This window comes from Eptesicus fuscus, chromosome 7 (assembly GCF_027574615.1).
Source record: "Eptesicus fuscus isolate TK198812 chromosome 7, DD_ASM_mEF_20220401, whole genome shotgun sequence".
Taxonomy (NCBI): Eukaryota; Metazoa; Chordata; class Mammalia; order Chiroptera; family Vespertilionidae; genus Eptesicus; species Eptesicus fuscus.
The window spans coordinates 63265359-63760601 of record NC_072479.1 but is presented as its reverse complement, the minus strand read 5'-3'; the positions used below and the strand labels follow the sequence as shown (position 1 = coordinate 63760601).

At 39.8% G+C, this 495243-nt stretch overlaps 1 protein-coding gene, 1 long non-coding RNA gene, 1 other non-coding gene and 1 pseudogene across 3 annotated transcripts; 2 read left to right on the top strand and 2 right to left on the bottom strand.

The window, feature by feature from the left end:
- Positions 1-75234: 75234 nt before the first annotated feature.
- NELL2 (neural EGFL like 2) lies at positions 75235-441417 on the bottom strand. The gene is made up of 21 exons (XM_054719142.1): positions 441385-441417; positions 403612-403697; positions 403037-403165; positions 354762-354912; positions 319491-319664; positions 319308-319404; positions 316457-316529; positions 316204-316286; positions 315199-315327; positions 313623-313725; positions 263808-263899; positions 260243-260345; positions 251201-251329; positions 222380-222505; positions 171286-171408; positions 168219-168314; positions 100417-100557; positions 90473-90666; positions 88802-88978; positions 87062-87286; positions 75235-75937 (listed from the first exon to the last, which is right to left on the bottom strand). Exons 2-21 carry the CDS (start codon positions 403664-403666, stop codon positions 75887-75889), a joined length of 2451 nt encoding a protein of 816 aa, XP_054575117.1. The 5' UTR covers positions 403667-403697; positions 441385-441417; the 3' UTR covers positions 75235-75886.
- LOC114231325 (small nucleolar RNA SNORA47) lies at positions 304115-304252 on the bottom strand. Its single transcript, XR_003617274.2, has one exon. It is a non-coding gene; the product is annotated as a small nucleolar RNA SNORA47 (small nucleolar RNA).
- A 4120-nt stretch (positions 441418-445537) lies between the features above and the next one.
- Positions 445538-458537, top strand: LOC129149804 (uncharacterized). Its single transcript, XR_008556618.1, has 2 exons — positions 445538-445582; positions 458420-458537. It is a non-coding gene; the product is annotated as an uncharacterized LOC129149804 (long non-coding RNA).
- A 26382-nt stretch (positions 458538-484919) lies between these two features.
- Positions 484920-485399, top strand: LOC103285499 (oligosaccharyltransferase complex subunit OSTC-like; annotated as a pseudogene).
- The last annotated feature ends 9844 nt before the right edge of the window (positions 485400-495243 follow it).

Sequence of the window (495243 nt, the reverse complement as noted above, 5' to 3'; positions counted from 1 at the left end):
TCCCAATTTTTTTCAGGCTTAGCCAGTTTTGCTCTCTTCTCTTTTGTTCATACCTAACTAGCTACCTATGCTAACCATTGTAGCTCTCTTAGAGTATTTGCTTTCTCTGACGTCACTCATCCAATCAGTCCTCATACTTACAGTCTCTCCAGGGCGTTTCTTCCACCACATCCTTGTTAACTGTGTCATTCACCCCCTCCCCTCGTCTCACCATATCTTCTACCTCCTTCCACATTGCTGTCACACTAATATATTCATGAGTCTAACCTTATTCCTCATTCCACTACCTCCTTCCCCTGCCTTCAAAGGCCCACATTATCAACAAGGTGAAGTCTAAATAGCTTGCTGACATTCATCATTTTATCTTCCACCTTGGATAGTATCTGCCCTGGTTAGATATGCCCTTCTAGACTGAGAGAACCACACAGTAATTTGTTCTCATTCATTTCTGTATCATTAACACCCAGAAGGTAGCACGTCCTCAATGCACATTTGCTGGAAGGAGAAAAATACCTAAGTTGCTAATCCACTACTTAGAATGGAATTCAATATAAGAGCTAACGCTTTTAAAGTAATTACTATGTGCCGGACACTATAAGTACTTCACATTAATTAATATATTTACTTCTCATAAAACACTATAAGATAGTATTCTAATCATTCTGTTTTTACAGATGCAAAAACTGAAGCAGAGAAAGTTCAAATAACTAGTCCAATATCATTCAGCTTGTAATTAATAGAACCAGGACTCAAACTGTGAGAGTCAGGCCCCAGAGGCGGTATTTCTAACCATTACATTCTGCAGTCTCCTGCAGTCTTTGGGATGAATGGAATTCGTGGTTAACAAAATTTTCAATCACTCTTTACAATTCTGAACCTCATTGTCATTGCAAAATGAGTGTAATTGCGCCTGGCTCATAGAGTTGTTGTAGGGACCAAATGAGATGATTCTATAATGTCTTTTGCTCTGTGCTTTGCACATTGTGCTGTTACCTCCTTCTCCCCTCCATCCCCCTTTGCTTACTCCACTCCAGTCATTGGCCTCCTTGCTTTTCCTCAAACACACCTCACATGTATGTAAGTGTCTTAGGACATTTGCATAAGCTGATCCCTCTGTTTGGAATTCTCTTCCTTCAGGCACCCACATGGCCAGCTCTTGTCACCTTCAAGTCTTTGCTCAGATGCCACCTTCTCAGTGAGAGCAAACTTGAGTTTCCTATTTAAACTGTCCTCACTTGCTATACCCTTGACACTCCTTATCCTGCTCTACTTTGCGCATCTTTCCAATCACCTATCATCTCCTAGTATATCATATCATTTACTAATCCCCTATGTTTTGTTTACTGTCTGTCTCCTCTAGCTGGACTATAAGTTCCATGAGAGCAAAGATTTTATCTGATTTATTGAAAGATTTAGCCCAACTGCCTAGAACAGTGACAAGCATGGAGAGGCATTCAATAAATATTTGTTGAATAAGTGAAGGCTCTTTTCCTTCCCCTCATCATCGATTGTAGCCCCTTTTCATCCTCCAATATCAGTTTATGCTTCACTTTTTCATGGAAACCTTCTCTGGCAACCCCTACCACACCCTCCTCCCTCTCCAGTCCAAGACTAGTCCCCTGGTACTTTTTCTCCCTAGTATAAGGTGACCAGATTTTAACATTGGTAAAGCGGGACACCATTGACCGGGGGAGAGGGGGGGGGGGGGGAGTTCTTGATTAAAATTTTGGTCTATATGGAGCAACAAAAATTTTCATAGAACGCAAAAATAGTATTGTAATATATTTTTTTAAATTTCAACATAAGTACAATTTACAAATATAATAAATAAAAAATTATGTATAGTATTATTTTATTCTTTGGCATATTTCTCATTTGAATGAATTTTTTTTAGTAGATTGCTGTCATTGTTTAAAAGGTCATGAATTTGCCATAATAGTCGTAAGTGTCACTTTCAAGGCCGGCGCTAGACTTTTTGCCGCCACTATAAAATATAAATAATACGAGTACTGTCTGCTAAATTCAAGAAAATTTATGTATTTATGAAATAAATAAATAAATTACTTACCTAAATTATCTGAATAGCTGATTTGTAATGACATCACTTGTTTAACTAGCTTACTAGCACGCAGTATGATGTGTGTCGTCTGAGAGACAGTTACAAAATGTTTTCGTCGTTGCCAATCCCAAAAAATGCCATTGTTCATTAAGTCCAAACAATGGTGGTCGAATTCTAACAACTGATCAGCAATGCGAACTTTGATAAGCAGTTCTCGATAATCAGTTCTCAACAATTATTTGTTATTATTAAAGTTTAACATTATAAAGTTAACAAAAATAATATAAAACTCATATCCTGGCTAAATAGCCACATGGCTGCCGAAAACCGTATATTCCCTTCCCGTTCTCCCGCCGTTCCCTAGCTTGTCGTGCATTCTTTCCAAAAATCAGGACTTTTTTAAAACGCCGCGGGACGCGTGACAAATTATTAAAAACCGGGACTGTCCCGCCAAAAGCGGGACGTCTGTCACCTTACCCTAGTACTAAGTACAATTCACCAATGTTTATGTTTGTAAATGCTTGATTAATGTGTGTTTCTTCAGCAGATGCTAATGTCCATGAAGATAGGAACTATTTTGTTTACTATTTTATCCCTAGGCCAAGTACAGGAGTGGATAATGAATGACTGGATAAAGGAACAAACACCCCCTTTTTCACAGCCTGCAATAGATGAGTAAAGGCTATGTGAACTCCTCATATGAATACCTTACAGTCACATGCCACTTTAATTTACTCAGCAAATGTGATAATTTTATGTGTCACCTTGTGTGGACCACCAGGTGCCCAGATATTTGGTCAAACATTATTCTGGGTGTTTTTGTTTTGGTATCTTTGGATGAGATTAACATTTAAATTGGTAAACTGAGAAAAGTAGATTTCACTCTCTCATGCCAGTGGGCCTCATTCAGTCAGTTGAAGGTCTTAAAAGAGCAAAAAGACTGAGCCTCCTGCGAGTAAGAGGGAATCCTCCTGCTTGATTACAAGCTGGGACATTGGTTTATTTCCTGCCCTTGGACTTGCACTGAAATATCAGCTCTTCCTGGTTCTCAGGATTTTGGACTCAGACTACAACTACACCATCTGTTCTACCCGGTCCCCAGTTTGCCAACTGCAGATCTTGGGACTCGTCAGCCTCCATGTAGTGTGAGCCAATTCCTTACAGTAAACCTCTTTATTGGTTCTATTTCTCTGGAGAACCCTGACTAATACAACTACTGTACTTGGCTTGCTCTTCAATGCAAACTTGGAGCATAGGTAGGACAGATGGTTTTATGTGAAGTCACATACCTTCAATGCGTCCAAACCAGAACTAGAACCCAAGTTCTCTGATTCTAAACAGTCTTGTTTTAGTGCCTTTGTGCTTTCAATATAACAGAGCAGCTGGTAGGAAGGCTCTTGGATGGCCCTTATAATGGCCTTGTCCTTTTCAGATGTGCTTCAGCCTAGAGATTTCCCTGGGATCAGACTATAAAGAGCTCCCAAATGAGCCCTTCTATCTGCCTCAGTCCTGCTTCCATTTATCTCTTTGCCCCCAGACTGCAGGTAGATGAACAATTATTCAATCAACTAGTTCCTAATTATTCTTCCCAGATCTATTAATTATCCTATATAATAAATAGGTAATATGCAAATTGACCATCACACCAACACAAAAATGGCTGCCCCCATGTGGTCAAAGATGGCTGCCCCCATGTGGACACAAGATGGCCACCACAAGATGGCCAGTAAGGGAGGGCAGTTGTGGGCGATCAGGCCTGCAAGGGAGGGCAGTTGGGGGTGACCGGGCCGGTAGAGGAGGGCAGTTGGGGGCGACCAAGCCTGCAGGGAAGGACAGTTGGGGGGACCCAGGCCTGCAGGGGAGGGCAGTTGGGGGGGACCGGGCCTGCAGGGAAGGGCAGTTGGGGGAAACCAGGCCTGCAGGGGAGGGCAGTTAGGGGCAACCAGGCTGGCAAGGGAGGACAGTTAGGGGTGACCAGGCTGTCAGGGGAGGGAAGTTAGGGGTGACCAGGCTGGCAGGCAGAAGCGGTTAGGGGCAATCAGGCAGGCAGGCAGGCAGGCAGGCAGGCAGGCGAGAGGTTGGGAGCCAGCAGTCCTGGATTATGAGAGGGTAAGATTAAGCCTAAATGGACAGTCAGACATCCCTCGTGGGGTCCCAGATTGGGGAGGGTGCAGGTTTGGCTGAGGGACACACACCCCCCCATGCACGAATTTTGTACACCGGGCCTCTAGTCTATATATATAAAACCCTAATATGCAAATAGACCGAACAGTGGAACAACCAAACAACCAAACAACTGGTCACTATGACGTTCACTGACCACCAGGGGATGTGCCGAACATGGTGGGCATCAGCAGCAGGCAGCAGAGTGCAGAACATGGTAGGCATTAGCAGTGGGATGGTGCAGCAGGTGAGTGGGGGCACCAGACCAAGGTCGGGAGCCAGTCTCTGTCATCAGGGCAAGCCTCTGGTGGTTACTGAAAATTCTTTGCTCACATGTGCCGCAGTCCCACCAGGTGCTCGCACCCACTGCTGGTGCCAGCCCCCACTCACACCATTGCCAGTGCTGGCAGCGGGTGCAAGTGGCGGCTCCAGCGCCAGCAGCAGGTGTGAGTGGGGCCATTGCTGTGAGCAGCTGCGAGTGCCCGGCTGTTTGGTTGTTCAGTCGATTCATGTGGGAGCAAAGAATTTTCAGTAACCACCAGAGGCTCGCCCCGATGACAGTGACTGGCAGCCTGCCTTGGTCTGGCGCTCCCACTCACCTGCTCCACCATCCCTCTGTGGCTGATGTTCGCCATATTCCACGCATGCCCCCTGGTGGTCAGCACATGTCATAGCAACCGGCTGTTCATTTTTAAGGTTGTTCTGCCTTTCGGTCTATTTGCATATTAGGGTTTTATATATACTAGAGGCCCATTGTATAAAATTCGTGCACTAGAGGGGAGTTTGTCAGCCTGGCCTGTGCCCTCTCACAGTCCGGAAGCCCCGCAATCGATCGCTCCTGCAGAGGGAGGCCCCGCCCACCCACCACAGAGCCGCCAGCCAGGTAGCCTGGGCCTCCCTCTGTGGGGCGATTGATCATGGGGCTCCACGATCGATTGCCCCAAAGAAGTAGGCCCCGCTCACCTGGCTGGGGCTCCTCAATGGATCGCCCCAAAGAGGGAGGCCCAGGCTAGCAGCTGCAGAGGGAGGCCCCATCCACCTGCTGCAGTGCTGCTTCTGGGTAGCCTGGGCCTCCCACTTTGGAGTAATCATAGAGCCCCGAATTGATCTTCCCATCAGCTAGTGGCCTAGGCTTTCCTCTGCAGGGTGATCATGTGGCGATGGTAGGGACCCCACCAATCACATCACACGTGCTTTGGCTAGCCTGGCGCCAGTAGGTGTCATAGCGTGGTCATCCAGATGGTTGTTCCGCTGTTCGGCTGTTTGGTCAATTTGCATATTACACTTTTATTATTATAGATAGATATATAATATATTATACTAGTGGCCCAGTGCATATTTGTGCACAGAGGGGGGGTTCCCTCAGCCCAGCCTGCACCCTCTCCAATAGGGGACTCCTTGGGGGACATTCCTCTCATAATCTGGGATCGCTGGCTCCTAACCGCTCACCTGCCTGCTTGCCTGAATGCCCCTAACTGCCTCTGCCTGCCTGCCTGATTGCCCCTAACCTCTCTGCCTGCCTGCCTGATAGCCCCAACTGCCTCTGCCTGCCTGCCTGATCGCCCCTAACTGCCCTCCCCTGCTGGCCTGATCTCGCCCCCAACTGCCCTCTCCTGCCCTCCCCTGCTGACCTGATCTCACCTTCAACTGACCTCCCCTGCTGCCTTGATCTCAACCTCAATTGCCCTCCCCTGTTGGCCTGATTGCCCCTAACTGCCTCTGCCTACCTGATTGCCCCCAACTGCCCTCCCCTGCCAGTCTAGTTTCCCCCGACTGCCCTCCCCTGCCAGCCTGATCTCACCCCCAACTTCCCTCCCCTGCAGGCCTGATCTCGCCTTTCCTTGCCGGCCAATTTGGTTCTGCTTGGTTGGTTTCTATGCCAGTCAGCGTCAAAAACTCCACCTCCTAGGCAGCCATTGGCTCCTCACAGTTCACCCAGATTTGGTTCTGATTGGTCAGTTTCTATGCCAGTCAGCATCTCCGGGCCTATCTCCGGGCCTGATCAGAGAGGTGGGGCTGATCAGCAGCCCCTGCGGAGGCCCAGAGAGAAGGAGAGAGGCATCGGCTGATCAACAGCTGTCATGGAGGCTGCGGATCAGATTCTGCCTCTCTCTTCGGGCCTCTCTCCAGGCCTGATCCGCAGTCCCCTCGCAGGCAGTGCTGGGTCACCATGGCAACCCAGCACTGACTGCAGGACTGACTTCCAGTGTTTGGTCGAGCCTTCAGTTGGTCGTTATGGACCCTGGGTTTTTATATATTAGGATGTGGAATTTTGTGATCCATAAAAATGCAAACTATATTTCCAGTGATGGGCACCTTTTGAGCTTGGTGTGTCAAACTTTGTCAAAAAACTGAGCGTAACTCGGGTAGTGTGTCACTTTGAGGAAAAAACTAACTCCAAGACTCTATTCGCAAATGTTTCATCCTCAGGAGCAGCAAATGTTTCATCCTCGGCATGTGGCCACATGTCATCAGAAATGGCTATGCGTGTCAGTGCTGACACGCGTGTCATAGGTTCGCCATCACTGTATATTTCAAGAGTTACTACAGGAACAAATTATAAATAGAAGTAATATATGTGTGCCTGCCTTATTCAAATTTAACATTGAAAATGGGAAATGCAAAGTCAATTTTAAAACCAAATCTGTTGAACTCTATGTTACCTGTGAGACCAACAAAAATCTCACTTGCTATATGAAACCTTATGTGATGGTTAATTTTATGTCTCAACCTGACTGGACTGTGCGATGCCCTAATAGCTGTTAAAACGTTATTTCTGGTGTGTCTGGGAGCATGTTGCTAGAAGAGATTAGCATTTGAATTGATAGGCTGAGTAAGGAAGATCACCCTCAACAATGTCAGTGGGAATCATCCAATTGGGGAACAGAATAGAACAGAAAAGCTGAGGAAAGGTAAAATTTGCTCTCTGATTAAACTTGGATAGTCCATCTTCTCCTGCCCTCAAACACTGGCACTCCTGCTTCTCAGATCCTTGAACTCAGACAAGGGCTTACACCACCAGCTTTCCTGTTTCTTCAGCTTGCAGAATGGAATTTCTTTATCCAGTCACTCATGATGTGAGCCTACATCTATATATCTATGTGTCTGTCTATCTACCTACCGTCCTATTGATTCTGTTTCTCAGGAGAACCCTGACTAATACACCTTATCAACCTGCTTCATAAAAGAAGCCATTTTGCCCTATCCAGTTTGGCTCAGTGGATAGAACGTTGGCCTGCAGACTGAAGGGTCCCGGGTTTGAATCGGTCAAGGGCACATCCCGGGGTTCCAGGCTCGATCCCCAGTATGGGGTGTGCAAGAGGCAGCAAATCAATGATTCTCTCTCATCATTGATCTTTCTATATCTCCCTTCCTCTCTGAAATCAATAAAAATATATTTTTTAAAAAGAAGCCATTTCTTTGCCTCAATGGAAAAGTACAATTCTCTTATATGAATTATAATACACTATTGCAATTATTTCTTTACATGGCTTTGTCTCTTCTAGACAAAGGTCTTTTTTTTTAAAGTAGGGATAGCATCATCATTGCAGATCAAGCCCTGAGCACAGTACCCACCATATTCTAGTTGCTCTTCTATATTTCATGTGTCTCTGCCAAACCTCCCATCCTCCGCCACCACCGACAAATCACATCCCTTTTCTTTCAGAGGGCATTCCGAGAAAACAAGATATTCATAAGCCCAAACATTTTCTGATATCCAGCTGACATCACTTTAACCAAAAATAACTAGACATTTGTCACTTTTCTGGTTGCCTTAATGACACTGGGGTAAAGGGGACAGCTGTTGAGACCTTGCCCTGGAGAGCTAGCAGAAGGAAATTGCTTACCAAGGCACAACCACCCAAGCTTAGGCTGAAAACTTCAGCTAATGTCGTTCAGGAAGAGAAGTTTTCTGATGAATTTCTGCCTCCCAATTCATGCACAGAGAAATAAAGAACAGCGGCCAGTGTAATTAGCAAGCAGATCTTCAGCAACAGGATTTACACCTGCACATAAACATGTTCACTGAAGTTGGGATGAACATTTGCTAAGGCAAATGCTATTTGAAAAATTGTAAAGCTAATGATCTTGCACTGACAGCATAACCTTGAGCTTATTGCCAAATAGACTGCCAAGTATTAACACTTAATGGAAGAAAACAAGCAACAATAATGGTCCTTCTTGTGACCCCCAGATCAGTGACTCCCTGAGTGCTTTTGAGGTCAATGGAAACACTTTCCTACTTGATGGTCATTTTTTATGTAGTTTTATGAATTTTATTATCTGACTTGATATAAATAAGAAGCACTTCATCAGTCAGTGCAAGATGCAATAATTGCTTCTCTTCCTGCATTTCTTATCCCCAGAAGTAGAAATAATCTGCCCTGAACTGCAGTAGAGGACAGTTATTGTTTTGAAATAGGTAAAATCATTAAGGCTTCTTTTGTGGATAAAGGGTATTTGTGGAATTTGTCACACATAAGGGTGGGGATCTGAAGGTAGATGAACATGCAATAGACTTCCCATTGTTTGAGGTTTCAGTAAGCAAATATCTCTATTAACAGGAAGAAATCCCATATGGTGTGAGCCAACCACCTATATACTTACTCGTCAACTAAGCAATCATGAATTCAACAATCACATAAACATCACAATGAAAGAAACACAGGATATACCATGAAAGGACTTGAGAATGAATCTTTTTCAACCTCAAATAATCGAAATAACAACTCTGAACTTCCAGTTGTCTTATCTCAAAAAATAAGGATAGTAATTTAGGGATTATATGGCTATTGTGAGGATAAAATGAAATAATATTTGTGAAACTGACTTGTACAGTCTTGAATAAATGTTATTCAATAGGTCAACTGCCCCCGCCCCCCGCCGGCCAGCTCTCCCCCAACTGCCCCCCCTTACTGGCCTGATCACCCCCAACTGCCCTCCCCTCCTGGCCTGATCGCCCCTAACCTCCTCTCCTCGGCCCCGCCACCATGGCTTTGTCCAGAATGACATCTGGAAAGTCTCCCAGAAGGTCCCCCGGTCTAATTAGCATATTACCCTTTTATTAGTATAGATGCCCATTTAGAACTCTGCTTGATACATAAACATAGAATCAATAACCCGATGTTAATGAATTAATATTTCTGTACAAAATATTGAGTCAGGAACAAATAATGCAAAAAGAGTTAAAATTCACTCTAGCTGGTGGACAATAGCAATGGAGATGCTCGAAGGAAATATTCAGCACAGACCATGTAGGCAGTGCCATTAGCACCAGCAGAGGAGGCATCACACCAGAATCTCCTGTCTTCCAGCCTCCCAGCCCTGTTGGTCCCTGCCCGTTTCCAAGACGGCTTTTGCAGATTCCTCCAAAGCTTGTGTGTCTACTCAATACCCTTCTTATAAATCTATTTATTTCTTAAAACAGGTCTGGTTTCTGTTACTTGCACTATGTGGCCGACATTGAATTGATGCCTCTTTGGTGCCTGCAGAACAGGAGCTGCTAAGATCAGAGTTAAGTGGGATCCTTATGATGGATGCAATCCCATTTTCATGGTATCCCATATGGTGTGAGCTACCCACCTATATACTTACTCGTCAACTAAGCAATTGAGGTGATAGTTAGCTACATTAGACAGACGTTCCTCCAGCTCCAATAATCATAAATTCAACAATCACATACACATCACTCCTGAACACCTGTGAAGAATGCCTTGATTCAGAGCTAATTCTTGACTATACAATGGTGACATTGCAGTAAGTGAAGATTTTTTTAGACTATAATAAGTACTAAAAAAAAAAATTAAACATCTCTGCTTTTTAAAATATAATTTTGAAGGCAAGCAACAGAGGGAGAAAACATGTATAATTTCTAAAAAATGACATATCCAGAATAAATAAATATATAAAAATAATTTTACATGAATATGAAAATGTATAAAGGATTCTTAATAAAAGAATATCTTTTGAAGAGATATTTACAAAAGTATCTTTTGAAGAGATATTTACAAAAGAAGATATCAAAATGGCAACAGGCACATGATGAGTCTCAACATCATTAGTCATCAGTGAAAAAACCTAAACTCTCATACATTGCGTGCAAATTATACAGCCATTTTCAGAAACATGTTATCAAATTCTATAAAAATACAGAATATTTCTCATGAAATCCACCTCTTCTACTCTTAGGTATTTACACAAAGTAAATAAAAGTGTATATCTGCAAAGGCATGTACATACATATTCATTGCCACTGTATTCAGGAGAGTCCAAAGTGGGAACAATCAAGTGGCCTATCACCAGGCGAATGGATAAACAAATTGTAGTGTATTAACATGATGGAATACTACCCAGCAATAAAAAGAAGAAACTACCAATACACAAAACAACATGAATGAATCTTAAACATTATGCTGAATAAAATAAACCAAACTCAAAAGAGTTTGTACTAGCCCTGGCTGCTTTGGCTCAGCTGGTTGAGAACTGGTCCCATGCACCAGAAGGTCACTGGTTCAATTCCCCATTCAGGGTGCATGCCCAGGTTGAGGGCTTGGTCCCCTGCAGCTGTTTGATTTCTCTCTCTCTTCCTCTCTAAAATCAATAAAAACTTATTTTTTAAAAAGAGTTTGTACTAGATAATTTATTCTAGCCCTAAAATTGGCAAAGTGAGCTCTGGAGATGGCAACCAGATTAGTCATTGCTTGATGCAGGAATGTGGGGCAAGGAGGTCTCACTGCAAAAGACATGACAGAAATCTTTGTGGTGATGAACATAGCCTATATCTGAGTGGCTAGTGGTTAGATGGGCTAAGCTTACAGTTTGGGTAATGTACTATATATAAATTACACCTCAATAAAGTTGATAAAGAAAGATGTTTGATAATTTGAATCCACAAAGCATGAGGCAGGGTGCGGTAGATGCTTCTGTAAGAATGATAGAAAGTTAAATGGAAATGGAGAAAAGAGGGAGTATTTTCACTTAGAGAAGTTAGAAAAAACCTCCTGAAAGACACTGTTTGAGTGGAGGTTTGGGTCTGGATGGCATTTCAACAGAAGAAGACAGGGGAAGGAGCACAGATAAAGTGTGTCTAGGGGATGGCAATGAATTAGGTATGGCTGAGGTATATGTGCATTCATTCATTCATTCATTCAGCATATATTTTATTGATGGCTTGCTAGAACCAGGCACTCCCTTCGCAGACAAAATTAAGTCCCTGCTTTCATGGATCTTACATTCTAATATGGAAAGACATGAAAAAATAAATGTATAATTTATCAGCTGTGCAATATAAAGCTGGGTAAGGGGAGAGGGAGTTCAGGGATAGGGTTGCTCTGTTAGAGAAGCTAATTGGCAAAGGCCTGTCTGAGAGGGGGACATCTGAGCAGAATCCTAAATAAAGAGCCCTGCAGATATCCGCAGGAAACACATTTCCGACAGAAGGAACATCTAATGCAAAGGCCCGAAGAGGGAGCATGACTGGTGCATTCTGGGAACAGCACTGAGCGAGGATGTAGTGGCTGTAGGGCAGGAGCCAGAGGGAGCAGCGCAAGGAATCTGGCAAGGGATGGGGATTGCACAGGAGAGGCAGAATTCACAGGACAGTGCTTCTTGTTAGTGTGCAGTGGGAACCCCTGGGAATTACATTAAACTTTACATTTTGATTCAGTGGGTCTGGCCTGAGATTTGCATTTCTAACAGGCACACACAGATCACTCCTTCCTTGAAAAAACTGTCATGATTTGGCTTCTGGGACACTGCTCTCTTGATTATCATACCTGACTGGACACTTACACTCGGTTTCCTTCACTGGTTCCACCTAATCTCTGGAATTTACACTGGGCTCCGTGCTAGGACATCGTGTCCTCTTTACACTCACTTGGTGAGCGCACCTCATGTCATGGCAAGAGGTATCAGCACACCCTCACGGGGGCTGGGTTTAAATCTCAACCTTGTGCATTGTCCCTGAACTGAGACTCTAGTATTTCACTTGCTAGGACCACATCTTTGAAGTCATCCTTGACCTCTCTCTTGCTCTCACGCAGCAAATTTAATTTGTCAGCAAAAATCCTTCAGCCTTATTTTAAAAATATATCAAAAATTCAATTAGTTCTTGTCATCTCCTCCATAGCTATTCTGGTTCAAATCACCATAATATCTTGAATGTATTCCAATAGCCTCCTGTTCTCCTGTCTGTGCCTTTCCTCTCCTGAACACAGCTGGCAGATGATGCTACTCCTTCAAGTACCCTCCAGGACCCTGCACTCTTCCTACTTGAAAAGTGGTCTGTGGGCCACACACACTGCATCTGTTTAGAGCTTTTAGCCTTAAATCCTCCCTTACCTAATGTTGATATTGCCAGTGTAACTTTCCTTCTATCCTTTTATTTTTAACTAGCAGCCTGTTTGCACGAAGATTCGTGCAATAGACCTTCATTCACCTGGCTGCCTGCACCAGTTTTCTGCCGGCACTGGGGACCCAGGCCTTGGCTGTGGCCACCGCCTTCTGCCTTCTTTCAGGGTCGGGGCTTGGCCCCAGGTGGCGGCCTTGGGCTCGGCTCCACCCCAGCCTCCCTGCTACAGATGGTAGGAGTTGACCCCCCGTGGTTGCCTGTGATCCATGCAGGCTCCCTGCTGGTGCCCAAGGCCTTTGGGAAAGCCTCCGCCTGAGGCTTTCCCGGCCTTGGGCTCGGCCGCACCCAGCGTCCCTGCTACAGATGGCAGGAGCTGACCCCCAGTGGTTGCCTGCGATCTGGCAAAAGCTTTCCTGGCCTTGGGCTCCGCTGCAACTCAACGTCCCTGTGACGGTTTCCTGGTGGGTGTGGCTGGAGGGCGTGGCTGGTGGGTATAGTGAATGTAGGTCAATTTGCATATTACTCTATTATTAGGTAAGATCTTTATCACTTTGTTTTAAGGTTATTTCTTACAAGTAGGATATACATAGGTGTGTTTTTTTTTTTAATCCAAGTGACCATTCCCATCTTTAAGTAGAATCTATCAGGCTTGGCCCATCTAGAGTCATCAGGAACAGCGTGGCCTCCTTCCAAGTACAATTGCCTTGAGTGGACAGCACTGTGCGTTAGATTCCTATGGCTGCTGGACCAAGTTGCCACAAACTTAGTGACTTAAAACAACACATAACTATCTGACAGTTCTTTTCCTTGGGAATCTGACATGCATTTCAGTGGCCTAAAATCAAGGTGGCAGCAGCGCTGTGCTCCTTTCTGCAGGCTCTAGGGAAGAATCTGTTTCTTGCCTTTCCGTTTCCAAAGGACTCCCCCATTCCTTGGCTTGTGGCTCTTTACTCCTTCACAACCAGCCACACTGCATATTTCTGACCATTCTTCTGTGGTCAAACTTCCCACTGACCACCATACCTGGGAAAGTTTCTATGGGAAGAACTTGTATGCTTAGATTGAGCCCACCCAGATGATCTAGAATAAATTTTCCATCTCAAGGTTCATGACTTACTCACCTTTGCAAGATGCCTTTTGCCATGTAACACGAATTAGGACATGGACATCTTTTGGAGGCCATTATTCTCCCCATCATATACAGAATTGTCCAGACTGCAGTGTTCCCTTTCTTTTAAATTACCATTAGTTAGCATTCCTTTTACATATTTCCAATCACTCTGTTGTTATCGATTTAGATTTAACTATGCAAGTTGCGCAACTACTGGCTTATATCCAATATCTCTCCTTTTATACTTCTCCTTTCTTAAAGTTTCTATTCTGATTCATTTATTACATCTGATTTCTCAGACAGGGTAGTAGCATGGCATATTCTTTGAATTTGGGTGTCTTCAACTATATTTCATCCTAACCAGTGGAGAATACCATGTTCAGATATGGGATTCCTAGACTGGCATTCTCTCTTCTCATCAGTCTGTAGGTGTTTTTTTTTTTTTCCCACTGTGTCTAGCTTTTATTACTACTACTATGAAGACTGATACAAACCTACTTTTCCTCATTGTTATTGCAAACTTGTTAAGTTTTCCTCTTATTCTTAGAGTTCAGTAATTTTAACAAGACATGCCTAGGTATGTGTGATTTTTTTTTCCTGGTTCCTTCCTGGATCTCAGTAAGCCCTTCTAATGTGTAGATTCAAGTCATTCTTTGACTCGGATAACATTTCTCCTGTGCCCTCTTCTCCTCTCCCCTTCCTCCTCCTTTTTCTCCTTCTTCTAGATGATACTCTCTCTTCCACATTTTCCTTTATCTTAGTCTGTAATTCTCATTATGTCTGAGTTATTTCTATTTGATTTGCCCTTCAAGCCTTTTCACCTTTTTTTATGACTTTGTGGGTCCCCCCCACATCCCTGCATTTTGAAATATATTTCCTACTTAGTATTTCAAGCTTCAATTTGGGGTTTCAAGAGTGACAATTCTTTAATTTATTTACTAAATATCTTAAGTTGAAAATCAGACCTTTGAGAGGCTAATACTGAAGGGCACTCAGTTTTCCTGAGAGGAGCTGTTATATGCTGTTGCCCCCACACAGGTATATTTACCACGGGGCCTCAGAAGGAGCTTCGGTACTCCTTGAGCCACAGCATTCATCTGTATTCCAGTGAAAGTGTAGCAATTTCCGCTGCTGTGGGCTGATTTGGACAGTTGTCAGCCCCCTGTTAGAGTCCCAGGGGAAACAGTCTTGTCAGTTGCCTCTCAAGCTATGAGCCTCCTCACCTCCAGCTTAAGGGCAGAGAGGGCTCAGCCCCTGTGGAACGCCTCTGGACGTCCTTACAAGAGCAATCATCACAAGGGAATCACTGTTGCTTCATTTTATTTACTTATTTTTTTCTGAGAGATTATCATTCTCTAAGGACCGAGGTCAAGCTAGGATCCAAGAGCCTCATTTTCTCTCTCTACGATGGGAATAAGATTTGCGAGAGAAGGAAAACTGTATATGTAAAATACAAAAACAAATTTAAATGCCATATGAAAAAAATATATAGTTTATCCATGCATATATTTTCATATCTTTCTCTTCTTCATAGATTAAAATTGAAGAAACACTTGCTTGTCTTCTAGTTTGAGCCAGGCAAATTTATGCACTGTCATATATATTAATTTATTTATTTCCACAAAAAAGACCCATGAGCAGGTGTTAATCTTGAGAGATAAAGAAGAATCTGTTGCTCAGAGAGATCAATAAGCTGAAACAGTCACCCAAAGTTGTAGAAACAGAATTGAAACTCAGATCCTTTATTTCCAGGTCCAGTGTGCTTTCTGCTCTTCCACACAACTGTCCTTACAATGCAATATTATGCCCTCAGGCTTTAATAGATGCTCATTCAAGAGCTGTCCATTATCACAGCATTTATATATCTTTTGCAAATCAAAGCATCTCTTTTTTAAATGACTCATACAATAAATTCATGCTTGAACTTGGTTTATGAAAAAAGTTTCTCTATTGACAAACTTAACTGTTTTCTTTGGCAAAAACTCAATGCTTCATAACTCCCACATCTTCTCTGTTTCCTCTCCTACCAGAAAATTGAGCCAAATTTAAGACATAATTACAGTTATCAAGTCACCTCAAGTACCAAATAACACTGGATCCCTTTACTCCTAATTTAAGAAATTTTCTCCTCTTCATAACTTTTTTTCTTGAAAGCATCATTAAATAATTTTGAATAAATCAAGTAAATCCACAACAAATATAAATTATTTGCAACCATCTGCCATTTTAATGAATATTTTAACAGGCTCTGGGTCCAAAAAGTTAGAAAACAGCTGGATTAGCTAAATAACTGTCGGGACCCTCACCAGAGTACACTGGATGTTAAAAGGCTCATTTGCCATACGCATGTGCAAAGGCAATGACACAGCAGTTTTACTGTACCCACTGCATAGCTCCACCTTTATCTTATGTAACACTGATGTCACTATTTGGCAAGAAGCCTCTTTCGTCTGTGTTAGTATAAAATGTGTTGCTGACCAGCAGTGGGGACTGCTTTGGCTGACTACTTTGTCTGCAATGGCTGCTATATCTGCAGTAAAGCATATCGCATATACCTATGGCTGCTCGTATCTTCTTCCAGTTCCCTAGCAGAGGGGCTCAGACCCAACAATAATTTATTGGGCAGTTTGGGGCATAGATGAGGAGTAAGACAAAGAGATAACTAAACTGTTCTCCTTAAAAAATTAAGGAAAATTTGGAAAGATTGGAAGAAAGTGGTTTAAGAATAAATATGGGAGAGGAGATTGAATGAGAGAGAACGATGTATAACAAACACTCAGAGTATAACGCTCAGATAGAAGAGATGACCGGTGAAGAACCCTCAGGAGATCTCATGTACGTGTGCAGCCCTATAACCCTTGTTGTAGGGCCTAGAGACTGGCATGGGTTGTGGACACTACAGTTGACTTCCTTTAACACTCCCTCAGCTCCTGTCCTTAGACATACATCCCTTGTTCTTTTACTACTGAAGTCACATCAACACATCTCTAGCACAGCTACCATGCACAGCATTCACTTGGAACATGGTAACATGCCTACTCGTCACTGCTTCCTCTTCAACTTTTCTTTTATCCCTGAAAATACAGGCTGTTCTAACTTCCTGCCAATTTTGAGGCTTCTCCAGAGACAGCATATTAACATATGCCCTCAACTTTAGATGGTGACTTGTCCAGCTCTCCCAAGAGCTCTCTTGGGCTCCATAGACATCTCAAGACCCACAATTCTGCAGTTCTGGACATTTCCTTGTGGATCGCTCTAATCTTAATTGAAAACTCTTCTAGGGCCCTCTTCTTTGACTTGGGGTTGAGGGCGGGAGTGGCCCACAGGGAAGGAAGAAGAAAATTAATCATTTTCCCCAGAGGTCTATATCACTCTTCAATTCTTGCTTCACTTAGGCTGGGGTATTTGATAAGGGTTCATGGCCACAGACTAGTTCTGCTCCCTTTAAGTATATTCATCCTGGATGTCTCAGCATCTCTCATAGACTTTTTGGAAAATAATCACCCTTTGTCCTCAAAAGGCCTAGTTGGCCCAACCAGCATGGCTCAGTGGTTGAGCATCAACCTATAAACCAGGATGTCACGGTTCAATTCCAGGGCAGGGCACATGCCCTGGTTGCGAGCTTGATCCCCAGTGTGGGTCGTGCAAGAGGCAGCCAATCAATAATTCTATCTCTTTGATGTTTCTATCTCTCTCTCTTTCCTCTCCCTTTCTCTCTGAAATCAATAAAAAATACATTTTTTAAGAAGGCCTACTTGTAGGACCAGTTCCTTGGGAATTGACTCTGAGGCTTTGAGATTTGCATACAGGAGGTGTATTGGGCAATGTACTCCTGATCGACACCTGTGAGGGGTGAGAAAAGTGGACCTGGGCAGAGGGAGCAGTTAAACTGCGATGATGCTGCAACAAAATGTTCACCCAGTCCTACAGGGAGCTCTAGAGCTGGGAGGGCCCGTCAGAGTTGCCTCAGATTAGAATAAGGACTTGACCCCGTAGGAAAAGGACATAACCTTGGGGACAGGGGAGGAGGAAGTGATAAAAGAATGAGTTACTAATAAATTCAAAAAACAACACCCATGATCTTTTGGCTCTTTTATCCTTTAATGGCCTTTTTTTCTGTGGCAATTTGCCATGCCATTCTGTCCAACATTTACTTCAGAAAATAAGACATATCATCCTAGGTGCACGCCACACTGACTTTTTAAATCTCAGTGCCGCAAATAGAAAAGTGCTCAAAGGGGACACCAAAGTCAATGGAGACAATTCGTCAATGACCATGTCTTCCATATGAAAGGAACAGCACTCAATCCAACAGTCACTGCCAAAGAGTCCATTTCCCTTGACCCATCACACAGGCTTTGAATTTATTACCTCTATTTCTCTAATTAGACTTTTGCCTAAACAAATAATACAATCAATTGGAACTTGAAGGGGAAACCAGCTCTCAAAGGGCAGTATTGCATTTTCTGTCAAGATTTGCTCATTACTCCTAATTTTAAAACCTACACTCCATTTGCAATATCTGCATTGGCACAGACTGCACCACAGAAATGGGAATGACTAAAACACAAATATCCCTCCCCACAGCAAATCTAATACAGATTCACTTTAAAAAGCAGTCTTACAGGAATGATTCCTCATAGTGGCACTTTATATTTAAATTTCAAAAAAGCTTTTAACTCTGGGACTTAAAATCACTTTCCCCCTTGTCTCAGTTTCTCCATCTTAAATGGCACTGGGGAGAGAGGCAGGAAAATGTATACCTATTCTGTGCAATACCAGGGTTTGTTCTGAGGATTAAATGTATTTGAGGAAACATAGACTCTTCACATGTCTTAGAAAGATCAATCTTGTCAAAGATAGCATAATATGATACAGGACTTCTTAAACTAACTATGCACTGAAATTACTTGCAGTATTTACTTAAAATAAGATTACTGAGCACTATTGTAAGAGATTCTGATTCAGTAGTTCGGGGATGGAGCCCAGAACTCAGCATTTATTACAAGTACCCTGACAGTTGAGATGTAAGTGGTGCAGACCTAACACGCACAGAAATACATAGAGCAGCATAGTTATGAATGGCAACTGGGTTTCCTTCTCCACTCAGCTGGTGACTAGCGGATGGCCTTGGACAATGGCACTCAATGATCCTGAGCCTCAGTTTCATCACATCTGCCTCTGGCATTCAAAGGATCCTACGTTTGCCCTGGCCAGTTTTGCTCAGTGGATAGAGCGTCAACCCTCGGACCAAAGGATCTGGGTTTGATTTCCAGTCAAGGGCATGTATCTGGGTTGTAGGCCCGATCCCGGTTCAGTAGGGGCGTGTGCAGGAGGCAACTGATTGATGTGTGTCTCTCACATTGATCTTTCTCTCTCTCTCCCCCCTTCATCCCTTCCACTCTCTCTAAAAATCAATTGAAAAATATCCTCAGGTGAGAATTAACCAAAAAATAAAAAATAAAGGGATCTTATTGTTAAAGGACTGAATTAAGAAATTTAAAAAAAAACATTTATAAGATGCAAACCACTCTGCAAATGAGTGTTAGTAGAATTTTATGACTTTACTCCTAGAGGTAGGAATTTAGAGGGAATGGGTAGAGATGTGGCTAAAGTCATATAGCTCTGGAGAGTTTAGGTGGGAAAAAGGCAAGAAGGAAACATGGAGGACATTCTCCTTGGGAAGGTTAGAGTGAGCAGTGAAATAAAGAACTAAAGTCTGGTTCTTCTCAAATCTGCTTACTCCCAGCACTTTCTATTTTAATGACATTCCCGATCATGACTACTGTTACTATTTCTGTGTAGGAGTCATGATTTTTAATAAAGACGCACCTTACCATTATAAGCGGTAGAAAAAAAAAACACCAAGTTTGTGCTCCAAGGCAATTTTCTACTAGGATGATCTACCTTGATTTTAAAAAAGTAGCAATAACCATGTACCCACCAGAATATACATAGGAATTAATTATGCCTAAGTGCACAAAAATGGCTTCCAGCTCTGATTAAATCAATTCCTCATTATTTCTTCCTTTAACAATCAGCAAAATTAAGTAGGTTACAATCATGCTACCTTTGACAGGTCTTTAAAATAAAAATACATAACCAGACTAACCTTGCACCTCTTGACATGTGGAAAGTGTTGTGGTTTCTCTGTTCAATCACCACCACCTAGCTTTGCAGGAGATTAGCAGCTTTCTTTTTTACTTAGCCAACCTTAACATTTATTGAGCACAGTTCAAGGATAGAAAGCTCTATGGAATTGAACTTGGCAGGAATGGGTGGTTAGAGATACACTCATACATATATTCAGTAAGATCTTAAAGAGCCACTAGATCTAACCTTGGGAAGTTCAGCAAAACTGCCAATTGCTGCTTGTAAAATATGCAGCTTGAAATAGGAGAAAACATGTATTTCCCTCTCAGGAGGAGGTAAAACTTCACTGAAACTCTTCCTGGACTTATTCATCGCACTGCTGCTAAAAATGAGCTATTGATTTTCCTCACACCATACAATCTATTGAGAAAAAACTAGCCGAGGTACATACCGGGTAACAAGCAGGCTAAGGTTATTATGCTATAAGAATGAGATGCTGGAAGAGTTTTGACAACATATAGAATTAGCAAACACTGCTCAAGCACAAAGTAAGTTAGGTACCATTATATAGAGCATTTAAAATTTTGTGTCCCAAATCTCATCTCAGGTTATTCTGCCGCTAAGTGCAATACTAGGCTAGCATATTATTGATAGTGCTTTCTTCTCTGCAAATAAATGACATCTTTGAAAATATATCCTTTCAGAAAATCACTGAAGACAGTTGGATCATTTCAGGAGCACTTGTGTATTACTTAGAAAAAAAATAGTACCATGATACAGAAAAGAATTAAAGTGCATATGAAGCAAATTTTGGGTCCAAAATGGTCACATCAACAATTTGATTATTATCTTTGTACCCAAATCAGAAAACTCTATCGATATTAAAAATTCAAAGGCACCTTAAAAAGCTATTTTTCTAAAATTCGTGAAGATAGTGAGGGCAACTCTTCTCTGTACCTATGATGAATACAGTCCCCAGGGCAACGATGGGTGGATTTCCCATGTGTAGTTAGTTCCTGTGGTAGCACAGCGTGGACCCAGCAGCTCCCCCAGGAAACCAGAATGGTGACCATCTGGAAGGTCATCCTGGCTTTGTTTACCTCTGGCCTCTGTGGCAGCCATCAGCATGCCATTGGAGAACAGGACATGGCAGCTGAGAAACACTCCCAAAGACTCTTGGGATGACAATATGAATTTAATTAAGGTGAACTATCAAGAATAAAGAATTGATTTTGTTCCTAGAATTTTAATTTTTAGTTCTAGGCTGCATGCCCCGCATGGCATTCCTAGGGCTGCTCTTCCGTCCTCACTGGGACTTGGGTCCTCAGTCCTAGCAGTCAATGGCTGCTTAATGAATCAGTTCTGATATTCTATCTCACATTATGGCTACCCCAATAATATTCATATAGTGCTTTATAGTGTATAAAGCCAAATCCTCCAGCAACTCAATAATGGGAGTAAAGCTGGGGTTGTAGGGAAAGAGCTCAGTGGAGCTCGGAGAAAGAGTTGTATACTTCCATTTTAATCCCTGCTTCTTCTTAATTAGGCTGGGAAATTCAGCGCTTAAAGGCAAAGCTTCTCCAGTGCCCAGCATATGCAAATATTTCAATCTTAGTCCCTTCCCCCCATCTTGCCCCCACTGTCCCAGAGTACCCCAGGACTCCTGGAGAAGAGAGAAAAGAATTCAGTGAGATACTGTTGTAGTGTAACCCCCATCTTACAAAGGATGCCTCAAAAAAAGTCGAATTATGGAGTCATTTATCAAAAGCCGGCGGCTGACAAGGGGCTAAAGCTCCAAATCTCGCAGCCCCGAACAGCTTGCCACTCTGGCTTATATTGGCAGAATATCACAAAAGTATCGATTACATCTCTGGGTCTGGAATGAGGAACCTGTTTCGTGATTTTACAGAAGTGAAACTGAGCAAGTTAGTTATCTAAAGTATCTACGAATCACTGAATCGACAGAAACACATTATCTGGGACCACCGGGACAATTTAGAATAATTGTGCTGTCCAGATTCTGGGATCACTGAGTCAACAGGAATGCACTATCTGTAGCTACTAAGGCAATTTAGGATAATTGAACTGTCTTGTGTCCCAGGAATGTGCTTCGATGACCAGTGAGATCACAATCAATGGGATATTCAAAACATCATCAATGGAGTATTGGGATAGCATACATAAGTTCAGAAAATCAAAATAACTTTCTATTGTTTTAGCAAATAAATAAGTACAGAACCCAAACAGCAGTTTCTACCTGAGATGATTGCTACCATACTTCAATACAACCAGCATCAATGGGATACATTCTTCTCCCACTTCACTCGGGTCTGGCGCATGAGCAACCTGAAGAACCACCAGAAGGAAAATGCAACTGTAACAGAGTGAGATGTTTGGCCTCTCTGACTCCATCTTCCTCAAGCCTGCTTTGTTCTCGTGTCCTTCACGTTAATAGCTTTTGCTTGCTCCTGCATACAGACGTGCTAATCATTAGAGGAATTCTGCTTGGGGCTTGAGTTTTACAAAAACAGCCCTTTACAAGAAAGTGCCTCCCTGGAAGAAATAAGGAAAGTATATACAAACATAATAATTGTTTATCAAAGATTTGCAACTGCCCTAACCGGTTTGGCTCAGTGGATAGAGCATCAGCCTGCAGACTCAAGAGTCCCAGGTTCGATTCCGGTCAAGGGCATGTACCTTGGTTGCGGGCACATAACCAGTAGGGAGTGTGCAGGAGGCAGCTGATCGATGTTTCTCTCTCATCGATGTTTCTGACTCTCTATCCCTCTCCCTTCCTCTCTGTAAAAAATCAATAAAAAATATATTTAAAAAAAAAAAGATTTGCAACTGATGTGAGACTGGACTCATAGTAACTAGAGTTAACAGATTAAGAACAAAAACGTTTTCCTTTCTTCCTCAAAATATACTGGCATCCAGAGGTCTGGTTGTCAATCACCTCTTGCCCTTCCTGTTTCCCCTTTCCTTTGACATAAAAGAAGCCTGCATTCTGTACTTTCTTGAGATGGTTCTTCAGGATACTAGTCTGCCATCTTCTCAGCTCACTGGCTTTCCAAATAGAATCGCTTTCCTTGCTCCACCACCTTGTCACTCGAAGTATTGGCTGTTGTGTAGTGAGTGGGATAAGTTTAGACTTGGTAACAAAACTAAGTACAGAGGACTTCTGTTAAAGGAGCCTCTGTCCAGGCTGTCTTATCCTGTTTTTGTAGAAGTGACATAATTGTAAAATACTAAAATGACCTGCCTGGATGTTCAGACATTACAAAAATTACTCTATAAAATATTTTTTAAATTCTCACATTTAAAAAGAAAATTAAAAATACATGTTTTTACTAATTGAAAGGGGGGATTGAAAAATTATTACATGGTTTCTTGTTCAAGAAGGAGAAATGCAGCTCCTAAGTACATAATTTTCTGCATATTTTATTAGAATCTAGAATTTTAAAGATGAGAAAATTAAAGATATAAAAGACTTAACATTCAATAAGTGATAAACCATACTTCTACTTCCAGGATTATTTTACTCATTTTAAGGGACCATTTTGGGACTTCAAGCTGACTCTCAATTACATAGTTTTCACTCAGATGCTCTTCTCCAAACACATATGTCATTGAGCATTCAGTTTCTCTCTTGTAAAATTGCCATTAAATTTTTCATACCTTGAGCTAAATTTCAGAGTATCAACTGATCTTTCAGTTCTGCTAGTTTATAAATGTGTTCTTATTTCTACAGCAAGGATTTTCTCTTTAGTGTAATCTATGCCTTGTGCTGACATTCTGATATGTCTGGAACACTTTGGCACAGCTCTGACTCAAGTCTATTTTCACAGGGTCTGAGAAGCCTCCTAGAAAAGTATTCATCTAAAGGGAAGAAGGAAGCAGACATGCCACACTTGTAACAAAGCCTTTGTTGTTGAAAAAGAATAAGAATTTTGAGTACAGCATAGAGGCTGTCGCTCCAATTCATCTCCAGACTGGGATACATGTCCAAAAAGAGAGAAAATGGAAACTAAAAACTGAAAAAGCAATTTCACATGAAAAACTGAAAAAGCAGATTGGTGTATAGGTCGTGCTGCTTGGGGACCCCTCTGACATATGATAACACAGAGGGGAGAGAGGCGTTCCACTCGCTGCCCGTTTTTCTGCTACAGGACTTAAGTGCATTGGCAATGATGCCTGGGGGAGCAGTGGCAGAGCTTACTAGAAGATAATGGTGCCCACAGGGGTCCTTGGAACCTAGTGGAGCAATAGCAGAGCCCCAAGGGAGCATAATCATTCATGAGAACACGTAAGATAGCCCTTTGGGTTCATAGACATACTTGGTGGGGAACTTGAATCTACAAGTGGGTACAAGAACAAATGTAACTTACTTGTAACAAATATGTATCATTATTATAAATAATAAATTATAACTATAAACAATAACTTCATCTCTAGCCACAATCTGGAGATGCCTTAGAAATGCAGATTAGCATGACCATCATGGCTCCGTGGTTGAGTGTCGACCTATGAACCAGGAGGTCATGGTTTGATTCCTGGTCAGGGCCCATGCACAGGTTGCAGGCTCAATCCCCAGTGAGGAGTGTGAAGGTGGCAGCCAATCAATGATTCTCTCTCATCATTAATGTTTCTATCTCTCACTTCCCTCTCCCTTCCTCTCTGAAATCAATAAAGATATATCTCTCTCTCTGTATATACTAATATATACTATTATATATATACTGTATATATGTGTATATATACACACACATACATATATTTTAAAAAAAGAAATGCAGATTAAGTTTTACCCAGGTTTAGCTTCTGTCAGTTACCTATTAGGACTATGGAGGGTGGAAAGCAGGTTAGGAGGATCTGTAAGAAGGCAAGATATTCCCATGCCACATATCCTGTTTAGTAATAATATAATTATAATTGATGTGATTGTAATATATGCAGCTGTCTACATCCACTAATTGTTAATGTAATTCCAGGATTCTGTGCCCCATTTTCTTTTCTTTTTTAATATATATTTTATTGCCCTAACCGGTTTGGCTCAGTGGATAGAGCGTTGGCCTATGGACTCAAGGGTCCCAGGTTCGATTCCGGTCAAGGGCATGTACCTTGGTTGTGGGCACATACCCAGTAGGGAGTGTGCAGGAGGCAGCTGATCGATGTTTCTCTCTCATTGATGTTTCTAACTCTCTATCCTTCTCCCTTCCTCTCTGTAAAAAAATCAACAAAATATACATATATATAAAAAAATCACTTATTAATATATATTTTATTGATTTCAGAGAGGAAAGGAGAGGGAGAGAGAGAGAGATAGAAACATCAATGATGAGAGAGAATCATTGATCGGCTGCCTCCTGCAGGTCCCCTACTGAGGATGGAGTCCACAACCCAGATATATGCCCTTGACCGGAATCGAACCTGAGACCCTTCAGTCCACAGGCTAATGTTCTATCCACTGAGCCAAACCAGCTAGGGCTGTGCCCCATTTTTTGTATCAGCTCCTCAATGGTAACTTTATCTGATGCTTTAGAAACATTTCCTTGGAATGTTATTGTCAGGGTTTTTGTTTTTTGTTTTTTTTGTTTTGTTTTGTTTTGTCTTTCATGAGTGAGCTACTTTTTTTCCTAGGTTAATGGGGAACATGCTGTCTTGCTGGTTGTTTCTTGAATTCATATATCTATCAAGTTAGGAAATGTGAGCATTTTCAGAAGGTTAGAGGAAGAAGTATAAAGATTGTGTGCTTGTTAAAGAAAATGGTTTTCGATATTTAAAAAATAAAAAATGCTTAGTTTGTAGGCATTTACACACGTACAAGTGGAAAATTATAATGAGCAAGGTGTGGTTCAACATAGGAACATTACCCAAAGTCACAAGTCAAAGCTTCATCTAGATTGCGTGACCCTTTTGTCTAGTTTCATGCAAAAAGCATTAGGTCATAAAAAAGTAGTTTTGACCTATGGTCAAAAATGAATATTTGCAGGCAAAATTAGAGCCTGCAAAGGCCATTTAAAATATTCTGAACTTTTCAGCTTATGTTTCAGAGGATTCTGTTTGGACAGTGGACTTGGTGGGGGTCTAAGTGTATCTAACATGAAGAGATGCTGGTGTTCTCTTAGCCCATGAAGACAGAAAAAAAGAGCAAGGAATCAGAGGGAAAGAGAGTATTTGCAGGCAACCAGATTATGCCATATGTCTGTCATAAATGTAATAGGTATCTTACTCTGATTTTATGGCACATAAAATTGGTTAATATTGGCAAGTGTGCTGTAATAATAGCCATTCAATTACTTAGTAACTGTTGATTTGACTCTGATACTTTTTTTTCTGAGACTTAGTTTCCCATCTGTAAAATGGAGGAAATAATTTTTCTAAATATTGTAGAATTGTGAGAATTGAAGGAGAAAATGTTCCTGTAAGTTCCACATGAATGTAAAATATAGTTGGTGAAAATTACATTTAACAAACAGTTGACTAGTGTGTACCACAAATAAACAAACATAAAGACCAAGGACCCTCTGTCAAAGTAGCAATAAGAAAGGAAAGGATGGAGGCAGAGAGGGGAGGAAGGAAAGAAAGAAAGAATATATCAGCCAATCAGGTTTATGACGTTTTCTCTTAAAAGGACCAAATTTAAGCTAAATTTAGTCCAACTAGTTCTTGTAAATAGTCACAATGCTGTCCACTGACGAGCTTCTATTTGAAAGACTAAATAAAAAATTTAAAAGTAACTAATTTACTTGCCATTAGTTCAGAATTTTTAAAACAAGCAAGAGAAAGCATTGGTTTATCCGCTTGTGTTACTCTCTGTGACTATATTATGGTATGGAAATTAATAATAAACATAAATGAGGTTACAGGTGGGAGAGAAGTTTAAACCTATTGAGTTTAAACTTTTCAAGATGCCCTCAGGCCCTTTAGAAATATCATTTACATATAAATAATCGACACCTCATTATAAAGCATTTTGATCTGTTCAAAAGCAGCTCCCAAAGAGCTGCTGGTAAGAAATGCTTTGTTTGACTAGTTCCAATTATTGTATTAATTAAAATTTAATAAGACAACCAAGCTCAGTTTTAATTAATTAGTTAATTAACCAGCGAACACAGTAGAAAACCAATAGTAAAACCAGTGCAATTTTACGATTAAGACTGCCAATATCAGATTAGCTTCCTCAGGAAATGTGAGTTATTCTTGTGTTAATGAAGTTGCATTTACTTTCATATTTTGACACTTTAATTCTCAAATCTTTCACATTTGTAATCCTCCAACTCTGTCAAATCACAATATTGATGTGTTTGTCTTTAGTGTCCACATCCAAGCACACAGTGAGTTTCTTCAGCCAGTTTATTCATATATATTTGAACTTCACCAAAATGTGTCATTTTTAGCTGAATAATTTTACAATGCAGAGAGAGAGAGAGAGAGAGAGAGAGAGAGAGAGAGAGAGAGAGAGAGAGAGAGGAGAAACATGAGTGCCTAGTCACAGGCCTGGTTTTTAGACACAAGAACTAATTTGAGGAGCTTGATTAATTTGCACAGCATTTTGCTAGTCTATTTGACTTTCTCATTCTCTTTTATACTTAGAAAATGTGCTTGGCCTAACAGTCACTTTCTTTAGGAGTGTTAGGAATTCCTGGGAAAGGTAGGGCATTAGTAAGATTAGTACATTTGAAAAATTTCATCTCTCTCTTGGCTTTTAATTAGAACTTCTGATCTATTGAGATGGCGGAAAGAGTGCTGTGTCTTGTCTGTGGCCTCATTACAGATGGCTGCTAATTCATCTGAGTAGAGGTCTCACTATGATCCTTTGCTTTGGTCAGAGTGGGAAGACAGATTAAGTAGGATAAAGGGATTCTCATCCAGGTAGTAGATACTCAACACAAAGGGGCAACAGTGACCTGAAAGCTGGGGTTCAGGGTGACCTTGCATATCAGTTTTCTTGCTGACCCCATGTTGCCATGAATGTCCAATTTGGGGACCCATGCCGCATAGAACAAGAGCAAAGCAGACTTTCTGGACACCTTTGACAATCTAATATGGATCACTGTCAGCCATGACATTTATGCCAAGTGCTGTGTCAAGACAGGTAACAAGTGTAACTGGACGCCCTTGGGAGGGGCCCAGAACGCCCAAAACCACAAGACTGGGCACTTGCATAAGGATTCCATCTAGACACGGGTATGGGTGGGACCATCACCTGCTGTGGGCTAAAAGAACCAGAGCTCTGACCACCCAGTGCTAGGGCCTGGCTGCACCACGGGTCACACTCGGAGCCCTGCCGGACTTCTACTCCCCCGGAAGCGTGCCACCACTGCAGCCGCCTGGTCTGAGAGGGACACTGGTCTCTCCACCTGCCATCCTCACCAGTGACTGGGACTTCATGCCTGACCCTCACGGTGCTCTCTTTTATTGCCAAGCTCCCCCTCTCTGTGGGCAACCTGCATGTGACTCTGTTGGCTTAGTGGAGTGGTCTCCCCTAATGAAACTGGCATTGTGGATAGACACAAATGTGTGTGAGTGACTCCTTTTAGGGACTCTCCTTTGTTCATGAGCCAATCCTAGTGTGTTTGGACAGTAGAATAAATGAACCCTGACTCTTGAGTGAGCTGTGGAAAGCTTTTGGAGTAGTAGTATATTAAGCAGGTGTTGGGACTGTACACTATGAGGAGAAGACAGGAACCAGGCTTTCTTTGTCAGGTTTTGCTTCCCACTCCCAGCATCCATTCCCACGCCTGGCACACCTCCAGGTTCTAACGAATATTTAATGAAATAATGAAAAAATAATCTTAAAGTCACCACAGAAAGAAGCCTTGCTTTTGGGATCGGATTTGCCAGGCGTCATTGTTCTATTTCTCATTTTTTGCTTGTTCACAGATTTTGTTGTTTCAATAAGTGGATCCCTTGTGGAAACCACTTAAGTTACTAGGATGTTAATTCTTACTCACATTTATAATAATAAAAGCGTAATATGCTAATTAGACCGGACAGCTGAACGACCTTCCAGACGTCCTTCCGGATGAAGCCACGGCGGAAGGGGCTGAGGCAGAGGCAGTTAGGGGTGATCAGGTAGGAAGGTGAGCAGTTAGGGGCATCAGGAAGGCAGAGTGGTTAGGGGTGATCAGGCAGGCAGGTAGGCCAGCGGTTAGGAGCCAGTGGTCCTGGATTGTGAGAGGATGCAGGCAGGACTGAGGGACAACCCACAACTCCTGTGCATGAATTTCATGCACCAGGCCTCTAGTTTTATAATACTAGTAACCAAGATGAAAACTGGGATCTAAGATGGACTTGCAGGAAAGTTCAAATGTATGTATTCTGTACCAGTCTGAAATTGAGGAGGCACTTGGCTAAACTCTGGAGGTGTAAACTCCGATATTTCATTAACATTTCCTGGTAGCTTTCAAAATATTACCCAGCGCTCCAGCCACAATCCGGGATTCCTGCTATGGCTAATTTAAAATCCACCAAAGCCAGCAGCCATTCTGTAGGAGTTAGACAAAAGCATTATGCCTGTTCCACATTGTGGTTTCCAAGGCTTCAGCACCCAGAAATGATGGATAGGTCATCTGCACCGGCCCTGAGGACTGTCCCTGAGGACAACTAGAAAAGACGGCAGGAGATAAGCACTGTGCTCTGATAGCTCGCAGAAAGCTCAGAGCTCCCAGACGACTCCGAAAGTCAGGCCAAGATTGGAAAGAGGAGGACTCCCGCTCCACTGGCTGGTTTTGTCCTGGGGACATTTGCTGATCCCAGTGAGGCAGGTGAAGACTAAATAGAAATTTTCCCAATCTTAAGGCAGCAAGTGATCAAAGATAGAGTGTGGTAAACCATCTATATCTTGGATGGGGATCCCAAAAAAACTGTACCTTAGGATAAAAGGGTGGCCCAGAACCAGACTAGCCTCTCTCTGATAGCAGCATGGGTTCAACCCATCCATATTCCCCAGAAAATCTCATTCTGAAATTAGATAAAAACAATCCCTGAATGTTGATGCCTCCGGGACCTGTAAAAGGAAATACAAGTTCTCCTGGAAGAGCATAATATTGTGCTATGCAAATTATTTCTAGAAACACTTTTTATACCAAAGTCACACACAGAGTCAATGATACAGCAAAACACATCAGGAGATAAGACGTGACTGAGGCCAGCAGAAAAGGATAGACAACAGAAACAGCCAGAAGCTCCAGATAGCAGAAGGGAATTATTAGATACTTGGGATTTCGAAAGCACTAAAAGTGTTTAAAATTATTTATTTTTAACAGTTATTGAGTACCAACCTAGATAAACTCATAAATAGAAATACCAATAGGACATAGTTCCCACATTCTGAAAATTCACAGTGTAGTCATGGAAAATAGTGTATGCATATTTTTCTTATTTTATTTAGTAAGTATTTTTATGGATTAAATAAATATTCAGGCTAGGCCCTAAGGATAAAGTAGAAAAATAAAAATAAAAAAATAGATAAAGGCAGTTTCTTTTCCCATTAAGCTTTCATGCAAGTGGGACAGAGGCCTTTACCAAAGAATGTCAAGTGCAAGACCAACCTGTCCTTCTCTGAAAGAGAGACAAATCCTGATGTAAGTGTAAATACTTGAAGCAGGGAGACTCGCCTAAGAAAATGACTATCGGGCTGTGGAAGAGGTGCAGGATTTTACTCGTGTTTTTTCTAAAATGAGACCTTGCATACCTATCTTCTTGAATGAAAATCTTTAGCAACATTACATCCACTATAACAGTGATTTTCACCCTTGCTCATCTCATGGCACACATAAACGAATTACTAAAATTCTTCAGCACACCATATATATTCTCTGAACGTGCAGTGCATGAATTCGTGCATGGGTGGGGTCCAGCCAGCTTGGCCAGGGGGAGGGGACATGGGTGGTTGGCCGGCCTGCCTGCTGGTCAAATTCCTGGTGGAGGGGACAATTTTCATATTAGCCTTTTATTATATAGGATATACACTGAGTGGCCAGATTATTATGCTGTTCAGAGATCATAATAATCTGGCCACTCTGTGTGTGTGTGTGTGTGTGTGTGTGTGTGTATACATACATACATCTGATCTAACAAAAATAGGTATAATTTTGACTCATTCATTTGTCTTGGCTGTTGTCATTTTATTTGACAAACTAAGGGAATAGGTCAGTGCCCTTGACTAAATAGTCAGGTATTGCATGTTTTAAGAATTCTTGTGCAAACACCCATTGAAAATTGCAGTACTATAAAGTAAGTTCTGTGTGACAGTCAGATTAAATGGACTGAAATTAGGTGGTATGACCAATGTGCAGCTCATATGTAGCAATAACTCCAACCCAGCCTGAATCAAAACTTCAGCTTTGTGTCCAATTCAAAGCTAGGGTCCCTGCAGCAGGGAAAGTGTCAGGTGGGCATGGTCTGTTCTTAAGTTTCACTCTGATTTGCCCTCTCATTGTTGCTTCTAGCTCTAAGATCTGGGTTAGTGAACAGGAACTAAGAAAGAAAGAAGAGTCTTATGTAATTCTTTCTTAACCATCAGTTCTCTCTGCCAGAGTCAGCATCCAAATGATGGTTCTCTTCCAGAGCATGTTTGTAGGTTTTTTGGAGGGACCTCCACACTTTAAAATTCATGCAGTGGGTAAAATATTCTTGGTTGAGCCTGTTTTGAATCCTACCACACTTCCCATGTCCCTGTTCAACAGCTCTTGCCCCAAAATAACTCACCTCCCTGTGTCTTACTCCTGAGGCCTTCTCACCCTGGGAAGCAGGTCTTCCTTGGGTGATCATCTATGAGGCACACTCAGCCACAGGGATGCTGGAAGAGTAGCCTCCCCTGCTACTCCCCTTGCTCCCAGCCTTGCTGCTGGCATGAGGAGCTCTACCTACATTCTCACTTTCATGATTCTCTTGTCAGAAAATACAGGCAACCTCTAGGTCCATGTGTGTTTCTTAAGGATTCTCTCCACTGGGAAGGGCTTAAGAGTCTCTGTAGTTGAACAAGCATTAACTTAGGTGTTGAATGCTCATCTCTTCTTTCTGCATACATCCCCAACTTCTCTGAATGTCTCTTTCATTCATTCATTCACTCATTCACTCTATTTCTGTTTCTATCTCTATCTCTCTTTATCCTTATCTTTATCTCTATCTATCTCTATCTCTATCTCTATATTTCTATATCTCTATTTCTTTCAGAGTGTTCCCTTTCTTGGTTTGGGGGCAGAGGGGAAAGAATAAGAAATACAAAGTACTTTTCCTCTAAGTATAAGATTTACTGCCTCTATCAATCCCTTCTTCAACAAACTAAATTCTTATATAAGCTGGAAGGAGGGGTGGAGAAAGAGGAGAAAGACTGCTTTGAACTCATCTGAATAAGATCTAATTCGGTGTCTGTTGCTCCTCTTAACAGCAATTGCCCTCAATTTTGGGGCTTTAGACAAATTTGGAGAGAACAAGAATAGTATTTCATATCCAATCACATCTGATTTCCTAATATGACTCTAAGGACATTCATTATATGACTCCTGATTATCTCTTCCATCTTCCCCCACACTCCTGCACTCCAGGCATTCTTGACTACTTGCAATATCCCCAATGTGACTTGTTCTTTCATGCCTCCCCCAAACTATTGGCACCTCTGCTTAAAATCTCTATTGTTCCCCACTCAGTCAAGCCAAACTCCAATTGCTTTTTCCAGACAAAAGCAAGCATCTCTGTTGTGAAAAAATCCTCTTTTATGAATCCATTGCTTTTTCATATGTATCTATTATGGCAAATATTGAACTGAAGAGTAATTATTGAATTCAACTGAAAGTTATTGAGTACAGTATCTACCAAAAGATGAGAAGCTCTGTACTTCTGGAGTTTAGAATCTCATTCGCACTAATCTAGGAGCTCCAGAAGTGCAGAAAGTATATCTTATTGCCCTGGCCAGTTTAGCCGATCAATGTTTTTCTCTTACATCAATGTTTCTCTCTCTCTCTCCTCTCTCTCTCTCTCTCTCTCTCTCTCTCTCTCTCAAAGTCAATGAAAAAGAAAGTATATCTTATTGACCTCATGTTCCCAGACACAAACTAAGTACCTGCAAGTACTGAATGATAAATAAATAAGTTAGTGGAGTAGTTGTTGTAAAAGGAAGACTACAGACATAAAGCTATCACCATGGGAACATAGAAGCGAGAGAGACTCCCACTGATAGCATTTGGGAGGAAGTAATATTTGTTCTAGGCTTTGTAGAAGGGGCTCTAGGTTGAATTGTGTCCCCTAAAATTCATGTGTTGAAGTCCTAATCCCCAGTACCTCAGAATGTGACCTTATCTGGATACAGGGTCATTGCAGATGTAATTAGTTAAGAGGAGGTTATACAAGAGTAAGGACCTCAGAATGTGACCTTATCTGGATACAGGGTCATTGCAGATGTAATTAGTTAAGAGGAGGTCATACAAGAGTAAGGGCCCCTAACTGATATGACTGATGTCCTTATGAAAAGAGGAATTTGGGCCAAAACCGGTTTGGCTCAGTGGATAGAGCGTCGGCCTGCGGACTCAGGGGTCCCGGGTTCGATTCTGGTCAAGGGCATGTACCTGGGTTGCGGGCACATCCCCAGTAGGGGGTGTGCAAGAGGCAGCTGATCGATGTTTCTAACTCTCTATCCCTCTCTCTTCCTCTCTGTAAAAAATCAATAAAATATATTAAAAAAAAAAAGAGGAATTTGGACACAGACATGCACACAGGGAAAATGTGAAAATGTGAAAAGGGTGGGATCAGGGCAATGCAGTAGAGGCCAAGGAACTCCAAAGGCTACCAGTAAACCACCAGAAGCCAGGAGAAAGAGGCATGGAACAGATTCTTATTTACAGACCTCCTGATTTCAGACAGGAAGTATCCAGAATGGTGAGACAACAAATTTCTGTTGTTTAAGCCACCCAGTCTGTGGTACTTTATTACAGCAGCCCTAGGGAACTAATGGAGAAGAGAACGATTTAACCAGGTAAACACAGAGGTGCACCACTACACCTTGAGCAAAACCTAAAGTGGGGAGAATGTGGGTGTATGCTGGGAATAGTTGCTATGCCTCAGGAGCTGATTAGATAGATGTTGCATGAGCCAGGGGGCCAATCTATGGCAGAAGTTATGATTATATCAGAAGTTTGTAGCCTGACTATTGGAAGACCTTGAATGTCATGCTGAAAAGCTTTTGGGATGTTTTTTGTTTGTTTGTTTTAGATAATAAGATCATTTTACACATTGTTAAATTAGACAGAATCTAATCAGTCATGATTCAATCATTCATTTAATCAGCAAGTACTTATAGAATGATCACTACATTGTTCTAGGTGTTGAGGATACAGTAAAGAGGGTGAGACAATAAAGGCATGTAAAATGTCAGATTGAAATAACTTGTGGAGGGGAAAAGTCAGGGTAATAAGTAGGGGAAGATAGATAAATATATGTCAAATAATAACATATTATTTATTATATATTATGTACATAATGTTATACTAGTCAAATCCTATATAATAAAAGGTTAATATGCAAATAGACCAAACAGCGGGACAACCAAAGGGGTTCAATAGAGAGAAAGAGGGTGGGGTGCATTGTTTGAGGAGGGTGGTCAGATGACTCTGATAAACTGCATTTGGGAACAGCAGGAAGTCGGGAGCACTTCAGGCAGCCCTTGGATCAGCAGCCCTGGCTCCAGGAGTGGGAGGGGGAGTGGGTGATGTTTGCCTTATACTGTATGAGAGAACAGCAAGGAAGCCATTGCAGCCGCCGCTCAGTGAGCATGGGGAGAGTTCAGGAGATGGAAGTTGGAAAGTTCGGAAGGAGGTAAAATATAACAGTATTTAATGATGACAAATAAGTACCACTTGCTAATGCTTGGCACTTCTCTTGGGGTTTGTGCATGAAAAGGTGTGGCCATCTCACAGTGACCACTATGAATTTAGTCTAGACCCAGGTGTCTACTTTCTGTCTTGGATGGGCCAAGGAGATGAGTGCAGTTACCTCACCTGCTACTGCACAGCCATTAGCATGCCCAAAGAAAAGGGGGTGGGGGCTCAGGACACACCCAGCTCTGGCAGTGAACAGAAGCAATTCCTACATTGTTGGGTGCATGGTTAGTGCTTCTAAGTGTAAGTGCTAGATTTTTTTTTTACCTAGGAGGAATGATGAATTATTAAAAAGCACTCAGCTTGATTCTTTTTTTTCCCTGCAACACATATTTTCTCATAACATTTAATGCATAGGAGCCAGGAAACTTAGCCAAATGCTATGTATAGAAAATGTTCTCAACAGCTTAAGAATCAAGTCAGCAATCGAAGTGATTGAAAATTTACACAATTAGAAAGCATGATCAGAATTTAAATAAGTCATTATAGGCACTGTCTCTACAGAGAGCCCTACAGCTCCCACCCAGCTCCAAATTAATGCAAAAGGAAAGAGGGGCACCAAATTACAGACCCAATTCCAGCTGTAAAAATTACTCAGCCCTCAGTCAATAACCTGGCCGATTTTAAATTAGAGAGAAACCATACTTTGCAGGTATCCATGCCTATCATTTGATTAACGTTTACAAACAAAAATGAGTTCTCACAGCCCTCTGGTGAGGCATGAAATATTTTCTTTTTCTCCATTTGTAGGCAGAGAAATTTGCAAGAATCACTTTAAAGATTTTTTTTTTCAACGATTGCACAAAAATCCGGGATAAAGCAGAAAATTGAACTTGGTCCTACGCTCCGGTTGAGAGGACAATGCTCATTTCCAGCTTCCTGGAGGTTTGAATTCTAGCCATTGTGGGAAGGCTGACAACCCTTATCTAAATTGCCATTTTCCCAAAGCTTGCTGCAAATGGGGCAGGGGAAAACGGTCCCCGCCCAACTCTCATCCTTATATAAAGAGAACCTTCTCTCATTAGGACTTCATTTTAGATTCAATAAAAAGGACCTGAGTTTCACTTCTGAAGTTTCTACCTAACCAGGTACAAAGAATACCTGTGGGGAATTAGGAAACATTTTTGAAGAAAGAAAAAAACAAAAAAAACCTAATACTGCTTCAGTCTAGGTGTCATTCAAATCAGCTTTTCCCCTTCCTTTTGAATAGGGAAAGCACATGGTTTTAAACTCTTCACGACCATCACTCTCTTCCAAGGCATGATTCACTGGTTTGAATTAGTCGGATGGAAAGGATCTTAGAATTTAACTAGTTTAACCTCTTCACTTTATGAACCATTGGCCAAGGGGCTCAATAACTTGCCTTGGGAGACACAGTAGGAAGCACCGCCTGAAATTGAGTACATATCTGAGGTCCTGGTGTGAAGCGTTCTGTTCAAACTGAAATATTTAAGCTCTTAGGGGCTGAACTGAATTCCAAACCCCCTCCCCCTCCTGGAGTGCCATAGCATCAAGATCTCCATGAAGTAGGCTAATAAGGCCTCCAAGCAATCAGGTATGAAATGTGTTTAACATGTAAGTACTTAATTATTGTTAGCTACTATTATTAAAGAAATAGTTTTCAGCTGCCCACAAACATGAGTCAGCTCTTACATGCCTCTATGTTTATGTTATAAAGACCAGCCAAAGCTCAGTGCCTGAAAAAGAACAATTGCTTAACTATAAAGCCACACAGACATTTAAGGATACAGCGGTAACTATGCAACCCTATCATCCTTTTCTGACATTTAAACAAGAGCATCTGCTATCTCAGACAGCCTTTGCTGGCCTATTTTAAGGATACCGGAGAGGCTGGCTCAGAGCAGGTTGCCAAGAGCTTCCCTGGGGAACGAGGCAATTTAAAGGGGCCGATCACGTGCCAGGTCCATGGAAAGGAACACTGGTTGGAACACAAGCTTTCATGGAGCTCAGGTCTGAGTCTGGGCTGGAGGCAAGGGACAGTTGTACTTATGTGGACACTGCCAATACTACACCCTGTTCTTTGGTTCCTGCCCAACTGTGCCTGAGGAAGGAGGAAGAAAGAAGAAAAGGAAGACTATTTATAGTTCTGGACCTCATTCCTTCTCCCTCTTTAGACCCTGGGTGGTTGTCCCCTTTATCTTCAGAGAACACATCACGGAGGTTAAGCAATCATGGTGCCTGACATATAGCAGACACCTGGGAAATTCTGCTGAATAAATGAATGCTCGCATGCGTTCTCTCTGCTGATAACAGACCGGGTAGCCTCAGACTCTCTCCTTGCAGACAAGGAGTGGAGCTGGGTTGGAGGAGGGAAGTGAACTAATATTGACTGAACATCCCCTGTGTTATATGCATTTCGCACGTTACTTCAGGAGAGCACTACCTCACAAAGGGCGGGCAGGAAAATGCAGGCCAGCTGCTCATCTGACTAACAGCCACGTGCACTCCACTTCAAGTGCATTAAATCTGTTTCCTGCTTACTTTTCCCACTGTTCATCTGGGAGTGCTCAAATTTAGAGTCATTTTAGTTAAGCACTAATTAACCAATTAGCAACTGTCAACTTTGTTTTCTGTCTTTTTTTTTTTTCTAAAGCTCTCTAGGATTCATGGCTTTTTTTTTTTCTTCTTCTTCTAAGTTTCTGTCTAGGAATTGGCTTATGTCTGGAGAAATCCTATCTTTACAAATGAAGTGTAAGTAGCAAATGTGACCTATTTCCTCCAGCTCCTGAAAATCATAGACCCTGACCATGCCCCAAAGTCTCTGTCTGTCCCTCCTGTTGGTGATAATATCTGTTCCCCTCAAAACTCTTTCTTCCTCACCAAGAGGGAAAAATAAAGGTCTGATAAACTGTTTAAGAAAATAGATATAGCTGGAGAAGAAAAGACACAATGCCCAGCTTTTTCTCTGTTTGTATTCCAGGATGTATTTATATTGATGATGATGATAAAACTTAGTTCAAAGATTTTCAGCTGAAGTAAAAGTGGCAGCAGCCTTTTATCGGGCACACAGAGCAGGCACACATTTGAGGGCATCTCCCGTTTCCTGGCTCCCTTTAGACAGCCCGGGTTCTGGTGATGCCCCACTTATGAGCTCTGCAGCACTGAACAAGTTACACACCCTCATTACACCCGTTGACTCATTTGTAAAGTAAGGATAATATAACGGCAATTAAATTATGTAATGCATATGGATTGCTTTTTACACTGCCTGGTACAGCGCTAAATGACAAAAAGTAGCTCTTAGAAGCATTCACTCAGCAAACATTTATTGGGCAGTGTGATATAGGCATAATGTTTAATGCTGGGGATACAAATACTTTCTTCCCCCTCTACATTTTAAGGCCATTTAGGCACAGAATTACTTTAAGAATGAAGTACTCTAGCTCTTGAGGCTGTGTCCCATATGTGTATTTCTCATAGAAAGGGCCCTTGCCCACACCTTTGGCCAAGACTCATAGGAAAATCAGAATGTCATCTTATATCCAGTTAATCGACAAGTATAGAAAGTCTGATGGATTTATCAGTATAATGTGAAATTAGGGCTGAGCCAGTGTGGCTCAGTAGTTGAGCATCGACCTCTGAACCAGGAGGTCATGATTTGATTCCCAGACAGGGCACATACCCAGGTTGTGGGCTCAATCCCCAGTAGGGGGCATGCAGGAGGCAGCTGGTCTATGTTTCTCTCTCATTGATGTTTCTATCTCACTCTCACTCTCCCTCTTCCTTCCTCTCTCTGAAACCAATAAAAAACATATTTAAATGAAAAAAAGAAATTAGGCCAGAATAATTCTGAACTGGGAAATTGTTGACTTTTCACAATTCCTTGACTATCTAATATTTGATTATTGGGCTCTCAACTATTTGAACACCCATCTGATTATGAGGACTTCCCTACTGTGAAAAAGTACAGGGTCTTCCCCTGGAGAAATGGAGGAGTCAAACATTATCTCTTCTCACCCCCCCCTCCCCCGCAACAAACATGTGACTTGAACAGTCAGATGCTTTCACCTTGGACTTTAAATCATGAGAGAACTGGGCAAAAAGACAGGGGTAATGATATCCTGTTTCCAGAAGGAAGGTTGGGAGTCTCCTGATGGCTGTAGGGAGTGGTGGTGACAGCACAGAAGCTCAAATTGGACTGACCTATGGCAGGACCAGGCTGTGTTTCTTGCTACCAATGCTTCTTGATTCTGGCTGGTTCTCTGTTTTTTTTTTTGTTTGTTTGTTTGTTTGTTTTCCCAAGGATTCTGTGAACTCCCCAAATTCTTCCAATTACTTTTTAACTTAAGTTAGCTAAAGTTGATTTCTGTTGCCTGCAACCAAAAATCCTAACTGAAATGTTATTGTTTTTCCTTTGACTGGGTGCACAACATTGAAATGGTGTATGGTGCCTCTGCTCTCATGCCAAGCTGAAGAGAGTGGCCTTGCTCCTACCTCAGGAGTGTCCATATGTCTGGCTGCAGAAAATGCTTGTGATGGATGCTTCTGATGGATGCAGAAAGAGAGAAAGAAAAAAGGAAGCAAGAAAAGATGAGGCATAATAGATGTTCTTTGATACCTACCCTTATTTCTTTTAGGGCGTGAGTCCAGAGCAGTGATTTTATTTTCCTGTCCAACTTTGGTGCTTAAACACGAGTCTGCTTAAAAACACATGCCAGGAAAGGCCTCCAGGAAATATTCACTTTAGTTCTTACTACATATAAATTTCAAAGAATAAATGAATAGTTAAAGATGAAAACATAATGATATCAACTGATGTCCAGCCACAGCCCTTGGTAGGCATGAAGGTACCACATTTAATCATTACGCCTTAACCTTCATCTGTCTGGACGAATACCAGAGTATGAGTTTTCTTTCCTCAAGACAGAGGGTAATCTCTTTTCACAGTGGTAGGGGGAGTGAGGCAAGGGGCCCTTCAGGCAGACTTCTCAGCCTATCGTTTGTCAGGCATTATATCTTCCAGGATTTTCCTTAACTACCCTTGAGGGAGAAAGCATCTCTTAAACCATATGAGTTACCCATTTAGTTTTAAGAGGTATCATGTTGTGGAGGGAAACAGAGCTATATGTCAGGGGTTTCCCCTCCAGTAAGACACATAACCTCTGTAGGACTCAGTTACTGCCCCACCTTCTGTCCCATAAAGAGGTTTGCTCATCTTACCTCTAAAGTCTCCTGTAGCTTTAGTTTTGTTGGTGATCATAATGCTTAACAGTTTTAATTAAGAATAGTGCTCAGAATAGGATCTAGGAAACAGAGAGAAGAGAAATGGGGACAGGAGAGGAGGAAAACAGCTTGGCATGCCACACCCATGACACAGCCGGGAGATGCAGGAAGTGTTGGAAAAACTCAGCCCAAACAGAGAAGGTGAGCAATTCCAATTCCAGTTCTCACCTACTGCCCATCCTCACTGAGGCTCCTGGGCTGCATGGCTCAGGTGGAAACATGGGTGGGGCTGGATGTACACCACTTCAATCCTCCCCTACCCGAAGGAGGCCCCAAGCAAGCCCTAGAAGCACAGGCAGACCAAGGCCCTCTACCCCCAGGCTCTTATACTGAAAAGCTGAATGGATTCAAGGAAATTATTTCAGCTCCCTAAAGTCCAGGTTTCCTCATCTGTAGTAAGGGGATGATTACCCTGCTCTGTAAAGTTGTGACGGATTAAAGGTATTTTATTTACTCTGACTGGCATTGCAAGGTGAGCAATCAATAATTGGTAACCAACATTATTGTAATTGTTCTTGTTACAATAGTTAATATTGTCACTTGTCTTGAGGAAACCATGGGATGCCTTGGGATGGCAATTCTTTAGAACTGTTTTGTAGGTCATATGCAGAGATCACACAAATAGGACTTTCTAATACTCTGTTTTACACGGGTTATGCCTCCTAATGCAGACCTAGTGGAAAAGAAATAAATTCTTTGAAAATGTGGTGTAGGAGGATTAAATGGACAGTGTATGAGCCACTTGAGGGGGGATTCTGGAGACATGGCCATCTGAAATGCATCCTTCCTCTTCTGAGCAACGCCAAGCTGTTTAGCTCTCCAGGTTCAAGCAGCTGCTGGGTCCCACTGGCAGGTGTGTGTAAGTGACACCTCGAGGTCTGCTGGGGTCCCAAAGAAAACACTGCAAGGGCTTCTTCTCCTGTGGTCTAGACAAGCACTTAGTTAATGGCATTGAGCCTAACGCTAGGACTCCCGCCAGTGAGTATAGGTAAGACCGGGATCACTAGGGGAAGGTCAGTGCCAATGTTACATTCCTAGAAGTGCAATGCAACTTCCAAATAAGCAAGGAGAGAAAGATGGAATGAATCACAAATTATGTAAAACAACAATAATTTAAAGAAGGAAAAAAAAGACAAATTGTGAGATCAAATAACCAATAAAGTTAAAAGAAAGAAATAAAATCAGGTATCTACATGTAAGTGAAAGTTTTAAAAACTGTCAGATTGTATTAAAAAACAAAACAAAAAAGGCTTTATGTAGTTTATTAGAGGCCCAGTGCATGAAAATTCGTGCATGGGGGTGGGGGTGGGGTCCCTCAGCCCGGCCTGCCCCCCCTCACAGGATGTCCTAATGACAGCTTAGGCCCGCTCCCCATGGCCTCCCTCTGGCCTCCCTCTGCGGGAGGCGACAGACCGATCAGGTGTATAGATACTTTCTGGAAGCAGCACGGACTCCTTCCTTATTTCTTTCCTCTGTGGTTGGAGAACAGGGGACTAAAAGGTGGAGACAGAACTGTGGCCGGCCCAGGGCTTTTATAGGCAGTGGAAAGAGGGAGAGGTCTGGGGAAAGTCTAGACACATTTCCTTCGATTATCCTCCCTTCCTCCGGGCCCCTCCCTCCATTTTTTCCTTCTTGTGGTGGACGCTCGGGCCTTGGATAGACCAGAGCCCAGCGACAGTGGAGTTCAGCCCCCTCACTTCTCAGCTGAACGTATAGCCACCTCCAAGCAGGGCTGTTTTCAAGTGACTAAAGCACTGGGAGTCCACAGCTCCTGGCCTCTTTCCTCTCAGTTTCCTACTTGGGTCTGTTGCAAAGTTTACCGAGACACTGAAGCAGCTCTGCCCTGGTAGTTCTGCACTGGCCCCTGCCCAGGCCCCGCCAGGCACTCTTCCTTGAGTCTCTGGGCCCACAGTCTGTGCTCAGGGAGGTCGCCCGGAGCCCATTCCCCTGCACAGGTGGGGTAGGGAGGTTGGCTTGGAGAGCTGGAGGAAGATGGCAAAGTAACAGTTGGAATGAAAAGGCACCTATTCAGCCAGACTTCCTAAGCTCCCCACCGGGCCCAGGCCGGGCCCCTTCCCTGCACCCAGAGGACCCCAGCTGAGGTCCCCTCCCTGCACCCAGTGCCCTCCTCCCCATTCTACCACCTGGGATGGCATGTCCACAGGGCATCCTAAGCCGCAGTCTGGCCTCCCTCTGCGGGAGGTGACCAGGCTGATCAGGGGAAGGCGCCAGCCCCATCACCCCGCTGCTGCTGCCACCAAGGTGTTTTCATCAACACGGACTCCAGTCCCTTCACCACGAAAAAAATGACAACTTTGTGTCTTTCATAGGATATGACATTTCTTGCTTTCTTTTTTTTTATCCTCACCTGAGGATATTTTTGCATTGATTTTTAGAGAGCATGGAAGAGAAAGGGAAAGACAGAGAGAAACATCAATGTGAGAGGGACACTTTGATTGGTTGCCTCCTGCATGAGCCCTGACCTGGGCCCCGGCCAGGGAGGAGCCTGTAACCTAGGTACATGCCCTTGATCAGAATTGAACCTGGACCCTGCGGTTGGCAGGCCAAGACTCTATCCACTGAGCCAAACTGGCTAGGGCAGGATATGACATTTCTTAGCCCCTCCAGCAGCAGACCTTCGTTTTTTCCTCCAGGAGTGAGGTGGAAAAACCCTAGATCACCTTCTTGGATCCTTATACCCAAGTTACCAAGAACACTGAGAGTGGTGTACGGGGAGCTTAGCCAATGAGTGGTCAGAAAAGGTGTTTCCTCTGCAGCTCATGCGCAGAGGATCCCCTGCGTTGTGTCCACTGGGCTGGGGGTGTTCTGTCCGCTGGGCTTCTGTCTGCTGGGCTTCTGTCTGCTGGGCTGGGGGTGTGCCCCGAGCCACGCAGCGGCAGCTCGGAGCACGCCCCCAGCCCAGCAGCCCCGCGTTGTGTTTGCAGCCCTCCCTTCCTCCACAGCGTGGGATGCTATGGGTGCCGCCATCTTTGTTGCGGAGTGATGGTTAATTTGCATATTACCCTTTTATTAGATTAGATATTCATTGTTACTTTATTTTGTGTATGTTACTTATCTATACATATAAAGAGGTAATATGCTAATTTGTCCATTACAGTGTCTGAGTCACAACCAGGCAGGAGCTGGTGGATGGGGGCGGGGACTTCCACCCCCAGGGCAGGCGTGCACAGGCCTGCCCAGCGCTAACTATAGACTGCCTCGGAGTCCACTACTGACTGGTGGGCGGGGATGGGGGCGGCTGGCCAAGCCCAAGTCCAGCTTTGGCAGGGCCAGCGGGAGCCCGAGGCCACCCCAATCCCCGCAGGTCCTGAACCAGACAGTGGCTCAGCAGCAGGTGGAATCTCCATGCACAGTGCCCAGGGGTGGCTGCCAGGGGTGCGGGACCTCTCCATGGGTTGCTGCATTACCACTGCTGCTCGGCGGGAACCCGGTGGCCTGGAGCTGGAGTGGGTGTGCACAGACTGCTGAGCCTGCTAGTGCCGCACGCCCTGCCCCACCCTGCCCCAGCCCCATGCCTGCCTCTGCAGCCAGCCGCGGACCCCACCCCATGCTTCAGGCAGGGGGAGTAGGCTCACGGCTGCCAGCGCCCTATGCCACACAACCAAGTAGGACAGTAGGACATCCCCTGAGGGCTCCCAGTCTGTGAGAGGGAGCAGGCTGGGCTGAAAGACCACCCCCCCCAGTGCACGAATTTTGTGCACCTGGCCTCTAGTATTTTATAAAATAAGAGACAGGTGGATCAAAAAATTCCAGTTAAATGCAACAAAAAGAAATCAAAAGTAGCAATATTAGAATCATTCAAAGTGGAATTTAGGTTAAAGGCACCAAACTGGTTAAAGAAGAACATTATATTATAAAGTTTCAGTAGGACAGGAGTAAGAGAATGGGCAAACCAATATCTGAATAGATGACATATAAGAATTTTTCAAAGTTGATGAAAGACATTAAGCCACTTAGTCAAGAATTTCTATGAACTCTAGTAAGAATAAATAGCAAAGCACATATAGGTACATTACTCTAAAACTGCTTATAAACAGACAAGAGAAAATTATTTAGACAACCCAGAGCCATAATTTGCCTGTTTTAATACAGTAAAGTGAGAGAAGTCAGAAGACAATAGAATATGGTACCTTTTATGAAAGAGAATAACACACACAAAAAAAAAAAAATGGGAGGGGAAGGGAAACAGAATTTAAAATTTTTCAGGTATAACATTGTTAGAGAAGTGGGGAAAACCAATCATTTTTATTTTTCACTTACAGTTGACATACAATATTATATTAGTTTCAGGTGTACACCCCAGTGATTAGACATTATATAACTTACTAAGTGATCATCCAGATATATATTATACCCATACATAGTTATGGCACCATACATAGTTATTAGGATACTATATTCCCTAAGCTGTACTTTACATCCCCATGACTATTCTGTAACAACAGATTTGTACTTCTTAATACCTTCACCCTTTTCACCCAGTCTCCCAACCCTCATCCCCCATCTAGCAGCCCTCAAAATGTTCTCTGTATCTATGAGTCTGTTTCTGTTCTGCTTGTTCATTTATTTTGATCTTTAGATTCAGTTGTTGATAAATATGTATTTATTGCCATTTTATTATTCACATTTTTATATATATTTTTCTTCTTCTTCTTAAAGAATACCCTTTAACATTTTATGTAATACTGGTTTGATGGTGATGAACTCCTTTAGCTTTTTCTTGCCTGGGAAGCTCTTTATATGTGTTTTGATTAATAATCATTTTTATTTATAATACTGTAATATGTCAAGTTTTCTCACTAGGCATAAAAGGAAAAAGCAAGTATATGCTGATTTCTAGAAATATACATTAAACATAAGACTAAAAACAAAAGGTAAGAAAAAGGTCCACAATACAAACACGCAATTAACAGTGATGGGATGACCATCAGACAAAATAAGACTATAAGGAAAGAAACATGATTAGAGATGGAGAGAGATATTCCATAAGGACAAAATATTAATCTACCAGGAACATATGATGATTCTAAATTTATATGAATCCAATAACATGGTGAGAACAGACCACTCCTCTCATGTTAGATCTTGGCTGTACCCCACTAATTAGAAAACGCTGGCAAAATCAGGGTCAAGTATAGGGTATGGAATCTTACCACTAGAGGTCTCTGGTCCTCTTTGCCCCTAACATGAATTATTGTGACATTTGGGCAGTGGCTAAAGATTTTTATTGTGTTTATATTTTTAAAGACTATTTCTAACTAGATAGAAACCTTAAGAGACCCTGGGTGCTGACTTACACTAGGTAACAAGGCTGTAAATTGCAACCAGACCCCTCTGAATTCTGATGAAGGATATGACCCAAGGTTAAGGAGATTACACAAAAAATCCTCCTTGCCTTCAAGCAACTTGCACTCTGGGGAGGACCGACCTATAAAAGTAACTAAAATACAAGGGATAGTGTGATAAATGTGATAAGAATGGTAGAAGCAAAAATATACACAGCATAGGATGCTAAGTATCACAAAGAGAGGTTCAAATAGAGTAAAAAATAATATATGAAAAAATAAATTCAAAGTCACCAATTCAAATACAGAGTGAGAGATACCCAGGATTTTATTTCACCTCCAGTTCCAGAATTGCCACAGGTTAAATGCAATAATATCATATCTCCATGGGTCCTATTAGGGCACCACATAGCCTTAATCCTTGCATTTAAGAATAGTTTGAGATCTGTTTTTTAAATTGTGACCTAACAAAAGAAGTATGATGAAGGTCGAACTGTAAAGAACATGGAACTGCCTGGGAGACCCTCACTTCAGGCAGCTTTCCGTCTTGCTGGACGGAGGAGCCTGATTTCCACATTCTCCACTGAGCCTTCGGTAAGTGTGCACGCCTTTGGAGGGGATGCAAACACAAAGCTCCCACCGCCTTCAAAGGACTGCCATGCTGAGTCAGCTCAAGAGAAGAAAAATAATGCAGTTGAGACAAGCAGCAGCTTCCCAAATAGCATCTTACAAGCCCCTCCATGTGAAAATTGCATGGCAGACTTCTAAAGAAAACATAGGGGCGTTCAGAAAGTGGCTGGCAGAATAATTATTCTATTTAATTACCTGGTGTAAAGTAGGCCCAGCCAACTCCAACATTCCCCTTCCCCACTCCCGTCCCCCGAACCCCCCCACTCCCATCTACCTGAATACAAACCAAGCCCACGGGTCTCAGTTTAAGACATAGCCTTATATTCCCTGCAGAAATGCAGGTCAATTGAAATGCTTTGATAGCAAAAGGTATGTCCAGAATAAGACTGGGATACAAAACTAATTTCTATTTAGTGTAACTCTTTAATTCTGCAAATTACGCCTTATCTGCTTGTCCAGGGAGAATAGAGATTTGGAATAAGAATCAGAAAAGACTATCAGTGCTATTCGTTTTATATCTGTGTGTCTATAGAGAGAAAGTGGGATTAAATAATTAGCTTAGTTACCCAAGCAGGGTATTTTTTTTAAAAAACTTTTTTATTTAAAAATTTTTATTGCATTTATTGGGGTGACATTGTTAACAGAATTATATAGGTTTCAGGTGTACAATTCTACAACACATCATTTGTATATTGTATTGTGTGTTCACCACCCCAAGGTAAGTCTCCTATCACCATTTATCCCCTCTATCTCCTCTTCTACCTCCCCCACCCCATTCCTCTGGTAATCACCATGCTGCTGTCTATGTCGATGAGTTATTGGGTCTTTTGCTTAAAATGATGAATTCTGACTCTGTGTGTGTGCATGTGTGTGTGCCAGGCACTGATAAGTACTGAGGGTATAGCAATGAACAAATCAAAGCCTCTACCTCAGATTGCTTAGCTTCTAGTAAAAAACAGACAATAATGAATATTATGATATAATTATGATATATTTATATGTTGGGGGTGATCAATTCTATCTATAAAGAAAGAATCAAGCAGGGTAGTAGAGATTAGAAATGTTAGAGAGTGAAGACATTACTACTTTCACATAGGTGGTCAGAGAAGGCCCCTGTGATAAGGTGATATATGAGCAGAGCTATAAAGAAAATGAGGGAATTAGCCACTCGGATAGCTGGAGTAATAGCAGAGGGCACAGTACGTGAAAATGAGGTCGAGCATGCTTAGCATGTTAAAAGAACAAGGCCACTGTGACTAGCCAGAGTGAAATGATAAAGGAAAATGGTAAGAAATGATGGCATTGCCCTAACCGGTTTGGCTCAGTGGATAGAGCGTTGGCCTGCAGACTGAAAGGTCCCAGGTTCTATTCCGGTCAAGGGCATGTACCTTGGTTGTGGGCACATCCCCAGTAGGAGGTGTGCAGGAGGCAGCTGATCGATGTTTCTAACTCTCTATCCCTCTACTTTCCTCTCTGTAAAAATTAAAAAAAAAAAAAAAAATAAATGATGGCATAAAAGTAGCAGGAGAGGGAAGATCACAAAATTCTTACTGTCCATGGTAAGGACTTTGGCTCTTCTTTTGAGTGAAGCCATTGGAGGAATTTGAATGGAGGAGTGACATGATATGACTTACATGTTTAAATTATTACCCAGGTTTGCCCTATGGAAAGGAGACAAAAGTGGAGCAAGATCTGAAGTTGAGAGACCAAAATTGCTAAAGGTTATTGAAATCATCTGAGCAAGTATTAATAGTACCTTAAACTGGTATGGGAATGTGTTGTGGCCACCCCACAGAAATGGGGTGCAGCTCCAATCAAAATTTGCTTCAGATGTCAAGACTGACGAACACACACACACACACACACACACACACACACACACACACACACACACACCAACAGGCAGGGAATGGAAAGTTTAATTACTCATATAATGAGGCTTTTTGAAGAGAGCAGGGTAGACCCCCCAAGATGGTCCAAAAATGGCTTGAGAAAGCAGGAAAAGGAAACTGAGTTGGGGGTTAGATGGTGATTAGAGAGTGGGCTGTATCGAGAGTTCCCACATGTGGTTTGAATCTCTCACTGGTGCCAAAGGCAGGGGCACCTGGGGCTTTTTTAAAATCAGGTTTTCCTGATGTGGGGCAGAAGGAAAAGAGGGAGGATTAAGGCTTAAAAACTGTAAGCACTCAAACGTTCAAAAATACAGTGAGAATCTTTTACATAATTGAGATGGTAAGAGGTGGTCAGATTCTGGAACGATTTTTTAACACAGAGGAATAACATTTTCACCAGGAATGAGATTTGGGGTTAAAGAAAGACATAAAGATGATTTTTCTCTCTCACTATATCTTAGCAAATAAAAATTTTGAAGACCTAAAAAATCAATAAGTTGTTTTATTTGTTCATGGCCTCCCCCAATCCCCCCCCCACTATTACATTGAAATTTTCATTTAAATATAAAGACCATGACATTTATGTGTCTTTAATCCTCTCCAACCTCCCCAACTGTTTTCCCTGGAAACTAAGACAATGCACTGCAAGTAGGAATGTTTAAAATACACTTCTTGATCGAAAAGATTTACACTAGTATAAGATTAAAGTATTAGGTTGACTTAAAACTACATGTTACCTTGCTTATCACTGAGGTCAAATGCCAACTTTAAGTGAAATTTTCTTAAATTTCCTAAATTATAAAACTGGGATTTAATATCATTATTTATCATAGATATATTTAAATATCTGGAGTATAATAAAAATGTTTTTAACTTACATTGCAACTTTTATTTCAAAAGTGACCTTTTATTATTTTATAGCTAATTAAGGAAGCGGCTGTGTTACAATAAAAGTGTCCTAAAACAGAAATGTAAAATTCTGGGTTTTATTCCACTTTTGCCATCAACTAAGAAAATGTATGGTCTTGGGCATATCGGTTCTCTGAGTCGCATCAGTAAAACGAGGGAACAGGATTCCGTAATTCCCAGGATTCTTCTTTCAGTGACACTATGTCACTGCTGATGGCAAATGTGAAAGTTCAAAGAACACTTAGATGATTGTATGAACTCACACAATTACTTGTAACAAAACCCTTTACCCTCTGTCTTGTCAAATATGTGAAATAGCTCTATGGTTAGAGGAAACACATAGCCCCCCAAGTTAAATTTTATCATGATTATTTTTAAATAAGTTTTTAATGAAACCATTTATGTTTATTGTAGAAATAAGAAAAAAAATATTAAACAGTATAGAAAATATATTTACTGAATATGAATAGACTGGACTGTGTTGCGCATTCCTGATCTTTTAGATTTAGAAAGAATAAAGTCAAGGGAACCTCTATGTTATTAAAAGTTGACTTTCAAATACTTTACATACCTATGTGTAGGTTACTCTTTTGAAGTCAAAGATATTTTTAAAACTTTAAACAAACACAAACTATCTAAAACCACTTGGACCCTGGATTATTCAGTTTAAATATAAAATGTATTAATGAGTATAAAACTGTCAAATTTTTGAATGTCAAAAGAAAATTTTATATGTAATTTAAAACAACAACAACAAATTAAAGTTTAAAAGATTAAAAGTAAAAATACTATGAAACCTCAACCCTTGCTTGTTTGTGTTTGACAACTAAAGGAGCACTTTCAGGATTGGTGAGAATCTGATACAGAAAAAAAAGTTCTGTCTCACAGACGGTACAACCAGGTTTCGCTGAAAGGACTCTCTTCAGTGTCCAGTGGCTTTTTGCTGTACCCAATGAATGGTCTGTCCTATGAGAAGCATCGCAGCCTTTATTTTACGGAATGCCTGCCAAATTTGGCAATTGCTTTGACAATTCAGTTTCTGGCTGAAGTCATGGCATGCCTAGCGTTTCAGTTGTGCAGGGACTCATCCCTGGTAGCACAGACAGCGTTTTGATGGGAAAGAGAGGACAGCTCACCTTTGTATGCTTATGACGTTGTGGTGCAGGAGAAGGTTTTAACAAAGGTTTGCTCTATCAAACCTGTGGGCTCTGCACAAAGTTCAAGCAGTGATCGGAAACTGAATCATCAAAACAAAATCTAGACTTTTGTTCTGATGTGGACTAAGGGATTTAGTTATATTAATTGGGTTGTAGGAGAGCAACTTCAACATTCACTAGGTATTTCTGCCTGAGAGAGAAGGTTGGGAAATTTACGAGCAAATCTGAGCACAGGGATGGCATCTGTCTCGTGGAAAGAGGAAAGAATCAAGGAGTGAAGGAAGCTGGCCTTTGTGAGAGCTAGAAGGGGGTTTATCCTTAGGGAGGTAGTTTTCATGTGGTTTATATTTTACCTCAGTTTAATTTTATCTACCTTAGAATCAGTGTGAAAGTTTTCAGAATGCTAGTGGAGCTCTGAAAGTTTTCAGAATGCTAATGCTTCAGTTATGCTAAAGGTCAGTAATTTTTTTTTTTTTTAATTTGGATCACAGTTTAAAGAGTGAATAGTGGCAATGATAATGGAAGTGAGGGAACCCTAGCAAAAAGATACAAGTCATAGAGTTAGACAAAATATTTCTTGGAGATTCTTGTCCCAGAGCTCCCTCAAACCTTGGGAATCCATGTGTGAGTATAAGAATCAGCAAGTGGGACTCATACAAACAAATAAAATAGAGCTCCCCTTCTCAGAGCTTATCTCAGTTTGTATATCTTACTTCTCATAGCTCTTACACCTCGAAGTTTGCCATCAACTGTCAGCCTAACAACATTTCTGGGGCCAATATTGACCTTAGGAAGGAGGGATGTGTGTGCTAACCCAGCGCTCTAGGCTCTCAATTTTTAAGTCACCTGATGATAACTTGAGTGTAAATGTGGGTCCTGATTTTGATAACTTAGATTTTGCTCTTGTTACCAAGACAAAACATCCACCTCAACATCCACTTATATGTAAGGGGCTAAGAGAATCAAAATAGTGTGGGGCAAGGCTTGCCATTCTGACGGAAGGTAGCAGAAGTGTTTCTGGTCATAACTTAGGGACACACAGTGGACAAACATTAGCTCAGAGCAACATCTGAGGCACAACACAGGGTCCCAGAGTAGTCTACCAGATGGCAAATCATAGGAACGAGAATCATGGAATTCAGTCATGTAAGTTGGTAAGCAAAATTCTGGACTATGTAGGTGCTATGCTTGTTTCCAGACCCTTGAATATTTATTTATTTTTTTAGCCCTACTATGCCATTCTAGCTCTGAAGCAAGATAAGACTCTGGAAGCTTTACCTTGATAAGAATCAGTAACTCCTTTAGATTGTGCTAGATAAATTCATTATTCAATGAATTTTCACTGACTTCATTAAATGCATTATATAATGACGAGAGGCCCGATGCACCAAATTCGTGCAAGAGTAGGCCTTCCTTCCCCCAGCTTCCGGCACCGGCTTCCCTCTGACACCTGGGACCCGGGCTTCCCTCACAGCCTGGGCTTCATCCGGAAGGACATCCGGTCTAATTGGCATATTATGCTTTTATTATTATAGACTAGAAGCCCGGTGCACGAAATTCGTGCACGGCGGGGGGTTGTCCCTCAGCCCAGCCTGTACCCTCTCCAATATGGGACCCCTCAAGGGATGGAAGTCCCTCTCACAATCCAGGACTGATGGCTCCCAACTGCTTGCCTGCCTGCTTTCCTGATTGCCCCTAACCGCTTCTGCCTGCCAGCCTGATCACCCCCTAACCACTCTGCTGCCAGCATGTTTGCCCCCAACTTCCCTCCTCTGCTGGCCTGGTCACCCCTAACTGCCCTCTCCTGCAGGGTTGATCACCTCCAACTGCCCTTCCTTGCAGGCCTGGTCCTTCTCAACTGCCCTCCCTTGCAGGCCAGGTGCCTCCCAGCTGCCCTCTCCTGCTGGCCATCTTGTGGTGGCCATCCTGTGTCCACATGGGGGCAGGATCTTTGATCACATGGGAGCAGCTATATTGTGTGTTGCAGTGATGATCAATCTGCAGATTACTCTTTTATTAGATAGGATAGAGGCCTGGTACAGGGGTAGGGGCCAGCTAGTTTGCCCTGAAGGGTATCCCTGATCAGGGTGGGGTTCCCTTGGGGTGTGGGGCGGCCTGAGCGAGGGGCCTGTGGTGGTTTGCAGGCAGGCCACGCCCTCTGGCAACGCAAGCAGAGGCCCTGGTATCTGGAATTTATTTTCCTTCTACAATTGAAACTTTGTAGCCTGGAGCAGGGCCAAGCCTGGGGCTCCCTCCGAGGCCTGTAGCCATTTGTGTTGGGGTTATAATTGAAACTTTGTTGCCTTAAGCAGGTGGGCCCGGCCAGGGTGTGCGGAAAGCTTTGCTTCCCCTGTTGCCGGCGGCAACCCTGGCCTGCTCTCTCAAGCTCCATTCTGCCGCCATTTGTTTGAATTTGTTTACCTTTTATAATTGAAACTTTGTAGCTTGAGTGGAGGCTTAGGCCTGCAACGGCTATGGAAAGCTTGGCTTCCTCTGTTACCTAGGAAACCTTGCTCTCTGTGGTTGTAGCCATCTTGGTTTGGGTTAATTTGCATACTCACTCTGATTGGGTGGTGGGCGTGGCTTGTGGGCGTGGCTTGTGGGTGTGTCGGAGGTATGGTCAATTTGCATATTTGTCTATTATTAGATTAGATAAATGACTGCCGGGCACTGTTTTAGATATTGTGATTGCAGCACTGAAAAAAATAATGAAAAATGTCCGCCCTTAGGAAGTTTATATTCTGATGGTTCTCTTCCTCCATCTCCCACATTTCCAGCCCTCCCAGGAAAGGTCTGTGGTCACAGCCTAAGGCTGGTCTCCACCTGGAGAAGCACTGGGTAAAGGGCTTATTATGATCTTTGGTCTTCCATGCATTTGCAGAGGGATGGTAGTGGAGTAGGGTTACAATGAGTAATAATACTTGCTGTCCAGGTGTCATTAAAAAAAAAATTCAATGGCATCTTGATGCTATTAATGAATCTTCTCATAATAAATCATGATGAGAAGAGAATAGGTTTCTCAGAGTTACAAATGATGATGATGGTCTACAACCCACCACTGCTGGATAATGTTAACATTGGTGTCATATTCTTTATTAGTCAAGAAACAGAAAACACTCTGGGTATCTTAAGCAGGAACTCACATGATACCAAAATCAGATGCTTACAAAATAGTTGGAAGTTATACAAAAAAGGGCGTTTCCTAACTGGGTCACCAGAACAGTTCTAGAACAATAGGTCATTACTGGGAGGGAAAACAGGGACATCACTGCTACCTCTGAAACTGCCACTGTTCAACAAACAGAAAACTGAATATGGGATACTGGAACATTACCTGTAAAAACCCATGCCCACAACTATGCTTGAGAACAGAAACAGCCAAAAGGGGGTAGAAAGATGGCAGCGCCATGTTTTTGTCTTCCAAATTTGCAACCAGAATCCTAGTTGCAAGAGAGTCTCTGAAAGCAGAAAGGAGGCCGAGTGAACCCATTCATAATAGCCAGCATCCATTTTAACCTCCCAGGTGAATTTGTCAAAGTGCAGACTCTTGGGCCCTCACCACACTTAAAGCATCATAGTTTATGGGCACAAAAACTGAAATGTTGACAAGTGTTACTTGCCCTAGGGGATTCTCATGCTTAGCAACATTTGGGGAAAATTAATGAGAATGGTCAGGATTAGCTCTGGCATTCACAGTTATTATACACTAGTGGCCTGGTGCATGAAATTTGAGCACAGAAGCGGGGGTGTCCCTCAGCCTGTCCTGCACCCTCTCCAATCTGGGACCCCTCGAAGGATATCCTACTACCGGTTTACAGGGATCAGGCCTAAACCAACAGTCAGACATCCCTCTTGCAATCCAGGACAGCTGGCTCCTAACCGCTCACCTGCCTGCCTGCCTGCCTGCCTGCCTGATTGTCCCTAACCACTCTGCCTGCTGGCCTGCTCGCCCCCAAATGCCACCCCCGCCAGCCTGATAACCCCCAACTTCCCCCCCCTGCCGGCCCGCTCACCCCCAACTGCTCCCCCTGCTGGCCTGCTTGCCCCCACCTTTCCTCCCCACTGGCCTGCTGGCCCCCAAGTGTCCCCTGCTGGCTTGCTCACTCCAAACTTCCTTCTTGCTCTCCTGATTACCTCCAACTGGCCCTGCCCCCATCAGCCTGATCACCCACAACTGTCATCCCATCCTGGCCTGATCACCCACAACTGCCCTCCCCTCTTGGCCTCTAACTGCCTCTACCTTGGCCCCACCACCATGGCTTTGTTCAGAAGAATGTCTGGAAGGTCTCCTGGAAGGTCTCCCGGTCTAATTAGCATATTACACTTTTATTAGTATAAATAGAGGCCTGGTGCATGGGTGGAGGCCTGCTGGTTTGCCCTGAAGGGTGTTCCGGATCAGGGTGGGGGTCCTGCTGGGGTGCCTGGCCAGCCTGGGTGAGGGGCTTAGGGCCGTTTTCAGGCTGGCCACAGCACCTTCAGGGTGGCGGGGGGCATCCCACTGGGGTGCCTGGCCAGCCTGGGTAAGGGGCTGATGGCCGTTTACAAGCTGGCCACGCCCCCAGCAACCCAAGCTCCCAGCCCCTCCTTTTTTTTTTTAGTGCCTCCTTGAGCAAAGGCCAGGGCCGGCTGGAAGCAGGTATCTGGGATTTATTTATCTTCTATAATTGAAACTTTGTAGCCTTGATCGGAGGCCAGGGCCGGCCAGGGCGGGCAGGAAGTTTGGCTTCCTCCATTGCCAGGGGCAACCCAAGCCTCCTGCTCGCTCCAGCTCTGTAGCCACCACCATCTTAGTTGGGTTAATTTGCATACTCGCTCCTGATTGTCTGGTGGGTGTAGCAGAGTGATGGTTAATTTGCACGTTTCTCTTTTATTAGTGTAGACTAGAGGCCCGATGCACAAAATTCGTACAAGGGCCTTGGCCCCCACTGCTGTGGCGGCCGCCTCTGCTGTGGCCCCCACCCACTGTGGCTTTGTCCTGAAGGAAGGACATCTGGAAGGACATCTGACCTAATTAGCATATTACACTTTTATTATTATAGCTATCCAGAAAATATTTTTCAAATACATGATTTTAAAAAGAAATATTGAGGCATACCTATATAATTTAATTCTGTGTAGCTGATTCTACTCTGAATCAGAAAGTGAAACTCTTATCACCTCAGGTAATTGTCCACTTTACAATGCCAAATGGAAAAAAATTTCTCTGCTCAGTGCTTTGCTCTCCTTAGTTCCTCATGCAATTGGGACAAATATTGACAATTTGATGGCTGCATTTTATTACAGGAGTTTGCCTAGTGCTCTCTCTGGGGATATTTCAAAGTAATGTCCCATTCAGAGCTCAAAATTTATTCTTTTCTAGTTTGCAAGCAAGGAACAGTTTAGAATCATTCCAATCAGAAGAGAAACTCTTCATTTAAGAAATAAAAATGCATATATATATATTTTTTTGTCTAAGCAAAGTCCTCCATTGACCAATTGATTGCATGTAACTTCTGATGATTTATTGGTTTAAATGCATTAAATTGCTAAATTCATAAATATGTGGAATTTACAATTCAGTGAAAAACATCACATCAACATTGCATATAACCTTGCTCACAGTGCCTAAAACAATGTTGGTTGAATTAATTAAAGATGAATTCCCGATGCTGATTTACTTTGCTAAGATAAAGCATCTGTAGCCATTTCAAAAAGTGACTTAGTTGGGTGGGGGAGGGAATTGGGCAAAAAAGAGAGAAAAAACTTACACACATGGACAACAGTGTGGGGATTGTCTGGAAGAGGGAAATGGAGGAAGGTGGAGGCAGGTATAGGGGGAATAAATAGTGATGGACAGAGACTTCACTTGGAGGGGTGAACACACAATACAGTGTACAGATGATGTGTTGTAGAATTGTGCACCTGAAACCAGTATAATTTTGTGAACCAGTGTCACCCCAATAAATTCAATAAAAAGGAAAAAGAACATATATTTAAAAAATGACTTAGTATTTCCTACAAAAATGTAGTTTCTGAAGCTTCCTTATATATGAATTTTAATCCTATCATTAAAAGGTTACTTTAGTCATGAGAAGTGACACAAGCTGTTTTAACAGACAACTGACAAATCTTGGTGGCTTACCACATAAAGGCTAATTTCTCACCCAATGAGCCAATGGAGTGTTCAGTGTCAGCATTCCACACAGTGATTAGGAATCCAGACTCCATAAATCCCGGGCCCCCCCTGCTCTGAAGCAGGGTCTGAAATAATCTTCTGTAAAGGCCAAATAGTCAATATTTTAGGCTTTGCCAGTCAGGAAGCAAAAAGCAAAGACATTTCATAACAAGAGAGAAAACAAATTTCAGCAAACAATATTTTGATGAAATTCACAGTATAATAATTGTGTAATACAAGTCTACTAATGAGACAAATAAAACTAATTTGTCAGGAGGATACATTTTTGCTTAATTGAAGTTTAAAATTAGTTCCTCTATCATCAAAATGAGTGCAAGTGGTCTGTTTTGAGATTTATTTTTTCATATTTCATCTTTTCACATGGATAAGTTCTGCCAATGTTGATATCAATCCATGAGTGTCTGATTTTAATTGAGCATATTTATCTCTTGCAAAGCATTTTCAGTATTCTATTAGATTCTTCTTCTTTTCTTTTAAATATATTTTTATTAATTTTTTACAGAGAGGAAGGGAGAGGGATATAGTGTTAGAAACATCGATGAGAGAGAAACATTGATCTGCCGTCTCCTGCACACCTCCCACTGAGTATGTGCCCACAACCAACGTACATGCCCTTGACCAGAATTGAACCTGGGACCTTTCAGTCTGCAGGCCAATGCTCTATCCACCAAGCCAAACCGGTCAGGGCTATTAGATTCTTCTTTTGCCTTTCAACCTGTCATCACATTGCAGATTGATCACTTCTGATTGAAATTAGTAGTAATGTCCTTGATTGAACAATTATATGGATTTTTAAATATGAAAACGTTTTTGTACTTGTATTGAGATTCAATTTTTTTTTTTTTTGAAACAGTTTGAGCTGGGGAAATATAACACTGAAAATTTGTGTTGGAATGAAAACTTTGGGTTTTGTTTTAAATTTACAAAATGCAGAAGTATATAAAACAGCTTGTTCAAAAGTTAGCTACAAAAATAATATTATCCAGTTTGTGTTTCACATATAAGTTCCATTTTGCCTCAAAATTTTAGCTTGAATTCACTGAACATTATCAATTCTGCGGAAAAGCTGATATCCAAAGTCAGTTTGTATTTTATAACAGTGACTGAGCAGAGTTTTCTTTTCATCAGAAAAAATTCAACTTAGACTCTATTTGTTTTGACAATAAAGCATTAACACTGCTAAACCATTAGAGGTATATAGTAGGACAATCAGGATGTCCAGTTTCTACTCCTGACACAAATCTATGGAACTAATGATGGATACATTCATGAAAGCCAATGAAGTACACTGTTGACACTTATCCTATCTAATAAAGAGGGAATATGCTAATTGACCATCATGCCCTCACAAAGATGACGGTGCCCACAGCCAATAAAGAGGGAATATGCTAATTGACTGCTACATCCTCAAAGATGGCGGCGCCCATAGCCACAAGATGGAGGCACCCAGTCCCCTCAGCCCTGCAGGGCGGCAGACAGGCGTGCAGCATGGCCAGGCCCGCCCCTAGGCAGGTCTGACCACTCTGTTTGCCTGCCTCCAGAGTCCCTCAGTCCCCACAGGCCCCCAGCCGCCCAGGGCCACCTCAGGCTCAGGTAACCAGGGCTTGAGCTGCCAGCAGTGGCAGCAGCAGAGGTGTGATTAGGGTGTCTCCTTCTCCTGATCACCAGGTCACCTCCCGCCCCTGAGGGCTTCCAGTGTGAGAGGGGGCAGGCCAGGCTGAGAGACACCCCCCTCCAGTGCATGAATTTTCATGCACTGGGTCTCTAGTGTTTTAATAACATGATAGACGCAAATATTTTTGGCAAAGTTTTTGCTCTTGAATAATACAATAAATAACTAAAGACTTTAAATACTTTATTTTTTTCACTAACTTTGTTAACTTATCCAACCAACCCTTTTTCTGCTCCACATATATTTCTACCATCATCAGTTGTAGTGCATCTTACCAGATTCCACTTTAGGTGGAATCCACTAGAACATAGGGCAATAGTCACAAACTAAAGACTGGAGCTTGTTGAGGCCCAATACCCTGATTCCCAAGGTTAATTACATGACTTATTGTGTGTGTATGTGTGTGTGTGTGTGTGTGTGTGTGTGTGTGTGTGTGACAGGATTTGTTCAGTCTGCCACACTCTTCATTTAATGTAATAAAATTATATTAATCTAAATTTTTGTAAATAAATTCCTGTGTCTAGACTAAATTAAAATTATCTGTTCATCTTTAGATCCTTAACTTAGTCACATCTGCAAAGTCGCCTTTGACATATAAGACAACACAATCACGGGGTCCAGGATTTAGGATGTGGACATCTTTTTGGGGAGGGGGATATTATTTTGCCTATCATAGTTAAAAGATCACTGTATAAAAAGCAACAAAGCTTTGGCACCTAATTTGATAATAGCATAATCCATGCTCCACTGTGCTTTTGAAATGTGACATTTGAAGTCCACTTTTCTCTTCCTTTTTTGTTTTGATTTCATGAAAATGCTCTGATAGTAGAAAAATAAAATCAAATAATGGGATATTCATGGCAGTCAAAATGCTGTCAAGTTATAACTGCATCACTATAATGAGTCAGCAGGGGGCCACAGTGAGAGCACTACATGTCACAACTATTCAATTCCACCATTACAAAGTAAACACAGATATACTAGTAGACAATATATCAACGAATGTGAACATGGATGTGTTCCAATAAAACTTTATTTCTGATATTGCAATTTACATTTTATATCATTTTGAATGTAGTGAAATATTATTTTTCTTATTTTAAAAATACTTTTAAAAATGTAAAGCATTTTAGTTTATGGGTGTACAAAAATAGGCACTAAACTGGATTTGGTCTGTGGCCTGCAGTTTTCTTTCTTCTAGGGTCTCAGAGTCCTCTACTGCAGGAGGTTGTATGGGCTGTACTTAGAATAAGACTACTTCATTTCTGCCCACGTTCCATCAGCTGGAATTTGATTGCCTGCTCATACCGACCTACAAAGAACACTGGAAAATGTAGTCCTCTGTGTCCAAAAAAAGGGAATATGCATATTGGTGAACGTTAACATGTCTACCATAGCCTGCTCTTCTGATAACCAAATTTTCATTTTCTCTCTTTTTTTCCACATGTAGATTTTACTCACTTCCAAAGTCCAGTTCAGAGACCAGGGTCTCAGGTCTTCCATGTCCTCTACAACATAGCAGATAGAGTTGGTCATAGTCCTGTGACCTGTGACCTTAGAATGTGTCCCTGATATCCACCGAAACAAATAGTTCCAATTGGAAAGGGTAAATAAGGGAGACAGAGCCAATACCCGCCAAGGGTAATCCAGCTGGACAAATGCTGTGAAGGTTCCCTACCCAGAGAGCAGAGGAGGCGCACTGATTGTTTTCTGATTCAGCTCTCTGGAAGGAACACTAGCACAGTATTCTCTGCGGCTCTGTGACTCTAAACCTTGGGAGGTTCTTCCATAGCTCTTGTTCTCCTTGACACATCTGAAGTGTGCTATGCCTGCTTTCCTTGGGACTAGAGAGCTTTGACAGACCACTGCCATTCTAAAGATTATGTGAATGCTCTTTAATTACAGGCTCCCAGAGACCACCCTCATGGTTTTATGTGCCATGCAATTTCCTCATGAACAAAGCTGCAGATTTATTTGCTTACAATAAGTGCCATGTGCTTACCACCACACCCAAAAATGCTTTCCAGGCATTGCTTTCAAATTAGCTTGATTTTATTATCTCGTTCCCCCATTTGTTTTCTCTTAACTTAATGGTGGCTAATCAGTTAATTCAACAGTTTTTGATGACTTAAAGCCTTTCTCAATCATATCACTTACTATTTGGGATCTAGAAGGCACAGACATGTCCAACCCTTTGATGGTCCACATTTTTAGACTCTTTCTATTCCCTCTTATTTCTGCTTGCAAAGTGGCCAACTCTTTCCTGAGCTCATTTCTTTCTTATAAAACCTGCCGAAAGCAGACAACACTAGTTAGGCTGGACGACTAACCTTGTTTTCCAACCCTTTTCCCTAGGGCTACAATTCAGTAAGCACATGGTCTGCCTATTGAATTATTGCTGGCAACAGATGTTTTGCAAATGTTTTTCCGTAGCATAATGTTTTCCTGATTTTCAGTCTGCCGATTACCTTCCTCCTCATAAGCCACGTTCAATTTCCACTGGAAAATGTAGGCATTAGTTAGGCTACTAGTAAGTGCTGTAGCAAACAGCATTAAAACATCAGTAGGATAACAATTAAATTTTATTTCTCATTCATGGCATAGTCCAATTTGGCGTTGATTGGGCAGCTTTCTATGTAGTCTCAGATTCTAGTCCTTGAGAGGAGATTTGAACAAACAATTATTGAAGGTTCCAAATCTAAAGACTCTGAGAAGATACTACAAAGAATGACACAGGAATTAAGGTACTAGTATAAGACAGGCATTTTAATAACTTAGGAGAAAATAAACCAAAATTTAGACCCAGATGAGGAACAAGAGTCACTAGATGTCATGTCCCACGGAATTGGGGTGAAACTCTTAAAATATCTTCTCAGATTCTCCCATGAATGAGATTGGTTAGGAAGTCAGATCAACAGCTGCAGGATCCAGAAGGCAACAGAGAAAAGAAACCAGGCAGATGTTACCCTTTCTCTCCAAAGAGCACCTGAGCGTGGCACGTGAGTTGGCCAGACCTCAGGAGAGCTCCTCCTTTAAATGGGCGTTGTCACTCTTTGCTTGTGCTGATCATCCTTTTCATTGTCGCCTTGGGAGTTGGTTTAAAGCTTAGGAACAACTTTAATTTCTTTGCTTTGTTTTGGAAATAGCAAACTTGTATCAGGATTAGCTATGCATTGGCTTCTATGGTGAACTTTCTTTGATTTTATTTATTTTCCTAATTAACTCCTCAGTATTTGTATAGTTTCAGTGACTATCTATCTCTCTCTATATATATATATAAAAATATATAAAGAGGTAATATGCAAATTACCTGGGATGCAGTCATGACTGGCTCAGGAGGAGCAGGGCCCACAGAACATGGCCCACGGCGAGCAGGCCGGCCTGCCCGAAGAGAGCGGGGAGCAGGGTAGGCCTACCTGCTCGCCGGGGCACACTGGCAGTCCCGCCTCTGCATGTGAGCTGCAGAGGAAACACCTTTTCTGACCGCTCATTAGCTAAGTTCCCTTTATGTCACTCATAGTGTTCTTGGTAACTTGTGTAATAATAATCCAAGAAGGTGATCTAGGGTTTTTCCACCTCACTCTTGGAGGAAAGAATGAAGGTCCGCTGCTGGAGGGGCTAAGAAATGTCATATCCTGCCCTAGCCAGTTTGGCTCAGTGGATAGATCCTTGGCCTGCTGACTGTAGGATCTGGGTTTGATTCTGGTCAAGGGCATGTACCTAGGTTGCAGTCTCCTCCCTGGCCGGGGCCCAGGTCAGGGCTCATGCAGGAGGCAACCAATCAAAGTTTATTGATGTTTCTCTCTGTCTTTCCCTCTCTCTTCTATGCTCTCTAAAAATCAATGGAAAAAATATCCTCAGGTAAGGATAAAAAAAAAAAGAAAGAAAGGTCATAGCCTATGAAAGACACATCTTGAAAATGCCTAAGGAACGTTGTCATTTTTTTTGTGGTGAAGGGACTGGAGTCCATGTTGATGAAAAAACCTTGGCAGCTGTGGTGGCCAGCAGTGGCAGCAGCAGTGGGGTGATGGGGGCAAGCAGGCGAGTAGTTGGGAACCAGCAGTCCTAGATTGTGAAAGGGATGTCTGACTGCCTGTTTAGGCCCGATCCATGGATCGGGCCTAAACAGGCAGTCAGACATCCCCCAAGGGGTCCCAGATTGGAGAGGGTGCAGGTTGGGCTGAAAGACACCCCTCCCCCCGCCCCGTGCACGAATTTCGTGCACCAGGCCTCTAGTCCTATATAACAAAAGGCTAATATGCAAATTGTCCCCTTGACCAGGAGTTCAACCAGCAGGGGGGCCGGCTAACTGCCCATGTCCCCTCCCCCTGGCCAGGCTGACTGGACCCCACCCATGCACGGATTCATGCACCGGGCCTGAATGGCCAGATATATATATTAGGGGCCCAGTGCATGAATTCCTGCACCTTGAAAGGAACTGTGGGCCACAAGGCTGTGGTGGGCACAGGGGCGGTTCTCAGCCCATCCTCTGTGCCCCCACCCGGCCCCTCTCACCATGGCTCCGGTCACCTATCTGCCAGCAGCCCCGTTCCCACCACCTCCACTCCCACACGCTGACAGCACTGGCCCCGCTGGCACCCGCTGACAGTGTGGAGTGATGTGGCCAGCACCATCAGCAGGTGTGAGCGGCAGCTGCTGCCTGATCACCTTTTAGGAGCAGGGAGAGGTGGGGAAGCCCTCAGGGGCGATCGGGGCTGGAAGCAGGTGAGGGCACTGGCAACAGGTGCGAGCACCCAGCGGGACCGTGGCACGTGGGAGCAAAGAATTTTCAGTAACCACCAGAGGCTCACACTGATGACAGTGACCGGCACCCCACCTTGGTCTGGCGCCCCCAGTCACCTGCTCCACCATCCCTCTGTGGCCGATACACACCATATTCTGCGCTCTGCTGCCTGCTTCCAACACCCGCCATGTTCCGCACGCATCCCCTGGTGGTCAGTGCATGTCATAGCGACTGGTTGTTCGGTTGTTCTGCCGTTCGGTCTATTTGCATATCAGGGTTTTATATATATAGATAGTGATGTAACAATATACACCAAATCATCACGATGAACACTTTATATTACATTTTTGTCAATTATACCTCAATTAAAATCTAGAACATAAAAATTATTAATAGAGATTGTATTCTACACTAGCCTTCCACTGCACTATGTAGAAGTTAAGAGACAAGTAAGACATGAATCCTGCTCTCAGATGTGTTCAGCAGGATTGACAAATTAAGTGAAAGGTAATCAGGAGGAGGGGGAGAATAATGTACTGGAAATTCAAGGAAGAATACAGATTTAACATTTGATCTAAATGTTTGCGGACAAATGTGGTTTGTTAAGAATAGGGGAAAGCTATCCTATGTTATGGAAATTATAAAAATAACAAGAAGAAGAAGAAGCAGCAGCAGCAGCCACCAGCTAAGAGGCTGCCACACTCTTCATTGTTTCCATGCTCAGCCCCATCCCTATGATTTTTGCTCAAACAGCATTCAAAAAGATTCTGCTTAAGTAGTTGTCTTCCCCTTCATCAGAACAATGATAATGTGATGGTTATCAAGCAGTGAGATTAATAGTAAAGAGAGTAAATTTTTTAAAATGTAATTAAAAAAATACATAAACTAACACATTAACAAGACAGTTCATGTTTGATAAAAGCTAAAGTATAAGCACTACTCCTCGCTTTGGCTTTGCCATCCCTTTTATTAAGATTATGGGATACACCCATATCCCTCAGGCAGGAAATTCCAATAATAGCCAATCATAAGACTAACAGGTGGAGGCTGCTTCAACTACCAATGTCTCAGCCAAACAATGAGTGATTAGCCCTGACCTTTCAGAGCAATTAAGGTTGACCAGCCTTCCAGATTCCCGCCCCCCCCCCCCCCATCCTCCGCCCCTTTCACATTTTTTTTTAAAAGGAGGTGAAACAAAACTCTGGGATGGCTAACAGTCACATACAGAATAACAAAGTAACCTTCAGAAAACACATGTCAAATGTCTCAATGCAATAACTGTCTTCATTGTTAATCATCACTCAACAAGGTGTTTGACTTGTGTCCTGCTCTGTGGAGAGTGAGAATGTAACCAAAGTGGTACAGCTCTGTTCCTGTTGGCTTTGCTGCACAGTTAAAATAATTCAAGTTACTGAAATATAATCAAGCTGTTTTATTCACAGCAAGGCAAAGCCACGTTCCTTCGGAATACCATTTAGAGATGATGAGATGGTGAACGCAGATCTGTACTGAGGAATGTATTTACTACACACGTAAAGCACAATTACTAGAAAAATTCAATTTGAAGTAGAAAATACATGCCATTGAGGAATAGTAATATATCACTGAACAGAATGCGATTCTACACAGCATTGAATATGGTCTTAGAAAGATGATTTCATAAACACACTTGGGAGAATATAATTTGAATATAAATGTTCTCTTACTTAGCATTTTAAAATTTTTACATATTTCAAATATATCAGAAGAGATCATTTGGTGAACTGGGAGAAAATTTTTATCTTCTCGATAAGATAGAGAACTCCAGTAAAGGAGTCCCAGTGTGCAGTCACAGGTCCTGAGCCCAGTGTGGCTTTGGCTGAAGGGGTTTGGAGTTCGGTTCCAGGCTTGACATCCACAGGCACACAAACGACTGGAGAACATCTGGAAGGGAGCATCTGAGCTCTTTTATGAGGACAGGCTAAACGACTTAGAGAAATTTCATCGTGGAGGAAGAGGGTTCTAGCCGGCTACTTGTAGGGAGGTTTGAGAAAATGGCCCAATGAGTAGAACTAGAATGAACATGACATAAATTGTTGAAATTTAAGGTAAATAGATTTCAGCGGATGTTCTGAAGAACTTAGAGGATTCCAAAACTGGGATGGATGGTTTCTGGAGGAGGTAAGTTTCTCATTTTTGGCATGTGCAGTTATTTGGAGATATAATAATCTGACTTTTAAAGAAATAAAGAGGTTATAAAAGTAACCATTAATGATACATATGACAATTCTCTATGATAAAAATGAGAAGAAATAAGCTATTAAAATAATTTAATATATTGAGGAAAACATTGGTAAATATGTCAAAAGATTTCTAACAATTACATATAAATATTTTTATTCTGACTTATAAGCAAAACATCAAAGCACAGACATATATTAACGAAGAAGATAAGTAGAAAATGAGAACCTACATAAGTTTAACCTCAGTTATTTAAAGAAATTAAAGTCAACAGTAGCATACCATTTTATACTTAATAAGGAAACACTATTGAACAATAAAATTAAATTTATAATATGCAATGATGGCAAGGTTGTTTGAAAAATAATTCCATACATTGCCAGTGGCATTGTTCATCGGCACAGCCTTTAGAAAAGCAATAAAACAAGCTAAACCCCATCATTAGACCTGTTCATAACTTGCTTCATTAAATCTACTCTTGATAATACAGTGTAAGGAAATAACTTACATGGTTTGATTGCAGCAGCATCCACAACAGTGAAAAACTAAGAAGGAAATAAATTATATTTCCAACAAATCAATGAAATATTTACCAGTCATTAAAATTCCATGAACACCTAAAGATATACACATTGTTTATACCAAAATGCTATGCAAAAGTTAGAAATAAAAACTATAATGTGACTGCAACAATGTAAGAGATATGTAAACATGAGCTAAGAAAAATAGTAGCAAAGGTGGTGAGATTATAATTTTTTTTCTTTACTATTTTGTCATTTAAAAAAGTGGAGCTGTATTTATTTAAATAATTAGGAATGGAGACCTTTTATACCTGGCATTACCATGTATAATTTTTGAAAAGCTTGCTTCCACAAATCTTGTAACTTCCATACACACACATGAAAAACTAACTGGCTTAGCATTAGAATAGAAGTAGAAGTGAAAACACAATTAATATCTTTTATGTGTCTTTTTGTACATGTGTATGAGAATTTCTATAGATCAATGTTATTCAATAGAATTTCTACAATGAAAAAATGTCATTGCACTATCAAATATAATAGCCACTAGCTAGTTGACCCTTGAAAGGTGTTCATGCAACTGAGGAACTAAATTGCAATTCCATTTTAATTATTTTAAATTTATATAGCCACTGGTGGCTACTGTATTGGACAGTGCATCTCTACATCATACACTGAGGGGTACATGCTGGGTCACAAGGGGTGTGCATCCTCTAATTCTTTTTTAAATTTAATTTAAATATTTTTTCCATCACCATTTATCCCCTTTATACACTCTTGCATCTCCACCCCGCACCACTCCCCGCAATTACCATACTGTTGTCCATGTCCATGAGTTCTCTTTTTTTCTATTTTGCTCAATCCCTCCCCCACCCTTTTCCCCCAACTCCCTCCCCATGAATATCAGACCTGTCTTCCTGCTCTCTATCTATTAGCCTGTCTCTCTTTTGCTTGGAAGTTCAGTTTGTTCAGTAAATTCCACATAAGAGTGAAATCATATGGTACTTGTCTTTCTTTGACTGGCTTATTTCACTTAGCATAATGTTCTCCAGGTCCATCCATGCTGTTGCAAAGGGTAAAATTTTCTTCCTTTTTATGGCAGAGTAGTATTCTATTGTGTAAATGTATCTAAGCTTTTTTATTCACTCATCTACTGATGGATGCTTGGACTGCAAATTTAGATATTGCAAAACTGCACTCCACAGTTGTTTGGGAGCGTGTGTGATGTACAATCCCACTACTGGTGTGCAAGTTCCTGTTGCTTCACATCCTCTCCCACAATTGGTGTTATCCTACTTTTTAATTCAGTCATTTTTTTTTCAATATTATCATACTACAGGCCTGGTGCATGAAATTCGACAGGCATGGGAGGGGGTCCCTAAGCCCAGCCTGCACCCTCTCACAATTTGGGACCCCTCAGGGGATGTCCAACTGCCGGTTTAGGCCCAATCATGCAGGGCCTAAATCGGCAGTCAGACATCCCTCTCACAATCTGGGACTGCTGGCTCCTAACCGCTCGCCTGCCTGCCTGATCACCCCTAACCACTCTGCCTGCCTGCCTGATTGCCCCTAACTGCTCACCTGCCTGCCTGATCGCCCCTAACCATCTCTGCCTTGGCCCCTGCTGCCGTGGCTTCATCTAGAAGGATGTCCGAAATGATGTCCAGAAGGCCATTTGGCTGTCTGGTCTAATTAGCATATTATGCTTTTATTATTGTAGACAAGAGGCCCAGTGCACGAATTCATGCATGGGTGGGGTCTGGCCGGCCCAGCCATAATCAGGACGGATCAGGACTGGGCCTGTCCGGAGGAGACTATGGGAGGTTGGTCAGCCCACCTGATTGGGGCCCGATTAGGGCCAGGCCAGCTGGGGGGAGGGGCCACAGGTGATTGGCTGGCAGGCCCTGCCCCTTATTGGGGTGGGGGGGCTGATTGGGGGCAGGGCCAGCCATGGGGAGGGGCTGTGGGTGGTGGGCTGGCTGACCCAGGCCCCAAATGGTGTTGGGGGGCTGATCAGGGATGGAACTGGCTGGGGGGAGTTGGCTGCGGGCCAATTGGGGTGGTAGGGGCTGATCAGGGGTGGGGTGGGCTGTGGGAAGGTGATGTGGGTGGTGGGCCGGTTGACCTCAACCCCTATTGGGGTAGGGGGGGCGATCAAGGGCAGGGGAAGGAGCTGCGAGTCAATAAGGGTGGTGGGGGCCCATCAGGATTGGGGCCAGCTACCCTGCCCTTAATCGGGGTGGGGGAGGCTGATCAGGGGCAGGACGGGCTGGGGGGAGGGGCCGCTGGAGGTTGGCTGGCCGGCCCCACCCCCTGATCAAGCCAGTTTGCTGGCCGCAGTGGGTGTCATAGTGACTGGTCATTGTGGTCCTTATGGCGTTCCGGTAGCTGGCGTTTTATATATAGAGAGAGGGTTTTCATATAAACTTACTTGAGAGATCCCAAGCAAATTATCATGTCTATTAGTTGTTTTGGGTTTTCTTTCTTGAGGAATACTTGTGTATGTCTTTAGCATTTTTCTATTGGATACTTGATTCTTGTCTCCTTTTTAGGGGTTTTAAAATATATATTCTGGTAACCAATCTTTTGTGATGACATACAATGCCATATATAATACTTTTCTAGTCTCTGGCCTGTATTTTCATATATTTCCTATAATAGAATTTAACTATAATTTTATTATATATGTTTTTTGAGTCTATTTTAAAATATCTTGAGGACAAAAAGCATTCTTCTAGCCCTGGCCAGGTGACTCAGTTGGTTGAAGCATCATCCCATACACCAAAAGGTTGTGATTTCAATTCCCAGTCAGGGCAAATATCTAGGTTGCAGGTTCAATACCCAGGCAGGGAGTGTATCTGAGACAACCAATTGATGTTTCTCTCTCTCTAAAATCAATTAAGAAATATCCTTGGGTAAGTATTAAAACAAAAAAGCATTCTCCTAAAATTTCTCATAACTTTATTTTGCTTTTCATAATTAGGTCTTTAATCTTTGTATAATTGACTTGTATGAAATACTTATACATTTTTAAATTATATTTTATTGATTTCAGAGAGGAAGGGAGAGGGAGAGAGAGCGATAGGAACATCAATGATGAGAGAGAATCACTGATGAGTTGCCTCCTGCACAGCCCACACTGGGGATCGAGCACACAACCTGGGCATGTGTCTGGACAAGGAATTGAACCATTACCTCCTGGTTTATAGGTCGACGTTCAAGCACTGAGACATGCCAGCTGGGCTAATTATACATTTTTATATATTTTTTCCTCCATAACCATTTCCATAGGCCCACTTCTTCACTGTAATCACTGAAACATCTCATGTATCCATAAGTGCATGGGATCATTTCTGAGGTCTTAATGTTAATATATATATATATATATATATATATATATATATATATATGCACATATATATATGTGTATACACACATATACATGTGTATACACACACACACACACACACACACACACACACATGCCTGTCATCTATTTTGTTTATTCCTATAGCAAAAGAATCAATTCCTATAGCTTTATACCATCTTAATATATGGTAGAACAAGTCTCCTCTGCTCCCTAATATAACTCTTCAAAATACTCTGCTTTTCTATAATAGTTTAAGATTACCTTAAAATAACTTTTTCCCCTTATTAGAACTACTGGAGATAATTGACATTTTGATGATATTTAGTCTTCCTACTCATTTTTCCATGTAATTGGATCTTCTGTAATATTAAGTCCCTTTGACTCTCAGTTTTATCCTCGTTATTACCATCCTAGTCCAAATCTTTAGTATCTTGTACAAAATTCTGCAGTATAAATTTACCTCCTGTTTGTATACTCACCATCCTCCCATCCCTCCCCTGACTCACCTGTCTATTCCCCACACAGTGGCAAGAGTGCTCCCTTTAACTGTCAATCAGATTAATCTCCAAGGACTCCCGTCTCACTGAGGATAAAAACAGGGGTCTCTCACCCTGGCCTAGGAATAATGTGCTCGCCAGCCACTCCTCTAACCACATCTTCTGTGAGTGTCGCTTGCTCACTTCACTCAAGTCGCATAAAGCCATACTCCTATCTTGAACCTGTTCACACACCACTTCCCTCTGCATATAATTCTCTCCTTCCAGGTATGCAGATGGCTCACCCCTCACTTCACTCAAGTATCTGCTCCAATGTCACTTTATCTTAGAGAGGACTTCCTGCCCATTCTATCTAAACTGTCACCCTTGTCCGTGTCACTACTATAACCCAGATTAATTTTTATGGATAGCATTTACCCCCACCCGACATGGCATCTGTGTATTTGTTAACTTTTTTTCCCCCATCAGGATATGAACTCCATGAGAAGTGTTTATGCTTTGTTCATACTTTATTCACTGCAGTACCTGGGCGCTCTGGCGCTGTAGTGCACTGACTGTTGCAAGGAAATTGGTTCATTGTGTAAGCTCTTCACATGGTGCCTACAACCACGCCTGGTACATGGTAGGTCCTCAAAAAGTACTTGTTCAATGAGGTTTGCTATTTTTCTCCTTAAGGCCATGCATTTCTCTTGATAGAGTTATTCCTGGATTCTTTATATATACTTTAGAAATTTATATTTTCTATGTTTTCCCTATTTAGAATTCTGTTTTTATGAAAAAGAAAGAAAATTGCTCAAAAATTAACTTATCATCTCTACTCCTACCATATAGTCACACTCATTCCAGAGTGTTATTTTAAAACAACTAATGCTGGAGATAAATAGGAAAGCATGTTTTAAATGCAATATTTTGGTGGTGACAGTAATATATTATGTCATTTGTCATTCACAATAAGAGAGAATTTCAGAATCTGTCACTCAAACTGTCTCTATGAACAAGAATTTGATCCTTGTACAAAGACAGGAGGTTTGGAAGAGCTGCCCCAGCTTCCTGGCCAGTACAAGGTACACAGGAAAATGCAACTCAGATTATCATATTGAAATCTCCCCAAATCGTCCTATTCTTGGACAATTTAGTTTGCTTCAGTTCCAGAGCCACTACAGTTCAAAGCATTCCTGCCTTTCTACCGGCAGGTCTATTAAGTAAGGGCAATTACTCTGCAAGGAGGTGACAATTCCTTTATGGGAGATATTGAATTCTAGGTCAGGAAACAGTACATTGTAATGAAAGGTCAGTAAGAACACAATGAGCCAACCTCATCAGGCTCCACAGTGAATGCGGGGCATACAGAGCGCAGCGTTCACTTGCTGCCTTCAGCATCCTTTCGGCAGGAATCTCTCAAAGCTCAGTTTACTACTGTACCACTAACGTTCACATTTAAAAACCTAAGGTTTGCTAAAAAGAAAAAAAAAAATAAATAAAAGTTATTCTCATCAATGCTTAGCGCTAGAGCACCAGGACTTGAAGGTGTTTTGTGGGACCTGCTGACCTTCAGAGGAATTCCTAAGTAGGCAGCAATGTTGACTTTGATAGCTGAGGTAATGCTTAGTGAATTGAAGCTTATTTTTTATTCAGTACATGTAACCTCAGCATTGTTCAACTGGATAACCTCTGCTACTCCAGTACTCAGAGTATTGATTGCTGTTTTAGAGCTGTAATATACCGTTCATTATGTGTGTGTGTGTGTGTGTGTGTGTATACATATAATGAACATCACTTGTTTATATATATATTATTGATTTCAGAGAGATGGAGAGAGAGATAGAAACATCAATGATGAAATAGAATCATTGATATGCTGCCTCCTGCACGGCCCCTACTGGGGATTGAGCCCACAACCCAGGCATATGCCCTGACTGGGAATGGAACCTTGACCCCCTGGCTCATAGGTCAATACTCAACCACCCAGCCACACCGGCCGGACCCGTTTATTTTTTAAAAGCTATTATAGGTAAGGTGACCAGACATCCCGCTTTTGGCGGGACAGTCCCGATTTTTAACAATTTGTCCCGCGTCCCGCGGCGTTTTAAAAAAGTCCCGATTTTTGGAAAGAATGCACGACAAGCTAGGGAACAGCAGGAGAACCGGAAGGGAATATACGGTTTTCGGCGGCCATGTGGCTATTTAGCCAGGATATGAGTTGTATATTATTTTTATTAATTTTATAATGTTAAACTTTAATAATAGCAAATAATTGTTGAGAACTGATTATTGAGAACTGCTTATCAAAGTTCGCATTGTTGATCAGTTGTTAGAATTCGACCACCATTGTTTGGACTTAATGAACAATGGCATTTTTTGGGATTGGCAACAACGAAAACATTTTGTAACTGTCTCTCAGACGATACACATCGTACTGCGTGCTAGTAAGCTAGTTAAACAAGTGATGTCATTACAAACCAGCTATTCAGATAATTTAGGTAAGTAATTTATTTATTTATTTCATAAATACATAAATTTTATTGAATTTAGCAGACAGTACTCGTATTATTTATATTTTATAGTGGTGGCAAAAAGTCTAGCACTGGCCTTGAAAGTGACACTTACGACTTACGTTACAGCAAATTCAGGGGAAAAATAATACAAGTTAGTATTGTTATTATTTCGAAAGAAATATAGGATTAAAATAATTTTTTAAATATAGTTACTTTATAACAATCAAATTAATTTAATTTATAAACTAACAATAAAATATGTTCATGTAATTATGTACCTACTTACTGTGTTTTTAAGCAATATGTATATAATAATCCTATATAATAAAGAGGTAATATGAAAATTGACCCTCACACCCTCACAAGATGGCTGTTTACAACCAGGCCAGCAGGGGCGTTGGTGAGGGATGACCAAATGACAGAACAGCAGGATGCGTAGGGCAACCAGCTGGCCGGGGGGGCAGTTGGGGGTGACCAGGCCATCAGGGGGGGCATTTGGGGGCAACCAGGCTGGCAGGGGGGGTTAGAGGGTGACCAGGTCAACAGGGGGCCAGTTGGGGGCAACCAGGCTGGCGGGGGGGGGGCAGTTGGGGGAGACAAGGCCAGCAGGGCGGCAGTTGGGGGTGACCAGGCCAGCAGAGGGGCAGTAAGGGGCAACCAGACCGTCTGGGGGGAGGGGGGCAGGGAGCAATAAGGGGCGACCAGGCCAGCAGGCAGAGGTGGTTAGAGGTGATCAGGCTGGCAGGGGGAGACAGTTAGGGTGATCAGGCAGGCAGGCAGGTGAGCAGTTAGGAGCCAGCGGTCCCAGATTGTGAGAGGGATGTCCAAGATTGGAGAGGGTGCAGGCTGGGCTGAGGGGACGCCTCCCCCCCATGCACGAATTTTGTGCACCAGGCCTCTAGTTTATAATATAATTTTAAATTATTTTTTTTAGATTTTTAACATAATGAGTAAGAAAAGAGAATGCAAGTTCAACGATGATCTAAGAAGTGAATTTCCTTTTATTAAAAAAAACCAAAAGCGATTACAATATAGACCAAATTTTTAATCAAGAACCCCCCCCCCCACCCCCCCAGGCCAAAACCAGTTTGGCTCAGTGGATAGAGTGTTGGCCTGTGGACTCAAGGGTCCCAGGTTTGATTCTGGTCAAGGGCATGTACTTTGGTTGCGGGCACATCCCCAGTAGGGGGTGTGCAAGAGGCAGCTGATCGATGTTTCTCTCTCATCGATGTTTCTAACTCTCTATCCCTCTCTGTAAAAAAATCAATAAAATATATTTTTTTAAAAAAAGAACCTCCCCCCCCCGCCCCCCGGTCAATGGTGTCCTGCTTTACCAATGTTAAAATCTGGTCACCTTAATTATAGGGGATCTCAACTTTGGTTATAGTTAACCAAGTTATTGGGGGGATGAAAGGAGTTCCATGATATTGCAGTGTTAATCAGACAAACCCATCATTCTCTTTATCAGCGCAAAAGGTAAAGGGAAGAAGCAATATGGCAGTCTTTTGAGAGAGAGATATGGGTTACCATATATGAATTACCAAAGAATCACACTTAAATGTTTTTGTGCCTTTTTATTCAGAAAGGGAAATAAAGGAAATATAATAAACACTGTTTCAACCAAGGGCTGCTCTTAAAAGAGCCAAGCACCCTCACATTAAATTCATGCTTCTTAGCTCTCATTTTCCCATAACACTGGCATAATTCAACCATGGCATTTTGCCAATTACCTCCAGAGTAAAAAATAGGGTACTAACCACCTCTTTTTCAAGGAACAAAGTTTTTAAGGAGCAATTGATTACTGCTTGTCGGGATAAACAGTAATTCTCCTGGGAATCTATTATTTATGGGATAAACCTTGAAGGGAAAAAAATTCAATCTAAACACATTTATTGCTTTAATGGTCCTTGGAAGAACATAATCTTATATTCTTCCTTCTCTTTTCTTCTCAATGTTATGAGAGTTTATTTTCTTTTAGCAGTCTATAGAAATAAAGGTCTGCAAACCACAAAAGTGCTCAGAGCGCTGCAAAGATTTATAACGCACTGATAATATGCAATTTCAGCCTTGCTTCTTCTTTCAAAAGGCATATAATATCTAGATGATGAATATATACAACTATATGGTGTAGATAGTGTGTGTGTGTGTGTGTGTGTGTGTGTGTGTGTGTGTACTATTTCTTACTCCCCTCATAAATGCAAACATATATTAATTTTCAGGAAGATTTAATATGAAATTTCAAACCTATATACAAAAATAATAATCACATGGGAAAACTTCAAATTAATACCCTCTTGGAGAGTATTGTTATTTACCATAGTAAATAACATGTGATAAAAATAAACCTTACGCTCTGCTGAAATTTTAAATTTTTATATATAAAAAGGCTGAAGAAAAAATTCATTTATGATAAATTTAGGGAATATAGAGACATATTTGAATTCATACATTCAATGACTATTATACATGCCAAAGTATTAAGATATTTATAAATTATCCTTCAGCTCAGCTCATGTCAGATTGTTTCCATAGCAATGATGAAGGGATAGTTAAACATCACTTTACCATTTCTATGGCTTGGGTTTGTCATATCCTATCCATTTTCATTTTTTTCTTTAAAGAAAAATTCTCTCCCATCTGGTGTGGCTCAGTGGTTGAGCGTCGAACTATGAAATAGGAGGTCATGGTTTGATTCCTGGTCAGGGCACATGCCTGGGTGTCAGGCTCCATCCCCAGTAGGAGGCATGCAGGAGGCAGCCGATGTCTCTCTCTCTCCCTCTCCCTTCTTCTCTGAAATCAATAAAAATATATTTTAAAAAGAAAAAGTCTATGCAACTAAAATTTAATTTGATATTTTTATTTCCTTTCACCCTAAAGCAATACATGAATAGGGCAATATTGGGTATCGGGCAGTTTACTTCTTTCTTCCTGAGATTCTAGTACATCAACAATTTAACATGTAATATAATAATTCCTCCTCACATTGGGATTCTTTACATTTTTATATTAAAGTGTGAATGACCAATTCTTGAAGACCTTCCCAGCCCTCTCCTCTCCCCTCCTCCCCTCCTCCCCTCCTCCCCTCTTCTCCTCCTGTGTGTATCAGTTAGAGTCCTGGCAGGAAGCAGATGGCAGACTCAAGCGTGCCAATTTACCAGAGTTTAACAAAGGGACCATTTATAAAGATGTGACAGAAAATAAGAAACCAACAAGAAATAGAGCAGGTACCTCCTGAGGACAAAAACGGCCAGCGTTGTTCCTATCCCTAAGCCACAAGAAGCAAATGGAAGTGATCGGACCCGGGAGAGGGCAGCTAAACAGAGAGGGCCACCTGTCTGGGGGTGCAGCCTTCAGTAAGGTGACACAGCTACTCATGAGAGTGACCTGACAGGAAGACAGCCTGCAGACTACATACCCAGACTTGACCTCCTTCTGATATCCTGCCAGTGGTCTTCACTGGTCAAACCAAACCAGAAGCCAGAGGACAAAAGCACCTATTCATATGGTCTAGACAGATCAGCTCCCAGGAGGCAGAGGAAGGTAGAAAAGGTGATTAGAGAGGTAGAATAAAGGCATTCATCCCACCCCCACATAGGCATATAAGTTAGTGAAAATCACCTTTCAGTTTGCAAATCGCATGGTGGGAGTTTCAGCAGAACTAGAGAGCAATTTGTATGTTAACGAATCCATGGGAAAAAGGAACACATTAAACAAGACACTTGGACACGTGATAAGGTAAGAGAAATATTTATTTACTTTCGCACAAGAACGAGCTTATACTGAACAAATTCAACCAAATAATATGAAGTGCATTAAAACAAGGAAATAGGGGTGACTTTTCCTGTTAGAAAATATTAAGTAACCATGCCTGTGCATTATTTTTATCATTACAATAACTTGTGTCAGGTTGCTTTTCATAGTGTATACTGTACATAACACGTTATAGCTTCTTGCTTTGCTTCTGAAAATATAATTCATTCACTGCCTGGCATTTTGTTTTTGACAGTGAGGACCCTAACTGATTCATGAAGATTCTGATCTAGAGAAACATTTTCTGCACCAGTGAAGCTAGAGGCTTTCAGAGCTCTGCCGGGTCCAGGCTGTAGATCCAGGGGTCATGAAGTCACGGTGTGTGTTCCACACCCATTCTTCCACACGGTGATGTCAGACACAGTAGAGGCAGAATTCTGGCCTAGTTTTGCCCCAAGAATTTTTCTTTTGTGATTTTTCTCAAGCTCCACAAATTTCATAATTGAAAGTTCACTCAGCTATTAACAAAGCTGCACTTAGCTGCCCGCAAACCATTCACTTTAAGGTTTAACATTTTTATTTTATTTTTTTTGGTCTTTTTAATGAAAGAACATTCTTTGAACAGCAATCTCCCGTGAGACAGTTAACTTCACAGTTCCTGAAGGCACTGTGGATCCACTGAGCAACAGATGTGGCCATTCTAAAAAAAGGGGGGAGGGGGAGAGAAAGCACAGTATGAATGTTTAAGCCATTAGTAAATGCTCACACTTATTGATTGGTACACACAAACATAATTGTATGGTTTATTTATTATTTCTGTACCACTAGAAGTTCAATGGCCCAATCACTTTCCATGTCTGTACTATAGTAGAACTAATTATGTCCAGTTACTTGTGGCAAATTATAGGCTAGCTTTATTTACCCCATGGCATCCTCTTAGGTCACATTTATCCTTTTATTTATTTACTAGAGGCCTGGTGCACGAGATTCATGCACTGGGGGACGATGCGGGGGGGGGGGGGGGCCTCAGCCTGGCCTGCGCCCTCTTGCAGTCTGGGACCCCTCGGGGGAATGTCTGCTTGCGGGAATCAGGCCTAAGCCAGCAGTCAGACATCCCTCTTGTAGTCTGGGGCTCTCGCAGTCAGGGACCACTCGCTCCTTACTGCCCTCCTGCTGTTCTCGCCAGCTGTGAGCCTGGATTCTGGCTGAGCGGTGTTCCCCCTGTGGGAGTGCACTGACCACCACGGGGGCAGCTCCTGCATTGAGCCCCTGGTGGTCAGTGTGTGTCATAGCGACCGGTCGTTCTGCTGTTCGGTCAATTTGCATATTAGCCTTTTATTATATAGGATTCACAAAATAGGTATTGGTATCTAGAGCCCTAGATATACTGAAGAATAAAGCAGACATGCTTACTACCTTCACAGGGCAGGGCTTCTAGTTTTCTGAGGGGGGAGGAAACTACTAAGTACCAAGCAAGTATACAATAAAAAATGGTTTACAGTGCTAGAAAAGAAACAATCTAGCTGGTACCATGAGAGTGATTCAAGATTAGCTACTAAATTGGGTGGTGAGGCAAGACTTCTCTGTATAAGTGATATTTAAGCCAGGACCTCAAGACAGCTATGTGAAAAGGTAGGCCAAAAGCACAGGGAATGCAATGAATAAAGGCTTTGACGTGAAGAGTTCTGTGTAGTTAAGAAACTGAAAAAGCCCTGGGTGAGAATTTTAAATTGGTGAAGAAAACAATGTAGAAATGAAGTTAAAAAAATTGTCAAGGCAAGGAAGGACCAAAATGCTTAATTAGTTTTTATAACAAAATACTGAAATAATGTAGTATATTACAAAAAAGAAAAAAATATCCTATCTTATTCTTTTTTGTTTAATTTTTTTTCAATTACAGTTGACATACAATATTATATTAGTTTCAGGTATACAACTCAGTGATTAGACATTATATGACTTCCTAAGTCATCCTGATAAATCTCATACCCATCTGACACCATACATAGTTATTACAATAGTAATGTGACTATATTCCGTATGCTATACTTCACAGCACCATGACTATTTTGCATTCTCCAATTTGTACTCCTTGAGAGCTTGTTTGGAGGTTCTAGCAGGGGATCACCCTTGACTGAAGACTGGTCCTCTCCTCTGGGGGGAAGGTCATCCTTTTAGACTATGAAGCATGCAGCTTAGGGAGGGATGCACATGGATTGGTGAGGGAGGAGGGAGATACCCGCCTAACCAGCCAGATCAGCCGAATCAACCCTGGCGATCAATGTGGTGACAAATGTTGCAGCCAGAGCACTCTCACATCTCAATTTGTACTTCTAAATCCCTTCACCTTTTTCACCCAGCCTCCCTCACTCCCCTCCCATCTGGCAATCATCAGTTTGTTCTCTGTATCTATGAGTTTGTTTCTATTCTACTCATTTGCTTATTTTGTTTTTTGGATTCCACATATAAGTGAAATCATATGGTAACTATCTTTCTCTCTCTGACTTATTTCATCTAGCATGATACACTCTAGGTCCACCCACATGATCCGAAATTCTTAAGATTTCATTGTTTTTTTACGGCCAACAAACAGACAAGTGGATAAAAAAAAATTGTGGTACCTATACACAATGGAATTATAGCTTATTTTTTTAATTCCTTGCACCTTACTTTCCTCAACTAGCTAACAAATAATGATGATTAACACTGTCACTACAATTGTAAGGTGATAATATCCCTCTACTGCATGAGCGCATACTCTGTCAGACACTTTGCCAGGCACTTCAAACACATTACCAACCTCGCAGCATTCCCAGTAGGTTCACTATTAATAGATGTTTTAGATTCAGAAACGGAAGTTTAGAAAGCTTAAATATCATATCCAACATCACACAGCTAATAAATGGGATAGCCGAAATAGAAATTCAGGTTACTCTGACTCTAAAACTCATTCTCTAGTCGGTATTTTTTCTCAAGAATTGACTTTAGAGTACTGAAAAATGTATTATACCTTAATATGATAAAATCAAAAGTGTCTGTTCCTGCAAGATAAAAAAGTAGAAAAGAACAGGTTTTGATATTTTAGGCTTTGTTGAAGCACCAAATGAGGAAAAATCCAGTATTTATCCAAGAAGATTATCCATTTCACCTCATCCTCTCCCATTACAAATTGTTATTAAGCAGAGCTTCTTTTTTTTTTTTTTTTTTTTACACCAAGCAACCTACAGGGCTGCTTCATTAAGCAGAGCACTTATTCTCACAGCAAGAGAGAGTCTCAGCCATCTCTTGAGTCTCTAGTGGCATTATGAAGCCTTGTCATCATGATCAGAGGAAGAGACTTTTTGACCATAACCTGGTTACATGCCCTTTCCCAATCCAGTGACCCAATAAAAGGAGGGATGTCCCAGTGCCTGAGAGTATCAGTTTCTCAAAGTGTATGGCTTTTTAGCATTGAGTTAGGGATTTTCTAGAGCCTTTTGCCATTGAATATGTAACACTAGCACTAGAACCCAATACTAAAGAAACCATTGCTATGGTTGTCATGAACATGTTTTCAGAAAGGGACTTTATATTTTCCAAATTTTCCAGGAATATTTTTCTTATTCCATATCAATATATTCTGCTATAACAAGATATTCTACAAACCATATTACTGGACACTCATCAAGTTCATACATGAAGGATAGTAATTATTTTAATAAAATATCCCATTGAGGTTCTGGTTTCAGTAATGGCATAGTTGCTTATAAAAGACTAACCCTCTGATAGGTAACTATAAAGTCTAGAAAAATATAAAAATAACTATCTGAAGCAATGGAGTGTGACAAGCATCAGGCAGATACAGAGGGCTTCAATCTTTGAAAGAAGGGAAATGTACTGTGAGAGATTCATTTTTACTTAGCATTTTCCCTTAGGGTATTGCCTAGACTGTGCATCTTAGGATAACTGTGATTCACTCAAAAAGCCACAATCTGATAGGCCCCAGATGCCAGAGAACAATTTTTAGGGCTGTTGGACTATCTGGCAATTCAAGAGAAAATATCTAGAAAAAAGGCATCAGAATATGAACTTCCCTCAAAACTTTGGCTGGTTTTGAATTACAGAGAAGACTAAATAAATAGTCATAGTTTGAAGGTTGAAAGATCTGAGCAGAAATTTCAGGTGCTGACTGATAAACAAGCCAGGATTTCCATTAAAAGCCCAAAAGGGCCATGATAGGAGCAAAACAATGTTTCAAGATTAGGAGATTCAACCTAGAACAAGAGTAAATCTGGATTAGATCCACTTATCCAGCATAAATCCAAGCCTCCTTAAATGCAAGGTGACTGGCCAGTAGTTTGCAACTTGCTAGAATAAAAACAGTCTTTGGAGGGAACTAATAGAACATAGATTCTATATCCTAAATTATCCATGATCTCCAATAAACCTCAGCAATTATTAGACATGTAAAGAAAAACAGGAAAAGGTGACTCCTAATTAAGAGAAAAAGTAGAAAATAGAAATTACTCAAAGATAATCCAGATGGTCTAATTAGCAGACAAAGACTAGAAAGTATCTATTATAAATATCTATTATAAAGATGATCATAATGAAAAAAAAAACGCAAATGGTAAATCTTAGCAGAGAAATGAAGCTTTAAATAGAATTAAATGGACATTTTGAAACTTTACAGTGCAATATCTGAAATATCTGAAATACTGGATGCATTTAACAGGCTATAGATGACAAAAGGAACAGTCATAAAATTTGAAGACAAAACAATAGAAATTATCTAATCCCTAAAACAAAGATAAAAATATCTAAATAAATATAGACCCTCAGTGACCTGCAGGATAGTCTTAAACCATATAACATATATGTAGTTAGAGTCCCAGAAGAATAAAAAGGAGAATATGTGGCAGACAAAATATGTAATTTCCAAAATATATAAAGAACTCATAAAATTCAACACCAAACAAACAACTCAATCAAAAAGCGGGCTGAGGACCTGAAAATACACCTCTCCCAAGAAGACATTCGAACAGCCCATAGATATATGAAAAAATGTTCAACCTCACTAGCAATTAGGGAAATACAAATCAAACTACAATGAGATAACACCTCACACCTGTTAGAGTGGCCATTATCAACAAGACAAGCAATAACAAGTGTTGGAGAGGTTGTGGGGAAAAAAAGGAACCCTCATGCACTGCTGGAGAGAATACAGACTGGTGTACACATTATGTAAAGCAGTCTGGCAATTCCTCAAAAAACTAAGAATAGAGCTAACATATGACCTCTTCTGGGTAAATACCGGAAAAAGTCGAAATCATATATTTGCAAAGATACATGTTCATCACAGCACTACCATGATGGCCAAAACATGGACACAACCAAATTGTCCTGCGATAGAGGCCTGAATAAAGATGTGGTACATATACACAATGAAATACTACTCGGCCATAAGAAAGGATGAAATGGCACCATCTGCAACAACATGGATGGATCTTGAGAACATTATGCTAAGTGAAATAATTCAGTCAGAAAAAGCTAAGAACCATACGATTTCACTCATATGTGGGATATAAAACTGAAACTTGTGAACACAAACAGCAGTGTGGTGTTGCCAGAGGGAAGGGGATAGGGAGAAGAGGGGGTCCTAAAATAAGGTGACAGGAGAAGATTTGACTTTGGGTGGTGAGCACACAGGGCAATATACATAGAAACCCACACCTGAAACCTATATGATCACGTTGACCGATGTCACCCCAATAAATCTATAATAATAAAAGTGTAATATGCTAATTAGATCGGACGTCCTTCTGGATGATCTTCCAGACGAAGTCAGGGCTTCAAGGGAAGCCTGGGTCCCAGATGCCTGCCGGCGGCCAGAGTGAAGCCTGGGTCCCAGGTGCCAGAGGGAAGCTGGCGCCAGCAGCCAGGGAAGGAAGGCCTACTCTTGCACAAATTTCATGCACAAATTTCATGCATTGGGCCTCTAGTTTAATAATAAAATCCTATGTAATAAAAGCCTCATATGCAAATTGACCGAACGGTGGAATGACCGGCAGAACAACCAGTCGCTCTGATGTGCACTGACCACCAGGGGGCAGAAGCTCAATGCAGGAACTGCCCCCAGCCCGCAGGCCTCAGACAGGCCAAGGGGGGCGCCAGTGCTCCCCACCCCCTGATCGCCCCACAGAGGGAGGCTACCAGTGGTGGAAGGGAGTGGGGCTGGCAAGTTGGCAGGGCCAGGCCGGCCAAAGCATGTGCCAGTGGGGAGGGGGCCTAATTGCCCTGCTGGTTGCCCTACAGATCATCCCTGATCCCCGCCAGGCCTAGGGACCCTACCTGTGCATGAATTTCATGCACTGGGATTCTAGTAAAATAATCTATAATAATAAAAGTTGTAATATGCTAATTAGACTGGACAGCTGAACAACCTTCTGGACGACCTTCTGGATGAAGCCGGGAATGCGAGTGCCGAGCCATGCCACCATGGTGGCTGCGAGGGCCGAGCCCCTTGCATGAATTTTGGGCATTGGGCCTCTAATAAATAAATAAAAAGGAAGTATTGCATACAGGAAAAAAATACAAATGATAGCTGAAGCTTCATCAGAAAACATGGAGACCAGAAAGCAATAGAGAATCACCTTTGTGATGGGAACAAACTGTCAATTCTGAAGCCTAAATTTAGTAAAAATACCTTAAAAAATAAAAAATCCTATATAATAATAGACAAATATGCAAATTGACCATACCTCCAACACACCCACAAGCCACGCCCACAAGCCACGCCCACCATCCAATCAGAGCGAGCATGCAAATTAACCCAAACCAAGATGGCTACAGTCACAGAGAGCAAGGTTTCCTAGGTAACAGAGGAAGGCAAGCTTTCTGCCAGCCGTTGCAGGCCTAAGCCTCCACTCAAGCTACAAAGTTTCAATTATAGAAGGTAAACAAATTCAAACAAATGGCGGCAGAATGGAGCTTGAGAGAGCAGGCCAGGGTTGCCGCCGGCAACAGGGGAAGCAAAGCTTTCCGCACACACTGGCCGGGCCCACCCGCTTAAGGCAACAAAGTTTCAATCATAACCCCAACACAAATGGCTGCGGGCCTTGGAGGGAGCCCCAGGCTTGGCTCTGCTCCAGGCTACAAAGTTTCAATTGTAGAAGGAAAATAAATTCCAGATACCAGGGCCTCTGCTTGCGTTGCCAGGGGATGTGGCCGGCCTGCAAACCACCACAGGCCCCTCGCTCAGGCCGCCCCACGCCCCAAGGGAACCCCACCCTGATCAGGGACACCCTTCAGGGCAAACCAGCTGGCCCCCACCCCTGTACCAGGCCTCTATCCAATCTAATAAAAGAATAATATGCAGATTGATCATCACTGAAACACACAATATAGCTGCCCCCATGTGGTCAAAGATCCTGCCCCCATGTGGACACAGGATTGCCACCACAAGATGGCCAGCAGGAGAGGGCAGTTGGGAGGCACCTGGCCTGCAAGGGAGGGCAGTTGAGTGGGACCAAGCCTGCAAGGGAGGGCAGTTGGAGGTGATCAACCCTGCAGGAGAGGGCAGTTAGGGGTGACCAGGCCGGCAGAGGAGGGAAGTTGGGGGCAAACAGGCTGGCAGCAGAGTGGTTAGGGGGTGATCAGGCTGCCAGGCAGAAGCGGTTAGGGGCAATCAGGAAGGCAGGCAGGCAACAGTTGGAAGCCAGCAGTCCTGGATTGTGAGAGGGAACATCGATGTGAGAGAGACACACCAATTGTTTGCCTGTCTTCCATTCCCTGACCTGGGACAAGACTGAGCCTGCAATGGATTTATGTGCCCTTGATAGAAATTGATCCTGCAACTTTTCAATCCATAGGCCAACGCTCTAACCACTGAACCAAAATGGCTAGGGCCAACCATTTTTTGATTGGACATTTTAGTTTCTTCCTTGATTCTACATAACAATGTCATGCATATAGCTTGTTGCATACTTTAGATTATTTCTTTAGTTTTGATTCACAAAACTGGGATTAATAGGCAAAAGGTATTTGTGTGGGAACAGGGAGCTGGCAAGGAGGTTGTTGACCTGTATTTTTCAATGTCCCTAACAGTGCCTAAGAATTACAATTGCAGTCTAATTCCAGTACATCTCTGTCAGCACTGGAAATCACTGTGACATTTTTTTATGGGAAAATAACGATTCATTATTTTAGTTTACATTTGTTTCAACTATTTAAAGGTCAAAAGATTTCCTCATTTTTAATATCTCTATTTTTTAATGAATTGTTTATTTATCCATTGCTGATTTATTTATGGGAAAATAAGTGTTATTAATTTTTTATGTTTTTAACCAAATAAAGAAATCATATCTGCTGAAAATATTTTTCCAGTCTCCAGTTTTAACTTTCTATTTTTTGCTAATTTTGTTTATCTACAGAAGCCCTAACTTTTCTTTGAGGTATATTTTATCACTTCTAGGTTAGAAAAGGAATCTCCCTTCTACAATTTTGATAAATATTTAATCATATTTTGTTTAGACTTCCATTTAATATTTATTAATTTTTCCACACAGAATTTGTTTTGGTATACAATATAATAGCATATAAAATTACTTTCCTCAAATTGTTGTCCAGTCATTCAAATATGTATAGAATACTCGTTTCTTTCTCTATTAATTTTTTAAGCTCTCCTGATCATCTCTTAAAGTCTTCATTATAATGTTGCCCATTTATGGGATATTTGTTTCCATAGACAGATCTATTATCTATTCCAATGTTATTACAGAGGTCCACCTTCAAAACTTTAAGTTTGCTGTTTCTGATAGATGAAGGCAACATTTAGGAAGTTAGGAGCTTCATTCTTATACCTCTGTTTTTTTTCTAATATCTCAATAATTTCAGTATTACATCTAGATTCTCCCTAGAAGTTAAAAGTGCCCCCTGGTTTATCATTTCCAAAGTGTCCTGCTCAGTGTTTATCTATTAGAGGAAATGACCCTCTAATCCCTTCTTTCTCCTCTTTCTCAATGATACAGCTCTCTTTTGTTTGGAACTCAAAGCATAATTGCCTGAAAGCACTCTGACCCATCATAGGATACGCATTTATTAGATTTAGGAAAGGCAACCTTAGTAATTCATTTTTGACTCAGGAATTAAGCTTCTGAGTGAAGAAAACATTTTTTTAACCTAAGTAAATTAAATTTGAAGAAATTTTTAAAAAGGGAAAGGAAAAATTGTTCCCTATTCCATCCTAACTAACTCCTAACTCCTCAGATCTCCTCTCCAATGTCACTTCCTCAGAAAGTAACTGGTTCACATGTTGTTCAGCCTCTCAGCCCAGTGCCCCCTTTCTTCAGAGCATCCATCATAGTTTGTAATGTCTTCATCTGTTTCATGACTTAATTAATGTCTATTTATTCCACTATCAACAATAACAGTCAATATTTATTGAGTGTTTACTCTGATTCCAGACACTGCATTCACCTCTAGACCTGTCCTATCCAATGGAAGGCTGCGTGACGACAGACATGTTCTCGATATGGGCTGTCTAATATGATAGCCACCAGCCACATGAGGCTATTAAGCAGTTGAAATGTGGCTAGATGACTGAGAAATTGAATTTTAATTTATTTAATTTTAATTAAGTTACATAGCCACATGTAACCACTGACTACTGTATTAGACAGACAGCTCTAGACAATAAGAAGTTAGGCAATGCCAAAACCGGATTGGCTCAGTAGATAGAGCGTCAGCCTGCAGACTAGAGGGTCCCGGGTTCGATTCCGGTCAAGGGCATGTGCGTTGGTTGCGGGCACATCCCCAGTGGGGTGTGTGCAGGAGGCAGCTGATGGATGTTTCTCTCCCATCGATGTTTCTAGCTCTCTATCTCTCTCCCTTCCTCTCTGTAAAAAAATCAATAAAATATATTAAAAAAAAAAAAAAAAGAAGTTAGGCAATAATTTCCAGGAATGATCATGTCTGTATTTGCTTATCATTCTAGCCCTGCTACTAGCACATCACCCCATGCAATTTAGATTTATTGACTTAAATGAATAACCCAGAGAAGGGTAGGTAAGTAAAAACGGTGCTCTGAAAACACCAAATTATGAAGAATGCTCACCTCCAGCACAATATCTGGAGGCTGTTTTACATAAATTTTATTTTTAAAAGAACACAAACTAAACATAATAAAAATAACTATTTGGGATAAATTTGGTAACGTTGAGCATATTCTTACAATTCATATTTAATAAGAAGGGAAAAGGAAAATAGCATGAATTAGTAACTTCTGAGACTCAGCACTTACCTGACAAAAATGAGTTTAATGCCAAAATACACTTTCTGGAATACATTCTTACCATGAGCCAAAAAATCCTAGTAGTTGTTTATAAGGCAGTGAATGACAAGCTCATTCATGCTCTTTGCCCCAGAAACACGTTTTTTTCTGCCTATTCCTGAATGCATTTTTCTTATTGGAAGCATCTGTCTGAGCCATATTTGTGTGTTTTTCTTTCTCTATCTGGTATACATTTTTGTTGTCATTGCTCAGAACAATAATCTAACAGATTAAGAGTATAAGGGGACTCAAATCTATTTGGTAATTAAATGTCAGAATGTATTTCTCTATTGGTCATTAATGCTTAAGTTTCTAGATATGAACTGTTAAATGTACTCATATTAAATATATATATAAACTACATTGCATATATATTATTAGTAACTTTTTAGCAGTAGTAACTTTCAAAATTTGACAATGTACTTTCAGAAAACAGCATTAAATGTTCACTCAAAAAACTTTGCTTGATTGACAAATTGTGTGATTGAAAGAGCTAGAAACTTGGGGTTAAAATAGACAATAATTTCTCCAGACTTAACGCATTTTACATTTCTTTGTCCTGTGACATCAGGCCACTCTAGTGAGAATTTGTACTAAGTGAATCTGAATTAAATTGCTCTATGAAAAATTATTTTTAAATGGAAATGGTCACTTAAACAACCATCGTGGTTATAGATAGCTGGCTGTGCTACGCCGGGAAAAATCAGACATCTTTGCTTTCTCGTTACTATTAAGCCTTCCAGATTTTTTACTTAGTCTTAGTGTTCATTCCAAAATTATGACTATGACGATCAATGACTTCTAAATCAAATGTCTATACAATCATCAGAGGAGAATGCTTCCACATTTGTCACCATCTATGCACTCTACAGACTATGTCTGCGTTCTCTGCATGTTTGTTCTTGCAGAACAAACACAATGCTCTCTCTCCTTATGATAAGAAGGAAAATCTTTGTAAGGATTTTTGTCCAGCTGTAGGAATAAAATATGGTAAATAACAGATCTTAAAATAACAGCTCAATGTAACTAATCACCACAAACCAAGAAATATGCCCATTTTGCCTTATTGGTTTCCACTTTGGAAAATGCAATATATCTACTTTGTTGATACATCTTACAAACCTCACAAAAGGACCAGGTAAAAATCAGTAAAACAATGTTGTGTTCTATTATGAAAGAAGTAACATGAAGTTTGGCGTTTTAGGGATTTTTTTGTTTGTTTGTTTGTTTTTTGTTTTTAAGTGTGTGTACAGTTAGATACTTTAGGGCAATTTAAGTAGGTCGTTTCTGTTCTGGCTGTTCTTTCTGTGCCTCCTGCTCCATGACCGTATATTCTTGAAGGATGCACATGACCTTCAGCCTTGGAACTAACAAAGCTGATCACCACTTCCCACCTCTTCCTGGAACAATAAATAGGAAGTGAAATACGTCCCCTCGGCCAGGCTACGCCATTCCTATCTCTGAGCTCGGGGAGCAGCTGGCCTAGAGCTCCCTGCCTGGATGGAACGGCCTTACCTTGCACTGGCAGAGCGTGCACTCCGTGCCATGTTTGATCCACGAGGAGCCAGTGAAGCGCACCACATTCATCTCGTCCAGGCAGGTTTTGGTGATGTCATTGCGAATGGTGTCGGCCTGGCAAGGGTCGGTGACACAGCGCGGGCAGCACTCACCCTCCGGGAGCAGGCTGAATTCACACTCCACCTCTGGGCAAGGCAGGGGCCAGCAGTCCACTTCCCCTTGCTGTAAGGAGAGCAGAGGGGCAGGGGCGGCGGGCAGGGAGGAGGAGGGAGGGAGGGAGCCTGGTGTTTACTGAACACGCAGTTGACCTGAGGACATGTAAGCTCAGACCTCCCAGGCCGAGCATCGTGCACTCAGCGCGAGGAGGCCTACCCTGCAGCTGAATTTTAAACTGGCCTTCATCGATTAAACAAGAACAACGATAAAACAAAACCAAAAACCATTCTCTTAAAACAATCAAATTGGCATGCCCCTATCTTTCCCATGAAAAAGGAGAACTATTTATCATGGAAGAGGTTTTTATTAAACTTTTTGCCTATGCCATCCTTTTTTTAAAAATTCTTTTGATATTTTCCCCCTCACTTCACATTTATTCCCTTCTGCATAAAAGAAAATTTTGTCCATTTATGAGAAAATAAACTGGAATATGTAAGAAATAATGGCAGTTTTTCTTGGTCGTTTATATGTTTCTCGGTCTGGGGGGGCCAAATTAGGAACTGATTTTCGTCGTTTTTATTCCACCTGGGGAAGTTGTACGAATTGGTTCTTTCTAAAATGTAGTTCCTACCTGTTTCCTATTTTCTCCATAATTCTGAATCTCCTGGTTTTGGAGATGAAAGCAGCCTTCAGGCACAGAAGCTGACCTTGTTCTCTCAATTGATTTTTTTTTGAGTTGAAAGTATAAAAAGAAAGCACTACCTTAAAAATATCCTCACACAAATAGAAAGAAAACTAGCCATAACTTTAAATGTAGCATCTGTGAAACTTTCTTCCATAAAGACACACAGACCAAAGTTTCCTTTTTCATTTGCACCACTAGAAAGAAAGAAGAAATTTGGTCAAATGGAAAAAAAAAAGACCGGTATTTTCTTTATCAAGTCTAGACTTTCTTTTTGACCTATCATTTCCAGTAGAAGTTTCATAAATATATACAGACATTCAATTCTAACATTCAAATAAGTATTTATAATATACCCATATTATGTCTAAAACTGGGTGCCCACCAAAACAGCATTGACAGTAACAATCTTTAGAAGGAAAAAGTGGTTTTTGTTTGTTTGTTTGTTTATTTTTTAAGTCTCAGTATGATGGATAGAAATGGATTAACAAAAGTTCCACTTGGAAACAAATGATTTTTTTTCATGAATGCCACTGTTGTATTCATAACAAGTATTTAGTGAGTGCATACTATATGCCATTAGGATCTGTTCTAGATGCTGGAGCCTGAGTAAGTCCACCCTGAATGAGACCGAGGAAGCTGGGAGAGTCTTTTCTTCTTTTGAGCTCTGGATATTCTCTGGAAAGATACACGACATGGTGCATCATGTCTACCCCAGAGTACCTTTCTCAGGTCCTGACTGCACAGACATCATCTTGTCATCCTAACCAGGCTCACTTGTTGTAACTGCTGACACTATGGCCAGGTGCTGCATACTGGTGGATGGGGGAGGCCAAGGTTGCTTTCCTATTTAGAATCTGGGCCTAAACTCTTCCTGGACTTGTTGTAGTTAAACTCACCAAGCAGCGGCACTGTTGGCAATTCTGGACCCAGGTGTCTCCACTGTTGTACAAGGTTTCCCCATTTTGATGGAGGCATTGACTGCTAAGCCTTGGGTCACATTCAGGGCAGCAAAAAAGATCAACCGTGGGATTCTCACAGTCACAGACCATCCGTCGACACATCACAAATCCATTCTGTGTGAGAAGGAAGAAAAGCATTTATCAAAAGCCTCCATCTTTCAATATACTAACATGTATGTGTGTGTGTGTGAGTGTGTGTGTGTGTGTGTATATATATATACAAACATATTATATTTATATATTATATATACATATATAAATCTTAGATATTGATTTGAAAGTTGAGATAATTTGCACTGCTTATCCAATATAATTGCTTTTCTTTAAAGTTCCATTTTGTAGCTAACATACAGAAACTACTCATGCTGGAGAACTTTACATTTCCTTTCTACATACTATTTGAAGAAAAAGAAAATTTCCAGAAATGTCCTGCATACAATAATAACCACTACATGACATGATCCTTATGTCTATATAAATGTGTGTATATGTGTGTGTATATATCCTATATCATAAAGAGGTAAATGCAAATTAGACCAGACATCCTTCCGGACAAAGCTGAGGCTGGAGGGAAGCCGATGCCAGCAGCTGGGGGAAGGAAGGCCTACTCTTGCACGAATTTTGTGCATCGGGCCTCTAGTATATACTGTATATAAACATACATGTACTTGTTTATGAGGATAGTAATTTGAATGCTAACTAAATTTTGTTTTGTGCTAGGTCATGTGTATTTAGTAGCTAGTCAACAAGTCTACATATTATTAAGTTTATGAAATATTTTAGACCTTATGTTTTTGTACAAACTGTTTTCAACTTCTTTTATAATAGTTGAGCCCTTGGTACATAGTATTATTCATTTAACTGAAATTTGAGTCTCCATTATTAACTGGTTACATGTAATAGAACATCTATCTAAAACTAAAATATATCCCAAATAGGTATTTTTCACTCCTAGCCCATAGCATGTCTATTCTTGGCTTCATTTATGCATTCATTCAAATGTGGTGTGACTATGAAAACAATAGCATAGTTAGCAACAAAATTTTATCAACGTGTGGCAGATAAACACATTGTGGCATTTGCATACAATGGAATACTATTCAACAATAAAAAAGGAATGGTTTACTGATATGTCATGAATACAAATGAATGTCAAAAACATAAAGCGGAGATAAAGAAGCCAAACACAAAGGAGTATATACTATACTAGAGGCCCGGTGCACAAATTCATGCGCAGGTGGTTGGCTGGTCAGCCCCACCCCTAATCAGGGTGGAAGGGTCTGTCGGGGGGAGGGGCTGCAGGCAGTTGGCTGGCCGGCCCCACCCCCTGGTTGAACTCCTGGTGGAACTCCCAGTCAAGGGGACAATTTGCATATTAACCTTTTATTATATAGGATGGTTCCATTTATATGAGGTGTTTGCTTGGGGCTAGGTATATGGGACTAACTAAGAAAGGACAGAGGCAACTGGGTAGATGAAAACATTCTATTAATACTGACGGTGGCTATATGAACATATGAATTTTTCTAAGTTCATTAAGCTGTTCACTTGAAATCTATGCACATTACACCTCAACAGAAATGGTGAAAAATTTTTATTGATACTAACCTGACATGAGCACACAGAGCACCGGTCATTTTCCAACACCCAAATCTGACCGTTGTGCTTAATTTTTCCATCGTGGATGCAGTCCCCTGTACAATTCTTTCCATGAGGACATCGGCAATCATATCCCCCATCCAAGTTAAAGCAAATGGTATCGTTGGTGCAGCTGTGCCTGCCGGTCCCACACTCATCGATATCTACGGCCAAGAAAAGGCAGCAGGCCCTGTACTTAGAATATGCTCAGTTCCAACCACGACAGTCAGACTAGTTGTGTCCTGACATGAAGCATACATTCGTTTTCATCTTACTGGCATGCACTTCCTATTCAGTGCTGACTAAAGCAATGCTAATCAGCTAGGGATTTCACAGGAAAATATTGTCACGCTTGATTTCGAACACCAAATAACCTTGCTTACATTTTTGACTTTTATATCTCTGTAAATACCATTGGGCTTTATGAAACACTTAATGTTTTTTGAAAGTTAAGAATAGGACTCACTTTATCAAACAAAAACAGGTGGCAGTGAAATTCTAAAAGTGCCTATGATTTTTCATTGAGGAAACCATTCTCAATGTTTAAATGGTACCTACAGAAAAATCCTTTCTGAGTGGGAGATAAAATGTCAGGGAAAGCCTGAGGCATTTTATTCAATTTCAAGCCCTATTCACACAGTCATGTCTCCCACATATAAGCTCTTTTCAGCATTCTGCTTAGGTGTTCTTCCCTTATAGTCTAGGACTTTCCACATTGTCCTTATACTTTCTCTTCACCCACAGAAGGGCAAGGTACCATCAACAATTACCATGCCTCTCACAAAGAATCCACCACTTGTTAACTTTTCCATTTCAGATGATCATTTCATCTCCTGCCTGACTCAATTGGCAACTGCCCCTTCTTCACCCGACCTCACCTAGTCCATGGCAATCACAGCCTAAAGCATTTTCATACAGATGAAAAGCAAGCATCGTGACCCACAGATCAGGGCCATAGGAGAGACATGATTCGTTTTATTTATCCCCATAATTTAAAGGTCACAAGCCAAAATACATTTCAGGGATATAGTATGAGTGGCAGTAAGCAGTTATTTCCCATTTCATCTATTTCCTCTGAGCAAAGGTCCAAAAGAAAGAATTAAATCGTAACAGGGAAAGTGGGTTAGAGAGAAGATGGAATGTATAGCTCTTAAGTAGGAGGAATATACACTGATTTTCCTTCAAATTTTTAAAAACAGTATTTAGTAAATATCTTTCTTAAGTGGTTTGATTTCAATAATATTGGGGACATGGACTAGTCAACATTATAGTTTAGCCATATTTAAAATCTTAAATACTTAAGTTCTATTATATATGCATCCTTGAAAATAAGCCACATGATATATTCCTCTCTGCTTAGTTATTTTATTAGCTCCCATCTCAAGAAAACCTATGAATTGAGACAATGGCTGAAAGATTTTTTATTGTAACTACAATGAACTATTATTATTAGATTGATTTGCCAAGGATAATCTACACTAATAAAAGAGAAACATGCAAATTAACCATCACTCTGCTATACCCACAAGCAACGCCCATCAGCCAATCAGGAGTGATTATGCAAATTAACCCAACCAAGATGGCAGCTGGCCACAGAGCTGGAGCAAGCAGGAGGCTAGGGTTGCCCCAGCAATGGAGGAAGCCAAGCTTCCTGCCCTGGCTGGCCCTGGCCTCTGCTCAAGGCTACAAAGTTTCAATTATAGAAGATAAATAAATCCTAGATACTTGCTTTCAGCCGGCCCTGGCCTCCGCTCAATCAGGCACTGAAAAAAAAAGAAAAAGAAAAAAAGGAGGGGCTGGGACCTTGGGTCACTGGGGGGTGATCAGGCCAGGATGGGATGGCAGGGGCCATTGAGGGTAAGCAGACCAGCAGGGGGGCCAGTTGGGGGTGAGCAGGCTGTCAGTGAGGGTCAGTTGGAGGTGATCAGGACAGCGTGGGGGGGAGGCAGTTTGGAGTGAGCAGGCTAGCAGGGGGGCAGTTGGAGCTGAGCAGGCCAGTGGGGAGAGGAGGTGAGGGTGAGCAGGCCAGCAGGGGGGCAGTTGGAGGTGAGCAGGCCAGCAGGGGGGACAGTTGGGGGTGAGCAGGCTGGCACAGGGGGCAGTTGGGGGTGAACTGGCTGGCGGGGGGGCATTTGGGGGTGAACAGGCTGGCGGCAGGGGGCAGTTGGGGGTGAGCAAGCTGGCAGGCAGAGTGGTTAGGGGCAATCAGGCAGGCAGGCAGGCAGGTGAGTGGCTGGAGCCAGCAGTCCCAGATTGTGAGAGGGATGTCCGACTGCTGGTTTAGGCCCAATCCCTGTAAACCAGGAGTAGGACATCCTTTGAGGGGTCCCAGATTGGAGAGGGTACAGGCCGGGCTGAGGAACACCCCCCCCACCCTCCGTGCAGGAATTTTGTGCACAGGCCACTAGTACTGCTTATAATTATAGACTACTAGAGGCCCTGTGCACAAAAATTTGTGCACTGGGGGCGTCCCTCAGCCCAGCCTGCCCCCTCTCACAGTCTAAGAGCCCTCAGGGGATGTCCTATTGATGGCTTAGGCCCACTCCCTGCAGTCTGGCCTCCCTCTGTGGGAGGTGACCAGGCTGATCAGGGGAAGGTGCTGCCCCCATCACCCCACCACAGTTGCCTGCTCTCGGCCCTCCTTAGCCACCATGGCTTTGTCTGGAAGGACGTTTGGCTGTCTGGTCTAATTAGCATATAATGCTTTTATTACTATAGATGATCACAAGGAGAACTGTTAGCCAGTATGAGGATACTTTAAAATATTTTTAATGTACACTGATTAATATATTTTTTTTCAGAGCAGATAAAATTTTCTCTTGGTAATGGAAATAAAATTTTTAAAGTAGCCCTATATTTGGTCTATTCAGAATAATAAGGTATATTTGATGAGTTGATCTTCATCTCCCAAGAAATACTCTTATAATTAGGAATTATAGTAAGCTGGATAAACATTAACCATAGTTATTTGGTCTCTTTGACCACAAATTCTACAAAAACCTCTTACTATATAGTGCTTTAAATACACACTATTAACAACAATATTCCATCAATGACTATGGCTGGAATTTTATAATCTTTTCATTTTGCCTGACATTTAAAATAAAAACTCTGATAAAAGGTAATGCTTTCTTCCCCTTCTGGGCAGAGAGAGACCTCGGATTTGCTGCAGAAGACAAAGAGGAGATATCCAGGGACATCCATGCTCATAAATAAGGGACACTTACAATAATTTTAAAAAATAGACTAAAAGCTGCTCACAACAGTGGCTGGCATGCACTTGTCATACGTGGAGAAATGTGTAGGCAGAAACATCATAATGGACTAATCATTACCTTTTGTTAGCCAGTGGGATTTGAAATAATTTGAACTCATCTTGCCTCTTCTGCTTCTCTACTCTGGGTTTCTCATGGCAGAGGCTATTTTCAATTGAGTGGTAGTATAGAATGTTGGAATTCATTTTTACTATAATGTATGGTTTCTAAATTAAATATGCATAAAGGGAATATATTCTGCTTTGAAAAGCCTACTATGGAATGTAAATATTTCAACTTTAAAAATATTGTTAACTCCTTTAGTAAGTGATAAAAAAAAAAATCATGTTGCTAAATCCAACGGTCAAGTCTCAATTGTCGTCTAACTGGATCTAGCAGCAACATTTGACATAGCTTATTCCCTCTCCCTGGCAAATTTCCTTTACTTGCCTCCTATCACATGCTTCCTTGGTAGCTCTTGTAGGATCTTCTGCCCACGCACACCGCACCCCCTCTCTCCCGCCCCGTCCCCAGGTGTAACAACTAAACTATGAATAAACTTTAGCCAAGCAAAGAAGTGGTAAAGAGTGGTCAAGTCAGAGGCAAGTGTGTGTTCAAAGACACAATGGTTAGAGCCATCGAGATGTGTTTAAGGAATAGATATGTTGGTATGACTTGAACGTCCAGGGAGAGCAGAATTGGTAAACATGCAGCTAAAGAGGAAGACAGGGCCCAGGTAAAGGTCATGTTAAGAAATGTGAACTTTATCATAAAGACAATACAATGTCATTTTAGAGAATTCAAAAAAATCATAATCAGATATCCATTTTAGAAAGATTCCTTTGGTTTCATATTGGGAAAGGGATTTGAGTGGATTAGAATTTGAAACCAGATCAATCAACAGGCTCTTTCAGTAGTCCAGGCAAGAGACGGTCATCTCATAAAAGCAAACCCTTATACAGTGGTTGGTATTATCCGATTCTAAGTATTTTCATATAATGGCTCATTAATCCTTACCACACTGAGGAAAGTACAGCTATTATTCACTTTGTACAGATCAGGAAACTGGGCATAGAAGTGTTGCATAACATCCCTAAGGTCACACAGTCAGTAAGGAATGGAAAGACCACGCAGTCAGTCTCCAAGTCTGTGCTCTGAAGCACAGCGCCGTACTGAATGGGAGCAGTGGGGACGCACAGAAAGAAAAAATGATGATAGAACTTTCCAAGAAAGAAAACAACAAAGATAAAGCAACATAGTGACTTGTTGTTGGCTTTAAAGATTAGGGGAAGGGAGCGATCATGAACGATGTTCAGATTTCTGGCCTAGAAGATGTGGTTGATGATATTTCCAGAGAGAAAAGCAAGATTTTGCTGAGGAGTAGAAATGGGTGGCAGGGATGAAGAAAGACATGAGTTAGTTTAGAAAACTGAATTACACTTTCCTCTGGGCTTCCAAGTAGAACTGTCTTACCCGTAAGTAATTGGATATATGGGGCTGGAGTTCAGAAAAAAAACTGGGCTGAAATATGAATTTAGTGAAGATATACTTTCATCATTTCCTTTCTCAAAAATTGTCCTTCAGACTCCAGTTCAAACTTCTTCATAAGGCATTTAAACTTATTTCCTTTGCTTGCATTCTCTTTTCCTATCTCACCCAAACAGGAAATAATTTCTCTTTTTGTTTTCTTACAGCCCTGAATTTATATTTTTCTCAAATATTTATAATTTTCAAACTTGTAGCTTTCTTTTCTATTAAAAATATCACTACATTCTATCTTCTGTAACAGTTTTTGTTATACAAATTTTATCGCTTCTATAAGCTGAGAGCAGTGACAAGAAAGTGCAATGTGGGCATGAAAATAAAATATTACTATGGAAAAAAATACAGGCTTGGTAGAAATGATGATATGGACAAGGAAAATGTTACTCTGGCATATTACCTGGGGATTAAGTGTCTATGCCTCAGAGTAAATGAATGAACAAAACAGCATACACTTTGTATGAATGTAGCTTACAAACATGTATGTTGTAGATGACACAACTGAAGCCTAAAAAACAGTGAAATGGTACATAGTTATTTATTGAAGTCTTCAAGTATGAATCTCATACTTCATTGTAATTGTAAATCCACTGCTGTGGCTTTGTCCACTTTGAAATGCTCTTGTTTACTGTTCAGCAACAAAAATATGGTGCCTTCTCAGAAATAATCATCCTCTTATAACTGCATCCTTCCATGTACTAATGTTACAATTCTATAAGTCACTGAAATTGCAGTAAATGGATAAGTGTTCAGAAGAAGCATTTTAGTCTTTAATTTTTTTAAATTTTTTTATAGCACAGGTGGGTTATTTTAAAAGACTCCTTCATAGCACACTGACTTCTGAAAAGGTAGTAATTTCTGTGGTAATCATTATAAATTCTATTGGAAGATAACAAAAGAATAATCATTCCAGATTGTGGTTTTGAAAAAATCAGAATTTCAACTGTTTCTGTGTAAGTATCTGCATGAGCATCCCATAGAATATTTTACTTCACTATCTTCATCTTTATTATGTGTTACTTTAATGGCTAGTTTAATCTTTCTTGTTATTTTCTGAATACTCATGAATGTACTAATTATGTTTTGTCCTGATCATTACTATATATATATATGTAAATATATATTTACATATAACTTAGCTACTATCAAACATACTATATATCTACTTTTAACATAGATTATGTTCCTAACACACTTCTGATTAAAATGTCATCTACATACATCTCTTATCTTTGTCATTAGAAAAATACAGATATCATCTACTAGGTTCTACTGCTATAGACACTGATGACTGACAAGCAAACAAATTCTATGACTCTTTTTAAAAAATTTTCCCTCACCTGAAGATATGCTTTTTTATTGACTTTTAGAGAGAGGCAGAGAGAGAGAGGGAGGGAGGAGAGAGAGAGAGAGAAACATCGATATGAGGAACATGGACCAGTTGCCTCCAGTACATGCCCTGACTGGGGATTGAACCAGTAACCGGGGTATGTGCTCTGACTGGAAACCAAACCACCACCTTCAGTGTATAGGATGATGTTCCAACTAACTGAGCCACACTGGCCAAGGCAATTCTATGACTCTTGAACTTATGCTCTATAGCAGACAATAAGGAATGAAACACATTAATTTATACAAACATTTCAGGGAAATTTATAATGTCTATGCAGAGAAGTGAAACGGTAAGTGAATAGTGTCAGAGGTAAGATGCTATTTTAAATTGGGAGTCCAGGAGAAGCCATTTTAGAGAAAATCTACATTAAACTTTTTTTTTTTTTTTATTTTTTTAGCAGGTAAAGATCTGGGGGAGGAACATTCCAGACCAAAAGAACAGCACATGAGAAGGGAATCAATTTGGTGTATTTGAGAAGTGTCAAGAAAGCCACGCATCCATATCATGTAGGCCTTTGTAAATCATTGTTAGGATTTGGATTTTACTCTCTGGTGAGCGAACGGAGAAGCTGGTAGGGTTTGTGAGAAAGCCAGGAGAGAGTACTGTCCTCAAAGCCAAGTGAAGAAAATTGTTTCAAGAGGAAGAAATGATCATCTGGGCCAAATGGCTGAGTCATCAAGCAAAGAGAGTAACTGACCAGGGGGATTAGCAAATGAAATTTGCTAATCCTGGAAGGAGAGCATTCACTGCAGCAGGGGGACTCAGCTTCACTGGAAGCAGGGAAGCACAGGTAACAAGGCTAGAAAAAATTTTTAAAGAGTTTTACTCTGAAAGGGAACAGAAAAATGGGAAATCAGGTGATGTCAAGGAAAGTGACATTTTCTTTGTTTTTGTTTTTAATGATGGGTGCTACTCCAGGCTGTTTGCATGCTAATGAGAATGATGCAGTAGAAAAAGAGTGTATATGATGTGGAAGAGAAAGTGGATAGTACAAGGGCAGAGACCTCATGTGAGTGAGAGGGAATGAGATGCAAGGTACAATGGAGGGTTTAATTTTTGATAGGAAAAATAAAACTTCACTCAGTGAAACAGGAGGGAGGGAAAGCAGCAGATAAAGACATAAGTGAGAGTTATCCAGTTAGCTCCTGGGGCAGAAGTGAGGTATTTCTGTTTTTCTCAGTTAAATAAGAAGAATAACCATCAACAGAAAAATGAAGAGAAAGGAAGTGCTATCTAAGGTTTGAGGAGACTGGAAAAGGGATGAAATGGTTGTATCAGACAGTTGCAGGGGAAAGTTACTAAGGAAACAATACAGGAATGCGGGACAACGCTGACGGCCCCTGTAAGATGGCCCCCAATGATCCTCAGCATTTAATGTTTAGGCTCCTATATAATCCCCTCCCCTAGAATGTGGGCTAGACTTATCGACTCACTTCTAACAAACAGAATATGGGAACAGTGATAAAATGTCACATCTGAGGTTAAGTTATAAAAAAGCTGTAGCTTCCATCTTGGGCACTTGCTCTCTCCTGAACTGCTCACTCCAGGGGAAGGAAGCCAGCTCCTGTGCCTTGAGGCAGCCCCATGGAGTGTCTCATGTGATAAGGAAACAAGGCATGCCACTAGTCCCATGAGTGACCTTGGAAAGCGAGTCCCGTTACCTCCAATCCCACCCAGACAAGTCTTCAAGATGAGACCACAGGCTGGACAACAACTTAACTGTAACCTCATGAGAAACCCCAAAACCAGAGGCCTACATCTAAGCTGCTGTGAGATAATTTTTGTTGTTTTCAGCTGCTAAGTTTGGGGGGAAATTTGTTATGCATCAATAGATAACAAATATAGCCCACTTGAGATTTGTGGTCATTCATTTAAAAAACAGTGAGCGCAGTTACAAGTGTAAAGTAAGATAGTCAACAGAGGTATGTGGTTTTCTACTCATATGTGAAAGGGTGTGCAAGGAGACCCAGCAGAATGAAACACAGATTACTCCTAGAGAAGAAGTGGAAGGGATGGGGAGAGGGAGATGAACTAAAGATGCATTTTCAGCTTTCATGTGTATGTTTCTGTATGATTTATATATAATCAGCTTTTGTTCATCCTTTTTGTGGGTCATTGAAAATAAAAGACAAAAGGAAGGCTTCTTTCTCATAATATACTACAGAATACAGGCAAAATAGTTTATCGGGGAAGAGCCAAATCACAGTGTGATCTGCTTCTGGTCCTTGGAATTCTCTATGGGGCTGGAAGTACTTACTCTGGAACATTAACAAGGGCAAGGGAAAGCCCTCAGACCAAAGTTAAATGGTTATATGCAGATGCCAGGCTTTAGCCCCTGGTAAGATGTTAGTATTCCCATTCCTACGTAAAAATCCAGATGGCCCCTCTGCTCAAGGTCCAGAGCTCTGCGGCTGCTGGCAAAGCATGCTGGGAGCTTTGGCATCTATCACCCAAGTCTGTTTCACTTTTCTCTGTGTGAAACCCTTTAGAGGCACAAGGATAAAAGACATCATATCATTTAGGTGTCAACTGCTGTTAAGTTAGCTTCTCCAAGGCTTTCACTGACTTTGTCATTTTAGCCACAGTATTCTCTCAGGCTGTTACTCCATGAAGGTGTAAATACAAATGGTGAAAATAATGAGAGTTTTTGAGGTTTTTTTAATTCTCCATTCCTGTGCCTACATTTGATGGCAAATCCTTTCAGTGTGGGTGGTTTCCCTGGCAATTATTCACTGGGTTCTGCCTGCTGTTTAAAACCTGTGCCCCTTGACAGAGGGTACAGATAAGCAGAATTTTTCGTTAATTCACTGAAATGGATTCAAAATTAATGGTAAGTAATCTATATATATAAATGCCTAAGCAACCATTCGACCATTCGACTGGTAGCTATGACACACACTGACCACCAGGGGGCAGACACTCAATGCACAGGCATAGAAACATGGAACAAATTGATGAATCTCAGAGGGAAGTGGGGAGGGGGAGGGCAGAAAGAGATTAACCAAAGATCTTATATTCGTACTAGAGGCCCAGTGCACAGATTCATGCACCGGTGGGGTCCCTCGGCCTGGCCTGCGCCCTCTAGCAATCTGAGACCCCTCGGGGGATGTTGGACTGCCAGTTTCGGCCCAATCCCTGCAGGCCAGGCCAAGGGATCCCACCGGTACACAAATCTGTGCACCAGGCCTCTAGTTGAGTATAACCTGGTTGAATTTTCCACTCCTATTAGACTGAAATCCTCTTTCAAGCAGGAATCATATCTTCTGTATTCAACACGCGACATTCACTAAACATCTCTTACTTTGCCAGGCAAGTGATATGTTATCGTGTACTGTGTATATTATATTTGGCTATATCACTCTCATATCCCTATTACCCCCTTTTTCTCTCTATGCTGCTTTCCCCATCTATTTTTTCAAGTTTTTTTTGGGGTTCATATTTTGGGGGGCAATTCCAAACTGTATCTGATATTCATTCTAAAACACACTCAATGGTTGCAAATATCCATAGAGAATTGGTTTAGTGTCACAAATTTTAATAATCTAAAAACTGATTATCATAGTTAGCAAGCAAAAGTTAGATTTTAACATGTTTCCAATCACTGCTGTATAAGCACACAACAAAAATCACCAACTTAAACATTAGGTCAATGGCAACTATCTATACCTTATCTATTCCTCAGGTTCAAGAGGAGTTTTAAACTCTAGGTCTTCTCCTGTACTGACCTTCACACGACTCTCCACTGGGGGAAAACATTCCATTGTCATGGTAGCCGTCTCTGCACTCACAGTGGTACCATCCAGGCAGGTTAATGCAGTTGGCCCGGCTGTCACACTGAACAAAGCCATCCGAGCACTCATCAATGTCTGTGTGGGAAAAGAAAACAAAAATGGGCTGTTATACACTTGCTGCTTTTATCTCAAATAAACAAAGGTATTCTACTAACATTTTAGCACCAGCAAATCCTAATAACCAAGAAAACATAAGATTGTGAAAGTCCACTTGGTTATTGGAAGCATTACAGAAAGAATGAGTGGTATTAGTAAGAGGAAAAACATCTAGACAGCTTCTCTGTTGCAAAAATCCTCCTGCTGCAGAAAATGGGAAGAAATTATCTGTGATGGTCATTAGTGCTGCTCACCAAATTTTTCCAGCTCTTCTGGACACAGCAAGGATTGCCACGGGACTTCCTAAAGCTAATTAGGGAGTGACATGTGTCCCTGGTAGGCAGAGCCTTGAAGATGCAGTGTGTGAGTCACATGTATATTTTCCCCATCACAATGACCAGCAATGATCTGATCAGCAGCAGTTCCCGAGTGAGGATGATGTGGGGCACCTTCCTCCTCTACTTGGAATGGACATGTAGTATAAGCAAGAAATCCGCCTGTTTGCTCTAAGCCACTGAGATTTTAGGGTCTTTTATTACTATCAGCATACCCTATTACAACCTAATGCATCATTCATCAACATATGGCAATAGCATTCATGCATCAATATCCTTCATATTTCTGAAAATATATACCCTTTATGTCACTATTTAATGGGTTTCTCATATATTAGCTTATTCAACCCTCAAAAAATATCTTGCCATGTAAATAGCATATCAGACAAATGAAAAAAAATATGAGGTAAAGCAATTATATGCGATTTAGTGAAGATCACCTATATGTTCACAGCTGCCTGCAAGTAGAACAGGCTAAAATTCGCAAAATTCCCTACACAAAGGAAGGTATGTATCTTGAGTCTCATATATTTCCTCCAGTGATTTATTAACATTCACAAATATTAGGAGCCCTTTATTCTCCTGGGGTTCTATTTGCTACATAGTGGGAACATCCAACCCCATCCAAGTCTCTTCCTTTGTTCATAGAGGGAAAATTCCTGGAGTTGCCTTACAGATTGTCCCCTTCCTCTCAAATATCTCTGGTTTCTGGGTGCTTTGGGGTTGACTCAGACCCTACGTGATCTGATGGCACTGCACCACTGTACTAGTAGCTGCGAAATATCCACATGCACTCCTCTCCCATCTTCTAGCCTTGTGCTGTGCTTGAAGACTGGTTGCCAAGGTAGGAAGCATTTTCTTCTATACTTCCCACATCTGTATCATAGTTCCTGCTGCAGTGACCAGGCACGGTTATTTCCCTGGTGTTGAAGGGAAATCCAGCTGCTGTTTAGAGTCCTTCACCCCAGACAGTCCACTCCAGCCCAGCATAATCTATCTCCTTCCTCATCCAGTCTCATCTAACTCCAAATTCTTGGAAGTACATATTCCTTTCATTTTCTTTTTAAATTTCCTCTTTTCCTATGTTCAATTTTGAAAGAGACAATTTTTTTTTTAATAAATGAATAAAGTTGTGTTGTTTTTTTAAGAGAAATAAGCCATCATTTATTTAGCTCTGATAAGCCCAGAGTCCCCTCACTAAAACAAGGCACAAACTGTTCTTTTAGATTAGGTAATAGGCCAAAAAATAGATATCTTATATTATTGCAAAAGTTTAACATTATTTCTGAACTATGGATGTTTTTGTTTCTGTGGTTCCTCTTCTGAATAGTCAGTTCCTCAAGTCAGTTGTTCCCACCGTCAAAGTAATTCCTAGAGAGCAAATTAGCTAACCATTGACTTCCTAACACATGTGGATTGCTTCCACTTACTAAGGCCTCATAGGTTTTATGAAACAGCCTATTTGTATTTCAAAGGCCTCCCTAACTGATGAACCTCTGATTATAAATGGGACCAACATCCTTTGCTCATTCAGCTTTATATGGTCTTTTCTTCTAACTCAAATGATGCAGAAAATTGATTATGTCATTTCTTAAGTGCATGGACAAAAGAAAATAGGTTGGGATTTAAGCTTTAGAAGTGAGTTTCTTGGAAGAAGGCCAGAAGGGGTATGTTTAGACTATCTCATTTTAGAACAATTTGGTCATTAATGTTGGTGATTTGGAAGTAGCTGTTAATGGAACAGAGCTTTCTCCAATGAAGCAACTCTTGCATCTATATTTAGTCCTTTAATTTAGCCCCATTTTCTTGCCTGAACACAGTTGCAGAGTTACCTCAGATCCTAATATATATATATATATTCAATTTATTTTCTCTCATCACTCTTTTCAATCACAATGCCTACTCCTATACTGTCTCATCTCCAACTTCTTCAAGTTCTTTTTATTTGCAATAATAGAGGCCCGGTGTACAAATTCATGCACAGGTGGGGTCCCTTGGCCTGGCCAGCAATAGAGGCCAATCGGGGCCATCTTGCCCAGTCCCAATCGGGGCCTACGGGGGTCGGCCAGCTGGGGAGGGACCACAGAAGGTTGGCAGGCCAGCTGGGGAGGGTCCACGGGAGGGCTCCAGGGCATGTCCAACTCTCTCAGCCAGTCCCGATGGGCTGGACCCCAGCAGCAAGCTAATCTACTGGTCAGAGCATCTGTCCCCCGGTGGTCAGTGCGTGTCATAGCGGTCAAGCGGTCAACCAAATGGTCGACCAATGGGTCAGATACTTAGCATATTATGCTTTTATTATATAGGATAGCAACCTCCTTTGATCTATAAACATGCTCATTAACCTTTTGCACTCAGATGTCGAGTGTGACTCGACACAGTTAGCATCGAGATTAAAATTACTCTTTGAATGTATCAATAATTTGAAATAAAAAAAATCCAAATAAATAAGTTTGTATGAAAAGAAACTCCAGTTTTTTATTCTACTGCCATGCTTTGTAAAATCCGGGGTATTTAAAAAATTAAATCCCGAGTAGAATAAAGGAATCGAGAAAAAAAGCAAGCGAGTGCAAAGGGTTAAAGATGAATAGAAATGTTTTGCATTATATTACTTGGTATTTTGAAGACTGAGGATACAACATATATGGGCCATATGTACTTTCATATACAGTTTGAGTATTATTCATTACTAAATAGTATTTAGAAGATGAATACATAAATATATGCATCACTTGTTAATTTACTATTCACTATTTACTGCATACCAATTATGGGCCAAGTACTCAGTGTTGGGGAAACAATATGTACAAACCAGAAGTAATTTCTGCCCTCACAGGGTTTACTATCTATCTAATTTATCCTTATTTTAAGAAAATTAAATTGATAAAAATCTGAATTTACACCCATGTAGCACAGTGTTTCCCAACATGTTCTATATCTATCACCACTGGTATAGTATTAGGTGATAGTAAGCAAATCCTTTATTTTAATGGCTACATATTTATATCTCTGAATTATTTCCATTTATAGCAAGTGATACTAATAGTACACTAGCAAAATTTAAATTTAAAAAGGGAGAGGGATTACAGAAACAATATTAAGTAAATATTGGCATATGAATATGACAAAAACTATGAAGGGTTATACAAATGACTGGAGTTTAGAAAACACCAAGATATGGAACATTTATTCACATTTCAGAAGGATTTTCTGAGTAATTCTTTAGGTAGTGAAAGGCCTTCATTTATTTAAAATATGACTCAATTTACAAAAGATACAGGTATACATGTGTTATAGTTCAAATTATATGCTTGCTATCATATAGGATAGTAAAGAAAAACTAGTAAAAATATATTTGCTTCATTTTATACTTTCATGTTCCTGATACTTTTGATTTCTTTATGCAAACTTTCGACCTTGGTGAAAGTCCATTTAAAGTGAAAGTGTGGCCGAAACCGGTTTGGCTCAGTGGATAGAGCGTCGGCCTTCGGACTGAAGGGTCCCAGGTTCGATTCCGGTCAAGGGCATGTACCTTGGTTGCGGGCACATCCCCAGTGGGGGTTGTGCAAGAGGCAGCTGATCGATGTTTCTCTCTATCATCAATGTTTCTAACTCTCTATCCCTCTCTTTCTCTCTGTAAAAAATCAATAAAATACATTTTTTTTAAAAAAAGTGAAAGTGTGCTTGACTTGCCAAAGCACACACTTCTCACCAGAAGGCAAGTTTGTTTGGCTCATGATCATTTCCAAGTCAGCGATAAAACAAGCAGCCTCATCTGCAAATTATGTGATGGACTTAGTTGCTCAGTAAGTATTTAGCAAGTGAAGAATTGCAATCTGATCCACAATTTAAGATTTCAGTATTTCTTCCCACACACAAATGTGGATATTACTGAGTTATAACATATGGATGCAGACATATGCTTTACATATTGTGTAATAACAAAAAACAGTAAAATTTTTTTGAAGATTTTATTTTTTGGGTACTTTCTTTAGGTCAGGTAAAACCAAAATTTCTATTTGAGATAAACATACAGAGAACAACAGACCTAGGAGAGAAAATCATTCTTTTATTCCACATATGATCTATCAAGTTTGAACATATTACTTTCCAAACTGAATAAAAGTATTCAAAAAGAAAATACAGGAGTGTATAAGCTCAGATGACTCAGTCTGTATTATAAGGATCTAAATTTTGTACTCTGTAGGCACATTACATAAACAACTAAAAATAAGTTTTATGAAAAACTATAATTTCATTACATATTACATCTTAGAGAGGAACTAGTTCCCACTTCCTTAGGGGCAATTAGAACATTTCCAGTAGCTACATTTAGAACAGCCAGCTAGTGATGATATTAAGATGCTGTCCCAAAGCACAGAGAACCTAAAATCCAAAAGATATTTAGCCATCCAGCAACAGCCATCAATAGCAGTCTGACTCCAGGGATCAGAATAGACTTAGGTAATAAAATTGGAAGGCACTGTTGAGGATAGATTTTCTAGAAAGCACATATGTTTTGAGGCAATCATCAAAAACAAACCAACAAGCAGAAAAACAAGAAGGGGAAGCGTGTGAACACAGAGAAGCTCACACATGTCCGAGTCTTGCTTCCTTTGTTTCCCTCTGGTGTGGGGATGAAGACCTGCTACAGTGGCACCCAGACTGCCAGCTTCAGAGGGAGCTACTGAAAACGGCTTTTGCCAGAGCATTTAAAGGGTCACTTTAGAAAATGACAAAATATTTCCTTGTAAAATTAAATGCAGTTATAAAATGAGATATGTGAGTGATAATCTCCCATGCATAGTAAGTGGTTTGTATCGTAACAACATAATTAAGAATAAAAAGTGTGGCCGAAACCGGTTTGGCTCAGTGGATAGAGCGTCGGCCTGCGGACTCAAGGATCCCGGGTTCGATTCCGGTCGGGGGCGTGTGCCTTGGTTGTGGGCACATCCCCAGTAGGGGGTGTGCAGGAGGCAGCTGATGGATGTTTCTCTCTCATCGATGTTTCTGGCTCTCTATCCCTCTCTCTGCCTCTCTGTAAAAAATCAATAAACTATATTTTTAAAAAAAGAATAAAAAGTGTGCAAATGTCTAGAAATATCCATACCTAAACAGGACCCTAATCATTAATTTAACCTGCACCCATTTGAAGCTAAGATAAAACTGATTAGTTGCTACTCTATATGAATGAAAAGAAAATCCAATTTTTTAAAGTGAGTACATTATTTTTAATGGCAAAGTCAAATAATGAGTACCATCTTTCATATTGTTTATTATTAATAAAAACCTGACATCATTTTTCATAAAAATAGTACTTGAACTATTTCCATCACTATCCTATGTCCTGGTAGTTAAATTATATTGATAAACAGCAGGCAACTAAACATTCTTAAAACAATTAATCAACTCGTGAGTACCCACATGTGGATTATTTGCTTTCTAGATTATCTGCAGCACTTTTTTTTTAATCACAAGGTCATTTCCCTCTCATTTGTTCAGCTTATGGAGTATCTGCTTTCAACATTTAGATAGATGTGAGTGCTCAAGGAATGCAAACTCATTTGAGCATTATAGTATTTGTAATAACTACAGCAGATTTAGATATAAAATACTGTCCAAAATTTTATAAGACTGATTTCTCAAATGAGCTTTTGGAAAATAAAATATTATCAACATATGTAAAGAAATGTTTAAAATCATAATATACTCTTCACAAGTGGGATAATGCCATTGTAGATTTAGTGAAAATTTTCATTACTTACTAGTTCATAATTAGGAAATTAATGACTGATCCTTAAAAAAAGCACAATGTAATGTCATCATTTAGCCATCCTAATAATTATTGTTATCATTATGCTTTAGATAAAGAAGGGTGAGAGCAAACACATTGTCCAAGGTCACACAATAGACCAGAACTCTTTCAAATCCAAATCCAGGCCTCTTTCTCCCACACTAGGCTGCCTCTCAAAACCAACACTTGGCCAATCAGAAACAGCTAATGCTTTGAGATATCTCAGTGTATACCTTAAAGTGAGTCCAGCTCTTTGGCTTGTTAGCTGGGTAACACTGAATATTTTACTAAACCTCTCTGAGTTTTCTGTTTCTGAACTACAAATAATCCTTCCCTCTCACCACTCCCATAACTAATATATAAAACATTTCTTTCACCTCCAAAGTTCCTAAATATTACAATAGTTTGAAAATATTAATTTGGGTGGTAACTTAGTGCTTGTCATTCTGAGTAAGCTGCATATGTGCAGAGGTTACTCCTGTATTTTTTTAAACCACACCTTGAGAACACCTAGCAAAGCACTTAATACATGGTTACAGATTCATACACACTTGCTGAATGAATGAGTGATATTTCTGTAATATCCAGTAACTAAGTGGCAAGCCCACCTTTGCTATCGGCTGGGTCAGAGTGGGGATGCAGGCAGGTGTCAGCTGGAAAGCATTCACTGAGCAGCAGTAACAAGGTGGTACGATGACACTTCTCAACCTACTTCAAATATTTATGTCAAAATGTTGACTACAATATTAAGAGGAGGAGAATGTGCTCGCTGAATATAGATGTATATACATATTTTAACAGAAAGACCACAAGGCTTCTGATTAAAAACATTTGAAAATCTCTTCTTCCTCCCAATCTTATAAACATGATGTCAAAATAACAAAGTTTAGACAAACAAAGATAAAAGGAAATCACCACCAGCAGGGAAAGAAAATTCAATACGTATTTTTCTTTTCTTAGAAAATGGGATATAGGTCAGAGCCAAGGAAGCCACAGCCCAGAGTCTATATGGAGCCATGTGGTCCTACAGCTGATGAGGGCAGTAGTCTGCCCTGAAGGATTCTGAAGCTACCTGAAATAGTACTTTAAACAATAAAGAATTATTTTTAAAAACGATAATAAACATGGGTTTAGAAGGAAAAAGTAAATATATATGTCATATAAAATAAAACTGCTTGCTATAATAACATTTTATGATTTTGTTTAGATTTCTTTATATATTTTTTTCATAAAGAACTGGGGGGGATTTTTGTCTTTATTTTAAAGATAAGATTATTAAATCAAAGTATTTAATAACACTTAAAAAATACCATGCAGGGCTGCTGAGAGTAGCTGGGTGAATTAAAAGTCTACTGATGAACAATCAACCCACTCACTTCCTCCCCTCTGGAACAGACTGCTGCAAGAAAGCAATTACCCCTGAGGCCAGAGCGAACGGCTCCTTTGTAAAAAATAAGTAAATAAAACATCTGAAGGAAACTAAGGCAGCTGCTGTAGGAGTTGTCACCCTTTGGAACAAAGCCCCCTGCATTTCAGTATGTAGAGATCTCAAAGTGTAAATAACCAGCTCCCTTTCAGTTCCCCTATTGTAAGTCTGCCAGTCAATAAACGTTACCTCACTATCAAAGCTCAAAGTCAGTGTTCCTATTTAGTCACTCTTGAAACATTAATGTGAAATCAAAAAACAAGAAATACTTGGGAAAAGTTTATAACAATATAAGAGAATAACCAAGATATACTATCAGAAAAACTAATCTTGAAGGAAACAGAAATAATCACAGAACAGAACTTAAGATATTAATATCTTCAAATAGATTTGAGAGACTATTTCCTCCATAAAAAGGACAGTGCTATACAAAGAGATAATTAGAGAGTTAGAAGCAGTTCTTAGAAATTAAAAATATGATAGCTGAAAATTTTTAAATGCAATATAAGGCCTGGAAGATCAAGTTGAAATAGTGTCTTCAAAAGTATAACATGGAAAATATATGAAAAATGCGATATAGTAAAAGCAAAGAGCATCAACCCAAAGTACTAGCTTCTGACTAAAGACAAATTTCATATCAAGAAAAGAGAAAATCAATGGAAGGAAAATATCTTTTAAAATAATAATAATTGAAAAACTTTCCATAGAACTGTAGTTTTTGGATTTAAAGGCCCCACCAAAGTCTTCCAATAATAGTGACATGACAGTCAATACTTAGTGATGGCTTACTATGTGGCAGCCACTGTTCTTTGTGATTTACCTACATATACTCATTTGACAGCAGTCTCCTGAGGAAGGAAATATTATCACTCTCCCCATTTAAAAGAGGAAGAAATATAGACACTGAGAGTTTAAGTAATTCTTTTTAAGGGTATTGAGATGCAAACCTGGCTTTTGAACACAGACACCCTATGTACAGGTCAAACCCTAGCCCCATACACAACACTGTCTCACAAATGAATGAAACAAAAACCCGCATCTAAACACACACTGTGAAATTGCATAATAAGAACAAAATACAAATCTGAAAAACTTCCAGAAGGGAAATAACAGGTTACATATAAAGGGATGAGAATTAGTCTAGTATCATTTTTCTCACTTGTGGCACTGTATGCTATAAGACAGTGAAGCAATGATTTTGGCCCTAGAATTCTATACTCAGCATAACTGTCTGAAGGCAGAATAAATAGATTTAATATATAGTTCCACAGAAAGTTTATGTACCATTTTAAAAAATGATTTACTGATTATACAGTCCAGTAAAATAAAGAACAACATCAGTAGTTCATCACTCCTTGAAATACTTTCCTCACTTTCCAAAGAAACACCACTTTCTCAGTTCTCCCCTAACCTCAATGGCCTCTATATTTTGCTCTTCTTTCCAGATTTTAACTTTTCAATCTCCAAAAGTTTGGGTTCCCCAGAGATCTATTCTTAGATCTCTTGTTTTCTATCTACTAACTTTTTTGGTGTGATTTTATCCAGGATTAGGGCTTTAAATACCTAAACATCATCGATACCTATAGTGAATTCAGTAGTGTTCCCCCAAAATTCATGTCTTCTTGGACTCAGAATGTGACCATATTTAGAAATAGGGTTTTTGCAGATACAATTAAGAATCTTAGTATGTAGTCTTCTTGGATTTAGGGTAGGCCCTAAATCCAATGATTGGGGTCATTATAAGAAAAGAAGCAGAGTGAACCACAAAGAAGTCAACATGGAGACAGAGGCAGAGATTGGAATTACATAGTCACAAGCTAGAGAATGTCTGGGGCCACCAGAAACTGGGAGAGGCAAGGGGAGATTCGTCCTGGAGTCTTCAGAGGGAGCATGGCCTGATGACACCATGATTTTGGACTTGTAGCCTCCAGAATTATGAGATCAAAAATTCTTATTTCAAGTTACCCAGTTTGTGGGACCCTCTTTACAGCAGCTTGAGGAAAATAATACATTAACTCATTCAAATTTTCAACCAGATGCCTCTTTTCTCTTCCTGACCTGTATATTCAATTTCTCACTCCATCTTTCTACTCAGATACCAAACAATTCCTTCAGAAAACTTACCTATCTCAGAAAATGGCAGTACCATCCAATTTTTAAGCAAAACTATAGCTTTATTTTTAATTCCTCTCTTTCACTCATATCTCTTTATCAAATCTGTCAGCAAATCCTATTGGAAATGTCTTCAAACTATATCCAGAATCAAATTATCACTTCCAACTGTCTTCATGCTTGCCAGTGCAGTCCATGTCACCCTCATCTCTCACTTGAGTTAATAAAACCTCCATTTTTCCCTCTTATAGTCCATTCTGATTTCATATCAGCCAGGTGATTCTTTTAAAACATATGTCAGATTGTGCCATACCTCTGCCCTGATTCTATCTTTCACTCAGGAAGTACATTAGGAGGGAAACAGATTGGGGAAAAGCTGTAGAGCATATACACTATTATCAACCATTTTCTATTTCTAAGTCTGAGGACTACATTTCCCAGAAGGCGTTTCTCTTTCTGATTCTGTGTTAGAGTTCATCAATGAGAGGAACTCCTGAAATTCACTAGAAAGAAGCAGAGAAGAAGCCATTATTCTTAGGACATCATGGCAGTCAGTGTCAGTGGTTCACTCTTGGGAGCTCTGGCTTCTTCACCAGTTCTCAGGTGGCAGTCTGAAATGATTCTTGAATGTTTTCCAAATCCTCTGGCTGTGGCCTTACAGACCTTCACTCCTCCAACCCCTCCGACATCTGTAAATGTTAATTCCCAGATAAAGCTCCTTATTCCCAAAGTACTTATAGTGGCTGTTTTCCTGATTGAATGCAGACTGGTACAGAAGTCTATAGACTGAAGAATATAATAAAGAGGGCTTTTTAAAAATAATAAATGCATGATGAAGTATTAAAGGAAAAATATTATCAAATAGAGGTCCAATGCACAAAATTCATGCAAGGGACTCAGCCCCCACCACTGCTGTAGCCACCTCTGCCTTGGCCCCCGCCCTCCGTGGCTGCTGGGTGCCTCTGCTGCCTCTGCAGCCTCTGGTCCCTGCCACCACAGCTCCATCCGGAAGGTCGTCTGGAAGGACATCCGGTATAATTAGCATATTACGCTTTTATTATTATAGACTAGAGGCCCAGTGCACAAAATTCAAGCATGGGGGTGTCCCTCAGCCTGCCTGCACCTTCTCGCAATCAGGAACCCCTCGGGGGACATTCCTCTTGCAATCCAGGACCGCTGGCTCCTAACTGCTAGTCTGCCTGCCTGCCTGATCGTCCCTAACCACCTACCTGCCTGCCTGATCACCCCTAACCATTTGCCTGCCTGCCTGATTGCCCCTAAATGCCTCTGCCTGCCTGCCTGATCACCCCTAACCACTCGCCTGCCTGCCTGATTGCCCCTAACTGCTCACCTGCCTGCCTGATTGCCCCTAACCACCTCTGCCTCAGCCCCAGCACCCAGGACCCAGGCTTCCCTCCTCTGGCTGGCCACAGGCACCCAGGACCCCGGGACCCCGGGCCAGTTTCACCTGGGCTGGCTGTAGGCACCAGGAACCCTGGGCAGCTTCGCCTGGGCCCCGGCTTTGTCAGGAAGGACGTCTGGAAGACGTCTGGTCTATCCAGTCTAATTAGAATATTACCTTTTTATTAGTATAGATTAGAAACTTCAAGAAAAAACAAAATAAAATGTTTTAAAGATAAGAAATATTATAGCCCAATTGCCTCTTGATGTATAGTTAATAGGCTGCTCAGTTGGTTGGAGCCTCTTCCAGGTGCTTGAGGGTTGCAGGTTCTGGTTGGGCTACAGGAAGCAACCAATGAGGCATGAGTGGGTGGACCAGCGGGTCAATGTTTCTCTCTCTCAATCACAATCTCTCCCTTCCTTCCTCTCTCTCTAAAATCAGTAAGTCTATATATATATATATATATATATATATATATATATATATATATACAAGAGGCCCAGTGCACGAAATTCATGCACGAAGGGGAATTATCCCTCAGCCCAGCTTGTACCCTCTCCAATCTGGGACCCCTCAAGGGATGTCCGACTGCCCGTTTAGGCCCGATCCCGGTGGGATCGGGCCTAAACGGGCAGTCAGACATCCCTCTCACAATCCAGGACTGCTGGCTCCCAACTGCTTGCCTGCCTGCCTTCCTGATTGCCCCTAACCGCTTCTGCCTGCCAGCCTGATCACCCCCTAACCACTCTGCTGCCAGCCTGTTTGCCCCCAACTTCCCTCCTCTGCCGGCCTGGTCACCCCTAACTGCCCTCTCCTGCAGGGTTGATCACCTCCAACTGCCCTCCCTTGCAGGCCTGGTCCTTCTCAACTGCCCTCCCTTGCAGGTCGGGTGCCTCCCAACTGCCCTCTCCTGCTGGCCATCTTGTGGTGGCCATCTTGTGTCCACATGGGGGCAGGATCTTTGACAACATGGGGGCAGCTATATTGTGTGTTGCAGTGATGATCAATCTGCTTAGTACTCTTTTATTAGATAGGACAGAGGCCTGGTACAGGGGTGGGGGCCAGCTGGTTTGCCCTGAAGGGTGTCCCTGATCAGGGTGGGGTTCCCTTGGGGCGTGGGGCAGCCTGAGCGAGGGGCCTGTGGTGGTTTGCAGATGGGCCACGCCCCCTGGCAACGCAAGCGCAGGCCCTGGTATCTGGAATTTATTTTCCTTCTACAATTGAAACTTTGTAGCCTGGAGCAGAGCCAAGCCTGGGGCTCCCTCCAAGGCCCTTAGCCATTTGTGTTGGGGTTATAATTGAAACTTTGTTGCCTAAAGCGGGTGGGCCCGGCCAGGGTGTGTGGAAAGCTTTGCTTCCCCTGTTGCCGGCGGCAACCCTGGCCTGCTCTCTCAAGCTCCATTCTGCCGCCATTTGTTTGAATTTGTTTACCTTCTATAATTGAAACTTTGTAGCTTGAGTGGAGGCTTAGGCCTGCAACAGCTGGCAGAAAGCTTGGCTTCCTCTGTTACCTAGGAAACCTTGCTCTCTGTGGCTGTAGCCATCTTGGTTTGGGTTAATTTGCAAACTCGCTCTGATTGGATGGTGGGTGTGGCTTGTGGTGTGTCAGAGGTATGGTCAATTTGCATATTTGTCTATTATTAGGTTAGATATAAATATATATTACACACACACACACACACTCACATACACATAGGATGGGGCAAAATAGGTTTACAGTTATGTATATGCAAAACAGAGTTTATTCTTATATTATTATTTATTAATTATTTTTCCATAAGAACAACTGCTCCACCATGTATACTATTACCTTTCTAGTAAACAATATTTACATGGTCACAATGACATAAACAATATGAATTTTCAAATTTTAGGTCCAACTGTTAGAGGGCATGGGGTATTTCATTATGGTTACTGAAAAGAATATATCTATCAATCCTGAAATACAAAAAGACAGAAGACAGAAGTTTGGAAAGGGAAATTGGGAAAAAGCAGAAGACAGGTTGGGAAATGGAGGTGAATGGCAGGACCAATTTCTTTATTTCATATAGTGAGGAATCGTGAAAAACAATCTATAGTAGATAAAACAAAAAATGAAGGTGAAATTATATATTGCTGAAGGCTGAAAAGGTAACTTACATTAGAATGAGTGGAAGGGTATTGATATAAAAGAGGTAAACTCTCACCTATCATAGCATATTTTAGACTGATAATGTCTAAAATTGACCAATTAAATAAAGCATAGTATAATCATATTATAATAATGGAAAGTGGTTCCTCTTAGCACCTAGTCTCAACTGGAGTTTCATGAGAGAATTAAGTCCTGATGTCATAAGGCAGTGGTCGGCAAACTCATTAGTCAATAGAGCCAAATATCAACAGTACAATGATTGAAATTTCTTTTGAGAGCCAAATTTTTTAAACTTAAACTTCTTCTAATGCCACTTCTTCAAAATAGACTCGCCCAGGCTGTGGTATTTTGTGGAAGAGCCACACTCAAGGGGCCAAAGAGCTGCATGTGGCTTGCGAGCCGCAGTTTGCTGACCACGGTCCTAAGGCATGCTGTGTAAGTCATGAATTAACTTCTCTCCTGTAAAGCTGGTATGGTACTAGCCATGTGAGAAATAAGTCTCTCGGGTCATTTTCTGGTTTTGTAGTTCAGATGAGGAACTCTTATAAAGGCTGCTAGAAACTGATCAGGAAGTATCAGGGGACTATTGCTTTTCATTCCAAGTTCTATGGTGTTTGATATTTTTTAACCATATGTCCCTTTTCTTTCATACACATAAAGACATTTTTAAAGAACATTCAGAAGCTTCATTTTAGAAATGTTGAGTATAATAGGATAGCAATTATGCTAGTAGTGATGTCTAGATGAAAAGAAAAATGAGATGGAAGCTCTGGAAAATGATCAAAACTCGTCTAGCTGGCATGGCTCAGTGGTTGAGCATCGACCTATGAACCAGGAGGTCACGGTTCAAATCTTGGTCAGGGCACATGCCCATGTTGCAGGCTTGATTCCCAGTGTGGGGCATGCAGGAGGCAGATGATCAATGATTCTCTCTCATCATTGATGTTTCTCTCTCTCTCTTTTCCTGTCCCGTCCTCTTTGAAATCAATACAAATATACTTTAAAAAACAGATATAAAAAAAAAAAACTGGAGATATGAGGGTCTCAATCAGAATTGATACTACAAGATGCTACTAAAATCGGAACAGGTTGGATGAAACTACTAAAGTTGAGATTATAGAGAGCCAAGAAAGAATCAAGGACAGTCCTTGAGGAAGAAGCTAAGGGAGAGAAAAGGAAGAAGGACTGTAGGAGACACTGTTGGCAGGGAGGTGGGAAAACCAAGAGAGAAGAGAGGGCAGTCAACGATGTTAAGGAGAATTTCCATTCGCCTCTTGATTTGTAGTTAAGAATAAATGCTTCTAGTTTAACATAGAATTGAAAATCCCTCTGATGACTGAGCAACAAGTTGAACCAAGCATTTAATAAAATGAAATTCTGGAAACCTCTTAAAACTTAAAAAAATCTTTGAAGCTTCTTTCTTTTGACAAGGTAGCTAAGGCATTGGATATGAGACTTAGTATACTTTTACTTATTCATTTAACAAGTACATATCAAATGTCTATCATCAAAAATAAAGTAGACATTATGGAGATATACACAAGAGCTCACAGTCTAATAAAAAGACACAGCATTAGCACAAATAACTCAGATACAAGGTAGATACCATGAGGCCTGTAGGAATAGTACCGATGAAGAAATAGGCGAATTCAGAAGAAAGACATTATCTCATTCTGGAACTCTGATAAAGGGAAACTAGGCCACTGGAGTAAAACACGGTCAGCAGAAAATTTCAGACTTAGTCCTTGCAAATACTAGCCAATTACTTACAACGTTTATTCACTTATTTCATTGTAATCAAGTACCTACTGTAAAAATAGGCATGCTTTTTTCATATACTAGATGATATTATAATTAGGCTCCCACAATAACCTGAGTATGAAGCATCTGCTGGCTCTACACTAATAAGTAGTCTGCTCTTAATCAGGGCAAAAAAATAGGAAGTCTGATTCTTGTGCTTCCCTGAGCCACTTTCTAACAGCAAGGATTCGATTCTCTACTTGATCTACCTCGATTACTTTCACAAGGATAAGAAAGAAGCTGATTTTCTCAAACCATCTAGTAGGAATAAGAGGGCTAGTGTCTTTGTGTAATAATTCACTGCAAGCTTTCTAATAATTATTATAGAACTAATTATTAATATGCATTTTGCTGAGCTCACTTACTGATTATTCAGGAAAATGTGCTTTGAATGGCATCTCAGGACTGGTAAGATGACAATCAAAATAGTTCTTCTGTATTTATTTGCAAGCTAACTGACAAACTTACATCACAAGAAATATTGCTTCGAGGGAAGGTGAGCTCACAATAAACAAGTGGAATAGTACGGTTTCCATATATCTGAATAAGAAGTCACCTGATGGGGCTTTGAGTAGTCCTAACCATCGAAAGTACCGAAGGACAGCTTCTTCCGGCTTTCAGCGAGTGTCAGAGCTCTGACAGGCTCTCTACTTCCAAACCATTTTATTATAATAACTGCTTCCATCTCTGCTGAAACACCCATTAGCTTGATACAGGTTTCTCAGCCTCTAATAAAACATCAAATCTCTCCCACATAGATAATTGAAAGAAAAAAATGCCAAAAAGAAAATAAATTGGGCAAATCTTAACTTCTTCCAATTACAATCAAGTGAACCAGCCAATGGGCTTCTTAAAGACAGGTTTGCTCTTTTATGGAGCTTTAAAAACCTCTTAACCACACTGACTGATGGCAACTGTTTGGTCCTGTCAATAGGAGGTCATTTAATCAAACTTCTTCCAGACTAATTATATTTTTTATTTCCTTTAACAACCTATTTCTTCATGATCAATCGTATCAACTGCACAATCCAATTTTATCACTAAGGCAACACCAAATGCTAGATCAAAGGGTTTCCAATCCTGAGTGCCTAATCTTACGGATGCAGCCTAATTCTGTACTTGGGCAGTGTAATTTTAAAAATAAAAAATATATATCCTTTAGTCCATATTTTTATGATTACCTGATATAATGGAGTAGGAAGGAAGAAAGTAACTGACATTTGTTTGGCTAAGTGCCAGGTATTTTATCTATCTTTTGTATGTAGTTTCCATTACATCATTATTTACTCTCTCTCTCCTCTTTATATTTAAACTAGAGGCTTGATGCATGAAATTTGTGCAAGAGTAGGCCTTCCTACCCCCGGCTGCAGGCACCGGCTTCCCTCTGACACCCGGGACCCGGGTTTCCCTCTGACCACTGGCAGGCACCCAGGACGTGGGCTTTCCTCACAGCCTTGGCTTTGTCCGGAAGGTCATCCTGAAGGACGTCTGGTCAAATTAGCATATTACACTTCTATTAGTATAGATAGTTATCAAAGAAATGATGTGAAGGGGCTTTAAAAACCTTTTAACCACACTGATAATCTCTATATGAATAAAGCCACTACAAGCTACTTGTAGTTTTTTTGTGGAAGCACATGTTCCCTAGGTACTCATCCTGCCACTGCTCAGAGGCAGGATCCAACGTTATAAAGGGGGTTGGTAAGAAGTTTGCCCTTCTAGGAATCTTATTGCCTTTGTCAACAACAGAAGCATTTGGAAGTCTAATTTTATCCATACTATCTCATTTTTAAGCTGCTCAAGCAAAGAAAATGATCTAAACGCACAGTGATGAGGAAGTGATTGAATTATGGTAAATGGATAAAAATGGAATGCCATACAGCATATTAAAATGATGTTTCTGAAAATTAATGACATGGAAAATACTCATGATAAAATGTCATATAAAAAGAAGCAGAATTAAAATTATGGATAAAATATTCTAGTATGTAAATATGTATTTCATGTTGAATAAGATAGTAGTTAGCTCCAATTTGTAATACTGCAGATTATTTTTTATTTTGCACATTTCTTCATTTTATAAATCTTGTTAAATTAAATCTACTTTGCTTGTATGGTTTAAAAAGATTTACACAAAAATATGGAGTGTGTAAATAAAACCAGGAAGAAGAGTAGCTCATAGGTATCCCTCACACAAGTGAATGTCTCAGGAAGCTGGTCAAGGCCGTCTGGTCTCCCTCCCACTGCATCCCCTCCACAGATCACAGATCCTATGCTCCAGACCAGTACTGGCCTCTCCTTCCCCACACGTGAACTGGACTCTCCTGCCTCCATGCTTTTGACTATGAGGCTCCTTTTCTCTTGAGCACATGTTCCTGCCCCTGGGCTCATCAAAGTCTTCCCAGGTCTTATTTGTTCGGGTGCCATTCCAGTTCTCTGGGTTCTAGTTCTCCTGCTGCATTTGATGTTGAACTGATCACAGTCAGCTCAGTGCCTGTTAGTCTTGCCTACCACCCATATTTATTGAGATATAATTGACATATTACATTGTGTAAGCTTAAGGTATATACTGAAGTGATTCAATACACTTATACAGGATGTCCCCAAAAATGTATGCACACTTTAACAGTTGATAGCTCGAATTTGAAAATGAGATGCATTTTAATAAATACTGTCTTTATCGTTATTTAAATTGTGTGTATACATTTTTTGGGACACCCTATACATTGCAATATGAGTACCACCATAGCATCAGCTTTTGGCCTATTTTGGCTTTCAGTATGCCTTTCTCACTAAGTCTAATCATGTCTAGCTTTTTATTTAAAATGAGATACTTTTCCTTTCACTTGAACATGTAGAGGCCATTTCAGGCTCATTAACTGACCTAATTTCAATATTGTTGTGTCTCAGGGATTAGGGAAGCCCGAGGACAGGGAGAGAGATGGGAGAATGGCCGGTCAGTGGAGCAGACAGCACACACACACCATTTATCAATTAAGTTTGCCCCTATCTTATATGGGCATGGCTCATGGCACCCCAAAACAATTGAAATAGTAACACTGAAGATCACTGATCACTGATGACTATAACAAATATAATAATGAAAAAGTTTGAAATATTGTGAGAATTACCAAAATGCGATGCAGAGACATGAAGCAAGAAAATGCTGTTGAGAAAAGGGCACTGATATGCTTGCTCAGTGAAGGCTTGCCACAAATCTTCAATTTGAAAAAACGCACAATGTCCGTGAAATGCAATAAAATGAGGTATGCCTGTACATCACATCATCTTATCCATTCACCCACTGATGGACACTTAGGTGGTTTCCAAACGAGAGTCCTCAGAGAGCCCGAGTCTTACATTATGGTCTTTAAGTCCCTCTGTTCCTAGGAAACAGTCTGGTAACAGTAGCTCTCAGTAAATATCTGTTGAACTCTGGTGAATTCATCCTTAACAAATAGGTCTGATTCTTGAGTGGGAAGCATTTGGATTCACATATGAGTGTTTCAAAGCAATTGAAAGAACATTAATAAAATGAACTTATTGAAGCAATTGTATTTCTTCCAAGAAAATAATTCTGTAGTGGGTTTCAGAACATAAGTTTTGGTCTTTTAAACTTTGGCTCACAGTGACTAGCACAAAACAAAAAGGACCTTGAAACTTTAAAATCAAAGAGAAAACATTATGAAAGCAGACCTAAAAATTAAACTATCCAACTTTTTTATGTTTTAAAGAAAATAATATATACTGATAGCTTTCATTTTGTTTTCAATTAACCAATAGTTTCTTTCAGAATTACACTAACAATAACTATTTAGAAATTATATTTGGGACTTTAAAGCTAAATAATAAATATTAAATTTGTCCCACATTTTAACTGAAACTATTTCAAGTATAATATATTAAAAATTGCTGTAATGCAAACCTATAAAATTGATCACTTTATACTTCTATTTTCCTAAAGCAGATGTTTAAAAAAATAGGAAAATTTTCTGTTAACTAACCTTTATTTATGCCCTAGTGGCATGTTATCCCTAAGCCATAGAGATAGCTTCTCTAATTTTTTCCACTTTAATATATCCTATGTCTAGAGAATTAAATAGAAATATAAAATCGAATAAGCAGGGAAATTAATTGATGAATTCTACCACATGGGCTATATATTTTTCTACCTATGTATTTAATTTCATTATTTTGAGAAAAAAAAAAGAGAATCATAGTGCTTACAAATCAGATAAATTTATGGGGAAAAATAGTTATAGTTTGTTCTCGGTGGTAGAAATTGATAACATTTAACAGAAATGTATTTCTTCTTCTTCCTTGGCACACAGCTAGACTACCTGAGTTTCAGCCAATGGAATATGAGCAGTCAAGGATTTTAGGAAGTAGGTGTGCTGCCCCTCCCCCCTTTCTTTCTTTCCATTCTGCCGACTGGATAAAGTTAATAAGGTCTCAGGGAATGGGAAAAGGGGATGGGAGGGGAAGAGAAGGAATTTTATTCCCTAAACTTCCTGCCAAACAGAAACACCCACTTTGGACAGTTACGTGAGAAATAAAACTTCTATTGTGATTCAATCATGATGCATTTTGGCTCTGGCTCTATATGCTATTGCTGCTAATATTCCCCTGACTAATTCAATACTATCCCCTACATAACCTATCTGATACTCCATCTCTCTAGCACACAGACACAGGAAATCTAAGTGTCATTTTTTGTGTGCTCTGCTTCCTGATTTCTTCCCCCTTGAGCATGGGTGCTATTTTTTCTAGAAACATATATAATATACACTAGAGGCCCAGTGCATGAAATTCTTGCATGGGGTGGGTCCCCTCAGCCCAGCCTGCACCCTTTCCAATCTGGGATGCCTTGGGGGATGTCCGACTGCTGGTTTGGGCCTGATCAGGCCTAAACCGGCAGTCGGACATTCATCTCACAATCCTGAACTGCTGGCTCCTAATCGCTCACCTGCCTGCCTGCCTGCCTGGTCATCCCCCCAGCCTGGTCACCCCTCATGGCCCCCCTGCCAGCCTGGCTGCCCCACACAGCCTGCTTGTTCAGTCATTTTATCATCCCTCACTCACCCCCCTGCCGGCCTGATTATAGGCAGCCAGCCATCTTGTGAGGGTGTGAGGGTTAATTTGCATATTACCGCTTTATTATGTAGGATAAGCCATAGGTGTCTCCATTTATATTAATTTATTCATTCATGCAACAAATTTGACTGAGAACCTGCTATTTAGTAGACCTTGGGGATACATGAGTGAAGAGAATATGGGACCTGACTCTGAGAAGCTCATAATGTAGCAAGAAAGATAGATCTGTACAGTGGGAGTGCAACCTGATGCAGTAATATGTGTGTTTCCTATGTACCTCTCTTTCTGTCTTCTCTACAAAGGGCATGGCATTCTCCTCTCTGAAGGTCCTTCGCTCCCTCCTCCATTACCCACCCCCAGATCACACAGAGAAAAGGGAGCCACCCATTTTGTAAACTGCAGCAAAGACTGGAAAATTCAGAGATAATCCCAGAAGGATAGACTGGTTAAGGATATTGAAGAAAAAAACAGGTGTTTTATGAGGAGATGATACTACCCTATAAATCACCTCCTAGAAGGGTTTCTAAAAAGCCTCTACATATTTTCTTCAAAATACTTATTTTTCAAAGTGATTGACCCAAACTTTCTCTTCACTCAGATTGAGCATCTGGAATTTCACAGAAAATGGGGTCTCTTACAATGAAGCTAATTATTCTAAAATTTTATACAAGCTTATTGCGTTTTCCCGTTGTTGTTGTTTTAAAAGACTTCTAACAATAGTTGTTATTATTACCAGCTCTCTTCATATCACACAGAGTCCTCCACAAGGAGGGTATATACCAAATGATTTTTGGTAGACAATGTTAAGAGTATATGAAAACCTGAAAAAACAACAACACTGAACATATTACTTGCGCTTACATTCTCAGGAAACCATCCCCAAATCCCTGCATTAATAATAGTGCTATTTTTCTCAATGTCTTCAAGTTATTGCTGTGACTTTCAAATTTTATTTTGAAATTGGCCAAAGATCCCAAATGTGCCATAAAATATGCCCTGTAATTTGGGCTTCTCATTGCCGAGGTTTTATTTGGTCTGCTTCTATTATCTACTCTATTTATCTTCATATTTCAATTGGGCCATGGAGGCTTGGTTAAAGGTGAACATTTCCTATAAATGAGTCTTTTCACCTCTATCTCCCTGGTTGATCCACGACTTAATATAACCTTTGACCCTAAGGCAGCAAATTTCTAAAAGAATAATTCTGCTAGTTTTAGACTGTTGCGTGGCTTCATATCTACAGACAGGTAATCCTGTTAAATATGGTCAAGAATTTCTACCTCAGCAAATACATAAAATGTTCTTTCTTGTCCTCAAAATAAAAAATGTTCTTAAAAAATTAAGCAGCATGACCATAACTAAGGGTAGTGCAAAGGAATTAAAAATTCAAATATATTGTGATTTACACATTACAAATGCTTTAAATAATGTCTATTTTAGAAAGTAAATCATAAAGACTATAGAGGACAATGAATTGGACATGGTGAGAATAGAAGGGTTTAAGTGTCTAAACTAATGAGAAATCTGATTTACACACACTGTTTCTCTCTCTCTCTCTCTCTCTCTCTCTCTCTCTCTCTCTCTCTCTCTCACACACACACACACACACACACACACACACAGAGCTGTTTTCTTCTGGAACCTAATGCCTGGGAATCTTGCATCTTAGATAATTTACATACGACAGTTCCACCCAAATAGGGCTGAAATATGTGCACAATATTTTATGACTTAGACTCTAGTGTGATAGAGGCACCATCACAGAGTACAGACTTCAGGTTGCAGATACCATGTACTCTGTATAGGAAACGACCTTATGGTGGTGGTAGTGGCTGGAGGCATGTGACTATATTTACACATACAGGCAAATTTTCAGAATGGACTCCAAACTTGAGCTATAAAACCATGTAACATTCTGATGGTGAAAATTTGAGAAGAACTGCGCATTTGAAAATTCTGAATGAATGCCACCTTGTTCACAGTTGGCAGACCCAAAAACTGAGCCATAGTATGTTTAGGTATCTACCTGCACATGCCTTTCTAACCAGCCTGTCCACAAATAATAAAGACCGATTCCAGGAAATGCAAAGTAACCTAGTGACCCAGAGCAAATCAGTAGCTCCCTGGGGATGGGGGAGTTCAAGGAGCCCTAGGAAAATTCAGGGGGTGATAAATATGTTCACTGTCTTGATTGTGGTGTTGGATTCATAGATGTATGATATATATATAAAACTTATAATAAAATTTTACACTTTAAATATGTATAGTTTATTGTATGTCAATTTTAACTCAACAAAGTTATTAAAATATATAATAAAAAGTAATCTGTGCTCCTCAGCTTGATGCACATATACCATAAAATGATCAGAAATTGGTTTTTAATCATTTGTTGGTCCATAACTGTCAACAACTAAACAAATAATCTAGTACTCCAGTTAACAAATTTTCCTTATGAAAGGAACCAAAATTAGCATAGAAATTAGAAAATTAATTAGAGAAACTGGGGGAAACAAAAGAGGGGAGTGGTATAAAGGGAGACTGTGTGAATTTGGGAAGTTAGGTAAAGGAGCCATTAGAATAAGGAGTTACTTAACAGGAACATGATATTTTAGCCTCACATTAAAAAAACAAACAAACAACAACAAAAAAAAAAACACAGAAATTTTGCAAAAACAGTCTCAGAAACAATGTGGGAAGCCTCATTTTCAGAATGGGCAAACCCTGTGATTGGGAAGGAACACTATAACTCTGAGTACTAATTGAATCAGCAGGTCAGTCTCCCTGTCAGTTGTTCCCAAGATAGTGCTAAAAGCAAAGGATTGCATGGGGGCCTGAGGTAGCCAAGTCAGACTGGGGTGCAGAGGAAGGGTTGGTGGGCAGCAGGCTACTCAACGTGTTTGGAAATCAATGAACCTAGTTGTGAGAAGTAGAATCTTAAAAAGACTGGAGGGTCAGGCCTAGTTTGAGATGGAATTTTCCCCCCTCTGAATGCTTATAGCACTTACTAATTCAACATATGTCTCCTAACATAACAGACTTGCTTTGTAGCTATTTTGGTGTGTATGTCTTACCACCAACAACCCTCTACTTGAGCCCATAATCCTAGAGTGGACAGCCTTTTTTTTTTTTTTTTTTTTTTTTTTACAAATCTTTGATCCCTCCTATGACTGACAATGAAAATTGATTGAGGGAGCAGAATTAATGTTCACAGGCTTTCCTGAGCTCATTAGGCCTGATTCCCAGTTGACACTGTCCTCCACTTCAAAGACCCAGCTGCAAACAGATCAGCCGCCTCGTTCACCAAAGTGAAGAGCAAACATCAGAATCCCAGAGTGGAATCACAATAGCCTTTCAACTTCCGATAAATCTCAGGCTCTCTTTACTAAAAGTTGCGGAGGCCAGTGTGACAGGAGGCCACAACATTTGCACTGAATCCCCCCAGTTCAGAGCTCCTCAGGGTTGCCTGCTGTGTTATTCAACTTGACTGAGTTTCTGAGCAGTCCATCTATGCTGGAGACAAATCCAACAGCAAATCTGCCTGGGGATGGATAACATAGCATTTATCTTTCACTGCCCACTTTCCTTATTTGAGCAGCGGAGGACTGATTGAAGAGGGGACGCCTGGGTACCAGTGAGATTAAGCTGTTAGGGCTCACAGGCTTTAGTTACACACACTCATGATGCACACTGCCTCCAGGTCCACGCTGTTGAGCACAGCAGTAAGAAGGCACCAATCTGCACTATGGATACGTTGCCAAAATAAGCTCTTGAGCTTCTTTCATCTCCCTATACACAGAGGGGGAAGGGACACAGTCTCTCTGACTTGATGATTCTAATCCTGTGTAGCTGGCATCATACAAGAAGGAATAAGGGTCTTTGTAGTTTCTTTTTTTAAAAAATATATTTTTATTGATCTCAGAGAGGAAGGGAGAGGTAGAGAGAGATAGAAACATCAATGATGAGAGAGAATCATCGATCGGCTGCCTCTTGCATGCCCCCTACTGGGGATCGAGCCCTGCAATGAAAGGCATATGCCCTTGACCAGAATCGAACCTGGGATTCTTCAGTCCGCAGGCCGACACTCTGTCCACTGAGCCAAACCAGCTAGGGCTCTTTGTAGTTTCTTGAAGGTCTTTTCTGTGCAACTCAATCTGCCAAATATTATTAGAGTCTAATAAGCTCCAAACATCATGTGGGCACCTTGAATTCAGCAATAAGTCACCTAGTTCCCATTCCAGGAAAGCAGGTGCTTCCCCAGAAGGCTGGCCTGAAAGCCTGACCAGGACACAGACCTGATGGAGTTGCCCTTGAAGGCGGCTGGAGTGTGTGAGCCCAAGGTCCATGAGAAGCATGCAGGGATGAAGCAAACACTACACCTGGTCATCAGTCCGAAAGGGCTAGGAATAGGGAGAGGAGACAGATACAGGATCATTTAAACTGAGGAAGAAGGAGGAATCGAGGAATTATTTTCAATAAAGAGAGACACTGGCACTTTTATGGGGCCATTTCCAGGGAGGTGAGATTTGTTAAGAGCACTAACCCAGGTGAGATCTAACTCTTCAGAAACCAATTTAGGAGCTACCAGCATATTAACAAATCATTAGAAATGAACTTGCAAGGGTTACGATAGAGGTATACACTCTGCCAGAAAGGCTAGGTAAAGTAAATGACTTCTGAAACAATTAAAAAGCCAAGCTGCTGAAGGAATACCAAACAGAGGGAACGGCCTGTGTATAGACAGGGGAGAACGGCAAAGAGCTGTGTGGCAGGTCCATATTTATGTCAGGGGAGGATATAAGAGACAAGGTAGAAGATACAGGTTGGGCCAGACAGTGAAGGGACTTATTTGCTGGAGCTGCAATTCTGGATATTATTCTGAAAGCAATGTGGAGACAAACGTATGGGGTGTTTTCAGCTTGTTTGGAATACAGGGTGTTCACTCATGAGTTGTCCCCTGAAACTCAGCATGCTGATGGCTGCAGGAAGCTGATAATGAGCTCCCACAGACCTTCCTCACTCCCCCACAAATGTCCCAGTTCCTGCTTTGTACCTGGGCTCCCACCCTCTGCAATGGGGAGATTATCGCTTTGCTGTCACCCTTCTTTGCCAGCAAAGAGTGGCCCCTTTTCGATTGCAAATTATTTACCAAACTCTGATCTGGAACTCCCCCAAGGGCCACTCCCCCAAAGGACAGTAACACAGCCAACCCTGTTTGGCGGTAGATCAGAAGAGGAGAGAAGGAAGAAAGCTAAATTATATGAAGGAAGGTCAGTAGGGACAGCAAATAGAGATAATGCTACCACTAGAGTAGTATCAGGCAGGATTGATACAGAGCTACTGAAGAGGAAGACTCTACAAGACGGTGACTAATTGCAAATTGAGAGTAAGGGGGAGAGAATAAAGGAAGATCACTTTGTTACTGAGCTTTCGGTGTTTATGACACATGTAGGCAAAGATGTCTAGTTGGCCATTGAAAACACAGATGGAGGGTTCAAGAGAGGTTGGAAACAAAGTGCAGATATGATGTTTAATATGCACTGTTATAAGCGAAGCCATGAAAGTGGATGAGAGAATGGCATTGCTAAAGGAGAATATTTAAGACAGAATAAGACCGAGGAAGAATCAAGATAGAATAAGACTGAGGAAGCATTAAATGATGAGCAATACCCTCAGCCAGGAAGAGGAAGACAGAATTTCAAGAGAGAACTGTCAACAGTATCAAACTGGTTAAATTAGTTGAAAATGGAAGCGAGGTCACTGAATATGGGGATTCAGATGGGAGCAAAGGGGATACAAAATGAAATAAGTTAAAAAGTGAAAGAAGGTCAATAAAATAAAGACAGTGAGTACAGATTTCATTTCAAAAAAGCGTGACCAGGAAGGAAAGGAGAGGGGTACGTTGGTATTTTGAAAGAAAAGGAAAAGCAAGGATCCAAGCAATATTTTAAGATAATAAAATCAATATATTTATAAGCCAGCAAAAGGGGACCAATAAAAAAGGAAAGACTGATGATATAAAATGCAGAATAGATAACAGAACTTTCATTTCACAATGAAAAATAGTTCATAAACAAATTATTTTATTCTTCTCTGATAGTCAAGATAGAAGGTAAAAAAAAAAACAAAAAACGGATCATTAGAAAGAAGAGGGAGGTTACAGGGGGAAATATTTTCTCCTACTCCTGCCTCTGTCACCAGAAAATCCTGAGTTTTAAATTTAAAGCAGAGAATACTACTTTAAAAGCAGTGTATTATTTGAATATGCATAAATGTACTAATACTAACCTCAGGAAGCCATCATTCAATCATATCTTTTGAAAAAAGCGTGGCTCTGCTTAACTGAAGAGTGAGTCTGATTAAGTGGATCATCATTTTTGCCATTCAAGGACATATTTCCAAATCATTACAAGAAAACCCACTAGCTATTAAAACTACGCCAAACATAACTCCATCTTTCTTCACTCACTGAGGACCTTACAGTGCCTCAGGGCCATCATTATCTATGCTAATTTTCACAAAAACTATAAAGCAGTTAGTTCTATTGGTGCTTTCTAGTAAAAATGGCCCTTTTTTTGTTTTTAAACCTGCTAAAGAAATGGACAGATAGGTCGAAAGAAATAAAAGGGTTAATGTTGCAGATATTACAAAATGTAAAGAACAACCCATTTGCTTCTGGACCCCAAAATGCTATGATTATTTCCTGTTGAAAAGTTCCCACCATGGTTATCACCCATCTTAATATATTTATTTCAGGTCAAGAATACAGCACATACTGATGTATATCCCTAGGCCAACTATTTGGAGAAACGTACATAAAGGAGATGAGGACATATTTCCATGATTTAATGAACTACTTCTTGGTAGCACATGCTGAAACATTTCTGTTTTCATTCTCATCCAGCCGTATCACTTTAGTAATGGAAGACTATGAGGGCTGACTTATTAACTCACACTAAAAATCGTCCCTAAAGTTGTGAGTGTGTTCAAGTCAGAAGGCAAATGCTATGGTACATTTGAGTGAAGTACATCTGCAGGATAACGTATTAGAAATCAAAATATATTTTTGTAAGGGGGCAGCAAAACAAGCTATATTGAGGAACTTCTTTATTGGGGAAGAAGCAGAAATATTGAATATGGCTTATAATTGCAGTCATTGAAGGAAAAGTTAAGTGATACAAGCATTTTAATAGTCCTCAGGGCTGTTTCAGCTCCTAGTATTTACAGTGTTCTCATGAAAGTGCAGTATTTTATTATGAACTCGTGTCTGTGAAAACACATGGTTGCGCTGGGTATCCGCAGTACACCAGGCTCAGGGCTATGCCCCGAGGGCACGGAGACAAAGCCTGTGCCCCACCAGGCTCACGGTCTAATAAAGTAGATACATACAAACACACAAAATATATATGTAACATACTTATCTACCTATAAGTATTATATAGGAAACTATCTGTGAGACTGCCAGGACACACGGCTGGTTAGTAATTGTTCCATTATTTTAGATAAGAGCAATACATTTAAGCTGTGTCATTTTTGTTTTCCCCCAAAGCCACATTATGTTTTCAGCGTATGCTCTCGTTTTTTCTTTCATCAAATGCTACACAAAGACAGTCTGAAAATATCGTTCCTGTGCACTGGCCATGGAATGAAGCCATTATCGATTGGCATTATCCCCTATACCAAGCCACCCCCATTCTGAAGTGCCATTTGAGAGCCAAATTCTAAAAACAGATTTGCATCCCTTAAAAGAGCAGTGGTTCCTAACGTGTGGACCACCTGAATCAGAATCCTTTGAAGATGCCTGATAAAAATACAGATTTCTTATCTCTGCCCTAAGTCTATGCACTCAGAATCCCAGTTAATGGAGTCTGAGAACCTACATTTTCAAATAGTCCTCAGGTGATCTGTGTGTGCCTTGACGTTAGAAAGCCACTGCCCTAGGAGCTAAGAATGTTCCCCCCATAGCATTCAGACCTCTGAAAAGTACTCTCTCCTTTTTTAAAAAAAATGATTTGAGAGAGAGAGGAAGGAAGAAACAAGGATAAGAGAAAGAAACATTGATTGGTTGCCTCCCGACTGGGGATCAAACCTGCAACCTGGGTATGTGTCCTGACAGAGAATCGAACCCGCAACCCTTCAGGGCACTGGCTGATGCTCCAACCAACTGAGCCACACTGGCCAGGCAAAGTACTCTCTCCTTTTTTGTTTTAGCCTTCAAGGAATTTAATAACAAAATTGATGTTGAACTCTACAATAATGTATCAAATCCAACTAATCTATTGATTGTAAATCACACATTATTTTATGTATCACAAAAAAAATGCTACCAATTAAATAAGAGTATGTCATCAATTGTAAGATGCATCGTGACTTGGGAAATGTTAAATTTGAAATATGTGCATCTTAGAACTGCTGAAAGAATTATCCCTAAATTTTAACTTTTGTGGGAGAGGGTTGTCAAAATGAAAAGTTTTGAGAGATGAAGAGAAGTTTCCTAGGAAGCTCTGTGTTGGGGGAAAGTACTTTTAGATAAAGGTCAGAACAAGTGCAACGACATGGGGGCATGAAACACAGAGAGGGCTCTAACATCAGACTGCCTGAGTTCCAGCGTCGGCCCTGATACTTACCAACTGAATGACAATGGGCAACCTAATTTTAAACCTTCTGGATTTCTGTTTCCTCGTTTGTAAAATAGATTTTACAACTGCTTCTTAGGGTTGTAAGGCGTAAATATGGAATACATATGGAGTGTTGAACACATTGCCCAAAACACATAACATATTCTCAATTACAGTTATTATTATTATTATTATTATTATTATTATTATGGGAATGGGAAGTGGGAGAAGATGAAGCTAGAGTGGTAAGCAGGGATAAGATTCAGATGGCTGCATATTGCTAGGAAGTTTAGAATCTATCTCCTAAGTGATATGGGAACACAGGAGGTGGGATGGTGACTGATTTGCATTATAGAGCAATTACTCTGGTGTCAGCTTGGATAATGACTTCAAAAGAAGGGACCACAGGGCACTTGTGGGGCCCTGGCCATAGTTCAGGTGGGAGATGATAAGAGCAGTGGCAGTTGGGAAAGACTTCCTAAATGGATTCAAATGCAATTTAAGAGGTAAAGTTACATGACTTGGTGTCTAATTTGATGTAGTGAGCAAGTGATTAGAAGCCAAGGATATTGCCCAGATTTTTTAGTGTACAGCATTATTTTTAGATAATAGATATATATTTCAGAATTTACAACAGACTTTGCTCTTAAGAAAATTAAAAATTCAAATGAAAAACCTTAGAAGCCAACATATAATTAGTGTTCATATATACCACTATATAAAGAGATGATAATGTCAGGGAAGAGAAATGACATGGATGGTAGATTCATATTATCAGAATCAAGTAAAGTTAATTAGGAAAAGAAAACAAGACATTGATCACAGGGTTTTATGTGGTTTTGTTTTGTTTTGTATTTTATCCAATAGAGATTTCACACACAAAGTTTGATGATAACAATAGGGACATATACCTACAGCTAGGGAGGCTGCCCTATAGCCGGCATTATAAATCTGAGTTCTAATCTTAGCACTGACCTTTTAATAACTTGTGATCTAAGACAAATTAGCTAATATAGTTGATTCATCATCTGTAAAAACAGGGACAAGTGTACCTATTTTGTAAAAGTATCTTAAAAACTATTAAGTATTATATGTATTATACTGCACATATCAGTGATACATAAAAACTTTATACATTTCATTAGTCAAGATAATCAATGGTACTTAAATTATTTAGTTTAATTAAAAGTATTTAAAATTTTGGATTAACTCAACATGTATTTGTCCATGCCATTTTCTTTTTAAAATTTTTAAAATATCTTTCCAGTTGGTTTTAGGTACATTAGCCAATGAGATGTAATGTTAATGACAAAGCTCTTGTGAAAAAATAGGAGCAAATATAAGGGAGATGTGAAACTTACACTATTTTAGGACCAGATTCTGATTTTCAAATCAGGATCTACAAATATTATTTTTGAAATAGGAATCAGAGTTGAATGACCTCCACAATTCAGAATTTTTCTAAATAACCCAAGGGTAATGAGAAAGTGAAAAAGAGAGGAAACAGTATTGGAAGAAAGATTAATGTAAGGGAATAATGCTGCTACATGTACTTGGACATAGTCTAGAAATCTGAAAGGAAAAAAGCACGCAGGCATTTATGACGCTATTCAGATTGCATTTACCTTAGGTTTCCTTTTTCTTAATTTCCTACCTTCACCAGAATGGAGAACAAGCCTCCACTCCATATCATTACCTGAGGTACAGAAATATCCTTCCTGGGCCTCAATGGAACCACACACCTAATCTACATAGAGTTGCCCATTTGCCCTGATCCAGACCCATCTAGATGGTATAAGAACTGTCTACTGATTATTCCAGCCTTTTTTTAAAAGGGTAAAAATGTGCCTTTTAAGAAAAAGCAAGTTATTGAGTGCCTGTTCTGTGCTCAACCATATGCCAGGGTTGGCGATACAGTTGCAAATGATGTAGACAAAGTCCTCATGGAGTTTGCTGGTTTAATGGAGAGAACAATGATCAAATAGGTACTTACAATGCTGGGTAACACATGCTCTGGTATAGAAACTTAGGGTATACAGAAACACTTCAATGCTGGGGCCCCAGAAGACTCCCCAGAGGAAGACATATCTAAGTTAAAATTAAAAAGTACACAGAAATGAGACCAGAGAAGACAGATGGAAAAAGACAGAAACACATAAAGACCAGGAGGCTGGAGAAATCCCGGCTTCTGTGAGGAACAGATGGCCAACACGTGCGTTTGTGCTCATCAGCACACGTGTGTGTGTGTGTGTGTGTGTGTGTGTGTGTGTGTGTGTGTGTGTGTGTGTGTGTTTTAGGGGTGGAATGAGGGAATCAGCAAGACACAAGGCTAAAGAAATAAGCAGAGGTCAGATTGTGAAGGTACTTAAAGGCACATCAAAAACCTTGGTCTTTACTGTAACATTACTCAGAAACCATTGATGATTTTTAGGCCAGGTTCCAATACCATCAACAATGCTTTAGAACCAGGGTGGGGAACGTCTGGCCCAGGGGCCACATAAGGCCCGTGAAATCATTTGGTCTGGCCCTGCCAAGGCAACCACAGGTGGGACTCAGAACGCAGTAAGTCTAGGAGCTTTTTTCATAGCAACCTAAGTTTATAGTAAGTGAACTATATGAAGCGAGTGATGTTATAAATATCCAACGGCCCTTGGCAGAGAAGAGGTTCCCCACCCCTGCTTTGGACGATGATTCTGACTGTGGCATGGAAAAAGGCTGGAGAGGCAGCAGAGGGCCGGGAGGCACAGACAAAGGGTAGCTACTGTCACAGGGTTCTAGGAGAGGGTCTGACTGAAGGAAGCGGTTATAGGTATGGGTGGAGGGGGAGAGACTCAAGTAATATCTCAGCTTCTAGTGAAGTCATAACAGGGCCCCCTCACTTGGCTAAGAGGGAACAACATATAGAATGGACTAGCACACGGAGCATGAGAGAAAAAGTCAAAGGGCATGGAAATGGGAAGGGTGTTAAAATATGGCCACAATAGGCCCACCGCTGTGCTTCATGTTTTATATCAGTTATCTCGTTAAATTTTCACAATTATAAGGTACATATCACTTCCCTGCACAGATGAGGACTTCTGCAGCCATTTGATAAGAAAAGTTGGTAAATGCTATTGGCAAAATGTGTTTGGGAATTTTTAAATATGAAAGGAGTATTCATTCAGGTGAACACAAATAATACACACACCTAAATGTAAAATCACACTAATCAAAAAATAAAGATTTGAATACTACATAATTACAGAAGTAAAGAAGGCAAAATATATTGTGTGTGGTTGGCCTGAATGGGAAGACCGGAGTCATTAAACGCTTTATGGATGAAAGGAAGGTTAAAAAGGAATTCGATTTGATATATGAGGGTAAAGGAAATGGTTTGGTGGCAGGAAATGGAACTCAGTGTGTGTAAGGGATGACACATTCTTGATAAAAGAGAAAAGCTCAAACCTAGCTCATTATTACAATGTCAAAGAGAGTACAGAATCACATAATGAGAAACCAACCTTAAACAATTTGTTTCCAAATTATGACTTACACTGTAACAAAAACTATGCGTTGGTTTTTATGTAATTATGTTATTGCCATATTTGTGATGCTTTAGTTCTGTATTCAGACTGAATTTTTATTTGAGACTTGATATCATGGAAATGAAACACAAGGGTGAAAGCATGGAAGCATAAAAGCCTTTGGATTTGATTCATCTATAAGTCATTATATTCTTTCCTTTCACAGTTCATATCATCACTGTAGTATTTAAAAGGGGGGAAAAAAAAGAGAGAATCATCTAGACAGGAAAGGAATAGGAACTGATTCTTAAGGGCTACAATTTGAGGATGTGTACTTAGTGATGATAATATTTCCCAGAAATTGATGGAATTGTTTCTGACATGAATCCTGAGAGAATTCATTTGTGATTCTGCACTATGATGTGTGTGTATACATCAAGCACACTGTGATACAGCTAGCCTGTTAATTAGAAAGCAGTATTTGCAGTATGCCCACCATGATGAACTAAACTAATCACTATCACATATAATGAAAATAATCTTAATTATTTATAAATAGCACTGGTTTAGACCTCTCTACAATTTTTTAGTTATATTTAGATTTCATTTTTAGAAAGTATAAATACTGTCCAAAGGTTTTTATGTCTTGGGACCCAGAGATAATATGAAGCAACTGAAAATATTGAAAGCATTCTGAATATGAACTACATTTTGATCTATGAAAATTTTATGAGAAGTTATCCATTCCATTCAAAGAGACTTTGATTATCACTCTATCAGGGAGCACTAACTGAAAACATTTTTCTCTTTACAAAGAGCAAGAACTAGGGGATTACTAGTTACCATTTTCAGCCAGAGATGTAAAGACTGATTTCAAGGCACTTCAACAGGTTGAGTTAACACAGCGGATAAGTCCTTCTCTCTAAATTTCTTACTGACATGTTTCATAATAGAACAAGGCTCATCAAAAAAGCAGGTTACATTTTTTTTTTTAATCTGAGCAAAAACATCATTACATTTTTTTTAAAAAAGTATTCTGTCTATGGAAAACCAATTTAGTTCCATTAATGAAAAGGAAGCACAATGTGATTGAGAATGTAATACGAAATTATAGTTCATTAATTCTTCAAGTATGTAATTTTCCAGGCTCCTGGTCCCCACCGATTTCTGCACACCCTCACAGGTCCCACTGCATGTGAGCAAAAGGAAATGTAATCGTGTTGCTATGTCATGTGTGGAGACGGTGGTGCTCCACAATCAGGTGGACACATCGAGAAAGGGGTTTTTCCAGTGCCTGCGTCACCATGTAGCCCTGTTAACATTCCTTTGTTGTCAAAAATTGATCAATCACAGACCCACGGATGACTGGGATGGTGACAATCTTCTATTATGTGGCCAATATCGTCAAAGAAGATAATACTTGTAACAATCGAAGCTGATAATTCAGAACACTTAATTAGGCATGGTGAATTGGATGTATGCTTCAACCTGTTTTTTTGTGGGTTTTTTTCTTAACTTGTATGCAATGTACTTGCTTACTGGTACCATTGTCAGGGAGTATGTCGATGTCCATAAAATTTAAACAAAAAAGTATATATTAAATGATAGGACATAATTATAATTTTGAGTTCCGGCTCAAAGAGTTATGTTCTGGTTTTCTATCTGCTTATAAGGATTCTCTCTTTAAAATTATAATGTTCCACTCATCTCACTGCCAACTTGACCTTGGAACTTAAATTGGTTCCATTTCCCACATCTCAGACTTGGGCAAAATGGTTACCTGCAGCCCATGAATACAGTGTCAATTAGTGAAAGCCATGTGGTCTCAAGAACTGGAAAGAAATGCATTTTGTCCAAAGCAAATTTAGCAAATGTATGGTTCTGCTTTCTTGCCTTGCAAAGACAGCTAATATTTCAAGCTAGCCATGGAAGCTGCACTGACAACCCCTATTGGGGTTCTTCCATAAGAAATCAAGGTCAGAACAACCCTATTGTGCTTTATGAATAGGCTCGAAGCACAGCACATACTTTTTATATTAAGAGAAAAAAGCTAGGTGGAATCTTATAAAGTGTTCTGAAAACAGCTGTGTGAACAAAAGCCATTGTAGCAGCAAGAGGAAAATCTACCATGGAGGTCAGCCTTTCAATCGCCCTTATAAGCATTTCCTCTCTTTAGATGGGGGAATAGTAAATGGAGCAACCTCTAAGGAGTTTCAGCTATTCATTTCCCCCTCTTTATATATTTTAATGCATAGTGGTGCCTCCTTGGCTTAGCCTAGTGTTAATGGATTTGTCACCCAGAACATCTGATAGCAATTAGCCTGTGCCATTTACTCATAGACAGTCTCAGATCTCAGATCAGCAATGACTGAGTTAAAACAGTAAATGGCTAGAGTCGAGAATACTTATTAAAGACCCAATTAAGTAATTACTATTTTTTCACAGGCTGGTTGTCCATTTTAAAGTCTTTAAGAGTTCCTGCCAGATGGTAGGCATTCGATAAATATTTGCCAGATGAATGAATGCTTTTTTTTTTAAATAATGCTGATATTTTGATATTTGGTAAATATCATTATTGAAATATCAAATGAGTTTTGAAGCATTTCAGCATAATACCTGCAATATGAGAAGTTCTTACCCTCAGCCTTACACAGATCTCTTGGGCTCCATGACTATATGAAAAATAAAATGCACAAAAACTTGATAATAGAATGGCATTTATTTTGACTCATGTCTAAAATGGCTTCTAAGTTTTCAACTTTATTTTAGTAGCAACTTATGGCTCAATATTAACCTCAGGAATTTCATAGGATGTATACATCATCGCAGCCACATATGTGTACAATAAACAAAAGTTGAGGAAGACAGAGAGCGATCATATAAAAAGTGATATGGACTTTCCATATTACTGGTAAGACAGCACATAGCTTGAAAAAACACCTCTGCATGGATCATGAGGTCATATCATATTTTCTTCCTTTCTTCAAAGAAATTCTATTGTTGCAAATCCATCATTATACATTTTATTTATACCTAATATTTTAAGATCAAATGATTCAAATGTTTATTTTTGATAATAATTTTGATTTCTTAAAAATATGATAAACACAAAGCTTAGCCAATAACTAAACATACTAGAAGTTTATTTAAGCAAATATGTTGTTTTAATATTTATCCACTTTAAGATTTTTTTTTGACAACTGTGTTTCAGTGCTGTTTGCTTTTGTATCTGTTTATATACAAGTAAATGAAAGAGCTAGATTAATACTATGGCTGATTGGAGATGACAGAATGAACAACAGCACATATTCTAACAACCACCACAACAAAAATCACCACCAACAACTAAACCATGATGGGATGACTTACATACATAGAGAGACCTGAGTTCCTGCCACCAACTGGAGTTAGATTCCCATGCCCTCCCATTTCCAAGAAGACATGCAGAAGAACAGACTGAGGTGTAAGAGGCCAATCCGGAGCCCGAGGGAGGATCTCCATAGGAATGGGATTGTTCTCTGACTCTGACAATAGAACTCTGACATGTCAAACATTTGATGAAATCCTAGAAGTGAGGTCGAAGCTCAGATATCACAAGATACTCGCTCAGCTGAACTCTTCCCTCCAACCACCAGGCCCTCAAGCCAGAGAAAATTTGGGATAGAATACAAAATACCCAGTCCGCAAATCATAGTATAGAAGCCACTACAAACAGTTTTATTATAGAGCAGAAAAAAGTCAATATAAAATCTGGACCAAACTGCCCAAGTATGGAAAGGAAAGGGAATGGAATCACGGAAAACAATAATAAAACAAAATAAAACCAGAAAATATTCATCCTAGAAAAAAGTGTAGCCTCCAAATCAAAAGACATTTTTCAAAAGCACTTAATAGTAATGTAGTTATTAAATAATAGAATATTAGAAAAACAAAATAAATAGAAAAAGAAAATTGCAGGTATAGAGGAAATAAAAATAAGGACCACAACATCTCTCCTGAAGCAAATAATGAAATATATATGGCTTAAAGTTTTCAACTTAAAAGAAAGGCTGGTCATATTCATAGAGTATATACTTGAAAAGAAAAGGATTTAAGTAATTAGGATGAAGCTAATAGATATGGAAGACTGGTAAACATAATGCAGTGTTGTTTTTTAATTATATTTCCATCATCTGAAAAATATATACAAATTAAGGTAATAAAAGAGATTTTAAATTTCATAAACATTAAAATGTATAAAATAAAAATGAACTAGTAAAATCTGGAGGTGGGGGTGATATGTTCATCTTGACATCCAGGACTTTATCAACTTTGTCTTAAATTGAAAAAGATGCAGTTTAATATCTACAACAAACACTTAATCTTACCTAATAATAGACAAACATGTAAATTGACCGTACCTCCACTACACCCACAGCCAATCAGAGCGAGTATGCAAATTAACCCAACAAAGATGGCAGATTAATTTGCATATGCAGGCACAGAGCGGCCGGGAGGGGTGGGACACCTGCTATGAGGGGGAGGGGGGCAGTGGAGGGAGCTACAGGAGCGGTGCTCTGGACAGAAGCAAGGACTTGCCAGCTCCCGGGCGGGCCGGGAGCGGGGACTTGCCGGCTCTCAGGAGTGAGGCCAGGGGAAGGAAGGCCTATTCTTGTATGAATATCGTGCAACAGGCCTCTAATATTTTTATAATTGCTTTCTTTTTATTTAACCTTGGGGGAAATTTTTAAAATATCATATATCTTGTGATAAATACCATTAAATGTCTTGTATGCCATGTAAAATGGAGTTTGGAGAGATAAAACAAAAAAAGCCACTTAATCTTATTCTGGGACAATATAATTTTTATTAAATACTAGAGGCCCAGTGCATGAAAATTCATGCATGGAAGGGGGGTCCCTCAGCCCGGCCTCTCCCCTCTCACAGTCCGGGAGCCCGCAGGGGCGGGAGGTGATCCGACAATCAGGGGAAGGCGACGCCCCATCACACCTCTGCTGCTGCCACTGCCAGCAGCACAAGCCTCAGCCAGCCCTGGTTACCTGAGCCTCGGGCAGCCCTGGGTGGCTGGGCAGCCGCCATCCAGGGCTTGCCTGTGCCTCAGGCCGGCCCTGGGTGGCTGAGGAAACTGGGGGACTCCGGAGGTGGGCTGAGGGGACTGGGCACCACCATCTTGTGGCTGTGGGTGCCGCCATCTTTGAGGGAGTGACAGTCAATTAACATATTCTGTCTTATTGGCTGTGGGCGCCGCCATCTTTGAGGATGGAGGATTCAATTAGCATATTCCCTCCTTATTGGATGTGGGAGCTGCCATCTTTGTGATGGCATGAGGGTCAATTAGCATATTCCCTCTTTATTAGATAGGATCATCACAAACTTGATTATCTGCATTTAATGGGCACGAAGGAAAATATATTATTTGAATGAAGAAATGTTAGTATTTTGCACTTCTGCCAAAAATATTCATGCCCCAAATATTTGCAAGGCTGGCTCCTTTATCTCCTTTAGGTATTTATGATGATGTCACTGACTCCCTTAGACATCTAAAATTGCAATCTCCAAATGTACTCATACCTACCATTCCTCCTTCTCTGCTTTACTTTTCTCTTTAAGACAAGCATTACATATTATAGGACCCAAACTATACTATCCATACCATAGTATTAAGTATAGCAAAAATTGTAAGACACATCCTATTTGCTATATTTGTCTAATCAAACATACTATATATTTTAATTATACATATTATTCATGGTTTGCCTCTCCTCTCTATAACAAAAGCTCTACTTGGGCAAAAATGTCCATGTTTTCTTTTATCTTCAGTGTCAAGTCCAGTGCCTTGCACATAGTAGTCACTAAAATTAGTATTTGGTTAATAAACAAAGGACTCAATAAAATAAATAAAAAGTAGTGAGCACAACTGAATAGCATCTGATTATCTACTAGTCTTAATTCCTTTTAAAGGTCCTTAAAACTTTGGAATTTTGAGTAACTAATAGTTGACATTTGAGGTTTCACTTCCAGTTAGGTACTTGCAGGCAGATAATTCTACAAATCCCTGGGATCTTTGGTTCTTAGAGGCTTGGAAGCGTCTGGACTTTTGATTTGCTGTATCTGAGCTACAGAGTACTGACATCTGCCTATATCTGGCATCAGAGAGATAGGAAGTACAAGAGTAATTTATCAGGAAATGTCGAAAGATCAAGTCGTAGTCTATGGTTTTGCCTTTTGGGTGCCTAGTGGGTTCTAATATCTTGGCTAACATCTTAGAACTGCACTGTGCTCGCTTGATGCAGTGGGACTGGAGGCGAAGTGGAAATGTGAACTTACTCTGACAGAGCACCACAAATTTCCAGGCTGGTTTTCGAAAATGCATATAAAGCACTCCACATACTGCATGCTACACAGTGAGTGATCAATGCACTTTCACTTTCTGCATTATCGTCATAGCTCCCATCCACTCTCTCCTTGAGTACTCACCTATTCCCTCCACTTCCATGTCTATTCCCTTCCAAACTCTTCTTCATACACATGCCAACATGTTTTCTGGCAACTCAAAACCTGACCATATTTAAAACATCAAATAGTTTCTCTTTGATGGAAGGATAAAGACCAGCGTATTAATGACCTATAAGCCCTCATCGTTTGGCTCCGCTTGCCTCTAAAGCCTCATCTCACACCGGGCCCTCCCTGGTCTGGGCACTGGGCACATCACCTTTCTTCCCATTCCTCAAATGTGCCTTATGGCCCCCATCACAGGCTCTTTGCACATAGTTTCCTCCTCACCCCCCCCCCCACACACACACACACACTTCACTTACTGAAGTCTTAACCTTCCTTTAGATCTCAATTCAACCAATTGCCTCAATGAAGCATTCGGACATCCCCGAAGAGGTCAAATCCTCTCCCCTGGTTGGCACAGTGTGGATGGAGGTTTTGTACTTGTGAGTGTGGCCGCCCTGTCTCCTCTGCAGGACTAACAGGGTCATACCTGTAAATTGCCAGAGGCATTCTTCAGTTAGATCTCTGTCCTCCCTAAACTATGAGCTCCCTGAGGACAGCGGTTGTGCCGCACCAGCATGGCCAGGTTTGGTGAGCTTGAGGAGGGTCGGTGAAGTCTTAAAGAAGACAGACAAAAGAATACAACTGGGGCTAGGTGGATCTCTTGTGCCTGTGTGAGGAAACAGTGATCCAGCCTGCAAGCCAAAGCTTTATTTTATAGTCAGGGCACACAAAGCAAAACAGGAAAGTGGTCAACATGTTTATAATGCTCTTGTGAGTTTCACCTTGTTTTGGCAGCACTTGCTGCACCTCCCACAGCCTATTAGCTACCTAGGAAGGAACTAGGGAGGACTATAAGGTCAAGCTTAATTATGCTAGGAGGGCTCTGCCCTCCCAGCTGGGACTTGTTTGTGTCAGTCGGAGGCTTAACCCTATAGCCGCTCCCAATAAGCCGTGAGTCTTCTTCTTCTTCTTCTTTTTTTTTTAATTAGAGAAAAGGAGAGCAAGAGAGAAACATCAATGATGATAGAGAATCATTGATTGGCTGCCTCCTGCATGCCCCACACTGGGGATGGAGCCCTCAACCAGGCATGTGCCTTGACTGGGAATTAAACTGTGACCTCCTGGTTCGTAGGTCAATACAAAACCTCCGAGCCATGTGGCCAGACAGCTGTGAGTCTTTTTGATCATTAAATCATAGTGCCTATCCTAAGAGCAAGAATGTGTTGGATGACTGAGTGCATCATCGTCATCACTATTCCCATCACTGTCATCACCATTACCATCAAATCCCGGGTAGACACCTTTCTTGTCCTTTAGCCATGGAGCCTGCCTTCTCTTAAAACTAGCTCCAAGTGAACAAGTGCACCTCTGATCAAGGCATTTATGTCACAGTAATTCCACTTTCCTTGACCCTAAACACATAACCTGAACAAATCTCACATGCATTTTTTAATTTGGCCTAGATCTCACCAATTGAAGGTAATTCCTGCTCTTTGAATTCCTCATTATACTAATTTGTGTATTTTCAATTTCCTCTACTGGACTTCAAATTTCTTAGAGATAAGAGTTGGGCTGCATTTATTTTCAATTCCCTGCAGCACCAAATACTATCCCTTACATATAGATGTTTGAAATGTTGCTTTAACTCATAATTTCTTTCTGATTCTACTACTTTATTCTGTTCTTAGACCCTCTCCTCTAAAACTCTACTTGACCAGTATTTTTTTTCTTTACTAACTGCCTTCATACTTTTCCTTTTATTAACACTGCAAACTTAAAACCTTTAAAATATAGCATAAATAATTTAAAATATTTAAAAAACAAAATATATATTTAAATATATAGAAACAAAACAACCTTCATCCTATCACAGAGTATTTCAGATATAGGTAAATAATGTAACTTTCAATTTTGAAAAGAAATTTAAAGTAGAGAAATTGATCCAGATATTTATCTAGGGGAAATGATGAACAACATAGACTGAAGAACAAGAACAGCATTGATCAGACTGTCAGACCTCAGAGGGAAGGTAGGGGAGGGTGGGGACAAGGGAGATAGATCAACCAAGGGACCTGTGAGCTTGCATATGAGCCTAACCAGTGATCACGGACAACAGGGGGATGGGGGCATGCGTGTGGGGGGGGTTGGGATGGGAATGGGGGGGGGTTGATGACAAATATGTGGTACCTTAATCAATAAAGTAATTTAAAAAAATCCTAAGGATATAAAGAGAGAGCTAAGAGAAATTAAATAAAATGGCTTAAAAGCAACGAGAGTACCACAGGGAAGTCATAAGGAGGCTATTCCACTTTTTTCTTCTAGATCCTGATGTGATTTGATTCACACTTTAGAGATGTGTGTCAATCAAGGTGCATACGTTGCACACTTCTGAAAGGAATTATAACTGAGTGAAATTGAAGGCAGCAAAACCTCCCAGGAGAGACTCAGGCACAGGAGGCAAGAGAGCCTCCTGGCAACAAAGCTGCAAAGGGAAACATGGGGAGTTTTTAACATCCAGCAAAATGCTGCATGTAAGTCTCCTAAAGAAACGGTCTGCCAAAACCGGTTTGGCTCAGTGGATAGAGCGTCGGCCTGCGGACTGAAAAGTCCCAGGTTCGATTCCAGTCAAGGGCATGTACCTTGGTTGTGGGCACATCCCCAGTAGGGGTTGTGCAAGAGGCAGCTGATCGATGTTTCTAACTCTCTATCCCTCTCTCTTCCTCTCTGTAAAAAATCAATAAAATATATTAAAAAAAAAAAAAAGAAAAAGAAACGGTCTTTCCCCTGGTTTGAATCCTAAAAGTAATTTATAGGAGAAATGTCTTAAGGTGATGGCCAAAGGTTTATTACTGATTTGCCAAGAAAGGAAAAAAAACAAAAGTCCCTTTCTTTATCTCTACTTTCTCTATCTCTTCTAAAATCAATCATAACGCAGTAAGGCCTTTCTCAAAGGTATTGTTTTATATTCTTGTTTTTTGTTTTTATTACCTTACTCAATACAAGGCTGAAGCTCAAAAAAAAAAAAAAAAAAAAAACACCAGAGAAATGGATTTTTATATTTCATTTTAATTTTCACTCTAAAAATATCAAAGGTTTTAAGCCAGCTTTTGGCAAGTGCTAGATCAAAACCATTTCCAATTTTAATTTTATGATTAGTCTCTGAAATGTGATTATTTTGTGTTGTGATTGAGGAGAGAACATATTGCTTTAGACTTAAGCACATGGGCAGCCAAATTGGTTTTAGTAAAAAGTCAGAAGTTTGAATTAGTTCACTTACTTTTGCAAACCATGGGACTACTTATAGTTAAGATCAGTTTTTCTTTCTTTCGAAAATTAATTTTGAATCTGTTCAAGTGTATGGGCAAGCATGTACCTGAAACCCCAGCTTGCTGTGTGCCAAAAGGCATAAAGGGTACCATTGTGCTTTGAAACAAGTGTAATACTTAATACCCTGGCTTCATACCTGTTCATCACAAACCCCTAAGCAGCTGTAATAAACTGATATTGAGCAGAATCATATTCTAACAGATCCTGTAGGGCGCTAGGTCGAAAATGTATATCTGCAGCTATCTAGATGCCTTACTACATATTGCGGAGTTATTTAGCACTGCTCCTTAAAGTGTTGGTTTCGTTTTAATGCTGCTTAGTTTAACACGGTTAAACTGTTCTTTCTCACAGTTATTAGATCAGCAAAGTTAGATTTTTTTTTCAAAGGCACATTTGGAATCAGAAGAAAATACATGTAATTGCTAGTTCTGCTACTTTCTGGCTGTGTGAGACCAGAAAAAAGAAACCTGGTAACATCTTTAAGCCTAAAGTACCTCACCTCTAAAAATAGGGAACATCTGTCATAAAGACAGGGCTTCCTTAGAGGGTCAAAAGACATAATGTATTTTATAGCTCCATGAAACTGTTAAGCCATATTCAAATATTTATAACAACATCGTTTTTATGAGGTTATTTTTATGGGATCTTCTAAGCTATCCAGGAGATTTTTTTGAAGCCAAGAAAAAAGTTTTGGTTCTTGGGGTAATAAAGAGGTTTATTTTAAAATGTGCTACGACAGTATGTGCTTAGAGGGGACACTTCTTCATCAATCAGTTTGAGTGGGCTTTGTACCCATTTCAAATTAAGGTTGACTTTTCATGAGAGACTCCTATTTTGACATAACCTTCTTGAACTGCATAATATGATTCTTCTATTACAGGTTCATCAGAGTGATGTGGAAGATTCACATTGACTTTAGGAAGAAAGAGGTGTTTGTTGAGATTGAATTGGGAGCCAGGGGAGTCAACTCTTACAGATATGCAAGCGCTTACAGAAAACCACCACAGAGATGGCACAAACTACTCTAAAGGGACAGAGGTAGGACAGATGCCATTTCATTAACCTCAGATGTTCTCTCTTCCATCTTTTCTTCTCACACAACATAGACATGTCCCTCAGAAAAATGGCCTCTGGTGAACCTTCTGAAGTTCCAAGAAACTGGTCAATTTCAAGATTGCAAAGTGGGCCCGGGCCGGTGAGGCTCAGTTGGTTGGGTGTCATCCCATGCACCCAGAGGTCAATGATTCAATTCCAGGTCAGGGTACATGCTCAAGTTTCGGGCTCAATCCCTGGTAGCGGGCATTCAGGAGGCAGCCAATTGATGTTTCTCTATCTCCCCCTTTCCCTTTCAGTCTCTCTAAAATCAATAAAAACATATATTTAAAAAAAAATAATGCAAAGTGGGGTCAAACTCATGGATTGTATGCCAATACTCACCAACCATTCTGTGATAATAAGATATGGATACTATAGATAAGTAAATCTACAAATGATTTTAAGAAAACCTGATACCATAGTGAAACCAATGCATGAATTTATTCCTCTGATGTATATTATTCCCCAGAAATCACATGAAAAACTAATTTACTTTTAAGCCAAAAGCAATTTACTTCCTTAGCTAAATGATATCGTTCTAAATCACTCCTCATTTTAAAAATATAAATTCTTATCCAGACATATTCATATACTAATATAGGTAACAAAAATTAGAAGGCCTGTTGAACTTCTGGAAATTGGCTTTAAATTTTAAAAATCACTATAGGGAAGCCTCAGGGTGTTTTACTGCTTGTGAGCTATATATTTCATCTTTTGTTATATAATAAATGTCTTTTTTCTGTGCCCTTAGAGGTAGAAGGAGCTTGAGTTGGAATTTTAAAATATTGCAATGTTTTTTAAGTAAGTATAGAAAAGAAAATTAATATGAAATGGTCAATAGAGTAAAACATTTACATGTTAACCTCATTTTGAGACAAATATTTTAAAGATTTAAATATTTGTACAAGACTACTTACATTTAAACTTCTAGAAGGTTTTGTCAATTATGTAAGTGATTCTATTTCTATGTTAGGTTATTTACATATGCATGTAATTTTAGGTCTCAGTGAATAAATAAAACTTTCTAGTAATTCTGAACTAAAGCCTATATGTAAAGCCATCAGTTTTTGCTCACCAATGTACCAGTAATGGATAACTACTCTTGTGTACGTAGGTTTTAATTACAGGAAAAGTATTTAGAACGCTTCATCTTAACAGAAATTTAATTTAAAAGCAAAAAGGCAATTTCACTTTACAATCTACATTGCCCCTTGATAAATTAAAGGCAGGATAAACTAATGAAGGGTTATAACGAGTTATAACTAAGAAGTTATCTGTTCATTAAAGATCTTATTGTAAAACACTCCTCTTAATATCTGGAACGATTTCTTTATAGTCGCCTAAACACTGACAATTAACCCACACATTGAAAGATATATTCTGGTACAATGAGTCTTAGCTATAAAAAAACTTTTAATACTTAAAAATTTATATGTAAAATCATTAATTGACTCATTTTAGCTACTTGTCTTTTTATAGACTAGTTGAAAGAATAAAATATGCATTTTGAATGAAAATATGCAGTGAGACAGGAAGGGAGAAGAGAGAAACATGAATGTGAGAACATAACACTGATTGGGAGCCTCCTGCACACCCCCTATGGGCACCCCTGGCATGCGCCCTGACCTGGAATTGAACCAGCAACCTTCCAATGCAGGGGACTACGCCCAATCAACTGAGCCCCACCAGGTAGGGCCAGAGTTCTTTTTGAAGTGAAAGTTATGCCTTGGAGCTATTTTCCCCCTGAAATATTACAGCAAGGTAATACAAGTCTATTGAAAAATAGGATTGAAAATAGGATTTAACTTGAACACAGAGATCATAGAAATATACTGAAAGTTTTGCATTGGGCACAAGAAGATGCAAGATCATTTAGATATTGAAAGAGTATCCATTTATGGCTGAAATTTTAAAAATTTAATTTCACCAAAATTTTAAGCTCATGCTAAATAAACACTATGTTATAGCAGCCATTTTTGAGAAAGGGTATGGAGTTTTCCCAAATGTTTTCAAGGCTAATTCTTCCTTTTCAATTAGGTATCAAGAAGTTAAGGTAAGGTCAACAATAGTAGGGGGTCGGTAATTTGATAGAATTGTTAGAAGCTTGATGGGACAAAAATGGGCATGAAGTAGTTATTCTGGAGAGTGGAAAAATAACATTCTAAGGAATGATAGTTTTGCATTCCCTTTTGTCATTTGTGTTCATGAATTTGGAGAGTGGCCCATCTGTGCAATTGCATGTTTTACTTCAGCCATAGTCAGCTGCTCAGGAGCATAGTGGAGGAAGCTAGGGCTGTATTTGAAAAGAGCTGGGTTTGCTTAGCCTTTCTCCAAGAAAGGCTAAGAGAGATGATGAAGAAATGTTGAGATTGATGAACCATGGAATCCAGGTGAGTATTAGAAAAGTGTTTAGATAAAAGGATTAATGTTCTCAATAAAGTCAAACAATTAATGGAGTAGAGGTAGTAGAGTATGTGAGATGGATGGATAGGAGATAGTAAACCAAAAATAAGATGCTTGAAAGTAAAATTTGGGGGATGATGTAGTTATAGGTGAGGGCAAGGTCAATGTTATGACCATGGGAATGCGTGGCTGAGGAGGTGAGAAGATCAAAGAACTGAAAAGCGATGCTATGCTTGGGTCATCCACATGCGTAACTGTGAGAGCCAAGGAGGGCATGTTGGAAGGTGTGCCAGACTTGGAAATCTTCAGTGAATAAAATGAAGTAAACAACAAGAAGGTTGGGAAGTTGTATAGTCTGATGGCATAAAACTCAAAGTTTTAACCCTATTTCTTTAAAAAAAAATGACTTCCCTGACCCCTAATGTTCACACTCTACCACCTTAGTCTACATATTTTTTATAGTACTTAACACGACATATTACTTATTTTATGTATGTTGTCTAAATCCCCCACCAAAATGTAAACCTTGTGAGAGCAGGACCTTGCCAGGTCACTACCATCACCTGGGGGCTGAGAATAGTAATAGGTACATCTTAGGCATTGCTGAGTGAGTAAAGAAACAAACAAATAAATGAGCTGTGCTAACTGTTAATGAAAAGACAAAGACTTACAATGTCATTATGTTTCTTTATGAAGCTTTCACTCTATAGGGAAGTTTACTTTTTGACAATAAATACAAACACTAGGAATATAGGAAATGTACCCTAAGTATGATAGAAAATGTTCTGAGTGTTCGAAGATACAAGTGAGGTGGTTCCCCTATCACTTCTTTAAGGATGCCTTCCCCACTCCCTTCCTAGACTAGGTCAAGTATCCTGTTACATCTTTTCATGTCACTTCAATTCTTAGCACAAAGATAGTAAATAATTATATAATTGATTTTTAAATGTATGTTTCTCCTCCTTAAATGTAAGCTCCATGAGGAGAGGAAGCCTCTAACTTTTCCAACACTATAACTCCCGTGCCTATTCAGAGTAAGCTTCCTGTAGGACCAATAGCTTAGTGACACAGCAAAGTGTGAGAAATGTCATATAAATGACAGAGTGATAGAGATTTGTGTGTTGACAAAACAAGCATGCAAGTTGAGATCTCCTATTAGATAACACTCTTGCAGCCAACAAATTTATATTGTTTTATAACCAGCCTTTTCAGATTCATACAAAAAGCAGGGGGTTAAGTAAGATATTGTTGTATTATGTATCTAGGCCTTATGTATAGAGTTGTTTTGTTTGGGAAAGTTTAGGGGAAGAGGTTATTTAATTCATGTTTCCCTGATTCCATTTCTGGCCAAAAATATTTTCATTCTTAGAATTCATTTATTCATGGTTCCTTTACTAATGATCTCAGTAGGTGACTTGTATTCTGGCTTATTTTCCTCTGCCTTACTGAAAAGCCAAGTAGATATAAATTCTGTGAACAATTGCTGTTACTTCAGCTACTAGGTAGTGAGATGAAGGAGATGACATGGTGGGTCAGGGTAACAGGGCACCCAGAATCCGTTACCTCTCTGGTAAATTTCCCAGCACAGTGTAGCCAGAGGGTACACCTGCCAAGGGTGTTATTCCTCCCAATTTTATTGCTCGTGCAACAGAATTATTTCTGTGATCATCACATTCTACTTTTAATGACCATTATGATGTTCTTTGATACAGGTTGATGAGCTTTTGGTGGCTTTGTCTGTCAAAACATCTTGAAGTCAAGCATGATCTTGTTTGCTTATGTTATATTCCTTTTGAGGAAAACACACTTAGAAAGTTGAAAATAGTCCTGTCATTCTCACAGACAGTTGGTGAGTATATAACTTGGCTATATACTTTCTGGAGGGCTTGGCAGTACCAAATTTTTATTTTATTTTTTTAATATATTTTATTGATTTTTTACAGAGAGGAAGAGAGAGGGATAGAGAGTTAGAAACACTGATGAGAGAGAAACACCGATCAGCTGCCTCTTGCACAACCCCCACTGGGGATGTGCCCGCAACCAAGGTACTCGCCCTTGACCAGAATCAAACCTGGGACCTTTCAGTCCGCAGGCCAACGCTCTATCCACTGAGCCAAATCGGTTTCGGCAAGTACCAAATTTTTAAATGTTCATGCAATTTGACTGCAATTTCCGTCCCTGGAAACAGTCCTGCAGAAATCCTTTTACTTTACTTTACTTTTACGTTATAAAAATATGCATGTAAGAATGTAATTGCAACCCTTTGAAACAGAAAAAAAAAAAAGGAAATAGCCTAAATGCCCATCATTAGGAGCAGAGTTAAATAAATGATGATACATTTACACATACATAGAAAACACTCTGCAGTTCGCCAGATGGAAATAGAACTAACTGTATTGATTGAAAGATCCCCAACTTGTAGTAATCCTATATTATAAAAGGGTAATATGCAAATAGACCAAACAATGGAACGGAACAACCGGTCACTATGACGTGCACTGACCATCAGGGGGTAGACGCTCAATGCAGGAGCTGCCCCCTGGTGGTCAGTGCACTTCCACAGGGGGTGCACAGCTGGCGAGCACAGCGGTGGTGGCAGGAGCCTCTCCCGCCTCTGCGGCAGTCAGACATCCCCCAAGGGCTCCTGGAGTGCAGGCCAGGCTGAGGGATCCCCCCCTCCAAGTGCACGTATTTTGTACACCAGGCCTCTAGTAGAAATATAAAATCACAGGATAATATGTACAATATTACCCCATTTTCATAGCAAATGAGTAAACATGTTCCTGTGTGTATAACACATGGAAAAGACCTGCAAGTTTACACACCAAACAGTTAATAGTGGTTACCTCTAATGTAGGGTTTTCTAACCTTAACTCAAGTGATTATTTGTTATGGGGCTCTGTGCTGTGCATGGCAGCATGACCAGTAGCACCATTAGCCTTTAGCCACTGGACACTAGTAGCATCCCCATTTCCCCAGTTGTGACTATCCAAACTGCCTCCAGACATGGCCATGTGTTCTGTGGGTGAAAAAAATCACCTCTGATCGAAAATATTGCTCTAGTGAGTGGGGTAGAAGCAAAAGACATTGAAGAGAGGCTAGACAGTTAGATACCTATAGTTATCATATAGATGTGTATATGTATGGTTTCTTAAAACAAATGTTTTTATGTAAAGTTTTAAAATGAATTATCATTCTCATAGCCAATAATCAGAGTGGTATTATCTATATACCCATTAGATGCTTAAATTTCTCCCACATTTTGTTAAGATACTTAAAATAATTTTACAGAATTTACCAAACAACTATTATTCTGGAGAGCGGCTACAGCCTTTGGACAGGATCAAGCCTCAGACTGACTTGTGGCAAAGCTACATACAAGTCCCAGCTTGGAGGGCAAAGCCCTCCCAGCACAATTATAGCCAAAGGCTATGGTTGTAAGCTTGACCTTATAGTCCAACCCTGCAGTCCTAGGTAGCTAAGGGATGTGGGCTGCGGGGGAGTGCAGCAAGGCTGAACTCTATCAAAACAAGGCTTGAGAGAGTTCAGAGAATGGCAACACCAGGAAAGAAGCAGATTTGAAATTCACAAGCATATTGTAAACATCTTACCCTTGTTTTCCTTTGTGTGATCTTACTATAAAATAAAGCTTCAGCTTACAGGCTATGTCACTGTTTCCTCATCCAGGCACAGTGATCCACCTGGCCCCAACTGTATTCTCTTTACTGTTTTCACCACCCCTCCTCAGGTACACCCCTGGCCATAGTGGACACGGTTCATACTATGATAAGAAACTCTACATTTTAAGTTGTACTGCAAGTGTCTTAAGGCTATTTTCTCTCTAAAATAAGAATACTAAAATTATTTCACAGGGTTTCTATGTCAAGTACAATAATAAATGCATTGAAGTAGCTAATTTTCTCCCATTTTCTTCTATAGTATATTAAATTATTTATATAACCATTTATTTATATCTTAAATTATTAAGATATAAGGGTTATATCTGAGGGGGGGTTGGAAGAGGCTTCATGAGAGCAAATTTGTTGCCCAATTCTCTCCCTTCCATATTCTGGTATGTAAAACGGTGCCCTGCATAAAGTAGGTGCTAGTACATGTGTGTGAAAGGAGTCAACACATAACCACCTCACATGCAATACAAGTTAACCAATACCCCTAAATTAAAACATTAGTTATTGAGTGTTGTGTTGACTTAAATATAAAGTTACAACTACCTCAATCAGAATAAAATGAGACTAAAATAATTAGCATGATTATTTACTGATGAATAATAGCAGCTTAAAATTAGTTTAATAATCATTTAAATCTATTAAATGCATATTATGTTACAAAATTATCACATATCTTACTACACACACAGGAGTGGGCAAAGGTAGGTTTATAGTTGTGAGTACTTGAAACAGTTTATTCTTGTACTGTCATTTATTATTTGTAATATAACTATAAACTACTTTTGCCCATCCCTACATATATGTTTATAGCTTGGTAAAGAAATGATTTAAGCTGATATCTCTGTTTTTTCCATGGCTAGGGATGCTGGGTGGGTACAATTCACAGAATCAGAGTCAAATAGAGCTTCTGAGGCTGTATAATTTAACTCTATGCTGCAAGTAGAGCACCAGATTTCATTTTTAAATAATTCCAAGGTAGCAAAAGATCTATGTATATTTAATAACTCTAGATTTTTTTTAATCCATCAAGTAGTAGGAAGAAATTTCAGGAGGGAAAAAGTCCTTCCTGAGTCTAGCCTTCCTCAGCTTTAAATACCACATAATGAATCCTCTTGATCATCACCAGTCTACTCACTGCTAAACTGGTAAAACCCTTTGGTTCTAAAATGACACATAATTTCTATGATGCTATAAGCGTGAGTTAACATTTTGAACCTGTGTGTTTGATCACTTGACCTAGATGGAGTGGGAAGTAAAACAGGCACATCTGAAACTGACTGATAAGCATCATGGCTGAGTTAGTCTCCTACAGCCCTGTTCCTCCTCTCTGGGGCATCATGATGGCAAAAGCTCTCAAGCCACGCTCCACTGCGAGGCTGTGGGGATCTGCTGGTGCGAGTGCCCTTCTCCTGACCCTGCACTCCAGGGGCTCCTCAGTCTGCCGCGATGAGCTCCCAGCCCCTCAGGGGACATCTTGGATGGTACCCTGCCTCAGACAGCTTCTTTTTGGACCACAAAATGAAAGTAGTTAGTCTGTTATATCTGTAATTGTATGTTTCTTGGCATTAGGCAAAAACAAAAGAAAAAGAATTTGAGACTAAATAACAACCATCATTTATAAGCTTTCTTTCTTTTGTTTTAGTGTGTGTGTGTGCGCGCAAAATATAAAATTTTCCACTGTAACCATTTAAAAAAATGTTAAAGTATATATTTATTGATTTCAGAGAGGAAGGGAGAGAAGTTTAGATATAAAAACATCAATGATGAAAGAGAATCATTGATCAACTGCCTCATGCATGTCCCCTACTGGGAATTGAGTCCACAACCCAGGCATGTGCCCTTGACTGGAATTGAACCTGGGACCCTTCACTCCACCAGCCAATTCTCTATCCACTGAGCCAAACCCACTAGGGGCATTTTAACCATTTTTAAAAAAATATGTTTTATGGTTTGTTTGGTTTTTTTTAGAGAGAGGGGGAGAGAGAGAGAGAGAGAGAGAGAGAGAGAGAGAGAGAGAGAGATGAGAGAGAAACATCAATCGGCTGCTTCCTGCACACTACCTACTGGGGATTGAATCTGCAACCCAAACATGTGTTTATCAGCTTCCAGAATATTTCATCACCCCAACAGAAACTCTGTACTCACAATGCAATAACTCTCCACTTCCCCCTCCCCTCACTCGCTGGTAGCATGCATCTAAGCAACTTTCTCTATGCTTTTGTTCAGTTAATTTTAATAGTTAACATTTATTTAGCACATAGTTTGTGCCAGGCATTGTGCTAATAAGTGTATTGCATGAATTAGCTCAAGTAATAATAATACGCATCATAAAGCTACCATTATGAACTCCTCACAGGGGAGGAAACAGAGATTAGGAAAGATGCAGTCTCTCAGCATCACATAGTCTGTGAGTGATGGAGCTGGGAGAGCGAACCCCAGCATCCTGACTCCAAAGCTCACACCACAATATCAGTCTGCCTCCATTCTGAAAACGTGTTCTCAAGTCTAAACTTATCCTGCTGTTTATGCTCATTCTTCCCAGTTCAGTGAAAAAAAAGAACTGCCGGACACCAAAACATGCTTCTATGGCATTGAAAGTCAAAGAGAAGGATGAAAAAGTTTGCTACAGAAAGTCATTTCAAGGCCAAATAAGCACTATTTTTAAGTAATGTGTTAAAAGTACATCCTTCAAGGTTTCTCTTAAGAATTATTCTTGATTTTGCTTGTAACAACAAAAGCAACCCAAAATTTCTCCACCAGAATGCCTGAGTTCCACTCTCAGAAACTACACAGACCCATTCTTATGCCTGAAACTGACAACTTGCTCCACCCTATTACACACCATACTCTTCCCTACTGAACGGTTATCTCTGTTACTCAGATGTTTGGTGACCAGTTTCAGTCTCACTTTCTTCACAGGCCCAGTCCATGTCAGAAGGTATTCCTGCCTCTCTCTCTTCACACTTCCTTCATTGAGCCCATTAATGCCCATGCAACTCATGATCTCATAGTTCAAAATATACTCAGCCCAATCCAATCTACAAGTGAGTACTGTTGATTCATTTTTGCATATATGAGTGGCCACATATCTCAGAATCATATTGAGAGCTATAATTAGTACCAGTAAGTCACTAATTAGGCTTATAGTTGCTTCCCCTATCAAGTAAGAGCATCTGCTCTTTTCCAACACACACCTCCTTATGATAGCCAACATCACTTATTAGGAAAGGTGACACAATGCATTTTTAGGTCCTTGGGAATGACACAGGTACACATCGTCCACAATGCAGCCCAGGTTCATCACTTCAGAGATACAGGCCAAATAGTTAACATTCTGCTTACGGTACGACATGATGTCCCTTTTCAGCAGAATTTGTAAGTAGCCTATTTATAAATGTCATAATAGTTATCTCCTTTATCTACATTTAACCCAATTTTTTAGTCATAAAAGCTGTAACATGATTTGATTTCCATGAAGCACTGAACAAAGCCCCATACAAGTTTAAGAGAATGTTCCTGTGCTTGAAGATGAATACCAATACAGGGTAATTTAAGGGGACGGAGTCAGATTGGCACAAGCATGGTCCTTGATGGGAGAGCAAGAAGACTTCTGGTTGGACAAATCTGTGAGAGTTGCACCAATGAGTGATAGCTGGATAGAGAAACAGAGAGGGGGTTATGTATTTTTTTATGATTAAAATGAGTTCATAAGTGTAAAGCAATTAGCACAATGTTTAGCATATGGTATGTTTTCAATAATGACCAGCTGATGCAATTCAAAATAATAATTAAAGGTGTTTTTATGTTAATAAAAGAATGGCACATGTTATAATGGAGGGAAATGGCTTGGTTCAGGAGAATACATTGATGATCTCTTTGGGTATGGGAGCGGGGAAGGAGATAGAAAAGAAGTGGGTGGAGAGAAAGATAGAGACAGACTGAAAGGGGAATTTAAAGGTTTGAAAGTGAGAGTTATAAGGATCTCGGGGGGGGGGGGGAATAGTCTAGAGAGAACAGAAATATACCAGAGCTTTAAAGGGGAGACATCATGGCTGGTAAGTATGCAAGTATGATATCTGTGGGACAATAAGCCCATATAATCTTGAGGATCCCTGCAGGAAAAAGACTTTATCAAAATATATAACTATTGCAAGTTTTTACAAAAATATATGACCAGGTGAGCACATTGTTAGGGCTCCTACCAAGGCCATGAAAGAAGCATGGGCAGATAGGTAAAGCAAAATCTTTTTTTTAAAAGAATAGTTTATTGATATTTAGAGAGAGAGGAAGGGATAGGGGGAGAGAGAGAGAGGGAAACATTGATGTGAGAGGATAATATCAATCAGCTGCCTTCTGCATGCCCCCTGCTGGGGATCAAGACCACAACCAGGGCATGCCCTGACCTAGAATTGAACCAGCAACCACCGGGTGCACAGGACAACGCCAAACCAACTGAGGCACACTGGCCAGGGCTAGAGCAAACTCTTAAACTTCATTAGGAAAATCTTCCTCTGCCTCCATGGCAAAAAATAACCACCATCTCTTTAACTTTAGTTTTTTGCCTTTGCTTTATTCCTCTTTAGTCCTCCTCCATTTACCTCAAAAATTTTGGTTAAAAGTCTGCTATACGCCATTGGTATTGGTGTTGCTTTGAAGGCAATGAAAGGAGGTAGGTGGCTTGTCAGGCCTGGGTGGTTCCAATATGAAGGAAGGAAAGCACAGGGAAGCAGGGCGAAGTGAAGTCCAAGTGCAGACTGTCCAGGAGGAACTAGAGGGCAGCCCCTTGGGATGTGGGAGTTAAGCCGAGGGAGGGGTCTGCACAGGATGACCCCTTTTGAAGACTTGAGGGTGGTCGAGCTTCACATAGAAGATAGCATGAAGAAAGAAAGGAGACGATCAAGTGTGTCATTTAATCTCCACACTCAGGAGATGAGAAGAAGAAAATGCAGGCAAAGTTAGTCCAACAGGCAGAAGAGCAGCAGCAGTAAGAACTCACGTGTGTAGTAGCCCATGCGGGGAATCCAGCGCAGTGCTTTTCAGATGGGCTTTGGATTTCCGCTGTCCTGTGTTTAACTCCAAACTCAAACTGATAGCTATGACCACCATGGGCAATGCACTTACTTCTCAAGCCTTCCCTCCAAAAACGTGTCAAAGCGCCTACTACATGAGGTTGTTGCAATGCAACACAGGCTGGAGAAAATGTCACATCAAGGAAAGCAAAAGGGGTTGCTGCAATGAATTTGAACACTCTGCAGAAAGGTCACACAGTTTGAACGCCTTGGAAATAGTAGTTAGGAAGTTATAATTCACTTCCAGGAAAGCCATTCCAGGAGAGGGGTGAGGTCCCCAGTAAATGAGTACAAGGGTAGAACAAATGTCTCCCTTCCATTTGCCTTTCAAGAATGTAAACTTGAAGATAACGATCTGATCTCAGATGATATATTATGAATATTTATTAATAGTTTCAACAAAATTAACAATTCTCTCCATTCTGTTCCTATGTAAGCTGCAATTAGTTGATTGATACCTGATTTTAGACACTTACTAAATCTTGCCTCTCACTCAATTTAGGATACAAAATTATCCCTGTAACAGAATCAGTACCCTTTGGTTTGTAATTAAGTTTTATGATTTATGGAAAGGTTCACCTTCCCATCTTTCACCAAGTAAACGTTTTAGCGTCTTGTAATATGTAACTTATTCTTGCATATGCAGTTTATAGGCCTCTTTATTTTAATTAATCTACTTTTGTTATAAATGGTCAAAACCGAGATGGTCATAATAAATAACAAATTGTCTTGTTTAGAGAGGCCATTTGATTGACTTGAATTTTAAGCAAAAAGAAAGACAAACAGTTACAGTCAACATATTTTATTTTCTTTGAATAAAAAAAATTTTTAAAGAAAATGAGTGAAGCACTAAAAACGCATTCAGCTTTATATAAAAAGCACAAAGGCAACGTTTATTTTAAGACTGGAATTGAGCCTTTTAACGTCTAAAGCAAAATAACATGCCTGCGTGAGTGGTTTATATCTCAAAGGCTGCTCAAGGCAAATGAAAACACGCCTCACCTAAGAAAGACAACAAAAAGCTCCATATTTTCAAAGACTGAAACAATCAGAGAATTCCTTTAACTTGTTTTTTACTTTGATTAAACAAGAGGTCCAAGTTCACTCTTACTCAGCCTTATAATTATCTTTAGACGTGAAGATTGAGAAAATTGGCTATGAAAACCCCGACTAGCACCTGAGTGCGTACTTTCACACATTTAATCAGCTGTTTGCTTGCTTCCTGGGCCCCACCAGGAGGAGTTTATCAGGAAGCTATCCCCTGAAAATTACAACGGCTGGGATTCCAGCTCCCGCATTTATTCTTCTTGAGAGCAATTTCTTCTGGGGTTCCCATACCACAGAAGATTAGTACTTAACAGTCACTTAAAAAGTATTACTATTATTTTGTTCCCATCTGCTCTTTCCTTGTCATTTAGATCAAGTGCTCCCCCGTGCATTAGGCAGTCAGAGGTATAAACTCCCAAGAGAAAAAATACTGCATTTTCACTTTCTGCATCTTCACTCACAGGCCATGCTTGCTGTGAATGCACAAGAGCTTAATAAATGCTTAATTTCCATAATTGGGCACCTATATTCCACAAAGGCCTTTGGTCACCTTTATGGTGCAGTGGAGGCCAAATGTCAGAGCAGAAAGAGAACAGATTATTTCAATTTGTTAGCCCTGGATATGATTTCTTATTTCCTCACTGTACTGTCTGTACAGCCCAGAGCAAATGACTTAATCTTTTTGAACCTCAGTTTCCTCCTCCGGTAATAATAACTCCTTTAGAGGGTTATTGTAAGGATCAGGGGTAAGGTCATAATAACAGCTAACATTTACTGAACCACTGTTGTCACTGTTTGTATGCATTCACTAATTAATCATCTCAACAATACAATAAAATAGGTATTATTGTTATCATTCCATTTTAAAACAAGGAGAGCAAGACATAAAAGTTAAGTAACCTGTCCCAGTCCACACGAGTAGTCAGTGGCAGAGCGTGGATTTGTACCCGGAGAGCCATCTGCCAAACCTACTCTTAACTCTTAGCCATCATACTAGACTGTTTCTTCATTATTACAGGAAGTGCCCTTAGACACGCAGTTTGAAACAGCTACTGTGATGAAAAATTGTAACAAGACCAGTCCTAGATAAACCAAGGCAATCTAGACACAGTGCAAAATCTTCTGTGCCCTAACTGCTTCTCACAGTTGGTCATCTAGACTCTGCTTGCGGGCTGGTCCATCCCATTTTTCTGAGATTCTTGGGACCAGAATATTTCGTATTTGGAGCTCAAACTTGCCTCTCAGTAAATTTACTAGTTTTACACACTAGAGCTTCATATAATAATCTAATCCAAAATGCAGATACTAATTCAGCTCTTCATATATTTAAGAATTATTTCATACCACCTTCAAATTATAATCTTTTAAAATTTCTTGGTTAAACATGTAAGGTTTATTGAAATATTCCCTTATACCCATCAGGGCTTTCATTTTCCAGATAATTTTACCCTAATTACACTTCAATTTGCCAGTGACCTCTCCTCTTCAAATCTGTTGGCCAAAGTAAATACAATATTCCACGATGGAATAAGTAATACAGAATTCAGGGGAGACTATTACTTATATAGTTTTATATACTCTTGTTTCTATTAACACAGGTTATGTTTACATTTTCATTTAGAGTTAACACATTATACTTTGGCCTCATACTAAACTTAGAATCAACAGTCAAGTAATGCATGAAACTGTTAAAGTTGATTTCCTCTATCTGGTGCAGTTGCTTTTTTTCTAACCCAAATGCAAGAGTGTATTTATATTTTATTAATATTCACTGACTGCCTGTTATGTGTAAAGCATGATGCTAAGCTATGAGAAACACAAAATTGTAGGCTTCACCTCTACTCTCAAAGAGCCCAGACTCCAGTAGAATGGAATTCGATGGCATAGTACAAAATAAGTTATATTCAAAGGTGATCCATGAAAAAATTATCAATATATTTAAAGCAAAAGTGAAGATCTTTTCCAAATTCTCAAATAATTTCTCTTGACGTTTTTTCTTGAAGATGTTTCTTCTAACAGCTTGAAAGCATTGTTTTTTCTCTTACATTAACTGCATGATGTGTCCTCATTTCCAACATTAATTAGGTAGGCATTGCCATAAGAGTCTGAAAAATTTCCCCATCACAGTTGTTATCTATTATAATTATACTGTATATGACTGATACAAGGAATGAGTAAGACTTTTTTCCCAATTAACCTGAAGGAGTTGAAGAATGACTTTGAGATTTAAAACTGAGATTTAACTACTTTTTGAATAGTACAAAGATAGATTTCTAAAAAACATTAATTTTTAAAGATTCGCATTAGAGCTACAATAAGACAATTTTAAGAAATGCAAGGAATGTATATTGGTAAATTAAATATTTTAAATGATTAAAGTTTGGTAAAATTATACTTAAAGCTGGTTTATAAATGCATCAAAAATTAGAATCATTTCTTATTCTTAACCCTTACTTCATAACATCTCAGGGTACCTCCAGTTAACTTAAGGATGTCTAACACTTCAAAGAGTAATATATGTAAAATTTTACTTAATATGTATAATACACACATCAGATATCATGATGCTGTGAGCCTTGCTTACATTATTTCATTTAATCTCCAGAACTACCCCATGAGGTAAATATCATTGTCATCTTCATTTTATACATGTGAAAATAAAGTAACATAGCAAAGGCCACACAGCTGGTCAACAGCAGCGCTAGGACTCATGTCCATGTCTCTCTGACTTCAATTTCTGTGTTTCTGACAACTATGTTAGATGCTTCAAGGAAGATCAAGGTTTGGCATAACTTAAGCAAATCAAGGATTATTTCAGAGGGAGAATTATCAATTTAAAGAGAAGATATGCCTTGAGCACCCAAGTTAACTCACATGTAGGGTATGGTCAAAAGCCTTTGGTGACAGTTTTTTGTTCTTTTAAAAAATTTTATAACAGGAAGAAGTAATGTTGTGATCTAAATCCCTAATTCATCTAAAGTTCATGAATACACACTCACTCATCAAATGTAATTCAATCCCTTTTATCATGAGAGACCAAAGTGTGAAGTTCAGATGGGTCTCAGCAAGCATGACTGGAGATCCCATCTCAGGAGGATCAACAAATCCCTCCATGGGTGTGTCCCCAGATTACAGAAGTCACCAATGGTCTGCTCTGCATCTTGTCTCTTCCCTCGAGAAATTCAGATCTGGAAAAATGATGTCACTAGACTAGGCACTGAAAGGATCAGAGCTGCACTTCCTTCATCCCAAATTTTATGTATTACGATTTTTCTGTATTATGAAGTTTAACTAGAGCAAAATAATTTTAAAACAATGCTAAAAAAAGAGAGATCACCTTTATTGGTAAAGAAAAGGTATCTAAAGTTTTTTATTTTCTTTTTTAACTATATTTTCTCAAAATTTTTACTCAGTCTCTTCCCTCCCTCCCCCACCAAAACAAAGATATATATGGCAATGGAATTTTACTGTGAGTCAATTTAGTTTAAAAAAAAAGATAAGCTATGTAGAAATGTTTTGAGAATTTTCTCTTGCTTTTGAAGTTTTTCAATATTCCATGTATAACATTATAAAATAATGTAATTTTCTGAAAAATATGTCTTTAAACAAAAGCTATGTAATTACAAAATTAAACCACTATATTTCTTTAGTGACAGTTTTTTGTTCTTTTAAAAAATTTTATAACAGGAAGAAATAATGTTGTGATCTAAATCCCTAATTCATCTAAAGTTCATGAATACACACTCACTCATCAAATGTAATTCAATCCCTTTTATCATGAGAGACCAAAGTGTGAAGTTCAGATGGGTCTCAGCAAGCATGACTGGAGATCCCATCTCAGGAGGATCAACAAATCCCTCCATGGGTGTGTCCCCAGATTACAGAAGTCACCAATGGTCTGCTCTGCATCTTGTCTCTTCCCTCGAGAAATTCAGATCTGGAAAAATGATGTCACTAGACTAGGCACTGAAAGGATCAGAGCTGCACTTCCTTCATCACAAATTTTATGTATTACGATTTTTCTGTATATGAAGTTTAATTAGAGCAAAATAATTTTAAAACAATGCTAAAAAAAAAAAGAGATCACCTTTATTGGTAAAGCAAATGTATCTAAAGTTTTTTATTTTCTTTTTTAACTATATTTTCTCAAAATTTTTACTCATTCTCTTCACCCCCCACCAAAAAAAAAGATATATATGGCAATGGAATTTTACTATGAGTCAATTTAGTTTTTAAAAAAAGATAAGCTATGTAGAAATGTTTTGAGAATTTTCTCTTGCTTTTGAAGTTTTTCAATGTTCCATGTATAACATTATAAAATAATGTAATTTTCTGAAAAATATGCCTTGAAACAAAAGCTATGTAATTACAAAATTAAATCACTGTATTTCTTTAGTGATGAAAAATGTGCTAATTTAACCAAACCTGAGAATTTAATATAATTTGACATTATTAATAATAAATACTAACTGTACATACTACTGGCAAAATAACTGTTACTATAGATGAATAAAAGAATTTTTCCCACCTATACTATAATAGTAATAACATAAACTTTTAAAAATCAATCAACCTCGATCAATTTGAAGTTACCTTTGAAGTAAAGCAACATTCATAGACATCACATGCTTCATTTGATCATTTTGAAACTACAGATATTAAAAGATACAGAAACACTTAGGAACGCACCTTAAATTTATATTCATTTAACTACTCACTAAAAATAATTAAAATCTCATCTCATGTTTTGATCTGTGGATAAGAAACCCATTATTTTACACACTGGGGGGAAAGAAGCCATTCATCACCACAGTGTCTGACCTCCTTTTCTTTGATATTGTAGCATTTTATTATTATTATTATTTTTTTTTTTTTGGTTTGCCATTTGATACCAACTTTTTCCCAGTTATAAACATTTTAGTCATCATTTAGTTGTAGGGAACTGTCAAATCTTTAGAGCTATACTTTCACTCATGATTGAAATATTTACTTTTAGTATAATCAGACACCTTTGCATATTAATTAGATCAATCAGACACGTTTGCTGAGGTTTAGCAACTGCGCAATAAATACAGAGAGGCAGTGATAGAGCTGGTAAGCCTCAGCACATAGATTTCTAATACATTTTATTGTTATCCAAGAAATAATCACCCTGTTAAATCCAAGTTAAACACCTGATGGCTATTAGGAAGTTTAATTAAAAATGATGTTGTGCTGTGCATGTGGGTGATTTTACACAGTGGCTAAAAAAGAAAGCCATGAAAAATTAATTTTAATCAGTAAAAAGCATACACGTAGCCCCTTTGTGAAGTTGGTAAATCGATTCAAGCATTTCACTAATATATACATGATGCATAAATAGACTAGATAAATTAGGGGGAGGTTGTTCAGGGGAGACTTTCTCAACTAAAGTAACAAGAGTTAGTAAATGTCATGCACATTAAAATTGTCTTTCAAAACCCAGTAAATCCTATTACTTCATCCTGAGCAGTTCCATTGTGAGGGCCCAGCAGATGGCCACTGGGCCAGAAATTAATCTCCTTTCTAGGCTCTCAAACAGCATCCCATGTTAGCAGGCCAAATTTAGGCCATTTTTCTACTAAGGAAATCTGGACAATCCTGATATTCTCCCTACCTTGGGAGAGTAAATCTGCCAGTGTTCATTGTTAAAAACAACAGGATTAGTTGGCAGTTGACAGGGAAGGAAGAAATGGAGAAAAGAAGGAAAAAGAAACAGTGGACCAGGAATCGGAACACCTGAGTTCTAAATTGCAGATCTGCACCTACCGTGAAACACCATATGTAAGTGACTTCACTTCTCTGTGCCTTAACTACCTCATCTGCCATATGAAAGTACAGGAGTGACCTTGAAGGCCTCTTTAAACTAATACTCAAAAATGTCCAGCAAATATGGAAACAGCCACATCATTTTTTTCCTTCTCTTCTAATTGTTCACTTATTTATGCCTTTAAAAAATTATTCACCAAATATTTGTGGAATGCTTAATAAGTTGGAGGCTGCATAATATGCCTCATAGATTCTAACGTGTACCAGACACACTTTACCCCCATGAAACTCAATGTCTGAGGGGGTGGGAATGAGTTTAGGAAAAAGAGGGACAAGAAGGTAGATAAGCAGAGGCTAAATCTTAAAGGGCCTTATTTGACATGTTCAGAAATGTGACCTTTATCTTCAGGGCCATGGAGTTTGCTGAAGGATTTTTTCAGTATGGGGTGATAAGATCTGTGCTCTGATATTCTGTGGAGACTGGACTGTGGAGAGCTGTACCTGAGAGCCCTGAACTACTGTAGGACCAGCTGATATGGAAAGAAATGACCCTAGTAAAGAGAAGCAAAAGGACTTGACTGGATGTGAGTGGCGATTAGAAGGGGATGAGTCCTTGATTACTGGCCAAGAAAACTTGGTGGATAAGGCTGCCAGTCACTGAAATAAAGAATAGAAGTGAAGAACCAGGTTTTGGTAACAGAAGTGAGAGAAAAGATAAGTCATGAGTCACGGAAGAGATGATGAGCTCAGTTTAGGGTCTTTGGACTTAAGGTGCCCAAAGAAACATACAGGAGGCATTGGATATTTGAGTTTGAATCACCTACCACAGAATAAAACAGTGGTTAGTTCTCTTTATGATTCATGAAAGATTCTCTCCTTCCCAGTTCTTACCTATTTAGAAATTACAGATCCATATGAAATCTTTAAATGGTATGGGTTCTCTCTGCAGAAAAATATACACATACATAGAAATTCAGGGAATTCATGGGCCCTCAAGGCTATACATATGCCTACAGGGGTCCAGGAACTCCAAGTTAAGGATCTCTTGCAGAGGAAAGAAGCCAATGATTGAAAAAGGAAGTAACTCTGTGTTTCTTGCTCTGAGTAAATGAGAGAAACACAGAAAATGGTTTGATTGTTTAGTGTTAGCAGTACCAGCAATGCCAGATAGCAGATATGGCAAAAGTCTGGTTGGATGCTCACCAAACCAGTTTCATCTTCCTGGACATTCAGCTCAACTACATGTTCTACACCCCTGAATCCCTGTGATTAGGTGTCCATCCTCATGGCTTCACCATATAATGGTGACAACCAGGGACTTGGTTTGAGGAATCCCAATCCCAATTCCCCTCAACTCTCACCATCTCCACATTTGACAGACTGAACTGAGATGTGAGTGAGCAATAATATACTTTTTACAGCAACCCCTGAAATTTTGGGACTTGATACAGAAGCTGATGTTAATTACTTTTATTAATTAAGTAAATATTGATAGTAATAACACCTGTCATGTGTAGGTCCACAGGTCAATAAAATAATTTATACTATCTTTTTAAACTTCTTTACAGCACCTATTGTTACCTGATAATATTTTACATATTTCTTTCTTTTCCTATTTGTAGTGCCTCTATATCCCTAGACCAAAATTCCCCTGGAGACAAGGCCTCCATTTTGTTCACTGCTACATCCTGTTTCTAGATCAGTGCTCAGCATATAACATATCCTAAAGAAATATTTGTTGAATAAATGAGTGAACAGATTCTTTTTTACATGGGTCTCTTCTCATATAAAGTTATTTTTAAGGGTACAACTTCTATTTATAACTACATCAACAAAAGTGATGGTGTTGGAAGGTGAGTGGTTAGGAGTTAACCTGGACCAGTAACTAGGACAGATGCTTTGAGGCAAGTAGTAGTATTACATTTTCCCAGATAGGAGGCAGTAATGCTTGCTTCCCAAATAGTGAAATATGATCTTGGGCTGAAAGATCCTAGAAGGCAGAGATAAACTATGACCCATTGTCTTATAACACTAACTTTACTCAATTTTCAGGATAAAATATAATGTTTTGAAGACATTTCATTTCCCCACTGAGGTGGGCCATTCTGGGCCCTCCCTGGATGAAGGTGTTCTCTCTCCTCTGGCATTAGTGACTTCAGTAGAAACTTTGATAAGTACTGATACAGAGGAAATGCCTGGGTTTAGGAGTAGAAAGGCATTTATATAAAGCTGCTAACTCTGTGACCTTAGAAAAAAATGTTATCATTCTGAACCCGATATTCTCATTGGTAAGTAGAGGAGACTTGTGAAGAATAAGTTGATGCATAGAGAGTACAAGACACTGAGAAGTTATGTAACTTGCCCAAGACCACATAAAAGTAAATGTAGAACTAGATTATGAACCCATGTCTGTCCTTCTCAAAACCCCAGGCCGTTATAGAGAGCTACTAAGAGTAAGTCTGGAATCATCTTTTTTTTTTAGACTGGAAATTCAAGGATAATTAAATAGAGGAAAGCTAAATATTCTATTGGGTTATTTTTAACTCTGGTATTAAATATTACATTGCTTAAATTAATTTTATATCACTACAAATTTTTATAATCTCATCACATTTTTTTCCATTGGAAGAATGACATGTGGGAAGAATGACATGGCCATTACTCATCCCAGATTTTCAGGGACAGTCTTTATTTCAAAATTCCACATGAATGAAATACTCTGAAAAGCCAGTATTTCAGTGCATCAGAAGCAGTACAAAATACTGTATTCAGGAAACATGGTCTCCAGAGGTGCTGGTTGATACGTAAGATCACACTGTACCTTGTGTGGGTGTACTACTGGAGATCACAGGATGAAAACCTTATAGAAACATTGGATTGAAAGGACATGATTTTGATCTAGCAAATCCTGTGAGAGTGAATTATTGGAAATCTGTACTTTATTTTATTTATTTTTAATTGATTTCAGGGAGAGGTAGAGAGAGGGAGACACATTAATGATGAGAATCATTGATTGGCTGCCTCCTGTACTGGAGATCGAGCTTAGACTGGGCCTGTGATCTGACCTGGAATCAAACTGAGATCTTCTGATTCATGGGTCTATGCTCAACCACTGTGCAACACTGGCCAGGCAGAAATCTGTATTTTAAACAAGTTAACAAGCTCTATAGGTGATTTACATGCACAATGAGCTTGGGAATGCCTGACATAGGACATGATCCCTGTAAGAAAGAGTACCACGAATTAAGATAGTCACTATGTGTTTTCTATTAGAAACCTTTGTAACTAATTGAAGTTTGAAAAGCACCGCAAAGAGGAACTTATAGAAAGAAATGATCTAGTAATGCAAGCCCTCTTGTGAGCATCCTTCTGTGAACAGTGGCAGTACCTGTTCAGCAAAATGCTCACTTCACAAATGGAGCAGAACATTTTCTGTTTCACACCCTGACCAGTCAGTGTTTTTATTAAACCAGATGACTTTGCAAGTAGGATCAAGGCAAGATGTGCACTGCTTCTATGGCACTCAGATTTGTGGGAAGCACCCTGAGATGGAAACCACTAGGCACTGCTGGCAGCAGCTCTCTCCTGGGGATTATAACCAGCTTTCTAAGGTCATCTGCTGGTAGAACCCACTTGACCCAGAGTAATCAAGACGACTACTAACATGATTTTCATTAGGACCTACTACTCAAAACACTCTTTTAATTCTCAAGGTATATTTTCAACTGAAGAAACATCTTACTTGGGGTCATAAGCTATATATAAACTACGTGTATTTTTTAAAATATGCTTTTAACATAGAAAACCCTAAAGACTCCATCAAAATACTACTAGATTTAATATGTGAATTCAGAATGTAGTAGGATACAAAATTAACACCCAGAAATCTATGTGTGTTTTTTACACCAATAATGTACTCACAGAAAGAGAAACAAACAAAAAAAAATCCCATTTACCATTGCACCAAAAATATTAAGATATCTAGGAATAAACTTAACTAAGGAGGTAAAAGACCTGTACTCAGAAAACTATAGGACACTGAAAAAAGAGCTAGAAGAAGACATAAACAAATAGAAGAATATACCATGTTAATGGATTGGTAGAAGCAACAAAATTAAAATGTCTATACTACCCAAAGCAATCTATAGATTTAATGCAATCCCCATTAAAATACCAATGGCATATTTCACAGACCTAGAATAAACTCTCCAAACATTCATATGGAATAAAAAAAGACCCCGAATAGCCACAGCAATCTGGAGAAAAATAACAAAGTTGGAGGGATCACAATACCAGATATCAAGCCACTGTTCTCAAAACAGCCTGGTACTGGCCCAAGAACAGACATATAGACCAATTGAACAGAACAGAGAACCCAAAAATTAACCCAAGCCATTATACTCAATTAATATTTGACAAAAGAGGCAAGAGCATACAATAGAGTCAAGAAAATCTCTTCAATAAATGGTATTGAGAAAACTGGACAGACACATGCAAAAATATGAAACTAGACCACCAACTTACACCATACATAAAAATAAACTCAAAATGGATAAAGGACTTAAATGTAAGAAGGAAATCATAAAAATCTTAGAAGAATACATAGGCAGCAAAATATCTGACCTATGTTGTAGCAATATCTTTACCGATATAGCTCCTAGGACAATGAAAACTAAGGATAAAATAAACAAATGGGACTATACTAATATACAAAAATTTATGCACACCAAAAGAAACCATCAACAAAATAACAAGAAAGCCCAATGCATGGGAGAACATATTTGCCAATGTTATATCCGATAAGGGCCTAATCTCCAAAATTTATAGGGAACTCATACATCTTAAAAAAGGGAAGATAAAAAATCCAATAAAAAATGGGTAAAGGACTTAAATAGACACTTTTCAAAAGTGAACATACAGAAGGCCAAGAGACATATGAAAACATGCTCAAAGTCACTAATCATCCAAGAGATGCAAATCAAAACAACAATGAGGTACCATCTCACACCTGTCAGAATGGCTATCATCAACAAATCGACAAACAAGTGCTGGTGAGGATGTAGAGAAAAAGGAACCCTTGTGCACTGCTGGTGGGAATGCAGACTGGTGCAGCCACTGTGGAAAACAGTATGGTGTTTCCTCAAAAAATTAAAAATGGAACTTCCATTTGACCCAGTAATCCCACTTCTAGGAATATATCCCAAGAAACACCAATCAGAAAGGATATATGCACCCCTATGTTCATAGAAGCATGATTTACAATAGCTAAAATTTGGAAACAGCCTAAGTGCCCAAATCAGCAGATGAGTGGATTAAAAAATTGTGGTACATCTACACAATGGAATGCTATGCTGCTGTAAAAAAGAAGGATTTCTTACCATTTGCAACAGCATGGATGGACCTGGAGAGCATATGCTAAGTGAAATAAGTCAGTCAGAGAAAAAAAAATATCACATGATCTCACTCATTAGTGGAATATAATGAACAACATAAACTGATGCTCCCGAGACAGGGAAGCATCTAATAGACTGTCAAACTTCAGAGGGAAGGCAGGGGGGCACAGTCAGAGATCAACCAAATGACTTGTATGCATGCATATAAGCATAACCAATGGACACAGACACTAGGGGGGTGAGGGCATGTGCCGGAGGAGGTGGCCAGGGAGAGGTCAATGTAGGGAAAAGGATACATATGTAATACTATATGTAATACTTTAAACTAGGGGTCCTCAAACTTTTTAAACAGGGGGCCAGTTCACTGTCCCTCAGACCGTTGGAGGGCCAGACTATAGTTTAAAAAAAACTATGAACAAATTCCTATGCACACTGCACATATCTTATTTTGAAGTAAAAAAAACAAAATGGCAAAAACACCCACATGTGGCCTGCGAGCCATAGTTTGAGGACGCCTGCTTTAAACAATAAAGAATTAAAAAATAATTTTTTTTAAGTTTCTAGTATTAGTATCCATCAGAAAGAGTAGGTAGAATGGACTTAAATGAGAAATGATTAAATGAGTAGAAAACTTTAAATATTTCATAAATAAGCAATACATGAATATTGATTGGGCCAGGTAAAGATTTATTAAAAATTCTCAAATGTGAATGCAGAAGGTAATGTGTCCTAGGATGTGATTTGGCCATGAGCTTGAAGTCTACATTTTGATATAGTTAGATAGATTCCAGGAAAAAATGAGCTCTAAATTAGTAAAATAAATTGTGACATATAAAATCCTGGGCAATCCCACATATCGTGCTGAAAATGTTTAATATGCTTCTAGTTATAATAGCTGTAAAACCTCCTTAGAGTCAGATTGGGGAACTACCTAGTGAATATGCATCACTGAGACCCCTCCCTCCTCTCTCCTCCCTCCCCCCTCTTTCTTCCCTCTTAGCACTTCCTTATTAATAGCTCCATGCTATGAGAGCCCACACAAAACAGTATTTTCCTCATGGATTACTTTGGTACATTAGTGCAAAAATTCATTTTCTAGCAGATGGAATGATATTCTTACCTGTTTCACAGCTGGGCCCGGTGAAGCCTTGTGGGCAGGCACACACATTAGCAGCAATACAAGCTCCTCCATTCCTACAGCCATCTTTGCAAAATGCTAAAATAATTCAGATACATGACTTTAGCACTTTAGAAGTAAGTAGTTCAAGATGCTCTAAATCCAGCTTTTCTTTATTCCCTTAGAGATGTGGACCCCAAATTATAAGTGCTATTCTAATTTCAGATTCACACAATATTTTCCAAACAGTACCATTTCTAAAACAATGTTCTTTCCAATGTTAAGAAAAAAAATTTCACCTGTAAAATAAAATACTTAACTTTCTGTTTTAAAAAAAAAAACAGTAACCTTATACAACAGCAAATGAATTAGAATTAGGATTTCACATCATTATAATAATCCAGCTTGAAATCAAACCTAAAATATGGCAGCTATCCTCTGTAGTTTTCTTAAGGAGCAAACCACTGTCTAGAGAAAACAATAAGAAAATAGGAAATGACTAAATCCTATGAGGATCTGATCATTCCACACATTGGCCAAAGTGCCAAAATATTAGAGAAATGCCCCAGCTTTCAAAAAGGTTTAAATCAAGCCTGGTGATGAATTAGCCAAGAGTAAGAAGACTGCTGTAGTTGTCTTCAGAAAGAGTCTTGCATCCCCATGCTAAGCATAGGTCAGGATCCAGGACCAAGGGCAAAGAAACTGCGTAGCCTGTTGTCTTAGAGTGGATTTGCAAGTGAGTAGAAAAAAATAGTCAAGGTCTGAGCCATTGTAAAGGTGATCTTTGGAGGTGTGCTTCCTTCAAAGAAGGTGAGAAAAACAAGATGTATGAGACTTAGCCCCCTGCCCCTTTAGCAAATTCTTTGGCTCTGTGAGGCTCAGAGGCTGTTCCCTCAGCCTGGCAAGATCTGTCACAGATGAACTAAACCAGCTCGTTACATTCACGGGGTCTTTTCCACAATTCTCTAAATCAAGCATGTCAAACTTGTGGCCTGTGAGCCGCATGCGGCCCACAATGAATATTTTTGTGGCCCAGCCAATGTAACAGTATGTAAGAAACGTTTTAATAAAATTTTGTAACTTAATTTTTACAATATCCTGTTATATATAACCTATATATATAAAAGGCTAAGCAACTAGCCAATTGGCCAGTAGGTATGACGTGCACTGACCATCAGGGGGCAGACACTCAAGCAGGAGCTGCCTAGCAACAGTAACTTTGCAGAGTGCCCTCTTGCACTCCAGGACCCCTCGGCGGATGTCAGACTGCCAGTTTCGGCCCTATCCCCACCCGCACAAGGGACCTTGCTCACTCTGTAGATGCCCTTCAAGCCCTGGCACCACCCCAGGTGCAGCCAGCCAAGGAAGGACCCCAGGAGGTTGGTTTCAGGGCATGTCTGGCCAGTCTCACCCAGTCCTACCCCACCAGCCACCTTCTAATTAATTTCCTTTCAATGTGCACGAATCCGTGCACTGGGCCTCTAGTTATTAATAACGAACTACAACAATGTTTGCTAATGACTGATTACTATAATGGTGTTGCATTCATTTCCCTTATGCGCCTTACGTGCAGGTGCACCATTTCTCTCCACTAATACTAGCAGCAAATATTTTAGCAGCCGATTGCCACATCATTTGTCTTGGACTGACTTGTTTGGTGTGCACAACAGGAAATATTTCACTTTTTGAGAACAAGAAAAATAGGTTTATTTGCATTACGCTTATTAATTTATGCAGTTATCCATTGTCTGGTAAGTTAATGTTCAAGAAAAATATTAATTTTTATTAAAATGCTCTATTATTTTATGTTAAGGATTACTCAGTTATTTTAGCCCTTCATATTCAGCATGTCTCTATCTATATAAACCCGTATTTCTATGAAACTTGAAGCTTTCGTTTTTTTGCGGCCCAGATAAAATTAAACCTTGTTTATTTGGCCCATGTTAGCCTTTGAGTTTGACATGCTTGCTCTAAATCAAAGATTTTCATGGACTTTCACAAACCAGAGTAATCCTCTGGCCCATCCATGTTTGCATCCCATGTATTTCTGCAGACCAGGTCTTAAGACCCATGCTCACAGGCCACTTCATTAACAGCCACCCTGTTACTTCCTCCACACACACACACAGTGTTGTAGCAAATCAATTTTAATAAACTCCAGAATGATGGACATAGTACATTTAAAAAATGGGCAGTTTGAAGCTTAAAATGCCTAAATTAGCTAAATCAAAAATAAATCTATATGACATAATAATGAATATGGACTTTATCCTATGGGAGTTGGCGGAGGTTCCAAAATGGAACCTTTATTTCCCTAATGAAGTAGGCGGTAAGCTCATCCGATGAAGGAACAGAGGGCATTGGTGAAAGAGTGAATTACCATTTGGTGGTGAACTGTAGCTGGAATAGCCACTGATGGAAATGAAAATCTGAGCTCAACAGGACATTTAAAAGAATTACTGATTGGTATCGGCAAAGGAACTAAAATGGTAAACTATAAAATGTAGAGATCTAAAATCCCCAATTAATTACTATCAACAGCTCAAGAGATTAGGCAGAGAAGAAAAACTGCGAGACTGGCTCAAAATACAAATATTTCACAGTTGAATACAATGCTGCCAAAAAAAAAAAGATGGTCACATTTGGACTAAAACAAAACAAAACAAACAAACAAGCACAGAAAAACAAATAAAAAAATCTTAACCTAGAAGGAGACTGGTAAATAGAATGAAAATGGAGGGTCAGAAAAATTGAAGTTCAAGAATTGTAGGCAAACTGGAAGCAGAGGGACTTGGGTTCAGACAATAAAATGTCCAGGATGTGATCTGCTGGAGGAATAGAGATGAAAACCACTGTGGTTGAGGTCAAGGAACATGAAGTCAAAGTTGAACAATTTGGCCAATTAACCACTGATGTAACCAGGAGGAAGACTATGAGCCACACTGCAACGTTCTCAATGTGTGTGCATAGTGCACAGGAGGTAGATAACAGTGATGAGAAGGGGTGGAGGGAGGTAAAGATGGCTTACATTATTCCTAAAGGAAGAGGTGTTGGCACTGAAACCTTTTACCTTTGCACGTGGTTCCATTCCCCGTATAGCCTGGTTTGCAAACACAGTTGTGTCCTCCGACAGTATTGAAGCACAGAGCATTTTCATCACAGTTGTGCTGATTTGTGACACACTCATCATGTTCTGAAATGAGGAATACAATTTTGTTACTCAGAGATGAATTTTCAAACTGTACCTGCATCTTGGTTGCTATTTAGTATCTTTTCCAAACAGGTATACACAAATTACATATTAAGGAATAGCATATTTTAAAGTACTGTACACTCCTCTTGAAGTACATATGTAGTTCACACATCCACAAACCTTGATTGCAAAAGGATTGGACAAATGGCCCATGGATGGAAGGAATAGAGAGAGAGAAGAAGTAAGGGTGGGGATGAATTCGCAGAAGTAGATCCCAAAGCTAGCTCTGTATGGTCTCTGTGGTTAAGATTTCGGGAGTTATTCTCATTAAACACATCTGCCACCTAAGTCTTTCCTGTAGTATGAGAAGGGTGACAGGAAAGAATGTGAAATTGCATTGCTCCGTGAATTGTGACCTCCAGGATAATGGAGTTGAAGCTTTGGGAGTGAGGTGCAGTTAACACCCACATCCACACTTGCAGGCATAAAGATGCATATGCAAACTGCAAGAGAAACATCTGACCTCCCAAGTAAGTTCCCTCCTCCTGCAAAGATAGTACCAGACTTCTCTTACCTAAGGCAAACTTGTCTTTATAATATGAACAAATATAAACTTTAAAATATACAATCAATATGATACTCCCTTTAACTGTGTGTTGCTTGACATTTTTGTAAGCAAGAAAGCATTTGATCCTCTAGGACCCCTGGAAGGGAGTCAGGACCAACATCATTTTCACCATTTTAAAGATGAGTCGGTGGTGGCTCAGCATGCTTAAGTAGCCTGACCCAGTTCACAGGAATATTATAACTTCAGAACTGCAGCTCAGTGTTCAGCAAAAATGTAAATGTAAGGAATAAGTACAGGGAATATGAGAAAGGAAACAGATCTAACATGAAAATCAAGACAAGTAGAAATAAAATATAAGTGAAAAATGCACACAAATTAGTTCAGTCATCCAAAATCCTTATTTATTATTCAGTCTCTTATATAAATACTAGAGGCCCAGTGCATGATTGAATCATGCACGTGTAGGGTCCCCTACACGCTTTCGCTTTTCGCGGTGGAGCTGGGTGCCTGTCCGCTGGTGCACCGGGCCTTTCAGAAGCCTCTGGCTCGGCGGAGGCTTCTGAAAGGCCTGGTGCCGGAGCAGACAGGCACCCAGCTCCCCCACTTTTGATGGTCCCTGGCCGCTGAGGGGGGCTACCCTGCTGTTGAGAGGCCTCTCATCGGCCACTGAGGGGGGCTGCTATGGACACCTGGCTACCCTGCCATTGAGAGGCGCAGCTGGGTGTCCGCGGCAGGCTCCCTCAGCGGCCGCGGATCTAGCCATTGAGAGGCACAGGGGGCGGGAGTCCCGCCCTCTGCGCCTCTCAACAGCAGGGTTGCCCCCCTCAGTGGCAGCGGATCCATGCCTCTCAATGGCCGGATAGGCCACCCCGAGTCCCGCCCCCCAGCCTCCTGCCACCCAATCGTGGGCGTAGTGGAGTGATGGTAATTTACATGTTACTCTATTATTAGATAGGATTATTTTTAAAATAATATTTTAAAATTAAATATATATTTTAATATGCTTATATTGGACAAGCTATTAATTCACTATGATGTAAACCAGAGATTTTCAACCTTTTTCATCTCATGGCACACATAAACTAATTACTATAATTCTGACGCACAACAAAAATACATTCCATTTTTTGCCAATCTGACAAAAAAAAAAAATAGGTATCATTTTGATTCATTCATCTTGGATGACTATTGTCATGTTGGCTGTTGTCATTTTTCCACTTAATAATTTAAGGGAAAAGAGATCAGTAGCCCTGACTAAAAAAGTATTGCATGTTTTAAAAATTCTTGCAGCACACTGGTGAAAATCACTAATGTAAACCATCAAGGCAAAAATAAATAATTACCTTTCATTTTAGAACTCTTTGTATTCTAGACAATATGTCATAATAATACTATACCTGGAATTTTGAAAAAAATTATTTCGGCATATACAGTTGAGATTAGACTTATTTCAACTAATAAAATAGAATTCTCTGTGTTTTGTTTTTTAAAAAAGATTAATATTTCAAAATGATATGTCCTGTGTCACATAAGCACAAAATTTTGACAATTTTAACTATAGTCCTGTAATAATCTTAGAGATTATTCCCTATAATTTTTCATAGGAAAGAGGGATTTCAATCAGTAAGGTTTTATAATTACATGAAGAGATATTTATTTTATTCTCAAAATTTCTGGCTGAACTTCCCCAAATTGTATAAAGTTTCGCTCTGATTATCTGGTATCAGAATATTTCATAGTTTTTATGAATCCACACATATTGATGACCACTTAGAAAACAGCTGGATCACACACGGGTTTTCTAACTGGGGCTACGCTTGGACCACCGTAAAATTTCCAGGCACCAGAACGGGCAGCCCCCCTACCTTGAGTACGGCTGCCTGAAGCAAAATAAATCCACAACTGCTGCCAACTTGAACCCAGCGCAACTCAAAGTGCAGCACTGCATCTATAAGCCTCTATATGGAGGGCCACAGGCCCTTTTAGACAGCTGCCAATTGACTAGATGCTGCTTTCATCCCTATCTCAGTTGTCTTATTCATTAGAAGGCACTCACTGGGTGGAGGTAGGGCCTAAAAAGATTCATTTTAGTGATGAGTACGATAGTGTTCAATAAACATTGAATAATTACACAACCGGGATTTGTTTTTTTCTGTTGTCACTGACTCTCAGAGTCACTGAAATGAGTGAGTGTGCTCTTAAACAATTCAAGGGTAAAGATAGTTTCCAAGTTTTGAAATACATTGGCACCTTGACACATACTGTTCCCTATGCCTGATGTGCCTGCCCCATGGGTCTCCTGGGAAATTCTTACCGCTTTGAAAGACATCACTAAAATGTCATGTTTTATGTGACTTATTCTCCCTCTCCTGCAGAGTTAGGGGCTGCTGTCTGTTTTCCTGGCCCCATATACAAGGCTCTGTAATTATATTTTACTAGAGGCCCAGTGCATGGATTCTTGCACCGGTGAGGTCCCTCAGTGTGGCCTATGGGGACTGGCCAAAACCGGCAGGCTGTGGGCCACAAGGCTGCGGTAGGCACAGGGGCAGGTCTTGACCCATCCTCCACATACCAACCTGGCCCCACCTGCTGCAGCCCCCGGTCCCCTGTCTGCCGGCAGCCCCTCTTCCACTGCCAAGGCTCCCACGTGCTGATGGCGCCAGCCCCACTTGCACCTGCTGATGGTGCGGAGGGATTGGGGCCAGCGCCAGCAGCGGGTGCAAGTAGGGCCAGGGCTGGCGCCTTCAACAGGTTCAAGCGGTGGCTGCTGCCCTGATCACCCCTCAGGAGCAGGGGGAGGCAGAGAGGTCCTCAGGGGCAATCGGGGCCAGCAGCCACCACTTGCACCTGCTGAGGGAGCAGAGAGATCAGGGCCACTGCCAGGCACCAGCAGTGGGTGCAAGCAGTGGCTCCGGCACTGGCTGCAGGTGCGAGTAGGGCCAGAGCCAGCAGTGGGTGCAAGTGCTGGGTGGGACTGCGGTGCGTGGGAGCAATGAATTTTCAGTAACCACCAGAGGCTCACCCTGATGACAGCGACAGGCCCCGCCTTAGTCTGGCACTCCTCCCTGCTCACCTGCTCCACCATCCAGCCATGGCTGACGCCCACCACGTTCCACACTCTGCTGCTTGCTGCCAATGCCCGGCATGTTCTGCGCACCCCCCCTGGTGGTCAGAGCATGTTATAGCAGCCAGTTGTTCCACCGTTTGGTCTATTTGCATATTAGGGTTTTATACATATAGATATGTGTGTACGTATATGTGAATATATATATACTAGAAGCCCGTTGCACGAAGATTCGTGCAATAGACCTTCCTTCACCTGGCTGCCGGCACCAGTTTTCCGCCGGCACCAGTTTTCCTCTGGCACCTGGGACCCAGGCCTTGGCTCTGGCCACCCGCTGATTGGAGCGCCTCCCACCAGCATGATCGGCGACCCAGAGTCCCGCCACCCACGCCTTCTGCCAGCCCCATTGGTCCCCACTCAGCAGCGCGGTGGCCAGTCACGCTTGTGGGAGGCGCGGGGGCCAGGGACTCACGAGGCCCCACCGCCCGCGCCTTCCACCGGCCCCATCAGTCCCCGCTCAGCAGCGGGAGGCGCAGGGGGCGGGGACTTGCGAGTCCCCGCCCCCCGCTCCTCCTGCCGGCCCAATCGGCCACCCCGGCCACCCTGAGTCCCGCCACCCGCGCCTCCTGCCGGCCCAATCGTGAGCGTAGCAGAATGATGGTTAATTTGCATATTACCCTTTTATTATGTAGGATGTATACATATATATATATGTAGATAGATAGATGCAATATACACATTTAGATTCACCTAAATGCAAATGTTATATCCTATATAATAAAGAGCTAATATGCTAATGGTCATGACACCGTCACAACATAACAACTGATCAGCAGGAGGCTGCGTGTGCAGTGAGGCACATGCAGGTGGCCACACGAGGAGGTGGTAAGTGGGGCGCCTCCTCCCAGTGGCGGGAGGTGGGAGGCAGGAGGCGGGGCGCCTCCTTGCTTGATTTCAATCACGCGCTGGTCCTCTATTATAACAATAATACTTAACTAATTGCTTAGTTTCAGTGATTAACTCCTAACCTGGGTGAGTTAACCTTTTGCACTCGGATGTCAAGTGTGACTCGACAGTTAGCATTAGAATAAAGGAATCGAGAAAAAAGCAAGCGAGGGCAAAGGGTTAATGTATGTAAAACCATTTTGAGACTCCACACCCAACATGTCATCAGTCATAAGAACATATAGCCTGACCTAAATTGAGCTTTAAATTTGGTATTAATATTAAGCTGTTTTCAGAATGAATATACTGTCTAGAGTAGCCCCTGTTCTGATCAAGAATTTCACTATGATACAAAATGCAAATATTACAAAAATAGTAAACAGTAATTATTTACATACATCTACATATCAATTAAATACTTTTTCTTAAATATCTATTGTATATTAGAATCTTCTTAAGATAAAAAGTTAGTTATAAATAGTAGCTACTCTCAAAAAGCTTATAGTTTGGTTGGAAAGATAAGACAAAAACACAAATGCCTTTGGTACTGGCTTCATTATAAGAAATACTAAAATAGTATTTTGTCTAAAGAGGGTTACAAAGATCAAAGGAGAAAGTCATTGCTGGTTGAGTCAGGTGAGAATTCAAGAATTACTTGCCCTGGCTGGAATTAGATAAAAGTATATTCTTGGGTGAGGATTTAAAAAAAAAAAAGATTTATATTTTCTATACTGCTTCTTCTTCTCTGTCCAAATCTAGAAATGTTGGGAAAACAGCAGCTATTATAACACACAGGTGTAAGTTCTACAAAGAAAGCTGTTTCACTTTTCCTGGCCAAAGAGGTTCCTGGAATATAGATATACATTGACTAACTTCTCTCTTCAAATGTGGCAGGATATGGTTCTAAACATAGCAACCAACTATCTCTGGTCTGAACTCTTATCTGATTATTAAGAACCTAAGAACAAGCTCCCACAGACTTAAGACTGAATAATCAAGAAGGCTCAAAGAAGTGTAGATTAAACTTGAGGAGCTTATAATAGCATCATCAAACTACACATTTCAAATGGTTTATCTCAAAGATGTTCAGCTGCTTAGTCATGTTCCCCTTCTATTTCTACATATCATAAACGAATTTCATCCACATGTGTCCCCACCAAAACATGTAGTTATCTGCACTGGCCTATGAGGAGCATCAGAACAAGACAGCCCAAGGGTCTGCAATACCGAGACCTCTGGTTTTATTCCATAAAGAACGGCAACAACTGTGAGTCCTCAGCTGATCGATGCCGTCTCTATTCTGACCAAGTGAACAACTCTTAGGACTTGTCCTCAGCTCCTTAGTACAGTCAGAACATGGTTACTCTACAGCAGAGCTTTTCAAAATGAGTACAAACTGAGTTTACAGAATGTCCTATAATACAACTCAACAATTCCTAGGTAGTGTGTGGGCCTATAAAAAAGAACTGTGACTCTTTCCTCCCTTCTCCCTTTTCTTTCCTCAGGTACTTAGTGGTCTGGCACATGAAGACATGGTGCTCGTTGCCACCAGCAACACAAATCCCTGCAATCAAAATATTGATGCCCTAATGATTACTGATTTTTTTAGGGAATACTGTTACAATTCATTAACTGATTTAAAACACCCTCTATCACTGTTCTGCTCTGGGACCCTAAGTAAATAGGAAGGATAAAGTAGAAAAGAAAATGAGAAAATGATACACTGTCTGAGCAAGCAATAGCAGGGAGGCAGAATGACACAGTATATATATTTGATTTCCAGACAAGCCTAATGTTAACTGTCATTTTGTCCTAGTTCTGTGGCCCTGGAAAAGTTAGCCAATCTTTCCAAGTCTAAAATGAGGAAATGAGGACCCATATTAGAGAGCTCTGTGAAGAATAAACTTCAATGATGAATGTAAAGACCCTGGCAAATAATAGATACGAGATAAATATTAGTTACCTTCTCATATACTTTATCTACACCTGTGGGGAAATTTATTTTGCCTTTACTAGCCACATAATATCCTCTTTTCTAATTTAGTTCTGTGGAGAAAACCTAAATGTCTCACAGAATTTGGCCTCTTCCTAATCTTTTCCAAAATCAAATACATTTTGAACATTTTGCTGGTTTCCAAAATGCCATTACTTTCACTGGTTACATCAAGAAAAAAATGACTGCCATCATACTTACTCATTCATTTTGTTTCTTATGATTCCTTACTTACTCATTTTCTATTACGGAGAAAAATCTATTTACTACAATGTCATTTTAACAGACATCTATTTTTAACACCATTAAAGTAGCTAGGAAATGATTCTTTAAACCTGCTCAATGTCCTCATTAGCAGCAAACCCACTGAATCTCATTTTTAATACCTACATATTTTTTGCTCACGACTCAAGTTTCCTGTTCACTGACCACACCGATTCAATACTTCTTGTTATTCTTCCGTTTGTTTGGCAACTAGAAATTGGTTCAGAGTGCTTCCCTCGGACATGCCTGGTTTACTTTCTTCTAGTCTTCCCACTGGTATGCTCAGCTTCCTGTCCTAATCCTCGTTTGATCAAGAATTTTAACAACCAAAGCACATTCTCATTTCTTCTGAACCCTGACAGTCATCGTATAAGGTAATCTAAATTCTGATTTTATGGTGAAAACTTTTGTTTTATTTTGTGTTTTGTGAAATAAGTTTCTGTCTGAACACACTGTCGGGCAACAACATTCTTGTGACTGTCAGCCGGATGATTTACATGTACCCTCTGCAAGCCCACTGCCGAGGCTCCTGCCCCAAGTGTGCCATGCTCTGGGAGATGCAAGGTTCCCGACTGGGGCTTGTGAGCTCGGGGACTTTTGACCTAGTGGAGGGCCGGTGATGTGAACAGAGAACTGTGATATACTGTAGAAGATGTTTAGTGCTCTAAAGAGAAAATAGTAATAATAGTCACAGCAATGGCAGCAGCTAATTCCCGAGTGCTCACTACATGCTACAGACTAGAGCACCAAATCACCTGTGACCCCTGCAGTGGTCACAAAAATCTTTTCAGGGAGGCGCTAGCATAATTCCTATTGTACCAACGGGAACACAGAGCTTTCTTACAGCAAATACATATCTTGCCCAACATCATATAGTTAGGAAGTGACAAGGCCAAGGTTTGCTTTCAGTGTTTTAAAAAACTACGACCTATAAGCAAAGAGGCTTAAAGAGGAATCGATGAGGACTGACAGGGGTCTGGGAAAGTATTATGTAGGAAACAGGCCAAGCAAGTGGGTCTTGAAAGACAGCAATGGTTTTAACAGAAAAAAGGGGTGAAGATGGGAAAGAGCATCCCATGAAGAGAGAACACAGGTGCGAAGAGGAAAGCATAGGGTTGGCAGGGCCATGAAGTGCTTGAGCTGGCCAAGGAGAAGACTGAAGGAAATAGTCACAGTAAGTGTGGGTGGGGTCAGGAACACCACATGATTTTATCTGGTGGGTAATGAACACCACTTCCAGCTGTACTATAAATTTATCATGCGGCATGATAAAATTAGAGTTGGTTTTTGGGGGAAATTAACAGGAAAGTGGGTGTCCCATGTTAGCAAGGTAGCATTTCTCTGTCTTTTTAAATCTTTCTCCCTTTTATTCTTCTCTCTTACAGTCAGGGTTAGATTATTATGGAGAATTGAGACTGAGGTGAAGCAAAAGGTTAAGGAGGAAGAGAAGGGAGAAGGGAAAGGGGAAGAAAGCAAATGGACAGACACTGAATGCCCATCACTGTGCTGAGTGATGTACATGTGCAGCATAGGAAGTACTAGAGGACACTGGAAGAATGATTGGGAAGCTAAGACCGAAATCATAAGATTCAGATCCCTTTAAGGAAGGGATTATATATACTCCTTTTATGTATTCCAGTCCCTATGCTTTTGTGGAATGAAACTGTGTTGAGTAGAGGCCCCGAGGTAGAATGAACAAAGTGATGGAGAAAGAGGGACAGATTTAGACACAGAACTGACAGTCCTACAGTGAATCAATTTTTAAGCCAAGGAGAAGAAGGCATTTAAAACAACTCAGGTTTCAAATCTGGGTGACTGGGAAGTATGGTGGTGAGTTGAATAGAAGTTAGAGGGCTTCTTAGTTTTAGGGATTTTGTTATTCTTGCTTTGGTTTGGATTGTTTTTTATGGCAAAGTAGACAATAGAATTAAGAAGTCAAAATATAAAAATATAAATCATATAGGAAGTTGAATTTTCTCTACTGATGGTGACAATAAACTGAGTAAACACTCCCCACTCAAAATCTGTCTGTTAGATAAGAACCTAGAATGGAAAACCCTTGGGTCTAATTCATCAATTGCCCTCAACATCCAATAAAATGACTGGAACAAAATTAGTCTATACTGAATATTTGTTAAAGAATGAACCAATCACTAAAAAATGTGTGTCTCAATCTAACATGCAAAACATTCAGAGGGACCTGCTAACGCAAAATATTCGAGTTACTATAGCGACAATCCATAAATCTCCTGCATTCTCCCACTCCCCTCAGTGGCTATGCTGCTCTTTATTCAATGCCTGCCCCATCTTCACTCCTTTGTTCTCCACATATAATTCCATCAACAACTTCACACACAAAAAAACAACCTTCAGGTCATCAGGAAAGAACATCCTCAGATTTCACATCCACAGATGAATCAAAACCTAAATCTATCCTTAGGCCTTTCTTCCTCTCCAGCCAGGAATCTGGGAGCCACCAAAGACTTCTCTGTCCTTCCTCCCACACACTACATTCGAGGTCCTATTCTTCTGGATTCTACTAGTACTTTCTGGGCAGTTCTCATTTCCATTCCCCCATCTTCATCCCCACTGCTGTGCAATTGCCCAAATCTAAAATATATCCTTTGGATTACTGTATAGCCTCATGATGGCAACACTATCTCAGTTTTGTTCCATCCCCAAACAATTATGAGAATAAATTTTTGTTGTTGTTGTTAATCCTTATCCAAGGGTATTTTTTCCATTGATTTTTAGAGAGAGTGGAAGGGAGGAGGAGAGAGAGAGAGACAGAAACATCGACGTGAGAGAAACACATTGATTGGTTGTCTCCCCTATGCGTCCTGACTGGGGCCAGGGATAGAGCCTGCAACCAAGGTACATACCCTTGACCAGAATTGAACCCAGAACCCTTCAGTCCAAGGGCCAGTGCTCTAACCCCTAAACAAACTGGCTAGGGCCAGAATAACTTTTCAAATAAAGTATGATTTCTTCTCTTTCTCCCCCCAATTTTCTCTTACCCTTTTTTTTTAAGTGACACACTTTTGTTTTTATGTACCATAAAATCATTGAGACTCTGGTGAGGCAAAAGGTTAAGGAGGAAGAGAAGGGAGAAGAGGAAGAGGAGAAGGGAAAGAGGAAGAAAGCAAATAGACAGACACTGAATGCTTATCACTGTGAAGACTGACTCGTGAACACTTTCATTATGACCATTTGCTCTTACCAAATTACATCATTTACAACTCCCCTAGTGAGTTATTTTATTAGTATCATTTATTGAGTCACTACTAAAGGCCAAGTATCATACCAGCCAATCTCTGTACATTTCACATATGTGTGCCTGCATTTTGCCCTTCCCCACTTTCTTCGTCTAACTCTCCTATTCCTCTCCCACTCAAATCAAGCAATGCTCTCTTCTTCAGAAAATCTTCCTTGAAACTCTCTGTCTAATTTAGATTAGCCCCATAGAGCCCATAGAGCTTTGTGCTTAATCGCATCACAACATTTAAAAGCCAGAATGTGTAGCAAAGATTAAGGACTTGGGAGCCAGGCTACCTCAGTTCAAATCCTGACTCTGCCTTTTATTAGCTGTCAGACTGTGGGCAAAATTACTTAATCCCTCTAAATCACAATTTTCTCCTCTGATAAATGGACCTACTAATAGTACAAGAATAAAATCTCCAGCAGTATCTGGGGCAGTTCTCAGTAATCAAACAAATATTTCTGTAGTAAAAGTATGACTGTTCATACCAAAGTGGAGAGAGATGAGAAATAGCATTACCTCAGATCAAACTTTGCTATCAAATGAATTTTAAAAATAAACATTTAAGCTGTCAGGAGTGTTCGGAGTTCGGAACTGCAGATGAAGGATTGTGTATCTGTATGTTTTGTATAGAGTTGCAAGGCTTAAATGAGGCAATGTCTGGAAAGCATTCAGAATAATCCTAGTGCAGGTGAATGCTCCATGAGTTAGCATTACATAGCCCCATCACACTGACAGGGACTGTTAATTCTTTTACCCACTCCCTCAGGACACGCCTTGAAATGGGGAATTTCTACTCCAGATCTTTGAATCCTCCATTATTGCCATGACACCTGACACATTTTAGGCACTTGTTAAATGTGAACAAATGGATAATGGTCAGGCTTCAATCTGTAGAAAATCAAACGTTTACATGTCTCCGAGTGTTAAACATCTGGAGTTCATTGTACACATCAAAAATCCATGCAACAAACCTGAGAGTTTACATTTAGAGCAGTACCTGTGCATTGCTTAAGAGATTGTGATGGTTAACTTCACCAAGACAAAAGTTCAAGGTTGCTGATGTTTTCATATTAGTGCTGCCCCTAAATTTAGTAAGAGGCATGTTTTTCCATTTGTTGACATTTATTTGAAAGAAGGGAAAGGCTTTCACTAAGCTAACAAAAAACCTCTCTTGGTGAATAAAATCGCCCCTTCCTAACCCCATGTGATCTGTTCTTTCATTGACAGTTCTGAGGCCTGCCTGCTTTAATATCTGCAAAAAATAAGACCAGAGAGCCTGGCAGGTGTCGCTCAGTGGTTGAGCATTGACCCATGAACCAGGTGGTCATGGTTTGATTCCTGGTCAGGGTACATGCTCGATCCCCAGTAGGGGGCATGCAAGAGGCAACCAATTGATGATTCTCTCTCATCATTTATGTTTCTATCTCTCCATCTCCCTTCCTTCCTCTGAAATCAATAAAAACATATAAAAAATTTAAAAGTAAGACAAGAGAGAACAGTCAACAAACTATACCAGTAAAAACTATCACAAGATCAAATGCAATATAAAAGGGAACTTCTGAAATATACGATTATCCAAGAAAAACAACCACAGTATTCAAACCCAAACAGTCTTCTGAATGCATTTTAGAAGGTTTCCACACTTGAAGCAGGCACTGTATTCTAATCTTTTGCCTTCCAATTTACAGAAAATAAAATGATTTCTCAGATTTTAAAGGGTTGGGACTATGGGGCAAGGAATGCCATTAACTTTTTCACTTTGGGACTTCATTTTATTTTATATTTATTCTTATTTTTTTAATTAAAATTTTGTATTTCAATTACATTTTACATTCAATATTATTTTGTATTATTTTCAAGTGCATGGCATAGTGGTTACACAACCTTTACAAAGTGTCCCCCACTCACTCATATTTCCAGTACCCACCTGGCACCACACATAGTTACCACAATATTATTGACTATATTCCCTATAGCTATACTTTACATCCCCATGAATATTTTTTAACTACCAATTTGTACTTATTAATGTTTTCATCATTTTCACCCAGTCCTCTAACACCCCTCCCCTCTGGCAACCATCAGTCTGTTCTCTGTGTCTATGACTCTGTCTCAATTTTGTTTGTTCATTTATTTTGTTCTTTAGATTTCCCATATAAGCGAAAGTTAATTTTTAAAATGAGGTTCATTACAGAATTCATCTCTTTTAGAGCATGTTATTTGAGTCTCTATCACACAAAATATAAGATACAAGACTATTTTCTATTCCAAATTACATATTCTTCTTTAATATCCTTGAGATATATATATATATATGTAGATAGATAGATAGATAGATAGATAAGTATATATATATATATATATATATATATATATATATATATATCTTTTGTGCACTTTTATTTCATACTTCTGTGTTTACTGTGTGCTTCAGAGCATTTAATTTACCTCTGACATTTTAGGCTTAATATCCTTTAATGTTTGTTTGCAATGTGTTTATTGGTTTTATAAATGTGTTCAGTTCTGTTATGCTTATGTAAGACTCATGATTGTTAGATGAATAAAGCAGAATCTTTGCCCTCAAGACATTTATAGATGTTGTTTTACCTAAAATAATAAACATAAGTGTTTATTTGTGTGGGTATATATATATATATATATATGCATTTGTATGAAGGTATTATATGTGTGCACACATATATGAAACTAGAGGCCCGGTGCACGAATTCGTGCACCAGTGTGGTCCCTCAGCCTGTCCTGTGGGATCGGGCTGAAACTGGCTCTCCGATATCCCCCAAGTGGTCCTGGATTGCGAGAGGTTGCAGGCCAGGCCAAGGGACCCCACTGGTGCTCAGTGAGGGCTGGGGTGGGACGCGGGAGGTTGGCTAGCCGGGGAGGGACTGCAGGAGGCCTCTAGGGCATGTCTAGCCCATTTCACTTAGTCCTGATCAGCCAGACCCCAGTAGCAAGCTAAGGTACTGCTTGGAGCATCTGCCTCGTGGTTGTCAGTGCACGTCATAGCGACTGGTTGATCAGTCGATTGTCTGCCCCCTGATGTCAGTGCATGTCATAGCGAGCAGTTAAGTGGCCTTAGCATATCATTAGCATATTGCGCTTTTATTGGTTGAACAGACGACGGAAAGACCAGACACTTAGCATATTAGGCTGTTATTATATAGGATGTATATGGACTAGGTATATGTAGATATTAGGTAGCAAGTTGGTGATGAATTTGTACCTGTGTTTTGTTTAGTTTTGGAGTGGTAGGAATCAATTTAAGAGAACAGCAAAACTTTTTTTTTGTCATTTAGAAAGCCATCTCTTTTAAAATCTAAAAAGGATTTTCTCTTCTGATGATATGGTTAGAGTGCCTCTTCCTTTTATATAATATATGATTTTCAAGAATTTGAAATGGCTTTTATTCTACACCTCATTCAGAATCACTCACTTTTACATGATGAGTTTCCTTCAAAGGCAGCAATTCTGTTCTCACTATTTCTCACAGAGAGGAGTGCTTGCCCCAGGAATCACCGAAAGTGTCCACAGGAGCTTGAGAAAGACTTTAATCTGCCAACTCATCATTCACTTTCCCTGAATCTGGAGCACCCCACCTCAGTGAGCTGACAACTCGTCCCTTCTCCCCACTATCTGTCCTTAAGCCTTTGGCCTCTGGGATCCCAATCAGATTGCTGCTTCAATGTGAATAGAAGTCAAGACAAGATGATAGCTGGAGGAACAGCTGAATAACAACAAATGGGGATGGACTGTGGTCCTAACTACCTTTACTTTCCCTCCTCGTTTCACTACTTGTCTTCTTACATCTCAGTTTCTTGCCCTTGTTTCTGGATTGCAAGCTGTATTGACACTCCTTTCCAATTCACTCATTTTGCTTTTATTATTCCACAGTATCAATTACATTTAAAAAAAACCACAGTAACTTATAATCTTCTCGACTGCAAGTGCATACTTTAATTATAATCGGCAATGTCCTGCTCTGGGGAAAATACCTGCTTTTTATACTCACCGCTCTTATCCCACCCTCCTCCTTTCTCTGGGGCCCAGATCTCCTACAACTGGCACCTAAGTGCATTGAAAGCCTCCCTCTTTTATTGTGATTTAAATGTTTTCCACATGTCTACCCACGAGTGATAAAGTCCATTCACTCCTTCAGAATGTCCCTTGAAGGTAAAGTGGTCAAAAGGAGAAAGGCAGGAAGGTGACCTGGGAAAGATCTGCAGCCACCAAAGAATGGCTGGCAGCACTACCTGCTGGGTCTCTGGGGCAGACTGACCACTTCTTCACTGGCTGGTCCTGCTCCTCTGCCTGCCAATCTGGCCTCTGCACTCTCCATCCTTCATCCCAATCCATTGTGCCTCAAGACAAAGTGATGAACTAAATGTAATGGACTGAATGTTTGCGTCTATCCATATTCCTAGGTTGGAGCCTAATCCCCAGTGTGATGGTATTCAGAGGTGTGCCCTGTAGGAAGTGATTAATCATGAGAGTACAGCCCACATGAATGGGACCAGAGCCCCTCTGAAAGGGACCCCTGTCTGCCTTGTGAGGACACAGCGAGAAGACTGTGTCTGAACCAGGAATCAGTCTCTCACCAAATCTGCCAGCGCCTTGATCTTGGCCTTCCAGCCTCCAAACTGTGAGAAATAAATGTTTGTTGCTTAAGCCCCCCAGTCTATGGCATTTTTGTTATAGCAGCCTGAACAGACTATGACACGAAATCAAAATGATTATTTTGAAGATTGACTCTGACTGTTCTTACAAGTCCCAGAGCTGGGCAAAACAAAATGATGAGATCATGACTGGAAACAGAATTCTCTAGAAGAGAAGGTGGAAATGATTTAATTATATATATTTACGAATACCTGAATGTTAGGAAAAGTACAATACTGATGTTAATCATAGATTTATTTTGGAAACAGAAAGTGTGTACGCACAGAGATTGATTTGTCCCCTTCCTCTAAATCCCCATTCCCTCTGCCACTACCTCACCATTTTCATGGCTCAGCATCTTTGCCTAATGTGTGTCCTCTGCTTGCCCTGCCCCCTCTATCATAGTACTGAGCACCCTGAATTACAGCTGTCTATTTACTGACGGATCTTTGCTTCTAGGTTGTGATCTCCTTGAGGACTAGGAGGATGCATTTTGCTGTTATACCCCAATTTACATAACAATGAATGGGTAAAGTGGAGGTAGCCCTGCCATGTTGATTACCAACCACCTCCCTAGCCACCCAAGACATCAGGGTAAAGAGAGAATGTAGTTCTGAAGGGTAAAGGCAGCCTTAGGAGGAGAGCCTCGCTCCCTAGTCAAGCCTGTGATCACTCCATACTTCCTGCAGGTACCCCGGTTATGTACTGAGTGTTTGGCAGAGTGCCTGGCCACAAATTAATGCTCCATTTATGTTTGTTGACTGAATGTTTTCATGCATTTAAAAAGTAAATCAGTTTCGCATGATATGCCAAGAGAAGCAAAAATTCCCTCTAAAATGTTATAAGAAGCTTCTGGCCTGGATGCTGAATATGCGCAACGAAAGGCTTTTCTTCAGGTCTAATTGGATTTATGCTCCTGAACTCTCCTCTTTATACCCCTATTCAACTATTTCAGAGGAAAAAAATAGCTAGGATAGTATTCACATTTCTGTGTTTAATCAAATCTAGCAATACATTATTATATCTCAAAATCTTTCCTGAATTGGGTTGAAAAACTCAAGCATGCCCACACAAAGAAAATTAGCATTTTTTTCTCCTTTGTGAATACTTCTGCCACTTCTACATTATCTAAGGAAAAATGAAACTCAAAGGTAATTAAAACATCAAAAGAATCTCAATTGTAATCATTATTTTTCTCTAACAACTCTTCAAAAAAAAGGTCCCCATTAAGTACACGATTTTTTAAAAGTGAACATAAATGCCTGGCCAGGGTGGCACAGTGGTTGAATGTTGACCCATGAACCAAGAGGTCACGGGTTCAGTTCCCAGTCAGGGCACATACCTGGGTTGCTGGCTGGATCTCCAGTAGAGAGTGTGCAGGAGGAAGCTGATTGGTGCTTCTCTCTCATTGATGTTTCTCTCTCTATACCTCTCCCTTCCCCTCTCTCTAAAATCAATAAAAACATATTTTAAAAAATGGATAAATAAAAATGGCCATACATATACCAAGATAGTTGAATCTATTCTGTTGAAGTGCAAATGTAGCCTCCTGTAGCCTTCTTATTTCATACAGCAGGCAGAATGATCCTTTCGAAGCTTAAACTAGATCATGGCATCTCTCTGCTTTCAACTGTTCCCTGGACTCTCTTCACATTTTGGATAAAATCCACAGTCCTTGCCGTGGCCTCAGTGTGCCCCCACGAAGTCACCTTCTACTCCTCTCCTCCTCCCGCTACACTCGCCTCTCTGCCTTCCTTCAACAGACAAAACATTTTGCTGTCCCCGCCTCTTGAGATGCTTAACCCACTTTTTCATGGTTCGCTTGCTCACTTATTCCAGGCCTCTGCTCTGAGGGCACCCCCTCAGAGAGGCTCTGTCTCAGACTTCTTCCTCACCTGAGTTCCTTCTCCACAGCATCTTCCTGCAGCTAACATTAAACTATACAAAATGGCTTGCTGCCCTAACTGGTTTGGCTCAGTGGATAGAGTGTCAGCCTGCAGACTCAAGGGTCCCAGGTTTGATTCCAGTCAAGGGCATGTACCTTGGTTGCAGGCACATCCCCAGTAGGAGGTGTGCAGGAGGCAGCTGATCGATGTTTCTCTCTCATCGATGTCTCTAACTCTCTATGCTTCTCCCTTCCTCTCTGTCAAAAATCAATAAAATATATTTTTTAAATAAAATAAAATGGCTTGCTTATGTATTGATGGTCTATCTTCTTCATTAGAATAGAAGTTTCATGAGGGCGGAAACCCTATTTTGGTCGCTGGTGTATCTATAGCACCTAAAAGAGTTTATTCTCAGTAGAAACAGAATTTTACAAAGGAAATTGGGCTTCAGAGACTGTACCCTTCCCCAATTTTTTTTATGAATCACATGGAGAAACTGAGGCTCGAGAAGATTAAATGACTAATTCAACATCACAGTTAATAAACAGCAGAACTGGATCTTAGTTGTATTTACTTCCAACCCAATAGCCTTTGACGACAAGAAGCAAACACGAAGAAGATAAATGCGCATGTTAACTTTCAACTTTATAGAAATTTATACCTTTTGTTTTCTAAAAAAGTCTATAAAAGCTGCAATACTTTTAATTTTAGTTTATTTTTGTTTTCCTTTCATTCACCAGACGTGAGTCCTGGTGTGATTTTGTAAATCCCCAGAACGTGAAAGCTAACAGGTGTGACAGCTGGTCTGTCCCCTGCTCATCATATTCAGTGGTCTGTAACGGGGGGATGACACAATTACCTGCTGTAATCACTGCTGCTGACTACACCGTCTCCCCGGTGACCACTTTATGAAATTCAGAACTGTTTTTCTTGTCAATCTACTAAAAATTTCTGCCTACATATTTTGGGCAGTATCTTTCTAAATAAACATTTAACAATTAAAGCCCAAATCTAAATAGGCATTTATTACTTAGCAAATTCAAGTAGTCTGTATCCATTCTGCTTTGGCATAATTTTTTTGCATTGAAATGTAAAACTTTTTAATAAAGTTTTGCTTTAAATCAAGAATGTGTCCTCACTAGTTATAAAGATGCACAGACTACTTCATAGAAAAACAGATGTCAAGAGACAAATGAATAAAGCATCCGCCCAAATCCTAGTCCTGAGTGGTGTGCTGTACACCAAACTTGTTACTTATCTCCTTTCAACTGTAAAGACCCTGAGTGGTGTGCTGTACACCAAACTTGTTACTTATCTCCTTTCAACTGTAAAGACCCTTGAGAATACATATAGACACAAACAATTGTGATAGTTGATTGCTCTGAGTGTGTCTGCCAGCCAAAATCCTTCACAAATTACAGGTAGGCTGTCAGAATAAAAAGTAAAAATGCACAGGGACATCCTTGCCACTGATATACCTTAACCCCCTTTTTTGTAAAGGACAGTTATCAAATTCCCGATTTAAGACTCGGATTAGCACATTGTATAGTTTAAACATAGTATTAAAAATCGGCCACTTAGGAGAAAGTAGTAGAAACTCGTTTTGCAAACAGATTCAAAGAACACACTTTTTTCTCCCTATAGATAACACCAATATGTTAATAGAAGTACATTTGTAACCAAATGATTTTGATTTTGCACATAAGTAGTTCCTGCTCTAATATATTGCTGGAAACCATACCGGAAGGCTGATTATCTTTAAATGGAACTAATCATGTCCTTATTGGGTTCACATGTTCTAACATAGTTTGGCATCAGCAGCAGAAACTGATGAATAAATGGGTGAGGAGGTCAAAAGCAAAGGGCATGCACTTGCTAATCAGTGTTGAATGTGCTCAGCAGTGAAACACAGAGATGAGAAAACAGGGCTGATATGCAATTCAAGGACACAGTGACTTGAAACAGAGTTCCTCGTTGCATAGGGACACAACAAAATTGGGCCCTTCTTAACTTTTTACTTTAATGTTCTTTTTTCTTTGTAAAAAAAAGTTAGAGTAAAGAAGTGCTATCCAAATATCAAGATGGAAGTGCCATATGAATATCCAGAAGGATGAGTAAAGATAAGGGTACAATCTCTGCATACACTTTCTATCTTAATGTACTAAGAGGAGAACATTTTACATTTCAAAATATAACCGCATGCGAGGTTAAATAATGTAATGGATATTGCAGCATCACTTCTGGAAGTGAAAGTAATGGTAAACCAGTAAATTGTCTCTGAAGGTTTTAGACTTTGCAGTCATCCAGTGGTTGCTAGAAAACTGCAGCAGACCCACTCATACGTAGAGAATAGCAAACCACTTAGCCACTTGCAATGTGACACAATCCAAGTCAAAATGTGGTCTCATGCAAGCTGAGATTGGGGGGATTAAATAAACAAACAGACAAAACAGAATCAGACTCAGAGATACAGAGGACAGACTGATGGCTGCCAGAGGGGAGGGGGTTTAGGGGACTGGGTGAAAAAGGTGAAGGGATTGAGAAGTACAGGTTGGCAGTTATAAAATAGTCATGGGGATGTAAAGAACAGAAGAGAAAATATAGTCAATAAATGGTATTAGGCAATATAGTCAATAATTGTTAGTTATAGACAATAACTATGTATGGAGCCAGTTGAGTACTGGAAATATCAGGGGGGGCACTTTGTAAAGTGCTGTATGGCTGTCTAGTCACTATGCTGTACACCTGAAAGTAATACAAAATAATGCTGAATGTAAACTGTAATTGAAAAATAAAAATTTTTAAAATGTGTTATACCAACCTCTAATTCTATTGGGTCCCATATAACTCTCCCAGCTTTGAGACCTGCCCTCTATTATTGGTCCGCACTGTGTTTGGGGATTGTTGAACCTGCTGATTTCTACACCTATAATGTTCACACCCAGGCTCCTCCTCTTGTGGCTCCAGTGAGGCCCTATCTGATCACATAATTTAAGTAGATCCCCAATACTGGTCTCTATAGCATTCCTTGATAGCAAATATTTAGCCTTTGGTAATATTCATCCAGTGGCTTATTAGTCTTCTAACCGCCCCCCCGCCACACCCAAGATGGTAGCATCAGTAAGAGCAAGAATTGTATGATATGCATTGTGCCCAGCCCAGAGCAGGCTTTCAATAAATATGAATTGGATCAATGCATTCTTCAGATTAAAGAGCTTTTTCCCCTCTTTATGCCTTTTATCACACTTCATAACTCTAAATTTGAAATTCTCTAGGTTTGGAGGCTAGTAAATATGCAGTTGAGGGATAAGACTAACAGTTTCTCTAGTCAATGTAGAATAGCTGTATAATATCAGGCTTTTATTTTAATGCAATTATATTTCAAGAGACATGATATTATATAAAGCATATCTACACTTGGGTAAAAAGGAGTCCAATAATATAATTGCATTCTACTTTATTAATTTTACTTGTGAGAACTATTTCTACACAAATGGCCTAAATTGTCACTGTCAAATTGAAGCATGAAAGGATATAATTTCAGTTCCAGCATATTAACTGGAACTGAATATGGGGTTGGCAGAGTTTAATGTATCTTTTTAAAAATCACTTGGAAGTCTTCTCAGGAGAATTTTTTTTAAGTTTATCGAAAACATTTTTCCTACTGATAGGATTATCTAGTCAATAGAATTATCTAAAACCAGATGGACTTTTAGAGGATTGAAAGATGAAAACCCAGTTAAAGAAATATTGTATTTAGGAAGAGGATAAAGGGTTGTGTGGCCCCTGCAGTAATGAATCAGAGGCAAGGACTACAGAGATGTCAGAGGTAGGTTGATTTGGAAATATAAAGATGTCACATTCATAGTCACATATATTAATACCAGGTAGCCACATTTCAGAGATGAATTGGGCACATACAATAAAATAATACATTGGCAACTCTCTCTGGAACTTCTGGGTTAAAAGGTTACTTTCCTCATTCATTTTTATGAATATCATGGTAATTGAATCAAAATGCAAACTGAAAATATTTATTAGCAAACTGCTTTCTTTAGACATCACCACCAACCACAGAAGCTGGCTTGCATCCTGTTATATTTGCCGACACTGTCATAAATTTTCAACTGCACTGCAATTATTTTTTAAGCTAGAATTATAAGTACATGAAGGATTTTAAAATATCAGTTTATTCTAGAAATTTCTTTTCAAATCTGCCTTTATCCTTCTGGGCAGATTCCCATAAATGGTACTGACTCAGCTAAAAAGACTACCTTTGTAAGGAACAGATCTCTTGGTTACATGTTATAATGAATAGTGAAGCGCTATTACTTGGTCCTATGTCACTAATTATGTTGAGGTTGGTTCGTTATCCAGGCAGAAGCAATACCTATTTGCATATTGTGAATATTTAACATTCCACCACTTTGGGCATATATAATTTATACTGATAAAATCAAGTAGAGTTGATATGAACAGGAAAGTACCTCCTCATTTGTCTGGTATTTATATCCAGACTTAGTTTAGCTACTACTTGTTGAACATTTACAATGTGCCAAGAACTATATGTGATTTATTTTGTTCAGCCACATGAAATAGCTATTGTTATTCACATCTTATGGATGAGGCAAATGAACTAACAAACAAAACAGAAACAGATTCATAGATACAGAGAACCAACTGACAGCTGTCAGAGAGGATGCGGGGGGAGGGAAGGCTGGATATAAATGGTGAAGGGATTAAGCAAACCTACATAATTTTATTAGCCAATAAATTCAATTGAAAAGGACAAAAAGCCAAAAGAACACCGTGATAAAGAGATGTTGACCAACATTTATCCAATGGTATTAAAATATTAAAGGGAAAAGTAAAAGACTGCATGAAGCCTGGAGAAGGAAAAACCAAAGGAAGTAGAATTTGATATATTCTTCTTTATCTGGTAAAGGGGTATACTGACTAAATGCACCAGAATCCAGTTTCCTTAGAATTATCTCATTAATTCCTTTTCTCTGGTTATAATTAACTATACCTACAGCTTTTGTACTAAAGAAGAATGCTGGAACTAGGCAACAGAGAATAATAGTCTTCTTGACCACACTGGTGGATGGGACTACCAGTGAAAATTGTGTATACAAGAAAATCAAAATAGAGAAAATATGAAATAGGACAGGAAAATAGAAAGGAGATATGTGAACCATAAAGGAGTAGAAGGGGGGGAAAGCATTCAGGAGGGCAAAAGAAAAGTCAGAATAGTGTGGTTAATATAAGCCAAGAGGAGGAGAGGTTTGATTAAGAGGCCAGGATAACAGTAACAATGCCAGAGAGACATGAGCAAAGGGATTTAAAGCAGGCATTTAGAAGGTAACTGGTGATTTCCATGTGGGAAAATGCAGAAGAGAGAAAGACAGCAATATATGAGAGGTGAGTAGTAGTAAAGACGTGCCGGTGAAGCAGATTACCAAACCATGCTCTTCACATATTCTGTGGGGTCCTCCCTATCCCATAAAATGTCAAGTCCATAGAAACTCTTCTACCCAATGTGACCAGGAGTCATGTGACAGTCACAGGAAGAGAGAAATCACACAAGTAACATATACATATCTTAAATATTTTAACTTAAAATATGCAAATGAACATCTGATTGTCAGTCCCTAATAAAGGCCAAGTCTTTTGCCTTGAGTTCCTCAAGTTCTTTCATAAATGAAACCACTGCCACTTCTAGGGATATATCCCAAGAAACTGGAAACACCAATCAGAAAGGATATATGCACTCCTATGTTCATAGCAGCACAATTTGCAATAGCTAAGATTTGGAAACAGCCTAAATGCCCATCAGCAGATGAGTGGATTAAAAAGCTGTGGTACATCTATACAACGGAATATTATGCTGCTGTAAAAAAGAAGGAACTCCTACCATTTCCAACTTCATGGATGGACCTGGAGAGCATTATGCTAAGCAAAATAAGTCAGTCATTGGAGAAAGATAAATATCACATGATCTCACTCATTTGTGGAATATAATAAACAACATAAACTAATGAACAAAAACAGATCCAGAGACAGAGAAGCATCAATCAGTCAAACCTCATGGGAAATAATGGGGAGACATCAACCAAAGGACTTGTATGCATGCATATAAGCATCACCAATGGACACAGACAACGGGGGGGGGGGGGGGGGGGGGGGGCGGGCGGGTGAGGGTATGAGCAGGGGTAGGGGGGGCTCTGGGGGGATAAGGACACATATGTAATACCTTAATTAAAAAATAAGAAAAAAAGAATAACTAACAAAAATAAAATAAAATAAATGAAACCAATTATACATTCTGTAGGAGTTCCAGATTTAATTTATTTAAAGTGGAGTGAGAAATTAAAGACACTTGCAGAGCAATCTCAATGAAGAATCATAGGTTTCTAAGACTCTTCCTAATATTTTACAGTATTCTTACCCACACCTAATTTGACAACACACTTTAAGTGACTTGACTAAATTAAGTTTTTTCTATATATTCAACTTATTTTTTGTGTGAAACAGCATTCTTTTTATGGAAAATATCAGTTTATCTGGTGATTGGTTAAGTTGTGGTCCATTAAAAGAGCTTTTACTGTATAGGAAAAATTGCTACCTTTCTTCCTACACTCAGACCACCCCTGTAAAAGTATGTACCCTGAGGAAAAACGCATTCAGGCAGAATTAAATGTTGACAGCTGAAAAGCTCTGTCTTAAAATAGAACTTTTAATTGACTACAAATCCTATATGTAACTGACACGGACCCAATTTTCTCTTTTATACAACTTATAGGGCTACTTTAAATAAGAAAATGTATGTGAAATACTCTGCAAACTGTAAAGCACTTTACAAAAGCAGGTGCTGATTATTGCTGATGGAATGATTTTTTTTACCACCTGTCCTTCACTTTTTAACCCTTCTGCTTACCCAACAATTGGCACTGCTGTTATACACTGGTGAAGGCACAGACATGTTTTCTGTGCTTGTGGGGCTTATAATGAGGAAAACAGGCATCAAACAAGTGAATATATAAGCCATAGTGAGTGTTATGAAGGAAAACGTTTTGGATCGTCTGTGAAAGCATAGCATGGTAGACCAGTATTAAATTGGGTGATCCCAGATAACTTTTTGAGATCAAAAGAATGAGTTATAAACAGTTCAGCAAAAAAACAGGAGAAAGGACTGTTACAGGCAGAAGGGTTGGGTGTGCAAAGACCCAAATGCAGGAAAGAGCCTCATGTGTCTGAGACCTAAAGAAAAGTTGTGTGTTTAGAGTGATGCAAGGCAGAAGGACTGGATGAGGTAACACTAGAAAGGTAGGCAGAAGCTGCATGCAGAGCCATTTTGGACACATTAATAAGTGATCTTTTTTTTCCTACGCTAAAATCAATGGAAAGCCACCAAGAGATAGTATTTTTTTTAAATCAGTTTGCAATATGGAAAATGGGCTGGAGCAGGGCAAGCATGGAGGCAAAGAGGGTATTAAAGAGACTGTCATAAACATCCTGTGAAAGAATAGGGCCATTGACTCCAGTGGGGCATGGGAAATGAGAAGCATGGAAAGAAGCAAAATCGATTTTAGAGACAGAATTGAGAAAACAGCTAATGTGTTAGATTAGGTTATTTGGTTGGATGAAGAAGGGGAGAGAGAGAGAGAGAGAGAGAGAGAGAGAGAGAGAGAGAGAGAGAGAGAGAGAGATCAAGGATCAAGTCTAGACTTCTGGCTTGAGCAACTAACTGGACCATGTTTGACATACTTGGAGGACATTCATGTGAAAATATCAAGAGAGCAGGTATTTAAATAATTGTTTCATTGGTTGGAAGCAAAATCTTTCAAAGGCTCAAACATTACCAATGACCAAATGATAAATCTTAGTTTGGGCAAGACCTGATACCAAACAAGCCTCACAAGATCAGAAAGATGTAGGTATAAAACTAAAATATGGAAAAAAATTGTATACATTGTAATGAAATGCATCCTCTTAGAACTAACCTCCTTGGCTCTCTAATTTTCAAAATTACTCCAACAGTATTTCTCTATACCCACTCCTTACGGCCTTTAGGTTATATTATGAACAAAGAATTTCGAAGGCTGACATACCTCAAAAGTCCTTTGCCAGGTTCCCTCATTCTCGCTACTGCCCTCAATCTTTTGCTTCTTCTAGACCAGTGACTCTTTCACTCTCACCCGAGAGAATTTTCTTGCTCTACAAATTGATGAGGCATCCTTACCCATGGACACCCCTAATTTGCCAGCTCTATACATTTAATAACTCTTGAAACACCCTCTTCTTCATATAGTCTTTCTTAACCAATGAAACAGAAGTGGTTTTTAGGGTTGTTCTATCCTGACCAGATACTCAACTCCTTTTTCTTGTATGCTCAATAATCATTACTCTGTCTCCTACAATGCCATTACAGATAATGATAATATGCACCATTATATCATAGATATGCCTGTGATCTAAATGACCTTGTGAGTATTTTAACATGTATTCAGGTTATACAAAATTTCTCAATATATTATCACTTTATATGATGGTTAGCATTTGGGACACCACCTGGCTGATGGCAGGAAAATGCACAACATATAGATTTGAGTGGGAATAATTGATTAGAGAAAATGCACAGGAAAAATCTTCCATGCAAATCTTGCAGAGAAAGGGCCAAATCTTACAGGGAGAGCAAAAAACAAAGGAGCAGAGAAATCAGCAGAGCTATTGAATATTTTCCAGATATCCCATATTTTGAGTTGTAGCAGATAGATGAATTTCCGGCGGGTAAAGCTGACCTTTAATTCACCCAAGGACCCTGGTCAATCATCTTGGAATGTTTCGTCCACAGTATCTCACTTGCTCTACTCATCAGGAGCCCTGCTGTCAAGAAACCATAGCCTGGCAGAATGAAAGCTCATTCTTCAGATGGCCCAGGCAAGTGGGCATGAGTTAGGAGCAGTTAGATCAGCACTGCCCAACAGATATACAATGTGAGCACATGCACAATTTGATTTTTCTAGTAGCACCATTAAATTTTAATGGAATTAATTTTGATAATGTTTTATTCAGCCCAATAAATCCAAAATATTATTTCAATATGTAATCAATACAAAAATTATTGAGATACTTAAAATTCTTTTTCTTCATGCTAAGTCTTCAAAATCTGGTGTGCATCTTACACCTGACCACAATTCAGTTTAGTCAAGCCACATTTCAAGTGCTCAGTAGCCACATGTGGCCAGTGGCTACCCTATTGGATAGCATAACTTGTTCTTTCTCTGTTCTTATCACCCTCCATGAACATTAAGCCGGCCTAGAGGGAAAAGTAGAAGATAGTCTACAGATAGACTTTATGGTTGTAAATAATAATGTAAATGCATAAAGCACACACAGCCACACATATTTATTTGCTTGATATTCATGAACTCATGCAAACTAACCCCTTACTAGCTTTATCTCATCCATCTCCTCCCATCACACACACACATCATCCTGACCTGAACTGGGCCACTTGCTGTTTCCTAAAAAGACCCTGAGTTCCTTCACTGCAATTTCATTTCCTAGAAACCATTCCCTTTCCTTGCTAATCATGACATCTTATGCATTCTTTCTCTGTTTCTGGGGCTATCACCCTGGTCTGGGTCACTGCCGTTTATTGCTTCAAAAAGCCTCCTAACTGGACCTTTCAATTTCACGCTGACCTCCAGCCAAACCATTCTCCAGATAGTCCTTACAGGAATTTTAAAACGTGAATCAGATTCCATCTTTTCTTTGCCAAAAGTATTCCAATGTTTTACTATGATACCGAGACTAAAACGCAAACACCTTCCATGGGTTTAGATGCTGCATGACTTGGCCCTATCCTATTATCCCTTCAGTCTTACCTCATGCTACCTTCCTCCATGCTCACTATGCTGCAATACAAGGCCTCAGTCCCTCAGACACAATAACCTTTCTCTCAGCTCAGGGCATTTGGAAATGCCTGGCAGTCATTATCTTTTCTCTAGTGTATATCTACCCCCCAGAAGAAACTATAAATTCTTTGAAGGCAAGGACTTATTTGTATGGTTTTTTACTCAAGGCTAGTGTTCTATAAATATGTGTTAATTGCTTCATAAATATGAAAAAATTAAAAAAATGATTTTCCTGACCTTACAAGCTATCATCATCATGATCATCAGAACTTTAATTTATTGGACACTTACTAGGAAACTATGTGAAGCACAATTCACTGACTCTTCACAACCCCACAAGGTAGATGTTTTTATCCCAATTGTAATAATAATAATAAGGAAACAAAGGGAACAAGGGGTAACGATTTTGCCCATTGTCATTCAGTAGTTAAATAACAGAGCTGGGGTTTGAACACTATTATTCTATAAATAATTAGTTATTCTGCTTCCATGAATTTCCAAAAGCTTTAAATTAAGTACTTAATTATTCTCTAGCTTTGTAAAACCATATTAATAACTCAGAATCTGTAAAATCAGGTCTGATCAGTTTCTATGTTCTATATTATTTAGATATCTTATGCTGACATTGCATGCTTCAGATACTATTTTGGGAATATGGTTGCCTAGCAACACGCATTATTAGACTGAAGGATATTCCAGATTGTATTTTGTCTGTTATAACATAGTTAGCATTTTATTCATTTAGAAATATCTGAGAAACAAGGTGGGTAAATTTAGTGCAACATATTACCAACCAGGAACTCTACAATAAAGCATAAACAATAGGTGAATGCTTTTCTGTTCTAGAATGTTTGTTTCCAAACGTATTTGGAATCCAACATGGTTGGGGATGACAACAAGGCACTGAGGATGTTAAAATGTTAACACTGAACCCTGAACCATAGGGTTGGAGAGAACTGTCTACTTTATAAAGGGGAAAAAACTGTTCCAGAAATACCAGCTCCTATTTAGAATTCTCACAGCTACGTTCTCTTGGAACCAGATGTAACTGAGAAGAAGCACATGGCTTGCTCCATTCTAAGCCACCACCACTAGCACACACACACACACACACACACACACACACACACACACACACACACAACAAAGCACATATCTGGAAAATGGTGAGTTTAATACTAACATCTTAATACTAAAAATATATTTAGTGGGGAAAATGTATAAGTACAGAAAACATATCTAACGCATGAACCAGAAACCATGCAAAGGGGACCTCAATTCCTTGTCAGCTAAATCATGTGTCTTTTCCCTTAGCTTACTTCTGGAAACATTTTACTTCTAGGAGTAAGCAATAAAATTAACTATAAAATTCAAGCGAATTTGCTTTACGATAAAAAAAGAATTTGGACAAAACGAAGAATAATGAAATGATTCAGTAAGCAATAAAATTAACTATAAAATTCAAGCGAATTTGCTTTACGATAAAAAAAGAATTTGGACAAAACGAAGAATAATGAAATGATTCAGTTTTTGCAAGGCACCGAGTGTTTCCCAGTATCCCACATAAAGCCAGTCTCCGATGACTTGAGGGGCAACCTAAACCACGTTGACTAAAGTACCCCTGTTAGTGCAGCTATGTTGTTTAAAAAGGTAGTGAGGGAAAATACATTATAATGAGGAGGGAAAGGAAAATAATCATAAACACAGGTGAAGTGACATAACAGAAAGATCTGAAGATTTGGCATCTGAAAAGCTCATCAGGGCTCTGGTAAGTTAAAAATTGTAAGGTCTATACCGGTTTCTTAAAATTTGGAGTCAAAAATTTCTCCTCTGTAAAATGGGGATATACTGCCTTCCTTGCCCAGGTTCATGGGTTTTTGTGAAGTGAGAATAAATTGACCAATGAGGTCACTATTGCATTTTCCCCACAGCTCAATTTATGAGTCCTCAGGGATGGGTGTGGGCAGGTAGAATAGGCTGGTAGCATCTAGGCAAGTGTTTCCAGATCATTTTAATCTGATAATTAGGTTTTCAAACCTATAAAAGGCTGAAAAATCATTTAATTCATTAGGAACCAAGTAGTAAAACATTAACAGACAAAAGGATATGAATACACAATTCGCAAAAGGGGGAAAAAGCCAATATACATGTGACAAAACAATGTTCCTATCCGCTGGTAATAAAAGACATTGAAAATACCAAGATATATATATATATATTCCAAATCCCTTTTTATCGTAAAGCAAATTTGCTTGAATTTTAGTTAATTATATATATATATATGTATATATATATATATACATGTATATACATGTGTATATGTATGTATATATATATTTGTAAACTTACTAAGTTGACAGAGAAAAAGAGAAAAAGTGCCAGCACAAATGATAGTTGAGACAACAGCCTTCTTATATATGCCAGTGGGAATATAAACAGATACAAACTCTCAGAGGACAATTTGATAATATATCTCTGTAGTATTAAAATGTACAGAACTGGGGTTTCATAATTATCTTTATAGAAATATAGCCTAAGGAAATTGTCAGAGAGGCTTACAAAAATTCCTGCATCACATATTATCTGTAAGAGTGAAATGTTGGTAAGAACTTAAAATGTTAACATTTTATGACTGGATAAAGAGTTTATGTTTTATAGAATGTTATACCACTACTATAAATTATCCTGCAGAAATACTACCTATATGAGAAAATATTTGTACTAAATTGATCATTTTAAAATATTAAAAAAACAGTATAAATGGTATAATTTTAATTTAATGTTAAAAGATACACATGCATTACAAGCATAGGTAAAAGAATAAAAACTATTTCTGAAGTATTACCAGCAGCATCTCTAGGAAATGGGATACTGGGAGATTTTAATTTCCTTCTTTCTTTTGGAGGCTTTTCTGTATTTATTTTACTGGGTGCATCTATTACATCTGTATTAGAAAAAAAATGATACGTGCAGCAATATGAAAACAGCAAATTTAGGGGTTCATGTAAATATACCCTATGTAAATTCATCACTTTCAAGCTTTTAAAAATGTGTTTGTTTTCCCCTGAATTTCAACAGAGTTTCTATTGATAAATAACTGATTTTGATGGACTGGTTCTATCACATGCACAAAGAAAGACACACAGATTTTGCAAAATTAAAAGAAAATCTTATTTATACTTTTAAAAATACTTAAAAGACATTTATTTATTTATTTATTTATTTAATTTATTAATTAATTTATTTATTGTAGTCCTTACCCTAGGGTATGTTTTTATGGATTTTAGAGAGAGAAGAAGGGAGAGAGATAGAGAGAGAAACAACAATGTGAGAGAGAAACATGGATGGTTGCTTCCCATATGTGCCCCAACCAGGGATCGAACCTCTAACCTAAGTATATGCCTTGACTGAACCCACAACCTTTTGGTATACAGGATGATGCTCCAATCAAATGAGCCACCTGGCAAGCACAAAATACTTAGAAGACTTTTTAAAAGGTTAGAAACATAGGTAAGCATTTCTACTTGGAACAATATCAACTAATTCACTAGGAAAATCTAATCTAACCGGGGAGATGTTTGATAGGATAAGACAGGTAGAAAGGAATAATGCCTGAAGAAAATTTAGGTTGAAAATGCCTCAGGTTTATATTTACTACTGTTACAAAAGAAGCTTCAGTTATTGATGGACTATAAATACAGAGGCTAGGTGCAGGGAGATTAACAACCCCTTTCTATCCCTCTTTTGGGATAACCTGGGAATAATACAGTCAGGTCATTAAGCTGCAGTAGAAGAAAAAGACAGACAAAACAGGCTTGGTTCGGTAAAGAGCAATAAACATGAGTAAAGGGTTAGCAGGACGGACAGAGAGATGAGCTCATTGTGTGGCATGTAACTGAGTTTAATTCTGTATAATATATCAGATAAATTCTAGGCAATGTAAATAAGAAATAAAAAAGAGTCATGGCAGTCACCTACTGGTGTTTATAGGACATGCCCTCAACCCCTCCTCAAATAGAATCGGGCAAATATGGCAACTGTAAGTGACAAGGAAGAAAAGTCTTAATTTGATGCAGGTGCAGCTTTCTGGTAACTACTTGATTTCCGTCTTCCGAAAGCACTAATAAACTTACAGGCATCCTATACCCGACAAGATACACTTATACATATGTAACATTCTATACTCCCTAATATAATTATTTTAATTCTCGAAACTGCCAATGTGGTGTGCTTCGATGCTCTTGGTAGCTAATCAACACATATTTCTCGAATAAATTATTTACTGATATCCATTCACCTCCCAGAAACTGTCCTGGGTATCCAGAGAGGAGCAAAGCAGGACCAACACAGCTTCCCTGCCTTTGTGGAATGTACATGAGCTCAGAAAAGACACACAAGTGAAAAGACACATGGAAGGGCTTGTGTGTGTTAGTTTCTATAAGATTGAGAACCACAGAGGACGGGGAAGAGGCTATTTAGATGGAGTGGGAATATTTAAGTTAAAACCTAAAGGACTGGAAAAAGGACAACTGTGCCAAAGGAAAGGAAAACTGATCCAGGTAAAAAATAGGAAATCCTGGAAGAGGGTTAGCATTTCTTTCAGAATAAGGAGAGGTCAATGAGACAAAACATGAGAAGCAAGACAGAAACTGCAATGAGCCAATGCAGGAGCGGTAAGGAGGGGCTGCACCATAGGTTTCTAATGGGAGCCACTGAATGGTAATCAGCAAGGGCATAATATGGGCCATTTTTCTATTTAAATGATTGCTCTGGCAGCTGTACACAGACTAGACTGGAGATAGCAAGAGCAAACATGAAAAGCCAATGTAATGGTGACTTAGACTTGTATAATGAGGGGGAGATAGAGATAAGGGTCTGGATTTGAGCTCCTATTTTGAAAACTAAAACCAAGGACATGTAATTGAATTGGGTATGGGCAGTGAGCAAGGAATCCGGTGGCCTCGATGCCTTTAGCAAATGGGTGGTAGTGGAGGCAAAATGAGGTTAGGCTGGGACAAAAATGTTTTCTTATTCTGAATTCCAACTTGCTCCTTGGGTACAATAATCTCTTCTATAGTTGACTAAAAGATTAGAATTTCATATTATTTGGTTAGCCATATGTTATTTTAGAGCCAGCTTAAACATGTAACACTTTTAATACTTACAATATGTTTATAAGGTGGGTATAATTTCTCCATTTTACCAAGAGAGAAGAAGTCTCAGGAAGCTATAGTAACTGGTTGAATTTTTTAGGTCCCGTCCCACACCCCTCACCTCCTAACTCCTAGCTAATGTTTTCTCCTCATTTCCTTTTCAGCTCATTATTCATCCATCCTTAAAATTTTATACAAGCAAATGGTAATAGCACATTGCTTATAACTCTGTTTAGCACTTAATTAAATTTTCTTTTATTAATTTTAATTAACTCATCTTATAAATTATAAAGTCCCCGATTGTATATGTCTTATATATGTATTTGTATCATTCAAAGCATTAAGCATGTCTCCCAAATAGCAGTTAATATTTTTTAAAACACTTATGCCAGTTATTGCTGTAAATTTCTCTCTCTCTCTCTCTCTCTCTCTCTCTCTCTCTCACCCCCCCTCTCTCACACACACTCACACACACACACACACACACACACACACACATATATATATGTATATTAAATTCATCTAATCCTCACATTGAATGTGAAGTATCATTTTTACTCCCATTTTATAGAAGAGAAAATGGAGTCACTGAGAGTTAAGTAACTTTCTGAAGGTCACACAGTTAATAAGCTGCACAATCAGAATTCGAACCCAGGTGGTCTGACTCCAGAGAGATACTTGTGAACAGTACTATACTGTCTACTAAATATGAAGTGTCAAGTTCAACTTAAGCAAAGTCAGAGAAAAACATGAGCCAATGGAACTTAAAATCACTCTTGATTCGTGCAGCTATTTTGATCGCTAAGTCAAAATACTACTAGGACACTTAATTCTCCTCCCTGAGTGGCCCTACCACTTAAAAGCTTATAAATTTTGGATGCTACTTAACGTTTCTTAGCTTAAGTTTCTTCATATGTAAAATAGGTATGATAACACTGATCTGATGTATAAATACTCAATAATTAGTTGTTTAATGAATGTCTGGCTTTATGAGTTCTGCTGGACATATCAAGGTACAAAAGCATACATTTATTCTAATCATCTAGAAGAAAAGTGAGGCTATAGGAAACCTAAAACATGGAAGGGAATGCTGAGGAGTAGGTAGCAGTGTCCCCTACACAATTCTTTTTTTAAATTATATTTATTGGGGTGACACTAGTAACAAAAGTATACAAGTTTCAGGTGCACAATTCTACAACACATCATCTGGACACTGTATTGTGTTCACCACCCCAAGTAGATAGCAGGGTCCCCTACCACAATTCTACCTGGTACTGATGTATAACCTAAGGGACATGAACTTGAGAATGATGAGACTTAGAGATAGTCTAAGTTCACAACTACATGTTTTGCTCACATAGCTGCACTCTGGGGATATATTTGCTTTCCTTAAAATGATGGAAGAGAAGCATAGCCAAACGTTCTTTCCTCTTATTTAAAAAAGTTCCTCAACTTATAGTAACTGAGCTCTTCAGTAAGTTACTCAGCCTCTTTTAGACAGAGCTTTCTCATCTGTGCAGCAGGGATATCTGCCTCACAGGTATGTTAATTAAATATATTGCATTTGCAAGATGATAGCTATACATCCTATATACAGTAAATGCTGTTTAGCTCTAAGACCTGCTGTTGAGAATTCTGTTGGTAAAACTACTGAAAACACAAAAATGCCTTGATTGTGTGAATTCTAATAGAGATAGGATACCAATTTTAGACAATTAATTCAAGAAATATTTATAGAATTGACCACATTTTATTCTCTGGGAGTGAAAATAAAAAAGACAAAAAGACTTTCTTCAAATAACATATAATTTAATGGGGAAGACAAACTAACAACAAAACCAAACAGACTTAATTCAGAGCTATAGAAACACAGATGATGAAATCTTAAAAATGACACACTATGACTAGGAGGTGAATACTGAATCCACTTCAGCGTCATGCCATTAGCAGCTAAATTAATTTACACTTTCTAATGTGAAGATTCAAAGAAAATTTATACAGGTGATACCATGTTGATTGGGCCATGGAAGTTGAATAGCACTTCAGTAAATACAGAAAAAAGTAAAGAAAGTTGTTTGGGCGAATAAAAACCACATCAGCAAAAATATTCTCAGGGTATGGTATAATAAAACCTGCCATAATGGGAAAAGTAGGGGGTCTAAAATTCTAACCAAATAAAAATAAAAGTAGCAATGTTATGAGGTTAATGAGAAACACTATTTTTAATTGGTTGTCCAGTTCTTATGTGGTTGAAGGAGAGAGGTCAGGAGCTGCTGCTCCTACTTTTAGGCAATAGAGCTGTTGGGTTTTCTTGAGGGACTAGGAAGAAGCAGGAGAGTCTAACATGCGATAAAATCATAATCAAAGGGCAATGACATGATGACTCAAAACTTATAGCAAATGTCTTTGTATAGCATAAAAGTTCGTGTATTCCACACCATTCGTGGAAAGCAGAATTTCATGATAAGGAACCAAAGGGAGCATTTCCCACATCCTATATAATAAAAGCCTAGGTTCTGTCATGAGATGTTGTCACAAGATGGCTGTTGCAACATCATCACAAGATGGCCACCACAAAATGGCCACAAGATGGCTGGCAGGGGAGAGCAGTTGTGGGTGATCAGGCTGGCAGGGGAGGGTAGTTGGGGGCAATTGGGCCAGTAGGAGAAGACAGTTGGAGGTGACCAGGCCTACAGGGGAGGGCAGTTGGGGGGGACCAGGCCTGCAGGGGAGGGAAGTTGGGGGCAACCAGGCCAGCAGGGGAGGGAAGCTGGGGGTGACCAGGCCTGCAGGAGAGGGCAGTTGTGAGTGATCAGGCTGGCAGGGGAGCAGTTAGGGGGCGATCAGGCTGGCAGGCAGAAGCTGTTAAGGGCAATCAGGCAGGCAGGCAGGTGAGCAGTTAGGAGCCAGCAGTCCCACATTGTGAGAGGGATGTCCGACTGCCGGTTTAGGCCTGATCCCTGCAGGCCTGGTCACCTCCAACTGCCCTCCCCTGCAGGCCTGGTCACCCACTATGGGATCGGGCCTAAACTGGCAGTTAGACATCCCCTAAGGGGTCCCAGATTGGAAAGGGTACAGGCCGGGTTGAGGGACACCTCCTTCCCCCACCCCCGTGCATGAATTTTGTGCACCAGTCCTCTAGTGTTGTTATAAAATTTAAGTTGTCTTTTGTATTTGACGCTGACATTATTGATGAGGAGACAGACAGTTGTTCCAGGATGTAGCTGAATGCCTTACCATCACCCCAATGATGTAACAGGGGGTAACTGGTTCAATAAATGAGACAGGGGGACAGCCACATCAGACCATGGTGTTTTCCTTCTGTGACTGGTTACATCAGACAGTAATTTAAAATAACTTGTATGAGCTGGCATGTCAGTATTTTACATGTCAATATCAGCTCAAATGTCCCCCCCACCCAAAAAAAAATGTCCCCAAAGACAGAAGGTTCTGGGAACTCAAGAATATTATGTGCTGTTCTAGGATTCAGCTCTATTTGTAATGAGTAAGTGCACAGAAAGAAAATGGCATGGAAGATGATGCCATCCATGCCAAGATGGATTAAAATGTATAAATAATAATAATAATAATAATAAACTATTACTAAATTAGCAATTGAAAAAAATGAAGCAAGAAAATTACAGACCATGAGATAGTAGAAGAATATCTGAAATGTCCAGGTAAAAAACAATGAAGGTTTGAACTAAGAGAGAGTGAGAATAATAATAATGCCACCTTATATTTTTTAATGCTTTGAAAGTTACTCAGCAGTCTTTTATGTATAGTCTTACCATAGAACCCCACACCAGCCAAGCAGAGTAAGTAGTAAGGACAATGTGAATTGTCTTTCTTTTTCTCTCTTTCTCTTCCTCCCTCCTCATTCCCTCTTTCCCTCCCTGATTCCCTTCTTCCTTCCCTCTCTCTCTCTCTTTTTTTGCCTATCCAGCATCTCAAACACCTATTTTATTTTGGAAATATCATCCATTGTGTGAGACTAGGTAGGAGGCAGGGCACCCCTCCCACTATAGAAGCTAGAAGAAAGCAAGGCACACCTGCTAACCCCTTGCCACATGGTGAATACAAAGCCTGGACATGTGTTAAAAACTAAGACAAGTTACATGTAGTTCTGCCCAGGAATTCTGAACTTGAGCGGGTGACTGGAAGGGAAAGAGATAGTTAGAATTCCTTTTCAGTGCTGTGTATCCCCACAGCAGTCTGCAGTGGCCGCCAGCAGCAGGGTGACAACATCCTATGACTGCCCCAATTTGAAACAACTGTTACAGCTTCGAAGGCTTCATCTCTGCACATTTTCCAGGCTGCTCTTCAGCTTTATGTGTATTCTTTATGCCACTCACACCTCTGCAGAAAATCCCTTTATGGTTAAGACAGACAGTTTTTCCTTTTACTTGCAACTAAAAGCCTTTATGACAAACAAACCATATTTCCCCCCTGTTTGCTGACAGGAAGCTAAGAGCAAGGGAGAGTGTTGCCTGTGAGAGAGGACAGTTGGTGGGCTCTTGCCACTATGCTCTTTCCGTTGCTTATCACTGGACTCACAGATTCTGCATAGAAATGTGGAAAGTTTTACTGCTAAAGGAGAGGTAATACCACTAACTAGAATGTGTGCAAAGAAATGCAAAAACAAAATCAAAAGCATCAATAATATCATCTAAGCTAAAGCCTACAGGACCAACTCCTCTTGCAAAGGACTTGCAAACAGTAACATACCCTCTTTCCCTGGTTAACGCACAGTGAAATCCTGCAGACTCTATCTAGGCGTTGTATTCCCTCAGATAATTACATTCTATGTAAGATTTTGTCATCTTCTGACAAGCCATTTACTGCTACCCCCTTTTGAAAAATATCACATCTATCAAAGAAGAGACTGGCCATTAGAAAACAAAATAACATCCAGTATTCAGTAATTCCACTGCCATGGACCCTTTCTAGTTTAGCAACAAATTTTATTGGTCTAACGATTTCCTCTTTACAATGAGCTAAATTTTTAGGACTTTTAAAAATTGTCTAACTGATGCTACAGTATAATAGCATAAATATATTAATTATATGTATATATATACATATAATATATATATATACACACACACACACACACATATATATGCTGCATGTGACTTTACTGTTTAAGGTTATTATAGTTTAATTTCACAAGGAAAATCAATGCAGATGAATTCAAAATTTATTGAAGTGTCTGATGGCTCTTCTGGGGCTTATGTCAATGTGAGTTATGAACTTAGTAGGAACGTGACTCATAAAGAAGCCAAAGCTTTGACATTATTTTTGTATTAAAATCTCCATGGCTTAAGATGACCATATTTATGATCACTTTAATACTATAAATCATAGTTTGCAAACTAAAAATACTCCAATTCACAGGTCAGACAGATACAGTAAGTGAGGGAGGCCGACTGGCTGTAAGGATTCTGGTATTCGGTGTTTTCTTCCAGGAACTGCTGAGTCTCAGGAACTGGGGGATGGGGACCGGGGACCTGGAGAGGCCTCTTCTTCTAAGAGAGCTGCCACTATTGTCTGCATTTGAAAGCTGGAGTACAGTAGTGCAGACCCAGAAGAAATGGAGAAAGCCAGATTTTCATAATAAAATCTTTAGACTGTTTAAATGTTGGATCGTTAAAATGCCCCAAAAGTCAAATATCTCGCTACCAAGAGACAATCAAGGTCCACAGATCACTAGCTGGTGAGTTGGATATAGTCTTGCTGGCATGGAGCCTTTCTGAATTTAAAGGTTATCCTCAGCAACCCTGCATTCCCTCCCAAAGATCTATGGCAACAGCCATTCCCAACAACACGCCTAGGTCTACAAATGAACTTCTTCATAGTGCTTTCAGAATCATTGTCTGCCAACTTCCTGTTATTAATTTCAGATGCTTTAAAAAGAAGGCAGATGAGAAATATACTACGTAAACATTTGATTTACTATGTTTTGGGTAAATGTATGGTCTATTTCTGTGTTAACCGTGTTTTTTGGGTTTACCAGAAGCAGGCTAGGAAAATGTTAAAATAATGAGTACCCCTAAATCTATACCAAAACCAAATACAAAAAAAGCACCTCAATCATTAAAGTGAGGAATTTGGCCCGGCTGGCATGGCTCAGTGGTTGAGCATCGACCTATGAACCAGGAGGTCAGGGTTCAATTCCTGGCCAGGGCATATGGCCTGGTTGTGGGCTTGATTCCCCAGGGTGGGGCATGCAGGAGGCAGCCGATCAATGATTCTCTCTCCCTCTCCCTTCATCTCTGAAATCAATAAAAAATATATATATATATATATATATATATATATATATATATATATATGTATATTTTAATTTGAATTGTTGCTTCTAATAATTAGAAAATAGATGGGAAATGAGAATCATTTTAAAATATAGTTTTGGACAATTCAACAGTGTTAGCTAATAATAATAGTGTATTCATTTTCTATTGTTGTCATAACAACTTATTCTAAGCTCAATGGCTTGAAACCACATAAATTCATTATCTTATAGTTCTATAGGCCAGCAGCCTGACAGGTCTACTAGGCTAAAATCACAATGTCCACATTGCTGCATTCCTATTTGGAGGCTGTTTTCTTGTCTATTCCACCTTCTAGAAGCCATTCCTCTAGAGCAGGGGTGGGAACAACTGGCCTACGGGCCATATAAGGCCCCCGAAATCACTTGGTCTGGCCCTGCCAAGGCATTAGGGGTGAGTTAATGGAATGTTTGACCAAATATAGCAGGCTAATTTTTAAGTTTATAATCTTGTATGGCCCATGAATGATGTTGTAAATATCCAAACGGTCGTTGGCCGAAAAAAGGTTCCCCACCCCTGCTCTAGCAGTTATTTTTGCTCATGGCTGTATCTTCAAAGCCAATAATGTTGCATCTCTCTGACCATTCTTTCATAGTCACACCTCCCTCTGACAAAAGTCGGGGAAAGTTCTTCTCTTTTAAGGATTCATGTGATTAGATTGAGCCCACTTGGATAACTGAGGATAATATCCTCATTTCAAGGCCTTTAACCTTACCCAGATTTTCCCTATAAAGTAACACATCACAGGTTCTGGGGATTATTAGGATGCGGGCCTCTTTGAGGACCATTATTCCATTTACCACAAAAGGGAGCAATAATAACAACTATTCCTTTCAAGTGCTTATGTTCCCATTGTCATGCTGATGACTGTGCCTGCTTCTTCTCATTGAATTCTAAAAACAACATATAAGGTATGCAATATCATTCCATTTTAAAGATGAAGAAACTAAGGCTATGAAGTTAGGAAAATTGCTCAAGATGACAGCTAGTAGATAGCAGAACAAGGACTCAAATCCAAAAAGCCTGAATAAGATAGTACCCATAAGCTAACATGCCACAGAATATTCCTGGTGAAGAGGGACCGAGGGAGAAGATTATAATTTGATTTGGACCAACTAAAATAGAGGCTCCATGGACCGCTTAGCTAGTTCCTGTCTTGTTATAGTTGTTTGTTGTTGCATTTCAGAACATTTAATGAGCATGTATCTGCAAATCTATTGTATAAAAATGCCTCAGGTAGCAACTTAATGGTTATGATTTCATTCTAAAAAAATTTCTAAAATCACTTCTCATTAGGCCACACTGAAAATTTGCTTTCAGGGAGTTCCTAGAATATCAACAGAGCATTCTGTCTTCTTTGAAATGAATTAACATATCACCTTGATTCAAGGTCATCATTGATTGTTAGACATATCATCTACTTAATAAACAACTTTCTAGCACAAAAGAAAAATAACATAAAACAAAATAAAGCATCATAGCTTCAATATGCACATCTCAATTAGAATATGCACAAACTGAGAGAAATGTTCCAGGAACCATGTCTTCGAATTTTCTATAGGATTATCTGACTTTATCTCTTACAATTCCAGTCATACTAAACTTGCTATTATAAAACAACCTATATTTTTTGTATCTACTCTTCCTTCCTGCTGAAATGTCTCCTCTTCTGAGATGTCTGTTTCTGTCCTTAAACATCTCAATTTAAATGTCACTTGGTGATGCCTGCCCATAGGCAGGCTTAAGCCAGATCACTCACTGCCTTGTCTGGGCTCCCAGCAGCTCTGCACATTTCTTTGGTAACAGAATGTGCCACAATGCACTGTAATGATTCATTCCCACTATTTCTATCTATTAAGTTGAACAATAACACTACCATGCACCCATATCAAAGCTCTAGTGTAAAGAAAAGTAAAAGAAATGTGTGACATCTCATAAGTTTGCACAATCACTCATGCACAGTTCTTATACAACACGTTTTTACTACTCTCTCTTTACTCTTATCCTTCAGTTTGGTGCTCTTTATCAATATTTAGCTGAAATGGGTTAGTTCTGAAAACTTCATGTAATATTCAATGTCTGTAGTAGGCAGCCTTTACATTTTTTAATATAGTTTTTTTTTTTTAATTTCAGAGAGGAAGGGAGAGGGAGAGAGAAATAGAAATATCAATGATGAGAGAGTATCAGTGATTGGCTGCCTCCTGCACACCCCACACTGGGGAATCGAACCCTCAACCCAGGTATGTGCCCTGACTGGGAATGGAACCGCGATCCCCTGGTTCATAGGTCAATGCTCAACCACTGTGCCACCCCAGCTGGGCTAGGCAACCTTTAAGATGGTCCCCTATGATCTCCATCTCCTGATATCTATGCTTTTGTGTAATTTGGCCTTTAGTATGAGCTGGACGTAGTGATTTGCTTATCATCAGTATATTACAACAAAGTTAATAGGATGTCACTTCTGCAGTTAGGTTACAAGAGATGGTGATTTCCATCAGGCTAGCAGGCTCTCTCTCTTACTGCCTTTGATGAAGTAGGCTGCCATGTGAACAAGCCCCTATATCAACAGCCAGTGAGACATTTAATCTGCCATATAGGTAAGCTTAGAAAAAATCCTTCCCTAGCTCTAGAGGACACTTTGATTACAGGCTTATGAGAGACTCTGAAGTAGAGGGGACCCAGCTATTCCATGCCCAGATTCCTGACCCACCAACACTATCCTATATAATAAAAGCTTAATATGCTAAGTGTCCAGTCGTCTGGTCATCTGTTCAACCAATCAAAGCATAATATGCTAATGATATGCTAAGGCTGCTCAACCACTTGCTATGATGTGCACTGACCACCAGGGGGCAGACAGTCGACTGGTTGACCAGTCATTATGATGTGCACTGACCACCAAGGGGCAGATGCTCCAACTGGTAGGTTAGCTTGCTGCTAGGGCCCGGCCGAACATGCCCTGGAGCCCTCCCACGGTCCCTCCCTGGCTGGCCAATTTCCTGTGTCCCTCCCTGGCCCTGATCGTGCACCAGTGGGGTCCCTGGGCCTGGCCTGCATCCTCTCGCAATCCAGGACCCCTTGGGAGCTGTCGGAGAGCCAGTTTCAGCCGGATCCTGGTCAACGCAGGGGCTGCCCTCCCTGGTGGTCAGTGCACTCCCACAGGGGAAGAGCCACTCAGCCAGAAGCCAGGCTCATGGCTGGTGAGTGCAGTGGCAGTGGTGGGAGCCTCTCCCACCTCCATGGCAGCACTAAGGATGTCTGACTGACGACTTAGGCCTGCTCCCAACAGGAGCCGTCAGTTGGACATCCCCTGAGGGCTCCTGGACTGTGAGAGGGTGCAGGCCAGGCTGAGGGACCCCCTGCCCCCGCCCCGAGTGCGCAAATTTCGTGCACTGGGCCTCTAATGAGACAATAAATGTGTAGTGTTTTAAGGAGCTAAATGTTGGGACTATTTGTTACACAGTAGTAGATAACTTATACCATATTATTTCCTTTGAGAAAAGAACTTTGTTTAAGCAAAAGGAAGCCTCTTATATGGCTTCAGACGTTATATGAAGGAAGTACCAATCACTGAAGTAGGTGTCAACTGCAGATGATGAAAGCACTATCCAAGCAATCAGTTTGGCTCTGCCCCACCCCAGCAGAAGCACATGGCAGAGACAAGGCTCCGGATTTGAGAGAAACTCACCCTCAGAGCCCAGATCCATGACCTGCATGTGACACTGCTGAGGTACCCTGGACTGGGGAGGAAATGAGTGCATCGACACCAGCAATATCACCAGGAGGTTACACACCCATTGCCAGATTTGCTCAGCAGCACGTCCATGGAGCACTGGAACAGCGAGGAGGCACAGGGAGGTCACACTTCCATTCTGGCTATCATGTCAAAGCCAACAATCAAGGGAGGAAATGAAAGGCATCTGCTGAACCTCAACTTCAATAATCCTGTCCTCCACAGCTGCCTGTTGCTAAGACACCGCTATTATTACACTCCTTGCTTGTATAATCTTTTTACTCCCCTATGTGAGTTTTCAGCTCTGTGCTTTCCATATAAAAATACAACTCAAATAATACAGCCGTTTGAGACAAAGGTGAATTAGGGTTTCCTGACTAACCACGTCAAAGCAGGTGAGGCTGGCTAATGAGGCTGTGCTCAGGTGAGCCGGCACAGAGGCCGGCTGGTGTGGACACATCCCACTGGGTGCTCTGATGATCAGACCACAGCCAGCTGGAGGTCAGACATGGGGACAAGGCTGTGTGGCGATGCCGCATAAAGGTTCCGACAAGCCTGGAAACCGTTGGAGCTGACAGATTCAGATAGCTCAGACTTCTTTCCAAGCTTTTCATCTTTAAAAAGGCAATTCGGCTCCCTGAGCCTTTGAGCCCGTTTCATTTTGAGCTGGCTGCTAATTGTATGCGTGCACATATGTGTTTCAGGAAAGAGATAAGCACATTGCCTTGGCCTCCTCACCAACTGCGCAGACACGTCTCACTTCTGCTCTCTGCAAGTTTTCCAGACATGGCCTGAAGTTTTCTAACATTAACCCTTCCTGGTGACTACAGTACACGTTCTCCTAGAGATGCTCTCTTGATTATGCTTGCTTAAAAACAGCTTTTCATTATGAATTCTTGGAGTCTCAGGGCTTGACATTTTAATTTTTGCAATCATGTTTATGTTTTCAAATTATTCAATAATGACTACACAGTGTAATAATGTTCAGTGAACTACAGGAGATGAATGAGGCATCTTTTGGCATCAGGGACCACATTGTACATTTCTAAAACCTAAGGTTGTCTGATTTTCATGTTTGATGAAAGATAGCACAATTTTATCGTATTTTGCAATGCCGACTCCAAAAGAACAAGATGTGGAGTGGTTGTTCATAAAAATGCAAAAGTCTTTCCCAATAGTCATGGCAACTCGTGTCCAGATGGCAGGATTGTCTGACTGCTGACTGTGATTCTTTAGAAAAGAAATCCACATAGAAGCAGCCGGCTGGGAGAATCTGCCCTGCCTGAGAACTGGCCAGACTCTCTAATTCTTAGAGGCCATATTCTCTACTCTGGGCACGTTAGTAACCAGGGTAGGTCCCTGGCTGCCTCTATCTCGCCCCAGGGTATCCCAACCTAACACTCATTCACAAGAACAATAGGAACCTTCCCGATCCTAGGGAAAATCCTCCTGTGGAAGGAAGAAGTGCTACTCAGTTACACCAAGGGCTCTCTTTTTACATCCCTATTCACAGTGCACAATAAGTACAGTTGAATAAACAGTAGCACGTTGAATCCATTGCTCTAGCAAAGCTATCTGCTTTACGAAAATAATAACTCAGTTGGAAAATAACAAGTGCCCGGTGGAAAGGGTCCCAGGGAAATAAGAGGAGAGCTTGTCTAATCATAATAGTAACAACAATTATAGTAGCCAACACTTTCTGAAGATTTCTCCTTTGCTAGGCATTTTGCTAAAGATAAGCTGCCAAGGCATTTTACAACTAGCATAACCTTGTTTATGTAGGATTTTTTTTTTTTTTTTTTGGTGAAGTCTGATATGCTTATTTTCACTTCCAGCTCTTTAGCCTTGTTTCTCTCTGATCTGTGTTTCTTGTGTACTCCCCCACCCCCACCCCCCAGCCTCTCTGCCATTGTCCACAGTATTCTTGCTTCCTTTACTATTTATACACAGTAATTATCACGGCACGCACACACACAATGAATTATCTGTGTTGTACTGTGTTGTTCTGTAGGTGCAATTTTGATAAATCCATCCAGAGCTATTTTTAAATACCGGATAATAAAGTTACTATCCACCCATACAATAAATTACCAGCTTCAACTTAAATTCTTTTTGGAAGAATGTAGAGTAAAAAACAATAATGCTATTGCTGCCTTTCTACAATATTATCTCTTTAAACACTTTATGCAAATTAACTTTTCTAGAATTGCTTGATAGGAAACTTGAAAGAAAAAAAAAAAAAAAAACCACACCAGAGGAAGCTGTTTGAGGAAGGGGTATGCATGGGTTACAACTGACTGAAAATCTTTGCTTCAGTTGCCCAGTAGCAAATCCTTCTCTGTAAGCTTTTGTGCATGGCAACAGTACCGCAGACTCTTTAAAATGCTAGGAAACCAACAGTAAAAAAAGATAACAATAGCATCATAAAATTCATGACTCTTCTCCATAAACACCAAACTAAAGGAGCCTGACAAATAGGATGGCCATAGTGATTAAAAAAAAAAAAAAGTAGTGACCATGTTAGAGCAAAAAAAAAAAGTAACTCTAGGGTCATAAAATGTAAGCACTAGGAGTATTCAATGCTATAAAAAGTTAAGTACTTTTAGAAGTAAAACTCCTTGGGGAACACCACAGGAGGCTCTTGAACAACAAAACTCAAGTATCAAGTAGAATTCCTTGTGCTCAGTTTAGACACTTTATGGGCCTTCTTTGGTATGAGGCCTGGACCAAAGCCAGCATCAGAAGGCCCTGGGTAAGGGAAGCAGGGCCAGTAGAAAGCACATTGAGCAGGCATCGGGATAGGTGTTTGAAGGGCCCTAAGCAATCCCCTCTGCCACCTACAACTGTGCCATTGCAGAATATTCCCCTGGCTGAGCTAAGAGGAGGTTTTCAATAAGGGAGAAGAGAAGAGAGGGAAGAACTTGAGGGAGAGTGGGCCTTACCGAGAAGGAGTCCCTTTGTCATGCCAAAGGCTAATAGGAGGACATTGGGCACTATAAGAAGTGAGCGAAGTGCCTAAAAGAAACTTGAAGAAAAATAGGAAAAGTTGAAAAGAAAGTGCATAGCTTACCATTTTCATTGGGTGAACCTAAAGCTGAATTTATCAGCCTTGGCCCTACTGGCTTTTTGGGTCATGTAATTCTTTGTTATGAAGGGCCACCAGTGTGGGATAGAGATTACTGACTCAGTCAGAAGGTAACCAGCAAAAAGCTCCCAGCTGAAAAGGTCCCAGAACAATAAGGTATTTTCTTAAGAGGATACTCCAGGCGTCCTCAAACTACGGCCCGCGGGCCACATGCGGGTGTTTTTGCCGTTTTGGTTTTTTACTTCAAAATAAGATATGTGCAGTGTGCATAGGAATTTGTTCATAGTTTTTTTTAAAAACTATAGTCGGGCCCTCCAACGGCCTGAGGGACAGTGAACTGGCCCCCTGTTTAAAAAGGTTGAGGACCCCTGGGATAGTCAGTCTAATAATAATATTATGGGATGTTTATCAGTATCCTTGGCCTCTGCCCACCAGATGCAGGTAGCAGCCCCCTTGTCCCACAGTTGTGATAACCAAAAATGTTTCCAGACATTGTCAAATGATCTCCGGTAGGTGGGAAGGTAAAACTGTCCCTGTTGGAAAACCACTGTCTTAAAGAACCCATTTTCTCCCTAAGCTGGGCAAGACTTTCCCCATCCCTTCTATGGCCACCTTTCCCACTCTCCTGATCCTACTCTAAAGAACTGTACAACAGTGGGAAGATAGCAAGTTCCTCAACACACACAAGAAAGAACCGGAACTGTGTGTTTCTTACTATAATAATCGGAGCAGAGAGACATATCAGGAAGATCTGAAATGAATATGTTTTATCCTTTGATAATTCCAAAATTCTTGATTTTATCTTTGCTTCTAGAGATTTTTATTCTTCGCTCATTATATAAGACCCGTGGTCGGCAAACTGCGGCTCGCAAGCCACATGCAGCTCTTTGGCCCCTTGAGTGTGGCTCTTCCACAAAATACGACAGCCTGAGCGAGTCTATTTTGAAGAAGTGGTGTTAGAAGTTTAAGTTTAAAAAATTTGGCTCTCAAAAGAAATTTCAATCGTTGTACTGTTGATATTTGGCTCTGTTGACTTATGAGTTTGCCAACCCCTGTATAAGACCAATTCCAAGAAGAGATGTCCAGTAAGATCAAACATATTTGCTGAATTTAATGAATGTTTATGTGAGGGACTCAAGAAAGCCATTTGTCAAGACAAGTTTACAAGAAACTTTGTTATGCATAAAAATTGTTTTCACAGAGTTGCTGAAGAATGCCCTTTTAATATCTTGGCTCATGTGAACCAAACCTTTTCCTTCTCTTATATTCCCTTCCCTTTGTCTTTTCTCCCTTCTTTCTTTCTCTCCCTCCTCTCTCTCTCTCTGTCTCTCCTCCTCTCCCCACCTCTCTCTTTCTTTCCTCTCTGAGAACAGAAAAAAAAATGTGAGAAGTAGAAGAGATTATGAAGATTTAATTAGGACAAAAATATACCTGCACTGAAAGGAAAATTATATTAATGAGTTCCGAAGATTATAAACTGCTGCATCATTTGTGTAAATGGCACAACTGAGTCATTAGTGTAATTGTATGATAGAGCCAGAGGCCTAGAAAATTGTGATTTATATTTCTTCTACTGATTCTGATTTAGGATTATTATTATAAAATCTGTAGGGGAAAAAATGTCTCTTGGAGTTAAGCTAATGAACTGAAACAATCTCTAAGAAAGGCAGTTTAATTAATGAATATTTTAAGTTGAATAATGTATTTCTACATAAAATATAAATCTTTTCCCCTTATTTATTTTTTGGGTTGCAAATTAAACAAATGATGATGAATATAAAGAGGCTTATCTTCTGGCCCCTCATTGCCTCTCACTAACTGTATGACCATGAATAAGACAATTCATCTCTCTGCCTTGGTTTCCCCCCATTTATGAAAGTTAGGAGATTGGGTGAGATTATTCTTAAGAATTTTTCCAGCCTGGCCGGCGTGGCTCAGTGGTTGAGTGTCGGCCTATGAACCACGAGGTCAGGGTTTGATTCCCGGACAAGGGCACATGCCCGGGTTGCAGGCTCAATCCCCAGTGTGGGGCGTGCGGGAGGCAGCCGATCAATGCCTCTTTCTTATCATTGATGTTTCTCTGTTTCTCTCTCTCTCTCTCTCTCTCTCTCTCTCTCTCTCTCTCTCTCTCTCTCTCTCCCCCTCTCTCTCTCTCTGAAATCAATAAAAATTTAAAAAAAAGAATTTTTCCATCTCCAAAATTTTATGATCATGAGGAAAATATAACTCAAATCATCTGAAACTGAAAGAAAAAAACAGAAATTCTACCAACTATGGAAGGTAATTACTCTGTGGCATACATAATTTCTACCCCAGAGCTATAGGCTTATAAAGTAAAAAAGGTTTCTTTTATTGATCAAAGCTCTTGACTATAAAGTACAGGGTAATGCTCTTTGAGTATTCTTTAAATTAGAATGTCTATGATTAATTTCAGACAGGGGAAGCAAGTTTGAGAGACCTCTGGGTACAGGGTTGAGCATGTCAGTTTTTTAGGTTATGTCAAGGGGCTCTTCAATAGGAAAAAGGAGTAGGAATACAGAAGCAAAACAAAATCAGGACTCCAAGAGCTCAGCCACAAACCAAAGAATGGCTCTGCAGTGGCGTCTTCACATTTATTCTGGAGACTCCTACTGCAAGGATGTATCTGTTACTAAAACTCAGAGAAAATAAAGCCCAATCTTTATCGGAGAAATGAAGTCCTGCTCTGGTCTTTTGTTTTGTTTTGTTTTGTTGTTGTTGTTGTTATTAATCCTTACCCAAGGCTATTTTTCCATTGATTTTTAGAGAGAGTAGAAGGGAGGGGAAGAGACAGACAGAGAGAAACATCGCCTGACTGGAATCGAACCCGAGACACTTCAGTCTATAGACACATGCTCTATTAGTATACACTGAGCCAAACTGGCTACAGCCTTCAGCCCCATGGGAAAAACCTCTACCAGAAGAGTCATTTCTTCATAGTGTCTGTGCAGATGCTGATATTAAAGTGTGGAGAGAGGGATGCAAAGTGGTAATTTAAAAAAAAAATTTTTTTTTGTAACAAGCATTCATTGACCACAGCAAAAATAGACTTAGGGCAGTGAAACAAGGAAGGACATAGAAGAAGCAACAGGAGAACCTAGGCTGGGCTGCTTGGTTCACTGGGAAGTTGGAGAAAAAGGGGCCTTGGTAACAGGTTCAAAGGGTTAGCCCAGACAAGGTGCCTCTGTCCATTGTTTCCCTGGTTGCAAGTCGCATGGGGTCCCTTAGAGGTTAGGGGATACGTGCCTGTGGGGGAATGGCAGAGGGAGGGAATGGAGCAGGCTTGCTCCCTGGAGGGAGAGTGCCCCAAAGTGGTAGAATTTAAGCATCCATTTCCTTTACAGGAACCAGCCTGAATATGTGCCCACCCTGCATAGTCTAACATAAAATGTTTGTCAAAAATCACCTGACTTGGGACTACAAAATAAAATCCACTCATATTCCCTAGCAAACCCAGCTTTTGTGTAAAAATATAAATTCTCATATTTGTAGACCTACTTGTAGCGGATAAGACATTTAAGGGCAAGAAAGTCTCCCTTCTTTAAGTAGAAGCATGGAAATAGTGGTGCCAGTTGGAAATACTGGCATATCAGGAAGGAAATTCATCCATCATATGCCAGATCTTGAAATTCTTGGCTTTGGTTCCTGAGGCACAAAAATCATGGCCTGAACAGCTTTTCTTAAAATAAATTTGGCCTTCCTTCACATTCCTATAAAGAGACACTTCATTTATATCATTAGGTACTTTGGAATCTTAGGGGAAATTTTTCCCAAAGTAATAGAAAATTCACAGTAATTTGTGGGATTTTACTTGGAAGGGAAATGCATTCAAAGAGGTAAAGACAAAGCAAGAAATTCTCCGTAAGGGGTGACAGCTAAGCTGGTCCCTGAATTGACAGCCAGCAGACAGGTTTGGAATGGTAATGAACCCCTTGAAAATATCCTGCTGCTCTGAAATGCTCCTCATTCAGTACTAGGCCCAATTGTGTGTCATGCACTCTTAGTCAAAATCTCTAACATTTTTTAAAAATATAAGAAAACAGTCCAACTGGCGTGGCTCAGTGGTTGAGCATTGACCTAGGAGGTCACAGTTCTATTCCAGGTCAGGGCACATGCCCGGGTTGCAGGCTCAATCCTCAGTATGGGGCATGCAAGAGGAAGCCGATCAATTATTCTCTTTCATCATTGATATTTCTATATCTCTCTCTTCCTCTTCCATCCTCTCTGAAATCAATAAAAATATATATTTTTCTAAAAAGTTAAAAATAAGAAAATAATAAAAAGAATATAAGAAAACAAAAAGAATCACTAAGAAGTACAAAAATGTACACAGCTTTTTACGTCCCTAAAGCAAAGGAATCAGAAAATTGCTGGTGCTCTTATTTTCAATGAGCACATCTTGAAATACCACACTCTGGGAGTGGCAATTTTATCTCAGATAGTTTTTTTTTGTTATTGCTGTCAACCATTACTTTGGAACTCAGACTTATTGATATTACCAATATTACCACAAACTGTGTATTTATTGAAACTTGTTCTTTTATATTCCTTTTTTATGTTGAAAAATATCTCCATAGCCCTTCAAGACACTGCCACTAAGGGGGATTAAATTTTGTCTAAAGAAAAAGTGCACAATTTTTTCCCATACTGTGGAAATGTTTAGGATGAACTAACAAAATAAAAAGCAAGAATTTGTAAATTTATTGGCAACTCTATATATTTTCTTCCCTCGGAATATCTTTGGTTATTCTCCATTGATTGGGAAGTCACTTCTCATTATTTTTTATTTCCATCATTTTTTCTATAAATACTATATTTGAATTCAGAGGCAGGCCCTTCCCCTTGCTCTAACTGATGAACGGGATATTAAGTAGTACACGGTATGGTCACTATAATACTTAAGGGGGACACACCAATACAAAGGCATAAGGTAGCACTTTTATTATAGATTCATATTATTACTGGGAAGTGTTAAAAGCCGCTTTCCCTGGAAAACTCTAAGTATTCTTTACATATCTCTCAGATAAAAGTTATAAAGTTGGAGGTACGGTAAACAGCGACAAGAATAACATTTTAAGTGCTCTCCAGTTTTATGATTCTACCTGTGTTTTTTTCTCACATATACTTATAAAAATAAAAAAGAAATCCAAAGGAATGTCTTATTTCACACCCACATTTCCTCAAACCCCATAGTCTTCAAACTCCTCTTCCACACCATTTTCTTTCATATTCTACAGGTAGGAGCCTATACCATATGAAGTTAATAAGTTGTCTTATCCCAGGACTATCTTAAGACATTACAAACATTCAAGATATCCCTGAACAGGACTCTGGGTGGTACTAAGAGGTCTTGATATGATATTTTAGAAAACAAACACAAGCAAAATTTTTATGATGTATTCAACTGTACTGCCCAAAGGTATGAAGAAGGTCAATTCTCTTTAATATTCCCATTTCCCAGCACTCCAAAAATCTATTTCTTAAAGATATAACATTATTTATGTTATTCCTCTATTCAAAATTTACTCTCATATATGTAAAGGAGATTCTATTTAGGGGTCATTTCTCAGATTTGCCATAGAATTCACACAAGTATAAGTCCTGTTTGTGTTTAAAATTAGTATAATACTGATTTGTTTATTAAGTTGATCTTTACCTTCCTATCAGGGAGTATAAAACTTTCATCAGACTCACAATTAACTACCAAAATCAATACCATATGCTTTTAGCCCAGTTGGTGTTGCTCAGTGGTTCATCATCAACCTAGGAACCAAGAGGTCATGGTTCAATTCTTGGCCCAGGTTGCAGGCTCGATCCCCAGTACAGGGCATTGCAGGAAGTAGCCGATCAATGATTCTCTCTTATCATTGATGTTTCTATCTCTCTCCCTCTCCCTTCCTCTCTGAAGTCAATAAAAATATATTAAAAAAACAACAACCATATGCTTTTGCTTATGACTTGTTTTGTAGTAAGGAAAAATTTATGGCAGACTTCTCCAAAAAATTAGAATTTCTTTTAGAAACTTTAAAAAGAAACTGAAGACATAGAAAGATATTATTTCATAAGGAGCCACTATTTACCTGTACATGAATAGTCATCAATCCTGATGTATCCAGTTTTACAGATGCACATGAAGGAGCCCGGGGTGTTGACACACATGGTATTCTCGCGGCAGTAATGGCGCCCTTCAGCACATTCATCAATGTCTGTGAAGAAAAGGCAGAGGAAAGAAGTCAATAGTGGCCAATATTCTAGAGTTTCTTATAATTTTCTTTGGCAGGGAGTAACAATAGTTAATAGTTGAAAAGCATTTTTAAAAAGTATTCAAGTGCTGGCTAATTTGGCTCAATGGATAAAGCATTGGCCTGAGGACTGAAGGGTCCTGGGTTCGACACCCATCAAGGGCACATCCCAGGTTGCAGGTTCAATCCTCAGTAGGGGGCGTGCAAGAGGCAGCCTATCAATGATTCTCTGGCATCATTGATGTTTCTATCTCTCTCTTCCTCTCCCTTCCTCTCTGAAATCCATAAAAATATGTTAAAAGTGTTTTTTAAGGTATTCAAAACATCTTTAATAGGAATGATTAGTTTTCAAATGACAGAAACTATAAAAGTTTTTCCAACAGCTCTTTCTGGGGTTTCAAAGATGTCTATGTATTTCAACTTGCAGCATTCTAAATATAATTGGAAATTTCCAGTGCATTCATCTACCTGTGTGAGATTAACAGAATCAGAAAGTACAGATTGGGCTGCCTTACAGTCTTGGAAGCTTCCATTACTGAGCCTATCATATATTATTTTTTGATTCACTGGCTGTTCTGTACACTTGGTGAGACCCTGCAAGAGGTGAATAAAATATGCAATATATACTAGGACTTCAATAACTTCACTTAGAGATATGAAACCAATAACATGTAGCTTATTAGAGATACAAGTAGAGATACAGCTATCCCAGTAAATGTCAGAACAGAGATGAAATTACAATGTAGAGAACTGATATAAATGAGAAACTGTAAAATAAGGTATCATAGTGAAGAACTTCTATAGTAATTCATACACCAAGTTTTGAGTATAAAGACTTACAAATGTTAAGCCATAATAGGCACTAGTGCTAATTGGGAAGAATGTGAATTTTGACCATAAAACTGTCCCCATTGTACAGCATCTCTCTGCATGGAACATAAAGTATTTTACAAATATTTTATCATTATGTAAAACTCTTAATTAAGGGCCTTAATGTATTGACCAGGCAAGATTCTTCTCCTCCAGAAGTCTGCTTTCTCAAATCCTTGTGGCGAATTCATAAAGTAGTATTGTCCTCATTTGTACTATTAAGAGAAATGGATCAATTACAGGACATAGCCAGGTGAGCCACACAGGGATCGGGCCTAAACCGGCAGTCGGACATCCTTCTCACAATTTGGGACTGCTGGCTCCTAACTGCTCACCTGCCTGCCTGCCTGATCGTCCCCCAACTGCCTCCCTACCGGCCTGGTCGCCCCCCCCCAACTGCCCTCCTGCTGGCCTGGTCACCCCCTAACTGCCCCCCTGCTGACCTGGTGGCCCCCTAACTGTCCGGAAGGAAGTCAGACGTTCGCTCACCCAGTCTAATCAGCATATTACCCTTTTATTGGTATAGATGACCTCCCTCTCCTTTTCCCTCTCAGTGTTCTGGCCACACTGAGCTTCTGATTACTCATTGAATGGGCTATGTTCTTGCATAATTATATGCCTTGGCTTATGCTTTCTCTCTACTCCTTCTCAGCCTACTACAACCCAGTGGCTCTGTCCACCAGTGCACACATCTGTCAGAAATCCGTTTACATGTCTCTCTGTGAAAACTTCCCTAATGAAGTAAAATGCTCCCGAGGCAGTGTTCCCTTGGAAGTTTGTAAATGTTTACATTTTAGATCCATCCATTGTACCTTTTTTAATTTTTGTGAGCCTCTTCTCCCCAATAAACCATGTACTCCTCGAGGGCAGGGATCATCTGTTTATGTTTGTTAACTCTGGCTGCACATTATTTTATCTAGGATACTTTTTGAAAACAATGGTTCTTGGCCAACTCCCAACCCCCCACTCCATCCAAATTCTGATTTAATTATCTTGGTGAAACACAGGCAATTTTTTTTTTTTTTAATTTTCTCCATGATGAGTCTAATGCAGGAGTCAGCAAAATTTTTCAGTAAAGAGTCAGATGCTAGATATTTTAGGCTTTAGGAATCATAGGATCTCTGTTGCAACTTATTAACTCCGGTGTTGTAGCATGAAAGCAACCATAGACAATATGTATGTAATGTTCTAATAAAATCCTATCTAATAATAGAGTAATATGTAAATTACCATCACTCTGCTACTCCCACGATTGGGCAGCAGGAGACTGGGGGGCGGGACTCGGGGTGGCCTATCCGGCCATTGAGAGGTACGGATCCGTGGCCACTGAGGGGGGCTACCCTGCTGTTGAGAGGCGCAGGGGGCGGGACTCCCGCCCCCTGTGCCTCTCAACGGCCAGATCCGCGGCCGCTGAGGGGGCCTGCCGCGGACATCCAGCTGCGCCTCAACGGCAGGGTAGCCAGGTGTCCATGGCAGCCCCCCTCAGCGGCCATTGAGAGGCACAGGGGGAGGGAGTCCCACCCCCTGCACCTCTCAACAGCAGGGTAGCCCCCCTCAGAGACCGGGGACCATCAAAAGTGGGGGAGCTGGGTGCCTGTCTGCTCCAGCACCAGCGGACAGGCACCCAGCTCCACCGCGAAAAGCAAAAGCGTGTCGGGGACCCTACACGCGCATGATTCAATCATGCACTGGGCCTCTAGTGTTATTTATAAAAACATATGGGGAATAAAATTTGGCCTGCAGACCATAATTAGATTAGCCCTGGACTAACGCATAACCATGTTAAGAAACACTGAGAATTTAATTCATTTTTGTATCCACAATACCTTGTAAGGTGTCTAGGACATTATGGGGTCAATAAATATTACAGGATGAATGAACAAATGCTTCAAGGATAGCTTAAGGAAGACCTAAGAGTGGCTCTCAGATTTTCTGACTTATAGGATAATATTCTTTCCATGATAACATGCTACTTCTCAATGTTTGCACTGCTCTTCAAGGAAAATACGACAATTCAATTACAGTCTGAAAATTAAACTACAAGCAACCTGGGGGAATATGATGAAAAACTCATTTGCTTCCAGGGTCTTAAGATCATAATAGGAATGATGGGATTATTGATGTGTTCAGCTTGATCGATAGACTTTAACCCCACTCCTCTGAGAGGGTGCTGTGAAGAAGTGGAAGCTACTGAGAGCCATGGCAGGAGTCCGCTGGGCTTATGTTTGGGAGCTGGAAGGATGGCCATGAAGAACTTCACATGCACAAAGGCATGAAGAATTCACCTTTGGGGACAAAACAACCAAGAATAATGAACATGACTCAGTGAAGACATCTTGGTTCTCAGAGGGAAAAATTACTGAATACAGGGTGGAATCTGCTCAGAAGAATAGTTCCTGTGAAAGGCCACAGACCCTAGAGAAATGAAGGAAGTAGCTTCAGTGTCTAGAGCAGGGCTAAGTCCCAGAGGAGGGAGCTTTAATTATTTAAGGCACTGCACCTTTCTCTACACCAAGCATGTCAAACTCGCAGCCCATGGGCTACATGTAGCCCACAATGAATATTGGCCCAGCCAATATAATGGTATATAAGAAATGTTTTAATAAACATTTTGTAACTTAATTTTTACAATATCCTGTCATACATAATTATTAATAACGAACTACAACATTTGCTAATGACTGATTACTATAATCGTGTTGCATTCATTTCCCTTACGCGCCTTACGCACAGGCGCACCATTTCTCTCCACTAATACTAGCAGTGAATGTTTTAGCAGTCGATTGCCACGTCATTAGTCTTGAACTGACTTGTTTGCTGTGCGCAACAGGAAATATTTCGCTTTTGGAGAACAAGAAAAATAGGTTTATTTGCATTACACTTATTGATTTGTGCAGTTATTTGGTGTCTGGTAAGTTAATGTTCAAGAAAAAAATATTAATTTTTATTAAAATGTTCTATTATTTTATGTTAACGATTACTCATTTATTTCAGCCCTTTGTATTCAGCATGTCTCTATTGAAATAAACCTATGTTTCTATGAAAATTGAAGCTTTTGTTTTTTTGCAGCCCACATAACTTAAACCTTGTTTATTTGGCCCGTGTTAGCCTTTGAGTTTGACATGCTTTCTCTAGGCAGTCTCCTAAGGAAGGACACCTAACCCAGCAGGAGTAGCTACCAAACGTGGAAAAACCAAACTCATAAGTATGGGTGGCACATCGCACATCTCCTCCAAGAATACTACAGGAATGGGAACGTGGAGAGTACTAAATCCTATAGGAGGAGATGGGGAAAGACACAGTGACTTAGGATTATTTCTATTAAATGTGACCCTAGTTACAGCCACACACTATTGGAGAAGTTGGTTTATAGGAATAATTTGTTAAATGATAACACTCTTAACTGTTGTTTGTTGTTGGGTCTACATGTTGGGAGATACTGCTCTACCAATTTCCTTTAGTAAATGTTTCCTTTTTAAGCTACCATATAGTCAGAGAAAATGCAAAGTTGGGTCATAAACAAAAACAAGGAACCTAGTTAATATGAAGCCTTTTAGGAACTTGAATGATCTAGATAACATGGAAATATTAGATCCATGATCAAAAGATATAAAATGTCACACCTATTTCTTGAAGCACTATTGTGAGGGGAAGAGAAGTAAAATACCAAAACATATCATCACAACACTGTACACCTAATCACCAATTGCCTTTTTAAATGTCTCATGCCCAATCTTCAGAAAAAGAACTCCCAAAGAGCCACATTTACATACCACAACTGCAAAGCTACATAAATGTCATTTCCATTGACATAGGCAGATACTCACAGGCACAAAAATAGCAAGATTAAAAAGGAATCTAATGTAAAATCATGTTCAAACTTAGCCCAGCGTATATTTTTGTTCCAAATCCCAATTCAAAAACTTAGTCAAATTTTCACAGTTCAATTCAATTCTCTACACTTTATTGAATGTCTTCTCTGTCCAAGTCTTTCATGGACTTTGAGTCATATTGATGACCCTAAGAGTTAGAACTACAACATAGGTGGATAGTATGGGGAATTGAGTGTACTTCCATATAACTTTCTCTTAAGCAGAGACAACTGCACCAAGTTGGAAAGGGCTGCCACAGAAGATATCTTCCTGCCAAATATTCAAACACTAGAGGCCCGGTGCACAAAATTTGTGCACAGGGAGGGGTGTCCCTCAGCCCACCCTGCACCCTCTCCAATCTGGGACCCCTTGAGGGATGTCCGACTGCCCGTTTTTGCTCGAGGGATGTCCGACTGCCAGTAGGGATCGGGCCTAAACGGGCAGTCAGACATCCCTCTTACAATCCAGGAATGCTGGCTCCCAACTGCTTGCCTGCCTGCCTTCCTGATTGCGCCTAACTGCTTCTCCCTACCAGCCTGATCACCCCCTAATCACTCCCCTGCAGCCTGATTGATGCCTAACTGCTCCCCTGCCAGCCTGTTTGCCCCTAACTGCCCTCCCCTGCAGGCCTGGTCCCCCCAACTACTCTCTCCTCCAGGCCTGGGTCCCCCACAACTGCCCTTCCCTGCAGGCCCAGTCGCCCCCAACTTCCCTCCTCTGCCAGCCTAGTCACCCCTAACTGCCCTCCCCTGCAGGCTTGATCGCCAACTGCCCTCCCTTGCAGGCCTGGTACCTCCCAACTGCTCTCCACTGCTGGCCATCTTGTGGCGGCCATCTTGTGTCCACATGTGCGCAGCCATCTTTGACCACATGGGGGCAGCCATCTTGTGTGTTGGAGTGATGGTCAATTTGCATATTACTCTTTTGTTAGATAGGATGAGTTGGACGTGCTATAGAGATACCAGCAAAGAATGCTTTCACTGGACCATGTGGCTTTTACCATCCATTCAAAATTTAGTACAGAGAGAGTTAAAGCACAGACCCTGTCTTGAAAAGGTTTACAGTCCAGGAAACAGTAATATCATCATCATCATCATCATCATCATCATCACCCAGTTCAGTGCATTCGACATTTTCAGCCTGCATTTTAGAGAGCAATATCTCTAGAGATTTATGGTTCCTTGAAAACAGAGTTTGGCATCGTCAAATAAGGCTCAGGACTGTTATATTACTGTACTCCCCCCATGCCCCTCCTTAAATTCACAATGAACATGAGCCAATTACAGGCTCTGGAATATCTAGTTTTTCTAAAAAAGTTCATTTATTCAACAAGTATATAATGGACCTGCACCATGCCCACGTTCTACATTAGGCAACAGACAAATTCTAGCTGGAGAAATAACACTTAAATGACAACGTTATAAAGTGGTACATACTATATAACAGGAACATATATAATGTGCATTAAATGGGCAGCAATTAACTTTTTTTAATCACAGTGCATGTTTGTTCTGAGCACCTATTAATGTAGAACACATTTGGGAATTTATATTTGGTGATATAAATCATTTTATAATTTTTCCTTCCCCCAACCTGGGAAGCTGATAACAAAATTAAGAAGCCAGAATCCAATTACATAAATAAAACATGAGGTGGTTTATGTTAAGTGATACAGAGAAGAGAAGAGAAGAGAAGAGAAGAGAAGAGAAGAGAAGAGAAGAGAAGAGAAGAGAGAAGAGAAGAGAAGAAGGAAGCATGCACTACAAGGAGTGGTATTCAGAGGAAGGTTGGTGACTAGGCCATAGACATTTGACAGGAGTAGCAGGGCTTGAGGTGGATTTTGAAATAGGCTTAAAGCGACAGACTTGCACAAAATTGGAGGTGCTGCCACAAAAGAGAATTTCCCGTCAAAGTGAGATGCTCAAAGATGAGTGGGAGTACTGTAGAGACTCAAGTCTAGTATAGCCAGCACAAGCAGGAACATATAAAATCTTGAGAAACTGAATATTCTGTCTGATTGAAGTTTGTGCAGAAAGAAGAAATGGAAATACAGTTATGGGATAAGAGATACAATGTGTGTACACATAATTATCCAACAAATATGAGGAAGGTGTATTACTTGCTCTGATATAAAGACATTAAAGCATTTAGAAGGAAGGGAGTGGGGAAATGGCACAGAAAAATAAACCGCACAAGAGTGGTAAGACGGCCGAAACCGGTTTGGCTCAGTGGATAGAGCGTCGGCCTGCAGACTGAAAGGTCCCAGGTTCGATTCCGGTTAAGGGCATGTACCTTGGTTGCGGGCACATCCCCAGTAGGGGGTGTGCAGGAGGCAGCTGATCGATGTTTCTCTCTCATCGATGTTTCTAACTCTCTATCCCTCTCCCTTCCTCTCTGTAAAAAATCAATAAAATATATTTAAAAAAAAAAGAGTTGGTAAGACAGTGCAATCGTGGAGTTGATAAGAGAGGTACAATCAAGGAGAGAAGAATGTTCATGAAAGAATAAAAATATGAGTCTTAGGTGGTAACTAAATTTAAGTCCTAGTTCTCCGTATTACTTTTCAATATCTGAAAATATCCAAAGTCACCTATTAAATTATTTGTTAATATGTCTGTTATCTATAATAATCCTACCTAATAAAAAGGTAATATGCAAATTGACAGTACCATCGACACACCAACAAGCCATGCCCACCAGCCACGCCCACCAGGCAATCAGAGCAAGTATGCAAATTAACCCAACCAAGATGGCTACAGCCACAGAGAGCAAGGTTTCCCAGGTAACAGAGCAAGCCAAGCTTTCCGGGAGCTGTTGCAGGCCTAAGCCTCCACTCAAGCTACAAAGTTTCAATTATAGAAGGTAAACAAATTCAAACAGAAATGGGGGCAGAATGGAGCTTGAGAGAGCAAGCCAGGGTTGCCGGCGGCAACAGGGGAAGCAAAGCTTTCCGCACACCCTGTCTGGGCCCAGCCTCCACTTAAGGCTTCAAAGTTTCAATTATAGAAGGTGAATTAACTGCCACAGAAATGGCTGCCGGCCACAGAGGGAGCAGCAGGCTTGGCTCCGCTCAGGCTACAAAGTTTCAATTGTAGAAGGAAAATAAATTCCAGATACCAGGGCCTCCGCTTGGGTTGCCAGGGGGCATGGCTGGCCTGCAAACCACCACAGGCCCCTTGCTCAGGCTGCCCCACGCCCCAAGAGAACCCCCACCCTGATCTGGGACACCCTTCAGGGCAAACCAGCTGGCCCTCACTCCTGCACCAGGCCTCTATCCTATCTAATAAAAGAGTAATATGCAGATTGACCATCACTCCAACACACAATATGTCTGCCCCCATGTGGTCAAAGATCCTGCCCCCATATGGACACAAGATGGCCACCACAAGATGGCCAGCAGGAGAGGGCAGTTGGGAGGCACCCAGCCTGCAAGGGAGGGCAGTTGAGAGGGACCAGCCTGCAAGGGAGAGCAGTTGAGAGGGACCAGGCTTGCAAGGGAGGGCAGTTGGAGGTGATCAACCCTGCAGGAGAGGGCAGTTAGGGGTGACCAGGCTGGCAGAGGAGGGAAGTTGGGGGGCAAACAGGCTGGCAGGGGAGCAGTTAAGCATCAACCAGGCTGGCAGCGGAGTGGTTAGGGGGTGATCAGGCTGGCAGGCAGAAGCGGTTAGGGGCAATCAGGAAGGCAGGCAAGCAAGCAGTTGGGAGCCAGCAGTCCTGGATTGTGAGAGGGATGCCCGACTGCCCATCGGGGATTGGGCCTAAACGGGCAGTTGGACATCCCTCCAGGGGTCCCAGATTGGAGAGGGTACAGGCTGGGCTGAGGGACAACCCCCCTTCGTGCACGAATTTCATGCACCGGGCTTCTAGTAAAAGCATAATATGCTAATTAGTCCGGACGTCCTTCCGGACTAAGCTGGGGCTGCGAGGGAAGCCCAGGTCCCGGGGGCCAGTGGGAAGCCGGTGCCAGCAGCCAGAGGAAATTTCGTGCATCAGGCCTCTAGTCTATTTATATTGAAATATAAGATTCAGGAGTGTCTGTTCTAGAACAATGGCTGGCCCTCATGAAGTATCTGCTGAATTAATCCTTTCATGGCTTTTCTTCTAGAATGATAAAAAGGTAAGTATCCTTATTCATACTAGTCTGACCTGGAACTCAATTTGGCAGTACAACTTTCTTCCCAGTACATAGTTACTCAGACATGGGCTTTTTGTGGGAACGGCGAACATAAGCCAAGGTGATGAAATAGTCTTATATAGTGGAAACACTGCAGTGGGAATAAAGAAACTTAGATCCCAGTCCTTGGCTCCATTATAAACCTGACAGGCACTTCATCTGTCTGGACATTAATTCCATTATCTATAACAGCAAAGACTAGACATTCCCGTCATTACCAGTCCTCATACTTCACAATTCTAACAATGAGAACATGATCTATATGGTTGCAGTAGGGAATCCGATTCTCCAGAAATCTGTAGGATGCACAGTCACACTCCACCAAACTTAAAAAGCGTAAGTAAACAGTATCTCTTCTACTTGAACAAGTTCTCTTGCCTCAGGATAATTCAAGCTGGTCTACTTTAGAACATAAATTTATAAATTCCCTTTTATCCTATCTGAAAGCTGAGGCCAATTTGTAATTATTGCGAATCACCGACTTTTAGATCTGAAAGGAACTTTAGAAATCATCTAACCAAACCCCAGTCATTTACGATGGACGAAATGGAGGCAGAGATGCCAGAGACAAACTAAAGAGAGAGGAGGGATCCGATCAGGACACTTTTGTGAGTCACATTAAAAACTTTGGACTGCATTCCAATGTGAAATAGGAAAGCTTTTAGGAAAGGAATAATTGAATTAGATCTGTGTTTTTTTAATATCCTCTTAGAGCAAAAGTAAAACAGTTAATGATTGGCAATCATAATGAGAACAGTTTCCAGACCCCAGGTCCCCAGTTAATGTTCCTTTTGGCCTATAGACTGGTCTCCACGCTAGCCGTGGAGGCAGTGGGCACACATACTCCCTCTCTTCTGTGTTTCTGCCACACCACCTAGCTCCCCATAATGCCTTTTCACTGAGGCCATTAGGAAAAAGCACGCTGTGTTTCTAAGGCACAGCATTTATCTCATTTTGCCCTGCAAAAAAAATTATATTAATATGTTGATGAGAGGAACAAGAACAGAACCAGAAGCAAGGAGGCATTGATCGGACTATCGGGCCTCCGAGGGAGGATAGGGGAGGGGAGGGGGAGGGGGGGGGGAGGGGGAGAGTTCAACCAAAGGACCTGTATGCATGCATATAAGCCTATCCAACGGTTAAGTTCAACAGGGGATTGGGGCATGCGTGGGGAGAGGGGTGGGATGGGAATGGGGGGATGAGGACAAATATGTGACACCTTAATCAATAAAGAAATTAAAAAAAAAAAAAAAAAAGAATGACTTAAGTAGCATAGGAGCTCTGTCCATCTCTGAAACAACCCCTGGGCGGTTGTTTTGGTCTGAGGACTCCTTTGTCCTCTTTAAAATGATTGAACACTCTGAAGAACTTAAGTTGCTATAGAAATTCAAACAGACATTTTAAAAAAATGTATCAATTAATTAAAAATCACAATGAACTTACTACATAACACATTTTTGTAAAAACTGACTTCTAAAAAAATAATGAGAATGGCACTGTTTAATATTTTTATTTTTTCAAATTTCTTTAATATCTGGTTTCACACACACAAAAAAAAATATGTTGATGAACACTAATGCCTTCTTGCTCAGCCAATAAAATCATGCAGCTCAACTGCAAGAATTCCACATACTGAAGATCTAATACCGATCAGTATGGGCTATTGCTAAGTCTAGGCTGTGGAAAACTGGCGTGGCAAAGTTGGCAAAGAGATCAATAGAAAAAGGCTAAGTTCTGAGAAATGAAATTTTGGGGAAAAATTGAGACTAACATTTGGGGAGATAAGAGTATTTTTTTTAAATAAAAAATTAACAAGTGTAAATAGGCTGCTCAGTGAAAAATCAGTAAAGAATATTTAAAATGTCATTTACAAATAAGCTAACATTTAAAGGAATTGCCAGTAACCATGTTTTTAAGTCATTAACATTAATAAGTTTGTTTACCAAATATTAATTTTTATATATTAAATACTATATCTATCATGTTACTAAAACATATGATTTTTGACATTTCAAAAAATAACCATACATTTATTTCATTTATTTTTAAAAATTCACTCATTGTAAATTGTATGGTACATTTTTCAAGAAGAGTTAAAGCTATATCAGTTTTTTTAGTACTATTAATAGAATATGTTATTCCTACCTTTGGGATTCCTGAATTTAAATATATATATGGAACCCTAGCCAGTTTTGCTCAGTGGATAGAGCATCAGCCTATGGACTGAAGGGTCCCAGGTTCAGTTCCAGTCAAGGGCACATCCCCAGGTTGCAGGCTGGATCCCCAGTAGGGGACATGCAGGAGGCAGCCAATCAATGGTTCTCTCTCATCATTGATGTTTCTATTTCTCTCTCTCCCTCTCCCATCCTCTCTGAAATCAATAAAAATATATGTAAAAAAAAATAAAATAAAATATATATGAAAACATGCAGAAGAAAAATCTGAGACAAGGTTGAGAGTGGATCATAAAATAATACCTTTGGGAACAGATGAGATAATTTGAAAAATGAAGAAATAAAGGAAACAAAGCATGAGTTTATCCATGTAAGCAATATCCATTGAATTCCTACTATATCCAATATATTTACTTTTATACCAATGGCATAGCCTTGAATAAAACAGCTATAGCATGTGTCCTGTATATCTTATGGTCTTTCTGACAAAAGAGACAAATAATACTTTTAAGAATGTTTTGGGAGCCCGACCAGCATGGCTCAGTGGTTGAGCATCGACCTATATGAACCAAGAGGTCACAGTTCAATTCCCAGTCAATGCATATACCCAGGTTGCCCGCTTGATCCCAAGTAGGGAGTGTGCAGGAGGCAGCCAAGCAATGATTGTCCCTCATCATTGAGGTTTCTATCCCTCTCTTGCTCTCCCTTTCTCTCTGAAATCAATAAAAATATATTTTAAAAATAAAATATAAAAATGTTATGTGGGGTTGATAAGAATAGTGCCGTTGCGGGGGAGGGAGAGGTGAGAATTTCAAATCTAGTCTTATGACAAGGTAAAAATTCCAGGAGGACATGCCATCTAAGCAGAGGACTAGGGAGAAGTAGAATTACCCAGGTGAGATGGGAACGAAAAGTGTATTTCAAACAAGGGACTATGTGCAAAATGCTAGAAAATGAGAGAATTTGATATAGTCAAAGAATAGCAAAACAATCCATGTGGCTAATGAAGTAAGCAGGAGCTATTCTGTGTGGTGATCTTACATATGTACAAGAGTTTGACATTATCTTATGATCAACAGAAATCTATTAAAGTTTTTTAAATCAATTTTTAATATATCACATGTGCACAGAGTATAGAATTTTACAGATACTATAGAATGCACAATAAAAATAAGTCTGACTCTTAGCCACTCAGTTCTCCCACTCCCAATCCCTGAGGCAACCACTGTTACCAATTTCCTGTGCAATCTTCCAGAGATATTCTACATCCATAGAAGCACATGCATTGGGGGGGGGGGGGGGGGGGGAGGGGCAGCCACGGGTGCTTCACCTCTGAAGAATGTTAAGTAGTCAAATGAGGTGACATGAGTTTGCTAAGCAAGACCTGGATTAGAAAAGAGCAAAACTAGAAGCTAAGAGGAAGCTCACTTAATAATTTGGATTCCTATATCTGTGGACAGTATATTGTAGTTAAATATAATGAGAGTGTGGCAGATTCGAAATATATATGTATGGGGTCTACAATTGATTGCACTTTCAGATTGACTGGAAACCTACAGATGAGAGAGGGAAGCTCCCAATGATAACATCCTCCTTTCTTAACAACTGGGTGGATCTCTAATGTGGGAAACTGGAGGAATATATGTGGGTGACAGAGAAGTATGGTTTTAGATGTGTTGAATTTGAGGTGCTTATGGCATATCCAAGTAGGAGTGTCCAAGAGGCAGTTGTGGGCCTGGAGTTCAGGAGAGAGGATAGGACTGGAGGTCAAAATTTGGGAGTCTTAAGCCCAGAGAATGCAACTAAAACCATGGTCTTACCCAACATCACCCAGGGAGAAGGACAGAATGAGAAGGAAAAAATTAAGATGGAGCCCTGGAGAACTTCAGCATTTAAGGGGCAACTAAAGAAAGGAGACTGAGAAAGATGGCTCAGGCAGGTAGCAGCAAAATTAGAAGAGTGTTGAAAGCAGACAAATGTCAAAATAGTGGTCAACTCTCACCTTTTCAATAAACCTTTTATATTTGGGGAAATCCTCATCTCCCCAAGAAAAAAAAAAGTCAGAACTGAAATTTTTAGTGTACTTGGCAGCTAGGACATAGGCCTGGAACCTAGGAGCACTCAGGCAAAGCCAGTTCAGAAGAGAACTCATGACTAAGCGAGGCTGTGAGATCTTCCAGCAGGTGCGATGGAGAAAGCATCAGCACTGAGGCTGGTAGCAGGGGCCTAGCTTCTGGAGTCCAGGCTTGGGCATCATCAGTGAAAAGGATGCAATGTTTGGGTGACTTGTGTTGTCAACACTAAGAGGCCAGGGTAGCGGGATTTGTACCCAGGTGTGATAGGTTGTTGCCTTGTTTGAATATCATCTAAACTGTCCTCCCATATATATTGTGACCCACCTAACATCCCTCAATATATTCCTTTTCTGTTTAAATTACAAGAGTGAATTCTGTTGTTTGTAACTCTGATCCCTGATCAATAAAATGTAGTACCATGAAGAGAAGGTAAATAAGTGTTTGAAGGAGGGAGTGATCAATAGAATTAATTGCTGCCTAGAGGTCAAGCAAGATACAGATGAAAGATGTCTGATTTAACAATATAGTTAGTTATCTGTGACCTTGGTGAGAGTAGGTTGGAGGGGATATGAGATGAAAAATCTAGACTGAAGTGGGTTAAAGAGAGCATATAGCTTGAAGACATGGAGACACTGAATATAGATCACACTTTTAAAAAATGTGGCTAAAAAGGGGAAGAGGAGCAATGACACAAAAGCTAGAAGGAGACATGAGGTTTAGGGATAAACTTGATCATATTTAAATGCTGGCTGGAGGGCGCTGGCTGGCATGGCTTAGTTGGTTGGAGCGTCATCCCATACACCAAAAGGTCATGGGTTTGACTCCCAGTCAGGGCACATACCCAGGTTTCGAGTTCCATTCCCAGTCGGGTGCATGCAGGAGGCAACCAATCGATGTTTCACTCTCATATCGATGTTTTTCTCTCTCTTGCTCTCCCTTCCTCTCTCTCTAAATATCAATTTAAAAAAAAGCATATTTTTGGCTGAGGATTAAAAAAATAAATGCTGATGGGAGGGAGTGAATAGAAAGATGTTGAGAGGATAATAGATGGCAGGTTTCCTCTGAAGACAGGAAGAAATGGGATTCAGTACTCAGATGGACCCATTACTTCTAGGAGGAGTGGTATCTATTCCACTGACACTAGGGAGAGGGAAGGAAGGGTGAGTGTGAAGGGTGTGGGTTTATGTAATGGGAGCAGGAGGATGAGGAAGTTATTGTTCCTGTTTTATGTTTTGTTGGTAAAGAATGTATCTTCTGAGAACAGAAGAATGGGTAGAGCCAAAGATTTACAGGAAATGGTGAATGTTTGAAATAATTATTGTAGGAAATAAGAGGAAACTGAGCTGGGGTGCATACTAAAATACTTAAGCAGAGTACAGCCCCCAGCCAAGGTTGCTAACCATGAACAGATCTATCACTTGACATTTCCATAGAACTTGGATTCTTATAGTGCATGTTCATATGTATGACATGTTTATTCTCACAATAACCCTATGACCTGCAGGAAACAGATAGGGTTACCACTTCTCACAGCCAAGGAACCTGTTAAAAGTTGAGAAGTTTCACAAATGGTTGCTGTAAGCTCATGATTGGCAAACCTAGAGCAGAACCACTCCTTATAACCCACTGTTCCTCCACAATCTGGTCCCTATCTTTGCAGTTTAATCTAAGAACACTCCTGGATATAAGCCTGTTGTTGCAGAAAAACTCCAAAACATGTCTTGCTCTTTATCTTCTCTGCCAATCCAAATTGTATTCGCTCAAGACCCAGAAGAAGTCCCAATTCCTCCACAATATCTCCCTAACCCCCCAGGCCATGGGGATTCCATCTGTCTCTATTTCTGCACTTTTTGTCAGTGCTTATTCATGGCTAGATAGTAGACTGTTTTGGCTGAATCCAACTTGCTTGAAATTAAGGAACAGACAGGCTCATTTGAAAGATTGCCTTGTCGTGTTGAATTTGAAAATTCATCAAGTTGAATAGCCTTCTTTCCAAGAAGGCAGATTAGTATTTTCAAATATTAAAAACTAATTTAATAAATATATATTTACTTTGCCAAAAAACAAGGGTTTTACTCATTACAATATCCAAATTGCTGCCTATTCAGCGTTATCAGATTAGTCTAAACACTACTTCAGTGTTTGCATGAAAGAGATGGAGCCACTCCAGTTTCCAATGGCTTGTTTAGACATAAATCACCGACTAAGGTGCACTGCTACGTTTGCCAATGTTAATCAATCTTTAATGTGGATCAGGAAGTATGACCTCACAACTCAGTGTAAACAAACACATGTTCTACAATTTCAATTCCATTTCTTCCCCATCACATTCTTATTTAAGGATATGAACACTTTGTAAAAATATATTTGGGAGCACATTCTTCATATTAAAGAAAAAATTACTTGAGGGAATTTTAAAATGGAATAAAAGGGAAAAACGAAAATATTCTTATGTATAATTAAAATCCCAGGGATCTATTTTTATATCATACCAATGAATAAGAGATGTAATTTAGAACCATAATGTGCTTGCCTCTTAACCAAAGTTCCATGTTCATTAAATGTAGCACCAACTTCCTAAGGTCCAAATGCATGGGCTCTTTTTTGCTCAGGAATAGTCATTTGCCTAAATAAGCCAAGTCCTTCCCCATCACGTAACTCAAATCTCTCACTCCTCTCTGTCACATTCATTTAGTTTGTCCCACAATCCCCAGGGGAATAAGTTTTCCCCTAAAAACATATTATTGTTTCTAGTCATAATATTAATAATGAAACTAACATTTTCTCCAATGTCTGATGCTTTGGCCATACCATTTCATTTTCCTTCACCAGCATCACATGTGCCAACAGGTCCCAAACATCATCTCAGGACCATTGAATCAACATTGGAATTGTTTTATTTGTGCAATCCTGATCTAGTTCTGGCTATCTTGTTTTCCTCCCATTAATCATGCTCCAACTTCCACTGCCTATCTCCAAGTCCTTTATTCAGATGTCCTTAATGCACATGATAATCTTATTTTATATTGAAGTTGGTTCTTCTTTTTGAAAGCTAATGAATACATAAAGGGAGGGAGAGAATTGTAAAAGGAATGCTAATAGTTGTGCTTCATTTCAAGCCAAGCATTTGTTAAATTGACTTCAACACTTTTAACAAATATAACTAGGACGTATGACTTGAAATCTTGGAAGGCAAGACAAGAGCTGGTATTTATAATTTAATATCTAAGATATACTTGACATTAAACTTAATGGAGTTACAAAAATACTTTTTCCATCAATTAAATTATTAAAAAATTTAATCATATGATGCCTCTTTTCACTTCAAATTAATTCTTTTCCAGGGAGAGAAATAATTTTCATTTATCTAATGAAAAAATGATAATGAACTGCTGCTTCACCTAAGACACCTGCAATTAATTTAAAATGAATTGTTTAATTCTAAGCAGACATTTTCTCCCTGATAATAATAAACAGGGACATGCATATGTAATTATCAAGTATTTTAATCTGTTACGCATTTACAGAAAAATAACATAAATCCCATAGTTACGTTTAAAATCTTATCACATAATTTGCAAGTGAGGAAAAATAATACCTACTCTATATCGAAGAACTGGTTAGAATATTATTCAAACCAGAAAGGAATTAGGCATGAAGTGATTTGGTTCTGGAAATAAACCATGGTAACTTAGTTACTGAAATAGCTGGAGATCTTATTATAATTGGCTTAAAATAGAAAGTAATATTATTATATGGACTCTAAGTGTATTGTTACCTAAAGTTTTCAATATACTAATGGTGTAATATCTTAGTTCCAAAAATAAATGCATGTTGCACTAACTGACTGATACACTGGTAGTAATAAATATATCTAAGAAACACAAGTTTAATCACAAATGTTTACCAATGATATATTTTTCTGGCAGGCATTTTCACATACTTAATCTCCTTTATCCTCCACTCTCCATCAACCTCATGAGACATATTCTCCCCCATTTAATAAGTGAGGAGACTGAGGCTCAGAGATATTGATTTGCACAAATTCCCAGTTAGTAAAATAGCAGAGATAAGAATAAAATTCAAATCTTTTGTGTAATGTTCTTTCCATAACATCAGAACTTCCCCCATTTGTCAAAAATGGAAAGATTTTTATTTGATCAATTAAATAATTTACATTAATCTGTCTATTAAATCCCAAAATTTCTTCTGACATGTATTTTAAAAATAATGGCAGGTGGTTGCACATATAAATCTACAAAGTATCCACCCAGGTACCAGAATGACTCTTTGTGCACGGGGAATATATACAAACAAAATAAGTATTTGTTCTGATTTGCTTTTCAGCTTTGAAACAATTGACTAGCAATGGGTGGTAATTATAAATACTTGTTTAACACTGGCAGGCAGTGTTTCCATCATATCATACTACAAAGAAATTGCAAAGGCAAGCAATTTGGTGAGCATGGCAGGACAAAGAAAACTCAAGATCATGCCAGAAAGTCAATAATGCTACAGGCTATGGACACAAATGTCCTTGGCTGCTGATGAATCTGAGGCCTCCCTTCAACATCTCCCCAGCTACTTCTGAGTGCACCCTGGGTGTTTCTCCGGGCTCGGGAATATGTCAACACACACCATCACTGCCTACTACCCTGCCCCTGGGCATCCCCTGAGCCTTCTCCAAGTTCTCTGAGTCTCTGCTAAAGCTAGTACATAGCTCTGTGTCCCTCTTTTTGTCCCTTTCAAAGAAGTTCCCATCCCCAAAGCTACAAAACTGAGACACCACCATGCAGCATTATCTTCAGTCTTCCCAGCAAGTCCAGAGCTACCCAAAAATAGAAGAAGAAAAAAAGTCCTACCTAATTTTCTTTTGTTCTATGGGACCTATGCCCTATGGTAGCCTTGTTTCTATCTATATATACAAAAGGCTAAGCGACCATCAGACTGACTGACCTACCAGCTGGTAGGCATGACGCACACTGACCACAGGGGGCAGACGCTCAATGCAGGAGCTGCAGAGTGACAACAACTTTGCAGAGTGCCCTCTCATACTCCAGGACCCCTCGGGGGATATTGGAGAGCCAGTTTTGACCCAATCCCCGCAGACCAGGCTGAGGGTCCCCACCTGCCTGAGTACCTCTGCAGATGCCCTTTGAGCCACGGTGCCGCTCCAGGTGCAGTCAGCCAGGGAGGGACTTCGGGAGGTTGGCTCCAGGGCAGGTCAGGCCCCTCTCTCCCAGTCCCGCCCCGCCAGCCACCTTCTAATGAATTTCCTTTCAATGTGCACAAATCTGTGCACAGAGCCACTAGTCCTAAATATCAGAGTTTATCCTCTTCCCCATCATCACATCATGTCTCTCCCACCACTCAGTATGAAAACCAGCCCGAAGGTCCAAGCAGCCCTTACAGGCTTGTACACAAACTTCTCTTCATTCCTGGCATGAAACCAAAATCCCTAAAGACAATCAAATAATATGAACAGACACTGGGGGTAGGTGTCATGCTCACACATAGCCATGTTTTTATTTTTTTAATCAGGTGATGTTTATTTTTTTAATTTTTATTTTTTTAATATATTTTATTGATTTTCCACAGAGAGGAAGGGAGAGGGATAGAGAGCTAGAAACATCGATGAGAGAGAAACATTGACCAGCTGCCTCCTGCACACCCTCCACCGGGGATGTGCCCGCAACCAATGTACATGCCCTTGACCGGAATCGAACCTGGAACTTGTCAGTCCGCAGACTGACGCTCTATCCACTGAGCCAAACCGGTTTTGGTTTATTTTTTTAATTAAAAAAAATCTTTATTGTTGAAAGTATTACCTATGTCCCCTTTTTCCCCCATTGACCTCTTCTAGCTCACCCCCACCTCCCACCCCAGGTCTTCACCACCCTATTGTCTGTGTCCATGGGTTATGCATTTAAGCCATATAACCATGTTTTTATTCTTTAGTTAGCTTAAACAAATGTTTCTCAACTAGAAACAATTTTGCCCTCCAGGAGAAAATTTGACAATGTCTGAAGACATTTTTGTTATCACAACTGTTTTGGGGGAGAGGGGTGGACACAGGTGTGCTACTGGCACCTTGTGGGCAGAGGCCAGGGAGGCTAAACATCCCAAAATGCACAGGGCAGCATGAATTCTCCAGCTGAAAATGTGAATAGGGCCAAGGCTGGGAAACCCTGGTTTAAACCAACACCACTGTGATACACAGGATTATATGACCAAACAGGCTCAACAATTCACCTTCTAGACAGGAGCACATTAACTAAAAGCTAAAAAAAGAAAATAGTTTTTGAAAATTCATCCTTAGAAGGATGTCCATATAAAATTAGAATAGCCTTTTTTCAAGTTTAATGTACATAATCACCTGTGAAGCTTGTAAAAATGCAGATTTTTGAGACCCAATCCTGACTTCCTTAGGGAAAATTAAGGTTGCACCCAGGAATATGCATTTTCAGCAGGTTCCTTGGGTGATGTTGATGCAGCTTGAATCACACTCTAAGAAACCAGATTGAGGACACCACACTGTATCCTGACAAAAATAAACTGAGACTGTGAACACTGAAATTCCTCTCCACGTGAGCATATGGCTGAGAAACACTGGATAGCTACCAAATCATTAAGATGATAAATTAATAAATGCTAGGCCTTATCCCAGGGCTCTTCGCATTTTCTGATGTGTAAGAATCACCTGGAGATCTTGTTAACATGCAGATTCTGATTTGGTAGGTCTGAGATAAAGCTTGAGATCCTGTGTTCCTAAACAGCTCTCAGGTGTGATGACCTATATTGCTGGTTCTTAGACCAGCACACTGAGTACTAAGGTCCTAAAAGACAACTCCAAAAAGAGTATAAGGACCAGGACTAGTTATTTTAACAAAGCACAAAAACATCAATCACAATTCTCCTTTCCCTCTGTGTCTAGAAAATGGGCATTGACTTTAAATGTGACCTTCACTAGAAAGTCAGCTCCATGAGAGCAAGTGCTTAATTGGTTTTGCTCATGGCTGTGTAACTAGCACCCACTCAACACCTAGCATATAGTATATACTTGCTGAGAACCAATTCCAGCATGTAATAATTATAAGAGTTCCATCAAAGGTTGATGGGACTTGGGCAGCTCAACAAGGGTGAGCCACGTATGTAGTTTACCTGTTGGAAATGGCTAAATGGCACTTCCCCCAAACCTGAATAGGACAATTGTTTGCTGCCAGACAGCTCAGAGCATTTTATTGCCTCCTGTTGGCCAAACACCTGAACAGCTGTAGGCTGTTCCCCAAACTGATAATGCTTCTGTACCCTTTGATACCTTACCCTTTGAAGTGTATATTTCCACCTTGCCTTAGGATAAATCGTGTTGAATAAAAGCAGGGTCCTGAGTCAAGGGAGAGTCTTCAGTTCCCTTTAGCTGAAGCTCCTCTGACCTCCAATGCCTTTCAAAAATATCTTTCATCCTTGGATTCCTTTTTAATCATCTATGCACAGCCCCTTTCTCCAGAATGCTGAACCCTTTGTAAGGATGGGAAAAGAACCCTGGCATTATGACGTCCTAATGAGGGATACCAACATATACTCAGCAACTACTGTGAATAAATGAATGCTGAACAAAGATTCTCTATGTGAAGTCTAATGATAGAAGCCAATCATAAATCAAAATTCCAAAAAGAGCCTATGGATCCATCTCAGAGAAAGAGAAAAAGTGCTTGTTCTTAACTCTATTTAATACACAGATGTATCATTAATTGATGACTGATTTGTGATTTCTTCTCTATTCATCATCAAGTGATCATAAACTCCCATAGACTTCTATGGGTATTTTCTAGAGGAGTGCATTCTCTGGGGTGGGGAGAAATCAGTTGTTCATTAAAGTCACACAACTACGATGTTTTGTTTCAAAAAAATAGTATATGGGTAGCCTTGATTTCTTCAACTTCCTTTGCATGAGAACCTCTTTCTTTTTTTATTGATTTCAGAGAAGAAGGGATAAAGATAGAAATATCAAAGATGAGAGAGAATCATTTATTGGCTGCCTCCTGCACACCCCACACTGGTGATCAAGCCCACAACTCAGGCATGTGCCCTGACCGGAAATCAAACCGCAACCTTGTGGTTCGTAGGTTGACACGCAATCACTGAGCCATGCCAGCCAGGCCTATGCCTCTTTCTTAACTTGTAACTATGATAGTGATTTCAAATGTCAACTTGACGAGGCCATAGGGTAGCAAAGCATTTGGTCAGACCTCAGTCTGGGTGTGTCTGTGAGGGTGCCTCTGGATGAGATTAACATTTAAGTTAGTAGGCTGAGTAAAGCAGATTGCCCTCCCTAAAGTGGATGAGTCCCATCCAATCAGTCCAAAACCTGAATAGAACAAAAGGGCTGAATAAGAGGGAAACTGCCTGATCAGCTGGGACATTGGTCTTGCCCTGTCCTTGGGCTGGAACTTACACCATGGGCTCTCCTGATTCTCAGGTCTTTGGACTTTGCTGAAATTATATCACTGGCTCTCCTGGGAATCCTGCTGACTGTAGATCATGGGACTTCTCAGCCTCCACAATCACATAAACCCAGTTCTTACTATCTATCTATCTATCTATCTATCTATCTATCTATCTATCTATCTATCATCTATCTATCTATCTATCATCTATCTATCTACTTCCATTTCTATATCTCCATCTATCTATATACAGTAGTCCCCCTTATCTGTGGGTGATATGTTCCAAGACCCCCAGTGAATGAATTTCTGAAATCACAGACAGTACCTATACACATATACCTGTGATAAAGTTTAACTTAAATATTAGGCAATTCACAGATAAATGATTTGTTCTTAGCAACCTCTGTATACAATTATTTTTCTTTCCTTATTAGGTTAAGAGCTTTCACCTTTCACTTTAAAGTAAGCACTTTACAGCTTCTCTTTGACATATCTGAATTGCCAGCATCTTACACTTGCACTTTGGGGTCATTATTAAGTAAAATAAGGGTTACTTGAACACAAGCACTGCAACACCATGACAGTAGATATGGAACCCAGACAACTACTGCCTGGTCAATGGCTAAATGGGCAGGTGCTGGACAGAGGGATGACTCATGTCCAGGGCAGGACACCTAGGGATTTCATCACATTACTCAGAATGGGGCTCCATTTAAAACGTATAAATTGTTTCTTTCTGGAATTTCCCATTTAGTATTTTCCAACCATGGTTGACTGGGTAACTGAAACCATGAAAAACGAAACTGCAGAAAAGGGGAAAGTGCTATATGTCTTTTGGCTCTGTTTTTCTGGAGAACCCTCATTAATACAGCAACCTTGGACTTTTTAAATTTAAGACACTCTACCATAACACACCACCTAGAGTGCATCATTAACCATAGTTTTGAAAGCTACAGTGTCTGCTAGAATTCCCTAATTAATCCCACAGGGCTCTGTCCTCTGGTTATTTATCCCCACCCTGTTAAACATGCCTCCCATGAGCTCCAGGGGGGACTTGTGTGCTGGGTTTAGAATAAAAAAAGAAATTGAACTCATTCCACATCTTTCCCTCATATCTCTTAGAGCAGCTCTGTGAGGCTATTCCTCATCTTACTCTTGAAGAAATCCTCTCAGATTAGCCCTGTATTATTCCATAGTTAATGATATGCAGATACTGGGTATGTCAGGAATTAATCACTAAACTAATTAGCAGAGAGAGAGAGAGAGAGAGAGAGAGAGAGAGAGTGAGGAGGGGGGGGGGAAGGAAGGAAGGAAGGAAGGAAGGAAGGAAGGAAGGAAGGAAGGAAGGAAGGAAGGAAGGAAGGAAAGACAAGGACAAATGGTGGGATGGAGAGAAGGAGGGAGGGAGGGAGGGAATGAGGGAGAAAGGGGAAGGACAGGAGGGAAAGAGAGAGGGAGTGTTTTCCCATTGTTTTCCTGTGTGGGTTATTTATCATGGGCTAAGCTCATTACAGTTTCTGTAATGCCAGTGAGATGCTTTCTGGATGGACTAGAGAGATTTCTTTTTTTCCTTTTCAGAAACATTCAATTTTTGAAGCCCATCAACTGCTTTAAAAAATGTTTGTATAAAGAAAAATCTGCATACCACTTTTATTTATCAAAACAAGAATTAGCTTAATTATATAATGAGCAAATTAAAAGTAGTAAACATTTTAAAACAGCTCATTTAAAGATAGATGACATAAATTTGAACCCTGGATTTACTGTTTATTTTCTGGGTTTACTGTTTAATAAAAAGAGATTTGGGGCAAATCATTTCCTTTCCAAGCTCTTCAGCTTTCTGAACCACAAAACAGGAGATTCTAATCATGTCGCCATCACAGGATTGCTGGATGAAATAAGATAAATGTAAAAGGCATTTTAAATACCTCTAAAAAAACATTTGATTATTAGAAATTGGTGGTGTTTTTTCATTATAGCCTTATTGACAAACAATAGCAGGAAAGGAGAATACAAAATAGAAACAGAGACATTGCATGTTTTCATTAAGAGCTATGTTCACATTACTACATGGCTAGAATCTTGAAATTCAGAACAAGAAAAAAGGTAGATGAGATATCATTAGCTAATGGACTGCATTAAAAAGACAGAAATGAGGTAGGAGGAGACAGTATTTCTTTTGATACAATGGTTTAAAAAAAGAAGAAAATAGGTGCGTGTGGTCCTTTTACTACGCATGCCATTTATCAGTATACATATAATTTAATAAATAATGACTGTTATAAATGAATAAATTCCTTTTTTTGTACTACTCAAAATAAAATTTAAGGCCAATACATACCAGTTTAAAACAACTGAATCCATTTTTAGTTATAAAAATTAATACGGCAATTAGACTTTTTTACACAATATAAACACATCCACTAAGTTCAATACTTGTCCTAAATAATTCTTTGGTGGTGAGGTAGCCTAAAGGGACCCATCTGTTCAGCATATCTAAGCATTTCAAACAATCAATAAACAAACATATCTTTTTTTTTTAGTTGTAAAAAACTTTATTTCCCATCACCATTTATTCCCCTATACCCATTTTCACCCCCATCCCCTGTTCCCCAGCAATCACCACACTGTTGTCCCTGTCTATAAGTTATTTCTCTTTTTTTTTCTTTTTTGTTCAATCCCTCCATCCCCACCACCACCCTCCACCACCAGTTGTCTACCTGCTCTCTATCTATGATTCTGTCTCTATTTTGCTTGTTTGTTCAGTTTGTTCGTTAAATTCTATATATGAGTGAAATCATATGGTTCTTTAAAACAGCTATGGTACATTTACACAGTGAAATACTACTCAGCTGTAAAAAGGAAGAAAATTTTACCATTTGCAATGGATGGACCTGGAGAACATTATGCTAAATAAAACAAGCCAGTCAGAGAAAGACAAGTACCATCAACAAATGTATCTTAAACTCTACTTGTCCCTCTCTATTTTAGAAGTTAGGAACAATTCAAGAAAAATAAACAATCTATGACAGCAAGACACTTATATTATAGATGGGAGAAATATATATCAATACATATATATGAATCCATTAATAAATAATATAGTACATAATTATATATATATATAACAATTGGACAATACAGACAAGGTACTAATTCTTCAGTCAGATAAAATTTAAAATTTGATTTGATAAGTTAAATCTATGTGCACTTAATCTATCAAGAAAATCTTCAAGGAAAAAATAAAAATTAAGCAGTCTAGAAGGGTAATTAAATCATGGGTAATTAAACCAATAAGCAAAAAGTATTTCAGATTGCATTCATTTGCTAGGGCTACCATGGAGTACCACAAACTGGTGGCCATAGCAACAGAAATTTGTCTCACAAATCTATAGGCTAATGGTCCAAAATCAAGGTGTCCAAGGACTGGTTCCTTCTGAGGACTGTGAAAGAGAATTTGTTCCATGCCTCTTGCCTCACTTTGATGCTTGGCTGGTGGAAATCTTTGGTGTTCCTTGGCTTATAAGCACATCAACCTGATCTCTGCCTTCACAATATGATCATGGCACCTCTCTGCTTAAAACTTGCCATTGGCTTCCCCTTGTTCTTATCAGGAAACCTCAGTCTTCATTGTGCCCTTTAATTACCTGCTTCCCACCTTCAGTCTCATCAGGCACCTCTCCCTTGCTCTCTGCCTTGTGTCAGTTCTTACAAAGTCCTTCTCTCCACCTAGAGGCCTTTAGGCACACTGATTATTCCACCAAGGAAATTCCCTTCTTTCCCACCCTTACTTATATGCCTGGCTGATTTTTACTTAATCTTCAGATTTCAGAAGAAACGAAAAACAAAAACATCTTTTCTTCAAGCACTACCACCCACCCAGATCAGACCTCTGTTAACCTGTTTCTCTTTCAGGGCATTTGCCCCATGTGCAATTCAATGTCCTTTGGTGCAACGATCTATTTATCTTCTTGCCTAAAAGAATATCAGTCATTATTATATCTTATTTACTGTTTCACCTCTAGCCTGGCCTTGAACAAAGTAGGTATTCAATGCATATGTGTCAAATGAATAAATGAATTTCAATATTTACCAGTGTTATCTTAACACTGATCAAGTAAACAGTAAAAATCAATCATTTCAATTAAACAACCCCACAGATTTAGTAAATGTATATTACTTACAAGTTACCACTTGCTCATTTTTGTATATAATGAAAAGTCATATTTCTTAGAGGACCAGAACTCTATAAGACCAGCTGATTGCATAACATTTTTTCAAATGTTGCTTCTAAGAAGTCAAAACATCCTTAAAATTAGTAACAACAATAACAAAGTAAAACCAAATTTGATCAGAATACTACAAAGCCTGTTAACATGAATAACAGAAGATATAATATTAAATGTCTTCATGTATAAAAAAACAATCCTATATAATAAAGAGCTAATATGCAAATGGCCGTCGTGCCCTTGTGCCCTAGCGTTGGGGCCGGGGGACCTGAGGCTGTGCCAGGGGACCTAAGGCCACACCCCCTACCTGGTACCGAGCCAGGGGACTGAGGCTGCACCCCCCGCCCTGTGGGGCTTGATGAGGGTGGGGCCAGCTGAATCTGGATCTCGCGTGATTTCGAGGCACACACGGGTGGGGCGGGAACTTAACTATGGGTCCTGCAGCACGCCCCAGACTCTGACAGTAGAAAGATTTTCATATACATTTTACTTTTTCTTTAATCTCTGACACTTCTATTGTAGAGAAAGGGCAAATAACAATATTAAAATATTTCCTCTAATTAATTCCCTTTTAATGTGCACGAATTTCATGCACCGGGCCACTAGTATCTCTGTAATAAACCAACAAGTTTTTCCATCACTTTCTTAACTTTTGAAGATTACATCTTTAAATGAACAATACATATCATGAAGCAATTTACAAACCATTTTTCAGTCTGATCCATTCCAGATGGTTCTACCATGAATATCCCCCCTCCTCCTTATCTCTCTTATCACTTTCCAATCCGGGCCACCAACATCTTTGCCTAGACTCCTGCAGTAGCCTTCCAACCAGTCTTTTTGTGGGCACTTCTGTTCTCCCCACCACATCCAACTCAACATTTCATCAAACACATTGCAGGCAGAACTGTCCTTCCAAGTTTGAGCATGTCATTCCCCTCCTTATAGTCCTATTGACATTGTCTTCATGCTGCCTAATTCTTAACTGCCTCTCCTCTGACTTGTCTGCTTCATCGCATTATCCTTCTTTCTGTTTCTAGAACAGCCAAGCTGGTTCCTACTTAGGGTCTTTCTACCTGCTATTTCTTCTTATGGGAATGCTCTGTTCTGGACCTTTCAATGTTGCTTCCTTATCATCGAGTCTCAAGTCAACTCTCAACCTACCCTCCTCCAGTCTCAGAGGCTTTCCCTGACTATCCTACCTAAATTACTCCCCAGTCACTCTCCATCACACCATCCTGTTTCCTTTTCTTCCTATTACTTATTGCTACCTGGAATTGCCTTATCTGTATCAGGAGTTACTCACATAGTCTCTACCCGCCCCGCTGCCGACTCCACCCCCCACAGAATGTAAGCTCCTGAGCACAGGAAATGTATGAGACTTATTCACCATTTTCCATCCAGCCCTAGAAAAATGGGGTACAGTAAGTGGGTGCTCACTAAGTACTTACTACATGAGTTGAATATAGTTAGCAACAACAAAAGCAGCAGCTCAAAATAAAAAATAATTATCATAAAAGTAAGATTCAGAAAGAGGTATCACATGAATTTATATCATGTGGTTTCATATTATACATATTAACAGTATCAGTGGGGCTTATTACATATTAGAAATCTTAAATATTATAAATTAAAATGCATTATTTTACTAAGTAACTTTAAATACATTTCTTGTATATAATCTTTCAAAATGAGGAATTTTAAATAAATCTTCATTATGAATGGGGAAGGGAAGCCATATGTCCTTCCTTAGGCAAAAAAGGAATAGTCTCTTTAGAACTGATTCAGAAGCATTTAAAGGAATACTTTGGAGAAAAATGTCAATTTAGAACTGATTCAGAAGCATTTAAAGGAATACTTTGGAGGAAAATGTCAAAATAAATACTGACTTTTAAGGCAAGAAAAAAAAAATCTATTGAAAGCTAAGGGAAACAATAGGAATTGGTTTCCCAACAGCCAATAAATCACTGTGTAGCTAAGCAAAGGTTAAATGTTTATACTTTGGAGGTTTTCCACCTCCAAGGACCAATGGCACATCTTTGACATTTGGAAAGGGCAAGTCTAGAACACTCCAAAGGCCCAAACCCCACTATAGCAGTGTTCTTCCTTTCAAGACCCACTAGCTAGACACACAGTTAATGAGAATGATTCAAATCTGTGCCTCGGGCAAATCATAAATTACTATATCTCATGCACTTCTAGATACTTCATGAATAGTTAAAGCCACAGTATTTATGAATGCCAAGGACTTCCTCACTGTATTTGGATTGTTTCCATGAGAGAATAAACTACCTTGGGTATTAGTTGAGATTTTTAAAAATAACTAGGGAACCATTTATTTCATTGGAGCTATTTACTAAATACCACAAAGCATCGGTACAACTACTGAGATTACTTACGTTAGCAAACAAAAATAGCAGTGGGCACTTTATCTTCCGCTTAATTGATTGCCTTTGTTATACAACATTGTCTGGAAAAATCTGCCTACAATGCTAACTGCAAGCCACAGTAATCATGTGTCAATATGTGAACTACCTGAACATCTAATTATGAAAAAAAAAAAAAGGCAATTTCACAGTGGGAGTATTGTTCTCATTCAAGAAACCAGCCATATTAACTTATTAGTCTGACATACAGCAGATAGCTGAAAAACTTTAATTTGAAAGATAAATTACGTTTAGCTGATTAATATGCTCCAAATTAAATTCACCACTTTTAATGGGCCCATCAACCTGACAACCTGGGAAATTAATAAATTTGGCATGCAGTAATCTTAGGAAATGTATCCATCTGAGCTACAAATCGGCATGAGGATTACCTTCACAGTAGGCGTTGTCCTCGCGAAGGGCCCTAAAACCATCTCGACAGCTGCAGACGGCCCTGTCATTCAGATTTCTGCAGACAGAATTCTCCATGCAGTTATGCCTTTCAGAACAAAAGTCATAACCTACAAGAAAAAAGGAACTTATGGAGGTAAATGAGCCATGACAAAGCCAATAAACCCCGACTACTTCATATTTCCTTTTGATTTGAAGCAATTTTTCCCTACATGATTTTTAAAGTAATATCTTTATCCAGTGTTTACAGAACCACATGCTATGTGTACTAAAAACTTTTTCTTTCTGTGTAAACTCAATTAATTCCTATTTCAAGTTAATCTATGTCTTGTTTCAGTTTTTGTAAATGCTCCCTAGTCCCTAATATTCTAATAAGAGTCCTCCATTACCTGAAACAACGATTCTTGGAGTCCAAAATGCAGTTATACAACACAGGAGATAATACAGTGAGAAAGTGATCTGAGAACTGGTGGTGGAACACTATTAGTAACTATGGGTAATAAAATTCAAGTCAGATGAAATGGGTACATTGTGTATTTAAGAAATAAAACAGACAGCCAGTATCCTTAAAAAAAAAAAATTCAAAGCCTGTTTAAAAATGAAAATTACACCACTTCAATCTAATTTTCTCTCGAAATCTGCCAGGCAAAATATGTCCACTCAGAAGAAGAAGAAAGTTTTTATGAATTACAAAGATGTCATGGATTCCAGAGTCTTTATGAGAAGAAAGAAAAAATGGAAAATTTTATAAACAGTGACACCAATCATGTGCAATTTCTGAGGATCTCCTTTTCCTGTGTGAATCCCTTGTTCAAAAATAATCTGAGATGCTGAAATGAAAAGCTTGAACACTGGAATCCATACTTAATGGAAATTACATGATTATACATCATTCGAACAATTTTCAAATCGCCTGATGCATAAGTTATCTCTCTAGTTTTATGTTGTTTAATGAATGACAATTTCAGTTCATGTATAAAAGACTAGAAGAATATATTGCATGTAACTAGAATAAACTCACCTGCCTATAGCCAAGAAAAGACTTTTACCTAAGCAAATCATGAAGATGGGAGTTCTAAACTGGCTCACCTTATTTGTAATCAAATTACCATAAATGCTGTGATTCAGTAAAAGGTGGATTAAGCTATACTACAGCCAACAGGTATATCTGGTACAGCAAAAAGGTTGCTGTGGATTCTGATTAGTTGGTATCCATAATGACTGCTATGAATATCACCCAGAATTAAAACATATCCCTAAAGATGACCTAAAAAATACAATAGTCCCCCCTTATCCTGGGAGAGGTATTTTCAAAGACCCCCCACCCAGTTGATGACTGAATCCACAGAATAGTATCAAACCCTATAATCATATGTTTTTTTCTTATATAACACACCCATGATGAAGTTTAATTTAAAAATTAGGTACAGTAAGGGGTTAACAACAACAACAATAAAATAGGACAATTATAACATATATTGTAATAAAAGTTATGTGAATGGCTTTGGGGCCATTATTAAGTAAAATAAGGGTTACTTAAACACAAGCACAGCAATATCAGGTTTGTTGATCTGATAACCAAGACAGCAATCAAGGGACTAACAGGCGAGTAATGTGTACAGTGTGTGTGTGTGTGTGTGTGTGTGTGTGTGTGTGTGTGTATGTGTGTGTGTGTGTGTGTGTGTGTACAAAGGGCTGATCCATGTCCCAGGCAGGATGCAGCAGGGTGGATTGAGATTTAATCATGCTACATAGAATGCTGTGCAATTTAAAACTTACTAGTATGAATTGCTTATTTTTGGAATTTCCCATTTAATATGTGGACTGCTGTTGATTACAGGTAACCGAAACCATGGGTAAGGAGGGACTACTGTATATAGTGAATCACAGCATTGAAATCACTTGACAAGATTCTTCACAACATAAATTCTCATGATTAAAACATTTAGAAGTAAAAAGTTCATTTTTAAGAGGGAAAAAAATTCTTGTAGGGCCTTTTTACCTTCTTCTTTAAATAGTTAAATTGAAACCATATTTCTTAAAATGTGTTCCAATGCCTTATTACAATGCCTGAGGGGGAATAATTTCAACTAAAAAAAATCATCTCCATTCTCTATCCCAATATCTCAGCATATCATCAACCTAAAATGAAAAGGCACCAAGAAATCACTTTGTGTTTATTCTAAATTAAAACAAAGTCACACACAAAAAAAAAAAAAAAAACGAAAAACTTCCCCACTCCTTTAGATACACAAAGAATTAGGAGACAATCTTCTAACACAGTGCTAAACTGTGCATACTTTTACTGCAATGTTTCAAATAACTTTTAGAGGCCTGGGACTAAGAACAGGTGCTGTTCCTAATATATTTAGATTTTTCTCTCATAGTTTATATTTTTTCAAAACTATCTTTTCATTTCTCACTTTGCTGCATTTTCTCTTCTCCCATATTTCAGATTCTACCCAATCTATTACAGACCATTCCTGTTCTGCCTAAGTAATGGCGAGACCCTTCATCTCAGCATCAAATATTGTGCACATGCTCGCCATGCAGTGTCTAATTGCTACAAGATAACAACTATAAGGTAACAACCGTAAGTGTGATGCTACTTTTAATGTTAGGTTTAGTTAGGGAGTGCTTTAGTTTTTATCAGATAGTGTATGTTTTTTTATTAATCCAGAGACTTGAAAACTGAAAATTTCATCAATAAAATTCAAATTTACTCTAGACAATGTCAGATAGCTATTTTGATTTATTCTCTCAACAAATAAATTCACTGAATATATATTTGATTTCAGCAAGGAAGAGAGAGATAGAAACATCAATGATGAGAGAGAACCATTGACTGGCTGCCTCCTGTATACCCCCTACTGGGAATCCAGTCTGCATCCTGGGCATGTGCCCTTGACCAGAATCGAACCCATGACCTTTCAATCCACAGGCCAATGCTCTATCCACTGAGCCAAACCAGCTAGGTCGGAAACTTGGATTTACTTGTTATCTCTACCACTTACCGGCTATGTCAATTAGCCATGTAAGTTAATTAACCTTCCTAAAACCTTCAGTTTTTCTCACTTGTAAAATTAGGATAATATTTACCTCACAAAAATGTAAGGTTCAAATGAGGCCATCTATGTAAAAGCATAATAGTATGGTATTTGTTAATAATTAAAGCAATTAAAATATTGCTAATAAGCCATAAAACAAATCTGTTGAGATATGTATCACAGAAGAAAATTCTAATATTAGTTCTAAATGGATGGATCAATAATATAATACAATCTAGCCTTTCTTTCATTTCTTCCTGTGGATTTTAACCTCAAAGATACCAAGTTTTCTATTCCTTTTGTGAGCTTTTCAAATGAAGTTCTGTGTCTTTTATTAAATGTAGTTTTATGAAATATTAGCATGCATTTCTGTGTAACTGGATACCAAGGGAAGGGTGAATATGAAAGACTATAAGAACAATATAGATAAAGGTTATCTACACTAATAAAAGAGAAAGATGCAAATTGACCGTACCTTCACAATGCCCACCAGCCAATCAGGAGTGAGTATGCAAATTAACCCAACAAAGATGGCAGGTTAATTTGCAAACACAGGCGCCGAGCGGCTGGGGGCAGGGCAGGATGCTTGCATCATCGCCATGGCGACAACGCAGGCGTTCCACACCACCCCAGCCACTTCAGGCCTCTGGGCAGTGTCAGAAGGAGGAAAGGTGGCTCCAGGCTGGAACGAAGGTGGTGCCAGCAGCCAGGGGAAGGAAGGCCCAGTCTTGCATGAATCTTCGTGCAATCGGGCCTCTAGTACTTAATACTCAGGAGAAAGATAATCCACTGATTTTGAAGTGAATATTTGTTGGCATTGCCTACACACATCTATTCCTCCTTTTCAGAAAATAAAAACAAGCTAATCCTACTCTGGATGAAACTGTGTGCTCATAAGGAAATGGCCTCTGCTGCCCCACAGGATAAGGCAGTGCCAGCAGCCAGGGGAAGGAAGGCTGCCCCACGGGCCTAGAAACAGTAATTTTTCCAGGTCTGGGCACATGAGCGAGTCCAGGCTAATAAAGACAGAGGAAACTCAATTCTGGGTCTTTGTTCAATTCATGAGAATATTGAATTTTTCTTCCGCTTACCTAAGTATGGTAATGATGTGAGCCTGAGAATGTCAGGGGTCTACCTGAGAACACAAAGAGCCTAAAGATAAAGCCACCTCAGAGGAGACAGACTAAGAAATGCATCTAGGGAAAGGGGTGGGATTTGCAATCTGATTCAAGCTGCTTACTGGGGCTATATGTTCCATTGTTTGCTTAAGTCAGTTGGATTAGGAGTTCTATCTTTTGCACCTCAAAGAATACAAACTTATTTAGGTATTGTTTGCAAGACAATAGATAATCCTGATTTTTCCCAAAGTTTGATTCATATGTGTGGATGACGTGCTGTGTGTGTTTTCTTTTAACTTAAATTTTGTTTTTCAATTACAGTACATTCAATATTCTTGTATTCATTTCATGTGTACGCATTGTGGTTAGAAAAATCATATATTTTAGAATGTGATCCCCCTGATATTTCCAATACCCACCTAGCACCATACATAATTATTACAATATTATTTACTACATTCCCTATGCTGTACTTTGCACCCCTGTGGCTATATTGTAACTACCAATTTGTACTTTTAATCTCTTCACTTTTTTCACCCAGTCCCTCAATTCCCTTCCCCTCTGGCAACCATCAGTCTGTTCTCTGTTGGATGAACATTTTTTACAAGTACTAATAGCAGTGGATTTTTTTTAATGTGTATAAGAAACACATGAATCTAATAACAAATAACCCCATTATTTCATGGATACCATTTCTTAGGAATGAAACTAAAGTTTTAAATAATGACTAATCTACACTAATAAAAGAGAAAGATGCAAATTGACTGTACCTTGGCAATGCCCACCAGCCAATTAGGAGTGAGTATGCAAATTAACCCAACAAAGATGGTGGGCTAATTTGCATGCACAGGCGCAGAGCGGCCGGGGGCGGGATGCTTGCGCCATCGCCATGGTGACAACACAGGCATTCCGCACCACCCCAGCCACTCCAGGCCCTGGGCAGCGTGGGAAGGTGGAAAGACAGCTCCGGGCTGGAGTGAAGATAGAAAGGTGGCTTTGGGCCGGAGCAAAGGCAGAAAGGAAGCTCCGGCCGGAGCTAAGGCAGTGCCAGCATCCAGGGGAAGGAAGGCCCATTCTTGCACGAATCTTCGTGCATCGGGCCTCTAGTAACAGATATAAAACACTAACTAAATGCTATTAGTAACATAAAGATAATAAGAATCCTAAAGGTGTAATTGGATAATGTGGGAAACTGAGTTATCCCGAAGTTGGGAGAGAACAATCTACACCCGCTCAGCCTTCTGCATACCGATGTCCCTACTACTTATAAGTCACAATGAAGTAAAGGCCGACTTAAAGTGGGGTATCCAGTAAAAAGCATCTGGTAGTGTTGCACATAGAGAAAGGGGCTGCTACGGGAGGAAAAGGAAAATGCAGATATGAAAATTGTCACATTAAGTCACAGTCCTGTATCAAGTCTGCACTGCTTCTGAGGTGCTGCTATAGAAGATAGCCAACTGCATGGTACTGAGAAAACAGCCTTGGCTGGATTTGAGTTGGTGCCTGGAGATTTGGAGCCTCATTTCAGTGCACAGCTTGGCTTCCAGTCACTGGCAGAGCCTAGTGGGCAGGTCAACACTTTAATCTCCTGCTCTGCCCTCAGGGAATACTGACTAACCCTTGCTGAACAACTTTCTCAGGTGTGAGCACAGCATCTTTAGCACTAGGCAGAAAGACCTGGAAACTGGAGGCCAATTTTATTCAAATGAATTTGTCACAGCGTAAGTGTAGGAGTTGACTCAAAATGTAAGCCTAGAGAACTTGTCTTTTTTTTTTTTTTTTTAGTTTAAAGTCAGAGAATGCCAGGAGAATTCATTTGGTTATATATTTGAAGTCAGAAATAGAAGCAACCTTTATTATAAATTGCACTAAATGTTTCAAGAAGGGCTAACTTGTCCAATTTCAGTTTCAGTATCATCTAAGCCAGTGGTTCTTAATTCTGGCTGCTTAAGAGAATGTATCAGATTTTTTTTTTTTTAATGGTGATACCAAGACTCCATTTCATCTCTATTATGTAAGAATCTCAGGTGGTGGGGGTATACTGGTAGGTCACAGAATATTTTGTCATTGTGTTTGGAGTGTGCTGTGTAAACACATTAATTTTTAAAACTATAAACAATTTAAATATAACAAATTTTTAAAACATTTAATCACCTTTATTTATTTATTTTTTGTTTGTTTGTTTTTGTTCATTTATTTTTGTTCATCCTCACCCAAGGATATTTTTCCATTGATTTTTAGAGAGAATGGAAGAGAGAGAGAAAGACAGAGAGAAACATCAATGTGGGAGAAACACATCAATTAGTTGCCTCCTGCAGGAGCCCTGACCAGGGCCCGGGCCAATGAGCCTTTGACCGGAATCGAACCTGGGACCGTTTGGTCCTCAGGCTAATGCTCTATCCACTGAGCCAAACTGGCTAGGGCTAAATATAACAATTTTTGTAGCTGTTTTTCATTTTTTAACTTGCTTTTTGTAATTTTATATCATGGCTCTTTTAAAAAGAAATGGATGTGACTGGAGCTTCTCTTGACATCTCAAAGGCCCTATCTCAGGTTCTTATTAAATCTCATCCTAGCCCATCTTGGCTAATTTTTATACTATTTACCTCTCTAATATCTGAGTAGCTCCTCCGCACTACCAGTGGATTAAAGGTAGCCACACAATTTCAGCACTCCTATCATGGCTAGCTCTGTTCGGCCTCCCCTTAAACCTGGGCTGTCCTATGACTACGCTGACCAATGAAATATGGTAGAAGTGCTGCTGTTTCAATGCTAGACCTAGTCTTTAAGAGCCAACAGTCGCCATTTAAGAAGTCTGACTACTATCCTACTGGAGAGACCACAGGGAGAAGTCCTGAGATCATGTGGGAGGGAAAGAGTTCTGGCTGTGCCCAGCCTTCCCGTCATCACTACTGACATGCCCAGCATGTAGTGAGGCCATCTAGAATCTTCCACCCCAGCCCAGCTCCCAGCTGAGTGACCCCAGTGAACACCTAGTGGAGCAGAAGAATGTCCTGGCCAACCCCTCTCTGAAGTCCTGACCCACAATATTGTGAGATATAATACAAGTGGTGTTTGTTTTAAGCCACTGAGCTTTGGGGCCACTTTGTTATGCAGCAACAGGTAACTCTGCGAATGTGGTCCCACAGACCAGTAGTAGCATCACCCAGGAACTTATTACAGATGCAGATTCTTGGGCTCGACCCCAGACCTACGGGCCACGGTCTGCATGTTAATAACATCCCTAGCTTATCTGCATGTACGTTTCAGCTTGAAAAGCACTGGGATAGCCTCCCTATAACTGTCTGCTTCCCAAATCAAGTGACTGGAATGAACACTCTTGATTGAAATCAAATTCCACACATGCTCTGTGCAAGGCACCAGTTAGGTGCTGGGAGGATGAAACCTCTAATGGCCCTTCTTGTTTGTCCATTTGGTTGCGGTCCTTTTTGGCAGTGTTCCTTCATTCCTCAGAGCTACCCTAACAGCTCCTTGAAGGGCAAACCAAGTCTTAAACAACTTTGAAATTCTCAAAGAACCTTTCACAGAACTGAGGTTTTAAAACTCATAATTGAATGGATGGAGGAAGGCAGTAAAAAGAAAAAACTGCACCACCCTGCTAAAAATGGAAAAAGAGTATCTTATGTCTATTTTTAATAGATTAGGTTAAAAGGAAACAAAATGGCATATTACTTTTTACTTATTTCTATTTAAGTTTTCCTTTGCATTAGCATAAAGGCCATTATTCAATCAAGTGTTAGTAGCTCATTTAGAGCAGTTAGCTATGTAGTGTCAACTACAGGAGTTATTAACACCAACTATATCCCATATTAGGTTTCAGGCATTAAGGACATAAAGGTGAATATAAAGACCCAGCCCTACCCTCAAGGTGCATAGTCCAATGAAGGAAATGGATTCACAAACATATAATTTCAAGATAATACAGGAAGGTATATATAATTTCATAATTGGTAGGAATCATAAAAAGTTCCATATAATCAATCCATTAGTTTAATACTTGAATCTACAGTAGACTATCTAGTGTAAGAATCATTAGTGATGGGAATTCTCTTCCTCTTAAGGTGTCCCAGTGCATATCTGAATAGCTTAAAATTCACTGCTTTCTTATATTGAACTAAAAGTCCAAATCCCTTCTACTTATCGGTCCTAGGTCAGTGGTCGGCAACAACAGTACAACGATTGAAATTTCTTTTGAGAGCCAAATTTTTAAACTTAAACTTCTTCTAACGCCACTTCTTCAAAATAGACTCGCCCAGGCCGTGGTATTTTGTGGAAGAGCCACACTCAAGGGGCCAAAGAGCCGCATGTGGCTCGCGAGCCGCAGTTTGCCGACCATGGTCCTAGGCCATTCGTCACAGAAGCAATGCAAAACATGTCTGATGACCTCTCTCTCCTTGGTGGTATAGAAGCCTATGAGTGAAGAGAATGGAAATGATAAGAGAGGGATCTGAAGTAAGCAGATGGGAATCATGCTAAGTCAATTATCAGTATAAGAACAAACTGAAGAGAAGCAAGCAAACACACAAAACATAAAATAAGTCAGCACTGTTGTGTACATTTCCTCAGCAGTGTCATGCTGAATCAGACCAGGGCACAGCGGGAGTTATACAGATCCAGAGCCTGAGACAGGTCAGTAGAAAGCACTCTGATTTTATTTATTACTATAATAACTACCTCATGGCTATCTACTGTATGCCAAATCAGGAACACATTTAGGGAAATACAACTAATCTTTAGAAATAACTTGCTTATAAAAATGTTTCTTTCTTCTCGGTTAAAAAAGCCTCCTAGGGTGACACATACACATAAACCTTCTTTACAAAAAAAGTCATCTTACCTTTACAAACTTTGCAACAGCTATGAGACAAGGTGATCTGTTGAGACTCTGGACAATCCAAAGCTGGACAGCCTGAACTCTCAACCAGCTTCATGGTCTGCTCCTGTTAGACAACAGAAAATAAATCCTTCCGATTTCTGAATTAGGGCTTACTGAGAAGTTTTCAGGTCCAGTATCTGAAAGGGCTCTTCTGATATAAAACTAAAATTTTCATTCTGAGAACCTCTGCATAGGCCACAGGCTCATTAATGATCTTAAATCACAAAGCGGGAAAGCCTTTGAAATGGACAATCAGCACTTGGAAAGCACTTTAAAATGGATACTGCCGTCATGCCTACAATATGCCGAACATGATAATTTTTCAGGGTAATCCTGAAAAATTCTGCTGGTTTTACAACACATTTGCACATCCAGATGACAATGTGGCAAAGACACAGCTTGAATTAGATCAACAGCTCACTGGAAAAATAAATAAGTAAAAACTGAGCTTTTTTACATTCTCATTTAAAAATTTTCTAAACTGTTGCAAGAAGATTCTCACAGGTGACTCTGTAGAGGAATATTGATGGTCTCCCAACAAAACTATAAGGGGAATGGCCGGATTCATATCTCCTGAGAATGAATGGCTAGAATATTTCCTGGCACGTATTTGGTATTCAAAAAATCTTTCTTAAAGAGATGAGTAAATCAATGTCTTATTACAGTTCTAGCAATCAAAGTAGATAAAATCCTTCTCAAGGAGAAACCAAAATACAAAATACTTTTCTGATAAATGTATTAGCCCTGCTCTCAAAGCAAACATTTGGTTTCTATACTGTCAATCTCTAAACTCTGAAGAACTGGGTCATTAACTATGTTATATTATGCTTACTGGTACATAAGTAATAAAATAACTATTGGAACTTGCAGGCTTCCATTTAATGCTGCTCAATACACTAGATTTTTAGTTATCATTTCTGCAAGAACTGCGTTTATGGGAGAAGTATTCATTTCAACATCTCCCTCTTCCCGGTTTATATATGAAAAAGACCTTCAAATCATAATCTCTTATCAAGAAAGTGGCAGGCCCATGCCCTGGCCAGTTTGGCTCAGTGGATAGAGCGTCAGCCTGCAGACTCAAGGGTCCCAGGTTCGATTGCGGTCAAGGGCATGTACCATGGTTGTGGGCACATCCCCAGTAGGAGGTATGCAGGAGGCAGCTGATAGATGTTTCTCTCTCTTCGATGTTTCTAACTCTCTATCCTTCTCCCTTCCTCTCTGTAAAAAATCAATAAAATATATATTTTTTAAAAAGTGGCAGGCCCAGCCAATGTGGCTCAGTAGTTGAGCATCAACCTATGAACTAGGAGGTCACGGTTAGATTCCTTTCCTCTCCGAAATCAATAAGAAATATTAAAAAAAAAAAAGAAAAAAGAAAGAAAGAAAGAGGCAGGACATGTATATACAGTGGAGTCAAATGCTAGTCTTCCTTTGACTTGACAGCAATATCCATTCTGGTAATGTTATTTCCAGAGCCACGGTGTTTTTCTGTGTTACCCATACTCCCAGGACACATTTTCAAGGCCACAAAACTGACAGCAAAGGAACAAAGAAGGATTAGATTTGACAGCCCAGAAAATGGAAGCATAAGAGAGCTGCCAATTACGTAGAGGTGTAAATACAAAAGCTAAGGGACCTGAGGGAAAAGAAACAATGGAAGTCCTTACTGTTCAGAATTTAGTCAAGTACTACAAAAGCTTGTGATAATCTGGGATAGCTGTGCTGTATAATCAATAGCCACCAGCTCCATATAGCTCTTGAACACTGCAAATGCAGTAAAATACATACAAGATTTTGAAGACTTAGCATGACTCATTAAGAATGCTATATATATTACATGTTAAAATAATATTTTGATATATGAAGTTAAATATGGAAAATATAAAAAATTTAGCCCAATAAAAATTACATTTGTTGTTCATATCATGTTTTTATTGGACAGCACAGCATTAGAGGGTAGGAAATTGTGCCTTTTGTTTAAGCAAATAAAATATTTACTAAGCACCCAGAGTTGTCTATAGAGACTGCTCACTAAACCAATTTAAAGTTAAAGCATTTTATAGCTATTTTTAAAATCAACTATCTCAGTAAATTTCTAAACCACGATGATCAGTATTAGGAAACACAATGGTCAGATAAAAAGAATACACATACACACATGAGGTAGAAAACTTCAGACGCCCTCGAGAATTTTAAATTTAGAGCTGATATTTCAAAGTTAGAGTTCACCATTAGAAACCAGCTGACAAACGTTTTCCACTTTCCTTAAAGTGACTTTTCTCTGATTCTGTTTTCTCAATTTGGAGGAACTCGATTTCCCTCTAATTCTTACATGTATAGTGGGACCTACTCCACTCAAAACGGCACTGGTATGAGATAGAGAACTAGGCCACCTTGAAATACAGTTAAGTAATTCCTGCTAACAGTGTTCCTATGCCTCAACTCCCACATCAGAGGAGACCCCATTCAAAACCAAAGGAGCAGCTAGAATACTTTACAATGAGCATGAAGAAAGCAGAGCTTTCATGTTCTAGAAATCAAATCTGCCACAGTCTTGCCTCATTATGTCTCCTCTTTGCTTATCCCAAAAGTCGTTTAACTTAAGATGCCTGAAGTATGTAGTTGGCTTTTTTCATATTCAATTACCTTGGCAAAATTTTTAGGATTTTCCTTTCTCCAACATTTAAAACTCACAAATGTTTGCAGTTTATTGGTGGTGCCAGCATGGAAAATCATTTAACTTAGTTTTCTACATAACCTAAATCATCCCCAAAACTCATGGATGGGAGGCATTTAAAAGGGAAAATTCAAATTCAAATAGAAATGAAACCTTAAAGCAGAAACTTTATGTATAGACAGTTTCCTTCAGGTAGAATGTGGCTTGAAATATGTATTGTCAAGAAATACAACATTATAGTTTATAAAAGGCAAATATGAAGAGTGTTCTGAAACATTGTTAGTTTTTTAATTAGCAGATCAAGAAGCAGAGTTAAAAAGAATTGAATTTGCTTCAGAAGCATACTTCAAGAGGCCAAGGCAGTAAATTTAAAAAGAATTCCCCTTCAAATCTTGTAAGATGTTCCTCCCAAAGGGATTAAGATTAATATCAGCCTCATCTCTATCTAACAGCTAATTCTTTTTAGGTAATTTTTATGTTTTGTTTTTAATTGGATTGGGTGATATTTCTCACAAGGGTCAAAACCACAAGTGACAGCGGGCTGTCTATCTTTAGCTACATTTTCTTCAAAGCAGAAAACAAGGAGCTGATTTGAATTTAGAAAATATAAGAAAACTTCATAAAACTTTAATTTGACAAAACAGCATTTTTATATATTGGCAAAAATATTTTACAACTATTAATTTACATGTTTGCAAAATAATGGGAATTTCGATATATTTGAACTCTAATTTATATCTTAAATTTTCCCTTAGATGTTTTAAAGGTATCACAAGGGTGAGGTTTTAAGGAAACATTGACTGTGTTTGTACAACTGAGTTTTGAAAAACTCATGAAAAGTTTTCTTACCTTGCACTCATAGAGAACACATACTCCAGACGAGGAATAGACTGTATGTCTTTCTCCTTCAAAGTAGGTTCGCCCTTGAAATTGGCATATTGCTTTGGGGGGAAAAATACATATATATTTATTTTTTATTTTTCATTAAGAAAAATAGTTTCCAAGTGTTCAGATTATTCTGCAACAATAGTTTTCTGTTCTCCTGCCTTTTCACAGTGTTTGAGTAACTATAAACCTAAATTCAATCTAACATAAAGCACATGCAGGGTCAAGTTACCATCATGCCCTTTGAGTTCAGAGAGTAAAATAAGCTACAGAAAGGATAAGTGGCAACAGCAAGTCAGAATTAGACTCTGAGAAAGGAGTGCCCATAAACAGACTCTCAGCCAATTATCTGCCGTTAGATGATGTCTCACATAGGGGAATATTAAGCAGGTGCATAGGGTGGCTCCAAATGAAGCCACAAATATGAGGAAAGTTCATTTTTTATATTCCACTAGAGGCCCGGTGCATGAAATTTGTGCATGGGATGGGGGTTATCCCTCAGCCCAGCCTGTACCCTCTCCAATCCTATTGGCCTAAATGGGCAGTCGGACATCCCTCTCACAATCCAGGACTGCTGGCTCCCAACTGCTCGCCTGCCTGCCTTCCTGATTGCCCCTAACCACTTCTTCCTGCCAGCCTGATCACCCCCTAACCACTCTCCTGTCAGCCTGATTGATGCCTAACTGCTCCCCTGCCAGCATGTTTGCCCCTAAATGCCCTCCCCTGCCAACCTGGTCACCCCTAACTTCCCTCCCCTGCAGGCCTGGTCACCCCTAACTGCCTTCCCTGCAGGCTTGATCACCCCCAACTGTCCTCTCCTGCAGGCCTGGTCTCCCCCAACTGCCCTCCTCTGCCAGCCCGGTCACCCCTAACTGCCTTCCCCTGCTGGCATGATCACCCACAACTGCCCTCCCCTGCAGGCCATCTTGTGGAGGCCATCTTGTGTCCACACGGGGGCAGCCATCTTGTGTGTTGGAGTGATGGTCATTTGCATATTGCTCTTTTATTAGATAGGATTATAGAACTTTCAAACAGAAAATTCCAAAGAAGCTGAATTAATTCAGCACATGCATGTAAATGTCATGTCATGGGTTGGTATAATTTTATGTTTAAGTACATATGGGTTAGGGCACCTTATTTAGGATGTTGAATCTGGGCTTGCCTTGCTTCCATCATAATTAAATGCAACTTTGGAAGAGAACTTCACATTCGATGGGGAAAACATCAATTTAATTAGTGAAAATGTATAGAAAGTGTCTAATAATTCTTTGAGACTTTCAAAACATTTACTTAAAATTCATACAAGTGTTTAGCCAAGGGGAATTGTGTGCTTGTTTTGAAGGGAATGCTTCACACTACCCAGGATGACTCCTCACCATAACAGAGGCCCATTTTCCCTGAAGCCATTGAGGCTTAACATTCAGTATCAGTCTCTAGCTTAGACCCCCTTCTAAGACTCTGAACTAACTTTTGTTTTCATAATTTTGTGTTGTTTTTCTCTGAAAGGATGGCACTCAGCATTGTAGAGGCTTGGAAGCTCTACAACACCTCCATCACCTCAAGCTAATTACTTCAAAAGACCAGTAGAAATGATGACAGGAAAAGATTCAACAGTCTGTTAGCCCTATGTACAAAATTCAATGTTCAGTTTTAACTACATGAATTTTACAAAGTTGACATATATGTTTCCTTTAAATTTCATTGTAAGACTAGAAGAAACATTTTTTATCTTCAGAATTTATATATTCCCAAGACTTTGAATGTATCAAGTTGCACAGAATAATTTTTAATAAGGAAATTAGATGTACTTTCTATTAATAATATTAAATATATATATGGTTGTACTACAAATATTCATATTTAAAGCATAAACCAACTTTCACCTTGGCTGAAAAATTAACTGATTATTTATGCACACTAACATAATGTAAAGTATGCATATTTTTTTCAATGTCATCCTACAACCAATCTCCTTACTCAGCTTTTATTAATAATTTCACTATATAATATGTATCAGTGGCGAATTGATGTTAAAATTTTGGAGCACGCTGGAGAAGAATACAACTCACATGCATAAGTTATACTACTTAAAAACTGGCTGAAGCTTGCTCACTCATGAATATTCAAAATTAAACTACAGATTTGTCAGCTGCATACTATCTGTCATGTGAATAAATAGCATGTGCATTTACTTAATGAACCTGATTATAAAATATATCTCTCCAACATGTAATTTTTAAGTGTGTTTTCTTTCTCTTTTCTTATGAGATTCAGTAACCTCAAAATGCCAAGCTCTGGCATGTGTTCAATTACACTTAATAAGTAGCACATTTTATAAGATAATGAGAACAAATAAAACTTTCGTACTCCCATTCAGCACCTGCCATTCAAAGATTTCTAAGACTATTTACGACTTGATAACTGCAGCCTAATTAAGTCCAAGGGTATGTTGAAGGAAAACACGGATGCTCCAAGCCTTTCTCGGAGCAGAGAGGAAAGGAAGCCCAGTAAAAAACACAAGGGTACGTTCTCCTCATACAAAGTCTTATGATAATTTAATATTCAAGCAGAGCAGATGGACCGTCTGTTCTAAACTCTTAATTCAAAAGATTCAGATAGGCAACTTGTGGGACGATAGGGTACCAAATGGAGCTTGGCAGAGGGCGGAAGCACAAAAACAAATGAGATCACCATTGCTTCATATCCTTCCAAGCAATGAGCACAAACAGGGTGAACTTGGCTTAGGGAGAACCCAAAGTGACAGGTTTCGGTCTTGAACTCTGAAAATCTATCATCTTTCCTAAAAATACTACAAAAAAATCCTGAAAATGCCACTAGGGTGGCCTTAGGACTTAGGAGTGGATTGAAGGGGCAAAAGTCATATTTATTTATTAATACATTTAACAGACATGTACTGAGCTCCCACTATAGGTCGGTAGTCTGCTAGGTTCTAGGATTCCCAGATGAATGATCAATATTAAAATAAGTGCATTTTATGTACTTTACATATGTTTTACTTTGATTTTAGGAAAATGAAAAGAAATGCAGATTCTTATGTTCAAGAGAAGTAATAACAATAATAATAATTTATTGGGGGGGGAAGATGAATGAGACTAACTCAGGCCCTCACGATATAGTAGGACAGACTGGTGCATACACAACTAACTACGACGAAAGCCAAACTGAAGTGCTATAATTGAGAAAATCATAAATTATAATGTTAGCACAGAAAACTGAGTAGTGAACTTCTAAGAGGGGACAACTAGCTAAGGGTGAGGAAACAAATAAAAGCTAGTGCAGCCAGACTCTGGCAAGTGGGAAGTCATCTTCACCCTAGGGCTAAGGAACAAGGAAAGGAAACGGTTTTACTGGAGCCCAATGTGAGGCAGTTCCGAAGGAGAGGCTGCTGAGTGAGAGCGTAATCATGGGACACTAAGCTACTGCCAGAAACACAGGCTGGTGCAGCGAAGGAGCAGGGAAGAGATGTGGCCAACTCTCTCTCCTCCCGCTCCTCCTGCCTTCCGATTTCCTGCCTGTGCCTTCCATTGGCAAACCCTATCCCATGCCAGCTGGCAGGGAGACCAGGGCGATGCAGAAATCTGGCTCCTGGGGCACAGGCCTGGGAAGGGAAGAAGAGAGCACCCTGGGAGTGAGAGAAGAATAACCAGCGCAGGTGGCTGTCATATAAATTCACTTGAAAGCATGAAGAGAGGTCAGGTTTACAAGAATAGGTGGTTTTGAAGGACACGAGAGAGTGCAACACAGAACAAATATATTTTAAGAGAGAGAGAAAAAAATTGAGACATTAAAAAAACTGCAAATCCACTATCAGGAAAATTCCAGAGATATTCAAAATGAGGTCCATAGGTAGGCCAAAGGCAAGAGGAAGGAACTGAGAGAGAGCAAGTGTGCAAACAGGCAGGAATGCAGAGTAGGCCTACGACCCGATTTTAACCAAGGCCCCTGCAAGTATAAGGAACAAAGCCTGAGAAATAATAATAATCACAGAATAATAATCGCATGGCGACCACAATGACTGCGAGAAAGTCTCTAGAACTCCCTAACGGAAAATGTACTTGCCTGCTGACCTTTTCCTAGTAGAGTATAAAGCAAGGGTGGGGAACATGCGGCCTGCAGGCCATAAAGGCCCGCAAAATCATTTGATCTGGTCCTGCCAAGGCATTAGGGGTGAGTTAATTAAATGTTTGACCAAATAAAGCAGGCTAATTTTTAAATAGATAACTTTGTATGATCTGCAAATCCTATATAATAAAAGCCTAATATGTTAAGTATCTAGTCGTCCAGTCATCTGTTCAACCAATCAAAGCATAATATGCCAATGATATGCTAAGGCCGCTCAACCACTCGCTATGAAGTGCACTGAGCCAGGGGGGTAGACACTCCGACCAGTAGGTTAGCTTGCTTCAAGTGTCCGGCCAATTGAGACTGAGCGAGATGGGCCAGACATGCCTTGGAGCCTCCCGTGGTCCCTCCCGGCTGGCCAAACTCCCATGTCCCTCCCCGGCCCTGATCATGCACTGGTTGGGTCCCTTGGCCTGGCCTGCGCCTTCTCACAATCTGGGACCCCTTGGGGGATGTCAGGGAGCTGGTTTTGGCCCGATCCCACTCAACACAGGAGCTGCCCGCTGGTGGTCAGTGCGCTCCCACAGAGAGAGTACCCCAGATTTTACAAAGCGCGACACTCTATCCACTGAGCCAAACTGGCTAGGGTGGTATCAGAGATCTTTAGATTGTTTAAGCCATCTGTAAAGGACAGAATTGTATTTAGTAGTAGTTTTTATATGGTGATCTTTGAAATCTTAATTTCCTCTGGGAGAGCTCTTAAACATCCCAGGTACAATTGTAGTTATTTCATTCTGAGCCAGCATGATATTTGAGAGTGATTGATACACAAATCAAAGCTGTTGGATGAGAAAATATCTCATTAACTGTAAATATGCATATTTATATTTTAGCTTTTAAAAATGCACAAAAATGCATTCACAAGGGAGTCTAAAATTCTGTGGAGTTAAACAAAAAAGCAATCTAAAAGTGTTCTGATATTATTAAAAGATTCCAAATAACTGTGCTGCATTTATCCAGCCCATAACCTTTTTTGTAATATGGACTCACTTGGAGTCAACTGTTAACAATTTGGTTGTAATAAAAAGTCTTGAGCACTCGCAGCTATAAATTAATTTTTCCCTCTCCTACAATGCTTACATCTCTTTTAGGGCACTCAACACATTTTCCTTTTCTCTAGGTAGTTGTACACTTTTTAAAATCTTCCTACGTAAGAACAGGGACACCAACTGTCTTATCTCTGGATCGGACACAGCACCTGGCACTGGCGCTGAATAATGAACTCTAAAGGTTTGTTGCATTTTTTTTTTTAAGTTCTCTTCCAGCATCCTGTTTGATGAAAAGCCTGAAAACAATTCAACTGGACCTCTCTGAAATTCACATTTTCCTTTAAATATGGCCTTATCCTTTGATTTTGCCTCTCATGATAAAGGTTCTCTAAATTGGGTCTCCCAGAAATACTTTGCCCTTTCAGTAATTTGGCAGCTTACTTTCCACTGCAGTAGAGCGGAAGTGCCTGAAATGTGAGCAGGTTTGTCTATTGGTGAGTGTGGGGGAAAGGAGCTGGCTACTATTATAGCAGTAACTTGCTAACAGGAATAACAAGAGAGCATGTACAACGGAAATAGGCTTCGACCATTTGATGACAAAGCCTCCTTCCTCCACATGAAACCAATTTTCTGAAGTCAGTGCTATTTAAAGTGATCAGAATTTCAGATTATTTAAATAATACGCAAATTCATTAATCATACATAATCGCTTCCTTTAACAAGAATCACATTCATTTGGGGGGAATTTCGTTGTTTGCAAAAATAATATTAGAGTTTAGGAAATGAGATCATGAAAGTAGATGCACAACTTTCTTTTCTCATTTTTTATATATCATGTCCTTGGGCTTCTGAAGGACCTACCCACGAGTGCTTTTCCTAGGGGATCTTAATTTAGGTCAGTAGCCTATTCTTCCAAAAAGAGAAGCAGCCCTGAAACACCATAAATCTAGCAGAAGTGAGGGGTTAGGAGGCAAACGACAAAAATAACTTCCAGAACAGAACAAAAGCAAAAATTTCTAACACCCTGTCCAGATCAGCCTTTGGTTACAGGGGCTATATATCCTGGGAAAACAAGAACTGGATATTCAAAGGATATGAGCAGAAAGGCTAAGTTTACTAGTACAGCTACAAGGAAGAAGGATCCAAATTTAATTTATCCATTTAAATTGCAACTAAGTATATTCTGAAATTCTTTTCATTTAGCTACCTTTCCATCACTGGCTTTAGTGTTGATCCTGGCTTAGATAGCATAGAATGATGTCTCTAAAAAAGACACGGTAATCAACTCATTTAATCTCCTGGGGATACGAAAAATAAGTTTAATAAGTGGAGGTAGAGATTTGGAGAAAAACATAGTATTCATGTACATACATGAATACCATTGCAAGGCACAGGACATGAACACAACACGAGGTGACAGGTTTTATCACTTTAAAAGAAAACATAACATGTAATATAATAAGGAAACGTTCACACGTTGTCAGTTTCAAAGCCGGGGCTAGAATTCATCTGACAGTCTTTCCATGTATCTTTCCTCACCACTAAAAATCCAATGAACTCAGGCAAAATTTGAACACCTAATCTTTGGTTTAATTTTGTGGAACATTTTCCAAAACAGCCGGCACCTTTTAGACACATTTTCCCCCCAATATTACAGTGAAGGAGGTATTGAGCATAGAAATGTTTTGTAAATCGTAAAGCATGTTTCTTTTCATTGTAAACCACACATTAGTGCTCAATTAAGACATAACAAGTAAAGACCCTGAAACCGTGATTGCACTGGTTTAAAACAGCCTCTGATGTTTGGGCAAAACACAGGGGGAAAGAATTTTTTTTGGGGGGGAGGGGTAGCTCTCTCAGGAGGACATATTTTAAATGCAGTTTCCTAAGACATATATGGCTAACTCCTTGCATTATGCCACGCATCTGGGCCAAGGGAAGAGAAGCAGCACAGGTTAAAGGGAGCCAGATCCGTGGAGAACAGACATGTAGAAGGCACAGCACACTGAGGACAGAGGAGGGCAGAGGGAGCAGCAGGGGATAGACAATTTTTAAAGTGTGGTTGAGAGGGAGCAAGAGAAAGGAAAGCACAGAGCAAAATAATTTCCTAAAGACTTGCAGCGAGAGCAGCAACATCTGGTGAAAATGAGAAGCACTAATGATAACCTTCTGTCCGCCAGCCACTGTCCTGGGAAGGCGCCTGCTGCCTTCGAGGAGAATTCAGCCTAGCTCAGGAAACATGAACACAAGGTCAACGAGCTGCAGCCGTCTCAGAAGCAGTGTTGAAACAGAGAGGAAAGCAAAGTCTTGCAAGGGTGGGATTGGAAATGCATCAAGATGAGGAGCATTTGAAAATGGGCACTGAACGAGCAATGCTCTATGATTTGAATGAGAGAAAGGTGACTCGTGATATATTCAGATAACAGAATCAGATAATGATCATAATAAACGTACTCAGTGCCTGATCCTAATGAACATCTAGTCAGGATCCCTGTATCAACTGGAACTGATTTATTATAACTGATTTTCTATCCCATGTATATGCTCCCAACCTATTGGACCAACAGTTCTCAACTGTGGATTCATATTACAAGAACTTGAAGAACATTTAAAACTCTACCCCCAAGTTGCATGTCAGATAAATTAATAAGATTCCTGAGGGTGGGACCTTTATTTTTAAAAGGTGTTGAGGTACAGCTAAGCTTGAAAACTATTTTACTGTGCAGGGAATAAAGAACTAGGAAAAGAGAAAAATATAATTAACATTTAAATGGGGACAATCACATAGATATTCAGTAGAAATCTTTTTATCCTGTTTTCTGAAGAGGTATTTGACCCATTGCTTGAAAAAAATCAGTTAAAGTGAGAAATCATAGACAGCAATAAATATGTACCGTAAACATTTTAATTTAAAACACAACACACACATTCAACAATGTTTTGAAGTAGAACACTTTTCCTTAATGCAGATTCTTGTGCTTCACTGGTCTTGATTAAATAAATAAAACTTACAATTTGTTGTCTACAATTTCTAATGTTTTGTTTTTTATTTAAGCAATCTGAAGAGGAATTGTTCTAATACTGCTTTCTTCCACAACATTTTACCATTGTCTTAATAACATCTAATTCAAGAACATATATTTTTAGCAGTTTGAGTTTATCAGCTTTCCTCAAAGCACTCAATTTTTATTTTATTTTTAAAAAGTATTTCTTTTCACACACACAGAGTTAGAGAGAGAAAAGTCATGGACACTATAAGACTGGAGATCGAAACTCATTAAATATAGCTGTGTTGTATTTTGGGACAAAATATTTGTTAAGACATATCACTTTTTCCTATTTTCAAATGATTTTCCCTCTGTGGGGCCAATTAAGTAAAATTTTCTACAGCTATGCTAAATAAAACCTTGAGGTTAAAATGTTAAACACATTTAGTCTGGAAACTAAGAATTAAATTATCCCAAACTTGACATTTCTCATAGTAATCAGTCAAAATTTGATCACATTCCCTCCAAAAGTCTCCAGAATTAAGAAGTGAAAGGGCTTCCCATAATCTTTCTTACCTTCAAAGATACTATCATATAAATTGCTTTATTTCTTCTCACCTCCATTTATAAAGAAGAAAATTAAGGAAGTGTTCATGCTCATCTTCTCAATAAATACTGAGAGGCTACCGTACGCCGTACACTGCGCCCAGCACTGGGATCACAGTGAAGCATCCATCTTACATAAAAACTGCTGTTTGAAATTTCAACACTGCTATTTTGGCTTCTGTAAATGCTTGCTTGCTTAAATAATAAGGAAAAATAACACTACTCCCATTCCAGAGAGGCCATAAACTATGCCCCAGACAGAGTTGTCAGTGCTGGCACCAGGCCAGGCCTTGAACATGGTCTCATGGCCCCTTCCCAGCACGCAGGCCTTCTTTCTCAGAAGGCCCAGAAGTCTCATTCCAAATTTGGGAGACAAAGAGCTAGAAAAAGTATAAATAGAAAAGGTTTCCTCCATGTTGGGGGGCTCAGAATTTTCTCTGGGCCTGTGCATAATTATAATTAAAATGTAACTCCCTTTCTCTAAGCGTTGCTTGGTTTTTCTCCGGTCTTCTGTAACAACAGCAGTGAACAGGTAGGTATGGACCGCACCCTCACAGAATCTACAATATAGAGGAGGAGTCAAGGATAACCTACCAGGCAAATAAACAATAATTGCAGATAACACTAAGTAAAGAAAGCAGGCAAGAATCTGAGTACTGAATAACTTCGAGGACATTTTAGATTTGATCAGGGAACATTTCAGGTTGGTCAGGGACTACCTCTCTGAGGAGATGAAATTTTGGCTGAGACCAAAGCTAAGAGGAGCTAATATGAAAAGAATGATGGGGGAAAACTTCAAAAAGAGGTGGAAATCAGTGTGGCTTAAGTTTTACATTTAGGTTTATGATCCATTTTGAATATGTAGATTGGTGTTTTTATGAGTTCCAGAAAATTCTCAGCCATCTTCCTCCCCTCTCATTTTGGGACTCGCATTTAAACATTCTCCTACACCCTCCCTGTGTTCTTCCTCCACTTCAGTATCTTCCTTCTTTTAAAAAACTCTTTTTCTGACCCCTGGATAATTTCTCATGACCTATTTTTCAGTGCACTAATTCTCTATGTATCTCTGCCTACTCTGCTACTTAATTCATCTGCTGAGGCTATATTTTATTTCCATTTATTGTATTTTCATTTCTAGAGTTTCTGTTCCTTTTTTTCAAATTAGCTATTTTATGTTTTCTGATTGCCTGAAGATGAACCCAGACTTATCTTATTATTTCTTCAAACATAACAAGCAGACTTGTACTATAGTAAGTATTGCTCCATTTTAATCTGGCATCTTTGCTGTCAGTCTCTTTTGTTTGTTGTTTCAGGCTTCATGTCCTGGCAATACAGCCTTTTGGAAGTTCAATTGTTTGTGATGAGGGTCATCTTATATATTTAAGGCCTTTATTTCTGCCTCCTTTCTATGCTAAGACCACTCCAAACCCCTAAAAAAAGGAAAGCTCAAAATTTCCAAGAATGAACACAATTCCTCACAGCAAAGGTAGCTTCACTGATTGTTTATTTCACTGTGCTCTCTTCTTTGGGTTTCTTTTCATATTTGGTCTGGTAATATCTTGCCATTTTATTCAACTTTTTGATGTCTTTAAATTTTTTTAATATTTTTATTCTCCTTTCTTACTTTCAGAAAAGGTTGATTCAAATAACTTAGTCTTCCTTTAACCAGAATAGAAAATTCCATTCTCAGCTTTCATCATTTGTGTGTTTTTACTTTCATCTTTTTAATTGATTAAAAATAGAATAGTATAAATGCTCTGCTGAACACTGATGTTCAGATTAATCCTATATAATAAAAGCTTAATATGCAAATCAACCAAACAGCAGGCTGGTCAGTGGGGGGTGGGGATGGCGTGCAGGTGGCACCAGACCAGCCAAGGTGGGTGCCAGTGGGCAGAGGGAGGGGATGGAGATCGGGGGCGACGACTGGCAGCAGCAAGGTGATGGGGGGTGGGGCTAGCCACTCGCCAGCCAGTGCCATCCCCCAATCAGCCCGCTGGTCGCCTCCTGCGGGGAGCGGGCCTAAGTCGTCAGTTGGACATCCCCCAAGGGCTCCCGGACTGCGAGAGGGCACAGGCCGGGCTGAGGGACGCCCCAATTGCACGAATTTTTGTGCACCAGGACTCTAGTCAGTAATAAAAATCTAAGTCAATCAAATTAAAAACAAGCACTCGAGTAAATAAATAGATGATAAATATGGAAAAACAGATATATAAATGAAGAAAGGAAGGAAGGAAGTAGGCAACTCCATTAAGGGCTGCTAAAGCAAAATTAAGTTATTGAATTTATTGGAGTGACATTGGTTAATAAAATTACATAGGTTTCAGATGTACAATTCTATAACACATCAACTGTATATTGTATTGTGTGGTTACTACCCCAAGTCAATTCTCCTCCTATCATCATTTATCCCCTTTTACCCTCTTCCACCTACCCCTACACTCCTTTCCCTCAAGTAAGCACTATATTATTGTCTTTCTGTGTGAGTTGTGGGCTTTTGGGTTGTTTTTTTTTCCTTAAGCCCTTCACCTTTTTCACTGAGGCCCTTCAACACCCCTCACCTCTGATAGCTGGCAGTCTGTTTTCTGTATCTTGAGTCTGTTTCTATTTTTTTGTTATGTTAGTTTATTCTGTCCATTAGATTCCACATATAAGTGAAGTCATATGTTATTTGTCTCTCAGGAATACAAATAGAAGTGGCTTATTTCACTTAGCATAATACTCTTTAGATCCACCCATGCCACCGCCAAAGGTAAGATGTCCTTTTTTTTTTTTACAGCTGAGTAGGATTCCATTGTGTAAATGTACCATGGCTTTTTTATTCACTTACCTACTGATGGGTACTTGGACTGCTTCCAAATCTTGTCTGTTGTACATAACACTGCAGTGAGCATAGGGTGCACTGTTCTTTAGAATTAGTGGTTTGGGTTTCTTTGGATATATTCTGAGAAGTGGAATCACTGGGTCATAAGGCAGTTTCATTTTTAATTTTTTTGAAGTAACTCTACACTGATTTCCATAGTGGCTGCACCAATCTGCATTCCCACCAACAGTGCCTGATGGTTCCCTTTTCTCCACATTCTTACCAACACCTGTTGATTTATTGGTGACAGCCATTCTGACAGGTGTGAGGTGATATATCATTGTGGTTTTAATTTGCATTTCTCTGATGATTAGTGATGTTGAGCATCTTTTCATAGTTTACTGGCCATCTGTATGTTCTTTTTGGTGAAGTGTCTATTCAGGTATTTTGCCCATTTTTTAATTGGATTGTTTGGGGTTTTTTTTGGTGTTGAGTTTTATAAGTTCTATATTTTTATATTAACCTCTTATCAGGAGTATCATTGGAAAATATGTTCTCCCATTCAATGTGTTGCCTTTTCATTTTGTTGATAGTTTCTTTTGCTGTGTAAACAGATTTTAGTTTGGTATAGTACCATTTGTTTACAGAACCCTAAAGATTCTGCCAAAAAACCACTAGAATTGGTAAATGAATTCAGTAAAGTAGATGGATACAAAATAAATATCCAGAAGTCAGTGGCATTTTTTGACACCAATAATGAACTATCAGAAAGAGAAACTAAGAAAACAATCGCATTTACAATTGTATAAAAAATACCTAGGAATATATTTAATCGAGGATGTAAAAGACCTGTACACAAAAAATGATGATGCTGAAGAAAGAAACTGAAGAAGGTACAAATAAGTGGAAGCATATACTGTGTTCATGGGTAGGAAGAATTAACATCATTAAAATGTCCACACTACCCAAAGCAATCTATAGATTCAATGCAATTCCTATCAAATACCAAAGACATATTTCAAAGAACTAGAGCAAACATTACAAAAATTTATATGGAACCTCAAAAGACCCTGAATAGCCACACCAATCTTGAGAAAGATACTGGCATAAAAACATATAGATCAATGGAACAGAATAGCAAGCCCAGAAATAAACCCACACCTTTATGTTCCATTAATATTTGATAAAGGAAGCAAGAACATACAATGGGATAAAGATAGTCTATTCAATAAATGGTATTGGAAAATTGAATAATGAAACTAATGACCCTTTTACACCCTACACAAGAATAAACTCAAAATGGATTAAAGACTTAAATGTTAGACTCAAAACCATAAAAATCCCAGAAGAAAACATAGGCAATAAAAGCTTAGACATTTCTCGTAGACATATTTTTTCTAATATATCTCCTTGAGCAATGGAAAAAAAATTAAAAAAAAAAAAAAATCTTGACTCTCAGGAGGCCATGCTACATAGAAATTACAAGGCAAAAATTAAGACTCTAGAGTTCTAAAATATTAAATAAGTAAATATTAGACTAAATAGTGTTCAATAACAAATTTATGCTAGAATCAGTTCTATTTTTTTTTTAAATGATAGCAACAAGGAGTGAACACCAGCTTGTCATATAGGTATTTTTTTTTTTAACTAAGCAAGCCTTTGCCAACATGTAGCTCTGACAAATTCAACAGTAGTCAGAGAGAGACCAGAAAAAAGTCACTCCAAATATCTAATACTGGAAATTTGTCCAGACTATTTGTCATTAGACAATTTAAACTTTTATAATAATTACTAGAAGCACAATTTTATATAAAAATAGCAATTATAGAATCAGCAAATGTCTAATTTAAATTTAGTCTCCCATCCCCATGAATTTAAAAGAAAAATAATATATAATATAATACTGCCTTCAAACTTACTTATGCAAGCATAAAGTTAATTTTTATTGAAAGTAATAAAAAATTACCCTAATTTATGTTAAAAATTTATGTATTTAAATTACTATTACAAAGTAAATATCCTCATACTTATGTACCCATTGACCAGTTTACTGTCATGTTTTATTTTTAATGCCATAATTAACTACCTAAAATTATAAGGTTATTTTCAGCTATTCAAACTTTTATCAAAATACTTATAGCTAACAATATTTTCTTTATTCAATAAAAATAATATATAAAAAATTCTAAATAGATACCCCATAGTCTATCAATAATAGTTATTATCTAATATTTCCGAGTGAAGTTGCTTTTTTTAACATACCCTTTTTTTGTATTTTATTTTACTCTAAGTCTCCCATGTGTGGTTGCTAAATATGTTTCCTTGGTTATGCATAATTGCTCAGAATACAGCAGTATTGGCCATTGTAATAATTGGATCAATCAAACAGTGTCAGCCAGCACACATTTAGTTCACAATCAATAACTACTTATAATAACAAAACAGGTGTTTTGTTATTTCATTGCTAAAATTATGCCTCTTTAATAAGTAGACTCGGTATTTATTTAACCATTCCTTCCATATTCCTTTCCAATTTTTCATACAGGACATCTCTAAAGATATTGGTAGTTATGTTAATTCCAAATCACCTCCTTTCCTATAATTATTGTGTGTTTTTGCACATATTTTTTATTGCTCTGCAATAATTTTCCATGATAAGTACATGAATCCAGCACTTACAGAGCTTTGCTACTTGGCTGCTTGACAATTTTGATTGACCTCAGTCATTAAAGGAGTATCAGCCCACAGAGCATCATTCTTTCACTGATTTTTATAAATGGGTTTTGCTCTTCATTAATTGCAGATTGTCATTTAATTTTTAAACTAAGTCTTCCTCTGCATTTCTGCATATCCACCCTCAGTATCCAAACAGGATAAAATTCTTGTTCTCCATGCCCTCATGACCCAATTAAAACCCGGATACAAATGAGGACAAAAAGGACAAAAGGATGGCTACAAAGAAATGTGTTACCAACTACAAGCTAACAAGATAAAAATATAGACCAGCCGCAGAGGGACTCAATAGTAAAGTTATAGGAACTAGCTGCTACTGTTCAAGGAAGACCTTATAGCTAATCTGATTTATTCAAATATATTCTCCTTTGGGAAATCTTCTGTGAATCCCCCAAATGAGAGAGTTTTCCTCTACTCTATCAATCCACAGCACTTTCTACATATCTATAACATGGCACCCAGCACATTATACTGTAATCTACCCCCTTTCACTGAACTGTAAAGTTACTATGAAAGACTAGTATTGTGTTTGCATCTCAAGCATCCAAATCAAAGCATGAGATGAAATATATAAACAAAGGCCCATGCATTTTCCCCCCAAAGGTGTTTTCAGAAAAGAAAAATGACTATTCTTTATGTATCTAAATGATATGAAATATGAACTTCCTAGAACATGTACAAATATCAAATTAGAATTTGTTTGGTAAAAATGGCTTGTAGTGGTCCTGGGGGTTGACTCAGTGTTGACCACCTATGGCCCACAGGACAAATCCACTTGCCACTCATTTCTATGCAGCCTGGGAACTAAGAATAGCAGTTTTCACATATTTAAATGGCTGATGAAAACAAGAATAATATGTTATGACATATGAAAATTGTATGAAATTTAAATATTAGTGTCAATAAACATGATTTTATTGTAATACAGCCTTGCTAGTTGTTTACATGTTGTTTATGGCTATTTTCATCCTACAAAGACATAGTATAATAGCTACAAAAGAGAACATGTGACCTGCAAAACCAAAAATAGTTACTGTCTGGCCTTTTACACAAAATAGTTTTCCTATCATTATTCTATCCAAGTTATTAGTCTAGATTAAACATGGTAACACAATTGCCTTTGCTAATGATAAGTTCAGCATTGAGCATGAGACCTAATTTTGGTCAATGAGAAATGAGGGGAACCTATGAAGAGACTTCTGGGAAAAAATGTCTTGCCCTTAAGAATGATGTACAAAGAGCCAATGCTTCCTATACCCTCCTGGCTATAACTTTTGGAATTGTTAGTCACCTTACTATGATCCTGCAGATCAAGCCAACATGCAAAGGAGGATAGAAAAAAATGCAGCAAAGAGAAGCAGAGATGAGAACCTAGCATACCTTCCCTGAGTTGCCTTGTCTGTCAAATGAATATGAGCTAAATATTCTTTAGTATTAGACTTAGTTTCTTCTGTACAGATACCAGTTGGCATGCAGGTATCCCTCTGCAGTACTAGGGGAAAGTCTAAAATTCACACGTGCCTCAGTTTTCTGCTTATGCCTTAGAATTTTAGAGAGAGGCAGGATATAGTCAACACAGATGTGAGGCAGGCAACATGTGTCATGGCCATAGCAAATGGACAAGAGATCAAAACTCTGACCCAGGACTGATATGGATAATTTAGGCATCTACCCAAAAAGCTCAAAATGTTTATTTGCAAAGATATTTTCCCCTCTATATTCATTGCAGCATTATTTATGGTGTCCAAGAGATGGAAAAAACCCAAGTGTCCTTCATAGATGATTGGATAAAGATGTGGTACATATATGCAATGGAATACTACTCATCCATGAGAAAAGATGAAATACAACCATTTGGGACAACATGGATGGACCTTGAGAACATTATGCAAAGCAAAATAAGTCAGAAAAAGCTAAGAACCATATGGTCTCACTCATATATGTGATATCAAACTGAAACTCATAGATACAGACAACAGTATGGTGATTCCCAGAGGAGAGGGAAGGGGGAAGCAGCAATAGTAAAGGGCAAAAGGGGCCAAATATATGGTGACGGAAATGATTTAACTTTGGGTGGTGGGCACACAATGCACTATACAGATCATGTATCATAGAAATGTACACTTGAAACCTATATGGTCTTATAAACCTATGTTACCCCAATAAAATTGTTTTTAAATTATCCTACCTAATAATAGACAAATATGCAAATTGACCGTACCTTCGCTATGCCCGCGATTGGCCAGGAGGCGCGGGGGGGCGGGACTCAGGGTGGTCGGGGTGGCCGATTGGGCCGGCGGGACGCTGAGCTCACGTCGCCAAGTGGCGGCTCGAGCTCAGCGTCTGTGCCATGGCTGTGCTGCGGCACAGAAGGGGCCTCTGGGGCAGCGAGCTCACGTCCCACCGCAGACCATCAAAAGCGGGGGAACTGGGTGCCTGTCCGCTCAGGTACCAGGCCTTTCAAAAGCTTCCGCCACGCCGGAGGCTTCTGAAAGGCCTGGTGCACCAGCGGACAGGCACCCAGCTCCCCCGTGATCAAAAGCGAAAGCGTGTAGGGGACCCTACATGTGCATGATTCAATCATGCACTGGGCCTCTAGTAGCAATAATAATAGCTAACACTTATATGGAGCTTATTATGTGCCAGACAACGTTTCAGAGTAATACACACACACACACACACACACACACACACACACACACACACACACACACACTAGAGGCCTGGTGCATGAAATTCATGCACGGGGGGGCGGGGGTCCCCTCAGCCCAGCCTGCACCCACTCTAATCTGGGACCCCTCGAGGGATGCCCGACTGCCAGGGATCGGGCCTAAACCGGCAGTTGGACATCTCTCTTACAATCCTGAACCACTGGTTCCTAATCGCTCACCTGCCTGCCTGCCTTGTCACCCCAAACTGCCCCCAACCCCCGCCAGCCTGGTCATCCCTCATGGCCCCCTCTGCCGGCTTGGTCGCCCCATGCAGCCTGCTGTTCAGTTGTTTGGTCGTCCCTCACTAACTCCCCTGCCAGCCTGGTCACTCCATGGAGCCTGCATGTTCAGTCATTTGGTCATCCCTCACTAACCCCCCCTGCCAGCCTGGTTGTAGGCAGTCATCTTGTGAGGGTATGATGGTCAATTTGCATATTACCTCTTTATTATATAGGATATACAATATATTAACACTACCAATAAATCCACTTCACTAACCAAAGACACTCAGAAGGTAAGTAGCAATGACAGGTTTGAAGCTAGGTGGCCTTGCTTGAGAGTCCAGGCTTTTAATCAATAAGTTATATGGTCCTTCTCTGACTCCCAATTTTCTCCTCTATAAAATGAGGGTTTTTCATCAGCGGAACAATAAACCCTACAAAATGTGGAGAGAGTAAATTACCAGGAAATTACTTTACAATAGCCTCTTTCAAAAGTTTCAAATTGATGGGCACATTTGTCAATATTGTCATCAAAGATACAAATAACAATAACATGATTAAAGAGATAATATAAAAATAAAATTGTCCCTTTATACTTCTTTGTATCTGAAATGTAGTCAACAACAACAAAAAATTCAGTTGTTTCACAGTAGATATGATTTCAGAAATCATTGGTAAGTGCATTATTTTTCTGTATACTTTAATGTTTATAGACAAGGAATCACTCTTTCTTTTGCATTTCCTAATGATCCTATGCTTTATAGAAATAATAAAATTAAAGATCCTATCTAATATATTCAACAGACTTTACCTCTTCCTTTTCTTGTTGTGTTTTTGTTGTTGTTGTTGTTGTTGTTGTTGCTAATCCTGACCCGAGGATACTTTTTTCATTGATACTTTTTTAGAGAGAGTAGAAGGAAGGGAGGGAAGGGGAGAGAGAAAAGAACATCGATGTGAGAGAGACACATCGATTGGTTGCCTCCCTTATGTGGGGATCAAACCTGCAACCCAGGTATATGCCCTTTAACGGGAATTGAACCCTTGACCCTTCAATGCGAGGGCTGGTGCTGTAATCACTTAGCTACATTACCCAGGGATTTATCTCTCTTTTAATACTTAAAGTACTAAGTATTACTCATGCAAAGGAACCACACCTAAATAAATCATTATTGGTATTATTATTCTCACCATACCTATAATGTAGCTTAAAAGGGATCATATAAAAGATTAAATGTTGAGAAATGCTTAGTTTTCATGGCACTATATTTAAATAGAGTAGTTATTTTCAACCTTTTTCATTTCATGACACACATAAACTAATTACTAAAATTCTGCAGCTTAGTAAAAAAATATATTTTTTCCAGATTTGACAAAAACAGGTATAATTTTGATTGATTTACAAAAATTAATAATAGTAATTGCCTATCCTTTTTGCTCCAAAGTGACTATTTAAAAAATCAGATGCCTATACTTGCATATAAGGATTTCTGGTAGCAAGAATTAACCAATCAGATGCAAGCTTATCATGCGACATGACCAATCAGATGCAAGTCTATTATATGACCTGTATATTTATGGTCTAAGGCACAGCATTCACATCAGTTGGCTATTGTTGTGTTGGCTGTTGTAATTTTTTATTTGACAATCTAAGGGAAAAGTGGTAAGAGTCCCTGACTAAATACTCAGATATTGTATGTTTTAAAGATTCTTGTGGCATACTGGTTGAAAATAGCTGAACTAGACTAAAAAGAAATTATAAAGTAGGAGTTAAAGATAGTTTTGAGCAGTGGCAAAATCTATTTTTTAATATCTTACTAGAGATCTGGTGCACAGATTCGTGCTCTGGTGGGGTCCCTCAGCTTGGCCTGTGGGAATAGGGCCAAAACCAGCTCTCTGACATCCTCAGAGGGGTCCAGGATTGTGAGAGGATGCAGGGCAGGCCGAGGGACCCCACTGGTGAACGATCGGGGCTGGGGAGGGAGCGCGGGAGGGCTCCGGGGCGTGTCCAGCCCGTCTCACCCAGTCCTGATCGGCTGGACTCCAGCAGCAAGCTAACCTACCAGTCGGAGCGTCTGTCCCCTGGTGGTCAGTGCACATCATAGCACTGGGTCGAACAGTGGAACAAATAGTTGGACACTTAGCATATTAGGCTTTTATTATATAGGATAGCCAATTTGACAATCTGAATGGTCTAATACTCAATTGAGAGAAGTAGTAAAATCATTCATGTTTCTTTATTATAACAACTAGAGGCCTGGTGCATGAAATCGTGCACGGAGGGGGGTTGTCCCTCAGCCCAGCCTGTACCCTCTCCAATGTGGGACCCCTCAAGGGATGTCCGACTGCCCATTTAGGCCCGATCCATGGGATCGGGCCTAAACGGGCAGTCGGACATCCCTCTCACATCCAGGACTGCTGGCTCCCAACTGCTTGCCTGCCTGCCTTCCTGATTGCCCCTAACTGCTTCTGCCTGCCAGCCTGATCACCCCCTAACCACTCTGCTGCCAGCCTGTTTGCCCCCAACTTCCCTCCTCTGCTGGCCTGGTCACCCCTAACTGCCCTCTCCTGCAGGGTTGATCACCTCCAACTGCCCTCCCTTGCAGGCCTGGTCCTTCTCAACTGCCCTCACTTGCAGGCTGGGTGCCTCCCAACTGCCCTCTCCTGCTGGCCATCTTGTGGTGGCCATCTTGTGTCCACATGGGGGAAGGATCTTTGACCACATGGGGGCAGCTATATTGTGTGTTGCAGTGATGATCAATCTGCATATTACTCTTTTATTAGATAGGATAGAGGCCTGGTACTGGGGTGGGAGCCAGCTGGTTTGCCCTGAAGGGCGTCCCAGATCAGGTGGGGATTCCCTTGGGGCATGGGGCAGCCTGAGCGAGGGGCCTGTGGTGGTTTGCAGGCTGGCCACGCCCCCTGGCAACCCAAGCGGAGGCCCTGGTATCTGGAATTTATTTTCCTTCTACAATTGAAACTTTGTAGCCTGGAGCAGAGCCAAGCCTGGGGCTCCCTCCACGGCCAGCAGCCATTTCTGTTGGGGTTATAATTGAAACTTTGTAGCCTTAAGTGGAGGCTGGGGCCGGACAGGATGTGTGGAAAGCTTTGCTTCCCCTGTTGCCGCTGGCAACCCTGGCCTGCTCTCTCAAGCTCCGTTCTGCCGCCATTTGTTTGAATTTGTTTACCTCCTATAATTGAAACTTTGTAGCTTGAGTGGAGGCTTAGGCCTGGCCAAGGCAGGTGGAAAGCTTGGCTTCCTCTGTTACCTAGGAAACCTTGCTCTCTGTGGCTGTAGCCATCTTGGTTTGGGTTAATTTGCATGCTCGCTCTGATTGGTTGGTGGGTGTGGCTTGTGGGTGTGTCAGAGGTATGGTCAATTTGCATATTTGTCTATTATTAGGTAGGATTAATTTAGAGAATCTGTTTCATATTAGAATACAGAAAAAAGTGTAAAATTTCCCCAATTTATAAATAATTTATAAAATTAAAGCACTTTAAAAGAATCAAATTAATTCAAAGAAATTAGCAATATGAATTTGTTGTTATTGTTAGAACACCATTCCTTAGGGAACCTAATAAGGTACATTTTCATTGTTTTATTTACTGTATTGCACAATGCATTGAGATCCAAATGACTATATGGTATAGATTAATGTAGCAAACTAAGTAACAAGATACACACAATCCAAATCAGAAATTAAATGTAATCTGGTAGGTAAATATAAAAAAGACATATAACAGTGATTTTCAACCTCTTTCATCTCATGGCACACATAAACTAATTACTAAAATTCTGTCCACAACAAAAAAAAAATATTTTGGGGCTGATCTGACAAAAAAAATACGTATAATTTTGATTCATTCATACTGGATTGCTATTGTTATGTTGGCTGTTGTAATTTTTTATTTGACAATCTAAAGGAAAAGAGGAAAGTGCCCCTGACTAAATCACCAAATATTGCTTAAAAATTCTTGTGGCACGCTGGTTGAAAATCACTAATATAGAGCATAGTATGCTCTTTGAATAGAATTAGAAACATTCGAGCAGCTTAGGCTTACACAAACCAAACATTTCAAACTTGCACAGTAGAAAAGATCTATCCAGTTACCAAATTAAAATGGTCAGAATTTAAGATCAGCTTTCCAAATTAAGCATTCAAGACATAAAATTAAATGCCAAAGAGGAAATAATAAGGCAAACAAAGAGAAAGAAATAGATTTATATAAAGTAAAAACAAAGTTAATATTACTCCACTTTATGGGACTTGTATTATGGAAAATCTGCGCATATTCATAAATAATTTAGAGAATATGAAAGGCAAAATAGTTCTAATAGAAACTGAGTTCTGAGGATTAAATTAATACCACTCATGCCACATTAACCCTGCATGATGAAATCCATCCTCTCAACAAAAAGATGACTTCAAAAGGACTACCTCGGATATTTTGTTAGTATTGAAAAGGTTTGAATCAAAGGTTGATAGGTAATGAACCTCTTACAGCTGCCTATTACTTTAGTTCAGTCTCTCCCAACAGGTTTAGCTAAAGGCAAACTGTAAAAGAAATTTCCCTGAAGGATTCAGTACACCCAGAGCTACTGTAAAGGTGAGAAGATACATAATGCATTATCAGCTCCTTAAAAAATTACTTATTACACGTACTATAGTCAATGTTTTTTCAATGTTATCTCCATTGCCCTCTATATTTCCTCATCCCTTTTCTCAAGTATACTGATACTTGAAAAAAAAAAAGAATATAAATTTGTTATTGTCCTGTTATTTTTTAATGATTCTATTTTAATATACTTTTGGCTATTTTTCTTTCTTTCTGGCTTTCCCCAGCCAGGACATATGTAGCACACATAAAAAATTACTGAAGTGGCCCTAGCTGGTTTGAGTCAGTGGATAGAGTGTCCCGGGTTCGATTCCCATAAAAAAAAAAATCACTGAAGTGAGTCCGGTGATACTTCTTGGTCACATGTTATTTCTTTTAACATTTCCATCCCCTATAAAAGGAACTATTTAGTTACCTCCTCAAAAAGAAAGACTACTATTGAATTAATGGCATTGAGGAGCATTACATGTATTTGCATGATGAGGTTATGCTTAGCTAACAAGAGTGAGGTGATATGGCCATGGAAGCAGGCAAGGAGGGCGGGGGTAGGGAGGGCATTGTTAGAACCATTGCAGATTGTGGTGGGAGAAGAGGAAAGCTGACAAAATCATTCATAATATAGTCATAGAGAAAGGCAAACTGATGCCCAAAAAGAGAAATGGCCACAACATAAGCAGCACTATCTTGCACAGTATGGAAAACCAGTCACTTGGTGCATGAACATGGTACAGGAATGGTGGGAAACATTCTCAAGTAACAAGATTATGACACAGAAGGGGAAAAGAAATTATGTAAACCATGAAAACCAGCAAGAAACTAGAAGGAAGAGAAAAATAAGAAATTATAGAGGGGATTCTGAGCACATATACCAAACTCTGCAAGCCAAGTCCTCTTGCCCAGCTGGTATGGCACATTGATTGAGCATCAACTTATGAACCAGGAGGTCATGGTTTGATTCCTGGTCAGGGCACATGCCCAGGTTGTGGACTCCATTCCCAGTAGGGGGCATGCAGGAGGCAGCTGATCAATGATTCTCATCATTGGTGTTTCTACCTTTCTCTGACTCTCCCTTCTTCACTAAAATCAACAAAAATATTTTTTTAAAAAGAAAAGTCCTTTTCTCTGCTAGAGGTTGGAACTAGAAAGGTATCATTCTTCAAAGGGAAAGAAAGCCGTCCAAAGGAAATTAGGTTTTCCTTTTACATTTTTCAAAAATAAAATAGAGCTAAACACGTGTATTGCTAAAGATCAAATGAAAGGGGAGGTGTGTTTCTTCAAGGCCTCCAGAGCTGATGGTGTTCAGAGGCGCCCATAATTACCTAGCAGAGCTGACAGATAATAAGAGGAAGTTTTATTAAAATTTCATGGTAGGACACATTCTTTTGAAACTTTTATAAGGAGGTAGATATTTCTTCATACATTAATGCTGGAGAGAGAATGCACTGATAGGAAACAAGAAGTTTTTACGGGTTTATATGATTGTATGCTTTCATTGGACTATATTGTATAAAACAAGTAAAATCAAACAACTCTAAAATCCATTTATTCTATTAACAGGTGTGCATTACCAAGGGTGAACTGCACTACCAGAAGACAGAGGAATCAGGAGCCCGCACTACCAGAAAACTCACTACCTTTAGATGGGCATCACTCATCAAAAAGGACTCCGCATTTCTTTCCCACTGTCCCAGGCACCATGATAAACAGCACAAGTGGCAGGGCTGACCGAAGCTTTCAGGCAAGCCTACTTCTTTCTATTAAGGCTTGATAACAAGCATTAAAATGTTTTAAATGGAAAAATCAAAATAACAGGGTATGAATGCAGTTATGTCAGATGACTCAATTGGAATTCTGCATTTCTAAAGGCGGTCTGGCATCAAAAGAAAATTATAACAAGAGTACGGTAACTATAAAAGAAGAGTGAGAAATATTTGAGTTCTCCCTAAAATACTACTGACAGGAGGAAAAATACAAATCAGGATTTGGCAACAGCCTTTAAATCTTAAAATTAGAAAACAGAACAGAGCTCCCAAAAGGACCTCACAGAGCAGATTAAATTACCACAGAATTTCATAAAGAGTTCATGGAATACTTAAGCAGGCTTCTGTGTAGGTCAAAGAGGACCAGTCAGAACACTGGAGTCATTAAGGTATGAGAGGTAGGGTAATGGGAAATAAAATATAATTACAGGGTAAGAGAAAGGGAGAAGAAAGGAATAGCAGATGTATTGATAAGTATTGTTTTGTTTGTGGATGAATTATTTTTTCTTTAAAGACATAGGCCAACTTATATTTTTTTCCATTCAATACTTTATTTTGTATATTCTTTTTTAGATAGAGGTCTACAAAACGAGGGGTGAGGTATTAATAATGTAGGTAAAACTGAGTTCCTGCTCTTTTCTGTCCTCCTTTCTAACGGTAATAACTCTTGTACTATTTTTAGCCTCAAGGAAGTGGCTCAGGCTCTGGAAGCATCTGGGCCTGGAGCCTCTAAGATAATTATTTTACATATACTTCTTTAGAAATTTGAAGTACTCTGTTTATCTTCCTTTTTAAAATATTCACCAACATTAGCTCTTAGCTACACACATGTAATTTCAATTTTTTTTCCAAGAAACAAATCGATACTACAGAAACTACCGGTAGATTAAATATGTACATTTGTGGCCCAGGCATCATTTCCTATTTTTCCTATGTTTAATTTTGAGTCTATAATTCTATACACATTACAAAACATTTATAACTTTTAAGCTTCCTTAGTTTACTGAAATTTATGGTGAAAATTAGTTCATCAAAAGTTAAAATATGTAAACTTGTTATTTTACTATAAAGCTATAAAATTAAATTATTCTGAGCTTCAACTGATCAGTGCATTATCCGAGCCTTTAATTTGAACTTTTTGGCAAAATTGTAAAACCACCATTTTGTTTTATCCCATTTCTATAAAACTTAAGACTTCTACACATTTATCTAAAGTTTAAAAATTGTACCAAGAGTTATTACAGTTAAGGACTACAGAAAAGACCAGGAACTCAGTTTTACCTACATCATTAACACCTCACCCTTAGTTGTTTTTTTTTTTTCATACTCAGAAAGTTATTTCCTATACATTATCTAAATTAATCACTCCATACTTAAAAGTGATCATAGCAGCACCATTTAACAAGGGATTATTTTGTCCCAGTAGTATAGGTGACATAGAAACATAGAAACAAAGATGTTAAGGTGAGCTCACAGTGTTCGAAAGTGACAGAGACTAGACTCCAGATCTGATTTCCATTGCAGTTGAATTACCACCACACTACAGCTATGCTTCCCAACATGTGGAATGGCCTTCTTAGGACACCGATAAACCTCAATCAGAAAGACCTGGAAAGTGCCCACGACTCAGTCCAGCACTCAGCTCTTAGTTTCCGGCCTACCTCTCTAATCATTCCTCACCTATTCCTCTCTCTATATTTCCAACTTCCTACCTTCAGACTGCATCCTCTTCTCTCTACACAGCACCATCATTCTCAGTTACCTCGACTGAGCCTCAAAATATCTGCCTCATTGACTCCTCCTCCAAACAACAATCAGTTGCCAAATCCTGTATGGCCATAGCAGCATCCCACTCACTGCCACGGCCCAGGCTTACATCCTCATTACCATCACCTGCATCTCTAGCAGGCCGCGCATTAAATCTCAAGCCTTTACCAGGTCTCACAGGTCCAGCAGGATCTGGTAGCCAGGGCTCCCCATCCCACTGCCCTGGGTTTCTTGCAGTCCATTGAACATGTGGGGCCAAGCACTTGCCTGCCCTGGAGCCTTGGCATGTACTTTCTCTGAAATAGTTACATGCCAGGCTCTTCCACTTAATTCAGGTCTCAGCTCAAATAACACCTTGAGAGACCACAGCATGCCCTGTCATGCTCCAAACCCTTATCCTGACTGCTTTTTCCTTTTCTATTTATTGCCTCTCTTCCTCACAGAAAGTAAGATCTTCTAATTGCAGAGAGTAGCTTGTCCCCCACCCTTCGACCTCTGCCTGGAACATAGAAGCACTGAGTTATTGGTTAAAAAAAAAATGGATGGGTTTTTTGTTCTATTCTATTTTCCCTCTCTGACTTTAGCATTAACAGTGCAGTCAGTGTGGCTCAAAACACATTCAAATAAAACAAAGAGTTGGTAAAATATATGCTATCTTTAGGGAACAATGCATAGATTGGTTAAATGCCCTATGAATAGTGGCCTTGGTCTCACATATGTTAGTTAACCTTTTAATACTTTGCTTTCTCAGGGAACAGGACTGTTTCAGGGACTCAATGAGGTAATGAATTTAAAGTGCATATAAAGTGGTCAATGCAAGTAAGCATTCAGTAAATATTAGCTGGTATTATAATGGCTTGCTTGCTGCCAATTTTCAATTGCTGGCTTAGAGCCTTAAAGGTCATGATGATGGGTTTGCATCTAATATATTTTAATAAATATTTTTGTTAAATTTATTCCTAATAAATAACATTTCTAATAAATAATGTTTAGTTTAATGCTATCCCCTTCACATGGAATCCCTAGGCCACATTCCTCTCTTTCAAAATGCTATTCATCTGGAGTTACAAAAACTAGTTCATTCTTTGGGGAGGTAAAGTCATCCAAACTCTGCATTCTGAGCAAAGATAAACTTGAAATGTATTTTAATATTAAAATAATATCAGGAGAAAAATTAACAGAATATCTGTCAGACCTCAAATTAGGAAAGGCCATTTTAAGAATCCATAAAGGAACAGTGAGATACCATTTTATTTTTATGGACATAATAACAAAATTTTAAGTGATGATACCTGTGCTGATGAAGGACTATGGTAACATAGCTGGTATAACTGGATACAATTTGGCAGTTTTTCATTACAAGTACTTAAAAATAGTCTTTGGCCCAGTTATTGCCCTTCCAAATATTTATCATAAAGAAATAATCCTATAGTTGAAGGTGAAACACCTTTAGGAGGCATTCTCTTTATGTTTCTCTTATCTAAATGGAAATGCTGAAATCATCTTTAGCTATCTTCTTCCAATGACTGACTCTGTATTCAATCAAAAGCCAAGTGTTATGAAAGCTATTCTTTTTCTTTTATTTTCACTGCCACGAACTCTGGTTTAAGTTCCATTATTTTTTACCTAGACCACCAAAGAAACTTTCTAACAATAAAGTCCAGTCCTTAACAATATATTAGAAGGATTTTCAGAGTTACCACTATTATTAGAATTAATATGATTAGAGATACACTGGAAAGGAGACAAAATGATCACTATTTATGGAAGACATAAATGACTACCTGGAGAAAAGAAACCCCCTAATAAATGATTTAAATCAATAATTGACTTACAAGGTCAAAATCAATAGCTTTCCTTCATACAAATAATAACCTATTGAAAAGTTAAAGTAAAAAAACTATTCACTCAGCAACAGAAAATAGTGGGAAATACTGCAAAAGCACTGCAAACCCACTATTTTACCATCAGGATTTGCCATTGACAAATGAGGCAGCTAATTCAACAAAAAATCAAATATCTCCTTTCCCCCCTCTTTTGAACCAACCAGGTGAACTTGACTCATTCACTCATTCATTCATTCACCAACCTTTATAGTGCATTACGGTTCTTCTTTTACATACCTATGTGCACCCAACTATCTTCTCCTCACTGCCAAACTCACCTGGTCCTCTGTAATTTTAGTTCTATCCCATCGATAGCTTCATCCACTTGGCCATTTGCCCTTAACTGAATTCTGGTTTCCCCACAGAAGTAGTCCTTGCCTTATGGCCCTCTCAAAGGATAGCTATATGCTCTGTTAATACCATGGATACTTAATTGTTAAGTGCTGAGTTGTATCCTCCCAAAATTCATATATTCTAACCCTCCGTACCTCACAATGTATCCATATTTGGAAATAAGACCTTGGAAAAGGTGATAAAGTTAAAATGAGGTCATTAGCATAAGCCCCAATCCAACATGACTAGTGTCCTTATAAGAAGAGGAAATTCAGACACAAAGAAACAACAGGGGTGAGCAGGCCTAAAGGAAAACCATGTGAGGGCACGGAGAAGGTGATCATCTGCAAGCCAAGGAGAAAGACACCAGGAGAAACCAAACCTGCTAACACCTTGATCTTAGACTTGAGATCCCAGAACTGGGAGAAAATAAATTTCTGTTGTTTAAGCCACCTAGTCTGTGGTTTTTATTATGGAAGCCTTGGCAAACTAATATATGCCTATATACTAGGCAGTAGACATTTTATACTTTAGGGCAGTGATGGCGAACCTATGACACGTGTAGCCATTTCTGATGACACGCGGCCACTGAGGCGGCCGCATGCCGAGGATGAAACATTTGCTGCTCCTGAGGATGAAGCATTTGCGAAATAATGTTTTTTTCCTCAAAGTGACACACTACCCGAGTTATGCTCAGTTTTTTGGCGAAGTTTGACACACCAAGCTCAAAAGGTTGCCCATCACTGCTTTAGGGTCAGATGTACAGTTGGGGTCACTTCTCTACTCTCTCACACACAAAAATAATGTTCTTTGAGATTCATATCACCAACTTTCCTACCATTTACTACCATTTATCTAACACACACACACACACACACACACACACACACACACACACACACACCATTAGAACCTCCCCTTCATTCATTGCAAACTCTGAAATTCTGATCATATGTTCTTTCTCCATCCAAATGTCTGCAATATACTGGAAGGTTTTGACATTCATATGTTTGACCCATCCAGCACCCTGCCTCTTGGCTCCTTGGACCTCCCTCTCCCTGCTCACTTGCATAGTCATATTCTTCGCTTATCTCACTCAAAACTGCTCTTCACCAGACATTCTACGCTGACTCAAACTCCTTACACTTCCAAGTTGCTTCCTCAGCTGCACTCACTGCATTTTTCCTTCAATCTGGTTGGTGCTTTTAACTCAATACAAACTAACTTCTCCTTATTGATTAGCCCTCAACTAACCTTACCTTCTTTCTATCCAATTTAAATCTCTTAAGTCTTTAAGTTGGATCCATTTTTTGGCCAACACCACACACATCTGTGTCCAGAAAGTAACCAAATCCCAACCATAGATAAATCCATTCATTTTCTCATGCCTACATCTGGGTTGTTAAAAGGTTAAAAGGAAAATTATATAACCAGATGGAATAGTACAAACTCTAGATAGCAACTCAGTCAACATTTCTTAAACAGGTATCTTTCAACCCATCTCTATCTCTGACTCTATTTCTTCTCCCCAATAATTCACTCTGAGTCATACTTTATAGATAAAATAAAAGCTACCAGATACAGACTCCACTCCTTCGACCTCCTTTCACACAGTCTGCACATTTAGCTACATCGGAATCCACCCACTCTCCTTTCCCTCCTATTTCTGTATAGGAGGTGCTTCTGTACACTGCAAAGGCAAAACCCTCCAATTGCTCTGAACCCTATCCTTCCCGCTCAATTGATACCATCAATTAACCCACCCCTTTGATTTTCTATATCTACACACCTCTCTCTCTTCCTCCCTCACTTCCTCTTTCCCTCCACACACCCCCTCTCTCTCATTGATATATGCCATCAACATTTCAATATTATTCATCCCTATTCCCTCTCATCTCAAAATATCCCCAAACCCTACATGTGCTTCCAGTACCTGCTTCATCTCTCCTCCAATGCACAGCCAAATTTATTTCAAAAAAGAATCACTACTTTTCCTCCCATCCACGCCCCATGGCCCACTCTATAATCTGTCTTCCTTTTCGGTCCACCAAAGCTGTTCTCACTATGGCAGCCTCCTCCATATTTTGAATCTGATGAAAAATGGGAATCATCATTCCTGTCCTCTCATAGCACCTTTTGTTATCACGTATCACTCCTTTTTCTTAAAACATTTTCCCTTTAGTTTCCATCTTACAAAATACTTCTGATTTTCCATTTAAATCTCTGGCAACTCTTTCTCAGATTATTTTACAGGCTCATCACCTCTTATATTTTAAATGGCGGAATGCTTCAAGAATTGGTCCCTCTCCCTATGTTCTTTCCCTCAGTGATTCTAACTATTCCCATGGTTACAATTATTATTTATATGCAGATGGGTTCCATATACATATCTCCCATTCAGACTTATTTCTTCTATACTTCAAATCAATACGTCAAACTTCAATACTTCCTCTCAGATATACATGGGCATCTCAAACTCAATATAACTAAAATGAAACCCATAATTTTCTCCTAAACCTGTTTGCACTCCAGTGCTCTCCACTTCAGCATAACCATCCATCCACTTGCACATCTGAAATTTGAAACTCATCTGCAATCTCTCTCTCTCTCTCTCTCTCTCTCTCTCTCACACACAAAATATTGTACTTACATTTTCACAACCATTCACTATGCTCAAGTCACACTGGATAAGACACAATATACTGACACCATACATCTAATTAGAAAATATATTCATTCTAATGATAATATTTTGTGCTGGAGTGGTATACAGAAACAGGCAGTCTCATATATTACTGAAGTGTAAATTGGTAAAACCAATTGACAAGCAATATGTATCAAAATTCTACAAATATTGTGTGATCTTTGATCTATAAAATTTTGTTCTTTAGATTCAACCGTATATAATAATCATAAAGGTACTTTTACAATAGTGAAACCTGGAAACAAACATGCTTTGTTTATCTGATAGAACATATTTCTTTGATGTATGGAAAAGCCTACTTTTGTTATAGGGTATACATGGATAGACACACACACACACACACACACACACACACACACAGAAGAGAGACCCAACATTAATCCTGCATATATAAAAACACATATTGTTTTTAGAACAATCTAAAGTGACAATCCCAGTTAAATGTTTTTAGTTTCCTGATATATTATCTATAAAAACTGAATTACTTGGGAAATATTTTATCCTCAAAGTATTTAAAATCTGGAAATGGTTTTAACTTGCCCTGAGTGAAAGTATGCAACATTCATGACAAAGTAAAGAATTTAGAAAAGACTATTGTTTCTGTTTCTTTTGAGATGAATGCCTTTTCATCCATCAATGCTGTTATCTTTGGCAGTTGCTGACACACTTATCCCTTAGTTGCACTGTTTTATTAAAGCCTGCATCAAAATATAGGAAGAATAAACTTGACACAGTAAAGGAAAGTACAATCAATTGTACTCTTTGCAGAAGATGCACAAGAATAATAATCTAAACTTACTGTTAATATGTACAGAAGAGGTAAGGTACAATCAAAATTTGGAAAAGGGGCCAAAATATGGAACACCTTATTCAATAAATGATGCAACAAGCATTACCATGTATTAGATAGTCAAGTACAGAAATATATGACAAATGCACCCTGCCTTGTGTGAAATAGAATAACTCAATTCATCCTACATAAACATGGGTTAGCATTGTTCAAAAGCCTCACTCCTTGCCACTCACTTGGGACCAATTTCCACATTGAAATTGGAATCCTAGAAGTTAACCACAACTGATCCTTGCCTTTCTGAGCTGGTATTCTTTAAAGGCACCATACCACATTTCTATTCTGTTCTATTTGAAACACAGTCCAACAAAATAAAACTTCAGGGATGGCTTCAGACATGGCGGTTGACCACGAGTTTCATCAAGCTATTTTTTTAATATATTTTATTTTTTTTAAAATATATTTTATTGATTTTTAACAGAAAGGAAGGGAGAAGGATAGAAAGCTAGAAACATCGATGAGAGAGAAACATCGACCAGCTGCCTCCTGCACGTCCCCTACTGGGGATGTGCCCGCAACCACTGTACATGCCCTTGACCGGAATCGAACCTGGGACCTTTCAGTCTGCAGACCGATGCTCTACCCACAGAGCCAAACCGGTTTTGGCATTTTTAAATATATTTTAATTGATTTCGGAGAGGGAGTGGGAGAAATAGAAACATCAGTGATGAGAGAGACTCATTGATCAGCTGCCTCTCACACGCCCCACACTGGGGATCGAGCCCGCAACCCGGGCATGTGCCCTGATAGGGAATTGAACTGTGACCTCCTGGTTCATAGGTCAACGCTCAACCACTGAGCCACACCAGCTGGGCTCACCAAGGTCTTCATACTACATGAGAATGCGGCTGCCCCAATGCTGAAAGTTAGTGCCAGAGAAGAAGCAGATCCATGAAGTCAGTGAAGTCCACCACACTTCATATCATATAGCTCTTGACCACAGCTCCCCAATTTGAAAGCAACAAGCAAACACATCTCTCCTGCTTTCATCCTTATATCTCTCTGGATTTCTATCCCCCAAATCATCCTGCCAGGGTTGAAAATTTTTAAATGTCTACAGGTTTTTTGCTCCCTGTTTCTATGCCCCTTTCAATGTGACTTTACAGGCCCTCCATCATCTGTACTGGCCTTGTGACTTGACCTAGTCAAGAAAACATTGTAGAAGCAATAACATCCAACTAAGTTCTTAGGCTAGGTCTCAAGAGGCTTTGCAAGCTTGGACTTTCTTAGAAGTCTGCACCCATCATATGAACAATGCTAGGCTAACCTGTTAGGTTGAAAGAAAACAAGGAAAGAGGCTCCAATTATCCCAGCCACAAAAAATGAGGTCACTATAAACCGACAGGCTGAGCTAACTCATTAACTAACTATAGAGGTGTAAGCAAGCCCAGCCAAGATTAGACTAACCAGATCAAGATGAAAAAGTAAAATTCCCAGGTGAACTCAGTGCAAATTTCCAACCCACCAAATTAGTTTCAAGCTACTAACTCTGGGGGTGTTTTGCTACAAAGCAAAAGCCATCTAACCCACAGAACTTCCAATCCTCCATCTCAACCACTTATATATACCCTCTATAATATAACCCCTCACAAAATGCTCCCTCCACTTTTCAACTCTAGTTGCAATTAGCATTTTCAGTGAGGATAATGCTTCTTTCTCTGAAATCATCCCATTTAGTTGTGTGTGTGTGTTTTATTTTACCACACCACATGTATGCTTACAATTGATTGGAAGGAATGCCACTTAGAAAATACCACTTTTTCATCCTCATGTAACAATCCACTGTCCTTTGATATCTATGACATCTATCTCTTTCACACACTACTACCTCTTCTCATTAATATCATCTCTCTACACCAGAATCACTGGGACTTTGGAATCTAAAAAATAATCTTCCTCTCCAATTTGTCTTGGGAACCTTTGAATGCCCTTTGGAAAATATGTTCAACACCTGGAATCTAAATTTGCTTGCCTTCTCATATATAGTGAATTTCATTTCCTCACCACTTAAGCATCCCATTTACATAGCCATGGCCTTGAACTTGTCAACACCCAAAGCTACTCCACTCTGAAATATTTCAAATCTTAAACCATGAGACTATTTTCACTAATAAATAGGAAATAACAAATAAGAATAGCCACAAATACTTTTCTGTGATATCCCTCAAAGAATTACCTCCAAAAAAAATATGTGCCAGAATCAGACACACATATGACTGAGCTTTAAAAATCAGTTAAGAACTGATAATTCTTATGATATGTAAAAGTCATCTGAAAGCATAAATGAGAGAAAATAACCCAAATAAATTCTTTTTGAATGATGGTAGATTTGTTTTTCCAGATAATATCTCATATTAGAAAGCTATAATAATTAAAATACTGTATAATCAGTAACATGAGAGATAAATATTGATAGAAAGTAATATAAATCATAGGAATAAACTCAAATGAATGGTAAACATACAAATATTTAACCTAAGGTTAATTGTGATGTTAATTAGTAAACAAAATAATTAGCCAACAAATAATACTAGAATTATTTGTTAACTGGTTTGAAAAAAAGCTAACTAGAATTATTATATCATGTCTACAAAAATTAATCCCAGAATGTTTATGCTTAAAATGAAAAATGAGAGGCCATTTAGTGGTTAGAAGATAAGTAATTTTATAAATAAAAGGAGTAAAAGTCCTTTTTTTTTCAGTATAACTAAAAGATACAGTCACGTCGAATTTTAAATATTTATGTTGAAAAATACTAACTGAGCCCTAATTGGTTTGGCTCAGTGGATAGAGCGTCGGTCTGCAGACTGAAGGGTCCCAGGTTCCATTCTGGTCAAGAGCATGTACCTTGGTTGTGGGCACATCCCCACTAGGGGGTGTGCAGGAGGCAGTTGATTAATGTTTCTCTCTCATCGATGTTTCTAACTCTCTATCCCTCTCCCTCCCTCTCTGTAAAAAAATCAATAAAATATATTTAAAAAAATACTAACTGAAAGAAACAACATTATGAAATATATTTGCAACATATACCAGATAAATTTTATTATAAATTAAGTTCTGTCAAGTAAAAAAGCAAAAATACAAAGTAAATGAAAATTTAATTTAAAAAAATAAATACAAATTGCCAACAAATATATGAAAGAACTTAACAATCCAGACTTTCACCTCTACTCTGATCTTGGTCCCAGACTCCAGTCTGTTATATACAACTGCTTGCTCTATATTTCCATTTAAATGGCTAATATACCTCTTAAATATCTTAGCCTCTCTCCCAAATCTGGCTCAATTAGTAACCTTCCCCATCTTAGTCATCTTAGTTAATAGCAATTCCATCCTTCTCCTCCCTCAAGCCAAAAGCCTTGAAGCCATCTCAACTCCTCTTTTTACTCATACCCATAATTAAGCCTTCAGAAAATCCTGTTGGCACCACCTTTGAACTGTATCCAGAATCTAACTTCTCATCACTTTCACTTAATGAAGCCACCATCATCTCTTTTCCGCATAAGTACCTTACTTAAAATATGTAGCTTGCATTCTGTTGCCCTTAATATAAAATAAAACTCCTTATTCTGCCCCCTTCTAACCTCTCCAGCTGCATTTCACATCATGCCCTTGACCCTACACATCAGCCACACCAGTTTCCCTTCACAACACTCTACCTCCCTATGCAGAGCCTTTGCATATTAAATTCTCTCGGCTTGAACATGTCTTCCTTCTTCTTTTCACTAGTGCAGTGGTCAGCAAACTCATTAGTCAACAGAGTGGCAAACCATGGCTCGAGAGCCGCGGTTTGCCGACCACTGCACTAGTGTAATGCTATTTGTTCATTAGATCCCAACTTGAACACCATTTCCTGAAGGATGCCTTCCCTGATCACCCATCAAGGTGAATCTCACGTTACAGGTGCTTTATCAACATCTTACGGCTGCAACATTGCATTGCATACCTGATCATTTTATGATTAATGTCTCTCTCTCCACCTGATTGTTGGGACTTTGAGGGCAGAAATGAATCTTATCTTGTTCACTGTGTTTAGCAAAGACTAATTTATAGGAGGCACTTAATAACTTCTCAAAAGAATGAGAAAATAGACTCGGTGGTAAGACACACAATTTCACCTTTATTTCACTTAACTTCTCTATGATTAGAACAGTCATCCCAATACTACTATTTCTAAGATTATTCCAAGCTTCCCAGCTCCTAAATTCATTCCTGAGCATTTGGGAAACTCAGCCAAGACAGTTAATCTAATTCCTATATTCCATTTCACATTCTAATGATTGTATCCTACAGCTCTAAGTCCTTCAGCATTCAGGAAACTTGGTCTGAAGGGACATGAACAGATGAAATAAATCAGTGAACAACTACAATGCTCACCTTATTCTATACTAGCCCACCCCCTCCCTTCTTCCCAATCACCAAACAAAAGTGACCTTCCGCGATTCAGGGCCTGAGAATTGCTGGAGGTTGACAACAGGCAAAACATAAATAAGAAATTCTTAATACCGCTTGCAGTGAGATGACCTAATTTGTGGTCAGAAAAACTCAATTTTTTTGTGTCTTAAAAAGATGACAAAATAATTGCAAGGAAATGTGTTGCCTGCTGCATTTTCTCCTCTTCCTCCAAGCATAATAAAGAATTGGCTTCCCAAATCTAACATTAAGGACTGGGGCAGGGGGGCAAGAGGATTCATGCTTCATGTCTTTTTAAAAATACTACTATTCAATAAACTATAAGGACCTGAAAATGGTCAAAAAGGCTTGAATAAGTTGAAAAAAACTGAGAGGCTACCCAGGGCTATCGGCACACACTTGATTTTAGCATCATGAGGCACATTTGTGCAGGCTCACTAAGCCCTCCTAGATCACCATCTTTCAAATAACCCCAGGAAGCAAGTGGCATGGAGCACAATTCTAAGGGCAGAATTTTCACAAAGGAGAAAAGGGAATTTAAGTTTGTAGAAAATGCATTGTCCTAAAGTTTTCTAGAACTGGATTGCTTTTATTAATCATCTTATTCTCACAAGATCTACAATAAAAAACAAACTTCAAAGTATGTGGGACAGGAATAATTACAAGTTGGTTGCAAACAGTTTAATTCAACATTGAGACAGCGCAATTTATCTCAGTAGAGCCACCTGGCATAAACTAAAACTATATATCTTATGAAACAGTAGCAAGCTACTAAAGGCCCGGGAAATCAGACTGATGTGAATTATTCCACCAAGAGTATTTAGAAATATACTTCATCAAATGAAATGCAAAGGAAACTTTTAAAAAATGATTTGGGAACCAGGAAGGAAGAATTCTCCATGGTCATTGACTTTCAAGGATTGCAGTTAATAATCTAGGTAAGTCCAGACCTTTTCAGTGAGTACTTTTAAGTCTTAATGCAATGTGTTTTCCTGTTCTTTCTTAACCAAAATCAAATGGAAATCCCACCAGAAATCATGAGCTTTTAAATTTTTTTTTCCTGAACTATCAGGATCAACAGTTTCTACTCTATATCTGAGGAATGCACAAAGTCATGAAAAGTTGTGCTCTCTATAATAGACAAAGACACACTATTTTAGTTATAAACACTGGGTAATTTGATTTTTCTCTCCTTTCTTACATAGAAATCCTATCTAATAATAGAGTAATATGCAAATTGACCGTACCTTCGCTACACCCACAAGCCACGCCCACCAGCCACTCCCACCAGGAAACCGTCGCAGGGACGCTGGGTGTGGCCGAGCCCAAGGCCGGGAAAGCCTCCACCTGAGGCTTTCCCGGCCTTGGGCACCAGCGTGGAGCCTGCATGAATCGCAGGCAACGACCAGGGGGTCGGCTCCTATGATCCTTAGCAGGGACGTTGGGTTGCAGCAGAGCCCAAGGCCGCCGCCTGGGGCCAAGCCTGGACCCTGAAAGAAGGCAGAAGGTGGTGACCACAGCCAAGGCCTGGGTCCCCGGTGCTGGCAGAAAACTGGTGCAGGCAGCCAGGTGAATGAAGGTCTATTGCACGAATCTTCGTGCAAACGGGCTGCTAGTAAGTGTTATAAAATTGTATTTCCTAAGTATTTACATGTCCTTTGAACATATGATTATTGCTGTGTCTGGAACATCATCAATTTTTTTACTTCCTCATTTGAACTAATTTTCTATTTCCACTAATGAAATGTTGCACATCACACAAGCAGTATCTGAGAAACACTGTGTGCTCAAATTGTGGTGCTGCCACTAATGGCTGGTCAACTCAGGAAAGTGAAGTAACCTCTCTAAGCTTCCCTTTCCTCATCCGTAAATTGGAAGCCATTATAATGAGCAAGAGAAATGGTTCATGTTAAAGTCTTACTCTGAAAATACTTAATAAATGTCAGCTTAAAACATAACCCTGAACCATGCATGGTGAAACCTCACTGCACACTTGAAACTCAAGATAGAAAACTAAAGCTCTATTGAGAACTTGAGCAACCAGGAAAACACACCCAGTAGCTAAATCTTTGCTAATTAAAATGTGTCCTTATATCAGTAGTTTGGGCATCACCCAAGGAGCTGGTTAGAAATGCATACTCTCAGGCCCCAACCCAGAGTCACTGAGTCATAATTTTCATGTTAACAAGACTCCCCAGATGATTCACCTTCCCATTAAAATTTGAGAATCACTGAGCTAAGTGATGTGTGCCTATGTAGATGCCTCATAGTTTGTTGGACAAAAATTCAGATCTCAGCAAAATTACCAAAGTATGTGTCCTGGGTCACTGGGGTCACTTGCCAACAGTTAAAATCATAACTAGCATCCCTGTATGTTATCAGGCATATACATACAGAACAAGTGTTTATGGGACTTTTATTTTAGAGTGAGAATTTTTATAGAAATTTACTTAAGCCGGAGGGAAGCAAGATCTCAACAGACTGAGGAAAATGCTTCCAATGGCAGTTTTCAGCTTCTTTTATGCTTTTGGAATTAAGTAAGGAAGATTATATGAAGATGGAAGAAAGCAAGGCAGGGATTAGATTACAGAATAATTAACAAGATTATTTGCTCTCTTGAGGATGGCTTATTTCAAAGATGTATTAACTTATATGTAAAGAAACAATGGACAGGGCTTGATTAAGGCAAAAATAAACCTTTTACTAAAGAAATTATAGCTCAGCCAGTGTGGCTCAGTGGTTGAGCATTGACCTATGAACCAGGAGGTCACAGTTCGATTCCTGGTGGTTAGAGCACATGCCAAGGTTGTAGGTTCAATCCCCAGTGTGGGGCATGCAGGTAGCAGCCGGTCTACAAGTCTCTCTCATCAGTGATGTTCCTCTCTCTCTCTCTCTATCCCTCTCCCTTCCTCTCCGAAATCAATATATATATATATATATATATATATATATATATATATTGTTGTGGTTTTTTTTTAAGAAATTACTATAAGTCTGGGGTGTGACTATCCACCATGACCTACCCAGTTAGAAATTTATGATCAGGTCACTTGTGAGGTTTCTTTCTTTAGAACACCTTTTTCAAACACAGCATATAGGATGGTGGTACCATCCTATCTAATAAAAGAGTAATATGCAAATTGACCATACCTCCCCTACACCCACAAGCCTCGCTCACCAGCCAATCAGGAGCGAGTATGCAAATTAACCCAACCAAGATGGCTACGGCCATGGAGAGAGCAGGAGGCTTGGGTTTCCCGGGCAATGGAAGAAGCCAAGCTTTCCGCCTGCCCTGGCCTGCCTTAGCCTCCACTTAAGGCTACAAAGTTTTAAATATAGAAGATAAATAAATCCTAACAAAAATGGCGGCAGCCATGGAGCTAGAGAGAGCAGGAGGCTTGAGTTGCCCCCGGCAATGGAGGAAGCCAAGTTTCCCCAGCCCTGGCCTGCCTTGGTCTCCACTTAAGACTACAAAGTTTCAATTATAGATGATAAATAAATCCTAACAAAAATGGCTGCAGTCACTGAGCGAGCAGGAGGCTTGGCTCTGCTCAAGGCTATAAAGTTTCAATTATAGAAGATAAATAAATCCCAGATACCAGGGCCTCCGCTTGAGTCGCTGGGGGGCATGGCCAACCTGCAAACCACCACAGGCCCCTCGCCCAGGCCGTTCCACGCCCCAAGGGAAACCTTACCCTGATCTGGGACACCCTTCAGGGCAAACCAGCCAGCCCCCACCTGTGCACCAGGCCTCTATCCTATCTAACAAAAGAATAATATGCAAATTGACCATCACTCCAACACACAAGATGGATGCCCCCATGTGGTCAAAGATGAGTGACCCCATGTGGACACAAGATGGCCAGCAGGGGAGGGCAGTTGGGAGAGACCAGGTCTGCAAGGAAGGGCAGTTGTGGGCGATCTGGCCAGCAGGGGAGGGCAGTGAGGGGTGATCAGGCCAACAGAGGAGGGAAGTCGGGGGCAACCAGGCCTGCAGGGAAGGGCAGTTGGGGTTACCCAGGCCTGCAGGGGAGAGCAGTTGGGGGGAACCAGGCCTGCAGGGGAGGGCAATTAGGGGCAAACAGGCTGGCAGGGGAGCAGTTAGGCATCAATCAGGCTGGCAGGGGAGTGGTTAGGGGGTGATCAGGTTGGCAGGCAGAAGTGGTTAGGGGCAATCAGGAAGGCAGGCAGGCGAGCAGTTGGGAGCCAGCAGTCCTGGATTGTGAGAGGGATGTCTGACTGCCCGTTTAGGCCCGATCCTACCTGGAGGGTAGGATCCCTCAAGGGGTCCTAGATTGTAGAGGGTGCAGGCTGGGCTGAGGGACACACACCCCCGTGTATGAATTTCGTGCACTGGGCCTCTAGTTCTATATAATAAAAATCTAATATGCAAATTGACCAAATGGTGGAACAACCAGTTGCTATGACACTATGACATGGACTGACCACCCAGGGGCAGATGCTCAATGCAGGAGCTGCTCCCTGGTGGTCAGTGTGCTCCCACAGGGGGAGCGCCGCTCAGCCAGAAGCCGGGCTCATGGCTGGCAAGCTCAGAAGCAGTGGCGGGAGCCTCTCTCGCCTCCACGGCAGTGCTAAGAAACCCTCATGGGGGTGGGCCTAAGCAAGCAGGCGGACATCCCCCTAGGGGTCCTGAACTGTGAGAGGGCACAGTCTGAGCTGAGAGACCCGCACCCCCCCCGCCGCCCCAGTGCACAAATGTCGTACACAGAGCCTCTAGTATTTTTTTTTTTTTAATATTGGCCAGCTCAGTGCTGCCCCTCTACAGGTGACAGAGGGACATCTTCTACCTTGGTAGGCCTTTGCTCTTGGAGGTCTTAACCAGCAGAAGGCAGCATGGTACAGAACTGCCCCACCTTCTCAGTCCTCCACAGGGCCTCTAGTATTTTTATAATGCTTTGAAAGTTACTCAAGATTCTTTTGTATATAGTCTTACCATAGAACCCCACACCAGCCAAGCAGACTAAGTAGTAAGGACAATGTGAATTCTGTCTTTCTTTTTCTATTTCTTTCTCTTCCTCCCTCCCTTCTTTATTGCCTTCTTGCCATCCTCCTTTTATCTTTCTTTGCCTATCCAGCATCTCAACTACCTCTTTATTTTGGAAATATAATCCATTGCGGGCTTAAGCCAGCAGGTGGACATCCCCCAAAGCGTCCTGGACTGTGAGTGGGAGTAGGCCAGGCTGAGGAACAACCCCGAGTGCACAAATTTCATGCACTGGGCCTCTAGTATGATTATAATGGAGCTGAAAATTCCTATTGCCCCATGATGTCATAGCAGTCATAACGAACATATTACCACTTTCCATTGTATTGTAATTGCCTACCATATTCAGTATAGTACAGTAACATGCTGTATAGCTTTTTAAAGTAGGAGAGCTGTAAGGGAACAGAATTTGTCACCCAAAAATATGTGAGATATCTCTTTAAAAGCTTAAAGTTCCTGATAGAGCTTCATTCTTACTACCACCAACTCTAGGGACAGTTTTTAAAAGCAATTTCATATGTAATTTTTATAGTTAAATAGTTCTTAATTTGGGGACAACTTCTGCATAAAAAGAAATGTGCCTGAATTGTACTCTATTACAACCATCACTAACCTAAAAAAAAGAATCCCTTTCTGATCCTTCCTCACACTGAACTCCTACATTATTGTGTTTTCTTCATTTAATGTTCAATCTATGCTAATTTTGTACAATCTGTAAATATATGCCAGAGAGCCAGGCCACATACAGTATTGAAGGCATCCAGTGGGAAGTCCAGTGTGGCTGAGTTGCTGTTTTGTCCTTTTTGTTGGAGATGGTAGGTGTTGTGGCTTTATTCTCTCTCCAATGGGCACTATGACACTCATTTACCTTTATTATGCAGTTGGTATTCCAGAGTTACTTCTTTCCCATAATTGCCAAAATCAACTTGTAAGATGCTTTAAATTGCATGTATCTTATATTTCCCTGTTCTGATTTCAAATGCGATTTTGTAGGATATCTATTGAGAAGAAAATAAGCTCATTTTTAAAACAATTACCTAACCATGCTGAAGATAAGAAATTGCATTTTCTGCATAAGAAGAGTGTTTTTCATCTCTCTTAAAATGAGTCTCAGATGAATGATATCTAGTTGATTGCTCTTTTGCTTTGCCATAAATCTCAAATTCTGTCACTTGTTTCAAAGCCTTACACTACTATGGAGGACTAGCCTTCTGATCACTTACAGCGTCTCCTAGAACCATGCTAGACAGTTTCATTTGATGATTATTAGAGACAGATTTGCATAAAGCTTTCTTGTGAAAAGTTTTAAACCACTTAAGCAATGTCATTTAATGGGCACAGAAACTCTTTTGAGAAAATGTAATGGGGCATGAAAAATAATAAAATACATTAATTCAATGATCGTTCTTCATAATAAAGAAAAATTACAATTCAGAGTGAAAAACTGGAGGCTGTGGGCTCTATTATTTTAGAATAGAGCATGATTAAATAGGCACAGCCTATTTAATGCCTCAGAATCAGAGGGCAGTTCCCACTGTTATGTCTTCTGGAAAACCACTTTTATCTCAGAAAGGCACATAAATTCAATATATTCTTGGGCCATCTATGGGATTTACTGAAGATGTAAAACAGCAATTGAGTATAGTGATCATTTCATATGTACCTCTTATTCGAGGATCTCCCATGAATTGATATCTCTATGCCCTTTTATTTCTTTTTTTTTAAGTATTTTTATTGATTTCAGAGAGGAAGGGAGAGGGAGAGATAGAAACATGAATGATGAGAGAGAATCATTGATTGACTGCCTCCTGCAAGCCCCTCAAATGGGTATTGAGCCCACAACCCAGGTATGTGCCCTGACCAGAATCAAACCATGACCTCCTGGTTCATAGATAGATGCTCAACCACTGAGCCACACCAGTTGAGCTCACTATGCCCTTTTTAAAGACCTAGTGAAACAAAGAGAAAAGTGGTGTTTCTGGGTTTCCCCAGCACTGCTCCCTACTGGGAATAATGCCCAGGGCCAGCTTCTTGTGGAGTAATTTGGAAAGCACTGACTTGGTAATTCTGCTATTAGCAATTTACTCTATAGATAAAGACACATAAAAATGCACCAAGATTACGCATTAATGACATCCTGAAATATTGTTTTTCATAAGAAAAATAACAACAAATTGGAAACAACCAAAATATTATTTGAGAGGGGAGAGATAGCAATATAATAAACTAGTCACTCGAATAATTTGCAGCTATTTTTAACAGTTAGTCGATATGGAAACACCTCCCAGATAAAAGTCCAGGAAAATGTATGATATCATGTACCATATATAAAAAGTCTATGCATGCATATGTGAGTGGATACATTAAAAATCATCTGGAGTAGAAGGAATAGAAATTGGGGGGAAGGGAGAAAAAGGGAGATTACTATATTTCCTTCTATGTCTTTTTGGATAGCTTGGATATTTACACATTGTGTAAATATTTGCATGCATTGTGTTTAGTGAAAAGGTTAAAAATGCTGTACAAGGATTAGAAAGAAAAATGACATCAAGCAACTTACACCACTCAGGACTGTGGAGTACAGGACACAATGGCTAAATCATTGTGACATTGTCATCATTCTTTGGTTCTACCCTGCCTTTTCCTGGCATCCCAGCTCTGCTACTAGCCGAGTATTAACAGATTTACATTTTTTGAATGATCATTAAAATGTATCATGTGGTGTCTCATATAGTTATTAATCTGAAGGCTATACTGTTCATTATTCTTGCTTATTAATATATTGCCTGTTCAGTACTTTCCCACTGATTTGACATTTACCAGTTTTTATGGTTTGTAAAAGATAGCAGTATACCAAATGCTTTCTTGAAGAATATTTTGAAATATCACAAAATTAAAGACAGTGTTTAGGAAGCCTAGAGAATTACTCTGATGAAATCTTCTCTAAAACTTCACTATTTGTCTTTAGTGCAAATATTCCCTATCATAAGCTCAATTATCTTAACTATGCAATGCACAAGAAGACTATTTTCTTGGCCATTTTTTCACACAGACTTACAATAATAAAAAAGTGTCTTAATTCTATTATTTACACAATATTATTTTAAATACTAAGTTAGGATTACTTTGGTGAAAAAAGATTGAATCTAGACCAAGACATACACGTGATTTACAATTACATCATTAGCTCTCGGCTCATTTAATTGTTTGCTATCACAATATATTTCTAAAAATATTGCATCTAATATGTAAAACCACACATATTCCTTTTGATAGCTATTTCTATCTTTTTCACTATTGCATAGATCACCTCAGTCTGCACTGGCATTCTGATCATGTAGCCAGTCTCTGTAATGCCAGCTCATCTATAATTGTGTTCATGCATGAGAACCGCCAGCACAAACTGCTTATTTCTTATGCTCCCAGCATCACCACAGAGACAGCTAAGTTTATTGGTTATGTTACTCCAAAATTATTTTCTTTTTATATGTATCCTATATAAATTATGTAAATTGGTTTTCCTTATTTTAAGAACAAAGAGATTGCTGGTGAATTATATCCCACTGATTTTGTTCCCACCCCTTTATTCACATGTTCAAAAGTCTCTGTACCAGCTTAATTACATTGTCATACCTTTTTAAAAAAAAATTCCCAAATTACTTGAGTGGCAGTCATTTAATCCCTGTCCCTACTGTGCTTGCATTTTAAGTGACAGAGCTAGAAGCATCCACATTATTTTCATAATCCTATATAATAAAAGCCTAATATGCAAATCAACCAAACAGCAGAACGACCAGTCGCTATGATGCACACTGACCACCAGGAGGCAGATACTCAATGCAGGAGCTGCCCCCAACCCACAGGCCCCAGGTCAGCCATGGTGGTGCCAGCAGGGACCCCCCCAATCGCCCCGCTGGTTGCCCCACAGATTGGCCCTGATCACCGGCCAGGCCTAGAGACCCTACTTGTGCACAAATTTTGTGCACTCGGCCTCTAGTGTGAAAATAAAAGAATTAAACTTCCCCAAATACCATATTCTGCCAAAATAAAGAGTAATGCTCTTTGGAAAATGTAAATATAAAAAATCTACTCATTTTCTATTAGTTAAAATTAATGAAAGTGACCCATAAATATATGAAAAAAGTGCTCATCTTTGCTAGTCATTAAGAAAATACAAATTTAAACTATAACACAATATCATGTACCAACATCACTTATTATAATGCCCAAAATTAAAAAGACCAAAATTGCTAAGTGTGGGTGAGGGTGTGGAGCAACTGGAATGTTCATAGTTAGTGGGAGGGTAAATTGGTATAACCACTTTAGAAAACTGTGGCAAAACAATTTTGCCAAAGGGAAAAACAGATTTGCCATAAAATAAAACAGTTTTACCCTATAACCAAGCAATTCTAAGTTATATACCATCAGACATGCTTAATTCCAAAACCATGAAAAGAATATTTACAGAATTATGTATATAGCCCCAAACTGGAAAAGTGCCCAACTGCCCTTCAACAATAAGTATGAATGTTTGACATCAACATGCAAGGATGAATCTCACAAACATGATTTTGAATGAAAGAAGCCAGACACAAAAGTATGGATAATGCATGATAAATTGGTTCTTAGGGTCAACCTTGGTCATGAACTATCCAAAATATTGAGAAAGGTAATGGCCTTGAGGAGAGTGGTACCATATATCAGAACACAGTTTGGAAGGGGTGGGGGCATTTATCTTGAATTGGCTGCTAATTGTTTGATATTAGAAAAGTCATTTAACCTCCCTGGACACATTTATCCCATGTCATAGGGATAATAAAACATTCCTCCCCAAAGCAAATGGCTGTTTTCAAGATCTGTGAGGTCTTGTGTAGCTTTAAGATCTATGACCCAATGTGACAGCTTCACTACTTTGTATTTTCATTGATAAAAACATGAATGGTTCTTTTAATAAAAACAACAGTAGGTAAAATTTTTCTAAGCACTTTGCATGTGCTGCCCACTCAGTCCTCACACCAACCCTATAAAATAAATGTAATTGATCTCTGCGTTGTACAGATGAGAAATCTGAGACTCTGAGAGGTTAAGCAAATTTACCAAAGTTACACAGCTAACAAGTGGTAAAGCTAGAATTCAAACCAAGAAAAATCTAACTCTATAACCCACTTACTAACTAATCAATATGCAAAGATATCATAGTTACTCCATTTTATCTAAGCTGACAGAGCCTTTAAAATTAAATTTAATACAATCTATGTCTAATCAGAACATAGAATATAAAATGAGATCTACATTATGTCTTAAACTTCTTATTTTGTTCGATCAAGAGACTGATGGTTTTAATTTGTTCATATAAATCTGGCCTTTGAGAATATAGCAATTAAAATAACTACTGCTGCCAGGCAAGCGCCAGCCAATTTGGATAGTCATCTTCACATTTCCTATACTTGATGCCTCTCTAGAAATAGAAGTAAAATTTGCCTTCCTTGTTGTTGTTTTTTTTTAAAAAAAATAAAATACAATTATAGTCTCTTCTATAAAAGACATAGCATTAGTTCAGATTTGCTTCAGATTCCCTATTTGCATAAATCACCTTTTCTGTGAAATAGAGCTCTGTGTTCAAACTGGAATATACAATCCACTGAAAGGAAAATAAATGAATGCACTAAATACTTTTTTTCTAATATTAGTGATTTTCCATAACTTTCCATTTCCTAAAACTTCAGTCAGTTATTTTTTGGTAATTCTTTGTGGTTGTTTTTTAACCTGGGCTGAGATTTTATGTACTTTAACTAGTTTGACCTCCTCCTATTGCAGAGTTAACTTCAGCCATATATTTACACTTTACATTTTCTAGAGCTATCTTTAATTTGTGTCAGTCAGTCTTGCTTTTGGTTAGTTGAGAGGCTATGACTGGGAATAAAAGGATGTGGTGATGTTGGCTGCAAGGGGGAAAGATTGAGAGACAAGAGCAAACTCTGCTTACTCTGCAATTCAACCTAGACTTAGCCAGGACTCCAAATGGCTTTGTATGGTAAACTTGGTTACTAATTGATAAATGTAGATCACTTATGTTAATTGTATCAAGATGGTTTTAAAGAAGGAAGCAGGCTTTCAAAGCACAGCACGTTCAAATGGAACTTCTCTGGGACTTCTAACAAACTGTGCAGTATTCTTGGACTAGTCACGTAAACTCCTTTCATTAGAAGATAAAGGCAATGACTCCCTTATAGAGTTGTTGCAAAGATCAAATGAGGAACAAAGTATGTGCCTACTAACCTAGGGAAATGATATGACTTCATTAGAGTTGGGGATTTGGCATGGACATTCTGCCTTTGGATTGTATTCTGTCTCTGTTTAACTCCACCACGTTAGCTCCATGGTAGGGGCAGGAAAGGATAAGCCCCTCCTCCCAACATTTTGCTTCTGTGGATTCAAGTAAAGAAAAGTGACAGCTTGGTTCTCTCTGACTTCTTTCCCAGAAGAACAACCATCTTACTATTCATCAGTATCTATCTTTGGAGAAAGGGCTGGAGCTGAAGTTACAGAGGGAAAATACAAAACAGACTGCAAAATAGGGCTGCTCGGAGTTGCACAAACAACTCGGATGAAGCAAGCCTGCAAACATTAAATAAAAAACACCAAAAAGGGACTGGCCATGTGCATTTGCTTTGTTCGTCTCAACCCTGACAGAGTAATGTTCAGCAGATAGGGTATGCGTTTCATTTTCCAAGGCCTTTAGAAACAGGGAGTGATTAATATTTTTAAACAGTTCTCACTAAAGAGTGTATTGTGCTCATTTGATGTCACTAAAAAGGCTATTGAGCCAGGGAGTTTCAATGATAGGATGAGTGCAAGGGCGTATGCTCCAGTTTTAAGAAGTAAAACTTATAGAACTTCACTTCTATCCCGTTGAAATTGGGTTCTCATAAGTCATAACAATGATAAAACTGGAAAAATTAACATAGGAAAATGAGACTGTTTCCTTCTCCTATGTAACAAATAGTGAGATACACACCCGTGTACTATTGGCTTCTTTCACTTTTGGGATATATGAAAATCTGAACAAGGTAAACAAGTCAGTTAATGATTACTTCATTTATTTTAAGTGTCATTTATCTTTTGAAAGATACGTTTTTGCAAAACTTTTAAGAAGCATGCTTCTCAAAATATTTTTAGTGACCGAGTTAAAATTGTGCATGTGGAGACACGTTCCCCAAAAATCTCTAAGAATATTTACTATATAAACTAAATGCTATTTCCCTTAGGAAAAAAATTCTATGAAAATATCTTGCTAGCTCTTGTAAAATGCTGAATTCAGAACTGGAAGTTCAAATTCTCGAAATACAAATAGACATAGGCACAAATCCTCATTATTCCACAATACTAATGTCACTGAATATGACCAGAAAGACAGAGTCGCAGTGTCCTTACTATTTTTAATCACATAAAATGAAAGACTCAAACGAGTTACTTTGGCATTTCTTCAGTGATGCTGTGGTCTCCTCACTGACTACTTACATGCAGCTTTTACTATTTTATATACGAGGCAAACACAGGCGATTTTCAATTATTAACACCAAAGTCTGCCGGAATCACTTTGCATTAATGAATCTCAAAATATTTTACCATTTCAGTGAGTCTAACTGCATGTTGTTGGGATGATGTCAAGTATAGTCTGATTTAGTAGGCAGCTTACTGTTGGTAACAGAGACAAATGGTAAAATCAGAATTGAAATGCAGTACTTCTGACTAATGCATCTATCATGATGATCCATTATTTCAATCAGCCCATCTCTAATAAAAATCTATATCACTTAAGGTAAATACATCATATTCACAGGGAACAATTTAGAAGTATTGGTGGAAAAAAGAATAAAAAAAAGTTAAAGCAAAAAGTATGACTCCTGCTACTGTCATGAATGTTATGGATAGAAAGCCCTATAGAGGGCTCTTCCTTCTCCCACCTCCAACTCTCTACAAAGAAAATTACAGAATATTGCCACAAGCTTGAGTTATTAAGCCACGTACGCAAGAAAAAAATTACTCCTCACCAAGGAAATTAGCTAGTGATATATATAAGAACAACGGCATTGAATCCTTCCTGGTTCAGCCCAATCTACTTGACTAGGCTAATACACTTTCATGAAATGGATTGGCTTCAATGTAAAGGCTAATCAAATTAAATAGAAATGAGCTCCTGAGAAAATTCAATCAATGAACTACAAAAAAACTTTCTTATTTTCCACTGACAGTTGTAGCTGTCACCAGCATTAGCACATTGCATACTATGTAGGCATGACCAAGGTATGGCAATGGCAATGGTAATGGCAGTGGGGCAGAGTAAAACTAATAACCTTAGCAAAACATTCATTCCCTCTCTCTTTCCCTCCCCACCCATTAATCTCTGTCTTTGTGTGTGTGTGTGTGTGTGTGTGTGTATATGTATATATATATATATATATATATATATATGATTATACTGCACTTACATTACCCTATATATTCTACAAACACACTTTATAACAACTTACTTTTCACAGATGTTACTATTCCTTTGAATAATAACTGCTAGATTTTCAATGTGCCTTTAAACAAGGATTTAAGGGCAATCTTTTAAAGTACAAGTAACACAGATGCAATGCTTTCTGTTTTTGAATGGGTGATATAGACCCAATTTCAGGATAGCTATGAATTCAAAGACCATTTCCTGACATCAGAAGTGAACTACATGGCTACTAAACAGCAGGGCAGTTTTCTTACCCAGGGGTGTGAGACTATTTTTATGAATAAAAGGCCATGGCCTTGACCATGCTGGATGATCCTATAATAATGTGGCCTTCTGTAGTTTGGGCTAATGAAACTGGTGTACCATCTGCTGTTGAATGCCACTTGCATCATGGATTTTCTTGGTTATCATGCCTAAAAGTAGACCATTCTTGACCTACTTGGAAGGTATTTATATCAAGTAGTGTGATGAAAGAAATACCTTCCACTCAGTTTCTTACACCTTTTTATTATTGTCATTATGCAGAATAGATTCCTCCAAGATAACATTTTTCTGGTAAAATAAAAAAGAACCTTTTAAATGGAAAATAACTGATCAAGCAAAAAAGAGAAGATATGCTTCCCATTTCCATCATTTCTAGAAGTTATTCAGCTTGGCCAGATTAAACCAATGATGGGTGAATATTTATAAATACAATGCTTTATTTTTTTCAGGAGAAAGTATTCATCATAAAAGTTATGCTCACATTTGCATTCTTTGCAGCACTTGCCATCCACGTACGCAAGAGCCGACTTCAGTGGACAGTCGGGATTCGGGCAGGTCAGAGTTTCACACTGGATGGTTCCATTCTGAGAAGAAAACAATATTTAGGGAATTTCCAAATTGCAATTTGGTAGTCTTTAATTATTTTTAAATCTGTTTCTGAAATTTCAAACTCTTCCCATAAAATGCCACAAATGCCACTATTCCCTTTGGTTATTATACAGTAAAACCCGTAACACAGAGACCCACAGTGGTATAAATTGGGTCATAACACACTTGGTGATTGGCTCCCATCTTCTGTCCCACAACTGATCCTAACTGAGCCAGAGCTCTCACCTTGTGTAGCCAGGTGGATGAGGACATGGGTGGAGGGAAAGACACACACTGACCAGGAAACAGCAGGCTAAGGGTAAGCCTCGGACACTCATGTCTCCCCAGATTACTCACAAATGAACATCAGCAAACCAGGAGAATAACTTGCTGCCATCCTGAAGACCTAGCCTCAGGACTCAGGATCCTCCCATGGGTATTTAAGACGGCAAAGACTGTCACATGAGGAGGTGCCCATGATCACCACAAGAGGTGCCAAACTACAATCAGAAGGGCAAAGAATTTGATTCCTGGAGGTGATCCAGGACCTCCAGGTTGCTAGCTGTTTTTCTAGTCATTTTATTGAACTCACTATACCACATCCGTGTTTTGTTTTTGACCCCAATTAACAAATTGGGAAGGCTTTCCTGTATTTGCAAAGTGCTATAACTTTAGTAGGAGCATAATATGTCCCTGAATAGAAGTCACATAACACAAACACATGGGTGAGCTACTTTGACTTTTTTACATGCATGATATTCTGCTTTTGAATAAACTTGGTGAACTTGGGGGACATTTTTTTGCAAGACTAATTCATGTAGACCTTTGATTGCTTTCCAGTTAACTAGTTTCAACAGATGAACTCCTGTGGAATTTGAAAGTTCAAAACCAAACTAGTTCTGAACTTAAACATATATTTTTGAAATAATAATGCACTACATATTCTACTTTATTAGTGAGCAATTAGAAAAATCATATACTTAAACTCTATAATTTGTATTCTATACAAATTATATTAGAAAACTTTTAAAGGTTATCTTAATTAAACTCCACCTTTCGTTTATATGGATCAATCTGGTCACAATATCTCATGCTGCATTCAATTCAGTTTTATTAAAATACATTAATAAACACCTGAGGGGAAATTCCTGGAAATGTTATGGATCACAGGATAGAATCCTTTGAGACTCACCTTACTAAACCAATTTAAATTGCTAAGTTCATGTGTGTACCAATAAATTTAAATTTTATAGCATTCCACAACCATAATAACCTTTATAGGCTAGGAAGTATCTTTAATAATGCAGTAAACAGTTCTTCAGATTTGACTGAGTTTGCTGGCACTTCAGTGTGGTACCTTTCTTAAGGAAAAGGCTCTTAAAATTTTCATAATTACATTATTCAAATCCAATTTTAAAGAGTGGGGGCATCCGAGCTTCCTTCATCTAAAATCTAGTTGAAAGCCATACCAAGCATGTGCAGTTCTTACAGCCGTCTGTCCAGGACTCGAATTCTCGGTAGGTGGTTCCCTTCATGGTACAAGTCCTTTCACAATAGCACTGATCCAGCCTGTTCATTCGCTGCTCAGCCCGAGACAGCTGTGGCACAAAGGAAGCGGTTTGTGTTGTTCACCATTCCAGCAATGAAGAAATGCAAAGTAATCTAGCGGGTATCTGATTTTTTTTTAGTGTACAGCAGTAATGATGGCTATGCCCATCAACTGTCTGTTATAAATATACTTAAGCCTTTGATTTAAAGCCAAGGATTTTCCCCCTCTTATTTTTGTAAATTTTCTCTTGCCTGTGAAAAAGTAGCATAATTTAACAGATATAAATGAAGGCTAAGTCAAAATAGCATCACCCACAATACAGAGAAGCACTTTCGATTTTTAAAAACGTTTAATTTCATAAACATGTCAACTCAAGTGAGATCATAAGTTTTAGAATTTATATTGTGTCTGAAACAAATCATCCATATACAACATAATTTTCAATCATTAGTAAGTTCTATGCAAAATGACAACCGCCTGATGAAATTGTAGGCAAACTTGAGACATGCTTTAAACAGTGAATTATCCTACAGCTGCAGCACAGTGTAGAAAGCATTGGTGGGACCATTTCTTTGACATAACCCCAGTGTCCACATTCTTTGCAATATCCTCCCATCTCCTTCCTTTTAAAGGAAAACTCAGTAAGGTGAACACTAAATCTTGTTGTAATAAACAGTGTAAAAATAAGTAATATGCCTCAATCCTGACTTACTGAATCATTTGTTATACAGATGGCCAGCGCTGAATATTTACTAGTATAAGCCCTTTCCTTAGACAGGGATTTTGATTTAACCCCAGGAAAGAATATAGCATAAGAAAAATCTCAAAGGTGGACACCTGTGCTTATAAAGTAAAATAAAAAACCTATAAGGAACCTCAAGGGTTTTAGAGCTCCCCCAAACTATATTTCTAAGTAGCTTTTTACCTTGGCTGATGTTTTGGCCAAAATGTCCTGCAGCTCCATGATTTTCTGCACAAGTCCATGGAAGTCATTGCAAGTTGGACAAGCTGAAATTGCAAACACTACATTGGTCAAGTTGTATTTAAAAGGGGTTCAATCTGATTAAGCCTATGCTGACAACTCATATATGGGAACTCTAATTTCAAACTGACAACCTGGACAAAATTAAGCAAGAAGCACACTCTTTATCACACAGTGCAAAAACTAATGAACTTACTGCGATTAAGATCTGGGCACTGAACAATAAATCCTTGGGGCATGACAAGTAATTGCACATCTTGCATTATACCCTGTGTGTGAAAAATTAAATAAGAAAACATTACTTTCATCTATTCAAATTATGTTCAACAGTCAAGCTCATGAAGGAAAACATTACAGGATAGAGTCATCAAAATCCCTGAGTAAAATCTTTTTTAATATATTGTTTTGACTTCAAACCAAAGGGAAAGAAATATATATGGATAAATAGATGATTACCCATGGACTTTCTTATTGATAACATTTTTAAAACTTTAAGGTCAAATGTCAAGATATAATTAAGAGGCGATGTTTTGAGAAGTTATCTGTAGTAAGCCACTGAAGTAAGGCTTGAAAATGACCTTTAAAAATCAACCTAAAAATCACTTGTGGTTTCAACAACAGTGAAACTGATACCAATAATCAAAAGAAAAGAATAGAAATACTAGTTATGAAAGCAATGCTCATTTGAGCATTTCTCATTTTTCAGTGCAATCTTTTGAAACTAATTTCTCAACTCAAAAGAGGGCAATAAATGAATTAAACAGCTATGCAAGACTCAGTGACAAGTCCTTAAGCGTACAGAAAGTTTAGCATGAATTTGTTTTAAATGCTGGCTGGAAATAACACATTTTACACAGAAGGAAGGCCCTATTACATGTTGGTAGGCAAAATTTACATGCATCCTTAGTCATTTAGGTATAATTAGCTTCCAGCTTTTGGACTCTTAAAGCAAAGGTCAAATGGTAGTTCAGGAATGACCTCATCGGACACACTCCAGCTGTCCCTTTCACCCACCACCCTCCTCTCTTCCTGCACCAGTTTTAAATATTTTCTCTAATATTTCACCTTATCTCTTTGAAAAATGCAAACAGAATGTCTAATGACAGGAATGATAGTACCAACATATTTTCAAGACTATTTGAACAAAGATTTACCAAATATCTCCTACATGTTTAATCTGATTAATAGTGTGGTGTAAAAAGAACGCCAATGTGAATGATAAATATTTTAGTGTACTGTGGCAATGGCTGGATCTGTTGTCTGTTTGGGTTTAGATTAAGGAAGCAATTTATATACAAACTCCTATCACTTGGAGGAGACAACATAAGAACAAAGTTAATGTGTGCATGCGCACTGCACAATTCTAGTAGGCACCATTCAGAATCTGCAATAAAAAGAAGGATCCCTAGAGTAGTCACATAATCAATGTCTGAGAAGGATTCTGAGGCCACATCTGGGCTCCACGGGAAAGACTGTTATGATTAAATAGAGAAGAGACTTGGCACTAACAGCACACATTTGCAATCCCTTACAGAGGAAAACAGCATTGAATTTTCAGGATTTGCAAAAATGGGACCAATTCCCCATGACTAACTTCGGAGAAGCTACTTAAACTCTATGAGCAGGCTTATGCATATGTAAAAGAGGACAAAAAGACCATGCATCAAAGCCAGCATGCCTAGCATAGATGAAATAACATATTCAAAGCACCTGGTTCCCAGGTAACAGACAATGTTTAACTTCTAAAAACATCTCCTAGGATTATAAACCTTGCTTAGAATACATTTTTAAAGTTATTGGTACATACTCTACCTAAAAATCCACGAGTTGGACACACACCACTATCATTCTTTTATTTAACCACCATTTTCCAGGTCACTTCTATATCATAGTCACGGGGGGGCAAGGGGGAAGTGATTATACTTATGGGCTTACAGTCAATAAATATTCTGGACTTTATTTCTTCATCCTTTAAATACAGAAAATTAAATGGCATGTCTTTTAGATCCTCTACAATGTGAGATTCTACCGAGTGTGTGTCTAAGTAGACACTAATGAGAAAGATATAAGTATGGCTACTTTCTACTTTTGATAGATTTGTGCACATAAATATATATTCCTTTCTCACTTTCTGGTGTATAAGGAGCCCATGAATAATGAATATTAAAAAGCTTTCAATCTTTTATTAATAACATCCCTGTGAAAGTATCATCAAAAGTTATACTTCATTGGGGAGAGTTATTTGTATACTAATATTTTAGGCTTTTATTACTTTGAATGCTTAATTTCAAGAATGGTGGGTTAACTGCCCTGACTTCAGCCTTGTAATCTTCTATATAGTATCTAAAGATCAAACTCATTAGGGAAAAAAAGAGAAAGTAGTATTCATCAGCTAAATATCATGCCAGCAAAAAGAAAAGAAGAAATAAATCATAAATAGAAAAATCTACACAAATAAAATTATTTTGTTTCTCACCATAAAAAGCAAAATGAACTTTTCTAAACTCATGAGAAAGCATTTATATTTATACTTTACTAGAGGCCTGGTGCACAAAATTTGTGCACGGGGGGGGGGGGAGGAGTCCGTCAGCCCGGCCTGCACCCTCTCGCAATACGGGACCCCTTGGGGGATATCCGACTGCCAGTTTAGGCCCGATCCCTGTAGCAGTCAGACATGCCCCAGTCGGACATCCCTCTCACAATCCAGGACCACTGGCTCCTAACCACTCACCTGTCTGCCTGCCTGATCACCCCTAACCACTCTGCCTGCCTGCCTGATCGCCCCTAACTACTCACCTACCTGCCTGATTGCCCCTAACCACTCTGCATGCCTGCCTGATCACCTCTAACCACTCGCCTGCCTGCCTGATCGTTCCTAACCACTTGCCTGCCTGCCTGATCACCCCTAACCACCTCTGCCTCGGCCCCTGCCACTGTGGCTTTGTCCGGAAGGACATCTGGAATGACATCCAGTAGGTTTCTGTCTGGTCTAACTAGCATATTATGCTTTTATTATTATAAATGATCAGACTTTAGTCAAAGGATACCTTAAAATATCCATGTGCATTATTTCTCTGTCCCAGCCAAAATGTTGTGCCTACAGGCAAGTCTGTGGAGGGCTTTTCCACCACTCTTTCATATATTCTGGGAAAAAAAATTAGATAAGTGGTGTAAGTTAGCAGTCATTTCTTAGCATCTTCCATTTCCTGAACTGAGAACATTTCACTTACTTATTGCAGTCAATGTGTAGAGTCAGATGGGAGGCACTGATGGCTAAGGAGAGCTTGTGCCACTTGTCATCTGCCAAAATGTAAGGAAACACTTCCGTGTGAGGGCGGTGACTGCCTGAGCGGTAGTGCAGTCTGACTTCATTCCGGTGGCCACTGCTTTCCAATTCCAGGTACCTGCATAGAGAGGAGCCGTATGGAGCCCATTGAAAGTTAAGTTCAAATATGACTGACATGATTCCTGCTTCCAGAAAGATGGCGTAGATATGCTTTCCCTATCCCTCCCACTAAGTACACCACATATTATATTATAAAACAAACATAAGAAGAGTCTGAAAGATGGAGGTGAAAAAACAGTGAGGGACCTGAGGACCTGAGGAACCAAACAAGGTGAGTTTCCTATGTTTTCTTTTTGCCTCATATATACAGCTTTGGAACTGAAGAAGCCAGCAACCTGAAAATCCCAACAGATGCAGAAGAAAGAAAGAAAATAATGGAAGGAAGGGAGGGAGGGAGGGAGGGAGGGAAGGAGGGAGGGAGAGAGAGGGAGAGAGAGAGAGAGAGAGGAAAAGAAGTAAAAGAAAAAGCCTGCTCTCTCTAGCCAAACTACCAGAAAAGATGAAGACTAGCAAGACAAAAGTTTTTAGAGAATAATCACTCTCTTCTAGTCAAACACCAAAGAAAAAAAACTGTAGTCATGTCCTCAACCCTGCCAGCAAAGGCTTAGTGGGGACATTAGGTTTCCATCCTCTTGAGGCAAAAATGATGTACCCAAAACTTCCAGTAGGTTGGTGATAGAGAAGAGCAAGTAGAGAACCAAGACTTTTAACCCAGCTGGCCAGTCATAAGCTTCCCCCGGCATCAGTGGAGACCACATGAGGGGGAGCTCGGTCTCCCACCCTAATCTGGTGGTAACAAAGCACACTGCCCGCTCCCAACTGTGATGGTGTCAGCAGAAGCTTAGTAGAGAGTCAGGCCTTTCAACCACACAGCAGTAATAAGACCCTCTCTACCACAGTGTCAGTGGAGACCATGTGGGGAGTTGGAAATATCACTCCCACCCAGAAATATTAGCAGCTCCCCGTCAATTATCAACAGAAGGCCAAATGGGAACATGGCCTTCACCTATAAGTAACAAGAAGGCACTCTCCCATCCTCTGACAGAGCAGTGTCAGTGAAATCTAGCTAAAACAAGGAGTTTAAATAAGATCCAAGTCTCAGAACATGATGCAAAAATGAGCAGGATTAAATTGAAAATCATATGCCATACCAAGAACAAAAAGATGTCAAATTAATGACAAAAAGACTATCAATAGATATTAACAGCAAGATGACAGAGATATTAAATTACCTGACAAACATTTTAAAGAACCACTGATAAAAAGAAGCATTAACAGCCTGTCAGTGTTGCTCAGTTGAGCATTGACCCATGCACCAAAGAAGTCCTCGGTTGGATGCTGAACAGGGCACATGCCTGAGCTGTGACCTCGATCCCCATCAGGAGGCGTTCAGGAGGCAGCCTATCGATGTTTCTATCTTTCTCTCCCTTCTCCCTTTCCCTTCCTCTCTCTCTCAAAATCAATAAAAATATTTTTTGTAAAAGCAATAACATCCCTAGCTGATTTGGTTCGGTGGATGGAGTGTCAGCCTGAAAAATGGGTGGCGGGGGGTGGGGGTGGTGCTGAGTTCAATTCCAGTCAGGGGCACATGCCCATGTTGCAGGCTCACCCCAGTAGGGGGTGTGTGGGAGGCAGCTGATCAGTGATTCTCATCATTGTTTTATTTCTCTCTCCCTATCCCTCTCTGAAATCAATAAAAATATTCTTTAAAAAAGCAACAAATATATTTGAACACACTTGAAACAACAACAAGGAAAAAACAGAGAGCCTCAGCAAAAAAAGAGAACCAAATAAATAATCAAATAAAATAAAATTAAAAAATATGATAACAGAAATAAAAAGCTCAAAGGAGAGGCTAACCAGTAAAATGGGGGGCACCAAGAAAAGATCAGTTGACTGAAAGATAAAAATTACTCAATCTGAACAATAGAAAGAAAATAGACTGGAGGGAAAATAAAGAAAGTCTCAGAGGCCTGTGAGACTATAATAAAAGATCTAAGATTTATATAATTAGAGTCCATAAAAGAGGAGAAAGAGTGTGGACTGAAAAAGTACTTGACTAAACAATAACTGAAAACTTCTCAAATTTGGCAAGAGACATAAATTCACATATTCAAGAATGTAAGCAAACCCCAAACAAAATCAATTTTTAAAAATACTCATCATAATTAAATTTCTAAAAACAAATACAAAATGTTAAAAGCAGACAGAAAAAAAATCAATACATTGTATAGAGTGGAAAAGAAATTAGAATGGTAGTGGACTTAAGAAAGTGGCACATAGTTTTTATGTGATGAAAGAAAAAGCTGTCAGCCAAGAATCCTATATCCAGCAAAAATGAAGAAGAAATCAATACATCCTGAAATGAAGAAAAAGTAAGATAATTTGAATCAAGTTTTAAACTTAGATATGTTATGTTTAAGGAACCTTATGAACACTCAAGAGGACATGTAGAACTATAAGTTAATACCTCTTAATCCCCTTCACCTTTTTACCCCCTTCACTGCCCAATCCTCTAGCAACAAAGTTATATTTCTGTATCTATGAGTCTGTTTTGTTTGTTCATTTATTTAGTTTATTTTAGATTACATATAAAGTGAAATGATATTTGTCTTTCTCTGATTTATTTCACTTCCCACAATACCCTCTAGGTCTATCCATGTTGTCAGGGGATTAAGAATTACAAACTTAGAGTTATAAATAAGTCACAGGGATGTAAAGTACAGCATAGGAAATATAGTCGATGATATTGCAATAACTTTGTACAATGACAGATGGTTACTAGACTTCTTGTGGTGGTCACTTTGTAAGGGATACAACTGTCAAATCACTACGTTGTACACCTGAAACCAATATATGGTATGTTAACTATACTTTAATTAAAAAGAGCTTTATATTCCAGAATGAAGGAAAAAAAGAAGAGGACATGTCTGAGGTGGAAAAAGGTCCATAATAGAGGTAGAAGTTTGGGGAGTTATAAGCATACAGATTGTATTGAAGCCATCAAGGCACAGGGAATACCTTGGAAATTATTATAAATGAAAGGACACTTTAACATTTTGAGGAGAAACCAGCAAAAACAAGCAAAAAACAGTAAGTGTAGCTAGTGAAATTAGAGGAGAAAAAAGTGACTGTGGTGTCCCAAAGGCCTGGGGATGAAGGAGATGCCTCAAGGAAGAGGGAGTAATGAACTGTATCAAATGCTGCTAATAGGTCAAATAAGATAAAGGCGGAACCACTGGATTTCACAAAACAGGTTTCTGGTGACCCTAAAGCTATTTCAGAAAATTCTATAGAAAATAAAGCTTTCTTGAAGTAGGCTCCAGAGAGAACAGGCAGAGAGAGGTAAGAGATAACAAGTATGGACACCTCGGGAGGGTAGCTATTGAAAGACACTGTCAAGGTGAGAAATTTCAATTGGTAAGAAATACCAATACACATTTTTTATTCTGCTGGGAATAACCTGTAGAAGATGGAAATTAGCCATACTTGAAAGAGGTAAGAAATTAGAATAAAACAGAAACCATAAATTAAAACATCGATTAATTACATGTCAACTACATAACACTCAAAAAATTATCAACAGAAAAAATAAAATTAAACAACAAATGACATTCTATGAGACAAGGTTAAATACATGATAAATCAGAGGTTAATGAAAAGTACCTGCAAATCAATAAGAAAAAGCAATTTAATGGATTTATCAATCAGATAAGCAATAATTAAAAAGTAATAATATCTAGTGTCAATAGCAATGTAGAAAAATAAACACTCTGGTACACTGTGGCAAAATAAACTTACAGGGACTTCTTGAAAGCAGTTTGGTAAATCTATCAATATATTAAATGTGCATACACTTTACATCATAATTTCAAATCTAAAAATCTATGCAAAATAACAGCACAAATTAGCAATGATGCATGCAGAAGGTTCTGGCTGAAGATTTATTTAAAACACTAAAAACCTGATAAAATGCCAACTATTCACTCAGAGTAATTATGATAAATTCATATTCTAAAACATTGTGCCACTCTGTAAAAGAATGACTTTTAGAAATGAAACAATGCCATAGTTTACTATTAAGTAAACAACAAAATAATTCTATAGTATCCCATTTTGTTTGCAAAAACTGTGTGTGTGTTTACAGAAGAAAAAAATCAAGAACATATCAAATGTTAAGATAATTACCTCAGTGGGGGATACAACTAAGGGGAAAGAATGTGTAGGACCTTTCACATATTTTTATATCCTTGAATTTTCTTAATTATATATTAACTAGAGGCCCGGTACATGGATTCATGCACGGGTGGGGTCCCTCAGCCTAGCCTGCACCCTCTTGTAATCCGGGACCCCTCAGGGGGGATGTCGGACCGCTGGGGATCGGGCTGAAACTGTCAGTCCAATATCCCCCGAGGGATGTAGCAGGGCTGAAGTGGCAGGCGGCTGGGGAGGAGCCCGTGCTGGGGCCAGGTGCCCCACCACTCCCACTCATCCAGGCCCCACTGCACCTACTGCTACTCGGTAGTGCTGCAGGAGCACACTGACCACCAGGGGGCAGCTCCTGCATTGAACATCTGCCCCCTGGTGGTTAGTGCACATCATAGCAAACGGTCGTTCTGGTTGTTCCGGTCATTCTGGTCGTTCCAGGCAACCGGTCGCAAGGGTCACTTAGGCTTTTATATATATAGATTTTTAATGTAATGTATATAGTACAATTCTATTTTAAGATTCAAAATAAACCAAGTAATCAAGAACAGAATCCTTTCTATATTATTGTTTGATAATAAGTATTCATTATTTAATTAATTCAATTAGTAAATTCTATAATGTTAGAGAGGTGTTTTCATTTAAAAAAATAATAAAATCAGCAAACACAGTGGCCCATTGCTATATACTTGTCAGTTCTTAATCCACTGAGGCATAAACCCTATTATTGCTGTTCTCCTCTATTATTAGAAACTACAGGCCTGGTGCATGAAATTCGTGCACAGAGAGGGGGGGTGTCCCTCAGCCCAGCCTGTACCCTCTCCAATCTGGGACCCCTCGAGGGATGTCCATTTAGACCCACTGGTATCAGGCCTAAATGGGCAGTTGGTTAACCCTCTCACAATCCAGGACTGCTGGCTCCCAACTGCTTGCCTGCCTGCCTTCCTGATTGCCCCTAACCGCTTCTGCCTGACAGCCTGATCACCCCCTAACCACTCCGCTGCTAGCCTGATTGATGCCTAATTGCTCCCCTGCTAGCCTGTTTGCCCCCAACTTCCCTCCTCTGCTGGCCCAGTCACTCCTAACTGCCCTCCCCTACAGGGTTGATTGCCTCCAACTTCCCTCCCTTGCAGGCCAGGGTGCCTCCCAACTGCCCTCCCCTGCTGGCCATCTTGTGGTGGCCATCTTGTGTCCACAGGGGGGCAGGATCTTTGACCACATGGGGGCAGACATATTGTGTGTTGAAGTGGTGGTCAATCTGCATATTACTCTTTTATTAGATAGGATAGAGGCCTGGTGCAGGAGTGGGGGCCAGCTGGATTGCCCTGAAGGGTGTCGCAGATAAGGGTGGGGGTTCCCTTGGGGCATGGGGCAGTCTGAGCAAGGGGCCTGTGGTGGTTTGCAGGCCAGCCACGCCCCCGGGTGACCCAAGCGGAGGCACTGGTATCTAGAATTTATTTCCCTTCTACAATTGAAACTTTGTAGCCTAGAGTGGAGCCAAGCCTCCTGCATGCTCCACCAGCAGCCATTTCTGTTTGAGTTAATTCACCTTCTATAATTGAAACTTTGTAGTCTTAAGCAGAGGCCTGAGCCTGGCCAGGGTGTGCGGAAAGCTTTGCTTCCCCTGTTGCCACGGGCAACCCTGGCCTGGTCTCTCCAGCTCCGTGGCTGCTGCCATTCTGTTTGAATTTGTTTACCTTCTATAATTGAAACTTTGTAGCTTGAGTGGAGGCTTAGGCCTGTCAAGGGCAGGCAGAAAGCTTATTTCCCTCTGTTGCCTGGGAAACCTTGCTCTTGGTGGCTGTAGCCATCTTGGTTCAGTTTATTTGCATACTCGCCCTGATTGGATGATGGGCGTGGCTTGGGCTGGTGGGCGTGGCTTGGTGTAGCAGAGGTATGGTCAATTTGCATATTTGTCTATTATTAGGTAGGATGGTACCTATATTGAATTCCTGAATTTGAGGCACTAAACTAATCTTTCAAACGTTAAATATTTGACCAATAGTCATTAGCATCATTCACTCGGTTTTTTTAAAAAATGAAATAGATATACAGGGTGTCCAAAAAATGTATAATACACAAAAACATTTAATAAAGACAAACATAAACAATGATGTAAAACACTTAAAACTGTCTAGCACATGGTTAGTATAATTAAAGTTAGCTCTCATTAAAATAAGAAAAACAGGTTGAAAGAAGTTGATCCATATCTTCAAAACCAGTCACTAGAAGATGTATAGACTTGTATGAAGACATTAAATCACAGGAAAATATGACTATGGCATAATTATAAGTTAAAAGAATCTGTAATGAACACTGGGCCTATTTTAATGAATCACTGTTCTAGTAACAGCCATATTCTTTTCTGGAACTCCACTGTCCCCCACTGGTGCCATCTCAGTGGGAGGCAGACCTGCTTCCCCTCCCCTTACTGCCCACAGGCCCAGCAGAACAGAGTGGGTACACACCCAAGCCCTAAAGCCTGAGGGTTCACATTCCTGCACCCCTCATAGCAGTGGCAAGCCACTTCTCCTCTCTGTACCTCAATTTGGTTACTCAGCTATAATATGAAGATGTCAATGGTACTTGCCTCAAAGGATTTCTGTGAGGATCTGAAAGAGTTCATTTAAGAAAGCACTTGGAACATTACTGTGCACAAACAAAACACTCGATAAAGACAGCACATGAGCTGTCTTTCTCATTTCAAAAAGCAAAGAGTTCAAATCCTCCTTCTTCCCAGGGCACAGCCAGGGAGGAGCAGGCCCATGACACACCCCAGCAATCAGACACTTTTCTCAAGACTCAGAAGCATAATGGAGCTCAACCGGGAAGAGAGGAAAAGAACCTGCATTGTGCATGGGGCAGCAGCATCCAGTCAGTTCCTTTAAGGTCACTCTGATCCTGCTTCCTGCTTGCTGGCCCACCAGGGAGCCTCTAGTTATTGCTTGTCCCAAATTCTGGTGCCTCAGGCTCCCATCAGCTCTGTCCGCTGCCCTTCCATCCACCACCTCCAAAGTCACTTTACAACTGAGGACCCCAACTGATATATTACCCTTCGATCATGGGAAAAATATGCAATTCGAATAAAATGTATCAACATTTTAAAAAGTGATTGTTTGAGTGATGGAAGTATGAGTGATTTTTTTTTAACCTTCTTTGTATTGTCCTTTATTTTCCCTTTAATTTTTAATGAGCATGTACTCCCTTAAAAGTCACATTTTAAATCCCAAGAATATAATCTGTCACACTTGAACATATCGTGTCTCCCTGATTGGTTATTCATAATTTTGGGGGGCAACTAAAATCAGAAATAAAGTTCCCCCTTTATAATAATTTATGGCCTTGTTACTCCCATGTCTTTTGCATTGACAGAAATACAAACTAATTTAAGATTAGACTTCAGAGAAGTAGGCAGCATGGCAGGGCATCATTCATTTTAACAATCTCCTTTGTAACTCAAGATCAAAGGATAAAAATAAGGTCACCTCTCATCTGACAAAAAGGTTGCTCATAATATGAGATGAGAATTTTTCTGCTGCCTTAACTGAAACCTAAATAGAAAAAAAAAAGATCAGATCATCTCAGTGCATTAAGTTATAAGCCAGTTGTAAATTAGTCACCTGAAAAAAGCCACATGCACTTCAAGTGTCAAATACTGTATAGCTTTAGTGTAGTTCGTGGATGGCACAATTGCAAAGGAGTTATATGCACGAGCTTTGGGACTAAAAACCCAGATCAGCCACTCACTACCAATGACCCGACCTCTCACTGTCTCATTTTCCTCATCCGTCAAATGAGAACTCATTGTGATAATCCATATAAAGTAGGGTATCTGAAACATAGTAAAAACTCAATAAACAGTAACTATTCTTAGTATTTCAATAATCCCAATTAGGCATCATTTATAAAGCCCAGCCTCTGATAGCCAATTCTGTGAATAACAAGCATTTTGAATACCCTTTTAAGTGAGACAATTAGTATTATTGGGGTCCTAGCATAACCAATGAAATGGGAAAAGTGAAGTCCAGTGGTAGAGCCAAAATTATTGTTAGCGGATTTGTTCATTTGTCACAGAAAATGGACTGTTTACCTTGCTACTTCCAAGGATTCCCTCAGATGTTGGGGGAGATGGGAGAATTGGGAGAAAAATGTGTTTTTTGGCATCCCTCATTAGAACCATATTGATTCTGTTTCTGTTAAATAATTTTGTTTATTTTTAATGATATTTGGTCATCAGCAGGGCACTATAATGCAGCAATTTAAAAGACCTCAGAATCTTAATCTTCTCTCCACAGTTTACTAACTGGGAAAGTTAAAAATCTCCCCCAAGCCGCAGTTTCCTCCCCTATCAAATAGAAATAAGAGTTGTATCCTTATATAATCACTAGTGGCCTGGTGCATGAAATTCGTGCAGGGGGGGAGGGTGTCCCTCAGCCCGGCCTGCACCCTCTCCAACCTGGGACCCCTCGGGAGCAGTTGGACCTCCCTCTTGCAATCCGGGAATGCTGGCTCCTAACCACTCACCTGCCTGCCTGCCTGATTGGCCCTAACCACTCTGCCTGCCACCCTTCTACACCCCTTGCTGGCCTGATTGCCCCCAACTGCCCCCTCTGCCAGCCTGCTTGTCCCCAATTGCCCCTCCTGCCAGCCTGCTTCCTCCAATTGCCCCCCCTGCTGGCCTGCTTGTGCCCAACTGCCCTTCCTTCCTGGCCTGATCACCCCTAACCACCTCTGCCTTGACCCCGCCACCATGGCTTTGTCTGGAAGGATGTCCGGAAGGTCTCCAGATCTAATTAGCATATTACCCTTTTATTAGTATAGATTGTAAGAATTCAATGAAACAAATGATGTAGATGATTACGTTGCATAGTTCCTGAAAAGAGTAAGCACTCCATACACGTCATGATCATGATTTAGACTTCCTGTGATATATCTATCTATTCATGCTATGTAAACATCAGCAAATTTTCAAGATGGATTTTAACTGAAATAAAAATGAATCTCAAACATAAAGTAGTCTAATGAGAATCTACCCAAATATCAATGCTTGAATCGCATCTATTATATTCCCATCAAATGGTCATCCAGTTTATTTGAATACATCCAGTGACTAACAACTCATGATTTGCTGAGGCCATTTCATTTTTATAAAACAAAAAACTTCCTTATACTAGAGCATAAAGAGAGGAGGGTTTTTTAAATCTATGATTTAGTATTTCATTTATTCCAGAAAATACTTAATATGAGCACTGAGAATATAACAACAAAGAAGGCCAAATAACACTGAAGCTTAGAGATGTCCAGTAATAAACACATTATTGTGAAAATTAATTGAGCTACTTCAAAACTAATTATAACACTATTATAGAAGTCATTCTGCAAGAAGAGGAATGTAGCTATATCATGAGAATAACAAAGCTTCTCCATAAATAATATAGCTAGGAGCCAATATTATGAAAAAGAGCACACTTGTGTAGGTTGAGGAAGACCTACTGACATATATGGACTACTTTAATGATCTGAAAATGCACACATGAAAGTGTGTAGAAAATGTGGCTTACAAATTTTACAACAGGTTCACAGATTCCATGAAATCTATTGATGGACTCTAAGCTAAGTATTTCTACCTTATGGGAAAAATAAGCAGAAAGAGTGAAGGCTTATGGCTACTTGTGAAAAATTTGACAACTTGTTTTATATATATATATATATATATATATATATATATATATATATAGAGAGATAGAAAGAGAGAGAGAGAGAGAGAGAGAGAGAGACAGAGAGAGACAGAGAGACAGAGAGACAGAGAGAGAAGGGGGCCTGGTGCACAAAATTCATGCACTGGGGGGGAGGGGTGTCCCTTAGCCCAGTCTGCAAACTCTCCAATCTGGGACCCCTCGGGGGATGTCCAACTGCCCACAGAGATTGGGCCTAAACCGTCAGTCGAACATCCCTCTCACAATCCAGGACTGCTGGCTCCCAACCGCTTGCCTGCCTGCCTGCCTGATTGCCACTAACCGCTTCTGCCTGCCAGCCTGATCACCCCCTAATCACTCACCTGTCAGCTTGACTGATGCCTAACTGCTCCCCTGCTGGCCCAATCGCCCCCAACTGCCCTCCCCTGCAGGCCTGCCCACCCCCCACAACTGCCATCCCCTGCAGGCCCAGTTGCCCCCAACTGCCTTCCCCTGATGGCCTGGTCCCTCCCAACTGCCCTTCCCTGCCAGCCTGGTTCCCACCCCCCAACTGCCCTCTCCTGCCAGCCTGGTCATCCCTAACTGCCCTTCCCTGAAAGCCTGGTTACCCCTAACTGTCCTCCCCTGCCGGACCAATCACCCCCCAACTGCCCTCCTCTGCTGGCCTGTTAGCCCACAACTGCCCTCCCCTGCCAGCCATCTTGTGGCAGCTATCTTGTGACCACAGGGAGGCGGCCATCTTGTGTGAGGGTGTGATGGTCAATTTGCATATTACCTCTTTATTATATAGGCTTTTCTAATATAAATAGGTTATAATTAGAAAAAAAGAAAATACATAAAAGCACAAGGAAATTAAGATCACTAATGATCCTGCTGTCAAGAGTTGATCAATATCGACATTTTGCAATCTTTGTAACTTAACCATACACCGCAAGTGTCTTTCCATATCAATAAAAGTAAAGCCACATCCCTATAATGGATGCATGGTATTCTGCAGTATACCTATACCACAATGTTTTTAATGTCCAACTTCCTATTACTATTTCCAGTTTTGCATTATTAATAAAAATGCTTCAATACATGTTTTTTGTGTGTGTGCCGGAGCAGTTATCTTCTTGGAAATGAAATTACTGGTTCAAATGGCATACACATTTTAAAGGGACTTGTTATAGTCATTCATTTATTCATTTAACAGTTTTGTGTGTGTGTGTGTTTTGTGTGGGTTTTGTGTTTTGAATGCCTACTTCTTTCTAGACTTCATTCCAGGTACTGGGAATGGAAAAGTAAACCAAAGATATAAAATACCAGCCCTCATTGAATTTATATTAAAATATAAAGTAAGAGAGTAAAATATAGTATAAAATTAATAGGTTACATGGTGATAAAATCTACGAAGAAAATTAAAGTAAGGAGGATAAGGGAAATGGAGGGTGATATTTTAAAAAGGATTCAGGGAAAGTCTCATTGAAAAAGTGACATCTTGTGACACCCTGAAGGAGAGCAATGACTCTGAGGCAGAGGCCTGCTGGCAAGATCAAGGACTATCACTGAAGCTTGTGTAGCTAGAGAATGAATAAGGGGCAGAATAGTAGGCAATTGGGTCAAAAATATACCAGAAAAAAATCCAAGGAGGCAGATCATTAACAAGATGACTTTGGCTACTGTAGGTAGAAAGCCATGTGGGGGTTTTGAATTGAGTTCCAATATGATCAACTTGACTGTAGTGTCAGAAATAGACTTTATGGAGGTTGGGAGGTTGCAAGGGCTAAAGCAAGGAGATGATTTTGTAGGTTATTGCTAGGGGTGGCTTAGCCGAGGGAAGATGATGAAAAGGGTCTGACTCTGAAGATGTTCTCAAGGGAGCAATAAAAACTTTCTTAGGATTAATTGTGCAGTGTGAGAGAAACAGAATCAAGAAATATTTCAAGGTTTTTAGCCTAAGCCAACTAGAAGAAAGAAGTTGCCATTTACTGCGCTGGAGAAGAACAAGTTTGAGGAAGAGGATGATGACTTTGGTTTCTGACATTCCAATTAAACACCCCAATGAAGATTCAGGTGTGCTGATGGGTATACAAGTCTGGAGTCCAAGGACAAAGATTAAGATAAGGGAAACAATTAGGAAGTCATTGTTTCATAGAGATGGTATTTAAAGCCTTTAGACAGAATGAGATCACCTACAAAGTGAGTGGATATTGGGCAGAAATATGAGCATCAAACCCTAAAACTGTCCTTCATTCAGATGCTAGGGGTGTGAGGAGGAGGGAACCAGGAGACCGAGGAGCAAAACCAAAGAGTACGAGCCATGAAAGCCAAGCAAAGCACCTGTTTTGAAGAAGGGAATAATCAAAGCCCAACAGCATGAGGACTCAGAATTGAAGGATGGATTTAGCAACATGGACATCAGTGGAGACCTTGACAAGCGCATATTTGTGAAGCAGAGAAAGCCAAAGCCTCACTGGAGCGGGTTCCATAGAGTGAGAGGGGAACTGAAGACAGTGCAAGGCAGACAGAGGAACAGGAAAGTGAGGTCAATGGAGGATTTTAGGATTTGGTTTTTCAGTTTTGTTTCTGAGACTCTAAATATTATAGCATATTTACATGATGAATGAAATATCCAATAGAGAGGAAGCAACATAATAATGCAAGAGAAGGGTAAACTCCTGGAGCAATGTCCTTGAGAGGAGATGCAATTTAATATGCAGCTGGAGTGGCCTGTGTTTGTTAGGTCATGGATGCTAAACCTAACTAAAGGAGCGGTTGAAGAGGAAATTTAACGGCAAAGATGCAGGTGGGTTTACATGAGTGGTGGGAATAGCTTGTGGAAGCTCTCTTCCAATCGCTTTTAGGAAACAAAGTTATATGCTAAACAAGGATGAGGGAGGAGGTGTTCCACATGTAAGGAACGAGGAGGGGTATGAAAGAGTCATCTAGCAGAATGAGCGAGTGAATGGACTAGGGAAATAGGGCAGCATTAAGGGCACATTTAAGATGAGTGATCCTGCATGTAGAGTAAGATCAGTCAGCATAGTTCTGTGTTCTATAACCAAGTTCAGCTGCAAGAGTGTAACTGAGGTAGAGAGATGGAGTCAACAGGGTTTTGGTTTTGCAGAGCAAGTACTAAAATAAAATAGGACAGAGGAGGTGACCATCTCTACAGTAGAGATATTCTAAAGATGAACTGCAATTTAAACTGAAATAGACCCAAGTGAGTACATATAAGAGGGTGAGGGACAGTAAAAAGGTGGTAGAATCACCAGGTTGTAGGTTATATGGAAATGTTGGAAATCTTACAGCCACATTGATCACTGCAATCATTATATAGCAACAGTATTAACAGATGACTCATTTACCAACACATTTCATCAATAATGGGTATCACTGTTTTTCCACAAAATATATGCATAAGCACACACACACGCACACACACACAAACACACACATATGTTTCTATACCCACCCATCTCAGTGAAGCCTCATATTAATTATAACATAGCTTTTCAGTTATTCTTGCAGGCTTACTATTAGACAATTTTAACAATGGCAAATATTTGGTTTAGAACATTTATATTCATATAATTCATATAAGAGGCCTCAGTTGGTCCTGGTATTTTTAATATATTTCTGGAGTTTGTTTGCTACTATTTTAATAATGTGAGCATCTCTATTCATACATGAGATTGTATTATAGTGTGTGTGTGTGTGAGAGAGAGAGAGGGGGGGGGGAGAGATAGAGTGTATGTGTGTGTGTGCGTGTGTTCCATCCTCAAATTTTGGAGTCAGGATTAAGATCACGTGAACTGAGAAGCTTTCCTTCTCTTTTCCACGCTCTGAAACAAATTACATAGCCAAAGTATTATCTGTTCCCTGAATGTCTGAAAAAGTGACATTAAAAAATAATAAAGTCAGAGTCTGGTGACCTCAGGGTAAAAGGATGAAAGAATCTAATTCTTTGACAAATTTTTCTAATCCCTCTATTATTACCAGAAATTAGATTTTCTTTAGCATTCTTGAGCAGGTGTTCTAATTTGTGTTTTCATGGAAAATCATTCATTACATCCAAATTTATGAATTATTAGCATGAGGTTGTGTATTAGTATTATTTAATACATTTAATCTCTATATTTCTATATATAGGTATTAAATCATATTGATCATTTTATCTTTGTCTTATAATTATATTTTTGTCTATTAGATCAGTCAAATTCTAATGCAGTTTTACTAATCTCCCACTACAGTTACAGTTTGCCATATTTATCTTTATATCTTAATCCTTTTTTATTTATATTTTGGTCCCATATTGCTTTTAATAAGTATTAAAATTGTTGTCAATAACCCTAGTTGTCACTTAATATATTTTATCTTGAATCAGTTGTCTGATAATAATATTACTATCCCAACTTTCTTTTTATTTTAACTTGCTTAACTTATTTACTCTTGTTCCTTTATTTAAATTCTCTTTTTTTAGTGTGACCCCTGTAAGTAATTAAAACTTGGATCATATCTTTACAATCCAAAGTAAGAGTATTTGTCTTTTCACAGGAAAACCAAATCTTCTGGAAGGATCATTGATATATTTGCCATATTCTTACTGTGATAGCTTATGTTTCCTCATTTTAATTTTTTTCTTTCTTTCTTTTTTTTATTTTGCAGTATTAGTCAAGTTTATTTCTTCCTATAGCTTCAAGAATATAAACAAATCCATAAACATCTACAAAGCAATGCTAGAAATTTATGGCACACTTGTATTTCTCCTTTGCTCCCATGGCTCCATTGTTCAAATAAACCTGAATATCATACTTGTACAATACATGTGTTCTATTTCTGAAATTATTTCTTTAAATTTCTCTCAATAGAGCGGGTATTCTGATGTCCACTACATTGTCATACCTACAAGCAGAATTAAGTTAGAAATCAGTAATAAAAAGATGAGAGAATCCTCATATGTTTTCAAATTAAGCAATAAACTTTTAAATAACCCATGGGTAAAAAAAAAAATAAAATTAGAAAATATTTCAAGCTGAATTATAAGTTAAAAGAATAAAGCATAAAATGTGGTTCATATAATACTGTGGTGAGGGAAATGGATAGCCATGAAAGTATAATTATTTTTAAAAAGGAATGAGCATCAATGATTTAAGCATTCATCTCAGGACTGTAGAGAAGGGAACACAAGTAAACGTAAAAAAAATTACAAGGAGGGAAAAATAAATATATAGGAATAAACCAATGACAAAGCAATCAGTAATTTTTTTTTAAATATGGCCTAAAAGTGCTCTTTCAAATGACTAATAAAATTGACAAGATCCTAGTAGGACTAATCAGGAAAAAAAGATGCAGAAAAGACCAATATCAAGAATGAAAAGGGGACATATCAATACAGATTCCATAAATACTGAAAATAATTGGAGGATGTTATAAAAACTTTTGAATAAATTGAGGTGTGTGTATGTGTGTGTGTGTGTGTGTGTGTGTGTGTGTGTGTGTGTGTGTGTGTATTCCCAAGAGAATATACCAATGCTCTCTTCAATTTCCAGATACTCAGGTGGTTTCTCACATGTATTAAAGTGTGCATGCAATTGCACTATTTCAAAGAACAAACAATATTTTGGGAAGAAAATGATATTCTCAAGATAGTAACTTTTCATCTTCACCTTCACCTAAAAATGGTTCAAGATACTTTTAAAGACACATCCATCTGGAGTGACTGACGCCAGAGACCCAGGATGCCCCATTATTCCATGCAGCATTTTATCTGGTTTTAAATATCCCTCTTGAGCTAACAATTTGCTATATCCTAAGGTCCTCAAAATCAATAGGAATTCTTTAGGCTGATAAAATGGGCCTGTGAAGGAACTTGCAGCAGCTTTCTCTGTAACACATTCTGAAACTATGGGGAGACAATAAAGGGAATGCACCGATGCATGTACGACAGCTAGGAGTTCCAGGCAGGTTGTACTTGAAAGAAAGGAATTAGTCACAGGGGAGAGAAAGCTGTCAGCGCTGCAGCATCTGTTCTCTGATATGCTTCATGGGTCACCATGTCTTCTCTATTGTTCAGCATAAATAAGAGCCAAAGAAGGAGGCAATAGGATCCATGGGTCACCCACTGAGGCGACATTTTGCTCTTAGTGAACCTATTACTTTGAGCTCACAATTGAAAAGGGGACCAGACACCCGCAACTAGAGGAAATGAAAACAACCTGATCCTGAATTTGAGCTATTATTAAATATTAGCATAAATGATTTATGAAGATGCAATTAGAAAAATAAAAAGACAAAATATTTTCCCAATCATGCAGACCATATCGGCTTTATTTATACTGCTATCAACTTTTCGATATGTTATGGTGATGTTATTGAAATAAAGTAAATTGTAAGGAAGAAAACTTCTGAATAAAGACTTTTATATAACAAAAAAACCCAATAGGAATATGTATGTGTGTGTGTGTGTGTGTGTGTGTGTATTTATTTATGTGTATATATATATATATATATTTATATGTGTATATATATACATACATATATATGTGTGTATATATATATATATATATATATATATATATATATATAAACACACATGATTGTTGTCTTCAAAAGCAATAGGAAACACTTGTGCTAACCTTGTCAATAAAGTTCTTGGATTTTAGAAGAAGTAGGAAAGCATGTGCTGCTCTAAAACAAGCAGATAGCACACTACTGGTAGGAATGTAAACTGTGCAGCCACTATGGAATACAGTATGGCGGTTCCCCCAGAAATTAAAAATAGAATCACCATATGATCCAGCAATTGCAATTGCAATTCTGGCTATTGATTTTGTATGCATATTTCAGCCACTGGCTAATGAAAAACTATCAGGTTTTTTTTTAAGAAAACCAAAGAACTATTCAAAAAGACATGTGATTCCCATGTTCATTGCAGCATTATTTACCATAGCCAAGACATGGAAACAACTTAAGTGTTCATCGATGAATAAATACATAATAAAGAATATTATATATATATATATATAGATATATATATATATATAATACTCTTCAGCCATAAAAAAAAGAATAAAATCTTGCCATGGATGGATCTTGAGGGCATTATGCTAACTAAAATAAGTCAGACAAAGAAAGATGAATACAATATGATCTAACTTATATGTGGAAACTAAAAAACAAAACAACAACAAAAACACAAAAAAACCACCAACTTCAGAGAGAGAGAACAGATTGGTGGTTGCTGGGGGAATTGTTTAGGGAAAGGTAAAATGAGTGAAGGGGAGGTGTCAAAGGTAAAAAAATACAGCTATAAAATAAATGTCATGAGGCTATAAAGTATAATTCTCATAGTGATTATAGTTAATACTGTATTGCAAATTTGAAAGTTTCCAGAGGGGTAGATCTTAAAAGTCATCATCACAAGAAAAGAAAATTATTTTTGTAACTATGTATATTGACCAATAGTAACTAGACTTATTGTGATCATATCGCAGTGTCTATAAATATCAAATCATTATATTGTACACCTGAAACTAATACAATGTTATATGGCAAGTATACCTCAATAAAAGTATATACATACAAAAAGACATATAAAATAAAACAAGCAAAGAGAAAAGTTGTCAAGGTAGTGGTTAGGAGAATGGGCTCTGGTGCCATACAGCCTGGTTCAAATGCGGATTCTGTCACTTGTTGTAACCTTGGACATGAGACTTAACCTCTCAGGGCCCCCTTTCCTTACCTGTAAACTAGGGATAATAATGATAGCGGCCTCAAGATTGTGGTGAGCACTTAATGAGATTAATCCATGTTTAGGTGTTTAGAGAACTGCCTGACAGAGGGTAGGGACCTAATAAAGTGTGCCTCATGCTTATAATGCAAAGAAAATATTTCAGTGCACCTAAGAAATCATCCAGCTACCATGGAACCAGATATCAGCAGATGCTCTGCACTTCTTATTCAGTCATTCAGCAATATCTATTGGCCATGTATAAGGCAAGGACTGTACTAGGCACAGAGGACACTGGGGAAAAGAGGCAAAGTCCAGACACTCACACAGCTTCCTATTTCCTCGTTTTTTACTATTTTCCTGAATAATCCTCCCCAGGATAATAATCTGCAATAAATGTAGGTCTTCCTCTTTCACATATAATTCCTGTATTTCTGCCAAATCTTCATTTTACATCACCAGACATATTCATACAGGTTTTTATATTTAATAGTTCATATTACTCTACATTATGGAAGCGACTTAGAAATGGAGAGCTAAATAAGCACTATTTTTCTTAAGGTGATTGAACAAAATTCTTGCAATAGGTCTTGAATTCTGACAAGTTGGAGACTGGAATGACTTTGTTACATACATATTTCAGTTACTGGCTGATGGAAAACAATGAGTTTCTTTTAAGTGAAGAAAACATGTATTTTTAACCTGTTAGAAATGTAAAATATGAAAATCCAATAACTAGATAAAATGAAAATTTTGAAAAACCATAAATAGGACATCATAGCAGGCTTAATGTAAAACCCCTTCAGCAATAATCCCTCAAATATAATCTTATATACAATCAAATCTTATTTTCATAAAGGTATTTTAGTTCAATGAATGCAATACTGTATATAAAGCTATCAAGAGAAAAGTGGAAAAGCTAGGCAAATCACATTTATAGAAATAAGATGTTTTCTTTGACTTCCATTCAGTCTAATAATTTTCATTAAAGAAAAATATAATGGTCAACATTCTAAATGCTGACATGCACTTTTAAAAGTTTGAGTTACTGTTTTTAAGAATATTTGTACATGACATATAATATCAGTTTTTATAATACTAGAAAGTACATGTAAGAGTGAAAATTAGTATCAATTTCTAAATTTATCATTTTATTTATGTCCCTAAAGAAAACAACTGGATCTGATACAGGTGGGCACAGTCAATAAATGTTAAGGAAAGTGGGTGACAGTCTAATGAGGAACAGAATATGGGAATATTTCCTTAAAAATACTAATCCAAATTAAAAGATTCTATTCAAGTGGAGAACCTAGAAGGTCATCAACTTGACCAGGTGATCAAGGTTAAGACCACCAGCAGTAAAACAGATTGACATAGTGTGCCTACAGATGTGATACTGAGAATCATCATTTCTGTGGTATTCCTAACAAGAATGCATGGCCTGAGTGATGAGAAAACATCCTATGGAGCAGTTTAAGGGTGATCCTACAGAATAAAATGCCTGACTTCTAAGACCACAAGGGATACCAAAGACAAGGAAAGACTGGGACTGCTCCAGATTAAAGGAGATTATGAGATATGATGATCAAATGGAATGTGTTCATGGATAGGATAGAATCCTGGACCAAGAAGGAAAAAATAGAGACATTATTTATTTAGATAGTAGGTGCAATTTAATGGTGTCTGAAGATTAGATCATGTTGTGATGTCAATGTTGATTTCTTGATTGGAAGGTTGTATGTTGGCTATATAAAGAGTATCTTTGTTTTGACTATTTAAAGGTGATGGAGGAAATATCAGTAAAAGGCATATAAGAATAAGAGAGAGAAAGCGAGCTAAAAATATTACCAATTAGAAATCTGGTAAGAGGAGATGTAAGAGTTCTTTGTACTGTTATTATAATATAAGTTAAAAGTATTTCAAAAAATTAAAATTAAAAGCAAACATTAACCCAGGAAATCTCCTACATATATGACTGACAGTGAGTTGATATTCTTTTTAAAAATTTTTTTCAATTGCAGCTGACATACAATATTATAATAATTTAATGTGTACAACTCAGTGATTAGACATTATATAAGTTACTAAGTGATCACCCCAATAAATCTAGTACCCATCTAACACCAAATATATATATGTGTGTGTGTGTGTGTGTGTGTGTGTGTGTGTGTGTGTGTGTGTAAAAATAAAGAGGTAATATGCAAATTGTCCGGGACGCTGTAATGTCACAACTGCTCAGGAGGAGGCTGCATGCGCAGGTGGGCAAGAGGGGACTGCATGCACGGTGAGGCAAGCCACAGATGGCGCAGGCCTGCAGAGAACAGGGCCTGCCAGCTGCGGCTGTGTGCTCTCAGTCCCACCTCTGTGCATGAGCTGCAGAGGAAACACCTTTTCTGACCACTCATTGGCTAAGCTCCCCATATGCCACTCACAGTGTTCTTGGTAACTTGGGTAATAAGAATCCAAGAAGGTGATCTAGGGTTTTTCCACTTCACTGCTGGAGGATAAAACGAAGGTCCGCTGCTGGAGGGGCTAAGAAATGTCATGTCCTGCCTTAGCCAGTTTGCCTCAGTGGATAGAGCCTCAGCCTGCTGACCGCAGGGTTCAATTCTGGTCAAGGGCATGTACCTAGGTTGTAGGCTCCTCCCTGGCTGGGGCCCATGTCAGGGCTCATGCAGGAGGCAACCAATCGAAGTATTCCTCTCACATTGATGTTTCTCTCTGTCTTTCCCTCTCTCTTCTATGCTCTCTAAAAATCAATGGAAACATATCCTCAGGTGAAGATAAAAAAAAAAGAAAGAAAGAAATTTCATATCCTGTGAAAGAGACATCTTGAAAATGCCTAAAGAAAGTTGACATTTTTTTGTGGTGAAGGGATTGGTGTCCATGTTGATGGAAACACCTTGGCAGCTGCAGTGGCTGGAAGTGGCAGTAGCAGCAGGGTGATGGGGGTGGTGCCTTCCTCTGATCAGCCCGGTCGCCTCCTGCAGAGGCGCCTCCCTGCAGGCCTAAGCCGTCAGTAGGACATCCCCTGAGGGCTCCCAGATTGGAGAGGGTGCAGGTCGGGCTAAGGGACCCCACCCCCCATGCACGAATTTCATGCACCGGGCTTCTAGTATATTATATCCCCTATGTGGTATTTTGCATCCCTGTGACTATTCCATACAAATTGACATTTTTAACATATAAAGAATTCTTACAAATAATCAAGAAAAATGACAAGACCCCCAATATAAGAAAGGAAAATAATATTTAGAACGCATTTATCAAACAGGACACAAACAACTTAGTAACAAATATATGAAAAATGTACAAATTCACTAATATTCAAAGAACAATAAATTTTAGAAATGATAGCCACTTTTTCACATGTCATATTAGCAAAAGTATCCTACCTAATAATAGACAAATATGCAAATTGACCATACCTCCTACACACCCACAAGCCCCGCCCACCATCCAATCAGAGCGAGTATGCAAATTAACCCAACCAAGATGGCTACAGCCACAGAGAGCAAGGTTTCCTAGGTAACAGAGGAAGCCAAGCTTTCCGCCTGCCCTTGCCAGGCCTAAGCCTCCACTCAAGCTACAAAGTTTCAATTATAGAAGGTAAACAAATTCAAACAGAAATGGCGGCAAAACAGAGCTTAAGAGAGCAAGCCAGGGTTGCCGGCGGCAACAGGGGAAGCAAAGCTTTCTGCTCACCCTGGCAGGGCCCACCCGCTTAAGCTACAAAGTTTCAATTATAACCCCAACAGAAATGGCTGCCATCTGCGGAGGGAGCCCCAGGCTTGGCTCTGCTCTAGGCTACAAAGTTTCAATTGTAGAAGGAAAATAAATTCCAGATACCAGGGCCTCCACTTGGGTTGCCAGGGGGCGTGGCCGGCCTGCAAACCACCACAGGCCCCTCGCTCAAGCCGCCCCACGCCCCAAGGGAACCCCACCCTGATCAGGGACACCCTTCAGAGCAAACCAGCTGGCCCCCACCCCTATACCAGGCCTTTATCCTATCTAATAAAAGAGTAATATGCAGATTGATCATCACTGCAACACACAATATAGCTGCCCCCATGTGGTCAAAGATCCTGCCTCCATGTGGACACAAGATGGCCACCACAAGATGGCCAGCAGAAGAGGGCAGTTAGGAGGCACCTGGCCTGCAAGGGAGGACAGTTGAGAAGGACCAGGCCTGCAAGGGAGGGCAGTTGAGAGGGACCAGGCCTGCAAGGGAGGGCAGTTGGAGGTGTTCAAGCCTGCAGGAGAGGGCAGTTAGGGGTGACCAGGCCAGCAGAGGAGGGAAGCTGGGGGCAAACAGGCTGGCATGGGAGTGATTAGGGGGTGATCAGGCTGGCAGGCAGAAGCAGTTAGGGGCAATCAGGAAGGCAGGCAGGCAAGCAGTTGGGAGCCAGCAGTCCTGGTTTGTGAGAGGGATGTCCGACTGCCCGTTTAGGCCCGATCCCACCAGGATCGGGCCTAAACGGGCAGTCGGACATCTCTCGAGGGGTCCCAGATTGGAGAGGGTACAGGCTGGGCTGAGGGACAACCCCCCTCCGTGCATGAATTTTGTGCACCGGGCCTCTAGTTTAAATATAATGCTTATTGCTTCCAAGTGCGTAGTTTAAATTTATCATTTGCAAAATCAAATTGTTCAGATGTAGTTCATCCAAAATATATCTTACTTCAGTTTGGTGCTTTTCAGGGCATTTTTACTGTCTAAATTAAATCAATTTAAGCTGAAATATTCAGGAATTCATGTTTTCTGTGGAGCATTCAGCATCCTCAAGAATAATCAAACATAATTTTACTACACCTAGAGTTTTAAATAAACAAAGGGGAAAGTACAAAGGAAATATGACAGCATGCCCATCATCTCCTTCTTTCAAAAGACTCAAAGGATAAAATCACTGAAAACAAAAGGCAAAATATGAATGACTTTTATCCAGCTGTTAAAAAGCACATCAATATACATTTTCAACCACAAAAATATATGACTCCTCCCTAAAATTAATGGAATTCAAGTATATATAAGAACAAAGAAAATAAAATTTCTTAAGTAATTGAGATAACATTAACTCCACTGTCATAGAACATCAAAATAATATTTTGCATGGCTTTCTAAAAAGACATCCTTCACAGTAACTAAAGGAAATAAGACAAGTTACAAACAAGCCGAATTTTACTTTCTGTCACTTGATAATACACTGTAGATAGATCATTACAATTTTTAAATTAGTCCTTTGCAAAATGATTTTAAGTGATTGATCAAAGGCCTAAAGAGCATTAGGGAAGTTTCACATTGACATCAGAAGACTAAAAGAAGAGTTTTAATACCAAAGAATTAAATATATTACAATAACCCCTCAACATTCATCTTGGAAAAGATCACAGAAATGTCAGTGCATATCAACAAATGGCAGATTAAGAAAAGAGAATTAAGTGAACTTCGATGGCACTCTAAAATTTTTTTTATGATGTTGAATTGCATCCAAAGAGTCTAACTTTCTCCAAAAGACAAAAGAGAAAGCAATACTATGGGACTGCTACCTTTTATACAAAACAGAATCCGTTTTTCTGGTAATATAGTAACTTAAAAGTCCTTTACAAATTTGAAAGTATAAAAGAAGAATAAGTATCCCACCTGAATGACAGCACAACCTATAACCTTGCTAGGAATAAATCTAACAAAATGTATGTATGCCCTTTATGGAGACAATTATACAGAAGACCAAAAAATAAATAAATAAAATAAAAAGACATGAAAGAAAGTGGAGAGATAAGTCACATCATAACAAAACTGAATATCATAAAAATGTTATTGTATCATATATCAACCTATAAATATGATGTAATTCCAATACAAATACCAATGAGATTTTTTTTCCCATAGAACTTACCAAATTATTTCTAAAGTATATACCAAAGAATGAAGTTTCAAACATAGCAAAAAATTGTGAACAGGAAGAACAGAGACCTCAACTATCAATAGCAAGTCTTATAAAACTACAGCATTAGAGGAGTGTGGTATTGCTGCAGGTCACAGAGAGATCAGTGGACCAGAATACAGGGCCCCAAAACAAACCGCAGCATTGATGGAAACTCGGCATTTCATTTGGTATTTGGTATTTGGCTCTGATACATGTGGTATTGCATTTGACATTACAAATCTGGGGGGAAAGAAGGGGTTGCTGGGTAAATGGCATTGAGACCAACCACCTTCATCTGATTATACTATACAAGTGTTCCTAGATCTAAGTTTAAGATGTCAATTTCTTTTTCTTATTATAGACAGGGGGAAAAGACATTAAAATGCATCATTCATTGAATGAAGTGGGGCAGATGAAGATGGAAGGTTAAAATACAGGTGTACCATTGTCCCCTTTTCAGACTCCTGATTAAAAGATCAATAATAAACTAATCAACAGTATTTGCATGTGTATGCAGTATTCACTGCAGAGCTAAATACTGTGCTGAGATGCCCTCTTCTTCAGGATGAGTGCATGACACAAGCTCATCCACATCCAAAGGAGAATATTCAGTAGCATTTAAGACAGATGATTATTTTTGCCTACTTCCCAAAAACTGCCCAAAAGCATGCTAAATTTTGTTTTAGATGATACATTTCTCATATAGGATATTTTAAATTTTCTTTGTTTTCCTTAGATTTTCTAATTGGCTTCTCTATATTCTTTTTGGGAGGAGAAAGTAACATATTCTTTTTTCACTAACCCATTAACATAATCCCAGCCTTTAGAGATATAAATTATTGCTTTGACTGCATATCAATAAAGGATTTAGTACATCAAAAATCACCATAAAGACTTTAATGCAAAGAAAACTATAGATGAGATGGAGTTAATATCATTAATAAATGGTGCTCACTTAAATCAATAAGAAAATGAAAAGCTATATTTATAATATGAAAAAAACTGAAGTATATTACTAGTACCAAAATAAACAGACTGATTGATGAAACAAAAGAGAGAGAAACTATAAATAATTTTTAACATAAATAGAAGATCCCATTTATGCTAAAGAGAGGACTTTTAGTTGAAGGGAGGGAGAAGAGTTAAATAAATGAAGTTGAAATAATTACTTGTTTGGGAAAAACGTTTAGATCCTCATTTCTTTTTTTAAAAATATATTTTATTGATTTTTTGCAGAGAGGAAGGGAGAGAGATAGAGAGTTAGGAATATCAATCAGCTGCCTCCTGCACACCTCCTACTGGGGATGTGCCCACAACCAAGGTACATGCCCTTGACAGGAATCGAACCTGGGACCTTTCAGTCCGCAGGCCGACGCTCTATCCACTGAGCCAAATCGGTTAGGGCTAGATCCTCATTTCTTACACTAAAATAAATTTTAGATGAGTTCAAGAGTTAAATTAAAAAAAGGGGGGGGGGGGCTATATCTAAAAAAGGAAGACTACCTAGTAACAAGCTAGGAAGAGCCATTTTTAAACAAATAATCTTCAAGGAATAAATTAGTTGGAATAATTAGCTAACAGACATAAACAATTAAGGACAGAACATTAGAGTCAATGTTTGGGTGAAAAGCCTGACTGTTACTTAATAAGTATGACAGTTTAGTCAAGTTGTTTAACCTCTGTGCCTGAATTATCTCATCTCTGAAATGAGGATAATATTAGTTGCTATCTCATAGGTTTGTTGTGAGGACTGAATGAGATAATGGAATAATATTATGAGGATAAGTAAAATTATTTTAGCTTGAGAGTATAAAAACTACAAAATATAAAATTAATGGGCATCAAATCAAACAGAAAAAAATAATTACGCAAAGTTTAAAAATTATGACACATAAGAGGCTGTTAGCCATTATAGGAAGAACTCATAAACTATTAAGAAAATACTAGTAATAAAAAAATAATGTCTATAAAAAGAATGTATAGGACAGCAAAGTTATTTTTAAAAGCTCAATCTAACTAGCAATCACAGAAATGCAACATACTATTTGCCAAGTCAAAGTGGAAAAAAAATTTAATGAGATAATGCTCATTTTTAACAAAGATACAGTAAAACTCACATCTGCATACTTAGTGTGTAGAACTTTACAGTGGTAAACGTTTTCTTGAGGCTAATTCGACAATGTGTATTTTTTTTAATGCAGAAAAAAAATATTATAACCAGTTACCCAACAAATTGCATTTCCTGGAATTTTTCCTAAGGAAACTATCAGAGAACAAGCACATACTTCATGCCGGGCACATTGTTGCTGCATTAATTATAATTCTGAAAAATGAGAAATAACCAAAATGTCCAAAAATAGAAGGTTATAAAATAAATTACAGAATATCAATATGATAAATATCATAAAACCAATGCACATTTTAGAAATATATATTTTAATAATTTTAGAAAATAAATGTAATATATCTATTTAAAATGATGTCATAATCTCCAATTTTATGCGATCTAAAAAGATTAGAAACAAATAACATGTTAACAGTGGTTATCCTGGTAAAATGATTATGATTTTGTTTTTTCTTTTATATTTCCATAGTTTTCAAATTTTGTACAGCAAATATGGATTAACTACATGATTAGAAGCACTGGATATGTTACTTTAAAAAACACAGCAAGGAGTGAGAAGAGACAGAAAATATGACATCAACCTCAAAACAACCCCCAAAATTGAGTATTAATAGTCTTCTTTGAGAAATTTGGGTTCAAAAAGGGAAATGGACTTTCCCAGAGTTATCATCCGAGGAACTAGTAGTTTGAATTAAACCCAACTCAACCCATTTGGCCACAACCCCTTTCTGTGTCCAATGCATCAGGCAAAGCTACCCACCTCCAAGAAAGGGAGTATACTGTAGTATGTACCCAACCATCACTTATAGATTGATTGCTTTATCAGTGCTATGACAAGACAGTTGGTTAAAGACCATAAGCAGACCATACTCTACAACTATAATGCAATTGTTTTCTAACTTCCATGTGTGTCTCAATTCTGAAGGATTTAAATGTTTTCTGAGTAAATGAACAAATGCACAAAAATATCTTCTCTTTTAAAAAGGATTTTCAAATAAATTTCACAGTCACCATATTGACAAATAATAAAAAAATATTAATTAATTTGTTTCTTTGCCAAAACACTACCTCCTCTTAAAGTTTCTTATAAAGATAGAAATATCAGTTTTTAAAACGTTAGAGAAGTTTAGGCTCTGTTTTTAGCAAGCACATCATACTAGCTACTAAAGAGAACCTGTATTTATGCTTTAAAAATAGCCTTTTTTCCCTTCCCTAACATTCAGAATACAAAAATCCTCTTAAGGAAAAATGTTCTTAGGAAAGTAGAACCTCTAACAGTGTCATGTTTAATTACAAGGCTTCATTTATGAGGGGGAAAAGAACAAAAACTAAATATCCTTGCCAAATGTACTGATATTGCAAAAAGTACTTATACTGTAACAATTCATTTTATAGGTTTTGGTCTTTCTTTAAAAAAAGAATTCTAGGCTAATAACTAAAAATAATCTTCATTCATGTATAGGTTCTGTATATGGGATTAGGTATTAAATCATTTAGTGATGATAAGCTTAGGACTTAAAGGCAATCAGAGAAAGTCTCTATGCCATAAAATTTAGAAATACCAGCATCTTTGGTAAAAGGGGACATAATAAAGTCATAAGAACATCTCAAAGAAAATCTCTCAATCTTTCCATTTCAAAGTGAAGGAATAGTACTTAGGAAAATATTGGTACATTTACACAATGGAATACTATGCAGCTGTAAAAAAAGAAGGATCTCTTACCCTTTGAGATAGCCTGGATGGACTTGGGGAATATTATGATAAATGAAATAAGCCAGCCAGAGAAAGACAAATATCATATAATCTCACTTATACGTAGAATCTAATGAACAAAATAAACTGATGAACAAAATAGTTCCAGTGACATGGATGCCTAGAATAGACGGACAGATCTCAGAGGGGAGAGGGTTGGGGGGACAGGAAGAGATTAGCCAAAGAACATATATACATATATGTATAGCCCATGGACACAGACAATAGTGTGATAAAGGCCTGGGGTGGGGATTGGTTGGAGGAGGATTGGGGGGGCGATGGAGGGGATGGGAAACATCTGTAATACTGTCAACGATAAATAAATATATTTTTTTTAATCTCAGAAAAGAACCTTTAAAAATTGCAAACTGATCATTAGTATCTACATGAGCTGATTATTTCTAATGAGTAATTAATTTTTACTACCACATGAAAAGTAATAAAACAGCAACCCAGAAATGGGAGCATGAAAATATTCGAGCAGGAACATACCAGGTTGATTCCCTAAAATACGGGAGCTTGAGCCTCAGTAACAATTGCCTACACAATAACCAAGGTACTGGCATTCCGTCATCTGGAGTGAAGAAAGTAGATGCAAAGGAGCTCCAGAATGGATGCAGCAGAGGGTCTTGTCATGGCCTACAATATTGGGGGCCTGATAACTGGACATGGTCAAAATAGGATGGAGGCCTAGAAATACCCCTAGTCCTCTGCATCTTTGCCTAAGCAGGTAAATACCCAAAATGTATCATAGGAGTGGATATAAGTTGGTTAGTCTATGGTTGCTACTGCAGCAGCCAACTGATTCATTCCTTGGCCCTGCAGAAAGAGTGGAATACTCATAGGAAAGAAAAGAATACCTTGTTTCTCCAGCAAAAAAGGAAGATGTGCGCCCTGGCCAGTGTTGCTTTAGAGCATAGGCCCACACATCAAAAGGTCATGAGTTTGGCCCAGTCGTCATGGTTCAGTGGTTGAGCATCGGAATCAGGAACCAAGAGGTGGTGGGTTCGATTCCCTGTCAGGGCACATGCCTGGGTTTCAGGCTCAATCCCCAATGAGGGTGCGCGCAGGAGGCAGCCGATTGATGATGTTTCTCTCTCATTGATGTTTCTATCTCTCTATCCCTCTCCCTTCCTCTTTCTCTAAAAATCAATAAAAACATATTTTTTAAAAAAAGGGTCATAAGTTTGATTCCCAGTCAAGGGCATGTACCTGGGCTCTCTCTCTCTCTCCTTTCCTCTCCTCACCTCTCCTCTCCCTTCTCTCCTCTCTCTTTTCCTCCCTCTTTCCCTCTCTTCCACTTGCTCTAAAAATCAAAGGAAAAATATCTTCAGGTGAGAATTAACAACAACAAAAAAGATGTGTGTTCCATGAAATAACCTCTATAATATTAAAGTACTTCCTTCCATCACTCCATCTATACACCAATTTGGTATATATAAGAAATATGAGAAATCACATCTGCTTTCTGAGTCTTAACTTTAATTCAGTTTCTTTGATGAACTTACCACGTCTTCTGGGTAATGATATATTATGCTTAACCACATTAGAATATATATTGCAACTTCCCTAATAATAATGGAGGCATTAGAATACACATTAAAGGTATAATTCTTTAAAAGTAAATAATGATATAAAAACACACTTTAAGTGAATCAAATATAATTAACTTTTTTTTAATTACATAGAATGTGAGGTTTGAAATGTTTACTCATAAACCCAATTCTCTTTAATGTTATTTATTAAGTACAATCAAAAAGTAAAGAGCATAGTAGCTGTTATGTCAGTCTGTTCATTTTGTTCACAATAAACAGTGATCATTTTAGTTCAGAACCATTAAACCAAGCAAATACTGCCAGCAAGTTTTTACTTAGTAATGTCATAGAAAGAGAAATGGCTTAATATATGACAAGCACTCACAAATACAAAGATACGTTTTATCGGCCTCATATATAAATATTCTTACTCATCCCGAATGTATAATAATTAATACTAAGAAAGTAGAAAAATCTCATTTATTTCACCTCAACTTTATTAATATAGACGATGATGGCAAATTAAAGGTAGTTTTACATTTACTTGCAAAGTCATTGCCACAAATTATGTCCATGTATGCAATTTGCAAAGCATTCAAAGTTAGAAGCATAAATATTATGTGGCTATCAGGAAAATTCCTAATAATAACTCCATGAGAACTAATTTATATACCTAAAGCCCAAAACTATTGTAAATAAGGGAGAAGTATTATAAACTACAGAACACAATCCAGATGACTATACCAATCTACACCAAGGGATAACAAAAGGATTTATTTATCCTGAAGAAACTACAATTTTATAAAGCATGGAAGAGAACAGCGTCCTTTTAAAATTTAGGGAAATTTTCTCATTCATTTTTACTTATAAATATATTTTGCTTTTCAATGAGCCATTACTGCTTTCATATATCTCTCTTTCTGTATTTCCTGTATAAATGGGTAAGTGAACCAATATCTTAGAATTATTTCTTTACTTTTTATTTTTTCCCTTTCAAAACACAAAGGTCAGAAAAGTTATAATGATGCTCTCTTGATCTGCCTGAATGTCTTAATTCTTTCAGACATAAAGTGCCATATACCTGGTATTAGTATTGTTTTAACATAATACTGATGTTGGCTAAATATGCACAGAAATGGCCAAGGAGCCCACAAGCTTTTGTGCTGTGCTCACATGAAGTTTGTGGTCTAATTTTTAATATTAGCCCCTACTTGAAAAGCTCCATTCGAAACCAGCAACTCAGGTTGGAAAGCCAAATGCGACTGCTCACAGAACACCAGGACACTGCTGATGAGGTTCCCAGTAGTTTCGTCACAATGTCACTGTTTGAAGCTGTATTTCAGTGCCAAGTTTGACTTACACCCTCTTTCAATTCCGAGATGCTGTGATGTCTGCCTTTCCTACTCTTTGTCTTGCTCTTAGCTCACTTCAGATACCCTAGAATCCAGAGTGTGCCCATGAGTCTCACATGTCCAAACCAACAAAGTTGTGTGATTAGGTTTCCAGCTTTAACACAGTGCTTGAGATGTTGCTATATAGCTCATTAGTCTGAGAACTTGACTTGTAGCCGTTTCGAGGTAGTAGCTACCAGTTAGTGAAATCCTCACGCTAGAGCTAATGACATTTCAGGATAGATTAGGTGTCCTCCATCAATATAGCAACCTGAACATTCCCCAGAACCTTTGCCCTAGCCTGGTGAAAACTTAGTGAGGTCATTTACGATTCCTGGTGCAATCATGATGGTCTTTCTCTCTCTCTCTCTTTTTAAAAATATACTTTTATTTATTTCAGAGAGGGAGAAAGACAGAAACATCAATGATGAGAGAGAGTCATTGATTGGCTGCCTCCTGCACACCCCACAGTGGGGACTGAGCCTGCAACCCGGGCATGTGCCCTATCCAGGTATCAAACCGGACCTCCAGGTTCATAGGTTGACGCTCAACCATTGAGCCCCAATGGTCAGGCATGATGATCATCTCTTGATATTTCACTCATTTCTTCATCCACCAAATATTTATTTAGCATCTAACTGTGCATGACAGCACAGTAAAAATGGAGTTTATAAGTTTAATGTGCAATCATGGAAAAAAAACTTTCAAATCTAATCAAAACTTGTTGCCAACTATGTAAAATTGTACACAAACTCCCAAGTACACCTTGAAAAGGATTAGAAAGCTGCATCTCAAAGTGTTGTTATGGTGGTTATCTCAGATTCCCGGACTATGGGCAGTGGTGCTGGTAAGAGTGCAACAGTTGGCTCTCCGTGCTCTAGAGAAGTAAGTCTAAGATATTGGTTCATTTATCCATTTGTGTGGGAAAGATCAAAGAGAAATATTTTAAAGGTACTTATTTAAAAAGTATTTCTCAATAAAAATGCATTTTCAAAAAAAAGAAAGAAAAAAAGGCCTGCTTTGTAGCATTTGTTGATTTCCAAAGTTTAAGTAATCACACCTGGTTTATTTCAACCTACCACAGGAATATCAACTGGCTTACAAAGTTGCAACTCATATGCCAGTATGAGCCTTCTCCAGCACACCTCTGATTGGTTGACTTCTTCTTTATGCTTTTCTTGTTTTCAAAATATCTTTACTGATAATGGTATCTCCCCCCGCCCCGCCCCCCTCGCCCCCCCCCCCCGCCCCATAAAAACTAACTAGTCAGGGATAGGGATGGGGTAGCCTCTGTCTTTGTTGTGCCTTTTAAATTTTGAAGCCTGAAATGTATTACAAAGTTTTTTAATAATAATTTTTAATCCTCAGTAAATATTTGTTACCATTGTGATCAAAACAGTGAATGATATTTCTAATGTCTCATATACAACTAATACATATGTATATGTGTGAAACATTAAATAACAATAGAAGGTGTTACATGTTAGAATGCCAAAAGGAGTGGCTCAATTTTTAAAACTGCACTGGAGGCTAATGGAGGGAGAAATTCATTCAGCTGAAAGGTCAGTGAAAGCTCCATGGAGATCTGAATGGAGCAGAGAGAAAGGAGGCGGGTGACATGCAGATGGTGAGCAGACTGGCCACTGTGCCTGGCATTTATACTCCTGCTGAATGATATCACTTTCTCCACCTCTGCCAGTGCTGGAGCAGGCACTGCCCAGGGTCTATTCCTTACTGCCTCCCCACTACTTCATTTGGCTCCAGAGCAGGCTGCGAATCAGCCCGAATGGAGATAAGATTGGAGCCAGAGACTGACATGAAGAGCAGAGAGACGGGTGCACACCAGCTCTGCTAATAATATGAATGTTTCTTCAGTGTTCTCCAGCAGGCACTCTGTGGTCTAACTCACCGAGCCTGATTCACAGAGGAACAACTCCAGTTCTTGTTCTTGTGCTTCCTACCAAGCAAGCAAAACACATGCTCCGATGAAGCGCCATGACCTCACTCACCCACCTCCCAAAAAGAGCTAGGAATGAGCTTCCTGCCACGCGCAGAAGGGCTCTCCCAGGAGCTAGGAAGAACCTATGGGGAGCTGGGCCTGCCCCTAACCCCTGCCAGTCAGAGGATGACAGATCAACATTCATTTTACCAGGCATTTTTCAACATTAACTCTCATTTTCCAACTTAACTCTCACCAAAAAACACCTACCATTTGGATACTTATCACAGCAGTCCAACTTGAATTCGATATTATTCTCAAAAGCCAAACTGAGGAAAGCAATTTACATGGCATATTTCTTGAAGGACATAGTCTTTTATCGGAGTTTCATACAGCAGGAACTGCTGGCGTGTTAAGCAGGAAAACTTGGTTGTACAGGATTTACATACACACGACCAAGTCCCATTTCAAAGACCTCCACTTGGAGACACATATCACTGGCATCTCTGCAGATGTGCTTTTTCCAAAGTGCATTGTGGTGTGATGTCACCAGTGACAGGAAGCCCTCTGAACTTGTTCCTCTAAAGATACTACATTTGCCCATAGAAGGCCATTGGGGAAATATGAGTCTGGTCTCAGAACCAAGAATGGTTGCGTGGTCTTAATCGCCCAGCTAGGTTTCCACTTTTTCTTTGCCCTGGTTTACATAATTCATTTTATTTGCATCTTGTTGCCCCACAGATATCTCTATAAGCCACCTTAAATATTTGTGTGTGAAAGAAAGCAGAGAATAAATAAATAAGTGACAAAGGTAATGATGAGACCAAGAGATGGGTGAGATTGAGACCAGGGGAAGAAAGATAACTTCAGCAACAATCATGGGGAAAAAGAACAACATGAACCATAACACAAGGTCTGTCAGGGTGACAAGAGGTTAGAAGATATCACAGTGCACTTGTAAAAAAACAAGCCAGAGGAAAATCATTTGGGCAAAAAAATGAAATAGGATCCCAAGTCAAATTTATAGAAAATATTCCTTTATTAACTTTTGGTCGAGAATATGTTTGTATATTTTCAGAAAACAACTCGGAGACCATGTGGATTCCAGCAACAGAGAGGAATCGACAGGACTACTCCAGCCATGAAGACAGAAGAGAAGCAGTCCAGAGACGGAAGACGCTGATGTGGCCTTCCCATACTAGCAGTTAGCAGCTGTGCATCACTGCAGGTTGTCCAGGACCAAACCAGAGAGAGTCGGACCTGCATTACCACCATTTGTCCACCATCCAGAACTGAAATGTCAGTGCTGACATGTACACATAAGGAACTGTTGGACATTGAAATTGGGTCTCAAAAGAACTGTTGGCCCAGAAAGAAACTCACTACGGACTGATTCATTTGCCTGTCAGCATAACCATTATTGCTTGTCTCATTTTCGGTTCTTATAAGTGTATTTCTAACTCATCTAGGGGAAATAATGAACAACATAGACTGATGAACAAGAACAGACCCAGAAACAAGGAGGCATGGATCAGACTGTCAGGCCTCAGAGGGAGGGTAGGAAAGGGTGGGGGTAAAGGGGAGAGATCAACCAAAGGACTTGTGTGCAAGCATATGAGCCTAACCAGCGGTTAAGGACAACAGGGGGGTGGGAGCATGTGTGGGGAGAGGTGTGGGATGGGAATGGGGGGATGAGGACAAATACGTGATACCTTAATCAATAAAGAAATTTAAAAAAATAATAAAATAAAAAATAAAATAAAATAAAAAGAATCAGAAGAAGTGGGTTTGGGTCCTGACTCTGTCACTATCAACTATGTGATGCTGCCGTAAAGCCTGAGGGTGAGCAGAGAGAGGGTGACTAGGAACCCGCTCTCCATGTCCTCTTGCTATATTTTGTTCTCCATATATATTTGCTTCTGTTTGCCCTTGAGTGGTTAGTAAAGGTTTGCAAAGTCCAAGGTGGCCTGGTGTCTGATGAGAGAAGCCAAGAGGCTTCCGCCCGCACCTGAAAAGGATCGTTAACGCTTTCGTATACATAAAGCACATCACATACTTAAACTCTTTCATCTTCACAGCAACCTATGGAGTAGCTACTATTATCCTCATTTTACAGATGAGAAAAGTGAGGTGCAGAGAGGTGATGTGTTTTGCCCAAGGTCCACAGATAGTAAGTGGTCGTGCTGGTACTCAAAATAATGAACGTGAAGAAACTTTCATTGGCAGAATCGGGGTTATTCTTTCAGGAAGGAATGAATCGTTTTAAGTTGCTTGGAATCATTTAATAGCAATTTATGTATATACCAGGTGTCATGAATGAATTTCTTTTGCCTCCTACCCATTAGTCCCACCCACTCTCCTACTCACACTTCTGCATATGGGAGAAGCTGAGAAATACTAGACAGCATTCTGGTTCAACACGCATTCAAGGACACAGCTTCAACCGCTGCAATCCCAGAACTGTATTGAACAAAAAGTTACCCATCAGGGCTAAAATTCTAAGACTATTAAACTCAAATCCCAGGCAATATCCTAAAGAAACAGAATATAGTCTTCTTGAATCTAGCAGTCACAAATTAAGAAGTATGTTTGATATTGAGGAAGGTGTCTCATGAGGAATTTAGTGATTGGTCAATTTGTTTTAGGAATGGTGACTTCTGTGTGCTCTTAGCAACATCAAAAGCATAGCTCCCTCTGCTTTGGGGTACATCTCCATGACTTCTGTTTCTGATTTTGCATAATAAAGCAAATTTATTCTAGCTGTTTATGCCAATCTTAGATATAGCATGTCTTGCTTTTGTTTACTTCTCTTTCATATGCTCATTTAACCAGATGTAATAAAAACAAAGGAAACTCCAGTAGCCACACTTACCTGTGATCCAAGTGGTGAATGGAGAGAATAACTCCTGAATTTAGGTGGGTCTGTTTTAGGGTCACCAAAATAGTAAATTCATGTTTATTTCTCAGCTTCTGAAAAAATTGGTCCGCTGTAGCAGTGGATGCTTTTATACTTCTGGGAGTATCTGAAAGAGAAACATACACTAAATCAACTAGGATTTGGTTTTACAAAGTACCCTTTAGATGCAACATCTTTCAAGAAACACGGATAAATACCAAGTTTCTGACTCCCATGGTAAACTCTTTCAACAAGACTTTATGCTACATATAACAGGACAGTAAACCACACAAATTACTGAACTTGTGTTTCAGCAATCTCTTTTCCAAAATGTCACTGTTGAGGTAAAGAATCAAAGAACCCAGTTTGAAAAAGAAAAGTACACTCTCAAGTTTTCTCCTTGTACACTTCCTATATCCTGGACACTACTACCACATCAGTGTCAACAGTGAACAAAAAGATGTACTTTCTAGACCATGATAAAGACATTTAGTTTTTCTGACACCTCATGACAGAAAATTGGATTTAAATCTATGTGCCATGTTCCACAGTGATGTCTTTAGCCAGAAGGTTTGCTCTAAATAGATTGTTTAAAAGATCATTGTAATTAGTCACTCTCAGCCTTCTGTGAAGTGGATGAAACATGAAGATCAAATTATCTTACCATATTTGTGGAAAGACTGTCATAGAACTGAATTCCCATGTGCCTCTCTTCTGGCTTAGAGAAAGCCTAGCCAAGGGAGTGCAGAAACCTGTGCCCAGTGCTTCCACCTGGCATAGTCTTGCACTCCAACCTTACCACCCAAAGGATATGAGGGAAACACGTAGGGAGAGAACTGGACTTAGTGGACAGGAAAAAACCATCATCTAAGCCATCTGCTAACTGAGCATAAGGTTCTCTATTCATAGTGTGTGCAAAGGGCTTGTGGGAGCCAGAAATTGTTTTGTTTTGTTTTTCCTTGTGATCAAATCATTCTCCTATTTTCTATGCTTTAGACTAGGCAGACTAGTTAAGTAGTTCTCAGTGGAGGAACCACTGGCATTGGAGAGAACAATCCCTCCTCGTACTAAATTGTCCCATGAACTGTAGAACATTTAGCATGCCTGGGTGCCAGCCCAGGAATGCCAGTGGCACCCAACCCCCAGTCATGGGACAACTCAAAGTTCTCTGGCGCCTTTCCAAGCATTCTTTGGGAGCAGTGCAGCAGGAATTTCACTGAGTACCACAACCTTTATAAAATGGATTATAGGATTAATCCAAAACTCCCCATCATTCTAGCCCTATACATTTCAGGAATAAAGATGTAATCGCCTGGTCTGTGCCCATCACTGGGAATATACACATGTGGAGAAGCCCTCAAGATACCCATAGACTCTTAGAGGGAAGGCAGGGGAGGGTGTGTGGGTGGGTGGGTGGGAAGAGATCAACCAAGAACTTGTATGCATATATGCATAACCCAGGGACACAGAAGGTCCCTGGTGAAGGCCCGGGGTGTGGGGTGGGGGTGGGCTAGAAGGGGTAAATCGGGGGGGGGGGGGGGGGGGACATATGTAATATTTTCAACAATAAAGATTTAATTTAAAAGAATAAAAAATAAATGATACCCATAGACTAGAGGAAGGAACAGATAATCCCAATACAATGAAGAAAATGCTGTCACACACAGGGGCACAAAGTGGTGTTGGATCGTGGAGGAAAAAGCAGCCAACATCATCTAAAGGGAAGGATCCCATAAAATAGATGGCATTTGATCATGGATTCACCAGCTACCCAGGAGAGGGAAAGGCATTCCAGTCATAGGACTGGCTTGTGAAAAAGCAGAGCGTTGTGAAAGGGCATGCCATGTCTACAACAGTGACCAGCAGCCATCACGGAGAGGAAAGCTGGACTGGACTTTCAGGACCTCCTGTGCCTATGGAATGAACACCTGTTGTTGCTTCTGTCACCATCATCAATTTAGCCTCTTGGTTAAAGAAAGAAATATTAAACAAACAAACAAACAAAAAAACCATTTACCCTCCCCACTCTTAACATACAACTTCCTCCATGCTGAAAGTACCCTGACCAATCAGCAATCAGCGCATCACTTACTCATGTCACAGTATTCGAAGCAGGAATGGGCACCTCTCCAGGGCAATGAAGTCAGACCCAGGGTATTTGCTCAAAGTTTTAGAAAAAAGAAACTTTTGTTGTTTCCAAAAAGAAACTTTCTCAGTTCTGATATTCACAATTCCAATATTTAACAATAACCTGCAATTTCTGCCATGATCGATGTAATAGTTTTAAACCCACATTCCATGTTGTTCTCGCAAAGCCCTGGAAACTTGATGGGGGCCACAATTCCTGTTTCCTTTTTTCATGAGCCAAGGAACACTCCTGGGGTTCACCCAAAGGCACGCGTCATGCTACAGGTATAACGGGGGTGACAATTTCTGGCCCAGTATTATTTCCTCTAAACTGCATCACCTCCGACCATGGCATTCTTTATCAGTGCTCTGCTGCCACTCACAGAGAGAAAGGCAAAGATGAGAGCAAGACCAGAGAAAACGATCCAGGAAAAAGTAATTATATAAGATAACATTTTTAGTTCCGTAAGACACTAGCTTAGAAGTGATTTTAAGAAAGGTCACTTTCCCCATATGCGTTTCTGCTTCCAATTTGTAAAATTAGCATTCCTGCCTTCTATTTTCATCTTGAGGATTATATAACATTCAGAGGGACTTCTGGGTTCCCGTGGTTATTACTATACAACCCGATTCTGTTCCTCCCCAGAAAATCAAGTCAAGGAAATGACCATGTGAGAATGAACTTTACTTCATTTCAGTTTTCAGAATTAACCATTTAATTCGGGTATGTATTATGCAATTTCTCAACAAGACCTCCTGTTAGGAATAAGCATAGAAAATAAGGCGTGGAGGTTATCAGAACACACTCTGAGGTCCCAATGCCAGCTACAGAGATTACGCTAGCTCAGGCGGCATGTAAACACCATGTGTTGGCAATTATGACTATGATACTGATTAGTGTTACTCTTACAAGCAGTGAGACTATGGAACCCACTAAGGCTACCAAAAGCCATAATACCCTGTGGCAATATTCTGAGCTCACTTTCAGTCTCACTATTCCAAACTCAGCCACAAATATCAGTTTACACATTTGAAAATGGACATAAAATATTTTGGCAGTCAAATTATTCTTAAGATAAAATCCTGCCTACCACTCTCTATTTCTAGATAACTACAAATGACCATTCTTTTATGGGCAAAAATCAATGTAAACTGTATTTCTTTTCAAAGAAGACCTGACAAAGGCTGACAAAATTGCCACTTCAGAGAAAAGCAGGCTGAGAAAAAGAGCCTGTAAATGCTACTACGAAGACCTACAGGAAAACTCAGCAACATGCCCATGCTGCATTGGATCCTTCTAATTGGAGAACTGCTTGAGATTAAAAGTTTGTCTCAACATTTTCCATTTTTATTGTGTGCAGAGACTAAAAATCCCACTGTAAAAACAACTAGTGGCATTTTAAAGCACTTGTTAATAAATAACGAAGCTCAGAAAAAATTACATCAAAATATTCATTTTTAGTCATGGGACTACCAGGATGGAGTGATGAGTTCATGTAAGGATGTAGTAACAATTTCTAGGGATTTAAACAACATGTTATGAATGCCCCATATAGGAGGAGAAAGGACAGAGAAAGAGGAGAGGAAGAGAGAGAATACAGGTATTTCTAAAATAGGCTAATAGCACTGGCCAGTGTTACTCAGTGATTAAGAGCATCAGCCCACAGACTAAAGAGTCGATGGTTCCATTTGGGTCAAGGGCGTATGAGAGGCAACCAATCATATGTCTCTCTCACATGGATTTCTCTCTCTCTCTCTCTCTCTCTCTCTCTCTCTCTCTCTCTCCATCACTCCCTACCTCCCACCCTCCCTCCTTTCCACTAGCTCCAAAAAATAATCACTGGAAAAAATATCCTCTGGTTTAACAAAAATAATAAAAATAGGCTGATAGGCTGTAGCTCAATGCAATTATGTATGTGATAGCAAATATGGGTGTTTACTGAAAAAGGGAGTCAGAGTGGAGCTTCTGAAAGCAGTTGAAGTGCATTAGTAGTAAAAGTAAAGAGAAGGGATTTGTTCATCTTTCAGTAACAAAGAAATTGGTAAGAATTATTTTCTTTTGCACTTAAACTGCATCACTACAGTTGCCATCATGAATTAAATAAGCCTCTGCCCACTGACAGGTCTCTATCCCATCTGCAGGGTGTAGAAACCTCAATTGATTTCCTCCCACACAACCAGCCTAATAAAAGTACCATGTGCAAATTCAATTATAAAAACAGTCTAATCTCAGGCATGGTACATTTGATTGAGAACGTCTCCACTCACCAAATTTGTTTCAGTCTCTGACTATGAAAGGTTGTTGTCTTCTAAATTCAGGTTATAAATATACCAAATTAGAACTATTATTATAGTTATTTTCCATAGCTCTTACTCCCCCTTCAATATATCCATGTCTTTAGAGTGCAAACTTTCAAGGCAAAATAATAGTAACAATCTTAAAAACCATTAAAATTTTATTAATGCTGCATGTGCGGTTTGCAAGGTCCCTAAACATAAACAATCTCATTTAAGCTTCACAGCACATGGAATAAATGGGATCATTCGGTCCATCATAATAGAAATTACCGGTGAGGGGAGAAAGGCACGGGGAAGCCAAAACACTTGAGATTATCACTGTAAGTGACTCAAAATCAGAGGTCATGTTTATGAACTTCCTATCCTGGGAACTTGGTTGGAAACCGCGGAGACTCCCAGGTGAAACCTGAAACTGCCCCAGGACATGAGGGCAAGGAGAGACTGAATAAGTAGGCAGGCCACTCCAGATTGGTAGGTGGCCGATTTGATATGCAAAGGAGTTTACATATGAGTCTTGTCTTGGAGGCTGAAAGGCAAGTAGAACTCTGCCCATGCACACAAGAATCTTAAAAGCTTATATACAGCCATTAACTGGTTTCAGTCACATATTCAGTCAAGATGGTCTCAACAACACATTGTTCTCTCAAAGTTGTGTCCTTGAAACCAGCTCCTACTGTGGGAATGGTGGAGAGAACATGCCCTCCAAGGACAGTGAAGGAGGTGAGAAGCCTCCAGTTGCCTGGATTCAGCTCAAGGATCAACTGGCAGTCATGTCCTCTCAATGACCTCCTCCAACAGAACTATCAAAGCAATTATGATAGGAGATAGGAATTAACCCACCAAATTCAAATGGTAGAGCCAGGAACCCAACTGAGGCCAATGTGTTTCCTATTATTACACAACTAGAGGCCCAATGCATGGATTCATGCATGGGTGGGGTCTGGCTGGCCCACCAGCTGGCAGGGGGAGGGGCCGTAGGCGGTTGGCTGGCCAGCTTTGCCCCCGATTGAGGTGTTGGGGGCCTATCAGGACCCAGATCAGGCTGGTTGGCGGCTGCAGTGTGCATCATAACCACTGGTCATTCCAGTCGTTCTGGTCATTCCGCCATTCTGGTCGTTGACTCTTTATATCTACCTATCTATCTATTTATCTAAAAGCCTAAGCGACCATTATGACCTAATGACTGGAACAACCAGTCAACCAGTCGCTATGATGTGCACTGACCACCAGGGGGAAGATGCTCAATGCAGGAGCTGGCCCCCTGGTGGTCAGTGCACTCCCCACAGCCAAAGTCCCACAGACAGCCAACCTCCCCTGGTCAATCTCCCTCCCTCCCCCTGGCCAGCAGCCAGCAGGCCCATAGGCCCCGGTAGGCAGCTGGCAGGCCCCAACCAACCTGGCCCCAACCAGCCTGGCCTGGCCCCAGTCACGACTGTGCAAGATGGCCCAAATAGGCCCTGATCACTGGCCAGGCCTATGGACCCCACCCATGCACAAATTTCGTGCACCAGGCCTCTAGTATATAGATAATATATAGAGATAATGCCCTACCAACATAATGGTGCTGCACACTCTGAAGAGTAAAGTTAACTCACTTTAAGTTAACTTTTATAAAAATATATTCTGAAAATAAATAAATACATTTATCTTGATCTTCAGAGAAATTTATGCTTTTCAAATCTACAGAACCACTTATATCATGAATCTCTCAGCTAGATACTCTAAACTATTGCACTACGTTTCAAAACCAAAAGCTTTTTGAAAAATATTATTTCCAAATAATTCTTCTTAAAAAGTTATTGTATCCTGTAAATAAATTACATCTAGAAAATTTTTACTTTAGAAAATTAACTTTCATTTGTAATGCTAACAGCAAGACACCCAGGTAAAACATACATGGTGTCAAAACAAGCCAAAGGAAAATCGTTTGGGCAAAAAAATGAAAAAGGATCACAAGTCAAATTTATAGAAAATATTCCTTTATTAACTTTTGGTCAAGAATATGTTTGTATATTTTCAGAAAACAACTCCGAGACCATGCGGATTCCTGCAACAGAGAGGAATTGACAGGAGTGCTCCAGCCATGAAGTCAGAAGAGAAACAGTCCAGAGATGGAAGACGCTGACCATGCCTTGCCATACTAGCAGTCAGCAGATGTGCGTCACTGCAGATTGCCCAGGACCAAACCAGAGAGAGTCGGACCTGCATTACCACCATTTGTCCACCATCCAGAACTGAAATATCATTGCTGTTATGTACATATAAACAACTGTTGGACATAGAAATCGGGACTCAAAAGAACTGTTGCCCCAGAAAGAAACGCACTATAGACTGATTCATTTGCCTCTCAGCATAACCATTATTGCTTGTCTCATTTTCGGTTCCTATAAGTGTATTCCTAGTATCACATGAGCTCACTCATCTAGGGGAAAAGATGAACAACATAGACTGAAGAACAAGAACAGCATTGATCAGACTGTCAGACCTCAGAGGGAAGGTAGGGGAGGGTGGGGACAAGGGAAATTGATCAACCAAAGGACTTGTGTGCTTGCATATGAGCCTAACCAGTGATCACGGACAACAGGGGGATGGGGGCATGCGTGTGGGGGGGGTGGGGGTTGGGATGGGAATGGGAGGGGGGGGTTGATGACAAATATGTGATACCTTAATCAATAAAGTAATTTTTAAAAAATAAATAAATAAATAATAAAAATAAAATAAAATAAAAATAAATTTTTTTTACAAAAGTTATTGGGCAAAATGTATCAGAAATCCACAACTTTTTAATGGAGCAAACCTGCATCTAATGATGCCACATACCCTTTAGACCTCTGTATGCCCTTTTAATACTAGGTTAAGGACTGCAAGGATATACTATTGGAAAGTCAACCTAGAAATTCCCCTTCTACATTTTACTATCTTCATTAAACCCCAAAACAATCTCAAAAACGTCTCTCAATTCTATAGCTAATTATAATTTTATTCAGTGCACAATAAATATATATACGTCTTCATGTACTATTTATAAAAAATATGTGTTGGCTTAATATTGTGAATATGAAGCCACATAAAACTTACATACATTAATATAATCAGAAACATAAGCATCAACCATCCATTCAATAAAACAAAAACAAAAGTAGGTTCTACTCCTGGATTTAGCAACTACATGGCTGACTTTAAGCAAACCATTTATGACTCATTTGTTGGAATTTCCATTAGTAATGCAGAACAAAATGTAATAGAGATCTAGGGCTACCAACAATAAAATGTCTCTATAATTTGGAGCTTAAAATTAAAGTATTAAAATTTTATATATAACAGTTATAATACAACATATTAAGATCATCCATTTTGTTTGTTTTGATTCCATGCTAATGAATAACTTTCTGATAATAATTTGCTTCCTGGTTACATTTTCCTTTAGAGAGAACAGCAGAGGTCAACCAATATGAGTATTCTGGTTTAGTTCACTGTTATAACCCTCACTGTAGATTAAAATTAAACTTGGCACTTGAGCTTATAATCAGATTAATGCTTTGGGCTCCTGTGAAGCAGTCCCTTCGAATCCCACTAGTGAAATTACCAGCTGTTTTGTTACCAGCAAAATCAAGAGGATAAATGAGCCAAAACAGTATCCACTTTATCATCTCTTCTTCCAACTGCAATTCTGCTCAAGACTAAGAGCAAATCAGCAGAAATGTTAAGCAAATAAAAGGAATGATGATGAATTGATGATAATGACGATGATGATAATATTGATGCCTACCACAACTTTAATAGACTGGATGTATTCCTCTGTTGATAATGGCTCATTATGTATATATGGCAGTCTCAACATCATTTAAACTAAGTAACAGACTTAAGAATCAGTAATATTGTTATACACCTGAAACTAATATAGTATTGTTTGCCAACTGTAATTGAAATTTTTTAAATTTAAACTTATATAATCTTATTAACCAATATCACCCGAATAAATTTAACTTAAATAAATAAATAAATTTTCAAATAAATAAATCATTTAAAAAGAATCAGTAATTTGCTGGACCTTTATTTAAACCAATCCAAACAAAATATTATATCAAATTGAACCTAAATGAGAGCATACACCTTGTCAGCTATCATGTGCCAATGTTTTAAATACATAAGAAAAATTAAATTCATGAGCTATAATACTTTATGAAACTTGCTTCTGCCTTAACTAAAGCTATTAAAACCCCAAGTAAATAAAATGTTTACATTTATTATAAAAGTAAAAAAATAATAATAAATTTTCACTGGTCTTAGCCTTAACTGTAGATCAAAAGGCTCAACTGTACCTTTGTACACTAGTATCAGTTATTGGTGTATGAACTATTGCTTAAACTATCCAATTACTCACCTTCATATTAAGTGTATAGATGCATGAAATAGGACTTTTTCCATCTTGCAAATTATCTCACACCTTTAACCTAGCTAAATCTTAAAAACACATATAATTACTCTTTATAAAGCTATTAAGAGTATAACTATAAATGCAAGAGAGAAATAAACATACTGATTTTTTAAGTGAAAACTGAATCACAAGTCATTCCTTTATTTTCCTTGAGGTCTAATCAAATATTCATACTTTCCCTAAAAAGTAGAAGAAGAAAAAAAATGCTCATTCAAAAAGCTGACTATCCTTTTATCCACATATGTGCTAGTGTTTGGGACTCAGCTACAGTAGAATTATTTGTTTAAAAAGGAGAAAACGTAATAGTATCAAGGTGAGATTTCTATTATATATATTTATTGTTTGATTATACTTATTAATTGATAAAAAGCAATAGAGATCTATAATATGTTTTACATCTATAAAATGTGATGGTTATAAATTCTGCAACCTCAGACTGCACCAACAGATTCTAGCAGAATCTTTGCTGAATAGTCAAAGAGACAGAATGTAGTGCCCATCAATTATGCAGAGCTGAAGTGCTGAAATTCACAATTTCATCTTCTACCTAATAGGCCAATTTGACCTGAGACATCAATTTTGGGAGTTTGTTCTGCTTTTTAATCCTTCTTTAATGATAATAAAACCAAATTATTTTAGAATAATAACACACCAAATATCAATTACCATGATTAATCACCCTATCAAAATTGTGCTGTTTTTTAACTATTATTATTTTCACTGCAAGAAAGAAAACAGCATTATAAAGTATCAAAGGACACAAGGCACATATAATCAGTTCTCAATCCAGAGTTTCAGACACAAGCCCTATATCAACCCCTGCCCTTGTTTCTCAGGGCTCCGTATCTGCCTCCCCTTGGTTTCTGAGCCAGGTATAATGATGACAGAAAATCGAAACTGGGGCTCAGAATTAAGTCTTGTTACTCAGAAATTCAATTTAAAAAGATCTCTGGTAATTTGTGCAGACTCTAAAATAAATCATTTCCCAGCTCCGCTATGTTGGCCTAATCTACAAAGTTGAGCTATTGCTTCAGTTACCCAGCCTAGAACTCTAACCTCTGCTCTGCATACCCATCTGCTTTGTTGAGGTTCTGATACTAACCCTGGATAATGCACAGAAGATTCACTTTCTGTCTAAGCTTATCTCTGGTCTTCACCTGACTAGAAGCTCTATAATCTCCACTACTGATTTATCTGTTCCCAGGAGCCATACACTAATGCCACCAAGCTTGCCTCTTCCCTCAATGCCCATTCCTTGGCTAAGGACTATCTCCAGTTTTCTGCTTGACTTAAATCAACTCAACAAAGGTATACTGAGAACTTGCTACATGCTAAGCATTCAACAATAAATATCAGGAATAATGCAATACTACTAACTGTCTACCTCACCCTAGCAGACTACTAGTTGTCCTCCAATAGCAACAATTCTTTTTTTCTTTTCAGCAACAAAACTTCCTACTTCCACCTGACCTCATGGCTGCCCAGTTAGAAACTACATTCCCTAGTCCTTTCCAGCTAAAGTGGCCAAGTGACTTAAATTCTGGCCAGTAAGATGTGAATAGAAGTGGCATGTGCTACAATCCAAACTTCATTACTAAAAAGGAAATGGATTACTCTCCAGTCTCCTCTCCCTCAGAGTGGAATAGGGATATTGTGGTAGACAAGTTCTTCAATGAGGACAAGGGCATTTTGGAGCTGCAAATGATTTCATGGCAGTTCTACTCATCAGCCCTGGAACCACCTGCCTACCTCTAGATTGTTAGTTGAGCGATAAATTTCTTTCTTATTTGAACACTGCATTTTGGGTCTATTTGCTACTGGAACTTAGCATGTTCCCTGAGTACTACATCTCCAAAAGTCTCCTGTGACTCATTGAGATGTTGGGGGAGCGGGGTGTCATTCTTTAAAACAAAAATTAGCCAAATTTTCTGTATAAGCTAGAGAGTAAACATTTTAGGCTTTGCAAGTCACATACATCTCTGTTAGATATTCTTTTTAACGTTATTTTCTTTTTTTTAATATATTTTATTGATTTTTTTACAGAGAGGAAGGGAGAGGGATAGAGAGTTAGAAACATCGATGAGAGAGACATCGATCAGCTGCCTCCTGCACACCCCCCAATGGGGATGTGCCTGCAACCAAGGTACATACCCTTGACCGGAATCAAACCTGGGACCCTTCAGTCTGCAGGCCGACACTCTATCCACTGAGCCAAACCAGTTAGGGCTTTACATTATTTTCTTTACAATCATTGTAAAATGTAGAAACCATTCTCAGTTCAAGGGATCATACAAAACTAGACCCCAAATTTGGCCTGCAGGGCCATAGTTAACTGACCCCTGGAAGAAACAAATCCTATATAATAAAAGCCCAGCAACTAAAACTGCAGTAGCCTCCCAGCGAGTGGTTAGGGGTGATCAGGCAGGCAGGAAAGCAGTTAGGGGTGATTAGGCAGGCAGAGGTAGTTAGAGGCAGTCACGCAGGCAGGCGAGTGGTTAGGGGCAATCATGCAGGCAGGAGAGTGGTTAGGGGTGATCATGCAGGCAGGCGAGTGGTTAGGGGCCAGCAGTCCTGGATTGCGAGAGGGATCGTGTCTAAACCGGCAGTCGGACATCCCTGAGGGGTCCTGGATTTCTAGAGGGTGCACGAATTTTGGGCACTGGGCCTCTAGTATAGATATAATTTACCCTAAATAGATATCAAATTTTATTCCATTAGTTAGCTATGCTTAAATCTAGAAAGGAAGATCAAAACAATATAAAAGCCTTAGTTAGAGTAAGTCTAGATGCGGTGGAAGCAGAAAAGAAAGGAGGCAAATCCAGCCTGTTAACTTGTTTTCCTCTCTGCCATTGATATGTGTACTTTGAGTCATTCTTTGATAAGCTTTCCCAGGGTAGGGACCAGTTTTGTACTTCTTTTGGGCACAGTCCATGTAGAAAACAATAAGTATGGCCAATTGTCTTGTTTATTGGTGGTGACTTTGCCACCTACTTCTATGCCTTTTCATAATAGTGTATTATTGTTAGCTCAAATACGTAAGGTCACAGATTTATTTTACCTTTAAATATTCCTTTGCATTGCCACCTAGTTTAATATTGTGATTTAAAAGATGGCATGAAGACCTGGCTTGTTGCTCAGTAGTTAGAGCATAGACCTGCAGACTGAAGGGTCCCGAGTTCCATTTCCAGCTAAGGGCAAGTACCTAGGTTTCGAGTTCAATCCCTGTCCTGGTCGGGATGCATGCGTAAGGCAACCAATTGATGTTTCTCTCTCTTTCTCTCCCCCTCCTCCCTCCCTCACACGCTCTCTAAAATCAATGGAAAAAAAGTCCTTGGGTGAGGAATAAAGAAAGAAAGAAGTGAATGATAACCCCAATGAACTAAACTATAATACATACAAAATTTACAATATAAAACCCTATATTGTAAATTTTATATAATTGTTTATAATTTTAATTTTATATAATTGTTATAATATGAAACACAATATAGTGTTTTATATTGTTATATATTAAGACCAAAGACTCTCTCCTTTCCCCTTGGAATATGAACTGACAAGTCTACATGGGAATCCTAAATTTATGAAAAGAAGTTGTCTTTTGTAGCATTCTGAGATGAGTGTGTTCTTAGAAAAAGGAATAACAGATGGTAAGGTTCAAAATTTCCCCTTCAAATTATTACAGTGTGGGTTGAGAGTTTTCTTAGAAATTTTATAAATTTTTGGAATGTCAGAAAAAATAAATTTTAATATATTTTTTATTGATTTCAGAGAGAAAGGGAGAGGGGGAGAGAAAGATAGAAACATCAATGATGAGAGAATCATTGATTGGCTGACTCCTGAATGCCCCCTACTGGGGATCGAGCCTGCAATCCAGGCATGTGCCCTTGACTGGAATTGAACCGGGACCCTTCAGTCCCCAGGCCAATGCTCTATCCACTGAGCCAAACCATCTAGGGCAGAAAAAATAATTTTTAATTCAATGACAGCAACACCTTCCAGGGCCAAGCATTAGGCTTGTCTTCACTTAGCTCTACTATTAGTTTTGGGAGTAGTTGTGAATTAATCTACAAAAAAAATGTTCAGGACATAAATTAATGTCCTTTCCTCTTAAGATTAGATTTTTTAAAACAATTCAGGCAAAAATTCTATACAGTGGTCTATTTATAATTTCTTCACTATATTTTACACTCTGTAAAACAGAGAACTGGGCATTAAAATAATCCTGGAATTATACTGCAATCAGGACTTAACATGTCACATCCCATCTTCTCGACAATTATTTTCCTTTAATGATATTCCACAGCTCTGATTATTTACTATGCACCTCCATTATTTTTCAGTGTAGCACTTTGTGCCACCTTATATATTTGTCTCTTGTCTAATTGCTTTATATGTCAGTCTTATATCTTCAGAAAGACTGATTTTAATCTCCTCGAGGGCAAGAACTGTACACAATACTTCTTTTCTATCCCAATAATTCCCAACAATGACAGCCCAGGATGAGAGGAGTTCAATAATACTTGTTGAATAGAGTTAAATTGTTTTTCCTCTTCAAGGTTTGGAAGAGAAAACAACACACCTACCTTGGTTGTGTAACAATAAGTCACTCCCATCCCTCCTAATTCTCCACTGAAGCACAGTTCTAGGCAATACCTGATAATCACACACACACACACACTCACACACACACACACACACACACACACAATTTATCCTGCCACAAAGGTTTGTGGACAGGTCCCGGAAGGCACAGCCCATACTAATTACTAGGTCCACTATCTCATTACTCCAGGCTAGGAAAATGGGTAGGGTTTAAAACTCAATCGAAACCATAGTTTCTGAGTGTAGCTTAAAACAAGCTGTTTCCTTCATTCCAGAATTTCCTATTTGAATGTTATTTTAATTCACACATTTCGTCCACAACCACAAAAGTGTTTTCCTTCTAGCATTTGGAAGATAAAATGGATATTTCTACCTTAGTATCACATTTAGATATGGCTCTGAGTTACATATAGATATGTGAAAGACATATTTCCATTTGAATTTAGGAAAGCAGGCCCAAACATCAACATGTTTCCTATTTAAATACCAACATCCAATGCTTCATTCACATATTTCCTCATTTGCATGTTCTCTCTCCCTTATCCATACAATTTCATATTCACTCAATAAGAATATACTCTAATTTTGTTTTTCTTCTGATTTCTTATTTTTAGCATTCTTGTTCATTCTTCTCTCATTTCATAAAGTACATACATAAATGCAGAAGATATAAATATATCAATACATGTGTGTGCATGTATACATACATACATGCATATACGCATATACCTTTTGCTACGGTCAATCTACAATTTACAAATTTGACTGCTTTAAAACACCATTGGTTGATCAGTTTCCAAGACTTTGGCCTGCATTTTTACACAGAAGCAGTATTATACGTGACAGTTGGGTCCTCAGGATGAGTATTCTGGTTTATAAAATCCAGTAGAAATACCTGATACCTCCATGAGAAAGGGAGACATCTGGGGGCCAAGATGAGATAGAAGTATGGGATAACTGAGTAAACTGTAGGCTAGATGCTGAAGAAGGGAGCCAGCAGTTCAATATCTAATCGTCAATGAGGTAAAGGGGAACTCGGACTCGGCTCAAGTTGGGAAATGCAGGCAGAGGAAACAGAATGTACAGAGCAGGGAGGAGTGCAGAAGCATGGTGCTCTCACGGACCTACCAGGAGTTTACATTGCTAGAGCCCAAGGTATAGAGGAGGAGGGGGGTGGGAAGTGGGAAGAATCTAGACAGGTGTTTAGGAACAGGTAATTGTTCTGTAATCAGCCTGTTCAGAGGCACTGCCACTCAGAGAACTGCAGGGCTCAGACGAAACCAAAGCAGAAGCCCAGCGTTATGAACCGGACCAGCAGAGTGGGGCAAAGGAAAAGCTGTGATTCAGGAGGCATGTAGCAACACAGGGCTTTTCTTAGGGATAACAGATACCAGTCATCAGCTCAGAGTGAATTCCACCGGCTGTACCCCACACTATTTGAGTGGGGTCTCAGTCCTGTCAGAACTGGCTCAAGAACTGGAAATGGTTGGCATACAAGGCCTCTGCACCCAAGCCTATAACTGCTGACACAGACCACCCTTCAGCTTGGCCTCCAGGTGAAACCACAAACTTCCAACTTAGGACGTCAAGAATGTCTCCTCCCTAAACATCACTTGTAAAGGGACGAGGGACTGTCCTTCCCTGAGCCACGGTAGGTCATAGGAGCAAGAGCAGCAGCCTGAGATGCTCCTGGCAACTCTGAAAAAAATGAAGGGAGGAAGGTATAGATAAAACTCAGGGGTCCCCGCACTGATGTTGAGAGACCTGGGTACTCACAGGCAGCGGGCGAGGAGAGAGAAAGTCCTGGGCAAAGAGGACTCTCTAACTGGAATGCCACTGGTGAAAGAGGCCTCCCCATTCTCAGAATATGTTTGGAGGTGCTGGCAGTGTCTGCACATGGATCAGTGTGAGAGGTTTGTGATGCTGACGTTCGGGTGTGATGGCACGAATATTTTTCTTCTTTTGGTGGATTCTTCTAAGTTTAAATGAGTTGTGTGGTTTTTTTTGTTTTTTTTAATGAGAAGAAACATCTTATACTTAAGGGAGGAGGGGGGCATATAGAGCATGAGGCGGCCCCAACAATGACATGCTGCTGCCTCTACAGCGACCCCTGCAGTCAGAAACAGCAAGCTCCTCAGGGGTGGGGACAAGCCTGTTTTGCTTCTATGGTACAGGAAGCATCTGGGACAGGACCTGACACACAGCGAGCCCTTTGCAAGTATTTCTTGAATGAAGAACAAGAGCCAGCATTTACTGGGTGCTTATTATTTGAGGCACCTTTCTAAGGGCCTTTTTTTTTCTATTAGTGAGGTAGGCACTGTTAGTTAATTGTTCTAGGTCAGGGTTCCTCAACCTCAGCACTAGTCATAACTAGGATAGGTAATTCTTTGTTGTGGGGATGCTGTTCTCAATACTGTGTGATGCTTAACAGCATCCTTGGCCTCCAGTAGGACCCCAACCCCGATCATAACAACCAAAAATGTCTCCATAGATTACCAAATGTCCCCTGAGGGACAAAGCTGCCCCTGGTTGAGAACTACTGCTTGGGTTTTCTGCCTGATAACTGTCAGTGCCGGATTTGAGGCCAGGTACTCCACTGTGGAGACGGTGCTCTTAACCGCTACTCCCAGCTGCTGGACAAGCAAACAATGGCTAGCATTTAGTGACAGCTCGCTATGAGCCAGACGCGATGCTGAGCACTTTCCTGCATCATCTCATCTCATTGTCGCCAGAGCTGAGTACCTGGATAGCTACCTGTGAAGCCAAACACTATTAAAGAATAATTTAAAGTCTTTTCCTCAACAAGTGGATTCATACCTTCCGGATACTTTTTCAAATATGTTTGAGGCACTCAGCCCTACATTTTGGTTTTCTGATTGCTAAGGCCCTAACTCTTCTGTCCCACTTTTGGTAACAGCATTGTTCCTTGCAGAACTAAAAAATGGATTAAATTGTTCTCATTAAATCAATTCCACATTTCTATACAGCATTAAGGACTTATATTGTGCCAGTCTTATTATAAATCCTAAAATCATCCTAAAGTGGAAGTACAAATCACTGGAGAATAGTTCCCCGAAGATGTGAGCCCCAAGAGCAAGATGGCCTTTGTTAAAGTGCACAGGTGGCTCCTTGATTGCAGTGATGCGATTGCACCTGACAGAAGCCCAGACTCTCTGAGAACAACATGAGCAAATCACAATCCAGAGAGCTTATATCTCTCATTTTTAAAATGTATCTAGAGACTGAAGCCTGAGGGGTTCATTTTCAAATCCTTCTACCTGTCTTTAACGTTTAGAAGATGCAGCATGAAAATATCCCTTATTAAAGATAATAAAACCCACTGAAAAATACAGCACCAGAATTTGGTATCACTGTGTACCCCAAAGTACAAAAAGGATGTCTCAAATTGTCAACAGGATAGATACATCGAAAGGTCAGGAAAAGCACTTATATCGTTGACCAAATTGAAAAAACAGCAACAACTACTCACGAGGGACCATCGTGAAAAGTGTTTTTTGTAAGTAAAGTCGATTTGGGTTACGTGGGTGATACACAAATTGTAAATACTGATCCTTCACTTCACAAATATATCTACATTTTGAATAATCATTCTGAGTAACTGTGTGTACTCTGGAGTAATCGTATACTGGGTTTCCACGTCATTTCTATCATTTTATAGCGTAAGCAAGTTATTTAACCTCTCTGGGCCTTGGTTACCTTGGCTACCACCTGTAAAAGGGGAACAATGATAGTATATAGGATCATTGTCAGGATTAATATATTACCACTTAGAGCATGCTTGGCACACAGTAAGTATCCAATTAATATCTCTCTTCCTCTCACACGCACACATACACTCACACACACACTTTGATACTCAAAGAACCCACATTGTTATGTGTGAATAAATTGGTGTGTGTGAATAAATGAATAAATAAAGGCAAAGAGATAAATGGGCAAGCCTCAATGCCAGATAACAGGACATGCCTACAGCTCTTCTAGCAGAACTAAAATGCACATACTTTTGTTACCTTATGAGAGACAGAAAAGTCCCAGGAAGAAAGAACACCTCTCTAATAGATATGGATGTGCACAGTCATCTCAGCAGGCATATCGTCAGCTTTTAATAGCCATAACTGTAAATGAGTTCATCAGCTAAGTGGGAACGTGTGGAACGCTAAAGCTTTCTTCTGCTGGCCTGAGCACAGCTTCAACATCTGAGGAGGAGGAGGACCTGATGACTGCGAGATGGCAATGTGCAGCGCGTGCTGAGGGGGTTAATTTTGTGCACCTCCCACACCTCCCCACGCACACTTCAATCTGCGCCACAGGAGTGAGGATTTATATTACACCACTTCCTGTTCTCATGATGATCTTTGTTAAAATTTTCTCTTATTCCCGTATACCATCTGCGAAGGATTGTTCTCCAGCATTGTCCTAATTATGCTCCTGCAGAATACATATGTGCCCCTTTGGCAACCTTGGTAACCACAAACTAAAATTTTAAAGAAGATTAAGGCCCTATAATCATTAATAGAAAAACAAGTCTATGTTTACGTTTTCATGTTACTTACAATGATGATAGTAACGAAAAATAAAATTGTACTAAAAGAAAACAGAGATGACCTATTATATCCGGATGACATGCAACCCAAGTCATAAAAAAAGAACTGTTTACAACAGGCATCCGTAAGATTTCTCTTCAAACCTATCGATTAAGAACACAAGCATTAGTACATAAAACCAGGAAAATCCTGCATATCCTAAGCATCATATCAATATTTGAATAATATTAAAACAAAATGCTGTCCAAAAAGGCCTTTCCGTTCTATGCAGAAATACTAATATGAAATGTGTCCTTGCAATAATTTAACTCAAAGCTCTTTCTACTGTTAGAATTTTCTTTCGAACGTTTAACACATTTTATTCAGTGAAATTTTCACTTGAGGACCATCATTCCATCAGTTGCTGTCAAGGCTATGACACAAAGAAAAGGTTCCATAATGAATCTACTGAAAAAGGCCATAATAATTCTGCTCTCCTCACCCATGATAACACTATTTGCCTGCCATCTGGGGACACAGCTTTGGATTGCTTTTCTGGCAGCTCAGCGAGCCACATTACTTACCCCAGGTTTTCTCAGCTCCTCCCATGTTCGATGGCACACACTTGCAAGAGAGATGCCACAGGTTGAGTTTCCATTCTAATTCTCAGAACTCAGTGTTGTCTTATGGCCACTACTCTTTCAAACTCATCCTGGGCCACTTCTCCTCATGTGCTCTGTATTCAATCCACACCAAACCACTTGCACACCTCCAAGCACCAAGCTCTTGAACTCCCCATCTCTTTGCAAATGCTGTTCCTCTCTCTACCTGGAATGTCCTTCCTTACCTCGTAGGACTGTCAAACAAGCACATAAAAGCTTTCTGAGTTCCAGCTCAATCAGGCACCCTGCTCCATCCAGGAGGCAGTCCTGAAGCCCCCACTGGAGTTGGTGGAGGTGGTGATTTAACCCTCAGAGTGTCAGTCCACTGAGTGCTGCAGAGCTAACCATGGCTGAGCTCACCACGCTGCAGGGTTTACTCACATGATTGCACATCAGTGTCCCTCACTACTAGTATACTGTGAACTCCTTGAAAACAATAGGTCTTATCTATCCCAATGTAGTCCACTTTCGGGCATAATTTAAAACTCAATAAATGTGAATGGATTAGCAATAGCCCTCACTTATTGAGAACCAACTATTCACCAAGATTTCACATTTTTATCTCACTCAACAAACCCAGGAGGAAATGACAGATGACAAAAATCAGACTTTTAGTCCCCATAGAAGACAGCCTCCCCAGAGATGAACAGACAATGAAGAAATGAATGACTGAATGAACAAATAAAATCTTTCAACTAAACTGGAGTATTGGATGGAGCTAGTGATAAGTCACCACTCACTGTCTTTCTTTTTGCATGTCCACCACTTCCACTCTGATTCAAGTTCTTTTTTTTTTTTTAATCCTCAACCAAGGATATTTTTCCCTTGATTTTTAAAGAGAGTGGAAGGGACGGGGTGAAAGAGAGAGAGGGAAACTTTGATGTGAGAGACACATTGATTGGTTGCCTCCTGTACATGCCCCAAATGGAGCCAGGGATCGAGCCTGCAACTGAGGTATCTGCCCTTGACCGAAATCGAACCCTGAACCCTTCAGTGCACAGGCTGACACTCTAATCACTGAGCCAAACCATCTAAGGCTGGTTTAAAGTTCTTGGTACCCCCCTCCTGAGACTCCTGGTCTCCTTGCATCCAATCTTTGCCTCTTTAAACCATTCCACAAGATTATCTATTAAACTGCATGTAAATGCATTCCTAACAGTCCATATCCTATCTAATAATAGACAAATATGCAAATTGATCATACCTCCAACACACCCACAAGCCACGCCCACAAGCCACGCCCACCATCCAATCAGAGCGAGTATGCAAATTAACCCAACCAAGATGGCTACAGCCACAGAGAGCAAGGTTTCCTAGGTAACAGAGGAAGCCAAGCTTTCTGCCTGCCCTTGCCAGGCCTAAGCCTCCACTCAAGCTACAAAGTTTCAATTATAGAAGGTAAACAAACTCAAACAGAAATGGCGGCAGAACGGAGCTTGAGAGAGCAGGCCAGGGTTGCCGGCGGCAACAGGGGAAGCAAAGCTTTCTGAACACCCTGGCCGGGCCCACCCGCTTAAGCTACAAAGTTTCAATTATAACCCCAACAGAAATGGCTGCCAGCCGAGGAGGGAGCCCCAGGCTTGGCTCTGCTCTAGGCTACAAAGTTTCAATTGTAGAAGGAAAATAAATTCCAGATACCAGGGCCTCCACTTGGGTTGCCAGGGGGCGTGGCCGGCCTGCAAACCACCACAGGCCCCTCGCTCAAGCCGCCCCACGCCCCAAGGGAACCCCCACCTGATCTGGGACGCCCTTCAGGGCAAACCAGCTGGCCCCCACCCCTGTACCAGGCCTCTATCCTATCTAATAAAAGAGTAATATGCAGATTGATCATCACTGCAACACACAATATAGCTGCCCCCATGTGGTCAAAGATCCTGCCCCCATGTGGACACAAGATGGCCACCACAAGATGGCCAGCAGGAGAGGGCAGTTGGGAGGCACCCAGCCTGCAAGAGAGGGCAGTTGAGAGGGACCAAGCCTGCAAGGGAGGGCAGTTGGAGGTGATCAACCCTGCAGGAGAGGGCAGTTAGGGGTGACCAGGCCGGCAGAGGAGGGAAGTTGGGGGCAAACAGGCTGGCAGCAGAGTGGTTAGGGGGTGATCAGGCTGGCAGGCAGAAGCAGTTAGGGGCAATCAGGAAGGCAGGCAGGCAAGCAGTTGGGAGCCAGCAGTCCTGGATTGTGAGAGGGATGTCCAACTGCCCGTTTAGGGATCTGACTGCCCACCGGGATCGGGCCTAAACAGGCAGTCGGACATCCCTCGAGGGGTCCCATATTGGAGAGGGTACAGGCTGGGCTGAGGGACAACCCCCCTCCGTGCACGAATTTCATGCACCGGGCCTCTAGTATTAACTATAAGGACTGTATCACTTTGTGACTTATTATGATAGTATTTTTTAAGATTAGTATTAATACACTCTTGAATATCTGGAAAACCATCTTCCAGAGGACTGCCATGAAATTTCAGTGTCTGCCTTAGTGTTTTTGTTTATAATTGCATTTGTTTATAAGTGCATGTACTAGTATAATTGTCACAGACAAATGAGAAAAGATATATGTAAATAACACATAAATGATGGTGTCAGGCCAAGAGATGCCCAAGTGACATCACTAAATTCTCTAAGAAGAAAAGTTTGGCAGTATTCATAGCAAAGTGACAGGAAAATTGAGTCATCCATCGGTACATGAATTGGGCTTAAAAGAATCTACATCCCAGTAGTCATTACCATACTTATGTTGTAAACAATAATTTTGTTTTTCAGCACCACATTATCCAACATATTAAACTAATGGTGTTAATTTGTATTTACAGCTTTGCTTGTAAATTGTAAATTTGCCTTGATTTAAAAGTAGAATAAGTGTTATTAGCACATGAATTTAATTTTTTTTTGTTTAGATAAATGTAAGGAACAATATAATACAAATAATTTAGATACCAAAAATTTTTCCCCTCTTTGGAAAAGGCTTATATAATACACATGGTTGAGAATTACTAATTAAACCATCCCAGTCACTTCCAATAGTGACTTTTCCTTTTTATTTTTTAATTAAAAAAAATTTTTTTTAGAGCAAGAGGAAGGGAAAGGGAGAGAAACATCAATCAGCTGCCTCTTGCAACTGGGGATCAAGTGTGCAATCCTGACCAGGAATCGAACAGGCGACCTCTTGGTGCAGGGGACAAAGTTCAACCAACTGAGCCACACTGGCCAAGGCTGGCCTTTCTTTTAAGTAGTTAATGTCTCTCCATATCCACAAAGTCAAAATCAAAGCTGGCCCACAGTAGCTTCAAAATGCATATCTACTGCTTTAATGATGAAATGTACTTTCCTAAGCAAGGCTCTTTGTTTTTCTTTCTAAATGACATAATCATACTGTATCCGCTCTTAACAAACCCTAAGAAAGGAATGAAACATAAAGGCTCCCTGACCAACGGAAAGTTCAACCACTTTTTTTTATAGATCTCTAGCTTAAAACAAATTGTACTATGAGCAAGTCAAAGGTGCTACAGGAAATGTAGCAATTCATTTTCTCCCTTTTCTTTCCAAGGCAGAAACAGGTCAAACTCATGGGAAAGAGATACCTTATAAAATGCTGAAAATGCCTTTCTAAGGTAGTTGTTTACATGTCTGAATTTGAGAAGATAAGCAGTTTTGCAAAACACTAGGAGCAGTCAGACCCCTAAGGTGGATATTTTTAATATTCTGAAGTAGTGATTTTCAGCTGGCATAATGACCTATTGAGGGAAAACCATAATAATTTTATTAAAATTCAACCATTTAAAACAAATAGACCAGTGAACATGTGTACTAGGCAATGCCTCAGAAACCTATTAGCTGAAAGTACAATGGAGAGAAGGGAACAGAAATTGTCAGGCTTTATAGCATGACATTTCTAAATTACTATAATCTCCCTGATTGCCACAAGCAACTGAACTCCCTTGAGCATACCCCATGGTCCTTTTCACATTTCTTACATCTAGATCATGTACCTGTCTCAACTTTCTATAAATCAGATTTTTAAATGTTAGATATATTCAGGAATCTAATTGACTGGTAATACTATTTACATCTTTCTTTCCAAAAAGATAACAGACTTGCTATCCGAGTCATAATGTAGCAACTGGTCATCAGACTTATCCTCTACTGTATAAAACTATAAAATTAGACAAAATAGAGAAAGCAACTACTTCAAGTCATTAGACAGCAGAGAGCACAGGGCTAAGATCCTTGAGAGAACCTCAGCTTTCTGCCTGGGTACACTTTATTAACTGAGGCCCAGGGAAGTAGATGGAGCTCACAGACAAAGCAGCAGCCTTTGCTGCACAGGGGTAGAAGAGCAAGAGACGTTCAGAGGAATAGCTCCAGGACTCCACATAGGGAATCCCAAGAACCCTGTGAATGTCCAAGTCTGGCCAGTTACTGAGCTGTGTAGTCAGTGAGTGAGACTCTATCCATTGGCAGAGAGCAGCTCCTAGAGATTCTGTAGGTCACACAGTGCTAGGAGCCCCTGCATTATGAGCATCCAAAGTGGAGAGACCTCTCTGAACCCAAGAGCATTCAAGTCGAGAAAACCTATGCCTTAGGGGTGAAACCACTCTAGCTCTGGAGTAATGGCAACCTTAGCAAGTCCTAAGAGCAAGCCTTCACAGAATAATGTCAACCCTCCAATAAAGTGACTGCCTATCAGAAAAAAATAAACAAACACACCTCAGCATTTTTTGGAGAAAGACAACAAAACCCATTAGAATACAAAGGGCCTATAATAGCCAGATTCTAAAAAGGAAGGAACAGAGGGAGATGGAAAAAGGAGATGGGAGGGAAGGAGGGAAGAAGTTGGAAGACTTATACTACCTGATGTCAAGACTTACTATAAGACTTATGGGACAATGTGGAATCAGAAAAGTTCAGAAACAAAGGCATATTTATATATTCAATAGATGTTGACAAAAGTACCAAGGCAATTCAATGAGGAAAAAAATCATGCTAAAAAAATTGGATGTCCATATGAAAATATATCATTTTAATGTCATTTACTACCATAAAAACAAAAATAAATTCAATATGCATTATAGACCTCAATGTGAAAACTATAAAAAGTAAAATCTATAAAACTTCTAGAAGAAAGCACAGGAGAATATCTTTGAGAAGGTAGAATAAGCAAAGATTTATTAAACAGAGCACAGAAAGCATCAGCCAAAAGATAATAAAAGATAAATTGGATTATATCAAAATTAAATACTTCTGTTCACCAAAACACTTCATTTAAAAAAAATAGGCAAATCTATGGTTCAATAGTGTCCCCCCAGAATTCATGTCCACAAGAACTTCAAAATGTGACCTTATTTGGAATTAGCTAAAAATTAGATCACACTAGATTAGGATAGATTAGGGTGGTCTCCAAATCCAACAGCTGATATCCTTATAAGAAAACCATGTGAACATACGAAGACACAGAAACACAGACATGCACACAAAGGGGAAAAGACCATATGAAGACAAAGACAGATATTGGAAAGTGGCAGTTACAAGCCAAGGAACACCAAGGATTGCCTTGAGCTACCAGAAGTTGAGAGGAGAGCCTTGCCAATGCCAGGATTTGGGACTTCTGGCCTTCAGAACTGTGAGAGAAGAAATGTCTCAGAGAATAAACGTTTTAGGCCCCAAAGTATATGGCAATTTGTTATAGCAACCTTAGTAAACTAAAACTTCCACTCATCAAAAGATTTCATTAATAAAATAAACTACAGATGAGAGAAACTGTGTGTGTGTGTGTGTGTGTGTGTGTGTGTGTGTGTGTGATCAAGAACTTATAATAAGAATATATAAAGGACTCCAAAAACCTCAATTTTTAAAAATCAATAAAATGTAAGTAAACAAACTGAACAGAAACTTCACAAAAGAAGATGTACGAATGGCAAATAAGGATATGAAAATATACTTAGTATTATTCATCCTCATGGAAATGCAAATTAAAGCCAGAGTAGATACCACTATCTACTCACTAGAGGCCCGGTGCATGACATTTATGCACTGGGGGTGGGGGCGGGGAAGAGGGGGGTAGTGCAGGGGGTGTGTCCCTCAGCCCAGCCTGCACCCTCTTGCAGTCCCGGACCCCTCAGGGGATGTCCACCTGCCAGCTTAGGCCTGCTCCCCACGAACTGACCACCAGGGGGCAGCTCCTGCATTGAGTGTCTGCTCCCTGGTGGTCAGTACGCATCATAGCAACCAGTTGTTCCGCTGTTCAGTCGATTTGCATATTAGCCTTTTATTATATAGGATTAGGCTAGCTAAAAATCAACAACACCAAAGGTAAGAGGAAGCGTGGAGCAGCTGAAACACTCAGGCATTGCTGGTGGAAACACAAATGTTAAAAATGCTTAGGAAACAGTTTAATAGTGTCTTGTTAAGTTAAAAGTACACCTACTCTATGAACCAGCAATCCCCCTCCTAATTATTTACTATTAAAAATAGAAGTATATGTACAAAAATGACCTGTACAGCAATTTCCATAGCAGCTTTAATTATAGTAGCCAAAAATGGGAAACAACCCAAAGAATGGAAAAATAAGGTGTGATACATTTACACTCAGAAATAAAAAGGGGCAAATTTCAGATGTACAAACATGGATGAATTTTAAAACCATTATGCTGAACAAAGGAATCTAGACACAAGAAACTATTCGTTGTCCCATTTATACGAAGCACTTAAAACAAGCCAAACCAAGTTATGGTTACAAAAATCAGTTTCCTCAAAGGTGGGGGTGGCCAGAGGAAATGGCAGAGAGCACCTGGAAAGAGGCACAACGATGCTTGGAACTGTTTTTATATGAGAAATGCTGGGGTGATGAGATTTGAGATACATAGGTAAATGTATTTATCAAACTCATCATATTACACTTAGTATCTGTGTAGTGCACTATATATAAATTAGAACCTAAAAAATATTTTTGAAGGTGAGCACAAATATGTCTCAATTTTAAAATTCAGTTCAAAATTGTAAATACATCATTAGTTTAGTAGCAAGTATTCACTTCATTTAATAGGAAGTATTCAAAATTCAATTTGCCTCTATTTCCAGGGGAAGTTTTTAAGCCAAGATGTACTTTTTCTTTGGCTGCTTTGGTTAGTCTCTACATCAAGGGTTTAATCCTGAACGCTTTTAAAATTCAAGACTTTAGATTAGAAAATGACTTAAGCTCCATGCTAGGGCAGTGCTTATTCTTGATGTATAAATGTTAACATAAGTGGACTTGGGACATTTCCACAAAGAGCACTAATAACCATATGGACTAATGATTGGAGTGGATCGCTTGAAGTCACTGACTTGGCCATATACATGGTTTAAGGCCATTTAAGAGACAGCTTATAGGCCAGATGTCTGTAAAGTGCTCTCATAGCATCTGTGGTTCAGTATATATTCAGAGATTATTGACCCCCAAAGACCACAGAAGTTTCTTTGGAACCATCATAGTTAACGATGCATTTATCTTAAGGAAAAGTTCCAGTATTGCCAGGCAGCCTACGGTGTTGGCATCAATGTTGTGGACATTCTGTTTTTATGAAGATTCTCAATACCAGAGATGGGAACGGCTTCTTTAGTGCCACTGTGGACTAATCGTATCAACCTCTCTGAGAGAGTTCTCAGTTTATGGCTCACTGAGCAATATTGATCAGCACAGCTCCTCTGGAACCATTATGATCTGTCATGTCAATATTGTTCCTGCTGCAATCACTTGCATTTTAAGTTGCTTCAACAGTTGAGTAGCCCAGTTTCCAGGTGGAAAAGAAATCTAATTTTTCTTCCACACTCTCTCCTTTCAGACAATATGCCAAAGCATTATGACATTGCATTGTAAGCAATGGAACCTATTTAAGATGATCAATGCAAAATAAATCCCGTAATATATTTTGTCTAGTTTTCCTCAGGCCAATGACTTTTAAGTTTTCCAAATGATCTTTCATTTTCCATTTGACCTCTGTATGTATGATACATACAAATTGTCACTAAGGGTGTTTCAGTTATACCACTTTCCAGAATTAAAAACAATCCCTCTACCTGTCATGGCATTCTGACACTTCACAAACAATAATGTTCTGAAGCCAGTGTCAGCCACAGGTTTTTTGAAGGCAGCTTTTTAATCTTAGAATATTTTGTGGGAGAAGAAGAAAAAGAAGCTGATTATCACCAGGCAAAGTGCTCTCCCATATGTACTACAATGCTGATGCTGGAACTCAGGCCATTATACAACATCCTATGCTTCTAATAGCTCCAGGGCTGAGAAGCCAGGAGAGAAAGAGAACAACAGTCATGGGTTAGGGACTCAGCTATATAGTCATCACTGCCGCCATTATTACCATTGGCAAGGCAGTAACTCACCCCATGCCAAGATCACTGGCATAGTAAGAATGCAAACAGGGTAAATAATGAACTATGTGAACCTTCATTCTTATGAAGTCAGTGTATTAGATTATTATCTTATGAAGTAAACATATTAGATTATTATCTTATTTATATCTATATCTTACTTCTATGAATCCTACCTTTCAAACTAAGGTGCATATTCCTTGAATACTGTGATCATATATCCTATTGCTATTTACTGTTTAAGTCCACTGAGACTAATACAGTAGATTTAACACAATGGACTTATTTCTATTTTCCTATGTGCAACAGCAATAGTATTTTATAAATTAATAATGTGCCTTTTGAAATGCATTCCCCTTAGCTAGCCTCAGTATCCTTCTGCCTGGGAGGAAGATTTTGGCTCAGTATAGGAAAATGCAAAGAAAAAAGCCTAAGTAATATTCAATGTCTTTAATTTAAAAATAAGATTTTGCAGAAAAACTATAGACTCACAAGCCTGCTCCAATCTCCACAGAAGATTCTATACATTTCTCAAGTTCTTAACAGCCAAGCTTGTTGAATGTGGCTCATAGAGGTTCCTAGTAGTATACTAAATATTTCCCTTCCACCAATGACAGCAAGGGAGCAGAGAAGAGAAGATTTCTATTAATTAAAAAAACTAAAATTAATAAACACACCTTACAAGACGACAAAGGCTTGTGAAGAAAATTTTTTAAAAAGCAAAGAGGATTTAGCTCTTTGGGGACTTTGGCCTGGAGAGAGGGAGTTGCAATAAATAAGAAGGTGCATCAAAGAAAGCAGAGGGCTCCTGCCCATTGCACCTTGAACTTGGGAATGTAATGGCTTTGGAGGCTGCACTGTATCAGCTTGGGTCATAGCTACATCAAAGTAAACTCAGAAGTGCAGTGGGGCAGGGAAGAGGGATGTCCTGACATTTATTTTTCCCAAGGTCTGGTTAGGGACATTCCAGAGAGCATACCAGAGAAGCAATGAGGTGGCCTTACAGAGAGCAATACAGAAGGGCAGGCCACCCAGCCTAGAATCAAGGGGAAGTTAGAGCCAGACCTCAGGAGGCTCATAGTACCAGCAGGACTAAGATTAGGCAGTCACCCGATACCCGTGGGCTCTGACCGAGCTAACAAAGACCCAGTGTGCAAATGACAGTGGCAAAGACTGGGACCACATTGGCAGTAGAACAAGTAGCTACAGGTGGGCACAGGAGAGCAGCCCAGAGAGTAGCAGAGAGACGCACATAGGAAATGCGCGCGCACACACACACACACACACACACACACACACACGTTCTACAGAGAGAGGAACCAGAGGATACTTCTCCTTTAGGTATAAAGTTGCCAAAGCCATACCCTTCTCCTCATGAGCCATCGTCATTTTAGAAAAAAGCTGAAGGGGTAGACTATCTGAGAAATTGGAATTTTTTTTTAATCAACAGACTGATTACTACTTCTCACCAGAAAAAAAAAAGTGCATGCTTTAAGCAGCGGTCACTAGACAGAAATAATTTAATAAGAATCCATTTCAACAACTCTTTAAGGCAGGGGTCACAACCTCCCATTGGCCCATCCATCTCCAGTAAACTTGAATTTGAATAGCTTTAAGTGAAGCCAGCACTTTCCATTTAGCCATTGATCGCACTACTCCTTATAATCTCATACCTGGTTCAGTGAATTCATATATGTTACTTGCCTGACCTATGTAAGCAATGCTTTTTGTGACAGTTTGCTTTAAATTTTTCAAGATGATTTAGATCTGTTTCTCTCAGCTGAATTTACATATTAGAAAAAAGGAACTCAAAAATTAAGAGGTTTTTAAAATTAAATGGATACAAGATTTCCTGGACAAGACACAAAATGCACAAACCATTTAAAAATTATAAATTGAACTTTATCAAAATTAAATATTTCTGTTCAACAAAGGGCTCCATTAAATAAATGAATAAATAATTTGAAACGATAGGGACTTGCAGCAAAGCCTTGGCAATACCATTAAGTGCAGCCTACTCCCACAGGAGCTCTCTAGACTTTTGGCAACATGACAATAATGTGAACATCTACAAAAGAGAAGAGCCAGCGGGATCAGTATGGATAAAGTGCAATTTAGGAGGAAAGTGGTGAATCCAGATGAAGGGACTAGATGAAACAGACACATATGATTTGGCTCTTGGGGTTATCAGGATATGGTAGTCTAATTATCCTACATATAGTATACTTAAAATATCTACATTATATTACATATTTATATAACTACTAGAGGCCCGGTGCATGAAATTCATGCATGGGGGGTGGGTCCCTCAGCCCAACCTGCACCCTCTCCAATCTGGGACCCCTCAGGGGAGCCCTTTCCAATCTGGGAGCCCTGACAGCTTAGGCCTCCTTGGTGTTGGTTCTCTGCTCTCTGTGGGGCCTGGCTGTTCTGCGCCCGCTGCCCAGAGGCTTTCCGCGGCCCAGAGGCCCTCCGTGGCCCAGGCAGGACGTTTGCCTCGTTGCCATGGTGATGACGCAAGCATCCCGCCCCGGCCGCTCCACGCATGTGCGCACTTCCCAGAGGCCCCCCGTGGCCAGGGCGCTTTGCACCCACTACCCAGAGGCCCTCCGTGGCTGGGGCAGAATGCTGCCCGCTCTCAGTGGCCACCCCCCCAGGACTGGGGGAAGGGCTGAGGGGACTGGGCACCGCCATCATCTTTGTGACAACATGACAGTTAATTTGCATATTACCCTTTTATTAGATAGGATAAATAAAATTAGGCTAGAATAGTATCTTTATTGCATTTATCAAGTACTTTCTCAAGACTTATTTTTTTTATTCAAAGAATCAACAAGAGATCCCTAAACACTATTGTTTATAGTAGAAATATCTGGAGCCATCTGGTTCGCACAATGCTATCCTGGAAATAGTAAACGATATCTGACTGGGTCAGTCTTCCAAACTCATCCACTACCACCCACCACAATAAACCGAGAGGAGTGAGGAATGCACAATCATAAGTAAATATTAATGGTGCACTTCAGGAAGGATTTAGTAAGAGATTTGGTAAAGGCATTTCTATATGTTTTCTTTCAGAATAAAAGTGAAACATGAAATGAACTAAAACTTCAGACAAGACCAAATTTGGATTCTTTGCTTTTGACTGCATGTCAATAACAAGATTTGTACATACAAAAACCACATAACCAACCACTGCTAGCACCTGATAATACTAAACAGAATAATAGAGATGAAGTCAAGTATTATCTTTATTCAACCTTTTTTAGCATCCTGCTTATGGCTTTGCTGTCATTTTCACTTTTTTTGCCAGTAATTTGTTTATTTACAGCTATAGCTATAGACAGACACAAACTATAGCTTCAAAGATGGGAGTGCTTTCAAAATCAAAATGCAAAAAAAAAAAAAAAGCGTAATGGGTCTATCTGGAGGAGGAAATAGTGGCTGACTAACATTTATTATAAACCCCACTCCTCCTACAGAGGGATGATGCGCCATGCGCAAAATGGCCTATTTCAGTTCCAAATGTTGGCAGCAATCTGCACCAGTGAGGCCCCGTTCCAGAGCCAGCAGTACCCGGTCTTTTCATGCATCACAGGCTGACAGCTGAATCTGTTTTGTGGCATCTGAGGCCGTATCTCGTTCTTCCTCAATACCTACAATGCCTCAAGGACAGATTTTTGTCCTTGAAAAACATTTATCTTTCTTTTGCAAATAGATTCCATTTTACTTTCTCAAATTAAAAGCAAGCCTCTCTGCAGCAAGAACTTGAAACATTTATTTCATATTTCCCATTGCCTTCCCTCCTATTTTTATAGATTTAACAATGAGTCCTCTCCATTTAATTCATTAAAATATAAATATATTCACTGTCTATTAATTTCAACAGAGCATTGGGTTTACCTTTTTTTGTTTTAATGGGGTGGCTTTTCCCTGAAATTCTATATCTCATTTTAATGATTTGAAAATTCTCTTCTGTGGAATCATATCTCAGCATATAGTGTTGAAAAAATTTTTAACAAGTTATATTTCCCTTGCCTACTTCTTCCATTAAGATAGTGTGGAAAGGAAATGAATCCTCCAATATCTGCCAGTAGCACACACTTGTTACCTGCCTGTACAAGAACTACAGAAAGTTTAAAATGAGGTAGTTCTGCATTGGCACCTCTGCTCTGTGTTTTTCCCACGAGAGAAAAGCTTTGTTACACACACCTGACAACAGCGTAAACATCCCCCCTAGTTTCTTAAGAGGCAGCTAGGATAGTGTTTGCTTAAAATCCTGCTTTGTCTGATGCCTGTGAAATTAACATCAGTCCCAGAAAGTTTTGGAAACAAGACTGAACATGCACGTTTCCACAGCCTAACTGGCCTTTTCCCACGTCGCCCTGACTTTATTAATTTGCTGACCAAAAAATAATCATCCGTTAAATAGGCAGGTTCTCCCCACTCGACAGTTTCCTGCCTGGTCAACGGTGCATGGAAGGAACATTCATTTTTTTCCCCCATTCGTCTCTGAAACATATTCTAATTTGGAACTCTGTTATCAAAGAACAATTTAAATTATACTATTTTCACTGGAAATGCATCCCAATTATTAAAAATTGGAGCCACCTCAGCAAAGGGATGAAAATGTACTATGAGATGCTTTGTTGTAGAGAGGCATCTATGATAAGGATAATGAAAAATTGTGTAGCAATTTTTTTAATAATTGACCTCTGCATCAGGGTCTTAGTCTTTTCAAGGTTAATGGAAATAAATACACATCCATTCTTGGTTCTTTTCTTTCCCTTTACAGCTCTCATTTCTTGTAAAATCCCACACTGTAACTTCATACTCCAACTCAAGTTCTTGTATCCAGTTCATTTCAACTTCAAATAATTCTTGATTTTAACCCATAACATGATAGTCTTATAGAAAACATAACTTAAACAACATCCTATCTCTTCAGGATTATTTTTTAACATGGAAATTAGTGACAAATTTCAGAAAGGATTTGGTAAGGAATATGGTAAAGGCAACCCAGATTTGATTTAGAAATACTAAGTCTAATTAAAATTAGTCCCAATTTCTGACCCTTGAATTTTAAGTTAAAGGAATTTGGTAAAGTCATTTCTATGTGTTTTCTTGCATAGTAATAATAAGACATTAAGGGAACTAAAGGCCTAGACAAGCCCAAGTCTGGATTCTTTGGAATTAAATTTGGATTCAACAATCCCTCCTTTACACATTTTAAAGCATTTATCCCTTTTATTTGGGGTATGATGTTTCTTCCCGTATAGTGAAAAATCCCTCTGTTTTCAATTGAAAGGCAAAAACACAAAGCTTAGAGTCACAGTGCTTTCCTAAGATGCTTGAATTCAATTATCTATTAGGTATGCTATATAAATTCACTCTGAACATCAGGGGATAGAAAGTGTGAACAAAAGCAATAATCCTAATAATTACATTTCAACAAAATTTTTGAAAATCAGTCTCAGAGGAAAAAACATGAATGATATCCTATATAATAAAAGGCTAATATGCAAATCGACCGAACGGTGGAACAATCAGTTGTTATGATGCGTACTGACCACCAGGGGCAGACGCTCAACCCAGGGACTGCCCCCTGGTGGTCAGTGCACTCCCACAGGGGGAGCACTGCTCAGCCAGAAGTCTTGAGCCAGGCTCACGGCTGGCATGTGCAGCAGCGGTGGCGGGAGCCTCTTCTGCCTCAGTGGCAGCGCTAAGGATGTCAGATTGACGTCTTAGTCCCGCTCCCTGGGGAGTGGGCCTAAGCCATCAGTTAGACATTCCCCAAGGGCTCCCGGACTGCAAGAGAGGGTGCAGGCTGGGCTGAGGGACACCCCCCCCCCCCCCTGAGTGCACAATTTCATGCACCGGGCATCTAGTCATAATATAAGCTTCCTCTCTGGAGTACTCATACACTTTAAAATTAATCTATTTTTATAGCATACAATTCACCCTTAAACAACATAAGTTTGAACTATGGAGGTCCACTTACACACTGATTTTTTTTTTCAATAAATATACAGCATGACATTTTCATATCCAGGTTTGGGACTTTTCAGATGTGGAGGCCTGATTGACTGTACACATTGTTCTACGCCATTTTTATATTAGGGACTTGAGCATCCAAAGACTTTGGTATCCTCAGGTGTCTTGGAACCAATCCCCTGCAAATACCAAGGGATGAGGGTTCACAGAGAGTGATGAGGGAGTCAAAAGTTATATGCAGACTTTTTTTTTACTATGGGAGGCGGGGGGCACGCCCAACATTGTTTAAGGATCAAATGTAATTATCAATTTGTTGAAATATAGTAAGAATACACCAAAGTGTATCAGTAAACAACATGTCCTCCTCCAAACAAAGTTGAGAGGCTCCTGGGAAACATCCAGGTTCAACATTCAGTTCCTAGGAGTCCTGCATCTCACTGGTAAAATAGAGCAACCATGTTTATAAGCCTTTTTATTTTCCTTTTAACAATCTGTCAGTCTCCAGGAAAAACTCTGCTCAGTTACAAGTATATGTCAACACACACATCTCGTAGTGAGGATGTTTAGCTACCAATTACTCCTGGAAATTTGAATAAATTCTAAAAATATGTTCCACTCTGAAATACTTATCTGTTTGGCACTCTATCTGGGACACTTAATGGTCCATCAGTACAGTGTGTTAGACTGCAAGGACATAGTCAGACATAGTGCTTGCCTACGGAATTTGCCACTTAAATAGATAAGCAAAATAGATTAAACACTAAAACAGCAGTGTATGGAAGAAATAAAGTGGATCACTACCATGAAGAATGAATATTTATAAAAGTGATACACAATGCATAGCACAGCAGTACTAGGGCATTCCAAGATGCTTTGAAAAAAACTGTTTTGAAAAGAATATTAAGGATTGTCAGATAGATGAAAAAGAAGATGCTCTGACAACAAAGGTTACGATAAAAAGAAAAACTAATTAAATGAAAAGACAATAATTTACTTTAAGTTGGAACTAGAGTGAACTTAGAAATCATTCAGACTCATTCCCATCCCCAACCCACTGAAACATTTTCCCTGAAATAAGATCATTTTATCTCTATTTGAATATTATTAGAAACATGTCTATTGGATGGATGGATGGATGGATGGATGGATGGATGGATGGATGGATGGATGGATGAACAAACTCAGTATGGATATTCCTTAAAGCAAGCCACTTAAGCCCTAGCCAGTTTGGCTCAATGGTTAGAGCATCGGCCTGCAGACTGAAGGCTTCCAGGTTCTATTCCAGTCAAGGGCACATACCTCAGTTGGCAACTCTCACATCAGTGTTTCTCTATCTCTCCCCCTCCCTTCCATTCTTTCTAAAAAATCAATGGGAAAAATATTCTCGAGTGAGGATTAACAAAAAATAAATAAAGCAGTGTTTAAAAAAAATAATAAAGTAAGCCACTTCATTTTGAAAAACTTTATTGGTTGAAAATGTTTTTCTTACATTGATTCAAAACTTGCCTCTTCCTAACTTTCTGTACAGATCCTAGTTTTGCTGTCCAGTAAAAGTAGGAGAGCCACAAAGGTGAGTCACATAAGTAATTTTAAGTTTCTAACAGCCACATTAAAAAAGTAAAAGAAGCAGGTGATTTTAATTTTAATAACATGTCTATCAGACTAAATATATCCAAAATATTATTTCAACATATAGTCAACATAAAAATATAGATATTTTACATTTTTATACTGTCTTTGGAGCTCCATATGTATTTTTTATTCTTCCATTGCATCTCAATTTGTGCTAGGCACATTACAAGTATTCGGTAGCCACACATTGCTAGTAGCTATTGGACAGCTGAGTTCTAGACAATGGTTTACAAACAGCTGGACATTAGAATCTCAAGAAAAAATTTCAAAATATAGATTCCTAGGATTCACCCCAGAAATTCTGCTTTAGTTAGTTTAGGAGGGCCAGGAAGTATTTTTAAGAAGGCAGTTAAAAAAAAAAAAAAAAGCAGTTAATAAGCCACTGACTGAAAAAAAAAATTTTTTTAATAAACAAATAAACCACTGATCACCAGGCTGACATTTGGGAATCACTGCTCCCAAACAACACAAAATAAATCTAAGTCCCCCTGTACATGACTGTCCTCCCAATATTAAAAAAATAATAATGGTCACATCTCTGGTATCTTTTATTCTCCAGGCTAAACATTCCAAGTTCTAACAACCTTCCCTCGCCTGACAGGGTTTTGAAAACTTTTCACCCCCAGGTCTCTGTCCTCTGGATCCACTCCTGTTTGTCTCATTTATTTGCATTGTGGGGAAGTGCCATAGCATAAATAATCCAAATTAATCCTTATTTGTCCTTGAAATGTTTGTGAGTACTTTCATATGAATGTATCGAATTCACAAAACTTGACACTCTCACTGTCAACAAGCATTCAGATGTCCAGGTTCTTCTACATGCTGCTGTTCCCTCGGGGGCCACTTCACCTCGGGGGGAGAAGAGCCCTCTTAGAATAGCTCAGAGCACTAAGTTAAACAGAACTACCTTTCCTCCCATGCCTCTCAATCCTACTTCTTCTTCTCATGACTAGAGAAAGAAGCAAGTGTTTTGATGTAAAAGAAGAGCTCTTCTGTCTTTGCTAAAGTTATACCAATATAAAACATAATAATGTTACCAAACCAAAGTCAGATTAGCCACGAATAAAGGGACTCAACTCAATGCCACAGATATCCACTCACTGATGGCTGACCAAAGCATTCCATGTGCGCCACCATGGCAGGCCAGGAGTCACAGGAAGGAGCAAGGCAGAGTCCCAGGCCTCAGGGAGACCACGAGCTAGTCAGCAAGACAAGTATATTCACGTGACAAAGAGTTATGAAGTTCTACGACTGCTAGACACCTGTGTTAGATATCAGTGAAGACAACATTCAAAAAAACCCGGCCCTTAGGGAGCTTACTTTCTAGCAGGGGAGACAGATAATAAACAATTCAAATAATAAATAAGTGAATTTATATGCTAAATATGGATTTAGCAACAAGAATGTTAGATGATAAATATCCTAGAAACTAACCGATAAGAATAAGGGGTATCAAAAATACTTGTGGGGTGGAAGACAAGTTAAAATTTACTCAGTGGTCAGAGTAGCCTTCAAGAAAAAAAAATGATATAGGAGTGAACATTTAAAGGAAGGAGGGAGGGAAACACAGATATCTGGAGAAGGATCATTCCAGGAAGAGCAAAGAGGGCAAAAGCCCTGAGGCAGGAAAGGGCCTTGTCTGTGTGAGGAACAGCAAAGACACCAGTGGAGTTAAAGCAAAGTGAGCAAGAGAGAGAGGACAGATTAGGCCAGAAAAATACTGCAGTGACAGTAGGAGTGTTCACACAGGCATAAAAGAACTTCTATTTTGTGTGAAATAGGCAATCACTGAATGTTTGGGACAAAGCAGTAACTATATATATATATATATATATATATATATATATATGTATGTATATTACATTTTAAAAGGATTCTGGCAACTATGTTAGAAAATAGATTCTGACTCCATGACCTGGCCAGCATGGCTCAGTGGTTGAGCTTCGACCTATGAACCAGGAGGTCACGGTTAGGTTCCTGGTCAGGGCATGTGTCCAGATTGCAGGCTCAATTTCCAGTAGGGGACATGCAGGAGGCAGCCAACCAATGATTCTCTCTCATCATTGATGTTTCCATCTCTCTCTCCCTCTCCCTTACTCTCTGAAATCAATTTTAAAAAATTTTAAAAATATATATATTCCACTACATAGAAGCAAGAGTTAAGCAGGAAGACCACAAGGAGGCTAGTGCAGTAATCCAGATGAAGGATGGTGGTGGCTTGAACCAGAGAAGTAGCAGCAAGAAAAAGAAAGGTGGTCGGAGTTTTTATATAAAAACTAGAGGCTCAGTGCATGAAATTCATGCACTTAAGGGGGGGGGGAGGATGTCCCTCAGCCTAGCCTGTGCTCTCTTGCAGTCTAAAAGCCCTTGGGGGATGTCCCACTGGCAGTCAGATATACTTAGCGCTGCCGCCGACTCTCCTGCCACCACAGCTGCGCTTGCCATCCATGAGCCCAGCTCTGGCTGAGTCGCGCTCCCCCTGTGGGAGCACACTGACCACCAGGGGGCAGCTCCTGCATTGAGCGTCTGCCCCCTGGTGGTCAGTGCACATCACAATGACTGGCCATTCCACTGTTCAATCGATTTGCATATTAGCCTTTTATTATATAGGGTTACCCATGATACAGTGAGGTGGTTGTTTTAATAGAGGATGCTAAGAGAGCAAAGAGAAAGCAACAATAATTCCACCTAAGGAAAGATTTGTAGTCAAAGTGTTATCTTAGCTGAGTCCTGAATGACATGGAGAAGCTCATCAGGAAAAAGACCAGGAAGAACCCAGAGCAGGTAGCTGGCCGGGAGCTGGTAGCTGTCAGGAGAAATACAGAGCATGATCCTTTCCCTAGAGAACTGACAGTCTCAGAAGGAGGGCAAGACAGTAAATCACTTAAAAACCAGAGGCCCAGCTGCCACTTGCATAAAAATTATCAGAGGGACATTGGACTGCAGAAATAAACAATAATGTCAGCAAGACACTCAAGAAAAGGAGCTAAAGAAGTAGCAGGAAATGTAAGGAAAGTGAGACCAATTCAGAAAGGGCTCACAGGACCACCCCAAAGGTTCTGTCAACATTGCACTGGCCCTTAACCGCCATGCAAGGTTCCCAGAAACCCTACCCTCCACTGCCAGCACCCACCAACAGACCACACCAGTACCTTCCCAAGAGTTCCAACATCACTCTGACAGGTACATCCACTGTGTTGTTGGTTTCTCAAAATTTTCTAGCATTTCTCCCTGTAGCATATACTCAAAATCTAAGGTAAATTTTAATATGCTTGAAAAGTAATGTGTTGGGTGACTACAGAGGAGCTACACGCCGAATTTCCTGTTGTTGCTTTTCTCTCTGCTCCTCCCCACTTCCGAAACTGTGATAGAAGGGCAGATTATACTCCTTCCTCTCCGAACTGGCCACTCATTCTCATCCTGCTCTACCCAAATCCGAATATCCTCTTCTCCCCAACAAAACCAAAACAGCAAAAATAGAAGAGAAGATGCTTCAGGGCCAGTTTCTCCCCTGCTCCAGTTCACCCTCACCTGTCCTCCCCTTGTCACATGAAAGTTACCTTACCTTTGCTTCTCAAAAAAAACCAAACAGCATTTCTACCGGAGAGCCCCCCAAAAAACATTACCTGGTGCTAATTCCAAAATAAAAACAATATTTAAAATACATTAAATGTTTAGTAAATGTTAGGCACAGTTTTATTCATGTAATCTACAAATCAACCCTAAGAAGCAGTACTGTTGTTTGCTTAACTGAAGGGGAGATCAGTAACAACTTCAAGTTCACAGGACTAGTGAACAAAGGAGACAAGATCTGAAACCAGGATGTCTCATTCTGAAGTCCACACTCCTAACTATTACTGCACATCAATATAAACTTAGAATTACCTCCATCACTTATTTCCCTCTGTCTACATCTGTAAAGAATGACCTTTCGAGCAATGGTTTACTGTCCTCATTCTAACGTTTCCTTTTGTAGGGAGAGACCCAAGGTTGCCAGGGTTCCCCATACCTTCCCCAGAATGAAGACTGTTAGCAGAGGTGCCATCAAGAACAACTCAAAATATATCTGGCCAAGTGTCCAGATCCTGGAAGCTGGCCAAATGGGAAAGAGAAAAGTCATACTCCATCATTTTTTCCCAGCATCTCTCTCCCTAATTCTTTTTAATTACAGTGGTCAATATTTGAGTTTCAATGAATATGAGTTTATACAGTGGGGCAAAAGTTACCATTAAAAATATATCCACTAACAAACTGTTTGCTTATAAAATGAGTTTCTACATAGACTGGCATTTATCTCATCAATGTAAATTTTAAACTGAATCTCAGCAAAAGACTAACATTTTCATGAAGCCAATAAAATCATTATAAGAGAAGTGCTCAAATGAAACACAAAGACACTAACTTATGATGATCTAACACAGGTACATAAATTTTAAACATGAAAAATTAAAAATTTTACAAGAATTATAAATATCTCAAAACAATGATTTCATATGGAAGGGTTAAGAGAGAGAGTTCTCAGGTATTTTTGCAAAAACAAACAAAAATACCCAGCACATGATTTCTTCTTATAATTAGCTCATAGTTAGTTGATTACCTACATTTTGTCATCTATAGACTAGGACATATAATTTTCAGAGTTTCTAGTTTCACTCTTTAAGATAAAATCCCAAATTTTTGGTTCTTTTTTACCCCTGTAATAATTTATGTAGAAATCTTCCTTCTTCCATTACACTTTGGGTCCCATCCTTACACATAGAAGCAGTGTAACAAATACTTGATGAATTGAAGTAAAATCAACAGGAAATATCACACCATAATGCCTTAATGTCTAATACCTAAGTCATCAGTTAGCAGGTATTAAATTATGGACAAATAATAACGAGAATGGGAAAAAGAATAGATATCTGCAAGAATGAGTTCTGGGACCAGCATGAGGAGAATGAGCTGGGGTGGGGGCAGAGGGGGAGATAAAGCCAAAGAAAGGCAGGGGTCCTTCATTTCAGCTGCTATCCAGGGTGCACCTCAGCCATGACTTAACAAAGTCCGTCAATATTGCTCCAGCTCCTCCCAAATCAAGCCTAGTTGGCATCCTGCAAAGATCCCTGGCACTTTTTTTAAAAACTATCTTGATTTGAGGAAGAGAGAGAGAGAGAGAGAGAGATCAATTTGTTGGTCCACTTATTTATGCATTCATTGGTTGCTCTTGTAAGTGCTCCAACCAGAGACTGAACCCACAACCTTAGAGAATCGAGACAACACTCCAACCAACTGAGCTACCCGACCAGGGCCCTGACACTTTTGACAGGAAACTTCTAGTTATGCTTGCCTCTGTCCATAATTATGACTACCACACTCACTGGGTCCCAAACACCAAGCTACTAGTAAGTGCTATCCATTCTGCTTCCAAAATATTCATGCTTTCTAATTTTTCCACTTCTACCTCACCTCTGGATTAACCTTTTTTTTTTCTTTGGGGGGGGGGTGTTATATTTTTGAAATAGGAATTCAATAAAAAAGACCCAGCAGTTGATTATACTCTATTTGTTCTCAGCATGAGCTCATAGTTAGATGATGAGAATCCCTTAAAGACTCAGAATTTAGTATGAAGATTCTGACTTTACGTGGAAGAAACCATTGTAAGCCGCAAATGACTAGGATAACTTTAATTCAGTAGTTCAAATTTCTAACCACTCTACAAATACACTCTCATGAATAGTTGTGGAGGACTGAAAAAAAAAAAGTTTACTTGATGAATTGAAGTAAAATCAACAGGAAATATCACACCATAATGCCTTAATGTCTAATACCTAAGTTATCAGTTAGCCGGTATTAAATTATGGACAAATAATAACAAGAATGGGAAAGAGAATAGATATCTGCAAGAATGAGTTCTGGGACCAGCATGAGGAGAAAGAGCTGGGGTGGGGGCGGAGGGAGAGATAAAGCCAAAGAAAGGCAGGGGTCCTTCAAATTTCTAACCACTCTACAAATACACTCTCATGAATAGTTGTGGAGGACTGAAAAAAAAAAGTTTAATTCAGTTACAAACAAATGAATGTTAATGTTTAACATATATGCTAGTTACCTATATTTGCTGCTATAACAAATCACACAAACTTAATGGCTAAATCAACATAAATTTATTGTCTTGCAGTACTGGAGGTCAGATGTTTGAAATTAATATCATTAGGCTAAAATCTAGATGACTATAAGGCTGTGTCCCTTCTGGAGGTTACTAGGGCAAAATCTATTTTCTTGCTTTTTATAGCTTCTAAGGGCTGCCTACATTCCTTGGCTCATGACCACCTTCAAATTTCAAAGTCAGAGTGACCAATCTAGTCTTTCTCATTGTATCTCATTGTATCACACTGACACTGACTCTTCTACCTCCCTCCTCCATATTTAAAGGACCCTGTAATTACATGGGCCCCATCCAGATAATCCAGGATAATCTCCATATTTTAAAGTCAACTGACGAACAAACTCAATTTCTTCTGCAACCTCCATCCCACCCTTGGCACATAACATATTTATAGGTTCTGAGGATTCAGTATGTGGACAGTTGGAACACCATTATTCAGCCTACCAGTCTACCCTTTTACCTCCAAAGATTCACTTCCATCCCACATACAAAATACATTCACTCTATCCAAGTCCCCAGAAGTCTCAACCCATTAGATATCAACTCGAAGTTTAAATCTGGTCTAAGTTCTTATCAATTCAAAAGGCCCAAATTTCATCATCTAAATTGGGTATAAATAAGGCTTTGGGTATAATCCCTTCTGAGGCACAATTCCTTTCTATGAAACTCAAGAAACAAGTTATCTTCCCCAAAATAGAATGGTGGGATAGATACAGGATAAGTTATAGACATTGCCATTTAAAAAGGGAAAAAATAGAAGTTAGAAAAATTAGACACTGGACCCATGCAGTTTTGAAAACCAGCCAGGAAATTTGGGGAACTACATTTGGTTTCAAAGTCCAGGAACAATCTTCTGTGATTCTTGTCTCCACCTTCTGGGCTCTTAGCTCTGCCTTCTGGATTCTCAGTTCTGCCCTCTGAGTCAATGTTATGTTTTAGTACAGGTGACACAAGCTTGCAGTTGAGTACTTAAATCAGCCTGTTTCTTGCTTGTAGAATTTTTGGAATCTAACAACCTTTTTTTATTACATGTTCTCATTTCCCCTTTCTGGAAGAGCCAGGAGTGTTTCTGCTGATATAATATTCTCAAGAACCTTGTGGGTCTCCCATTAGAAAAGAGCCTCTCTGTCAGAATGACTACCATCAATAAATCAACAAACAAGTGCTGATGAGGATGTGGAGAAAAGCGAACACTCACGCACTGTCGGAGAGAATGCAGATTTGTACAGGCACCGTGGAAAGCAGTATGGGTTACTTCAAAAAATTAAAAATGGAACTGCCTTATAACCCAGCAATTCCACTTCTGGGAACTTATCCAAAGAAATCCAAAACACCAATCAGAAAGAATATATGCACTCTTATGTTCATTGCAGTGTTATTTACAATACTCAAGATTTGGAAGCAGCCCAAGTGTCCATCAGTAAATGAGTGGATAAAAAAGCTGTGTTACGTTTACCAAATGGAATACTACTCAGCCGTAAAAAAAGAAGGAAGTCTTACCCTTTACGACAGCATGGATCTGGAGAGCATTATGCTAAGTGAAATAAACCAGTCAGAGAAAGACAAAAGCCATATGATCTCACTAATATGTGGAATCTAATCAACAAAATGAACTAACATGACTCATAGGTAGAGAACAGATGACAACTGTCGGGGGCTGGGGGGAGGGATTGAGCAAAAAAGAGAGAAAAAACTCATGGACACAGACAATAGAGTGGTGACTGCCAGGGGAAGGGGGGATGTGGGGAGAGGTGGAGGAGGGCACAGTGGGGGATAAATGGTGATGGACAGAGACTTGACTTGTGCTGGTGAACATACAATACAGTATACAAATGATGTGTTGTAGAATTGTGCACTTGAAACCTGTATACTTTTGTTAACCAGTGCCACCCAATAAATTCACTAAAAAGAAAAAAAAGAGGCTCCTCTACAGACAATTCCTGGATAAATCCATCTCTATTACTGGCTTCTGCTGAGATGTTTGAGGTAATCCATGAGCTACAGGTTCAATTTCTTAAAAGAGCCCTCTATGTGACTAAATATTTTGACCTTATTTCTGAGGTACTAGCAAAAGGATTTCCACCTACACCATTAGCTTCCTCTCTAGAGCAGGCTCTCCCGACAGTGAGTCTTCTAACTTTAGCATCTTTTCAATCTGGATAGGCTGAGAATTTCTCAAATATCAATTCTGGTTCCTTAACATTTCTTACCCCAATTTATCTCTTTCCTCACACATTTTACTATGAGCAGAAAAAAAAAAAACCTTCAAAACTCTGCATATATATCGGCTCAGTTAAATATCTAAATTTATTGTTTACAAGTTTGCTTTCCACATAACTGCAAGACACAATTCAGCTAAGTTTTCTGCCACTATCTAACAAGGATTCCCTTTCCTGCAATTCCCAATAACATGTTCCTGATGTCTATCTGAGCCTTCACGGGCAGTGCCTTTAATGTTCATATTTCTACCAATAGTCAGTTCATGATAATTTAGGTATTCTCTAAGGTGACTTCGTTTTTCCTCTACCATACTCTTCATTTTCTTCTGAGTCCTCACCAATATCCATATTTTTCTATTAATAATCTATTTCACAAAATATAGGTTTTTTCTATCATGCTCTGCAAAATTCTTTTAGCCTATGCCAAATGTCCAAACTCCAAGCCACTTACACATTTTTAGCTACTTCTTATAGCTGCCCCCCATTTCCATGTGCCAAAACCTTACTGGCTTCCTATTACTACTATAACAAATCACCACAAACTTAGTGGCTTGAATCAATACACACTTATCTCACAGTTCCGGAGATCAGAAGTTTAAAGTGAATCTCACTGGGCTAAAATCAAGGTGTTCAGCAGTGCTGTGTTCCTTCTGGACACTCCAAGGGGAAATCCATCTTCTTGTCTTTTCCAGCTTCTCAGACTGCCCACATTCTGTGGCCTATGGCCCACTTTTATCTTCAAAGCCAGCAATGGCAGGTGTAGTCATTCTCTCATTGCATCCCTCTTCTAGCTCCTCTTCCAGATTTAAAGGATCTTTGTGATTACCTGGTACCTACCAAATATTCCTGGTAGTTTCCTTATCCTAAGGTCAGCTGGTTAGCAACCTTAATCCTATGGGCAACCTTAATTCCACACTGACATGTAACATGACATATTCTCCAGTTTCCAGGATTAGGATGTGAACATATTTGAGGGACCATTATTCTGCCCACCCTAATATATCTCTGTATAATGACAATTTTTTATTACTCTATATAAATATGAGCTAGCATGTAACCTGGTCCCTGATTTCTTCATTTGCTTCATTTCATATCACAACCTGTATGTTTCCACTACTCTTGATTTCTTACTTTTTCTGAAATGCACCATGCTTATTCCAGAATTTCTGTTCATGCTATTTCACGTGCCTTTGTTACTCTTCCTCTCTGTATCTCCACAGTTCCACAGTTCCCCTTCTCCAGACTACTCTTATTTATCCTTCAGCTATCAGCTTAAATTACTCTTCTTCAAAGACTGGATCCTTGACTCCCTACATGGAAATCTAGAGTCCCATTAGACCCTTAGTTTTACTTCATATCATTTGTCTTAACAGTGATTAAATTATCTGTGTGATTGTTTGTGTAATGACTATTTCAAGCCACTATGAAAACCAAGTTCTCACTTCTTCGTTTGTTATATGCCTAACACCTAGAAGAATAGTAATTATACAACAAAATTTATTTGGATGAATGAACACATCTCCTTTAATCAACATAACAACATCAATTTTATAATTGAGGATAAAAGCTCAGAGAAATGCATAGTAAAACAGGAAATGAGATTCCACTTGGGTCAGTCTGGTTTCTGAGCCTCTCTCTTAGTTATTGTGTTATTTTATTATATTGGGGACAATGAGTATTGTCCCTAAATCCACATAGGTTCACTAACCATCATACTGAAGACAAATATTGTGTCACCTCACTTTCCTTAATGCCACCAAATGCCCAATTTCACTCTTGTTTCCATATATTGGCATAAGAGTTGACTTGTGAACATATTTTTTCTTTGAATGCAAATATAATAAAGTATAACTATCAAGTAATAATGGATTTATATTGCACAACAATTTACAAAAATTATTTATAGTTTCAAAAAGTACTGAATTACAGTCCTAGCCAGTGTGGATAAGTGGTTAGAGCATTGGCCCATGCCCCTAAGAGTTACAGGTTCGATCCCTGGCCCCAGTGGGGGTGCATGCAGAAGGCAGCCAATCGATGTGTCTCTCTCACATCAATGTTTCTCTCTCTCTTCTCTCTCCCTCCTCTCACTCTCTCCCCCTCCCTCCCTTCGTTCCACTCTTTCTAAAAATAAATGGGAAAAATATCCTCAGGTGAGAATTAACAGAAAACAAACAAACAAAAAGTAATGAATTGCAAGAATCTTAAAAACTGCTAAAGAGAATAATGAAGTAGGCAAAAGGAGAAGCAATATTTAATGAGCAAAAATCACTGGGAAACTACACATTGAAATTATTTGAAAGCTAAGAACAAAAGAAAACAGTTACACCACTGCAGGAAAAATTTGATGGTTCAAAATCTGTTTCACCTATTTAAAACATACCAGATAACTCAAAGTAACTTATCTGATAGGTTTATTTGAAATCTGAGGACATCTCACAGGTTTTGTAATTTGTTACTATTGTTGCCATTTTACACACTACACAAAAAGATCTGCAGCACCCACAATTCACTATAAATTGAATCCATAAAATCTTCAGAGTCTGAAAGCTTTTGTCTCTCTAAAATCCACAGAATCCCAGTGAAGCAGTAGGAGGGAGTCAGAACTGATTGCTTTAAAATAGTTTCCACATTCTAATAACAGGGGAAAAAAGACCTTCCCAAAGTAACTATGGAGCAGGCCAAAGGTCTACCTGCTGTCTATTTCAGAATCTAAATCTCAGAATAAAAGAAATCAGTAGAATATAATCAGTACATCAGGAATACATGCCTACTGAGAACATGGCAGGCAGCAACTACTTGCAGATTGATTGGCTATATGAAATAAAGTTTATCATTTAGCAAGAAATGAAATTTTACCTCTTCAAATCACATATACAGTATTTGTTAGGCATTTACTCTAAATCAGAGATTTTCAAATGGTGTGCCACAGAGCACACTGGTGTGCCGCAAAAATTTTTAAACCATTCCTAACTTTTTAGTCTGGGGCACTCACCTCTTTTCCCTTAGATTGTCAAATAAAAAAAAATTTTTTAAAGACAACAGCCAACACAACAATAGCCATCTGGTGTGACTGAATCAAAATTATACCTACGTTTTTTGTCAGGATAGCAAAAAATATATTTTTGGTGTGGTGCAGAATTTTAGTAATTAGTTTATGTGTGCCATGAAATGAAAAAGGTTGAAAACTGCTGCCCTAAATATTGGACTTGGTACCAACAAGGAAACAAAAATAGCCAATTCATCAATGTGCACTGTATATAGTTACTATGAACAATTCAGAGAACATACATTTCATGAGATTTATGTATTTGCAGTACAATGCCAGACTGGAAGAGCTGGCAATCTAAATAAAAGTGAGTAGTAAGCATTCCTTTAAAAAAACGAATCATGATTAACTTAAAAAAATTAAAAATAAATAAATAAATGAATCATGAAAAGACATTGATCTCTTGAAACTATTGCTTAGAAATTGTCTAATTGTCTAGCATGAGGACATAAAATGCCCAGTCCTGGAGGTTTGTATTTGCGACAGCTCAGACACTCCTCAGAAGAAACTATGAAGAACACTAATATAATTTAAAGGACCTTTGAAAAATTTAAGCACTTAAACACCTCTGATTAATGGGAGCGTTAGCTTCTGTAAAGCTCCCCAGTTACACAAATAAGCAGTCCTGAAATAACTTTCTATTGTGTTCACAAGGATTGAAAAGCAATTATTAAAAAAAAAGAAAGGAAGGAAGAAAGAAAGAAAGGAAAATGAAAAGAAGTTTAACCCTAATGACACTTCTATTTTACTCTGAATTTTTCTAACAGTCTGGTTTTATTTCCTTTATTAGATTTGGTCATTATTTTTAAAGGATAGAATAGAGCCCCAATCCAAAAAAAGAAAGAAAAAATACCTTTAAGTAATAAAAATAAATAAGTAAAATATAATTTTATTATAAATATGTCACAGAAACATTTAGTGCGCTCACCCTAATGAAAAAAAAATTACATTTTTATTTCTTATACAAGTACACTTGTTTTAAATAAATGCAACACATGTCAATTTCCTCCTCCTTCAACTGTAAGCTTTGGTGTTACTGTCCATGGTGACACTTACTGGCTGTATCAGGCAATAGCACCACTACAGAAACACGGGGGTTTTTTATGCCTATTTCTTGGTGGCAGATTTGCTGAAGTGGTTTTATTTTGCATATCTAGCTCTTTAGTAATTATGAGTTACACTTCTCTTGAAGTCATGGCACCAAAATCACAAAAGAAAAATCTAGGTGGGGTGTGGAAGGGAGAAGACACTTTAGTCAGCCCATCAGATATGTTACACCGAACTCCATTTCTCCTTTGCCTTCATCTATCCTTCACCATCTGAAACTAATCTTTCCGTATGTGGTTAGCCACATTTTAGAAACTCTTATTACAGCATCTTTCCACAAATCAAGCAATGTTCAAAAGCTTTAGTAAATCAAAGTTGGAGGCTTGATGCATTGGAATTTGCTTCTGACTATACAACACATTTAAATATAGTTTAAATGTAGACACTTGTGCCAATGCCTCTTAACTTCAAAAAAAGTTTTAAAATCCTAAGTATACAAGTAATGGTGATACCGGTATACTTTTGAATTAACACATATTTGAAATATTTTCAAAGTAATTGTCAAGAAATATTTATACCCTGTCTCTTGTCATTGATGAAGAAGGAAAAATCATGATCTTCCAATGAGGAATCCTGTCCCCAATATATTGTTTGTGATGCACAATAGATAAAGCTACTGGGAGGTATTCATGTTGCCAGAAAGCTACCCACATAAAGAAATTCCTCCCAACCAGGCACCATTGTACCTGAAACTTTCAGAGAGCAGTGTCTTAACTACGATTAAGCTATCCTCTTTCCTACCTAAATCAATTTTACCCAAATGAGGCATTTGTGTTATAATTCATTGTTCCCCAGACTCTAAAATCTACCATCTGCCATTGGAGTTTCTGTACAGTAATTAAGGCACTATCCATTAGAACTGGCAAGAGTACAAAGTAAGGAGGAGGGGGGGGGGGGCGGGAGGGGAAAAAAAACCAAGCCATTTACAAAGAGACAGAAGGTGTGTGTATTTCACACTGACCCCTCCACATCTCCGCTCAGATCCTATCACCCACGAGGCGGTACAGAGGAGGGGTGAGGCCACCCCTGGGCTTCTCTGAACTAACCCTGCCCAAGGATTCGGCAAGCTCTTCATACCTTGAAAGAGAAAGGCTTTCGTCCCATTATGCAGCCCGGGGACCTGGCGCACTCCGGTCGTGGACTCCCCAAGTTCTAACTCTGTTAAGACGTCAATCTGTAGGGAAGGGTCCACACCAAGCCCCCAAACTGGTGGGAGTGGGAGTGGGAGGAGGAAAGAGAGAAAAAAAGCCCCATCAAAATGCATGCCTCTCCCTCCAGGGCAGCCAAGAACCGCGTCTGGGAAACAACATTGGGAACTGGGGAGAGGCGACTCCCTCCTGGCCACGAGGAGAGCCTTCCCTGAGACCAGCAGCCAAGCTTTAAATAGCGGAGCACCCCGTCCCATTTCCCTGACCTACTTTTAAACCCCTCTGGGTGCAAAGTTCCCCTAGGCCCCTCAGACCCTGGACTAGGGGTGTGACCTGCCCTTCCGTCTCCAAGACAAGCACAGAAAAAAAAAATCCAAATCCAAAGCCGCCCCCTATGCCAGGCTGCCCACTCCAGACCTACTTTGGGCGGAGGAAAAAGCGAGGTGTCTGTCCCCAGTCAAGTGGGGCCATCCCTTCCCCCCGGCCAGCGCTGGGGCCACTCACCTGCTCCGAGACCCAGGACCAAACAGAAGGTTCTCAGTAAGACCCGAGACTCCATGGTGTGGGTCTGCTCAGTCCATCGTCTCCCTCTTTGAAAATAAAAATAAAAATTGAAGCGGTCCTTGGAATCAAGCGGGAAAATAGCGTTTGTCTCTCCTGCCGCTGCCTCGGATTTACAGATTAGTAGGATTAGTACGATTTGGTTGCCTAAAAAAAAGGAAAGGGAGGACCCCCTGGCACGTGAAGAACTTGGACCCTCCAAGCTCACACCGTGCCCACACGCAGAGCCCAGGCAGCGGGCCGGCTGGGAGGGGGGCCCAGGAGGAGGGGGAGACTTGCCCGGAGGCTGCTTTGCGGGGAAATTAGCTCCTGAGCCGGAATAAAGGCAGCCGAAGGCACGCACACCCAGAAGGAGGGAGGCGGCCCCCAAAAAAAGCCTAGGATGGGGCAGCCCCGCACCCGCCGCCCGCCTTCCCAGCGCCCAAACCTGTTGTAAAGACAGAGACAATGGAGAGAGCACAGAAGACGCTCGGCGGAGAGACAGCTCCTCTGGGGAGGGCGGGGCGGGACCTCGGAGGCGGGGAGAGGGGGAGGAGGGAGGGACCGCCGAGGGCGAGGCCCGGCGCTGCGCGTCCCTCTCCCGCACCCGGCTCCTAGGTTTCCAAGACCCGTCTAGCCAGTCCCAGAGCGTCTGCAGCTCCCACCCTCCTCCGTTACTCCCCGGCTGACCTGGGCAAAGCCAACCTCCCCTCGGGATGGAAAGATCTACATTCAAGGTGCTAAGTTGATGGGTGGTCTTTCCTCTTACCCCTTGATCTCGGCGCGTGTCTTGAAAGACAGAGAGAAAGGACCCACAGCCACAGCAGGCAAGACGAGAAGGAGACACGCTCGCCCGCCCTTTAGGCAAAGGGAAGAAAAGCCCACGAACGATCTTGCGCGGGGCTCCCGAGCAGCCCCGGGCGCTGCAGAGGACTCCCTCTCAGGGGCGTGCAGAGGAGGGCTGCCAAAGCACGCTAGGGGGAGACTGGCGGAGAAGGGTTGCAAACCTAGGAAGCCCTGGGAACCCTGGAGGGGAGGATCCATGCCAGGGGCGGGGCGCTGGAGAGCTTCCCAGGTGCGGAGAGAGCCAGGAAGAACTTAGCCAGGAACTGCTGGACAGCTCCGGGACCTCGCGCGCCCCCTTGCCAAACAGCAGGGAGACCAGGGCTCTGCTTCTCCAGGACAAGCACCTGGCAGGAGGCAAGGGCAGCAGGGCCAGTGTGTCTGCCCACCAGAAGAGAAATAGATAATATATGATAGACAGATGATAGGTGATAGATAGATAGATAGATAGATAGATAGATAGATAGATAGATAGATAGATAGATAGATAGATGATAGACAGACATAGACAGAAAAATACGGATGGACTAGAGAGAGAGAGAGAGAGAGAGAGAGAGAGACCTGAACCTGGGAAAGAGAGGAAAGCCCCCTCCCCCCCGCCACTGTTGAGCATATTCATGAATGCTCTCTACCCATCCTTTCACCATACATGCCAGAATCATAAGAGTGAGATCATTTAAGATCTAATTCTCAGCAGGCAAAAGTATATGCAAGGTCGATGGCACATAATACTTTCAACATAGCCCTAAAATTTTGAGATAAGTTTGAATAACGATATTCAACTCCCATATTGAAAATGTTAAGTTTCAAAGCGATTAAAATGTTAATCTATACCAGTTCAACTGAGTTTCTTAACTTTCCATCCATACAGGTAGATTCTGAGTTATGCAACAGGATCCTACATAGCTGGTTACCAGAATACCTCCTGGGTAGGGTCTGAGGCTCCTGTGGAGCAATATGTACTATATTATACTATAATGAGATGAGTGGGACATTTTTGGCTTTGTCCTTGGAATTTTTAAGGGGGGAAAAAAGACAGGATCTGGAAGCTTTTCCAAGTTGATTTTTTAACTTTGAGAAATATTCCAGTACTTACCTGTTAAAGTATTGTTGTATGACTCTTCCTACATTTGCAAAGCTATACAAAATAAAATTAATATAATTGAATTGAATTCATTCAAAGAACATTATTCATCAGGGAATTAAAGATCTTTAGCATTACATCTAAAATATTGAATTGTAATAAGTATCTACAAAAGTTCCATAAAATTCATTTTAAATAATCCCATTACTTAAAACTCTATTGGAAGATAAAATGAGATAGAAAAGTAGATATACAGATACATACATATTTACATGTAAAAGTTCTTCTAACCTACTTGTACTCTACCAAATCATAGAATCTGGGGTACCCTTCAATCTCTCTCTCACATATGACATGCTGAAAGCTGGTGGTTTGTAAGCTTGTCATTAGTACCCACACACACACACACTTTTGCTCCCTCCAGAAGAGAGTTATTTTGTACCCAAAATTATTCAGTTTAACCTGCTACTATAATTATATAATACTAGTGGCCCAGTGCACGGATTCATGCACATTGAAAGAAAATTAATTAGAAGAAATGTTTTAATATTGCTATTTGCCCTTTCTCTATGATAGAAGTGTCAACCAAATTCACGATCGATAATGACAGATCGAAACATACGCAATGCGATTGGCGCCAGCGAGAGCTTTATAAGTATCATACATGCACGAGTCAACTTTGCCTTTTATATATATATAGAATAAACTTGCTTAATTAGAACTGCTTTCTGATGTAGCTAAACTTTTTCCAGCCCAGTGAGGCACCCAACTTCTCTTTCAGATAACTGTCAGCAACACAGCAGGAAATATCAACACAAAGCAGATTATTATTGTAGATCACACAGGGAAAACGAAGGGTAAAATATTTAAATGCAGCAGTGTTTGACTATATTCTGCGCAATGAAAAAACCTTAAGTCATTTTCAAGGTCCACCATTTCTTACTTCTTTTCAGTCGGGTCAAGTTTCTAAGCTTTCTAAATCTCCATTTTCCAGCTAATGAAAAGAAAATAGGATTCCACCGAGTCTCCTATATACCTACTCCACGACTTAAACTCAAACGAGATGAGGCACGGGAAAACGCTTCACAGACATTTGGTTGAAGTGTGAAATGTTTCCACCTGGCTATAAAGCAAGTCATGCTCCTGAGCTGAAGAAACTTCAAGGAGGCTAGTCGTTGCTAGGGAGAGGAAGCTGGGCGTTGCTATGTGATGTCATTATCCAGCGCCCACAGCCACCATTTCTGCATTTGGGCCACATTTGGCAACATGGGGTCTTGGCAGTGTCAACTGTGATTTGGTGGGCTGTTGCTCCAGGGTGGTGGCAGGGCCTGTGTCCTGCTTGGGGAAAGCTGAGTGTTGCTTTGTCGGTGCCAGGTCCGTGCTGCCATTTCTCTGTAAATGCCAAGTGTGCATCACAGCAACTCCTGCATTGAGCGTCTGCCCCCTGGTGGTCAGTGTGCATCATAGCAACCATTCAGACAGTGGGAGGGACACTTAGCATATTAGCCTTTTATAGATAGATAGATAGATAGATAGATAGATAGATAGATAGATAGATAGATATGGAAACCATTAAAATATGAGTACAGAGAGAGTTGTTTCTAGAAAAGTAAAATGCAAAGCTTTGGAAAACCAAAATACAAGTTAATCATTGTATTAGTTAGGGCAGAGGTTCTCCAGCTGGGAGGAGGTTTCAACCTTAGAACTATTGATATTTTAAAGTTGGATAGTTCTTTATTAGGACTGTCCTGTGCCATATAGGATGATTAATGGCACTCCTGGTATCTACCTACTAAATGCCTGTATTTTTAGTACTTCATTTTATCTATACATCTTTTAATGATATCTTTTTATATAACTTTTAAATTAGTGTTCTAAAACTGACAGCTGTCAGAGGGGAGAGGGGTTAGGAGCTGAATGAAAACAGGTGAAGAGATTAAACATATATATACATACACACACACACACACACACACACACAAACACACACACAAACAGTGTGGTGATAGCCAGAGGGAAATGGGGCTGGGGTAGGTGGAGGTGGGCAAAGGGGAGTGGGAAATGAGGATGGAAAAAGACTTTGCTTGGGGCAAGGGGCACATGAAGCAATGTGCAGAAGATGCTTTATTGAGTTGTACATTGGAAACCTGTATGGATTTGTGAACCAATGTCACCCAAAAATAATAGAATAAAAATAAAATAAATTTAAATTTCTCTAGCTACAAAAATAAAAAATGGTGTCCTAGGGAAGACAATAATACACTTAACTTTTCACCATCTGCTTAAAGCCCATATATGTTACCACCACTTCAATTGAAATACAGAAACTTTACAACCATATTGGTACCTTTATTGCATCCCTTCACGTAGTGATTGTCTTATGTGTAAAATCAACATACACTCGAACTTCCTTTAGACAATGTGAAAATTTTTGCTTGCAATCATTGTGGTGGGAATAATAATGTCTTCCTCCTCTCCCTGACCTCTGTCCAAAAAAAAAAAAAAGTCCATGTCCTAGTCCATACAATTTGTGAATGTTATTTTAAGTGGCAAAAGAGATTTAAGGTTGCAAATGGAATTAAGATTGCTAGTGAGGTGACCTTAAAATAGGGAGGTTATCCTGGATTCCTTGGGTATGTCCAGTCTAGTCACAGAGGTTCTCAAATGTGGCAGAGGGAGGCAGAGAGAAGTTGAGAGTAGTTTAATAAGATAAGAATTTGTCCCGCACTTAAAAGCTAAAAATTACAAGGAAAAGGATTCTTCCCTGCAGCCTCAAGAAGAAACACAAGCTTGCCAATACTGTGATTTTAGCCCAGTGAGATCTATTTTAGACTCCTAAACTACAAAACTATTTATATATATATAAAAGCCTAAGTGACCGTCATGACCAAATGACCAGAACAACCGGTTGACCAGTCACTATGATGAGCACTGACTACCAGGGAGCAGAAGCTCAACACAGGAGCTACCCCCTGGTGGTCAGTGCACTCCGACAGCCAACCTCCCGCAGCCAGCCAACCTCCTGCAGCTGGCCAACCTCCCGTGGTACCTCCCAACGCCCCCCAGCCAGCAACCTCTCATGGTCCCTCCCCCTGGCCTGCCCCAATCACTGGCCAGGCCTAGGGACCCCACCCATGCATGAATTCATGCACCGGGCCTCTAGTAAGATAATAAATTTGTGTTGTTTTAATCCACTAAAATTGTGATGATTTGCTCAATATTCATATGAAAATAATATAATTACTAACTACATAATAAAAAGGTCATTCAAAATGGTAGACTCTATGATCCTGACAAGCTCCCCTTCTACCATAAATGCATATCAAAGCTAAATAAAATGTTTAAGAATTTTTTATTCATATATGAGTTTTAAATTTAGAAAAAGAAAGAAAATCCTCAGGTGCTAAGGGGATAAAGAGCTAGTTGGAGATTGGTGAAGAAAGGAGTGGCTGATGCAATGATTGGGAGAGGGTGGAACATAGGGACACTAAGACAATAGGGTAGGATTTTAACGTCCACACAAGAGCTAGAAACAATGAATTATGGCCAAAGCCAGAAGATGTGAAGATGTTACTGATTCCTCTAATAAAAAGAGGGATCTTTGAAGAATTATACTACCCAAATTAAGAAACTTTAAAATTTTTGCACATTGGCCTAAAAAGTGACAAGAATGCTTGCCAGCTACATGTTACCATAGGTGGGAAACACCTATAATAAATGTCAAATCCCAAGCCTTGCTATGTGCCACTTGCAGATATAAGGTCCAAAATTATACTCCTCACTGGTATAGAAATTCTAAAATCAGAAAGCATAAAATCCCCAGAGTCTCCTAAAGAAGCAAATATAAAAGTCCTATTCAGGGACCGTCCACAATATTTGAAATCAAAGAGGAAATTTTCTGATGAGAATAAGAATACAATAAAATAATCTATATATATATAAAAGCTTAAGCGACCAAACAACCGGTCGACTGGTTGCTATGACATGCACTGACCACCAGGGGGCAGATGCTCAACACAGGAGCTGCCCCCAGGTGGTCAGTGTGCTCCCACAACAGAAGTGCCGCTTATCTGACCAACACGTCCCGTCGGCCCTCCAGCCCAGGGGCAACCACTCACTCCCTCAGTAGCCATGCAAGTCTAATCTCCGGAAAACGGGCCAGGCACTGATGGACCAGCACTGCCAGCATGATCCCAACAGCGCCACCGGCCGGTGGAAGTCAGCCTCGGGCACCGCAGCCGCTTCCCCTCCCTAGATGCTACACAAGGAAGAAGCGATATAAAAATGGCTGCCAGGTGGCTCCCAACAACCTGCGTGAACATCAGCAGGAAGGATCCAGATCCCAGGCCAGCAAGGGCATCCCACCGCCTGCCTGGAGGGCTGATTGCATCCCTGCCCCCACTCCATCCCCTTCTGGACGGGCGCCAGAGGCAGGGCTCATGGCTGGCGAGCGAGCACCACTGTGGCAGAGTGAGCCTCTCCTGATCAGGACTGACTGGGCGGGAGCCTGCAGCAGGTGAAGCAGGTCGGGATAAGCGGGAGCGGCAGGCAGGAGCAGTAGGCAGCATTGGACTGCTGGTTTCGGCCCAATCCCCACTGGCCATGCTGAGGGACCCCATCCATGTACAAATTTGTGCACCAGGCCTCTAGTAATGATAAATTACATTAAAATAAAATAACATGAAAGACAGGAACACACAGAGAAAAATGAATATTGGTATGAATTCTCATGAATTCAGAATCATAATTTTATTAATCAAAAAATGTGTGAATTCAGAATCATAATTTTATTAATCAAAAAAGTATAAAATACATTTAAATAATCAGAGTTATTTTAGAGGAATAGAAAATAACAGTATTGTTGAGAAAAGATTAAGCAGATTATAAAAGAAAGCAAAGAGAACTTCTAAAAATAAAAATATATTGAAAAACAATATTAACAAAACCTATTGCTATAATAAGCAGAAGATATAATGGAGCTAAAAATTAGTGAACAAAAATATCTGAGAAAAAATAAAATCTGAGAATATTATGGAAAAATTGGCAAGAATAATTAAAAATTGGAAAACATGAACAAAATATAAATATTAGAATTAGAAGACCCATTAGAAGATATATATATATCTCCCTTCCTTTAGGAAATAAATAAAAAACACTTTTTTTGTTGTTGTTTTTTAAAAAGGACATATATATCAATGATGAGAGAGTATCATTAATTGGCTGCCTCTTGCAAGCCCCTCACCAGGGGTCAAACTTGTAACTCGGACATGTGCCCTGACTGGGAATCAAACCATGACATCCTGGTTCATGGATCAACACTCAATCACTGAGCCACACTGGTCAAGTTCCATGTCCTTTCTTATGATATTAAAGTTCTCACTAAGTTCATCTACTCTTCTCCTAAGTTCATTGAGCATCCTTCTAGCCCGTATTTTGAACTCTGCATCTAATAGATGGCTTGTCTCATTTTGTTTAGTTGTTTTCCTGGAGTTTTGTTCTGTTCTTTGGGACACATTTATTTGTCTCCTCATTTTGACTGCCTCCCTGCATTTGTTTCTATGAATTAGGTAGATCTGCTACATCTCCCAGGCTGGGTAGAGTGGCCTAATGTAGTAGGTGTTCTGTAGGGTTCTTTGACACAGCCTCGCCTATCACCTGAGCTGGGCACTTCTGGTGCACCCCCTGCGTGTGCTGTGTACACACTCCTGTTGTACTTGAGTCTTGATTGCTGTTGGCAATTCAATGGGAGGGATTTACTTCCAGGCTTATTGGCTGCGAGGACCAGTTGCAAGCACTGTGGAGGATCAGCTGGGCAGGGGCTGAACCTACACAGCTAGACTTACTTTAGCAAGGCTCTGGTGCTGCTGAGTCCAACCCTTGAGCATGTCCCTTGTGGAGGAGGTAAGGTAGTGCTTCCACATGGTCTGATGCTTTCCACTGGGTGCGCTGGCTCTGGGGCCTCCCAAAAGGTGGAAGCCAAGATCAGCATCCCCTGTACCCAGCCCGAGGCCACCCAGCATGAGCTATAAAGCAATCTGCAGATGGCTGCTACTTGTGCTGGACCTATTGGTGCCCAGGTGAGGCCAAGCTGCAAACCAAGGCAGGTTGCTGCTTGTGCCAGGCCTGGGGCCTCTTAGTGAGAGGTATGGGGCATTCCAAGGCCAGATGCTGCTTGTTTGAGAGATTTTAGGAAAGGTCAAATCATGAATTAAGACAGGCTGTTTGTATGGAAAAGCCACTGAAAACAGTTTGGCTTGGGCCTGTAAGTTGATGAGGCAGGGTCTCAGGGAATCACCAGAGCAGGGGGAACAGTGTTAGCCAGGTTGATGGAGACTCAGATATGATGTTTGATTGCTAGATCTGTGGGGCAAGGGCCCAGAAAAGGACCAATGGCCTCTGCCATCACTTCTCTCTGGGAGAAAGCTACTCTTCCAGCTCTTGGCCTCATGCCAGACTACTCAGTTTCTTTCTGTATGTCCCTGGTAAGTGGGAGAAGAAAATTTACCTAACAAAGGTGACTTTCCTTCCAAGGCACACTCATCTTCACTGGTTGACAATAGAAGGTAAAAGAGATGCCCATTTGGGACCTGGGAGTAGGCTAAGTTACAATCACCATTCTTTATAGCCTCCATACACTTTGAGCTACTTACAAAATTCAAATGAAACTCTCTAAGAAAATAAGAGAAGTGTTGCTTCAAACACAGTTCTAAAGGCAACATGGCAAAAAGAAGCAAGCATGGAACTTGGTCAGGAGCTCTGGGTCAAGGCTCTGTCCCACCTCTTTCCTGAGCCTGATACAACCACCCTGCACCTGTTATCAGACTAGCATCACAATAAAAGTCTATCCCAGGGCCTCCATGGCTCAAGTCCTCTTCCAAAGGTGCCACGCAGTATACAAATGCTAGTTCTTCCTGTTGCTGTCACATTCATAAATGCTACATCAGGGTTGGCCTGTTTCTGTCATTCCCCTTGTGATGTAGTTAGCATAATGCAAAATAATGGTAATCTAAACCATTCCATAGGAAGAGGCAAGGGAAAGAGAACTGAAAATGTGAATACAGGTAACTAACTAGCACTGATATACCTAAAACTAATATAATGTTTTATGTCAATTATACCTCAACAACAACAACAAAGCACAATAGCATTGTTAGTTAGTGAGCCTTATTGGTTCATATATATATAGTGTTCTGAGCACAGGACTGACTTATCGGATTATCAAATGTTATCAGGCTCCAAAAGCCATGAGTCATAGGTTTAAAAACTTATCCCACCGTGCAGCCTTATTTTTAACGGCCAATAGACAAGCAGAGTGAGCACTGGCTGCTTTTGTCAGGAGCTGCAGTACTTAGTGTTCATCTGAACAGAATGAAGTGTTCACGTGGACCCAGCCCATCTGCCAGCTTCTGGCCTTGCTTAAGGTTTGCTATTGTAATACAGAGCTTTGTCTAACATTAAGAGTCGAAGTAACCCTCCCCAGAAAAGCTAAAGGCCAGGCTATGCTCGGCAATATCCAGAAACCAGGTTTGCTTATATTCGATATCTCCCTTCATCCTGTAAACTTAACTCCAGAAATGGTAAATACAGAAGTCATTAAAAATTCCATTTTCAAAGGAAGATTTTTTATTTGATTCTGCCTCTGCTATCATCAAAAATAATTTCCTTTTTCTAAGGCTACACATAGCCCACACCTGAAATGAAATTTATTATGGTCAGGCCTCGAGACACAATAATTCAAATTCTTTCCTAACCCATCACACAAATCTTGCTAGTGCTTAGCTACTGACGTTAGAATCTTCGTTTTGATGGACATGTAGTTTCTAGACAGAAAGTCCAGACCAGGTTTCCCAAATGTGTGGCTCGATAACAGGGATTTTATGTTAGTGTCTTAGAGGCTAGTAGGGACCCAGATTCAATGTGAGCTGGGCCAGAGTGTCTCTTCACACATATCATCAAATCCTCTGATAGGAAGAATAACTCAAATCTGCCATCCAACTAGGGCCAGCCTCTATCTCCAGTTTTACTGTCTTGGCCAAAGGCTGCAACTGAGAATACAAACAGAAAGATAGAGCTGCTGAGTGAGCAGGTAAATCAATGTGTGAGTGGTGCAGGGGGTGTTCAGGTCATCCTTATTCTTTTCCTGTGAGGACTGACTCTCAACATTCACAGTGCTAAGTAATGGACTTGGGAGTCTGGCCATGGTACATAATCACATAGTAGGAAAGCTTACAAAGCTCTTAGTTTGCAAACCAGCACACAGATAAGTCAAGTAATTTGTTCAAAATTACACAAGTAATTAATGTAGAGCTAGCACTTAAGCCTCGTTCTCCTGATTTATTCATTTACTCAAAAGATATTTGTGAGAACAATTAGAAGATGGCGGCATAGGTAAACACCTGTACTCGCCGCCTCCCACAACCACATCAAAATTACAACTAAAACACAGAACCACCATCATCCAGAACTGCCGGAAAGCTGGCTGAATGGAAGTCCTACAACTAGAGATGGAAAGAAGAAAGCACACTGAGATTGGTAGGAGGTGTGGAGGCGCAGAACTGGCTGATCCGACACCCACATGTGCCACTTTTTTAATTGAGAGGGAGATTGTCTCTGCGGAGGCCACTGGGAGGAGCAAGGGGTCCCAGTGACACCCACACCAGACCCCCAGCCCAAGGTCCCAGAGCTGGGAAAAGAAGTCCCTGTAACTACGGGCTGTAAAAACCAGTGCGGATTGGAGCTCAGTGACACAGAGGTTGCTGGAGACCCAGCTGTTCCTCTTAAAAGGCCAGCACCATGAACTGAACTTACAAGGCCCTGCTTCCTCTGAGCTTCAGCCCCAAGGTGAGGCTCTGTGGGACACATTTGTCTGGCATCAGGGCAGGAACTTGGGGGCGGCTTTCTCTCAGATGGAGGTACTCGCAGGGATCATTGTTCCTGTTCTGGGACCTCCCTGGTATGTTGCATTGCTGACTGGCAGCCATTTCTGTTTGCTCTGCCCTGGTGATTCCCTAAGACCTCACCTCATCCAATTTACAACCCCACCCAAGCTGCATATGGATGGCCTGTCCTTGAAAATTTCAAACAGGCTGCAGCTGGGTCAGAGAGCCCCAAACCTATCAATAAAAGGTCCAAAACCCAGCACCAGCACCAGCCTGCCTTGTTTCATAGCTGGGCCTCTTCTGGGCACTTCCAAACCCACTACAAAGAGGAGAAATCTGCAGATCTCTCTGTAGCTACTGCTGGGTGGCCCCAGGCAGTGGCTGACTTTGCATCTCCCTGGAGACCCAATAACCAGTGTACCCAGTGGTCAGTGTCAGACCATACCAGATTACAACTCTACACATCCATAAGCAACACACTCAAGGGGCAGATTCAGTGAGCACCAAAGCCCCACTGAAGCAAGTCCTACTCCATAGGGGTGTCTCCTGCATAGCAGCTCTCCCACTGTAGTCACAGCTGGTCCTCACAGCAAATTGGCCTAGAGATCAATTCCTCCCAGTGACACCAACAGCAATCAAGTCTCAACTACAACAAGACTGTGCCCACAAAGGGGTTCACCTAGAGTTCCCAGCTCAGGTGACTGGGGAGGCTGAGCCACTGGGCCATATAGAACACCTACTATACAAGGCCACTCTACCAACTCAAGGAGACATAGCAGTTCTACCCAATACATAGAAACAAACACAGGGAAGCAGCCAAAATTCAGAGACAAAGAAACATGTCACAAAAGAAAGAAATGGAAGAAAGCAAACTACTGGATATAGATTTCAAAACCACAGTTATAAGGTTACACAAGAATCTTCTAGAAACTTCCAAGGGACTTAGTGAGACTTTCAAGGATCTTAGGGAGAATGCCAAACACATGGAAAAGGACCAGTCAGAAATTAAGCATACACTGACTGAAATAAAGAATAATATACAGGTATTCAACAGCAGAGTAGAGGATTCTGAGAATCAAATCAATGATTTGAAATATGTGGAAGCAAAAGACACCCAACCAGAAGAGCAAAAAGAAAAAAATATCCAAAAATATGAAAACAGTGTAAGGAGCCACTGGGACAACTTCAAGCATACCAACATTCATATTATGGGGGTGCCAGGAGAAGAGAGAGAGCAAGATATTGAAAACCTATTTGAAGAAATAATGACAGAAAACGTCCCCTACCTGGTGAAAGAAATAGACTTACAAGTTCAGGAAGCACAGAGTCCCAAACAAGAGGAACCCAAAGAGGGCCACACCAAGACACATCATAATTAAAATGCCAAGGGCAAAAGACAGAGAGAGAATCTTAAGAGCAGCAATAGAAAAGCAGTTAGTTACCTACAAGGGAATGCCCAACAACTGTCATATGGTTTCTCATCAGGCAAGGGAGTAGCAAGAAATATTCAAAGAGATGAATATCAAGGACCTACAACGAAGATTGCCCTACCCAGCAAAGCTATCATATAGAATTGAAGGTCAGATAAAGAGCTTCACAGACAAGAAAAAGCTAAAGGAGTTCATCACCACCAAACCAGCATTATATGAAATGTTGAAGGGTATTCTTTAAGAAGAGGAAGGGTATTCTTTAAAAAGAAAAAGATCAAAAATATGAACAACAAAATGGCAACAAATACATACCTATCAACAATTGACTCTAAAAATCAAAATAAATGAATAAGAAATCTAATGAACAAAATAAACTCGTGAATAAAATAGAATCAAAGGCATGGAAATGGAACAGACTGATGATTCTCAGGGAGAAGAGGGATGGGGGGGCAGAAAGAGATTAAACAAAGATCTTATATGCATACTAGAGGCCCAGTGTACAGATTCATGCACCGGTGGGGTCTCTCAGCCTGGCCTTCGCCCTCTCGCAATCTGGGACCCCTTTGGGGACGTCAGACTGCTGGTTTCGGCCCAATCCCTGCAGGCCAGACTGCCTGCGGGGATCGGGCCAAAACCGGTAGTCTGACATCTCCTGAGGGATGTAGTAGTGCACAACACACGATGGCTGGGGAGGAACCCGAGCCCTAGCCCAGGCCGGGAGCCGCTTCTGCTCATCCCAGCCCCACTGTGCCTGCTGCCGCAGCTTGGTAGCGCTGCCACAGAGACAAGAAAGGCTCGTGCCACAGCAGCTGCGCTCGCCAGCTGTGAGCCCGGCGTCTGGCACCCTCCGGTCAGCTGAACGGTGCTCCCACTGTAGGAGCGCACTGATCACCAGGGGGCAGCTCCTGCGTTGAGCATCTGTCCCCTGGTGGTCAGTGCATGTCATAGCGACTGATTGACCAGTCGAACAGTCAACCAGTCAGTTAGGCTTTTATATATATAGATATGCATTACCTATGGACACAGACAATAGGGTGGCAAAGGCCTGGGGTGGGGCAGGAACTGGGTAGAGGGAGGCAAAGAGGGAAAAAAAGAGGGACATCTGTAATAATCTCAACAATAAAGTTTTAAATTATCACAATTTAAAAAAAGATACTTGTGAATGTCCAGCCATGTGATGAGCGCCATGCTCCATGCCTCAGCTCAGCAAATCTCAGACTGAGGCCCGGGCACCACTTTATGAAGAGTCAGAGACTAATCTAAAAATAGAACTGCTACCTCTAGATCTTCCAAGAAAATGATGCACCATCCCCCATGGACTTTACATGACGTGTTATGTAGCCCCCCACCTACACCACTCTCCCACTCACACTGCTCAGTGCTTCTTAGGGGTTCCCTGAACATCCAAACATGCTCCTTCCTCTGGAACTTTGGCTACCCCACTTTTCCTGTCTAGAACACTCTTCTCACACATAGCTGCTTTATTTCTTTCAAATGTCACCAGATTCTTGGCGGGGTCCCCAAATGACCCTATTTAAAATTGGAGCCCCCCACCCCTGTATACATACACAACATTTCCTATCTTTGCTATATTTATTATATATTTCCTTATTTCTTAGTATGTCTCCCCATTCCAGGAGGTAAACTCCATTTTTCACATGTTTCATTCACTTCTTTTTTCTTCTTTTTTTTAATGATATCTTTGTTTTTTCTTTCTTTTTAAATCCTCACCTAAGGATATGTTTTTATTGATTAGAGACAGAGAGGAAGGGAGAGGAGAGAGAAACATCGAGGTGAGAGAGAAACATCAATCGCCTGCCTCCCACACACACCCCGACTATTGATTGAACCCACAATCTGGGTGTGTGCCCCAAATGTGAATCAAACCTGAGACCCTTCAGTACACAGGACAATACTCCAACCAGTTGAGCCATACTGACAAGGACTTCATTTCTTTATTCTTAATACTTACAATGGTGCCTGGCACATTGTAGGTGTCAGTATTTATTCAATACAAGAATAATATATAAAAATGCATCTAGTAAGTGTCTGGCAATAGTAAGTGATCAATAAATGGTAGCTATTATATCTTAGAATTTACTAGAGTGAAAGTATGAAGCTATCGATCAAGAGGGCATAACCCTCCAAGGCATACAAAATCTCCTCATTAACTTCTACAGAACACTCTATCTATTGCTAAGATATGGCAAAAGTCTGCCTCTTCTATCTCTAGATCACTACTATATATTCAAAATGGGTTCAACAAATAATTTTTTTGTTAGAACAACTGAGCAAAATAAAATTCCGGTTTATTGTTGGACAACATTGTTTCACACATACATAAAATGAGCAAAAAAGGAAAAAAATAAACCTTTTATATTTGGTCTTTTTAACCATCTCAGACAAACCAACTACTTACAGTATAGCTAAGTACATACACAGTTACTGGAATGCTCAGAATAAGATTGTTTTTGTTTTTTTTTTTTATATAAGGTTTTTGATGGAGATCCAAGTTTCTGAATAAAACCTCCTGTGTAAAATTTGCAGCAGTTTTATAACATAATTTTTTAGCAAGGAATAGAAATTGACAACTTATTTTCACTTGTTATTTATCTCAGTACTTCAGGTTGTTATTGATTGTACACAAGAATGTGCCTCAAAACGCCTCCAACTTAGGATAAAGCACAAACATTCTTTTCCCATTTCCTTCCATTTCCTCCCTCTCCCACAGCAAAATGTATCAATGTGACTGACAACTATTTTACCAGCATCACAGGTATATTTTTCAACATTTTGCTTTTCTACTTTCTTTATCCACACATCAAATTATTTTCTTCTTTAGCTTAACTGTAGTAGTATACGGTGTCCTTCTGTAGACATGTTATTTTAATTGACAAAATTCAGGTGTGAAAAAAATGTAACTTTACTTTTCACCTCATATTTCTCTTAAGACCTCATCTTTTTTCCTGATGAAAGAGTAACTACTTATATTGAGTGTTCTGGTGAAGGGTGCTGAATATTGAGTACTGTGTGTCAGAATTATTCTTAGGGCATTAACTCCCTGATTCTCTTAATATCCTATGAGATACCCATAGTACAGATGAAGAAAGTGAGGCACGGAGAGGTTAAATATCTTCACTAGAGTCATATAACTGATAGTCATGAAGCCAGATTTAAAACATTGGTGGTATAACTTCAGAGTTGATTGTCTTAACCACTCCACTATAGCTATCTCTTTTTTTCCCCCTGAAAATATTTTTATTTGCTTCAGAGAGGAAGGGAGAGAGATAGAAACATCAAGGAGAGAACCATCAATCAGCTGCCTCCTGCATGCCCCCCACTGGATATGTGACCTGACTGGGAATTGAACCATGACCTCCTGGTTCATAGGTTGATGCTCAACCACTGAGCACACCAGCCTGAATTCCAGGCTGATTTAATTACTTCTATTTTTGTCAGGTAATTTCCAGTTTAAATTCAATTCAAAATTCTCCCCCTCGATATCACTGCCCCTAAAGATGCATACATTTCGTCAGGACAGTAGTGGAAAAGGGATCTTTTCCATCATTACCCTTTCAAATCACGAGTGCTCCTTGCTGGTATACCAATTCCCCTTAACCTTTGCCATTTGCCCTTCAGAGGTGTTCCTCACTCAGAGGGCACCATTCTTGTTCCTTCTGCCCCTCCACTCTGGACAGAGCTTTTTTAGTTTGATGGATCCTCCAGATACCCAAATAACAAAGTCAAATAGACTGAAGCCAGTAATTAAAGCCAAGGGAGAGATGTTCCTAAAATCACGTTTGGGGGTAGCTCAGGTAAGTAATTGGAGCCATGAAAGGAGATATTGCTAAAATTCTGCATATTCCAATATCTGGCAGGTCCATATGCAATATGTGCTCTCCAGAGAGATCATGTTCTTCAAGTTCTCCCGCAGGACACCCTGGCAAAGGGCCCCCTGGACTCAGCTCTGCCACTCAGGAGCCCAGGTAGGTCAGGACCATGTCCCCTAACAGCCAAAGTGTTCAATGTTATTATTATTGTTTTGTTGTCATCATCATGCTGTCTTATTATTGAATTTTTGTTCATCTTGATTTATAACATGGTTACATATTACTGTTCTCTGAAAATTTTCTTTCTACTTCCATGACAGACTTTTTCCTCCTGTGGGTCAGGCTTCTGGGCCAGAAAAGATTTTCCACTGTTTCCACTAGCTCTGTAAGAGCAAGCTTGCATCTCAGTCATGGCAGCACACTCAAGGCAGTAAGTTTGGGGCTCAGTGTTTATGTTTTAAAAAGCTAAAATAAATTTTCTTCTCTCTCTTATTCAAATTTTTAGGATGTCATTCCATACCCTGCCTTGAGCAGTCCTCAAAATAATCCTATATAATCCTATCTAATAAAGGAGTAATATGCAAATTAACCATCACTCCACTACACCCAAAAGCTACGCCCACCAGCCAATCAGGAGAGAGTATGCAAATTAACCCAACCAAGATGGCTACATCCACCATCCAGAACTGAAATATCATTGCTGTTATGAACACATTAACAACTGCTGGACATAGAAACCGGGACTCAAAAGAACTGTTGGCCCAGAAGGAAACTCACTACAGACTGATTCATTTGCCTCTCAGCATAACCATTATTGCTTGTCTCATTTTCAGTCCCTATAAGTGTATTCCTAGTATCACATGAGCTCACTCATCTAGGGGAAATGATGAACAACATAGACTGAAGAACAAGAACAGCAATGATCAGACTGTCAGACCTCAGAGGGAAAGTAGGGGAGGGTGGGGACAAGGGAGATAGATCAACCAAAGGACTTGTGTGCTTGCATATGAGCCTAACCAATGATCACGGACAACAGGGGGAGGGGGGCTTGCGTGTGGGGGGGATTGGGAAGGGAACGGGGGGACGGGGTTGATGACAAATATGTGATACCTTAATCAATAAAGTAATTTAAAAAATAAAAATAAAAAATAAAAATTAAAAAAAAAAGATGGCTACAGCCACGGAGCAAGCAGGAGTCTTGGGTTTCCCTGGCAATGGAGGAAACCAAGCTTTCCACACACCCTGGTGGGCCCAGGTCTCCACTCAAGGCTACAAAGTTTTAATTATAGAAGATAAATAAATCCCAACAAAAATGGAGGCAGCCGCGGAGCTGGAGAGAGCAGGAGGCTTGAGTTGCCCCCGGCGATGGAGGAAGCCAAGCTTTCCACACACCCTGGCCTGCCTTGGCCTCTGCTTAAGGCTACATAGTTTCAATTATAGAAGATAAATAAATCCCAACAAAAATGGTTGTGGCCATGGAGCAAGCAAGAGGCTTGGCTCCACTCAAGTCTACAAAGTTTCAATTATAGAAGATAAATAAATCCCAAATACCAGGGCCTCCGCTTGGGTCGCCGGGGGGCGTGGCTGGCCTGCAAAACACCACAGGTCCCTCGCCCAGGCCACTCCACGCCCCAAGGGAACCCTGATCCAGGACACCCTTCAGGGCAAACCAGCCGGCCCCCACCCATGCATCAGGCAACTATCCTATCTAAAAAAGAGTAATATGCAAACTGACCATCACTCCAACACACAAGATGGCTTCCCCTATGTGGTCAAAGATCCTGCCCCTGTGTGGACACAAGATGGCCGCCACAAGATGGCCAGCAGTGGAGGGCAGTTGGGAGGGACCAGATCTGCAAGAGAGGGCAGTTGGGGGCGATCAAGCCTGCAGGGGAGGGCAGTTGGGTGGGACCCAGGCCTGCAGGGGAGAGCAGTTAGGGGTGACCAGGCCTGCAGGGGAGGGCAGTTAGGGGCAATCAGGCTGGCAGGGGAGCGGTTAGGGGGTGATCAGGCTGGCAGGCAGAAGTGGTTGGGGCAATCAGGAAGGCAGGCAGGCAAGCAGTTGGGAGCCAGCAGTCCTGGATTGTGAGTGGGATGTCTGACTGCCCGTTTAGGCCCGGGCCTAAACGGGCAGTCAGACATCCCTTGAGGGATCCCATATTGGAGAGGGTGCAGGCTGGGCTGAGGGACACACCCCACCAGTGCACGAATTTCATGTACCGGGCCTCTAGTAAAGAAATAATATGCAAATTAACCCTCACGCCCTCACAAATGGCTGCCTATGACCAGGCCAGCAGGGGGATTAGTGAGGGATGACCAAATGACTGAACAAGCAGGCTGCATGGGGCGACCAGGCCAGCGGGGTGGGGGGCAGTTGTGGGCGACCAGGCCAGCTGTGGGGGCAGTTGGGGGTGACCAGGCAGGCAGGCAGGTGGGCGATTAGGAGCCACCAGTCCCGAATTTTGAGAAGGATGTCCAACTGCCGGTGTAGGCCCAATCCCTGGGATCGAGCCTAAACTGGCATTCGGACATCCCCCGAGGGGTCCTGGATTGGAGAGGATGCAGGCTGGGCTAGGCTCGGCTGAGGGGACAACACTACCACCACCACCACCACCACCACCCGTGCATGAATTTCATGCACCGGGCCTCTAGTATACTTTAGTAATTGCATAGATATATTTGTTTGACTATATTGGCAAAGGACACTACAGTTTAAAGACTGAAGACTTATTTTCAAATATGTCTCAATAACAAATGAGCCTATTCCAACCACATGTTCACAATGCTGTGCTTCCCTTTCTAACCCCTGGTAATTGTCCTGCACTGGGTGAGTCACAGGGCAAACTTGTGAGGCTACCACCTTGTTAAGAAACTATGGGTGTGATGGGGAGTAGGATTTCATCTTTCTTAACGATGTGAGCATTTGAAAAAGGGGTCCATATGTGAAGGTCAATCCACAAAGGTGCACAAGTGAATGAATACCTTAGTGCAGTGGTCGGCAAACTCATTAGTCAACAGAGTGGCAAACCACGGCTCACAAGCCGCATGTGTCTCGCGAGCCACAGTTTGCCAACCATTGGCTTAGTGGAATGACTAGCGTGGAGGTAAAAATGTCACCAGACCAACAGAGAACATTCCAGATTTCTACTGCCAAGTGGATAGGTCAAAGAATCTTCTCCATCACCATTACCATGCTACCATCCTCATCATAGTCATGAAAATATCAAACACATAAAAAAGCACCTACCAGCTTTTAAGCCCAGGGCTTCAGCTTAAAAGCTTTCATGGATTATTTCATTTGATCATCATGATAGCTCTATAAATTAAATACTATGATTATTATCATCAAACTATCACAGATGAAGAAACCAAAGCATAGAGAAATTAAGTGACCTGTCTAAAGTCAACAATAAGTTAGTGGCACAGTTGAACTTTGAATTTTAACCTTTGGATTCCAAGACCCAAACCTCATAATCCTGGAAAGGACATTAATTTAACTCATTTGGAAATTCACATGCCAAGAAACGTATCCATGACACCATGTCAGTACATGTATTAGTTTGCTAAGGCTGCCATAACAAATTACCACAAACAGGCTTAAAACAACAGAAATTTATCCTCTCACAGTTCTGGAAGCTAGAAATCAGAAACCAAGGTCGTGGTCTGCAGCTGCAGGAGGAGCATCCTTTCTTGCCTTTTTCAGCTTCTGGTAGCCTCACGTGGTCCTTGATTTGTGGCTGCTTAACTCCAATCTCTGCCTTTAAGACCCAAACTCTTAATCAGTTCTTTCTATTAAAACCTCTCTGAGCCTCAATTTTCTCCATCAGAGATAAAATTAAATATAACAACCCCTTTTTAGCTCCAAAATTCTATTATTCTAAATAAAACAAAGCCAAATTAACCTTTCACATACTTAGTAATTATACATAATCATATAATCACAATTTTGCTAAGAATAGCTTAGCATACGAGGACACCCCTCACATAAATGACAGTTACTAACATTATTTTACACAACATTTCTGGGATCTGGTTGGTGCCCTTTTGGCATTCAGAGTGTGGAAGTTGTATATCATGAGTGCTTGTAGAGGAGACACTTTTAGTATTTTAAACCAAGCTGCCCCAGGATTTGGGATTAGCTGTGCTCCTGTTCCAAGCACCTACGCAGGCCGACAGCTAGGGTCTCCCAAGCCTCCTAATTGTGAGTGTCCACATAGCATCCTAAATAATGAAAACAACAGCTATCATTAGACCTTCAAAGGGTTCTTTTTGTCTTTAGGACAATGTTCAAAATCCCAAACTTGCCTACGGAAGTGTTTCTCAAACTATCTGTGGTAACATACCAAGTTTGTTGTCTAGTTTCATTGAGGAGACAGGCTAATTTTTAGTCTCTAATTCTTTTAAATTAACAGATTAGATATTTTAAATTTTATGTTTTTAAAGTATAATAAAATGAACTTTTAAAAAATAAATTTTAGAAGACAGAAAAACAGCAGGCCTAAAATTACATTTCAATAAATCTAATCAGAACAAACCTAATAGGAAACATTGAAGAAACGATATATACTATTTATTGAAAGTGTGCATTATGAGATTAAAATTGAGAATTGCTTATTATGCTCATAATTTTTGTTATTCACAACCACAAATAACAAAAAAATATAAAGAAAACAGAAATTCCCTGTACTAAATTGCATTATACACACTTTGAATGAACACTGTGTATATCAATAGTTGAGCTTGTTTTATGCTTGTTAACTTATCTAGGTTGGATTGATGATAATGCTACTCTCAGGGGATAGCATACATCTATATTTTCTTTTATTAACATGCATAAAAGAAAAATCAGTCTCACAGGGGTATATTGACAGGAATGAAAGAAAATGAATTACAGTAAGCTCGAGATATTTGTCTTTCATTTTTGCCTAAAGTGAAGCAAATGATGCTCTGTGTTGAAAATCCATCTTTAATCCTTTATCAGTAAACAATTATGATAATTTATCATGTAAATTCATCGTTAAATTTATATCATCTTTCAAAAATTTAAAAGAATTCTGGATCCAATAATTTTTTATGAATGCATCTTCTTTTGATACAAAGTAAAAATTCAAATATTCAATCAAATTTGTAAGGCACACCAGATGTGCAATACCAGATCATCAATTATCCCATTGGTACTTTTTGTTAAATTATGGAACATGTCATAACAATCTATAGAAACTGCTCTTCCAAGCTTCTCTCAATTTTTCCCTTCAGTTTTATCTGTTATTGAGACATATTTTGCATTCCTTCCTTGCATAGATGTACTTAGATCATTGAAAATATCAAAATGTCAGATATATAAACAAATCTGTACTGTCCAATTTACAACTTTAAAATGTTGAGATAAAACAAATTTCTTATCTTGCAGACAGACTGAGTTTCTGTTTGTTCAGACTTTCTCAACAGAACCTTTTCCTTCTATAATCATTCGATCTCTACATGCAAAACAGTTGCTTATGATCAGCCTTCATATCCTTCACATCATCACATAATAAAGAGAATCATATAGAATTTAACACAGCATGAACATAACTCACAATTTTTACTATGTCACTAAGCACACCATCTAGTTCAGCTGCCATTTCTCTCATAATGAGACTTTCTTGTGAAGGTAGGAGTGTGGTAAACTACAAGCTTTTTAATCTAGGTATTTATTCCAGAATACTTTTCTATTATCACAGAGCATTATTACAGGAGACTCTACATAGACCTTAAGCTGCAAACCACACTGACCACGTGCTCAGATATTGTGGTAATGTCAAAATGCAATGAGTTTTGCCCTAACCAGTTTGGCTCAGTGGATAGAGCGTCAGCCTGCAGACTGAAAGGTCCCAGGTTCGATTCTGGTCAAGGGCATGTACCTTGGTTGTGGGCACATCCCCATTAGGAGGTGTGCAGGAGGCAGCTGATTGATGTTTCTCTCTCATCAATGTTTCTAACTCTCTATCCTTCTCCCTTCCTCTCTGTAAAAAAATAATAAAGTATTTTTTTAATGCAATGAGTTTCTGAACATTTGGTCTTTATCTCATGTGGACCATCACAAATAGTTTTAAACCAGAACTGCACTTTGAGTAACCTTGGTCTGCAAGACTCTACATAATCCATCCGTCAGATCTCTAGAACATGTCATGTCACCTCTCACTCTCAATACTCTGATCATATATGGATACCCTGTGTTTTCTCCCACTTCATCCTCTACACTTCCACAATAGGACTTGTCATCTTAAAACTATTTGTCTAATATCTGTGTTCCCTTCTAGAATGCAACCACCGTAGGCACAGAGACTATGTACCTTTTACCACCAATTCCCAAATGCCAGGTGTTCAATAAATACTCACTGAACAGACATTTTTCTACATCAGTTTACAGAGTACAGCCACCTAAATGTCTCATATATTATTTAAAAACATTTCAGACTAATTCACTTTAGTAGTACGACTGCCTCCTTCTAGGAACTATTTTAGCCCCTGTGCCTTCTGGAGCCAAAAAATAAAAATAAATAAATAATAAATAAAAAAAAATAAGAGTAAGTTAGGTAAGATGGGAGGGGAGGGAGAGCAGAAATAAATGAAGAAAGAGGCCATGTGAAAAAGCAGCTAACTGTTCTGTATTATGCTGTTTATTTTATCTGGAAAAGCCTTCCATCTCTCACTATGCACAGCCACTCTCATCTCACTCCTGCCTTGTAAACTTCCAGTCATCTTTCAAGATTCACATGACTATCACCTTTATGCACGCACGCGCGCGCACACACACACACACACACACACACACACACACAGCTGGAGTTGGATACTCCCATCTCTCTACCATATTTTTCAAATCCATAGCACTCAGTATTCATCCCTGTTGTAACACATTTTTACAAAGTTGTTTACTTGTCTATCTTCCCTCTACCTAGAATGTGTCTTCCTTGAGCACAGGAATTCCTGTTCCCCTTTGAGGTTCCAACACCTTGTTTAGTGCCTGACCCAGTGTAGTTTTCAATATGTTTGCTGATCTAATGAATAAATAAGGTTTATGTCTATTTCCCTGGCCATAAGAGGTCCAAAGGGTGGGGGTGGGGGGTCAGAGGTGGCTAACAGGGAAGTAGTAGGTATAAAATAAAAAAGAGAATTGATTGGGTGTAAGGTAAGGGATAGAAATTAGGTCAGATGGCAATAAAGGGAACTCTGAAGGGTGATGTAAACAAAGACAGGTGTGTGGGAGAAAAAAAAATAGATAAGAAAAAGAGGCACAAAAGAACATTTTTGAGTTATTACAAAAAATGTTTAAGATTCTATGAAATGTTATCTTTTTATTTGACTTCCTTTTTCTCTTGAGTGTCTTTGTTCCTTTGCTTATTTGTTTATTTTTTCAACAATCATTTATTGAGAATCTACTTTATATAAAGCATTGTGTTAGGTTCTTGGAATATGAAGATAGAGAACTGAGCTGATAAACAAGTAGCTATGATACAGCATGATCAGAGGAAAAATAGAGATTTATCAAGAATAGAATAAGGATCCGGAAGAAGGGCATCTAAACCACCAGATCTTGCATATTTACCATATGGATTCTTTTGCCCCTCAGTCAAAGAATGGGTCCCGAATGTGTCTGTCTTTTTGACAAAGCTCCCAATGCTATGTCTTGAGATGAGAAAACATTCTGACTCAGAATTTCCTTTCATATTTCTCAGTGTTCATACTTAGAATTTTGCCTGTAATCAGAATTAATAAAAACAAAAAGTATAAGGCTTTTCTACTTTAATATGTCTTCTTAGGCTAACCAGATCAGTAAATGATATTTCACATTTTCTGGATTATTTTTTCATTCCCACTTTTCTGCAGCAAACAGATAAATCCTTCCCTAATTTATCTCTAATTTCATCAGGAAGGTACTGACTTCTGATTTGTTCATTTCACCTTGATGACATTTTTCCTTGAATTTCTGACATATTTCATAACAGCTTAATGGAACATATCTCCTTTAACCTGACCTACTAGCATCAATACTTGCATTACTGCCATTTCTATAAAACTTTAAAATTTGACATGTGAGTCTCATCAATACTTGCATTACCGCCATTTCTATAAAACTTTAAAATTTGACATGTGAGGTCTTCAGCTAGGTGTGGAATTTTTAAAAATGGTAACCAGATGATAATATATCATAATTATAATTTATAAACCCTATTCACTTAAAATTATTTAGTGCATAAAAGACAATAAATAAATGTAAACATTTATCTAACTTTACCTTTAAGCAAGTAAAATAAATGTTTAACTAAGTTCATCTTTATACAAAAAGTCTAGATTAAAAAAAATTATACCTCAATTATACTCTGGTTCTAAATAGTGTGGTAACATGATGTAGAAGCAGAAATGAGTGTACTGCATATTCAATTTTCAATTAACTATTGATACTACTTGCTATCCTATCCAATAAAAGAGTAATATGCAAATTAACCATCACTCCACTACACCCACAAGCCACGCCCACCAGCCAATCAGGAGCAAGTATGCAAATTAACCCAACCAAGATGGCTGCCGCCACGGAGAGAACAGGAGTCTTGGGTTTCCCCAGCAATGGAGGAAGCCAAGCTTTCCACACATGCTGGCGGGCCCAGGCCTCCACTCAAGGCTACAAAGTTTCAATTATAGAAGATAAAACAATCCCAACAAAAATGGTGGCAGCCATGGAGCTGGAGAGAGCAGGAGGCTTGAGTTGCCCCCAGTGATGGAGGAAGCCAAGCTTCTGCAGCCCTGGCCTGCCTTGGCCTCCGCTTAAGGCTACAGTTTCAATTATAGAAGTTAAATAAATCCCCCCAAAAATGGCTGTGGCCATGGAGCAAGCAGGAGGCTTGGCTTCGCTCAAGGCTTAAAGTTTCAATTGTAGAAGATAAATAAATCCCAGATACCAGGGCCTCTCCTTGGGTTGCTGGGGGGCATGGCTGGCCTGTAAACCACCACAGGTCCCTCGCCCAGGCTGCCCCATGCCCCAAGGGAACCCCCACCCTGATCCGGGACACCCTTCAGGGCAAACCAGCCGGCCCCCACCCATGCACCAGGCCTCTATCCTATCTAATAAAAGAGTAATATGCAAACTGACCATGACTCCAACACACAAGATGGCTTCCCCTATGTGGTCAAAGATGGCTGCCCCCATGTGGACACAAGATGGTCACCACAAGATGGCCAGCAGGGGAGGGCAGTTGTGAGGGATCAGGCCTGCAGGGGAGGGCAGTTGTGAGTGATCAGGCCAGCAGGGGAGGGCAGTTGGGAGGGACCAGGCCTGCAGGGGAGGGAAGTTGGGGGCAACCGGGCCTGCAGGGAAGGGCAGTTGGGGGTGACCAGGCCTGCAGGGGAGGGCTGTTAGGGGTGACCAGGCCTTCAGGGGAGGGCAGTTAGGGGCAAACAGGCTAGCAGGGAAGCAGTTAGGCATCAATCAGGCTGGCAGGGAAGTGGTTAGGTGGTGATCAGGCTGGCAGGCAGAAGCGGTTAGGGGCAATCAGGAAGGCACGCAGGCGAGCAGTTGGGAGCCAGCAGTCCTGGATTGTGAGAGGGATCCCAGATTGGAGAGGGTGCAGGCTGGGCTGAGGGACACATCCCCCCCTCGTGCATGAATTTCGTGCACTGGGCCTCTAGTCCTATATAATAAAAGGCTAATATGCAAATTGTTCCCTCAACTGGGAGTTTGAACAGGAGTTCGACCAGGGGGTGGAGCTGGCCAGCCAACCGCCATTGGCCCCTCCCCCTGGATGGCCCCACATTCAATCAACCCCCTCACCCCAATTGGGGGTGGGCCAGCCAGCCAACCTCCTACAGCCCCTTCCCCTGGCCAGACCCACCCGTGCACGAATTTGTGCACTAGGCCTCTAGTGTTTTCATAATACAAAGAGACTGTGCAGAGGGTGGGTAGTATAGAGAAAGTCCTTTCCTTAAGAACTTCTAAAACAAATATCACATGATCTCACTTATTTCTTAAACTAATGAACAAAATTAATTGACCAACAAAATAAGACCTGAAGCATGGAGGTATGAAAAAGACTGATATACTTTGATGTGGGGTTGTGGGGATGAGAAGAGATAAACAAAAGAACTTATATAATTACTAGAGGCCTGGTGCACGAATTCATGCATGGATGGGGTCCAGCCAGCCTGCCCGGATTGGGACCGATTGGGGCTGGGCCGGCCCGGGGAAGGGGATGCTGGAATGCTGGAGATTGGTGGGCCAGCCTCACCCCTGATTGGGATGAGAGTGGCCAATCAAGGGGCCAGCCAGGGGGAGGGGCCAGCCAGGGGGAGGGGCCACTGGCAGTTGGCCAGCCGGCCCTGCCCCCTGGTCGAACTCCGGTGCAAATCCCAGTCGAGGGGACAATTTGCATATTAGCCTTTGATTACACAGGAGGATATGCATAGCCCATGGACTTGGGCAATAGGGTAGAGGCTGGGAGGAAAGGGTGTAAAAGGGGTGGGAGGGTGGAAATTGGAGATATCTGTAATAGTATCAACAATAAAAAATATATTTAAAAAACAAAAGAACTTCTAGTGAGAACCCAGTCTAAAGGGGTGATGACAAACATAAAATCCTGGTTAAACAATTGAGAAGGGAGCTAAAAGATATAATGAGCAGTAAACACATGGCTGAGAGGTGTGAATACAAGGGAGGTGGTGGGGATAAGGTGATACTTGTACTCACATTTGATTGATTGGACTTGGCCCGAAGAAAAGATGAAAAATAGAAAAAGTAGAAAGAAGGCCTATGGAGAGAGCAAGTCCTCTCCTGCAGCCTCGTCCCTAGGCCCTTAGAGAACCGCAGCCGACTAGGTTCTTGCTTTGGTGCTAGATGAGCAACCCATTTTCCATGGTGAGTGAGTGTCAACTCTGGTCAAAGGGTTATATGTTGGGATTATAACCATTTAGTAAAGAGCCATTAGTTCAGCTGAAAGGAACAAAGTAGAACAAATAAAATGCAAAGAGGAAATCACAGGTTTTATCTAAGATTTTTATATCTATCTCAGCCTTGCTTAAAAGTTGTTTTTTATTTTCTGCATCTATTTCTATAAGCGATTAGTATTCATATCAGTGATTACATAAAAATGTATTTTTGCAGGTAAATCAGATAAATGCAAAATCACAACTTAATCTAAATCTCCACTGCAAACACGTGGAGGAAAAGGTTGCCCCTGCGATTGTCACCATCCCATGGAGTAGAATTAGATGCCCGAAAGCCATAGCCCTCAACTCTTTTGAACTCATGTTCCCTGTATAAATATGCACTCCGAGGGGGTTCTAATTTGTATACGCACCACTCAGTAAGATTTTTGTTGATTCTCCTTTTCTGCAGTTTATATTATAAAATCATATATCACCCCCTACCTTTAATTTGATACCACCACCACCACCCTGGGGCACATCCTTCCACCTTGACATTCACCACCTCAAAGGACCAGTCAGCCTTTCTTTGGTGGGAGTATACGGCCAACACAGATAGAGATGGAGTAAACAACTGGGTAACATTATCATCTCACATGTCGACACTGGTAAACACTCAATTTGACAAATAATATAATATGTACACACATAAATAGAAAATACGTTGTCATATTTGGTTTTATGACGTGCTATAGTCTCATTATTTAGGCCAGAGAAAATAAAGCATTTAGTGTGCTAGGAAGAAAAAAAAAAAAGCAAGAGTCTGGGATTCCCATTAAGATCAAAGTAGTAGTTAAAACAGTAATTACTGTCCAGTAAGATAGGGCGAGGGCCTATCAGGGCAGGTCTTACTTTAGCTAAGTCAGGAAGCAAGGAGATGTAATTCTTTAAAGGGTAAAAGTTGTGCCACTTCACAAAAATCACTTAACTAAGCAATTCTTGATGGTTGCTAAATATACATGCTGGTGGAAGCCAATATAAAATACACAGCGAAGTTTTAAAAAAAGAAGAAAATGTATATTTTAGTTCATGATATCCAGCTGAGGGTAGCTCAATAGGTTTCCTTAAGTAAGCTGACAGGAGAGTTCTAACATCTCCCATCTCTCAGTTAAGTACCCTTTGTTAAGAACTGATAAAAATTAACATAATTATAAAAATTTAATCAAAATTCATTAGCATTACTTAAAGAAACTCTATGGCTAAGGTATACACAGGAGTGCTAAAAGCTACAATGATATATTTTTAAGGGCATTTGCCCTTAGGAAGGTGCAGTCTAGTCACAAAGTTATAATGTATACACATGAAAACTAATGGGCAAAGCAAAATGTAATTGGTTCTATGAGAGAGATATTATTCAAAGTACTAAAGGGACATAGAGGACAAAGGCAATAGATTAACTAAGGGACTAGGGAAATTTTCATGAAGGATGGAGTGTCTGACCTGGACTTTCAAATAAGTAAATTGTTTTTTTGTTTGTTTGTTTGATTTTTAATATATTTTTAATTGATTTCAGAGAGGAAGGGAGAGGGAGGGAGAGATATCAATAATGAGAGAGAATCATTCATTGGCTGCCCCCTGCATGCCCCCTACTGGGGATCGAGCTCCAACCTGGGCATGCGCCCTTGACTAGAATCGAACCCGGGACCCTTCAGTCCACAGGCTGACGCTCTATCCACTGAGCCAAACAAAGTAGGGCAGTAAATTGTTTTTTAAAGGGCAAAAAGAGGATAAGGGATATCCTAGACGGACGATACATTGGAAACAAAATGTTTACTCCATCTCTGAAGAATTAAAATCTAGTTTAGATACTTAAGGTGGACAAGTAAGAGATAAGGATGGGCAAGGAGGTGAGGCCCATAGCTTTGAAAACCGTAATGATTCTGAATTTTATTTTGAAGACAATAGGAGACTGCTAAAAATTTTTAGGCACAGGAGTGAGTCAATCAGAGAAAAACTTTAAAATGTCATTTGTTCTTTTGTGCAAGTATTTACTATTCACATGCTTTTATGAAAAGACCCATCTATACAGTGCTGGTGAAACCGGAATGTTAAAAAGAAGCTGTGGATCCTCTGACATTTGAAAAGATGGCTGTGAATAATAACTATCTACTGAGTTGGCTAAGTATCTGTCAGGGTTGCCAGATCACAGAACGGAATGCAGAAACTGATCATAATAACATCCTCAGAACAATTAGAAAACCAAGGAAGGTTCACACTTACAAAGTAAGACGTGAAAAAGAGGAGTGTTTTTCCATGTTAAAACAGCATCTTCAAAATCTAGGCAAATGAATATGTACAGTCAGGAGCACTCAAAACAAATGTATTAACTGTCTAGGACTCTTTTGGATTACTAGTTTATAGACAGAAAATTAAATGACTAAATGTCATTTTAGAAAAACTCTTTTATTTCATTGCTTTAAACATCTCAAATATGGGGGGGGGGGGAAGCTAGATCAGGCACTGTGATAAAACAATGCTATATATTCAACCAGCTCTTTTTTATTTTATTCTAAAGACACAAGAATACCTTTCCCAAGCCCCCTGTTTAGGAAGTGCCCTGGAGTGAGTTGTAGCCAGTAGAATATGGTTAGAAATGATATTCAGCAGTCCTGGATCCTGAAACCTCCATACTCCCTCTTTCTTTGCATGACCAGATGCAAAAATATCTGCTGGATATTCCCAGAGGCTAGATCAGTGCTTAGCACACAGTAACTGCTCAATAAATATTTGGTGGCTATTAAATGATAGTGGGGGTGTTGGGTAGGCTATTGAGTACACATTCCTGGAATTTGGAGAGAAGCGTGAGCTGGAGATACAATTTTAGGAGCCATCAGTGAAGATGGAATTAAAAATAAAGAGACCACATAGATTTAGTAAAAGGAAACTCAAGAGAACGCATCATTATGATATTTATAGAAAAAGCATGACAAAAATAACACACTTTTTACAAATTTTAAATTAGAAAAATTTATAATACTGAAGGTGTTTTAAAAGACAAAATATCTGTAACCATTTGCAGAGCTCGAAATCGATCATTTTAATTGCCTTTTAATTGCATTTTGCTTTATTTCATATTCAAGGTTATCTTATCTTCTCAGTAAATGAAGGAAATGGATGCCTTCCCATTCTTCTGTTTACCATCTGATCTCAAACAACAACCACAGAACACTAATAAAGAAATGAAACACGTGTAATGTGTTTCTAAAGAATTCCCATTCTACTCTTCATCATCTGTGACCATTTAATTGTAGTGATGACTGGCAGAACTGACAGGACATGTGGGAATAGAAAGTAATACACTTGAAGTAAATGGAGATTACAATTCTCGTTCCAATAATTTGAAACTTATTCTGAAGCTTCTTCAAAATATAAATGCAGAGCCCAAGGTCAGACAGACAACAGTTTATTGAGAATCAGAGATTAGAATGCGGAATGGTCGCCTCAAAGACTCCGCTGTCTGCATTTTATAGAAACAGATGCAAAAAGTGGGGGGAAATATTATAAAATAACCACCATCACTGCTTGGTAATTTGTGCTAATTATATGTATGAAGTTGTGGGCCCATTGTCCTCCTTAAATGACATCACTCATGAATCCTTGCGATTCGTTTTAACATGCTACAAATACAGCTGTAGCATATATATTCAACGAACTCTGGAGGATGTTTGCTGCAGGGTAACCTGAAAGCTTTTCCAAACACCTTTAATTCATAGTCACACTCCCCACTTTCCAAAATGTAACATTTCATCACCCACTATATTTAAATTTCTAAAATCTGCATTGTATCTCTCAAGTATGCTTAAATCAAAGTTAAAGTATTGTAAAGCCCACATAATTTAACAAGTAACACTTAATAGAAAGTACTGACTCAGCAGAAGATAGGCAATCAACAGACCAGCCTAACTATAAAAACTGCAAATAACTGCAGTTTTCAAGTTATGAAGATGAAGAAGTTGAAAAAGAAATTAAAAATTTAGCCCAGGCTGGTGTGGCTCAGCTACAGCGTCGTCTCATACACCAAAAGGTGGCAGGTTCGATTCCCAGTCAGGACACATACCCAGGTTGTGGGTTTGATTCCTAGTTGGGACTTATTCTGAATCTTCAGAAGGCAACCAATCGATGTTTCTCTCCCCTTACCCCCGCGTCTCTAAAATCAATTTTTAAAAATTATAAAGGAAATAGACAGGGGAAATCAAATGAGAAAAAGAAAAACTATAAAGGACAGTTGAAAATATAAAAACAACCTGAATAATAAATGAAATAGAAAATCAAGTATATGACATGATTCAGGATCCAACTAAGCTAAAAAGAAATTATTACTGATCAAACATCATACTAGACTCACATTTTTTAAAATGGGAATTATTATATCAGAGATGGGGATAAATGAAACACAAGAACCCTGGAATGCTATGGAAACTAATATTAAATAGGTTATCATTGAGAATTTTCCTTAGTCTTTTTTCCAATAAAATCTTTAGAGCCTTTTCTTCTCCATCACATCCACTAGTAAGCACTCCTATTTCATCCAGCATTATAACCAACCACCAGTCTACCTTCCTTACACAACAGGCAGATTGTCATGGATTTATATGGAGTACAGAAATCAAGAAAATGATATAAGTTGAGACCCTTTAGGTTGACCCATTATAAATCATATTTAACACTTGTATTGCACACCAGCATCACAGACTCATAAACTCTCAAGATCAGAAGAAATGTAAAAGGTCTTCCAGTCCAATCAAGCATTCATTCTCAAATTCCTTCTGTACCATTCCTGCCGAACAGCTGGATTATTTTTACTGAGACACACTGATTTATAGAGAATCCACCATTTCCCAAAAAGGCCCATTTCACCTTCAAACATCACTTCAGCCTGTTATTTATTCCATTCTGATGTCCCTCAAACCAAACTTTTTACATAGGGCATTTATTGATAAGAAAACATAGAAACACCAAAAGACTGGGGCCTACCTCACAGAGACTCTCATTTTATTGATATAATTGGGGGATCCCTGAGAATCAGCATACTTTCAAAGCTCCCCTAGTGATTCTAACATGCAGCCAGGATTATAAACATTGCACTAAACTAAGTTCACACCATGATCGAGTTACTATTAAAAAATGTCAAATGATCCATCTCCTTAAAGCAGTGGTTCTCAACCTTTCTAATGTCGCGACCCTTTAATACAGTTCCTCATGTTGTGGTGACCCCCAACCATAAAATTATTTTCTTTGCTACTTCATAACTGTAATTTTGCTACTGTTATGAATCGTAATGTAAATATCTGTGTTTTCCAATGGTCTTAGGTGACCCTGCTAGCGGTTCTCAGGGTCCCACAGGTTGAGAACCACTGCTGTAGAGCCTAAGACCATCGGAAACACAGATATTTACATTACGATTCATTAACATTAGCAAAATTACAGTTATGAAGTAGCAACAAAAATAATTTTATGGTTGGGGGTCACCACAACATAAGGAACTGTATTAAAGGGTCGCGGCATTAGAAAGGTTGAGAACCACTGCCTTAAAGCTTCTACCCATTAGTCTCAGTTTGATTCCTTGATAATTATACAGTAGAATAAGGTAACATTATAACATGGAGAGAGTACAAGATAGAATTCAGATAGACCGGCTCTGAGTGTGTGACCTTCCTGAGTGACCTCAACCAAATTGTTTGTCCTGAGTCTCATTTTCCACATCTGCAAAAAGAGGGTAATAATAAGGAACTGGGAATTGAAGGATATAATATATTCCACATGGCCATCACACTGCTCTCCTGTCCCCCTGAGCCTTCTCCAGATGAATGTGGCAGATGGTCTCTAGGGTGGCCCCATGATTCCCACTCCTTAATGTTCACACCCTTGAGTGTATGTGGGATCTGTGGCTTGCTTCTAACCAATACAATATGGCAAAGACAAAGGGACTTTGGCAGATATCATTAAGACCCCAAATGCGTTGATTTTGATTTAATCAAAGGGAATATTATCCTGGGTGGGCCTCACTTAATCAGGAACATGTGAAAACCCTTAAGAGAGTGACTGGATCCTCCCTGAAGTCAAAGATTCCAAGTGGGAGAGACTCTCCCGTGGGCTTGATGAAGAAAGGGTCATGTTATAGAAGCTCACATGGCCAGGAACTGTGGATGGCCTCTAGGAACTACAGGTGGCCTTTAGGGCCTCCAGCCAACAGGCCGTGAAAAATCGGAGTCCACAGCCATAAACTCTCAAGGAAATGAATTCTGTCAACAACTGGAGTGAAGTCAGAAGCAGATCTGCTAGGTGAAAAATGCAGCTTGTAAGATCCTGAGCAGAGAGGACCCAGTTAAACTATGCCCAAACTCCTGAGCCAGGGCAACTGTGAGGTAATTAATAGTGTGTAGTTTGAGCCAGTAAGTTTGTGGTAATTTGATTTACAGAAGTAGAAAACTAATAGCATTTTTGTTTGGTGTTTCAAGTTGTTTCATGGTCCTGGTCACTCTACTCAAAACACCTCTACTTTAGATAAATTTCCTTTAAAGCATGGCTTGCAAAAGTAGATGGAACCATCAGAGCAAAAATTTGTTCAGATAGAAAGCATCAATGGGGTGTTGGTAGCAGTAGAAAGTTAACAAGAAACATGAAATTTACAATTAAATTAGATGATGCCATTTTTTATCCTAAGGTACACATCCTCTCCGTTGCATTAGTCTCACATTTAGAGTAAAGAAAAATAGGATGTTTGTGTTATTAAATTGTTTTGCTAATAAGCCTCTCTTTTTCCATCTAGATCGTAACCCCTTAAATCCTAAGCTTGTATCAACTCCAAAGCTTGCAAAATGTTTCAGAGTGTTTCATAAAATCATAAATATTTCTATTGTACTTTATATTAACCTAGTATGGTTTGGATTAATCATTTGAGCTGCTTATGTTAATTTCATATACATACAAGTACATGCGTATGCATACATTTGTTTGTGTAGATTTATTTTTCTGCCAATCGGAAAAACCTCAGATTCCTAGTTTTCCTCTTTTAGATTTGCACAGGCAAAGAACATTTAAAAGTACCTCTATCCAATTCATATCCCAACACATTATGAGGCCTCATTCCTCCAGCCTTGCTCACTAATGATTTTATGTCAGACTATATGAATTACCTTATCTGTCTTTAACTTCCAAAAGCAGCCTTTCTATTAATAGCCTTTGTAAAGGGGCATGCAGAGTAGATTAACAGCACCCCTCGTATAGCAGACTGTACGGAACAGTCATTCATGTCCCCCTCACCCCTCGCAGGCAGTCCCTAGTGCCCACTGTAGACGCTGTTAAGACCACATTTGTAGTTTTCACCTTCCTTATTGAGGGCATGAGCATATGATCCTAAAGGAACCCGACAAAGACAGTCAACATGCTGAGAATGAGAGAGTGAAAAGACAGAAAGAGCTTGAGTTCTTGATGACACCACTCAACCAATGAGTTAACAGATCTTCAGCCACCCTCCTGCCAGATCTCTTCCCACAGGAGAAAAGAAGTGCTCTGTGTAAACCACTTTTGGGGTATTCAGTTACTTTTAGCCACTAACATCCTAAATGATACACTGACCTGTCTCTAACCATTTTCACCTTCCTAAGCCTGTTTTCTCAGCAATAGAAAAAGAAAATATGGTCTTTTCAGATGATCAAGTTAAGATAATAGGTAAATAGGATTCTGGTACCAATTCCAGTGTGTGTGTGTGTGTGTGTGTGTGTGTGTGTGTGTGTGTGTGTGTGTGTGTTGTGTGTGTGTGTTTTGGGGGGGGGGGGGGGGGGGAAACGGGGGCACGCACACCAACAAGTAATTCTCAGAACACCAGCTAGGTTCCTACCATTCAACTCAATTTTGACACTATCTACCCAGAGATAGCATCAGATCCTACAAGGTAAGGGTTCAGTCCTTCAAGACTGCCCCCCATCAACCCACTTCAGTTGCCAGTCACAAGTCCAGGCTGTTACTTGTGTTTTTGACCAACTGGCTATAAATCAGACATTCCCAACACCCACTCCTCTTGTTCAATTAATTTGCAAGAGTGACTCACACAACTCAGAAAAACACCTTACTTACTAGATTACCTGTTTATTGTGAAAGGATAGACCGCCAGGAACAGCCAGAAGGAAGAGATGCCTCAGGCAAAGCATGGAGAAAGGAAATTCCATCCTCTCCCACAGATGCCACTCTCCCAGCACCTTCAAGTGTTCATCAACCCAGAAGCTCTTCAAACCTGTGACTTTGGGGTTTCTATAGAGTCTCATTACATAGGCATTGGTTAACCCACTGGCCATTAGTGATTGAGTAACCTCAAGCCCCAGAGTTTGGGGGATAGGACTGAAAATTCCAACCCTGTAATCAGATGGTTGGCTCCACCCCCATCCTTAGGTGCTTTCAATGTCATCTCATGAACCTAACAAAAGCCCTTCCTCAGTCTCAACACATAGAAAATTCCAATGGTTTTAGGAGCCCATGCCAGCAGGGAAGACCAAGACCAAATGTATCTTTCTTACTGTAAATCACAATACCACAGGGGGTCATTAGAGTGGGCCTTAATCCAATGTGACTATTTCCTTATAAAAAGGGAGAATTTGGACCTGGAGACATGCACACAGGAAAAAACACCAGGTGAACTTAAAGGTAGAGACCAGAGTGATGCTTCCACAAGCCAAGGAACACCAAAGAATGGCCAGCAAACCATCAAAAACTAGGAGAGAGAACCCTAGAAAACAGGACTCAGAAGAAGCCTTTGCCAATACCTTGATTTTGGACTCCAAACATCAAGAACTGTGAGACTATAAATTTCTGCTGTTTGACATCCAGTTTGTGGTACTTTACTATAGCAACCCTAGCAAACTAATACATAATTCAAGGTTAAAAATAAACCCAAATTCCAAAGGAAACAAATCGAACAAACAAAAAACAGAAAAATAAATTATACTTTTTTCATAGTCATATATTCACAAGCTGATGCTTATTTTAATGGATGATTGCAGTACAAAAAAACTATTTGCAAAATAGTCTTTACACAAGAAGACCTGAGGTCAGAAACTGAAGAACTTTTTAATAGAAAGAGTAATATTCTACAGAGAAATGAAAAAGAATAATTTGGAGGGTATGATTTTAATATAATTTAAGGGAGAATTTTCAAATATACAAATGGAACAGAACAATAAAGAGGGTTAAGAGACAAGTGTGACTTCTAAATAAAATGATGAACTCAAAAATGCTAAAATAAATTAAGAAGATAATAATGAGATGTGAGAAAAAAATTCATTTGGACATATCTTTTAAATTTTAATTCTTTACAAAGAATATAAATGGTTATATTTGCATATTTAATCAGTACTTTTTAAGTCTTTCAGTTCCTTAGAATTTCTCACTAAAGAATTGTCAGTAAAAAGATGTAGAACAAGATGTTTTGTATTGAATTTGAATATATTATTCACTTAATTACAACCTTCATGTAACAAAGGTTTCCTAATATAGTCTCATCTAAAATTAATAGATATATACTCAGTGAATCCAAATGTTTAATGAGCTACCAGGTTTATTAACATTCCCATTTTATTTATGCTTTACTATTTATCTTTACTTTTAGCTTTACTAAAGCTCATCTATTGCCCACAGGCTTGTGATGCACATATCACATAATAAAAAGGCAAAATTAAATTTAAATTCTTATGTAGCAGAATTTCCTACAAGCAAGTGAATACCAATATGGCTACATTATTTCCGTACTTCCAGATTTAAAATTGAAGATCAGAGTTTTTATTTGCTTTTAATTAATCTTGTATTTATACATAGAGTGCAAATAGGTGCAAAAGTTACCAACAGATCTATAAAATAATATTTTACATAAAAATTAGGATAATTTCTACAGCCTACAGGTAGCTCTAGTGCTCAAATAAATACCTCCCTCATCTATTGACTGATGGCAGAAATTATTACAGTGAATTATTCCTGTGAAAACATGAATATTCTTAAAGGGCATAACACAAGCTATTCTCAGTGAAAACATTTGAGGTCCCAACCTAAGTGCAAATTCTCATAGCTAGCAGGTGGGGACTTGGGAAGAAAGTAAAGGATGGGAGCAGCACTAAGACAGAGTCTGGAAGCCCCAAAACCATCATTTGTCAGTTTCCTTATTTATCTCCATATATTCAGGATGTTATTTTTCCATGATCGTCTTCACATATAAAACTTGATATGGAAGTCAAAGACCCAGACACTGAATAAAGTATATATTATGCACAAGATACTGAGCTAGATTTTATGAAAGATACAAATATAAGAAAAACATCATGTCCAAGTTCTCAGAAGCTTACAATCTGGCAGGGGATCAAATAAGTTTAAAATTCATTAACTATACAGGCAGTGTGGCATGATGGGTAAGAATAGACCCAAGAGTTAGACTGGTTTGAATGTAGATCCAACTTCCAAGTCATGTAACCTCTGTGTGCTTCAGTTCCTCAACTGTGCAATGCAGATGAGTTGATATATGTAAAACACTTAGAACAGTGTGCACAGTTAAGTATGAGGGAAGGGTCATTTGAGGAAAACTAAAAACAAAGTGTTAATGTCATTCATGGGAGGACAAGATGGCACTTGATGGAAAAATCAGGAGTGACTTTTTCTGAGATAAATAGCATAAAGCAGACAATATTAGTGATCCCTACCCACCCCCATCAAACTCAAAAGAACATCTGTACCTGTTCAGAAAGCACTTCTGCCATTCTGTTGCCTGACAGGTTCACTTCGTGTGTGGGTAATCCCATAACTTACTCTTTTCCTTTTGTTTGCTCTATCTCCTTGGTCACAATGAGAACCTGCACTAAAACTGTCATTTTATACCAAAAATATGTCAACATTCTACACACAGTCTTTGCAGAAATGTCAGGATGAATTTTTATGATGTGAGTGTTATGAATACCTTTCCACATTCATTTATTTTTAATATATGAAGAAGTAAGCTCTTTCTGCTAAGGGAATAGAGATCATGATATGAATTTGGTTCTTCTCATGGTATTGATTTTTTAAGATGGAATGAAAATTGGTGTGGTTAGGACTCAACTAAATAGTCTAGAACAAATCAAAATTAATTTATCATGCTTACACAAAGTAAAATAGTAATGCCTTTTCAAATATTTGTACATAGCATACAACTTACTTAAAAATAAGTCAAAAACTACACTATGTAAACTTTTAAATATTAAGTCTTTCCATTTTCCTTTAACTTAGAGAAATAGGTATTGTGGATTGAATTGTGTTCCCCAAAAAGCTATATTGTAACCTAACCCTATCCCCGTATTGTACATGTTACCTTATTTGGCAATAGGGTCTTCACAGATGTAATCAGTTATGATGTCATACTGGATTAGGATGGGCTCTAGTCAAGTGACTGGTATCCTTATAACAAGAGGGAAATTTTGACACAGTCAGAGCAGACACACAGAGAAGAAGGTCATGTAATGACAGAGGCAAAGATTAGAGTGATTAATGCAGCTACACGCCAAGGAACACCAAGGATTGCTGGCAAACACCAGAAGCTAGGAGGAGGCAAGGAAGGATTCTTCTCTAAAGGCTTCCGAGGTAGGATGGCCCTGCTGACGCCTTGATTTCGGACTTCTAGCCTCCAAAACCGGGGTAGAAAAAAATTGGTTGTTTTAAGTCCCCCAACCCCCTTCATGGTACTTTGTTATGAGATCCCTTTGGAATTAATACAAGAGGTGATTCAATCCGTGAACAGTATTTATTGAGCCTGCCATGTTCTGGGCACTGTACTGAGCGCCAGAGAGACTGTGTGAGCAAGCGCAGCAAAGTCCAAGTTCTTGAGAGCTTGTGTTCTTGCAGAAAAGACAAACATTAACCAAGAAAATATACTATTGCTCATTAACTTCAATTGCAAATATCCTACCAAAGTAACTCTCTCAAGTCATTATTTAACATAATAGTTTCATTTTCTTTATAATCTCCATCATCATATGAAATTCTCATTTGTTTTGTCCTACAATAGTCGTCGATTTCCTGTCATTCCATCCCCAGCTTTTAGAAGAGTACAGGACACTGTAGACACCAAATAATTGTTGAATGAAAAAAGCTACAACATAAAATAGTGCTCATTAAGGAGATGTGACCTTTTTAAAAAGCTCAAAACAGGCTTCCCTGTTGCCGGAAGCCAATTCCAGCATGTCATAATTGCAAGAGTTTCATCGAAAGGTTGATGGAACTTGGGAGACTCAACAAGGGCTGAGTCACATATGTTATCGCCTGTTGGGAATGGCTAAAGGCATTTCCCCAAACCTGAAAAGGATACATAAATTGTTTGTTTGCTGCCAGACAGCTCAGGGCATCTTAATCTACATGTTATTGCCTCCTGTTGGCCAAACACCTGAACAGCCGAAGGCAATTCCCCAATCTGGCAATGGATTCTGTACCAAACCCTACCCTTTGATGTGTATATCTCCACCTTGCCTTAGGACAATTTGTGTTAATAAAAAGCAAAGGGTCCTCAGACAAGGAGAACTTGGTTTCTTCAGTCAAGCTCCTCTGCCCCCCATCCCCACCCCAATGCCTTTCAAAATTATGTTTCGTCTCTGGACTCTTTATTAATTTACACACAGCCCTTCTCCAGATTGCTGAACCCTTCTAAATGCCGGATCAAGACCACCAGCATTACCCTGCGGAAATTATACCTGGGCAGAGTAATAAATAGGAATTAACTGTATCGTGGGGACGAATGAAAGTTAATTTGAAGAATAGATAGGAAAGAGTATTTTATGCAAAGAAAATAGAACTTATGAAGGCCCTGAGGCAGGAAAAAAAAATAGCATATTTTAGGAAGTCATAGGTGAAGGTGACTAGGGCCCAAAGAGTGAAGTGGAGGCTACATCAAGGTGATTCTGGTGAAGCAGGCAGTGGACAGGTCAGGGAGGTCACTGAGGCCAGGTTAAGCATGTTGACCTTTTCATAGTAGAGGATGAGAAGCCTTTACAGGGTTTTCAGAAGGAGAACAAATGATCTTATTTGCCTTTTAAAATGTTCTCTCTGGATCCTATGTATTGTAAGCAGACAAGAGTGGGCAGAAGGGATGAGTTAGGGGCTATCACAGCAGTCCAAATGAGAGGGAAGGCTAACTCAGAGCAGGAAACTACCTATGAAGAAATAGATTCAAAAGTTGCATAAGTGGTTCAAAAAATCAGAATATTGTGAGGGAGTAGATAGAGGATGAGGTTAAGGTTTCTAGCTCATGCTGTTGGATAATTGGGTATCATATTTTTCTAATGAGGAATTGAGAAATAATGGGCAGAGAAGGATGGGTAGAACAGTTCAGTTTCTATCGTGTTGAGTTGAGGTTCCAATGACACATCTGCATGCAGATGCTGAGCAGGCAGGGTCACAGATGAGTCTGGATCTTGGCAGAGAGGCCTGGGCCAGAGACACCTATGTTAGGAATCATATACCTGGAGTTAGCACTTGGTGAAAGTATTTAGAGAGAAGAAAAAAATGGTCTTGGATTATGTCTTGAGAAAATAAAGCACTTGGATATATCCTTAATTTCTTTGTAATCTAGGGAGCTTTCATTTTCCTGAACATAAGCTCTCCATTGCCTAACTTTTCCAAAAGAAAAGTTAAACAATACTGAAAAACATCACATCTTCTGAATTTTATTCTTAACATTGAGATCCTAAATGTCACTTAATGAGGATTATAAAATTTAATATGCTTCAGATGTCTATCAATGATAATTGTGTAGCAATTAAAACATTTGGCACTTATTCTGAATATTTGTTAATTCCAAGTAAGTTTTTGATAAATATTCCTCACATAAGAAATCAACTTCCCTATCAATATTCATATTTCCTGTATAAATATATCTACATACAAACACCAACACACGGGAAGTTAACGTCACCAGACTGAATTATCATTTCCTTCTCAACTTTGAACTTTCTTTCATTTTCTGATGTGCCTTTGGATTATTGAGAACTTTATGATTAGAAGACAGGCAAGAAATAATAGAAATGACTTAAAGCCATGACTAATCCACAAAACCAACTTTAGGTCATAAGAGTGTGAACACATATGCAGGAGGCAATAACACATAGATTTTTCTTTCCAGTAACTGCTTTTTTAATGGGAAATATTAGGAATGTTTATTAAATTCAATTTCCACTTAATCTTGAGAAAAAAAATTATAAATTTTAAGGTGCTTTCTTATTATTTATAAAACAAAAGCTTATTTCTAACCAACCCATCTTTAAAGAGTCTTGCATCTTAAAATGTATTTATTCTGTTCCCTTCCACCCTTCTTGACTCAAAAATTGATCATAAAGTTATAACAAACACTCTATCCTCTAATCTCCTTACTATATTACATATTTATCAGTGTTGATCAAATGGAATCAAATGAAACTATAAGCCTCCTTTGAAGTCATTTGGTTCAATTTTATTTTCATAAGCGAAGGAATAGAAGCTCAAAGACATTGACTTCCCCCAAAACATACACTAATATGGCAAAATATATCTTTTAATTTTACTTTGCTTTGGTTCAAACCAGTACATTACCATTTTTATATAATAATTCATCTTCCCATATTTTGGAGGGAAATATTGTGGCAAGCTAGACACTATTGTCATACACAAGTTTTACCCCACTATATGTAAGCTTCAATTGAATGGTAAACATAAATCAACTTCCTAATTATCTTCTAAAGGTCACTAACATCCCATATTATATAGTAAAACTCTCCTGACAGAATATCAGTGCACTTCAGTTTGAACACTCCTTCTCTCTGTTGCATTATGAGGTCATATTTAGAATGTTCCTTTACCCTGGTACCATAGTCCCCCCTTATCTGTAGAGGAATCCATTCCAAGAATCCCAGTGGATGCCTGAAACCACAGATGGTACTGAACCCTATATATACTATGTTTTCCTACATATACATACCTATGATAAAGTTTAATTTATAAATTAGGCACAGTAAGAGATTAACAACACCTAATGATAAAATAGAACAAATATAACAATATGCTGTAATAGTTATGTGAATGTGGTCTATTTCAAAATATCTCATTGTACTGTACTTACCTTTTCACTTAAAGGAAGCACTTTATGGCTTCTCTTTAGCATATCCAAATTGTCACCATCACTATACTTGTGCTTTGGGGCCATTATTAAGTAAAATAAGAGTTACTTAAACACAAGCATCACAATACCACACCAGTGGAACTGATAACCAAGATGGCTACTAAGTGATTGACATGCAGGGAGCATACAGGCTGGACAAAGGGATGAATCAAGTCCTGGCCAGGACAGAGCAGACTGCACGAGATTTCGTCATGCTACTCAGGATGGCACACAATTTAAAACTTATGAATTGTTTATTTCTGGAATTTTCCATTTAATATATTCAGATTGTGGTTGACCCTGAAAAAAATAACAATGGGTAACTGAAACTGAGGAAAGTTAAATCTTGGATAAGCAGGGATGACTATATAAAGTAACCTCTGTATTTCTATGATGAGTCTATCTGTACTCTAATTTATAATATGAAGGGGAATATTAAAGGTATCACAAATCTATAACTCCTCATCACAAAAAATAGGGATTTGATGCCCACTGTTCCAAAAATATCACTGAATAAAAAGGATTTTGAATGCTAAATTTTCTAAAATTAGATTACAAATATATTTTTCCATCTCCTCTTGGAGTTTATCCTATTTGCTTCTCATTTTTCAAAGTGACTTTTTGAAAATATTGCAATCCTAGATTTATGAGCAGGGAAAGACATTCATTCCTGCTTTAATGAAGTAATTTTAGAAATGAATTTCAAAGACAGTAACTAATAGGGTATCATCACTATGGACACAAGGGAGGGGGAGGAAATTTTTGGCTAAGTTGTGACTCAATACCCACATTGCAGGGTATGCATACATTTATGTAATGAGAAAATTCGGTATAAATTTAACACCTTATCATGTTCTCACTGCAATTTGGATAAAATCCAAACTTGTTACTAAGTACTAGAAGACCCATCACCATCTAGACACTACCTAACTCTAGCCTCATCTCAGACTACTTCCTGACTCACAAGCTATCCACATGTGTCCCTTGAAAATGACAGCCTACATCTGACTTCAAAACTTTTGCCCTTGATCCTCACACAGCAGAATGGCCTTCCCTGACCATCCTGTCCATACACACACTTGCCCACCTCTGGTTTCTCCCATTACCCTGCTAGTATTTATCTAAAATCATTGCTATTTTACAAATTTATTACCCATCTTTCCCCACTAGATTACAAACTACATGAGGAAAGAGATTTTAATCCTAATTTACTGCTTGGTCCCTAATATGCAGATCAGTGCCTAGCATATAGCTGATGCTCAACTACTAGGCATTAAAATAATATAAAGTTGATATCCGTCTAAAGCTATATACACATTTTATTCACTCAACTAAATTTACTGTCTACTCGGTGTAAGATAACTTGCTGGGCATTACTTAGCAGTAAACTTTAAAAACTGAATTCCTGAGATCAAGAGGATAATGAAAGCCTAAAATTATAAAACGTCAGTACTAAACTTGAAGTTAGAGACCATCCAGTGCAGCTTCTTCATCTTACACAGGCAGGAACTAAGGGACAGAGATAATAGCCTTGCCCAAGATAACACATGTTTTCAATGTTTCTAGAAAAGTTGCTGAGTCAGCTCTTTAATTAAATATTTATAGCACTAACATGCGAAGTTTGCTTCCCACCAATATAGTAAAATTTACTATGATAATTATAGACATTATGACTAAGATTTCTATTACCACTTCTACTGGACTACAGTGTATTAGATATGACAGCACTGTTACCTAAATATGTGAATGTCTATGTCTAAAACACACTCCAAATCCTTTAAACACCAAACATTTAGATCAATTTTATCACCCAAATGCATAAATTCTATCAACTCTATCAATTAAGAGACTATCGCCTGTTCAAATAAGCTGACAATAAAAATCAAGGACTGCAGCCCAAAACCCTTGAGTCAGCAGTACAGTAAAAGATATAATCAGCTGTCTGGTGTGGCTCAGCAGTTGAGCATTGACCCAGGAACCAAGAGGTTGCCGATCAGGGCACATGCCTGGGTTTCGGGCTTGATCCCCAGTGGGGGCTATGCAGGAGACAGTCAATCGATGACTTCCTCTCTCATTGATGTTTCTATCTCTCTATCCTTCTCCCTTCCTCTCTCTCTAAAAATAAAAAAGTATATATATATATATATATATATATATATATATATATATATATGTCAATATGCTGGCCTCAGTATGTGATTATATCTTTTAATATATATATATATATTGACTTCTTTACTTAATTTTGTGTGTAAGTTAAGACTTGCAGTACCTCGCACAGTGCCTACAACAAAAGAGTCAGAAATATTTGAATTGAGTATGTTACAAATACTAAGTACCCATCAAATGATGCCGGAACAGATGGATGAAGGGAGCTTATTCAAGTCATGAAACTTTCCATCACAGGGGTGTGCTGTTCTGCTTTGGACCTCTCATTGTGTTTGCAATTGTTCTTTCTGGCATCATTTAGGAAAGCAAAGAATCTTTGAGGTTGGGGTTAATTCAGGATTTGAATAAGACTTAAGAACTGTATTTTTCTAAGATACCCAAATCCAACCATCTAGCTACTTTTTAAAGATATTCACAGCTGTCATTTACTGTAGCTACCTATTTGTACTTCTTAATCCTTCCACCATTTTCACCATAGGGAATGTAGTCAATAATGTTGTAATAAGTATATATGGGGCCAGATGGGTACTTGAAATATCGGAGGGGGGGGCTCTCTGTAAAGTATATGATTGTCTAACCCTATACTATACACCTGACACTAATACAGAATAGTATTGAATGTAAACTGTAATTTTTAAAAAGTTAGAATCTAAAAAACAAATAAACAAACAAACAAAACATTGGCCATGAATTAATCATTGTTGAAGCTAGTGGATGGGAGACAATTATACCCTTTTTTCTACTTTTGTACATGTTTGAAATTTTTCATAATAAATTTTATTATGATCCCTCAACTTTTTTTGAGAAAAAAAAAAAAAGGATATTCATAGCAATGCTTCCTTTAACTTTTAGGTACCTAACAACAGAATATGTGGGAAATCTCCCCTAATAAATAACACCAAAAGGCCTTCAGTTGCCATTTTAGTTTATTGAGTATTTTTAAACACTGATTTATTTTCTTTTAAGAATCTAGGTACTAAATATTTGGGAATAAAAACATTCTATCTTTTGACTAAGTGTTGGAAGGCAATGAAGCTGGCAGGTTTTAAGTATTTTTAAAATGCACACAATCAGGTCCACTCTGTCCAGCCTAGGTTAGCTTACACTTTGTACATTGAGAAGGTGAGATACAAGAAAGAGGAGGGAGAGAAAGGAGGAAGCAGGAACTTCCTTTGCACCCCTGCAGCCTTCTTCCCACCACTCTCCTGTGAAAAATCTGAAACTCCTTTGAGTTTCTCTGTTTGCTGCCTGCCCAGTGATGTAGCTCAGCAATTCAATTCCCAGTTAGGGCCCATGTCCTGGTTGCTGGCTCCATCCCCTGTGTGTGTGTAGGCGGGCCGGGGGGGGGGGGGGGGGGGGGTGCAGGAGGCAGCCAATCAATGCTGTTTCTCTCTCATCAATGTTTATATCTCTCTATTCCTCTCTCTCCTTCTCTCTCTAAAAAAATCAATAAAAATATATTTTTTTAAAAAACTTGGCAAATGCCCTTTGCAAAAACCTTTATCGTTTCAACAATACAACTAGAATTCCTTACACATTAAGAACATAATACTTCATGTTACATTGGTGGCCTTCACCAAGAACTACATGACATGGCAGTTCCATACATGATACAGGTTAGTGGTTAAGGTTACACAATATAGATAATTGATTAAAGTGTTTAACAGGCTCTGGAGTCACAGGAACTTGCCTTCAGATCCCAGTCCCCACTCAGCAGCTGCCTAACCTTGGAATATTCTCTAGTTTCTGGAAGCCTCAGTCTCCTCAACCGTGAAAGCAGAATAATGGTACCTGTTCCATCCCACTGTTGTGTGAATTAAATCAGTGCTGGATGTACTCAATATAGCATGGACCTTCAAGAAGAGTAATTAGTAGTAGTATAATAAGGGTATATATGGCGTATACCCTTCAAGCACCAACAGATCTGCTAATTTGTATTCAGTGATTTTAAAATTAGCCATGGCATTTCCACCCACTCATCACTCTAAGATCCAAGTAAGAGTAAATGAATAAAAGTGACCTACAACCTGTCTTCTCTTTTGTAAGAGTTTTCTAATTAGCACATTAACTGATTCACTCCTTACAAATGTGCAATTTGTAAATACAAATGTGATTTTATAAATGCAAATGCATTACAAATTCATTGTAATTAGGCATAATTAAGAATTGCACAGTGATGTGTTTGTTTTATTTTCATGCTGAGCATTTTAAATTTAATAAATTTATTATTCCTACAAGACTATGTTAGGGCATTAATTTAAATCTCTAATATTTAATTTTAATTAAATTCACCAATATGGTCAAAGTGAATGTCAGAAATAATCCACTGCGGCCCTAATCGTTTTGGCTCAGTGGATAGAGCCTCAGCCTGTGGACCGAAGGGCCCTGTATCCATTCCAGTAAAGGGCACATACCTGAGTTGCAGCAGGCTCCTCCCCCGCCTGGGCCCTCGTGGGACTTATGCAGGAGGCAACCAATCAATATGTTCCTCTCACGATGATTGTTTTTCTCTGTTTTTCCCTCTTTCTTCCACTCTCACTAAAAATCAATGGAAAAATATCCTCGGGTGAGGATTACAAAAAAAAAGAAGAAGAAAAAGAAAAAAGAAAGAAAAGAAATAATCCACTCCCCAAATATTTGAAATTTAAATCTTCTAAACATATTTTTAGCATTTTTTCTTTACTTCTCAGATTTAGTGGATCTTAAGAACTTAATAGTGAAATTTTGTTTTCCTGGGTAGATCCAGTTGAAACGGTGCTTTGCACCTAGAAGGGCCAATTATTATTATAAACTGATTCAACAGCAACTTTATTTGCAAATTTGGAAATTCTTAACTTCAAAAACAATAAAACTAAAAAATATTTAGAAAAAACCTGAGGATGTGACTAAATAACAAAATATTTATCTAAAAAAAATCAATGCTATAGCTAACATGTTTTTCTAGATGAAACTAAACAAAGAAATCCCCAGTTAATTACACAACTACTCATTTCAAACACCCAAACTACAAGTAGTACTAAAGAACATTCAAATGTTATCCATAATGCTTTTTAAAATTTTCTAATCCATATTCAAGCTTTATATCATACTCACATTCATATCTATAAATTCACATTCATATTTATACCTCATTTCTGGTCATTATTGTATACGTACTAATTGCTGTTATTCTCTAATCTATGGCTATTCTGATGGACCGCACTAAAATCAGATAGTAAATCTGGCCTTGACTGTGACAGTCTTACATTCTTTCTCATCTGTCACTTTTATAAGTAAAGAAATATGGGGCAGATGGAAATGTTTTTTTAAAAAAATAAAACCGTGTGTTGCTGTATTCCAAATAATTGGAAGAACTATAGCGCCATCTTGTGGAAGAGAGTATCTAATTAGTGAAACACTGATTCTTTAGAAATGTAATTGAATTTCTTGGCCACCTGCTCTAGTTTCTTTCAATAATAAATTACTTTAAAACGCTCTAATTTGGAATGTCTGTCAAACAGCAAAGAAAGATATTAGCCTGAACAACTAACATATATATAACACAGAAACCATACGGTCTATGTCTGTGTTATAAAATTAACATCTTTATAGAGGTTGCCCAGAGCCAAAGAAGGAATCTGAAAAGAGGGTGAGGGGTGGGAGAAGAATAAAGCTGGAGGTCTTGGCTTCTCCATCCTTCTTTTCAAACTGAAAGGAAATCCTTAACATGACTGCAGCAGTTTCTCAAGAACTCAATAAGAAAGCATTTCCTTTGAGGAGAAACCAAGATGGCGGCATAGGTGAAACACCTAACCTGCAGCCGGGCACAACAATTTCAAAGGCACAACTAGAGGTCAGAACGGACATCGTCCAGAACCACAGGAGAGCTGGCGGACTGAAATGCCCACAGCTGGGGGGAAGGAGAAGGCCACGGGGACAATCGGGGGAGCCGTAAAAGCCTGAGGTATGGAGAAACTGGCGGAGACACGAGCACGCGCGCCTGCGGGGAGGATGGAGCCAGAGAGGAAGGGGCGGCTGACGGCCTGGCCGGCGTTCACTGGCAGGAAGGAGATAAAGGCTCCGGAGTGCGCTAAGCGCCGGCTCCGACTGCACTGAGCGCCAGTTCCGGGCGAAACCCTGGGAAGCCAGGCGCAGGCTGGGGGAATGAATCTGGGCTGTGGGGCGCAGGCACAGAGGAGCGGGGGAAGGCAGAGCTCCAGAGGCGTGCACGGGAAGGGGCGCAAAGGACGGACTGTTGCCTGCGCCACTGAACTGCCCTAGCGGGAAGGAGACATAAGCTCAGGACCGTGCTGAACCCCAGTTCCGACTGCACTGAACCCCAGTTCCGGGCGAAACCCTGGGAAGCCAGGCGCACGCTGGGGGAATGAATTTGGGCTGTGGTGGCGGAGGCACAGAGAAGCGGCGGCTCCAGACGCGCGCACTGGAAGGTGCGCAGAGGACGGACTTTTGCCTGCGCCACTGGGTGGCCCTGCTGGGAAGGAGACAGGGACGCCAGACTGCGCTGAGACCCAGTTCCAACTGCACTGAAACCCAGTTCCAGGCGAGAATCTGGGAGTCCAGATTCATTAGGGGAGGGACTGGACTGTTTGGCAGTGGGCGAAACTCCAGGGCGCGTTTCTCTCAGAGGTGTTTGCAAGGAATACAGAGGGACACAGACACAGGAGCCTCATAGGGCGGGGCTGACAGGAAGCCAAGGTTGTAGGCTCCACCCTGTAGCTCCGCCCCAGCCAAGCTGAGCAGAAGCTTTTTCCTGCTGAGTGCCTCAGGTAGTGGCTGACCCACACTGCATTGGAGACCCAGAAACGAGGGCATCTAGTGGTTGGTGGGAGATGACACCAGATTTCAATCACTTGCATAAGGGAGGCATTCTAGAGGCAGACTCAGTGAGCGCCAAGGCATTGCTGCATCAAGACCCGGCCCACAAACATGTCTCCTGCACAGCAACTCTTCCTATATGGACAAAGAGGGTCCTCACGGCCAATTGGCCTGGAGGACAATTCCTCCCAGTGACTCCAACAACATTCAAGACTTAACTGTACAAAGGAGGACCAAGATGGAGACATAGGGCGGCAGCCTGATCGTTGCCTACCACAACAATATTGAGACTACGACGGGAGAGCAGAGCAGACACCAGCCAGAAAGACCGGGGGGCTGGCAGAGCAGATACTCTATAACTAGAATAAAAGAGAGGGGTACGCAGGATGATGCTGATGCCGGTGACCCAAAGTCCACACTTTAAGAACTATGGCTCAGGCGACACAATGGTGGCCAGGAACGTGCTCGGCGCAGTTCCCCCGGCGGTCTCCGGCTGAGGGGACGGCTCCACTCGCTGCCGAGCACGGACAGACGAGCCCCTGGGAGACATGGGGTGGGAGACTCCGTGCTTGCTGACCTCCGAGTCCTTCAAGAATCTCAATGCCCCGAAGTGGCCAGGTGCGCACGCTCAGCAACTGGCCACCGTTGCAGACCCAAGGGCCGACGCAGCGACACCGGACCAGCCCACCGCCGGGCACCGGGCACACCGGAGCCTTGCCGAGCCCGCCGCCCAACGAGTTCTGCGGCAGCCGCCCTGGAGCTCTGAGAAAATGACCGAAGGAATTGCTGAGAGGGAATTGACCAACAGGAATTGGGATCAAGAAGACGAAACCCCGCTGAGACCCGAGTCCAGGCGAGCCTGCGAGCCTCTGGGCTCAGATGTGGTCACACGCCTCTGGGTCTAGGTGAGGCCTCACGCCCCTGGGTTTGGGTGAGGCCACGCGCCCCTGGGTCCAGGTGAAGCTGGATTCCGGGTTCGGGTGAGGCCATGTGCCACTGGGTCCGGGCGAATCTGAACCCTGGGTCCGGGTGAGGCCGTGGGCCCCTGGATCCGGGTAAGGCTGGGTCCCGAGTACGGGTGAGGCCGTGAGCCCCTGGATCCGGGTGAGACCACGCGACCAGGGGTCTGAGAGAGGTAACGCGCCCCTGGGTCCGGGTGGCTTCGTGCACCTAGGTCCAGGTGAGGCCACGTGCCCCTGGGTCTGAGAGAGGCCACGCACCCCTAGGTCCAGGCGAGACCATGTGTCCCTGGATCCGGGTGGGGCCTCGTGCACCTAGGCCCGGGTGGGGCCGCGTGCCCCTGGGTCTGGGGGAGGCCAGGCGTCCCTGGGTCCGGGTGAGACCGTGTGTCCCTGGATCCGGGTGAGGCCTCGTGCGCCTAGGCCCGGGTGAGGCCACGTGCCCCTGGGTCTGGGGGAGGCCAGGCGTCCCTGGGTCCGGGTGAGACCGTGTGTCCCTGGATCCGGGTGAGGCCTCGTGCGCCTAGGCCCGGGTGAGGCCACGTGCCCCTGGGTCTGGGGGAGGCCAGGCGTCCCTGGGTCCGGGTGAGACCGTGTGTCCCTGGATCCGGGTGAGACCTCGTGCACCTAGGCATGGGTGAGGTCACGTGCCCCGGGGTCTGAGAGGCCAAGCGTCCCTGGGTCCGGGTGAGACCATGTGTCCCTGGATCCGGGTGAGGCCTCGTGCACCTAGGCCCGGGTGAGCCCAAGTGGCCCTGGGTCTGGGAGAGGCCAAGCGTCCCTGGGTCCGGGTGAGACCATGCGTCCCTGGATCCGGGTGAGGCCTCGTGCACCTAGGCCCGGGTGAGCCCAAGTGGCCCTGGGTCTGGGAGAGGCCAAGCGTCCCTCGGTCCGGGTGAGACCATGTGTCCCTGGATCCGGGTGAGGCCTCGTGCACCTAGGCCCGGGTGAGCCCAAGTGGCCCTGGGTCTGGGAGAGGCCAAGCATCCCTGGGTCCGGGTGAGAACATGTGTCCCTGGATCCGGGTGAGGCCGCGTGCACCTAGGCCCGGGTGAGCCCAAGTGGCCCTGGGTCTGGGAGAGGCCAAGCGTCCCTGGGTCCGGGTGCGACCATGTGTCCCTGGATCCGGATGAGGCCTCGTGCACCTAGGCCCGGGTGAGCCCAAGTGGCCCTGGGTCTGGGAGAGGCCAAGCGTCCCTGGGTCCAGGTGAGACCATGTGTCCCTGGATCCGGATGAGGCCTCGTACACCTAGGCCCGGGTGAGCCCAAGTGGCCCTGGGTCTGGGAGAGGCCAAGTGTTCCTGGGTCCGGGTGCGACCATGTGTCCCTGGATCCGGATGAGGCCTCGTGCACCTAGGCCCGGGTGAGGCCACGTGCCCCTGGGTCTGGGAGAGGCCAAGCGTCCCTGGGTACGGGTGAAGCCAGATCCTGGGTCCGGGTGAGGCCGTGCGCCCCTGGATCCATCCGGGTGAGGCTGGGTCCCAGGCCCGGGTGAGACCACGCGCCCCTTGGGTAGGGGTGAGGCCACGTGCCCCTTAGTCTGGGTGACGCCGTGCCCCTGGGTTCGGCCGAGACCAAACCAGAGGGAGTCGGACCTCCATTACCACCATTTGTCCACCATCCAGAGCTGAGGGGTCAGTGCTGACATGTACACATAAGGAACTACTGGACATTGAAATTGGGTCTCAAAAGAACTGTTGGTCCAGGGGGAAGCTCGCTACAGATTGATTCATTTGCCTGTCAGCATAACTATTATTGCTCGTCTCACATTCAGTTCTTATTAGTATATATCTAGTGACATATGATCTCGCTCATCTAGGGGAAATGATGAACAACATAGACTGAGGAACAAGAACAGAACCAGAAGCAAGGAGGCATCGATCGGACTATCGGGCCTCAGAGGGAGGATAGGGGAGGGTAGGGGGAGGGTGGGGGGAGGGGGAGAGTTCAACCAAAGGACCTGTATGCATGCATATAAGCCTATCCAACGGTTAAGTTCAACAGGGGATTGGGGCATGCGTGGGGAGAGGGGTGGGATGGGAATGGGGGGATGAGGACAAATATGTGACACCTTAATCAATAAAGAAATTAAAAAAAAAAAAAAAACAGACTTTAAGACAAAATTAAAAAAAAAAAAAAAAAAGAAAGCATTTCCTTTAATATCCATAATCAGGAAGAAGGGAATAAGTCAAGAAGGTAGGAGGGGAAATAAGATTGGCTGGGGGCCATCAGAGCCTCATATATATCTTTATTTCTTCTACTTAGTGCAATTTCTCAAAGTGTACTGAGGGGCGACAAGGTGCCAAGCACTTGCTAAGCACGGGGAGTAAAGAGATGGACAGGCCCTTCTTCAAGATGCTTAAGAGACTAGTGAAGGGCACAGATCATTTCAAGGCAGAGGAAGTACCCAGGAAGACCAGTCTGGGAGTTCGCGCCATCTGCAGAACACCGAGCATAATAACCTCGAGGGGAAAGAGAAAGGAAAGGTTTTTCACTCATGCTCCCAAATTAGTGAATAGAACTGCGGTGGGCAGTTAGACAGACAGAAGCAGAGCAAGGATGATGGGCCAGGTACAGAGGGTCACCAGGGTAGAAAGCCTCGGTGCCTAGCAAGGAACAATTGTAGGGTGGGACCTTGCCCCCAGGGTGACCTTCCCTCCCCTAGCATATTGCTGGTCATGCAGTTTAGACCTTTCCTCCCTGGAGGTAACATCTAGACCTCAATTGTATTTCAGCTCCAGGCCCAGAAAAGCAGCAAAACCAGACCAGCAATACCTTGGCTGACCTCAGGGCTAGACGCATTAGATAATGACCCCCTGCTCTGGTGCCGGCCAATTGACCCTGAAAGGACACACCTGGAAAACTGCTGAATAGTCTATTGCAGTGGTCGGCAAACTGCGGCACATGCGGCTCTTTGGCCCCTTGAGTGTGGCTCTTCCACAAAATACCACGGCCTGGAGAGTCTGTTTTGAAGAAGTGGCGTTAGAAGAAGTTTAAGTTTAAAAAATTTGGCTCTCAAAAGAAATTTCAATCGTTGTACTGTTGCTATTTGGCTCTGTTGACTAATGAGTTTGCCGACCACTGGTCTATTGAGATCCTCCCCTGAGACTTCCCCCAAAATCTCCACCCTTAGGACAGAGGACCCAGTGTGCTCTCCCTCCTGAGAGCAGCATGCCCTGGCCTTGCCCTCCCTGTCCAGGTCCTCTTCCCCCAGGCATGTCACCTTTACCTTCCTCACTCCCCAGCTCCAAGGGCCCTTCCTTTACCTCTATAACTTGTTCTCTAAGCCCGTATCTTCTACAAATTCCTACTTCTACCCCTGTGATTGTTCTAAATAAATGTGCTCTTGTAGTTTGAGTCTTGACTCTGGATTCTTTCTTAGCCAGAACTCAAGTACCAAGATTGCTAAACCCAGGTTCTGACTGACCCCGCTACTCTTAACACCTGGTGCCATTCCCGCCGCTGCCTACAGAACCAAATGATGAAACCCTGGGTGAACCTTATGCCCCGCCATGCTTCTCCAAGTGCTTTACAGACTACTGTGTATACCAGACGAACCCGAAAAGGCAGAGTACAGAATGTCCTTTTTTGTAGAATCAAATACCCTCTCCTTTTTTTGTGCTTCCATGACAATTTATTCATAACCTAATATGAAACTTAACTTCCTATGAATAATCATTAATAATTATTTACCTGCCTGCTTGTACTAAGACTACAAGCTCTTTGAAAATCAAGACTGCCTTACTCATTCTTTTACACTTAACACTAACCACAGTGCATATTCAGCACTCGACACAAGTTTGTTGAGTTAAATCAATTGTATCGTATGATAGTATTTGTGCTTGGCCACAATGATACGCTCCTGGATGAGAATCATGAAGGTATTCCTTAAGACCCCCAGACCAGCACAAAAAATGAGTGGTGCAGGGATATTTCCAAGGTTGTCATTTACCAAACTCTGGTTTTAGGTCTTTAACCTCTGAATCTATTTTTAAAATTCCATCTCTTGAACAAACAAGGACAGTTAATTTAAAAAAAAAAAAACACAAAAAAAAAACTTGTCTCTATATCTGTATCTATGTTTTTAATTTGGGGGTGGAGAACTTTGGGATGATTTTTTTTTCTAAAATTTTCTTTCTTTAAACAAATAAAAATCTAAAGCGGTGGATTGCTTAACTGCTAGAGAACTAAGAAAAAAAGCAAGAAAAATCAATATTACTCAAGAAGATGACAAACTTCCCAGAGTGCTTGCTTCCCTCCTCCTCACCGGTCCTCTCTCAACTTAGTTCCCACCCAACCCTCCACCTGGATTTTATTCTTTACCTAAAACAGGGGTGGGGAACCTTTTTCTGCCAATGGGCAATTTGGGCCATACAAAACTATCAACAGAAAAATTAGCCTGGTATATCTGGTAAAACATTTAATTACCTCACCCCTAATGCCTTGGCAGGGCCAGACCAAATGATTTCAGGGGAGGGGAGGGGGGCCTTATACGGCGCTCGGGCCAGATGTTCCCCACCCTGACCTAAAATATTAACACCTGATTACAGAAGAGTTAACAGCAGCCACAGAAAGAGGATTCATTATAAATCATTAACAAAGAGCAATTTGGAATATAATTTCTGTTTTATTTGAATAACTTTTATTTCTGTTTTACTTGGCTACTTTTAGGCACTCCCCTCAAGATAGTCACATGAATGCAAAAAGAAACAGAACTCGCTCACCAACATTTAACCAAAATGGAAGTAACGCTCTCTAGAGAAGCTACCATTAAACCAGTTCAACGTGTCCTGCCCTTGTTTGTGCCTGGAAGCTGCACTAAGGAAGGCTAACACTAGGATTGCAACATGTGTTCACAGAGCAAGAACCTAATTCCCAGCATCTCTATTTTTAAGTGGAGGCCAATGGTTTTACAAGTTGGGTTGCAAAGAAGAAATGCTTCAGCAGTCATTAAATACTGTAAGAAGGGAAAAGCCTTGATGTGAAATAACAATTTCTTTAGCTCTTTATAGGGTCAAGGACTTAAGCATCGCCTATAAAATGCAATGCCAAAATGCGGAAAAGTCATTATAATGCACTGCAAAGTTCTCTCATTTAAAATGCCACTCAGACGTGTACTTTGGTAATAATACAAAGTGCTAAGCATGAAGTTCATATTACAATTTATTTCGTAACTCCTACTTTTGATTAAACAAGATAGTTACACGAAGGTCCAGGCGTAGTATCTGGTACTTAATTGTTTCCTTCCCCTTTCCTTTTGGAAATAAGACACCGTGGGCATGTTTCTCATTTCCTTGGCAATATTATTAAACCTCTCTGAATCTCAGTGTCTTCCTGTGAAGGATAATAGCACCACCTCATCCAGTCATCAAAAGGGACAACAGATATAACAGACATAAATAGCTAATTTTAAGTAGTTGCTCCGTAGAAAGTAATTATCATTATTAGCACTGTTATTTTTAGAGTTTGGTATATACTGCATACCCAAACTTCTAATTTTCACAGTATTCTTCAAAACCCAGATCTAAATAGACAAACTGTGCTCAAATCTTGTTGGTGTTACACACAAAACCTCGAAGGCAAGTAAGAACAATTATGTTTCATATTTTTAAATATGAGTGTGTTCAAAGTGTCATCTTTGGGATTTTAATAAAACAGAATTGTCCATCTGTAGTCTAGTTTGTTCGATATTTAGCAAAAATTAGTTTCCAAAAAGAAAATCCAATTGTACCCATACAAGAATCCTCGTAGCAGCTGGATGAAAAATCTGAGATCTCGTTGAAAAAGACAAGACTCGGTTCTTTAGCAGCTCTGAGGTAAAGCTGAAAATGCCAAAGGGAGTTTTTTTTGTAGATGCTATTTTATTACCCTTTTCAGCCATTTTCCACTTGAATGCCTTTTAAACTTGTGATTTAGCCACACTTTATTCTTTATTGTATTTCAACCTGGGAGGCAAATAAGTTAATCAACTGAAGACCTGGAACCACCAAGAATTCTGGTTCTAGTGCTAGCATTGATTTAGCTATTAAAATTCTGTTCATTAAATTAGGATAATAACCTGATAACTTTCGGAAATGTGCTGGCAAGAACTCTTGCTTTGGCCCTGGTTGATCTTTATTAGCCATGTTATCTGTTCTAGTGGTTTCAGCTGTCATTCCTTAACAGAATGTACTCCAAACATTTCAAGCATTCTGCCCTGCACATCTCTCTGGATGTCCCATAGTCACTCAGATTTCATCTAAAGTCACACTCATCTTCATAACCAAAAACAGTTCTTTATCTGGTTTCCCCAGTTCTGATTAAAGAAGCCACTAACCTCACGGACACTGCATTTAACACATTCATTTTTAATCCATCCCAGTCAGTTAAAAAGGTTAACTTACTCTACCTCCACCCTAGCTCTTACAATTAACTTCTTACCTCTAGAGTCGTAATAGTTTCTTAATGGCCTCTCTGCCTCAGTTTCCTCCCTCTAGTCCATCTAGAACAGTGGTCGGCAAACTCATTAGTCAACAGAGCCAAATATCAACAGTACAACGATTGAAATTTCTTTTGAGAGCCAAATTTTTTAAACTTAAACTTCTTCTAACGCCACTTCTTCAAAATAGACTCGCCCATGGTATTTTGTGGAAGAGCTACACGCAAGGGGCCAAAGAGCCGCATGTGGCTCGCGAGCCGCGGTTTGCTGACCACTGACCTAACCTGTCTCTCAAGCACCTCCAGGCTGTGTGTATTTCTCTGGTGATACTTATCTTACAATAGAGTCACACCTCTTAGATTCTAAAATCATAAATAAAACCGTGAATAATCACCCTGGAAAAGTCCTCTGACAGGCGCCCCCCTGGAGACCATTAGCTGGTTTGGCACAGCCACTTTCCTCCAACATTGGAACACAGTCCTGTGTCTTTGGTTGAGCACCGGATGAAGTAGTTGGCTTGCTTTTCGGGTCCATTTTATATGAAAAATGCATACATGCCTATCGTTAAAAGGTAGAATCATTCTCAGCTCAGTGATATGCTGCACTTCAGAGGCCCCCAGCATAGAGGCTAACCAGGAAAACCACTGAGTCAAGTATTCCTGCCCTGCTGGCTCCAGGCAGCACTGCCAGCACTATTGAGAGTGTACATTTTCTCTTTTTTTATTTCTGGGATTATTGGTTTATTTTGTTAAGATGATGAAATTCCACTGTTAATTCTTTTAAGCTAGTAATAATTATTATTTAGGTACTTGCCTTGCCTTCTGCCCTTGAACTCTGAAGGTAGGAATCATGTCATATTCCTATCTAGAACATGTCTACATAGAACTTTCACTGCACTGTCACCCTGTAAATATTTTCTCAACAAATCAAATTTGCTATGATTTGTTTGAAATATTAAGTGAATAACAGGGAGGTTTTAAACAGAATATTCCTAATAAAACTTTTATTTATTAAGAATCTATATCTTTTTTCCATGAAGTCATAGTGGCAAAGTCTTTTCTGTTGCAATCATTTAAAAGCAGCAGCTTTTTTTTTTTTTTTTTTCAAAATAAATTGGTCTATTTTAAGCATAACATAATATCAGAAGCTCCAGTGGAGGCAGTGACATAAAGATATACTTGTTATCTGTATTTGATAACCAAAACATAGATAGATAGATAGATAGATAGATAGATATACACAGATTTTTATATTTATATTCCAAAATAATAATAATCAACAGTTATATTAAACTGAAAATAAGGAAATAACTAATGTAATGTGTCATCCTATCTAATAAAAGAGTAATATGCAAATTGACTGCACCTCTGCCACACCCACAAGCCACACCCACCAGCCAATCAGGAGCAAGTATGCAAATTAACCCAACCAAGATGGCTTCGGCCACGGAGAGAGCAGGAGGCTTAGGTTTCCCTGGCAATGGAGGAAGCCAAGCTTTCTGCCTGCCCTGGCCTGCCTTGCCTCTGCTTAAGGCTACAAAGTTTCAATTATAGAAGATAAATAAATCCCAACAAAAATGGCTGCAGCCACAGAGCAAGAAGGAGGCTTGGCTCTGCTCAAGGCTACAAAGTTTCAATTGCAGAAGATAAATAAATCCCAGATACCAGGGCCTCTGCTTGGGTCGCTGGGGGGCGTGGCCAGCCTGCAAACCACCACAGGCCCCTCGCCCAGGCCACCCCATGCCCCAAGGGAACCCCCACCCTGATCCGGGACACCCTTCAGGGCAAACCAGCCAGCCCTCACCCGTGCACCAGGCCTCTATCCTATCTAATCCTAATAAAAGAATAATATGCAAATTGACCATCACTCCAACACACAAGATGACTGCGCCCATGTGGTCAAAGATGACTGCCCCCATGTGGACACAAGATGGCCGCCATAAGATGGCCAGCAGGGGAGGGCAGTTGGGAGGGACCAGGCCTGCAAGGGAGGGCAGTTGGGGGCGATCAAGCCTGCAGGGGAGGGAAGTTAGGGATGACCAGGCCGGCAGAGGAGGGAAGTTGGGGGCGACAGGGCCTGCAGGGAAGGGCAGTTGGGGGTGACCAGACCTGCAGGGGAGGGCAGTTAGGGGTGATCAGGCCTGCAGGGGAGGGTAGTTAGGGGCAAACAGGCTGGCAGGGGAGCAGTTAGGCATCAATCAGGCTGGCAGGGGAGTGGTTAGGGGGTGATCAGGCTGGCAGGCAGAATCAGGTTAGGGGCAATCAGGAAGGCAGGCAGGCCAGCAGTTGGGAGCCAGCAGTCCTGGATTGTGAGAGGGATGTCTGACTACACGTTTAGGATCGGGCCTAAATGGGTAGTCGGACATCCCTCGAGGGGTCCCAGATTGGAGAGGGTGCAGGCTGGGCTGAAGGACACACCCCCGTGCATGAATTTTGTGCACCAGGCCTCTAGTCATAATTATATTAGAATCACCAAAAAATATCCCAGAAAAAACTTAATCATACTACCCCATATAACCTAAGATTGTTACTGGAGCTACTTGAATATTTACTTTGGGGAAGTCTAAGCATCCAAAGCTGCTTCTAAAGTCTATTCAAATAAACCACCCTTTGTGTGTTGAGGGACATACAAAAATAAATGCTGGACTTGCTGCCTCGTCCTCCTGATACCTGTGTTTGATTCTTGCTGAGCTTTAGGGATGGAATCGACCCTGCAGCATCCGAAAGTGCACACTGGGCGGGTCTGAGGCGCCACCCTGAGTGGGCAGGGCTGCTGGGCACCCAGAGGCACCCGAAGGGCAGCTGAGGGGGGGTGCAGGGGGGGCTCTGGGCGTGTCACACGGCCTCGCTCCCCCAGCAACACCCGCGGGGCTTGCAAAATGTCCCTGGGAATGTGGATCCGAGTGAAGGGCGTGGTTTCGTGGCGACCCCTGGAGAACTCAGGGGGCGTTGCTGCAGGCTGCCCTCTGGGGGCCGCGGGAGGAAATGGCTTCAGGGGGTGTGAGGAAGGTTTCGTGGGGAACACCAGCCACACTGGGCACTGAGGTCAAGGACCCCATTTGGAGCTGAGGAGATGAATATGCCTCCTGAGACTCCATCCCTCCTAGAAGCTGCTAGCTTTTCGCACACATCCAGAGACATTGCCCTAAAGGAGAAAAGTTACATGTCAGAGCCAGAGAATAACAGACTATCTACAGGCTTTGGGATCAGACAGACTTGTATTCAAATCCAAACGTTGCTGTTTATGAGCAGGATGAGGTAAATAATATAATTAATCTCTCTAATCTTCACTTTTCCTGATTTGGAAAATGAGACGTGCTTGGTATGGACGGTGCTTCAAAAATAGAATAGATTCAATAAAAGGAAGTTGTACTACTTGTTTTGTTAGTTTTATTTGACAATGCGGTTGGAATCTCCGAGGCTCTGGGTGTATTATTCAGCGCTGTCCCCCGCTATCTTTAATAAAAATCCACCCAGACTCTAGACCAGTAAGAGCCAGACCAGGCAAAACATGAGGTGTCTCGGGAAAGTCTACTACTCCCAAACCTTCTGTGTTTTGTACTTTGGGTACAGGTTTTTGCTTTTGGGTGTTATTTTATTTTATTTTATTTTTATTGTTGTAAGAATTGCATAGGTTCTCTTTTTTCCCCCCATTAACCTCTTCCAGCCCGCTCCCCTCCTCCTCTCACCCCCCACCCCCACCCCACCACCCCATTGTCTGTGTCCATGGGTCATGATATAGGCATACAAGTTCATTGGTTGATCTCTTCCCACCCACTGCCTTCCCTCAGGTTCAACAGTTTGTTCTGGGCACAGGTTTTTCATTGTTCTCACAGTCATCAAATTGTACCTATCCAAGCCCCCACCTAGTGTAGCCAATGTATTGAAATGGATTTCCAACTGCATGTCTGGGAACTTTGATTCCTGAGCCTCATCCTGAATTACAGTCGCCAGAGTCAGCAGGGCTGGGAGGAAATGAGGTGGGAAGGGCCAACCTCCCTAACCTCTGCCTATCCCTTTGCCTGGTATTGGTGTCTGTACCTAGGCTTCACCTTTTAAACATCCCAACATCAGGCACATCTGGCACCTGGTTTAATGATTCTAATCCCCCCTGATGCTGCCACCCAGAAGTTTCCACTGTCCCATCGGTCTTTGCATTAGACCCTGGGACAGTGATTCAGCCTGGGTTTAAACTGTTTCACCCTCAACCTAGATTTGTAAACTTGAGGTCTCTTTAGCGACAGTTTTCCCCAGCCCTCCCTCACCGCACAATATCCCCATCTTAATCTCAGATTGTTCCTTCCTCCCTAACAGTTCTCTACAGACCAGATAGTATGGCTGCAGTATTTTCTATAAGAAAAGATGAGGGCTAGAGTTGTTGTCTGGAGACACCAAACTAGCAATAAGATTTTTGATAGAGGATGTGGCTTGATTTCATTAGTTAGTTTCTTTTAATATTCTTATCAAGGAAAAATTCAGAGACACACAGAATTGACTATTAAAAGCGTTCTCCATCCTCTAATCAAGAATGTAGTCTAAACACAATAACTACATATTATTAATTAATATGGTGGCTTTTGTCTAATCCCTTTATGGCAGAGCATGTGCTTAGAGTTTTGTCACTGGCTGGGTTGTTTTTTTATTTTTTTCATGTGTGTTTTTTTTTTTTCTGTAATAATTATGGATTCCCACTGATACATCTATTTTCTTCTCTGGCACCCCTAGTGACCAGGAACATGTATTTCCAGGATAGCAAGATAGGAGATGAGTAATACTGCAATTAATTAGTGGCCTAAGGATTGCAAGGGGTAATAAAGTGTTCACACAGATATTACACTACAATTTAGACTTGTTAGACCTCAATGCATCCTCATAGATGGACACAGATATTCATCTTAAAGTTCTACAGACCTCTCATTTCCTCTCCTGTCTCAGTTTAGCATTCCACATTTTATGTTCTTAATGATTTGTAAATTAATGAATTCGTTGCGGAGGAGAAATTAATCTTTCTGGGTGGATGTTTGTCAATATTAATATGAGATAATGTTCAAATGCTGTGCTGGTACATTCTGTTCTACAAAAACAAGTGCTGTCTCCATCCGCATGTGAAATAAGCAACACCAGCCAATTAGGGAAACTAATCTTTGAATTACTTTGAATGAAACATCAAAGGATCAGATGCCAGAAAAGGCAACAACAGATTTCTTTCCCCGTATTCACATTATAAAACTGCAACTCTGGAAAATATTTTTCTAGGAGTTCCCTGCTTCCTAGAGTCACTGTCACCCGGTTTTGACATAAAGTATTTCAGGCACCCAATTTAGAAAACAAGTAGCTATTAAATTTCCAAAATGTCTATTTCCATAGATATTTTAATAACAGAATAATGTTGATGTGCTTCCCTCTGCCTCCTTCTCCAAAAGTAGGCAGTTCAAGGTGTGTTTATTCATTCTTACAAATATATTTCCCCACTCTGTCAAAAAGAGAAGCATAATTCAATTGAAGTGTATCCAAACTATGCTTCCTTATACCACATTATGTGACAAGCTGTAAATAAAATTAACTTTTTATGAATACATAATGCATGGGATATGTTTCCAGGGTTGCATATAAAGAGTGTTTTAATGGCATACATTTTTCTAGGCAACCAAAAGCAAGTTGCTACTTCAACAACCCACAGACTGAATATAAAGCAATATTAAAGTGTTCCAGCTCAAACTTGTAGTCCTAGCGTCTGAAATATTGACATGCCAGCACAGTAAGCTTCCTCTAGAAAATTACATTTTTAGGAAATTATGTTGGCCACCATGAACTTTTTTTATACTTCAAGTATTTAGTACCATAAGAATAGAACTTTTTTAATATTAAATTTCTTTAAATGGTGTCTACCACCATTTAAAGAAATTTAACATTCTATGACTGGGAAACAGATAACAGAACCAATTTTTTATAATTTAGCAAGAAAAGCAACAAACCAAAGATCACGCATAATGGGGAAGTTGTCACAGCATATTATACTGAAAAGCTGGATATAAACTTTATTTAAAGAATAGTTCTGATTTCAAATTATATATATTCTTTAAAAAGCCTGGAAGAAATCCAACAAAATGCTATCAGTAGATGTCTCTTAGAGATGCATGTTCTTTCTGTGTATCTTTCTGTATTTTTCCATTCTCTGCAGTAAGCATTAATTTCACTTTCAGAAAGTAAAAATAATTATAAAGCACCTATTATGTGCCAGGCTCTGCCCTAGGCACTGGGTTTGCAGCAGGCAACAAAACAAAGTAAATTCCTGCCCTCATAGAGCTTGCATTCTTCAAAGGAGAATAATAACCAAATGAATGTGTAAATAAGCAGATAATAGCCAAATAAATGTGTAGATAAATAGAATGTCAGACGGTGATGAGTGCTATAGAGGTAAAAAATAATAATAACAAATCAAGTTAAGGAGATGGGGAAATATAGGGAATGGGGAAGTGTGCTTTTATACAGATGGTCAGGGAAGGCATTACTCATGAGTCAACATGTAGGGAGGGAGAGACGTGCAGGAAGTGAAAGAAGGAATCTTGCAGGTATTTGGGGGATGAGGGCTCTAGGCAGGAGAAAGCCCCTGATGCAGAAGGGAGCTTAGCATGTTTGAGGAAGGGTGAGAGCTGGAGCTCTGCGTGAGGAGGAGAGTGGTAGATGGTGGTGAGCTCAGAGAGAGAGCTCAGACTCAGGGCTTGAGACACTGATACACCCTCAGCTTAAAGGCTTTAAGAAAAGGAGTGCCATGGTGTGACTTGCATTTGAAAGGGGAGGCCCTGGCTGCTGTGTGCAGAATAGACAGTGGAGGGCACAGGTAGAAGCTGGGAGAGGAGTCAGAAACTGTTACAGGGCTCCAGGGAGAGGTGACATTCAGATCAGAACACCACCAGCAGGGTGGTGAGAACCGATCAGATACCAATGTGCACTATACACTTTGGTAGCTGTATGTCAAAGGGAATGAGAGAGGGATTTGGGAATTGTTCATAATAAAGTGTGTATTTCCATATGTGATGGTCACTTTTGTGTGTCAACTTGACTAGGCTAAGGGATACCCAGATAGCCAATAAAAATTATTTCTGGGTGTATCTGTGAGGGTGTTTCCAGAAAGGATTAGCAGTTGAGTAGGTAACTGAGTAAAGGAGAGGGCCCTCACCAGTGCAATGGGCATCACTCCTTGAGATCCTGAGTAGAACTAAAAGGTGGAGGAAAGACAAATGTGCTATTTCTACCTTCTCCAGCCCCAAGGTAACCAAAAGTGTTCTGGACCTCAGGCCTTCTGACTCAGCTGAATTCACCACTGGCCTTCCCGGGTCTCCAGCTTGCAGACAGCAGATCATGAGATTTCTCAGCCTTCATGACTGCACGAGCCTATTCTCTCTCTCTCTCTCTCTCTCTCTCTCTCTCCCTCTCTCTCCCTCTCTCTCTCTCTCCTTCTCCCTCTCTCTCTCTCTTTCTCTCTCTCTCTCTCTCTCCCTCTCCCTCCCTCTCTCCCCTTATTGGATTGCTAGCTTCATTGTTAACTGCATTTACTCAGTTTCTTTATGCCAGGTACATATTTCTAGGCACTCTCACAAGTTTACCTCATTTAATTTTCACAGACGCCCTGAATGACACATGTTATTTTTCAGAGGTAGGTACAATAGTGGCCCTCAAAGATGATCATGCTTTAATTAGCAGGCCCTGTGATTATGATATTTTACATGGCAAAGGGGACTTTGCAGATATGATCAAGGTTAAGAATCTTGAGATGAGATTATCCTGAATTATTTGGTGGGCCCAATCTAATTGCATGGGTCCTGAAACAAAGAGAACCTTTCCTGGTTGCTGTCAGAAAACCAGAAAGATGGCAGTGTAAGAAGGAAACAACTTGCCATTGATGGGGGGGGCCACAAGCCAAGAAAAGCAGGTGCCCTCCCAGAAGCTAGAAAAGGGGAAGCAATGGATTCTCCCCTAGAGCCTCCAGAAAGGAAGACAGCCCTGCTGACCCCTTAATGTTTGTCCAGTGAGACTCCTGTCAGTCTTCTGATCTCCAGAGCGGTAAGATAAATGGTTTTAAGCCACTAAGTTTGTGGTTGCTTATTACAGATTAAGTAATAAGCCATAACAGATTAAGATACATCCCTTCTCGTGTAATTTGAAAACTCTAGAGAAATAAGTTCTTGTTCTAACTTTTGCTCAGCTTCATCTTCTGGGTCCCCTGTCCTGTCACCTTATCATCACCCTTAGTTGTCCCAGGGTGTGCCACCCACCTTCCCTCTAATGCTCTGCCACACACATCTAAAGCAATGACTATCACCTCTTTCATGCAGCTTTCAAAAATAAGTCTCTTATCTATCCCTTATTCAGTGGTATATTGTGTACATATTAAACTATATGAAGAAATGTCACCATAAATATTAACCAAAAAGGTAAATATGTAGGACCTCAAATATGTACTCATAATGGATTAAAATCTGGCAGATTTGTAAATGTGTTAATTAGGACCTAAATACACAGACTAGCTCTACCAGACTGCATTCAATATGCTCCCCAAGTTGCGGCCTCAGGCACATGATCGATATGTCTGCCTTTCTACCTGGGTCTGGGAGGTAAGTCAGGTTGGTCTTTCACTACAAGAAACCCAAAATGGGAAGGTCTGTTCTAACCTCAGGCCTGAAATGACATTCCCTCATTCCAGATTCACCAGAAAGCCCTGCACTTGGGTAATTATTGGCTTGTCATTATAAAAGATGGAACTTTGATTCTACCAGTTCATAAATAAAAGAACTGAATATCTTATCTAGTCTGTGAAGACATCAAACTAGAATGAATATCTATATATCTATATCTATATCTATATCTATCTATCTATATATGTCTTTATTTATTTATTTTTATTTTATTTTTTTTAGATTGAGATGCAGGCTCCCTGACTACCCTGTTCGATGCTGTATTCTCAGCACCCAACACAGCACATGTCACTGTAAGTAGACTCTCAATAAATCTTGAATAAATAATTAATTAAATAAGGGTGTAGGTCAAGTTTGTTTGATTGTCTTTGTAACTTCGCTAGCCATGCCTTTCTTCTATGTGTGGGTACTTTTCCTACTTTCCAAGACTCCCCCATCCTGGTCCTGGGCCCACCTGCCTCCAGCTTGGGCCAATCCTATACTTTCCCACCCAGGGAAAACAAGGGATATGTTGTTTGATTTTGAACTGACTCTGTTGCGAGATTGCTTCAATTCTTTGGACCAGACAAATGTTTACAGAGGTCAGTAGGACCTCTCCTGAGGGCTCCTGAACTGCGAGAGAGTGCAGGCTGGGCTGAGGGACCCCCACTGAGTGCACAAATTTCATGCACCAGGCCTCTAGTTATACCAGTGATGGCGAACCTCTGACACACGTGTCAGCACTGACACGCGTAGCCATTTTTGATGACACGCGCGCTGAGGCGGCCGCATGCCAAGGATGAAACATTTGCTGCTCCTGAGGATGAAACATTTGAGAAATAATGTTTTTTCCTCAAAGTGACACAATACCCGAGTTATGCTCAGTTTTTTGGCGAAGTTTGACACACCAAGCTCAAACGGTTGCCCATCACTGAGTTATACTATGAAAATAATTAAACAGAGAGACATAATCAGATTGTCATTAAAAAGTTGTGTTGTTGTTTTTTTAATTTCTCTGGCTCCTATAAGGACTAGATATTGGAAATACTCAGGAAAAAGTGAAAAGAGACCAATTTGGAAATTATTGCAATAGTAATAATGAGAGTGGCCATAGAATGAAAAGAAGTAAATGAATTAAAGATATAAAGCCTGCTGCTCTTAACCATTATGCTATATTGCCTCCCAATGAACGGCTCTGATAAACTTGGCCTAAGGTTTAATGCCTAATTAGGTTATTGCATTTTTCAGACTAAGAATATTAGCATTTTAACAGAAGATATTTTCTTAATATACTGAAGGAAATTATTACAGGAGGGCTGAGGATATATTTATTTCTTACATTTCTCTCAGATGGTTAAAATTAGTTGCCCATGGTTCCACGTTAGTAAACAGTGGTACTGGGATAGTAATGTCTAATAAAAATGTCACAATGATGGCCTTTGCATATCAGCAGTTGACAGGTTAGAGTTGATATTTTTTGGATGGAGAACTTAATCTATGTGCCTTAATCTTTGCATTCTTCCATTGATAAACTATAAGACAAGGGTAATAAAACATAGACATCATGACAGGCATGCCAAACACATACTCCTGAGTCTGGCTGCAGCTGAGGACTCAAGCAGGGAATTAATCATGTACCCTCACGTGGAGAGATGTCATTGAGTGATATATTGTTTATTTATGAATTGAAGATACAGAGTTAAGGTATCGCCTTTTAGCCTCCTGCCATATATCAGCCAAATCAACATAAGCATAAAAAAAGCACAGGAGACAACTGGCCATGGTGATGGATTTCTTGGTCTTTGGAGAGCATGGTGTTAGAGGCTGAGTCATGGAGAGCCCCTGGAGTGTACAGCAGGCTGTGCTGTGAAGAAGCCTGAAGCATCAATAGTGAAAAAGTTCAACAGTCTGTAAAGGCTTTCTAACTAGGCAGGTATGCTTCTCCTAACTTTACAAAGAAGTCGAGTAAGCCGTGGAATAGTTCAGCACTTTGTCCAAAATCATGCAGCTAAGGAATGACAGAGAATGATCTGCTTTTAGATTATTCTAAATTGTTAACACATTCAAGACCCATGCATGCTCCTCAGAGCCCCTACTGAATGACTGTGTTCATCTCCAAGCCAGTGCAGGCTCACCTGATTACCTGCCAACCCACCAGGATAAAATTCCAAACAATTCACAGATGGCCATTGTTCAAACCCTCATGCTGAATTTCACAATGGCTGTCCCTAAGTCACACTCCATGTCAGGAAAAAAAAGGAGACCTGATGATGGCTTAGTCATTCTCCTTTAAGCAATACAGCATGTGGCCCGAATCCCTAAGCAGAGGTGACAGAGGACACAGAAAAAGAGAAGGAGAGAGATAGGAAGGCTATTGAAAGGAAGAAGAAAGAAGTGTGGACACTATTGTGGGTCCACATTATTATCCACATCTTGGTCTTTTTACTCTTCTTGCCTCGGATGGGTACTAAGAACTAAATATTTGTGTCCCATAAAATCCATATATTAAAGCCTTAATCACCAATGTGATGATATTAGGAGATAGGGCCTTTGGAGTTGATGGGATAGTGACTTTATAAAAAGAGAAAGAGACACAGATCTTTGTTTATATAGAGGCCATGTGTGGGTCTAACCAGGAAGGAGTTCCTCACCAAGAACCTGACTATGCTGGTACTCTGATCTTGGACTTCCAGCCTCCAGAATTGTGAGAAATTAATATTTGTTGTTCATACCACTCAGTCTGTGGTATTTTGTTATAGTAGCCCAAACTAATTTTAATGCTTTTATATATTTTTTAATATATTTTATTGATTTTTTACAGAGAGGAAGAGAGAGGGATAGAAAGTTAGAAACATCGATGAGAGAGAAACATTGATCAGCTGCCTCTTGCACACCCCCTACTGAGGATGTGCCCGCAACCAAGGTACATGCCCTTGACCGGAATCGAACCTGGGACCCTTGAGTCCGCAGGCCGATGCTCTATCCACTGAGCCAAACTGGTTTCGGCTAATGCTTTTATATTAATACAATATGGCAGAAAAGGTGTTAGAATTCACTTTTTAAATCTAGTACAACAAATCTCATTTTCTTTATTTCTTATGAGAAAATTAATTGGTGTTTAAGTTGTTTTGGATTATCTTTCACTTTTCAAAAATGCTGTTGTCAGTTAAATCAAGAGACAGCCTCTTTACAAAGTTAGAAATGCATAGATAATGTAATTATTATTTTAGATGTCAAGGAAAACAAAGAATTATTTTGTGTTTCTTTAAATCCTAAATTGGATAATCTGAGTATTGTTTATTAGGAAAAATTAGTAAGAAAATATAAGGAAGATAATATCTCACCAAGCCCCTCTTCATATTATCTTTCATCTAAGATATTTTTAAGCACTTATCTTTCATCTGAGAATATATGTATGCTATTAACTTTTATGTACATACATACTAGAGGCCAGGTGCATGGATTTCTGCACCAGTGGGGTCCCTCAGCTTGGCTTGCGCCCTCCTGCAATCTGGGACCTGTTGGGGGATGTCAGAGAGCTGGTTTCAGCCTGATCCCAGCAGGCCATGCGAGGGACCCATAGGTGCATGAATCTGTGCAGCGGGCCTCTAGTGTGCATATAAGATCTTTGGTTTATTTCTTCCCACCCTGCCCCCTCCCCACTTCCCTCAGAGATTCATCAGTCTGTTCCATGTTTCCATGCCTGTGGTTTCCGCTACTGCATTGAATGTCTGCTCCCTGGTGGTCAGTGCACCTCATAACTACCGGCCAGTTGGCTGGTTGGCCAGTTGGCCTGTCACTTAGGCTTTTATATATATAGACTAGAGGCCCGGTGCACGAAAATTCATGCACTGGGGGGAGGTCCCTTAGCCTGGCCTGCCCCCTCAGGGGATATCCCACAGTCTGGCCTCCCTCTGCGGGAGGCAACCAGGCTGATCAGGGGAAGGCACCACCCCCATCACCCCGCTGCTGCTGCCACTGCTGGCCGTGGTGGCTGTGAGATCTGAGCCCTGGGCCTCGCAGCCGCCGGGGCTCATGGCTCCCTGAGCCCATGGCTGTCATGAGCCCACGGCTGCCTGAGGCCCAGGCCTTGCAGCTGCCTGAGCCCATGGTTGCTGTGAGCCCCAGGCCTCATAGCTGCTGTGGCTTTGTCCGTATGGATGTCTGGAAGACGTCCGCCCTAATTAGCATATTACCCTTTTATTGGTATAGATAATTACACAAACATATACTGATGTGAAAAAATAATTTAAAACACAATCTTCTCACAACCCAAAATCATCTCCACCCAGATGGTTGAGAAAGAAAATACTTTTATTTTTTAATAAGCATTAAAACAGAATCTGATGTTCAATGGGCAATGCACTAAGAGATTGCAAAGCGAAAGGAATCTTGCCCTCTTATATGGCCAAGCAGATATAACCCATTCTGCAAAATAAACCAACATACATACATATATAAGGTGAAGGAGAAAATAAAATCAGCAGTGCTAACAACTGATGCACTAGTGTGCTACACGTGTTCATTCAACACTGAGATTTTTAAAAATGAAAATGTTCTTTAAAAAGTTTGTCATTATTCTATAACAGTAGGGAGCCACTCACAGATCTATATGAGTAACTTTAAAAATATAACCAAACTAACATTAACAGAGGTAACTATTTGTTGAATTATCATCAACTTGAAAGTTTTTGTAAATGGTATGGAAATACCCACCACCATTACTGGCTTTCATAAATCTTGAGGCGAATTGTGTCCTTTAACTTTTCTGTGAACTTTCAAAGCCCAAGTAAACCTTGGTCAAATTTTCAAGCTGAAATAATTAGGAAACTAAACAGTGAATGTTCAAAGCACTCTAACAGTTTCCCATATTAATGGAAGAGCTTTGAAATGCTTAACCATAATATTCCTGTGGCTTTTTATAAGGATTAAAGTTCCAAAAAAATTTTTTTTTGTGATCTCTACAGCAACTAGGTAAGAGGGGGTAATTTGTATAAAAATCATTAAGCAGAAAATACTGAAGATTTATAGTTTTTAGAAATTTATTTCTGTTATTTTCTCCCTACAGTTCTCCTGTACAAGAAAGGACTGAGGTCGTGCCAAGAATTTTTTAGTATAAAATATTATGATGCCAGTGTGGCCACATCCAACGACATCTGGCACACCCGGTAAAAAGGACTGCAATTAGTGAAGGACCTGCGAAAGATACAAGGCACATTTATTACTTAAGTCATGATTTCTTTTAATGATAATGAACTCTGTTTGAAAATAGGAAAATATAATTTCAATCCTTTATTCTTTAAATTCCTCTGAACAGTGGAAAAACACAAGATCTATTTTTTCCCCACACTGGAATTCTCATAATCATTATTGAATTTCTGTTTTATTGTGTGACTTCAAAATATGTCTGACAGCTAGTTTTGCTCTGTTGCTGTATATGATCTTATAATAATTTCCATAGATCTTCACATGATAGACATTTTCCAAGATGTTTAAATATATGATACTTCTATGAAGTATCTACTTAAATCTAGAATGACCCAATAATTCTTCATGATGTAATTTATAAAGTGCTAAATGAATGCTAGACTTTTTTAAAGGAAGAAATGGTTATTTAATCAAATTCCCTTTGAATCTGTATTTCTTTTTTTTTTTCCCAACATAACTCAGAGTAGTAGCCACTCCGCTGAGTTTTCAAAACCTAAAGATCATCAAGGATTAACTTAAAATTTATTATACAGCTCATTGAACTAGGAAAATAGAACATTTCCACATGGTCACAGTTTTTCTAATTTATCACAGCAAAAGTTCCTTGGTCCTCTAGAATATATTATCAAGAAAGCTTAATCATAAACTTCCTTACAAAATATTAACCTACAAGCACTCTTTTGAGAAAAATAATATCTCTACATCACTCCCAGCCATAATACAAATGGTCCACAGTTTTTGACGAATACTCAAGATGGTAATATCCCATGGCTTCAAAATCACAATAATCTGGTTTCATCCAGATGTCCCCTTTTTTTTGTGGCCACCATGGATGCTGTCCACAAAATATTTGGGCACCTACTGGTAATAGGATATGCTTTGGGGCGTGTTTGAAGTTACATGGACCATGTGATTTGTTTTGGCCAATGAAATGTGGGCATAAGAACCAAGCAGATACTTCAAGAGCCAGTGCATAGTAATAAAGAGTGCCCAACTGTCTGTCTTTCTGCCACAGTGACCACAACCTCAGCTGGAGCAGCTTCTTCATCCTGAGTCCCGAGAGAGAACCCCGCAGATGAGAACCCTCAAATTGCCCATGATCAGCATGCCACCAGAAATAAGCTGTAGTGTTAAGCCACTGAGGTTTGGGAGTTATACATTAGTTATTACAGCACAACAGGCCTAACTTAATGAATACACCTCTCATATTTTATTAAAAACAACTGTGTTAGATTCTTGAAGCTTGCAAAGACCATAGAGATAATCTCTTGTTGCTTGACTGATGGGTGTTTACCATTTTAGTATATATAGAATAAAGTAAGGAGTTAGAGAAAACAATCCTAGTAGCTATAGACCAAGCCTATGGATACAGGATACAAGGTAGCACAATTTTTTAAAATACTTTTTTATTGATTTGAAAGAGGGAGAAAGAGAGATAGAAACATCAATGATGAGAGAGAATCATTGATCGGCTGCCTCCTGCACGTCCCCTGGGGATCAAGCCTGAAACCTGGGCATGTGCCCTGACCTGAAATCGACCTCCTGGTTCATAGGTCAATGTTCAGTCACTGAGCCACACTGGCCTGGTGATAGCACAAATTTGAAATACACAACTTGATAAGTTTTGAGATATATATCAATACAATGAAGAGTAAAAATACCCATCCCCCAATAGTTTCCTCACATGGTTTATAACGCATTCTACCCATCCCCTCTTGCTTCAATCTCCAAAAAAAATCATGTTTTGCTTCCACCACTAAACATTAGTTACATTTTATACAGCATATATTTTTGGGGAGCTGATTTCTTATACTCAGCATAATTATTTTTATATTCATCCATGTTGTAGAAAATCAAGAATTCATTTCTTATTATTGTTGAGTTGTATTCCGTTGAAAGGATATAACACAATTGGTTCATCTATCATCTATTGGTGCACATCTCAGTTGTTTCCTGTTTGGGGCTATTATAAATAAAGTTGCTATAAATGTGCATATCCAAGTCTTTGTGTAGACATTTACTTTCATTTCTCTGGGTAAATGTCTAGGAGTGAAATGGCTGGGTCATAAGGAAGGTGTATATGTAGTGGTATCTCATTGTGGTTTTAGTGACTAATGACTAATGATGTTGAGCATCTTCTTATATGTGCTTATTTCCCAACCATGTATCTTCCTTGGATAAGCATCTTTTCACCTTTAAAAAAATTTGGATTATTTTTGTTTTAAGGCCTAGAGTTTCTTTATATATTCTAGATACAAGTATTTTTCATCATATATATGCTTTTCAATTCTTTCTCCCAGCCTGTGGTTTATCTTTCATTTTCTTAACAGTGTCTGTTGAAGAGCAGACATTTTTTATTTTGATGAAGTCTAATTTATAGATTTTTAAAATGGATTGTGTTTATTTATTTTTTTATTTTTTCTTTATTGATTAAGATATTACATATGTGTCCTTACCGCGCCCCCGCCCCCCGCATTGCCCCTAACCACCCCCCGCTTGTGCCCTCACCCTCCTAGTGTCTGCGTCCATTGGTTGTGCCCTTATGCATGCATACAAGTCCTCACCCTCCCCTGCCTTCCCTCTGAGGTTTGACGGCCTGATCAATGATTCTCTGTCTCTGGATCTGTTTTTGTTCATCAGTTTATGTTGTTCATTATATTCCATAAATGAGTGAGCTCGTGTGATATTTATCTTTCTCCAACTGACTTATTTCGCTTAGCATAATGCTCTCCGGGTTGGGTTGTGTTTTTGATGTAAGAAAGCTTTGCCAACATGCGGCTGCAGATACTCTTTGAGATAGTGATTTCCTTTCCCTCACAGATATACCCAGAAACAAAATGCTGGATCATATGGTAATTGTATTTTTAGCTTTATGAAGAACCTCCATACTGGTTTCCATATAGGCTGTACCAATTTCCATTCCCATCAACAGTGCTTAGGGGTTCTCTTTTCTTCACATCCTTCCTAGCATTTATCTCTTGTCTTTTTTCATAATATCCATTCTAATGGGTGAGATGATATCTCATTGTGGTTTTAATCTGCATTTCCATGATAATTAGTGATGTTGAGCCTGTTTTCATGTACCTGTTGGCCATTTTGATGTTTTCTCCTAGGAATTTTGTGATTTCATTTATTATGTTTAAGCCTTTAATCCATTTTTAGTTAATTTTTGTGAGTGTTGTAAGATATAGTCCAGATTTGTTTTTTGCATATGAATATCCAGTTTTCCAATATCATTTGTTTAAGATATTACTTTCCCCCCACTGAGTATTATTGGCTCCCTTTCAAACATTAGTTGACTATATATATACATATATATATTCATAGTTCTGGGTTCTCAATTCTGTTTCATTGGTCTATGTATCTGTTTTCATGCCAGTACCACACTGTTTTGATTACTGTAGCTTTGTAATACAGTTTGAAATCAGGAAGCATGATGCTACCAGCTTTCATCGTCTTTCTTGAGATTGCTTTGGCTATATAGAATCTTGTGGGGCCCATGCACATTTTAGGATTGTTGTGTCTATTTTCTGTAAAAAATGCCATTGGAATTTTTATAGGGATTGGATTGACTCTATAGATGGCATTGGGTAGTGTTGACATTTTTAACAATATTAATTCTGATTCATGAACATGAAATATCTTTCCATTTATTTGTGTGTTTATTTCATCAAAGTCTTCAAGAACCTCTGGTGGAGGTGGTAGATATTTTAATTTATCTTGATTGTGGTTATGTTTTCATGAGTATATAAATATGTCAAAACTTACCATTTTAGTAGTTTATATGTCAGTTATACCTCAATAAAACTTAAAAATAATTTTTAAGACACTGCAAACAATGAATAAACTCAGGTCTAGAATTATCTGTCTGAAAGTAGATACAGAATGTCAACTCTATTGTATAACCCCACCACCAGAAACTCCCTAAATGTAGCCCAAACTCTGAAACATCTGAAGAGCAATTGTAAGGTCTGGTTAAATTAGGGAACTACGTGACAAAGATGGATAGTCTATAAATTGAAATATGAAATAAATATAATGGAAAGGCTGTCCTTAGAGAAAAGTTTCTAATGGCTCTATTGGATATAAACTTGGGGTAGGGAATAATTTTAAGGTGTTTAAAGTATAGAAGACCAATAGCTATCACGATTCTTTTGAGAATAATACGTCATTGACCTGTAGCATAGTTTGGGGCTAGAATAGATGAGAGAAAAATAAATTACATGAAAATATTGCCAACTCCTTAACTACTATAATAAGTAGAGGAAACTTCTGTTCTTTTTGCAGGAAAATGAAGATCCTTCCATTGGTGGCATTTCACTCTTAATTACAAAGCCATGGTCTCTGAGTTCATGGAAACATTCTTAAACTTCTTGTTGGAGATCATTCAGTCCTACTAGGACCCTAGGATATTTGTTCAATTTCTCACAGGTTCTCTAATAGGTTTTACCCAATGCTTACCCTGCTGTGCTTGCTAAAAGGCAATGGCTTTATGTAAACATGCTCAGTTCCCAAAGTAGTGTTCTTCTGTTACTTCATCCCAGAGAATCATCAATGTGTTAATGCAGTATCACAGCTTGACCCCTCATCAGGCGTCATGATTTCTGTAGTTCAACATGATTTCCAGTTCTTTAGATATTATTTTTTGCTTTGCCTTGAATGAAAATGTTGTTCTATGATTCAAAATCTGAACACCCTAAGCTGCTTATAATAAACCTAAGTTCTACTGTTTCTATCAAGCTTCTATTGTAGCTGAATTGTTGGATTTCCCTAGGAAAACTGTACTAGAGTAGCCTCAATAACCCAAACACCAGCATTTTATTTAGAAGCAACAACATTCTATGAGCATGTCCTACATTACTTGGGAACTTTCAGATATATCTCCCCCTGAAATATGAAGTAAGTACTTAACGAAGACAGTTAGTTGTTCAAGCTATTCAAGTATTTTGCATTTATTTCTATGTATTCTTAACTGTTTGAGTTCAGTAAGTTCCAGTCTCACCAACTTAAAAGTATTTTATAGTCAAGGGCACAGTAAATGATAGAAAGGACATCAACGTCATGTCATTCTATTTGTGGGGACTCTTTCAACTTCTAGTAATAAAACCCTATCTCAAACTAAGTCCAACAAAATAGAGATTTCATTAGTTCCACAAATGAAATGTTTGAAGGTTTCTATCTTCAGGCACAGCGGAATATCAGTGCTCATCTATGGCTATCACTCTTCCTATGTTGGACAGCTCTTCTACTATTAGTAGAAGGAGTAGCTCACAAGATCCACATCACGCTATCTAAAACACCCACAGAAAATAAAGCAACTTTCCAAGTAGTTCTGGCAGATAATTACCAGGGACAACTCTTCCTGAACTAAGCACTATGGCCAAGGGACAGGGGTGCTCTCATTAGTCAAGCCTGGGGCATGTGTCCTCTTCCGCATCTGGAAGATAGAGTCTATACTCAAGTCACTTGGAATGAGTTCTCTCCAGGAACGGATGGGATTTGTTAACAGATATAATGAGAAATGCTAGGCATATAAGATCACAGATCTTTACCATCATTTTCAAGATGACAATGTTCTCAAAGAAGTATCTACAAGGTATTATAAAAAGGAGTGTAAAGTTAAATTTATACTCATGTGCCAACATGCAGAAGGCAAATTGTATTTGTGCCAAGATATCAGACACTGAAAAACATTTGGAGGCAGTGAGGTTACAACTGTCTTGCATCCCTTTTTGCTATTTATATTATATGAACTTCCTAAAGCACTGACAGGTAGCTCCTTAATTGTTATGTGATAAGGCAGAGGCATCTTAGTCTAAAGATAATCAGATAGAATTCTCTTCGATTCAGTCAATAATACCTATAGCTTATGACCCTGAATGAAGTCCCTAGTCGCTTTAAGCCTCAGCTTACTCACTTGTAAAATTAAATATAATGCCTGCTTTAGTGGATGTTGGAGAATTAAATGAGCCTATCACAGCATCTGGCACAGAGCAGGTGCTCAACAAGAGTTGTTCTTAGTAGTATTGCTCATATTCCTTCACAGCCTTCTCTTGTCTGATCTTCCCAATATTGTCTTCACTAAGTGTAAGTTTGAAGAAGGCAGGGATCCTGGCTGTTTTATCCACTGATAGCTTCCTGGGGCTTAGAACTGTACCACAGTAAGTGCTCAATAAGCATTTGTCAAATTAATGAATAAATTAATTGCCTATCTTATCTCCCAGCTCAAGTAGTTCATTCACTGAGGAGATGATCCCTGTTCAATTCATTTTATACTACCAGAGATTCTTAGTTTAGCATTTAGAGTAAATAAATATTTGTTGAATGAATGACTAAATGAATGAAAATCCAAACAATTGCTTTCTCAAGTATCCCATTTTCACTTCTCAAGCACTAATATAGTCAATGAACATTTTAACTGCATTCATAATCATCATTTCCAGCATTTTAAGCTCCATATTCAGAAGGGAAAATGCTATAAATAATATGCCTTCATGTTCAACCAAAAACACATACAAATTAAAGTTAAAAGCATAAGGAGTGGCTTTTATGTTGTTCAATGGCATTAAAAATTTAAAGGTTGCTCAATGATTTGGAGTGCTTTTTTTCTTAAACTTGTCTGCTTTTCAATCCCATACAATGAATAGTAAAGCATATATTTAATAAAACATTTCTGAAGTCAGAACATATTATTGAATGATCAATAAAATGTGCTTTTTAACTTATATGCAGGCTGATATAATCAGCTTTTTAATGAATCCCTAGACTACAGCAGAAAGTTTTATAAATCTCAAATAGTGTGATTTTTATGAAAATTATTAGCATACTTGTTCACCAAAGAACTTTACACCATTTTCTGGGATTTTTAACTATTGTAATGAGGCAAAAATTACAAAGAAGCTTAAAGCCTAAACTTTATTGGCAATATATAGAACAAAAATCCATTTAGCCATCACTTAAGCCATCCCCCAAGCACTTACATATTGGATAAGCGTGATAAAATAAGGAAGAGATTACTTGTTTTCTCCAAATCCTAATGGGACTGGGTACTTGAACAAGATTTGAACCCTGTTAGTCAATTTCCTAATGGAAAAATATGACCTCCCACCTTTAAAAATTAAATGACCCTTTGGAGACTTACTAAAAAGAAGGCTTGCCCAACTTTGCTAACCATACAAAATAACATCTTGATGTACTAATATATGAGTAAAAAACATCTGCATCATGTTTGACTTAAAATGTACATTGATTTGAAAATAAAGTAGAAAGTTTTTGTAAAAATGTGTGCTTTATTTCAAAGAATGTAAACCATGAAACACATTTTTGATACGGTTCTAAAATTTAATTCGGTTGTCTGAAATAAAGCTCAGAGAAGTCTACTTTTCTTCCTGATAGGGGGCTGCAGTTGACCCTTGAAAATGTGCATATACTTTTTGACTCCACAAAAACCTAGCTACTTACAGACTACTGCTAACCAGAAGCTTACTGATAACATGAACAATCGGTTAACACATATTTTGCATGTTATATGTATTATATACTGTATCCTTACAATAAAGTGAGCCAGAGAAGATAAAATGTAATTTAAAAAATCATAAGAAAGAAAAAAATACATTTGTAGTACTGTACATATTTGTTGAAAAAAATCTGCATATAAATGGACCAACACAGTTCAAACCCATGTTCCTCAAGGGTCAACTGTCCATAGAACTTTCCAGCAGATAGTTTTGTCCTGAGGTCAACTGACTCAGAGTAGGTCTATTAATGGGATTCAGGAAGTCCCTAAAAGCCCTGGAATTGTGCTTGAAGTTTTGTATGTACAGACATGTATTTTTCCAGAGAACAGTGTCTCAATCTTGGCAGTATTGACATTTCGGGCCAGATAATTCTTCATTGTGGGAGCTGTCCTATGTAATGTAGGGTATTTGGCATTATCCCTGACCTCTACCCATGACATACCACTAGCATAGCCTCAACCATGACTATCAAAAATGTCTCCAAATATTACAAATGTCCCTGAAAAACCACTAATGTAAAGAGAGGTTCCACTGTTTTTATCAGATTCCCAAACAGCTTAAGAGCTACCGTTTTAGTGTGTAGAACAAGAGTCCTAGTCACCTCCCCATTGTGCCTCATAGATAAGCACGCTGGTCTGGCCTTTGGGATTCCCCCGAGAATGAAACCCATTGTTGTTATTCTTGTGCAGGCAGATCCATGGGTGATCCCACCTCATCCTCCCCTCTGAGAATTGCAATAACCTAAAGATCTGTTTTTCCAAAAATCTTTGACTAAGATCTCCCAATTGTTGATGGCTTCAGAAAGTCTAAGGATTGTGTTTAAAGTCAGGGAGTTGTAAACCTTCTAGGTTGTTAAGGTTTGTTGCTCATCTTGTTTTGATTCCCCACCACACAACCAGTGCCTGACTTGGGTAATCAATACATATTTGCTCGATGATTGGGTAACTGCACTGTGAAACCAACAGCATCTGTGAGGGCTTATTCTTAATTAAAAGACCCATAGTGTGAAATATTCCTGCAATCACTCCCTCCCAAAGTTCTGATTTTCTCTGTCTGTCTGCTAGAAGCCTGTTGCCTCCGAGATCCATCCCAAGAAGAACAGAGCCCAATCAGTCTATTCCACACCATTAATTTGGACTCATTGGCAGTCGGTTCATTCTTTGCTCCCTGTAGGTTCAGCCCCATGTAAAAGTCACAGGTATTCCTGAAGGCATATAACATCTCAAGTATCCTTATCACCTCCACTAGAACCCTTGTGGGCTGTAAGATAGTTCTCATGCTCTGCTTTCCTTTAGCCCACTAATCCATGGATTTAACCTACTTTCCTCTTCCTTTCAAAACCCACCACCCACTGTCCTTAATATTCTTTTCCACATCTTTTCCTTTTCCAAATTTAATTCTGAAGTGAAATAGAATCTCTCTAGTGCCCTACACACACACACACACACACACACACACACACACACACACACACCTTTCTTGCCTACCCCACACAGACTGTATTAAAACAAAAATTTAGCTACATGCTATTTCAGGAGACCCCTAAAACATAAGGACATAAAAAGGTTAAAAATGTAAGTCTGAAATACTACTCTAAAAAGAGTTGATATAACAAAAGGGACTCCAAGTACAATAGCAACACCAGAGCTAAAGAGGTTTGCTACATGACAAAAGGTTTGATTCACTGGGAATACAAATCTAAATTTACATGTACTAATAAAATAACTTCAAAATATGTGAAGCAAAATTTGACAGAACTATATAAGCAACTTGACAAATCCCGTTGCAGTGAGATTGTTGTCATAACATTCTCAGTAATTGGATCAAACAAACCCTAAATTAGTAAGTACACAAAGATCCTATATAATAAAAGGCTAATATGCAAATAGACTGAATGGCGGAATGACTGGTTACTATGATGCACACTGACCACCAGGGAGCAGACACTCAATGCAGGAGCTGCCCCTGGTGGTCAGTGCACTCCCACAGAGGGAGTGCTGCTCAGCCAGAAGCCCAGAAGCCAGGCTCTTGCTGGCAAACACAATGGTGGCAGGAGCCTCTCCCGCCTCCACAGCAGCACTAAAGATGTCCGACTGATGGCTCAGGCCCTGTCAGACAAAACCCTGAGGGCTCCCCGACTGCGAGAGGGCACAGGCCAGGCTGAGGGATACGCCCCCAAGTGCACGAATTTCGTGCACTGGGCCTCTAGTTTGGTAATAATGTATCAAGCTCTATCTAATGTACATAGTATATATTTCAAACTGTTCATCCAATACACTCTCCAATAAAATATTTTACACCAACTCCCATGTGTAAACTTCTAGCCCCTTCCTATCTGCTCTCTCAATTGATTTCCTTCCTACTTCACTGAAAAAATTGTAAGCAGTTTGAATTTCTCCAGACTCCCTCTACCACATCTACCCACTTGACCTCTGCACCCATACTCTGCATTCCCATGTTTACTATTGATGGACTCTCTGTGCTTCAATGTAAAGCCAGTCTGTGCCCTTGTGCCCTGGACCCCATCCTCCCCTTGCCTCTTTTTGCTAACAGTCCTTTTTCTCATGTTTCATTCTGTTGCATCATTCCTATTCACATTCCCATTAGCATGACCCCTCCTCCCCTGCAAATACTCCTCTATGCTTGTAACTACAGTCTCCCAACACCTCTAATTTGATACTCTAACCTACTCTAGTCCAGCTTTCACATACATCATTCTACTGAAACTGTTCTTGTCGAGATTTCCATGGCTAAATCCAATGGTCTTTTTAAAAATATATATATTTTATTGATTTTTTACAGAGAGTAAGGGAGAGGGATAGTTAGAAACATCGATCAGTCACCTCCTGCACACCCCCTCCTGGGGATGTGCCCGCAACCAATGTACAAGTCCTTGACCGGAATCAAACCTGGGACCCTTCAGTCTGCAGGCCGACGCTCTATCCACCGAGCCAAACAGGTTAGGGCCCAATGGTCCTTTATAATTTCCCATCTTACTATGCTGTGTTAGCACCGATCCAGATTATCACTCTCTCCTTCTTAATTAGCCTCTAGGACACCCATGCACTTGGTTTTCCTCCTACCTTAATGTTTGGTCCTTTTCCGTTCCTTCCTGGTTACTCATCTTCTCTCAGACCTCAGGGCTTAGCCCTTGGTCCTCTTCTCTTCTCTTCCCATACTCACTCCCTTGACAACCTCATCCAGTCTCAGGGCTTAAATGCTGTCTATATGAAAATGACTCCTAAATGTATGTCTCTAGCCAGGCCTCTCTCATGAAGTCTAAGTTTGTATATCCAATTACCTACTGAACATCTTCACTCATTAACAACATGAACTCGCCTTGCCACCACCAATATGGAGACTTTGTACCAAGTCCCAGTCTTAGTGCTCAAATGCCCCAACCTGAAGCTGAAAAAGCCGTTCTGGTGCACATGCCCTCTGCCATGATGGTGTATGCTCTATTGGTGGTGTCTTACTTTCTCATCACTGGAGGAATAATTTATGATGTTATTGTTGAACCTCTAGAGACCAGTGGCTTTTTTGGCCTAGAGAGTAAATGGACAATATATTATGGAAAGACTCACATCCAATTTTCTGTTCACAATGGGAGTGGCAAACACAGTGTTGGCAGGAGCCTCTCCCGCCTCCACAGCAACACTAAAGATGTCCGACTTATGGCTTAGGCCCTGATAATCCTAGACTGATCCAATACACCAAACATTCCAAAACTCAACAGATTTCTTCTTCTGCTCACGATTCATCTGTGCCCTATTGAGTCTTCTCTTGGCTAGAGTGTTCATGAGAATGAAACTGCTGGGCTATCTGATGAATTAGAGTACCTTTTGAGACGAAATCTGTGGATACTAGATTTGCACCTGTTAATAAAGCTTTAAAAGTTGTACCAAACCTCTGATATGAAATATGGAAAAGGATGAAAAGTAGCAGAAAAGAAGCATCTAGTAGAAAACATGGGAAGCATATTAAAGCTCAGACTAGAATATCTTCTTGGTATCATAGAGACAAGCTTATCACAGTATTTTTTCCTGGTCCTATGCTGTCATACCAATGATGTTAAGTGGCATTCTCTTCTTAGTTTTTCATGTATTAAAGAAAATATATTCCATTTATACAAATATAATACTTAACAGAGTGATTACCTTTTTCAAACCACTTAACATTTTTTGGAGATGACATTCCTGACTTTCAAGAATTGATTTAAAATTAGAAAGCAAGATCCTAAAGGTTGAGAACTCTGGACAGCTAATCAGCGTTACCTGTGCTGCTTTGCCTTTAAGCAGAGTATAACTGTGCATTATGTCAGGTATGTATGTAACACTGTTTCCTGGACAATAAGGTATATGGAAAAAACAGAAATAAATAATGTTTTAATAATTTAAAAAAACTCAACATGTTTAAGATTTCTGATCTCCCTCCCAAGAACCTAACTCACCCATAGACTTCCCTGTCTTAATTTCATTCCTTCATGAGCCCAGGCATAAAAACATGGAGTTGTCTTTATCCCCTCTGTCTCATACCACCTTTATTCTGTCAAGAAATTAATTTGGCTCTATCGTCAAACTACATCCAGAATTCAACCACTTCTCTGTACTACCCTGCTACTACCATTGTCCAAGCCATCATTATTCCCCCGAGGATTGTTATACTAGCTTTATGACTTTCCTGATCCTATCCTTCCCCTTTTAGAGTATTCTCAACCCAATAGCCACCAGTGCCCCTTTGACAATGTAAATCACATCATGTGACTTCCCTGTTCACCCTCTCATCTCATTCAAAGTAAAAGCCAAAAACCTGATAATGAAGTGCACCTCTTACTATCTGACTTCACCTCTTGTTATTTTCTTTGTTGTCCGCACCCCTCCAGTCCCACTGCCTCCTTGCTGTCCTTTGAACATAGCACACAAGCTCCCAGTTACCAGCATCTCTGTCTCTGTCGTCTGTCTTCCCACTTAGATCCCTTGCACTTCCTGCCCCACCACCTGAAATGCTCGCCTGATACCTATGTGACTAATTTCCTCACCTTCTTCAAGTGTTTGCTCAAATGTTATTTACTTAGTGAATCTTTCCATGACCCCTTTATTTACAATGGAAGAAAATCACCCCAAGGCCTCTTGTATTACTTTTTCCCCCATAGCCTTCATCAGAATCTTACATACTTCTAATTCACTTCCATACTATACTCATTATTTATTATCTGCCTTCCTTTCCCAAAATGTAAGAACTTAGGGCAGAGATTTATGTCTGTTTTGTTCACTGATGTATCTCATGTGCCTTAAAGAATTTCTGGCACATTGTACAAACTTTATAGATATTTGTTAAAGAATGAATGAATGAACAAATAAATGAATGAATACATAGAACTCTGCATCCAATATTCTTGTCAAAACACAAATGGAATAATTTTGATATTTGAGCATGTACTATGATATAAACAAGTCTAAACAAATATTAAAAACACTATTGTAGCCCTGGCTGGGTGGCTCACTTAGTTGGAGCATCATTCTCCAACTAAGGGTTGTAGGTTCAATTCCCAGACAGGGCACATACCTAGGTTGCATGTTCAATCCTGAATTGGGATGCCTACTATGTTTCTCTCTCTCTCTTTTTTTTTTCCTTCCTCTCTCTCTGAAATCAATAAAAGCATATCCTCCATTGAGGATTTTCAAACATCACTATTGTACAGATTAGTGTGGGAATAACACGTGTAATTATAAAAGAAGTACAGAGTCTATCTGAAAGCAAAAAAAAAAAAAAAAGGCTGTCTCACCGAGAATTTTATGTTCAGGTACATATTAGTGAGTGAAATAATACCTAGAAAATTTTAAATGCCTATAGCTGAGGACTGAAAGTGGAGTGCAATGAGCTTTGAGTGTTCTAGGCAGAATGAAAGAACAGGAGCCAAGAAAGACCTAAGGCAACAGTGAGAGTATGAAGAGCAAGATGCAATAAAAAAAAGTCTTGAGTGAAGAGATGGTGGTGAATGATAAGGCTGGGCTGAGAATTAAGTAGAAGCCGTTTCACAAAGATCTGTGTACACCCTAATAAAGAATTTCAACCTCACCCTGAAAGCGATAGGAAGTCTTCCAGTTCCTTCACCTCTTTATCACCAGTGGCCATTCCCTCCATCCTGTCAGCCATCCATCCCCATGGTCTGATCCTAGACTTCATCAGTACTAGAAACAACATCACTTCTAAAACCTTAATTTCAATTTCAAATATTACACTTTCCAATCACCAGGTCACTTGTTCATGTAGCCCCACAGCTATAAACCTTCACCTTCACCAAAACTCCCACTACACTGGCCCCAGCACTTTCTCACAGTCAGCCCTTGCCTGCCTCATCCCTTTCCTCGTCTAGCCAAATCCCATGGTCCACCATCAGAATCACAGTCTTTCCAAAGACCCTGAGCTCCCTTACTCTTTTACCCCTCCATACCACTCTCCTGGCTAAACCATGATTGTTAATCTGGCATCTGAAAATTGGTAGAGAAAAATTATATATGTGAATTTATTTGTTTCACTTTAAATTCATATCACAGACCACAAATGGGTATTCCAAAAGACCCAGAAATCTTAGTCTGATAGATTCACTTTCCCATCCCTCTTTCATTTTCTCTCTAACCTTCCACACTCTTTCTCATCCTTCACTTTCATTCTCAGCCTATGACTTTGCCTCATACTTCAGTGAGAAGCCATAAATGGGGAAAGACTCGTCTTGCTCTCTACCTACAAACAGACTTGCCTCTGCACTGCAATCCTCTTAAGAGTCCAGCAGAGAAAGTACCCTCTCCTCCTAAAGGAAGGCACCCCTCCACATCTAGCTCCTCATCCAATCCCTCTTTGTCATCAAGGCTGGCTCCTTCTCTCCTTTTCTACATTGTCATCATTCCCTCTCAATTAAATCACTCCACTATTATCCTCTTATTCTCTAGTAGCCCCAACTTAAAAAAAAAAAAAAAAAAAAAAAAAAAAGCTCACTTCATTGGATAAACCCCCCAGGTTTACGGTCTCTCCCCACTTCCTTTCACAACAACACTGCTTCAGACTTTTTCTATACTTAACCCTGTCCACTTTCACAGTTTTTATTCTCTCGTCAACCCTTTCCAGTCTGGTTTTCACTCTCTACCATTCCAGTTAAGGCTGTTTTTGTCAACATTATTACCAACCTCTCTGTTGTCAAATTCAAAGATCTTTTCTCTGTTCTATCTTACCTCTCAGCAGCATTCCAGGGTGTGTTTAACCTTCTCATCTATACTAATAAAAGGGTAATGTGCTAATTAGACCAGGAGACCTTCCGAAAGTCCTTCCAGACAAAGCCATGGTGGTGGGGCCAAGGCAGAGGCAGTTAGGGGTGATCAGGCAGGAGGGGAGGGCAGTTGGGGGTGGCAGGGGAGGGCAGTTGGGGGTGAGAAGGCTGGCGGGGGGGGCAGTTGGGGGCAATCAGGCAATCAGGTGAGAAGGCAGGTGCGGGAGGCAGTTGGGGGCAAGCAGGCTGGCAGGGGGGGCAATTGGGGGCGATCAGGCTGGCGAGGGGGACAGTTGGGGGCAAGCAGGCCAGCGGAGGGGGCAGTTGAGGGCAATCAGCCCAGCAAGGGGGGGCAGTTGGGGGTGAGCAGGCCAACAGGAAGAGTGGTTAGGGGCGATCAGGCAGGCAGGCAGGTGAATGGTTAGGAGCCAGCGGTCCTGGATTGCGAGAGGGATGTCCGGCAGTCAGACATCCCCCAAGGCCTCCCAGATTGGAGAGGGTGTAGGCTGGGCTGAGGGACACCGCCCCCCCCCAAGTGCACAAATTTCATGCACCAGGCCACTATTTCTTATAATAATCTTCTCTTCACTTCCTGATACAATACATTGCTTTCCCTCTTACCTCACTGCTTATTCCTTCCCACTCTCTTTTGCTATCTCTTTTTCAAACTCAGTTTGTTGGTGTTCCTCAGAGTCACCCCAGGGCCTTCTTCTCCTCTTTTCTCTCTATACTTTTTATTATTCAATCCCACTCAATAATTTTTAAAATCGATACCTCCAATATGGATGTCTCCTCTCAAGCCCAGATACCCTTAACCATTTCTCACCAATGTGCAGTTGAGTGACTGACTAGTTTGAGTCCAAAATTATATTTCTAATTCAAACTCCTTCCTCACACTTCACCACTTTAGTGATGCCTTTATTGTTTATCTCATTGCTTAGCCCAGAAGTCTCAGAATCTTCATGATCCCTTCATTGCCCCCACACACTCAGAATGGGACAATGTAGACACCTCAATTCACCTAACTGAGCACATGTTGGGGATGTGGGAGGAACCTGGAGTCCCTGGAGGAAACCCACAGATGTGGGATAATCTGCAAATTCCACACAAACAGTGGCCCTGGGCCTGGCCAGGAAGCAATTTTTTTGTTTTTGTTTTCAATGTTACAACACAAATGATATTGAATGAAATGAGTTATTCAAGGACCTGCTGTAATTATACAAGAAGGGAGCAAGGAGGAAAGTATCCAGCTGACTCCCATGTTGTCCAACTATTTTGCTATTTACTGAAAGAAGGAACTACTAGTGAATATTTGAGGTGAAAGAAGAGCTCATACTTAACTTCTTGTACCAATTTCTATTGCAAAATTTTTATTGAATTTATGAGGGTGACATTAGTTAATACAATTGCATAGGTTTCAGTTTACAATTCTATAATACATCATCTGAATATTGTGTTGTATATGAACTGTTTATTAGAAGGAAAACAGAAAAATGGAAGGGATTTGAGATTTACATTAAAAAGGAAGAAAATACATAATAATAAATTCAGGAAGAATTCAAAATACAATGTGAATTGGCAACAAGAAAAACAACACCTAAACTGATAATGATTTAAACACTAGTCCCACCTACCTGCAATCGGTCTTGGAACCACATGGTCCTAGATTCTAGGCAAAATGGCTCCAAGGGTTAAGGCATTCTTTCCCTCCTAGCAATTGCTCACCTAAGGAGTTAAGCTCTAAAGGCCCTGTGGTCTAGAAATAGGAATAGCTGTTCTGGCTAAGCTCTAGGAGAGTTCACTATTATAATTAAGAATTTATTCTGAAAGGGATCTTAGGAGTAATCTAACAAAAATCATATCACATATGAGGAACCAAGTTGTTAAGAGGCTACATAAAAGGCCACCAAGCACAGTTATTGTATTCTGAGGTGATATTTATAAGCCTGGGGGAAAAGAAAAAAAGAAGACAGAAGAGCTCATTTGAATCTGAGATAGCTGTGAGATAGCCACGTCAAAATGTCTGGTTTTTAATTTTAAAAGTAATATGATTTACAAGTTATTTGGAAAATAAAGAACAAGGAAAAGAAAGCAAACATCATCTTTCACCCCAACTCAGAGACTGCTATAGTTAATATAGGGGTGTATAGTCCTGTCTCTAAACCTGTACATACACACACACACACACACACACACACACACACACACACACACACGTACACACACACACACACACACAAATACACAATTTTAGGCTATTAACATATTGTTTTATCATCTAATTTTACCTTTAACAATGAATCATGGCCATTTTTACAGTTCACCACTCATCTACAAAGTTATTTTCAATAGCTGCATAGGACTTCATTATATAAATTTGCTAAAAATTGATTTAACCAATCTCCTCTTGTTATCAAAAACAAATTATGAGAGAACTTTTAGGGCAGTGAAATTACTCTGTCTGATACTATAATGATGGATACATGTCATTATACATTTTTCAAAGTCCATAGAATGTACAACAGCAAAAGTGAACCCTAATGTAAACTATGAGCTTTAGGTGACAATGATGTATCAATGTAAGTCTTCAGTTCTAACAAACATATCACTTTGGTGCTAGATGTTGCTAGAGGGTGAGGCTGTGTGTATGTGGAGCAGAGAGCATATAAATTTTGCTGTGAACCTAAAACTGCTTTAAGAAAGTAAAGTCTAATAGGTTATGACAACCATCCTATTATATAAAACTATTGGCACATTTCTATTTCCTCAAGGTAATTCCAGTAAACAGAATTGTCTGGTTAAGGAGTATGCTCATTTACCACCTTATTTGTGTCATCAATTTCCCTCCAGAAAGTCTTTGATAACTTACACTCCAATTAATTGAGTTGATTTTTTTATCCCTGATTCAAAATTGTTCATATTGTGTTTCACTACATACCTCCATTTACCCCATCCCCAAAATAGTGTTGTAAAAGCATCATTAAATGTTTCTACCAACAACATCCCTATTTGCTTAACCACAATGTAGTACCAAGTTCACTGGGTCTTTTGATTACCAACTAACTGCATCTCTGAGAAAATGTATACCATGCTAATTTGTCTTTATTTAAAATTTCAAAGAAATTCCCACATGGATCCCAGATGTTGACCATTTGATGTAAGAAGGTGTTTCCTCATTATACAAATATGGTATGTGTCCAAAATATTGACATTGTTTAGTTTATGAATCAGTTAAAATAACTATATCACAAAAAACAATGGTTCACGTGTGAGTCATAAATTAAACAATGCCAATTTCTTGATGTGCACCACATTTGTATAATAAGGAAACACCTTCTTGGATTAAATGTTCAACATCTGGAATCCATGTGAAAGCTTTAAAAAATTAGTCCTGTATTTTCTTAAATTTTCCCAGTGTAGAAAGAAATCCTAAAAGGAGGCAGTTTTTACAAAACTTTCTCTGCTCCAAATAGTCTTGCAAGTAGTACATCGCTTGGTTATACAAAAGCTTAAGCCATAGCAATATAAATCAAATTCTATTACAGGGAATGCAAACAGAAGTGTTTTTTTTTTTTATTCTAGATATTTCACTATGATATTATAGAATACAGTTATAGTGGGTTGAATAGTGGTTACCAAAAAAAGTACTGGTATGTGCATATCCTAACTCCCAGAACCTCTGACTGTGACTTTATTTGAAAAAAGGGCCTTTGCAGATGCAAGTAAGTTAAGGATTTTGAGTGTGGTCATCCTGGACTTAGAATCGGCTTTAAATCCAACGATAGGTGATCTTAGAGAAAGGCAAAGGGAAATGTGTGACAAGATACATAGGAAAGAAAACCATATAAAGTCAAAGGTAGAGATTGGAGTCACACAGCCCAAGCCAAAGAACTCGTAGAGCCACCAAAACCTGGAAGAGACAGCTTCTTAAAGTCTGCAGAGGGGCCATGGCTGGGCTAATATTTTGACCTCCATAAATATGACAAAATACATTTCTGTAGTTTTAAGCCACACAGTTTGTGGTAATCTGTTACGTCAGCCCTAGGAAACTACAATGAAAACTCATACTAATAGAATTAGATATATATCACGAATTAATTATATCACTATGTTTTATTAGACTTTGACATGCTGATTTTTCTGCTTTTGATTAGAATCAAGCACTTGTTGGTTCTGCTTTGTGTTTAAATAACATTAAAGGCTCCCTTTTAATGTTGGAATGTTCTGATCCCCAAAGACTCTCCCCATAATTTCAAGAGTTGTTCAAAGTTGTTCAAGCAACTTTGAGAGACTATCCATAGAGATGTGACATCTGAGCGAGTCTAGACTAAAAAGGCAAAGCAGCCTTACCATCTCCGTCTTCGGTGGCATGCATTAGTTTGCTTGACTTCTGCACATGTTGTGGACAAAAATACATACTTGGAAAAGCTAAATCAAGGGGACAGGCAGAGAATAATCAAAGAACTTATATACATATATGCATCATCCATGAACACAGACTAAAGTGCAGTGAAGGCATGGGGGTGGGAGAGTGGGAGCCTGGTGAATGGGGTCAATGGGGGTGGGGAGGAAGGGGGATACCTGTAATACTCTCAACAATGAAGATAAATTTTAAAAATATGACTGAAAGCACAATTAAAGACAGGTAGAATATTACCCTACATTAGTATGTTTGCTGCTGGCTATGTACTGAAATCCAAGAGTATCTGCTCCCTTGGATTTTGAATTAATAGGCTGTTTTGACCAACTTTACAGTGGCTTTTTGGAAGAGGCTCTCCATTTGATATGTTTGGTACTCCTTGATATTCAACGCCACTGAAAGCAGGTATAAGGCCAAGTTCCCTCAATTTTCATTGTTTCATGTTTGCTGAGATTTTATTGAAGTTAAAAGAAATAATAAGCATTGGATTGTTATTCTTCAGTACATTTTATGGTACAGGATCCCATGATCATTCTTTCCATGACTTACCACCTCCTGGCCCTGTGCCCTGGTCCACCTCAAGAAGTGAAGGAGTTAATGAAATATTATGCAACCAACATAAACAGTTTCAAAGAAATTTTAATGGCATGGGAAAATGTTCTCTGTATAAAGTTAAGTTTAAAAAAGCAGGATAATTTGTTTAGACACACATATTTACATATACATACATTCAAGAGTGAAAATTTTCACAATAGAGCTAAATTGGTTATCTCCAAATGGCAGAATTATACATACATTTTTCTTTGTTAGCTATTTTCAGGTGTGTTCCTTTATAATGGGCATGTGTAATTTTTATAACCAAAATAATAATGTAATGGAACCCAACTAACAGCTGGAAGCTAACAACCATCTTTGTGGGGCTAGTGCTATGTCCTTAAGGTAGTTAATTATTAAACAAGGTTGTTTATTTCAGATATGGTTTATAAAAATATATAAATTAATTCTGTAAAAATTTCCCTGTGTATTAAAGAATACTCATCATCCTTATATCCCACTACTTGTGTTATTTACCTTTACTTCACTCTTCCCACCCACCATGAGTACAGGCTGATCTGAGGCTGAGAAGAGAGAAGGAAGAAAGTAGACAGTAGAGTGCACTATGAACAAAAGAAAGTTACTGAATTCTTCCCTTGGACTCTTTCCGACTCCTCTTTTGACCGATGTAGCTGAATGGAGGAAGGATAGCATAGAACTCCAGCAATGCAAAGTAGCTTGTATTTTTCTGAATAGTGGATTACTTAACCCTATCACTACCACCACCACCACTGCAAATGAAGAAATGGGTGTTTTGGAGGATGTTAGATTATATTTTGCCCCAAATTTACTGGTTGCAGTCACCTGTGGCATGGAACATTTCCAATGTTGTTTGACAAGAAGACTAGATTATAAGTTCCTTGACAGCAAGAACCGTGCTCTCCCTTGCTTGTTCACAGAGAGCTCAGGACAATGCCCAATAAGTGTTGAAGTCCAGAAAGAAAAAATATATTTGTGGATTTCAGATGACTGCAGAGGCAATATCTAACACAGGCTTATGAGCAAAATGCAATGAGCATTAAAAGGCCAGCAGACACAGATGATGTATTATAGAATTGTTTACCTGAAACCTATATAATGTTATTAACCAATGTCACTCCAATAAATTCAATTAAAAAAAGGCTAGCAGACCTTGATGAAATCATTGCTCATCAAGGGAAGAGTGGTGGAGCACATTGGGAAGTATATACATTTTAAAAGTATGCATCAACATACAGATGATGTATTACAGAATTGTATACCTAAAACTTATATAGTGTTATTAACCAATGTTATCCCCAATAAATGTAATTTAAAATAATAAATAAAAGGATGCATCAGAATGGGGAATGAAGGGAGCCAGAAGGAATATGTATGGTTTGGACAAGCATATTTAATTGTGATTTTATACTTTAAAAGTG

Coding starts and splice junctions, on each gene's coding strand:
- NELL2 (XM_054719142.1), bottom strand. CDS start 403,666: ATGGAGTCTCGGGTCTTACTGAGAACCTTCTGTTTGGTCCTGGGTCTC. Junction 316,530..319,307: donor ATGCACATGGATATTTTAAG/GTATCCTTTGAC, acceptor TTTCACACACAG/GGTATAATGCAAGATGTGCA. Junction 315,328..316,203: donor TGGCCAAAACATCAGCCAAG/GTAAAAAGCTAC, acceptor TTTGTGCCACAG/CTGTCTCGGGCTGAGCAGCG.